A 576,716-nucleotide genomic window follows, 5' to 3' on the forward strand; every position below is an offset into this window, starting at 1 on the left:
GTTGCCAAGGCTGGCTTTGAACTCTCGATCCTCCTGCTTCAGCCTCCTGAGTTGTGGTGATTACAGGCACATACCACCCCTCCTGTCTCTTGCCTTTCTTAAATTCAAAAGAGAATACATACTTGTTTAAAAAATAACAATGAGATATAGAAAATAATTTAAAAGTCTTGACCATCTATATGAATTGAATTAAAAAATTCAGCAATAAGAGGAATTAATTGCTGATAAACTCAATAATATGCATGAACCTCAGAAACACTGTGGAAGAGGCTAGATGCAAGATTAATTTTTGTATATCTCCCTTTACATGAAATTCGAGAAAAGGTAAATTTTAGACAGAATGATCTTCAGAGATGATGTAGCATTAGGGAGACACTAACTGAAAAGGGACACAAGTATTTTGGGGTGATGAAAACGTTCTTTATTTTCACTGAAGTGATAGTCAAATGTGTAGGCATATAGTTCTCAAAATTCACTGAACTATACATTTAAAATGAGTGTATTTTATTGTATACAAATGATGCCATAATAAAATTGATTTAACAACACAGACGAGATTTTCAACTTTGGAAGAAACTTGGGTCAAAATATCCTGTTTCATCCAGACCACCATCTTTCCTTACCTAGATTTCGCAAAACCCTTCTGACTCTATTCTCCTATGGGAAACATGCTTCCCCCTGCAGTCTGTTCTTCACTGCATAGTCAAAGTGATGTTTCTTAAACAAAAGGTGATTGTGTTACTCCCAATATTCCCCATTCTTCTTCATATTTATCAGTCAGGGTTCAGTCACAGAAACAGAACCATAAAACTAGTTACAGGATTCTTACTGCCTTAACATTTGTAAGGTTCTGTGTGACCTGACCTACACCAGATCCTCTAGGATTATCTCTTAATCCCCCAATCTCAATATTTATGTTCAGAACAAATGTTCTAACTTCTAGACCATTCCACACTGAATTTCCCTTAGCTGGAACATCTTTCCTTCTGCATCTTCCCCTTTAACCTGAAACCTTTACCCACGTATGTACACAGCTTCCTGACCCATTCCTTTATCACTGGTGACCAGTAAAACATCAGTCTATGCTAGCATCCAGTAAATCTCAAACACATTTTATCATGTATTAAAAATGATTATAGTTATGAGTACATAAATGGAATGCTAGATATATGGGAATAAAGTACTGTAGTCACAGTCAGTGGGTAGGAAATATAGCCAGCCTATTAAGATGTGGGAAACTCTATTTATTTCTGCAGAAATACACATATTCCCTTTATCCTCTTTCCACTCAATTCTGTTGATATATAAATTCCCATTACAACAAAAATGTCCTTAATTTTGAGTTACTCAGAAAGCAGAGCCTAAGAAAACGTGGTTTGTTTGGAAGATGACTCCTAGGAATAGTATTATAAATCAGGAATGAGGCATTAGGAGGAAAAATACCAGTGTTACTGCGTTGGTTAATGCTGTGGGCCCCCATTTCATTGGGGATCCCTCTGAGGAACTATAGAGAAACATAGCTATCCCTCAGAAAGGAGACTGAAGCACTCACCCACCAACTGTCATCCTTCATTGGTTGAGTGTTGTCTCTGGGGTACTTGTCCCCCAGTCTTCTGGGGATGAATGAGATCCTGATCCTTTGGCTTTACAGAAATCCCCAAGGCAAAAAAGGGACTACCAGCACTTGCGGCAGGAAGCTGGGAGAACCCAGGATACTATTACAGCTGCAATGAGGTTAAAGATGGGCTGAGGGGATATTGTCTAAGGCACTAACAATTTCTACTCCAAATATCCTTATCTCCATTAATCACTGGGTACCAGATTAAATACAAAAAGAATACGAAATACCAAACCAATTTCACTTTCTTCTTTTAGAGAATTGATAGCTTAGGAGTTTAGGGAAATTCCACTAATTTACTGAATTAAGTGTGGATGATATGAACAGACCTACATAGGCAAAAGGTAAATAGATTTAGCTATACTCAAAAAAAGGTTGATCAATGATGCATACTTCCAGATATATATTGGTATTCCTTTCAATATACTATATGTGGATGGTGCACCTGGAGTTGTACCATGCAGCAACCCTGCCTAGACATTTTTTAAATGTCTCTGAAAGGAACAGAAGATGAAATGTCAGAAAGCTGTTTGAACTAGAGTATTAGGAAATTATGGATCAGCAGTTTTCAGATGTGGGTTATTTTGTCCCCAGAAAACATCTGGCAATGTTTAGAGATTTCTGGTTGTCAAATTAGGGAAGGAATTGTTACTGTAATTTACTAGGAAGAGACCAGGAAGCTGTAAAACATCATACGATGCACAGGACAGGTCCTTTTTCCCCAATAAAGAACTATCCTACACCAAATATCAATAGTTAAGGTTAAGCAACCCTAACAGAGATAAAGGGTACCTGGATTTTGATACAGAAACATATGCATGGATATATTATTTCCACATTTAAAAAATGTTTAATTAAAAATTACTATATACCAGCAATACAAAGTGTTGCATTAGTACCCCCAAAACCAAAAGAATTGGTGAGTCCAATACATCGTTTATCAGTTTTCCATTCCTGTGCCTTTAGCGGAACATAATTCAGATCAAATTCTGGTTCTGTGCAATCCAGATTTAAAGTAGGTGGTAGTTTTTGATAATAACAAGCTAATGCAGTAAAAGCTGCTTCAACTGCCCCTGCAGCTCCCAGAAGATGTCCTGTGGCTCCCTTGGTTGAGGAAACTGCAAGGGCATATGCATGGTCTTTAAAGAGATGTTTGATGGCTTTGTTTTCAGCAGCATCTCCCAATGGTGTGGAAGTAGCATGTGCGTTGACATAGGATATGTCTTCAGGTTGAACCCCTGCATCTTTTATAGCAGCAGTCATACATCTAATAAGAAAGGAAATTAAACTTATCAAAACTAAGTTAATTTTAATAGTTATTTTGTTATTGTTTTATTTTTCTGGTACTGGTGATTGAACCAAGGGTATTCTACCACTGAACTACATTGTCAGCCCTTTTTATTTTTTATTTTGAGACAGGGTCTTGCTACCTTGCTAAGGCTGGCCTTGAACTTGCAAACCTCCTGCCTCAGCCTTCCAAGTCATTGGAATTACAGGTGTATGTCACTGCACTTGCTGACAGACTGTTTACCTAAATGGTTTATGTGAAAGAAATATAAGTATCAGAGTACACTGGATGAACACCACCTTTCATTATCATGTGAGTTAGAATGCCATCTCTTTGGGAATAACGAGTCACATGAGCACCTTAAGATTCTTTCAACACCACACATTAAACACACTAACTCATGGACTGTACAATCGCAAATAAAATATAATTCCATGTATTTGAACTGGCATTTTTCCTCAGGAAAAAAACATGTTGATGCAACACTAAAACAATTATTAGAATTTTTTTTTATGGGAAGGGGCAAGGTGGAGATTTAAAATATGGAGAAAGATCTGTTTTAGAACTAGGGATGTAGCTCAATGGCAGAGCAATTGCCTAGCATGTGCAAGGCCCTAGTTTGATGTCCAGCACTGCCAAAAAAAAAAAAAAAAACCAAAAAAAAAAACAATAAAACTTTTAAATTTTTTTTCACATTTAAATATAAAACTTAGCATATCTACTACTACTTCAGTGCTTTGAATAAACTCTCAAAATCCTCTTTATTTAGGATATAAGAATCCTAAATAAATAATTGTGAAGCCAAAAAGTAAATCTAAAAATTTTTTTTAAAATTCTCTGAAAGAACCTTTTAAAATCTTCTGGATGTCAACACTTTTTTTAGTTCCTGATCACTGAGCTGCAATTTCTATTTATTAACAGACAGTTCAGGGTATAATTTTAAGTGTGCTAAAAGGATTCTCCTACAGATAACTATATAGCAGGCAGTAAACTATGGCTCTGTTCGGATACCTGCTTTTGTAAAAACTGTGCTTTCATTAGAACACATTCACACCCATTCACTTAGGTACTACTGTCTGAGGATGCTTTCACAAACAGTTACAAAAGAAACTCTATGGCCCACAATACCAAAAATATCTATTATTTGTCCCTTCACAGAAAAAGTTTGCTAAATCCTAGCTAATTTAACTAGGTAAAACTTATGTTTGAAAAAAGCTAAATTATTAGCTAATTCATTATCAAAGACTTTTTAAAACCTTAATTCATTACTTATCCTCTACCACAATTAACTCAATTTTCAAAATGTGGCCTTTAGGCCAGTAGCATCACTGTAATCCAGGAGTTAGTTTAAAATAAAGAATCTAAAGTACTACCTAGATCTGCTGAGTCCAAATCAGCATTTAGTAAGATTCCTGAGTGATAAAAAGGCTGAGAAGCACTGACCTGAAAAGAACAGAACTCAACCTAAAGCAACCAAATACATCTAGAAGGGTTCATTTTACTGTCCTAGTCTAATGGAAGAACAAAGGATTATAGGAGAGAGCATACTAATAGTTATTAAGCACAAACTGAGGCATGGAAAACTGGCAAAACACACAGGGTCTTCACAACTTCATTGACTAAAATCCAATTTATGTAAGGAGATTCAATCATGTCTTCAAATACTTCAAGAATTCAAAAATACTTTTAAGTCCAGAATAGAAAAACAATAAAGATACTGTGCATCAAGACCAGATATAATTTTCTCTAATTTGAGACTATAATAAAGTGTCTTATGTGAAAAAATTATTTTGAACACTGGGTCTTTACCTTAATGCACCTTCTCCTTCAGGATCAGGGGCAGTTATGTGACCAGCATCACCTGAGAGTCCATAGCCCAAAACTTCTGCATAGATCCGGGCTCTTCTTTGAACAGCATGCTCATATTCTTCCAGCACCAGCACAGCTGCACCTTCTCCCATTACGAAACCATCTCTCTTTGGATGAAATGGTCGACATGCTAACTTAGGATCTGAGTTTGTGCTCAGAGCCCGGGCTCTGGAAAACCCAGCAAGAGATAAAGGACTAATACAAGAATCTGTACCTCCAGCCACCATCACATCAGCATCACCGTGGGCTATAAATCTAAAAGAGTCTCCCACAGCATGAGCTCCTGTGGTACAGGCTGTTGATACTGCATGATTGGGGCCCTTGAGATTATGTCGAATGCTGACCTGGCCTGCTGCCATATTAATCAGAATCCTAGGGACAAAGAATGGGCTGACTTTATTATAACCTTTTGTCTGAAACATCAAAGCAGTTTCAGAAACAACTTCCAGAGGAACCATTCCCATGCCAATTGCAACACCAGTAGCCACCTGATCAGCTTCTGACTGAGGATGCCAGCCAGAATCTTTCATGGCTAACTCTGCTGCCCCAATGGCCATGATAGTGGGAGAAGACATGGACTTAATATCTGATTTGGACACAAAGTTTTGTTCATTAAACTGACCTTCATCAAAACCTCTTGGCACATAAGCAGCAACACTACAAGGAATATTCTTATATTCTTCACCAAGCAGTGAAACAATTCCACTTTCTCCTCGGAGAAGACGATCCCATACCAACTGAGTTCCAACACCAAGGGGAGTCACTAAACCAATTCCTGTAATGACAACTCTTCTGGATGTTGGCACAGTTCCAAAAAACCTCCTTTCATTTATTAATTGTTGGCATAATCTTGAAGATAGAAAACGACTGCTTGTAATTTTTAGGAAATGTAAGGAGTTTGACAACATGGTTGAGATTCAGATGATCAGAAACACATTCCTGTAACAGACCACAACACAGTCAGGAAGTATTCATTGTTTAAAGAGCTGAAGAGTTTAATAATGCAGAAGTTGTTTTTTTTTTTTTTTAATACTTGATGTAAGCTTCTAATAAGCACAGAGAAAATAATGTAACATCATTTTAATCTATTCATCAGCTTGGACTTAATTCCCTTGAGTACTGCAGTGCTTTAGATTGTAAGCACCTTCAGGCATTCGAAGTCAAACGAATTAATGATTTATTTCTTTAATAAAATAGAATTGTACAATGAAAAATGTGAAGCCACTCCTAAACTGATACAGGCTGCAGAAAGCGATTTGTTCAAGATTGCTAAAAACGGACTCTAAATAGTATTTCTGGCTTAAAGGGAACAAAAACATTTCAGGGCCCTTGGAGGCGGGTAAGTGGGCTTTATCAATCCTCAATACCTAGGGATAAAAAGAGTTTCGAAAGGCCACCCAGAACCAGGAGTCCTAGATTGAGCATCTAGGCACTGAGGTTGAGAATCGACTTTAGGGCTAGGCTTATGCCGGGAGGACCGACAAGTCCCTCCACCTTTCTAAACCTCTCCTCAGCAAGAGGAAAATAGGATCAGCCAATCACTTCCGAAGAACTACGAAGGCCAGGGGCGGGGATTAAAGAGGCGTGGCCATTCCCTGCAAACACTATGAAGAAAACATGGCTGCACGAAAATAAATTAAGCCGCGGGTCCTCGGACTTCCCTTTGGAAATTCAACCCCGACACGATTTGGGAACGAAGGGACTGAAACCCACGGGTAACTGGCAGTTGATACCTGTTTAAAGGGCTTTCGGCGACCGAACGGCCCTTCCGCCGCGCTGACTCTCGCGTGAGCATGCGCGTGCATACACGCACGTACGTTCGTACGCGCTCGCTCACGTGCGTCACGTCGGAGCGCACTGAGTCCGTTGACCTTGCGCCGCGTCACCTTAGGTGATACCGGGCGGTCGGAGGTGGCTGGGCCCTTGAACGCGTGCGTGGAAAGACTCTTTCTAGAACCTCTGGGATACGCCCGAAGACCTGCGCATAATGCGAAAGATAGCCTTTTCGCCCGTCATAAAGAAACTTTTTTTTTTTTTTCAATGATAATGCCCTTGTAGTCTCATGTTGTCTACAGAAATCCTAAGAAAGGAAATTACTGTAGCCTCCAAGTTATTTGTAACAGAAAAGTAGAACTGACCAAAATGCCAACATCAGGAAATTAGTTGTGCAATTTGCAGCACATCCAAATGCTATGAAGCCATTAAAAATAATTCTATAGGTGAATATTAATGTGCAAAGATGTTGAAACTGTTAAATGCGAGTTACAGAACAGTATGCAGCATATCCGTTTTTAAAAAATAGTTTTTAAAGGTCTGCAAGGATGTACAATGATTATGTTGTTTTCCTTATTTTTTCTTAAGACTTTCTACTTTTTTTTTTTTTTTTTTTTTTTTTTTTTGGTTCCGGGGAATGAACTCAGGGGCACTCAGCCACTGAGCCACATCTCCAGCCCTATTTTGTATTTTATTTAGCGACAGGGTCTTACTGAGTTGCTTAGTGCCTCACTTTTGCTGAGGCTGGCTTTGACCACCTCCTCCTGCTCAACCTCCCCTGCACCGCTGGGATTACAGGTGTTGCCACTGAACCCTGGCTGTTTTTACAGTAAACAAATAATGCTTTTGTAATAATTGTTTCCCTAACTAGGCGATGCTCACTATACTATATCCAATGTCTGACAGGAATGGAAACAAGAATAGAGATGAATAGAGACATTTATTTCTAAGTGTTGGAAAAATTTATAAACTATTTGCTCAGGCCTGGCTATGTATCTGTAAAGAGAAAATGTAACCTGAAAATATAAAAAGTGAGCAAGGTGATATTCATTTACCTTTATTGATATTTGCTGTTTCAGATGTTTTATTGTTGATCTTTTGATAAAGAGCTGACCATAGAATGTGTTTCTGAACCTTCTAGTCATATTTATGTTTCTTTCTGGGTAATAGCTCTTGAAGCCATTGTTTCCAAGTGGAGTACTTTCCTTTCTTTCCCACCCCTAGAAAATAGTTTGGGCCAAGCTTATCTTTTTCTTAGTTAGACCTGGATTTAAATGAGTGGAAATTTACTTTATCTAAAAATAGTTTAGGGAAGCCTAGTTTGACCTGGAGAAATCCCTGATCATGCCTAAGCAGTCAGTTCTTAGTAAGACCCTTATTCAGTGAAAATAGAGCTCTTAAACACATGAGTAAAACTAAAACACATGTAGTTATATGATAAAGTTTGATGGGTGAGAGCTACATTCTCTTTTTTCATTGCTGTACCCTACTTTTAAATAATGTAAAAAGACTCTCAATGTTTTCTTTGAAGCAAAACTCATGAAACACAGTTTTAATATGCCGTTATATTTTTCTTTTTAGTACACAAAAATCATCTTGGACAAGAAATGACAAATCAATTAAAAATTTATAGAAAAGTAAAAAGCCCATCATTTTAATTTCTACCTCTGACCACTTTTACTTTCATTTGGAAAGGAGTGGGACATTTTCTGACATTCTAGTGGCTCTGTTTTCTAGAATATCATATTGCTGCAATGCCATAGTGTCTTTTTTTTTATCCAAATCTTCAAATTGGCTCCACTTATCATAGGTTCCTGTAAAGATTTCTTAGGTTTGCCTTAAATTCTTTATATTCTGATTCAAAACTGTCTTTACAAATATAACTTAAGTTTTTGACCCAGAAAACTGATCTTCTCACTATTTTGTTTTTTCCTGGTCCTAGGCATCAAACCCAGGGCCTCAAGCATTCCAGGCAAGCAGTTAATCACTGAGCTATAGTCCCAAACCATTATCTACTCATTGATCCTAATTTTTCTCATTTTTATACCTGTGCTTGTATTTTCAACAAACATCCATTTATTTCCCAACCTTGGGCTGGAAGGTGGATTACAATTATGAATAGGGGTGTGGTTCCTGTTTTCAAGAAGTTCATAGTCTAGTAGAGGGATACAAGCTACGGAAACAAATGTGTACATACTGCTGAAATTGACTCTGTAATTGAAACAAAATTAGCATATTATAACACAAAGGAGACAATAAAGTCAATGCTACCTCATTAAAATCTGGTAAATCTTCAATAAAGTGATGCTTGAACTATATCTTGGAAATGAATAAATGTTTGTTCAATAAATGCTTGGGAAACGGCCTCCTTATAGGAGTAGAACCAAGGCCTTGAGCCATAGTGTCAGGGTATCTTCCATATAGTGTGAACTGGTTCAATATGACCAATGTCAAAATTGAGAAGTGGGAGTGAAACAAAGCAACCATAAAAGCATGAGAGTAAGGCAGGGGCCAGAACACAAAAGCCTTGGGTGATATATGGAGACCTTTGATTTGATCCTATAGGTCAGAGATCATATGCCAGCATTCCTGGTCTTAATTTTGAGTGTCAATGTTTTAATGATTCTAAATTCCCCTAGGAAGGACATGGTTAACTCTCATTTCCCTCACCAGTGTCTCCCCTACTCCTTTTTGACTTGAACAAAGCCTCTTCATAATTTAAATTAACTATTTGGTCTGGATACCAGTTGACTATAGAATGTGGGAAAGAGGAACCATCTAAAACTTTTACCAGGAGAATAACATGATCAGATGTCTGTTTTAGAATAAATCACAGCAGTGAACAGGACTGATAGAAAGGATGTGGGAATGGATATAGGGGAGAGAATTAAGATTGGATGTGAGGTGATAAGACCCTGAAATAAGGCAATGACAAGGAGGAGGACGCAGGAAATGTTGAGAAGGATACTCTTCTAGGATACTGACCTTGATCTGATTAAGTGTGGAGGGGTTTTCTCATAGGAAGTCTTTCCACTGCTCAGCTCCTTAATCTTTCAGTTTAAGGACTCTGTTCACATTGTCCCACCTCCATGAATCGTCCTTCTTCTGAATTAGCACTTCTCAAATTTTACTATGCATCAAGTTCACCTGAAGGACTTGTTACTACAGATTGCTGGGCTTTCCTTTTTTAAAATAGGGCTCTAAAATATGTCTTTCTGACAAATTTTCTGGTGATTCTGATGTTACCAAGTTCTTGAAGGACTACAACCCTTCTCATTGCTGATGGTCTTTATTGGAGTCAATATTTTCTTTAGTATGTGTGACAAAAAAAGATTTTGGGAAAATTTTAGTGGATTCTTTTTCCATTTGAGAATAATGCCACTGTGTCTCAACTCTAAAGAAATTTATACTCAATAAAGCTGAATTCGGGGGGGGGTTAATTATATTGCATTGACAAATAAAAACATAAGAAGTTCAAAGCTGGTTTAAGACTAATACTTTCATTGTTTGAAGCAGTAATGGATATAAAGAGATTAATGTAGTTTAACATCTTTAACCTTTCTAAAGGCACTGGAGAATCAAAATATCTTCAACTTAAGTGAAAGAAGCAGATACAAGAGTGTGACGAAGTCCCTTAATGTAATGAATTATCTTACTTCGTTCATAAATGGTGGTATTCAAAAGATGCTGTACTCAAGAACATTTCTTTTGCTTTTCTTTCTTTTTTTTTTCTGTTATTCCAAGACGTTACCAGAATTGTTGGTAAAGAGATTTTTTAAGGTCTTAAATTTTAAGTGATTTTTAAAAACAAAATGGTGTTTTCAATGATTTTGTGGATTGTCATTTTTATTACAGTACTAATGCTATGACATTAGTTTCCAGACTGTAGTTTCCTATGGTCCCATCCTATCTTTCAAGGGGAAGGCTGAGCTGATACCATTCGGCCCCAACTGTTCCTGTCCCCGCTTTAATTCCTGAGCATTTCTCACTATAGTGTTTGGTATATAGAAATTCTCTCTGCTTTTGTTTAAAATAAAGGGGAGAGGGTGTCTTGTCATTGCACTAGAGCCCAGTCCTCTCCTCCCAGCTCGGTGGCTGACTGCAGGCCCCGCCCCTCCGGGTCCAAGGCCCCGCCCCTCCGGGTCCAAGGCCCCGCCCCTCCGGGTCCAAGGCCCCGCCCCTCCGGGTCCAAGGCCCCGCCCCTCCGGGTCCAAGGCCCCGCCCCTCCGGGTCCAAGGCCCCGCCCCTCCGGGTCCAAGGCCCCGCCCCTCCGGGTCCAAGGCCCCGCCCCCGTGGTCAGACGCCCCGCGTCTGAAACAGCCGCCGCCCTAGGCGCCGGACTCCTCCGCGTTGCTCCCGTCCTGCCGCTCGCCCCGCCCTCCCGGCCAGCTGCGGAGTTGGCCGCGTAGGAGGCGCCTGCTCAGTGCGGGACGCGTCGCGCGAGGGGCGGCGACGCCCGCGGGCGCTCAGGCATGGCGGCGGCGGCGGCGGCGGCGCTGGGCAGCTGCTCCGGCGCAGCGTCCCCGGCGGTGGCCGAGCTCTGCCAGAACACCCCGGAGACCTTCCTGGAGGCCTCCAAGCTGCTGCTCACCTACGCCGACAACATCCTCAGGTGCGCGCCGCGGGCGACCGAGGCCCGGCCTAGGGGCGCTCGGCCGGGTTCCGGAGCGCAGCGAGGCCCGGAGGAGGGACAGGGGCCCGTGGGCCTTCAGGTCCACCCCGCCCGAGCAGAGAAAGTCCCTTGCGGTTGTGACTTGGCACTGCTGTCGGGGTGCGGGGCCAACTGCAGGTCCCTCGGGTGGGGCCGGTGGCGGGGAGGCGGGAGGGCGGGCTCCGGTCTCTGCCGCTCCCCTCCTGGTTAACTATCTCAAATGTCAAGACGTTATCCGTAACACGTTTCCTTTCCAGTCCGTGGATTTTACCCGGCTGGGCGGCTTGTGTTTCCATATGCTTATCAGAAGTTAGTCACTGATACAGTGATGATGTCCTCCCATTTTGTGAAATCCCAGTACTAAAGCATAATACAACTGAATGGTGGATTTTCACATATTTTTGGCCTTTTTTTCCCTGCCCGTTGTTGTTGTTTATTGAAACTCTATAAAAGTCACAAACGTTGATATTAATGGCTGGATTCTATTTTTCAAACATGACCCTGTAAATGAGTACAGTCACCTTGGAAAGGAATGATTTGTTTCACTCTATGAGCAGTACTCTGCTAGAACTCTTTAAGGGCCTCGACAGATTGGGGAATTGGGAGGTAAAATTTGATTATTCGTTTTTGAGTCATTACCCATCTTAACTCTTCAGATCAAATGTGATGTCTTAAAGAAGGACATGGTGTGTGGGGAAGGCAGTGGAACAGGAGGTTGAAAGAGCTCCAGGTGCTTTAATGATTTCCCCTGTAGACCTCCATGATATCTAGGTTCTCTTAGCACCTTAATGCTAATAATTGATGGTATATTGACATGAAACCTAAAAGGAAATTCTCAAACTCAAAGCTGTAAATTTCATGTGACCCAATTTTTAGAGCAACTAGTTTTAAGTATAGTTTTTAAATCCTTGGCAGATTAGGGAACATTAATGATTTTTGAAGTAAATTGAAAACAGAACATATTGAGCCCTAGCTGTGTGTTAGATGCTGTGAGAGATGTGGCATGTGGCTTGATCCCAGCTACATAATTGTGACCTATGTGAGGATCACTTTCCTCCTCTGTGACACCTCAGCTTACATTTTCTACCCTGAGAAAACTTACAGCTCTTCAGAGTACAGAGGTGCTGATGGACTATGAATGAACTCAGGCTGGGTTCTCCATGTCTGATCTGCTGGAAAGCCACTGAACTCTCTAATCACCACTGTTTGGTAAAGGGAGGTGGCCTTGTAAAGAAGACTCCTACTTGCAGTCCTGGGAACCAAAAATACTGAGATTGCGATGTTTTGAGGAAGGATATCTTTGCTTGCAAATGACTTTTGGCATCATAATAATCATCATGAACATTTACTAAACTTTTAAAAGAAACTTAGCCTGCTCTTAGTTCATGTTATAGTCTTTATTATGGCTTACATTTCTGATCTTGAAAGAATTTTTTTCCTAAAAAGAATTAGGTGTTTGGAACTCATACAATTGGAAATGGTATGAAAAACTACCCTTTTTAGTTTGTCTCAAGTAACTTTTTCAGGCTTGGGGGCAGCTACCCTTTTTTCCTTGTCCAAATCCCTAACTTCTTAACAAAAAAACTTCCTTTTTTGTCCCCAGCCATTACGGACATGCTCATTTAACTTATTTGAGAGTCAAGAAATTGAGATTTTCTGTTTCTATTTTAAGATATCTGCCAGCAATAGAAGTGAGGTACAATGAAATGGGTATTGTCTTTACATCTCTTGCTCCTATGTCAGTCTGACATAGTATTTTATAGAATGATTGTTGAAATGAGAATTTCATCAGATTTTTTTTTTAAAGAGAGAGCGAGAGAGAGAGAGAGAGAGAGAGAGAGCGAGCGATAGAGAACTTTAATATTTATTTTTTAGTTTTCGGCGGACACAATATCTTTGTTTGTATGTGGCGCTGAGGATCGAACCCAGGCCGCAGGCATGCCAGGCGAGCGCGCTGCCCTTGAGCCACATCCCCAGCCCTCATCAGTAGATTTTTGTTTTGGAAACTAATTCTTGTTGCTTGCTATACACACTGAATCTCAAGTTAAAATGATATATTTGATTACATTTTAAATTTCTGCTTTGGATGACGTTTATCTTGTCCCCATCTAAGATTTATAAATCTAATTCAATTACAGAATAAAATATAGGCTAAATTATATGCAAAGATGCCATTCACTTCTAGATTATCTGTCTTCTGAAGGCTACTTTCTTAAAAAGCTGTAGTAATTTCACTGATGTTCTACATGAGCTAACTTCATTATTAGCTAACTTGCTCCATTCATTCCTTAAAATATATAAATTTGATTTTCCACTAATTCATTTTGTAAACTGCACAGTTATTGATTATGAACAGCACTGGGTGTGACTGAAAATAGTCAAACAGAAAGAGGTTTCTCTTGGAATAGCATAAATATATTGGGGAGAAAGACACAGGTATGAAAGCAGCTATGACATAAAAATCTAAAAACAATTCCGAGACAATATTTAAAGACTTACATGTTTATGTAAGGAGATGACAGGGAGACCTGATGTTAGATACTTTTGAGAATAGAGGTTTGGTAGGGTGGGACCAATTGATGGAGTTGTAGAGAATATATATGATATGATAGTCCAAAGAAAGCAATGATAGTTTCTGGAGTCAGAGGCATAATGAAAAGTTTCATGAGAAGTAATAATATAAGAAGATATAAGGCATTGATTCCAGTTGGGAAGCTATTAAATAATCTTAAGTACAAATGCAGATGGAATTGAGAAAGATATTGTAGATAAGGATTGACAGTTCTCAATGACCAAATGCAAGGAGTGGAATTGGAGTGGAAAACAAAATCAAAACTATTTTCAGATTTCTAAACTAAGTTATATTGCCACCTGGAGAAATTGAAAGTGAGTAGTTATTTGAGGATTGGTGAAGTTGTAGGCAGCTTGTGTGGTGGAAAGTATGTAAACTTCATCATCTGTAAGTTTAGATTGTAGTCTATTATTTTCTAAGAGTATGATCATATGTAATTTCTATTTTCTGGGTTTCATTTTCCTCTTTTGTAAAAGAAAAGTGCCTGTATGATGATATATGATGATCATTTAGTGATCTGGAAACCAAGGAGAACAAAATTTGTCTAATGTTATAGCAACAGAGAATGGTAGAGTTAGAACCAGAGATTGTTCTAAGGCAGGCAAATGTTTTTGAAAAATTTAGGTGTCTCTCGGAATAACAGCTTTCCTTAAAGATAAAGTTTTAAAATGACTTACAAACTGGCTTTTGTGATTTGTTTAAAAAAAAAAAAAACAGATTATTTGATATACTCATGTACTATTTTTATTTATGTGAACCCTTTCTGAGATTAGGCATTCTAAAGAGAAATATGGCTAATAAATGATCAGATATATTTAGTTCTCAGCATTTATGAAATTCTGAAATAAGGATGAACATTTTTTTCTGAGATGCTATTATTGTCTACTGTCTTACAATCTTAGAAATACATTTGATTTTGACTTTTAAAGTGAAAATTATGACTTTCTCACCACTCTTATAAAAGCAAAGATTATTTTACCATAGTTAAATAATTTAGTAGGTAACTATGGGATTAAGACAACTAAGAAGACACCAAAGTATATTCAAAGTGATGGTGCCGTCCCCCCCTCCCAAAAAAAAAAATCCCCAGCAAAGATGCAAGGTAGTTGCTAGCAAGCAAGATAAATATTACTAGTGGTAGAAATAAAATAATGGACAACGGAGAGAACACTCACACACATCAAACAGTAAAACTGAGAAAACTAAGTTAATGGATGAAGATCAAGGAAAAATTAAGGTGAGCCTTAGAGGGGGTACCTTATACAGTGCAGGATGAAGAGTATAGTAATGAGCTCAAAGATGGTGGATAGCATGCTGAGATGATGCTGAAAAGTGCACTTTTCTAAGGGCAAAAAATAGGATCTGATGTATTTGAGGTCTGGTGTTTCTAACTCCAAGTTCTCCAAGTCTTTGAGGACTTGAGAGGCAAACTTTTTCTATCAGTCTGTGCTTAAGACCATGCTATCTGCTTAACACATTACTAGAAAAAGATGGGATGAGTAGAACTGTACATGACTGCCATTGTTGGATCCTGTTTGTAATATGAGCAAGACTAATATATATATATATGTATGTATGTATCATCCTGGTGATACTGACCTTTTTTTTTTTTTTTTTAAACCTTGTGGCATGTGTCCAGTATCATGAAAAGTTGTTTAAATTATCTATTATACTATTTTATAGTTTAACGTTTGATAAGAAATTCTGCTATGCACAGGGAAGCCCACCACAGTAATGGCCCCAAATGTCAGTAGGTCGAGATTGAATACAGAGTTGGGGGCAAAAGAGGAGGATACTTTTTTTTTTTCCTTTCCTTTTTGGTACCAGGGATTGAACTTGGGGGCACTCTGCCACTGAGCCACATCCCCAGCCCTGTTTGTATTTTATTTAGAGACAGGGTCTCACTGTGTTGCTTAGCACCTCCCTTTTGCTGAGGCTGACTTTGAACTCCTGATCCTTCTGCCTCAGCCTCCTGAGCCACTGGGATTATAGGCGTGCACCACCATGCCCACCCATGAGTATACATTTTTCTTAGTGTTTCTCAACTACCTATGATCCTCAAATTACTTGTGGTGAATAACTTTTTTTAAAATTTCAAATTCTTTTGGACCTATAACTTTTATAAAACACAATGAAAATATCAAATTGTCATGAAAATTATTGAAAACAATTCTATATTTCTTACAGAAGGGTAGCAAAGAGTTTGTAGACAAGCAGCAATCAGTGACATTTTAAATAACACTATTTAGAATTTTGTCTCTGAGTATTTCGTATTAAACTTAATTAATCTCTGAAACTAGCAGAAAAGTTTAAAATGATTGATTTAGTATTTATGACAATTGGACAATAGGGAATTATTTGATGGAAGACATGCTCATTTTGTTAAAACTTGCACAACTGAAGTGTTTGTTTTTCGGTTTTGTTTTTATATCAGATTATCTAGAGAACATATGTAGTTAGGATGTAAATCATTTGCTAGCATTTGCTTACTCCTGTTCAATACTCTGGGCAGATGGCCTTAGCCTTCCTTCCTGTGGACCCCTGAGGTAGCCACAAAATCCATCTTAACATAGTGCTTATGGGATACAGTCCTATTTTAAGGCGGTAGATATTATCCTAAACTGGGTTCTAAGGGTCTTTTAAGTTTTATGCTGTGATTATCTTGTATTTTCTTTCTGGTTTTTAAAGTCTTTTTAAAGAAAAGTTATTAAGAGATTATTAAAAATCTCATGTCAAACCTTTTCATGTACTGATTACTCATCCCATGTATACTATTCAAAATCTCAGTTATGGTAAAATAATTTTTTAAATATTTTCCTTCCATAACCATACTTCCTGAAGCAGAATATATATGGAAAATGGTAATTAGTCTAGGGAAGAACGAAGATGAGGTGAGTATAAAGGTATATCCAAGTTCATGTTTGTTGGAAATAAAGTTTTTGAGGAACTAATTCATTCTTATATAGATTTTTAGTTTCTTTTGAATAAAAGAAATATATATTAACACAATTAACACAAATATATATTAACCACCATCTATGTGTCAGGCATCATGCTAAATGATGGGGAATCCTTCAGAACAAAACAGACAAAATCTTCCACCCCCTATCTAGAGTGAATGTGGATTTTTTTTTTTCAGAGAACCTAAAAAGACTCAAAAAAAAAAGTATCTAATAGCACAGAATTAAAATATCTCATAAATTTTCTTTATAGTGGCATTAGTACTATTAGTTGTGAATTCGGAAAGTGAGGTTATACTAAATATATACCTAGGTAAGAATCATAAAATTTTGCTACTTTTCTGGACTGCTGCCTCTTTCATTAAAGTTGGAGTCTGATTTATCATGCAGAAGAATAGCCAATACAAAATGTGAAAAGGAATACAAAATCACTGTGAAAAGTATAAATTGTTATATGTAATCTAACTTTTGTTTTCTCTTCAGAAACCCCAATGATGAAAAATACAGATCTATTCGGATTGGAAACACAGCTTTTTCTACTAGACTCTTGCCTGTCAGAGGAGCTGTTGAATGTTTATTTGAAATGGGCTTTGAAGAGGTAAATATGTGTAAGGGTTTTCTCTCCTCTCTTCATGTACAAAGCAATCATTATAATGTTGATAAATATGTTTTTGCATAAGATAGCCTATTTTTATTAATTGATCATTTTGAAAATCTGTAGACCTAATTATTTCTTCACATATTAGGTTTTGAAAGTTACAGTAAATGTATATTAAAGTCAGAGTAAAATGACAACTCTCCACAGTGCATTTCTTTTAAATCTCAATACTTTAGGAAACATGAAACCCAGGGACTAAATGTGATTCACTTCTGACTTTTAGCAAAAAACATGATTTGTTAGTATACATGAATACTTGTTGGATTTAACCACCTGTCTCCAATAAGAAATGGAGAGTCTGAAATAAACAGAAGATCCAAGTTCATTTGCCACGCAAAAGGATTTTCTTCTGTGACAGGAGAGGAGACTCGGTGTGTTTTATTGTCTTATTTTACAAGATGTATTTGGTGTTTCTGGAATTTTACATAGTTTACGTTTATAATGTAATAAAAGTAGTTATAAAGATGATGAATTTTTGAGCTGGGTATGGTGGCACAAACCTGTAATCCCAGCAGCTCTGGAGGCTGAGCCAGCCTCAGCAAAAGCAATGTGCTAAGTAGCTCAGTGAGACCCTGTCTCTAAATCAAATACAAAATAGGGCTGGGGATGTGGCTTAGTGGATGAGCATCCCAGAATTCAATCCCCGGTACACACTATCAAAAACAAAAAAGATTATGAATTTTCTTTTGTTTATATCCTTAACAGTAGAACCAGACTATGTCTGTAGCAGTCTGACTGCTGAATTGTTAGAACTGCTGTAGGATTCACTTTTCTTCCTGTCTGTACTTTTCTCCCAGATTTTATTCCAGGCTCTCATGAAACAGTAGTAAGCAAATATAATCTAATTGTATATGAGCTTGCATTCTAGTAGATTAGACAGCAGACATGGGAGCAAAGAGAAGTGCAAGAAGAAAGTTCAGGATAATGAAATGCAAACAACTAGAATGGCTGACAGCTACATAACAGTGGTCTTGAAGTCCTTTGATAAGATAAAGCCAGGATGTGAGTGATAAGAATCAGCTCAGGCAGAAAGGTTAATATAAGCAAAAGACTATTTTGTAGGAGTAGCTGTGACACCATGTTGCTGTTGAGGTAGGCAGGCAGGCAGGAAGGGTTTGAAGACTATGGTAAACACTTGGACTTTATTCCAAGATAGGAGAACATTGGAAGGGTGTTAAGCAGGGAAGAATATTTTTAAAGATTATTCTAGGTGATTTAAAGGAATATTCTGGCTATTTGGGAGTAGAGGTAAGGAATGGTGCAAGAAGACCAGTTAGAAAGCTTGTTAGTTCACCTAAGGGATGGTAGTGGCTTGTATAAGTTCCTTGAGGTCAGAACTTTGAGTATTCTTTTGTTCCCTGTGTTGTTAACTCTTGGACTAGTGCTAGTGACTTATAAACTTAGGCATTCAGTAAGTATTTGTTGAATTAAGTACCAATAGCAGTGGAGATGGGGAGAGATAGATGGATATAGGATTTTTTTTGTAATGGAGTTAACAGATCTTGTTGAGTTGGATGTGAGTTATAAGGGAGGGAAGGAATGGGGACTTTTAGGTTTTGGTTTGTGAAATTAAGTGCATTGGAGTACCACTAATTGAGATGGAGAATTCTTGGAGAGCATGTTTCAAAAGAGGAATCACTATTTACATTTTGGACAATTATAACTACTTAGCTATTAAATACTCTTTATGTAAGGATATTAGGCAGGTAAGTATATGAACATTTAAAACATTTTTAAAAGTCAGTAAGTGGGCTGTATTTTTTACCTTTTCTGAAAATATGGTACTCTTGATTAAACTTTTGGCCATATCTATATATTCTTTGAGGACTGATTATGAAGAGATGGGGAAAAAAAGGAGCAAGGCAAGAGCTTGCATCTATATCTTAGGTGTTGACTGAGACCTAGATCCAGATGCCTGTCCTGCTGTTTTTCATATTTCAACTCAAAATTCCACCAAATTTCTTTTTGGTAGTAGAGTTCAATTTTGGCTCCATTGGTTCCTTCCATAACCCATTTGCCTGCCTTTTTGAGTGCTGCTAAATTAAAAGTATGGGATCAGATGTCTCTGTATCTGGAAGCCACATATTTGGTCTCTCTTCCCAGGCTTCATCATAAGATGCGAAGTGTTTTCTTTTTTTAAACAATTTTATTTTTTTATTTGATACATGATAATTGTACATTTTAATAAGGTACCATGTCATATCTTGATTGATATGTAAATTAGGTAATGATTAAATCAGGGTAATAAGCATATCCATTACCTTAACCTCTTATTTTTATATAGTGAGTACATGAACTATTTTAGATATTACATGAATTGTTATCAACTATGTTCACCATGCTGTGCCATAGAACATTAGAACTTATTCTTCCTAATGGTAACATTGTACCATTGGCCATCTTCTTCCTAAATCTCATGTTTGGAACATTGTGTTTGAAATTTTGCCTGTCATTTTGTATGTGATTATCACAGTTGTAGATGTGTTCTTTACCTCTTGCACTGTTTGTGCAAGCTTGTGGGTTTTGGCCTCTTTTTAGTAGGGTCAATTATAGCAAAACAACTAAGATCATACAGTTTGAGCCAAGCATGGACAACTTGTTGAGACTGTGTTTCAAAATAAAAAGGTTCAGGGGTGTAGTTTAGTGAGAGTATGTCTGGTTCAATCCCCATTACTACAAAAAAAAAAGATGATGCAGTTTGAATCCTTGCTCTGCTAATTATTCTGTAGCATCAGGTAGGTTATTTAACTTCTCTGAGCCTTAATATTTTCATATAAAATATGGGGATAAATATAACAGAGTGGTTTCAGTGTGATTGTGAAAATTGTGTAAAATGCTTGCATAGTACCTATATAGTAACACATTCTAGTGTTTTTTGGTTTTTTTTTTTATTTTGTGTTGTTTTAAGCTATTGTGGATAACACATGGACCTTGCTGTCATCTTCTAGCGTTTTTAAAAGGATTCATCTGAAATTGATTTTCATATTATCATTGAATAATATCTTGGTCAACTGATTTCTGTAGGCCTGCCATCACCAGGGAAATAAAGTCATTCTCAAATGTGGAATTTATTTTAAATGTTCACGATCTTCAAGTCTTTCTATACTACATAATGCAAGAACCTTGTATGTCATTTGCAGTTGGCATAATTTCTTTTTATCACTGTTGCTTCTTAACATTTTGAAACTTGATTTTCAAAGTAAAACTTCATTTTACTGGTTTTCTTATTGTATAATTTGCCAACTATCTTACATTGTGTGTTTGATTATGATATTTATTTTATCTTAAAGCCTTCTGATTCTACTGTGGCTGTTTATTAAATGAATAAAAACATATTTTTATTTTGTTTAGACCACTGGGAAGCGGTATATATTCCCCAAAGATAAACTTAAAAAGTTTAGAGTAAAAAAGGTTATTTTAAGTTTATCTTTGGGGAATATATAATAATATATAACAACTTGAACATGACGCCAGCAGATTGGGCTAATATGTGTAAAGCTGTGCTAAATGGAGGACAATACCTGTTATGGAAGGTTGCCAATGAGGAATTTTGCAAGGAGACGGCTAGGCGAAATGCCGCAGTCTGGCTGGGCACAATTCAGGAGCCACTTGTCAAAAGAAACAAACTTTATTTTTAGAACCACACATGCCAAACAAAACAGCTCCTCAGGAAAACCTTCAGAGCCCAACTTGCCACCACCGAGTTCCCACAAGCCTCTCCCCCAAACCCATAAGCCTCTCCACCTCCCACAATCCTCCTGCTCTTGAGGCCGATTGGCTGGGTTGCCTGGGCGGAGCCAAAAAAAGTCCCCCAATGAGCATCTCCATGGTCTGAAAGGGCACGGAAACAGCCCAATGAGCATCACCGCAGAGGAGCCAATCAGCTAGATGTTGCTGGGGCCGGTGTGAGCCAATCATCAGCTGGCAGTCTGAAAGTTTGCTGGGGCCCCTTCAGCTGTGGCTCTCAACAGACTACCTTTCTATTACTGTTAATAATCCATAGATATGGGCTATAAGCTCAATAGTACAGCACTTGTCTAACATATGCAAAGCTCTGCATTTGTTTGCAAGCATTGCAAAAAAAAAAAATCCATAGTTTTGAAATGACTCAGCAAATACTTTAAAGCTATTCTTTAAAGATTTATTTAGAAGAGTCAGAGGCTCTTATATAACTTTCTAAATATATTTTAATTTTTAATTGACACATAGCAATTATACATATTTACGTGGAACCGTGTGATATTTTGATATATGTTTACAGGGTGTAATGATCACATCAGGGTAATTGACATATCCATCACTTAGACAAATATGTATTATGTCTTTGTGCTGGGAACATTCAAAATCTTCTGTTACAGGCTGGGACTATGGCTCAGTGGTAGAGGGTTCACCTAGCATGTGTAAGGCATTGGGTTCCATCCTCAGCACCACATAAGAATATATTATAAAAAACATATTTTAAAAAATCCTCTGTTAGCTAGTTTGTCAGAGTATTCAATTAATTGTCATCAACCATAGTTATCCTACTGTGTTATATAAATTCTTATTGATCCTTTAGTATGACTATTGTTACTATTTCATAGGGAATTTCATAGATAATAATAGTATCATACTCTATTGCAGAAAAAATAGGAATATTATTTTGAAACCCTTATTCCAAAAGATAATATATTTTTCTAAAGGTCTTTGGAGCTCTATTAAACAAGTGTTATTTTCTAACAAGACAAATTTTCTTAATTTTCTAGTTTGGGTTTAGGCATTATCTAGCTTTGTAGTAAAAAAAGAGTTATTATGGTAAAAATAAAACCCACAATTGTTAAAATATGATGCATTCATTGATGTATTAGGCAAAAGGGAATGTTGGAAGAGAACTGCTCAGCTCCTGGTAGTCAGGAAGCAGAGAAAGAAGGGGGAATGAACTTTAGGGAAGATGGATCCTTCCAGGGCTTCCCCATAGTGACCTACCTCCTCTAGCCCATGCCCTACCCACCTACCTGCAATAATTACCCAGTTAGTCCATTTAAACTAGGATGGATCTATTAGGTTATAGCTCTCATAATCTAAACATTTCACCTCTGGATATTCCTGTATTAACACAAGAGCTTTAGGGGACACCTCATATCCAAACCATTACAGTTGACTTTGTTGTATATATTAGTATAAAACAAAGATTAAAAATTTTCCCAATTTTATCCATTCCAGGGAGAAACACATCTTATATTTCCCAAAAAAGCTTCAGTGGAACAACTGCAAAAAATTCGTGACCTGATTGCCATAGAGAGAAGTAGTAGATTGGATGGATCAATTAAGAGCCACAAAGTAGAATCATCTAAGCAACCTGCAACTACTACCCCGCTTCCTACAACACAGTCTTCAAATGCTAATGGGTTAACCCAACATGCAGGAGACCATCAAGGGATGTCATCAAATCTACCCTCTGCTCCAAAGGTAATGTTAGCATTAAACTTTTCTTAACCATTCTGTGAAAGTATTGAAACAGCAAAAGCTTTAGACTATGTTATGATTTATTCCTGAATTTGTGGCGCAGATATTCTTGGTTCTTAGAACATATCCAGATTATTTCAGTGTTTTAAAATTTTCAAATGACTATCTTTTATTTATATTTTGAAACTTACGGCTTATTGATTCTGGGGTTTCTTTATCATTTATAAATGTATCTGTTGCCTTGCCTTATGACTAAATCAGTTATACAAATTAGCATATATTTTTAACTTAAAATAAATGGACTTGCTGAATAGGAGTATCACCATTAAATTAGATTTCCTCTAATTCTCTGATGTTTTTATTTGGTGGTACTGGAGAGTGGCTCACACATGATAGGCACACAATCTACCACCAAGTCAGATACCCAGCCCTATTTTATTTTATTTTAACACACATTGCCTCTAAATTTCCCACACTGACTTCAAACTTGAGATCTTTTGCTTCAACCTCCCCAGTTGCTGCAGTTACAGGTATGTGCCATCATACGCAGCTTAGCACATTCACATTTCTAATCTAAATTTTACCTGCTGTTATTTGCCATGAGAATTATTAATTCTAATAGGCCAACCACTGTCAACATCTTAACTGAAAAATTAGCTTCTTTGGGCTTTAGGTAAATAAAAATGCATTCATATATTAATAGTGGATGCTGGAAAATTAGTGAAGTTTACTTATTAGCATACATAGATATATACTTCAAAGAACTGAAATAGATTTTTGGTATTTTACAGACATTCTATATAAGCCTAAATGATCCCATTTATTAGGAAATAAGTATCCTTTTTATAAAAATTTCTTCTGATAGAGCTCATTAAGTATTCTCGCCCCCCCCCCCCGCAAAAAAAAAACTTGACCACATTTTATTTTACAAAATATCTTTGCTGGACTAAGTAGTATTTTGTTAGTATTCTGGCTCAGGAAAGAATTTTCTGAATCTTCTTTAATATTCCTTTTTTTTTTTTTTTTTTGCTTCTTACCCTTGCAATTAACCTGATGTACCATGTAAAAACATAATCTCATTCTATGGCTAAGACTAATTCTACAGTTTAGAAGAAAATAAACTTTCTCAAAGATGTATGCTATTAATAATCTAGTATTTCTCAAAGATATATATGCTATTAATAATCAAGTATTTATCAACTCTTACTTCTCTAGTCCTGGAAACAAAATATTTTTTTGTGTATTTCTTAAAGAAGTTGGAAAAAACTGAATGAATCTTATTTTTTATAGATAGCTCTTGGCTATCAGACCACTGGAATACACCTTTGTTTTCAATGTATCTATAAAGTTTATTTAGAGAAATAATAGGTCACCATCAAGTTGGATTCAAGGAATGCAATATACTTTTTATACTCTGTAATTTTTTTGGTATTAAGCAAGTAAGCAATGAGCAAGTCACTATATGCAGGAGTGTGGCACATAAAAACAATTATAATTATATAGTCTTCAAGGATCTTAAGAGCTTGTTGGAAAAACTAATTGAACAGTATAAGAAATGTAAATAATTCATGATACGTATAAGAATTAAAGGTACAAGGTTGCTTTTTTTTTTCTTTAAGAGCTTTATAGTTATACATAGTAGTTGGCTTCATCTCAACAAACTCATACATGCATGGAAATTGATTTTAGTTTATTGATTACTCCATTTTCCCATCCCTTTTCCCTTCTTCCCTCTCTCTCCTCTTCCATCTTCTTCCACTACCCTGTTTGACTTCCTTTCACTTGTCTATTAATTTATATTTGATTTTTTTTTATATTAACCTATTCTTCCCTCCTCCATTAGCTTCCACATGTGAGAGAAAACATTCTACCTTTGAGTTTCTGAGTTTGGCTTATTTCACTTAGAATGATACGCTCCATTTCCATTCATTTAGCAGCAAATGCCATGATTCTTTTTTATGCTAGAACTCCATTATATATATGCATCACAATTTCTTAATTCATTCATCTATTGATAGGCATCTGTACTGGTTCCATGGTTTAGCTATTATGAATTGTGTTGCTATCCACATGAAGGTGACTGTATTGTTGTAGTATGCTGATTTTAGATCTTTGGGGAAAATACCAAGGAGTGGGATAGCTGAATCATATGGTGGTTTCATCCCTAGTTTTTTGGGGAATCTCCACATAGTGCTTTCCAGAATGGTTATACTAGTCTGAAGTCCCCCCAACAATGTACAAATATACATTTTCCCCTACAACCTCACCAGCATTTATTGTTGTTCAGTATACATATTCTTTAAAAAATATTTAAACTTTTAATCACCATTAGTTACTGCCATATAGAACTTAATAGTTATTTTCTCCTGCTTTGCCCATCTTAAGTGAGGACACTAAATAAGGTTAGGACGGAACAAAGCAAGAGAGAGATTTAAATATTTTACCTGTATATAAACTAGATAAATCCTGATAAACTTGTGAATTATATTTCTTTGGTTACAACTGTATCAAGCAAAATTTTGAAAATATAAGTCAAGATGATAGTCATTGTTGAAATAGCTCTAGTGCTTTTCCTTTAAGATTCAAAACAGCAAAAACAATTTTTAAAAGACACAGAATTCCAGAATTTTAGATGCATTATTTCCAGTTTTATGATTTTGTGTAGATTAAAAACATTGTGAATTATGATTTGCTTAAAATATGATTTATTCAGTAGTTTTATACAGATAGTCCAAATGTATGCTATTATTTGGCATATGACTACTATTAGAATGTATATTAAGAATTTTTCATGAACTCTTAGTTACTGTTGCCTGTGGTGTGTATTGATATGTATTTATTTTTTATTTTTTATTAATATTTATTTTTTAGTTGTAGTTGGACACAATACCTTTATTTTATTTGTTTATTTTTTATTTGGTGCTAAGGATCGAACCCAGGGTCTCGTACGTGCCAGGCGAGCACTCTACCGCTGAGCCCACAACCCCAGCCCGTGAAACTACCACTCTTAAAGTAATACCTATATGCCCTTCATTAGGGGATTACTTAAATTGTAGTATGTCCTTATATTGGCATATTTGGTATCTGTTAAAAATGATGTTGGCGCTTTGAGAAGAAGAGCATTATTAAATGGGAAAAATGTAAACAGAATTCTAAAATTAAGCAACATAAATTGTGTGTATGTGTATAACACATGAATTTCTCTTAGTGTTTCTCCCTCTAGAGATAACATGCGTTCTCCCTTGAATATGAATCTACTTTTCCAAATAAACCACTACCTATGCCCTTTAGAAAGTGATAAAAATAAAAAACATATGTGTGTATATATATATATATATATATATATATATATATATATGCAAAATATTAAAAAAGAGCACTATGTGGACATAACCATAATTTTCATAATTCTCAACCATAATTTCCTCTGAGTAGTGAAGTTATGAGTTATTTCATATTATTGGTGCCATTCCTGAATTTTTTACAACATTTCTTACTTTTATAAATAGGAAAAAAGGTTTTTTTTGTAAGAAATAAGTTTATTGAATTCCAAGTTTAATTAAACGGTCATTTAAAATGTATTATTAGAACCTTTGTGTTTTAAAACAGACTTTAAATTTAAAAGCCACAAAAATAAAGGATACATAAAAGTTGAAAGAACATTAGTGGGCCCATGGAGCCTTGATCCTTTACCAAAGAAGTGAATTTGCTAATCTATCTTCCACTGATGATATCACATGATTTGAAAGAATCACATGCATTGAACTTTTTTTCTTGTAAAGGCTTAAATATATCTCACACCAGAAACCAAAATAATTGGAAGTATGATTAGGGAAGAAAACATCTCTAAAACAGATTTCACGTTTTAAACTATCATTTATACTCCAAATAACTTTTATTCTGTCAGGCAATTAACTGCTGCCTTATGTAGCATTAGTACATGGTTACCCAGCTGCTGTAATCGCCAGGCAATCAGCAACCTTCTATTTTTATGGCTTAGTTGTTTTCAGAGTTGTGCCAATGAATATGTAAAGAAATAAGGCAAGAAAATAAATGATTGTTCAAGATCATTTGAATGCCATTAAAACCACAATGAATGAGGTAATTTCCAGATTGAAAAGGATTAAATTGAAAATAAAAATACTCTGGATGAGTTCTTACCCTTTCAGTAAATGAAAATCTGCATTTAAGAAAAAGATGCCACTTTAAATGTCTCATTTTTATAAGAATTCTTCTGAATAAAAATGGAGACTTTTTTTCTGGAGCATATTCTAAAGGAGCATATTCTTCTCCATTGTGAATTCCCTGTATTATCACCAAATTTGTATCAGATTTCTTCTGTCTGCAGTTGCATTCATCCCTTCCGTTTTTAGGGGTTTTGTGATGATTTGGGGGGGTTTGGGGTATTTGTTTGCCATGCTGGGGAGTGAACCCAGAGCATGTGTTCTACTACTGAGTTATATCTGCAGTCCATTCTGTAGTTTTTATTTTGAGACAAGGTCTTGCTAAAGTGCCCAGGCTGGCCTTGAACTTGAGATCCTCTTGCTTCAACCACCTGAGTTGCTGAGATTACAGGCATGTGCCATCCCATCCAGCTCATCCCTTAGTTCTTTATAATCTGTTTAAGCCAGAGTTTAGGCTTAAATAGATCATAAAGAATTTAAAACTACATCATATAGTCTATAAATTCATTTAACCAGGCACCTTTGAAGTTCTTTGTAACTGCAAAAGGAGGAAGGAGCATGCCATAGAGCATGTTACTTTTAACTCCCTCTACTTTGTAGCATTTTTTTCTCTTCCTCAGAATGGCTTCTCCAATCTGTGAGGGAGTGACTATTAGTCCAAATATTAAATATTATTATAACTTAATTGCTTTACTTCTGGGACAAAAAATATAAAAAGCTCAAATATTTTTTTCCCACATCCCAGTGAACTATTTTGTATTTGTTACCAGACCCAGGTTAGGAGGTTTATCCAATGGAAAACCCAAAGTCCTGGGGACAAGTGTTGAGAAGAAAGAAAGACTTTATTCAGTAACTAAAGAATGGTGAAGTGGGAGCCCTTGCCCTTCTCAACTCCAGGGAGTTGAGGGATTATAATATAGGATAGGATTAATGAGGGAGACAGGGGCCATAAAGGAGAGAAATATTCATGTCTTTTCTGGGAATAGGTGCCCCCCTTTTTTTCTTCACTCCCTTTATGAAGGTTTGATGTTTCTATTCACTCTGACTGATAGATATCTTTATCTTTAATGGGGTTGGGGAAGGGGTGGTGGTGGAGGGGATAGATCTAGAGTGATGAAGCAAGTCTAGGTCAAGTTAACCCTCTAGTGTGATATTATAGTTTTAGACAAAACGTTTCTCAAAAGATCAACATGTCTACATGCAGGGCTGAGTAGAATCTGACCTTCAAAGATTAAGCCTAGAAAGGAGATAGACACAGTATGAAAACTGAGGTGCTAAGCCTTTCATCCTATTCTAGTCACCCATCAACACTACAGTAAACACATACTTTAGGTCCCTGAAGAGTAACCTAGTCAACTGCTGTCATCATGACCCACACGTCAGAGGAGTACTGGTACAGCAAAGATATTGGGAAACTAATGTATTTCCCAGCTGTGTGACCTCCCAAATCAGTGATTTTTGTTTGTTTGTTTGTTTGTTTGTGATGCTAAGAATTGAACTCAGGGCCTTGTGCACGTGAGGCAAGCACTCTACCAACTGAGCTATATCTCCAGACCTAAATCAGTGACTTTTAAGTCAACTAAAAGCAAATGAAGCTAGAAGGTTAATTTTTCCCCCACTTTGGTAGCCCCATGGTGTACTTAATCCACTTTGAAGCACCACTTGTACAACTCAGTCTTGTAGCTTTCTTTCCTTAATAACACTATTACAAGACTACTTATCAAGATCAATGGTCTTAGGCTGAGGCTGTAGCTCAGAGGCAGAGCCTTGCCTAGCACATGTGTGGCACTGGGTTGGATCCTTGGTACTACATACATACATACATACATAAATAAAATAAACAAATCTTTAGCACCACATAAACAAACAAAATAAAGGCATGCTGTCCATCTACAACTACAAAAAAGTTTAAAAAAAAAGATCAACAGTCTCCACTGTTGCCAAATTTAATGTATTTTTTTAGTTTATTTTTATTTGACCACTTAGTATCTTTAGCTCTTTTTGCTACTGTAAGTGGTTCAACTACTGACCCAGTTGCTCATGTCAAAAATCCATGGATCATTCCTAACATATTTCACTCCTTTTCTAACTGCTTCTGACTCCTGTACAGTCAGTCACCAAGACGTGTTGATTCTGCTTCCTAAGTTCTTCTTAAATCCATTTACTTTTTCTACCAATATTATATGAGTTCCCTAGTTTAAGACCCCACCTTTCTTGGAGTTCTCCTATAAGCTTCTCTCAGATCTTCTGATGGCTCCTTTTCTACATAAAAGGTAGAGTGGTATTCCCCCCCCCAAAAAAAAAAAAAAAAAAACCCTGCAGATCTGATCTTTTTATTCCCTTGCTTAAATCTTTTTAATGTCTTTCTTTATAATGGAAAGAGACCAGAGAAATCTAGCCACTTATCAACCCAACCTAACCCTCAACTTTACTTTTTCACCATTTTCCACTTACTATATGTACTGAATGCCTTGATTTCTCCGAGTCTTCACACTATGCCAAGTATATCCTCCTACATATAAGCTCTCCAGCTGCCTTCCCTTGATTCTTCTGACAGGAGTGGGGTCTTTTTCTTTTCTTTTTTTGAGATGTTGTTTTATTTTATTTTTTTTTATTAGTTGCTCAGTTTTTTTTTTTATTAGTTGCTCAAAGGAGTGGTCTTTTTCCTTTTCCTTTATATTTTACCACAAATGTCATTTCTTCAGGGACGTCTCTATAGAACCCCAGTTGTAAAGTCTGATTTTGCCCTTTATATATTTGCTTTATAATTCTTAAATATCTGTGAATGAAGTTATTTAACTTACATTGTATTCCCAATACCTAGCAAATAAAGCATCAATAAATATTTGAGTAAATGAACATTGTTGTATTAGTATGTATTCATAGATTGCTTGCTCTGTGAAGGTAATGTTCTTTTTAGTTTGATCTTCATTATTTTTCCAATACTTAACACATTCTCACAGACAAATATTTGTTGAATTACTGTAGTGGTTCTGTCATGTAATACTTTTTCTGTCTTGCCTCCCATGCCAGTGCTTTACTTAATTGTATTTGACAGTGGTTTGCTTTTTTTTAATCAGCCTCTCTCTACCTTTTAAAATGCATATTTAACCAATTTACATTTACTGTAATTGTTAAACCTTATTTTTGTGTTTCTGATTTCCTTGCTTTTCTGTTTTTTTTTTTTCTCTTTTTGTTTTGTTTGGATCAATCAAGTTTTCCATTATTGCCACTCTAAGGGTTAGAAAGTTAACTTTGGTTTTCTAATTATCGACCTGAAATTTCTAATTCAAATATTGAATTTTATATTTTTTTAAGGACAGTAACCTCTATTTTGCTCCTTTGTCACTTTGCTTATAAAAAGAAATTGGAGATTTTACTTTCCAGTTGTGACTGTGTATTTAGACCAATCAAAACTTAAGTTTTGCCAGTTTTTTGTTTATTTGATTGATTTTTATCCTACTCTTGAATGTCTTGTTTTATTTATACTTATTTATTTATTTAGTCTGTATATTTACATATTTTTTAATGGTACTGGACATTGAACCCAGTATATGATATTTTTTGACTAATTTACCTAATAATTCTTTTAGATAAGATTTTTGGAGTGATATTTTCTCTGTTGTAATACATCAGAAAGTGTATTTATTTATTTAACTAGGTATGAATTCTATTTTAGCCATTTTTTTTTAATTTCAAAAATTTTGCTTCTTTACATGTTATGTTTCTGACTGCTTAAAGGCTTTTAGAAATTTCTTTTTTAACGTGGATTGAGATGCACCCTTATATGCCTAGTTTTTGTTTTGTTTTCCATCAATACTGGCTCTTCAACATAGAAGTTTCTTTCTTACATTGTTTCTACCCTCTTTCTACAATTCCTGTTAACCAGATTTGAAAACTTAGGAATTTATTTTCACTGTCTATTCTCTTTATGTCTCATTCTTAGAAAATGCTTTTGCTAAAATAAGGCTTTTGATTGATAATTCTTTTGTTTGTTTATTCTACTGTTTGGTACCATCTACACTTTTTTTCATTTTTGTTTTTAAATTTTTATTTCCACAATCCATAATTGAAACTTTGAATACAGATAGTTTGACTTAAAGATTTTTCCAGCTTTATAATGATGACAAAGAACTACAATACATATTCAGTGAAAACCATACTTGGGAATCTGAATTTTGACTCTTCTTGGGCCTGTGATGTGCAGTATTAGATTCTTAGGTGATGCTGGGCAGTGGCAATAGCAGTGACCTGCAAATTCCAGTCAGCCATGCCATCACAAGTAAACAACTTATGCTCCAAAGTACCATCTTGCTAAATGTCATATTCAGTAAGTTGGGTGTATGAAATGCATTTTCAATTTAAGGTATTTTTAATTTATAATAGTAAGTTCATTAGGTCATAATCCTATCAAATCCAGAAGCATTTACACAGTAAATCTCAAAATTGCTGAAGATATACTTTTTTTAGTCTTTTCTTTTTCTTATTATTTTTTAGTTGTGGATGGACACAATATCTTTATTTTATTTATTTAGTTTTATGTGGTACTGATGATCGAACCCAGGGCTTCACCTGTGCTAGGCTAGCACTCTATTACTGAGTCATAAACTCACCCCAGTCTCTTTTATTTTTGCTGGTATTGCTGTAGGATTAGTTCTTCTGATAATAATACTAATGACTCTTCTTAACAGTATATGTTGATTTTCTTTCTTTTCTTTTTTTTTAACCTTTGAGGTATGTATATTTACTTTCATTATATACTTATACAATCAGAGATTAAAAGAGCTTGTTGGTAAGTTGTCCAAGGGTATGTAGCTATTAAGCAGAGTTAACAGGTATATAGGTATGTTTTTTTAATTATTCTAATTTGTTATATATGACAACAGAATGCTTTATAATTCATATTACACATATAGAACACAATTTTTCATATCTCTGGTTGTACACAAAGTAGAGTCGTACCATTCATGTCTTCATACATGTACTTAGGGTAATGATGTCCATCTCATTCCACCATCCTTTTTACCCCTTTCCTCTCTCCCTTCCCCTCCTCCCTCTGTCCTATCTAGAGTTCGTCTATTCCTCCCATGCTCCTCCTCCAACCCCACTATGGATCATCCTCCTTATATCAAAGAAAACAATGAGCATTTGGTTTTTTGGGATTGGCTAACTTCACTTAGCATTATATTCTCCAATTCCATCCATTTACCTGCAAATGCCATGATTTTATTCTCTTTTTCTTGCTGAGTAATATTCCATTGTGTATATATACCACATTTTCTTTGTTCATTCATCTACTGAAGGGCATCTAGGTTGGTTCCACAGTTGCTTTTGTGGATCATTATACACAAGTTCTTGCTTGTCTATATGTAAATAATTGCATTTGTTTCCAGCAACCTTGAGGGGGTCAAGGCAGGCTGCATGGTGCAAAGTGTTAGAAGCAACTGGTCATGACTTGGTTCTTCCTTTTCTTTTGAGACCCTAAGCATGTAGCCTTACAGCTCAGAGGCAGACTTCTTTGTTGATGGGGATGCCAATGAGGGAAAAGCCAAAATGACTATATAGTTCTGCTGTTGGAACCTATGGCTTCTTTGTCCTTGAACTTATTTTGAAAACATTTTTGACCTTTCATCACCATTCTGCTAGGGGTGAATGTTGCCTTGGTTTTTTCCTTTATTCTATTCATATCTACCTTTCCTTTTGGGAGTTTGTATAATTCCCGATCCCTTAAAATCATGTCACCTTTCCTAGTATTACAAGCATTTGAAGTCAGATGCATTATTCAGAGCACTATCTTGATTTAAGCAGTGGTCAAGAATTCCACATATTTCTGTTTAAGTATGTCCTCAGTAATATATTTAGAGGGAAAAGTAGATATATGTTAGATTCTGAACTAATGTGGCTATCTTCTAAGAGTATTGTAAAGGTAATTATATTTAGGGTATAATTATTGTTTCTCAGGGAATCTATATGTTTTACTTTATCTGTGAAATCATAGACCCATAGGGGTTTTATTATGTTGTATTTTTGTAGCATATAGTGAAAAGCTAATTTCAATTTTTTTTTCTATTAGGTTACTGCTGATTCAACCATTCTAAAAGTTCTTCAATCCAACATTCAACATGTGCTGCTGTATGAAAATCCTGTTCTCCAGGAGAAAGCATTAACTTACATTCCAGTCAAAGAACTAAAAAGGAAATCACAAGAAAAGTTGTCCAGAGCCAGAAAATTGGATAAAGGTAGTGGCTTTCCATAAGAATTTATCGTGAAATATGCATCATTGCTAAATAAATACTGAAGTAGTGCCTTTTTCTGAATACACTGTAAATAACCCATTACTATATAGATTTAAAAAAAAAAAAAACTTTTCTTGTAGTTGTGTATGGACAGCATGCCTTTGTTTGTTTATTTTTATGCAGTGCTGAGGATTGAACCTAGTGCTTCACACATCCTAGGCAAGTGCTTTGCCACAGAGCTACATACAGCCCCAGCCCCTAATATATAGATTTTTAAGTTTAATAATAGCATAATTATAATAAATATGTCTTAGCTTGTTAAAAATTATTATATTGTAAAATACACATACCATTCTAACCACTTTTAAGTATAGAGTTTAGTGCTGTTAAATATATTCATGATGTTACAATAAAACTGTGTCCACCATCTAGCTTCATAACTCTGTTTGTCTTATAAAAGTGAAGTTCTGTGTCCATTAAAATGATCACTCTCATTTTCCATCCTCCCTGTCAGTCTTTGGCAATCACCATTCTACTTTCTTTCTCTATGATTTTTTTTTAATGTCTCTACAATTTTGACTGCTGTAAATATCTCATATAAGTGGAATCAATGTAGTATTTGTCTTTTGGGAATTGGCCTATTTTCCTTAGTATAATTTCTTCAAGATTTATTTGTTTTGTAACATTGCAGAATTTTCTTCCATTTTAAGGCTGATTTCTATTATGATCATATACCACATTTTGTTTATCCATTCACATAGTATTGATACTCAGGTTGCTTGTATATTTTATCTGTTATGAACAATGCTGCCATGAATATGGGTATACGAATATCTCTTTAAGACTCTGGTTTCAATTATTTGAGGTATATACCCAAAAGTGGAATTGCTGGATCATATGGTGATTCTGTTTTTAATTTTTGTGAAGATCTGCCATATTCTTTTCCATAGAAACTATACATTTTCTTTCTTCAGTGTCCAGGGGTTTCAGTTTCTTTACATCCTGACAGCACTTACTATTTTCTGTTATTTTGTTTTATTGTTTGTTTCCTTTATAGTAGCCATAATAAGGGTGAGGTGGTATCTCACAGTAGTTTTGATTTGCCATGAGGTTGAGCATCATTTCATGTACTCACAATCCTATTGTTATTTAAAGTCTTGTTTTCGATCAAGTAAGAATAAGATAACTTAAATTTTACCTTCCCTTAATTCTTCTCTAGTGTTATTCATTTCTTTATGTAGACCCAAGTTTCTGACCTATATCATTTTCCTTTTCCCTAAAGAACTTCTTATATTTCTTTCATGGCAGGTCTGCTGGAGTTGAAGTTCCTCAGTTTTTGTTTACCTGAGAAAGTATTTATTTCTTCCTCACTTTTGAAGGATAATATCGCCAGGATATAGAATTATAGGTTGGTGGGTTTTTCTTTCAACACTTTAAATATTTCATTTTTTTTTCCTGCTTGCATTATTTCTGATGAAAAGTCTATTGTATTTTCTGTCTTATTCCTCATTCAAGATCTTCTCTTTGTCTTTGGTTTTCTGCAGTTTGAACAAGATATGCGTAGGTGTAGATTGTGTGTATTTTTCCTGCTTGATGTTTTCTAAGTATCTTGGATCTGTGGTTTGGGGTATTACTTCAAATATTCTATGCTTCCTTCTCTCTTTTCCTTCTGATATGCCAGCATATATTCTATTTTACCTTCATTTATCTCTGTGCTTCAGTTGCTAGAGTTCTTAGATGTTCTGTTTAATTTTGAAATTTTTCTAGAGTTCTATTTCTTTTTCATTCTTTTCCCTTTGCATTCCAGTTTGGGAAGTTTCTGTTGATCTGTCTTCAAGCTCGTTGATTCCTTGACTATTTCCAGTCTGCCCCTGAAAGACATTCTTCATTTGTATACAGTGTTTTTGATTTCTAGCATTTCCTTTAGATTTTCTTGTTAGAGTTTCTGTCTCTCCACTTATATTACTTATTTGTTCTTACATGTCATCTACTTTTTCATTAGGGGTCCTAACATACAAACGAATCAATAATGTAAACATAAAACATATAAGGTGGTTATTTTAAATTCCAAAATATATGCTGTATCTAAGTGGCCCTAATATTTGCTTTGTCTCTATAGACTGCTTTTCCTTCCTATTTTACATGCTTTGAAAGGTTTATTAAAATCTGATCATAATATATTAGGTACTAGGAGCTGAAGTAAACAGGACTTTTGTATAAAGATTTATGTTAATTTAGCTCAAAGGCCATGTTTAATGTATGTTATGGCTCTAGGAGTCACAGGCTTTATATTCCTATGGTGCTTGGAAACCTGTTGGAGTATTGGTAAGGTATGGGGATGGTACACAAGATCCTTGGTTCAATCCCCAACACCTAAAAAAAAGTACAGGGGAGGCTCTATAATGTTTGGACTAAATCTCAGTGTTTTAGTGGGCTTTTAGCCCTGGGTGTTACCCTCATACAAGTTGTAGCTTCTCTCCCCAGTAGGTAAGACAGGAGGCTATAAGGAGCTAGATTCAGGGAAATGGCCTCTCCCCAGTTCAGATAATGCTCTGGTAGAAGGCTTTTCCTAGCTGTGGGCATAGTTCACAATTCTTATTCTTCCCTTCTCTTTTCACAGAGCCATAAGGGTCTTTTTTGTTTATTATGAGAACCTTGAGGTTCCCAAAAGCAGAATGCACAGAAGTGTGGGGAACTCTTCCCGTACTGTATTTCTCACTCCCAAATTAGACCATACTCAGTCTTATACTCTGCATTTTGTTTAACATTGTCATTTAAGCTGGGTAGTGGCACTTACCTGTAATTTTAGCTACCCAAGAGGCAGGAGAGTTGTAAGTTTGAGACCAGCCTGGGCAACTTAGTAAGATCCTGTCTCAAAATAAAATGTTTTAAAAATGTCTGGGAATGTAGCTCAATGATAGAGTGCTGGCCTAGCATATAGAAGGCCCTGAGACCAATTCCAAGTACTTGGGGGCAGGGTTAGAAGTTCTTAGAAGTTTATGGATCCAGGTAAGCACATGTTGGCCACGATCCTCTGTGTTGGCCTGTCTCTTAGGATTTGGGGGTGACCATTGGCTCTGTGACCTCAGCTCTCTGTAGGTTCCAGGAACAATTGTTGATTTTCAGTTTGATGACACTACTTGGAAGAAACCAGATCAACAACTGAAAATGCCTGTGAGGGTTAGTTTGGTTTTATTTATTTATTTCCTATTTTAAATCCCCCCCCCCCAATCAGGGATTGAATCCAGGGATGCTAACTACTAAGTCACATTCTTAGCCTTTTTTATTTTTAGACAGGGTCTCACTGAGTTACCTAGGACCTCACTGAGTTTGCTGAGGCTGGCATTGAACTTGGGATCCTCCTGTCTCAGTCTCCCAAGATGCTCGTATTACAGGCATGCACCACCATACTTGGCCTTTTTCATCACTTTTTCCATATGTCATTTGCTACCCCTTGTATTTTGGTGGTCTTCATATTTTAGTGTTATATTGTTCTGTTTTTGATGTTTTTGATGACTGGCCTGAGCCTTAGACATAATTCTGCTTTTATTCTGCTGACCTTGAAACTATTCTTTTCTTCTTTTAATAACAGATTTTTTTTTCTAATGTAAAGTAACAGTGCATGATGTGATCATAAGGTCCTGTTGAGCTTCGTGTACTATCCATCATCTTTTATGGATCTTATATAAATGCCTATTAGGTACTTATTGTATACATTCTGTGTTTGAGTCATTGGCTGGGCCATGGCGAAGAGAGATGGTAATATAGCCCTTCCTTAAGCAACTGAACAGGGAACACGAATTAAAATAAGCTAACAACTGAGTGTGAGGCAGGTTCCAGTAAATGTAACATGTGAAGTGAGAATTTAAAAAAGAATATGTTGCCAAATGAATAAATTGCTGTGAGAAATATATCAGAGACAGAATGCTTTAGTTTTGTTCAGCACATTCTTTCTCTCTAGGCAAATAACATTTAGGAAATTGCTCAAGGAACAAGAATTCGCGAAAAGGAGCATCAGGTGAATGGTGTGGTTATCCTGAGGTATTGGTCTATTTGTCCTCACCATGGGAATGGTTGTGTCAGTGTACTGAGAACCCTTCAAGTCCATTAGTTTAGACTTTAGGTCCATTTCTCATAAAATCTATTGATGGTCCCTGTTGACATTTGTCTCCGAATTTTTTCCTCTTAAGTATTGTATTAAGTATTGTAAATGTAATTGCATAGGTGTGTTTTGTTTTGTGGCAGATAGGGTGAAGATAAATAGTTCATAACTTCATCACATAGGAATATGACTTCTAAGATCTGTATACTCTTTCACACTTAAGAAGTTTTAACTGACATAAGAAAGAAAGAACACATCAGTTTAGTGGGATAGTATGACAAATCAGTAAAAGATTAGGCTTTTCTTTAAGGGCCAAGAAAAATCAGTGGGATTTATAAGCTGAGATGTCAAATGACATAACAGGGTAGGAAACTGTAGTGAACAGCATGCATGAAGGCAGAGGAATACAGGCTATTTGGGAACAGTACTACAGTTTGGCCATGTGTAGGGAAGGGTGTATGTAAAGCAATAATGGCAGATCAGGTAGGCTGAGACCTTATTTTGGTTGATTTTCAATCTCAAGTAGATCAGTTGATATTGAATTTGTCTTTAATTTTTCCAAAAAGAATTGGAGTTAAAAAATGAAACAAATGATATTTCTAATAAAGTTTGAAATATAAAATAAGGATCAAAGAAATTAAGAGGAAGTACATATCTTAGTCAGATAACTAATCCATATTTTTACTGTGAGTGAGCATACAGCGGATATGATATATAATTCATTCATCAGAAAAGAGGAAATAAAAGTTTCTTAGGAAGTCACAATACTTGATTCAGTAGGCTTAACTGTTGAAGCTTTAATGAGGAGCTTCCGAACTGTGGTTAAAGAAGATTCATCTTTAACAGCTTGTAAAATGAACAAAAATCAAGAGAGAAAGCAGAGAAGAACTAAAACATGATAGTAATGGAATTTATATAAGAGTGTGAACAAGGTGACTGCAGGGGAGAAGGCAGATATGAAAGTTGTTTTGGTGATAGAAAATATGATACAAGAGGCTGGGGTTGTAGCTCAGTGGTAGAGGCATGTGTGAGGCACTGGGTTTGATCCTCAGTACCATGTAAGAATAAATAAATAAAGGTATTGTGTCTATCTACAAATAAAAAAATTTTAAAATAGAGTTATGTATACATGAGGATGTCAAAGATGACTGTCTAATTTTGAATCTAGAAAATGAGAGGAGTCAATGAAAGCAGGTTTTGAAGGAAAAAAAGCTACTAGTTTAAGGTATATATTGCATATCATCTGAATTGCCAAGTGAAAACGCAGGTCAAGTCTTGAAAGAGGTCAAGTCTTGAAAGGCACTTTAATGTGGTAGGTAAAAGCATGAAGGAAATGATGTTGCTGAGAGTGAAAACAAAAGGATTACAGAGGTTCTTTAAAACACTGTAGCCTTAGCCTCGTGTGGGTATTTGCATTTAAATTGGTTTAAATTAAGTGAAATTAAAAATTAGATTATTCGGTCATATTCAAAACATTCCAGGTACACAATAACTACAGGTTGTTAGTGGCAACCCTGTGGGACAGTGCAGTATGAAATTATTTCCATTATTGCTGAAAGTTCTGTTAGAGGGCAATGTTTTAGAAACACAGAATACAGGAGGAGAAAGAGTAACAAGTGAAGGAAATTTGAACATTTAGTAAATTAAGTGGTATTGTTGATATAATGAGCATATCAGCTAGGTGGGGTTTGGTTGGGCTGAGAGTAATAATGACTCCAGTGGCTTAAGGATTATTTATTTTATCATGTAAAAAATTACTGAGATAGGTCCAGGTGCAGTGGCACACACCTGTAATCCCAGCAGCTGGGGAGACTGAGGCAGGAGGACCGTTGAGTTCAAAGCCAGCCTCAGCTAAAGTGAGGTGCTAAGCAACTCAGTGAGACCCTGTCTCTAAATAAAATACAAAATAGGACTGGGGATGTGGCTCAGTGGTCTAGTGCCCCTGAGTTCAATCTCCTGTACCCCTACCCAAAAAATTACTGAGATAGAAAGTGTGGTGTTATTGGTGTGCTGTTGTCAAAGACCTACATGCCCTTCTGTCTTTTGGCTCAGGCATACACAGTTTTCATCCTCCCCATCACCTCATTGCCTAAAATGTCTGGTGGAGTACCAGCCATCACATTTGTTGACCAGACATTAGGAAATAAGAAAGGAGAAACGTCAATAAAGTTTATATACCTCTATACTGAGCCTATCCTCTTGAAGTAGCCCTTCTTTGGATCATACAAAGCCTAGTAATTTGGCCTCTCTTAGATGTAAGAGAGGCTGGGACCTATAGTCTTTTAGTTGGTACATTGTCCTCAAAATTAGAATTGTATAAATAAAGAAGTAGCAAATGTATATAGTATGGCAACTAGCAGTTTCTGCCCTAGCACTTAACTATTCGGCTGAGATGATGACAAAGCCTCCACTGGCCAGGTTGGTAATGTTCTTTCATATGCAGTGGATTCTTTTGTTCCTTTCCAGACAAAATCTCACTTGGATTTATGAACTAGCACCAATGTTCTTATTTGAAGCAGAAGTGTAGTCCTTATTGCCCTATACACTGCTAGAGATAGTTAAGGCTCAGAAGCATGGTTTGATAATCAGCCTGGTAGAATAAATGCTTCTCTTGATAAAATGCTTCAGACACAGGCAATACTTTTTGGAGAAGTGATAATTTATGTTGGCCTGTTGAATTTAATATGAATACATGGGGTACAGAGTGTTGAGCTTTAAAGGTGTGTTGAAGGATGTCTACTGAGGATTTTTACCTGTTTTCTCCTCTTCTCTTTCCTTTATACACTGATACCATAGGTTTTCAGGGGATAAATTTAGGTCCTAAAATTGTTAAATTTTGCTACTGGGAAGTTACTAGAAACCCATTTACATTTATATGGAATCTTTGAAGATACAAAATTTGTAAATTTGAAGTCTTGGTTGTGTATTTTAAGCTTTCCATTCTCTAAATAATGTCTTCACAGGATTTATCATCTAAGTCAGACCTCCCTTTAATACTTATTATCTCTTAGATGCCTGAGTGATTATTCTGTAGATCCATTTTTCAGAGCTGCTATTAAGAATATTATTTAACCTAACCAAGTAATACTGACCCTCAAGTGGTCCTGACTTTGGGAATCATACTTCCCAGAAATACAAATATACTGTCTTCTTTCTTTTCTTTTCCTGTCTTGATAATGCCTATTTGGGGAACAATATCAATTCTAAATAATATCTTGAGACTTTTCTGTTACATTGTTCATTCAGATATGTACTGAGAATCTCATGTAGCAAGCACAGTTCTAGGTGTTGGGTATATAGCAGAGAATGAAACAAAGGACCTGCTATCATGGGGAGAGATAGCCAAAGGGAAATAAACCAACAACTTAAGTATTTCAAGTAGTAATGAGTGCTGGGAAGATAAGTCAGGATAACAGAAAGGAGAGTGAGTAACTAGGAAGAATGCTGTTTGGTATAGAATTATCAGGGAAATTCTCTCTGAATAGCAGTAATTTCCCTTTCCAGGAGAGAGCAGTAACAAAAGGGTCCACTGAGGTGAGAATGAGTTTGGCACATTTGAGAGATGGCAAGGGAAGAAGGGAGGGTGGGCATTGTGGCTGTAGAATGAGCAAGACAGATGAGAGAGTATATCAATTTCCTATGGCTTACTACAACAGATTACCAGAAACTTGATGAATTTTAAAAAACAAATTTATTCTCATAATTCTGGGTGCCAGAAGTTTAAAAATTGGTATCACAGGGCAAAATCAGTGTCAGCAGAGCCATGCTCCTTCCACAAGGTAGAATCCTTTCTTTACCTTTTCCAGCTTCTGGTAACTACTGGTAATCCTTGGTTTGTGGCTACATCGCTCCAGTATTCACAGCCAGCATCTTCAGAAAGCTGTCTGCCCCTTCTTCACATTGCCTTTCTCTTCTGTGTGTAAAATCTTCTGCTTTCCTCTTATGAGGATACATGTGGTTGCATTAGGGTCCATCCATATGTTCCAGGATAATATCTGTGGTGAAGATCCTTAATTTCATTATCTGCAGTTTTCCCCCCATATAAAGTAACTATATAGGCTCCAGGGATTAGGATGTGAACATCTTTTGGGGGTCTGTATTTTAGCCTACTACAGAAGGTGAGCTGGAAAAACAAGGATAGAAATTTTGAATTTTATTCTGAATGAAGTGGAAGAAAACCAGTTTATGGGTTTTTGAGTGACGTGATCTGGCTTTTCTCCCCACTCTGGTTCTGGAGATGGAACCCAGAACCTTGAGCTTGCTAGGCAAGTGCTTATCACTGAGCTATGCCCTGACCCTGGCTTACATTTTTAATATGCTCATTCTGGCTGCTAAATGTAGGGACTAGACTGAAGAAGAGGATGGCAGTACTCTATTTCTAAAAGTTTGTTTGTAATGAAACTAACTCATTTATAGATTCCTCATGGAAAACTTTCATATTATACAGGAACTCTCAGTTGGTCCCATTCTTCTATAGATGACAGCTGTTATTTTATAACATGTTCTTGTTCATGTCTTGTGTGTTCATACATGTAAATAATTACCTATAAAAATAAATTGGGGGTTATATAAAATTTTTAGATTTTCTCAGCTTTAGATCTTACTTGGTTCTCTCTAACTTCTCAGGTACTAATATAAGCGATGAGGATTTTCTTTTGCTGGAGCTTTTGCACTGGTTCAAGGAGGAATTTTTTCACTGGGTGAATAATATTGTGTGCAGCAAATGTGGTGGACAGACTAGATCTAGAAATAAATCATTATTGCCCAATGATGATGAACTTAAGTGGGGTGCAAAGAACGTAGAAGATCATTACTGTGATACATGCCAGCTCAGCAATCGATTTCCAAGGTGGGTACCTAGAAAATAAAATCGGAATAATCTCTTAATAAAATAGTTAGAAGTGAATTTTTATTAAATGAACTTTTTAATCTTTTTATTAATTATTAGAAATATATGTCTCTGGAACAGAGGTCTGCAAACTAACTTGCAGGCTAAATCTAGCCCACATCCTGGTTTTGTAAATAAAGTTTTAGTAGAACATAGCCATGCTGATTCATTTACTTATAGTCTGTTTTCAGGCTGCAACAATTGAATATTGATGATAGACCATATATATGACCTGCAAAGTCCAAAATATCTACCGTCTGTCCTTTCATAGGAAGTTTGTTGTATCTTGCTCTAGATTTTGAATTTTGAGTGTTAGTGAAAGAAGTATTCTTAATCCTGTAACTCTTGTACTTTTAATATATAATTTTACTTTTCAGATAACTAATACTGATATCAAATAACAATACTAATAATTCTGATCATTGTGATGGTAAATATAATATGCTATATATGCTATATATGCTATACTTAGTCATCAAATAATAATATGGAAGGTAAAAGTATATAATAAATTGTGATCATATTTTCTTAACAAAACAAATTTGTTTTAATTAGAAATTTCTTCCACCCAACCTCAGCTACTCCTTATGGCTCTAAATTTTAAACTATGGAAGTTTTATTGTTGCATTAACTTTTTCCATCCTTTAATATATAAATGTACATATATTTTATGTATCAGATTTTCTTATATCAGACTTTCTTAATTGATACTATTTAAAAAATTTGGTTGTATTATCAGGCAAGAAGAGATACCATGTTTTTGAAGTAGCAAATTTTGGGAGCTTAGGGGCTCATTTCTGTATCTAATTTGGAACCAGCTCTATGTTATCAGAATCTAATAACCAATAATTATCTAAAATTAGTGTTATTTCATCAGTTAGCATGCATTTATTTGCGTAGCCCCTTTATAGAGATTAGTAGAGTTACGTGTGTGTATGTGTGTATATCTGTATGTAATATGTATGTGTGTATGTGTGTGTGTGCGTGTGTGTGTGTGTGTGTGTGTGTATGTAATTGAATCCTCTTCATAAACTATTTCTAGGCAGTTAGATTTAAATTAATAATGCTGTGTGTGGGATGGCAAAGACTAGCATAGATATTTATGTAAAGTGTTATTTTTCTTTCTGATTTTTTGCTTGTTTCAATGCTAGCTGGTCTTTATAGAGCTTGAATAATAAATGCTTTTGTTTTTTCAGTGCTGGGATTAAACCTCAGGACCTCAAGCATGCTAGTCAAGCATTCTACCACTGAACTATATCCTCAGCCCTAAACACTATTAATTAAAAGCCAGTCTTGTCTTTTTGGTGCTAGGGACTGAACCCAGGGCCTTGTGCCTCCTAAGCATGAGCTCTGCCACAGGGCCCTTAATCTGGTCCACTTGACTTTGGCAGCAGTAGTATATATAGAAGATGGAGACATATGATGCTCTAATTCTGTTATTACCCCTTGATGTAAATTTATACTTTATTTCAATTACTTAATTACCTAAGTTCTAAATTCATTTAATGTAGCATCAGTTTAATAAACTTATTATTACAGAGCCAGTCCATTCATGCCACTGTTTCCTTTACTTCCCAGGCTCATGGCTGACATCTCTGCTCAGCTCGGGTACTTGTACCTGCTTAGCTGCATCAGCTCAAACTCCTTCTCAATACAATATGCAAAATTTGATGTTCTCAAAGTACCATTTTTTTTAAATATTTATTTTTTAGTTGTAGTTGTCATTTTTATGTGGTGCTGCGGATCGAACCCAGGGCCTCCCAATTGCTAGACAAGCACTCTACCACTGAGCCACAACCCCAGCCCCTGAAAGTACCATTCTTATGATGCTTTTATAATTTTTTAAAAGAATGCTTTTAATTTTTTTAAAATTAAAAATACTTTCAAATTAACACGATACTAAATACTTCAGAAGAGTAACATCATAGTCAATATCATTAGAAAGAAAAATACCTTTTTAAGTTAAACTAAGCTGAAATCCTATCCTCACTGAGTAGTTATTTACCTTTTAAACACAACAAGCTAATTATATCACTTGCTAGAGTAATGTTTAATACCTTAAGCAGATTTCCTAGAGAATCTGCATGTACAAATCTTATCTTTCTTAGCCCAGTTCAAATAGAAGCTCTCTTCCACAACCACGCTTCCATAATGTCAAGTCTGACCTTTTGTATGTTTTTTATCACATTCTGCTGTATAATAAAATTATTCATGTTAATTTCTTCTTTCTCTTAGGATTGTAAACACCTTAAAGGAAATATCACTGTTAAATCATTTTTCACCAAAGATTCTAGCACAGTGTTTTATATACTCTGCTAGAATCTTTGGTGAAAAATGTGTCTTATATACTCTAGGCTCGTTAATCAATATTTTAAAATAAGAAATTAAGAAACATGATTAATGTTTAGCATAGAGGTAATATAAATTATTTTGAAATGCTGGTTTTGATAACTCAAAGCTGTTTTTCTTTCTTGTTGTTTTACACCAGGTATAACAATCCCGAGAAACTTTTAGAAACAAGATGTGGACGGTGTGGCGAGTGGGCCAATTGTTTTACACTGTGCTGTCGAGCTTTAGGATTTGAAGCTCGTTACGTTTGGGATTACACAGGTACAGATTGTGATATAAGAGTGGAGTAGGGTTTTGTAGATTCACGTTTCAGGTTTTCAGTCTGAGCCCATCATTTTTTTACTCTCGGGCCTCGTTATTCTGAGCTTCCGTTTGCCTTTTGTAAAATCACAGCAATACCAACCTTATAAGTTTTTTTTTAAAGGAATCACAAGATTTTTGTAATATACTTAGCATGTATACAAGTCTTTTATATGGACATGTACTTTGTACTCTAAATATTATTTTATTAAAACTTTACCATAGCATTTATAATAATGCTATTTCTGTATAGTAATGTGCTATAAAAATCTTTTTCAGAGGGATTACTATAAATGATTTAGTAAATAAATTATAGTATACAAAAATAATACAAGAAAAGCCATGTATTTGTATTGTCTTTGTTTAGAAATGATTCATTGTCTACATGTTAAAAATTTGTCTTCTTTGTTTAGAGTTTTACTTGTGTTTCCATTGATTTCTTGACTCAAGTGAAACCCTCAGTTGATGGTTCTTCTCTTACAGTCAAATACAGAGAGCATCACTATCAGGAGATCCTGTTAGACCTTCTGGTTCTGGGTCTTAGGGTCCAGAGAGAGACTGCAAATTGAAAAGTAGTATTAATTTCTTTTTTCTTAGTACTGGGGGTTGAACCCAGGAGGAGTGCTCTACCACTGAGCTGTGTGTTCCCAGTACTTTTTACTCTTCATTTTGAGACAGGGTCTTCCTAAGATGCCCAACCTGGACTTAAATTGTGATCATCCTGCATCAGCCTCCCAAGTCACTGGGATTTTAGGCGTGCATTACTGCACCCAGCTAAGCCAGATGTTTTTGATGCTATTGTTTAATACATTTTTCTTCTTTAGAGTTACAACACACATTTTTAATTAAAACTAAAACCGTATGAGAGTATTTCAGCAATGTTTTCAAGGATTTTAAAGAGAAAGAGAAATTCGCACAAGTATGCTCATTCATAACTAAAATTTAGAATATTAATTTTCATTACATAATTTGTAGGAGTTTGAATATAGTTACTGGAAGTTGTTCTGATTTTATAAATTTCATTTTATTTCCTTATTTTTGTTCTCTTGTCTCACTTGAGTAGACCATGTTTGGACAGAAGTCTTTTCTCCTTCTCAGCAGCGGTGGCTGCACTGTGATGCATGTGAAGATGTCTGTGACAAACCACTCCTTTATGAAATAGGATGGGGCAAGAAGCTTTCCTATGTCATAGCATTTTCTAAAGATGAGGTAGGGCATGTGAGAAAATTATTTTTCAAGAAAAAAAAAATATATATATATATATTGACAGTTTAATGTCATATAATCAGCTGCATATATTTAAAGTGTATAATTTAGTACATTTTTGTCATTTGTATTCACCCATAAAAATCTTATTACAATCAGTATTCCACTGTGTAGATGCACCATAATTTGTTTATCCATTTACCTATAGATAGATCTTTGTGCAATTTTGAGTTTTTGATATTTTAAATTATGCTGCTGAGAACACTCATGTATACAAGTCTTTTTATGGACATGTACTTTTCTCTTTGCTTAATGCCTGGGAGTGGAATGACTGAATCATGGTAGGTATACATATAACTTTTTAGAAAACTGCTGACTGTTTTCCAAAGTGATTACACCATTTTACATGCTTACCAGCAGTATGTGAGAATTCCCAGTTTTCCACATCCTTGCTAATTTTTAGTATGGTTTAACCTTTTAATTTTAGTCCTTTTAGCAGATACATGTAGCAATATATTATTATGCTTATACTTCTCTAATGACAAATATTATTTAACATCTTTTTATGTATTTATTTGCCATCTGTATGTCCCCTTTGCTTGTTTGTTTTCCATTAATGAGATCTTACTATTGTGTTTTGAGAGTTTGTCATATATTCTTAAATAAGTCCTTTATCAGATGTGCTTCACAAAGGTTTTTCTGTCTGTAACTTTTCATGTTCTTTTGAAGAAAGAAATGAGAAGAAATCAGTGAAGTCCAATCTACCTATAGATTTTGCCTTTTTGATGTGGCTAAGAAATTTTTGCCTAGCTAGCTCAAGGTCATGATTTTCTCTCATTTTCTTTTAAAAATTTTATATTTATAGTTTTGCATTTAGTGTGTGATCCATTTTGAATTAATTTTTGCATATGGTCCAAGGTATAGGTTGATGTTCATTTTCAGTATGCAAATAGTGAATTATTGTAATATCATTTGTTAAAAGACTTCTTTTTGCATTGAATTGTCATTTCACATTTGTCAAAAATCAGTTGATTTGTAATATAAATTTGATATGATAAAAATGAAAATTTGTTTAGTATTGTGGAATCAGCTTTGTAGATAAATCCTGGCTAATATTATGAAAATTTCATCTTTTTTATGTTGGAATAAACCTGTACTTCTTGGAAGTACACATGTACAGAAAAAAAAATATTCTCTTCACTTTCCTTCATGGGTTTTTAAATCTTAAAGGATAGTATTTTAAAAATTGTATTTAAGAATCATGCATCCTAAATGTTTATCAAATGAAAGTAGATGATTATAATCTTTTTAAATATTTATATTCTATAATTTATTTCAGGTAGTTGATGTCACTTGGAGATATTCTTGTAAACATGAGGAGGTGATCTCCAGAAGAACTGAGATTAAAGAAGAATTACTTCGAGAAACTATTAATGGAATTAATAAGCAGGTATGTGATGGTTATTTGTCATTTTTTTGAAAGAACATTATAAATTTTTTATGTAATCAAGAATAACCATATTTTAACCCACTGAAATGTTTAAAATTATAGCATTATTTTGCAAGTATGAGTATTTTAATGTTAAATGTCTTTTTGTTCATTGAAAATTTTGAAGACTCACTGAAAATATGGGTTTTATATTTTTAGATTGAATTGTGAAGGTCAGTGAAACAATTTTAATATTTGTCATACTTGACATAAAAGTATATTGTTTATGAAAGCAGCATGCCTTTATAATAATATATACTTAATGTTTATTTATGTATGTATATACATATAAATACATTCATGTACGAAAGTTTCTGAAATAAGGCCAGGAAATCACTATGACTGTTTCTGAGGAGAGGAAGAACTATCATCTCTTTGGTAGTGTTGAAATTTTAAATTTTGGGGGTTTTTTTTCATAATTTAAAAATAAATAAATTTGCTCTGGCTAGCAACTAGAATAGGGCAGATAACTTTAATCCATTCATTGATTGGCCTTCACAGTTAAGTTTCGGTCCATTTTTAATTTGATCTTCTAAGAATTCTCTTTCCGTTTGCTCTTAATTCTCTGTAGTCCTTCAGAGATCCTACCCTGAAAACTTGGAGTATTTTTTAGAGCCCCTTGTCTCAGAAGACTCTGAACACCAATTTATTTTCTTCATTGCACTTTGATTTTGCTGAGAATTTTGCTTTGGTCTTCAGCACTTATGTCCCCATTTTGTACTTCACTTCTAGGCTTTTCTCTTTATGCCACTTCATAATTGGCAAATGTCTTGAAAGGAAAAGAGATGCAGTGTGTTCCCTTCACCTCAATTCATTTTTTCCCTTGGGATCTTGATTTCTCAGGTTCTGGCTGCCTTGGTAGCTTTCTGTTGCATCCAAACAGGTGTTTTATATGTAAGTGTCAGTGTGTTTCCCTAGCTTTTCTTCAAAAGACAGTTGGTATAACATAAGCTAATCTATCACAGCCAGAAGCAGAAGGTGCTACCTCCATTTTAAATCTAAACTAACAGAGGTTGTGGTGAGTTAGAAGTAGGTGTTAAATGATTTTTCAACATAAAATTTATAAAATTAAGTTTTCCGGTTTCCTTTTTATTTTCCAAATACTATATGTATGGAAATAACATTGGTTACATCTTTCAAGACCTCTTAAAATGCAAATATTTTAAGTATATTCTTGCTTGGAGATGGACTTCTACATTTCCCTAAACTTAACTTTGTTTTTTAAACATTAATTACAGAGGCAACTATCTTTATCAGAAAACAGAAGAAAAGAACTTCTCCACAGGATTATTGTGGAGCTTGTTGAGTTTATATCTCCCAAAACTCCTAAACCTGGAGAACTTGGTGGAAGAATATCTGGGTCAGTGGCTTGGAGAGTAGCCCGAGGCGAAATGGGTCTAGAGGTATTTAATTTTTTCTAAAATGATAATCTTTTTACTTTCCTGCTTCCTGTAGTATGCTTACAGACAAAATAGATAGGTAATGATCTTTCAGTTAACTTTGCAAAGTAATTATTTAGAAATGCAACGTTTGACAAAAACCACTAATTGTATAATCACATAAAAAGCAAAGCATTTTAAAATGGAATTTTTCTATTGTTTACCTTTTTAATGTTTTTAGTGCAGGACAACTTGTACTAAAGAACATACAGAAAAAACTGTACAAATTATGCTACTTCACAAATTTAGCATCCATGTAACCACTAAGCAGAATAGGTAGAATACCAGAACCCTAGAAGTAAGGATGAATTCTTTCCCAGTCACTTCCCCCATTAAAAGTAATTGTCTTCCTGGCTTGTAACATCATATCTTAGTTTTGCCTGTTATTGTGCTTTATATAAATGGAATCTTGTAGTATGTACTCTTTCTATATAGCTTTTTCCACATAATATTATGTTGTTCTGTAAGATTCATACATGTTACAGTGATACAGTATTCGTTCTCATTGCTATATAATATTCCATTGTGTGTTTTAATTTATCTGTTTCATTGCTAATGGGCATTTGGACTTGGGACTTGGATGTTAAAAATTGTTCTGCTGCCAACATTTATATAAGTGTTTTCATTGAGTACATTTATGCATTTCTGCTGGATATATACCAGGAATGGAACTGCTAGGTAATAGAGTATTAGTGTGAACACTTATACTTAGTTCATACTGCTAACCAATTTTTCCAAAGTGGTTGTGCCACTTGAATGTAAACTAGTAAGTACTAGCAGTATGAAAGATTTTTTTCCACATCTTTACTGACACTTGGTATTGTTTACCTTATTCGGTTTAGCAGTTATGATGGTATATAGTACCATTGCAGTTTTAATTTGTATTTTGGTGATGATTAATGAAAATGCATGCTGATTCTTCACATTTCTTGATATCTTTTGTGACTTGCCCATTCAAATCTTTTAAAATAAATATTGTAGTGCATTTAAAGGAATCCTGTTTTACTTTTTGTTTCTCCCCTAAGAAAGCTTTATAAAGCACAGTGGGGAAAATATAGAATTTGGGTAATTCAGATAATGAAAGTGTATGTTTCTTAGTACATGTTTGAATATATCTGGTATTAGCAAAAAATTATTGTTGCTGTAATGACTTGAATTATCAAACTTTTGGATTATTATCATTTGATTAATCTTGAAAAATTAAATAATTAACAATGGAAATTTAATTGGTTAGGTTCTATAGTCATGCACCAGGTGAAAGACAATGTGCTAGATTCTGTAATGAACATTAAGAAAGTACAATGGGTTATCTCTTGCCATAGGGAGTTAAATCACTGGAGAGTATTTAATATAAATATCTAGGAAGCTACATAATGAAAAATATGAAAGGAAAATAACCCATCACATGTTAAGATAAACAGTTCTAAACAAATTAAAGTTTTATGTTCACTTTCTCTAAATTTGCTATTGTTACAATTCTTTAATGAAGGAATACGTCCAAAAGGAGTGATCATCCCCAATAAATTTTATGTTTGCTTTTTTTTTTAAATGTCTGCTTTTTCAAATACCAAATGTCTTCTTTGATATAATGAGAGCAACTAAGAACAGAACAGGGAGGAAGAGCAGGAAGAAAAGATTAACATTAAACAGAGACATGAGGCGGGAGGGAAAGGGAGAAAAAAAGGGAAATCACATGGAAATGGAGGGAGACCCTCATTGTTATACAAAATTACATATAAAGGTTATGAGGGGAATGGGATAACAAACATGGAGGGAATTGAATTACAGTAGATGGGGTAGAGAGAGAAGATGGGAGGGGAGGGGAGGGGGGATAGTAGAGGATAGGAAAGGTAGCAGAATACAACAGTCACTAATATGGCAGTAGGTAAAAATGTGATGTGTAACCGATGTGATTCTGCAATCTGTATTTGGGGTAAAAATGGGAGTTCATAACCCACTTGATTCTAATGTATGAAATATGTTTTGTCAAGAGCTTTGTAATGTTGTGAACATCCAATAAAAAAAAAAAAAAGTCTGCTTTTTAATTTGTCCCATCATCTGTAGCAGGCAGTTAGAAGTATTGGTTCAGCCCTAGAATTACAAAACTAAACTCGACAAATAATTCAGATTTACTGCTGATGCAGTGCAAGTTACAAGTATAAATCTAAATGAAGCCACTTAAAAAGAGCTAATTTAATTCACAGCTGTGTTCAGTTTAAAACATGGATATTATTTGGGTCTCCATTTCTTTTTTTTTTTAGTGGATCTGTGTGCTTTTTCTTGAAAGGCACATTAAGTTGATTAAATTTTAAAAGTATAAATTGTGTCATATATCCAGATTGTTTTCCCTTTTTTATTTTTTCTCATCAACATTTTTTTTATTGGTTGTTCACAACATTACAAAGCTCTTGACATATATTTCATACATTAGATTGAAGTGGGTTATGAACTCCCAATTTTACCCCAAATGCAGATTGCAGAATCACGTCGGTTACACATACACAATTTTACATAATGCCCTATTAGTAACTGTTGTTGCTGAGGAGCCATCTTAGTGCCATGGATTAAAATAATAATAATAATAATGTTTTCCCCTTTAGAAACAAATGTTTTATAAGGGCATAGAAAAATATTAATCCTAAACCATTTTAGGAACTAAATCTTAGAATCATTTGGAAAAATTTCCAGGAAGCAAAGGTTTAATCTTAGATTAAAAACATTTTATGAAATGTGTTACTTTTACCCCACAATGCTTTGAGTAGTTGTGTACCCGTATGCAGCTATGTTCAGTTATATACATTTATTTTTCTTTTGCCTTTAGTGATTATTATAATTTATAAAATAGTAGATAGTCCTTCTAAATTTTATTTTCATTTGGTTTGTATCAGCACCCTGAAATGTATTTTATAAAGAAGAGAAGAGGGTCTGGGGATATGGCTCAGTGACAGAGCTCTTCCCTGCATGCTTGAGGCCCTGGGTTCAATCTACAGCACTGCAAAAGAAAAGAAGAAAAAATTAGAAAGTGTTGTTACATGCTCATTGTGACTTGTATGTAGTATACTAACTAAATCATAATTATAAAATAAATTCCCCCAAATAATAAATTACCTGTTTACCTTTATGGCAGCAATATTTAGGTTCTACTAGAGAGTTTTCTTTTCTTTCATACATTTAATGTTACTGTTTTCAAATTCTGACAGTGATGTTGATATATAGCGAGAGTTTAATAGATATATATCTCTCTACTTGTGTTTAAGATCTTTTACATTGTGCTCAGGTTTTGTGTACATTTGATGTTTTTCTATTTTTTAATACCTAGTGCCCAGAATTAAAAAAAAAAAAAAAAATCTTGCCTCCTTTCCTGGTCAGTTAGTAAACATTATAGCAAGATTTTGACATAGATTATCTCAACAATGGATGATTTTGTTTTCTAGGAACCCTTTAGCATTATCTAAAGACACTTTAGTTGTCACAATTTGAGGGAGATGTCTGTCACTGGCAACTAGTGAATAGACGCCTAGGATGCTTAGTAACCTGCTCTGCACAGGACAGACCTTGATACAAAGAATATCTGCCCCAGAATGCTGTTTGTCTTTGAAATGTTAGATTAACTCAGTGGTTTCAGGAAGCAGGGGTTATTTTAAATTATTCAAACATGGATTTATTTTGGAATAGAACACAAATTGCCAGTAATTTTAAGGTAAAACTTGAACTTTTGTAGTAATTTCACACATTAAGAAGACTACTTTAGGGCTGAGGCTGGGGCTCAGTGGTAGAGCACATGCCTAGCATGCGTGAGGCACTGGGTTCGATCCTCAGCACCACATAAAAATAAAATAATAAAATAAAGATATTTTTCCCACCTATAACTAAAAAATAAAATATTTTAAAAAAGAAAAAGACTAAGCCTTATCTCTCAGACATTCTCCTACCTTAGAGTATCAGGAGCGGAAACTGATGAAGTAGCTTTAGGTTGAGACCTAAAGAATGAGAAAGAATATCAGCCTAGACAGGAAGCTACATGTGCCAAGGCTCTGAGGTAAGAACAGCCAGACCTTTTTGAGGAACTGAAGGAAGAGTAATGTGATGGGAGCCTAGAAACAAGGAAGAGTAACATGAGATTTCACTGGAGAAGTTGGACAGGGATAGAACACATGGATAAGTCTTGGTGGTGAGCTTAGAGTTTAAGGACTGCATGAAATCAGTGAAGTGAGTTAAGCAATAGAGACATAACCCAGTTTATAATTTTTTAAAAAATCACTTTCATCACTTTCAGCATGGATAGAAGAGTTAAGAGTTGAAAGCTAGAAGTCAGCTTTCAGAGACTTTTGGAGTGATCCAAGTAATAGATGGTAGTTCTGGAGGTGGAAAGGGAGAATAATGAATGAATTTAGATCACAAATCATAAAAATTAAGGCAGAGCTCATTGTTTTTTTTCTAGTAATGTTTGTTGTTATATCAGCAGTCATACTCATATTTAACCTATAAAATTTAACCAATTTGAATTTTCCATTGGCACAATTTTTTTTTCCTTTTCAAGTTGAAGAAATCTCTTATTTCTAGACAGTAGCTCCTCTAATGTTGAAAAACTAATTCTGCTTTCTTTTTAAGAGAAAGGAAGCCCTGTTCATTCCCTCTGAAAGTGAGAAGATTTCTAAACAACTCCACCTTTGTTATAATATTGTGAAAGATCAATATGTTCGAGTTTCAAATAACAATCAAACCATTTCTGGATGGGAGAATGGTGTGTGGAAAATGGAATCCATATTCAGAAAAGTTGAAACAGACTGGAACATGGTAACTTAATACATGAAATTATTTAAAACTTTTGTCATTGTTTAAATATAGATTGGCTTCATTTTTCAGTTGTGTATAATGGTAAAACTGATATGTCAAAATTGTTTTTAGTAATTCTTTAACTTAAGAAAGAAAGTCCTGTTTCTAATGTGTAATCAAAAGTACACTAGGAATTCTTGCATTTATATCAAGAAAATATCCATTTTCATCAGAGAGGCTAAATTTCTTTCATGGGAAACAGTCAAGTCATCAATTCATGTGATTGTCTTGCTTGAATACATAAAGTGTATTGCTGTTTGATTCCTTCACAGATGTATATTACATTAGGAATTGTAGTAGATTTAGTCCAAATGCCCAGGAAGCTACATCTAACAAACTTTCATTACGTAAAAATGAGAATGAGTAAGCAACAGTATTGGTTATTTTTTTCTCTGTGTCTTAAAAAAATTGAATAAAAGGGGGCTCAGACCATAGTAGTTCTTATAATATTAGATTGCACATTATTATCTCATTATCAGTAACAAGAGGCTTTGCCTTTAAACATCCCTACCCCTTAGAAGCATTCCATAAACAAACTCTGAGCTACTCATGTGACCCTAATAGATCTGAGCATATTATTAATAAATTTTCATAGGAGCCAATTAACTTATGAGGAGCTTTTAAAGTTAACTTGCTAAGATATTTAAATGGGAGGGAAATTGTTCATTTGTAAGATGTATTGAGTAAATTTTAAAAGTGAGTCACAGATGACGGGCTGCTAGTGTTTATGAATATCACTGTATGCTGTCACTGTAGTAGGCATTAATCAGATACAAAAGATACAGAAATAAGGTTCCTACTTTCTTTTTTCCCCCAATCATAAGATTTTGTTATAAAACTTATGTGGTGCTTAACGTATAAATATCCAGTTTAAATCACATTATATTTTAATAAAAGTAAGGAACTTTTTATACTAAAGTAAGAGTAACAGGATTATTAAAATTCCAAATTTGGAGATTTTCTTCTTTTGCTAAATAAGTACGTAAAAATTTTAAAATTTCCAGGTGTGTATATCTGTAGTTTATATATAGTTAATGAGAGAATTAACATCTTTTGGAAGACTATCTTTAGCCTAAAAATCTCCTAATCAGAAAGCCAGGGTAGAAGTATTATGTACTGCAAATCACTGTGTTGCTAACTGAACAACAATCATGCATTTCTTTTTAACCAACCATGTTAACAAGGAAAGTAATAGTGGAGAAAATAATGTTGTGTTGCAGAAGATATGATGTTCTGATAAACAGGGGGGGGCCTGAGGCATATTTTTTTTCTGTCTTATATATTTATTTGTCCAAATCAAATATTTACTGAGTATGTAAATATTATTTGTGCCAGGCATTATTCTTAGTCACATGAATAATAAGATGAAGATACAGTTCCTGCTCTCACACTCTAACAGGGGAAACTGGAATGTAAGCATCCCTCTTCACCACCATGCAGAGTGCTATAATAAGAATAATCAGCACATTACTATGGAAACACAAAGGTGGAGCAGTTAGCTCTGGCTATGGGAGTTGGGCGCAAAGCTACACAGAGCAGGCAACGTTTGAGCTGGATGCTGAAGGATGAGTAGATGTTTGTCAAGCAAGGAAACAGCAGGAAAAAAGCATGAAGTACATAGCATGTTTTGAGATCTCTAAATAGAACACTGTGGCCAGAGAGAGAGTATTATATTAAAAAAGAGTTAGATGATATAAATGAGATGCAAAGGCCATTAAGTGGAAAACAGACCCTTATTTGAAAAAAGCTAATGCCTTGATAATACTTTCATACAAGGCATCATTTCTTAAAACTTGAATGAATTCATTTCCACTTACAGTACTTCATATCAGTGAATAAAAATACTAGAATCTCGTGAAGAGTGACAACCCAGAAGTAACAGACATCATCAAACTTGTATATTCCATTTAAAAATTGGTAGTTCTTTACTAGCATGTGTGCAGTTAGGAGTTGTCTAGCTCTACATCTTTCCTCAGTAATCTCCAACCTCATATCATGACAGATCTCTTGTAGCCTACTCTTGGATTTTTAGAACAAGATTTTTAACCCTCTCAAAGAGGTATTTTCCCAGAGTCATATGGAGTTGCTAAATTTTCTACTTGGCAAGTGTACTGTTCAGTGATACCCGAATTGAAAGGGATATAGAACACTAACTAAATCAAGGAGACCAGTATATTTTTTTGGGGGGGAGGCAAGTGATAGTACCTTAATAAATTAGGTTAGGATGTTAATAACTTCCTAACCAGTGTCCTTCATCTGCCTTGGTCCTTTCAATGATGTGCTTCATTCTGTGACTAGAGAAATGTTTTCAAAACCTAAATTGTTACTGAGTACTCTTAGGATAAGAAACATCTACAGGTCTCTTTGGAGACTAGCTCCCTTCTGTGACCTTGCCTTGCTTTATGCTACCCATTCCTCTGTGCGTTGCAACTGTACTGTCCATCTTCTCCATAGAACCTCCTTTACTTCCCTTTTTAAATGACTAATTGACTCTTATCCTTAGAACCTCATTTAAACCTCATTCCACTCCCAGCTAACTGAATCCATTTCACCTTTTATAGATTCATTGTACCATGAACCTCTCCTTCATGATATTTATTCAACAGATACATGTAAGAATAGACTATTTGTCTCTTTTTCCACTAAATATTTCTCAAGCAAAGACCTTACTTGTCATTTACTACCTTGTTACTTTTGTACTATGTATCAAGTATAATCCTCATCCCTAATAAAAGATTAGTAAAGATGATTGTAAGAAGGATTGAATGTATGTGGACTATAGATAGCCAATATTATTCATCATCCCTTGGTTGATCTTAGATACTTTTGACTTTTGAAGAGTTTTATCACTCTCTTTTTCACTAACATCATTTAGCACTTTTTGGTGCATGGCATTATGTCAAGAATTCATTAATTTAGTCATTCAGCAAACATGCACCTGTCAAACATTGTGCTTGGCATGCAGGGAGGAATGACTAGAAGAAGCAAGTCTCAAGGTGTACATTGACTAATGAAAGACATGGGGACCAACCTTTGAGATTTATGGAGTAAGTGCTAGAAGAATATGAATCTGCATACGATGCTTAGGAAAAACAAAAGGAAAAGCTATTGAATTCCTGAGTCAGAGAAGTCCTTAGAGCAGGAATTATATTTGAATTGCTTTTACAAGAGGAGAAAGAGAGTTTCTCAGTATGAGTATAGAATGTAGAAGGAAGGTTTGGGGGCATGAGAAATAGTATGTACAAAAGCACCGAGGTAAGAAACATCTGATACATTGGAAAAAGTAGGTAGTAGGGAATATGAAGGAGAATAGTGGGAAATGAGATTAGAGCAGTAAACAGTTGCCAGGTCCTAGGGATTTGATTACTTGACAATTATGTAGTAGGAAACTATGGAAAGGTTTAGACAGGGGGAAAACATGATCATACTGGTGTTCCAGAGAAGTAATTCCAGAAACTATAAATGGAGCAAATCAGAAATACACAATAGATGTAATTATAGTGGGAACTGAAAAGTGGATTCATGTTTAATTTCAGTGATAAAATGGAAAAACCAAAAATAAGATTCATGAGCAATACCAGTTTACCAGCATTGAATTAAAATCCCTTGAAGTACAGCTGCTCTGCTGGATGTCTTGTAGGAATGACTGACTGCAGGGTGCCTGCTGTATAGTGAACTTAATTAGAGTGAATCTTAGCAACCTAAGCAGAATAATTTTAAGAGAGTACTGAAGAATGGCTTCAAACAGCGCACTAAAAACCAAACCTCCAGGAAATCATAGCAGCCTGATAATGTAGTAATCGAAAAATCTTTAAGCAAAGGTCTTCTGTATTCCACACAAAATACATAAAGAAGCTATATGCAAATTGTTCTCAGTCCCTAAAATGGTGATTACAGCCACAATCCAAAGGACAAATTCTGTTATACATTGTGAGTAGTATGATTTAGACCTTATATCACAAATACACTGGTCTTGTTTTCACCTACAAGTCACGTATGCATAACTTACAGATGCCAAAGAGGGGCAAGGGTGGGTCACTGGTGATGGGGTCGGGTGATATATAGAATTCTGTCTAGAAGAGACAAACTCCATAACTTCTGATTTTACTAACACTCTTAAAGTAAGATAGCAACACTTAACTCCTAAGTAGATCCACAGATTGCAAACTGAGCATGTAGAACTGTACACAGTAAATTAAACCTGTGAATTTAAAAAATTAATAAGGCAAAAACTTGTCTATCAGATAGGAAGTTAGGATCAATCAACAATTATAAGAAATGAGTTTGTTCCCCTCTAGGCAAGCTCTAAATATTTGAAGATTAATATTTTTCCCTCTAAAATAAGTTATAGTCCCTGGTTTTATTGATATTTATCATATACGGACAGGACCATAATTGGAGGTTTTTATATAAATCCTATTATTTTGGCCTATTTTAAATTACCAAACTGAGTATCTTCTTCATCACTTCCTACCATCACCTCTACATAGTTTCTTTCAGTTGGTTAAAATGCTATAGACAGAATGTATTATGTTTAAAAAAAAAGATGGATTTTCAATCTTACCTCATTTTCTAGAATAAAAGATCTCTTCATTTGCTCACAGTATATTTGCATATTTAAACACTTAAGAATTCAATCATAAACTCCATTGCATCCTTTAACTTTTTAAGATCTTAAAAGCTAAAGCCTTTGGGACATAATTTAAGTCCTCAAACAAGCATTTATTTTAGGTGTGTTTAGGAGCTACCAATCACAACCTTTCAATTACAGTTATAAACACAGTTCTGACGTAGACCCATATGGTATAATTAAGGCAATTCTTGGAGTAAGCTAGAAATCTGAAGTTGACCTGATTTCAAACTATCACATATCCATACTTTTAGGGGGACATTCATAAACTACTGAGCTGTGAAAATACACAAGACCTAAAATTACATATTGAGACATAAATTTGAGTTTAGCTATTTCTGCCTTAGGATTACTTGCCCCAAATCTTCTGGTTTCATCCAACTCTTTCAGGAACTCCTTTGTTTGGCTCATCTTTTCCAAATAACCTCCTCTAGTAGCCAGTTCCTTGAAAGAGTAATAAAGCCATTGATAGTCCCTAGACAGATAGCCAGAAGTTTAGGGTTGGTGAAACCAGCAACTCTAAAGGAACACTCATGTAGTTCTGAGCCCCACATTCTCCTTACATACAGCTGTAAGAGAAACATATAGTAGGAACATGTCAGCATGACAGAGCGTTATAGTGGTGGCTCTGAATGTGGGTGGAGCAGTGGACAGTCCATACATCAGGTTTATCAACAATAACAGTTGACTATACACTTGTGTAGTCTAAGAAGTTCAAGACCATTTTCCTTGGAGAGTGATTGTTCAGTTATATAATCTCTAACTTACTGATACTAAAAACTTTCGAATTAAATTAACCTGGAAGAAAACAGATATAGGTTGCCAAATAGAAACTAGAATGCTAGTAGTGATTGATTTTTTTTTAACCTGATGAGTAAAGACTAGAATATATAGTAAAATATTTCCATAGCAAGTGTATTTTATAATGGTACTTTCAAACATGTTTGCCTTAGAGCTAAAGAGAGTGTGGGTTAGGTGTCTCTAAAAGAATGGAGTTTAATTTGAATGTATACTGTGAAAATAAACAAATTACATTCAAATTTTTAATAATTAATATTTAATATTTCCTATGCTATATATACAAAACTTGTGCCTCCAGAGAGCCTAAAAATTGGCTAAATTAAACAAGACAAAAACACAGGTAGGGCTGGGGTTGTGGCTCAGTGGTAGAGCGCTTGCCTAGCATGTCATGAGGCACTGAGTTTTGAGTCTCAGCACCATATATAAATAAATGAATAAAATAAAGGTTCATCAACATCTAAAAAAATTTTTTAAAAACACATGTAGTAGTTATATTGAGGTAAGGAAGTACTGGCATTTCAAGGTGAGATGAAATTATGGAGAAATTTGAAAGCTAATAGTTTGGTCTTCAGGCAGAACCAGGTACTTGCTGGGTATTCTAGACCAGACGGATAACATGAAGACAATGACATTTTTAAAACATTTATTTTATCAGAGCACTTAGCATTGATCAGTATAGGTAGTTGTAGTAAGATGAATAAAATTTTAATACAGTATAAGTAGGAAAGGTTTTTTTTTTTTTTTTTGAGACATTTTGAAGAAGTACATAGGTTTTTGTGGGAAGGTAGACGTAATGGATAAATAATTGAAGAGTTAGATCCTTTGGGGTTTAAGCTTCAATGAATGAAGTTGCCTGTGATAGACTACAGTTGTTTTCATGTCAATATATTAAGGAGTATAGATGAAATTATGAGATGGAATTAGCTGGAAGCATCCCATAGACTTGGATGCCTTAAATTGTGAACCTTTAATGTGGTAAGGAGTAGCCAAGCCCAGTGGTACACGTCTATAATCCTAGCAACTCAGAGGCTAAGGCAGAAGGATCATAGGACAACCTCAGGAACTTAGGCCATAGCAATTTATCAAGACACTGTCTTAAAAAATAAGAAGGGCTGGAGATATAACTTAGTGATAAAGGCCCCTGTGTTCAATCCCCAGAATCAAAAATAAAATGGTGAAGGGATATTGATGAAAGAACAAAGAGCTCACTGGAGAAGTGGGTGTGTCACCTGTTGAACTAGTAGTTAGCAATGGTAAGGTATCTCAATTTAGAGACTGGCCTGTCTCACTCTAGGAAAGCTTATGTGGTGTCTAGTCTTAGAAGATAAATTAAGGAATAATTACATTTAAAATAATCCTTCCTTTTAAAAGCGGTATTCATCATAAAGTTTATTTTATTTTATTTTTTTTTAAGAGAGAGAGAGAGAGAGAGAAAGAATTTTTCAATACCTATTTTTCAGTTATTGGCAGACACAACATCTTTGTTTGTATGTGGTGCTGAGGATCGAACCCGGGCCGCACGCATGCCAGGCGAGCGCGCTACCGCTTGAGCCACATCCCCAGCCCCCATAAAGTTTATTTTAAATAGCTTAATTTAACTTCTTAATTTAAAAGACAATGATTTACCAAAATTTTATTAGTATGTGGGCTTTAGAGCTGCACTTATAGGGCAACTGCATTCAGTTAACTATTCCAGACCAAAAGATGCTATAAAAAAAGCTGTAATAAACTGGGGAAAAAAATGTTATCAGGAAAAATATTTTCAGTGGGGGAAAATTCGTTTTTAAATAACTGTACATTGTGCCTTGTGGCAATAAAAGACTTTCCACTGTTTTCTACACTATTTGATCATTTCTGAGAATTCCTTTTCTCCCCTCCCTACTTTATAGGTCTATTTAGCCCGAAAGGAAGGATCATCTTCTGCTTATGTTTCCTGGAAGTTTGAATGTGGGTCAGTTGGCCTAAAAGTGGATACCATTTCTATTAGAACAAGTAGTCAAACTTTCCAGACTGGAATAATAAAGTGGAAATTGCAGTCTGATACAGCTCAAGTAGACCTGACAGGCGGTAAGTAAGCATTTGACTGGAAAATTAATTATGAAGTATTTATTTACCACTCTAAGACTGCTTGTATTTGTAGCTCTGACTTTTTCATACTGAAAAGTTATTCATACTTTTGAGGCAAAAATGGTTTTTTTTTTAAATAAAAACCTGTTTTTAAATCAAAATCAGTATCAGAAAGGCTGATGTTTTTTGTGGTTGAGCATAAATGCAAGAAGAAAAACTATTTCTTTGCTTCAAAGGATGCATTTCCTCCATAGAGAATAATATGCATTTGTTTTTTTTAAGGGTTGATTTTAGCCTACAAGTCACCCTATAGAAAATGTGTTCTAAAACTATTTCTTCTATTTCTTTATGTCTGTAAAAATACCAAAAGCAAAGTGTTAATTTTTTTTCCCCTTCCAACAGATAAAAGTCTTCGCTCCTATCATGATTTTTCTGGTGCCACTGGAGTTATTTTGGAAGCAGAATTAAGCAGAGGAGATGGTGATGTTGCTTGGCAACATACCCAGCTGTTTAGACAAAGCTTAAATGACCATGAAGAAAATTGTTTGGAGATAATTATAAAATTCACTGACCTTTGAGAACCTGAATATTATAGAAAAGCTGGCAATAATCAAGAACTTACCATGGCCTAAAGTAGTCTGTTGATTCAGTGCATGCTTAGTTGGCAATTTACTACCCTCTGCTAGCATATTTCTTTTGCTGGCTATCCATCATGTAACCCTTGTTAAAATATATCTTTATACTGTGGACCATAATGAAATCTTGAATTAAAAACTCCCTTCCATACGTGATTATAATTTGGCATAACATCTTGTGCCCCCATACAAGATTTTAATCTAAATAATGTAAGTATAGTTTTAAAAGTAAAATGATGGTATTTATGATTATATACTGTTCATGATTGTGATAAAATCTTGGGCTAAAAGTAATTTAACATTTTCTGATGAGCCATTAATTTCTTTATAAGTGGTTTGAATTAGATTTTCCTAAGGTTCTTAATTTTTAACAAATGTGAAAGTACAGTATGTCATAAGTTATATAATGCATGAAAATTTTTATGATTGTAAATATGTAGGCATTTAAGAAATAAAGTGAATTATTTTACCTTACATCTTTTTAGTAGTTACTTTGGCCAAATATAAATCTTCACTATGTATGCTAAACCTTGGAAGACACTTAATAGACATGAATTATGAGAGCATCTAACATTGGCAGCATGAATCAAATAAACATTGTAAATTCCATAATATGTGGACACTTAAATGCTTTACCTTTGAGTTGTATTTTTATCTACCTCATTGAATAAAATAATCTTGACTTTGAAACTTTGTAACTCTATTTTACAGTACTTATATACTATATGAAGTTTTTTCTAGATGTTCCATATGCCTCTCCAATTAAATGAACATTAATTAAGTGTGTATGTACAAAACATTGTGATAGTACTGTGGAGGAAGCAGTAGTGAAAAAGACACAGTCCCAGGCCTCCACATTCTTTTGTGATGTTCAATAAAGTAAGTTCTCAACTCTTCATGCAGGAAAAGGCAATGCTCAGAGATTTTTCATCCTATGCAACCTCAGTAGAGCATGATGTCATTATAAAATACATAATAAGATCCTGAAACGAGAGGCTTAATATTTGCCTTTTAATTTTAGCCAAGCTCTATGGAAAATCACTTATTTGCTAAAATGTTACATTTCAAAAGAAGCAGTTTATGCAAATGAAGTTATTGAGTCTTGAATGTTAGAAAGTTTTCTGGAACTCTCAGACTCTTTGAGTTAATCATAGCAGCCTATACTGGCCAAGCACTTAAAACTGGAGAGACTTGACACATGCCTTGCAGTGTCTGATATTAACACAGTGAGTATTTTGATGATCCTATTGACCATCCTCTTAACTTTCATAAGAAAACACAGAGATCTACAAGCATTTTTATAAAGATGGTAGTAAATTGTTGGAACTGATCTGAATATATCTTGGAAAAGAATACATTCTAATTTTTACTGAGACTTTAAGCAGAAAAAAATGATTGGCATTCCAATGTCCTGTGTTTCCACAGAATCGAACTATCAAGGAAAAAAGATGGTTACTTGTTTTGGAGGGTTTGTACGGGAGGTAGTGCTGGGGTTTGAACCTAGAGCCTTGCACATACTAGGCAAGTATCCTGCCACTAAGCTTCACCCAAAGGCCCCCGCCCCCCACTTTCCTTAAATATATTCCATGGTAGTTTCAACTCTTAAGAGTATATTAATTTTTTTTTTTTTTGAGACAGGGTCTTACTAAATTGCTCAGGCTGCCTGAGCCTCCCAAGTAGCTAAGATTACAGGTGTGCACCATATACCAGGCATGTTAATAGATGCTATACAGAAGAGTTTAGAAATAATACAGTAATATAAGATAGAACAATTCTCAATAGTGTGTGAGGTTAAATCATAGTAAACTTGGAACTATTAATTTGTACCAAATATATTTGAGAATATAGAGCCCTTGATAAATCAGTACTCATTATAGGCTATACTATATATAGTAATCATTTAGGATCTTCTAACTTAAAAGCACCTAGTCTGTTGTAGCTAAAGAACGAATGCTAGAGCACTGCATGAATAACTACACCAAGTTTTTTATTATACTTATGATTGATTGATTGACTTTTCACTGCTGTCACTCATGTTTAAGACAGATTTTTGCCCTGGTTTTGGGTCAGATCACATCATGAGAAATTCCAGTCTGCTTTCTGTTGCAGTGTGTTTTGGGGTCTTCCTTCTTTCCTTTCCTTTCTTCCTTCCTTTCATCCATCCTTCTTTCCTTTCTAATTCTTGCCAGAAATCACATTCACGGGGTAAACAAGATATATTTCTGATTCTTTGGTCAATTTATAAGGAAAAGAATTACCTCTGATTAAGGAAGAGCTAGAGAATACTTTATCATCATGTATTTTTGTGGTAGGATAGGTTGTTAGAGATTATTTAACCCAAATTTCTCATTTTTCACAGAAAAACTCAAGCCCAGAGAAGTTAATGACCAAGTAAAAAATTTAGTGAATAGTGATGTAGTCAAGATTTACTTACATATCTTTACTTCTATCAAGTTGCAGGGTTATAGAATCATGGACTTGTGTGTGGGTTGCTGTTTTAGTAGGTGTTTCAGGAATATAAAAGCTTTAATAGGTATGTTCAGTTTGAGAAAGCGTTAAACTTAACTACTGGAAACAAAGATTTTCCTTGTATAGCTAAGCTTTTCTAAAGTTAATTTGACAATATAAATTGTTTATACTTAATAGTCCAAGCAAATAAACTCACAAACTAATAACTCTGATCCAAGCCTGCCTTCCTTAATATTCTTGGGGGCACAGTAATAGTAAACCAGTTCATCATGATGTTTTTTTTTCCTGCACTGTTACAGTGACATTCTTTATTTTGATTAAAACAGTGTTTTATTTCTAATAAGAGGTTTAGAATTAGCCCAAACATTGTGGCTACTTTTTTTTTCCTTTTAGTTATAGATGGCTACAGTACCTTTATTTATTCATTCATTTATTTTTTGTTTATTTGTTTACTATGTGGTGCTAAGGATCGAACCCAGTGCCTCACACATGCTAGGCAAGTGCTAGCCATAACCCCAGCCCCACACTTTTTGAGTTTCTAATGAGAGCCAGTGAGTTTTGGTGTCCTATTTGGTCATAGTGATATTGGAGAATAGTAGTGTTTCATATCCCTGTTGTACAAATGAGAAATGGAGAGGCTAAAGGGGAGCCAAATATTTGAGTGCCTGCGTATCTGACATCCCTTTCCTTTTTGTTACACTGCAAGTAAAAACAGACTTGGAAGTTGAGACCTTGCTCTCTTAATTTTCTGACACGCTCTGAGATCAATGAAATCATAGCATCAACTAAAAAATCCATAATTAAGCCAGAAAAACCTCTGAAAAACTAAAATACAAATCATAAAGTCTAACCATCACAAACATCTTTTCTATAAGAGGACATCTCAGGTTAACCAATTTAAAATGTTTACATTATTAAAGCCATTTTTGTTAAAAGTTCAGTCAAGACAGTCATAATGTAAAAGTGCTGCTTCCTCTCCTCATACTACACTGTTTTCTGAAGTAACTGCCAAATTTTTTATGTGTCCTTGCAAAAGTTTCCTGTGGATTTTCATATCCATATGTGTATACACAAATCAGTTTTTCATGTGTTTGGTTTATTTCTATTTTTGTGAATAAATGTGTATCCTTTTCTGCGTTTTATATTTTATACTTTTAGTGGTTCTGAGAGTGGAACCTCTAGTAGCCAGCATATTATAGGTAAGGGCTCTACCACTGAATTAGGTCCCCCAGCCCCTCTGCTGGTTTTCTTAATTATGTGTCAGAAATCTTCCCATTGCCATTCATGAATCTGCTACTTTTAAATTTCATAATTTATTTCTTTAATTTATAGATATATAACGTTTTCCCTCCCTTGTTATTGTAAGTACTGGTGCACTGAACATCCTTATACATATTTCCTTCACATAGGATATATGTAAAGACGTGCTTTTTTAAATCTTAATCCTAAATGTCAGATTACCATTTAAATGAGGTACAATAATTTACACACCCAGTAATAGGTGTATATGGGGGGGGGGGGCGCTCATTTCCTCCCATTTGAGCCAAAGCTAAATTGGAATTGCGATAGCTAGCTGGTGGTCCTCACCTCCAAACTTTCATGCCTTTGGTGTCCTTTCCACACCATAGAGCTGGTCTGTGTGTGTGGTGAAAGTGACTGGTATTTCTGAGGCTGGGCTTTGGCTCTCTTTGCTCATTCTTCAGGAAGCCAGTTGCCATGCCACCAGGACAGTCAAGGTCTGTGGAGAGGAACCAGATCGGCTTCCAACTTGCCAGCTGTTGAAATGGACCCTCCAACCCAAGTCAAGCCTTCAAAGATTGCAAGTTGTGAGAATGAGACATCCCAAGACTGAACTGCCCAGCTAGACCCCTACTGATTTCCTAATATATGCAGAAACCATGAGAGGAAATAAATGATTTTTTAAAATATGTGTTGGCGTGATTTGTTTATATAGCATTAGATTTCTAAAATAGCAATGCTATTTTTGCCATTCTGAAGGGTGAAAAATATCTAGTTTAAATTTACACTTCCTTGTTTACTGGTGAGATTAAAGTATTTTTGTATTCATTTGCCATTTTTGTTTTCTATTTAAATTTCCTGTTTATAAATTTTGAAACAAAAATACATGTTAATGTGTATCAAGTACATCCACCTCTTAAGTATGGTTTCCTTCCTGTCAACTTGAGTTTGCTTGATAATTGTAATATCTCTCTCTCTCTCTCTCTCTCTCTCTCTCTCTCTCTCTCTCTCTGACTAATTAGAACTTTTCTATACATCTCTTTTCAGTTACCTGTTTTCTTCTGGATCTTATCCCATTGTTCATCTTGGTTCTTTTTCGCTTTACCAATGTTTTTTGAAAGTTTGCTCTGCTATTTGTATGGTTAAAGGCTGTGCTGACAATATCGGGTAGCTAGCCTAGGTTTCCCACTCGTTATGTGATTATTTGCTCAGTAGGACCCCTGGGTTGGGAGGGACAACATAAGTGGGGTGCCTGGCATGCCAGCCTTGCACTTCACACGGGCTGTGAAAAAAAAAAAAAGCAAAAAGTAGACAGACATGCTGAGAGCCCTCTGACCATTACTCCCTGCAGAATGCTCATCTTGGTTTGTTTCACTGGGTTCCTCTTTTTCCTTTATGATTTAAATATTTAAAAATTAGTAGATTTAATATAAAGTCTGCATTTTTCAGCTTATTATGAAAAAAAATGGGATAATGTGACAATGCTTTGTCCATAATTGCTATGTGGAAGCAGCTGACTGAGCCTAACTAGTAGCTGTGTCTCCTTCAAAACAGGACCTTGCTGCATGCAGTGGCTCACACCTGTAATCCCAGCTACTCTGGAGGCTAAGGCAAGAGGGAGGATTGCAAATTCAAGATCTTAATTGGGAAAGATTGTTTTCTTTGCATTTGCAGGAACTTAGAATCTACCAGTAAATTAATTAAGAACATAGGAATGATTCGTTTTATCAAATACAAAATGATGGAAATCTACCAACGCTTGTCTTAATTTTTGTATCTTGTACCTTTCCTCAACTTCTTTCAATTTTCCATGAGGCCAGTATACTCAGTTGTTGTCATTGTCTTTGGATTTTTGTAATGAGTAATTCTCAGATGCTTTGTAAGCATTTTGTGAAACTAGCTCTGCAAAACTGGCTAGCCCCACCATAGCACTCTGACAGTTTGTAGAACTGCCACTGGTATCATTAGTTGCACCTCCTTCCCCAGACATTTGTTTGGAACCTAGTTTAAAAATTTTTTAAAAACAGTGAAGAACAAAGAATAACAATACATAAACCAGTTCACGCTTCACTTAAGAGTCATAAAAACTTTATGATTCATTTGTCTTCTGATGAAAACCAGAACAGCACTGATGAATCCGACATCTCTTGTGGACTCTCAGCCCCATTTCCCCCTCTGTCTTCTCCAGAGGCACCTGTAATCAGGAATTTTGAGTTAATTTATTCTATCTTTTGCTATATACATATGTTAACTAATAACATCATATTCCTTTGTATGGCTTTAAGTCTCCCGAAATACTAGTATACACTGTATACGGTGCTCTACAACTTTCATTAGTCATTTTCTATGCCCAGGTTGATACACATAGATCTTAACCTCACTGTTGCATAGATGCCACACTTAACAGCACCCCAACTTATTTCTCCTACCCACCTAATGAAACTAGCGGTTAATTCTCATAAAACAGTATATAACATCAGCCTTCTTTACCAGATCTATTTAGAAGGATAACAACCTTTGACTTCTTTTATAAGCTCTAAAACCGATCCCACTAGGAAAGGAGCTTTGTAGAAAGAAAAGAAAGCAATATCTTGTGGCAATAAAGAATACCGTGCTAAATTCCTGGTGACCTTGAAATATAACACTGAATGGAATTCCATGTGTGATGGCAGCATGCTCATAATTTGGAGACTATTTGGGCTTAGAACTAAGTAAATGTTTGAAAATAAAGGCATTTCTCTCACGCTGAATTCCTTGGTGGAAAGACTGTCATCTGAAATGTTATGTCATCCCTTGCAGATGTAAAAGATTTTAAAAGCAAAGAGGGTCTTTGATCTTTGGTTAATAAATACAGAACCATCAAAGCTCTTATACTTCTTATAAACTTAAATGTGAAACAGATTAAATGCTAAAGGGGAATGATGGCAGGAGAGCTTTGTAAAATGAATCAGGAAGTCGAATTTCAAAAAAATTCATGGTTGAGGAAATAAAGGCTGTAATTTCACTTGGATTCAAATCACCTCACAGGATGAGGAGTGTTAGCACTGAATGGCCATGCAATCAAGCCACACAGGGAAATATGGTATTTTTACTACCAAAATACTATTTCCTAAAAAATGCCCTGTGACAGAGGAGTTGCCCAAAAGATACCATACAAACCTAAGTTACCGTTTTCTTCACATCAGATGTGGGAGAACATGTATCTATACTCAAGTCATAGGTTCCCATGCTGCCTGATCCCCTAGTTGGGGACCAGGATGCTTCACTTCCTATTCTTTCTTCTATTCCTCTGTAGAATACTTCTATGTCAGTTCCTGGATGCACACAGAAGCTGCATGAATGTTTAATGTGCATACTAAATAACCGTGACTCCTAAAGCGTATTCTTCATGGGAGAATGGAAACATTCTGCATTTGATTTCTCAGACTCCTCTCTACATCATAAATCATGTATTCTGTGGAAACTTTTCATTTTGCTTTGTGAGTGCAAGTTAATTATTTTTCTCAGTTTGAATGCAGCATTGTTTATGCCTCATTTTTAGATAAAAGTACGGTTCTGATTTCATTTATAGCAGAAGAAACTGCATACAGATTAAATTATACTTCAATTGATGAAATAATTCCTCCTGTGAACTTTGTGCAAGTGTTTTACAATGGGAATATGTAAATTAAGAAAAAAGAAATGACAAGATGAGTATTTAATATTTCTGCTATTTCACTTTTGGTAAGGTAGCTTTGCGTAGGGCATGAGTTCTTTCAGGAAATTCCCCTAAACAAAGAAGGCATCACACTGTATTATAAGGGTTCATTTAAAATGCAGACTTCTGGGCATCATTCAAGAGATTTTGAGTCAAAATCTTTAGGCTGAAGCTAGGAAATTTGCTTTATTAAGTAGTTCCTTATTCTTAAATAGATAAACTCTCATATTTATGGTGAGGAAATTGAGAGGTAAAGATACTGTCCAACTACAATTTGGAAGCAAATTTTTCCATTCACACATCAGATAGAGCACTAATCTCTAGGAAATATAAAGAACTCAAAAATCTTAATATCAAAAACCAAATAACCCAATCAATAAATGGGCCAGGGAACTGAACAGGCATTTCTCAGAAGAAGATATACAATCAATCGACAAATATATGAAAAAATGTTCAACATCTCTAGCAATTAGAGAAATCAAATCAAAACTACTCTAAGATTTCATCTCACTCCAGTCAGAATGGCAGTTATAAAGAATAACAAACAACAATAAGTGTTGGCAAGGATGTGGGGAAAAGGCACACTCATACATTGCTGGTGGGACTGCAAATTGGCGCAACTAATATGGAAAGCAGTATGGAGATTCCTTGGAAAACTGGGAATGGAACCACCATTTGACCCAGCTATCCCATTCCTCGATTTATACCCAAAGGATTCAAAAACAGCATATTACAGGGACCCAGCCATATCAATATTTACAGAAGTACAATTCAAGGTAGCTAAACTGTGGAGCCAACCTAGATGCCCTTCAGTAGATGAATGGATAAAAAATATTATTTATACACACACACACAGTGGAATATTATTCAACATTAAAGGAGAATAAAATCATGGCATTTTCAGGTTAATAAATGGAGTTGGAGAATATAATGCTAAGTGAAGTTAGCCAATCCCCAAAACCAAATGCTGAATATTTTATCTGATATAAGGCTGCTGATTCATAATGTGGTGGTGGGGGCATGGAAGGAGTAAATGAACTCTACATTGGGCAAAGGGGAAAAGGGAAGGGAGGAGTAGGAAGGGGAAATGGGGGTAGAAAAGATGGTGGAATGAGAGGGACATCATTACCCTAAGTACATGTGTGAAGACACAAATGGTGTGACTTTACTTTGTGTACAACCAGAGACATGAAAAGTTGTGCTCTATATGTATAATATGAATTGTAATGCATTCTGCTGTCATATATAGCAAAATTTAAAAATGAAATAAACTAAAAGATACTGGCCCAATGTCATATAACAAATTAGCAATTCCTTGACTAGTGTTTGAAAGACTATAATGGGGGCTGGGGATGTGGCTCAAGCGGTAGCGCGCTCGCCTGGCATGCGTGCGGCCCGGGTTCGATCCTCAGACCACATACCAACAAAGATGTTGTGTCCGCCAAGAACTAAAAAATAAATATTAAAAATTTTCTCTCTCTCTCTCTCTCTCTCTCTCTCTCTCTCTTTAAAAAAAAAAAAAGACTATAATGAAGAACCAACTCATTCTCACTTTTACCAATGTGTTTTGATGTGGTGGTTTTCTTTGTGTCATTTTATGCTAGCTACTCTTTAAAAGTATATTAGTGAAGAAAGAGTATATTCAGCTTTCTCTGGTTTTCTCCACTCAACTCATTTATAACAAACTAAAGTCACCTCAAAGGGGAGAAGGGATCCCAGTGGCTTGGGAGGCTGAGACAGGAGGATCATAAGTTTAAAACCAGCCTCAGCAATTTAACAAGGCCCTAAACAACTTCACAAGACATGTCTCTAAATAAAATATAAAAGAAGGCTGAGGATGTGACTCAGTGGTCAAGCACCATGAGTTCAATTCCTGGTACCAAAAGGAAAAAAAAAGAAGAAGAAGGGAATGGGAAAACAGTAAACAAATAAATGAGAATAAAAAAACCAAATTGGATTTTCTACCTTTCCTGGGAGCTAAGTTTTTTTAGCTCCAAGACCAATTCTAAAAATTTGCCACTACTGTGCTGTAGATTCTTACATAAGCTTGTGAGAGGTATTGATTGAAGAATTATGTTTGAACTCTATTTCAGTGTTTAAGTAGTAGTCTCATATATCTTTTCATTCATCTCTATCAACCTGCAAATTGATTCCTTTTCTGATCAGATCTATCAGCATAATTCAGGTCAGCTTTCTTATATCCTACTCAGTTTAACAAGTATACTCTTCTATTAATATTGAAATAAAAAAATCTGTGGTTAAAGTCATCACCAGGATAGTTGGATGGCCAATAACCATCCATCAAAACTTTTTTGGTCATGGTCAATTCTGATCCATCTTTTAGATCTTCCTGTCTAAATAAATTCCTTTGACAAAGCTCAGTTTTGAGTCTTCTTTCTAATTTCACTATTTCTCTTAAAGAACCGAACGTATCTCTTAGTTTTACTGGTGAACCTAGACATAGATGTCTCCTATAATTAAACTTCAAGCCGGGCGCAGTGACGCATGCCTATAATCCCATCGGCTCTGGAGGCTGAGGCAGGAGGATCCCGAGTTCAAAGCTAGCCTCAGCAACTGAGAGGCTCTAAGCAACTCAGTGAGACCCTGTCCCTAAATAAAATATACAAAAAAGGGCTGTGTATGTGGCTCAGTGGCTGAGTGCCCCAGAGTTCAATCCCCAGTACCAGAACAAACAAACAAACAAACAAAAACTTCAAGTTGACATCACAGTGATGCCCAAGTCCCAAGACTCCAGCCACCCGAGGGCCATTTCCATACAGATATCTGGGTCACAGCCATTTTCAAACACAGTCCAGTATTCACTATGGCCACCTTCATGTTAGAAACTGCGTCTTGATGTTCATAATGTAGTTGTTTCATTCATTTAATAAATACTATTGACAGCCCAACTGCATCAGGATTTGCTTTAGATACCATGAATACAGCAATGAATAAAACAGACAAAATTCCCTGTTCTCATGGAATTTGTATTGTACAGAAGGAGACAGATTTTAAGCCAGTCACACACATATTTAGTTAGCGATAGATATTTAGATAGTAGTAAATTTCACAGGAGAAAAGGAAATAATTAATCATTTTTTCAAGACACAAAATCCAGCTGATGAACAGAGTCACTCAGTTGGCTGATGAACCCAGCTCAAAGCAGTAGGATCGACAATGTGGTGTGGCTTTGCTATCTAAATTCACCTCTGCTGGTTACAAGGAGGACACTACTATCTGAGAGATATTTCATATAGCAATAGCAAAATGCCTGGGTATGCCAGGATTCAATGGTAGTGGGTCACTGTGATTTATCTTTCCTCTCCTTAGAGGAACAGACCTAGACAAATGGCACTTTCTTTTAGAATTTCAGCCTTGGTTGTACCTCTTCAGATGCCTTTCTCCTCAATTCATAATTGTTTTGACTTTAACATCGCTTTGTAGATTTGCAGTTGTTATTTTTAAAAATGTAGCAAGAAAATAAGAGACGTTAACAAAATTGTTAACTCCAAACAGCATGCAGTAAACATTTTAATGACTTGGAATAACTAAAATTTATTTTGATTTTTTTTTCTTTCAACTATTTTTTTAATTACAAAATATATTCGCTATAGACAAAATTAAAATAAAGCAAAGATTAAAAATCACCTGTAATCCCGTTGCTTAGAGATAATCACTAGTTAGATTTTGATATGTGTCTTTATCAAGACACATATTTATCTAAACTATAGATACATATTTTTCAAGTTTATTTTTTTTACAGCAATACAATTACACTATGAATAATGTAAATACAATTACACTATGAATAATGTTTTGCAGTTTAAAAGTGGGAATCATCCTGAGTTTTTATATACTATTTTTTATGAGTGGATGTAATCAACTGTATGGATACATTGTAATTTGAAGCAAACCAATCTCCTGCCAGATTTTTAGTGTTTGATTAGTTTGCTGTTTTGTTTTTGCCAATTTATTTTATTTATTTGTTGGTTGGTTTTTGTACCAGGGGTTGAACCCAGAGGCACTAAACCACTGAGCCAATCCTTTTCATTTTTAATTTTTTAAATTTTTGAGACAGTGTTTCACTAAGTGGCTTAGGACCTTGCTAAGTTTCTGGGGCTGGCTTTGAACTTGTGATCCTCCTGCCTCAGCTTCCTACGCTTTTGGGATTACAGGGGTGTGCCATTGTACCTGATGTTGGCCAAGTTGTTTTTAAGAGAAAGAAATAAATGACAAAAAAAAAAAAAAATCAGAACATGGCCTGAGATGTTACAGCTATAGTCTAGTTACTTTAGTAACAGCTTAATGATGTTACCAACTTCTTGTTACTGTCACCAAGCCACTTCGTTCCCCCATTACTCTTTCTGTCATTCCCGGACACCTTCCAAGGTATATCCCAAGCACACTATTGTGGGAACTAAGGATACAACTCCAACTTTCAGGGAGCCACTCTGCTCATCAGAATAGGACTAATACATTTAGGGTGGAAAATACTGAAGCAGGGTTTTAAAAAGCTATGTTTGGTTTTCTTTACTATGAATGAAATTCGTTGGATTTTGTGGCACATTGACAATTAGCATAGAAACATTCTTTATATGTTAATCTCAAATTTATTAACTAGTCTAAACATACGGAACATCAAACATACCGTTTCCTGATTTCCTTCTTTCCTATAATCTATTGCTTATTCTAGTAACATAGAGATAAATGAAATATGAGAATTGGAAAGGACTTCCATAATCGGTGGCAGATATGTTTGGCATTGCTGGATGACAGCGATTTTGAAGGGGAAGTGAGATTGAAATCAAGCTTGATGGCTAAGTGCAGGCCTGGTGGTCCTGGAATTGTAGCCTGTTTACGTGAAAGCATAAATGTGTAGGCTCCAATTTCTAGAGTCCAGAGCATCACATGGACCTGAAGGCATTGGTCTCTGAGCTGTTTTAAAGATTGTGGCAGGCTGTGATGAGCTTAGCACTGTGAAAGATAGTGTAGGCCCCAATATCCTGACAGGACATGAGTGTTGGCAGGGTTTGAATCTCCCAACTGATTGTATATTGATAAAATCTAAATGATATTTATTATATAAGAAAGTAAGATTTCAAAGATATAATAACACCTGGCACAGTGGTACATGCCTATAATCCCAACATTCAGGAGACTGAGGCAGGAGAAGCAAAATTTCAAGACCAGCCTCAGCAACTTAGCAAGACCCTGTCACAGAATAAAAAATAGAAATAGCTGAAATGCAGCTTAATGATAAAGCACTCACGGGTTCAATTCCCAGTAAAGAGGTGGCAAAGAGGAGGAAGATAGTTAAACCCCAGGTTTCATCAGTAGATAGTATATCTAACTAGTATTAATTAATAGAAGGTGAATGTGTAAAACTATAAATAATAGATTGCTTCTTTCCAAACTTCATTACTTCATAAAATTCTAATAGATGCCGCTGGGAAGAAGTCACACACATTGGGGTTCTTATTGTTAATTTAATTGATCCTACCAGCCATTTAGACAGGCCATCATCATCTGAATTGAAGGTATGTGTCTTTACCAAGACACACCAACCCAAAATCTAACCACGCCAACTCAAAATCTAACCCCCTCATCTCCAAGTGATTTCCTATCCCATCTTTCCTATTTCTATCAATCGTGTTTCTTTATATCATGAAACTTCATCAAGTTCATCTTATCAATTCTTCATATAAAATATTTCTCTTCCACTCATTCCTTCATAATTGCACAAGATGGTACATGCCCTCCTGCTTCCCTGTTCTGGTATCTCTCTTTTATAATGTATTCTACATATCACTATAGAGCGACCTGTGTTCTTTCAAAAACATTTATTGGATCAGATCATCCTCAGCTCCAACTCTCCTTGGTTCTTCACAAGAAAATTCCTAATTCCATTTGGGACAATTGTTGATTTTCCAGAAATGTTGACTACCTGATGGACTGACTCACTGATTGGCTTCCAAAATGTGACATTTTGGTTTTAATTTACTGCATATATGTGAGTGTTAAGCTTGAACTTACAACTCTGGTACTTTACTTCTTCCAGGTTATTTTCATTTACCACTATTAAGTGAAATTGACAGTGTGAAATGATTATTGACAGAGAAATAACACTGGAGATTAAAGCTTTAACTGGACTTCTGTCTTGTAAAATAATTTGGAGTCACAACCTATACGGCACCTCATTCACATTGTTAAGATACTGATTTCCATAATACTCATTTGAAAATCAGTTTCATTATTTTCTACTTCCCTATGTATACTCAACCCTTCTCATTTTTTTGTTTTTAGACCCAGCCAATCTGCCAATCATCTGTGAGATGCTCAGGAGCAAGACCATCACTAAAAAGAACTTTAACATTAGTGTTTTCAGCCACTGCATAAATGTTTGTAAATCAGTTGAATAAATTGAGTATGTGGAGTTTAAATGTTTTATACAGAAGAGAAATTTAAAATGCAATGTTAAATTTAAATGCAATGAGAAATTTAAAATGCTACCAATACAATTGCAAATGGATTGGTAGCATTTTGTCTTCTTACCTATTGTCTTATTTAGGATTTCCAAAAGTGGTGATATTTTAATTATAAACAAGCCTTAATAAAAGGTTTAGAATAATTATGTATCCAAGATAAACAATACACATAATCAAAGTTTACAAATGGAACAAAAGTAATGAATTGGTTGAAACAGTTCCTAGGATGATCTGCTGTATCAGGACCTCTCAGTTCCCCCAGTTGATAACTACTACTATGATTCTTCATCAGAGCTGGGTTTCAGAGCCCTAAAAAATAGCTAATAAGAGAATCTCCATTTTCTCTCAGTTTAATTTTTCTATGAGTACTCCTGAAAGATATGCAGATTGCTGATCACTGACTGAAAATGAGGGAAATGAAGTAGATCTCAATGATTCTGGCTAATATTGGATGACTCCGGATAATTGACTCCTGAATAATTGACTGCAATATGCATATTTCTTTGATTTCTGGTTAGAAGCTCTTTTAGCATTTCTGATTGCACACTCCATCGTTTCTAATTGTAGGGTTAGTGTCAAGTAGCCCATATTCCAAACACTGGGAAGAAACGTGGGAAGTTAGGTTTCAAAGTTATTTAAAATATGCATAATTCTTTGAAGTTGTAGGAGACTAGTTTTGCTAATAAGCTAGGTTTAATATTTCCCCCACTGTACTGTAAATTGCTATTGTGTAGATTAAAACATTAGAGATTAATTATATGTTCAAAGGGTTTCAAGCCAAATACTATTACATGTTTCTTAATAGTTTTGTCTCTAGTCAGTGTGATAATGCTAGAAGTTACTCATTCTTTTTTTATTGTTGTTTTTAGTTATATATGACAGTAGAATGTATTTTAGCAAATTATATATACATAGAATGTAACTTATTCTATTTAGGATCCCACTCTTGTAGTTGTACATGATTTGCATTTACCCTGGTCATGTATTCAAATACAAGGCTAGGAAAGTTATTTCTGATTAATTCTATTGTCTTTCCTATTGCCCACCCCCACCCATTCCTTCATTTCCCTTTGTCTAATCCAATGGATTTCTATTATTCCCCTCCCCAACTTCCCTTGTTTTGGGTTAGCATCCACAAATCAGATAGAATATTCAGCCTTTGTTTTGGGGGATTGGCTTATTTCATATAGCATGATATTCTCCAGTTCCATCCATTTATCAGCAAATGCCATTATCTCATTCTTCTCTATGGTTGAGTAATATTTTATTGTGTATATATACCTCATTTTCTTTATTCATTTATCTGTTAAAGGGCACCTGCATTGTTTCCATAGCTTGGCTCTTGTGAGTTGAGCAGCTATAGACATTGATGTGGCTGTGTCACTTAGTATGCTATTTTTAAGCCCTTTGGGTATAGACAGAGGAGTGAGATAACTGGGTCAAATTGTGGTTCTATTCCAAGTTTTCTGAGGAATCTCCCAACTGCTTTCCATAGTGGTTGCACCAATTTGCAGTCCCACCAGCAATGTATAAAAGTACCTTTCTCCCCACATCCTCAACAACATTTATTGTTATTTGTATTCTTTATAGTTGCCATTCTGACTGGAGTAAAATGGAACCTCAGGGTAGTTTTAATTTGCATTTCTCTAATTGCTAGAGATGTTGAGCATTTTTTTTCATATATTGTTTGACCATTTGTATTTCATATATTGTTTGACCATTTGTTCATTCTTAAGCACTAGACAACCCTTGTAGCAGAATCTGTATAGACCCAACAGTAGCCATTAAAGTTATTCCTGCTGTGGAATCAGCAGAAATGGATGATGTAATAGATGAAAGATGCTGGGACTTCTTTGGTATGCCTAAGGATGGGATTTATCTTTAAAATCTTTTTTAAGGATGATTTTTAGATGGGGAGCACTATCTTCTGCAGAAACTTTTATCTCTGGCTTATTTTAATATTATCAGAATAGGCTGTTATTTGGATTCGAAAAATGTCAAAAGAATGTGTCCTATTATTCCTTTAACTCAGTTCATAGCAAAAAATAAAGAGTATTAAATGTGGTAATCTGAGGAATATTTACTAGAAATCTCTGGAAGAGTTATACTAGGATTTTTTTATTCTTTTAAAATATGAATTAGTTCTGACATTCATGAATATAGACTCCAATTTACTGATGATTTTTATTCCCGAAGTCTGTTCTGAAGTCAGTCTGTAGACATAATAGAAAGATAAAGGGTTTGGAAGTAAGCCAAGCCCGGTCAAATCCTATTTCTATTAGTTCTTAGCTGGGTTGAGTCCCTTTTGCCTCTTAGAGACTCTTTTTGCATGTGTAAAAAAAGGAGTAATATCTTCCTTACTGAGTTATGAAGATTAAAGAGAATATAAATAAAATGCAAAGCAGTGCCTGGAACATAGTAAGTTCAACTTATAATAGTAGACTAGCAGTCATAGATAGAGCTTTAGTTGTTATCAGAACTCTGAATTAATACCAGGAACTACACTATGAATTAAACTAAGTGTGAGGCAGCCTAGAAAAGCCATCTAACCAAGGTGAACACAATTTTTTTATGATGTTCAATGCTGGAAAAAAAAAACAATTAATTAACTCCAAATTTTTAAAATTTCATAATGAGATTAGCTTTAGTTTACAGGGCAGAATCTGCATTTTTACAAGCTAAATAAGCCTTTTTTTTTTTTTTTTTTTTGGTTGAACCCGGGGCTTCTTGCATACTAGGCAAGCACTCTACCACTGAGCTACATCTCCAGTCCACTTTTTAAAATTAACTTTGAGACAGGGTCTCACTAAGTTGCCCAGATTGGTCTTGTACTTATGACCTTCCTATCTCAGTCTCCTGAGTAGCTGGTATGAGAGAGGCCTGTACAACCATACCTAACTTACAGAAGATTTGATTCGAGGAAAGCCATTGAGACTATAGATACTGGTGGTTTTGGGTTTGTTTGTTTCTGTTTTTGTTTACAATAAAAGTTTGATATCTGGTCATATTTGAGAATAAGAAAAATAGGGATAAGTAATTCCTCAGTATCTCAGGGGTTGTACCCACTAAGACTCGAGCAAAATTACTTATCTGAAGTTATATAAGCTAACAGCAACATAAAATTAATTTGTTTAATCAATAGAAACATTTCTTGAGTAAATCCCCAACTATGGGGATTTGAAAATAAATACATATTCTATGACTTTCTCCTGCCTACACCACACACAATCTAGGTCTTCCTCTTAAATGATTTAAAATTTTCTCTCCATTTAGGCAGAGAATAGGAAGCCATGCAATTGAGAACAGGCCTCTCTGCTGGGCATGCTGATTATAAAGTATTCAGTAGTTGTCTGTCCTTAAGCAAGAAGTCTCTTAGGGGACATCGGGTTTTTTTGTGCAAACATATCCTGCAAAAGGTCCTGGGACAGGAGAAACTTTCTTTTACAACAAACGGAGTAGTCCTGTGATTCTCCCAGAAAATCAGTGTCACTCACATTTGGGTCTTTGGTTAATTGCACAATAGTTGAACATTGACCTGAAAACTGTCAAGCTGGTACCTCTCAATGCACCCAAGTTAATGCATCATATTTTTCCAAATCCAGTTCTGTGGTGGTGGTTCTCTTTCATAAGGTTTTTTAAAAAGTTTTAAAAGTTAAAGAAAATATGTTTTAGTTTTAGAAGGCTCTAGCTCGAAGTTGTGACAACATACAGAAAACATGTGTAGGATAGATGTTTTAGTTCTTGAGATCAGGAAGTGTGGCTTTACTTTTTCTTTCTGTGGTGTTCACAATGTTTTAAGAACAGAGCCTATGATTAAGTAAAATGAGGTTTTTAAGAATTCAGATCATGAATGGGTTTTATTACCTTTCCCCAAACACAATATATTACTGGGTTTTTCTTCCAATATCCAAGCAACTAATAGCTTTGTTGAACGGTGTTCTGTTCCCCAAAAAGGAAATTCTAATTAACTCAAGCATTTGATTCAACCTCTTAGCAATTTTAAGACTGGGGGTGGTTCTACAGTTGGTCTTAGTTTTTCTAATGTTCTTTGTTAGTCTCATAAAAACTCCTATGGATATGAATCTTAATAGATTTCAGTTCTCTTCTATTTTCACATTCTTGCTTGTCCTGAGGGAGTAGTATAGTTTGGTTATTGTTGGTCTGGCATGCAGCTGGAAAAAGAATGTGGAATTTATGAGAGTAAGGGGCCTCTCTTGCTTGTTGCTCCTGCCAGAAATGTATATTTTGCAACTGCTAGGCTTTGTCTGAGACTTGTGTTATAAATTGAACCATGCACCTTGGTGGCTGTGAAGTAAGTCCATCGAAGTTGCTTTTAGTTGTGTGTAACTCATTTACTACCCATATCTAGAGTATCTTCCTCCCTTTTTCCCCCTCCCATTCTTTCAAACAGCTTGATTGCAAACTCTGGAACAACTTGTTTGAGTTGAAGAAATGTCTTTTGAGGAGTTCTCTTAACATGTTTATCAGAAAACTTGCTCATCGTGTCAAAGAACAGAGGCTGGAATCCTGGCATAGTTGCACATGGAATGCATGAATTTTAAAAGAGACGTTATGTGACAGATTTGGGATTATACAGCTGGCAAATATTGTAGCTACACCAAATCCCTAACTTCTTCATTTTCTCCAAACCTCTCAACTCACTCATGCCATTGCTCCCTTTTCCTACTGAGCCTGGACTCTGACGGAATCATTTCAGCTTCTACTCACTCACTCTACCAATTTTCATCCCTTAACTGGTCCATTCTTGCCTGCACTACTTGCTGCTTGTCAGGCTGCTGGTAGACTTTCTTGATCTACAGCCTTTCTCCACTTTTCAGGCTTTTCCTCCGCCAGTGCAGTAGGGCTTCACCTAAGAGACCTTTGTCAGCATGTTGCGAATTTTTACCCATAGCCCAGACCTCTCTCCTGAGTTCCAGACCTGTCTCCCCCCATTTAGTGGAGATGCATTTAGGTGTCCCCAATGGAATTCACTTGTGCCTCTCTCACATCTGTATCTCCTTCTAGAGTCAAGACCCTAGGATCCCTGCAGAAAACAAAAGGCCAAGAAATCAAAAGCCAAGAATATGGTGTCCTTAGCCTCCCCTCACAAACTTAATTGGAGCCTAGTGTTTCAAAACTTTCCAGCCAGCATCCTCGTGCTTTCACCTGTAACTCTGTGATCTCAGCCACTGTGTGCAGGCCAGGGCTTCAGGATGGGACATGTTCCTTCATTCTTTAGGCATCATTAATGATGCTAGCTGTGGGCCGTGGATAAGAAAAATTACTTAGATAAATAGTGCCTGGGTGTGCAATTTTCTTTATAGGCACTGGGATGTTCTGTAAAATTTCCTGAAAAACCAGTCTCCCTGGAATATGTACGCTCTTAAGCTTCTGCACTGTTTCCCATCCCTACCATCATGTGAGTCATTTGTATTTAAAGCAGGATCCTGATTATATACCTTTGGAAAAGGGAGCACTAAAGACCATTGATTTCCTTTGGGAATGATATAAATAAATGGCATATTGAATTGGAGAAAAAAATCATATGCTTCAGTCAGGAAAGAGCTGTAAGATTAGATATGATTAAGTCTGCCTGAAGGGCTGAGCTGTTTGAGGAGCCTTCAAGTTGTGAGGCAGGTTTTGTTGTGTGACGAGGCTCTGTCTACCATGTTTGCTTAGACTTACACACTTACATGAGCTTGCTTCCAAGGGCTTTGGGGCATGCCTCACCCTTACCTCTACAATGAACATGTATTGCCAATCCCTCTTAAAAGAACAAAATGATGATTTAGTTTTTTGCTTTGTCAATAAAGGTTTTTTTAAAAAAATACAGGCACACCTGCTGCAGTTTGACTTTTCTTCAGGGACATGTTAAAGTGGAAAAGCAATGAGCCAGGAGGCAGAGTATCTTTCTGTGAGCTGTGTGCTCTGAACCAGGTGATTACATTTTCCCAGCTTTGGTTTCCTGTTCTGTGAAATGATGATTTTTGTTCTTCTTGTCAAATTTCTAACAGAACACTCAGGAAATTCATGGCTTTGTGATAAAGATGTTCACAGTACAGAGAGACCAACTACTTTACGTTGACACCTCTGGGACTTTGATTCTAAGGCAATTCCCCCATTTTCCTTTATTTAAAAAAAATCCTTAAGTTTGAAGTGTTTCTATTATTTATTGGATTTGAAAAAATCAATGTAAAAGCTATGGTTATAGCACTATAGACTGTGAGATATAAACAACCAGGCCTCTAAAAAGAACAGTGTATTAAAACTGGAGTATGGTCCCAACAAAATACCAATGACATTCTTCATGGAACTAGGAAAAAAAAAGTCTTAAAATTTATTTGGAATAAAAAACCCAGAATAGCCCAAACAATTCTAAGCCAAAAATGCAATGCTTAGGTATCACAATACCTGACTTCAAGTTATACTACAGAGCTATAGTAACAAAAACTGCAAGGTACCAGTACAAAAATAGACATAGACTAATAAAACAGAATAGACAAACCCAAAGACAAACCCACACATCTACAGTCATCTGATCCTTGACAAAGGTGCCAAAAACATACATTAGAGAAAAGACAGCCTTTTAAACAAATGGTGCTGAGGAACTGATTATCCTTATGGAGAAGAATGAAACTAGACCCTTATCTCTCATCCTGCACAAAAATCAACTCAAAATGAATCTCATGTCTAGAAATTAGACCAGAACCTATGAAACTCCTAAAGAAAACATAGGGTCAACACTCCAGCATATAGGCATAAGCAGCAACTTTCTCAATAGGACCATTAAAGCTCAGGAAATAATGCCAAGACTTAATACATGGAATGTATGAAATTAAAAAAGCTTCTGCATGGCCAAGGACACAATTATGAATGTGAAAGAGAATCTACAGAATGGGAGAAAATCTTTGCTAGCCACTATACTGACAGAAGATTACTATCTAGAATACATAAAGAACTCAAAAAACTTTATACCAAAAAATCAAAGAACCCAGCTAATAAATAGGCAAATTAACTAAACAGACACTTCTCAAAATAAGAAATACAAGTGACCAACAAATGAGAAAATGTTCAACATCATTAGCAATCAGGGAAATACAAATCAAAACTACACAGAGATTTTATCTCACAGCAGTCAGAATGGCAGTCCACAAGAATACAAATAATAATAAATGCTGGAGAGGATGTGGAGAAAGAGGAACATTTTTACACTCTTGGTGTGAGATTGTAAATTAGCACGATAGGTATGGAAATAAATATGGAGCTCTTCAAAAGAAGGAGGCATGGAACCACCATATGATCCAGTTAAGCTACTCCTCAGCATTTATCCTGAAGAATTAAAGTTGGTACATGCCGCAGTCTGGCTGGGCACAAAATCACGAGCCACTCAAGCAGGAACAAACTTTATTTTTGAAACTGCCGCCAATGCCACTGTACAGCGCCCCGGGAAGATTGCCGATCCACACACGCGCGCGTTCTCCCGGAACCCCAGAGGAAGTTCCTCCCCCGGAATTCCCTCCTACTGTACTTCCCCAACCAATGGGAACTCTCCAGGAGTCCCGTAGCAGGCCGAGGTGAACAGCAGGAGTCCAATATCCATACGAATGCAGATCTTAACATAATCATATCATCTCAATGGCTAGCTGGCAGCTGGTGTCACCTTTCAACCAAAAATGCCATGCATCATATTACTTGGCTGTGGCTCTTAGCAGGTACACTATAGCAACTCACTCATACTCATGTTTTGCAGCAACACAATTCACAATAGCCAAACTATGGAACCAGCCTAGGTGGCCATCAGTGGATGAGTGGATAAAGAAAGTGTGATATATGGAGTTTTATTCAGGCATAAAGAAAAATGAAGTCAGCATGTTGAGGAAAACGGATGGAACTAGAGACCATGATACTAAGCAAAATAAGTCAAACTCAGAGGTTCAGGAGATGTATGTTTTGTCTCAAATGTGGAATCTAGAAAAGAAAAGGGTGAGAAAGGTGGGGATGAAGCTCTTGAAAATCAAAAGGAGATCAGTAGAAGACAGGGACCAAGGAGTGGGAGGGCCAAGTGCTGGGGAGTGATATTGGCCAAATTATATTGGTATATTGTGTGTATGTACAAATATGTAACAACAAATCCCATCATTATGTACAACTATAATGCATCAATTACAAATGTGTGGGGGAGGACTCAGTAAGAAAAAAAAATGGAGCATGGTATTGAGGATCTATGAACCTTAAGAAAAAGAATGGAAGTTGCCAGGGTCAGAAGATGGAAGGAACTTGCAGTGATAGAGAAAACAGGGAGCAACATGGGTAGAGTTTGGGTGCATTTGAATTAAGTCCGAACATAGCAACATCTTGCTTAAAGCTCAGGTGGCTCCAATTCCACTAACTGTAAAAGCAAAGTCCTTCCTACAGCTCACTAGATCTCTTTCACCTGGCCTCTCAGCCTCCTCCCATTATCACTTCTAATCTTTTTGCTCCTGCCTGTTGTTTCTGGAAGCCATCATGCACTCCTACCTCATGCTGCTTCAGGGCTTTTGAACTTGTTCCCTCATCCTGGAGCTGTTCCCCCATGCTTCCTTGCCTTCAGGTCTCTACTCAAAGGCTAGCTTGTCAAAGGGGGCTGTCCTGACCACCACACATAAAAGAACATACTTCCTCCACTCTTGGCTCCAGCACCTGCTGTCCCTTGCTGTTGCATGTGGATTATTGTTTATTGCTTATATACATAGCTCCTCCTCTATACCATAAGCACCAGGAGCTGGGTGGGGGTATGCTTTCTTATTACTGTATTCCCAGCACCTAGAATTGGATCTTGGTAGGTACTCAATAAACTTGATATATAGTTAATGAATGAAAAAAAAATCAGTTTGGGACATCCTGCATTGAAGGTGCTTCAGTTATATCTGAAAAGAGCCACACACAAGCACTTTAATGATACAAACTTATCAGAGAGGTCTGAGGGCCAGACTGGGCATAATCAGCATGTAATGGAGGTAGATAGATAGGATCATGCAGTGAGCAATGAGAAAAGGGATATGTCCTTGTGAACACCAAACCTAGAGGGACAGGTAGAGAAAGATTCATAAAAGAGTATTCGAAAGAGGAGCAAGAAATTGAAAAACAAAACCAGGGGAAGAGGTATCCTGAAAAGGAACTATCTCACTGAGAGAATGACAAGCAGCATCCATTAAATGCTGCAGTGAGATTGGTTCCTTGGATCAGCATCCTTGGAATGGTGAAAGGAGAAGCCAGACTGTATCAGAGAATGAGGATTGACTCAGAGTTGTGATGGTGAGGACAGAAGCCAGACGGAAAAGAACAGAGTTAGTTGAGGCAGTAGCAGAGGCACATTTAAATGAAAATGGTAAATTAAATTTTTTGAAACAGTCAGGCATGAAACCTGGGAGAAGGAGGGAGAAGGATTTGAGGAAATGAGGAGCTGATCACAGTGCATGGGAAAACCTCTTCTATTGCTCTTCAGCAATAGAGGGGGCAAGTAGTGGACACAGAGGTAAGAGAAATTGCAACAGAATTTGAGCAGGGACTCCAAGACCTTCCTGCCTGAGGCCTTCTATTTTTTTTTTTTTTTTTTTTTTTGCAGTTAAAAAAAAAAAGTATTGTGTATTTGCTGACAAGAGGAGGCAAGAAATGGATGCGTTTCCACAAAGAGGATCGGGTTTGAAATTGTAGTTCTGGGGAACAGAGTCACATACTGCCCAGGGTATCCAGAGGGACAGAGGTCACATGATTCCTACAGTAACACCTGTGTTTTCTGTTATTTTTGCTAATTTCAATGCACAGATGAATCACCTGGGGATCTGGTTCATTTGCAGGTTCTGACTCAATGGGCCTGAACAGGGCTGAGATTCTGCCCTTCTTCAAGCTCCCAAGTGATGCCGACAATCTTTGAAGACATAATTTTCATCATTTTCTCTAGCACCACTCAGGCCTGGGTCAGAGTGGAGCTCGTGGAGAGTTGGAGCCAGGGCTGGAATTTTGCCAGGTGGATACAATAGAAGGAAAAGGAGGAAAGGGAAGTTGAGAAGGTTAAAAGGAGAAGCTGAAGCAAGGGAAGGGACAGTTTGAGGAGGGAGAAGAAGATCTTGGAGACCGGAGAAGGTGTCTGCTGGGGTGAAGTAAAGAAGCCAGAACTGAAGGTAAGTCCAAGCTGTCAGATATACTCTGCAAGACAGGTCAAGAGCAACTGATCAGATTTCTAGGGGCTAAAATACAAGTTCAGCTGCCTAACACTGGCATGCACATTCAAAGATGAATACCACTCACAATGGGTTTATACTCATCCTAACCACATACAAAATATTTAACTGAGTGCATTAAAATTCTTACCCCTTTCTTTTAGTCACTCCTTTTTTTTCCATGTTATCTTCACTTTAGCTTTTAAATTTTCTAATGGGAAGAAATTTTATTTTGGTGTTAATTTTGTACAGCCCTACACTGCACAGGGAACTCGGCTGACCAACATGCTATTTTTTTTCTTAATTTTCGGACAAATATATGAACTTGACTGATCCATGAATCTACTGATTCATTGTCAGAGAAATCTGTTACCATTATCCTTCTCAGGAAAACAATATAATTCCATTATTTTACAGTTTATTTTTCTTTTGAATAGGCCATCACCCCTATTCTTAGAAACATAACTGTGTTCTGCAAAAGACTCAAATTATGTGGCAAGCCCATGGCCCAAGAATTACACTTATCCAATTACACTGTGCTTATAACAAAATTCTTTTATATGTGAACATATTATCTTTAGGAAACGGTTCTGCATGATGGGAATACAAAGGTATAAGGTGGGGTCCTTTTTCTTGGTTCTGTTCAGAGATCAAGATATACATGAGTGAAGTCTTTTTTTTTTTTTTTTGGTACCAGGGATTGAACTCAGGGGCATTCTACCACTGAGCCACATCCCCAGCCCCATTTTGTATTTTATTTAGAATCAGGGTCTCACTGAGTTGCTTAGCATCTCGCCATTGCTGAGGTTGGCTATGAAGTCGAAATCCTCTCGTCTCAGCCTCCCGAGAGTGAATTCTTACAATACCAGGTGGGATGGTCATTAAGGCCATAATGAAGAGAATGAAGAATTCAAACTCAAGAGTTTAGAAAGAAAAGATAAATACAGGTGACTCAAAGCAAAAAGCAGTTAGAGTTTTTGACTTTAGGATCCATTGAAGGCATAATTTTCAATTAGTATTAATTCTAAATCTGCCTTGAGCACTATGCTTTTTCTTTAGAACCTGAAATTGATAACACTAACAGTTGTTATAAACCAAAGCTAAAACTGATCAATTTGAGAACCACTTAAAATCATTTATTATAAAATATTTTAGACATGCAAAAGGCATAAATGATAGATAACAAAATAAATTCAAAGTAATTGTTTCATATTCACCGATCTTAAGCCTAGCAGGTACTCAGTAAATGTTTGTTGAATGAATAAATGATTCTCATTTATTATTAAATGACTTGTCTCCATATTTATAATATCCTTGGAGTCAAGGACAATGTTTTAAATCAGTCTTTTCTATGGTACCTATGATGGTTACTTGCTTAGTGTTCAACAAATACTTTTAAGTTGGTTGATTTATTTAAAGTCTGAAGATCTTATTAAGCTTGAACCCTAACCCTTAGCCTCTCTTGACCCTAAACTAATATTAAGCCTAATTGAAATTACTTTTATTGCAACACATTACTGATGAACTACACCTCTACAACTCTAAATTGAGAAAAGTTGAAAATCATTTATTCTATGGCTTTTAATTATAACATCCTTTGTACTTTCTACATCCTATGTTTAGTGCTTGAATTAGAAATAGAGAGTTGCTCAAAGTTCTGACTTTTTTTTTTAAACTGGAATGAATCAAAATCTTACATTGCAAAATGGTTAAGCACAGATTTTTCTTTGGGGGGAAAAAACTAACAAAATTTAAGAGCCATCCTGTAACTACCAGGAATTCATCTCCATAAAGTCTTAGAAATTATCCACACAGTGCCATTTGTTTGCTGCCGCTGCTTCTTCTAGTTCACTGTTTTAACATGGAGTTCAAGGGCTGCTTGCATTGGAATTGTCTCAGGCCCTTGTATAGGTTTTATGTATTGCAAGCAGAGCGGTGAGGGTGACAGCCAGGCACCCACATTTTTTTAGTTTTCTAGGTGCTGCTTAAGGATGCTAAATTAGAATAAATTGGCATTTGACATTGCTTTTGTCTTGGATGCTTATCTTGTTTAACTTCCAGACCTTAAATTATCTTCGTAATTTTGCTCCTATTCTTTCTCTCCCCCTGATCCCTTTCAAATCCTACCGCTGCTCTGGACTCTGGTACTTCCCTGATACTTCTCTGCTTCCTGGCCTCAATCTTGACCTGCCAATGGGGAAACTTTGAAGGAACCATTCATGCACGATTATTTGTGCCCGCTCCCCCCCTGTTCTGGGACCTGCAATCACCAACCTCATGGGAAAGCATTCTGTTTGGGGTGAATGTTGGAGGTCAGAATTACTGACAGAAGCCTATGTGTGAGACAGAGGATTGTGCTTCTTGGACTAATAACAAAATGGTTCTATGGAGGGAACCATTCCATTAAACAGGTCTTGGAGAACTGCTACAGATTTTGGAGTGAAATGGCTTCCTTGAAATATAAATCATATATCATACAATACATCCATTTTAAAGTACACAAAAATATTCATAGTGTTGTGCAAACTTCATCACTTCATCAATTTTAGAATATCTCATCCCCTTAAAAAGAAATCCTGGGGTTGGGGTTGTGACTCAGTGATAGAGTGCTTGGTTAGTACATGTGAGGCACTGTGTTCAAACCTCAGCACCACATAAAAATGAAATAAACATATTGTGTCTACCTACAACTTCAAAAAATAAAAATAAAAAAAGGAATCCTGTCCCCTTAACCTACCACCCCTCAATCCTATTTTCCCCTGCCCTGAGCCTTAATCACTATTCTATTTTCTGTGTATTTTCCTGTATGAATATTTCATATACATGGAAACATATAACGTGGTCTGCTTTGACAGGTTTCTTTCACTTAGGATAATGTGTTAAAAATCCATTCATATCATTGCATGTATTAGTACTTCATTCCTTATTTGGTCAAATAATTTATATATGTGCCACATTTTGCTTATCCACTCATCATTTGATGGGTATTTGGGTTGTTTCCACCTTTTAGATACCATGAATAATGCTGTTACAAACAACCATGTACAAGCTTTTGTGTGGACATTATTTTCAGTTCTCTTGGTTGTACACCCAGGAATGAAAATTGCTGAGTCAAATGGTAAATACAAGTTCAAATTTTGAGGGACTCTCAGACTGTTTTCCAAAGTGGCTGTACCATTTTACACTCCCACCAGCGGATGAGTGTTGGCTAGAAATTTTCTACATGCTGGCTAGCATTTATTATCTCTTTGTCGCCATCGTAGAGGTGTCCGGTGGTATTCCATTGTGGTTTTAATTTGCATTTACCTTATGGATATGGAGTTTTTTAATATGTTTACTGGTCATTTGTATATATGCTTTGCAGAAATGTCAGTTTAGATCTCTTTTGTTCATTTTTAAATTGGGTTGTCTTTTTATTGGGGATTTTAAGTTTTCTCTATGTTCTACAAAAAAAGCCCACTATTAGATATATAATTTTAAAAATATGTTCCCCCCCATTCCATGGGTTGTCTTTTCACTGTCTTGATAGTATCCTTTTCAGCATAAAAGTGTTTAATTTTAATAAACTCCAGTTTACATTTTTGTTGCTTATACTTTTGATGCTATATTTAAGAATCCATTGCCATATCCAAGGTTACAAAGATTTGCTCCTAAGTTTTGTCAGTATTATAGCTTTTTTAATATTTATTTTTTAGTTGTAGTTGGACACAATACCTTTATTTCACTTATTTATTTTTATGTGGTGCTGAGGATCGAACCAGGGTCACGCATGTTCGAGGTGAGCGCTCTACCGCTGAGCCACAACTCCAGCCCCAGTATTATAGCTTTTGATTCTTTCATTTAGGTCCTTGATTTGACTGAGTTTTTGTATATTGTATGAAGTAGGCATCCAACTTCAGTATTTGGCATGTGGTTATCCAGTTGTTCCAGTACCATTTATTGAAAAGACTAATCCTTTTTTATTGGGTGGTATCAATACCCTTGTTAAAAAGCAATTGACTATAGATAAATGGCTTTATTTATGGAGTCTAAAGTGTATTCCATTCATCTATATGATTGTCCTTATGCCATTTCCACCGTCTTGAGTACTGTGGCTTTGGAGTAAGTTTTGAAATTGAAGTGCAGGTCCTCTAACTTCGTTCTATTTCAAGGTGGTTTTGGTGAGTCTGGATCCTTTGAATTTTATAAGTTTTAGGATCAGCTTGTTAATTTCTACAAAGAAACCAGCAGGGATTCTGCTAAGGATTGTGTTGAATTTATAGGTCATTTGGGGGAGTATTGCTGTCTTAATAATGTTGTCTTCCAGTCCATGAACATGGGAAGTCTCTCCATTAATTTAGATCTTACTTCTTCCAATAGTGTTCTGCAACTCTTGGAGTATACATTTTGCACTTCTTTTGTTAAATTATTCTTAAGTATTTTATTCATTTAATGAAATTTTTAAATTTCATTTTGGATCATTCATTTATAGTTTCTACTCCTTAGGGATATATACAGGAAAACTGGACTATTGCAGGCAAAAGGTGGCTGGTGGTTAGCATTTCCAAAACATTCTGAGGCCAAATAATTTTGGAAAATGCTGTGTATATTTATGATGCCCATAAACAGAAGGTTCTTGAAAGTCAGTCAGCATCTTGAAGCTTTAGGTCCTATAAAAATAAAATCCCTTTGTCTATTTTGAAATACTTAATCAGGAGTGCAAATGATTTCTAGATCTTAAGATGTGATAAGATATAGTTTATGTGACTGAGGTCTCAAAAGATTCAATTAGTTCATAATTTTGCCTAGCATAGAAATTAATGGTTAGCCATGATTTGTTGTAAAATGCACTCTAAGTGCCAGTAAAAATAGTTAGTTTTTTAAAAGTGACATTTAAATCAACAAGTAAAATATTGCTTTTTGTTGAATTTCTTTGGGTCAAGTATCCTAAATGGAGATTCCCTAACTAAATGTTTATATCAATATTCTATAATGGAAAGAGTGAGATATTTAGGAGTGGGTAAGTGGAGCATGGATGAGATAGTAAATGGATAAGCATGTAGTTATTTTAAATTTATAAAAGTAAGCTTTCATAAAGTAATATGGCCCAAGGAGCTGTTCATACCTTATAATCCTGCATGTCTCACCTGAGTGATGATAGACACATCTGATGGCCTCTCAGAATTGGTTTCATCACCTTAAAATGTTTTTAGTAGCAAAGTCCTTTTATAAAGCACATAGTGCAGTACATATATAACTCAAGTGTAAATGGCTTTGCTCTCTAAAGGAGGGGTAAAGTATTCATAATTCCATTTTGCTCAGACTTTGCCTGTGTCCTTAAGGTCTAACTCTGGAGATTTGTGTCTGATTGGAAGAACCATCAAGGACTGAATTCTGGCCAGCTTTGAGTGCTTAAATAGGATTCAAGGGTCCACCCATCTTAACAACACACAAACCTGTCCCCAGGCAAACTTCACAATCAGGTGAAGTTTTTATCTACTGTTCTCCCAATTCCTCTCTGTCTTCTTTCCTTGTAACTCATTCCTCCCTCTCTGAAACCCCAGCGAGCACTGACAAAATCAACTTTCTGGAAATGAAACACAAAGTAAAATTGATTCAATTAGTTACTTTCAGCAGGAATATTCACAATTTTTCTGTCCTCCCTAAATATGGAATGAATAGTACTATTCCTAGTTAAAAAAATTCTGGAAGTATGTCATGGATGTGGTGATAAGGCATGGAACTCAATTTTGATTGGGTGTTTTCTTTGTCCTAATGCTCTTGTTTTTTGGTTTTTAAATGTCTGCCTCATGTTGTGGTTTAGGTGTGAAGTGTCCCCCAAAAGCTGATGTATGAAACAATGCAAGAATGTTTAGAGGTGAAATGATTGGATTATGAGAATTGTGAGCTAATCCTCCACTGATATGATTAACTGGGTGGTAACTGCAGGCAGGTAGGATGTTGCTAGAGGAAGCAGGTCACTGGGGGTGTGCCATTGGGGTTTATGTTTTGTCCCTGGTAAAGAGAGCTTCTGCTTTGCTTTCTGGCTGTCATGTCTTGAGCTTATTTTAACTTTTCCTCTATGTTGTTCTCATCAGATATTTTGGTCACAGTGATGAAAAGCTGACTAAAACACCTGATGACCAATTAATTCCATTATATCTCTTCTATGTGATGCTAAATGACAAATTTCTGGGGCAAATAAAGCATCAAACTTGGGTTTTTGATGTTTTTTTTTTGGGGGGGGGCTTTAACTCTGACATTAGGAAGTTGGGGTGGGAGGAGTAAGTAGAATAGTTATTAAAAAAAACATGGGTAAAGAGATGGAAAATATCATAACATATAGGCCCAACAATTAAGGCACAAAATTGTTGCTATCTTCATTATTAGTTTCTAGAACTTTTCTCTTTTCCCCTCCTTTGTATTAGAGATGACTTTCCAAACATCTGTTTATATGAAAATGGGCTTGTATAGTAAGTAATAGGAGTTGTGGCCTTTTTTTTTCTTTTTATTCTTGACCATTCTATGATTTGCATTTATTAGCAAATTATTTGATTTTTTTAACTGATGAAAACTTAACATAAAGAAAAACAACGTAGTCAAGTGATAGAACCAAGCAAAAAAGAACAAATCAACCTGATAAAAATGTATGCAGTCTATGTGGAGACCTTAAGGGATAGAGAAAATCTAGACATCTCTTCTTTGGGAGGAGTAAGGCAAATGGTTACCTCATGCAAGGCCCAAACCCCAGCTCTAAAGTACACAAGGCTCAGCTCTCAGAGGAAAGAGGAGCTAGAGGAGCTAGAGGGACTGAAATGGGAGAGACCAATAATTTCCCAAGTGTGACTTTTTCCCAAATAACCTTTCAAGAGGACACCCTAACAAAGGGGCAATATACCAAATTTTTAAAACAACCACAAGCATTTTTGACATTTCCAAAACCAAGCACAAAATGGAACTAGTCACATGTCTCTTTTTCTCCTAGTTGTTAAACTAGAATATTTTATTTTGAGCCCTAATGGTAAACAATGGATGCTCTCATTCAGTGCTGTTGAAAGAAGCCTGGCTGTATTCATTCTTTCAGAAGCCAACAACGTGGGTAAAATATGAAATATTTGGTATCCAGTTACAGAAAGGAAGGTTCTCAAAACAAGTTGTGAAGGGGCAAATGTAACTCACTGGTCATATTTCTCAAATTATTCCTTTTACGTCCAAATAATGGGAAGAATAAAAAAAAGAAATATTTAGCTGGAAGAGGATATCAAATTCAAATCCCTTTTGTTTTATGAATAGAAAAACTAGAAACCCAGGTAAATTATACACTGAAGGAATTAATAAAGCCTATAAAATTGAGGCTGAGGAGTAAAAAAAACAACTGTGAAATTTCATTTTCAGTTTGTTATTGGAGAAAATTGAACAAACAAGAAACATAATATGAAAGTGAAAGTAGGAGAAGGCTTAATTAAAAAGCAGGAATTGTGCAGTATGATAAATTCTTGAGAGAAATTCATAACCATGGTAATGTCCAAACACTTGAAGCTTTTCCTCTTCTGTATATCAGATGTCCATGGTCAAGGGAAGCCGTCCTAACATGCTTGTCAGAGACCCTCTGGGAAAGATCAGCTCAGCTATTATGGAGATTAGTTCACCACTAGTAAGATAAGAAAGTAATGAATTGATGGATGAGTTATTCAGGAAAACAGTCTTTAAAATGACAGCCCATGATGATGGTTGTCTGACTTCATATTAGACTCGCTGGGAATTTATCTACTTACAACTTTATTAGCAATCATTCTTTATTCATCATATTATATTTACTAGGTATTTCTCATAAAGACTATTCTTATTTCACAGTACAAAATGGAAATGGAATCAATGCTAACATAGCCTTTGTTAGGCTTTCAAGGGCTTGGTTCATGGTTTCAGCAGAAGTCCCAATCTTCATGAGAAGACTTTTAAATATATATATTTATTTAATATTTATTTAGTTGTAGATGGACATGATACTTTCATTTTTTTGTTTTTATGTGGTGCCAGGGATCGAACATTGCTTGCATGCTAGGCAAGCGCTCTGCTACTGAGCCACAATCCTGGCCCATGAGAAGACATTTCTAAGGGCTGTATTGTGAAATAGTCTTTGGTTGTTCATAAGGAGGAAACAATAAGAATCCTGACCTATGTTATTCTTCTGGTAAATGAATATAGTTGAGTAAGCAAGTTTTGGAGGAGAATGTGATAATTAGTGAGAATATTAGAGACAATAAAATAGAAAACCCCAAATGTAATTATGACATACCACTACTTAAAATTTTTTCAATGGTTTGCCTTTGCCACAGGTGGAGAGCAAAAATAAGAATCCCTAAAATGAATGAGTTGGTCTTGCTTGCTTTGGCCTGCGTCTTCCTCTCTTTAGCTGTAGTTGTCTTCTCTTACTTTCTTGACTATGCCCTTCTCCATCCTGCCTCTGAATGTTATTTGATAGTCTGGAAATGTGAGGTCATATTCCTTCCTAGAGCTCAATATAATTTTCTTCAGAAAGTCTCCTCCCTCCAACCCCCTCTAATTATTTATTTAAGCAACTAGTTATTTCATGTCTTTCTTTCATGTGCTTCATAGAGGAAAAAAGAAGAGACAGGGAACACCTCTATGATGCACCCGTGCCCCATCTGACCACACAGAAGGCATTTAATAAATATTTGTGGAATAAATTGAGACAACAGATGGAAAAATATTAAATGCCTGCTATGCAGTAAGTATTCAATATTAACAGCTCTACTAAATTTGCATTTATTTCATTCTGCCTCTGTTGCTTATTTGTCTTGTCATGAGATATCTGGCCAGCATTGAGGAGATGAAATCTGGAGTAGGTGGGACTAGTAGTGTGTTACTGATGGTGATGAAGGTGGAGCTTCCTGGTCCAGAATGCTCTACATTCCTGATGTTGGATTGATTATCCCTATAAATTAGATTAGCTCTCAGGGCACATCAACATAGTTAAATATACAATCTATGGTGATATTACACTAGCTATTTGTTGAAAAATTCTTTGCAGTTTTCTATTTGGTTAAAATATTTATCATAAAGGGCTTTTTAAATTTTTTCTAATATAGGAACTTTTTGGAAGCCTGAAAAAAGCTGAAGGATGCTTGTCAGAGTGAAGCGTAACATTTGTTTTTACGCTCAACAAGTAATAATATTTCACTGTTCTAACCATACCCTTTAGAGTGGTCTCTAAAACCTGCTGGGTAGTAAAATTTGAGAAGATTGGGAGAAGAGTTTATAATCATAAACTATGGAGGCGACAGATCTGTGTTCAAATCTTACCTCTATTACTCATAGTAATGGAACTTTGGGCAGACTCAGCCCCAGTGTTCCCATCTGTAAAGTGTGGTTTATAGTAATAATACCATTGTTGAAAATAACATAAGCATACTTTTATACCAATGGTTCTTGGTGGTAGAGGAAGGGGATGATTTTTTCCTATAATGGGACAAAATGTCTGCAGATGTTTTTGTTTGCTACAATAGGGTCAGTGGTGGTGGTGTGGTATGCAATTGGCTTTTAGTGGGTGAAATCAGTTGTGTTGGTAAGCATCTCCCAATCACAATACATAGGACAGGTGCTAAAGAAGTATTCATTCCAGAAAGTATCCATCATATGCATATACAATATATCCATTTTAACACTGATGGACATGTGCACTATTTCTAGTTTTGGGACTACTATAGTGTTGCTATGTACATTGTAGTGTCTGTCTTCTGGTATGTGCATTTCTATTTGAATATACTTAGGAGTAGAATTTCTGGTTTATAACTGTAGGATATTGAGAAATGGTTTTCCAGAGTGTAAGAGAGCTTGTTGCTCCACATCCTTACAAAATTTTAGTCATTCTAGTTAGATTAACATTTATTTTTAATTTGAAATAATTTATTAATGCATATTGTTTCATTTGAAAAAAGTACATTTTGGAACTCTTATAAAAGGAGCTAAAAAAAGTATAAACCTGTTAATAGTAATCTTCTGAGAGGTGAAATTATAGGTCATTTTTGGATTAGCTTTTTATCTGTCCTTTCTAATCTTATAAACATGCTCTAATAACAAAAATATAAAAATGGAGTCATTTTCCAAATCTTTTCCCAAAAGCCCAAGTTTCAAGGATGTTAATGGACATTCCTGGAAATAAAGTTGCAAGACGAAATAGGGTCGACTTGTTTACTATAGGTTTGTACCGAGATTTAAAAAATGCCAACAGAGTGGCTGGCGTTGTGGTTTAGTGGTAGAGTGCTTAAATAGTACACGTGAGGCCCTGGGTTGATCTTCAGAAGCACATAAAAATAAATAAATAAAGGTATTATATCCATCTGACAACTAAAAATATTTTTTTTAAATGCCAGTAGGCTTTATGAATCACTTACGCATGGGTACTATACAATATACGTGGATATTCACAAAATATCCATTTATACCTCAAGGATCTAATGTGCCATTTTTAGAATCATTTACAAAATGCTGGAATGAGAGAAGCCAAAAATGCAAGACATGAAATAGATTACCAAAAAGGCAATAATCCTTTATAAGAAATGGAATATCCACAAATGAGTGTTTCCTGTAAGACTAAATACCTTGAGAAATTTTTATGCTGTTCTAAATTTCTATGAACTTGAAGCTATGCAAAATGTGAATGCAAGAGTGCAAACCCAGAGTGTGTCTGTATTTTTCCCTCTGCATTTGAATGTTAGCCTTCTAGAAGATACAGCTTTCTTAAAATAAGGACACTGGATTTGGATTATGAAGTTAAAATGGCATAGAATGTTGATGTTACAAGACCTGCAGGACCTTAAGCCTCAGGTTCTCTTTGATCTTTTGGTATCAAAAAGCAATTTACTCATAATAAGGTAAAACAAAGGAGATTCAGGCTGGTTTCAAAGAGAACCTTTAGTCAATGATGTGTAGATACTTGTCACCATAGCTCAACAATAGAATTTAACAACCAAAGGATATTAGTGAGGGCCAATAAGCTAAAATTATTCATGGTTATTGCCAAGTTCCTAACACACTGCCAAATATGCTAAATGGCCAAATGTTAGCCAGTTATGTAGTGTGACAAAAAGGTGTGACTTGGAGTAAAAGGCTTGGGTTTGAATTTCAGTTCCACTACTAAGTTCTGTGACTTTCTATGACTTTTCATTTCTTTACTAAAATTCAAAGGATAATACTACTTCCCTTAGGCTTGATGAAAATTAATTAGGCTAATATGCATGAATGAATCTACCCATTACTATAACCAACCAGATCCTGGGGGTACTTGATGGGATTTTCCTTCTTAGTGAAATGAAGTGTAAGCATTGGCAAAGGCTATAATGGATCTTCTTTAGCCAAAATGTTTCCTTTTTTCCACTCGGTTTCACAAAGTTGGATGTTTTGTTCTGACTCTTCTTCCTTGTCCCTCCTGGTACCACAGCTTCTCTTCTTCCTTCCCTCCTCCCACCATCCTATTTCTCATTCCCAAAGAGAAATAATGCTTTAAACCACTTCTGGATCTGATAAAGTACTTTACCCAAGACAGCTGAAAACCACAAAAGACATGAAGATCCTGAGGAATTAATCTAAAGTGGCCAAGTTTCAGCATCATTATGCATGGTGGATGAGATATTTTTCTTTAATGAGCTTATATTAACAAATTTATTCTTTGAGCAATTACTGAAGACTGGCTATATGATTGTCACTTGCTATGACTAGCTAGTACAATGTAGAGTATCATTTATGGAGCACACTGCTCTTATTCTTTTACTTTCCCCAACAACATTTAAACCAGAAATATATTCCTTTAAAAGTCATCATTCTTCAGCTTTCTTCTGGATTGTTTCATATTCCAACACTCTCTCAAGGCAAAAAAGTAAATAGATAAGATGTTAGTTATATAAAGTATGTGGTCTAATCAGCCTCCTGATTTTTGTTAAATGGCATACTAAAAGATGATGTCTTTTCAAAGTTTTGATCTTTAACACCTTAGACAACTTTCAGGTACTTGTTTGGTTTTGTTCTAGAAGCTCCTCTAACATAGAAGCTTTACATCTTAGATTCTTCTGGTGCAGATATTTTTAAACCTTCCGACTCTCAACACCCTCATTTTTTTTTTTTTTTAGATAGGTTCTTTCTAAGTTGCTTAGCACCTCCTAAGTTGCTGCGGCTGGCTTTATCTTGGCATTCTCCTGCCTCAGCCTCCAGAGCCAGTGGGATTACAGGCATGTACCACTATGCCTGGCCCAAATTAAAAATTTTTAATATACTGCAGAATGAAAGCAACTTGGCAACTCTGCCTGTAGCATTCCTCACACTTCTGAAATTGAAATGGCTGAGTTAGGAAGTCACTGCTATCTCATTTCCTTAGGTCTAAATCTTATAAACCTATAGAGTAACTGAATCAGATGAATCTGAGTAACCAGAAACTTCAAATACAACTTAGAACACATGTTAGAATTGTTCAATATTCTGTTGATGAGTTAATATATAATGTTTCTTAAAGCAGACCTTTCTAAGAAAAAGATGTTTCTCTAAATGTCTACCCTATTATAAGACTTCCTGCAAAGGCCAAGAACAGGTTTCTCAAATAAGGTATATCTAAGTATATTCTCCACTTTATATAGTTCAGTAGAGCAGCTAAGAGCCCTGAATTATTATTGGTGTATATAATGTAAAATAAATGAAGATAGTTCTGTCTATACAAGTAATTAGAACCTTGTCAAATCAGTATAGATTGCATGGACAAACCCAATAAAATTAAACAGTTGCAAAACAAAAGTCAAACAAAGTGCCCCATACTCACAGGTCTTAGTTGGTTTTTTTTTTTCTTCCCTGTGGCAATAGAACACAAAAATATGGTTGTTACAGAGATCTTCCATTTTCCACAAATACTTGCTACCTTTAGTGCTTAAGTACCTTAGTAAAAAACAAAACAAAAAACAACTTATGTTTGGAGAAATTAGTATGAAAAATCAGTTAATCTACTATAGTAATGCTGAAGAAGAATTTAAAAAAAAACCCTATCTTGATAGTAGCTTTCTTTTTTCACTTGAGCTCACTTCTAAAGAAATGTAGCAAACTACATTACATTTAAACATTTTGTCATTGTTTAGATAACATTTACTGTACTCTTGTCCAGACATTGCAATTTTTTTTCCTGTTCTTAACTTAACAACTTTGTACATATTAAGTATCCACAACAACTAACACAAGGAGAAGGGAGGGGAAAATGACAGATATTGAATTTTGAATTTATTCATTGACTGCTTTAAATGCTTACTAGTTTAAATATTAGGCCCCTACCTTCTAATTGAACCTGAGTGCTGGAACAATGCATGATTTTAGTAGAAATAATTGAAACTTTGCCATATACTTCCAAGTTTGGCATTCAAACACTTGCAAAAATGAGTATTTGGAATTGCTGTCTTAGATGATTTATTGATTACATTACTTACTGTGTATAAAAGTATAATGACACATGTAACTGATTGAATAAACTATTGAATAACAATGGAGTAACTATAAAATTGCCCTTGGATCTAAACTATTAACTCAAAATTATATAGGTGTGAACTCAATGCAGAGACTATTTTCATCAACTTTTTAAAATTCTCAGATACTGAATACTTAACACAATAGACATTATTTTTGGATTGATGCAATAGGGAAACATGATCTAAAAAAAATTCTGAAGTAGTTTAGATAAACTCTCATGGAAGCTTCTTAGAAATTTTGATTCAAGAATTTTTTGAATTGCTATGGGGTAGAAATTCTTTAAATGTCATACACAGGTTTGTCCTGTTTATGATATTATAAATTCCTGTTATAGACGCTTCTTAATGGAGCAGTTATTATTTTGCAAGTGAAAATTACTTGATATTACCCCCAGAAGAGCAAGTTGTGCTCAAGTTGGAAACAATTAATTTTGTTATAAAAATATATTTGCTGCATAAAGACTAACAGATTTTTAGAAGCTGGGATACTTTTTATCTAAATGCTTTTTATCATTCACCACAAATCTCTGCTTTAAAATGTTGGTTGGCCTGTGCATTCAATAATTCTTATTTGTGATCCTCTTAAGTCAGCATTTAAAGGAATAAACTCACTTATTAGAGGGTTTATTCATACTTAAATGGCTAAAGACACAATAGTGCCTCATAAGAAGCAAAGTGAAAGATGGACATTACTTTCATTATCTAAAAATTTTAGTTTTGACTATATTTTATTCACTTCAAAATCTGAAGCTGAATAGTTTTGAAACTGAAGTTTTAAAAAGGAGGTATTTTATAGTTGGGCTTCTATTTGATGTATAGATATTTATAAAAATCTCAGCCCTTAAAATCATTCACCACTTTTCAAATATAAAAATATATGTGTACTTGAGATGTAAAGTCATCAAAAAGAGTAAAGAACCTCATTTTTAATGAGACATAAGCTGAGGAAGTTAAGTTAAATAACAAAGCCATGGATACTTAGTTGGTCAGGTTCAAAGCTCAGATTAGACCCTAGCCTGCCTGATTTACAAGTTTGCACCTCAAGTTCAAGGTAAAGAAAGACTTCACTGTTCTGAACCAAAGTCCCAAATAAGCCAAAATTACATGGCCTCCAGGGAGCTAATTAAGAACAACTATGTTTAAATTATTTCCATGTTTCAGAACTCCCCACCGCTGGACTCGGAATGCAGTTGAAAGATATGACCTGAGACATTTTTGTTTTCCCTCAAGAGGAAATACACAGTTGGAAGAGAAGTTTACAAAAACACTTTCACGAAGCAGCAATTTATATATAAATTTTGGTGACAGTTAAGTCCCTTTGAGTCTGTCTTACAAACCAGAGTATGAAGGGCTTTGAAATCAGAGGCTGTTTATAATTTTGAACCCATTTCAGAGCCTGGCACAGCATGATAGTGTGTGTGCCCAAGAAATACTTGTTGAATGGAATTACATTGAAAATCGGGATGAAGTAAAGCCATCTTCCATCTGCCAAAGACTTTGGTGTTGCTGTATGGGTAAATTTTTTTTTCTTAGAAAGGTTTAATGCGAATGAAACTATTCCTTAGTAGGCATTTGAAAATCCCACTGAAAGCAGTTAAATTAAGTGTGCCCCCTTTGAGGTAGGGAGCACATCTGGAGAGTTGAAAAAAGTGACAGCGACACCTCTGCATTGTTTGAGGAGAGAAAGGTCAACCAGGAGTAGAAACAGAACACTGAAGCCACCCTACATTTTTTTCCCTGGAAGGTTCTCTGCGAGTCCCTTATCATTGAAGCGCTGTAAATGCAGTGGTCTTGAGACTGACCACATTCTTGTGTGTGGGGGGCGGGGGTAGGGTGGGCTGCAGGCAGAAAAAGGAGGAAGGAGACAAGAAGGTCTGAGTAGATGCATTTTTTTGTTTTTCCGACAGCAGTGTCTACTTGGAGCCTTTCTTGCACCAGTGCTGCACAACATCTTGCCTGCGGTTTACAACCGCTCTTTAAAAATAATTTCCCTTTGGGACGGCCCCTGGCTGCTTCCTGCCACCCCTACCCCCACCCTCAGAGGCCCCTGGTAAAGAAACACCCGGGCTTCCCGTTCAGGTCTCTAAGAGTAAACAGCACGTTACCCGAGGCCAATTCGACCTTTTCCCTTTGCCGCCCTCAAATGACCCTTGACAGCAGCCCCTGCTCTCCCTTCAAATGGAAAACCCACAGACACACACACAAACAAAAAACCCCAAGTCTTCCTTTCGGTTGCTACCCGCAATGACGTTTCCCCCTCGGGTCCCGCCCCTCCGGAGGCTTGGAATTTTGGAATTGGTCAAGAAGCTGTGGAGACAAGGCTCTGATTGGATGCAGGGAGCTGACTGACAGCAGTCGCCGCGCCCTCCCTCCCACCCTCCCTCCCCGGTGTGCGAGTGTGTGTGTGTGTATGTGTGTGTGTGTGTGCGCGCGCGGTGTTATGCCGGACAAGAGGGAGGCGACCGTGGCGGCCGCGGCGGCTCTGTTTATTGTCCCTCTCGGTGTGTGGATGTGAGGAAGCCAGGGCTGAAGCGTGGCTGACGAAGGCGGCCTTTGAGGCAGCAGCAGAGACCTCGTCGAGGACCCGAGGTCCCGAGCAGCCTGTCTTCCAGGAGTGCGAGGACAAGGCGCCTCCGCATCCCCGCCACGTCCGGACGCCCCTGGCTCCTCGGCCGCACTCGCGCAGCTTGCACCTCCCGGAGGGCTTCGGTCCTACTGCCTGCGGCGCCCGCGGGCAGGCAAGAAGGCAGCGCTGTTGCGACTCCGCCGTCGCCGGCCGCCTCCCGCTTTCTCTTCCTTCTCCTCACCGGGGCGCTAGGCCCCGGCGACGCGACCGCCGCGCCTCGAGTTTGAGGGCAGCAGGCGGCGCGGCCTTCTCCCCGGGCTTGGCCGGACATCCGCTCTGGGTTCCCGCGATGGGGCGCGGGGGCCGGCGCGGCTAGGAGCGCAGTGAGCCGAGTGGTCGGTGCCGAGCATCGGGCCCAGCGGACCCCAGGGAGGCGGGAGCGGCGGCTGCGGCTTCGGGGCCTGTGAGCGGGAGGCACCCGCCATGGCCAAGTCGGGCGGCGGCGCGGGAGCCGGCGCTGGTGGCAACGGGGCACTGACCTGGGTGGTGAGTGACGGGCCTCCCGGGGCGGGCGGGGGTCTCGGCGGCCGCATTGTTCGCGGCCCTCCACTGGGGAGGAATTCCAGGGCGGGGGAAGGGGAAGGAGGGAAATCCCGTCCAGAGCGCGAGCCCCATCGGGGCTTGTGCCAGCAGAATCCCACCCGCGCTCCCCGCGCCTTTTCTTTCTTTCTTTCTCTTGACCTCTCTGGAGGTTCCGGCTGCAGGAGCATAACATGCACTTGAAACTTTGGGGGTACAAACCATAACATGCACTTGAAACTTTGGGGGTACAAACCTGTGTATCCTCTTTCCCCAACTCTTCTAGGGCAGTCGCGCAAGAGATGGTGGGGATGGTGAAAATGCATGTGTGTCTGTGTGGGTCAGTACTTTCTACAAGTGTGGTTTAAGAAAATACTGGACTGTGGGGCCTGTGTGAGTGTATTCTAAATGCAACCGTCTCTGGTGGTCATATCTCTCAAAGTGCAATGGATTTGGACGGTTACAGGCAATTTCCACTTACATTTGGAAAGTCTGATTGTTTGAGAGAGTATTTGCGATGGTGGTTTCATCGCAGTTAAAATATCATATCATACATGGTCCATCTGTCGGGGGGATTATGGAAAGAAGTGCTTACCTACGTCAGCATCACAGGTGAAACGGGAAGAGAGCTGAAGTGATGTCCTCCAGAGGTGACTGAAGTGCTTAGTTCTGGAGTTAAAGGATTTGGGTGCCCTGTTCCTTCTGGGGAGTCAAAGCAGTAATTGAGGAGAACTGGTGAGACCGGATTCCCAGGACAGATCCATAGTTCACCACACAGCAGGCGTTTCACTTGCTCAGCGTAGAGTTCAGACCAGGGTCATTTCCTATACAAAAAAAATCCCAGCCAAGTCAACTGACTAGGTATCCTAGACAAGAATAAAAAGTGTTACGCTTTATAGGGACTCAATGCACGAACTTGTATGTTGGCATTTTTTGTGACTTAATTCTTTGTCTCTTTCTCTCTCACTCTGGTTAAGTTTAGATGAGTTGACTAACAGTTGGGCCAATACTGACAGGTGTTTTTTTGTAAAAAGGTTGTTACAGCAGAAAAACATTTTTAACCATTTATATTTTGGTGCCAATACTTTGCAAAATAATTTGCCAGTTTCTTGTTGAATCGCTCTGAATTTTGTATACCTCTGTTAATGTATGAGAGTATGAATGGAGAGGAAATGTTAATAAGTTAGTGGACATGAGGACGAGGGAAAGCATGCATGAAAGGAATAATTTTTTTAAATGGATGGTCTTTACCTGTTACTAAAATCAAATATCTGAAAAGGAAGTTAGAGAGGTACATAGTACTGTGAGTTTTCATTCAGTGTTTGAAAGTGTTGAGACCAAAAAGTGTTTCCACTGAGGACTTCTGATTCCATTGCAGTAAACATTTTGTTTCAAGGTTGGATTGCTTTAACGTTTGATGGCAATATTTTAATTTACTATTATTTTACCTTGTAGATAATTTTATGACCACTTTTCCTTTCAACCTCAATAGGAAACTTTCATTTATATAGAAACTTAGTAAAATTTGGTGGGTTTCATTGAACATTAGAAAAACCCATTTGAAACAAAAGTTCGTATTGATTAAATTCACTATTATACTAATTATGGGAAATACAGTAAAACAGAAATAAAATCACTTAGTCTTTTATTTATAAATATTTTTATTGAATTAGAAGTTTATTTAAAAGATAATGATTGTAAGTTCTCTTTCAGATTTCATGCTTTAAGTTAGGTAATATAAGCATCTCTATGTCCATTATATATCGTTGTTCATAAATTGACTCAGTTTTATGGACAGTAATATGAGCTGGTTATGGGCTTTGGTGTCAGACTGATACAGGTTCAAATTCTGTCTTCAGTACATATGTATAGTGGATGGACTTTTTGTAGGGAAACCTAATTTTTCTAACCCTGTTTTGTCATGTGTCAAATAATGTTGCATTGAGAACTACATGAGATAACATATGTGCTTCACTGCCAAGCTTAATGTTGTTAATGACAAAGTTAAAGAAATTCACCCCCAGGAATAATAGGTTATATAAAGTCAACTATGAACTATCTATGTGTAATAATAATAATAATAATTATTATTTTTCCTTTGTAAGAATTTGGGGGTTTATTGCAATGCCATATGTTTTTGAAGAGGGGTAACTTTACCTGTGTTATTGAAACTAGTGTTACGTGGCTACCTACTTGTAGATAATAGGAAGAAATAAAAATGGAATCAGTCTGTTTTCTTTTTTTGGGGTGAGGAGTTGATGCCATGTGTTGCTGGTATTAACAGCTGTGGGGATCCATGTCAGTATGTATTAATTTTGTCATTGTGTGAAATTTACTTTTCAGTGTCAGAAACCACAAAGCAAAGTGGTTTAAGATTGACATTAATTTTGTCTTTTAATAATTTGTTTTGTTTTATTTGCAGTATCTTAACTAGAATTTTTATAATCAAAAATGAAAAATATTTGATCAAACTATTTTGAGTTAAAATTAATGGCTGTAAATGCTTCTTTGAAGTAGATGGAATTTCTTGAATTAATTCTTAATTTGTAAAACCTTGATTAGTAGAACTTCCCAATAGTCTGTTTTATTCTCAGTCTTTTATCATGTTTTAGGTGGTTTCAGGATATTTATGAATATATTAGAATATAATTATATGATTGTTATTTTTTTCGAGTAATATTATAAATTTATTCTGGATTAAAAAAAAACTGTAATGAAAGATGTTAAGCATCTAAAAAAAAAATCATAGCCAGAATGATATGCTGATATCCTTCTATCATCAAACTTCAATAATGATCTCTAAGAGTTTTTTCTTTTAAAAAAAATTAACATAGTTTCTATTGAATTATTTGAAATATATAACATTTCTACTGTGACCATTTCTAATCAAGGAAACATAGCTCTATATTTCAAATGCCTTCTAAAGATTTGTTTTAAGGACCATGCTTTAGAGGCTCATTATTGCAGGTCCACATTCATTCCATAGCCAGATTTTCATAATCAATGTATCCTTCCTATTACAATTTATTTCCCATAGTCCCAATAATAGATTTCTCTTCACTGTTTATTGAACAAACCATGCTTGTTTTTGTCATTTTACTTTTCATCAGGAATGCTTCTTTTTCTTCTTCTTAGCTGTCTAAATATTAACTAATCTTTTTTCTTTTAAAGAGAGAGAGAGAGAGAGAGAGAGAGAGAGAATTTTTATTTTTTAGTTTTTCGGCGGACACAACATCTTTGTTTATATGTGGTGTTGAGGATCAAACCCGGGCCGCACGCATGCCAGGCAGGCGCGCTACTGCTTGAGCCACATCCCCAGCCCCTAAATATTAACTAATCTTCAACGCTGAGTCTTACCAAACTTAATTTTCACCTTATGCACTTCTTTTTCTTTTATTCAATTTTGTTACACTTATCAATCATAGTCTTTTTATTCATCTTTCATGTATAATTTTGTCTTGCCAATAATATTATGAACTTCTGAAATTAGAGATCATAAAATTTCCTTGTTTAGATATATATAGTGTTTTACAGAGACTTGGATACATAATTCAACCTCAGTTATTGTTAACAAATCGGATACTTAACATACTAACTTTCTGAAATCTATTATTAGTAAGATAGGTATATTATCTTTAGGTATATTATCAAGTAAACATGATAGCAATACTTGGAAACACTTTGTATAAAATGAACTTTTTCCTGAATAGAAGTGATTTTGTTCACCTGTAGTCTCAGATCTGTTAGGTACTTAAGTGGTGACAACAGTTGCATTTTACTAAATACACTTAAAGAAGCACCCTGTATTATTTTTAAACCCTAATACAAATAAGACCCCCATTTTAAAGAAAAGTTGAAATACAATTATTGTTATTCCCATTCTCAGAAAAGGAAACAGGGATTTAGAGATTAGGAAACAAACTTTTAGGCACATGGGTAAGGCAAAAGTTGAGTTTTAAACTAGGCTTATGTACTTAACCATCAGTTATACAGCCTTCCTGTTTATAAACATTTTTTTTAAAAAAACTTGCTTTTTATACCCTAATCTGACAGAAAAGAGACTTTTAGGATATACTTTTCTCTTTCTACTAACTTTTTGCTTTCACACAAAAAGTTAAGAAGTATGTATCTTTTTAGGGTATATGTATTTAGTGTAGCAGAATACTAGGAAGGTGGCTTATGAAATCATATCATCTGGTTTTATATTTCAGCTTCTTTTAAGTGCTAACTTATTAGCTTTGGAAAAATACTTCTCTGGATCTTGGTTATTTCATCTGTACAAAGGGAATTGTCATAATAAGTGTCTATTTCATGGAGCTCTTATATAAAGATTGAGATTATCCATATAATTCTAATAGTGCTTGGCCCATTGGTGCACTTATCAGATGAATGAACACTACACATACACACATGTTTTTAAATTCAGTGAAAAGTATTTTCATACCTTTTATACCTTTTAACTTAGATAAACATTTATTTTGACAGTAGAAATCTAAGCCTTCCTGACTATTACAAATATCCCTCAGTTTCTACCTCTTTCCTTGTCCCTTGGTATGGGAGGGCATTTCTGGAGGAGCATAGATAGGGAACAGATTGTTGTGGTTAGTAGATAATATGGCCCTCAACACTTTTATATAGGTGAAATATGATTACAATGAACATTAGGGGATGGCAGCCTTGAGGGAGAAAAGAAATGCAAGGGCTGTTACAAAGGTTAAAGTTAAGTCTGAGGGGACTGTACAGATGGTGAAAAGAAAGGGCTTGTTGCTAGACTGCTATCCCCCAGTCCCATTCTTGTTGGCTTGGTGTTGGTGTAGTTTCTTTGCTGCTTATATGAATGAGTGGCTCAGTCCTATTTTAGTACCAATTGGTAAACCATCTCTGATCTGCTATCTGGCAGTGTGTGTTCTTCCACAGAAAAATAGGAATTGTGAATCATTGCCCAAATTGCTTACTCTCAGAATCTCAAGAATCTTTTTTCATAAAGATTTTTGTATATACCCATTCTGAAAAATAAAAAAGCTTTTATTTTGGTAGTTGAATGTTCTTTAAGATCAAGCCATGGATAAAGATTACATCTGTTTTTTAATTTGGAGCTAGCAATATTTCAAAAGTGTTCGAAAATTAACATTTAAAATGATTTTATATAATAGTTTTCATTTTCATTTAAAACTCCCTTAATAATGGTTTATTTGGCAGCCAGCTTTTGAACTTTAGAAAAAGTCAACTAAGATATCAACAGATGTCAGAGTTAAAAACAACTTTTAGATATATGTAGGATATTTCTCCTAATATGAAAATTATTTTACATTTTTATTGTCTTTGGTTTTATATAGGATGAATAATATTGCCTTGTTTTCTTAGATTATTGCAGTGTAATTAGGGCTTGACTTATTTATTATAAATAATTTGGTGATTTGACCATTCAAATGAGGCAGTTAGATAAATTACAAATGAACTTAAATAATACATTTTAATTATTTAAGCCTAATGCAAATTTACTTAGAATGGTCTTGGTAGGTATTTTTAAAGAAATGTTGCTTTTTAATTTTTATTTATTTATTTGTTTTTATAGTACTGGGTTTCAGATCCATGGCCTTGCACATTTGAGGCAAGGGTTCTACCATGGAGCTAAATCCCCAGCCCCACATTATTATTTTTTATTGAATGTGGAATACTGAGTGGTATCTTATTACAGGCCACGTAAGAATAAGAAAAAGTTGAATCAGAAGACCCCTTCTTTTCAATGTCTAAAATTAGCATAATTCTCTTATATTGGAGTTATCAAATATACATTGTTTTCCTTTATCATCTGAACTTGAGAATGCTTTTAAAAATGTGTATACATATGAGTTTGCTGGTCTGTTTATTCGAGCTAATTTCCTATTTTCTTTGTAGCATATTATCAGCAATAGTGTTAAAATAGAAAAGCTACCAATGGCAACATTTTTGTTTGTTTTTTAGAGATGGAGATTATGATGACAGCTCAGGAGCAGATGTAAAACATATTTGTTATTAGCTTCTTCTCTCTTCTAAGACTAAGGGTGTTTGTATTATATTTATATATATTCTGGGGGATAGAATCATCCCATTAACCAGGGGAAGAAAGTTGCCTCCTTTCTCCTAACCCCCAAATTTTGACTTTTAGTAACCTGGACGTTATTCAGAGGGCATCTTTCTGCTAATATGCAGGAGCTAAAAGAGACCATTATCCCAGTTAGAAAAGCTTGTAGACATTGCAGGGGACAAACCTCCTGTATTGGCTGCTAGTAATGAAAGATGCAAACTACCATTTGTTGAGAATGGGAACAAAAAGACAAATCTCACTTCAATGTTAATATCTACTTTGTACTTTGCTAAGGCTACTAGTCTTATTTGTTTGTTTTGGTTTCACTTACCTGTTTGCCTAGATCTAGTAAGATAATTGGGTCTGCAAAAGTAATAAGTAGGTATAAACAGTGCTCTAGAAAAAGAAACCTTCAGTTTTATCTGAACTTAATTATGTTTTAACAGATATGGAATAGTATAACCTTTTGGCATATCCTTTTTGTATTCATTGGAGAAAACTAGAAAACATGTATCAAAGAAGAAAAAGAATGGCTCACATTTCTACTTTCTACAGATAATTTGTTTTAATACTCTTTTGGGTATTTTTTCCTATGCAGGCATACATTTACACATAGTTTTTTCTGAACAAAAAGGGCTTATATTTTATATAAATATATATTTTGCAATTTTGCTTACTAAACAGTATAGTTTTAATAAACTGCTAAACCGTTTAAAATACTTGGTTACTAATGTAAATTTATATAAAAGCTATAGCATAGATGCTTCAAATTTACAAAAATATTTTTAATATGACAATTATAAATATTTACTAAATGAAATATCCAGGTTTATAGTGCTTTATATCACGTTTTAGAAATTATTTTAATATCATAATTGAGAGTTGATTTGATATCTATAAATAACTTAAAGTATCTATTTTATTATATTATACTAATATGTATTCCTTAATACTTTTTGTTACTTTAAATAGAAAGGTACCTCTTTGTATTTCCCACAACAGCTTGTCACATATGTCTTTTAGGAAAAATATTTTGGCTTAAAGTATTTTAAGTATATTGTCAGTTATATTATAATTTTACATATTCTTCATAGATAAAATTGTGAATAAAAATTAGAGAATGCAAACTATATTTGATGTTTTTATTTTTTTATAGTAAAAAATTTATTATCATAACCATTTCCAAATATAGAGTTCAATAGTGTTAAATATATTTACATTATTTTACAACAGAACTTTAAAACAATTTTTGGGGCTGGGGATGTGGCTCAAGTGATAATGCACTCGCCTGGCATGTGCGGGGCGCTGGGTTTGACCCTCAGCACCACATAAAAATAAAACAACCATGTTGTGTCCACCGAAAACTACAAAATAAACATTTAAAAAATTCTCTCTTTCTTTAAAAAAAATTATTTTGCAAAACTGAAATTCTCTATCTGTAAACACTAACTCTGCCACCACTTCCTCCAGCCCTTGCTAACAACCTTTTTACTTACCGTTTCTGTGATTTGGACTTTGATATTCATCTAAGTGGAATCATACAGTTTGTCCTTTTATAACTGGCTTATTTTGCTTGGCATAATATCCATGAACCTCAACAATATACAATAGGTAACAGAATTTTATTGTTAAGGCTGCATAATATTCCATTGTTCTTCATACCAATACCACATTTACTTTATCCATTATCCATTATTGGACATTTGAGTTGCTTCTATCTCCTGGCTATTGTGAATAATGCTGTGATGAATGTGGGGTATGCAAGTACTTCTTTGAGATTCTGCTTTGAGCTCTTTTGGATATATATCCCCAAACCATGGTTAAGTCATATGGGGATCCTATTCTTAATTTTTATAGAACTTATCAGGCTGCAACATTTTATATTCTCACTAGTAGTGCACAAGAGTGCTGATACCTCCACATTCTCACATTTGTTATTTTCTATTGACTGTTTTAATAGATGTGAGATAATATTTTATTATGGTTGAGTATTTATTTGCTTGTTGGTTATTTGTATTTGGAGACTTGTCTATTCAAGCCCTTTACCTATTCTTTTAAATTTGTTTATTCTGTTATTGAGTCATAGAATTCTTTACATATCCTGAATATTAATTCCTTATATAATTTGCTGATAGTTTCTCTACTTCTATAGGAAGGAAGGTCTGGGGTTTCCTCTGCTGCCTATTCTATTTTAATGTGTTATTGAATTGGGCTTGCTAATATCTTCTTGGGGATTTTTGCATTTAAATCCATCAGTGTGTAGTTATTGTAGTTATTCTTATATCTTTTTCTAGTTTTGATATCAGAAATGCTGGTCTTATAGAATGATTCTGGGGAAGAGTTTGAGGAAGATTGATGTTAATTCTTTTAATACTTGGTAGAATTTTCCAGTGTTGCCATCTGATCCTGGGCTTTTCCTTGTTGGAAGATTTTGATGACTGCTTCATTTTCTTTACTTTAAGTGTGTTTAGATTTTTTTTTTATTTCCTAATAATTCAGTCTTCTAGGACTTCTTCTATTTCCCCTATGTTGTCCAATCTATTGGCATATAATTGTTAAAATAAATCTCTCAGAATCCCTTTTTTTCCCTATTATATCAATAGAGATGTCCCCTCTTGTTTCAATTATAATTGAGTGTTATCTATCTCTTTTTAATGTAGCTTCCCTAAGTGTTCATCAATTTTAATCTTTTAAAAAAACCAACTCTTATTGACTTTTCCCCTATTTTTCTATCCATTTATCTCTACTGTAATCTTTATTATTTCCTTCTACAATTTTGGACTTGGTTTCTTTTTGTGGTTCTTTGAGTATAATGTTAGGTTGTTTATTTGAGATGTTTTTAATTTTAAGTGCAGTATTGCTTTAGTTGCATTATATAAGTTTTATTTTCATTAACCTTCATATGTTTTTAAAATTCCCTTGTGATTTCTCCTTTGACTCATTGTTTGAATAAGACTGCGTTAATTTCCACAAATCTGTGCGCTTTCTATTTTCCTTTCATTACTGATTTCTATTTCATTTCATTGTAGATGGAAAAGTTACTTTGTATGATTTTAATCTTAAATTTGTTATACTTATTTTGTGGCCTAGCTTGTTGTCCATGTTAAGAGAATGTTCTGTGTGCACTGGAGAAGAGTGTATTCTGTTGTTGAGTGGAGTATTTTATATGTCTGTCAGGTCTGATTGGTCTGTAGGGGTTGTTCAAGTCCTGTTTCCTTATTGATCCTCCATCGGGTTGTTCCATACATAACTGAAGGCAGGGTATTGAAGTTTCTTACCATTATTGTTTTGCCGTCAGTTTCTCCCTTTGGTTCCATTAATTTTTGTTTCATGTATTTGGGTACACTAATGTTAGAAACATGTGTTTTTATAACTATTATCTTTTGTCTTTATCTCTTGTGACAGTTTTTGTTTTAAGATCTATTTTGTCTAATGTAATTAGACAAAATAGATTCCTGTGCATGGAATATCTTCTTCCATCCTTATAGCCTTATAGCATTTTTAGACCCAAAGTGAGTCTCTTGTAAACAGCATATGGTTGGATGTTTGTATCAAGTTGGCCAATTTGTGTCTTTTAACTGGGGCATTTAATTCATTAATATTTAAAAAGTAATTATTGATATGGAAGCACTTATTATTGCCATTTGTTCTATTCTAAATGTCTTGTAGTTTTTGTCTTTCTTCCCTTACTGCCTTCTTTTTTCATTGATTTTTCTTTATAATGATATGTATTAATTACTTTCTCATTTCTTTTATGTATATTGTATAGATATTTTCTTTATGGTTATCATTGCAATTACATCAAACATCTTAGGGATAGCAGTTAATTTCAAACTAACCTCAACTTGGAAGACCCAAATCTAGAGGTGAATTTCCTCCCATTTGTTTTATCTGGAAAAGTCTTAATTCCTCTTTCTTTTTTTTTGAAGGGCAGTTTTGCTAGATATACTTGCTTGGCAATTTTTATCTTTTAGCACATTGAATATATTGTCTCACTCCCTTCTAAAACTACGAGATTTCTGCTGAGTACTTGGCTGATAACCTAATAGAAACTCTCTTGTACATGATGATTTGCTTTTCTGTTACTGCTTTGAAGATTCTCTCTTTGTGACTTTTAACAGTTATATTATGATGTGTCTCAGTATAGGTCTCCTTAGCTTTATCCTTGTTTGAATTCTTTGAGCTTCTTGAATTTATATGTACATTTCTCTGCTCACATTTGAAAAGCTGTCTGCCATTACTTCTTCAAATAGGTTCTTTACCCATTTCTCTATTCTTCTTTTGTAATGTGTATATTTTTTGATGGTGGCCTGTAAGTCCTGTAGGCTCTCTTCATTTTTCTTTATTCTTTTTTTCCTCCTCTGGCTTTCAAATTCCTATCTTCAAATGTTCTGATTTTGTTTTTGCCATTTGCCTGGTCAAGTCTGTTGTCAAGTATTTCTGTATTTTCAGTTCAGGTATTGTTTAAAAATAACATTTGACTTTTTAAATAGTTTTTAAATCTTTGTTGATTTTACTATTTTGTTTATGCATTCTTTTGCTAATTTTTTTCTTGAGTTGTCTATCTGCTCATTTAATTTGTTGAACATCCTTATGACAGTTATTTTGTATTCTTTTTCTAGTAATTCATGTGTCTCCAATCCTTTAGTGATCAGTTTCTGGAGCTTTAATTTGTTCATCTGAATAGGTTGTATTTCCCTGTTTCTTTGTATGTCTTGTTATTTTCTGTTGGAACTTTAGCATTGAAGAACTCAGCTACTTCTCTACTTTTTGCAGTCTGTTTTCATTGTGTGGGGATATTCACTATCTTAAATTATTTTATTTAGAGAATCTGGAGACCATGCAAACCATTTCTGGACATGTCTTCTCTGGGCCTGTGCACATAACCTTTTAGTTGAAGGTTTGCCTGTATTTACTCAGGAGCACTCCCTGGTGTCTGTAAGTCATACTGTGCTTCCTTGCATAGGCTGTCAATAAACCACAGAACTGGGGCTCCACCTGGTGTCTGGTTTTGGTACTGTAGATTCTGGTGCTACACCAAATCACTGCTTTTGTTCTCAGTGGCTCACAACCCAGCATGCTGTTCCTTAGATTTAGGTAAAGATGAAACCAGTCTCTAAGGTAGTACTCCTCTTACCCTTTCATTGCCTGTACATTCCACTTCTTTCCTGCCACAGGAGAAGGAGTTGGAGGTTTCTTCTCAGTCTTGCATTGCTGATAAGGGTAGGATCATCATGGTCTTTGATGTGGCTTTGTATTCACAGGACCTCTTAAGTGGTTTCTGGATTCTCACAAAGACAAGTAGTTCACATATTGTTTAATCCATGTTTACATGAGGAAGAAGGTCTTGGGCTTCCCTACTCTGCTATCTTGCTGACATGCTTTCTGATGTGGAGAAGGAGATTTGAGCAAATTGTATTCTGTGCTTATAGGAATATAGCCTAATAAATCTCATTAATATAATTTTAATGTACCAATTAAAAAGAATAAAGGAGGACATGGGGAAAGTGGTAAATTGTTGATAACAGAATGAGGTAGGGCTTTATCCCTGTTGTCCATCCCTATGTGTCACTTCACTGTACCTCATTAAGGCAAAATGTGAAAATCCAAATTACATAGAAATAAGCCTCTGGTTGGATTAATCTTGAAAATATTTTGTGGTGATGAGTTTGTTTTGGAGGAGTATCCTGGATAAGAAAGCTTTCACTTATGGTTATTGTATGTCTCAAACCTTGTTGTTTTTTGTTTTTTGGGGGGGAGGGGATATAAGCTACTGGGGTCTAACCAAGGGGTACTTTAACACAGAGCTACATTCCCAGACCTTTTTTTTTTTTTTTTTTTTTGAGACAGGGTATCTCTAAGTTGCTGAGGTTGGCCTTGAATTTAACAATCCTCCTGTCTCGGCCTCCCTAGTCTCTGCAATTATAGTTGTGCCTGGCTTGTCCCTAACCTTTATGCCAATAATTGAAAACTTAGAAATGTAATTCCTTTTTTTGGGAGGGAGGGCTCCGGGGATTGAACCCAGGGGCATTTAACCACTGAGCCACATTCCCAGCCCTTTTATGTAGTTCTAAGTTCAAATGGTAGAAAGTTACTCAACTTAGATTCCATAGTTCCTGTCATCTTCATTGTTAGTACTTTCTTAAAAGAGTGTGATCTTATGGGCTGGGGTTGTGACTCAGCGGCAGAGCACTTGCCTAGCAAGTGCAAGGCGTTGGGATCGATCCTTAGCACCACATAAAAATTAATAAATAAAGGTACTGTGTCCAACTATAACTAAAAAATATATATTTTTAAAAAAGAGTGATCTTAGTCATTGTGATCTTTGTTTTAGCTATTCTGAAGATCCATTTTAAAAATCAAGTGCTTTTATTGTTAAATTTATTTTTTATAAATTTACAAACTTATGTCATAAAAGCCAGGAGTACAATTAGAAACTCGAAGACTATTTAAACATACATTTCATATTCTGGCTACCTAGTTCATCATTTAACTCTTGACAATAATAGACTATGAACAATTATTTTTTTTGTCCAAAGATGTTAAATGATGTCAGCAGTATTAATGGGTAGGTGTATAAATGAAAGAATATATAAGAGTATGGTATAAAATATGATAAAATTAATTATAATACCCTTATTTTGAAATATTATTAAATAATATAAAATTTATGGCATTAGGAAATTATAGTCAATGTTTGAATTTGCTTAGTGTTTGAGTCAAAGATAATGCATTTTTATTTTTGAAAATATATAATGACATCTTGGGCTGGGGATGTGGCTCAAGCGCTAGCGCGCTGCACTTGCCTGGCATGTGTATGGACCGGGTTCGATCCTCAGCACCACATACAAACAAAGATGTTGTCTGCCGAAAACTAAAAAAAAAAAACAATATATATATATATATATATATATATATATATATATATATATATACATATATATAAAATTTTTTCTCTCTCTCTCTCTCTCTCTCAAAAAAAAAAGAAAATATATAATGACATCTTAAAAATAATAACTTTGGAGATGATGGTATGTTTATGTCTAGGAATTGGATTCGGGTTGTATACTGATTGTTTAAATATGCAAAACAAAAATCTACCTACCATTCTTTATCTTGTATTTTTTCTACTGAAGTTCAAAGGCTAATGAGAATATGTCAGTTCTCATTGTGCTTGAGTTTTCTGACCCTAAAAATACAGGCCGTCATAATATCCTCCTTTCTGTGGAATAACATATTTGTTAGTATTAGGGAATTCCAGAAGGAGAATGTTCTTTACTGGAAAATCTTTAGTCTTAGGAATTTGATTTGTGGATCCTCATCTGCTATAGGAATTGTTAGCATTAAAATCTGTTTCCTTAGAACTAGCAGAGAAACTGAAATCATAGGGTGTTTCAGGGTTGAGGCGCCCAGAGCTGATGGTGGCATAATCTATAAAAGTGTGACATTCAAGGATTTTATAAACCATGTTATTTCTGCCATATCAAGTGTTTATTACTACTTAGGTTAATATTTGCATAGGTTATTTTTATCTAAATTTTACTAGAGACTTTAACTTAATGGCAGGGAACCTACATCTGAAAGCTTTTGGGACCCCTGCAGCCACCCAGATTTAGTCATTGTAACCTGACCTGTCAAGCTCACATTTCTTGAGAAATTTTAAGAATACAAAAATTAACTTGCTATCTTTAAATTTTTTTTTTTTTAGTTGTAGATGGCAGCATGCCTTTATTTTATTTATCTTTATGTGGTACTGAGGGTTGAATCCAGGGCCTTACACGTGCTAGGCTAGTGCTCTGCCACTGGGTTACAGCCCCAGCCCCATAACTTGCTATCTTGCAGAACTGGGTAATGTTTGTATTCTTAGTTGAATAAATGGAGACTATCCTAGTAATTCTGGTGACTATGTGTACCCACATTCTGGGCTCAGTCAAAACTGCCACTTCAAGTTGTATTTAAAAAACAAAATTAGAACTAGATGGATTTGTGTTCTAAAGAATACAACATCTCAAACACCAGTGATTTTGAAAAAATTTTCCATTTTAAATAATAAAAAAAGAAAACCATTTCATGTGTCCATACACATTTTAGCTTACCCCTTGGTAGGTTATTTAAATATGATTTTTTGGTTAATTTTAGACTCTTTTTGATCAGAACAATGCTGCAAAAAAAGAGGAGTCAGAAACTGCAAACAAAAATGATTCTTCAAAGAAGCTGTCTGTTGAGAGAGTGTATCAAAAAAAGACACAACTTGAACACATTCTCCTTCGTCCTGATACATATATTGGTTCAGTGGAGCCATTAACACAGGTAATTACTTGTTGATATCAGGAAATATGTACTTCTATCTACTTTTTAATAGTGATCAAACTATTCTGATTTAATGGGCTTTTTAAATCCACAATTTCCTATCTTCATGATCATGAGTAAATAAGGAGAGAGATCTAGGGTTTTTTTCCTCCTGAAAATAAAAACTATCAGAAGAAGGAAGTGTAGAGTAAAATGGTGCCATGTAAACTTTTAAAAGGTTTATAAGTTCTTGCTGTGGTTTACTTTAATGATAATACGTTCTAGAACTTATCCAGGGAGTGTTATTTAGTGCTCATTATGCACTTGTCCTACGTATATTATTTGTTTGATCCTAACAATTTGGGGAAGTAAATATTTTTATCTTTATAGTTGAGGAAAGAGAAACTTCAATAAATTAAACTAACTTGCTCAGATCTCTCAGAACTGGGCTCTAAGATAAGACTCTTGAGTTCAAAGTCATGCTTTGTTCATATTATTTCACTCAGTGCTTCCTGTACTATAGAAAAATATAGAGCATAAAGTAAAAATGTAAAGTAAATATTTCTTTATACTTTTCTATTTTGCTTAACTACTGTTTCTAATGATTCTTGGTGCCTTAAAGAAAAAGACAAGTAAATTGCCAGATTTTGGGAATTTGATCTGGGGGTTATCATCTTTTATAGGAATGGTTAGAATTAGAATCACTGAACAGAGAAACTAGAATCATCATAGTTATTGTTGCTTTTTGTTTGTTTGTTTTGGGGATGGAACCCAAGGCTCCATGCATGCATGGAGCTTTCCCACTGAACTATGTCCCCTGTCCTTGTGCCTTATATTAAAGCTGATTTTATGTATGAATAAGAATATAGATGTGTAAAAAATGAACAATTTCTCAATTTTGAGATTGAATTCCACATGCATAGTGAACTTGATTTACACCTGAAATTGTATATTTTCCTTTATTTTGAAAACCTAACCATTTATATAGAGTAAATGACAGAATGTGGATTTATACAATGTAAAATTGATGTTAAGAACTTATGAAGTAAAAAGGTGTGTTTGCATTTCTCTCAATGCAGTTAATGTGGGTATACGATGAAGATGTAGGGATGAATTGCAGAGAGGTTACCTTTGTTCCAGGTTTATATAAGATCTTTGATGAAATTTTGGGTGAGTACTTGCTTAAGATGTAATGCATCTATTAATATCATAATATTCCTGTGTATATAAAGCTATGTTTATAGTATAAAATTTAAAGTTATATCTCTCACTTTTACGCTGAATATAAATGTTCTCCAGAAAATTTATACCATTACCAGTATTTTCATATTGCTATACTTCGTATGTTTGGATTTCAGTTTTTGTTCATCTGTAAAATGATTGTGTTGTATTTGTAATCCCATAGTTGGTTTATGCTCCTATATATGTAGTCATCTGGGGTTTGCTAACATTACAGTTACATGTTAAATATGGAAATTACAGGGCCTGATCTTGGTGGATTCTGGGAGTTGGAAGTGGAACGTTTAAATTGGGTTTTTCACCAACAAATTGAGTATTTTTGTTGGGCAGTCAAGTTTAGTAGCCTGTGTTCTAAATGGTGTGTCTTTTTCAAATCACATGATTAAGAGTGAAGTTTGACCACATAATTGACTCCTTAGGAATGCTTATACTTTGAAATGGTTTTAACCTTAAACTTTAGTCAAGAAATTATTCTGCCTGCTCATTAGTACAACTTAAAGTTTCCCAGATCTTGGGGTTGTGTGGATCTCTCTGAGCTTCTTTCTGTTAGTCCTTGGGAAAAGGAGAGTAAGACTGGTTACATTTTGTACTTTCACATTTGCCTCCTCACTGTCCATTTAGTTTTACTATTTTAGGTTTATTACGAAGTGTTTGTCAAGAACACATTCCTTTTGTGTTTAAAGTTCAACTTGACAACTAACTTGTGTTTATATTTTCTTGAGGCAGTAATTAATGAAAGCAAAAATATTTTTATCATTAGCTATAGTGAGTAAGATTTAGCATTTTGATTCCTAAGGGTGTTGAAGACTTTAATTAAAAAATAACTGGTTGGTTTCAGTTCCATCTGCATATAAAATCACTAGTTTATTGAAGGAGATTAAGAGAAAGTAATTATTTGTAAATAAGATAAAATATAATTAACCAAATTTTTATTTTTATGCCTGATGTAGGGTGTTAAGTGCAGATGTTTTTGCTCATATTTGTTTTTACATATCACTAAAACAGATCCTCCCTTTGTGTGTGTGTGTGTGTGGTACAAAACATGAAATTCATTTGGTGTGATAGAAACTACAAATCTTACTTAGAAATCAAGATTTTTTTTAGAAGTTAATGATAATTTGCATTAACTATTACCATTTAGATGTTTATATTAAGTAGTGATACACATACAGTTGTGTTCATATATTTGTTTATATAACTGTAAATTTTATTATCATTGATATGTTTAATTTTGTAGTTAATGCTGCTGACAATAAGCAGAGGGATAAGAATATGACCTGCATTAAGGTTTCTATTGATCCGTAAGTATATTTCAAGTTAAGATTTTATGCTTAGTTGTTGAGCACTATTTATGAATAGTGCTCAAATGCATAATGTACATATTTAGTACATTTTTGCTTCTCTTTTGCTTCTCTTTTGCTTCAGACTTTGTGGTTTTTATCTTTTTTTTTTTTCCTGTCATTTATAACCTTTCTCCTCATATTTCTTCCCTATGGGAGCCATTGGAGACCATTTCTCTTTGATAGTCTCATTTTAGCTGCAAAAGTAATCACTCTATCTTTTCTTTCTGCCCTTACTTCAGGACTTAAGGCTAAGTGCTATTAATGCTATTCCAGGTACATTATGAGTTAAGTTTTATGACCAGCCTTTAGATTTTTCCATTATGTATGATATGGTTTAACAAATTAGGTGCTGTTGATTTTCAGAATATATACCAGATTTTTATGTTGGCTTTTTTGAAGGGTGAATAGATATAAAATAATCATAGTTTTACATTATAAACAGAGGTCTTTTGTTTATCCTGTTTTACCTGCATGCCTCCTAGCTAGTCTTTCTTTTAATTTCACTGGAAATCTAACATGGCTTTAAGAATTTTTTTTAATAAACATGGAGAATTAACAATTTATTAACAATTAACAATTTAGGTATAGCCTTACTGTCTGTAATTTAATTCCAGATGATATTGTTCAGGTTAATGATATAGCAAAACTATATCTGGTAATATCATGAAATTAACTGTATCTTATATAAAAATGTTACCACATGACTATCTTACTGAAGGTCTTGATTTTTTCATTCTTTTTTTTTTATTTGGGTTATTTCTATAGTGAAAATATTCTTTTTTAAAAAATATTTATTTTTAAGTTTTAGGTAGACCCAATATGTTTATTTTACATTTTTATGTGGTGCTGAGGATCAAACTCAGTGCCTCATGCATGCTAGGCGAGTACTCTACCAGTGAGCCACAACACCATCCCTCTATAGTGAAAATATTCTTGAGAACTGATATGGTTAGATGTATAGTATGTTTAAAAGTTTTACAGAAGTTTAAGACTGTTTTAAGGAAATTTTATCCATTAAGATTTCTTCCTTATTTAGGAAATTGTCAGTTAAATACAATACCTTTGATCATATATTATGTTTTACGTGAGCTAGTCAGATATAATAGATATTGAATAGTTAATATCTTTTAACCTTTTTTAAAATTCAAAATTAAAATATTCTGATAGACACCTGAGGACTCTGCTTAAATACATTCTTTTAAAAAATTTTTGTTTTAATTAGTTATACATGAAAGTAGAATACAGTTATGTACTTTAATATATCATACATAGATGGGATATAATTTCTTATTTTTCTGAATAAACATGTTGCAGAATCATATTTGTCATGTGGTCACATATATACATACAGTAACAATGTCTACTTTATTCTACTATCTTTCCTATCCCCACATCCCTCATCACTTCCCTCTACCTAATCTAAGGTAACACTATCCTTCCCTAGTGCCCACCCACCCCATCCCCTGCTTTATTGTGAATTAGCATCCACATATTAGAGAAAACATTTAGCCTTTGGTTTTGTGGTATTGGCTTATTTCGCTTAGCATGATATTCTCCGACTCCAACCATTTACTGGCAAATACCATAATTTCACTCTTCTTTAAAGCTGAGTAATATTCCATTGAGTATATATACCACATTTTCTTTATGCTTTCATCTATTGAGGGACGCCTAGGTTGGTTTCATAGTCTAGCTATTGTGAATTAAGCTGTTAAACATTGATGTGGCTGTGTCACTATGGTATGCTAATTTTAAGTCCTTTGGGTATAAACCAAGGAGTGGGATAGCTGGGTCAAATGGTGGTTCCATTGCCAGTTTTCTGAGGAATCTCCATACTGCTTTCCAATTAAATTCTTTTATTTTGATCTAGCCACATTAATTGAACAATACTGAATTTACAAAATGGATTAAAAATCTTATAACAAAATGAAAAAGAAGTGAGACATAATACAACTCTGTAGATTGGATAAGGCTGTTTGGTGCTTATCAGTTTATTACATATTCTATACAAAGAGTGCTTTTCTGTAACTGGTACTTTTATCATTACGTTTTAAATTCTCAACAAACATTTTTGAGTGGGCATACAGTGAAACAAAAATCATAACTAAATTTATTTGGTTCTTAATGGCAATGAGATTTAAGGTTTTTTTCTTATTATTACCACCTCATTTTTAATTACCTCTTCTGGAAAAATTTTTTATTTTAATATAAAATAAAATTAGCTACTCCAAGTAAAAAAGGGTGGAGACACCTCTCCTTTTTAAATTTCTGTTGTTATTATTTATAAATCATTGATGGGAAGTTATTGAATCTCTGCCCTGAATTTTATGTTTACCTAAAATGGGTAACTATATGTTTTAGTCAGCTTTTTCACTGCTGTGACTAAAGGACCCAACCACAACAACTGTAGAGGAGGAAAAGTTTGTTCAAGGGCTCATGGTTTCAGAGCTCTTAGTCCATAAAAGGCTGGCTCCAATACTTAGGGGCTTGAGGTGAGGCAAAAATATCGTTGTGGAAGAGTGTGGCTGAAGGAAGCATCTTACACGATGATCAGAAAGCAAAGAGGGAGAAATTCCACTTGCCAGATACAATATATACCCCAAAGCCATGCCCACCAATGGCCCACCTCCTCCAGTCACACCCCACCTGCCTCCAGTTACCACTAAATTAATTCTATCAGGGATTAACTCACTGATTATTACTTTAAGGCTCTGACAATCTAATCATTTCCCCACTGAACCCTCTTGCATTATCTCACATGTGAGTTTTTGGGGGCCACCTCATATTACAAACCATAACAGTATGCATTTTGTGACAAGCTGCAGATTCTTTTATTTTTGAATTTTAACTAACATTTTGACTTTTGTGAATTTCCTCTCATAAAGTCATTTTTTAACTACATATATTATAGAAATAATGTTATTTTTATTAAGATGAATTTCATTTCAGTCATAATTTTTGCTTAAGTTTTTCTAATTTAATAATTCATTTTAAAACAATTCAAATGGAACAGAGTGCTCTTATGCTGTTTATTCAATTGAACCATTTTCTCTGGCTAATTTATATGAAAAGAAAACTATTGCTGATTTTTTTTTTTTTTTTTTTTTGTATCAGAGACTGAACTCGGGGGTGTTTAACCACTGAGCCGCATCCCCAGCCCTGTTTTGTATTTTGTTTAGAGACAGGGTCTCACTGAGTTGCTTAGTGCCTCGCTTTTGCGAGGCTGGCTTTGAACTCGCAATCCTCCTGCCTCAATCTCTATAGCTGCTGGGATTATAGGTGTGTGCCACTGTACCCAGCCTATAGCTGATTTCTTGTAAAAGTGTTATTTCTTTTATTCTTTTCTGGGAGGTTGAGAAGAATTACTTTTTCTGAGAAATTTTGTAGTATTACCTTATAGATCTTAGTGATTCTAGTTTGAGTTATGATTCAGGGATTGAAATTTGTATCCTTAGCAAGTATTTTCTTGAGATAAATCAGTGGCTAAGTTGGTAATGACTGGCATCAGGCTTGCAGATAGTAAGATTTATTCAGGATAACATTACTTTTTAAGGAAATTAATGTATGTTTAATTTTAAGCTCTAAACTTGGTTGTTTATTTACAGTGAGTCGAACATTATAAGCATTTGGAATAATGGGAAAGGCATTCCAGTAGTGGAACACAAAGTAGAGAAAGTTTATGTTCCTGCTTTAATTTTTGGACAACTTTTAACATCCAGCAATTATGATGATGATGAGAAAAAAGTTACAGGTAAAGTCTGAATGGCATTTTGATTGAGAAATACTGTTTTCTTAACACAATCTGATACCTTTCTATTTTTATGTAAAGTATTACAAGAAAGGAAACCTGTGTAGTATTGTTGTGAGAAAATCCTTTTCAGAATTAACATTTATAAAATACTATCATATACTATTGTCTTGGTCATATAGTTTTGTCAAAAACATTTAAAAAGTCTGGTAATACACTAAAGTTAGAATTGCTGGAACTGTAATTTGACAATTTGAATTTTAAGTTAGACAAGACTATTATGATACTTATATATATATATAAATCTGTTATTATATAAGCCAATGTCTGGGGGTATTAAATTACTTTTAAACTGTTTTTCTTAAGAGGGTCAAAATTAAAAGGCTAGACTCTGTAAATAAAGTAGAAAGGGATCAAACAAATGTTTTCTTATTTATGTTGCTCAAGTAGGTTGATAGTTCCTAGATAGTAGAAAAGGGATTTTGATTGAAAGTTCTGGTGTCATACTTAACCTAGATCTACTGTGTTGTAGGAAATACCAAGCTTAATTGTTTTCAAATAGTAAAGATAATCTGTCTTAATTATACTATTGTGTATGCTAAATTTTAATGTTCTCATTAAGTGAAAAAAAATGCTAAAAATATTCAATCAATAACTGATAAGATACAGTAAGAACTGTTTTTCATTAGATTCTGTCCTGTGGTAGATAATTAGCAAAGTTTCTTTAAAATAATTTTCACTAAATATTTTACATTTAATTTAACAGGTGGTCGTAATGGTTATGGTGCAAAACTTTGTAATATTTTCAGTACAAAATTTACGGTAGAAACGGCTTGCAAAGAATACAAGCATAGTTTTAAACAGGTATGATAGAAATGTGGATTTCATTTAAAAATGTTATTGTTTTGCTGATACCTATGTAACATTTTTTTTCTTTTTTTTTTTTTAAGCGTTAAGTAAGTAAAGAGACACCAGAATGCCTGGGAGATTTTATATAAGCTGATCTTTCTATTATTCTCTTAAAGCAAAATGCTTTATTTAACAGACTTCTTTAACCTTGTCAAGTGTTAGTAAAAATGTCCCAAATATTATAGACTTATTTAAATGCAGCCACTTAGCATGGTTGAAAATTCCTCATTGAATCTTCAAATTTACATTTGAAAATTTTTGGCAGGTCATTAAAAATAGTTGAAAGTTTATGTAACCTTATTTAATTTTGTCAGAAAAAGCATCATGTTTTTAATTTAATATCCTCAACAGTGTTATAATAGTAACATTTTTTAAATCTCTAATATTAGTTTCAAGGATTTGTTTGATTTGTTGTAAGGTTGGAAATAGTTGGTAAATGAATGTATTCATGAGCCAAGTCTTTATGTATTATAAAATGTAAAAGCATTATAGAAATATTTGAGTATTTTTTCTTTTAAAGACATGGATGAATAATATGATGAAGACTTCTGAAGCCAAAATTAAACATTTTGATGGTGAAGATTACACATGCATAACATTCCAACCAGATCTGTCTAAATTTAAGATGGAAAAACTTGACAAGGATATTGTGGCCCTTATGACCAGAAGAGCATATGATTTGGCTGGTTCATGTAAAGGGGTCAAGGTCATGTTTAATGGAAAGAAATTGCCTGTAAGTGTCTTCTATTTAAAATATAACAATGTATTATTTTAGAATATAGTTGGAGCTTGCATTTTAAATCTAATTTGATAATCTTTCTTTTAACTTGTGTGTTTAGACGATTAAAGTGATTATTGATTTATGTGGATTAAATTCTGTCATGTTGCTGATTTATGTTCCTTTAATTTGTTCTTTGTTGCTTAAGTCTTCCAATTGTGTCTTCTGGTTATGAGTATTTTTAAAATGCTGTGTTTTTATTTTTTCTATTTACTTGTACTTTTAAAGACCTTTTTAGTCATTTCCATAAGATTTATAGTAAACATACTTGTCTGAATGGTTTTGAGCCCACCTTTAAACATTACTTTATATTTAGTGAAAGGACAGTATAAACCCAGGTTCTTCATTCCTTCCTTGAGTCATTCTCATCATAGATTTCACTTTTCCATAGGATGTAAACATCAGACAGAGAAGAAAGAGAATGAAGCAGAAGAAATATTTGAAAATGTAATGGCAAAAAAAAAATTAGTGACATTGTTATTGCTTTAAGCAATTTTCTTATAGAGCAATTAAAAATACAATAAAAGATTATATTTTACATTTATTCAGTTTCCAGTGTTCTCATTCTTAGAGTAGATTTCAGTTTCTGATCTGTGTGTGTGTGTGTGTGTGTGTGTGTGAGAGAGAGAGAGAGAGAGAGAGAGAGAGAGAGAGAGAGAGAGAGAAAGAGAGGGAGAGATAGAGAAAGAGAGGGAGAGGGGGAGAGACAGGGTCTTGCATGTTGCTGGGGCCTTCCTGGTACTCCTGGTTTCAAGCAGTCTTCCTGTCTCAGCCTCCTAAGTAGTTGGAACTATAGACATGCATGCACCACCATATCTAATTTCAGTTTCTGATCTTAGTCATATTCCTTCTGTATGAAGATTTTCCTATAATGTTTCTTGTGGAATAGGTGGCGATGAATTTTGTTTGAGATAGTATTTTTTCCACTCTCAAAAGATATTTTCACTGGATATAGAATTGTGGGTTGACAAAGCCCCGTTGTCTATCACTAATTTTGAAAAATTCTAGCCATTTCTTCAAATATTTCTTCTGACCTTTCTTTTCCTTCTAGTATATTATGTCTAAATTTTATTGTTTGTATTATCCCAACCTCTTAGATAGTTTCCTTGTTTTATTCCATCTGTTTTCTCTTTGTATTTCAGTTCTCTTCCTTTTGCACTATCTTCAAGTTCATTGATTGTTTGTTGTTGTTGTTGTTTCATTGTGTCAATTGTACTGACGAGCCTGTCAAAGATGTTCTTTATATCTTTTACCACATATTGGATATTTAGCATTTCCATTTGGTTCTTTCTTATTTCCTTCTCTCTGCTGAAGTTGCATGTTTTCTACCTTTTGCACTAGAGACCATTAACATACTAATCACAATTATTTTAAATGCCCTATCTGATGCTTGTTAAAACATTTTCGATGTTTCTGAGAATTGATTCTGATGATGGCTTTCTTTTTAGACTTTTTCCTACCTTTTCATATGCCTGAAATTTTTTGTTGAAAATCGGTTATGTTGTGTAGGGCAGTAGATACTAAATAGATTTTAGTATGGGATTTATGCTAATCTATCCAGAAGTTGAAGCTGTGTTTGAAGTTTTTTCCAGGGACGTTCAAATTCTTCTTTATTTTTGTCTTTCCCCTTGGCCTTGGGTTTTTTCCTTTGGGCTTCGCCTCAGAGGCTATTTGTCTCTTCTAGCTTTTCTAGCTGAAACCTCTTATTATTGGAGACTTATTAGCATGGGAGTAATTATGGGGGGAGGAATTCTCTAATGCCTGATTAAAATCCCAGTATTTGGAGTGTATACAGTGAGCCTGTATCTCACAAATTAAGTTTCAGAAATACTCATTCTCCATAGTAAAAACTTTTCTTCTGTCTTCTATTCATTTTACCCAGTTGCAGCAGGTATCCATCAGTGATTTCAGTCTGTGTCCTTTGGGACCCCTGCCCTGCAGAATAAGGAATATGTAGTTTTTTTTTTTTTTTTTTGGTAAGGAAGATAGGTCTGGGTAGCTTTCCCATTAGCTGCTGTGCTCTGTCCTTGGGCAGCACCATGGGGGAATCATTCTTTTGATTCTTTTTGATCTTTCCTATGAGAAGCTGGTGAGATTCTCGGAAGAAAACCTTGCAAAGTAATAAGAACTCCTTATGACTATAGCCTTCAGAAGCTTCCTACACTTATTAGTCTAATCTTCTGTATTGTTAGTTAAAAATCCTACTTTAAACTTCCAATTGGTTTACTAAACTTCTATCCCAAGTAAGTAAGTACTTAGATTTTGTGGTTTTCTATAGACTCACGTCTTTCTCCAAACTATGATCTAAATTCTTTGATGGGTTTGTGAAAAATTAATTTATTTGATAACCTGTTTTCTTATAAGGTCAGAAAAGGCTTCTGTTTCAGCTCTTTATGTCTGAACTTACCGGAAATCTCTGTCATTTTAAGAACTAAATTATGACAAATTTTATAATAATTTACCCATCCCTTATCCTCTTTATCAAGTACACAGAGAAATAAATAATTTTTAAAGATCAGGGATAAAGAAATAGATTAGGGAAAAGTCATGAAGTTTTGGACCTGTGGGGTTAGTTATTGTAAATGAGAAGAAATGAAAAGATGTAAAGTACCCAATGGCATTCACCTGTTTGCGGTGCCAATATAGTATTGTTTATTATCTTTGTTTTTTAAATTAATAGGTAAATGGATTTCGAAGTTATGTAGACCTTTATGTGAAAGACAAATTGGATGAAACTGGGGTAGCCCTGAAAGTTATTCATGAACTTGCAAATGAAAGGTGGGATGTTTGTCTCACATTGAGTGAGAAAGGATTCCAGCAAATCAGCTTTGTAAATAGTATTGCAACTACAAAAGTAAGTATGCAAATTCTTTGTTTCAAGGTTATTTGTAAACAATGCTGCATTAAAAATAACAAAATAAAAGATACTAAGTCCATTTTTCTTAGAGAAAATTGACTTATAAAAGTGAAAGCTTATTTATACAATAGATATATTACAATTTATTTAACTATCCATTGAGAATTACATTTATATGCTTAGTATTTATAGTTATTTATGAAAGTTAGAATAACAAATTCCTTTTCTGTGTTCTGAGTTTAGGGTATATTATAGAATAATAGATAAATTTTTGGAGAGGTCAGATTATGGAACATGTTATTTGTCACTCTAAGAAGTTTGTTCTGTAGGCTTTTGAATTTTGGAATCAAAAGACATTGTTCTCATATAAAAGCACTTAGTGTGCCGGGTGTAGCTCAGTGGTAGAGCCCTTGCTCAAGCATGTGTGAGGCCCTAGGTTCAATCTCCAGTTTCACTTCCACCAAAAAAATATATATATATATTATTCATTGACTATAATAAATTTCTGGGCAATACAAGCATATATCCTGGAATAGTTTAAGGCAGTGATTTGTTACTCTTGTTTGAATAAAAAAATTTTAATTTCTTTTAATGTATAATTTTTTAATAGAATCATTTTTTGTAGTCAGCAGAAATTGAGTCATTTATGATTAATAGAAATTTACTTAAACTGTGAGTTTAACATGTGAAGGTTTTATTTTTTCTTGATAACTAGGGACTAGGAATAGGCAGTCTTAGGCTGCTAATGTGTCACGGCAACATCATCAGGGACCCGGTGTTCCTTCTGGCTTTCTTTTCTGTCACCTTTAGCATGTGATTTTATTTTCACACCCTCAAGATGCTAGCTGTACCCCTATGCCTCACTTCTAAGTTCTAGGGAGATGAAAATGGAGTTGAGCCAAATCTCTCTATTGGTTGGAAATACAATAGGGTTTTTAGAAGACTCGCTTAGTGGATCTCTGCTAACATTTCACTTGCTAGAACTGGATCATATGACTGTCCCTAGCTAACAAAGGAGTCATGGTTTGTGAATCTTTATAACTGGGTGCCGATTAAAAACAATCTGTGTTAGTTATCAAATTCTCCCATTACATTTATAACAATCAATGGTTGCCACAATTCCTAGGCTTAAATCATGTGTCTTATTACCACCAACCATATGCGTTTTCATTATCACTTTCATGTCTTATTTTTAAATTTTTTTGGCAGTGCTGGGGATGGATCCCAGGTTCTTATATGTTAGGCAAAAATTCTACCACTGAGATACACTACCAGCCCCTATTCTATTATTTCCACTGCATAATAGAGTTGGCTATGTAGAGTTTTATATAGTTGCATAGAATAATAAGAAATATACATTTTGATTCTTGTCTCTGATTCTGACACAGAGCTCCTTAAAATTTGTAATTTCCTGAGTAGTAGGGATGATAGGAGTTAACTTTTTTGTTCTAACATTTGATCTTTGTCCCTGTTCCTAACACAAAGCTCCTAAATATGGTGGGTTATAGGAATGTCTTTTAATATTTCAGCATGTGGTAGATGCATAGACAGGGCTAGTTACCTTAAATAACAACATTAATTAGAAACCCTAGCTTTTTTGATTTCTAGGGAGGGGAGAGGGACTGGAGATTGAGTTTAAGATTATACCTATATGATGAAAGCTTCTAAACAATGGGGTTCTCAGAGATCCCAGGTTGGTGTCTATATTGAAGTGTTGGGAGGGTGGCATGTCTGGAGAGGATGTACCCACCATCTACTGCTCCCATACCTTGCCCCATGTACCTTTTTATTGGCTATTCATGAGTTATATATTTTTAAATAAACTGCCAAATGAAGCTAAAATGTGTTTCTGAGTTCTATGAGCCATTCTAACAAATTATCAAACCTGAATAAGTCATGGGAACTCCCAATTTGTAGCTGGTTGGTCTAAAGTATAGAAGGCCCCCCTCTTGAACTGGCCTTGGTTTATTGGTGCTGTTGCCAAAAATATCTAATTAAAAAATTTTGACATTGTTATTCTGAGACTTATATTACTTCTCTAGAAAAATGAAATCACTGGAAGTTGTTGGCTACCTTAATTATAGAAGATTTGGGATTCTGTCGTCTTTTTTTTTTTTTTTTTCCTCTTTAGGGCGGACGGCATGTGGATTATGTAGTAGATCAAGTTGTTGGTAAACTGATTGAAGTAGTTAAGAAAAAGAACAAAGCAGGTGTATCAGTGAAACCATTTCAAGTAAGTGATGCTTTATATATTTTGCTGAATTTTAAAATAATTTTAGTTTTAATGTTGACTTCTTTTTCTGTTTTTCACAGGTGAAAAACCATATATGGGTTTTTATCAATTGTCTTATTGAAAATCCAACTTTTGATTCTCAGACTAAGGAAAACATGACTTTACAGCCCAAAAGTTTTGGGTCCAAATGTCAGCTATCAGAAAAATTTTTTAAAGCAGTGAGTAAAACTTGTATTATATTTCAAGGTGGAAGTTGTTTTCTTGATTTATCCTATTTGTGATTACTTTGTCTTATTGTATTAACTGTGAATATAGTCATGTTTACACCACAAATTAATATGTTTAATTCTGATAATTTCAAACGGAGACTTCAGTGTTTCATCAAACCATTGATTGTTTTTCCAAGAACTAAATTAAGGAATTATGTAATTGTGTTTTTAACTTTGAACTGGTTGAAAAGCTCAGATTTCCCTTTTAACAAGTGTACAGATCCTTTTGGGGCTCCAGTTTTTATCTTTTCTACTCTGATTTCAATTTCATCTAGTGATTTTAATGTACAAATATTCTTATTGTAGTAAAATGCATAACATAAAATGTACTATTTTCTACATACTTGAAAATTTTATTTTACTTTGTACATATTTATTGGGTTACCTTAATTTTTTGAAAATAAGATGAGGGTATAAGTCAATCTTTGATTTGCAACTGAGCCTTATAATACTGTTAGCTTCTTATAATCTATTTTATCTTCTTTTTTTAGGCCTCTAATTGTGGTATTGTAGAAAGTATCCTGAATTGGGTGAAATTTAAGGCTCAAACTCAGCTGAATAAGAAATGTTCATCAGTAAAATATAGTAAAATCAAAGGTATTCCCAAACTGGATGATGCTAATGATGCTGGTAAGATTCAGATTATTTTCTCTTACAGATCTTGATTTAAATGTAATTAAAATTAAAATAAAATAATAAATAATAAAAATTATTTTTAATTTATCCAGTTCAAGAAATTTTTTTTAGACTCTGTTTTCTGTTGAGAGTATAATGTGACATCATTGAAATTGCCACATATGCTACCATTACTACATTTTAGGGGATAGAAATTTATTTAAAACTTAAACTGTACTGAGCATAATATGGGATGACTCTTACAGTCTTTCACTATCATTGTGAGCAGTAATTTTTATGTCTTCATTTTTTTTGATCTGTAAAATGAGAAATTCAGAGTATACTTAGTTTTTAATTTTTCTTAGGTGGCAAACATTCTCTGGAGTGTACACTCATATTAACAGAGGGAGACTCTGCCAAATCCTTGGCTGTGTCTGGATTAGGTGTGATTGGACGAGACAGATATGGAGTCTTTCCACTCAGGGGTAAAATTCTTAATGTACGAGAAGCTTCTCATAAACAGGTACGTGTTGTGAATGTGTGTGTGTGTGTGTGTGTGTGTAAAATCTTTACACATTTAGGACATTTTTAATACTTTACTAAAATTGTTGAACTTTAAAATGTAAATTCTGGTAATTTTTTTGTGTATTTTAATGCTTTTGAAATACTTCCAATGATTTTTCTTTTTGCACAGATCATGGAAAATGCAGAAATAAACAATATTATTAAAATAGTTGGTTTACAATATAAGAAAAGTTATGATGATGCAGAATCTCTGAAAACCTTACGTTATGGAAAGATTATGATTATGACTGATCAGGTTGGTTTAAGTCATCACCTACTTAAAATTAATATGTTCAGGTTGTCCTTTTGATAAATGTTTCATGGTACTTGTTCCAAGTTAATGTAAGTGAAAGTAATTGTACATCAAAGAGGAGAAAACACATTTTGTAATAGAAACATTTGTGTTGAGCACAATTTATATTATTTAATATTTGGGTACTGATCTTGGTTATTTAAAAATATTTTTAAATGCAGTAAATTTGAGCAGAGTAGACACAGTATTATATTATAGTGACTAAGCCTACACATGAGTAGAAATGAAATGATGGAATCTACAAGTAGGAAAGATTAATGGTTAATATTGATATGTGATTGCATTCATAAAAATCAGGAGGATTTTAATAGAAAAATGGCAGTAATCAAGACAGAGCTAACAAATTGAAAGAATTTCATACGCATTTAAATGTTTTTCTTTTGTATACTCTTGGTAAAAGCATCAGTAGAAAAAATGACAACTGACAAAGCTGCTATACATTTTTAAGCAGAATATTTATAATTTTTTGGTCATGTGAAGACTTACGCCTATGCTCCTTGGATTTCCTCTTCCATTGTGCAATGAAGTAGCATTATAACCACGTTTTACATATTTTTCATCCTTAAAATAATTTTTAGTGAAAGAAAAAAAACAGACATAATTATATTTTATAATGACAGGAAAATTCAGTGTATTGCTAGTTATATTCTTTATTCGCATTTTAAGAAATATTTTTTTTTACTGTGGTGATCTAATGTTTTATAAAATGCAGTTCTAAAATTTTGAATGGAACTTTGTCTCTTTGCTGCCTTCATATGTTTTTAAATTTGGCTATATAAGTAGTTAACAATTCATAAAATTGTTATAGGAAGTTTTACTTTTTTTTTTAATTTCAGGATCAAGATGGTTCTCACATAAAGGGTTTGCTTATTAATTTCATCCATCACAACTGGCCATCACTTTTGAAGCATGGTTTTCTTGAAGAGTTCATTACTCCTATTGTAAAGGTACTATTTACATTATTACATTTTTATACTGTTGTCTTAATGAGCAGCAGAAACACTAATTTTTTTTTTCTTTTAATTAATTTAAGGCAAGCAAAAATAAGCAGGAACTTTCCTTCTACAGTATTCCTGAATTTGATGAGTGGAAAAAACATATAGAGAATCAGAAAGCCTGGAAAATAAAGTACTACAAAGGTTTGTATTTTAAAATATTTAAGTTTTGTGAAGTGACTCCTGACATAAATTTATTTTTATAACATAAATATAAAAAAAACTTTGAAAGTTTCTCTTAGATTTCAAAAACGGTTACTGCTGATTTTTTAAAAATTGTCATAGAAAATTCTGTAAAAATATAAAGTAGTATAATGAAATCCTCATGTACTTTAACAATTACTATTTCTTTGGTCAGTCTTGTTTTATTTAAACCTCTCTTCACACCACCCCATTAGTTTTAAATACCATATTTAAAAATCTAGTCATGTTAAAATTCCTCATAATTATATTAATATATAAATAGCAACATAAAAATATAAGTTTGTAGTACAATCATGAGTAATATGTATTACATATAATATGTATGATTGAGATATATCTATATATCTACATATATACACATATATATTGTTTTCTTTTTGTTAATATCCAAACATAGTACATTTGGTTGATAAGTCTCTTTAACCGCTGAATATATTATTTCTCTTTTCATAGTTTTCCTTGTTATTTATTTATTAAGATAGTTAAACTGTTTGTTCTGGATTGTGACTATTATATATCTGTAGTTTAATATGTAGCATGTTTTCTGCTCCCAGCACCATCAAAATAAAACAAACCAACCCCAGAACATCTGCTAGATAGCATTATATACTTTTGTAAGGAGGCATGTAATATCTAGTTTGTCTTTTTTTGTCTATTAAGATTGATCTGTTGGTGTGGGTGTTGCCACTTTATTTTTAAATAATTTTCCCTATCAGCTTTTCATTCAGTAGTTTTAATAGTTATTGATGTGTGCAACTCACTTTTTAAATTGTACAGGATTGGGTACCAGTACGGCTAAAGAGGCAAAGGAATATTTTGCTGATATGGAAAGGCATCGCATTTTGTTTAGATATGCTGGTCCTGAAGATGATGCTGCCATTACCTTGGTAATTAAGTTAATTTTTAAAATTCTTACGTTAACCATCCCCTACCTGATGTATATTTCCTCCCAATCCTGGTTTGCTGTGATAAGTTTCTTTTAAAATTTTAGTGCTCAGAGAGTGAACTTTTAGTCTTTTTCTGCAGATTATGCCTGTCATTCATAATTCCTTAATAGACTAAGTTCAGGGTTATTTTTGTCAAAAACATTAGAAAATACCTTTAATTTTCCTGAGGTTAATAATTAACTATTTGCTGTTTGTGAATATAAATTTTACAGTTAATTTTATCTATCTATCTATCTATCTATCTATCTATCTATCTATCTATCGGTCCTGGGGATTGAACCCAGGGCCTTGTGCATGTGAGGCAAGCACTCTACCAACTGAGCTATATCCCCAGCCCCTACAATTAATTTTATTTTTAATGTGTGAAATCATTACTTGAACTCTTTCAGGCTTTCAGTAAGAAGAAGATTGATGACAGAAAAGAGTGGTTAACAAATTTTATGGAAGATCGAAGACAGCGTAGATTACATGGCTTACCAGAGGTTAGTCATAAAGAACAGTGATCTGGGGAAGAAGGAGAGACACTAAAATTCTTGTAGTAATGACAATATTGCTATATGACTTTTCTCCTAGCAATTTTTATATGGTACAGCAACAAAGCATTTGACTTACAATGATTTCATCAATAAGGAATTGATTCTTTTCTCAAACTCAGACAATGAAAGATCTATACCATCTCTTGTTGATGGTGAGTATCCTATATAAAAAGTTTTTTTTTTTTAATGTATTATTGAGTATTGTTTAATTTCTTGGACTTTAGGTCATCCTTATGATCCATTTTAAAATTCTTACAAAACATGTGATGAACTGATTCAGAGGAATTCAGAAACCTTTTTGATATTGCTTTTGAGATATGTTAAGGCAGAAGTTTTTAATATTCCTTAGTTTGAAACTTTTAAACCCTTTTTGAGTTTTTCAGGAAAATTGACACTTAAGCCAGTCTTTAAAGCTTTGGCCCATTGATTACAGAATTTCTAAAATAAAAGGAGAAGTGGAGCATTGATAATCTCTAAAATATTTATCAGAGAATAAACTTTAAGAACATACTTCATTGCCCAAAACCTAGTGATTTAACTTATTTGGCTTTGACACAGTTTAGAAACTGTTTCCCATTAGAGCAGCTTTTGGTCTCCTCTATTAGGCTTTGCTTTTCTTTTCCCATTTTAGAACTTTTTAGCAAATTTGTTGGGTTTTGTAAACCTTGTTTTTTTTTTTTCCAGCTCATAGCCGTTCTCTCCATCTGTTACTTTTTAGCTTGAATTGCCTCCCTTTTATGAAGTCTTTTCTACCAATTTTAGTTGAAATTGGTTTCATATGCCTCAAGTTCTATGTCAGTTATTGTGCACCTCTTCCTTTATCTATGTTAATTTTGCCTCCTCAATTAGATTATAAAAATTTCAAAGAAGTGGACATATTATATTATTTTATTCTCTGGTTAGTGTATACTAAAAAGGTCATTACTAAGTTTATTGCCCTAGAACAAGAAGCTTGAGAAGGAAGCAGAGTGCTTACATTATCTCATGTAATACTTAAGATAACTCTGTTAGAAAGGATATTATTTCTGTTACTCTGAGGACACTGTGGCTTATTGGTTTGGTGACTTTCTCAGTTACCTGGTAAATACCAAGTTGAGAAGAGTATCCAGATTGATTAGATTCTAAAACCTACATGAAAAGCCACAATAAATCTTTATAAGAGTCTTTCTAATTTGGAATACTTTAGTTATAGTTGTCAGGCTCATCAATGGTTTGCTGATACTTTAGTTACATTTGGCATTTTGGTTTTATGAGTGTTTGGAAACTCTTTAAGAACAGAAGATTGTCATTCAATTGGCAATTCACTTTTACAACAGAAAATATATTAGTGACAATAGAAAATGTATTAGTGTGTAGTCATATTGTTATAGGATTTCTAACAGCTGTTCTTCAAAAGCAAACTCTTTGCTTTTTTTTTTCCTTGCCTCGATATATAGATCATTGTTTCCACTTAAAGAATTGTTACAACTATATCTTGAAGTATTATTTTTACAAGAGGGCTGTTCTTTTTTAAAAACAGGCTTTAAGCCAGGCCAACGAAAAGTTTTATTTACCTGTTTCAAGAGGAATGATAAACGTGAAGTAAAAGTCGCCCAGTTGGCTGGATCTGTTGCTGAGATGTCTGCTTATCATCATGGAGAAGTAAGCATTAAGATTGGAGTCAATTGAGAACTTTCATTATTGACAAGAGTCATAGCTATACCTAATGAAACATTTTTCTTTTTATAATGTCTTTGAAAATGTAATCGAATTGTAAATTTATATTTTAATACAAATTGAGGAATAATTATAGAAAACTTAGAATATTAATGTTATATTCTGTTTCTATTCTATAGCAAGCATTGATGATGACTATCGTGAATTTGGCTCAGAACTTTGTGGGAAGTAACAACATTAACTTGCTTCAGCCCATTGGGCAGTTTGGAACTAGGCTTCATGGTGGCAAAGATGCTGCAAGTCCTCGTTATATTTTCACAATGTTAAGGTAAATATTTGCTGTTTAATACTATAAAGTTAAATTTGAAGTTTAGAATCAACTACATGTTTAATAGAATAATGGCTGTGGAGAGATGATAAATGTTCCAAATTATTTGATCACAAATAGAACAAAGTCCATTAGCCTTAAATTTTGTAAATTCTTGGTGAAATCAGTCCCAATGAAAGTAAAGATTTTTTTCCTGATACACTTTATTTTATAGGTTAAAAATGGATTATGTGGGGCTGGGGATGTGGCTCAAGCGTTAGTGCGCTCGCCTGGCATGCGTGCGGCCCGGGTTCGATCCTTAGCACCACATACCAACAAAGATGTTGTGTCCGCCGAGAACTAAAAAAAATAAAAATATTAAAAATTCTCTCTCTCTCTCTCTCTCTCTCTCTCTCTCTCTCCCCTCTCTCAGTCTCTCTTTAAAAAAAATGGATTATGTGCTTTATTCAATATGTAGTTATTTTTTTTCCTGATACAACTTTATTCTATAGGTTAAAAATGGGTTATATGCTTTATTCCTATTAGATGTGCAATAATAGGAAATTACTAAACAGCTATTTAGCAGTATTAAAGAATTTAGGTAGATAAGTAATATGTAAGTAAAATAGAGCCGTTTCACTTTGCTTGTGCCCAGGAGAAACAGGCATTAAATACTAACATTATGTAAATTTTACTGTTAAACACATTAAGTCAGTGATAAAAAGCATTATTTCTCAAAGCCATGCCACTTTTCCATTTTCTTCTTTTTCTTTTCATTAGCTCTTTAGCAAGATTACTTTTTCCTACTGTGGATGACAACCTGCTTAAGTTCCTTTATGATGATAATCAACGTGTAGAGCCTGAGTGGTATATTCCCATAATTCCCATGGTTTTAATAAATGGTGCTGAGGGTATTGGTACTGGATGGGCTTGTAAACTACCCAACTATGATGCTAGGGAAATCGTGAACAATGTCAGACGAATGCTAGAAGGATTGGATCCTCATCCCATGGTAATTTTTTAGAATTTATTGTTTATTTTACAAATGATAATGTATGAGTAGTAAAGTTCAGTCATTTTAGAAAAATAATGTAATATTTTCACTTTAGAACTACTACAGGCAATAAAGACCTTTTATGATATAATTTGATATGTGCTTACAATAAAAGATATAAAGGAATGAGTCTGAAAGTGAGATTTATGGGGGAAAAACTGTTGAAATTCAAAAATATCCCATATTCCAGGCTTTCAAATCTCTGAACTATACAGAGAATGGTGCTTTTGCAATAAAATTATATGTAACTGTTTTTTGTTCTCAAACTACCAAGTTTTGGAAATTCCTTTACGATGTTACACTAAACATTATAAAAATAATTATACTCATTGTGGAAAGTACAAATAAGAAAAGGAGAAAAAAACAAGCCATAAATCTACCATATAGACAGAAGCTGTTAACATTTTGTTGTATTAATATTTCCCAGTATTTTAAAATAAAAATTGAAGAGGTTATGAGGGGCAAGGGGGAGGGGAAAAAAGGGAGAGAATTGAACAACAGCAGGGGAGGTAGAGAGGGAAGATGGGAGGGGAGGGGAGGGGAGGGGGGATAGTAGGGGATAGGAAAGGTAGCAGAATACAACAGTCACTAATATGGCATTATGTAAAAATGTGAATATGTAACAGATGTGATTCTGCAATCTGTATTTGGGGTGAAAATGGGAGTTCAAAACACAATTTGAGTCAAATGTATGAAAGATGATATATCATGAGCTATGTAATGCTTTAAATAATCAATAAAAAATAATAAAAAATATAAAATAAAATAAAAATTGAATTATTACATGGTTTACATACTACTAAAATAGTCAAATCAAGTTTCAACTCTCTTAATGCCTAACATTAGGAATTAAGTGTCAGCAGGTGAAATCTTGGGTGACACTCAGACCATATCCAAGCCATAGCTGAGAGAATAAAAATGAGAATATTCAAAATATTCAAGCAAAGTATAGGAGAAAACTAATGATTCTGCAGGATACAAATCATCTGACAAAAATTAGAACATTAAATTGGCTCTAGACTTTGGAAGACTTTCAATGTAAAGCCCAAGAAGTTTGAATTTAAAAGGATATCATCTAAGGGAAAGGAAGTTATGGAGCAATATGTTGGAAAAAAAGGGCTATTCTAGAAAGAATAGAAAGATGATGCTAAAATGTTGATTTGGGGGAGATATTTAAATTATATTAACAGAAACTATGGTTTCCACACTGAATTATCATCTAGAGAGAGATAATTGAGGATCAGGAATTCAGTTTTAGTCATGTTAATCTTCCACTATCAGTAGACCATAGACTAAGGGGCATTCAAATATGGGACCTGGTACTTAAGCAAAGCAAGCTTAAGTTTTGTTTTATGTTTTGTTTTTCTGCAGCTTCCAAACTACAAAAACTTTAAAGGCACAATTCAAGAACTTGGTCAAAACCAGTATGCAGTCAGTGGTGAAATATTTGTGGTGGATAGAAACACAGTAGAAATTACAGAGCTTCCAGTTAGAACTTGGACACAGGTTAGTATTAATATGTGAATGCCCATAAGAAGGGCATTGCATTAAGAAATTCTTTGTTATAAGAGTGACCCAGCATTGTTTGTTCTGTGTAATGTTTAAAAATTCCTGTTTTTATTTCTATCCATTCAATTGAATTTTGCTTTGAATTTTCAAATAGTAGTTAAAACATTATTTTAATTAATTAATTAAAACTTCTTCAAATAATATAGTATGACTTATGTTAGATAAATGCTTTTTTAAGAGACAATATCTTTGTATTTACCTTAAAATGAAAGGAATAGAATAACAAGTAGTGTTTTGAGTTCTTATAAATATGGTCAGTACATACAAGTCAGCATCAGCTGTTATAAATCTAAATTGATACATATTATTGTCAGTTCTACTTGATATCATCTTCTGCATACTGTCAGACTGTATCTTGCCCTTTGAAGTGGGAGTAGATCAGAACTATTATCTTATATGTCTTCTCATCACTGAGATATCCCCACATGTTCTTTTCTATAGTGTTTGAGCGAGAGACAATAGAAATGGAGTTTTCCTCTCCTCTCCCCCATAGGAGTGGAGGAGTTTTGAAAGATTGCATGACTTCTAGTATGAGAACATGAGAGTAAGTCATAAAAAGAATTACTAATTTTTAAATCTTTTATAGGTATATAAGGAACAGGTTTTAGAACCTATGCTAAATGGAACAGATAAAACACCAGCATTAATTTCCGATTATAAAGAATATCATACTGACACAACTGTGAAATTTGTGGTGAAAATGACAGAGGAGAAACTAGCACAAGCAGAAGCTGCTGGATTACATAAAGTTTTTAAGCTTCAAACTACTCTTACTTGTAATTCCATGGTAATGTGTCAGGTTTACTATTAATCTTTCTTGCATGTCATAGGGGTTTGTTGTTATTGGATTCATGATAAGAATGACTGTATGTAGGTTTGCATGCATGTTTCCACCTGTATAGTTGCTGAAGAATCTGGGGATACATTCCTTTCTTCATTTATTCATGACCCTTACTTTCAACTTTGTGTTTATATATCTGGGCATGAACACAAAGGATACACACACCTTCCCTGAAACTAAGTTGTAAGAGTGATTGTTGCAGGGTTTGTATGTGCCTCATGCCCATCTCTATTAGCATTTAACTATAGAGTATTTATCTCTTTGTTAAATCTGCTTTGTTAAACTTAATTTTTTTTCTTCATTAAACTTGTGTGTTTAATATGTATAATTGGGGAGTAAGATAAAAAGTTGATGTGATTATCCAAGTTATTTCTAATTAACTTTTAGATTTAAAAAATAGATTAAAAGAAAATAAAAATCTAGTAGTAGCACAGTGGCTGGAAAAAATGTCTGCTAAGAAAGGCTAATAGAAAAAGGAGAAAAATAATAGTTTGAATAAATGAGTTTTAGCACAAGTAATTATAAAAGGGTGTGGCAACTGCATATTTACTGAGTACATGAGGGAGGGAGAATTTTAATGTTTTTAAGCTTAGAGAATATGTTTTAGTTTGAAGCAAAAATATTTTGTGGTTTTTATAGCTAATTTAATAATGCTTTTTAAAAAGGACTTATTTTATCTATGAAAATTATTACTTTAAATATTTTCATAGTTTCTGAGAATTGACTTTATTGGTTTCTTGCAGCACCAAAGGAATATTTACAGAAATGTGCTTAATGGTTTATTTCTGTTTAATGGCTTTTAGGGGTACTAAGTGTGTTTATATGTGTAGTATGGTTATTCTAAATATTATAGATGACATATAAATTGAAAAAAATAGGAATTTATATTATCTAAAAAAAATCTTTTGCTTAGGTACTCTTTGATCATATGGGATGTCTGAAGAAGTATGAAACTGTACAAGACATTCTGAAAGAATTTTTTGATTTACGATTAAGTTATTATGGTTTACGTAAGGAATGGCTTGTAGGAATGTTGGGAGCAGAATCTACAAAGCTTAACAATCAGGCCCGTTTCATTTTAGAGAAGATACAAGGGAAAATTACTATAGGTAAGGTGCAACTTTTAAAATTTTGAACATTAGTTAAAATGGAAAAAAATCTTTATTAATAGAAAACATTTTTATCAGTAGAATATAAACAAATACAAGTTGAATCTCTTTTCTTGATCCTAACTTTATTTTTCCCTCACATAGAGAATAGGTCAAAGAAAGATTTGATTCAAATGTTAGTCCAGAGAGGTTATGAATCTGACCCAGTGAAAGCCTGGAAAGAAGCACAAGAAAAGGTAATCATTTGCAGAAAAAGACATTCAGAGAAGCTTTTACAAGCAACTTCCAAAACAAAAACCCAACCCCTAAATTTTAAACTTAGCGTTGATTGGTAAAGGTGCTGAGTTGTGTTTGGAGACTGAAGTCTTCTGTTTATCCACAGAACAGATACAGTACAGGAATTTGCAGTGCACAACCACCACTAAGCACTTTGCCAGTGTGACTCAACCAGGGCCTGGAGAAATGACTCCAGGTGTGAGAAGGTAGCTCAGTCTCCTTGGCCTTTTTTTTTTTTCTGAGCTTGCCATTAAAAGGGTGTCATTTGTGGTGGTGGTTTTTATGAGGTGCATGTATACTATCTTGGAGCCTGACTAGTAGCACTCAAAATCATTTGGCAATGTAGTCTATGATCACAATATGGCATCTGGTCACAGCTCACTTGATCTTGTTTTGGTTAAGACTGGGAAGTCAAGAAGCAATATAATTATTATTATAATACTTATTGAGCACCAAGTATGTACTCTATTCATTCTTAGAATTTTGGTCAGAGATTTATACTCTGGAACTTAGATTAAAAGTCTGATGTCTTATTATTTAAGTTGTCCATTTCAGATCATAAAGTAGTAATATTACTTCAATGAATAGAATATAGAAACTTTGAGAGTCCCTTAAGGAATTACTTACTTGATGTTATATATAATTAAAAGAAAAGATTGAAAAGGCAACATAGCATTGTGATTGAGAACAAAAAAGTAGAAAAGGAAGAAAATTTGAATTAACTTTTAGATATTTAAATGGATTAATTGAATATATGATATTGATAATGTTAACATCTCTTAAAGATAGTTATGATTGTAACATAACAAACTGAAATTTTAGACTTTCCTACACTTTAGAGTTCTCAACCATAATGTTTTCATATTTTCCATCAAATTACATTGAAATTCTGCATTTGTTCACATTATTTAATTTTTTTGATTTTTATAGTCAATAAATGCCATATATTAAAGTGAGTAAAACCAAAGTAAATTGATAATAGGCTTGTTCATCGTTTGAAGAAAATAGGGTAGAACAAGATGGGCAACATTTAAAATTAACATGACTGGAGCACTTTGGTTTCCTCTTAGTGTGTTTTATTGTTTTGTTAAACTCCAAATTATGGTTTCTGCATTACTTGCCCATGTTTGTATTACCATTGGTTTAAACTATATCTTTAAAATACTAACTAGAAAGCTAATGATTTTAATGCTTAGTTTGTAAGGGTAAAGGTGTCTGTGGCTTGAGAATGCCCTTCTGGTGAAAGTAGAATCTGTGGGTAAAGGCTAAATTGATTTAAGTAATCGCATTATCATCATCAAATTTTTTGGCATGTTGGCTATGTATACACTTGAGAAGGGGGTTCAGGTACTAAAAGCTATTGCTCTTAAAGAGTGTTCTTTTATATGAAGTTGGAGAAGAGAGTTAGAATTATAAAGGAATTAACTAGAAGATTGAGGCCTTTTCCTAAAATTTAATGGAATTCTGACATTAGAACTTGAAAATCCAATTTTCATTCATTTCTGAAGATGTTATTAGTTGTAGTCCTCTTAAGAATGAAATTTACATATATATTCATAGAGTACTCGTTTACAATATTTTGTCATTAAAAGCTATGCAGAATGGACTTCTCAAGTATGGGTTTACACAGGATTTTAAGGCGTCCTAATAATATTCTTCAGTAGTCTTAACAACCTAAGTTCTCCATAGCAACCCATTGTCTCATGAAAATTTTTAAAAACTGTAGAATACTTAATTTGTCATGAGTTATCTAGGCACTTACCAATCATCTATTAACTCAACAGCATTCCTTATTTGGCTTATGTTGCTTAATTGAGTTAGTTTCATTCCTATAAAGAAGCATATTGCTTTGCATTTTTAATTTTAATTTTTTTATTTCCAAAGTAAACCTTATTTTGTGTATATATACATTATTAAAACTTTTTAATTGTAAAGCTATTTTTTTTTCTGTTACCAAAAGTGAATTTTTTGCTTGATGGAGTATCATTTTTAATTATCATGAGTGCCTTAAACAACATAGATACATTTTATAAAATGTCTATTTTTAAACTGTTAAAGGCAGTGTCACCTAAAATAACTTTTGCTAAATTCATTGTATTTTGAAATTTAATATTAATACAGGAGGGATTTTTTTGTCAGTTTGTTTTTATGAAGAAGAAAAAATAAATAAAAACCTTATAAATTAAATCCCAGAAAAGCTCTGACACTTCTTACTCTAACCAACTCTTAAATTCTTGAGTGAATTTATTTTGAGTTCTCACATGAGTATTTTGCTTTAGAGAATTTTTATTAAGATGTCATCCTTATTGAGTTAATGTACTTTATTTATATTTATTACAAATAAAAACGTTTTTCTAGTGATATTCATTTGGGGTTTCAAATTTCTCATTCATTCACCAGTATAAAAATCTGACAACATGCAATGATAAAACATTAGTTCTATTCAATAATTTTTAAGATAGTGTCTTCTTAATTCATGACTCAGTTTCTGGGGAAAGCATCTAATTTTTCCTCAGATTTATGGGTGAATAGGAACTGAAGATACTTTTGCTTCTAAAGATTTTATTGTGCATCTTTAGAAAATCTTAATTTCCACCCTCTCTGTTCCTGATACTGGGGATCAAATCCAGAGCCTCACACATATGAGGTATGTGCTCTACCACTGAGCCATACATCCTCAGGCCTTAAACTTTTTTTTGTAGGAAATACAGGTTTATAGGTAATTTTGCAGATAATCTGGAATAACCCTACCACCCTGAAGGTGTAGCACTTGTATAATTTTTAAGTCAGTATTCAATAAATTAAACACTCATTTGATATTATATAGGACTTTAATATGAAGTTTATTATTTTTTACAGGCAGCAGAAGAGGAAGAAACGCAAAACCAGCATGATGATAGTTCCTCTGATTCAGGAACTCCTTCAGGCCCTGATTTTAATTATATTTTAAATATGTCTCTGTGGTCTCTTACTAAAGAAAAAGTTGAAGAACTGATTAAACAGAGAGATGCAAAAGTATGAACTTTTGTGGGTTAAATAATTTGAAACTATTTCAGTATTCCCCATATCTTTTTTCCTTTTCCAAATATAAGTATTTTGATTTACTCTTTATACATTTGAAAGTTATTGAATGTCAAACTCTACTACTTTTTTATTATAGGGACGAGAGGTCAATGATCTTAAAAGAAAATCTCCTTCAGATCTTTGGAAAGAAGATTTAGCAGCATTTGTTGAAGAATTAGATGTATGTTAAGTCTCTATTAAAATATATTTGGAAAACTATGTTTGTAAGATAAGAATGAAAACTTCTAAAATTATCTCAGAATTTCCTTTACCTCTGTTTCACTTAAAAGCTAAGTTAGCTCTATGCTAAGCTATAGAGCTACAAATTTATAAAGAAGTTATTTCTATTATGTGTGAATATAAATGTTAGAAATTTAGAATAAATTAATTCTAATACTTTCTATTAGTTAAAATTTCTTAACTGACTTCTAATTCAACTAATTGAGTCATTTTAATGTTTTCCTGGAAAGAGGTAAGATCATATAATTGTATATATAATTGACTTTGGGAGTGAAATAATAGTCTCTTTAGACTTAACTAGAAAAAAAAATGTTTTTTTTTTATTTCTCCAAGTAGAATTTCAATTTATAAATAAAAGAAAAAAATGTATACAAAAAAATATAAAATGCAAACCTTGTCTAAAATTGTCCACTTTAAAAATTAAGTTAATGGCAGCAATTTGAACATCTGATTTAGAATAGCAAAAGGTAAACTACAATTTGTTACTCATATATTACTTTTTGTAATTGTTTCACTGATTTATTGTCTACATGCTGTAGTTTTATTTTTATAGTTTGTCAGAATTAGAATTATTAACAAGTTTGATATATTACTTGCCTCATAGAATTTATGGAATTGTTTAGTGCTGCTATTCTAGTTTCCTCAATGATCTTTTCAGTGCTATAATATAAGTATACCTTGATTTATGCCTGTTAAATATTGTTCATTACTTATACTTCTTAAAAATTAGAGTCACATTTTTCCTGCTGGTTTATACATTACAAAATTAATATTGAACTCATGGATATATCTCAGATGTAGAGTACTTGCCTAGCATGTATGAGGCCCAAGGTTGGATCCCCAAAACTGTGGGGGTGATCCATTTAAATGAAGCAAGTCTATGTTAAAAGGAAACTTACTGCTCCTGATTAATATTAATGTATTTGATCAGTGAGTAATAGAATAAAACGGAAAACTTTTAGTGATTATTCCCATAAATTTCCTCATTACTGAAGACAACATTCAAAGCAACCTTAGTGGAAAAAAAATGTTCATTTCACTTTTAATTCATCACTTCATCTTATTATTATTAACAAAGTAGGTCCAAACAACTTATTTAAATTCTAGATGTAGTTATTCTTTAAGCATCTAAAACAATTTAGACTTAAATTTCATGTCTTTCTGTATCATTTAAAGTCTAATCATTATATTAGTTGAATATTATATGCTATATTTTGTGTAGTCCTCAAAGTGACCTTATCCCCACCCTAAATGAAAAAATATTATTATTAATCTATTATACAGATAAGGATCCAGACCCTAGAGAATTTAAGTAACTTGCTTAGAAAGGACTTATATCATTATGGTTAAGAACAAGTATTTATCCGGTGAGCCCCTCATCATAAAATGGGGATCACAGATATTTTTTTTTAAAGAGAGAGAGAGAGCGAGAGAGAGAGAGAGAGAGAGAGAGAGAGAGAGAGAGAGAGAGAGAATTTTAATATTTATTTTTTAGTTATCGGTGGACACAACATCTTTGTTTGTATGTGGTGCTGAGGATTGAACCCGGGCGAACGCGCTACCGCTTGAGCCACATCCCCAGCCCCACAGATATTTTTAATGCCTAGTGCATAGATGGCTCTGCAAATTATCCATCTAATCTATCTATCTGTGGGTACCATGGATTGAGCTCAGGAGTATTGGACCACTGAGCCACATTCTCAGCCCCATATATTTATATATATATAATATTTTTTTTTTTTTTAATTAGGGTGTCTCACTGAGTTGCTTAGTGCCTTGCTTTTGCTAAAGCTGGCTTGAACTTGTGTTGCTTAGTGCCTCCTGCCTCAGCCTCCCAAGCTGCTGGGATTATAAGTGTGCGTTACAGCACCTGGCCAAATTATTTATTTATTAAGGGTACATATTAGTAGTAGGAGTGTCAAGGTTAAAATCCAGGTCTTTGGTTTATTATATTATTTTGTTATAAATATCTCTTTAAATTAAATTATTGTTATAAATATCTCTTTAAATATCTTTCAAGAGATACAATTTTCCTTGTATCTTTCAAAGCTTGTTAATATTTCAAAGAATAATTTTGTAAAATACAGAATATATGACATTAATCTTGATTATGTCCTCATTTACTATTATTTAGAACCTCATAAGTTCAGTCTAAGAATCTTGAGACTTTTAATTTTTCATACTTTCTGATTTTGCATTTATGAACCACTATTACGACTAAAACAATGGAAATAGCTTTATACTTCTTAATAGAATTGCCTTTGTGTGATTTGTCAGACTTCTGATGATACCAGGTCATCAGAGGTCTTGGTCCTATAATAATAAATCTATATAGGATCTTAGAATTGGAAGGGATCATTTTAGTCATTTAGTCACTACCACCCCCTTGTATTAAAAAATGAGTTAGGCGAATTGGGGTTACAACTCAGGTCTTCTCACTTTCTTTCATTTCCTTCCCATTACTTAATCGCAGATTGAAAGACAAGCTTTATTTCTTAGTAAAATTTACTTTAATTTTTTATGCTGTAGTGTTTTATCTTTTCTAAGGAGTTGTTTATGCATCCCCTGTCCCCTTAAAATTATACTTCAGAAAGTGGAAGCACAAGAACGAGAAGATATTCTGGCAGGAATGTCTGGAAAAGCAATAAAAGGTAAAGTTGGCAAACCTAAGGTGAAGAAACTTCAGTTGGAAGAGACAATGCCCTCACCTTATGGGAGAAGAATAATTCCTGAAATTACTGCTATGAAGGCAGATGCCAGCAAAAAGTTGCTGAAGAAAAAGAAGGTATAATACATCTCTTGTGTTGGCTTATTAGTTAGTCTATTTCTATATTATGTAAGTATATATATCATTTTAATTTTTACCATGAGCTTAATAATGTTTTATTTTTTTCTAATATATTTTAGTTGTTATCAGGAAATCTTATTCTATGAGAGCAGTTGATCCATGGAAAGAACAATATATTATTGATCAAGGATCACATACATGTGAAAAGCTTCTTACTTAATTCAGGATTTTTTGTTTTTTTAAGATGGGTGTCTTACTATGTAGCCTAGGCTGGTCTTGCACTCCTGAGCCCAAGCAATCCTCAGTCTCCCAAGTACATGGGACTATAGGTGCATGCCCCTGCACCCAGTTTTAATTCACTTTTTACATGAATTATTCAGCACTCCACTCAACAACTTTCTAAATTAAAATCTTAGCACAAAAGAGCTTATTAGCTTTTAAATATAAACTTAATTTCTATATCATGACCAATTAAGGAACTTTTATAGAAGAAAGGGGTTTTTGGCTTTCAAATTAAGTTATCTTTTAATATTCATCTATTTATTTTTGCCTTTAAGTAGTAAGCACATTCTATGTAATTGGCACTTATAGGTGCTATTGAGGACTTTAAAAAAATGACATTTACTTGTCCTTGAGCAGGATCGCCAGGGTTAGCCAGAAGGAAAAATTGGAAAGAAAGTTCAGGACTGAGAAAACAGGATGTGCAGTATGTTTAGGTTAATATTTGTGGGCAGATTGATATTTTGGAGTCCAAGAAATATATATGTAGATATATAGGTGTGTATGTTGGTGGGGGGGTCCTGTATATGGATATAAATGTAGTGCATAGATAGATAAATTGATTTAACTACATATGTAGGTATATATAGGTAGATACATAAGTAGTTTGGAAAAGAGGATAGGTCTAATTAGAACTAAGAGCTTAAGTTAGAGTTTGGAGAATTTTCTGTACAGAGCTAGTATTTGAAGCATAGGAACATTGTGACACTAGAGAAGGCACTCTCTTCTTTTCTGATAAACTGAAGTCTTTACCACTCTCCTCTTGCTTTTCTCATCACCACATACACACTTGACTTTTTCCATAGGAAAATGGGTTTTCTTCTTTTCATTTGTTTTTAGCTGCAGTTCTCAGCACTCTTTTCTCCATTTTACACATCTTTTCCTTAAGTAACCACATGTTTGTTCAGAGCTTTTCCCACTTTCAATGATGATTTAAATCTATGTCCCTAAGCCAGGGGATATTTTCAGGAGTGCTAGGCTTACATAGCCACTAGAATGCCCAAACCCCTCAGACTTAGCACATCTACAACTGGACCTCTTGTTCTGATTTCAAAACCTGCTCTGTGCCTTCTCTTAGTATCTTAACTCACTGCCAGCACTAACCACCAAAAAATGTGAGTTTTCCCATTTAATCTATAAATATTACTGGCTGCCTATTAAGTAATTCCAAAATCCACATACTTACCTTGGTGCCTTTTGATACTGCTTTAGAATTATATAAGTTTTCTCTGAGTACTTTAAAGTGGTGGTCTTATCTAGTCTCCCTGTCTCTAATTAGTTGTGATTTCTGCTTTTTTTTTTTTTCACTTTATTCCTTTTAGATTTGTCTTTTACCACCAGAATGATATTTCTAAAAAGTAAGTGACTCTCCACTGCTTACATACAGAGTCTGGTATATAGTGATTTAATATCTACATGCCTTCTTATGTTTATACTCCAGGCTATTTTTTCTCCTCACTTTTCCTTGAATCACAGTAGACTATTTCCTGTGTTTAAAGCCAAATAGATCAAACATAATGTGGTATTTCATGCCTCTTTGCCTTCTGCTAGGGATACTCTTTACTACTCACCTAGCAAACTTACATGATTCCTTCAGAACTCAATCAGAAAGCCTTCTCTATGGACCCTTCCCTGACCCTGCATTCAGCAGTTTCTCACTTTCCACCTTGTGTCACTGCCTTCTGTATTTGTTATTTGTATCATAATGATTAGTCTTTTTCTATGCTTCTGCCTCCATAGTCTTAGGGTTGGGGACTTTGCCTTACAGTGCCTAGCAGTGCATGACACGTGTTGCTTATTTTCTTTCAATAATTTGAATGTCTTTTCTAGTCTATATAAGCCTTGACCATAGGAACTTACTTTGCAGGTGCCTTTTAGTGTACTTAGCTATTTGCAAGTTCTTTGATTATCAGATGACTTCTTGTAAGCATAAGCTGTGATCTCATTGAAGGTACCAGAACATTAGATTAGTAAGCAATATCATTTGCTTCAGATAAATAAAGTAAAACATGATCTGATCATAGTCATATTTTAGGGCCTCAACTAAATACAGATTAGTGGGATTTGTTATTACACATTCATACATGTATACAACATAATTTAGTCAATTTCATTTCTACTTTCCCTTTTTCTCCCTTCCTTTCCTCTCTCCCCTGGTCTCCTTCTACTCTACTGGTTTCCTTTCTATTTTTATTAGATTCCTCCCCTGGCCCCTACCTTTTTTCTCTCTAGCCTTTACATGAGAGAGAAAACATACAATATTTCATTTTAAGTTCAGCTTTTTTTGCTTGACATGATGTTTTCAAGTTGCATCCATTTTTTTTTCTGCAAATGACATAATTTCATTGTTCTTTATGGCTGAGTAAAAAATTCCAGTGTCTGTCTATTTCACATTTTCTTTATCTAATCATATGTAGACAGGCACCTAGGCTGGTGTGAAATGTGCTACTATATCATGGGCATGCATGTATCACTATAGAATGCCGACTTTAATTCTTTTCAGTAAAAACCAAGGAGAGTGATATAGCTGGGTCTATAGTGGTTCCATTCTTAGTGTATTAGGGAAGCTCCATATTGATTTCCATCAAGGGTCACATTTTTAAAGAACACACTTGATATAAAGAAGCTCTCTATTAAGTGGAAGTATATTTCTAAAATATTTAGTGTTAATTTATATATATATATATATATATATATTTATGATTTAATTTTCTTTTTAATATGTAGGGTGATCTTGATACCACAGCAGTGAAAGTGGAATTTGATGAAGAATTCAGTGGAACACCAGTAGAAGGTACAGGAGAAGAGGCACTGACCTCATCAGTTCCTGTAAATAAAGGTCCCAAACCCAAAAAGGAGAAAAAGGAGCCTGGTGAGAAATTATTGTGTGTGTGTGTGTGTGTGTGTGTGTGTGCTTGTGTGTGTGCGCACGCGCGTGTGTCACATACACACAGAGAACATTATGTGTACCGGGTATTTCTGGAGTTTTTAAGTTGTGCTTTTTAAAAAAAAAAAAAAAGAAGAAGTTGCTAGTAGTTGAAGTAATATTTTCAATTTTCATGAACATTTATTATTTTATAATGAACTGTTCATTATAGTACTTTTATTTGTACTAATTACATTTGTATAAATACTTCTGTATATCTTATTACTGTTGTTTTGCTTTTAGGTACCAGGGTTAGAAAAACACCTACATCATCTGGTAAACCTGGTGCAAAAAAAGTGAAGAAACGGAATCCTTGGTCAGATGATGAATCCAAGTCAGAAAGTGACTTGGAAGAAACAGAACCTGTGGTTATTCCAAGAGATTCTTTGCTTAGGAGAGCAGCTGGTATAATGATATGTTTCATATTTTTTGTATATTATATAGTTTGAAATTATTAGTATTAGCTACGTTGCTAAAGCTATAGTAAGACAAAAGAAGTTATAGTAAGACAAAAAAATTCTAGAATGATCTTTTCTAGTAAAGTTGGACACACATTTTTCTAAAGTAAATCATATTTTCTTCTTGAATCCTATAGAGTTTGGGATATATTCCCTCCATAACTTTTTTAAGCTACTTGGTTTTTTAAAAAGTGCATTAGAAGTATGTCAGTGATGGATTAGAAGACCTTTGTGCTTTTGTTTTTATTTTCTACCAGTTGTGTCATGAAAAATTTCCTCCTAATTTAAGAATTTTATTCTATGCACATAGATCTCTTAGATAATCCCAGAGATAAGATTAAACTATAGAATCCCATTTTGTTATTTTAAATTCCTGTAAGCATGTGACTTGATCCTTTCTGGATATACATAAACTTGAAGTATTCAATTAAAATATGATGTATTTCTTGTTTTATCAATTCTTCTCAAATTTTGTAAGTCCTAATTTATTTAAATGAATGATGCAACATTGTGGTTATGTAACTCTGGTAGATATATTTTTAATTATATGTCAGGCCTTGAAATTTTGATTTTTCGGGCTGGGGATGTGGCTCAAGCGGTAGCGTGCTCGCCTGGCATGTGTGCGGCCCGGGTTCGATCCTCAGCACCACATACCAACAAAGATGTTGTGTCCGCCGAGAACTAAAAATAAATATTAAAAAAAGAGAAAAAAGAATAGTTTAAAAAAAAAAGAAAAAAAAAGAAATTTTGATTTTTCTAATCATTAGGTGATTGAATTTCTTTTCCTAATGTACATATATATAGGTGAAAGAACAGAGGTAACATAAGTTACATGAAAATTTAATAAAGTGCTTCAAAATGTATTTAGGCTTTTCCAAACATGAAAAATGAAATATAAAATTTCATAGCATACAAATGTTTAAAAATTTTATTCCATAAAACCTAGAAATTATAAAACTAGCTTACATTATACCAGTGTCTTTCCCCATACTTGGTATCTTTTTGCATTATATCAAACTATTGTTTTATTATCATATTGAGGTCTTATGTTTCCTGTCTTTTTCATTTATCTGAAATTTACTGTCTTTGTTATTTTATGGTAAAATGAACTTTGAAGATAGGTTTTCTCTTAGCCTCTTTAGATTAAAAACTTCTATTTTTTTAAAGAACTACAAAAATTGTCATTTGTAACCCCAGAAAATGGAAAATAGTAGTAGTAATTTGTACAGTGGTTATAGGCGACAAGGCCTTTTGACTACTTTTTGTTTTTGAGTAATATTTAAGTATAACAAATAGCATCCTAACCAAATAGTCCTATCAGTTTGTTTTAATATGCAGCATTGTGTACCCTCCAGAAAAGTGTAAGACAGATTATAACATTTTGAGGCCAAAATTGTTAGTTTTTGTTCTCTTAATGCGTGTCTTTTTCTTTGTGTATTTAAAAATATTTCATGTGGATAAAGCTAGGATTTAAATTAACATTCTTTTGTCTGTTCTTGAGATGGGATCTCACTATGAGATGGGATGGCTGGACTCAAGCCATCCTTCTCCTTTAGTCTCTGGAGAAGCTGGGACTCCAGGTCTGTACCACCATGCCTGGCTAATATTTATTTTTTATTCTTGTAGCTGAAAGACCTAAGTACACATTTGATTTTTCTGAAGAAGAAGATGATGATGCTGATGATGATGATGACAATAATGATTTAGAGGAATTGAAAGTTAAAGCATCTCCCATAACAAATGATGGGGAAGACGAATTTGTTCCTTCAGATGGTTTAGATAAAGATGAATATACATTTTCTCCAGGCAAATCAAAAACTACTCCAGAGTAAGTAATGAAGCAGCTGCTGTTTAATAATATGATATAGTTGTTTTAGGCTTTTGCCAAAGATCTTATAGTGAGTTCCAAGAAATTATGATTCTAGGTAAGATTTTCTTCATGAATTAATCTTGTTAATATTGTAGCTATTCCATAGCTATTGCTGTAGTTTATGAAAAAAAAAATTGCCATTCCTTCCTCTAAAGTGCCTAACAGTAAATATTTTAGGCTTTGCAGGCCATATGGATTCTGTCATAGCTACTCATTCCTGCCAGTGTAATGAGACAAGAGCCATAAACATTATGTAAATAATTGAGTATAGCTATTCCAGTAAAATATTATTTACAAAAATACACAGGAGGCTCATGGTATATTGTTGGATAACTCTTGATTCTGAGAAAGGTTACTAAAATTTTCAAATTGAGAAGTTTGTTTCTTCCCTGAATTTGGCCTTGAACTTTTTTTTTCCTTGCTTTTAGTGACTGTCAGTACTAAAATTCAAGATATAAAGTTTGTGAACTATTTGAGGTTTTATAAAGTATTTTTTTCACTTAAAATAATTGGCCTTGACCAAATTCTGATATAATTGCCTACCTGTGGCCTAAGATAAGAGATTATTGCCTGCTCTAAGGGGGATTCTGTTTTCTCCTTGGGTCTTTGCTAATAATTTGCTGATGTCAAATTCTGGAATGATTATTTCTATCAATCATAGAATTTTGTTTAATGGTATTTTGAATAACTTTAAACCATTGCTCAGTTCTTATTTTATGTTAAATTATTGATTTATCATGTGTGTCTGTGTATGAACATGGTTTGTGTGCAGGTATGCACACTGGTGAAAAAGGTTTTTTGGTCCTGTCTTTAACAGAAAAAGAGAAAGAAATGAAAGAACAAAAGTTTTACTCTGTGATAATAATCCTGCAATAACTTGTCAGGGTTAAAAGCAGACATTTTAATTATATCATCTTTGTGGTGTTTATTTTCTTTCTAATAGAAAATCTTCACATGACAAAAAAAGTCAGGACTTTGGGAATCTCTTCTCATTTCCTTCCTACTCTCAGAAGTCAGAAGATGGTATGCTCATTTAGACATCTCATTGTTAATTATTATTGCTGTGTTTGGTTGGAGAGAAATCAGTAGATAAATCATTAGGTCAGGATTTAATTTCTGAATAATTTATGAGTAGGGATCTACTTTTTTACATTTTTCTCAGTATATTAAGGTTTATTTACTTTTCCTGAGGTGATTTGCAACTGATTTGGTTGGAATAGGTGTTATGGAACATTTAATATAGATAGACAGATGCTAAACTATTTATGTATAGAGTATTGATATAGTGTTTTAATAATGAGAGAAAAGAAATATAAAAAAAATTTTGGAAGATGAAAAACTTGATTTTCATGGCATTGTGAAGTTATCAGGGTACCAATATAGATGTAGATTTGTTTTACTACATTCTAGTAGCTAAGAAACTAAAACCTTCAGAGGAACAAATTTAAGCAGGGTGTATTTTTTTATTTCCTGTGTTTCTTAATGTGTGACATTTTTACTTACTTGATTCACTGTCTTACATTTTTAAGTACACGTATATTTAAATACACACAGACATTACCTAAATTTGGTACATGTTTTATATGTATAGATAGATGTTCATTTTAACAACATGTCAAAATCATTATGTATAAATATTCACTTAATCCAAGTAGCTATTTTAAAATTCTTGCTATGGTTTGAGGGAGGAAATAATTGATTGCCTAATTATACTAATTTGTGTATAAAAATTAACTGAAGGTAAGTCTGCATGCATGCCTTTTAATTAATCTCCAGTGATTTATTGATTTTAAAAATATGGAATCCTACTCTTTTATATTTGAACATTATTACTAATGTTCCTGAAAGGTTAGTGGTATTATTTGTTTAGATACTAAAATAACCAATGGAGTTTTTCATATATCATTTTAAAATAAATCAGCAGTATATATATTTTTAACTGGTCAGTTAGGTTTTAAATGATTAGTTTTGGGGTACTACTCTATGCATTTCTGTATTGTTTCACAGCAGAGTTAATATTTTTGAGGTATAACATTGATATATTTTTTATTTTCAGCTGTTTGTGTATTGTGGATTATATGATCACAAAATAGAAACTTACAAGATCAATTATCTAGCTAAAGAGAAGTCATCAGTTAAAAGAATCAAAGTTTACTCAGAGGTCTTTATAGAATCTCTTTACTAAAAACAGCTTTGAAATTTTTAGATTCAGCTAAATTTGACAGTAATGAAGAAGATACTGCTTCTGTTTTTTCACCATCATTTGGTCTGAAGCAAACAGATAAAGTTCCAAGTAAAACAGTAGCTGCTAAAAAGGGTATGTGCTTTTATTTGATTGTGTTAAACATTGCATAAGCCATGTAGGGATAATTGATGTAAAATGAAATTTAATATAATTTGAACTATTTGTGCTAGGATAACTATAATAATGTTAAAGTTTAAATGAGTATAAGGAGAATCTCTCATTTTAGAAAATGGGAGACAACTATTAAAATGTTTACAACACTACATTTTAAAGCTGTTATAATTATTGAATGCATTGATATCTAAAAGTAGTTTTCTGGTAAAGTTCCTTGTTAGATTTTTAAAGTGGATTGAAATCTTCTCTTATTCTAGTAGCCTGATTCTCTTATCTATGTCAGTCTTGCCTCTACTCCTTATGTGACAGATTGGTTAGTTCAGTTAGGATCCTCTTTTTCTCTGTGAGTCATGTAATTTTCTTCTTAGCCTTAGATCATCCATGAAACACCACGTTGATTTATAAATCTATTTCTAGCACCAAAGTATATACCTTGGTCTTTTTGAAGGAGATCAGTATTGGTCTTTTGTGTTTGGAAGACAATACTGTACTTTGAAAGATAGATTTAACTGAGATGCTGTATAAAACAACAAATAAACAATACAGGCTGTTACCTAAGGATCTTAAAAATCTACACCATGCCACACCATTATATTTACTTGTGTGTCGAGTGGAGCAGAATAACTATAAAACTCCCTACTTAAACTATGAATATATTAAGGCAGTGGTGACACTGATTGGCTATAAAAGAGTTTCTCTAGCCACACTGGGTTATATACCCATATCCGGTTGCCCTTAGCTCTTCAGTACCCATTGACCAGCATATACATTCTTTGCTGGAGGAATTTCTCTTTACAGTTGTGCTGGCATATTAATACTTTCCTGCCCTCAGCTATGCTTAGTTGAAGGCAGGAAAGTATTAGTTCAGTGACTGAACTATTACTATGAAAATAATTGACCCAAGTATTCTGGCCTGTAAATAGCTTGGTGCCCTTACCTCTCAGGTAATCGAACTCTGGGATATATGTTTTATACTGGTTCCTCCAAATTCTCCCTCTAGTGTTCTTCCAAAATATAATTCCCATAAAATATTTCAATAAGAAGACACATCATGTCTCACTGAGATTTTCTGTATTAGTCCTAAATTACATGTATTATTATACAAGTTAAATTCTGTAATCCCAGTTGTTTATGGCAAAAAGGCAACCTGTATATTCAGATAATTAACTATGTTTGTCTGGTAGTGTTGAAAATTCGACTGCACTACAGGTTTGGAAAACTTGCCGAATAAAAACATAATCCCTGTTACCCAGCTTTGTCACATTTTTGTTCCTACTGTAGGGAGCCTCAAGATTCTTGTGGTAGATTTAGTCATTAGGATTCAAAGTGGGGAAAAACCGTAGTCTTTGGCTCCTACCACCATAAAGAAGTAGAGTTCCTTGGATGGGGTTATAGCTGAGCCATAGAGCGCTAGCCTCACACATGTGAGGCACTGGGTTCGATCCTCAGTACCACATAAAAATAAATAAAATAAAGATATTGTGTCCATCTTAAAAAAAAAAAAAAAAAAAAAAGGGAAGTGGAGTTCCTCCTGCTGTTGTCTAGTGAGGGTACCTTATCTCTACCATCTTAGATTAAGATTAGGAATAAATACATTTTCCATAGACTCAGCACTGATTTTTAATTTTTAATAAAAAATCTGCAATTAATTTATCTATTCAATACATAGATTTCCAAATTAGATTTTACTACACGAGTAAAAATTAATGATCAGTTTTTATGAAGAACTATAGATGAAGCTAAAAAATATACTTTATTTTTAAAACAAAATACAACAAAGTAGAGACCTTCTATCTGTTGTCTATTTATCTAGGATTTTCATGTATTTTTTTTCCCTTTCTATTCATTATATTTGAGGATTCTATAAAAATGTGCTTTTCTGGGCTGGGGCTGTGAATCAGTGGTAAAGCGCTTGCCTTGAACCTGTAAGGTACTGGGTTTGATCCTCAGCACCAGATAAAAGTAAATACATAAATAAAGATATTGTGTCCATCTATGACTAAAAAAATATTTTTTTAAAAACGCTCTTTGCCCATTCTAACTTATTTTCAAAACTAGAACTTAACATGTAGTTGTATTTGGATTATAATTTGTCAGATGTTAGTTTTTTGTCATAATTATATTATATTTAAAATTGTTTAATTCATTTTAATGGCCCTTAAAATATCTCAGTTGAATTATTTAAAAGCAAATTACACATAATTAAATAAAAAGCAGGTTGTCGTCTATAAGAAATTGTTTGCCTTTACACTGGCATCAAGCAGAGAGAGACCATGTTATTTAGGGCCACTCCATTTTTTGTCAGCAGTAAGAAATTTCATTGTTTCAGAACTCACTTCAGCTATTTTGTTGATCAGTATATTACAATGACCGATGAAATGGATATTTGCTTAATAGGAAAACCATCTTCAGATACAGGCCCTAAGCCCAAGAGAACCCCCAAACAGAAGAAAGTAGTAGAAACTGTGAACTCTGATTCTGATTCAGAATTTGGCATTCCAAAGAAGACTACAGCACCAAAAGGTGAGGCTTATCTTCATATAAACCTTTAAGATATGCCATCTGGAAAAGATTGATTTATTTTATTGGCTTTAGAGAGTCTGGATACCTATTTTATTTTAAGCTGCTTTCCTCCTCAATAAGCAGTATGTCTAAGAATCGGTATTGAGTTAGAGCCTAAAGGAAATAAAGCAATTAGTCCCATCATTTTGTTATACCCATTAAAACACAGAGATTTAACTAGTTTAGTTAAGAATTCCTAAGAATTGTTTAAAGACCTCTGCACCTAACTCACTAAATGTTGTTATTAGAAAGGCAAATTGGGATTTAGCACTTACGAGTCCTAGATCTAGCCCACTTCAATTATCTAGAAAACAAAATGGCTATACTCGGGGCCACACAAGGAACTAGTGCCAGTTCTTCCTGGTACCCTTTCTTTGCCTCCAGAATGGAAAGCCCTTAAAGATATTGAATATATATGTGAGACTGAATATATATATGAGGCATAACACTCAGAGTAAGTGCTTCAGCCTTTTATAAAACTAAAGAATATTTTCATCAATGTATTTTTTTAAGTATTGGTTGGTAAGGACTATAAAACTACAGGGAAACTAGGGCGCATATAAGTATAAAAAAGAATCATGGACTGGGACAGGGGAGGTCAATACTTAAGGTATACACAGTTTGAAACCTTCACAAATTTAGAAGTGCTACTTCATTGATTAATGAGATCAACTATGATATCCCAAGATTATTTAGGCTGTCTTTTCTTACCAGTACAGTGTAGATCATAACTATCATGGCATTTAAGATTTAGAAGTGCAATTTATTTTTCTTTCTTCCTCCAATGATGAAAATAAGAGGTTACGTAGGTTTAAAAATAATGTTGAATGTAGTGAGTGTAGGTTTGACAATAAATATGGATTTGACATGTTATTTTTTATAATTAATAGTGGGGAATTTATTCTAACACTGCTAATCTAAGTGGGATCTACAGTTTTACTTACCTGTGATAAGTATAATTGAGAATAAGCATCTTGTGTTAATTAAACATGCTATTAGTTTTTTAGTAATTCATGTTTTATATTTTTAAAAGTATTGTTCCAGAACAAATTGGAAATTAAAAGAAGTTTTTACCATCATATGTAACTTAAGCACTCTTGAAAGGGATTTCCTTCCCAGGCCCAAGGACCACATACATAAAATGCCAGTATTTTATTATCAGGGGCTTGGTCATTAAAATTTGTCTCCAGGATTTTCCCACTAGTTTAATAAATGTATTTGTGAAATATTTTTTAGTCATACTGACACAACAGAATTAAAAACCAAAGTGTATGTCTTCTTGGAGATCAGATTACAGTGCTGCATCGATTGGACATGCCTAAGAAATGATGTTTTGCATTTGTTTTTATGTTGCATTTACCCTTGGGAGGAAAAAACCTTTTGTATTATTTTAAGGTAAAGGCCGAGGGGCAAAGAAAAGGAAAGCTTCTGGCTCAGAAAATGAAGGTGACTATAACCCTGGCAGGAAAACATCTAAAACAACAAGCAAGGTAATAAAAAATGTTATTTTAGTGCATAACCATGCATCTTATTTAAGCTGATCTCTAACTGACTTAGTTGACTTATTATTGTCTTGTAATATCTTGAAACCTAGCACCATATCAATAAGGGGCTTGTATACAGTTGAATAATTACAAAGTATAAATTTATATAATTAGCACACTTATCTAAAAACTAGACCTATTAATTAACCTCCTTAGAATCTTCCTTTTCATCCACTGAGCTGTAGTAGTTATATCTTATTTGAAAAATACTTTCTTTTTAACTTGAAAGATTTGTGGCTAATTTTCTCAATTAACTGACCCTTTTCCAGAAACACCCTTTTAAAGGTAAATGAGTGACATCAGATGTTTCTCCCCACCCTGTTTTCTCTACCTATTAGAACTTAGAAATATAATTGTGTACATTTGTAACTTTGTGATACTTTTTACCTCTTTCATTCAGTTGCCTTCTGTGACTCTTCTATATTTTTATAAACTGTTTTACACACTGTACATCATGTTTTTCTCCCATGTATTCTTGATACATACTCAAAAAGGAAGTTTGAACTTTTACTAGTGTGGGCATTATGCGTATTTGTTGGGTAATATATAATATTTATTTTCAGAATCAATATTAAATATAGAAAACTACCAAGGCTACCAAGGTGGCAAATTTTGTATTGAATCCTTTTATTCCTTCCCAAATGGGTTTTAAGGCTTAGCATTACAATTCTGATTTTCAAAGCACCTTTATTTGTAATACTTTTTAAATGTAAGTGGAGTGGATGTAATAGTTTTTAACACTATTTTCTTTTTTAACTTGGGTTTTAAATCAAAATTCTAGAAACCGAAGAAAACATCTTTTGACCAGGATTCAGATGTGGACATCTTCCCCTCAGACTTTACTTCTGAACCACCTTCTCTGCCACGGACCGGTCGGGCGAGGAAAGAAGTAAAATATTTTGCAGAGTCTGATGAAGAAGAAGATGTTGATTTTGCAATGTTTAATTGAGTGCCCAAAGAGCACAAACATTTTAACAAATACCTTGTGTTGTCCTTTTGTCTTTTCTGTCTCAGACTTTTGTACATCTGGCTTATTTTAATGTGATGATGTAATTGATGGTTTTTTATTATTGTGGTAGGCCTTTTAACATTTTGTTCTTACACATACAGTTTTATGCTCTTTTTTACTCATTGAAATGTCATGTACTGTCTGATTGGCTTGTAGATTGTTATAGAATATCGTGCATTAGCACAGATTTTAATTGTCATGGTTGCAGACTACAGACCTGCTTTTTGAAATGAAATTTAAACATTAAAAATGGAACTGTGTTCTCTGTCTCTTTACTGAAGAATAAAAAATAGTAAAAGCTCCCACACACTTTTAAAATAAATATATTTTATTCTTTGCCAGGAGACTCCATGGAAAAAGGTAAACAGTATATGAACATAGAAAGCATTGTTAAACAATCTCAATGTACAAACAGAGCCAGTGAAAGTACATCACAGACTTACTAATATATAAAAAAAAATCCACTAGTGCTTAAATGAGAACTAATAAACTGACACTTGTATCTGTTAACCACTCTACCACAGCTTTCACTCTGCTTCATAGTGATTGAACAAGGTCAAAGGAGGCAGATTCAATGCCCATGCCTTTTGGGAGTTAATGTTAGCCCCTTGGCATTAAAAAAAAAAAAAAAAAAATCCCAATATCAGGCATGAATCAGGAAAGACACTAGTTACATGGTCCAGGTGGTAGACCAGCCTAATTATCCCATGAAATTTTCCTAATGGCTTGTGAAACAGGTAAACAAAAACTTATTAACACTGAAAAGTGTTTTTGCCTTGAAGGCTATCATTACTGTAAAAATGTATTTTTTTTGTTTTGTTTTTATTGTGAATTTGTCATTAAACAAGTAATAAACCACTTTTAAGTTAAAGTGACATTAACAGTTGAACAAATGACATTTGATTAACTGAACTGGCAGTTACACTGATACAGAATTCTCTTCTGCTAGTGCAGTGAATTTGTATACTTTTACTGGGCAACATGAAATAAAAGATGCAATTGAGAGCATCAAAAAGAGCAAGGACAAGCTTCCATACTAACTAAATTAGAATACCTTGTCATACTGTACAATAGTCCTATTTCCTTACCTTGATGTCTTGATTATCCATGAAGAAAGCAAGACACTGATCTTTTTGAACCTTTCTTAGGTGGACACGTACAGTAGTCTATTTCATAACCTTGGTGTCTTGGTTACTGAGTATGCAAGACAAAAGGAAAGCACCAAACATACAGTTTAGAAAGAACAGAGCCGTACTTCTGTATGTACAAAGTCCTCAGAAACTTAACCAGGGCTAACTCATTTTGACTGGGTCTTTGCCATGCAATCTTGACTGTTCAAAGAGGAAAATAGAAGCTTTTAGTTAGTTTCTGGTTGCATGAAATGGCCGATTTTTAGAATTTGAAAAGTCTGTATTTCTAGGTAAGTTACACAGTGAGGAGTATATATATTGATACATACGAAACTTCTTGGTCCTTCTTGAATTTTAATATATTTTCAGTCCAAAAACTAAGCAGCAGTAAAAATGTTTTTCCTTGCATTTTAAATCCCGGAACTGAAGGTACTGAGGAATGTTTGAAGTAGCTGGGAAATGTCTTATTGCACCAGTGGTGACTGACTGACCCCACTGTTTTCCACTGAGCTGGGTGAAATACTGGGACTGTGCTCTGCTGTGTTCCCACTTGAACTTGGGGTCAAGGGTTCATGTCCTTCAGAATTCTCCAGCATTTCCTGAATAAGAGGTGGCATTGATCCAGGAATTTCCATTTTCAATGTAATTACACGTTCTGCACCTTTTCAAAAGAGATAACAGAAATCTGGTTAAGATAAGGACTCACAGTAGATTAAAAAGGGACCAACTTTTCATCAACTTTAACAAGGGTGTTTCCTCAGACTATGGAAGGTGTTATAAAATAGATCAGTGGCTTTTATCTTTGTTGAAAATGATGCATCCATTACTGTAGTTCTCAAATACAGACATGAGTACATCTGGGAATATCATCCAGCAGAAGTGATGTTAATGCGTTCTGTAGTTTGACGCCCACTGGGTTCTTTGGGGGTGTGGCTCTGGAGATGTAACCCAAAGGCACTTTACCACTGAGCTACATCCCCAGTCTTATTTTAAATTTTGAGATAGTTGCTTGGATCCTCAATAAGTTGCTGAGGCTGGCCTTGAACTTGCTCACAGCTTCCCATGCTGCTGGGATTACAGGCATGTGCCACCATGCTTATCTGCCGACTAGGTTCTTAACGAGCTCACGGTCACAGTGGGCTGACAGAAAGCCTGAGTTTATGGCCGCAGTAGCTGATACTATTTCTCCTCTTGAAACAGAATATTGTTCAGGCAATACGTCCCAGAGGCTATCCTAATTTTACAAGAGTAAAACATGTTTGCTTTACAGAAAAGCAGCAGAGATGTGGTGACATGTTTACTTTGATAGTTCCAATGCTTCAGTCAGTTTCGGGAGAAAGCGTAATTCACAAAGGTACGTTCCCAATAAAAGATGAGACTATCTTAAAAATGAGACAGTTGAAAGAATGCCAACTATCCACAACTGGAGAAATTGACTTGAGTAATCAATGTGTGGTGGTTTTCAATAACTTAATCTAGGATTGTAATACCCATCCAAAAGCCGATAGCCACGAGTGGGTAGTTAAACAAATCCATTAAATAAAATAAGATTAGAAAAACAGTACCTCAGTGGAATTAGTTACATTTTGATGCTTGAGAACCATGTGTCCAGTAACCACACTATTAGTGTGCATTGTGGAGTATTTCCATAATCACAATAAATTTCTATTATGTCTCACTGGCCTGCCTATCTCTAGAAAATGATAGTTTAACACTCTGATTTAAAGAAATAAGGATATATTCATAATTCCATTTTTCAAGCACTGGAATCTGTCTTTTGCTTCTTAATCCCATGTTAGGGATGAACTTAGAATCTCTCATTGCAGAAACCTCTTAAGAGCTTGAGAATTGAACCAAGCCAATTCACTGTGGTTTTAAGCACTCTGACATGCAGGGTTTGTTCCTTGGCCTGGCAAGGTCTCCAGGTATAGAGGATGCAAAAGGGAAAGAAGCCCGACAAATCAAAGCACAACTGGTAGGAGGTATAGTTGCCGAGTGACCTCTATATATAGGAAAATTCCCTACTCTTAACAATTGTAGTATGGCTCTAGGTACTTCTAGAATTGCTCCAGTAGCCGCAAAAAATTGAAAATGACTAAATAAAGAATATAGCCTTTAGGAAGGCAAGAATTCCTTTGCTTAGAAGTGTGCAAAGTATATCTGCCTATGCACAGGAGAGCTATGGGTACAACGATGAAGAAACAGAAACGCTTAACCAGTAACAATTTCCCTAAGTTCTGTTCAATTATCTTGGGGTTCAGATGTTCAGGGAAATGGATATCAAGTTTATATAAACCAGACATGAAAGTTGGAGTGAAAGGTATAAAACCAGAAAATTAAAAAGGCTGTTATATGGTACAGTCTCTTGAAAACAACGTTTTTCTAATTAGTCATGCAAATTTTAAAACTCTCAATGATCTATTAAGATCACTGGGAACTGGTATGTATTTTTTTTCTTCTACTCTTAATTCTATGCTAGATATTAACATGTCTCACTGAAGAAACTTCTTAGAAGGAGCTTATGAATTGAGTAGGTTAAGATTTGATGTTGTGTGTGTGTGTGTGTGTGAGAGAGAGAGAGAGAGAGAGAGAGAGGGAGGGAGAGAGAGAAAAAAGAACTTGATTCTTTTTGATTTCAATGAGAGATAAGTTCTAAAACTTTTAAAAAAGTGGCTACTAGAGGCTGGGGTTGTGGCTCAGTGGTACAGCATTTGCTTAGCATGGGTGAGGCACTGGGTTCAATCCTCAGCACCACATGAAAATAAATAAATAAAAATAAAGCTATTACATCCACCTACAACTAAAAACAAATAATAAAAATTTAAAAAGTGGCTACTAAACATCCTGAATTAAAACATGGAGTTTCAAGAAACAATGCCACCTGGTAAGGCCCTCAGTTCCACTTGGTGACTCCAGTACAGCATGGAAGGCATACCTTTAGCACTGATGCTACGGAGATCTGTGATTTTCATTAAGATCTTTGGAAACATGTGAGGCTTGCTGGGTCGTCTTTTTCTGATGTAAATTTTTAGTGCTTCCAGCAATGGTTCTTGTAGTTTATCTACTTTTGTTGGTTCCTCAAGGTCCTGGCGGTCTAGATACCAGGAAAAGAGTATTAAACAATATCAGGAATGGAAAGGGTTATATATTTTGCAGGCTAGAGGATTCCTGCCCATTTCCCCTCTTCCTCGCTTCCTGTTCCTACTGTATTATGACTTAATTAATTTGATGATTCAATCACATTTATTTGAATACATAGGCATCTGCTTTAAAAAGTGATTCTTAAAAATTGTCCCACTCTGTCAATAGCACATTGGATGCCTTGGTTGCTTTCGTCCCAGGGAAAGAATTACTTCTCATGACCAGGAGATGTCACTACTGAACTGAACCTTGAGCCTTATGGTTAGAAAAGCAAGGTAAATCTGCCCCTTAATTAAAGCCATTACTTTCTAACCACTTGAGATTAAGCCTCCTGAGCCAGCAGGGGTCACTACAAAGAAGAATGCCATATTTTTTTGAGTCCTCCAAGGATGGAGGAGCCCAAGCAATAACTTGTATTCCCAGCCACTATATTAACAAACAGAACATGCAAGTCCCTTGGGTCATCATTAAAATGTCCCTAAGTAATCTATTTTACAATTGTCGATCTTCCCTTTAAAAAGAACTGTGGCAATTGGAGAAATAGCCTTTTGGCATTTCTCTCAAAGCAGAAGGATCCCAAACACCGTTATGTAATTTATCACAACGTGGAACAAATACAACAAACCCAAGCATGAATGCTTGATTCACAGGCTGTTCCCCACGCAAAATGGGGATGAGGGGTTTCCCATAAATTATAAGTTATTTTTCATGGAATCTCATGAGCATTTTCTAGGTAGTTGGTACCTCCACAGATTAAGCAGATGGCACTGAGAAGGCCTGTTTCTGTGTCATCCATTTCCAAAGGCAGGAGCTGGTTGGCAAAGGTGAACACAAGATCAGTCAGAGGACCAAATCCAGCATTGTGCATCTGAGTTCGATTTAGGGTAAGGCCATCTGAAAAAGTCATGGTGTCTTGTTCTGGGGTATACCTGGTGCAAATTCTAAGAATCTGGAAGAAAAAAAAAACATATATTTGATGGATTATCTATGCCAGTCTATTCTGAGATCATCAATTAGATGTAAGCTGGAAAGAAGTGAAGATTTCCAGGAGCTTATGTATCACATGGAGCAGTCTGCTTCACTTTGGTAAGTGTCTTCTCCAGCTCTTTTCATTAAATAACTACAAAAGTTTAAAAAAGAAAAAGGGCTATTTAGGGAATGGTAAATAAAACACAAGAAATTGAAAAATAACTTTATACTGAAAGTAATTCATTTAATTCAAATAAACATTTGAACTGCTACTGTGCGCCACATCCTGTGCTACTTATCTCTCAGGCACTGGGCCAGGTGCTAGGGTTAAGATGAATAATACTCTATTTTAAAGAGCTTATTTTATACCAAAAGTAAATACCAAAAGATAACTACCATCTATTAAATGCCAAGTGTTGGACATACCCTATACTCACTCTCTCAAACTTCTTGGTAAGGTATTATTCTTATTTGACAGATGAGGGATACAAGGCTCAGATAAGCTATGCCTGATGACATGGTGAGAACCTGTGATTGAGTCTGACTTGAACCAAGTTAGGCCCTGTCTTCTATGATCTCTCTGCTCATACAGACACAGGAGTAGAACCAGCAAGGCATGAGGGAGCTCAGAAGGAAAGTTTAGGTGTAGCCAGGAGGGAATCAAGGGCAGATCCATGAAGAAGAGGCATTTCAACCCAGCCCTGACATCTAGGCAGGATTTCTATGGGCAAGAAGCCTGGGTCACTGCAGTCTCTTGGTCCCACGAGATGTATCCTTCCTAGGTAGCCTGCCGTCTTCTGGACAGCTCACTGCACTGTGCCCCTAGGCCTCACTGGGAATGTGATCGGCTGACTCAAACATTTTGCTTCTAGGGACAGTCTGTCCTCAGGTTCCCTCTGCCCTCAGTCCTGCTAAATAGCTCTGTGCACTCCAGAGCACTCAGCCACCTAGAACTACACTGTTCTTGACCAACAAGGGTGAAAGTCTTCTGCAGAACAAGTTTACATACTTTGCTTTTCCCTGTGGGAAAGTCTCAGAGTTGCTAGAAGGAGAGAGAGAGAGAGAGAGAGAGAGAGAGAGAGAGAGAGAGAGAGAGAGAGAGGTGTTAAATGCATTCTGGACAGAGGTGACTATTCCAGAAGGTTGAGGCAACTGAGTTTTTTTCCAGATGCTGTACTCAGTTTGGAGGTAACCTTCATGAATGTCTACTTCTGTGTCAACCTGGAGGAGAACAGATGTGATCTGAAAGGCCAGCATTCTTGCAGTTCCATGGCTACGTGCAGAGCAAGTGGCCCTCTGAGGAAGACACCTACAAGGGAACTGCTCGGAGGAAAAGCTCGCCCCCCTGCCCTGCCCATAGTCCTACCAGGGTTCCTAAAACAAAAATTTGTGTCACATCTTTCATCTTGTCAGGGAACTGCTGGGCTTGGAGGAAGGACACTTCCACGGGCAAGGCCATCTCGAGAGGCAAGGTGATCAGCAAGAGCCTCCCACCCTCTGGACCACAGTAACCAGGGGGCAGGCCTGTTGCTCTAGACAGCACACAGGCTCCTGTGCTGGCTCTGGCTATCTCCAAGACAGTGACTCAGGAGCTGGCCATCTTCCCACACACAGGACTCCAGTGTGAACCTGGAAGGAGGCACCAGGACTCCCCGTGGAGGGACTTGGCTCTGCCAACAACAACAACAAACCTAGTGTCTTCCTGGTTAGAATCCCGAGAAGAGCCATTAGCACTTCTCACCCTCAACACCTAGGAGCTAAAGTTTCATTCATCTCCCACCCTGTGCCAGGCCTGTGCCAGGTAAAGCACTTGCATGTGCTGCCTCTCATATCAACCCATGAGTGAAGTGACACTCTCACCCCATATGACAGACAAGGGAACAAAGCCGAAGGGCTTATCCTAGGTCACATAACTACTTGGAGACATGAATTGATTGAGGCTGTTTCCAGAGCCTGTTCTCTTACCCATTGCTCAAAGTTGCCTCCTGTCTTTATGCCAATATCCAAACTCAGACACCTCTCTACAGTTAGCTGACCCCTGGCCTAGTGTTGATTGCATGTCAGCCTCATTTGTCCCATTGGCTGATGGCTCTATGCAGCATGCAATCTGCACAGCTATTCGGTGCCCCACCTGGTGTCCGGGAGTGCAGAGCCTGTGGCCTGGAAACAGAAACTTCACATGACAGGGGAGAGGAACAGTGGGGGTCAGGCCCTGTTCTCAACACTTCCTAATGTCCCTGTCGTATGACCTCGTGGCACAGTGAACTGGAAAGTACCCCATTGTGAGATCATGGACGTGAGTGATTTATCATAATATCACAGCGAGCTCTCATCTCACTGGACAGGTGGTCATATTCCCCTCTCAAATATTTGTCCAAGCACCTCTTTGAGACAGTCCCATCATTTCCTCTAGGTGCCTGACTGGCTGATCTGTCTCACCTCATCTTGGTAGCTAAGGGGGTACGAAGCCATTCCCCATCTGAGTAGCAAGGAACCCCAGACATCATGGAGCACACACATTCCCTGAAAGCCCAGGACATAAAGCATGGTGCCCAGGACCACACAAGCAGTGGTAGGATGCCTCAAGTTCCTTCAGCTCCTGGGAGAAACCTGAGGAAGCGCTGGCTCCCAAGTCAGTACACTCAATACCCATAGGTTCAAAACCTCCAGACACATTTATAGTCCGGAATCACATGGATAAATAACTCTTTACACCTTTAACATTCTATTGAAATGGGCATGCGTGGGATCTGTCCCCCAGAAGAATGAAGGAACCCAGGGATTTGCTGGAAACGGAACAACTATACTTAGGAATTGGAAAGTTGTCAACTGCTTGCTTGAATTTAATTGCAAACTGCAGCACACTAACTCCCTATTTGGAGGGATTTTTCCTTCCCCAAAGCTGGACCGTGTCTGGATTCTGATGAAGCATTTAAACTATGTTCTTTCTCCCAGGAAAGCTCAAAACCAAGCATAAAGGGTGCATCCAGAGATGGGCGCACGTGGCCTGAGAAGAGAGGGTTGGTTCAATGTCATCTTTTATCCAAGGAGCCTTCTTTCCCTGGCTCTGCCCTGAAACAGGCCGGACCCAGTATGTAGCATCCTCCTAACAGCTACTGGCTGCTGCTGCCTTCAGAGAGAAACGAAGCAATTTCATTCTGTCACACTGAAATCAAATGCCAGAGGCAACCACCAAGCTCTTCTCTGGGATGAAAACATGCTTTGTTTGAAAGGAGGGTATCTCCTCTGGAAAGACCAGCACGCAGGCCCCACAAGAGGGGTAAAAATAGCCTGGGCCAGGCTGACGCACCAAAGGAGAATCCTGTGGGACAGCACAAAGCTCCTGTTGATGGTCCAGGCTGATCCACTCCGAGGCACAAGAACCCTTTCTTCCTGCCTTCGCCTAAGACAACCGTGTGTCTTTCTACCACTTTGAACGAGCACGTGCCTGCTGTGTGCCTCCTTGGAGCAGCCTGATTGACAGTCTTACAAAAAAATGTATGTAGGAACCTCAGAGGCAGAGCCATAGACTCGTCCACCAACCAGCCAGTGCCTCTCCTCTGGTGAGTGCCTTTAAGGACTCCTTCATTTTCACCCCTGCTAGAGAATACTATGAGGTCAGTCCACAGCGGCCAGCACACGCCATTCAGTAGAGTAACTGTTCCTTGCTAAAAACAGGCCTAATGGCTTTCCGTTGGTCATCTTGAGATGCTGCCAGGCACACTGTTCTCTCTGTTTTCCATGATTTGCCCTTGATCTTCACGTGCCTGACTCTGCTTACGGGAGCTCAGCTTAAAGTTCAGCTTCTCAGAAAATACAGTTGGATATGTTTCCTAAAACCCATTTTTCTGTGGCTGCAGATTGTCAAGTCCCCCTCAATCTTCAGATGACTAGGACCCTCACTGGCTCTTTGACTGCAACTTTATGCAAGATGCTGAGCCAGGACCATCCCGCTAAGTTAGCACCAGACTCCTGACCCACAGTGACCTGTGAGATGACAATGCTCATTGTTTAAGCTGATAAGTCTAGTGGTTATATATTATGTGGCAATAGATGTCTTCTTAGAGCTCAGTTTATCCTGCTCTTGAACTAAAGACAAATCAAACTATACCATATATTCTCTATGTGTCTGACTTTTGTTCACTCAATATGATGTAAGAGTCCCCCGTGTTTGGTGTATGCAACAGGAGTTCATTTTTTTTTCCCTTGCTGTACAGTATCCTACAGCATGACCTACCATCTTGTTTTATTTTCTTTATAATATTTTGTCACTTTCTGGGTTTATTGGCCTATCTCCCTTCTAGAATATAAGCTCTGGGAATGAGACTGCTCTTGACCCGTCTCTCTTTCTGCAGTGTCATTAACATCTAGGACAGTATCTTCCACACTGCAGGTGGTTAATAAATACCTGTTAAATAAATGGACAGGATTCCCTCATCAGACTCTCTTTTGTCTCATAAGCGAATTGCTCAGCTTTTCATCAAAGGAGAAAGTGCAAATTGCTCAACCTCTTTGTCTCTATGCTGATTGTATTTGAAAGTTATGGGAAGATACTGATCGGATTTGACTACCTGTCCCCAAGTGCTTGTGAGAGAGTTTCAGCAAGATAATAACAACAATGACACATATAGGGCACCCAGAATGTTCTCCCAGTGGACCTGCCTCCGGCCTGCCCTCTCGGAGAAGGAAACCTACGTGCTGGATGGCACTGTACCAGCTTTCCAGACCAGCACTCTAGCTGGCCACTTTAAAAAGAGAAACAGGTGAAGTTATTTTAGTAATATACTTTGGACATAGTATGTCCAAAACTGTTTCAAAATGGAATCAATATTTTTTAAAATGTCATTAAGAAAAATGGTTACATTTCTGAATACTAAGTTGCAACTGCAACTTCAGCCACAGGGCAAGGTCCTCCCTGGCTACGGGTGACATGTGGCGACTGAAGAGGGCAGCGCAGCTTCTGAGGCTGCCCAGTACTTCACAGTTCACAAGGCAATGGGGCTTCCCGGATACTGATGGAGATGATGGTGACGGTTTGCTTAAAGAGGCACTTGCTGTGAGCCAGGAATTAGTTAATTCTCCCAACAACCTAACTGGGGAGGAGCTACCATCATACCCATTTCACTGATGAGTAACAGAGGCCCATAAAGATCAATTAGTTTCTCTAAGCCCTTATAGTTTCCACGTGGCAGGGCTAAAGTTTGAACCCAGGGAGTCTGGCTGTGGCGCCTGCTCCTTGCTCACTGACTTCCTCACCGTGGCCGACCAGGGAACAGGTCCAAACTCATGGGCAGGTAAACTGAGGCTCGGAGAGACACAAAACCTCCTCCTCCTGACATATGTGACCTGACACAATGCTGAAGCCTGAACTCAGGCTGCGGGTGAACTCAGGCTGCGGGGCTCAAAGATGAGAGTTTGCTTCCCTGCAGCCTGGACTGATCTCTACTGAGTCCCTGGGAAGGGGACGCAAGGTCTGCATGGGAACGACCCTCCGTGGCCGCCACACGGTCTCCAGGACCTCAGGACTCACAAATCATGTTTTGAAGTGATGCAGGCAGCCCTTTCTGCGTCACCAGAAGCCAGGTGCCGCTGTGACTGGCATGGGAAAGTTTTCCTTGGGGGAAGGGAGGGCAGAGGGCAGCAGGAACCACAGGGCAGGAGCACCCCACAGGGCAGGACCTCCCCCCGGCTTGCACAGTGCGGTGCTTAGACAGCAGCACACAGGCTGCGATTCGAAATTTCACCCCCGACTTGACTCAACCACTTACTCAACCCAGATCGTCACCAAAGGCCTTTTCCTGCTTCAACAACCAACCCCCACCTGGTGCCTGTCCTCCCTGCACCCATGGCCCCATGCAGAAGGCACAGCCAACCCACTGCCAAGTACACCATGTCTTCAGGCAGGGTAGTGACAGCGCCCAGCAGTGAGAGGCTGGGGATCACGTGCGTTCAGGGAAGACCTTTCTGGAGACGTGGCCTTCAGGCTGTGAGGGGGAGCTGGCCAGGAAAAGGGACAGAAAGAGTTGAATGTGGTCCAGTTGGCCCAGGAAGGAGGGACATTGTGCCTCCGCTCCTGAGCAGCCAGGTGGGCAGGTGGGTGACCTGAACACCCTGATTTGCGAGTGAAGAATCCGTGTCCCCGTGAGGTTGAAATTTCAATGTCAAAAGCAGAGTTACTTTTTGAAACTCACTCTCCCCCACAGACTTTTAACAAATCATCTTCTCATCAGAGAATTGCTCCATGTCTCCATCTTCATGAAGGTAATTTGACGTCCTGTTATGGTTTGGATGTGAGGTGTCCCCCAAGAGCTCATGTGTGTATGACAACGCGCAAGTTTAGGGGAGAATGATTAGGTTGTGGGAGCCTGAACCCAATCAGTGAATTGATCCCCTGATGGGATTAACTGGATGGTGGCTGAGGGTGGGTAGGTAGGGTGTGGTTGAAGGACGGCCTTTGGGAGCGAGCCTTGGGGTATAGATTTTGCATCTGGCAAGTGGATTCTTTCTCTGCTTCCTGATCACTTACGAGCCACTTCCCTGGGCCACTCTTCCTTGAGGAATGGAGTCTGCTGTCCATGGACCATGACCTCTAAAACCATCAGCCCCCAAATAACTCTTCCTCCTCCATAATTGTTCTGGTTGGATCTTTATTCAGAGGCTGAAAACCTCCTCATGGAATCCTACCAGTCTTTGGTTCCTCCCCAGGGGTGGTCTCAGGGTCCTCGTTTATAAAATGTGGATAATAACAGAACCTGTGAGGGTGTACTGAAGCTCAACAATTGTAAAATGTAAGGGGACTAAGGCTTACAAGGCACTAAACACTGTACCACATTTCACTTTCTCCAGACCCTAAAAGGAAGCTTACTATCACCTTCATCTTAAATATGAGGAAACTAAACATCAGACAGGGGTAGTAATTTACCCAAGGTCACACAGCTCGTAGGAAGCAGAGCCAGAGTTTGAACCCAGGCAAGCTGGTTTCAGAGACCACACCTGAGCCCCTCTCAAGAGCTGGGGCAAGCTGAAGAGGAGCAGGATGAATGGGCAGCCATGTTTGTGGACGGAGTAGGGGTGGGGCAGGGGACATAAGTCCTGTGGTAAAACTGGGGACAGGACCAGGCCAGGTGGAAGGACAGGGCCTCATCTCTTCTCTCCACCATCACGTTCCCAGTGACTGGCCCACAGTAAGTGCTCAGCAAATCTGTGTGAGAATCATTTCTTCAACTCATACGCACTCAGCACCTTCTGACGATACACAATGGACATCCACACCATTGTCAGACCCTGGCATGGCTCCCTCAACACCCAGGGGGTTTTATGGCCCTGAGAATGGAAATGCACATGCCTTCCTGACCTCAGCTCCTCCTGCTTCTATATTCCTGGCAACATGTAAGATACCATCTGATCTATTGATGTGCTTCTTAGCCATCCCTCGCCAGCTTCCCCCACCCCAGAGAAGCCAGGAGTAGGAGAAAGGGAAAGTAGTGAGAGAGGGAGGAGGAGGAGAAAATGGATAAAGAAGATGTAGTTGCTGGCACGGTGGCACACACCTATCACCCCAGCAGCTTGGGAGGCCGAGGCAGGAGGATGGAGAGTTCAAAGCCAGCCTCAGCAATGGCAAGGTGGTAAGCAACTCAGTGAGACCCTGTCTCTAAATAAAATACAAAATAGGGCTGGGGATGTGGCTCAGTGGCCGAGTGTCCCAGTACCAAAAAAAAAAAAAAAAAAAAAAAAGATGCTAAGATGCTCTTCTCTAGGATCTTGTGATTAATTTCCTTTGCTACAAATTCTTAGAAATGAGCTCTTGTCTAGGATCAAGTAAGTCTACCTTTTTCTCTGTCTCATGTGATGGGAGGTCTCTGCCCTCCCCCAACTAGGGCTTTTTCCTCCTCTTCCAGTTGAGGTATGGGATTGTCAGCAAAAAGGCACAGTCCTCTGAGAAGCAATCAAATATTGAACTAACCCATGCACATACATGAGTCTCCAGCTTTGCCCTCACTTTCCACACCAATGGCTGAGCATGTGGTAGTTTGCTTCTGCCCATGATTGCATTTGATTCCATTTAGGAATTGCCATATTCAACACCTTATTTGCTCGATTTTCTCTCCTTTACATAGGTAAACCGAGGCTTGGAGAGCTTCTGCCTTGCTCACTGAGGGGCTGAGGGCTGATTCTTGGATGCACAGGCAAGTTGGAGGAGCTGTGTGGGGCAGCGGGAAAGATGGCAGCCCGAGGCTGGGAGGGGATCTTCAGGGGCGATTTAAATCTCATGGAGACCACATCCTGATCATTGAGCATGCGGCTTTGCAGAAACAAGACAAGACGCTTTCCTGTGGGATCTCAAAGCATCAGCCTTTCCAAAAGGCTGGGGCTGGGACTGGAAAATCACAAACTATTACCATCTGGCAAGACTGAGAAATCAGCAGAGGGTCAAGGTCAGAGCAGGAGCCTTGGGAAGGCGCCAGGTCCGGGGGCGGGGGGGGGGGTGGCCTCGTAGTGCAGGGGTGTCTGAATGACACAGCATTTTTTTGGGGGGGGTGTGGACTTGATTTGCTGTGTCACCTCATAGATCACTCAGCCACTGTAGGACTCTGAGGCTGCTCTTATGTGACAGTAACCCAGGCTACTATCTTAGAGGGCACCCTGAGGCTGAAATCCGACGGAGCGTTCCATTTTAACACCTGTCAGCAAAGCACTAACTAACAAGCCCAGCATCGCTACTTCTTACTCCAGTTGCTCACTATCAACATCATTATTGATTTGCCCAAGATTCTGTCAATCTGGCTGCTTCTCTCCCTGTGGCCCATACCTCTCACATCTCCACCACGTTTCCTGTCCTCTTTTATACCTTCTTCAGGACTCTGGAGTCAAAAGACTGGGGTTTTGAGGATGGGCTCTGGTACTCGCCTGACTTGGTGACTCACCCAGCCTCTAGACCCTGATCTGTAAAATGGGCTGAATCTCCATCCCTCACAGAGTTCTGTAAGGCTCAAAGGATGAGGGTCAGCAAACTCTACAGGTGAGTGCTGCTCTGATGTTTTGGCTCTTCTGAAAGCTTCTGAGTTTACCCAGACCCTCTGACTTTATGAGAAGAAGAAAACATTTGCTCTCAGGATCTCTGGCACCTGTGGGTGACTGAGTCTCTATGAACACCCTTCCTCAGATCTAGTTAGAAAATCAAGGGTCATGCAGACATTCGTTTCCTAATGACCATCCTCTGGCTTGAATGTGTCTTCCACATTTCATGGGTTGGAAATGGACACAAACTCCTATGTTGACTAGAGGTGGGCCTTTGGGAGATAATTCAGACTAAATAAGGTCATGAGGCTGGAGCTTTATAAGAAGAGAGGGGACCTGAGCTGGCACCCAGGCTCTGTATCATGTAACACCCTCTATCATGTCATGATTCAGCAGAAGGCCCTCACCAGATTCTGAGCAGCTGTCAATGCTAGGCTTTGGTCTTCCCAGCCTCCAGAACCACGAGCCCAACGAACCTCTATTCTTTGTAAATTATGTGTCTCACGCATTTTGTTATAGCAACAGAAAATGCATCAAGACACACCGCACTCAGGTTCCTCTCTCCTCCTGAGTGGATTGCATGTGTGTGTGTTTAATTGCAATAATGGTTTCTGCTTTGCAGAAGGGTTTATACCCAAAGCTATGAAAGACATAATAAAAAGAAAAATCCATGCTTTCAAAGCACCTCAAGGGTTCCCTATTTTCTAATAAATCCTTCCACTTCCTCCATAGGTCTCTCTGCACACCCTCCACCCCGAGGCATGGCACATCCAGCTGCCATGCCCAAGGAAACAGTCCTGGCCAGAACTGGCCACCCCATTCCAGAAGCTTCTACCGGGCAGAGAAGAAATGGACATCCAGCCAGCAGAGGCCAGCAGAGACCAGGCAGGAGAGATGTGACAGAAGCCTCACCCTCTCCAAGGCTCTAGAAGCTGCAGCGTGACGGTGGCAGGGAGCCCAGAGGCACCGGGAATCCCCCTCGTACACTCAAGGAAACAGGCCCCTAGAGGTGCTATGGACTCCGTGTGTCCTGTCCCCGACATTCCTAGGTTGAGCCCCAGCCCCCCAGGCGATGGTATTAAGTAGGCCTGGGGAGAATCAGGTTGAGATGAGGTCAGAGGGCAGGGCCCCACGAAGGCACTGGTCCCCCTGTCAGGAGATCAAAGGACCAGAGGGAGGTGCTCCTCTTGCACACTCTCTCCCCCTCATGAGGACACAGCAGGAAGCCATGCATCTGGGACCCAGCAGAAGAGCTTTCTCCAAGCACCCACAGCCCTGGCTCCTGATCTTAGATTTCCCGCCTCTTGAGCTGAGAGCAAAAACCTGTGGTGGCCAAGGCCACCTGGTGTCTGAAAGGTCAAGAGGAAGGGGGTTTCCCCAAGGCCATAGATGGAGGTGGTGCTGGGCTGGGAGGAGGGGCTGGAGCCAGGGTGCCACCATGCCACGTCCCATCAGCTTGGCCTGGAGAATCCTCATGGTCTTTCCAACACCTCAGGGCTGTCCATGAAGGGGTACCAATGTCCACTGCGGCAGGGGGAGCATGAGCGACAGAGAGGAACGTGATCCTTCTAACGACTGGCCTGGCCTGTGCTGGAAAGAGGCCTCCTAGGAGGCAGGCAGCAGGCCGTGGGCAGAGGCCTAAGATGGGTCCCTCTCCCAACATCACGCAGGGGGTTCCTCGGCTGGGCACGGAGGGCAGGAAGGTCTGTCCAGTCCAGGGAGCCCCTGAGCTCTTGGTTATCAATAGAGAGAGGAACAGATAGGACAGGACTTAGTGGGCACAGCGGGCAGCAGACTCTCAGTTCCCTCCTCCCACCAGCCTCACCCCCAGGAGGGGGGGTAGAGCTCCTACCAGGATGTCCAGGCAGGCAGCCTTCAGCAGGGTGATCTGGTCTGCGATGGTCAAGCCGGTGAAACCTGGCAGGCGTTTCGCAAACTCCACGATTTTAATAATGCACTTGGTGGCCAGTTCACTGAATTTGTCCCAGAGGCCCAGGTCCAGTCGAACTCGATGGTCAGCACTGGAATTCTGAGAGAGAGAGAGAGAGAAAATGCCATCAGGTGTGGTTTCTGGAAGCCCAACACAGGCAGAGAGCGCACCGCATCTACTGATGGGCTCATGTTTCACTCCGACCTCAGAGCTCCTTGGTGGCAGGATACATTTTTAGCCTGGATTCATCCTTTTCAAATGCTCAGAATTGTCTATGTGTACCACCAGATAATCACGTAACAGACGAGGGCAAGTTTCTGTGTATGCAGTTATCCAGCTAATAAATGAAGTTGGGATGACAGAATGAGGATTTACTACTTGTGTAATAACCCTGTGAAATGGGGACACTAGGCCCTGACCATCAGTGGTTGATAATGTCTTTAAAAATGGGTAACGGAAGGTTGGGTGTCATGGCACAAACCTATAATCATAGTGACTCAGGAGGCTGGGGCAGGAGGATTGAAAGTTTGAGACAACTTAGTGAGGTCCTGTCTCAAAATAAAAACTTTTATAAAAATTAAAAGCGTTGGGTGTAGCTCAGTGGTAAAGCAGCCCTGGCTTCAATCCCAGTATCAAAACAAAACAAAACACACACACAGACACACACAGACACACACACACACACAGACACATACACACACACACACACACACACACACACACACACACACATAACTGGCCCATGAGGGTCCTGACGAAAATACATACCACACCGCACCACAGTCTGGCCCAAATCAAACTTGAATCAGATGGAGCCTCTTGATCTAACAGCAGGAAATCCAGGAATATCAATATAAATATGAATATAAAAGACACCACAGAAATGCCACTGTCCACCTCCAGAGTTCTGAAAACTCTATAGAACCAGAGAATGGGTTTCTTCAAGAAATGCACTTGGAAAAATGAAATGGAGCCATATCTATGGATTAAAAACCCAAATGCTTCAATCCTGATAGATGAGAAATGGGTTTGGCTCTGGAGTGTTCCACAAAGGCTCACATGTTGAAGGCTTGATCCGTAATGCAGCAGTGTTTGGAGGTCGCCGTGGGGGGGTGTGATTGGATCATGAGGGCTCTGACCCCATGGGTGGATTGATCCATTGAGGGAGTAAGAGCTGAAGTGACTGTTGGGAGGTGGTGGAGGCTGAAAGAGGTGGGAGTGTGTCCTGTGGGGGGCATGCCCTTGGGGACTCTATGTTGTTCTTTGCCCCTTCCTCTCTTGCTGTGCTTCCCAGATGCCACAAGGTGAGCCGCTCTGCTCCACCATGTCCTATCTGCCATGATGTTCTGACTCACCACAGGCCCATTGCAATGGAACCAGCCAACGCTGGACTGACACCTCTGAAATCGTGAGCCAAAATAAACCTTTTCTCCTTCAAAATGCTTTTTCTCAAGTATTTTGTCACAGCAATGAAAAACTAACACAATAAATAAGCCTTGATAACAACTATGCAATGAAGGTCAGACAGCATTAATAGGAAGAAAACAGAGATGCATGCCATGATGTGAATAAAACTTAAAAGGATCATGCTAAGTGAAAGCGCGCGCACACACACACACACACACACACACACACAACTACGTTTATATTGCATTCTGGAAAAAGCAAAATTGCAGCAATAGAGCATGAATCAGTGATTTCTACGGGCTGGGACTGGATGGTGGTGAGGCTGCCCATGAACTTCAGGAGGGAACTTTCTGGAGGGAAAGAAATGTTCTGCACCTTGACTATAGTCAGGCTTACATGACTGGATACTTCTGCCACATTCATTGAACCATATCCTTAAAAAAAGATAAAAAATCGCATCATGTAAAACACATTCCCCAAACTTGATTTCCAAAAAAAATATATGTTTAGGAGATATTCCAGATGAGGTATGAACCTGATCTGAATCCTGATTCAAATACACTGTAAAGAGATTGGAACAAATATGAGAAAACTCAAAATCCGAGAGATTAAGGCATTGGAGATACCATTTTTATTTTAGGACGGTAAAGTAAAATCATATTTTATCCGAAAATAAAAATCACACCGATGGTTTGTTTGCAGAAGTTCCTCTGGCTTAGAATATATGTTGAAATGTTTACAGATAACATGATGAGAGGTTTATAATTTACTTCAAAATAATAGATCGTAAGGAGTATGTGTGTGAGGGCTTTAGAGATAAGGTTGCCCGTGTAGCAATAACAGGGCTTCGTGATATACTATTCTTCTAACTTTCAGGTTATACTTGAAATTTTTCATAATAAAAATAAAAGACAAAAAAAAAACCTGATCATAATAATACTTCCACAACTAAAAGGCTGAGATTGTCTGAGGTTTTGGGTGCTACTGTGGCCTCATGCATAGTAGCAGATGAGCCAAGGCTCCCAAGGGGCAGGAGCTGTCCCAGGGTGTATGGCTGGCCCAGGTCTCAGGGAGGCGACTCTAGCCCAGTGCTCCTGCCTTCCAAACATAGTGATGGAGGCTCAATTCTGAGACTTTGTGATTGGAAGAACTAAGGAAGAGAAGTTCTGCCAGAGAGAGCAAGGATTGTCAAAAGCTTTCACGCGTCTACAAAGGAGAAAAGACAAGATGACAGATGGCAAGAGAGAGGAGGAGTGGCTCAGTCTTAAAAAACGATGGGCTGATGGATACAGCCTCACCTGATACATTTTCTTTAAATCTAAGTTGATTTGATTTCTGTCACCTGCAATAAGAATAATTCTGACCAATGCACAGTTCTGGCTTATAGGCATTTAGGTCTGAGAGCTTCACATCCCTCCCAGTCAACCCCAGGGTCTCAAGAGAAGACGTTCTACACCTCTGCCACCCTCGCCTCCTGCCTGGATCACTGCAAAAGCCTCCTCACTGATTTTCCTCTTCCCACTCTGGTCTCGTCAAAGCAGTAAGTCACTCTGATCAGAGCAAAAAGGTATCCTTTAGGGGCTGGAGGTGTGGCTCAGCGGTAGCGCGCTCGCCTGGCATGCGTGCGGCCCGGGTTCGATCATCAGCACCACATACCAACAAAGATGTTGTGTCCGCTGAGAACTAAAAAATAAAATATTAAAATTCTCTCTCTAAAAAAAAAAAAAAAGGTATCCTTTAAAAACACAAGCCTCTCCTAAAATAGCCTATGCTTTCGCATTTCACTCAGGCTAAAGCCAAAGTCCTCTCAAGAGCCTGTAGGGTCCTCCATCTGCCCCTCGGTCCCTTGCCCCAGCCACATAGGTCTCCTTGCTACAAGCCGTATGTGCCTGTCCTAGGTCTTTGCTTTGGCTGTCTTGCTACCCAAGTTGCTCTTCCTCAGATTTCTGCTGGGTGCTCTCCCTGCTTCCTTCAAATATTTGGTCAAATGTCACCTACTCTTGAGCCTTCCCTTGGTCCCTCTAGGAGGGCAGCAGCAGCCTTCCATCCCCAGCATGGCACACACACCCTATCCTGCTCACGTTCACTGGACTTGTCTCCTGGCGCGCATGATCATTGGCTCATTCAATAACGCTTCTTGCCTGACTCTTACTGCCCAGGTTGCCAGTGACACAGCGATCACAGAGTGGAGGCTCAATAAAGATTGTTGAGTGACTCAATGAGTGAAGCTCCCGCAAGCCCCTGCTGCTTGTCTGAGATGCCCCGGGATGACTATCATTTTCAGGATGAGGCTCAGGGATGCTGGGTGCTAGCCTGAACTTGCTGGTGAAACTGAAAAATCGGTTGCCTCCCAAAGCAGGACTGAGCCATCCAAAGAGAGGTAAGGTCCCCAGTGGCCCTCTGACAAATGCATCTAGCTCTATAAAGGGAACTCTGTGTCCCAAACAGATATTTCTCCACCTGCATTAAAGTCAGTTTGCAGGAGTCCATCAACTCAGTTGTTGCTTTCACCATCCATCAGCAGGGAGAACCAGAAGAGTTTGCATGCGAGTGGGCAGCCACAGAAGCTGTGACGACGGCAGGGGCCATGGCTGCCTTCCACAACGGTCCTCACAGACAGTAGGCATGCATCCTCCAGATTTATTCGACTCCTTTACTCAAGGACCTTGGTGGAATACAGTACACTCGGGGGAACATCAGATCAAGATGTGTGGCCATTCAGGCTGTAATTAAATTTAATAGGCAGTTTATCCGGTTCGTAGGAAGATGACACGGAAGAGAGGGACAGAGGCAAGCTGATGGCGGAAATCATTTCACCAGAGAGTATCCATCTGGAAAGAAAGACATTGCCCGGCCCAGCAAGTGTGAACGAAATCTTCATCAGTGTGGATGGGGTCCCTTCATCATGGGCCAGGGCTGAGGCAGAGAAGCCTGTCGCACCTTCTATTAAAAATAATGCACAGCCGTCGTAACAGCATGTAAATCTAACTCACTATTATGCAAACTGAAGGGAAGAGGAAGTTAATAAAACACCAAATAACCCGGTGTTTTATTATACCGGTTGCTGGATTCATAGGCACGAGGCTTAAAATGGCTTATATATTATCTTACAGTCGCAGCACACAGAGCCCCGGCCTGTTGGGGCTGGTGATGGAGGTGGCTGCAGGGAGCATTGAGGATCAGATGGAGGGTCCTCAGGAGCATTTCTAAATGTGCAGGGGATAGAGGGGGACAAGGAGAAGGAGGGGACAGGAGGTGATGGATGGTCACAGCAGAAGGGCAGGGCAGGCTGATGGGCATGCACTCTCCTCTCTCACTGCTGAGGGCACAGCCTGGGCTGGGTCTCCCCAGAAAGACCCCTCGGGCAGGAGCTCAGGCCCATCTTCCCAGAAGCTGCACAGCAGCAGCCCATATGGAGGAATGAGCTCTAAGGCCCCCCAGGGCCATCTTAAGCCCAACTCTACTAGGCAATCCAATTAAATGGTAATTTTTTGCCTTGCAAATGGGTCCCTTTCTTCTGTTGGTTTGGTTCTCTTGCTGCTTTTCTGGCTGGGATTACTTTCAGAAAAAGACCCTCGAGTGGAGGCTGAGTCGCCAGGGTCTTTAAAACCTCACCGATGGCAGCTTCTGGCTACTGCGGAGGTTGATTCCAAGCTAAAGAGGAAATGCAAACTTTTTATTTAAAGGGAAAAAAAGGAATTAAAGTTCTGTAGGGATGTTGGGAGCCTCCACGGAGGCAGGCAGCCCCCTTCTTTCTGAGGTCTCAGGTCTTTGGATCATCCTGAGAAATGGGAGTTCTTTCAAGTTCTAACTGTAGAATGTTCCTGCTTTTTCTTTAAACACCGAAATACACATATGCACACATATAGATATATGTATCTATATGCCTACACACATATGTATATAAAATAATAATTATTAATTATCATTTATTTAATCATTAATACTGATGACCACTCATTACCTAAGGCTTACCTGAGGCCGGGAACCATTCTGTATGCTCTATTAACTTATGTCCTACAGCACCCCCATGACGTGAATAATATTATGGTTCCATTTGGCTGATGAGCAGGCTGAGGCCCCAAGAAGTTCAACCACTTGTGCAAAATCCCCCAGGCCAAGCAGATGCAAAACTTGATTTGCCAAAATGGGCAGGCTATGGCATCGGTGCTTCCCCTCTGCATATATGACATGACCCTTCGGTTCCTCACATGTTCTACTTCCTGGTTCAAACTTTGGCCTCCTAAAGTCTGTGTTGTAATTGTGATCTTCTTCCTGGTTGGAAAATCTGGGTGCTTCCTTGGGTTGGCTACAGATCCCCTGCATGGTTATGGAGAGAATATTAGGTGCTAGGCCAGCATCTCTTTGTGGTCAACGTGTATCTAGGCACTATGACAACATGGCCTCCAGAGCGTATCAGTGGAGGATGAGACACAGAGGCCCCCAACCACAGGCAGCCTTTCCTCAAAGCCCAGACGCCCTCTGCCAGTGAGGAGAGCTTGGAAGCCACTCTGTGACTCCAAGTGGAAAGGTGGGCATGGTCTTCAAGGCACAACATGGCCCATGGGTGGAGAGGGCTCCATGGATTTGGCAGTGAGCAGGGGACAGGTGTTTCCTAGCTGTCTGGCTCAGAGAAGATGGATGGTGAAGGAGTATGTTGAATGCAATGTTTTAGGGGTTCCCCTGGATCTCTGATGCTTAAAATTCCTGGGCCTGGACCAAGCCTGGAGGGGCCTCTCTGACAGCAGTAGCATCTTCACTCCTGCAGGAGATTCTCTGCAAAGCTCCAGGCCATGTTCATGTTGTTACCTTGGCGGGGAGTATCTTTTCCTTTCTTCACCACCCAGCCAGACCCTGGGAACTTAACAGCACCTAGAAAACATTTTTCTCCGAAAGATGAGGATCTAAAAGCTCACAACATCTGTCAGAAAATTTGATCTTCAGCCAGACTTTGCCACGGAGCTGCGAGCACCGAAAGGTAAACGCAGTCACTCCGGTTCTGCTCTCACAGGTATTACGGATTGAACTGTGTGTCCCCAGAGATATGTTGCTGTCCTAACACCCAAGACTGCAGAATGACTGTTTGGAAATAGAGTCTTTACAAAGGTAATTAGGTTTAAGTAAGGTCACTAGGGTGGACCCTGATCCAGTATAAACAGTAAACTCATAAAATGGGGGATATGGGGACACCCACATTGGGTGAAGAAGGACGTAGGAAGATGGAGGAGTGGCATGCACTTGTAAGTCAAGAAGTGCCCCAGGCAGCCCTTGGCATCAGAAGGTATCAGAGGCAAGGGAGGATTCCCCCAGAACTTTCAGAAGGAGCAAGGCCCTGGTGGCAGCTTCAGAACTGTGGGACAATTATCTAATGTCCTCTCAAGTCCTCCAGTTTGAATTCCTTTATTATGGCAGCCCTAGGAAACGACACCCTAGCATGCAGTAAGCATGTGCTGGAGGATCAAAGAAAGTTCTAAGGATATGCACCAGGCAAGGGTTGTTTACTGGCAAGAAAGGGAGGCTTATGAAGTTATGGGCTGGTTCAAGGTGAGGAAGGCTGGGAGGGGACAGAGTAGGGATGGGAACTCAGGTCTCCTGACTCCTCACTTATCTTCTACCTCACCTGGTGCATCTCTCCTGGGACGCTGACCTCCCTGAGTTTCAGGTTTTGATTATCTGCCTGACCACAAATGTTACTTGTCTAAAAAGAAAGCCAAGCCCGAGAATGGCTGGAATTGCTCACAGACTCCTTCGTGAGGTGCACATCTTCTAGAAAGTCTTTAGGTGGCTTAATGATTATGTTTGTGGTCGATTTTCTTTTTTTTTTATGGGGTACTTGGAATTGAACTCAGGGGCACTCAACCACTGAGGCACATCCCCAGCCCCATTTTGTACTTCACTTAGAGATAGATAGGGTCTTCCTGAGTTGCTTAGCACCTCACTGTTGCTGAGGCTGGCTTTGAACTCGTGATTCTCCCACCTCAGCCCCCAGAGCCTCTGGGATTACAAGGAGTGCACCACCACACCCAACCTTTCTTATTTTTTATGCTTATTTTTTTTAAAAAATAACTTTGTCGGAGAAAAAAAGATGGCGGCGGGAAGTGAGTAAGCCGCTCCGTGCTCCGCACCGCCGCGTCTGAAAAGATGAGGTAAAGATCATTAAAGGAGATCTGTCGACAAAAACCCAGCACCATGTCAAGAAAGGGGCCTAGGTGGAGTGAATCCCCCACGAATCCAGCCAAGGTGGAGTGAGTCCATCACGACTTCAGTGCGAGCAGTAAGCCTGCAGCCCCAGCGGCACGGCTCTATCGGCCCCATCTCCTTCTCCTCTCCGCCTCTCCGCCTTGCTTCTCCCCAGCTGTCTCTCCTTCCAAGCTCAGTCTCTAAATCTAGATCTCAATTTCTTTCCCCCACCCCGCCCGCTCTCCCGCGTGTCCGGTACCCGGCCCGTGCGGCCCCGAGGTGCCGCCTCCCCTCCCCCAACCCGCACCCCCTCCCCGGGGGTTCCGAAGGCCACTGCCGCCGCCTCCCGCGGAGCACCATAGAGCAGACTCTTCACCGCGCGAATGAGCTGCCGAATTAAATGAAACAGCTGATAAGATGAGTGACAATTTAAAATCCAAGTGATCCGAGAACACGCACTGAGCCCTGATTGGCTGAATTCAAATTCCCGGTCACCTGCTTCCTGCAGACAAACAGCTATGAATCGGCATTAATCCATCCGGCTGAAACAACTGGTCAGCCCTTCTCATCATACGAAGGTAAATGCCTACCGAGCCTTCATAAGTAGTGGCCACAGGTTTGAAACGGGGCTTGGGAGAGAAGGACCCACCCGTTGCATTGGTCCCCCGGCAAAGGGAAACGACGTCATCAGACTGCTGCGGAGGAGATAACTTCGTTGAAACCGGCAGCTACAGGTGTGTAATTCCCTAGCCTTCCCTCTCCACACATCGGGGAAACCTTAAGGGCCCCTCCCAGCTCTCCCGTAAGGACCCCTCCCAGCTCTCCCGTGAGTGCAACAGCCAGCCCAAGGGAATCAGAGGTGGTGCGGGACTCGTGGCACGGAACTACCACTCCCACCAGGGCTGACTGCTGAGGTCTCTTGCACCAGCTACGGGGAAGTGGATACCGGAGGGCAAGTAAAATCCGCTGAGGATTCTCAGCCCCAAGCTCTACAAACTTAGGGTCTGAGGGAATGGCAAACTGGAAGAGTGTGCCCAGTCGTTCATGAAAACAGGGCTCCCGGGAGCAGCAGACCTGGCGTGTAGCCAATATTGTGGTGAGAGGGGCCTGGCTAGAGAAAAAGTGGGAAGTGACTAGACACAAGAGGAGGCCCTAGACACTCAGGATTGGAGACTCGCCCAGTCTCGGAGGAGCTGCTGCACAGTGATTGGTTCCCGCGTATTGACAGGAGAAACTTGGCCTGGTGGGCACAGCGCCACCTACTGGAAGAGCAGTTAATCAAACTCTAAGACGGCATTTATTAGGTTTTTTTTTTTCTTTTCTCCCTTTTTTTTTTGATTTGGGTTTTTCTTTCATTTTCATTTTTCTTTCTTGTTGTTTTATTAATTTTTTTTTACAAAATATTTTTTTTAATTTTTTTTCTACTAATTTTAATTTAAATTTTTTTTAATTATTATTATTTTTTTAAAATTTTTTTCTTTTTTAGTTCCTATTTTTTTCTTCTTTAGTCTTTTCATTTTTCTTATCCCCCCTTTCCTTGAATTCTACCTGCCCACTCTCATTCTCTTTAGTGACTTCTTCCCTTCCCTTCAAATACCTTTCCTCCCAAGCATCAAATTAATTTATAGGAGTAAACAGTAACTCAGCAAACAGAACAAGAAGTAACATGAGCAGCTTCAAGAAACAAGGAAGAAAAGGAGTACAAACAATGCAGGACAGCCTAAATATTCAGGAGGACCTAGAGTCATCAGAAAAATGGTCATATAAAGAACTCAAGGAACACCTTAGACAGATGGAATGGAACCTTAAAGAGGATACAAGACAGCAAATTCAAGCAGTGAAAGAACACATTGAGAATGAATTCCATAAACAGATAAAAGAAGAAGTTAAGCATCTTTATCAGGAGATAGAGATTATAAAAAATAATCAAACAATAATTCTAGAAATGAAGGAAACAATAAACCAAATTAAAAACTCAATTGAGAGTATCACTAACAGAGTGGAGCAAGTAGAAACCAGAACGTCAGATAACGAAGACAAAATATACCATCTTGAAAAGAGTCTAGCCAACTCAGAAAGGCTGGTAAAAAATCACGAGAAAAACATCCAAGAGTTATGGGATAACATGAAGAAACCAAACATACAAGTCATCGGGATAGAAGAAGGTACAGAGATTCAAACCAAGGGAATGAGAAACCTGCTGAATGAAATAATTACAGAAAACTTTCCAGAAATAAAAAAGGAAACAGATATACAAATTGAAGATGCATACAGGACACCGAGCACACAAAATCACAGCAGACCAACGCCAAGACACATTGTTATGAAGATATCCAATATACAGAACAAAGAGAAAATATTAAAAGCTACAAGAGAAAGGAGACAGATTACATTCAGGGGTAAACCAATAAGGTTAACAACGGATTTTTTATCACAGACACTGAAAGCAAGAAGGTCATGGAACAATGTATTTCAAACACTGAAAGACAATGGATGCCAACCAAGAATTCTGTATCCAGCAAAAGTAAGCTTCAGATACGACAACGAAATAAAAATCTTTCATGATAAACAAAAGTTAAAAGAATTTGCAGCCAGAAAACCAGCATTGCAAAGCATTTTGAGCAAAACACTACACGAAGAAGAAATGAAAAACAATAACCAAAACCATCAGTGGGAAGTGCCTCAGTAAAGACAGAGGGCGAAGAGAAAGACAATCATGGAGAAACAAACTAAAATTTTTTTAAAAAAAGGATAAACAATCAAACATGGATGGAAGTTCAAACCATATATCAATAGTAACTCTGAATGTTAATGGCTTAAACTCTCCAATAAAGCGACATAGGCTGGTATCATGGATTAAAAAAACAAATCCAACAATATGCTGCCTCCAGGAGACACATCTGATTGGAAAAGACATACACAGGCTGAAGGTGAAAGGATGGGAAAAAATATACCACGCACACGGTCCTCGCAAGCAAGCAGGGGTGGCCATCCTCATATCGAATAAAATCGACTTCAAGACTAAGTTAATCAAAAGGGATAAAGAAGGTCATTATATACTGTTAAAAGGAACCATTCACCAACAAGACATAACAATTATCAATATTTATGCACCAAATAATGGTGCTGCGACATTCATAAAACAAATTCTCCTCAAATTCAAGAATCAAATAGACCACAACACAATAATTATGGGTGACTTCAACACACCTCTCTCACCATTGGACAGATCCTCCAAACAAAAGTTGAATAAAGAAACTATAGAATTCAATACCACAATCAATAACCTAGACTTAACTGACTTATATAGAATATATCAACCATCATCAAATGGATATACTTTTTTCTCAGCAGCACATGGATCCTTCTCAAAAATAGACCATATATTATGCCATAGGGCAACCCTCAGTAAATATAAAGGGGTGGAGATAATACCATGCATTTTATCTGATCATAATGGAATGAAACTGGAAATCAATGATAAAAGAAGGAAGGAAAAATCCTACATCACATGGAAAATGAACAATATATTACTGAATGATCAATGGGTTACAGAAGACATAAAGGAGGAAATCAAAAAATTCTTAGAGATAAACGAAAATACAGACACAACATATCGGAATCTATGGGACACAATGAAAGCAGTTTTAAGAGGAAAATTCATCGCCTGGTGGTCATTGCTCAAAAAAAGAAAAAACCAACAAATAAATGAGCTCACACTCCAACTGAAAGCCCTAGAAAAGGAAGAGCAAAACAACAGCAAATGTAGCAGAAGGCAAGAAATAATTAAAATCAGAGCGGAAATCAATGAAATTGAAAAAAAAGAAACTATTGAAAAAATTAACAAAACTAAAAGTTGGTTCTTCGAAAAATTAAATAAGATCGACAGACCTTTATCCATGCTAATGAAGAGAAGAAGAGAGAGAACTCAAATTACTAACACACGGGATGAAAAAGGCAATATCACAACAGATGCTACAGAAATACAGAAGACAATTAGAAATTATTTTGAAAACCTATATTCCAATAAAATAGAGGATAGTGAAGACATCGATAAATTTCTTAAGTCATATGATTTGCCCAGACTGAGTCAGGAGGATACACACAATCTGAACAGACCAATATCAATGGATGAAATTGAAGAAGCCATCAAAAGACTACCAACCAAGAAAAGCCCAGGAACGGATGGGTATACAGCGGAGTTTTACAAAACCTTTAAAGAAGAATTAATACCAATACTTTTCAAGTTATTTCAGGAAATAGAAAAAGAGGGAGCTCTTCCAAATTCATTCTATGAGGCCAACATCACCCTGATTCCGAAACCAGACAAAGACACCTCAAAGAAAGAAAACTACAGAACAATATCTCTATTGAACCTAGATGCAAAAATCCTCAATAAAATTCTGGCGAATCGAATACAAAAACACATCAAAAAAATTGTGCACCATGATCAAGTAGGATTCATCCCTGGGATGCAAGGATGGTTCAACATACGGAAATCAATAAATGTTATTCACCACATCAATAGACTTAAAGACAAGAACCATATGATCATCTCGATAGATGCAGAGAAAGCATTCGACAAAGTACAGCATCCCTTTATGTTCAAAACATTAGAAAAACTAGGGATAACAGGAACTTACCTTGACATTGTAAAAGCTATCTATGCTAAGCCTCAGGCTAGCATCATTCTGAATGGACAAAAGTTGAAGGCATTCCCTCTAAAATCCGGAACAAGACAGGGATGCCCTCTATCTCCACTTCTATTCAATATAGTTCTCGAAACACTGGCCAGAGCAATTAGACAGATGAAAGAAATTAAAGGCATAAAAATTGGAAAAGAAGAACTTAAATTATCACTATTTGCAGATGACATGATTCTATACCTAGAAGACCCAAAAGGGTCTACAAAGAAACTACTAGAACTAATAAATGAATTCAGCAAAGTGGCAGGATATAAAATCAACACGCATAAATCAAAGGCATTTCTGTATATCAGCGACAAAACTTCTGAAATGGAAATGAGGAAAAACACTCCATTCACAATATCCTCAAAAAAAAATAAAATACTTGGGAATCAACCTAACAAAAGAGGTGAAAGAGTTATACAATGAAAACTACAGAACCCTAAAGAGAGATGTAGAAGAAGATCTTAGAAGATGGAAAAATATACCCTGTTCATGGATAGGCAGAACTAACATCATCAAAATGGCGATATTACCAAAAGTTCTCTATAGATTTAATGCAATGCCAATCAAAATCCCAACGGCATTTCTTGTAGAAATAGATAAAACAATCATGAAATTCATATGGAAAAATAAAAGACCCAGAATAGCAAAAGCAATTCTAAGCAGAAAGTGTGAATCAGGCGGTATAGCGATACCAGATTTCAAACTATATTACAGAGCAATAGTGACAAAAACAGCATGGTACTGGTACCAAAACAGGCGGGTGGACCAATGGTATAAAATAGAGGACACAGAGACTAATCCACAAAGTTACAACTATCTTATATTTGATAAAGGGGCTATAAGCATGCAATGGAGGAAGGATAGCATCTTCAACAAATGGTGTTGGGAAAACTGGAAATCCATATGCAACAAAATGAAACTGAATCCCTTTCTCTCGCCATGCACAAAAGTTAACTCAAAATGGATCAAGGAGCTTGATATCAAATCAGAGACGCTGCGTCTGATAGAAGAAAAAGTTGGCTCCGATCTACAGATTGTGGGTTCGGGCTTCAAATTCCTTAATAGGACACCCATAGCACAAGAGTTAACAACTAGAATCAACAAATGGGACTTGATTAAACTTAAAAGTTTTTTCTCAGCAAAAGACACAATAAGAGAGGTAAATAGGGAGCCTACATCCTGGGAACAAATTTTTACTCCTCACACTTCAGATAGAACCCTAATATCCAGAGTATACAAAGAACTCAAAAAATTAGACAATAAGATAACAAATAACCCAATCAACAAATGGGCCAAGGACCTGAACAGACACTTCTCAGAGGAGGACATACAATCAATCAACAAGTACATGGAAAAATGCTCACCATCTCTAGCAGTCAGAGAAATGCAAATCAAAACCACCCTAAGATACCATCTCACTCCAGTAAGATTGGTAGCCACTATGAAGTCAAACAACAACAAGTGCTGGCGAGGATGTGGAGAAAAGGGTACACTTGTACATTGCTGGTGGGACTGCAAATTGGTGTGGCCAATTTGGAAAGCAGTTTGGAGATTCCTGGGAAAGCTGGGAATGGAACCACCATTTGACCCTGCTATTGCCCTTCTCGGACTATTCCCTGAAGACCTTAAAAGAGCATGCTACAGGGATACTGCCACATCGATGTTCATAGCAGCACAATTCACAATAGCTAGACTGTGGAACGAACCCAGATGCCCTTCAATAGATGAATGGATAAAAAAAATGTGGCACCTATCACAATGGAGTACTATGCAGCAATAAAAAATGACAAAATCATAGAATTTTCAGGGAAATGGATGGCACTAGAGCAGATTATGCTTAGTGAAGCTAGCCAATCCCTAAAAAACAAATACCAAATGACTTCTTTGATATAATGAGAGCAACTATGAACAGAGCAGGGAGGAAGAGTAGGAAGAAAAGATTAACATTAAACAGAGACATGAGATGGGAGGGAAAGGGAGAGAAAAGGGAAATTGCATGGAAATGAAGGGAGACCCTCATTGCTATACAAAATTACATATAAGAGGTTGCGAGCGGAATGGGAAAATAAACAAGGAGAGAAATGAATTACAGTAGATGGGGTAGAGAGAGAAGTTGGGAGGGGAGGGGAGGGGGGATAGTAGGGGATAGGAAAGGTAGCAGAATACAACAATTACTAATAGGGCATTATGTAAAATTGTGGATGTGTAACCGACGTGATTCTCCAATCTGTATTTGGGGTAAAATTGGGGGTTCATAACCCACTTCAATCTAATGTATGAAATATGATATGTCAAGAGCTTTGTAATGTTGTGAACAACCAATAAAAAGAAAAAAGAAATGATGGTGAAATGTGGTGATCATTATAAAGCCATAAATTGGTGTGAATATACTTTGTATACAACCAGAGATATGAAAAATTGTGCTCTATATGTGTAATAAGAATTGTAATGCACTCCACTATCATATATAAATAAAAATTTTTAAAAAATTTTTAAAAAAATAACTTTGTCCTTATTTATTTTATTTTTATATGTTGCTGGGGATCGAACCCAATGCCTCACATGTGCTAGGCAAGTGCTCTACCACTGAGCCACCCCTCCAGCCCTGTTTGTGGTCATTTTTCTGGTAGGTTAAGGGTTTCTTAAATCAGTGCAAATTCATGAGCCCCTCAGAGGACATCTTATATTCCACCAGCCCTGCAGGGTGATGAACAGCTGCACAGGGCTGGTTGGGGCCATGCTACCTGGAAATCTCAGGTCACACCTCCCATAGCCTTCTTCAAGAACTTGGGCACATGGCTTTTAATAATGACAAGATGTTCGTCATACGATCCAGAGGGGAACACTTGCCTGTCTGCACACCTCCTCTCCCCCAGAAACTGTGAGATCCTCGGATACATTTTTCTCAAGCATCAGTACAATTCCCATGGTACCAGTGAAGGAGCTGAGGATCAGATGGTGGTGTAAAGTTTGCAAGGTCACGCACCTCCTAAGTAGCACAGGCAAGATTTTGCATCTGGGTTTAGGAATCCCTCCAAACCCTGGTTACATGGTTGCAAGGTTTGGATTTGGGTCTACAAAACCCTCTAAACCCCAGTGACATAGTTGCTAGGGGCAACTGAAGGAGGTAGCGTCAGCATCCTCAGAACATTTCCTCTGTTCCCTTCTGCTCTGGAACACGCCTCTATATATAGCTACTCCTCTGCTTTCTACCTTTCCACCCGGAGTTCACCCCACTCCCTTTTTGTGCAGAGAGGTTATTGGTTAGACAACTTCCCAAGAAGCACACCAACTCCAAAGCTGGTAGGTGGGCACCCTGCCCAGGCCTGGTGGGCATATATTTCTGCTTCCCTCATTCATTCTTGCTACCTCCTGGTGCCTGACCATTTGTCCCAAATCAGCCCTAATTAGGGAAGGAAAAGGAGCTACTCTCTGAACGATTTGTAGGTGGGCGGTTGGCTGCCTGCCTTTTTTTTTTTATTATTATTCCTGTCTACCCACTTATTCTGAAGGCATCTGTCAGGGATGCCACTCTGGTGAAGGTGGCAGGAAGTTTCTTGCAGAGGAAGCAACTGCCTATCTAAAAAAAGCTCTTTGAAAAACTGCTCAACTGGGAGCTGAGCGACAGCAGAGAATGTGTTATGGCTTCTGTTATTTATTTATATTCCCACCTACTTCCAGAAAGGATTTGAAGTCACTTACAATAAAAACAAAGCGAGATACGCATGGAGATAGTAGAATTACAGAGAAAGGCCGGCTGGGATACAGTTTCCAAGGCAGGGAGTGGGCAGTGCGCATCACCAAGGAGGCTGTGCCGCCAAGTGGTTAGGGTCTAGCCTCTGAGATGAACTTGTATTTCTATTTTCTCTGCTTGATTGAAAAAGGTGCAGAAATGGTTTAGCTATGAGGTGTCCCCCAAAACTTCGTGTGTGAGACAAAGCAGGACTGGGGTGCATATGTTTCTGCTTCCCTCAGAGATGAGATGATTAGATTATGAAAGATGTAACCTAACCATGGATTAATCCACTTGAATGGATTAACTGGGTGGTCACTATAGGCAGGTAGGGTTTGTCTAGAGGAAGTAGGTCACTGGGGACATGCCATTAGAGTTTATATTTTGTCCCTGGCACCTTGTGTGCGCATTCTCTCTCTCTCTCTCTCTCTCTCTCTCTCTCTCTCTCTCTCTCTCTCCCCCCCCTTCATGGCTGTCAAGTCCTGAGCCACTTTCTTCTGCCACATCCTCCCGCCATGATATTCCGCCTCATCTTCGGCCCAATGGAGTTGGCCAACCATGGACTGAATCTCTGAAACTGAGCTGAAAATAAACTTTTCCTCCTCTAGGTTGTTCTTGTCAGGCAACTTGGACACAGCGACACAAAGCTGACTAAAACAAAAGTGCTTAGGATGATAGGCCCCACTTAACAAGATGGCATCTCCCCCCCAAAGCAGGGTGAATAGGAAAAGGCCCAAGAGGCCCAGTGGACAGTCCCTCTGCCTTGGGCCAGAAGCCAACCCTGAAACTAGGATTTGAATGCCAATAGTTTATGTGGAAGGAGATCCCAGGAAACCTGGGAAGAGTCACAGGGAAGGGTTGAGGGCAGATGATAGTCAGTACAGACCATTACTGGGCATCGGGCTTGTGCTTACTGTGGAATTCTGGGAGATGGTGGAGAGAGTGCCTGAGAGCCATCCTGCCCACATGGCAAGGAGGCCGGGGTCCTGGTCCACTGGCTTCTGTTGATCTGTGGTTGGAGGCAGGCTGCTCACACGTGAGCCACCCCAGAGCCCAGGCCACACCAGGTGTGTTCTGGGGGGACATTGCCTGTGACTTGCCCCTCTGCAGATCAGAATGGGGCCCACTTCACCTGGTTGCCACCTAAGTCAGGGCCTGGGGGACTGACTAGGCTGCTCTAAGAGGAGGAGGCAAGAAGGCAGGAGGATTCTGTATTTCCATCCGCTGGGTCTCACCTCATGACCCGGCGCAAAGCCTCCTCTTTTAGGAAGACCTCCCCACACGGGTCTCTCTTCCTTTGCTGGAGAGAAAGGTTTGATGTATTCCTGGAAAACAAGTACCTCCTCCTGACCAGATGCCTCCAGGGGTTCCTGCTTCCATTGTACCTTGTCAGCTGACCTCTTGGTCTCGACTGTGTGTAGGAGTTGAGAGATCCGCCTTTGGAATTGAACCGTTCGTTCAGGTTCAAGTCTCACCCCTACCGCCTGACTCTGAGGCCATAAGGACAGAGGGGATGTCTGACCAGAGGCATCGGTTTTCCCCACTATTTACAGATGATACACAGACTCCTCGAGGGGCGTTCAAGATCCTGTGGGGCATCCCCCATCCTCACTCCCACTTCCGACTCAGCACCGCCCTGCCATTCCATGGTGCTCCACTTCCTTAGCTTCTCCATTTCAAGAGGCTAGAACATCATTCTAGTTATGTCCACTCATTTGTCAAATATCTACAGGTGCCTACGATGGGCCACACAAACCAGGAATACCCACCATGAATACAACAAGTGCCAAAATGCCTTGGAAAAAAAATCCAAGGACCTTCAGACATCTCCACCAGCACATCCTAGACCAGCCAACTAACGCCTCCCACGTTGTCATCTCACCTCCCCCTCGCCCCCTTCTTGATTTCGTAATTGTAGCGAAAGCCCTTTCTCACATAATAGTAGGGAGTACAGGGGACCACGCACCCAGGGGGGCTCCTCGACTCTGCTCTTCCAGGCCCCAGCTTGGGTTATATTATATACACATATCCGCTCCCCAAAGCCAGACCCTGGCCCAGGAAATGGCCCCCATCATCTTGGTTGGATTTTATAGCTGGATTGGTGTTTTTAAAAAGACTGATCCCATACCCACTCGGGGCTCCCTCTGGGTTCTGTACAGGTGTTTACGTGACACCTGTGATTCTTTGCTGGCTTGATTTATTTCCTTCACTAGACCAAAGTTCCTGAGAGCAGTGACAGATAGCTCGTGTAGCCCATGCCTGACATACAAGTGGGCATATAGGAAATGTTCAGTCAATGCTTTTTCTTTTCTTTCAGTGCTAGGGACTGAACCCAGGGCCTTCTGCGTGCTAGGCAAGCTCTCTCCCACACCTATTACTGCTTCTTCTTCTTCTTTTTCCATTACTGCTTCTTGAGCAAAATGCATGCATGACTAATGGAACTGGGGAAATACCCTGTGACTGTCTGAAGGCCACCACCTGCAGAGATATGGCCACTGTGCAGCCCCACTCAGCTGACAGGCAAGTCCTGGGATGTTCCTACCAGGCCCAGGGCAGAGTGTGTGCGAGAGTCTGTGCCCACACTCCCAGCAGCTCGGACGGGAGCGGCTCTTACCGTGGTGTATTTGCCCAGCTGGCAGAGTGAGGGGAAGGTTTCCTGGTGAGCTTTCCGGATCTTCTCTGTGAGGTCGTCCAGCTCCGCTGTCATCTCATAGCTCTCTGTACATTCCTGCTTCGAGGGCTCCTTCTTCTTCTTGTTCCTGTCATTCCTGACAGCTGGAAATGAGAGACAGGACAAATCAGAGATCACTTCAGTGCTGGGCCTGGGCTGCCTGGGCCCGGAAGTTTCATCGGATACTTAGAATGGGAACAGAAGGGAGAGGTGGGATACGGATATCCCTGAGGAAAGGGGGCTGTGCAGCCGGGGGCCTGGACAGACAGCGAGGACTGTACGTCTGTGTGTGTACCCGCCAGTTCTTAGGGAAAACTCAGGACACCTGGAAAGCTGAGCCTTGGCTAGTGTGAGAGAACTTTCTGTGTGGACTGAATTCCTTGAAGAAAAAAAATTCTTCCAAGAGTGCTGCTCCCAGCTCCAGAGGGACGCCCTGAGAGACATCACGAGGGCCCCTCTCTTGCCAGGGAGTAAAGTCCTTGAATGTGGCTTCACAGCTGGTATTCCCCAGCCCAGCATCTGAGTGTCTTTGCTTTCCAGCTTTCTGACCGAATAATCGCTTTTGAAGAGATGTGTCTTACGAATGATAAGATGATGATTTTTACCTTCTCATGTTTTTCTGCTTGCAACATTTTCTTTAATAACATTATAAATAACAAAAGACAATATGGTATTTTTTTGGGGGGGGGGGAACCAGGGATTGAACTCAGGGGCACTCAACCACTGAGCCACATCCCCAGCCTTATTGTGTATTTTTTTTTTTTTTTAGAGACAGGGTCTCACTGAGTTGCCTAGTGCCTCACGGTTGCCAAGACTGGCTTAGAACTCGAGATCCACCTGCCTCAGCCTCCTGAGCCGCTGGGATTACAGGCATGCACCACTGTGCCCGGCTTAATGTTATTTTAAAGGAGTATGAAATGCTCAGCCTGTAAACCCAGCCATTCGTTCACCTGTTCATTCACAGATGCTCCATTCCAGGGCCCACCTGGCCTGCTGCACCTCAGCATGGCCGCCTCAGCTCCTGCACAGTCGGGCTCAGGCCCGGGTGCTGTGGAAGGCCTGTGCTTCTTCCCACAGCTCAGACCTCTCAGATGACGGCAAATCAGAGTGTAACTCAACGCCCAGCCCCTGGCTAGGATCTCCTGGGGAAGGAAACTGGAACCCAGGGAGGCGGACAGGTGAAACTGGACCATGCAATCCCCTCCGGGGAGTCCATGTTCCCTAGGGACCCAGGGGTGCCAGGCTGGACACCGCCTGGCTGTGTCTGCCACCACTGTGACCTGGGAATCTATGCTGCAAAATGACCCAGGGCATAATCTGATCTGCCCTAAGAGGATTTGGTCCTGGGTTGCCCACGCAAGGACATGCCGGCCATTTGAGAACTGGCAGGCCCCTGGGTCCACCCTGGGAGAGTAGAAGAAGGACAGGGAGAGAGGAGAAAATATAAAAGGAAAGAGGGAGTTGGAAAGGAAGACAGAGAAAAGGGGAGGTGAATGGCACTGGGACATTAGAGCCCAGGAGGAAGGGCAGTCGGGGAGGAGAGGGCTTGGCTTGGACATCTTGAAGACTTTCCTGGCAGCTTTATCTCCAGAATTGCATTTAACCCCCTTATCAGGCAAGCGATTTTAAACCCATTCTGCTGGTAAAGAAACTGAGTCCAAGGAGGCTGAGGATTGTGTGCATGTTTATGTGACCAATAAGTCATGTGGACTCACTTATTCCTAAGGAAGGGACATGTTTGAGGAGAACATGGTTCCTAGGATTGTGTTTCCCCTAAGACCCTGAAACAACACTATCCTAGTCACTGGAGGGAAGGGGAGGACTGGGTACTCGGTCTCAACTGTACTCTTTTCCACTGACTAAGACAGAAGCTTCCTAAGCTGATGGGGGAAATCTTCCAAATACATGGCTTTGGCAGCTACTTTGGTATAGGAGGCAGGGCAAAAGGGCATCATGTAGGATTTCAAGGCAGGAAGAAAATAAAGAATATAGTAGGCAAAAAAGATACAGTGAGAGGGCACCGGCAGCTTGAAGTGGCAGAGATGCCCCCGTGGTGCTTCTAGGGAGGGGTTGGGGGGTATGGCAGAGGCTATGCCACAATCAAATCTAAGCTACAAAGATATTTTGCAAGCAGAGTCCCAAGGAAAAGTTTGGCAGTTCCTCCCAAAGTGACGCAGTTATCGAATTGAACCAGTAATTCCTAGGTTCGACCCAAGAGAACTAAAAATAGATGTCCACGTCAAACTTGAACACGACTGCTCACAGCGACATTGTGTATAATAGCTCAAAAGTGGAAGCAACCCACATGTCCATCAAACCATCAGTGGATAAACAAAATGTGGTCTAGCTATAAAATGGAGCATTATCTGTCATCAAAAAGGAAAGAAGTATTGACACGTGTTACAACACAGACGGACCCGGAAAATATTGTGCTGAGTGGGAGAGCCAATCACAAGGGGTCACATGTTGTATGATTCTATTTTTAGAATCAGAATAAGCAAATCCACAGACCCGATAGTGGACTCGTGGTCACCAAGGGCTGGGATGGGGGACAGGGATAAGGAGTGAGCACTGATGGGTATGGGATTTCTCTTTGAGGAGATGAAAATGTTCCAGCCTTTGAAGGTCATATAATTTTGTGAATACATTACACTGAATTGGATACTTTAAAATGATCAGTGTTCCCAGTGGCTTGGGAGGCTGAGGCAGGAGGACCGTGAGTTCAAAGCCAGCCTCAGCAATAGTGAGGTGCTGAGCAACTCAATGAGACCCTGTCTCTAAATAAAATACAAAATAGGGCTGGGGATGTGAGTCAGTTACCGAGTGCCCCTGAGTTCAATCCCTGGTACAAAAACAACAACAACAAAATTGTTGTGCCCAGTGAATTATATCTCAAAACAACCACCAAAAGAATCCTAGGGCCACGAGGAACTGGACAATAGGAACTGTCTGGACTCGACTCAGAAATCAAGCAGCACTTACGACCACTCAAACAGAAAGTGGCAAGAGTAATACTAGTTCGTGATGGCTTTTCGAGGGCCAAACAACACTTCAGGTAGTTTAGGAATTCTAGCTCATGAAATCCCCACAGTCACCCGGGTGAGGTGGCCATTATAATCCCATTTCTACAGGCCCAAGAACACCCTGTTAGAAAGTAGCTGAGTGAGGAGTTCAGGAGAACATGCACAAAGGCAGAGAGAGGCCAGGCGTGGTGGCGCACATGGGAGGCTGAGGCAGGAGGATCCTGAGTTCAAAGCCAGCTTCAGCAAAAGCAAGGTGCCGAGCAACTCAGTGAGACCCTGTCTCTACATAAAATATAAATTAGGGAGCTGGGGAATGGCCATCAAACAAGCCCCCTGACATTAACCACAGCCCCAGCCCAGCAGGTATGTGGGCCTGTGTTCCAGCAGACTCCGCCTCACTCCCCCACTCCCAAAAGCTTACTTGAATAAACACACCTCTACCTTGCAGGGAGGGGACACTCTGAGCTGTCACCATGGGGCATCTGAACCAAGCCAAAAGCAAGAGGCCAGGTCATGTAGAAAGGGGGCCTTGGTGAGGTTCAGTAGGGCACAAACTCCCTGGGTTGTATGGTGACAGCATCCGCCATTTGCAAGACATCAGCTGCAAAGCTGGATCACCTTCTTCCAGAATTTAGGGTCCAAATGGGAGCATCCTCAGCAGCTGGTTGCCAGAGACCAATGTGTAACCTCAGGTCACCTTCCAGACCCCTCTCATCCTCCATAAGCTGCATCCCATTATGGCTGCCTGCCTGTCTAAGGACTCCCGGGACCCCAGAATCTCTCCCACACTGTAACTCCAAGCTCTGCTCCACGAAGCTTCCTAAGCTGAGGGGAAAATCTTCCAAACATGTAGCTTTGGCCGCTACTTTGCTTCCATGGTTTAAAACTATGGTGGAAGACAGATGTGGCATTTGGACCAGGCATGGGGCTGACTACCAAGGAACATCAGAATCAAGGATGCCGTGCACAGGAAGCCATGAGGCCCTGGAGACGGGGGCTCTGACCAGCTGTTGGGGATGGTTGGCCCCTCTGAGTCCTCTAGGTCAGGAGCTCCTAGGAAGCAGAAAGGCAAGGGCTTTCCACCTGGTAGGCCACCAGTGAGGGTCAGGGGTGACCCAGGTGCTGGAGGGGAAGCCCGATATCTGCAGCAAGTGCCAGCTCCACGGCTCACCACCTGGGGTGGAGCCCAGAGGCGTCACCACCTTTTCCAGGCCCTCTTCCCTGATGGCAGATGCACCCCCCCACCACCACCACGAGCTGCTCGGGTGTGGTGCTAGAGGAGACAGAGGAAGTGTCCTGGAAAGGTTTATGAGGGCTGGTTATGCAGGAAGAACTTACAGCCCTTCCTTGTAGGAATGGGTGGGCCTGATCACGGAGAACCTGGGGGGTTAGCGTGAGGCCTGCGGCATCAGGGGACTCGTGGTAAGAAATGATGCTTTCAACAATCCACAGCACTAGGAACCAGCCCGGGTGTCCATCAGTGGATGGGCGGATAGAGAAAACGTGGTGTATAGACACGATGGAGTTTTCTTCAGCCATAAAGAAATGTGAAATTAGGTCATTTGCTGGGCAATGGATGGAATGAGACCATCATGTTAAGCGAAATAAGCCAAACTCAGGACAAGAGTCATATGTGTTCTCTCAGATGTGGAAGATGGAGAGAAAAAGAGAAAAGGGGGTGGGGGAGTGGAACTTATGAAAATCAGCTCTAGCTCCTGACCTAGAAGCCTCAGAGGAGCCAACCATCCCCAACAGAAAGAAGAAAGTGACCGGGGGAGGGAGGAGAAGAGGGAGAGGAGAAATATTGTTATATATTGTGGGCTTGTATGAATATGTAACAATAAACCCCCATCATTACGTGCAGCTATCATGCACCAATAAAAGTGGAAAGTGGAAAAAATAAAAAAGGAAATGATGATTTCAGAGGAGCTCTCTGGTAGTGGCATCAAATGAGCAGATGGACTCCTCTGTTCCTCCACTGTTCTATTTGTTCATACAATGGATGTTTATTGAGCACCTACTGCTGCAGGGGTGAAATAACAAGCAACACAGGATGCCTCCAGCTGCTGGGGAGCTCTTTTATGGCAGGAGACAGACATTACTCATAAAGTACTATTGGTGCCACTATTATTATGATTCATAACCCGGAGTATTTTTTTTATTAGGATATTGAAAGTGTTCATTATAAGTGTTGTAGGTGCTGCCAGGCACTTACTGAAACTCTCTGTTCATCCTAAGTCATTCACTCCCATGACAACCTGAAAGGGCAGGTGTCACCCATAGGCCTTGTTATGCAGATGGCAAGTGGGCACACAGAAGGGTGAGGAACCTTCCCAAAGCCATGCATTCTAAGTGATACAGCTGGTTCTGCACTCAGCAGATGGCTCCAGGGCGCCTGCTCTTTTTTTAAAAAAAAAAAAAATTATTTTAGTTGCATGATAGACACAATACCTTTATTTTTATGTGATCCTGAGGATCCAACCCAGGGCCTCCCGCATACTAGGTGAGCGCTCTGCTTCTGAGCCCCAGTGCAGCCCATGGGCTCCTGCTCCCACCCACTGTGTCTGCTACCCAGGGTGTAGTGAGTGCTGGGAGGGAGGCTACAGGGAGCCCTGCACATGTATTACTGTGGTGGTGGGGGTTCCCCATCCCAGAGGCTGGGAATGGGGGCAGGCACAGAGGGCAGTGTGGGCTCGTGGGCAGGGAGCCACTGTGCCATTGATGCTGTCCTCTCTCGCTCCAGCTGTCCCTGGCTGCAACAAGCACCAACATATCCATGATGGGCTGGGGCTTGACAAGAGGCTTTCCAGCTCAGTTCAACCACCGCCTCCCAGAAGAAGTGGGGAAGGAACAGGGAGGGAACGGAGAAGCAGGGTGAGGGGCCCCCACTGTCACATCTGCATCAGAACAGGCTCTGCACGGCCCTCCCCTCCTGTTCTGTAGATGTCTGGAAGGCAGGAGCCATATTTCATGGGCCCTTTATGTGCCCAGGACCTGACATAGCACCTGGTCCACAGTGGGGCTCAAAAACTGTTTTGTGAGCTGGGTGCAACGGCTCAGGCCTGTAATTCCAGGAGCTCAGGAGGCTGAGGCAGGAGGATCATGACTTCAAAGCCGGCCTCAGCCAAAGCAAGGTGCTAAGTAACTCAGTGAGACCCTGTCTCTGAGTAAAATACAAAATAAGGCTGGGGATGTGGCTTAGTGGCTGAGAGTCTCCGAGTTCCATCCCCAGTACAAAAAAAAAAAAAAGGGAAAAAAACCCACACTCTCTTGTGAGCCACAGAGGGACATGTAGCTAGATGTGGAGTGCTACCCGCGGTCAGAGCCTGTGCGGCAGGTCAGAGCTCACCTGAGCCTCCTGCTTTCAGAAATTAAAGGCTTCCCGATCACCTTGGGGGCTGCTGAGGGCTCACTAACTGCTCTTCACCCCCCCACAGCAGTGGCCAGGATCACCCCCACGGTCATGAATGTGATTTATACTCCTAAAAGAACCCGGCCCGATGTTTGCAAAGCGCTTCTTGGACTAAAGGTGCTCCATAAAATATCAAGCATTCTCCTTGTGAGGGGCTAAGTGCTACAAATCAGATTTGGTGGCATAAAAGTAACATATTTATGATCCACTATCATATTGCAAATGAAATGAATGTAATAAAAGTGTCACTTATACAAATACCTCTGATGTACAGATCTCGACCTATGAATATGAAAACAGACACCCAACCACTTTTATTTGAATGTCTAATCATGGAAATAAATGAAGTCGTGTTCATTTTAATGTGTGCACTTGTGCATGTATCTGGAATATTGATTTCTATGCACACAATAAAAATTTAATGTAGGAAACATGCAAAAAGATGTGGATCTTACTTGGACTCAGGAAGAGAGGAAAACAAGGCTTCACTATAAATTTCTTGGTATCAAAAAAAAAAAAGAAAGAAAGAAAAGAAAAAGAAAATATAATCAATGGTATTTTTTTTTTGTGTCCATAAAGTATTTTATATTCAGTTTAGGAAAGGGCGCGTAATGGTCTATTTATTCTCACTTGAAAATTAAAGCCTGAAATTTGCCCATCTCAACTCCTTAGCTCCTTGCTAACTACAAGAATAATGGGTCACAGTTGGTGATTGGAAGCTATCGGCTTGTTGCGAGTGGGGGAGGGCCAGTAGCTAACATATTGATAGACGCAAGAGGAAGCACAAAAATACAGTTGTATCTTAAAGTCAGAAAACATCACGCTAAGCCAAAGAAGCCAATCCCATAAAACCAAAGGCCAAATGTTTTCTCTTATATGCGGATGCTAATTCACAATGGGCTAATTGCCCATTTTTGCAAGGTGAGGGATCTGTTGTTTGGAGGCTCCTATTATTATTATTATTATTATTATTATTATTATTATTATTATTATTATTATTATTTGGCACTGGGGAGTGAATCTAGGGGCTGGGGGTGGGGCACAAGAGAAGAATAGCGTTACCTTAGATTGGGTAGAGGGAAGTGATGGGAGGGGAGGGAAGGGGATGTGGGGATAGGAAAGATAATAGAATGAAACAGACATTATTACTGTATGTATATATGTGACTGCATAACCAATATGATTCTGCAACATGCACACTCAGAAAAATGAAAAATTATATCCCATCTATGTATGATATATCAAAGTGCATAAATGCATTCTACTGTCATGTATAACTAATTAAAACAAATTAAAAAATTTAAAAAGAACAAAGGAAGTAAAAAAAAAAAACATTTTCTGAACTAATTATGTAAATGAACCACCATGGAACTGAAGGCAGGTGGGTCTATCCCTAATTGCTGCAGACATACATTTCCCATAATTTGAGGATTTGGGGATTGGCTCTCAAGTAATAAACACAGCAGGTCCCTGCAGTGAAGGTGGGGAGGGGAGTGGGGAGTGATTACCCCCCACACCCTGCTAGCTCTATCAGACTCTCCTTGAAGGTAGAGATTGTCTCTTCCTTAATGCAGCCCCTGCCATGGTTATGCTAGTCGGGATTCCAACAAACACCCAGAGAAAGAAGGCCAGAGAGAGAGGCTGTGGCTCTATGTTCTCAACACTAACAAGACAGGTGCCTTTGGGAGCAGCCTGAGGGCAGGAAACCCAAGAGTGTGTGTCAAAGGAATAAAGTCCTTTCATTCCTTGGGACCTTGATTTCAGGATTTGCGAAAGAGAGATGGAATGGCTCCAAGCCTGCAACATGGCCAGGCGTGTGCAAGGACTTGTAAAGGTGACACAGGGCCCCGTGGGGCTGCAAAGTTCAAGGGATGACCTGGCCCCCGAGGTGTCAGTGAGCAAGCAGGGAGCATACTTAGAATTTTTATAGACTATGAAATATTCAAGTCTCGGGGGAAATAGTCTGGACATAGCATTTGGAGAGTTTAACAAGGATCTTCTAGCCCCGCTCAGCTTCGTAAAGTTATTCAAAGCAGTTACGGAAAATCCCTGAAATATCTGAATGTGCAGATGCCAAACGCTTCCTTTCAGTTCAAGTGGTGTGCTATATGGATGGAATGTTCAAACAATTCTAAACACATTTCTCATTCATGGGTGGCTTTTGGATATAGAGATTCTGCCTCTATTTGGGAGTTGAGTGTTCCAGATACTCATTTCTGCCTCTGTCTAGGCTCGGGCAGGCAGTGCTGCTCTGGACATATTCCTTTCAGGCAGGCCAGCATGGTGCCCATTCTTGCAAGGTGAGGGATCTGTTGTTTGGAGGCTCCCTTTGTTATTTTTTATAATTATTATTATTATTTGCATTGGGAAGTGAATCTAGAGGCACTTAACCACTGAGCCACATCTCCAGCCTTTTTTTTTTTTTTTTTTTTTTTGTATTTTATTTAGAGACAGGGTCTCCCTGAGTTACTCAGGGCCTTACTAAGTTGCTAAGGCTGGCTTTGAACTCGAGATCCTCCTGCCTCAGCCTCTCAAGCCACCATGCCCGGAAGAAGGCTCCCTTTTAAATGACATATTCTTTTCTATGAACATATGAGCTGTAGAAAATATTTTCAGGTCAACCATAGAGATGAGGCAAAAGAAAATATTCCAGAATGATGTGCAAAAGCAGGAGCTGAGTGGTTCAGCGGTAGAGTGCTCACCTTGCAAGTGCGAAGCCCTGGGTTTGATCCTCAGCACCACATAAAAATAAATAAATAAAATAAAGGTATTGTGTCCAACTACAACTAAAAATCAAATTTTTTTTAATAAAGCAAAAAAAAAAAAAAACAAACAGACAAAAACAAAAATCAGGAGCTGGTAATGTGTACCTGGGAAATTGCACACACTCTCAGATGCTTTTCCTCAAAATCAGCAGTACTTGGCCTGGATCCTCTCAGTAACAGGCCACTCTTGACATTGGCTTTTCCTAAGTCCTGCCCACAGGCGGCAGACCTGTCTGTAGCTTCGTGTTTGTAACAAAAACTACCCAACATGAGACAGGCAGAGTGGTGAACTCCTGTAATCCCAGCGACTCAAGAGGCTGAGGCAGGAGAATTGCAAGTTCAAGGCAAGCCTCAGCAATTTAGCAAGGCCCTAAGCAAGTTATCAAGACCCTGTTTCAAAATAATAAAAAATTTTTTTTTAATTGGGTTGGGGATGTAGCTCAGTGGTTAAGCATCCCTGGGTTTAATCCCCAGCACCAAAACAAAACAAAGCAAAACAAAACAACAAAAAAAGTAAAAATGAATTACCCAATGTAGATAAGGGCTGAGATAAAGACCTTGATTAATGGTACATACCTCAACGATGGCAAATGGAAATTTAAGACCATGGTGCCTACCCTCTGCTTTTTAATCTGGAGTCAACTTACACACGTACTCCACAATAAATTCACCATGTTTTAAAGCCTTCCAAACAAGAAAAGGAGTCCAACACCCACTTTACACCATTTTCACAGGCAGGAACTTCTCTGCTGTGTTAAGCTGAAGTTCACCTTTGCTGCGACTTCATCTGCCCTCATGTCTCTGAAATGCTGTTTTGTGGGTCTTTTAACTTTTTGGGGAAGAAAAGGCAGGCAGTCTCAGATTCAGGAATCAATAATCTTAAAAGAGGGTAAAAAGTTGCCAGGCACACACATATGCCCATTTATATTTCTTTCATGGAGTGGTCTACTCTGCCTTTGAGAAACAGTATCTGATCTGATAGGGGGCAGAAGGGCAAAAAGAAATTTCCTGAAGCAGATGGTTCCAGATAAACGGGTATCTTGTTCTGTGTCATGTAGGTTCTTTATAGCAAGTTATGGGCTTCCAAATATTTTTTTTTTAATTTTTTATTGATTATTTAAAGCATTACATAGCTCATGATATATCATCTTTCATACATTAGACTCAAATTGTGTTTTGAACTCCCATTTTCACCCCAAATATAGATTGCAGAATCACATCTGTTACATATTCACATTTTTACATAATTGGGCTTCCAAATATTAAACAATAATATCTGTCCTGATCAATTCTAATGACTACATTTTTCATTTCCTACTGTCCTCTCAACCCAATTAATTTTCAGCAAATGAGCTGATGTTTTCCCCTGACATACTCACCATACTTTTTTCTCTTAAAATATTTTTTTAAAAAAATTTTATACACATGATTTTTTTCTAAGCTTTGAAAAATTCTGAGAAGCAGAAATGCAGAGAGACCATGAGGAGGACAGCCTAATTATTTCAACCAACCTGGAGCCAGCCTACCTGTAAGCCTGGGAAAGACCTTGGGCATGGGTGACAGAGTTGCCTACCCAAATGGTAGCTGACCACAGACTCATAAGAAAGCCCAGCAAACCCAGAAGTTCAGTCCATCTGACCCATGGTCTTGTGAGCAATGATGAGTGCTTATTGTTTCAAAGCCACTGAGCTTTGGGGTGATCTGTTACACAGCTATAACTGACTGATACAGTCTGTGTGAAGAGTGGTTTCACACAAGAGCAGCACACACCCACATGCTTTTCACTACATAGGATATTTGAATCAATGGTTGCCTTTGTTCAGTTGTTAGGAAAACAATTTGTCACTCCTGCAATTCAAAGTTTCAAATCAGGCCCAAATCAATTACCACCCACAGAGATAATGTTCTCTGTAGATCTTAAACCAAATGAAAGGAACACTGGACACGTGGAAAGGAGACAGTGGTAGAATTCCAAAGGCCTGCATTTTACCTTCCCATTTATGAACTGGGCAAACTCACAATAGTCTCCTAAGGTCTCTGAGCCTCAGTTTTCTCATTTAAAAAGTGAGGACATAAATTTTTGCTCAACATAGGATTCTCATATATATATTTAGGTATATAAATGACTGCAACACAACGTAATATATTAAAAAATAATTTGGGGCTGGGGATGTGGCTCAAGCGGTAGCGCGCTCGCCTGGCATGCGTGCGGTCTGGGTTCGATCCTCAGCACCACATACCAACAAAGATGTTGTGTCTGCCGATAACCAAAAAATAAATATTAAAAAAATTCTCTCTCTCTTTCTCTCTGTCTCTCTCTCTCTCTTTAAAAAAAATAATTGGAGTCCTATATCAATTCATTTATTCAATGAATAATTATTGAGTCCTATAGCTACTGAAGATAGTGAATCAAATAAGGAATGAGTTTTTCTCATGATAAATGAAAATAATAATAAAGAGAATGCTCTTGACATATCATATAAACACAAGTTTAATGTACATGAATTGTACCAAAATGTGAAAATCTTAAGGCAGCAGTGGAAGAAGAAATATGGAAACAAAAAAGATTTTTAAAAAAGGAGGAAAGAGGAGGAAAGGAGAAAATGAGGAAAGTAAGGAGGAAAGCATTTTTTTCCAGGATGAGACCAATGCTACAGGCTGGTGTCATCCTATTGGATAAAAGGGAACACAAAGCATAGGTAAATCAGTTTTTGATTTTTCAATTCTCTTTTTTTTTAAATATTGTTTTAGTTGTCAATGGACTTTATTTTATTTTTATGTGGTGCTAAGAATTGAACTCAGTGCCTCACACACACTAGGCAAGCACTCTACCATTGAGCTATGACCCCAGCCCTCAATGGGGTCATCTCTCAGGGCAGGATTCTGTATCTGAACTTGGCTGAGTAAATAGACGTGACCATGGTTACCTCCTTGGGCTTCAAAATTTTACAAACTGCTTGACACATTTGATGAATCTCTTCATGAGCTATCCATGTGACAAGAAGGCATTTGAAAGAGATATACAAATGGCCTGCAAGTTTTCCGGATATTTGCCAAATACCCTATTTAGGATATTAATGTGGAGAATTTCTTGTCAAATAAATTTTAGAAATACGAATCATTAGAGAAATGGTCTACATGTGGATATGTGAGTGCCCATATTACATATTTTGTTGAAATGAAAAAAAATTAAAAACTCTCACTTTACAGCATTTCAAATGGTTTATGCCTGCTGTATACCCAACTTATTCTCAACAAGGTTCTTGAAGGTTATCCTAAGGGTCTTCAGAATCATCTAGTTCTTTGGTATAACTCTTGCTCCAAACACATTCTATTAAGTTTGTATTTTAGAGAACTGTTAATTGAGATATTAAATATATGCTAGCCCACTCTTGGATTTTTCAATTAACCATAAGTTTTTCATTAATAATGATGAATCTGAAGTATATTTTAATTGTTTTTTCCCAATACATCTATCTGTCTGGCCATCTATGTATCTGTCCACACATTTATAAATTCATGTGTCCATTTATCCAGTCCTTCTGTCAGCCATTCATTTAACGATCATCTGTCCATCCTTCCATCCACCCAGTTGTTCGTCCATCTGTACCACTTTTTCATCCATCAATCTGCCCATCCATCCATATGTCCATCCATTCTTGGTCCATCCATCCATCCCTCTATGCATTTATTTATTTCTTCTTCTGTTTAAATAGTTAGGAACACTTACACTGTGTCTAGTACTGTGACCAATGTTAAATAAATAATTGAGGGTACTGTTTTAAGAGAATGCATTCTAGTGAAGGTAAAGTCACCTAAACAAATAATTGCTGTGTGCTCAGCTATATGCCAAAGGGAGATATTCATCCACTGATTCAGGTAACAGGTGTAAAAAAAAAAACCTAAGGAGAAGTTTATGAGATGGAACTTAGACCACTGAGCTGACGGTTTAGCCTGTGGGGTCTTGAGCTATGTTCCTTATAGGAGTGTGTAGGTCTTATTCACTCCGTATCCTTAGTGCATAGGGCAGTTTCTTTCCCATACGGGATACTCAACTGCATTTCTCAAACAAGTAGAGTTTGGAGGGCAGGAGAAATTCCAGGTGAAGAGAACAAGGTGTGCAAAGGGTTAGGGGTCAGAAACAACATGGCTGCCTGATGGAAATTAGCTGTGGGATGGCCTCAGAGAATGGGGTCTCACTGGGGGAGGGGGAGGTAAAAAGGAGAGGGAAGAACATTCTAGATGTGAGAGATGGAAGTAAATAACCCAAGAATAACAGTATCACATTGCAAAGAGATGGGGGTGGCTGGTCTGACTAAAGGAAACAGTGGGAACCAGGGCCTGGTAAGGAGAAAAGAAAGGTACATTTAAAAAAAAATTAATTAAAAAAGGTAAATAAAATAAAAAGGTAAATTAAAAAATAAATAAATAAGGTAAATTTAAAAAAAATCCATGTGGCAATTCCAGAGGTTGTTAGAGAGATGGCACTGTGAATTTGGCCAGAGAACAGCTCTTCAATCAAATCATTTAGGAGTCCAGCCCTGAAAGATGACCGTGATGTCATAAGAGGAGATTGATAATGTCTGAGAGAAGAGAGAGGTGGGGGGGACATCAGGAACTGACCTTTGGGAGTGGCCAGTGGTTTGGTGGACATGGAAACAGGATACCAGGATGGGAGCAAACGGAGAATGGGCAGGAATCTGAATAATAAAGAACCAGAGAAATCAGAAGAGAAAAGAATCCGAAGTAGCAGCAGCCGTCTGGCCAAGTGTCCACTGCTGGTCAGAAGGAATGAAGAGGGAGCAAAGTTCACTGGTTTTGGCAATGGAGAAAGTCGTGACTTTTCAAGAGAAAATTCAAACCAGAGCACTAAGAATGTGAGCCAGACTGAGGGGTGAAGGAGGTTAAGAGGAGGCCAGAGAAAGTCCTTCAAAAATCAACCTAGCCAATAAACTGAAGTCGAAGCACTTGAAAACGTGCTTTTCTGTAATCAAACCTGTGAGAGGTCAGTAAAACCACCCATGTTTACAAACACCCACAAGGATATATGATTCTGACATGGCTCCTTGGCAGAGGCTCCCTGCAGGGTCAGTCTAGAGCCGTGAGATCTCAGAAGATGCATTCACTGAAGAGCTGTCCATACATATCCAAGGCCAGCCACAGGCTGGACGGTGGGAGTGCTCTCCAGGGTGCAGACAGAAGCAGAGCAAATCTGCAGGCCTGGGGGAAAGTGCTGCAAGGAGTGGGGGTGGGGGCCTTGCAGTTCCAGCTTGACCACAGCTGGAGGTTCCCGTGTGCTCTGTGAACGCTGCCAAGTTCATCGTGGTTGATGCTGCTAGTGATATTATGAGAAGGGTTCGTTTGTCCTTGACGAAGAGATGATTGGGGTAGAGAGATCACCAAGTTCACTGCTAGAAGTTGAAGGTGAAAGAAGAGGGATGTCTGAATTAGGGGGCAGCCGAGGGGAAGGGACAGAATAAGGGATGCCAGGCGGGCATCCTATTTCCATCCTGCACAGTGATGACCAAAGATGGAGGAGCAGATGCACAGGGTTCCAGGTGCTAGGTGCTTACAAGTGGACTTGCATGATGTGTGTCGTGGATAACTGGTGTCTGAGTCTCACACTCAGAAGTGACTGGCTGCCGGCAGAGCCTTTGCAAAAGTCCACTTATGACTAGAATGGTCACCATGGGAAGCGATCTTCTAATTCTTGCCTTCTAGGAATTACCTCGAGGTGAAAGAGACTCAGCATTTGGAACTTGATGCAGAAGCTGCCACTGGGTGACAGGTCTGATGCGGATGACACTGGGGATACAGCAGCAATCAAAGTCCCTGCTTTCATGGAAATGCACGGGTGCCAATGTGCATGGGGGAGGGAGAGTGTAAGCAAAGGCCAGATAGGGGGACCTTACCTGCAGGATTCCCATGACAAAATATTGACAGCTCCTTCCCTTAGTCTTGGAAATGCAAAGATGGGAGGAATTCCAACCCACTATGGAAATTCAAACTCCAAACATCTCTCTGTCACAGCTTCTCAAATCACTAACTGGGTAAATGACCCAGACTTCTCACACGTCTACCTCAGCAACCATGCCTCCTGGGAACTTCCTCACTGTGCTGTGCTAAGTGCTTACCATATATTATCTCATTTAATGACACAGCAACTCTCTGTGTGGTAGGTGGTACTATTCTAAGTTACACATGAAAAAAAAAAAAAAAGCTGACCTTAAAAGCCAGTCATGTGTAGGGGCAGGATTTGAACTCAAGTCTATCGAATTCTGAAACTAGATAGTGTTCCTAAAATAATTCTTAAAACTTTATTCTTTTTTCAAAAGATTAGTGTTCCTAACAAGAATGTAATAAGGACTGTAGCTAGGGAATTCCTCTACTTGCTCTTGGCTGCCCTGAATGCCACTGCGGGGTCACTCTCAGGCCACATGTGTTACTCAAAGAAAATGTTAGAAAAAAGAACTGGGCAGAAATAAGCCACGCCCCCTAAGTCAGTCGGAGCACTTGAAGTGTTGGCCAGAATCTTAGACAACTGAGCCTTCGCCTGAGGGAACCTACCAGTTTCTCAAATATAAATACATCATCCCCAATTGCCCCGTCTGTAAAGGATTGCTGAATCCTATTTAGTGCACAAAAATCCTCTTACTGCTCTATAGAACTTTAATTCTCAGGTATTTATTTCTCCAGAGAGTCATTTGGAAAAGAAATAAAGCCATCTTTACCATTCTCTGCATAGCTTACAGCCACATACTTGGATGTCTGACATGAACACAGAATCCAGCTTCTATCCCTGGGATTGCTTCAGCAAGGGGTCAAAAAAGCTAAAGAAGACCAAGAAATAACACACAAAATGTTCCTGCCAGAGCTTCACAATTCCCTTCCCGTGCCCTTCCTTTGCCCTTCCTCTAACACCCACACCCAACGCAGAACATGCTTTTCCCCCATTTTTAATCAAAAAGACATCTGCTAATGCCTTCTAAGGTGGAGAGAGAGGAGGCTCCAGGACTCCACAGAGAGGAAAGACAGTGCCCAGAACAGAAAGCTGTGGAATCAGATTCCAGCATCCTATGGCCACCTAAATAGTCCATACTAGTGGGGGGTGGAAAATCCATGCCAGACAGCATTTAGGTCTCGCAGGAAAAACTGGGGGACATATACAGAAGTCCTGGTCTGCAGCAACCTGTTCTAAATGTGATCAGCAATATTGATGGAGTATCACTATGTTACAGGCACTATTCTAGGCCCTGGGGACAAACAACCTAATCGACCTCTTGACATTTGTTTCCTTCTGGAGGGAGGCAGACAATAAATGAATACACTTCCAACATTATGCCTGATATTGGTGGGTCCAATAACGGTGAGAAGAGAAACGGTACAGGAGAAGGGGATGTGGAGGGGGGTTGGGGGGTTGGGGGGGGTCATGAATTGTGGGCAGGGGAGATGTCTGCAAGGGCAGGTGAGGGGTAAAGACACTTGGCCTTTATACCTGTGAGCTCACATTCGCAGGCTCAACCAACCACAGATGGAAACAATTTTTAAACAACCACATCTGTACTGAACATGTACAGGACTATTTTTCTTGTCATTATTGCTTAAGTAATACAATCAAATAACTATTTACACAGCATTTACATTGAATTATGTATTGAAGTAATCTAGAGATGATTAAAAGTAAACAGGGTGGTTTGCACAGATCTTGTGCAAACACTGCACTATTTTGTATGGGGAAGTTGAATGTTCTTGGATTTTGGTATCTGCAGGGGGCCTGGAATCAGCTCCCAGAGGATTCCCAGAAAACGACAGTGTCTATCGACTGAGATCTACTGTATGGTGGATATCAAGGAGCAGAAAGGATTATACTGGGGAAAACAGCTTTCCATAAATTACATATATGAGCTAGAGTGGCTGTCTGTCAATTTAGTTATTCATTCACTCATGAACTTGACTCACATATTCATAGCGACCAATGCTATCCTGTGCCCGGCACTGCAGTGTATGCTGTTAACAGTGAAGGAGGTGAACGTGGTTGCTCATGGAGTCATAGCTAGACCTGGGAATGGAGACTTTCCCCCTAAAATATTGCTCATGTAGAAATATATTAGGCTTTGAAGGCCTTCATGGTCTCTGTCACAACCTTTCAACTCTGATCTGTGGAGTGCAAAAGGAGCCAGGACTCTCTTGACAAATGCATTGTGTCCCCAAAAAACTTTCAAACCATGGGTTGGATTTGATCCATGGACTGCCAGTTGCAAGTCTGTATGCTAAAGAATATCATTAATTGTTAAAAAAAAAATCATCTGTGCAATAAATCCAAGTTAGGGAAGAGAGTAAATTTAAAAAAAAAAAAAAAGGAAAAAGAGGGGCTGGGGTTGTGGCTCAGTGGTAGAGCTCTCGCCTCGCATGTGTGAGGCCCTGGGTTTGATCCTCAGCACCATGTAAAAATAAATAAATAAGATAAAGGTACTGTGTCCAACTACAACTAAAAAATAAATATTAAAAAAGGAAAAAGATACTCATCACTATCCCTCATATATGTTTTTCATTTTATTTCCATTATCATTTTTTTTTCTGCACAGCAATGAGGACCCACCCTCAACTCCCCCCAGACATTTTCTGCTGGAAAATCCCCTTTCCCCAGCCCTGACAATGGTCTGCAGTATTTCCAGACCCCTGGTCCCAGGTAGATGCGGATACTCCTCACCCATCCACACACACAAGGATGTATCTTTACCCCGGGGACACCTATGGGGGAGCGTTATAGCAGACAATGTATGACATGGGCTTCTGCCCCATCAGAGAAGAGGGGAGGAGGTTTACCAGAGAATTCTTCATAGGGGAAGGAACATTTAAGCTGAGCAGCAGAAAATGAGTAGAAGAACATTCTAGGCAGAAGGAAAAGCACAAGTTAAGATCGTGGTGACAAAGAAGGTCAGAGAGCTGAGGCTGCAGTCTCTGAAAGGTGTTTTGGAGATGAGGGGGAATGACAGGGCTGGGAAAAGGAGATTTCCACTCCGAACCTGCCAGGTTGCAGTGAGAACCCAATGACAGTTCCTACAAAGGCATTCAACATGTCAAACACCAGAGAGGACAGACATTAAGGTTGAGGGAGCATTGACACAGAAATTCTGATGAACGGGGTTTATTCATTGCTCCAAATTGTTAGAAGTGACCCCTCAGATGATCTGGGGTCAAAGGTGGAAATTTTTCCTTCATAAGTATTCCAAGCCATCGCAGGGCCTATTTGGTAACTTAACCAAAAAGGACCTTCATCAATAGCTAAGTGTGGTCCACACAGAGAGAGGAAGGATGCAACCATCCCAGGTACTTTTTAAAAAGATTCTCTGCTACCCTGTCCATCATTCTGGGAGCGACACTAAGACTGACAGATTGCCAGAGGCCAAGACCCCTCCATCCAATGAAAGAGACTAGATAGCCAGGAAAGATCTTCAGATAGTAACCAAGAGAGCTCTTTTCTTTACTCAAATCTTTCCTTGAAAAAGAAAATTGCAAATTATGGCAGAAAAAAAATTACCTCCCTAAAGTTTTAAATATTTAAACACTTTTACTTTTGAAGCATTTCATAACATTCACCAAGTGAATTAGAGTTTACACACTGTCTTTTGTAGGGTTTCTGTTTTTCATTTTAAGCCTTCAAAACTCATAATCATACTTTACAGCATGTCATTAATATTTCTACTCCTGACAACTGGGATATTTATATTTAAAAGATGACTATTACAGAAGTCCAACTATATACCTAGAGATCATGAGCCCCATTCATTCACCTTCCAGCTTCAGTGGTCAATTCCTGGCCAACCTTATTTCCTCCCCATCTCCCCCTCCCCCCAGACTATTTTGGAAGCAAACCTTAGAAATGGAGTGTTTTTATCCATAGGTGTTTCAAAAAGGTTTTCATAACTTTTATCGTACCCTTGCTTCATTTTATGGGAGGGGGAAGTATTACCTCCTTCACGGAGATTTTAAGTAGGAACAGAGGTCAAGAATGAGATTGACCTTCCAAAAACCTAAAGGGGGAACCAGGCCAGGAGGGGCGGTGGGCTCCAGGCTCCAGGCTTCCCTGGAAACAGGCCAAGCACAGGCAGGGGGACCCAGTTGTGAGGATGGTCTCCCTCCCCTTCACCAAGTCCCTTCTACTTAACAACCAAGTCACTTGTCAATAAGAGCCTCAGCCCTTCCCCACTCCATCCATTTTCATTATCCTGAGGCCCAACTAGGCATGCACTGAAGGTTGGCCAGACCTTAGGCTAGAAAGGAATGCTGGACTCTAAAACAGTATTTTTCTCATTAATTTCACCAGACTTTCTTTCCCCTGTCTAGCCTGTTCCCCTTCTTACCACGGAGTCTTTTGACCAAATTCAGGAAATTGCATCATGGTTGGTCAGCTCTCGTAACTGCCATTTTCAATCCTATAGACTATTTTTACTACCCTGTACCTGAACTGCCGAAGGACTCGTGGACAGCTATGATTATTGGCTTGGATATCCTAGGGCTCTTGCTCATCTCCACATCTACTTAAAAACAAGGAAAGATCAGTGGGCTAAGGGAACCTCTTAGGATGAATCCTAATTTCAAAACAATAGCCGAGAATTAAGAAACATGGTTATTTAAAAAAAAGTGCCTCAAGCTAACAATCCTCAAAAGGATGCTCCCTCTTAGAACTATTGCTGACTCCCAGATTGATGGAAAACAGATTTGAAGACATGATTGAGAAACCAAGGAAATTTCAACTTGCTAAGCCAGCATCCTGGGATTCCTAGAAGGCCTATCTCCCAGCCCATCCAAAGGATTCCGTATCTCTGGAGTATTCTAGCCCTCTCCCCCTTTTTTTTTTCTTGGTGGTGTGGAAGGGTAATGGAGATTGAGCTCAGGAGCACAAAACCATTGTGTCACATCCCTAAAATGTTTTTTTTTTTTAAATTTTTTATTGAGAGACAGGATCTTTGCTAAGTTGCTTGGGTCCTCGCTAAGTTGCTGAGACTGGCCTTGAACTTGCCATCCTCCTGCGTCAGCCTCCCAAGTGGCTGGGATTACAGCTATGTGCCACTGTGCACGGCCTTCTCTCCTTACTCTTGAAGTGTAATTGTATCTATGGCCAAGCTCTCCACCATGAAGCACATATATCACAAAGCCTCAAATCTCCATCTCTAGGCCAAATGAACAGTTGTCAGCAAAGCATCATCCAAAGAAGGAATGGAATCATATGTTGAAACTGAATTCCCAGTGAATGATATTTAGAGGGCCTGTCTGGGAGATGATGATGAGGAGGGGAAGTTTACCAGAGAATTCTTCATAGTGGAAGGAACATTTGAACCGAGCAACAGAAAATAAGGTGAAGAACATTCTAGGCTGAAGGAAAGGCATGAGTCAAGATTATGGTAACAAAGAAGGTCAGGGAGCTGAGGCAGCAGGTAATGAGGGTGGAACCCTTCTGAATGGGATTGGGGTCCTTGTAAGAGTCTTGACAGAGCTTACTTCTTATTTCCAACATGTAAGTTTGCAAGAAGACAGTTGTTTATAAATCAGAAATCAGGCCCTCACCAGACATCCCCACAGCCTTAATCTTGGATTTATAGAACTGGGAGAAATTTTCTATTATTTTTTTTAACAAACTATCTAGTATATACTATTTTTATAAACTGACTAGCTTACCCCACAACCTACATGGGATTACAGAGAGACACACATACATACCCTTTCCTCAAGGTTCTAGGAAATTTCATGATGTCCCATGAATTGCTATTTTCTAATGTGGACATTTTTTACTGCCAAGTACCTTAACTATAAAGGGCTCCCATTTATTCAACTTCACTTACTTAAGCAGCAGGTATACCAGGTTAACTTTATCTTCTTTTGAGCACCATGAGAGTATTCTCTCCTTATGCTTGGATTACTTCCAAACATCAGTGATGATTTTGAACACACAGCCTGAACAGACACCTACAGAATTCTGCAGTTGGCTCATCTAGAGTCAGTCTATAAAGAATCTCACTTATGGTGAGACCACAAGATCCAGGTGGGAGAGAGCTGGATTTAAATCCTGTGGCTTTAGCAGTTGTGTGAAGGTGGGCAATTTCCCCGGTGTTTGTTGCCATGACTGTTAAAAAGGGGTCATCTCATAGAGGTACTGAAGAGACATGCATTTGATGGACAGGAGCAGACTTCATAACTTTCCTTTTTCTCATAGACCCTCAGGTAGCTTAGAGCAATGACCTTCTCCCTACACCTACAGATTTCCAGTGTGTTCCCTTATATCTCATAGCACACAGCCTTAGGATCTCAAGCCATCTTGGTCCACCTGCTTTGAAAGATGTTGGGTTCTAGGTAACTTCCCTCTTAAAATGCGGTGCTCAGAACACAAGATAATAAGTTTCAAGGTGTGCTCTCATCAGCTCCAAATACAGAGGGATATGGCAGTCTTTCACAATCTGATCAGTCATACACTTTAAGGGTGAAGACCTTAATACCTAGACACATAGGTGATGGTCAGATCTTCAACTCTGCTCTTCCCTAGTCTGTGTGTCCACCACTGACTTAGCTGACTCTGACTCAGTACCTGATATTTCATCTGTTAAATGGTATCTTGTTTGTACTGGCCCATCATTTACTTCTGCTTAATCTTCTGGAAACTTCAGAACTTCTGCAGTTCTCATATGCCAGGGTCATATCTTTTTGTTTATTTATTTATTTTTCTGTATCAGGGATTGAACCCAGTGGTGCTTAACCACTGAGCCACATCCCCATCCCTTTTTATTTTTTATTTTGAGGCAGGGTCTTGCTGAGTTGCTGAAGTCCTCGCTAAATTGCTGAGGCTGGCTTTGGACTTGTAATCCAACTGAGCTTCTGGGATTACAGGCATGCCCCACTGCACCGGGCTGCCAGGGTCATATCTAAGACCAATTTTAGAGAGGGTCTTATGCCTAATTTTCCTTTAATCACTAAACGCCCTCAGGCTGGATACCTCTTTATTCCCCTTTGTTCCACCTGCTGCTGCCCCCTCAGGACCCTCACCATGACCACAGCACCAAAGGAAGAGACCCCTTCAGCTCTCCTGCTTGGGGGCCACCAGGTTGTGATACCATTTCATACCTGCCCCGATCATCATAACTGAACTTGCACACCATGAGAGAAGAATTCATAATTACTGACCTAGATTTGGACTTGACTAGAATTGGTTCCAAACCACAAATATAAAAAGCACAACACAACTTACTTCTCAAAGTGAGTCAGTTCTCAAAAAAAAAAAAAAAAAACCACAGTAAACATAATCAGGTACATATTAGGTTCTAAATATAGAGCCAGGCCCTCCTCCAAATTAGACACTCCAAGGCTTACTTGAAAACATCCCTCACATCAGCTGCTGCCACACTGGATACTGAGAAAATATTTAGAACTAAAATATGGTATTTCTCCAGAGAATGTATATCAAAACCGAGGAGAAAGCAGCAATTACTTGAGATACTCAATAAATAACTTGGCAAACTGTCACTTTTTCCTCCAGATGCACTGATAACATATATTAAAAGGATTCAAAACTTGCTGTTTCCTCCCAAGAATGTTTCCTTGGTGGTGGTGGTGGGGGGGGTTTCCTGGAAAATCTCCATTTGGATCAGCACCAGGAAGAAAATGACCCTCCGCTATCATGCAGGTAAAAAGACTCAAAAATGTACATCCCATTTAAAGGAGTGGATTCATCCAAGACCTTCCCTCGGCATTGCTTTGAAATCAAGCGAAATTGAATGCTGGTCCTCCTGTATTATTCATTACATAATTGCTGTGTTTTATTAGAAATATGATCTATTATAACCTTGAATGGAGTACATTAAATGACATTGAAAATTAGATTATTCTGATTATTAGAAAAGTGAGAAATGTGCTAAACATTTGTACGACTGATAATCAATCAGGGTATCCATTTGAGTGTAATAAAAATCAATCTAGAGCCAATGTGTTTAAATCTAATTTTTTAAGCATGACATTTTCCTTAGAGTTTCTTTCTAAAATGTCACCATCTTCTACAACAGTGATTGATTCTGTCTCTAGGGAGAAGCACTCACTCCAATTACTTCATCCACTGCACGCAAACCATAGTCCACTTAAAAAAAAAAGTCAAATGAATCACAGTAATAACAATATATTTTATAGGGGGGCACAGATTTAAGTCACTTAAACTAGAAAGTCACTCATCTTCCTCTCTTCGGCTCAAATAGATAAAACATGCTACTTAGAAAGTAAAAAAAAGCCACATTTTGATCTAACAACAGGAATGAGAGATTTTATATTAGTTTTTTTTTTTTTTTTTGCAGGGGAGTTACCGGGATTGAACTCAGGGGTGCTCCACCACTGAGCCACATCCCCAGCCCTATTTTGATTCTTATTTAGAGACAGGGTCTCACTGAGTTGCTTAGTGCCTTGCCATTGCTGAGGCTGGCTTTGAACTTTTGATCCTCCTGCCTCAACCTCCGGAACCACTGAGATTACTGGCAAGCGTCAAAGCACCTGGCGTTATATTAGGTTTTTATTTCACATAAGGAAAAAAAGAAGAAACTACATTGGCTTATGTAAAATCCTTATTCCTCTTACACCTTTTCAGAGGAAAAAAGAAATCCAAATAAATAATGATACAATGGGGTCGCCTTAATTTCCTCTTTTTTCCTTCCATCTACTCCCCCTCAGCCCTTCTTTCTTTCAATTCTTCCATTTCCCCATCTATTCATCCATCCATCGAACTCCATCATCAAACTCCATCTGAAGTCACTAAGAGACTGAGCAGCTTGGGGGATCCTTGCTCTTTTGTTCTCTTAAGTATGTTCAAATACACACCTTGAATGCCTTATGTTATCCAAGAGAGATGTCCCACATTCTTCACAGGGTTCACTAGGTTGACACAAATAGGAACAACTACCTAGTAATTCATCTTTGTCTTTAGATTGGCACAGAGGCATATTTCACTTTATGAAATTTTGGTATTTCCTGGCAATGGTAGAGAAGGGGCGTTTGCCAGGACCATGAACTTGACATTCATTAGTCTACTGAGTTTCCAATAGTGGAGGGCACCTCTGCTTCCCTGGCCTTGGGTTTTCTTCTATGGGACAGTTCTTTCACAAGGGTGACACTTCCTGGCCTCTTTTCCCACCTCTCCCTCTCTCTCCAAGGGGACACTACTTTGGAGAGTGTCAGAGAAGGCACCTGGCGTTCTGGGTTCCAGATCTTCAAGCCATTCTCTCCATGTCTGCCTGCCTGCAGGAAGGGGCTCACAGACCTGCCCCAGAAGGAGGTATTAACCCTGCCTGTAAGCAGGCAGGTAAGCTTATTTGATCTGGAAGTTTTAGGAACTGCAGCGAGGCTGTACTTAAAATAAACCCCATTTTGCAGCAAGCAATTGGCTACATAAATTATTTCACAATGGTAGGAAGGAACATTATGCTGCCATTAAAATGATTTTTTTTTTCCAAAGACTGCTTAATGACACAGGGAATATTCACAAGGTTAAGTTTAACTACAAAATGAGGTCAGAAAAATTTGAATGTGTATGCATGCAGAAAAAAAAGGGACAGAATAAATAAAATATTAACAAGGCTTATTTCTAGAACACGGAGTATGACTTAGATTTTCTTCTTTATAAATTTTAATACATTCCAAATTATCTGCAGGATCCTCTGTTGCTTCAATTTATTGTTAAAAAACAGTTTTGCTTTTTCTTTTCACTCAGAAGACAGTCACTTTTCCCTGGCAGTAATAAGGAACTAACACTTTTCCCTTGGACTAAATGGTGACTTGGACATTAAGTGGCCGAATTTGATCTCTGTTTCCTGCAGCTACCTCACAGCTGGGTGTGGATGTGCGAGGGGAAGAGGAAACACCTCCCAGGGTCCCAAGTAAACAGGACTCTTCTTGTGGCCTCCCTGACTCCTGTTGCCTGTGCCTAGCTGTGAGTTCCCCTCTGCACATAATGGCCTCCTTGAGGGTCCCCAGACAGCTGGGCAGTGAGGAGAGGCTTGCTAATTGAAGTGGCCCACATGGGAGCTGCAGAAGAGGAACAGTAGCAGAGGGGTGTAATGTCTGATGAGCCCTGATCCTAGGGCTGCACAGCTGCTGCAACTTCACCTGCTACTCATGATGAGGCCAACTGCAGACTAGAGGCATGGGGTGAAGGAAGGCAGAGCATGTGGTCATCTCCTGGCTGGGCCTGCAGAGAATGGTCCACTCTGAGTCACATTGGTACAGCCATCTCCACCCTAGTTCTCCCATAGCTTTGGGCTTCAGAGGAGAGGATGCAACAGAAAACCACAGTAAATGGCAAGACCTGACTGAGGCAGATGCTTGGGCTACACTGACCACCTCTGAGAGCAAGGGTGCAAAACAGACCAAGAATTTTCTTGTGATTTGGTAGGACCCGTCACCATCAAGGTAGGCATGCCAAATGTAGAGAGAACAGGACACACAATCTTCAAGTCACTTAAAACTAATGACTTAGTACAGTGATGCAGCCACATCAATGTTTATAGCAGCTCAATTCACAATAGCTAAACTATGGAACCCACCTAAATGCCCTTTAACAGATAAATGGATAAAGAAATTGTGTTTTATATACACAATGGCATATTGCTACGCCTTAAAGAAGAATGAAACTATGGCATTTGGTGGTAAATGGAAGGAGCTGGAAAATATCATGCTAAGTGAAATAAGCCAGTTCTCCAAACACCAAAGGCCAAATGTGCTCTCTGGTATGAGGATGCTAATTCACAATAAGTGGGGGGTGGCTAGTGAAGAATAGAGGTACTTTGGATTAGATAGAGGGGAGTGATGGGAAGGGAGGGGTATGTGGTAGAAAGAATAGAATGAATCGTACATTAATTATCCTATAGCATAAATGATTACACAACCAGTACAATTCTACATCATGTACAACCAGAAGAAAGAGAAGTTTACTCTGTTTCTGTACGATGTGTCAAAATGCATTCTACTAATTATAACTAATTAGAACAAATAAAAAAACAAACGCACTAATGACTCCAGGTGAAATGAACGCAACTATGACAAGAACAGATTCTGCCACATGCTGTAACCTAAAAAAGGTGACCCCAGTTTAGGACAAAAATCTACAGATTCCACAGAGAGTGAGCAGAGAAAAAGAAAGGCAGTGGGGGGTGCTCTGTAGTGCAGGCTTTCTCACTGTAAATTCTTTTAACTTTTGTTTATCTTGAAAGGCTTTCATTTTGTCATCAAATCCGAAGCTTAATTTTGTTGGTTATAAGATTTTTGGTTGCATCCATTTTCTTTCAGAGCTTGGTATATGTTATTCCATGATCTCCTGGCTTTGAGGGTCTAGTTTGAAAAAAATCTGCTGAGATATGAATTGAGTCTCCCCCTATATGTGATCTGATTCCTCTCTCTTGTGGCTTTTAAGATTCTATCCTTATTTCGTATGCTAGGCATTTTCATTATAATGTGCCTTGGTGTAGATCTGTTGTAATTTTGTACATTTGGTGACCTGTAAGCCAATCTGGAAAGCAGCAGTATGGAGATTTCTTGGAAAATTGGGAATGGAACCACCATTTGACCCAGCTGTCCCTCTCCTCAGTCTATACTCAAAGGATTTAAAATCAGCATACTACAGGGACACAGCCACATCGATGTTTATAGCAGCACAATTCACAATAGCTAAACTAGATGCACTTCAATAGATGAATGAATAAAGAAACTGTGGTATATATATATATATATATATATATATATATATATATACACACACACACACACACACACACACACACACACACAATGGGATATTACTCAGCACTAAAAGAGAATAAAATATGGCATTTGCAGGTAAATGGATGGAGTTGGAGAATATCATGCTAAGCCAAGTAAGCCAATCCCAAAAACCCAAAGTCAAATGTTTTCTCTGATAAGTGGATGCTGATCCATAATGGGGGGTATGGGAAAAATGGAGGAACTTTGATAGGGCAAAGGGGAGGAGGTATGGGGACAGGAAAGATGGTGGAATGAGAGGGACATCATTACCCTAGGTACATGTATGACTGCACATATGGTGCGATGCTACATCATGTACAACCAGAGAAAGGAAAAATTGTGCTGCCATTGTGTAAAATGAATCAAAATGCATTCTGCTGTCATATATACCTAATTAAAATAAATTAATTAATTTTAAAAACATACAAGGGAAAATTCCATTTGCCAACCCTAACCTTTCTAATAACAGGCTTCAATTCTATATAGCTTTCCTCCCTTCCTTCTTCCTTCATATGATAACTTATTTAACAAACACGATCAAAGTCAACTATGCCCAGATAAGGGGGAAATAGCCACTTTCCATAAAGTGTACGGCAGAGGCCTCATCTAATACTATTGAGGTCACCAAAGAGGGGCCCAGAAGTGTGTGGAGGAAGGGGCTAGAAAATTTATCATCAAGTCCCGGGAGACTGGATGAAATTAGGGGCTGAATAGATTTTTCTGAAGCAACACTTCCTGCATGCAACACACGGTCTATAATATGTCATGATAAAAATCCAATGTGGGAAGCCTTGAAATAGAAAGCAGGTCCCTAAATGCCCAGAGTCATGGCTTTGTGTGGGCAAATGTTCACAGCTGCAAGCTAGACTCTTCTCATTGACGATCAGTGGGGCCCACTCATTCCCAAGAAATCCAAAGAGGACCTTTCTGTAAGGTGATGTGAAAGGAAGAGCTCAGGTCACTCTTTCCTGCAGTTGGAGCTCGACTTGTTCATCCATTCCACAAACATACCTGCCAGCCACAATTCCAGGCACTGGGAGAGCAGAGGTGAGCAAGACAGACAGAATCCCAGGGCCTTGGGCAGGATTATGATGAGTCAAGTCCAGAGTGGAAGACAGAGAGTGGTCAGAGAGCAGACAGAACACTGGCTTCTGTCACAGGGGGTGAGGAAATATTTTCCAACATGGGGGTCCCAAGAGCCAAAGGTAACAGTGGCCCAGGAGGATGAAAGGGACTCAGGTCACTCGAGTGGCTGCATAGTGGGTTTATTGGTGGAGAGCAAGGATCAGCAAACTGATTTTTGAGAGTCAGAGAGTAAATATTCCAAGATTTGTGGGCTCTACAGTCTCTGTCCCAAGTACGAGTTGACGCTCTGCTACTCTCATCTCCATAGATGCAATTAGATGCAATTTTTTTTAAAAAAAAATGTGTGTTTACTGGACACACGCAGACGTTTTCTTGCCATTATTTCCTAAACAAACGGCATGACAATATATGCACAGCATTTACATCGTATGATGGTATTGAAAGTAATCTAGAGATGATTTAGAACACATAGAGGGTGTGTGTAGGTCAGATGCACCTGCTGCACAATTTTATATAAGGGATTTCAGCATGAGGGGAGGGGTTCTAAACTTCAGCAAATACAGATGGATGGATGACTATACTCAGTTCTGGAATTGCCATCGGGTAACAGCCAGATTGAATCAGTACCATCAGACAGGAATCACTGTATTCTAATAAAACTTTATTTATAAAAATAAGTGGCTAAACAAACAAACACAAAAGGTGGCTAGAATTGGCCTGCATGTCCCAGTCTATGATTACTAACCTCTAACTTCAGTTAGTATTATTAAACTTTTTTTAAAAAAATTCCCCCCTTTATAGAGAGGTTAGATTGGAGGTCAGAACGAAAAGCATTAAGAAATGGGTGGGTTACATTGCTGGTGGGACAGCAAATTGGTGCAACCACTCTGGAAAGCAATATGGAGATTCCTCAGAAAATTTGGAATGGAACCAACATTTGATCCAGTTATCCCACTCCTTGTCATACACCCAAAGGAATTAAAATAAGCAAACCTACAGTGACACAGCCACATCAATGTTTATAGCAGCTCAATTCACAATAACTAAACTATGGACCAACCTAGGTACTCGTCAACAGATGGATGGATAAAGACAATGTGATATACACCTCAATGAAATATTACTGAGCCTTAAAGAAGAAGATATGTGGCATTTTCTGGTAAATGGATGGAACTGGAGACTATCTTGCTAAGTGAAATAAGCCAAACTCCTGAAACCAAAGGCTGAATGTTCTCTCTGATATGCAGATGCTGACTCACAATAAGAGTGGGGGGAGGGGCTGGGGATGTGGCTCAAGCGGTAGCTCCCTCGCCTGGCCTGCGTGTGTGTGTCCCGGTTTAGATCCTCAGCACCACATACAAACAAAGATGTTGTGTCCGCCGAAAACTAAAAAATAGATGTTGAAAACTCTCTCTCTCTCTCTCTCTCTCTCTCTCTCTCTCTCTCTCTTTAAAAAATAAAAGAGTGGGGGGAATGAAGAACAGAAGTTCATTGGATTAGATAAAGGATGAAGAGAAGAGAGAGGGGATAGGAATAGGAAAGACAGAAGAATGAATGGGACATCACTTTCCTATGTTCATATATGCATAAATGACCAGTGTAACTCCACATCATGTACAACCACAAGAATGCGAAGTTGTATTCCATGTTTGTCTATATGTCAAAATACACCTTATTATCATGTATATCTAAAAAGAGCAAATAAAAATTTAAAAAGAAAAGGGAAATGAGTAGGTCATCAACAAGTCGGGGATCCCTGAAGGAGGAAGGAGCCACAGTGTGTTGAAGGAACTCTAGTCCACGAGCTGGCAGGGATGATTCTTTCTTCACCCTTGAATCTTTTCCATCGTTACTTTTCTTTATTATAAAAATCATACATGAGCCAGGCGCGGTGGCACACGTCTGTAATCTTGAGGCTCGGGAGGCTGAGGCAGGAGGATTGGGAGTTCAAAGGCAGACCCAGCAAAAGTGAGGCACTAAGCAACTCAGTGAGACCCTGTCTCTAATAAAATACAAAATAGGGCTGGGGATGTGGCTCAGTGGCCAGGTGCCCCTGAGTTCAATCCCCAGTATCCCCGCCCCCCCCCCCGCCAAAATCATACATGATCATCATAACATGTGAAACGATAATGTTAATGATCTCCTTCCCACCCTTCCTTCATTGCCAGCTCCCTGCGGAACCCACGTAAAACGTCTACTGTGGGTCTAGGATGCAGAGACCATGCCATCAGAGGCCGGGCGCCTGGGGTGAACCCGACATATAACTGGATGCTAAGGAAATACACGTCACAAAATTCACAGCAAAGACTCCTCCTTGGTGAGTGATTCTAACAGAGAAGGAGGACAAGGTGGCAGTCGGGCACAGGGACGGTCTACCAGGAAACTGGCTCATGAGTACCAATACCAGGGAGCTCTGCTAGCTGGGGCCTGGTGATTGAGCTAACCATGTCCTGACATGTGGACTAAAGAGCAGGTATCTTCCAGACTCAGAGGCTCCAGATAAAACTAACTGGGAAGATTCGAGTACCTGCACCACCCTCTACTGACACGATTTCTTCTCAAAATATCATGAATCAGCTATTACAGAAATCTACTGCCTGGGTGACTGGATGCTTAGAGGGTGAAGGAAGGGACCAATCAATTAAACGACTGGGTCAATAAAATAACATATATAACAAAATGAAGAAATTTATCTTAAAAGACTTACTACTTCCACTTTCCTTGAAGACATCAGCGTGACAGGGATGCAGACCGGGTGACACAGTCTTAGATTCTTCTGCATTCTGAGAAATATAGTATGTGGATTGTGGGAGACAGTTATTTTCCTTTATTCTGGACAGACCACCTCTGGAATGCCAGGTTCAGTGACGGGGACTCCTTAGTTTTAGGATGGATGCTCACTCAAAAGCATGCAGAGAGTGTGGCCAGGAGCTCAGACATATTGAAAATCATACCACACAAGGAAATGTTGAAAACACTAGGGATATTTGCCTGGTAAAGAAGAAGCTTTAGGAGGGTCACGGTGCTTGATTTATTCTCAGTAGATCTGGGGCCAACAGGTGACAGGGGAAAAAGGGTGGGCATGACATGAGGAGGGAGAGTCCAGTCATCCTTGCTGCATGTGCACAGAGTGCTACAACTGTGGGGTGTTACTCCCAAGATTGCAGGCTGCTGTCAGTAGGGTCCATGCCAAGGTGCTGCATGGTCTCCCTGGGTCTGGTCCAAACCTGAAGCTTCTTTGCAGTTAGGATCTTTCTACTGCCTTGGAAAGCTCAGGGAATCTGGGCCATCTATTGGGGTCTAAATGGTTTTATGAACTGGGAGAACTCAAATATCATCAAAGGTTATCCTCATGGACCACTCAAGGTTAATTGTGTACAGAGATATCCGTTCAAAACAGCACAGGCCAGAGTATTTGCAGGAGGGTTTGCTTAAACTTGTCGGTGGTTACAGAGCTTGGAAAAGTGCTGCCACAACAACTTATATGTGCCACCAGCTGCTTTGACATTCCCGAGCACAAGTTTGTCTGTCTATAAAACGCAGCTTAACACATGATCCCCAATCTCCCTCAACAAAACTAGGTGGCATCAAACAATGGCAGCTGTGCCATAGTTTTCCCTCCAACTCCTGTGTGATAAAGGATCAAGATGATTTTTTTTTTCATTTCCAATCTATCAGAGGCAAATACTTTTATACAGTGAAGATGAACTTTAGGCCAAGTACAATGGTGCCCACCTGCAATGCCAGTGGCTGAGGAGGCTGAGGCAGGAGGATCACAAGTTCAAGGCCAGCCTCAGCAACTTAGCAAGACCTTAAGCAACTTAGCCAGACCCCGTCTCAAGATAAAAAAAATGAGAGATACATTTACACAATGGAATATTGCTTAGCCATAAAGAAGAATGAAATTATGGCATTTGCCAGTAAATGCATGGAATTGGAGACTATGGTGCTAAGCGAAAAAAGCCAATCCCAAAAAACCAAAGGCCGAATGTTCTCTCTGGTATGCAGATGTTGACTCACAATGGGGTGGAGGATAATGGAGGTTCACTGGATTGTACAGGGGGGAATGGGGTGAAGGGAGGAGAGATGGGAATGGGAAAGACTATAGAATGAATTGGACATAATTTTCCTATTTCATATATGAATATATGATCAGTGTAACACCATATCATGTGCAATCACAAGAATGGGAAGCTATACTTCATGTGTGTATAGGTCAAAATGCATTCTCCTATCATGTATGACTAAAAAGAACAAATTTAAAAATCTGAAAAAAAACCCACAAAAATAAATAAATAAATAAATAAATAAATAAATAAATAAATAGAAAGGGCTGGGGATGTGGCTTGGTGATGAAGCACCCCTGTGTTCAATCCCTGGCACCAATAAATAAATAAACAAACAAACAAACAAACAAAATATTAGAAAAATTAAATTCCACTCCAGTGTGGCAGCAATGTCAGCTTGCCAAGTTCTGAATACCTACTCTCAGAATGTGGCCCTGCCTCACTAGCTCTGGTAGCAGTTTACCAACTAGCTCTGATCCATACTTGAGTTGCTATACTCTAAAATATTGAGAAATATATAAAGGGTACTGCTATGACATGAAGACTTGGAAAAAAATATCATGAAAACCCCTGACGAGAAGATAGTAGAACTCCAAACGACCTTAAGCAACCAAAAGGCCCCCTTTCTCTTTTGATAACCAGATGGATTGAATGATATTTGCTGAGTTAAATTATGGGAATAATAAGGAAATTCCACAGTTAGGAAATGGGTCTAAGTCTAATGTTCTGTCAGGTGGATTCCAACATCCCTGGACATTGGTGTAGCATGAGCAATTTTACTTGAAGACCTCTCACAACCAAAAAAGTTGATTTGGCTTAGTATCTGATAAAATAGTCAAACAAATAGCCACTTGTGACTAGGAAACACCATTTTCTTAAAAAGAAAAAAAGGGAGGGGGTCCCATTGTTGATTTTAAACTTAAGTGATGACTTGGAGGCCTCTGAAAACTTCCAGATAATGCCCTGGACACAAGACACTCCGTTTTGTAAAGCAAAGAGGCAGCAGTTTGTGCAGAGTTAACTCAATAAAACAACACTTTCTACTTGGATAAACTGACCTAGATTTCCTGATCTCCATGCAGAAACAAAATAGTCAGGCTGAGATCTTGGGAGATGTGAGGAAAAGGGGAGTAAGAGACCAGGGTGGGGAGGCCCTGGGTGATGCATAGCAATAGTCTTCACTTTATAACAAAGTTAAAATCTTCTACCGTCCACTTTGTGAACTGAGGGAGCCTGTTCCAGGCTTTTAAGAAGAGGTTAGGCAGTCACTAATATGGCAGTATGTAAAAATGTGATGTATAGCAGATGTGATTCTGCAATCTGTATTTGGGGTAAAAATGGGAGTTCATAACCCAATTGATTCTAATCTATGAAATATGATGTGTCATGAGTTTTGTAATGTTGTGAACATCCAATAAAAAAAAATAAAAAAAAAAAAAAGAAGAGGTTAGGAAGTCAAATGCCATCATGACTCAGAGTTTCACCTTGTTTTAGTCCGCTTTTGCATTATTGTGACCAAAAGACCTGACAAGAACAATTTAGAGGAGGAAAAGTTTATTTTGGCTCATGCTTTCAGAGGTTCAGTCCATGGTTGGTGGACTCCATACCTCGGGACCTGAGGTGAGGCAGAACATCTTGGCAAAAGAGTGTGGTGGAGAAAAGCCACTCAAAATATAGACCCCAATGGCACACCCCCAGAAACCTACTTCCTCCAGCCACACCCGATCGTCCTACAGTTATGACCTAGTTAATCCACATCAATGGATTAATCCACTGATTAGGTTACAACACTCATAATCTAATCATTTCACCTCTGAACATTCTTGCATTGTTTCACACCTGAGTTTTGGGGGAATATCTCACATACAAACCATAGCAGGTCTACAGAAGGGGACTTCTATAGAAAGGAACTGCAGAAATACACACTCTTTCATGTCTTCCCCACCCTCCACACGCATTCCTTCCACATGACCTGGCAATGTGGAATAGGAATTAAGAAGCCACCAACAGCCCTCAGTGTTTACATCTGCAACACAGGAATTATAATCAATAAGCAGTGGTAAAAAGTAAAGGAATCGGTGTGTGGTATGGGGAATGTAGATCATAATCAATAAATGGCATGTGCACACATGTGCACACCCACACCACACAATATAACTCACATAACTCACTCAGGGTCTATTCAGACACAACCAGTCTTGAACTGCAGTGTAAGGCATCTCAGGGGAAGAACTATATGCAGTTGAAATAATTTACAAGAACATAAGCTCACATTACTCAATTAGCTTGGCATGAGTTTAAAGCATTACACGGCCCTTTCCAGATGCTTCTTGTTTTTAGCTGCCTTCCTGTCAGCAGGCCTCTCCTGACCAATCTCCCTTCCCTTCCACTAGACCAAACCACTCTTTTGACTCTCTGTCCCTGAGGATTTGGGGTCTTTTCTTGACTCAGTTCCAAACCTCCCTCTCCAGGCTCCAACTGCGACAGGCCCCTCCTCATCTGGTAGAGAGACCCCTCAGTCAGCTTTTTGATCTGAATGCTTCCCAGGGGAAGTCTCTGACTAGTTTTTTTTCCTGTGATTCTGGGAATTTTGTCTCTTACTCAATTTCTCTGAACCGGACTTCGCCATCTTGTTTAGCACAAGGCAAATTTCTTTTCTTTCTCAATCCAAAATTTCATTGGAAAACTCCCCAACTTTCTTCTCGTAGGCTTTCTAATAATCTTGTTTCAGGGTGACTCACCTTCCCTCTCAGCAGCTCATAAAACTCCCCAACACTTACCTCATAGACCTCACCCCTTGTGCCTCCAACGATGAACTTCTGAGAGATTATTTCTTAGAAATATCCAATCACATTTGCTCAGAACAGCAACACATCTGCATTTTATTTTTCACTACAGTTTAACTTTTTTTTTTTTTAACTGTAATGAACTAATTCTCCCATATCCACCAGAGCCCAGGGATAAACATCTTTGATTAGTGGTGTTGTCGTACTGGGGATGGAACCAAGGGCGCTCTCCCTCTGAGATAGGGTCGAAAAGACCCAGACTGTCCTGAAGCTTACGATTCACCTGCCTCTGTTTTCTTAGAAGCTAGGATGATAAGCTTGCACCACCATGCCTGGCTTGTTTGTTTTCTGAAGCCACAAGTCTTATCTGGTTTTGCACTCTACTTTCTATGGAATGGTTTGGATTGGGGACATTTTATTTAGTATAGTGATGGGTGAGGATGGATGGGTCCCTGGTATCACTGAGGCATGGGAATGTTATATGTCCACGTCTCATAGCCATTTGGGGCTCCAGCTGCGTGGACCATGTTTAGATGGTGGAGCCAGGAGCTAAAGCAAGGTTGTGCTCCTAAACACCAGACACCACTGCTGTCTTGGACATCAACTCAAGCCAGTGACTACTGACCCCAACCAGGAGATTTCCAATTCACAATTCATCGACACCAATAAAGAAACAAAAATTTGTGTGTCTGTGTGTGTGTGTGAAAGAGAGAGAGAGAGAGAGAGAGAGAGAGAGAGAGAGAGAGAGAGAGAGAAAGAGAGAGAGAGAGAGAGAGGGAGAGAGAGAGAGAGAAAATAGAACTATATAATAGTTTATAACTATTGGCCCAAAGTCCTGAGAAACTTAAATAATCAACAGACATGGAGCTGGTCCAGTTAACAGCTGAATTAGAACCCAGCCTCTGTCCTTGCTACTCCATTGGGAAACCCAAATCTAATGACTCTCTCTTCCCTCCCCTCCTTACCACTAATATAATAAATCTAATCTCCCACAGCCACATCAATATTTTGAGCATTCCCATTCACTTTACCGGCAAGCACAATGCAATATGGTTTTGGCTTCTGAATGGCATCGCTGGGTCCTTCTGTAAGAAGACTCCCTGAAGAAGTGAATGGGGTACCACTACTACCAACAGAAACAGGAACTTCTTGCAGTTTTGGGAGCACTGGTAGTCCAGCTTTGGTCTGTCCTTTTTAAATTAAAGATGCTAATTCCAAAGCCAGCAGCTAAAAACTTTGCATAAAGCAAAATATAAACTTGAAATGTTGTCAGGTGTGTTTTGTAAAGTTTTCTCTGAAAAGAAATATGATCTCTGTCAAGAATAATTCTGTATCCAAACAGGTGTTTTTAGTGAACACTGTTCCAGAGGACAGCAAATTCACTGATAATGGAACTGGTTATATCCACAGACCCTGTCTCTAAGTTAACAATAAAAAGGGTTGAGCTGGGTACAGTGGGGCAGGCCTGTAATCCCAGCAACTTGGGAGGCTGAGGCAGGAGGATCAGGAGTTCAAAGCCAGCCTTAGCAAAAGCGAGGTGCTGAGCAACTCAGTGAGACCCTGACTCTAAATAAAATATAAACTAGGATTGAACTCAGTGGTCAAGTGCCCCTGAGTTCAATTCCCAGCACCTCCCCGCCCCCATTAAAAAAGGGCTGGGAATGTGCAAGAGTGGTTAAGTGCCCCTGGGTTTAATCCTTGGTACAAAACAAAAACAAAAACAAAAAAATCAGATTTTTGATGGAAGGAGAAGTAGAAAGATTGGGAAAAGCACACGTGATTCCCTCAAGATCTATGGAGTGACCCTTCTCTGCTTTTATTTATGGTATAAAAAAGAAAAAAACAAGTGGGCTGGGGGTGTAGCTCTTGGGAGCGTGCTAGCCTATCATAAATGGAGCCCTGGGTTCAATCCCTAGAACTGTAAAAAAAATAAAATAAAATAAAAATTACATAAAAGCCTAAGAATCCTGAATACTCCTTAGATTCAGATAAGGTAATTGAAGACCCACTAATAATAGTAAGAACTAATGTTTACTGAAATGATTGCTCACTATGTACTGGCACATACTACCTAGCATTATCCATAGGTCCCTTCCAATCTCCTCTGCCTTTAAGGTAGGTGCTACTATCCCTCTCAATTATCTGCTCTAGAGATCTTACAGTCAGCAAATACTGAAGCTGGGTTTCCAACTCACAGGGGCTAATTCCAACACCTATACTCTTGATATTCTTGCTTTTGGATGATTGGGTATGAAAACTTAAATTGAACACATAATTCCATAGAAAATAAGGACTGGGTTGAGTGAAACATAATCTGGGGTTCCTTCAAATAGCACCTGATAAAATCCTTTCTTAAATTGGGACATGGAGAACATGAGGAGGAGGTTCACTTTGCATCTGTGAGATCTCCAAGAAAACTCGAAACAGCCCTGAAAGCTTCAGTGGGAGTCAGTGTCACAGGAGAGAAAACCAAGGTTTAATTAAAAATTAACCCAGAAAAGTTAAAATGTCAAGAAGTAAGGTATTTAATTTTTCTCAGGAGTTCACATTTGTTTAAATTGTGCTCTCAATTATATAACTTAATAATTTACTTATACAAATGGTCCCTGCTTTTAACTTAAAACTTATGAGAAGCTTTCGTCATCTTTTTTTAATATACTTTTTAAATTGTCAGTGGACCTTTATTTTCTTTATTGATATGAGGTGCTGAGAATTGAACCCAGTGCCTCACACATGCTGGGCAAGTGCTCTGCCACTGAGCCACAACCCCAGCCCAGAGGCTTCCTGCATTCTTTTTGCACTAAGAGAGTTCCATGGGTTACTTTTTTGCTGCTTCCACCAGATCAGGCTATGGGTTCTGTGATTGGGCAGAATGAAAGCAACAAAGCAAAACCTAGGTATATCAATTGCAGAGTAAGTACTTATTTGCTAGAAGATGCAATCCCACCTTCCTGTCAATCAAACATTACCCTTCAACCCATGTTGGAAATGTGATTCCCTCAAGATCTATGGAGTACTATCCATGGAAAACTCAAAGCCCAGGATATAAAATAATTAAAAAAAATGCCTCCCTCTTGTAAAATACAAGTAACAAGCCAAACATTAAGTTAATGGTCCATTAACTTAATGTTTTAGATTTACTTCAGTACAATTATAATCCTCCTATTCTATTATTTTCTGAAAGAAAAGTATAATATTATGCTTATGTAAACAAAATAAAACATCCCCTACAGAATCCCATTATAATTATTCTCAATATATTTATAAAAATAGAATTTTTGTTAATATGTACTGATAGCCTTTACAACAAATGTATTAGATTTAAACTTTGAGACAGTCTCTACAGTATTTTTGGCAAGTACTTGTCTTTCACAAAGAATTCTCTTTTGAGTCTTTTATGTCTTTTGACTTACTAGCTGTATCAAGCTGTGTAGTAGGAAGTATGGTGTGACTCGGTCCTGCCTGCCACCTGCTGTTAGTATGCTGAAATTGCAAGCATAGGGCTGATAAAACTGGTTCAGAAATGCTAGAAACTAGACTCTAAATGAACTGTAAATATCCCCCAAAGCAACACTTTTCTTTGCAAAATGCCCAATTGGTTCCCTGGAAGGATTTCCTCATCTATGGCTCTTTCTGGACCACTCTCCACCAAGACTGAAGTTCAATTCTAACTTTAGAGACAGTTATGGGAAGTCTCTTTGGAGCTCCAGCCATTTGGACCATATTCTTAATAATCTGAAAGCCGGATCTTTAGCTCTTCTTCTTGGATGTTAGCCAGAGACCATTTGTGAACCAAATAAGTCGATCAAGCATTTTCACATAATATATGGCAGATTTCAAATATACATGGCCCTTGGGAGGCAAAGTGTTACAAAAATAAATCATCACTAGAGAAACTACCATGAGCCTCTAAAATACTCTTCCCTCTTTTGCTTTGGGAATACAGCATCATAAATAGGAGACATTTCTTTTAAAATAAAAAATACTATTTGTTTTTTAACGGCTCCACCCCCTCCTGTTTCCCACTCCCTTTGCTGTTAATAATATCAGATGCTACATTTAAGCAGGAAGAAAATGTAGTCACATGATTTAAAAAGCATGTGTTTATGACTTGCCATGTTTAAGCACTGCTGAATAAATGTATATTGAAAACATATTTCAAGTGAGAAGCCATAATAAGGGGTTTAGGGATATTCAATATTACTCCACTAATTCATAGCACACCATAATTATGGAATGTGTAGACTTTCTAGATGTAAATTACAATCCACGACTCGGTAAGAGCCCTTTGCAGCCTCCCTCCGTGCAATGCCACAACATTACGCACTTCAGGCAAATTGACACAAAATAGAATAAATCATGTCAAGAGTTGTATAGCTCCATTATTTCAGCCTTAAACATTTCATTAACACTAAACAGTTCAAAATCTCCCTCTCCCCACCCCCACATTTCAGCCTGGGTTGAAATGAATAGGTTTGAGCATTCTGAACAATGCAGCTTTTTTCTTTTTTTATTTCCAGTGGAAAGATTATTTTTACTAAGGAAACTAAAAACTAGATTTTTGTTCTGGCCCCTTCAGCAAAGAACCTGAGGGAAATTAAATTGAGCTTTTCTTTCCCCCCCTTCCCATATTCCTACCTGGCAGAAAAGATTCCTGACACACAATTTTTATAATTTATAGGTCAAGAAAGTGGTTTTCACTTTTTTAAAAAAAGTATTTTTCCTTTTTCTTAAAAATCTATCAACATATAAAACAAAACCAAAGTACTTCTGGTGGAGATGGGGATGGGGTAGGTATTTTGCCTGCAAGGAGCCTTCAAAGGTCTCTGTAGAATCCTTTTGAAAACTGCTAGAAAGTTCTAGAACTCTCATTAAAGGGTGCCATTCAGTTATAACATTTAGATTTCCTAAGTCTAATACAAATTGTAACAGATGTTGTTGGTGCCATATAGCCTGCCCATCCATCCATCCATCCATCCATGCATCCATCCATCCATCCATCTCCCCACTTCCCTTCCTCTTGACATTTTCAGTCCGTTCTGACCTAACTTCTAATTGCCAATGCTCATGTGTCTTTGCCTGAGAGTTTTCTTTGACCTTGGGTCCTGAAGAGGTCCACAGGTCCTGGGAATTAAGTTCTCCGGACAAAAGCTCTTGAACTATACCTGATACTTGTGGAGGGTAATTGTGAGATTCGGTTTTCCACCGCCTCTCACCTTCTCCAGGTTAAGCTCCACCTGTGCACAGTAACTGCCTTGGAAACACACTCTTTATTTCCTGTTCTTGCTCTCCTGCCACCTTCCACTCACACACCAGTGTTTTCAGGGATTATGTGAAACATAAAAGAAATTAAAACTATAGACGCTCAAATCCTCATCTTAGAATCAGCTTCTGGGGTGTACGAACTAAGACTTAAGTCAAATGTGGTCCTGGAACCCAGGAAGGAGCATTGGCTCTGCATTCTCAATCTCTTAGATTTCAGAGGTTGATTTTATTTGTTCTTTACCAGAGGCAGTACGCAGAATAACATCCTTTACCCCAACTCAAAGATGTCCACAATCCTAATCTCTGGAACATGTTAGGTTACGTGACAAGGAAGAATTAAGGTTGCAGAGGGAATAAGGTTGCTAATCAGCTGCTCCTAAAATAAGATTATCCTGCATAATCCAGGTGGGCCTAATGTAGTCACAAGAGTCCTTTAAATGTGGAAGAGGGAGGCAAGAGCCATTGCTGGCTTTGAAGACAGAAGTGGGCCACAAGTCAGGGAATGTGGGCAGCCTCCAGGAGACAGAATAGACCCGGAAATGGATTCTCCCCTAAAGCCTCCAGAAGGGAATGCAACCCTGCCAGCTTCTTACTGTAACCCAGTGAGTCCCACTGAATTCAACTACAGGATCTACAGAATGATAAACTTGTGTTGGTTTAACCTAAATTTGGGTAATCTATTACCATTGGAATCTAATAAACCATGTAAACTGCAAAGTTGGCAAGTGTGAAGTACTTATCAGCATGTATGTTTCTAACTCCCACGCATTTCTTTCCTCCTACAGAATCTAAGGGGATGCCTGTCTCAACCAAACTGCACCAAACTTTGCTAAACGCCTCTTATGCATCAGGCTGTGTGCTAGATTATATGGGGTGGATAATGCCCGGGCAACTTTCAGCCCAGTGGGACACAGGTCCATGGACACCTACCATGCAGGAAGGACAGCCCTGTGACAGCAGATGGAGAGGCAGCTCTGAGTACGTGGCTAAGGCAGGGGCCAGGACATGAAAGGTACCATTGGCCACTGAGAGCTTGATTCTAACCTGAGGAAAATGGCAAACCACGGAGGGGTTTTAGAAATCACTTTATTGAGTAAACTGAGTTGATAAACACAATACATAAATGTAATAGGCACACGTATGTGCCATCCACACACTTTAACAAGAAAAAAAGTTTTTTTTTTCACTTGAGCTATAATTTAATATCAAACCTGCCATTTTGGCATTAGACATGAATTCTAACAGATGCATGGAAACACCACCATGACCAAATACAGAATAGTTCCATCAACCCCCAAACTCCCTCACATACTTTAAAAACATGGTATAGCACGTTTTCCTTTGCCATTCTGGATGCTCTCCCCATTCCCTTCCTGTTTCCTTATCCTCTAGGAACAACCCCTAAATTTTGGGTTTACCATTTTCTCAGGTTTTTTTAAAATTTTTAAAAATTTTATGGCTTTTTTTTTACTCATAAAGGTTGTTTTGCATATTTTGAAATGTATGTAAGTGAAGATTTTCATTTTTCTGTGAGCTAGCTGTACATTAGGATGAACCCTTAGATTCATCTATGTTCTCTACTACACAAGTCTGTGTTGTATCCCATTGTTATACAGTATGCATCTGACTGCTGTTAAAGTTTGCGCTTTCTCTAGCAGTTTTCTGCTTTGAATAGTGTTGCTAGGGACATTTTTGTACACATTTTTCTAGGGCATACACACACAAAACACATACATGTACCTAGGATATATGTATGTGTGATATATATATATTTTTCCAGTTACTAGGTATATGCATCTCTCACTTTATCAAATGGCATTAAATTGTTTTTCAAAACTGTTGCATCCGCTCACCCTCCAACCCTTTGTGAATCATATTCTAATTATTTCTCATTTCATTATTTGCTGACCAGTTTTGAACAGGAGAGAGCTGTGATTTTTTTTTTCTTCACAAAGTCCATTCTGACAAAGAGAAAATATGAGAGAATGGTGTGGCCAAAGGATGTGAAGGACAAACACTTTTAACTTGAAAAGATTAGATCAGAGTCATAGGAAGGTTCCTAGGGAGGTAGGTCTTTCTGTTTTCAGAAGAACTTTTGCCCATTAGAAGTTGCTGGCCACTTCTGCAAGTGGCCATATTGGGTTAGTCTGTATAGAGACCTCCACTGCAGATGTGCAAATGTTGGAGAAGAAGCTTCCTCTTCCTCAAGGTTGCCCACTTCCAATCTCTCTGCTGCAAGAAACGAGAAAGCCTGGGGAGGAAGAGGGTACTTGCATCCAGACCCCATCTGGAGGAGGAAGAGGAAGGAGACCACTTTGATGGTCACATCTGATTGGCTCATATGGGCTGGCACGGTGCCTAGACAAGCCCATGTCTCTGCAGAAGCTGCTTCTCTACTTGCTTCCTGTGATCTGAGGATCACAGACACAGCCCTCACCTGCTGACATTCCCCTCCATAGGAAACCAAACATGCAAGAAGGAAGCGATTAGGTAGATGAGTTAACTAAAACAACCAGAGGAGGAGGGTCTCTTGACAGAGCACACAGCTGGTGCTGGGATTTCCCAACTTGCCATCCTGGTGGGTGCCACTGACAGGCTGCAATAGGGGCTCAGACCAATTTTGCATGGAGCTGTTTGGTTTTGAGACGTCACCCCTGACACCTGGCTCACATTCCTGCCTCAGTCTCCTGCTGTCCAACACAGCTGAAGCAGATTCTGGGCACACTGTCCCTCAGGGACTTAACTGCCCACTTCAAGACAGTTTGACAAACTTCCTTGAATTGCATGTTGGCGAGGCCCCTTTCTCCAGAATCTTCACGCTTGGCTTTTAGTCGGTCTTCCTTCATCAACATCCACCAGCCTTTCTGCTTTCTTTTCTCCCGGTGCCAGCTCCCCAGACATTACCAATTAGTCAAACATCGGTGTTTGGCGAGCTCTTTGCTAAGGCTCTGGCTTTGACCGTGGAGCACCTCCTTACCAGCCTCCGGCCTGGCGTTGTGAAGGGCCTCATTGCTACAGCAAAAACAGTGCTCATTAGGCTTTCAGCAGAGGAGGCAGAGGAAAGGAACAAGCTGCAAGAAATTGGAGGAAAGGCTTCTCTTTTAAGGTTTACAGAGCAAGTTGTTTGTTTTTCTTAAGATCTGCAGAGGCACGGATAATTGCCCACTGTTCATTTTTACTCCCTCAAGGAGAAATAACCACATTTTAGTTTGTTAGAAAATGCCAAGAACATCTTCTTACCCTGAAAATAATCTCCAAAACCCTTTCTTAAGACTCAGGGTATCGTAGTTGCTCTTTGTTCCGTTTGTATCCTGTGCATGGAAGGTTCTGGATTAAACAAGTTGCGTACAAGCAAATCCTCTCATAACATACTACAGAGGTCGGCTTAGTCCCATTTTGTATTTGAGGAAACTCCAGTTCCCAGAGTCTGAACTTGAATCCACAGCCCTGTTTTTTGACCTCTATCCTAAAGAAAGCAGGTTTACCTGAAAAATGCAATACCCTTTCCTTACCATTCTCCACATTTCTCAATAGGTCTCCCCATGGAGAAAAGTCATAGACAAGGGTCCCCGGCTAGGTTACAGAGTCAGTTAAGCCTTTGCCTCACCAAGAAACGATGCTAGAACAGTGAATAGCTTAGGGCTGAGATGCAAACTTTTGGCCACCTAAAATACCACAGAAAACCAGAATTCGAAGGGCTGGCTAGGTAAAGCAGACCCTGGAGCTTCTCGCCTGTACATCTGGGTCTTGCAGGGAAACATTCCTGCCACTGACCTGCTGTGGCCTGCCTTCTCAGTGCTTTCGGGTCCTCATCCTTACAAGAGGCTGGATGGCACTGACCTCACAGGACAGCCCAGGGATGAACTGAAGTCACCCATCAAGAGAAGCTGGCACGGTGCCTAGACCAACACATGTCTCTGTAGAAGCTGCTTCTCTACTTGCTTCCTGTGATCTGAGGATCACAGACACAGGAACATGAAGTGGAGGTGCCAGGGGTATCTGGGATACTGACCTCACAGATACTGAGGAATGGCAAAAGCCCTCTGCCAGGAAATAGTGAGTCAAGAGCCCAGTTAGGCTGGGGTAGGGGATGCTGCCCACCTCTTTTCTGCTTTGTAGGAAGAGATCATTTTCTATGTTAAAACTCCTTCCACTCTAGGAAGGGGAGTGGGCAGGTACCTGGGCTGAGGGAGGCTGGTTCTCTACATTTCCTGCTGTGTTTGGCAGCTCGTGGTCCCTTTAGCAGCTGCCCCATCACATCACCTGAAGCACCTCAGAGGCTCCTCTTCCATGTCCATGAGCTACAAGGTGCTCGTTCCCTTCACTCATGCCCATTCCTTGCAGGAACACACTGAGCCCCCTGCAGACTCCTGACCCAACTCATCTGAAGGGCTTGTGGGCAGATTTTCTAAATTAAGAGGATTCTTCTTCTTGTCCTGGGCTCTGCTCTTTTTTCTTGGCTTTTCTTTATTCCTTCTTCTTGTCCCCTCTCCCCTTCTTCCATCTTTTCTCATTTTCCTACTTTCATTGTTCCCAGTTTTCCAACTAACTCTGTCTTCAATGCTTTCTCTTTAGTCCTTGACCCCCACTCTCCAAGGCACGGTCAGCCTTGGTGGACTGGCCCACTGCCTAATTTTATAATAAAGTTTTATTGGAATTCAGCCACATCCATTCCCATAGGTAGGGTCTATAAGGGCTTTAATGTTATAATGAAAGAGTTGAGCAGTTGTGACAGAGACCATATGGCCTGCGGGGCTGAAAATATTTGCAATGTAGCCATTTGCTGATGACTGCTACTCAAAGTGGGGTTTGAAGACCAAAAGCATCAGTATGATGTAGAAGCTTGTCAGAATTTCAGAATCAGGATGTGCATTTTATCAAAATCTCCAGATGACTGATGTGCATCATCTATTTGAAAATCATCCCTCTAAGCAACTCAACCATTCCTTCTGCTGGCTCTGAATCAATCCATCCATCATTCAATCACTCTCTCTCCACACACACACACACACACACACACACACACACTCCTCCTAGTTGCATGCTTAACCACAAGAAAGGTTTTCTGGCAAGATCATTGCTAAATACCATATACCTTCACCAGATGAACTCCACCAATAACATCATGAGTACAGAGTCATGGGAAACCAAGGACCGCCTGAGGGAGGGGAATAGTACTAAATACCACCTTAGAAACCACCCTGCTCTCATTAAATTTTGAGACTGGCCATCAAAAGCATGCTGAAGAACAGAGAACTAGTGGCTACCCACCAACCTATCCACTCATTTACTTACCCATCTACCCATCCATCCATCCAACACTCTCAATGTGCCTTTTATGCACCATGTCACATTGGTTCCATGTCCATTTAATTCATCAAAATCCATTCACTTCCTTTGACCCCACTGTTACCCACTTTGCTTAAGCCACCATCAACTCTTGCCTGGGCTTCTTAACCAGTCACTCCATTTTATTCACAGCCCTTTCCCCAATCTATTGCACAGCGGACTGAACCATCGATATTTTCAGACTGCTACTGTGATCATGTTGTTCAATGTTTATCACTGATCAATGGTGCCATATTACACTGAGAACAAGAGTCAAACTCCTTCCAGTGAGTCCAAGAGCACTGGCCTCTGGATTCCGCTCACTTCTGCTCAGGATCACTATATCTCAACCTCAGTATCTTCTTTCATTTGGGTTCCTAGAAGACTTCAGGCTCAATCCAGCCTTGGGGTCATCTGTGATACCCTCCCCTCCACTCCATATGCATGGTCAGTTCTCTCTCCTCTTCATCCTTCCTCCATTAACCAATCCCAAGTCCCTTCCCCTATTTAATCATAGCTTGACTTTCCACTACATATTCTTTGATTCCTTATTTAATGTCTACCCTTCCTACAGAACAAACTGCCAAGAGCATTAACCAGAGTTGTTTACCACTTCACCGCCAGCACAGAGCACAAAGATCCTTCTTTGCATCTTTCCATCCCTCTGCCTGGAACACTCTTTCCTTAACCTCTGCCTGGCTTGCTCCCTCACTTTCTGTAGGTCTCTGCCCAAATGTCACCTTCCCAGACAAACCTTCCATGATCACCCTGTATAAAACAGCTCCCACGTCCACCCCATAATGCTCTGCTCTATACTTTCTTGATGTCTCATGTGGCAGCACAGTTTTAAGCCATGAGGACCAACTTCCATATCATATAAAATGGCTTACAACTTACACCTGTCTCCCCTCTCTCTAACCCTGAACGGGAAAGGAACTCCATAACTTCAAGGAACTCTGTCTTTGAATGTTGACTCTAAGCTAAAAGAGCATCCAACATAGTAGACACACAATAAATACGGGTTGTTGAAAGTGTCAGGAAATTTGTGACCCCTTCGTCCGTCCCCCCCCTTCTCTCCCCCAGAACCATACCAGCCTTTAGTTTTGCTGATTTTGTTTTTTCCTCCAAGATGGGCAGGATCACCCAGCATCCTGGGAATTCTCTATGATAGAAATATCTTGGCATGTTCTATTTTTCCCTCTCCATTTAACATCAACAGCGTATGCACTTTTTGAAGAGATGTGTCGGTACACTTTATGATGTTATGCAATAAACTGAAAATTGAAAATTTCCACATGAAATATAATTTCTGATTTTGTTCCCAGGAGCCAAGAAAGAAAACTTTTTTTTTTCAACAACATACAGAAGAAAAAAGAAAGAGAAAACAGAGGAGCGGGGAGGGAAAGAGGGCAAGAGAGGACTGACTTCCTTTGAAGGTGTTTGTTAGTCTGTGGTTTAATTCCTTAAAGCTCCCTAAGATGAAAGAGATTTGCACTCAATTACTTAGAAGCCTCATCTCTATTCCCATCAAGATGAGGAAGATAATGGTAAAGGCGACACTGCTGGTACTTCTCAAAACCAACCCTAATTCCTGCTGGAGAAAGGTTCTGATTAAATTATCCTTTAGAGCCTATTTTTTCTGGCCAGCATCCTGACCTTGACTTTAAAAGTACTTTTTGTTCAATCTGATTTTTCAAGTACTTTCAAATGAACATTTATGCCTGGTGCCGTGGTAACTAAAGTAGGTCGCCACGATTTGGTCGCGTGTCTTTCTGAGTCCATTAGAACTGTTATGTTAGGTGACTGCCCACACGCAAACTCCTCCGAAAGTGCGTGTTTCTATCAGCCACACGCTGGGCAGAGGGGAAAGGCCACATTCCATTTAGTTCTGATATCAGAATTCATCTTGGACACTTTAAGAATTCCCTTCATTTTTTTAAACCAATTTCTTCATCGAAGCCCATGGAAAATTCGATGGGCATCAGTCTTAGGCATTGCCCACAGGATGTAAGGCTACAACTTTTTAAGAGGCAGTTTTCAAATTGAACTTTATATAGGAATGGGAATGAGAGGTCTTTTCCTCCCCCCTCCCCCACCCTGCGCTTCTATTGCTAAAAATGGCTCATTTTCAAAAGTGTGCATTGTGAACCAACTGGTCCTTTGCAGGAGAAAAAGAGTATGTAAAAAATGACTGCAGAAGTTTTACATTTATCCTCCCTCCCACCCTCTTTAATTCTACAATTGTGACTTAGGGCTATTTCTTTATTCAAATAAGGACATAAGTGTGCCATTTTCTCATCATTTTCAAAAAGCATTTGTGACACTTTCTCTGAAGGAAGCATGAAAAGTGTGTGGGGAGACATGGTCCCTGACTTCTAGAAGCTTCTAAACCATACTGTCTTCACAACTCCTGGTGAAAATGATCTCTAGAAAGTAAGATGCTGTGGCGATAAAGGAACTTCCCCCAGGGTCCGGCTAGCCAGGTTGCATTCATTGCACAAGTGCTTATCGGCCATTAGTGGCCCAGTCATTACACTTCCATAAATCTTGTATTCCTGAGTCATTAAATAGGATCTTCTTTGCCTTTAATGATAACTGCTGAGACCAAACTACCAGGATGTGGTTACCCAGATCATGAAAGGATCTCTCAGTTTGCAAAAAAAAAAAAAAATTTCACTCTTTACTTCTTGAAACACCAATAACATCTGCACCTAAACAAAACAAAACCTCCCTATTTATGAAGATTTGACTTGTACCATAGACCAGAAATCAAATACAAACAAGGACAAAGAACCACTCCCGTAGGCCGACATCTGCCTTCTCTCTTATATAAAGAGGTCATGCTTCTGATCCCACCTAGAAAACTTATTGGTAATCAGCGATATTATCAATACCTTCAGGCTCATGTCTATTCTGATCCCACTGTGTGTTGAACACTGGGTGTTTGAGAAAAGTTGTGACCAAGTCAAACATTTCCATGTGTAAAATATGAGCCCTGGTGACTAACAGGACTTTCTAGACAGCCCATAAAACAGGAGAACACTTAAACGGGATTCTGATCCTGTGTGACTCTGTTCCTTATCCTGTGCCGCTGGAAGTCACACCTAGGGACTGGCCATCCTGGATCTCCTGCTCTGTGGACAGAGTCTTGAGCCAAGAATCCCATAACCTGTAAGACCAACAGCCCCAGGTGTGGCAGAGGTGCAGTCAGGAGGGCAGGACAGGGGCCTCTTGGGAATAAAGTCGCCGAGGACTTCTCATTGTCCAGGGCTGGCTTCCAGACTCCACTTTGTGTACTACAGCTGATTCCCGACTTGACCTTCCCAGTGTTCTCTTTCTTTGCCCCTCCCCTTTCTCCTTTGCTCCCTTCTCCAAATGCCGTCTCCAAAAGGAGCCAAATTTATTTCCTCTGAAGTATTAAGAAGCGATTCAACCTGCCCCCCTCGGGAACTTCCATGTTCAAAGCATTTTTTAAAGAAACAACTGAACAAGCTGGGGATACAGCTCAGTTGGTAGAGTTCTTGCCTCCTATGCACAAGGCCCTGAGTTCAGTCCTCAGAATTGCAAAAAAAAAAGAAAAAAAAACCCTATATATTCTTGCAAGAACCCTAGAAAATAAAAAGTGCGTAATTATAACTTAATCCCCACACCAAGCACAGAGGTCTTCCTCTCAACCACTTTTGTTTCAAGTTTTTGTTTTGTTTTCATATTTTCTCGGTTAAGATCATTAGCTCCTTCGTGTCAGGTATTTCATCTTTAGAACAGTGACACTCCTTTACAGCACGCCATGCCAGAAATGTGCAGAGATCCCCTCATAAAAAAGGTGACACGTGAGACGAAAGCAGCGAGAAAAGTCAATCTTGGCACATCATTATGTTCGAAAACCACTTAGCAACTCTCTGTCTACTTTATTAGGAACAGAGCACAGTATGAATTAGGTTTCACTGTAATTATGTCCTGGAAGCAAATATGATTTTCAATGAAGAGATTTTACTGACTCTAATTAAAGGATGTTATGAGTCTATTGTCTCAGATGGTGCGAGGTCTGGAAGGGTTCTTACCAATCATTGCCTCGATGCCCTTGTTTAACAGATGGATAGCACCCAGAGAGGTTAAGTGACCTGTCTTATGGTCACCCAGCTCAGGGTATGGCTAGCTCCTGGGTCTCACATTTTGGATTCACAGTGTAGTGCTTTTCTAACAGACTGCCATTACATTAGACCAAGGGAATATGCTCATGCCTAGTGCATGGATCGCTTCTCCTGTATACTAATGGAACCAAAGCCCTAGTGGATTCTCATTTCTCATTTTCCCCCCCATACGTCCTAGAAACTGTAAGAGAAACCAGGAATAGCTCAAAGCAGCAGCGAAGTTCACATGTTGAGTCACCCTTAGAACAGAAACCTGGGTGAGGAGTCTGGATGTTTGCAGAGTTAGATCCCGGAGATAACTCTTAAAAAAAAAAAAAGGCTCTATCTTTTAGATGGGCAAAGTTGGAAAGCTAAGTAGGCCGGGGAAATTCTACTGAGACAAGAATAGCACAGCATGTGTTTCTCACTGCAGACGGGATCTGCATGGCCCAGAGAGGAAGTCCTGGTGTCCTGGGCCTTGGGAGGACAGCAAGGCCCTGTCCTGATGGTCTTCTGGGGGTACAAGCTTGAAGTCTCTGGACCAATAATGCTCACAACTGTTTTCTGTTTCTAAAGCAATTTGGTTTTTCAAAGTGCTTTTACGTTTTTTTTTTTTTTTGAAACTCCTGAATTTTGTTCTTATAACTTCCCTTAAAGCCGAGAAGGGTATGTATCTCCATGTTACAGGTGACAAAATGTAGGCAGGGACCAGCCACTCTATCTTGGAGCCCGCATTTAGAGCGGGCCAGTGTGCCATGCCAGTTGGCTTGAGTGGATTTGTTCTACATGTCTTTTGTTTGTGAAAGGCATCAGTGAAAGGTAATAAGTTTGTCATGAGCTGGATGTAACTCTTAAAAGCATTTCATTACATATAATGTGTGGCTCTAAATGGGTGAGGTTTTATATAGCATATAGCCATTTTGACCAAAAAGAAAAAAAAAAGTCATCTGGCAATTATTTATCCTTTCCAACTCTAGTGCCACTGCGCACAGTATTTTTCTCTTTCCTATTCTAGAACTGCCTTCAGAGCCAGTTTCTAGAAAAATCAGGCTCATCTGTTCACAGTCCCTAGTCATTTTATCTTTTTCAAAAAAGGAGTTATGCATCTCAGATGTCTAAGTTCTCCTCTGTTGTGTTTTAAGGACGACATGACATTACAGTTAGCTGCATTCTATGCAGGACGGACTCCTTGGGTTTTTCTTGCACCTACGGTGACTGGATTTAGCAGTGGAACTGGGAGAGGATTCATTTATCAACGTTCAGTCCAACAGTAAAATCAGAAGGTCCCCAATGAGTGATCAAGATATAATCGTAAGGCATGTTACCACTAGTAGATTTTACGAGTTGGATAGAAAAGAAGGCTGCAGCTCTGAATTGTGCATATGTTTGGCACGGAACTGAACTCTCATAATCAGAGTCTGAATTAAAATAGAAAATTTAAAGAGAGTCAATAGATTGTGGCAGTGGTTGGCGAAGTTTTTCTGTGAAGAGCCAGACTGTAAATATTTTAGGCTTTGCAGGCTATGTAGTTCTATCACGACTCGATTTGTGTTGCTATGGCAAAGAGGCACCAGCAGACAACACATAAATGAACATATGCGGCTGTATTCCAATAAAGTTTTATTGCTATTGCTAAAAACAGGCAGCAGGCCAGATTTGGCCCGCAGGCTGAAGTTTGCTGCCCCTGGTGAAAGTCTTTCATGTTGAAGTCAATGAAGGTATTTCTGGAGTTTGGATGTAGTTTGGATGCACCCCAAGGCAGCAGCTTGATTCTTCATGTAATGATGTGAGAGGTGGTGGACTTAGTGGGAGGTGGCCAGGTCACTGGAAGTGCTGCCCTCAGAAGGAACTGTTGTAGTTCTTCTGGGATCCGAGGTGATTCTCATGATAGCGTTATCATAAAAAAACAAGCCCAGGGCTGGAAATGTGAGTTAGTGGTACAGTGCTTGCCTAACATGCTCAAGGCCCTGAGTTCAATCCCCAGTACTGGGAGAGAGAGAGAGAGAGAGAGAGAAAAAAAAAAAGCCTGCATTCTTAAACTTCCTGAACTGTGAGCTAAATAAATCTCTTTTCTTTATAAATCACCCAGCCTTGGGTATTTTATTATAGTAATGGAAACAAATAATATAGATGTTATCTGCAGGAACCAATACATAAGAATGGATTTGATCCCCTCTGATAAACCAAATGAGAAGTAAAGGCAATAAGCAGTATTGGGATCAATTTTCTCCACCATATCCATTTAAAGCACTGTCAATGATCAATGTTACTAAAAGTGTTGGAAGCTTAGTAAAATCAAAGTTTTACCTCATTTTAGTCTGAGTTAACCCCCCTTTGAAGACAGCTTTGCTTTTTATGTTAAAATCAATATGCAATACAATTAAGTAATAAAGTAAAAATTTAGGTAAGCTCAGAAAAAGAACAATAGCTTTTACCATTTTGAGCTCTATCTTTCAAACTTCATATCTTTATAAATACAAGATCAAATTTCGCATAATTTTGTTTTATATTTTCTAACTTGACAATAAAGTGAGTTTTTGATAAATTAAAAAGAAATCTAATATCTTTAGTCATTAGGAAAATGCAAACTAAAACCACAATAGGATGCCACTTCATACCCAGTGAAATGTCTAAAATTTAAAAGCTGAAATATTGCTGTGTGCAGTGGTGCATGCCTGTAATCCCAGAGGCTCGGGAGGCTGAAGCAGGAGGACTGTAAGTTTAAAGTCAGCCTCAGCAAAATCGAGGTGCTAAGCAACTCAGTGAGACCCTGTCGATAAATAAAATACAAAATAGATCTGGGGGTGTGGCTCAGTGGTTGAGTTCAATTCCCACTACTACCCCACCAAAAAAAGCTGAAATATCAAGATTTGGCAAGAATATGGAGCAAGTAGAATTCTTATACACTGTAATGAGGTGTAAAATAATAAATGAAACAACTTGGAAAACTGTCTTTATTAAAATTAAATGTATATTTATGGCCAGGTAATTCCACTCCGGGAGGTAGACACAAGAGAAAAAAAGTGCCTGTGTCCCCCCCAAAAGCCAGTACAAAGATGTTCATGGAAGCTTTATTCATAATAACTCCAAACTGAAAGCAACTCAAATGTCCACTAGTGTAAGAACCACATATCTATAAAATCGAATACTATGCAGCAATATAAAGAGCATACTGTCAATACACGTACCAGCAGGAAACAAAAAACATCCTACAGACACGATGATGAATAAAAGAAGCCAGACACAAAAGAGCAAAGAAACTCATGTGTGTAAAGATTATTGAGCAAAACTAGCCCATAGGAACAGACTTCGGATCACTTGACTTTAAGTAAAACTACCACCCAGACTCAGATATGGAATGCCAAACCTCAGAAGCTGCCACAGAACTCTTTTGTGTTTTGACTTTGGAGGTGGTTCAAAGGATGAAAGTATTTATCAAAACTAATCAAACAGTACACTTAAGGTCTGTGCCATTAAGATATATAAGTTCATAAAGAGAAAAAAAAATGTTCATGAGAGAGAAGGTTCTAAAATACATGGTTGATTTTTTTAACCTTAAAAACGAAAATCAAATAGAGACCAAGATGATATCTAGAAAGACGATATATGAAGGAGAGAACTTTTAAGTGAAAAAAAATTTGAAATGGAATGAACAGAACAGTCATCTCTTGTTTTGAAGAGGACATCATTTATTGTACTCTCTTCAATTTCATGCCCATCATTACTTCTTTGGGGACCTAAGGCCATAAAGATCATCTTGTTTTTCTATGTCATTTTTATTCCAGCTTGGAAAACAGATGAGATTTAACTACATGGAAAGATGTCATCAAAAAAGAGCAATGAAAAAAAAAATGTCAAGGACATCCTAAATGATGCCTTCCATATTCTTTTTATAAGAACCCGCAGGAGACATTCTTCTCCAACCTCAGTATCCGAAACATCTGCAATTCTTCTGCCAAAATCGTTCTCCAAATTTTGGTTTGATTTACACTTCTACCAGCCACTTAGGAGAATTCTAGTTGCTTCCATTTCCCTAACACCTGCCATTGTCTGTCCTTTTAAAGTCAGTTATTTGGGTGGAGGGAAGCACCACATTTCAATGTGATGGACGTAGTTCTGTTATTAGGGAACACAGAGCTACACAGAAGACACTCTGTGTGAAACCAAAATGGGTCTCTGCATTCTGTACACCTGGAAGGATGATCATCCAGGGGAATGTAGGGAAAGCCATCTCCACACCAGGATAAAGCCCTGATGGGCCCCTTTCTGAAACAATTCACTCAGCCATGCCTTAGAGGACACTGGAGCCTGCGTATTTTCAGATTTCTGAGAGCTCAAAGTCCAAGGGCACCATAGCCAAGTTTCCATTCCGTTTAAAATTGCTCAAGGGCTTTGTCCAAGACACTTCCAGGAGATAAAGTGGGAATCCTTCACTCATTCCATTTTGTACTCGATTGTCTCCTGCCCTCATTTAATCTCCCCAGTCGACAGAGTTTACTAGAAGCAACTTGAATCTTTCCCTCTGGAAGGGCCATATCATGACTGGCTCCTGAATGATCCATTTGGAAATAGCAGTGACATTCCTTAGTTCTATTTAAAGATTTACACGATGTGGCTGAATCCAAATATGCATTGACAAGTCAGACCAAGTGATGGTGTAAATTCTTCCTCCAAAAGAGCAAAAGGGGAATTGCATTTTCTACATCAATACAACATTTCTGTTCTAAGATCATTCTGAAAATAAAACAACAGGAATTTTTTTTTAATCGTGGAGCTAGTGAATAATGGTCAAATCAAGTGTTGGTGCAACCGAGTGTGCATCTGAAACAAAAACAGCCCTTCTCTTGAGGAAAGAGGCTGTTTGCTGAGTCCCAGCATTAAGAGATGCCTGTCTCCATTAATCTACTTCATCAGATAATTGCTCAACTCTGTCTTCCAGCTGTAAAGGGAGAAGGATACAAGAAGGAACTGAACTGAGATAGTTAATATTTTGCAATGGCAGAGGGAGAAGGGACAGGGGTTAAGAGCTCGATGCCACTCCAGGAAGAGCAAATTCCAGACTGTACTCTATGCATGGATTTATTGAGCAATTTAGGTAGCCACCCTCCAGAGAATTGCTGTCACCAGGAGAAGGTACTTAAAGGGCCATGTTCATCACCCCAGAACGTAGGGACTGCGGGAGAATTTGGGGTTGCTATTTTCACAGAGACATTTGTTTCCAAACAAAGGGCTTTCTGCCAGCTATTTTAGAAGCACTTGCATATATATTCAGCCAACTCTCTGTGCTGGGGATTGTTTTGGGCACAGAGGTTTTATCAATGTCTATTTAAAGCAGATTGAAAAATAGCTCAAGATGAAAACAGAATATTTCCAGCCTAGAACGTGAGATGCTTCCTTTTTGCTTCTAGGGTTCGTATCTGGTTTCTCCCTCTCTGAAATCTCCACGTGTCTTGCCATCTTTGATGTATCTAAGCTTCATTGGTGCTGTTTCTGTTTTAGGGGTACATAAAATAATAGTGCATCTTAACAAATTATAGATTTGATGGAACATTTTTGCATGTGTGTGTGCATGTGTACAGTTTTAAGAGAAAACAAATCTCTAATACAACATATTTCTAAGCTTTATCTGGTCATATCCACCATGGAACAAACTCTGGGGTGTCATGTCGTGAGAGGGTAACATGCTATTATTATTCATGTGATGCAAAGTAGGAAAAGAGAGAAAATGGAAATGGGTTCATTAAATCAACGGGACCTAAAGTTTTCTTGAACTTAAATATTTAAGTTCATGTGATTCAAATCTCTAACTCTTGGAAAAATCAGCCAAAAGCTACAGACTCAGAATCTCCAGTCCTCAAGTACCTCTTACTTCCGATGCATTCCAGAAATATCTTTCTAGTAGGAAGCATTGAGGAACCAAGCAAGAATCAGACTCTGTTCCTGCTCTCAAGATACTTAGAGCCAGCAGCAGAGAGCTCCTCGTGAGGTATGTTCTCTTTCTAACATGTGCCTGCACACATGTATACACACACACACAGACACACACACACGACCTCCTAGGCTTCAGAACAGTGAGACTCTGAAAGTCATCTCAACAGAGGTGCCGTCACACTGGACCTTGGCGAGTGGCCCACATCACAGTCTTTGCTGTTAGCAAAGTGTGTTTTGTGTGTGTGCGTGCATCTGAGTGCAGGTGTGTATGCGTGCTTATTTAGGACGACGGTGCTTGAAGGAGAGCAGGGGAAGAGCAGCACAGGCAGACAGAGCAAAACACACACCCTGAGGCTGCAACACCTGACACCGAGTCGCTCCTCCTGGCTGGTGCACAGCACTCTGGGGGAGTGTGACAAGAGAGCAGCATCCGGCCAGACTGAGACAACTGTGCTGGGTTGTGCCCACGCTGAGACACTGGAGCCAATTCTGTCAGCAAGAAAGGGCCATGAATCCCAGCATGGGATCATCTGGCTCAGAGCTGCAGCTTTGCCCCTGGTCCCATCTACCTATCACTTTGCTTTGTGGGTGTAGATCTGAGCCCCCAATGGCTAATTTCAAGTTCAAGAATACTTTTTATTTTGAGTAAATGGACCATTGGGCCAGAAGGAGCATTAGCTGTTCTCTGCAGTTACTAAGAACCAGTGATGATCAAATAAGCTATTTTTTTGGAGGCCAGGATGGCTCAGTGGCATGGTAGGAGGAATAGTAACAGGAGCTAATACTTAGCTAAGTACTGTTTTTAGTCCCTGCCACATATTAACTCATCTACTCCTTGCAATAGCCACATGAAGTAAGTACTATTATTATCTTCATGTCACAGACAAAGACGATGAAGCACACAGATAATCAAAACCTGCGCAAGAACACACAGAGCCAAGTGGCAGGCTGGGATCTGAACCCAGGCTGCCCCTTGAGCCTATGCGTTAAGCTGCAAGGCTACCATGAGTAAACAGAGCAACGTGGGGGCTCCCTGCTTCTCATATGCCCTCTATCAGATCACCAGGGTGCTTTAAATCCCACTGTGAAGACATCCCATCCAGGGATCCTTTGTTTTATAAGGATAAGTCTAAACTCCAAGGATCTAAGAAAAGCAAGACCCAGTTGTCCAACAAATTGTGCACAGTTTGGGAGGTGAGGAAGGGTAGGGAGAAATGCAGCAGAACAGAGACAGCCCTGGGGGAAAATGACCAGCAATCAAGGTACCACAGGAACTCTGGAGGGGGCCCAGACTGCAGCTCTGGGCTGTTTCCATCCTTGTTAAGACTCAAGAACACTTGACCAGCTAATGATAAAAGCAGGGTTTCCTAAATTTCACCCCATTCCTTCACAATTTTTCACATATTCACATACTCCTCCTATTCTCTTATGATTTCATTTTCAATTGATTTTCTTTTTTGCTCAAATAAAATTAAGAAGATTTTGGTACTACAACCATAAAGGGAAAATTAGTATCATTTATCATAAATGCAAAGGTTAAAAATAAACAGGGTTTTCATGTCAATGGTCTGTTTTTGCAAATAAAGTTTTCTTGGAATAAAATCATGCTCAATTTTGAAGTTCTCATGCTGAAAGAGCAGAATAGTTAAAATTATTCCCACATAGCCCTAAAAGGTTGAAAATATTAACCATGTATAACCATTTCAAAAAACATTTGCAGATCTCTGAAATAATTACAATTCAATCCTACCTACATATTGTTGCCTATCTTTTTTCTGTTAAAAAGAGAGATTAAGAAAAGTTTGAAAAGTATTAATTAAGGATATACTGGCATAAATCTGAGATTTTTCTCACTGGTAATAAAAGATGAAATGAATATTGAATAGGGAATAACTTCATACAACTTGATACTATTCTATGCCAACTTCAACATGCTCTAAAATTATATTTCATATTACTGTGTGTAGTTTATAGAAAACTACTGCATTAGACTAGTGTATGTATCAAATCACATTTACAAGATAGAATACTTGATTTAGGAGCAAATATGGGTGAAGAAACCAAAAACTTGTAGGTAGCCTTGCCCATATGCAAGAACGTCACCGTTAGAGAAGCAAAGTCTAGATGAAAGAATTCTGGGATTGAAATTAAGATGCAGTGGTGTTATATAGCAGTATGACTTTAGGCAGGTTTCCTTATCTCTCTGAATCTCAGAAATGGAGAATGAATAGTATAGCTGTCCTAGCCACCGGACAGAATCACCTGAAGTCTTGGGCTCCTGCTATACTTTGGATCTAAAATGTCCTCCAGCTAAGCATGGTGGTGCAGGCCAGTAATATTTGCTATTTGTAGAACTGAAGGTTGAGGCAGGAGGAACACAAGTTCAAGGCCAGAGCCTCATACACTTGCTGAGACCCTGTCTCAAAATAAAAAATAAAAAGAGCAGGGCTGTAGCTCAGTAGTAAAGCATTCCTTGGTTCAATTCCCAGTACCAAAAACACAAATAAAATAAAATATCCTCCAAAGACTCAAATGTTGATGCTGCGGTCTACACAGTGACACTAATGGTAACCAGTGGAGCCTTCAGGAGGTGGAGCTTAGTGGAAGGAAGTTAGGTCATTAGGGGGTGTGCCCTTGAAGGGGATATTGGGAACTCAGACCGCTCCTCTCTCTCTCCCTCTCTCTCTTTCTCTCACTTTGCTTCCTGGTGGCCCTGCGGTAAGTAACTTTGCTCTACCACATACTTCCTGCCATGATGTTCTGTCTCACCACATGCCCCAAACCAATGGAACCAGCCAACCATGAAATGAAACTTCTGAAACCATGAGCCAAAATCAACCTCTCCCTCCTGTTGATTATCTCAGGTCTTCGTCACAGCAACAGAAAGCTGACACAGACACTGTGCCTCTGGTAAAGTACTTTGTGACCATCAACTGTCATGGTACCAATGATGTCCTTCATGGCTTTCTTCTCATAATGGCTGGAGGCAAAAACAGTCCTGCTGAAGAGGCCAAAGAGTGAGTAAGATTTGGTTGGAGAGGGGAGATGACAGATCCAAAGGTCACAAAAGTCCCCAATAAAGCATGAGGAGACATGGAAGGTGCCAAATCAGACAAGAAAGGAAGGTGCTAGGAGGGAGGGAAGGCTTTGCCTCCATGGTGACTCAGCACTGCCTGGGAGACCCTGAGGGCCTCACCTTGAGATGACTCATGCAGGAAGGGGGCAGCATCCTTTCTAACACCCTCGTTCGGTTTTCTCCCTGGAGTTGGGTTCCATGATACCAGGATACTTTCCCATTCTCTGATTACACATGTCTCGGACTCTCCCAGCAAATGAGCCATCTGTCTCCCGGTTTATAGTAGCTGAGGAAGGTGGTTATTTATTTTTAGGAAGCATGCTGGACAACTTCATGTTTAATGCTTTGACAAAATATTTGGGTCTGTCCATCTATATCGTGGTATAAAAAAAAAAAACAATTCAAAACCAACCGAGGTTCCTCTCTTCCCTTTTCTCCAAAAGTAAAATCAAGGCTGTAGTTATAACAACAAAAAGCTCTGCCGGCAGCAATGGCTGCACAAAACTGTGTCACCACCAAAGAATCTGAGAGAATGGCTGCCACTTTTTAGCACCGACTGTATGCCAAGAGTGGTGTTAAAGGCATTATCCTCATAAAGTTGGATCCACAAAACCACCCTGCACGGTTGCTGGCACAATATCCACATGTGAGTTTGCTCTTTGCAGTTGAAACAAAATTATGCAATTGGCTCAAGTGGAGATAGCTGGCGGGCAGGGCTAGATCTAAACCCGGCTCAGGTTTAAACTTCAAGGCCCTTTATTCTTTCTCTTGCTCTGTTCTGTGGTGTAATAGAAATCTCTCATTTTTCTAAGGTGAGAATATATTGAGTGTCCCCTCTCTAGGAGACAGGCAGTAGGGAGAAATGTGTTAGTAAAGCTGAAGGAATTTTAATACTTCCTCTGCAGTCTGCATGTTAATGGGCCTGAAGTCCCATAGTGGCACTGACATCACTAGTCAGCTGATGCCCAAATGGGATCCACTTTTTTTTTTTAATCTCCTAGACGGATGCAGGAAAACATTGACATTTGGCAAGTAGAAAAGGACAGCAGATTTTTATTTTCCAGTTTCTATAACATTTTTAGATATAAAAATACAAAGTTTCCAGCCTTCACTTACACATTTTTTTGAGAGGGAGGGCTCTTTAGGGATTTGTGCGTCTTGGAGCAAAAGGAGAGGGTGGGGGTTAGTGGTACATCTCTGTGGGGCAGAACCAAATGACCACAATGAACCTTGGAAATGCAGTAACAAGCTGGGATGTAACATGGGAACAAATGAAGAAATAAACTAAAATTAGAAAGACATTAAGTATCCTGATGATGATTTTTATGTAATTTCCCAAGTACACAGGGCAACTTGCAATATGAATTTCCTTGTTATTAAGCCAGTAAAATCCAGCAGTAGAACCAACGAGCACATCAATATAATTGGTACACCAGCAAAGGTGATTTTAACTGAGGTTAAGTGCCTTTGCTCCAAAAGGTTTGTTTTAATGTAAGTTTAACACTAAGCGGGAAATGAGAGAGAAGCCCAGAACAACAAAATTCTCTGGCAGAAGTTTCTAAGCGTCTGCACGCAGCACATTTATTCCATCCTGTCGACCCAAGGGGACGTTCATAGACTTTATAAAAAAAAAAAGTGTTTTTAAGCTCAATGTGCCCCAAATGAGAGGGTGTCAATGAGTGCTTGGGGACTCTTAAATTCAGAGATAATTCAATTGCTCTATTCTACAAATACATTTATGAGACTGTCAGAGAACAACAATAATAATATGCTGTGAAATAAATACTACATAGCGTCCTCAAACAAAACCAAAGATACCTTTTGTCCACCACTCAAGGACATAAGCCACATACATATAGTCACAAAAAGCAATAGAAAGAGGTTCCCTTGGCAAATCTGCGGTTTTCAGAAAGAAAAGTAGAAATAGATCATGGGTGGTACCTCCCATAGCAAGTTTGTTATAAGCGCAAGGTGTGTCCTCTAACCTGAGAGGACAGTGGCCATAGGAACCTGCTCAAAGGTTAGAGGCCCTCAGGATCCACTACTAACCCTTCCTCACAGCTCACAAAGCATGATTCTGCCCTAATTCCTGTCTTCCATCTTCCTCTGGACCTCTGGATCCCCATGTGCAGCCTGGCCCAGGGCCCTGCTTCTTGTCCCCTTGAGCAACTTGGTAGCCAAGCTGTGGCAAAGGTGAGCCCCAAGCCCCTCCATTTGCCCCTCTCTGCTGCTCTGTTCAGCTGGGCTTTCACCTTACACAGTTAAACAAGACGCCTGCTCACTGGCAAACAGGCCAGAGGATCTAATGTCTTCCAGGGAGGGAACTGGAAAGAGGAAGCCGTTTGTGGAGAAGCTGTTGTCCAAACAGGATTAAAAGCATCAATTCTCAGGCCACGCCTGGGCTCTTGGTCAATACTCATGTTCCAGGTAGAAAACACCAGCCTAGAGAAGTGGAATAACTTGTTCTGTTATTCAACAGATAAGTGAGTGAGGACTATTTGAATAGATACACACCCAGAATTGTGTGTCTGGTGACTTTTCAGAAAATAAAACCAGAAAGAAGCTGGGCCTTTGGGGGAAAAAAAGGCCACATTTAACCACCTGACCAATCTAAGTTTATTGAGCAAAGCATGGTGCTAAGTTTTGAGGTTAAAAGGAGAAGATGGAGTAAGGCTTACTTTTCAGGAGTTTAACACTACATTGATTTTAGCCAAAAGGCAGAGAGGGATACTTTGGGAGTTTATAAACAAGCCAGGAAAGCTACCTGAAGTGGGAAGAATGACCCTGTGAAATAATGAGTTTGTGGTCCAGGGGGAATCTGGGAAGTACCTGGGGACAACAATGCCTCCGTGAGTTGGGTGGGGTGGAGGGGAGGCTTCACAGAGGAAATGACATTTTACAGTCACTTGGAGTTCCCCTGGAGGAGGAGGAGTTGGGTACTAATGAAAATATAAGACTTGCCCTCCAGTGTGGCTAGAAGCATGGTGTCCACTAGAGAGCACAGATTGAGATGACCAGCAGCCCTAAGTGGAATACACAGGTACTAGATCCACCTCTTAAAAGAGACGTTGCTATACTATCTATAGCCAGTCAGCCAAACCCCACCCCCTTGTCCTGTTTTTATAAAGTTTTATTTACAAAGTTTTATTTAAAGTCAAATAAAGTCAAACAAATGTTTTGTTCAAATATTTGTTTAAATACTGTTGGTTGTTTGTTTAAATATTTTCTATGACTGCTTGTTTGTTTAAATATTTTCTATGCCTGCTTTGGTGTTATGAATGGCAGGGATCACATCGTCCACAAAGCCAAAAATGTTTTCTAAAATTTCAAACATTTTTAAAAAGTCTAGTCCTAAAAAAAAAATAAAATAAATAAAAAAAGTTTCCTAGCCAGGTGCAGTGGTGCATGTCGATAATCCCAGTGGCTTAGGAGTCTGAGGCAAAAGGATTGCAAGTTTGAGGCCAGCCTTAGCAATTTAGCAAGGCTCTAAGCAACTTAATGAGAAATTGTCTCAAAATAAAAAAATAAATAAAAAGGACTGGAGGTAGCTCAGTGGGAAACTGCCCCTGGGTTAAATCCCCAGTACCAAAAAAAAATTGCTGACCCTTCCTTAAGGATCTAAATGATTCATTTGAATTTCTGTAACTGCATAGGATGGAGCTTTCTAGAGCCTTATTCCTATAGTCTCCAAATGCATCATCTTAAACCTCCTTCCACATCATGGACAATTAGCCGTCCATCTGTATCCTCAGCTGGATACCTGGACATCTCTTTCGCAATCCCAAATGTTATAGCATCATATATCATTTCTGGTTTTTTTATTTCTTGTTTTGACTCAGGGTTGTTGCATTGTTACAAGCCTCCTGCCCCACCAGGAGAAGCTCATCACTAGACATGGGCTCATTTTGCTTCTTTTGCCTCCTTCTCCAATTCTTCATAAATTTTTGCACCACTTTTAGAATGCTGCTAAAAATTGATTTTTTTTCCTCTTGCCATTACCACTCTCAAATTCCACACTCTGACAGACAACTATTCCTCTGCAAGAAAAGAAAAAAAATTTTTTTTAAAAGGCTTCCCTGACTCTATAAAGCCCTTGGAAAATATAAGTTAAATCCACCAGCATTTACAAAACAGGAAAATGTAGAAATAATCCTAGCTTTTTAATAGGCCATGTTAAAGGATTTCTTTTACTAGTAAATCCCCTTACACGTTTAAAATCAAATTTGATCTATAAGAATTAAATTTGCACATGATTTTCTAGGGAATACATCTCTAATATAAAACAAGGAGTGTGGTTATTGTTTTATTAACCACTGGCAATAAAATAGAGTAGAAAAAGTAATTCAGAGTTTTAAAACCTGCTTTTTATGGCATGTAGTATATATTTTGGTTTGAATACAGACTTTATCATCAAACTGCCTTGATCTAAACCCCAGCACTGCCCCTTACTAACTGTGTTATCTTGAACAAGGTAAATAACCTCTCTGTGTCTCAGCTTCTACAATTGCCAAAAGGGAAAGAGGAAGAATTATAAATAAACTATCTCCTAGGACTGCCATCAGGACTGATGGGATGCAGCATTAAAGGTGTTTAGTGCCGAACCTGGGACGTAGAGAACACTCTTTTTGGTTAGCTATGACCATACCTCATGCATGCTCAGCAAGTGCTGTACCACCTAGCCACACTTCCTGTCCTTCTGACCCCTCAATGAGGATCAGTTCTGCATACTCTGGCCCATATGATTTAGGTGGAATCAATCTTAACTCTAGGCTTGGGGGTCTGACTCATGATCCACACCTAGCTAATGACAATGTTCTACCTCCTGGACAAAGCAATGCACCCATAGCCGGGTATATGACCCAAGTAAGACCAGTGAGGATGCATCTCTAGGCTTTGAGGGATGCTCAGGACCTAAGAGCCTTTCCCTTTGCCAGATAGATGACCACCCGGGCACTGCTGGTGTCCATCATAGCCAGCCACAGGGAAGATCTTCCAGAGAAGGAGGCCTACATCCAAGGGGTTCTGATACATACTCGTGTATTGGCATGTCCTAGGGAAAGGACAGACGGTGAATCTTGCTGATTCTTCTGTGGCAGAAAAAGGGTGAGGAGAGGGGGCAGACTTGAATTGTGGACTTGGTTCTGTCTTTAGCCAGAGATTGCTGGGAAAACAGGTTCACCTTTCTGGGTCCCGCTGTACTTGTATGTCAAATAAGAGGGGAGTGAAAACCAATCTCCAAGCTCCCTTTTCAGTTCTCACATTCTGTAAGGATCTATTCATCTTGGGTTCATTGCAGTGATGTATACCGTGGTATAATTGGTTACTGATTCTCATATTTGCCTGCTTCCCTCTGTTTCAACTTTAAAAATATTCTATTAGACTCTCAATTCCTATACGCCAAGTGTTTATTTCCCCTTCAATTTCCTTCCAAGAAAAAAAAAAACATATTTATTTTTGTGTACTTGGACATAATGATCCCATTTTCTTCCCATTTCTATATTTTTAAATCTAATTAAGGTGATAAGTTCCTTGAGAGTTGAAGCTAGAGTTTTTCTGTGGGCGTAAACATTATTTTTTTTTTTAATTGCCAACCAAGCTGCCAGTTTTTACAGAGCAGGATATGGGTTTTAAGTAATGTAAGCAGGAAATGGGTCTCCGGCCCACACCAAATAAATGCAAAAGGACTGATTTTCCCTGAATTCACATCTGGCTTACTCATTTATAATTTCAGTTGGAACTGAAATTCTCCCACAAAAGGCAGTGTCGACATCCACGGGTACGGAACGTCAGACCAAAAGTGGAGCATGAGGTGACCATCCTGTGAGGTCCACGCCTAGAAATAATCTGGCTATTTCAGGTCATGCTTTTCTCTCTCATGTTAGAATGTGGGCCCAGAGATAATTGAATATTAGCTTCAAATCTCCCATTCATTGATTTCAAATAATTCAATAGTGATTAAGTTTGAAGAGGTCAAAGGAAACTGGATGAAAACTTGCAGGAAAACTGTCCTGCAGGGAACAGTTCATGCTGCATGCTTCCTTGACTAATGACCTAGCCTATTCTTGCTCGTGGGGAATCTAAAAATGACCAGGAGCCCATCTCCAAAGGCCTTAATGGGTACTTCTAGGTAAATAGAACCAAATGGCCTGGAGGCAGTGCTTCACCCCGCCCAATGGTTGAGCCATTCCAGGATGCTCTTAAGGGCTTAATATCTTTCTTTCCATTTTCCTATGCACAGCTGCTTTGTCCTTGGGTGGACTTCTCCTGGAGTAGGAGCAGAGCTAACGGGCACTGGTACCTATGTGTGTCCCTGTTTCAATGTAACTGGAGAGGAGGGTGCTTCCATCCCAATATTCTGAGTGTGAGTGTGGAATTACCTTTTCCTGGACTGGCTTTGGTTTCTCATTCACACAAGGCACTGACAATTGTGGCCAGATCAGAGAAGAGGCTGGAACTGCCTTGAGACAACAGAGTTAATCCCACCCAACCCTAAAGTGTAGAAACCCAATAAATCTGAGTACAGTCAGGAAAGATGGCTGCAAGAAACATCTGCTACCAAAAAACTATCCATTGCAGTCCCTGAGTCGCAGCTCCTAGCCAGAAGGCCAGTCTTAGCTTAACACCCTCAGAACAATACTGCTTGGTACAGAACAATACTGTTTTCGCTCTTTGGTCAGACTTCTCCCCAGGATCTCATTTCCCAGGTTACAAATCAAGGAATCCTTGATTTATTACATGGTTCTTCTAAACCCATTATAGGATCAGGGTCGGGGTGCCTGGCTTTTCATCCCATACTCTGATCGGATGCTAGCACACCTCAGGCAACTCCAAAGTCCCTGCACAGCACCCAGTCCAGAGATTCACACACACAGTGGGCCTTCACAAATTGCCAGGTGATGGAAGGAATCAGAAAGTGCTTCTTCACCTGCCACCCGTCCCTATGACTTCCTTAGCCTCGTCAAGTTATTCACCTCTCCCTTTCTTATTTCTTACATTTGAAAGCATCAAAGGGAGAACGCAAATAATGAAAAATTTTTGTAGCCTATATATTCTTGTCCATGTTAAAGCGTGTATATTTCAAGTCCCCATTATTAGATGATTATGGACCCACAACGAACGTTTACTTTATTAAAATGTTCTCTTGCATCAATACAATGTATTATCGCTTGAAAGAGGTGACTTGGAAGAAAGAAGCTAAAATCAAGTTGGGGGGAAATGTCAATGCCCCACATTTCAAAATGTTTCTTGTGAAATGAAAGTGATACAATCCTTCCCATCCAAAGTAGGGCAAATTAGTACTTCTGCTAATATTCATGTTTTTCGGCTTCATTTTTATCCTTGCTGGTAAAAAGATCCTTATCCCCACTGTCAAGATAAGGAAATGGAGTCACCAAGTGGCTTGTCGTATGTGTGGGTTACTCACAGCTCTGCAATATATAGAGTAACTGTTTTGAATACAAATCTGCCTTCCACAGCACCTGACTCCTGCCTTCCACCAACTGCCACTTAAGTTTTATCTGAAAATCTCCATAGTTACTCCACTTTCAGGCCACCTCTGTTTATATCTGCCCTTGGCCATGTATCATTAGTGTCATGTCTGAATTTTACATACTGTCGTCCTTCATGATTTGACTTTGGAAGCTGAGCAAATATATTTATAGATAAGGCAAACAGGGGGGGAAAAACTTTTTTTGAGATTCCACTTACATTCTTTGGACATTCCCACTTCAAAGCACTTCTGGAGTCGACAGTACTGGCATCGATTCCGGGTGACTTTATTAATAACACAGTTCTTATCTCGGTGACAAGTGTAAATCATGTTCTTCTGAATACTTCTGCGGAAAAAGCCCTGTAAGCCAGAAGAGGATGAGAAACTAAGTGAAACAGCTCAGTTTCATGAGAAATCAGACCCAACCTTACCAATGCATTCACTGCTTTTTTTCTTTGAGTAATGTAGTGAGGGCAGCAGAAAAGTTAACTTATTAAAACCTGAAAACTCTTGTGAAATATTAATAGCTCTCCCTTTGTTGTAAACCCAAAAGCCCCTTTTAATCAAAACTAGACAAGACCGTTATTATCTTGCTAAAAGAAAATGAATACCAAGCTGATTCATTTGGAAAACATCATGCAGAGTTGGGATCCCTCCAAACTGACTGAGCTTAACTAGCTCTCTTGCTGAACAGAACAACTTCAGGTGAACCCGCTACCAACACACCCAATATACGAGGCATTGCATCTGCAAAAGAAATTATTTGCATCTTGCAAGAATCAGGTCTTTTCAAGGAGTCTTCTCCAAGTTCTTTCATGTATTTAGCTTCTATCATAACTTTTAAAATACGATTTAATCTACAGAGTGTTTAGAAAAAGAATCATCCAAAATTGAAAACAGAGAATAAAAATGAATGTCTGCCTATTTAGTGGCACATTGGAGGTGTGCCATCAAATTTGGTAGCCATTAGTCACATGTGGCTATTTAAATCAAAATTATGAAATGAATATTAAACAAAAATTTAGATCCTCAGTTGTCCTAGCGACATTTCAAATGTTCAACAGGCACACATGGCTGACGGCTGCTGCACTGAACCACACACAAAATAATTCCATCACTGCAGAAAGTTCTACTGAGCAGCACTCACTGTACAGCAGCACTAACTGACAAGCCCACTGAAGGGCACTGAATGATCTTTGGAAATAAAACTTTGTTTGACATACTTTTTACTACTGAGTGAATCCAGATTCTAATTGTTTAAAATATTATTTATTGATTTAGGTGGTACTGGGGATTGAACCCAGGGCTTCGTGCATGCTAGGTGAGTGTTCTGTCATGAAACTACACCTCCAGCCTTGACCCAGACTCTATAAAAATTGCAGAGGACTGGCAAATTACAAAAGTTTTTATCTAGTGTAAGTACAAAGGATTTCTGCCCAGATGAAAAATAGTTCTTTATTATTTTATTGTCTTGGAGGACAGAACAACATTTGCATCTAACTTTGCATTCTCTCTCTCTCTCTCTCATATATATATATTGTAGTTAGATACAATATCTTTAATTAACTAATTTTATTTTTATGTGATACTGAGGATCGAACCCAGGGCCTCGCCTGTGGTAGGCAAGTACTCTACCGCTGAGCCACAACTCCAGCCCCCAAACTTTGCATTCTTTCCTTGTACCACACCTATCTACTTACCTGCCTACCCAGGTATTTTTCTCCTACCATCCTTTGAACCAGACTTCACATCTACTATTTCCCTCATCAAGGAGTTAGATACATTTTTGACATGTGCTTACTGAATAATTTTGGTTTTTATTTTTTAACTTTTGAAAATTATATTTTGACAAAAGAAAAGATTTATCCTGATTTCTGTGAAGCATTGATGGATTAATGCAGACTTGAGAGTCTACTAGCAAGGGTTCTTAATGTTCTCTTTCCCTCCCCCATTCTATCATGTTGCTTGGCAGATGATGGATAATCAAGTGATGCTTATTGAAATCACAGATGAATAAATAATGAGTGGTGAAGGGTATATCTGCTATCTGCTATCTTCTCCTCTCTCTCTCTCTCTCTCTCTCTCTCTCTCTCTCTCTCTCTCTCTGTCTCTCTGTCTCTCTCCCTCTCTCTCTCTCCCTCTCTCTCTCTGTTACTGGGGATTAAACCCAGGGGCACTTTACCACTGAGCCACATCTCCAGCCCTTTTTATTTTTTTATTTTGAGACAGGGCTTTGCTAAGTTGCTTAGGTCCTCTCTAAGTTGCTGAGGCTGGACTCAAACTTGTGATCCTTCCACCTCAGCCTCCCAAGCCATTGGGATTACAATCGTGAACCACTGCCCTCTCCCATCTATTTTCTCTGTTTTAATCACCCAACAGAAGCCTCTCTGTTGCTCTATGTATTAAAAGCCAGGATTTCACTTTATCAGTTGTGACATGACTAGACCTATGCAAGAAATAATTCTTCTGAATGAAGAAAACACACCAGTGGATGTACTGAGTAGACAGTAAGCCTCAGCATCTGAGCACTGCTTTCCCTGTAGTACATTAACACTGCAGGAGCCAGACCCAGCAACTCGCAAAGCTAAAGCACATTAACAAGGAGAGCTCATGGAACACACGTTGTGCAGGATATTTCCGTGGGCACCCTTGGATTCTAGTGTCTAAATACACATATTTTTACTGGCATGGTTCAATTGCAACTGCCTGGAAGCCTGGTGTAAGATTGCAACTCTTGTCTCCCTGCCCTCCCCCCTACACAGACATTTTCCAAGAAAACACAGTTTATTTTTATATCTCTGGAGCTACAAATAGGCTCAGAATCTAAAATACTGGGTTACAAGTATTCTAAAAAGCCTGACGGAATCTCTGTGGAGTGGTCACCTCAAAACCTGCCTTCCCCTGCAAGAAATACCCACAGGACCGCTTTTGGCTTCCAGATGCACAAACTCAATTTACAGAAACTTCCATTCCTCCTCTGCCAAGAAGCAGGGCCAGAACGAGAGATCTGGCCTCTTCTGTACATGTGGAAAAGGTGCGGCAGAGCAAAGGTGACCTTCCCTGTTTATTAAAAACCTAATATTCAGTTCAGCAAATTCTTCATGAGTGACCAGGGAGCAGAGAAAAAACAATCTCATGATGCTCAAGTGAGAGAAGAAGAGAAGGAGAGAGAATTAAAGAACTTTATATGTCACTAGTTAGCCAGCCCGTGTGGCTCAGTAACAATGACGACAGAAACTGAATAGGACTTCTTGGTTTTCCAAATCAGATATTTGGCAGGATTTCAGGAGAAGGTCTACGTTTCAGTAAATCATTTCCACCGTGGTAGAATTCTTGCTGACTAAAATGTAAGTGGTAAGGTATTTTTATACACAGTTTGGGTAAACAGAAATGTCCTCTGAGTCTCAAAGAAGTTTGCATCCAACAAAGCCTTCTCCTCTTGCAAAGTATAAAATAAACTTTCCTTCCCGGGAGAACACTGCTTAGAGGATTTAGTGATGATGGGCGATAGGGCACATTCCCATTATTTAATATTTTCTGTTAATATTTAATATTTTTATGTAAGCAGACACGTCCCTTTTCTTTTAACATGACTCAAAATGGAAAATTTTCATCTCTGGCTTAATTGGAAAACCAGCGCCAAGTGTCCACATGAGAAGGTACTCATAAAATAAATAAAACAAAGTCAAATAATACAATATTCAGATGTTATTTCACTCTCACTGGATATTGGATCTACTGAAGGGCCAGGAGCCCCGGGCCTCCTCACTCCTTGCTGAAATGGGAGCTGAGCAGGTGTTAGAGACATATCAGGGCTGACATAAGACTTTCTCTTTGAGGAATTCTGAGAATGAATAAAGTTTCTCATTGCGGGATTCATTGTGATTGAAAGTCATGGATGTGTCCAATCGACAATTAGGAGGCTCAAAAAAATAAAATAAAATAAAATAAAATGAGGAGCGTCATAGGTTGGGAAACAAAACTGTGATCCAAAATTTGTCATATGTAAAAATGGGCTTCCCAAGTACAAACTACATTCAAACGTGACTGTTCTTGGAGCAGATGGATGGATGGACACATCTGGAGGAGAACAGACCAAAAAGCTGAGCATGTAGAGAGGAAGGATTGGGTGCCTCTTGGAGGACTGAGCTGTGGGTGAGGACAGGTAGCAGGCAGTAGAGAAAGAGCCCTGGAATTGTGGGGTTGAACCCCTGGGCAGCAGCCTTCTCATTACCACTGTGAGGACTTTACTGAGTCCCAACTCTAGGGGCTAAGTTTGCTCATCTCCTAAACCATAGGCTGGGCGATTTATTTTCAAAATCCTTTCCAGCTATAAATTTCTGAACCCCAAGTGTGTCGCCACAACAGGGAGCCATGAGTTGGAATGGCTTGGGAGTGAAATCAAGGGAGCTTCTACGGGAAAAGAAAATGGCCAAGGAAGAACTGGTGGGAGAAGCCTAAGGAAAAGAGACCTTCTACTTGGAAGGCAAGAATACTTAAAAATTTTAAGACCAATCCAGACCTGAAAGGAGCCCAACAAGAGGGCTTTGCATTTATCTTAGAGCTGAGTCATCAGGAAGTACCTCAGGCAGATATCTGTGACTGGGTTGATATTGAACACTTCCATACTGTCCCTATGGCTTGTAGTGAGAAGCCTGGGGACCTGGTTTTCTAAAACTAGTCTAGGGCTGCTGACACCATGTCATTACTCCTTAATTTTTCTTGAACCTAGGAACCTTCTGTAAGGTACCCCCATGTCAAGGAAGCCATGCCTAGTGGATTTAAAGATACCAAATACTCCCTCTTTCAGGTATCCTTGGTATTTTGCTTTTTGTTCTGTATTACACTATTCAAATGTGATACTTAAGTATTAGCCAGACACGGTGGTGCACACCTGTAATCCCAGCGGCTCAGGAGGCTGAGGCAGGAGGATCACGAGTTCAGAGCCAGTCTCAGCAAAAAGCAAGGCCTAAGCAATTCAATGAGACCCTGTCCCTACACAAAATGCAAAATAGGGCTGGGGATGTGGCTCAGTGGTCGAGTGCCCCTGAGTTCAATCCCCACTATCCCCCCCCAAAAAAATAAATAAAAAAACAGTATTGAATAGTAATTCCACTGGGCTGCAGTTGTGGCTCGCGGTAGAATGCTTACGCAGCACATGCAAGGCCCTGGGTTGGATCCTCAGCTCCACATAAAAGTAAATAAATAAAATAAAGGTATTGTGTCCAACAACAACTAAAAAAATATTTTTTAAAAATAGTAACTCTACTGTAGAGGTTACATGGGTGACATCAGGGAACTCCAGTCTGCAGTCAGTGGTCACAGCCTTTGGGAGCTCAGGCACTATGCATTTTTGGTTAGGGTGCACAGTGCCACCATCAAGGGAGCTGTTTTCCCTGCTGTTATCCATGCCTCTCTGCCAGGGGAGAAGGATGGGCAGGGAGGTCAGCTCCCACAAACTATAGCAGACAAGTTGGTGGCCTCCAGGCAGTATCCAGGATGGCTTCCCCAAAATGAAGACAATGGATATGGGTGGGGTAAGGGAAAGACACAAGGCAATAGTTGCCCAACAACTGGTGGAAAGTGTTTCAATTTTCAGCTTAGTAAAAAAAGTATTAGTAGATGTCACATGAGTATCCTAGGGCTAGGAGAGAACTTGAGAAATAGTATATATTCAATAGCTAGTGGTTGGTTGATTGAATAAAGTCCCAGCTATAACCAGAGTCGGCATGACAGTCCTGGATTTGTTATACCTTAGTTCTGTAAAATATTCCTCAATACTAAACTTATCTCTCAAGGATGCTATTACCTGTACCTAAGAAACCAAACCACAAGATTTCTGACATTAGTGGAAGACCCACTGATTTAAGTAGTGATCAAGTTTGTCAGTGGGTACTTGCTTAACTACGACTTGAGCAGGTTAACTATGACTTGTGTTGTCAATCCTACCTTTTATTAGGTACTCAGGCTTTCTTTTAATCAGTCATGATATCTATTGGTTAAACAGGACTTTGGGTGGTTAATTATGACTTGTTGGTCCATTTACAATCCTCTTGATTAACCATGATTTGACTAACCATGACTTCTGTTGTTTGTGACAGTTAAAGCCAGTAACACAATTAACACTAATTATCCAGATCAAGAAGATAGAGCTGCATCAAACACAGACATAACTGAAAAACTGAGCTGCATTTTCTAACCACAGATTTTTTTCAACCTTTTCTTATCTCATGCTCTCCTGATCTTGGTATCAAAGAATTGGAATCCAACCAAAAAGGCGGGGACCCTCATATGGTGAAGAGGGCCAAATATGTAGATTAGAGCTGTTTGGTTCATATATGAACTATAATCATAGAATAATGCTCACATCCTACTTAGATTCCTTTCCCCTCACCCTGGGGGTATGAAGTGCCATTGTTCCAACACATCCTCTATTGTCTACTGAACAGAAACAATCCTAAGTCAGAAGAAAAGATAACTTTCTCTCTTTTATGCCTAACTATCCTCCTATACCTAAGTACTTTTAATTTCTAATTCCTTTAATGAACTAGTCTTAAATCCCAAATCAGCAAAGGACATGGAGAAAAGTGACTCAGCTCCCTCTCGTCTTCGCACTTTGACATGGGACCAAGTTGAGCCACCTTCTCACTTCTAGTACTTTCCAATCATGCTCACACCCCGCACAGGGCCTATGTCACCTTAGTTCTCAGATGTTATCATGCACCACATTCTCCACCTTCTCCCAAAGAGGAAGACTTTTGTTGGTTTAGATACTAGTCTACCAAGTGGGAATTAGGTAGGCTAGTATCTAGTATGTTCAGGTACATGTGAATTTGAATTCTGACTTTGTCATTAACTACCTCTGGGGCCTTAATTGAGTTAAGCAGAGGCCTCAATTTCTTCACCTACAAACAGAGAATGACAACAAGGGAACTCATGCAAAATGAGCCCAAGGCCTGGAACACACCAAGTGCCCAATTGATGGTAGTGATTGTTACGGACAAAGCCCCTTTTCTCAAAATTTTGTTTTGAGAGAATTCCCATATACACTTTGTGATTAGAATAAAAATTCCCAAACAGAATAAAACAGTATTCTGAATCTCTGAGCAACATAGGCTCTTGTGGGTAGGCAATCTCATGATTCTCAAAGCCATCTCTGTATTCATTCACTTATTGATGCAATCACTTGTGCCCATCAGTTGGTGGATGTGGCAGGCTTTCTTGTGGGCACACAAATATATCTGAGGTGTGGTCCTATGTTTCTCAATCTATAAGAAACAAAGACAAGTGAACACTATCAAGCAAATGCCACAAACCTGTTTGATAAGAACTTTAATGGAAATAAAAAGTGAAGAGATGCCCGGTATAGCTTTTAGTGCCTAGTAGTTAGGTATCAAGTATTTACTGAGTAAATTAAGGCCACAGGAGTTCAAGTGAATTAAAGGGGAACTGGCACCCTATCCCAGCTCTAATGAAGGGGTCGTATTTGAATGGCAGGCTTTTCCCCAAGAGGAATACTGTGCATAAGCAAAGAGTTCAGAGGTAAGGAAACACAGGAATGGACAGTGGCCCAAGTTGGCTGAGATGCAATGTTGGGGTATGTGTGTGTAAGGTACAACTGGAAGAGAGGGCTAATGTTTGGACTGGGGAAGGTCTTGAAGGCATGCCATACATTTATTAGGGATATATTAAACCCATCTGTACAAGAAAAGACAGGGTCAGAATCAGAATCATATTCTGCTAAGATTATTCTGGGACTCTGTGTCTTTGACTCAATCATGCATTTATTTATGCACATATTGAAGCACATAAGATCTGGTACCAATACAAATACCCAATAGCTGAGCTGGCCCTTGGGTCTGGGCAAGAATGTAGCCCAAGAATCCTGGCTTTCTGAGATAACAGTGCAATGTGCTGACTCATACTTAATTATACAGTTGCTGGTGAGGGTTCATACTGTGCTCTTCTATCTGGAAGTTGTTTTTAGCCTTACAGCCATTTACATTAAGTTTAACATGTGTGGAATGCATGATGATTATTCGAAGAAAGACACTAAGTAAAAAAAAAAAACAAAAAACTTTTTTTCAGAAAGACGATTTGGCACCATATCTAGTCATAAAAAGCGTATTGGGTCAGGAGACATTCAACCCCAAAACAGTTTGGGAAGCACGTCTATTTGAACTGAACGGCTGCTGAGTTAATTTCTATCCCATGCAAAGTTCAAAAGGGTCATTTCTCCTTCTAGAGCCAAAGAAGGGGAAGAAGGCAAGGGCCCTTACTTCGTCCTTGTTCCTTGGCTATCAGGAGGCAAAGATTCCCACCCCATCTCAATTAAAAAGTAGCCAGGTGACTGCCCCAGGTACTCCTCCACCCACCAGCAAGCCTGCAGCTTGTGCAGTAGCACTGGGGCTGGTGCAGAGCGGTGGGTCCCCTTTCCAGCCAGAACAAAGCTGCTGCCAGTGGGAGGTGAGTTTGGGAAGCCTAGTTTTTTGAGACCAGGAAACACGTTGCCTTAAACAAACAAAAAAACGCCCTCCGGAGTGAGTGGAAGTCTATGCGTGACAACATCTGAAAAGTTATTAATAGCCAGATTTGGGGGCGGGGAGAGAGAGGGAAAAGTGAAGACCTTTTCACCCCCTGGAAAGACAATGGGTGAGAGGGAGGGAGAAAGTAGAAAAACAGCCTCCTATTTTGATGACAGAGAGCTTTCCGCCTAAGCAGGGAGGGTGGGCACCAGCCTAAGGCAAAGAGCTTTGAAAAAGTCAAGTTCAGGAGGGGACCCAGACTCGGGGGCCAGAAAAGGAAAACAACATAGAACTCATACTCCAAACCAGAAAGCCGAGTCGTCCCGAGGGGTAGAGGTTCAGAGTCGCTTTTTTTTTCCCCCTAAAATAAATAAATAAATGGATCCCTCTCCACCTGGACTTGGTCCCAGGGTTGGGAATTCAGCATAGATGAATGACCATGGGAGGAGCGGTGACCCTAACTGCCATGGTTTCTTGTGATTCCATGGCACCTCTTGCTGCTCACTTGGAAGGAGTCTTGGATCTTCTCCCTCAGAACCTGACTGTACATTTTAGGCCTCCCTGTCTCCTTTCAGCACCCCTGGATCAGAAGCTTCCTCGGCACACACTCTGGCCCTATTTTATGTGAGATGCCTGAGAAGATGGTTCTAAAGAAGGCAATGATTACAGATTTAGCAAAAAACACTGTCTCTGTGGGAACTAATCTTTCCAGGAAGAGTACCGCATTTTCCCAGACTTTGTCAGGTGAACCCCAGAGAGCTCAAACCCTATTAGATCCAGAGGCCACAGCTCTCAATCCTTTTAATCCTCAATTAATTAAAACTCCCTGGGAATACCAATGAAAACAAGCGGCCCTACGTTCTTAATTGAGAACGTGAACGCACGTTGTCAGAGATCAAGGTCTAAACTTCCAAAGTCGGTGATGTCCCAGGAAAGGCCCGGAGCCAATGCATTCAGCTGATGCTGCTCTGTTTTAGAGGAACATGATCCAGAGAAGAAATGCTACTGGGTAATATAAACTGGAAACCAACGAACGGTACAGAGAGATTACTCACTTGGGTAAAATACCTTTTAATTTAAGTGGAAAAGAAATGTCTTTTTATATTTCCAAAGCATGACCTTGGCTAAATTCATTTTTTTAAAAAATGACCAGGTAAAATACCAGTCTGATTATCATAATCCCATTCTAATTGGTAGGCATGGAATCCAGCAGGTTTGGTGATCAACTGTTTGAAAGCAAAATTTTCAGGGAGACCGTTTCCTAAGGCAACTAAACAGTGCTAGTTAAACTGTTGTTAAAAGGTGAAGAGGTCTGTCCTGGGCAGGGCTGGCTTCAGGGTGTGTTATCCATGCAGCCTGACAGGGTCCCTTATTCAGAAGGACCCTGTACTTGGTTTACTGCTCTGCTGTCACTGTCTTGGAATTTGAAATCACTTGGGAACAAGTGAAAAGCATTTTCATTATACATGGACAGCTGCAAGTTACCCAGCCAGCCCTGACTCTAGAATAATCTATAGCAAGAGTTTGCAGCCTTTTTCCTTCACAAGGCTCTGGAAATCTCTGGCATCTGTCATCTCCTCTGATTGACCTTACGGCTGTTTAAAGACTGTGGATCAGACGGAATTAAGTAGTCACCACAGTCACACTTATTCTCCTCAGGATCCCCCTGGGATGCCTCTGAGAAATTCCACTACCTTAGTAAGAGCCAGAAAGGAAAACCTTTGGGGAGGTATTTTATGTTTCACTACCGCACTTTATTTCCCGTGGAAGGGACTCTGGGAGCCGAGGGAGTGGGGCCGGGGGGCCCAAGAAGAACACAAAGAACTTTTTCAAAATTGGACAAAAATCTCCTCCCACAGAGTACACACATCTAGGCACAATTTCAAGAAGATGCCCAGAAGTTCACTCAGAGACCTCTATGGTGTCCTTGAACCCCACTGGAGGACCATGGAAATGAAGGAAGAATTAAAAAGTAGGTCAAGAATATGGGGTTCAGCAGTTCATTGATTATCCAGAGAAGTGTTGTTGTACAGGAGGGTGAATATGACAAAGACAATATCTGGGGACCCCCTTCACTTTTCTTCAAGAGTTTACATTGAGGGGAGATGAGGTAGCAGGAAAAAAAACCACAGGGACAGAGCAGAAAAGCCCCCTAAAATGGAAGATTTCACTGGGCTCCACAGAGCTTTCTTTAAATCTGGTCTTCAGAGTTTACTTTAAAACAACTGAAGACATCTGTTTTCTAGATTACTTGGGTCAGTTATTTTGTGCCCTTCCACAGTGAAACCCATAGTTACCGATTTATTATCAGGATTACTCTAAATATAACAAGGCAAGAAGCCAATGCATCTTAAGATTTTAAATTCTCAATTACTTTGCTGAGAAAATGCACCAAAATAGATCCTAAGCTTCAGCCCAGCAGTTAGCAGACCCCTGTTGGTTTTCACATTAATTAGCAAATTTTATCTGGACCCACATTAAAGATTCTCATCTGCACTGAAAAGCTGGGTGGGTAAGGGGGTTCAGCAGAAGGAAAGAGTCAAAACATGCTCGAATATACTTAAGCTCCTTGCCAAAGAGCATGAATTTTAAAATGTCTTTTTCGAAGTCTGGTATGCAACATTCGCCATCAACAAAGCCGGGGCTCAGCTCTATCATAACACGCTGGTTGGTGACAATGCACATCGCCATGGCAACTCTGCATATTGCACAATTCAAAGGCCTTTCATAGACACCAATAATTATGATGTACTTGCACTGTTTTATGACATGAAGGACCTAAATTAGTACAGCAAAGAAAAAAAAATGCTTGTCCACAATTGGGTGTATTTCTTTCAAATTGACCTAATTTTCAGAACCAGTTTGGAACCTTCCTGATGGAATTTTTTCCTCCCTTATTTTTATATGCGGCATAAAAATCTTGAACCTGAAGTAAAAAGGAAGTCAGAGAGGATGTGAGGGCAGGAGAAGGAAGCCAGTCGGGCATTCACACTTAAGTCTTCAAAAAGTCGGACAACTGGAAAATAACAGGATTTATGGGATGGGGCCTTCTGCTTCTCCTCACCACAGACATTGCTCTGACAGAGCAAAATCTCACTGAGTTTATTGGCGAAATATGGCTTGAGCTCCAGCTCTCAAAATGGATTTTTGTCCTTGTATGGAAAAAACCATGGGGACTCCAGGTTAAGGTCTGATAATGCTGAGGGCATCTCCCCAAATCACAGCCTGGCAGCACTGAGATGGTCAGCAAAAGCCTTTAGAGCTGCCCACCCCTCAAAGCTGCTCGTGCCTTTGCCTATTATCCAGGCACCCCAAGTCCACAGCATGTCCCTCTGCTCTGTGACGTTTCATGTGCTGACCCCGATGGCTGCAAAGCAGCTCCCGATCTTGTCTTTCAGTTCACACCAACTCATGCTCCGACACATAGCCCCCAGGAGGGTCCTGGCTTACACAGTCTCCAAGAGGGGCAGGGCTCCCAAGAAGACCATGCCACCAGCACTGTCTGTTGTAACCCTCTACAACACTGTGGTGATAGACCTATTGTCTCCTTCTTCCTCAAGACAGGAGACCTACGCAGGCAGGAATGCATCTGAATCACGTGGGGGCACAGGACAGGCAGCTCTTATCATTAAAAATTACATCATAATCTAGGGTTCAGCTATTCCAAGTGGAAGGAGAGAGAGATCAACAACAACAAAACTAAATTCAACAACTATCGCAACCACTACCCAAATTCTTTAAGGAAAAGGAAGTTATATTTTCAGTGGTAAAATTCCAATATCACAAATTTAGGCAATTATGTTAATTTAATGATTTATTTCAACCTCCTTCCTTTCTTACTCCAGATTAGAAAAAAAAAAATGGCTCGAATTTCACCCGCCAGCTCCTCTTTCTTGATCTTTAAAATTAAAATAGCTGTATTATATCAGCACGGTGCCAAGATTCGAAATCAAATAGGTCCCCAAAGCAAAAGGTAAAGTTCTTTTAAACAACATGAACTTGCCTGCAATTAGCACATTACAGCTTCCACCTAAGCACCAGGCTAAATAAAAAACAGACTCCTGGAGCTATTGCTATTTCAAAGACCTTAAATTTTACCCACCCCGACCCTATTTAGAAAGAGAAAATTTAGCCGGATACATAAAATTAATTTTTTAAGTGTACCTCTCTGCTTTTCCATTCCATACCTGACTTTCGCTGATAAAGAGGAGCAGCTTTCCATTACACGGGAGAGAAGGGGAAAAATAGCCCCCGTAATAAAAAAGGTACCTGCCAATTAGTTAGATTGTTCTCCGGTTTTCAATTAAAGGCAGCCTAATGGATGTAGGGGGACCTGTTTTATTTTCCCTGACAGAGCTCTTATTTTTAAACTGTTAAGCTTCATTTTCCAAAATTGCTGGCTTTGGACAGAAGAAACATATATCATGAGTGAAAAGCTGTACTGATCTTCTTCCATTTCCTGTATCAAAATTGCATTTCTGTCCTGGGTGGCTACTTCCCATCTGGCTTTACAAAGCTTTTGGCTGCCCAAGATGGGCTTGTTAAGAGAGGGTGGTCTCTGAGCTTACAGCCCACTCCTGATTGGGGTGTCAGATCCCACCCCTAGAGCCAGGAAGGCTCATCTGGGAGCTTCAGGGGTATATCACCCCAGTTTTGCTCTCTTTGGATGGTAGTCCCAGGGAACTTCATTCAATCTTCTAATTGTCTCCAGAAGGACAAGGGAGATAACTTCAGAGGGTGTGTTTATTTTGAACTCATCCAAAAGTACTTTTCTCCTCTGAAGCATCTGCCTGTGTGCGTAGAGTTTAGGGATTATTTTTCTTAGATCAAACAGGACTGAAAATTTCCTTGGACATGGTTGGCCTTCTTCCTTGGAACACACACGTTTTCAGGATGGATATTTTTATCTATCGTTTTCTCAAATGAATAATTAGAAGATCTCCACAGGCAGGTGCAGGGAAAAAGAGAGAGCGGGGTGAGAGGAGGCGCCCATAAATCATGATTAAACTATATTTAACCACCGAAGGGCCAAACAACCTTCTGGAAAGGAGGTAGCACTTTTGTTTCTGTGGAACAACATTGCCCCTAGCCTTGGGGGATCTGTGGGGGAAACCCCCTTGCCACCAACAAGGGTCACAGCAACTGGATCTATCCCATTATCCCCATAATCTGATGGACACTATATCTATAGAGTGAAGAAATCATGCATCATTTATTATTTTTTTCCAACATCATCTGAGGTTTACTCAGTAAGCTGGGGTTGTAGCTCAGGGATAGAGCGCTTGCCTAGCCTGGGAGGCACTGGGTTCAATTCTCAGAAGTGCATATAAATAAATAAAATAAAGGTCTATCAATAACTGGAAAAAAATTTTTAAAAAGACCAGAGACTCCAAGAGACCTCTAAAGACCCAGCACAACATCCTCAGGAACACCAAACATCAGAGCAGACTCTGAGAAAACATCAAATAGTGACAAAAGTAACACTTTCAAACTGCTGAGAGCGCTCAGAGTGCTTTTAGGAGCCCCTCAGAAAGAGAATCTGAATGAACTGTAATTTCGAGTTTCCAAATGGCTTTTATGAGCTTGCTTACCCAAAGTATTTCAGAACGGCATCTCTTTTAAATTTTTAATTTTTATCCACACACACAGGACTCCAAAAATACACTGATCTGAATCATTGCCCCTCGTCTTGTTATCTTGATGGGCGGAGGATAGAGTGACATGCCGGCCATTCCGCATTAGGTGTCCTCATTTACAGATTGAAAAAAAAAAAAGTACCCGACATAAATTATTTAAAATCTATTGTATCAGTGTGTGTTCTGTAAGCATTCACTACCGGCAAAGCAGATGGATGATTTTTCACTTTTAATTGTGTTGATACCTTATCTGCTTTGTTGAAAGCGGAGAGTGGTAGGTGAAACCGCATCACACTCTGAGGAACAGAGAAGCCATGGGGTCTATTATTTAAAGCCAAAGTAACCCATTTAGTGGACGTTCCCTTTGACACACTGCTAAGGAAGGGGAAACCTAGAGCTGCTATTTACGTTCGTAATGTGTGTCTATTACCTTGTCAACATGAAGGAGGTAGGCAGGGCTGAGCTCCTTAAACAAGCACTTCGAGACTGAATCAATGACACCAGACACTTCCCAGGGCCTCCCAGGCACGAAGGAAGCCACTCTGTGTGAATGAGAAGTGCAATTCCCCTCGTCTTCGTCTTCCCCCTCCAAATCTCAGTTGTGTAGTAAAGTAACATAAATCACAGGAGAGTCTCGGTAGGAATGCTTGACCTAATCTCAACCTTGTCCTAGTCTAAATATTTGAATAACATAGAATAATAGAATTATTAACAAGTGATTGGAACCTAATTGAAATAAAATTGTACATAGGGTAGGATTCATTATTAGAAACTCAAAATGAGCCCTAGCTTCCCCTTCTCCATTCCACTTCTGAGACCATCACCAAGAAATGTACAAAGAAGCCAGGAGTGGTGGCTGGCACCTGTCATCTCTGCTACTCGGGAGGCTGAGTCATGAAGACTGCAAGTTTGAGGTCAGGCTCAGCAACTTAGTAAGACTATTGCAAAATAAAAAGGGTTGGGGATACAGCTCAGTGGAAAAGCACCCCTGTAACCAATCCTCAAAACCAATAAATAAATAAATGACAATAATCTGCTGGACATGTCAGTATGTTGCCCCCAAATACCTCACCATTACTGAATTTTAAATAAGTCTTCCAAATCCAGCAACTCAGGAATTCATTTGGGTGAACTGATAGATGAGTGATAGGGTATTTACAGATGATGTCTATAGAAATGTTCTGAGCTCATTTATTAGTTCAAAGATCTGTCATAAATCTTTAGCCTTCTGCATTCTTGGCACCAAGTCCAGTATCTTCCCTGGCTTTTACTAAATAGCTGCTTAAAGGATGGGTGGAGAGATGCATGGGGGAAATGATTCCATTTGCTCAACACCCTCTACCAGAGCTTCAGGATGACTGAAGAGCGAAAGCACCCAGGTGGAAATCCAAATAACTCTGGGCTAGTTCACACTCCGCCTCCAACTGGCTCTGGGGCTCTGAGCAAAGAGCCTGAACCACTCCCATGGCTCCATTTCACAAGTCTGAAATGACTGCTATGGGCCCTAGTCTAGCACTGAGGTCTGTGATTTCCACGTGGCTGAAGAAGGGAGAACTCCTTCCTCATATCCCCAAGATGAGACTCAGACTATCCTTTTTGTGAGACATGGCTGATGTGGCCAGACACAAAGAGTGGAAGAGGGCCCAGAGTCTTCCATATAGGGGGTCTTTTTTGTATTGATAACAAAACCCAGCAAAAAGGACAACCCCCAGCAAAAATACTCAAGTTGATAACAAGACACAAAAATAAACTGCATCATATGTGATATTTATGAGTTTCATTTCCACACTGTCAAATATAATTTGTGGCAACCCACTTCAGAGAGAGGCCAGTGTTAGCCCCTGCACCGTTCCTACCCTCCAAACCTCACCACCCCAACCCGAGTGAGCTTCAAATTGAACTCCTGACCTCTCCAGCAATTTCCCTCAGCATCTAGAGACAGCCCCCCGTCATCACCTCAAGCCAATGTGTGACAAGAAGAGCAGCCAGGAATGTTCTGCCTATGTTCCCGAAGGGCACCAGAGTGAGGGAGAGGACCCTGCTTTCGTTTCCATCTGGTTTCTCCAATAAAAGGGGGAAGAAAAAAAAAATAAATGGAAATGAAAAGTATACAATTAAAAAAATTACATTTAACTTCCTTTTGCTAATGTCTGTAAGATGATTTTTGGCCTGGCAGGAGACTCCAGATGGGCTGTATAATGAATATGATTTAATATGGAGAACGAGAGTTCACAGAAACACATTTCTCCAACTCAGAAGGTAGTGGGTCGCCTCACACTGTTTAATGCACAACACCGGGGCAAGTCCCTGTATTTCTTTTCTTATTGCACATTGGCCTTTACACCTAATATCAGTGTGGCCAGACCCAGAGCCATCAAAACCAGAAGCCATCACTGTTCAAGATGAGGCTGGCACCGCCCAAAAGGCCAGAGACCACTAACCGCTCAATGTGTTTTTCCTCCAGGGTCTCAGGATTTATACCACCAATTAAGGCCATAATGAGTGCCCCAAGTTGACCTCCTAGGAGCAAGAATTAATTAAGCACCATATTTCTTAGTGAGGCATGACATTTTTCCAAATGAGTTATACTAGGTAGCCATATTTCCTGATTTTACTGGGCTTCTACGTGTGATTCCTAATTGTTAACAGAAACAGGAAAAGAAAAAAAAATCAGGGAACACAGTTTTGTTTATGTTTTTAATTTGACAATAAAAGAAAACAATTTTTATTTTTATCCTCATTTGGGGGCAAAGAGAACGCTTTGAGTATATATTGTGAGGGCGAAGTACAAAATTATTTACATTAGTAATATAATTTTACTTCTTTCAATTATTAACATCACCCTAAAAGAAAGTAAACTCACTCTTTCTAGTTTTCAAGAATGGAGAGTTAGTTGTGTTTTCTATGTAGTTGTCACTCCAAATTCTTATGCTCCCATCAATTTTTTAAATTGTGGCGAGAAATTAGGTTTTAAAGTTTTCCTGTTGTGAACTGCAACTTAGGTAGTCCAATCTGGAGGTTGGTAGACTTCTGTAAAGAGCTAAATACAAACATTTTAGGCTGTGGAACATGCAATCTCCATCTCAGGTACTGCAACTATGCTGTGGCAGGGTGAAGACAGCCACACACGACACATATCAATAAATAGATAAGGAAAACCTTATTTATAAACATTGAAATCTCAATTTCATAAAATTTTCTTGAATTATAATTTTTTTTTCAGAAGTAGGAGATAAAATTTAGCCTGGGTCCCTGATTAGCAAACTCTGGTCTAAAAGCAAGTATATTTTTAAGTAATTAGTGAGGTTTGAGAAAGCCTGATCTCCCCAACACACACACACACACACACACACACACACACACACACACACACATGCTAGCATACATATACCCTAATTATCAAATCATGGTCTCAAACTGTTGATGTAGTACAGAAATTAAAAAAAAAAAAATATGTGGCTTCAAGCATGTCTCTTTATTGCTCTGAAACAGGATGTGAAGAAAAGCTCAGCCCTGAAGAAACAAGATAAGAGTGTAAGAAAAAGAAACCTCTCCAATGCAGCAGCACACACCTGTCATCCCAGTGACTCAGGAGGCTGATGCAGCAGGATTTCAAGTTCAAAACCAGCCTCAGCAACAAAATAAAAAATAAAAAGATCTGTAGACTTAATTCAGTCGTTAAGCACCCCTGGGTTCAACCCCGGATACCAGAAAATAGGAGAAAAAAGAAACCTCTTTCCTCCCTGCTCTTTCTCTTCAGGAAAACCCCCAGTCTACGTTAGAAATCATCTCCTCTCCTCCTTTACGGAGATAACGCAGCCAGCGTGGATCTGGAAATCCCTGCAGCCTACTTGCCAATTAATGTATTTAACTCTAAAGAGCAGGGGCTTTTTAATTTAGCTCATCCATCACCAACAGAACATTTTGGTAGAAAATATTAGGATTTCCAAATAACTTTATAGCTCTGTAAATTGCCAACATACCATCTGCAATTGAATTAACATTTATAACCAAACTGAAATAATAAATAAAGCAAATTACGCTGCAAATATTCGAGAGTGCCCAATATGCACTTGAGAACGATAATTAGCATTTTATAATCACGCTTCATTTTCTTTATCCAACTCCCTGTCGCATTAATGATAAAATATTTTAAACTGTGCTCTATCAGCAAGCGGCAATACAATCTCTAGATTAGCTGTTAACTAACACGGGGAATGAAAAGAGTTTGTGTTGGTGACATTATTTGTCCAGAGAAGTTTCACTCCCAGTCATGGGCTCTAGTCTCCCTTATTTCTTATCTCTGGGTTTTGGGGGGGCTTTCCCCCCTTGCTTCCAAAACAAGACCCAGAAAACCAATGCTTCAGTTGCACCATCCAACCCAGAAGTTCTCCAGAGCCAGAGGCAACCATTCACTCACCAGCAGGAAGAAGTATGATTTTAAAATTTACTACATTCTGCTGGTCTAGAAGACGGAAAAGTGTCTAGAGGTCAAGAAGCTTAAGTCACTCAAATGGAATAACTTACTCTCAGATAATTCTTTCTGAAATTCTCTCTCATTATGACCTGGTCAACTAGAATGTGCGACACTTTTTTTTAGCTCCAATAAAAATTAATTCAGCTACATAAATCAACAAAGTAAATACATACGTAGTTTCGACTAGATTTAGCACCAATGAGCAGAATTTCCCTGAAGCTTCCCATTACCTTCCTCCAAAATCACTTCCTTAAAACAACTGTATCCAAAAGCTTTCTTGAGTCTTCTACTTTGTGTTCCATTTCTGCTTGAGCTGTATGTGTTTCTTGGCTGCAATTCCAATAGTCACATGTGGCTGTTGAGCCCATGAGATGTGGCTAGTCCAAATCGACATGCATTGTAAAGGCTTTAAAAGTTCCTTCCAGTTTTGAAGACTAACATTAAAAAATAATGTCAAATATCTCAATAGTTTTATATTAATTGTTGGAATGATAATATTCTTTATTTTGAGTTAGAGAACACCTATTATGGAATTAATTTGCTCTTTACTTTAAAAAAATGTGGCTACTAACTGGGCATCATGGCACACACCTGTAATCCCAGCAGCTTGGGAGGCTGAGGCAGGAGGATCTTGAGTTCAAAGCCAGCCTCAGCAAAAGCGAGGTGCTAAGCAACTCCGTGAGACCCTGTCCCTAAATAAAATACAAAATAGATCTGGGAATGTGGCTCAGTGGTCGCGTGCCCCTGAGTTTAATCCCCAGTACCCCCCATCCCTCAAAAAAAGGGGATGTGGCTCAGTGGTTAAGCACCCCTGGGTTCAGTCCCTGGCACCAAAAAAAAAAAAAAAAAAAAAAGTGGCTACTAGAAAATTTAAAAATACACATGTAACTTGAATTTGTACCTAGCTTTCTATTTCTATTGGGCAGCTCTAGCCCCTGGATCCTAAATGTCATGGTGCCCAAAATTATTATGGAGTTAATGCTCTACTATTGATCAAATATGATTATTATAAAAAGGTCAAATCAAGAGAAGCTTTTGATGAAATAAATTTTATGAGTCCCAATAGGCAACTTTAGATCTCTCAAAGGGCCATGATCCTGCACGCAGCACACTATCCAACTTCTACTGAAATAAAGGTTGGATAGTGAAAGTGATTCTGTGGGCTGCTCTGTGCTCAGCCTTCCCATTCATCCAGACCCTGTAGCAAAAATGAGGGTCTGGAAGCTTTGTGGCAGAGGCAGTCTAGCGGCCATGGGCTTGGGTCTTGTGGATGGACAGCATGGGTTCCAGGCTTATCTCTGCTGTGTGATCTCAGACAAATCTCATAATCTCCATGAGCCTTGTTTCTCATTTCATTGGGGATAATACTATTTTCTCATAGGTTGCTATGAAGATTGAATGAGCTAATACTTGCTAAGAGCCATAACAGTACCTGGCCTAGCATAAGTGTTCAAAAAATATTAGCAACAATGAATATTAATATTACCAGGGCACCTTTAGAAGTAGACAGAAGCTTTCACAAAAGCAAATGGAAGTGGCAAGTGGTGTGAGTCAATCAGGAAAGAAAGCAAGTGGGATGCAGATGCAGGCAAGGAAAAAAAATAAAAAAGACTAGAGTACCACATGTCTAGTAAGGGGAGGAGAAAAGGCACCTACCATGCTTGCTCCTAGCTAATGGCCCTCTTGGTGACCACGACTCACAAGCTGCACCCATGTAACTCGGGCTATGGCCAGAAAGCATGTGCGGTGGATTTCCAGACCAGCTTTACTTTAGTTCTGCTAATGTTCTTCGTGACATTTTTAATCATCAAAGAGAAATTTCACAAACATAGTTCTTGTATCCTCATCCATCTTTCTTCCCCGCATCCACAGCAGAGGGGAACCGCTCATCTGCAAGCCCAGGGGAAGGGGCAGACCTGTTTATTTTGGCTCAGACGGACATGGCCAACGCAATCTTTTAAAAAACTTTTAGATTTGTTGCCACTATTTTATTTTATTCATTTTTTAATTTGTTTTAATTAGTTACACATGACAGTATAATGATTTTGACATATCATACATTTGAATCAGAGTTTTTTTTCCTGAGTGTGTTGCCACTATTTCAAAAGCGGGAGATTTCAGTGACAAAGGAGGCCGACTTGATGTTCTTTCTTGACATTTTCTTGATCCATCGTTGTGGAACCTGAGTATTTTTCAGTAGTGAGAGGTATGGAGAACCCGAAAATACCTCAACAAAGGCCCAGTCTATGAGGAGTGGATTCTCTGGAAATATTGAAAAATCTGTCAGTGAAAGTCCACATTCCCACCAGGCCTTGGCTCTCAAAATGTGGTCACTGGGTCAACACCCTGAGTAGCCTGGAGGCTTTTTAGAAAGGTACATTTCTAGACCTTCTGGATTTGAAATTCTGGCAGTGAGACCCACTAACCTATCATTTAACAAGCCATCCAGGTGATCTGAACCAGGTTCAAGCTCCTACTCCATTGATTCAGGGCAGTGAGGAACCAGAAGACAGCTATTGGGGACCTGCCACTCCCCACCACTCCATATCGCACCCAAACCACCTGCATTATTCACTCACTGCCTGGCCCTCCCAATAAGCACCTGAATTCTCAACTCCAATAGTCAAATCAACTCCAACCAAGAAAAAAAAATGAAAACAACTTCTCAATTATTATATTATAATATTACTTATATATAATATAAGCCTGCTGAGAAGTATACACTTCTCAAGGAGCTGATTTCTACAGATAATGATCATACCTCCTTTTACCCTAAACTCAAGCCAACGGATTGAAATATGGTGACTCTTATATGAAGAACTACATGAGACATGGCCAAAATGCATCCTGGCCTTAAGTCAGAGAATGGGAAAGATGGAAGATAGTTACCTTAGCTACCTGTGAACCTATCCTGGATCCCGTCAGAGGTAGAGAATCATATGTATAAAGGAAAAGGAAAAAGTAACCTGGTGAAGCCGACTGACTTGATCCAGGTACCACACCCTACCCAGAAACTATGGCATTAATGGGATTAAATGAGTTAGTAGTGCTTTTACTACTTACTAAAGAAGATCTTTGTGTGTGTACATTATTTATTTTCCAAAATAATTCCAGTATACAGATGTTATTATTCCCATTCCACAAAAGATCAAACTGGCTTCAGTGATTTGTCCCAGAAAGTGATGGGGCCAGGATTTGAACTCAGATTCCCTTATTTCTAGTCTAAGGGAATTTATTAGCAAAGGCTAAAGGGATAACATAAAGTATAGCAAAAGCAGGATCTATACCCCAACAATATTATTATATTATAATATTCCTTATATGTATAATATAAGTCTTCTGAGAAGTATACACATTTTCCTTTTTTCAAACAAATCCAACCAACCTTTTATTATTTAGGGGTAATCGTCATTTCGTGGCCCATCCAGATTCTTTTCCTCCTTCCTGGTCCCTGCACTGTTCCTAATGACTGCACAGGAGAAAGGAGCTGGTGTAGTTTGTCGGTTCTGTGGCTGCTACTCAAAAGCATCTTGGAGGGGAGAGGTGGAGTCCTACAGTGAGTCTGTGCCCAGAAGTAGGGCAGGATGGGTGGTGTGAACCCATGGTTCCCTCAGCTGGATGTCTCTTACCCCAGCTGTTTTTTCAAAGTGACTCCGATACCATTCCAGTACGAGGAGGGTTTGTGTTCCTTTCCCTTGAACCCGGGTGGGTTTGTGACTCCACAATGTGATCTGTGGATTCTGGTGATCAGGGATCACTGAGCCTCCTTTATAAGATATGAAGGAGCCCTGGCAGACGGTATCCTCGGATGTTTGAACCAAGAAGACATTTGAAAACTTTGGAGATCTCACAACTCTGCCTAATCAAGTTTAAAAAAAAAAAAAAAAAAAAAAAGCTGCCAGGAGCCTGTAATCCCAGCTGCTTGAGAGACTGAAGCAAGAGAATTCAAAGTTCAAACCAGCAGCAACTTAGTGAGGTCCTAGGCAACTTAGCAAGATCCAGTCTCAAAATAGAAAGGGCTGGGGATGTGGCTCAGTGGTTAAATACCTCTGGATTTAATTGCTGGCACCAAAAAAAGGGGGGGGGGGAGAAGAAGCCTCCAGGAACACTTTTATCATTGTAGAGATGTCCTTGAAATCTACAAAATTGTACACATTAAAAATTCATTGCAGCTGGATATAGTAGCAGGTACCTATAATCCCAGCAACTCAGGATGCTGAAGCAGGAGGATTGCAAGTTCAAAACCAGTGATTTAGCAAGGACCTAAACAACTTAGTGAGACCATGTCTCAAAATAAAAAATGAAAAGAGCTGCAGTTGTAGCTTGGTGACAAATTGGCCCTGGGTTCAATCCCCAGTAATAACAACAAAAAATCATTGCATATATTTTATTTATAACAATTTTAATAAAATTCAGCACATTTCATTTGATTTTGTGCTAAAATTTTAAATAGGAACAAATTAGTCAGTAGCTTTTTGTGGGGGTTAGTCTAATTTGAAAGGTAGAAAAGAAAAATAAAGTTCACGTTCAGAGATGGGCATGAACTATGTGATAGGATGCACAGCAAGATTGAGGGTTTTAAAAGCAGCCATTTAAAATACAGTGAGACATGTCTCAGAATATGGCATTAAAAACCAGTGAACACATCATGATGAATTCACTGTGTAATTTTTAAGTAAATACCCGTGCATATTTTTTCATTGCCCTTCCCTTGACATGTTGTACTTCACAAAAATTCATGTCCAAGTTCACCGAAGGGAAAAAAAAAAAGCAGATGGATGTACAGCATTTTTTAAACAGCCCAGCCTTGGAAATATGTACAGAATTTATGCAGGTTTATGCTCTTTCTCCTTTTGCCAGAGGGTGTAATTAAAAGTCCATTGACAACTTCCAAACTGAGGCCAAACAGAATTTCGGATGAAGTCAATGGGAGTTCACCACCCTGGTCGTGCTCAGAAATAGATCTCAGAAAAGAATACATATAATGAATGCTCTTGGCATTAGAACTCACACTTAGCAAAAATAGAAATTTACTCAGTGGACTAGAATCAATATGATAATGATGGTACAATCTGATGCAAACCAGGAGAGAGCAGGGCCTGTACCCAAGCCCACTCACTGGGTGATGAGCTGGCAGAGCTGAGCCTCATGGAGTCTTGATTGACTCGACTCTTTGTTACCATAGACATCATGTACATTCTAAGTACATTTCATTTTTCTCAGTTACCTGTGAGGTCATATCACTCACAGCAGCTTAAAGGTAGGTGGCAGCCACATGCCTACCTGCCACTTAGTGAGTCTGTGCCCAGAAGTAGGGCAGGATGGGTGGTGTGAACCCATGGTTCCTTCAGCTGAATGTCTCCCATCCCAACTGTTCTCTCAAAGTGACTCCGATATTATTCCAGTAAGAGGAGGGTTTGTGTTCCTTTTCCTTGAATCTGGGGAGGTTTGTGACTCTTTTTATCAAAAAGAATTGCACAGAAGAAACACTGTGAGAAAGAAAAAGCCATATGGCTTCTATCTTGTGCTCTGCAACTGTAGCTTTTGCACCCCTGAACCATCATGGAATAAGTTTGATGCCTCTGGAGCTGCCATGTTGTAAGGAAGCTCTAGCCACACTGTGAAGCTGCTCATAGAGGTCCTGGTACATAGCTCTAGTTGAGAACTTGCTCCTCAGGAGATATGAAGTACCAGAACCATTAGTAACAGCGTCACCAAATGATTCTCTCTTCCAGGTATCAAGTCATCTCCTGATGCTGAGTCTCATTATCTGAGGCCACAAACAGCATAAAGCAAAACTGAGCTATCCTCACCCTATCTAAATTAGTGACTCAAAGAATCTATGAGGGAAAAAGCAGCTGTTTTATACCTTTAAGATTTAGGATGGCAGCCAGGCACGATGCTGCATGCCTATAATCCCAGCTTTTCAGGAGGTTGAGGCAGGAGGATCACACGTTCAAGATCAATGCTGAGCAACTTAGTGAGACCCTGTCTCCAAAAATAAATGAAGAGAAAGAAAGAAAAATAGAGCTGGGGATATATCTCAGTGGTAAAGTGCCCCTGGGTTCAACGTCCAGGATGGGGATGGGGGAGATGGAATGGTTTGTTGTGCAGCATGAGTAACTGAGACACAATGTGTGGGGCATGTAAGGGTCATTTTAATCATATGCAACTTTCACCTCATACTCTTAGTTTAGATGTTAAATCCTGGGCTGGGGTGGAGCAGGTAGCTCTGAGGTAGAGTACTGGCCAGGCACATGTGAGACCCTGGGTTTCATTTCAAGCACTGCAAAGCAAAGCAAAACAAAAACCCTTATGTCTAAGTTAAGCCCTAAGGAAGAAGAGATTCCACTCTTTGCATTTTGCCCTCTAAGAGAGCTATTATAAAAGGCAAGGAAATTACAGTATGTTCTGTAAGTACAGTATGTATCATTTCAAAATGAAAAAAGAAGGCATCTATTATTTCACTGTTGTATATGTCAAATGGGGAAAGACCAATATTTGAAATTAGAACCAGTTCAACTTGGGCCTAAGAAGTGACCCTAGTACTTCGTAAGTTGAACCACCCTGTAAAGAAAATAATCACCCTTGGCCGACACCAATAAACCACCTCATCATGCAGCAAATTGAGCCAAAATGTTCTCACCTCACCTGTCCCATGCCCACAGCAGGTGGAAAGGGGAATGGGGAAGAGACAGTAAGACAGATGGAGAGGGCACCCTGCATAGCTCTGGGTGTTCAGAGGAGAATGCTTCTCCTAAAAATAAAAATAGAAAGGAGGATTCTTACTGAAAGTGTCAATCTTCCTTTCTTTTCTGTCAGGACACCCTTGGCCAACATTGTCCTAAACGACCTCCATCTGCCCCTTAGCCTGTGTCCTATGATAACCTCGACCTAACACACACGTGCTCTAACCCTGCTGTCATCCTCCATCCCTTCCGCATGTTATTTATGATGGATGCATTCAACAAACATTTATTGAATGCCTACATCATGCCAAGCTTTGTTGGAGGTGCTTAGAATATAGAAGTAAACATGACTTAACACAGTTCTTATTCTCATAGTATTTATATACTAGTTGGGAAAGAAAAATAGAAAACAAGTAGACAACTTATGAAATAATTTTAAATAATAGTAGGTGTCAGAACAAAAGTTACACTACAGGAGCCCTGGCACATCAGGCTGGCTATCAGTGACAACTCAATATGTCACACTAGAGAAATGGTAATTACACAAAATAGGGAAGGTCTATTCCTGAGACTGGGTTTCTCACATAAATACAAAAATATCAGTTTCCCTTTAACTTCTAGGAGAGTTCCTCAGAGAGGGAGAGGAAATTACTGAAAAATAAAATAAAAGGAGCCATACATTAGGATCATGATTTGCGGTGTGATACAATGTTTCTTTCTAAACTTACCCTCTGAACTATGCTTAAGGAATTTGTAAATCTCTCTTCAGAGAAGAATGGTCTAAAAATAGAAGACACAACCAAATACAAGTGTTTTGCTCTGAGGGTTTTACACAAGTGCCTGGTAGTCTGATGCTGATGGGTTCTGTCCTCTACTTTGGGAACCACATAATGATGGGGGAAGAAACAACTGTAGTGATTCTTGGGGCAGAGGGAGGGATAAACATTAGTGATTGTCCATTCTCCTCCTTTTAGACACCTGATTGCATTTCTCTGTTCCATTTGGATAAGGCGGGACCAGGAGCATGGCTCCAGTCAGGGAGTCGAGAATGGAGGTGACAAAGGAAGTCAGAGGTCTAGTAAAAAGAAAAGCAGCAGGCAAACCCCCATCCCCTGGTTCTTCTCGCCTTGATGCCAAGGACAGTTATGTTCTGAATGTCTGTGGCACTCTCAGTCTTGATCCCCCAGTGAGGGTGACATGGAGTAGGGCTCTTGTCTATCCAAAATGGACCTGTGGCAGGAGTAACAAATAACTGTTTGAAGCCACTGTCATTTTGAGTTTGTTTGTTCCTACAAGCTCTGGCCTTATTTTTTTACTACAATGGGAAGAGCTACAGCCTCAGCTGGGATGGAAGGAAGGATGTCATTGTGAGAATAGCAAACCACAGACTCACTTCTAGCAGGAGTCCACAGAGCAGGGGGGACAGGAAGGAGACCAAGCTTGAAGGCTACTGTAGAACACCACCGATTGGTGTGTATGTGGCAGAGACCTCCAAGACTGAGGGGCACTCCCTCACAATGGAAGAAGAGAGGTAGATTGTGACCCAGCAAAGATTCAGGACCAGAAATTACCCACACCGATGTGACTATGCTCCTCTAACGACCCGAAGAAAAAGCAAATGTGACAAAGGTACCAAATTTCAGAAATTTTGCTAAACCATTTTCCTTCCTATTGAAATTGGTTTATAGGTCCTCGCAGGGATTTCAGTTTTATTATTTAAAATAAGTAACTAGGGACTAGGGCTGTAGTTCAGTGGTAAGAGCACTTGCCTCGCACACGTGAGGCCCTGGGTTCAATCCTCAGCACCATCTAAAAATAAAGAAATGAAATATATCGTGTCCATCTACAACTAAAAGAATTTAAAAAAAACGTAAACTAAATGATGACAATATTAAATAATTAATAATAGTACACTTGAACTTAATTTATCTTCATTTTGTTTGTGTCTCCTGTTATGTGGACATGACAGTCCACCCACTCCAACCCAATACTAGAGTACCACTGTGATCGTCCCTCTCCGGATGCTCTTATTTCCAATAATGTACGCGACAGAGAATGGGAATACTCTTTCTGAGGCCCTGGTCTCATAAAAGAGAAGAGGGATGAAAATAATCAAATAGTAAAGGAAGGAGTACCTGATCCAGGCACACTCACTCAAAAATACTCTTTGGAGTTTCTCGTATCACCAGGTCTAGGATATGAATCCTGTGAAGTCTCTAACAGCCACTGTCTTGCACATGTATATAAAAGAAGAAATTATTCCGTTATGAGTTTCCATATGAAATCAAATATATTCTGTGATCACATGAAGACTCATTTAGGCTCTGTCCTGTGGTTACTAATTTTGTGGAGCTCCTCTTTAAGAAATAAATTCCTTATCTCTATGAGTTGTAGTCAGCTTTTTTTTGTCACTGTGACCAAAAGATCTGACAGGAAAACAGAGAAGGAAAAGTTTATTTTGGCTCACAGTTTCAGAGGTCTCAGTCCAGAGAGGGCTGAAGTTGTATAACTCTGGGCCTGAGTGAGGCAGAACATGGTGGCAGAAGGGCATGGTGGAGGAGAGTAGCTCAGGACACTGTAACAAGGAAGCAGAGAGGGAGTGCCACTCACTAGGGACAAAATACAAACCTCAAAGGCACACCCCAGAAACCTACCTCTTTCAACCACACCCTCCCTGCTGACAGTTACCACCCACTTAATCCTTATCAATGGATTAATCACTGATTAGGTTACAGTTCTCATAATCTAATCATTTCACCTCTGAACACTCTTTCATTGTCTCACACGTGAGAGTTTTGGGGGAATACCTCATTTCTAAACCATAATAGTATGAATATTATGTATAACAAGGAACTTGAATTTTTGGTTGACTGGCAAGAATTAGCAACCAAAGATCCATTTTAAAACGCCATGCTCTTAACCTAACTCCTAAAGCAAGAAACCGTAATTTAAGATGAAAATATACTTGGATGAGGAATTGTACTTTAATTCCATTTCAGGGAAAATAACCAGAAATAGCAGAATCACTGAATTTCTGATAACCTGTTACAAAATTGCTGGCATTCAACTGAAAACTTTTATACTTCTTCTATTAACAGGTCAACACAACAAACGTACTGAAAGTTATTCAAGAATTTTAGCACAAAGCTTTGGATGAAATCACAAACATGACATCTTGGACTCAAATGGAATAGATGCCACCAACAGATTCCTTAAGGAGCATTAGGACTATGGATTGGCTAATGTGGAGTCAGAACCAGTTGAAAGAGCTTCAGTGGTAACAGGATATGATAACACACCAATGACCACACCTCCCCTTGAAATGTTATTATTCTGAAATGAATTATTTTTGTTAATGAGGAGCAAAACATATAAACTGGGGCAGCAGTAGCTTTCAAAGTTTTCTTGGCAAAACGTGGGCCCACACTCTCAAAGCCCCTCGATATAACATAGCTCATCTACAGTTTGAGCACAACATAGAATCTAAAACTCTCATTTCCTCGAGGGACAATCAGATGATCTCTGCTGGGTTTGAGTAATAAGGACAATTTTCATGATTTGGGGGACTTTCCGGGCTGTATGAATGGTGGTGTTGTGTACTTAGAATGCTGCTATTTTCAGGTTCAAAAGCACAGAGAATTAACATTGCTCGATCATTCCAGCTTCTCTAAATTTGTTTAACCATGAAAATCCTTCATAAAACCAAAGCGTTCTCTCCCTGTCACTGACCTACCTCCGAGTTTTCTTCTGCTCATTACTTTAGGGCTCACAGAACCTGAGAAGTACATTTTACATGCTCCACTTCAGATGCAGCCAATTTAAAGGATTTTTTTTTCTCCCCAAGATGTAGAAAAAGCTTCCATAGAAGAAGCAGAACTGAGAGGGTCAATGAAGATTGTGTTTTTTCTTCCTGGGATATTAACTTTGCAAATCCACCAAGCTCTGTTATACATGAAGCATTACATAAAATCCTGAGAGAGGAAGGGCTTGTGTTCAGACACCAGAGCGGCCTCAGAACATTCGAGAACAAGTTAGGAAGCTCCGTGGACTGCAGGTGCCTTCGAGCACTTGGACACTAGTGAATGGGAAGCAGACATCCTGGCAGACGGGCCACCTGACAATACTGACAAGGTTGACAAAGAGCTCTGCTCAAATAGTTCTACCTCGTACAGATATACTGCCTGTACTTTGTTGGTTTTGAAATAAAACTAAACCGACCCAAACACAAATGCCCCAGGCGACTGTGCTGGCCACAGAACTGATGCCAGAAATCCGGGCAGGACATTGCTAGCAAAGGAATGTTCATCTTTTCAATATGGAACAAGGGACAAGGCTCTAATGGGGCAGGCCTGCCAGAACCCCAGCTTTTCCCCTTTACCCCAGACAATGCCGGCATTGTACAGGCAGGAGACGCACACAGATTGCTACTCTCTTCTCCAGATTTTTTTTTTTCCAGGGATGAGTCCTAGGGTCCATGGAACCAAAGTTTCCCCATTCTGGTGTTGCTAATTCACATCCCACATCCAGTCTTCTTTCTGAAGTGGAAAAATACTGAACTACAATAACAACAACAACAACAAAAAGTTCAAGAGAAATTCCAGTCCCAAAGGAAAAAATGATAGGTGAAGTGCAGTAACAAGGAAACATCTAAAAATAGTGTGGTTTTCATGACACAGGCATTGTGCTGTCCCATTCTTGTACTTCAGGAGGCATATCTTTGTCACAACATGAGAACACGAAATAACGATTTCACCTGGTGTTCCCGGGAGGAGACAGCTATCTGCATAGCTGGAGGAAGGACTGGATTTGTAGGTCCTAATGAGAGACATAGACAGACTCCAACAGTTTGCTCTCCAAAGGGATTTTGGGGGGTCATTTTTTTTCTTTGTGGGCTGAAACTGGAGTCTAACCCTGATAAAGGTTTAACCCTACCTGGTAAGATTTTCCCAGTCTCACAAAATGTCAAAACGGAACATACTAGGAATTTGGAGATGTTTAGAAACACGGGCTTTGAAAAAAATAGTTTGATGAGATTCAGTGAAAATGTAAGTGCAAAAATACATCCAAGGAGGTTTCTACAGTAACCATTCAGTAACAAAATCAGATCACATGTCAAGGTCACAGATGGTAGAACTTTGTCTTATTAGTTCCTGTTTTCCTCATCTGTGCAATGAATGAGGAAAAAAAGAACCTATTCTACCTTCTTTACTAAAATTATTAAGATCAAACAAAAACCAAAGAACAAAACAAAAGAAAAAAATAATGGCAGAAACGATTAGCCCCCACCCTACAACTATTACTTCTTTCCATGATAAGAGGGCTGTACCCAGACACATGGCTGGACATCACCTCCCAGGTGTCTTTGTAATTGTATTGGTCCCTTGAAAGGGACATAGCATTTTACATAGTGCCTTGAACTGTTAGGTGAGAAAGAAAGAAAATTCCAAAGATTTTGTAGTTGTAAAGGGACACCATACCTTTATTTATTTACTTTTTATGCAGGAGTGAGGACTGAACCCAGTGTCTCACACATGCTAGGTAAGTGCTCTTCCATTGAACCACAACCCCAACCCTTAGAGTGTATTTCTATTTCAGCTAAACCAAACTGAATTGCATTCCATACATGAAAATGCTTTCAAAACACTGAGGCTATACAAATAGATTTTTATTGTTTCTGTGGTTTTTATACTGATGACAGGTGGGAAGTGAGAAGACTACAGGCTCGCAGCATTGCCCTGGTAAAGAGAAGGTGAAGGGAGCTAATAAAACAGAAGGATCATAGCTGGGCATGGTGGCACATGCCTGGAATCCCAACTGCTTGGGAGGCTGAGTCAGGATGATCATGAGTTCAAATCCAGCCTGAGCAACTGAGCAAGAACCTGTCTCAAAATAAAAAATAGGAAGGGCTGGGATGTGGCTCAGTGGTTAAATGCTCTTGGGTTCAATCCCTGGTACCAAAATAAAACAAACACAAAACACAGAATGGACTTCCCAGATAATTTCACTTCTTTTTACCTCTGTACACAGAAGAAGGGAAAACAGAATGGAAAGTTCTCTATTCCACATCTTCAGTAAAAGGGTCAAAAACAAAGAGGACAGAAACACTCTTCTTCCAAAAATGACTAAAGCATTATCTACAAAGGTATAAATTTTATTTGACTGGAAATGATTTTCGTTATGATTTCTTTCACTCTCAAAAGTACACTTTAATCTCGGTGACAAAAATAACATTTTCTGGGTTGTTTTTGTTTTCTGGTTTGGTGTTCTTGTAATAGAGGGTTACCATGCAATTTTAGATGATGATCCCTAGGGACTTTGGGAACGAAACTGATTTAGTTCCCTACCTACTATTTGCTTGAAATTACAAAATGGAGTATTGATATTTGGTGATTTTTGTAATTGACCAAAATCTTCATGAAACAGATCCTTAAGACATCATTGGGAGGTAAGCCATTTTTCAAATTGATAGGTTAGCCATGAATATTGGGAATTCTTCCTGTACTAGATGACAAGGCAAAAAACCTTTACCAAAAATTGTAGACCTTTAGTTTGTTTGATATACAAAAGGAGCAAATGAGAGTAATCTAGATGTTTTCAAATAGCAAACACACAAAGCAAACATATAAACCAGCATTCCTGAACTTTCAACCATCAAAAAACTATAAGCCACTTAAAACCACCAAATCAAATAAACTGTTTCACCAGGGCAACATGAGAGGGGGAAAATACAGGGTATCAGACTCATTCAAAATGCATCCTCCATTTCCTGTTTACTCATATACAAGAAAAGGGGGTAGAGCATCTTGCTTTTCTATCCAAAGTGATCTCTCAATTTACAACAAAATTCATGCAGAAGAAAAATGTTTTCTCCTTTGTGGGATTTATCACTAGAAAAGCTAGACTATCATCCCAGCTGTCTTGATGTTCCTGGGTATGGAACTAGATTTCATAGGCAGAGATTTTTCTTCTTTAAAACAGAGGCTGCCCACCCCCGCCCTTTTTCTTTGGTACTGGGGATTGAACTCAGGGGCACTGAACCACTGAGTTACATTCCCAGCCATTTTTTAATATTCTATTTAGAGATAAGGTCTCACTGAGTTGCTTAGGGCCTTGCTTTTGCTGAGGCCGGCTTTGAATTCACCATCCTCCGAACTCAGCCTCCTGAGCTGCTGGGATTACAGGCCTGAGCCACTGCACCTGGCCCCACAGTGCTCTTAAGTATATCATTCCAGTTTGCTAACTCTAAGAGTTCTCAAAGAAAACAGCAAAGAGAACATTTCTTTTGCTATGAAGAGTTAACTTTGAGGTAGAAGGCAGAAATGACTAAGAAAATCAGCTGGACTTTGGCCACCAGAGGCCTCATCCTGTTTATAAAATTTCATGAAAGTTTACATGAATGCATCATGCAAACCCTATGTAATTAGATAATAACTTATTATCTAATTGAACAAGATGAATAAAGTTATACTACTGCATCATCATATAATTATATAGGATTTTTACATGTAACGTCTAACTCTATTAATTACTGAAGACTTAGAACACTTAGATTTAATTTATGTTTTAAAAGCACATGCACTGTGGCCCTACTATGTGCCTTACTGGAGACTGGGCTATGGTGAGAGAGACTGGCCCCAGCCCTCCTGGAGTTTACAGTCTGAGGAGGAGGCTGATATTGAGCAAATGACACAATAACATTTTTGATTATGGTAAGTGCTACAAAGGTAAACAGAAAATGTAAAAGAAACAAACTCAAGCTCGGGTTCCAGAGGAACTTTCCCTTAGGGAAATGAGAATAAGTCCTTTTGAATGTCTGGTGCATTGCCTGGTGGTTTAGACGGAAAATCAACACAATGGTCTTTCCATTCTGTCACATAATTCCTCCTAGGCTGTTTCATTCTAAGTTCTCCTAACTTCCTGCCTTGCCTTCAACTCATTTTTTTTTTTTTTAAACGATACCAGGGATTGAACCCAGGGCACTTAACTACCGAGCCACATCCCCAACATCCCCCTCTGTCCTTTATTTTATCTAGAGAGTTGCTCAGGGCCTCTCTAATTTGCTAAGGTTGGCTTTGAACTTGTGATCCTCCTGCCTCAGCCTCCTGAGCCATTGGTATTATAGAAGTGCACCCATTGCTCCCAGCCCTGCCTTCAATTCTGGCCTGGACCACTCCTTTCCCCTACCCCATGTGGAAAGTGCTTACACAGCTATAAATTCAACTTTTCTGTACAGCCACCACTGAATGTGTCAGAGGAATCCAAGGCTCTTTCTTGGTACCCATCACTACTCTTCCTCCATTCAGATAGCAAATACTTACGGTGGGTCTTTCATCTGACAGGCACTGTTCTGGGTACTTTCTAGGCACTGGGACATAACAATGGGAATAAAATGCCCCCAAATATTCCATTTCTATGTCCTATACAATACAATTCAATACAATTGATGAACCAGGGAATGAAGCCATTCTCCACTGATGGCCGAGTTTGGGGTGTCTGAGGGGACCTACTGACTGTGATCCAAGGACTATCCACAATAATGAACTAGAGGGAGGGTTTCATGATCCAGCTTAGCACACGGACACCATCATGTTTCTGTTAGTCTTTAATAATGTTAGATCGTTCTTGGGGCTCAGGACTGTAGCGAACCCCTAAACAGAAACAACTCTTAGGGTGAGGAAAGCTGTTCTCCCAACAGAGCATGATGTTCATGTTTATCCATGCCAGTTCTTAAAAATGTAGTTTTAAATGGCCTTGGTCAAATAAAATCACTAAGCACATTTATCGTATTTAATAGAAGTTCTAAAATAAAGTGCAGACATCCATCTTGCTGATTGAAAACCTTTTTGTGAGGGAACATTCTACTTGCTGCCTGCCAGGAAAACCCTGCCCAGCAGCCCAACACTGTCATGGGGATGGGGTCCTCATTCTCCACAGAGTCAAGAAAACAAAGGCAGAAGAGAAAATGGACAGAATTAGCCCTGAGGGACTGAGGGGGCTGGAGTTGAATCTTAAAGGCTGCTTTAAATAGAAGGTTACCAGCGTGACCTGCAGCAGCATTTCCTCTATGCCCTTGTGGAGATGCCCCATCATGGTGGGGGTGGGGGTGGGGCTGCCTGCTAACTGTCCCTTCTAGGGACACACTGCCTTGCAAGCTCTTCTCTTTTGGATCTTTTGTTGCAAAGATGTCACTTCTTTTGAGATGATCAAGGTGATGGGGCGTTTCCGTCTGTTCCTACCTGTTTTCAGTGGCCCTGACAGCCCTGACCATAACACACCAACGCTTCCTAGCTCCTGTTTGAAAGCAAGTGACCCAGTGGGGTGTTTCAACGCAGGTTCAGAATTTCAACCCCAGCTCTAGCAAAGGGCAAGTTCTTAAACTTCTCTAGACCTCAAACTTCCTTATCTACAAAATGGGGGTCTGAAAGCCTACCTTGCAGAGCTGCTATTGGAATTAAAGGACTGTAGGTATAAAAATGCTCAAATGCCTGGGAAACTGGAGATAAGCAGTAAGGGTAGTTTTGTGATTTCCCTACTCCACACACAGGCTTGCAAACAGCAGTACCGCAACCCCGGACAAGCCATCCCTAACCAGAAATCAGTGCAACTGCGGGGGTGCACTGTGTTTGTTTGTGTTTGGCATGGAATGGGGTTCAAGCTTGTGGATTTGCTAAGAACCAGAAAAGTCAATCAACAGACACAGCTGGTAGAGGTAGAAATGACCCTAGAATTCAAGGGACCTAAAATGTGTCATCTGGTTTGGTGGGTCTTCAACACAGAAATGCTAAAAGGTGACTGACTGGTGAATACAGTTATAAGAGACCTGCCCATAAAACTAGAGAATAATAGAAGACAGTGAATAATTACAGGCCTGATCTGGTAGGCTCACCTTTTGCAAGGTAGTTTTGTCACTAATCCCCCTACCACATAGGCTGTTTCTCCAACGACTGAATCTAGGTTCAGTCATGTAATTGCTTTGGTCAACAGGACACAGCAAATGCACTGCAAACAGAGGCTGAACACTGTTTGCACATTCATGGTGGCCTTCTCTCTGGTGGGAACTCACTGACCACCAGTGAACAAACCCAGGTGAGGCTAGTGGTGAGCAGCAACTTTGGGGAGGAATCAGGAATCTAACCAAGGACCCAGTCAGGTGAGTGAGGACATCATAGATCATGTGATCCAAGCCCCAGCCATTGAAGATAAGAACACTGCCCAATACTGTAATCCAGGTCCAAGATAGTTAGTCAGTAAGCATTTGGGTTATTTGCCAAGCGGGAAAAGCTAACTGATACAGTAGCTTATAGTATGCATTCTAAAAATCATTCCTGGGGGCTGGGGATGTGGCTCAAGCGGTAGCGCGCTCGCCTGGCATGCGTGCGGCCGGGGTTCCATCCTCAGCACCACATACCAACAAAGATGTTGTGTCCGCCGAGAACTAAAAAAAATAAATATTAAAAAAAAAATTTAAAAATAAATAAATAAATAAAAATCATCCCTAAGTGGGATGTCAGTTGTTTCTGGAAGTCACTCGATTAAAGGAAATCATAAATTTTTCTGATGTTGGATGATGAAAAAGTACACATTGAGTGTAAATGAGGGGAAAAGGAATGACCAGACAGTGAGAGTGGTCTTGAGTCTACCAAGTCACGAGCCCTAGGCAGGTATGCATCGACTCTTTTTGCAGTGAGGAGAGGTTCAGCAATCCTAGGCCTATGGTCCACTAAAACCAGCTGGCCTGCCATCTGTCACATGAGCCCTTTGGGCTACCAGCTTCTGAGTGTTAGAAACTGTGAGATGGAACATATCATCATGTACTATGGTGGAGGCCAGAGAACCACACCCCAAGCACCAAACTTGGCCCATTGCTTGTCTTCATAGGTAAACTTTTACTGGAATACAACCACACCCACTCTTTTGCACCATATTTATGGCTCCCTTCCTGCTACAATGGCAGCATTGAGTCATTATTACAGAGGCCATAATGGCCCTCAAAGCCTAAAATGTTTACCCTATGGATTTCTGCAGAAATGATTTGCCAATCCCTGTTCTATGAGGATCCAGGGAGGCTCAGGTTGGGTCTTAACTTGAGTCTTGAATGAAAGACACGCAGTATGTTTTCCTTTCTTTTTTTTTTTTTTCTTTCTTCTTCTTCTTCTTCTTTTTTTTTAAATTTTGCATAAAGGAACAAGGAAATGCTGAAAGAACATTATGCTAAGAGTACTAAGATTAGAACTGATGTTACCACACCGTGTACAAAAGTAATTATTCTAAGTTAATGCTAATACAAATAATAACTAAGCACATATAGTCGTTATATGTCAGCTACTATTCTATAGGCCTTATACATAGTAACTAACAATACAGTGAGGGAGGTGACATTATCTCGATTTTTCGAGATGAGAAGAGAGAGAGACAGAAAATTTATGATGCTTGGCCAAGGTCACCAAGCAAAAAAAAAAAAAAAAAATAGCCTACCTAGGGTTCAACTGATGTTCTCAGGCTAGATTCTACACTCTTTGAAAGCTGAGAAAATAGAAGTGTAAAATATGAGTAAGGCCAAAATTGTGCATAAATTTCAGCTCTGAGTAATGAAACTGTTTCCTAAAGACACATGATTTTATTTTATATTATCTTAATTTATTTTTTATTGTCTTATTATTTTATTTCTAACATTGCTTTATGATTTTATATTGCCAAGCCTTCCTGGCTAACCACACTACATGTTCATTTTATGTACTCTTTGTGCCCTGCATAAAAAAGAAACTGCCATTGCTCAGCTGGAAATCCCCTAAACGGGACATCCCAAGGGCGTGTCTAGAGGTTATGTTGCCATGGTGATGTTGTGTCAATACAGCAACCACTGACCATTCCCAGAGGTGAACCACAACCCATTCATTAAATTCTGACCATCATCATATGTCTGAAACAGTGGCTGAGATTACCACCTGGTCCCTAGGAAGATGAAAGGTTCTCTTTCCTAAATCATGGTCAATAACGTCATCCTGGTTATGACAGGCAGAAGCCACTGTATGCATTACTACTTCTCTTTTTTTTTGGGTGGGGAGGGGGGGAGGAATCAGGGACTGAATTCTGAGGCACTCAACCTCTGAGCCACATCCCCAGCCCTTATTTTGTTTTTTATTTAGAGACAGGGTCTCACTGAGTTGCTTAGCGCCTTGTTGCTGACACCAGCTTTGAACTCCTGATCCTCCTGCTTCAGCCTCCCAAGTCGCTGGGATTACAGGCATGTGCCACCATACCTGCTTATGCATTGCTTCTTGAAGATATATTGTGAGTTCGGCTTGGGAGTCCTACTTTAAAGAAAAGGCTCCCAGACCAGAGTAGTCACCTGGAGTCTCCAGACACAGGTTCGACCAGCATAAGGGCTCACTAGTGCATCTGCTAGTTGCTCAAAATGATATCATGCATGTGGCCCACTGTAAATATCACATTAAACATAGGGAAAATTTCAAAAGAAAAGTTGCTTATTCACCATGACCTTATTATTACAAGGGAGAGTGGCCAAATAGTCTTCAATAGGATTAACTTTTTACAGACCAACAGAGCATTGATTGATATACATTTTCTCAAGACATTTTGGATATGTGTATCAAACACCTTAAAAAATGTACAAAACCACTTAGAAAGGCCACTTCCACTAATTTACCTCATGGAAATTATCAGAGGTACACTGAAAGGCATATACCTAAGGTATTATTTATAAAGGAGTCAAATTAGAAGCACCCTAATTGTATAACAATATTAGCTAACCAAATTATAACCATAAATAATTACATTAATTGTGTGACCATAAAAAATATACAGTTGTTTAATTTTTTTTTAAAGAGAGAGTGAGAGAGAGAGAAAGAGAGAGAGAGTTTTTAATATTTATTTTTTAGTTCTCGGTGGACACAACATCTTTGTTTGTACGTGGTGCTGAGGATCCAACCTGGGCCGCACGCATGCCAGGAGAGCGTGCTACCGATTGAGCCACATCCCCAGCCCCAAGTTGTTTAATTTTTGATAATGAGATGTTATTAAACTTCAAAAAGCAGGTTAAAAACTAATATACAACAAAAATCCTATTTTTATAGATATTTTTAAAAGCAACATGCAAATACTCATAGAAAGACTGAGTTTTAACAGGGGTTTTCTTTCAAGTTTTTTGTTTATATATATAAATTATATATATATGTATATATATATAAATATGTATATATATAAGTATGTGTATATATATATAAAATAAACTCTTCATTGTGTTGGTACTTTTTAAAAATAATCCATAAGATTATATTTTATACTTTTAAAAGGTATATGTCTTTCTTTAGCTGCTATATTACACTTTGACTTTCCCATGTCTTTTAGTTTTGTGATTTTTTTTTCACTATATATTCCCAGAAGTGAAAATGCAGACTAAGTCTTTCTCCACAACCAGGAGGAAAGGCATTCAGGGGTCCAGAGGCCCACCAACAACACAAAAATTATCAATTTCAACATCTGGCTGGAGAACTCATCTGATCTGGCTGGGTCTTTGGTTCTGTTTAAAAGATATACCATCCTGTGTCTCTGGACCACTTAACTGAGTTTATCCAAGTTGTTTGTGCTGGTATGGGTTTTGTTTTTGTTGGGGTTTTTCCTAGAGTCAGAATCCCAAAGAAACCAAGAGGTCAGAGAACGAGCCGGCGGGGGCTGACGGAAACCGTCTGCAAGTACAGCTCACACTGCACGTCCTGGCATCTGCCATGAGGGAGGTCACATTAGATGGTTTCTTTCCCCAGGACATCATGGGAGTAGGGAGATGGAGAAACAACACACCATTCTCAGATTTCTGAGAGGATATGAGATGAATTAAAAGTTGGGGGAAATAAAAAAGCATCTTTTCATCTGGCTTTTGAATGAACACCAGAAAATGGTCTATTTATAAGTTCATAGCACATGGACAAAATGAACTAGCATCCTGCTGAAGCCTTCCCAAATTCCAGGATACATTTAATTAGATACAGCAAAGGGGTACCAATCATAGAACGATAATTAGAGGCACTTCTTTCTATCCACCACACTGAAAGCTACTGGAAGAAAAAAAATTCCTTTCAAAAGACCCTCACAATCCCAGAGGGTGAAAGGTGTTCCCAAGTCTTCCATGAATTTCTCCAAGCTAGCATGACCCTGTAAAATAATACATGTTTATCTAAATGATTTGAAAAGAAGGGGAAAAGTCCCCTTTACACATCTGTTCAGCCTATATCTTTTTTTTTAACACTATACCTTTATTTTTTATTTATTGATTCGTATGTGGTGCTGAGAATCGAACCCAGTGCCTCACATGTGCTAGGCAATTGCTTTACCACTGAGCCCTGGCCCTGTCCCGGCCTATATCTTTATCACTCTCTATTTGCCAGATTATGTGTGAGGTCCTGGGCAACAGAGCTAGGGACTCTACCCACTTGTGTTCACAGGAATTAGACATGGAGTCAGAGAGACTGAATAACAAATGGCCCCTACTTTCCTCCCTCTATGGCCATTCCCCTTATACTGTGACTTTGAAGCTCCTCCCGCTACAGAATTCTCACCCATTGAATCTAGACTGACATTAAGACTCGCTTTGGCTACTTGACATGGCAGAAGGGCTAGTGGGTTGCTTCTGCATCGAGGCCCTTGTGTGCTTCTGTTCTCTCCTCTGGAAACCTGCCTTTGCCAATAACATAGGCCAGCCCACATAGAAGAGAGATGAGGCTCCCTGCCAATAGCATCCCCAGAAGCAGAACTGACTAGCTAACGTGCAGCTGACCAGAGAAACATGGTGCAGCATAGCTGAGACCAGATCAGCCACCCAGACAAGCCTGGCCCAAACTGCCAATGCATACAGTCAAAAGCTAAATAAAAGACTGCTGTCTTGCCAGGCGTGGTGGTGCACACCTGTAATCCCAGCAGCTCAGTAGGTTGAGGCAGGAAGATCACCAGTTCAAAGCCAACCTCAGGAACTTAGCAAGGCCCTAAGCAACTCAGGGAGACCCTATTTCTAAATACAATATAATAAACAGCTAAGGATGTGACTCAGTGGTTAAATGCCCCTGGGTTCAATCCCCAGTAAAGACTGCTTTCTTAACTCATCAAGGTTTAGCCTTTTTTTTTTTTTTTTTAATACAACAGGTCCTAATTAACACAGCAAGGGAGAAAGTGCTAATTCTGATAAGCCAAAGAGAAAAGCTGCGAAGCGTGTGTAATATTACTCCAACATGTTAACAACTACAAATGAATCATGCAATTTAGATGTATAAACAACAGAGCTGAGAAGCCATCCAGAGAGGACTTACGTTATATATGTCTAGGAAAGGGCTGAGTCAAGACAGCCGCGGTTCCTTTGATAAACTTTAATATGGATGAGTTGAATTTGCCTATGAGTCATTTTCTTACTTTCTTTCTCTTGTTAAAAAAAAAAAAAAAACACAAGCTCTTTCACTCAATTAAGCCTGTTGGACTTGATAACAATTGTCTAGCTTGATTCAAAGCAGCCATATCCTCTCTGACACATGTTCAGCCTCCAGTACTCTGTAGGCAGGAACTTTAAATCCAACTCTCCTGAATTTATGACACACATACAGTAGCAAGTCCCTACAGGCTGAAAATCAAACTGTAATTCAAAGGCCACAGGGCTGAGGAAACAGCCAGGAGATAAATCCCAATTTCAACCTTGGATTGTCTGCAAGTTGATTCAGCTGGCTGTCAGTCATATTTAAAAATAAAATAAAACTACAAAGATACCAGATGGCATGTTCTAAAAAGAAACAGGATGATGCTTTTCAGGACTCCTTCAAAAGGTTCTTATCGTCTAAAAAGAACTGCTATGTGGGGTGTTTTCAGGGCCTTAGAATCTTTAACCCCAATCAGTCATTTGCAGATGTAAAGAGATACAAGGAAGCAGGGAAGACCATCAAACGCAATCTAACCCACGGTGCTGACTGGAGGTGACCTTACAGATGACCAAGTGGCCCATTTCTGGAGCTGAGTAGGTCACCTCCTGTGAGCACTTGCAGAATGAGAGCTCCTGAGGCACATGGGCGTGAGTACTCACCTTACAGCCCTCACAGGCGCTGACCCCATAGTGGTACCCTGATGATTTGTCCTGGCAGACGAAACAGGGCTTGTACACTCGAGGCGGGGGAAGTGGAGACGGAGGGCTCGGGACCAGTTCCTCAGAGCTGGTACTCTGTGTTTCAATCGCTGCAATGGAGATGGGGTGGGGAGAGAACAAAAGAGAAAATGCATTTCAGTTCCTTTATTTTTTCATCAGTGAACTCACATGCCTCTGCCCCAAGTTCAGCAATAACACTAGCAGGGATACTCCCATAAAAACAGCTGTCACTATAGGCCTAGCAGTAGTGACACTGATATTGATGTGGTCTCCTATGGTTTACAGAGCAATCTCATGCATCTCTCATCTGAAGTTCATCAGTGCAATGTAGGGGTGATGATTTTTAATCACCAATTTATCCTCAAAAGAAATAGAAACTCAGAGAGGGTAGGGACTTTTCCTAGATCAGCAGAGCCAAGGCCTGAATCCAGATCTTTTCACTACCGTCCTTCAGAGTTTTCTACTCTTCTGTTTCATCTAACTTCTGCCTCATGGAGTCTCAAAGGACTTGTCTGATCTATGCTCACTTAACCAAAAGTTAATTTCCTTAAGGGGTAAAAAAAAAAAAAAAAAAATGAAGAAAATGCCTAGCCTGGTCATTCCATGAGTATTTGGCAAGGGTTTTTAACAAGCAGATGTAGCTGAACTCCATGGATAGCAACATCAGTAAGACCTCTGCTTAGTAAGAATGGTCTTTGGGCCAGAAGCATCAGCATCATTTCAGAGCTTATTAGAAACCATAGTATCAGGCACATGAAATAAAAGTTTGCATTTTAACAAAACACCAGGTGTCTGCCTGCACAATTCATGTTTTTCAAGTAGTGGGTTATACCTAATAATGGCACAGAGGGGCATGACTCACTTCCGCTTATGTTGCTATTTATTCTAGATCTAAAAGTAAATCTAGTTTAAACAACAAGATCCCCCATTTCATTATCTAACCACCCAAATTCCATGGGATATGGGAATTCACAGAACTTAGACCAAAGTGTCCTCCCATCCCTATTCTCTAGGGTTATATTCAAAGTCAAAGCAAGAACAGGCACTATTCCTACTGCTGGCCAAAAAAAAAAAAAAAAAAAAAAAAAAAGTCATAAAACATGTAGACGGTAAATAAAAGCGAACAAATAATGTTCCAGAATCTTCCAGTCTCCCAATCACTTTACAATATACAGAATATTTCTCATAGTACAAAAGTTGCTCCCCTGCTTGTAATTAGCCAGATTCGATATTTTACTATTTTCTCCTGTAGCTAAACTTTTACCAAGTCAGGTCAACCAAAGAACAACCAAAGAGTATCTTCTTAATCCATCCCCACCTCAGTACCCAGCTCCTACACCAAGTCAGCAGTCACCTCAACTACTAAAATAGTCTCTTCTTTGGCCTCCCTGGGTCTGCACTTGGTACCCTAAGGGACATTCTTTAAACAAGCAGTTGAGATCATTATTCAAAAGTTAAAATTGGCCAGGCATGATGGCGCACTTCTGTAATCCCAGGGGTTTAGGAGGCTGAGGCAGGAGGAGCCCAGGTTCAAAGCCAGTCTCAGCAATTTAGCAAGCCCCTAAATAACTTAAGGAGACCCTATCTCAAAATTCAAAAATAAAAAGGGCTGGGATGTGGCTCAGTTGTTCAGCACAACTGAGTTCAATCCCTGGTGCCAAAGAAAAAAGAAAAAGTTGAAATTGATCTCTCTCACTTGGCTATCTAAAACCCCCTATCAGTCACTGATCCCATACAAGTCAAACTCCTTACTATGTTCTACAATGCTTTTCATAACATGACCCCTTACCAACATCATTGCATCCAATGATTCCCCTCATTTACTGAGTTCTAAATAATTGGCTTCTATTCTGTCTGTTGAATAGGCCAAGCTCTTAATCAATTTGAGACTACTATACTTCATCTAGGTGAGGTGGCCTTTCCCTATAGTTCCAGCAACTTGGGGAGGCTAAAGCAAGAGATTGCTTGAGCCCTGGAGTTTTTAGGGAAACCCTGCCTCAAACACATAAATAAATAAATAGATAAATAAATAAATAAGACTATTGTACCAACAATTTCCCCTACCTGGAAATTCTAAGACCTTCACATATCTGGTTATTTTTTTTTTTTTTATCTCTTAGATCTCAGAGCAAATGTCACCTTCTCAGAAGGTGATTTCAGTAATTAAAATGCCCTTCTGAGGTTGGGGGAGTAGTTCAATGCTAGAGTATATACTTAGCATGTGTGAGACCATGGGTTCAATCCCCAGGCCAAGACAGAAATGACAGAAAATGCTCCTTCCACTCCCCAACACTCTATCCCATTATTTTATCTTTCTTTTTATAACACCTTAACTGTTGTCCAAATTCAGAAAGTTTACCTGCGTATTATATTCTATACCTGCCCCCCACCCACCCACCCACACACTAAATATGAACTTCATGAGGCTAAGAAACCTACCCACCTGTTTACAACTATGTTCTCTGACTAAAAGAGGTCCTAGCACACAGCAGATAATCAATAAATATTTGCTGAATTAATTCATAAACTTTTCCCTTTTCCTTTCTCATTTCAAGTAGTTAAATGATAAAATTAGAAATCAAATAGCTCTCTTATACTCATTTGCTTCCTTAAAAAAGTAATTAATTAGCCCTTTGGAACAGAATCAAGTATAATTATAGTATTTTCATAATTCAGAAGAATCTTGGAATGAATTCATTGGAGCAATGCAGGTCCTAGTAGATAAATCTATTACAGTCTTTATTAGTTAGATCCAAGAAATTTGAGACTAAGACACCAATCTCAGGTACATATTACTCTTGGCAACTAGAAGCCCTGATCTGAATATTGTGGTACAGAGATGCCAAGTGTTCACAGAAGGGTGGCTTCTGAGATGTCACTAAAGCTCACCAGCTCTCCAGCTGTAAATGCAAAAGCGCTCCTCATGCTGAGCTAATCAGCTTCACTGAGAGCAAATGAGGAATAACGATATCAACAAGAAAACACTACTTGTTAAAATTAAAAAGCGATATACCGATCATAGCTAAAATCCAAGAAATTTCACACAATCACCCACACTCTTTCACTCAGAGACACCCACTGTGATCATCTCCATACACATCCTGCCAGACTCTTTCTCTTGCACAGAAAAGTTGTTTTGCTTGTTTACTAAAGTGGAATTATCCTAAGGTTGTTTGAGATGTTAACTTATGATGCTGTGAGTTCATTTCCTTGTCAATAAATATTTTTTCCTGCAAAACATTCCATTGTGATGAGTATCTTTGTAGCTGATTTCAGCATGTCGTATGATAAATTTTCAGAGGTGGAATTATTAAAAAGAATGCTATTTCAAAACTATTTTGTTAGGTTTTATTTCACGTTGATAAACTGACTTCTAGAAAGACTGGCAATTTACACTCCTCCTATTGACATGAGTGAGTCCCTCGCTATATCCTCCCAAATCTTTGGGGTTGATTTGATTTGTGTGCTTCTACTTTCACTCGAATGTGTCAACGGCTCTGACAGAGCCATGTCATCACCACTATGATCAATCCTGCATTGTGTTATTCACAGAAACAAGGTGTGTGTGTGGGGGAAGGGGGTATTGTTCTACTCACTCGTGTAGAACAGCTAATCTGGCTTGTCTAGGAAAGTTGTAAACAGATTTCTGTTAGGGCTGGGTTCAGCTGTCAAGAGTTATGCCCTGAATTTTAAAAGTGGGTGGTAATTTCCATAAATATGCCACTTCAAATACAGGCACTAAGGAGAGTCCAGCACTTCCTCCTCCTAAAAGAGAGGACACAGAATTGTGGGCAATGTAATGCCCAAGAAATTCAGGGCACAGGACACAAAAAGGCAGAGGCTTATAGGACATCAAAATCTCCAAAACATTATATTTATTTACACACACACACACACACACACACACACACACACATTTTTTTTTCTTTTTTCTTCAGTGCTGGGGATGGAACCCAGGGACTTACACATGCTAGGCAAGCACTCTACCACTGAGCTACATCTCCAGCCTGACATCATTTGTAACACATGAATGAATCCAGAGGGCTTTTCCTAAACAGATGCTGTGAATGAAAATGTCCTGTTGTTAGCAATCAATGGTGAGAACCCCGGACTTTTAAGGCTATGGTGAGTTCACCAGTAATGCTATGGGCTTTCCCATATTAGTACAATGGAGTATCAGACTGTTTATGTGTTCCACTGTTTATTTCACTGACTAATATGCCAGGTGTTGTGTTATATGCTATGGAAAGTGCATGGTATAATCCCTCATCCTGACAAGTTCCACCTAATAGAGAATAAACCAACGATTAGAATATAATAAAGTGGTTCCCAATGTGGTTTCACATTAGAACTTCCTGGGGAGCTTTTAAACCATCTATTGCCCAAGTTGTATCTTAGACCTCTTGTCTGGGAATGGGAGTCTGTTCTTAAAAAATTCATTACCACAACAGAATGAACTGGACATAATTTTCCTATGTTCATACATGCACAAGCAAAAAAAAAATGGGAAGCTATACTTCATGGATGTATGATATGCCAAAGTACATCTACTGTCATGTATAACTGAAAATAACAAATTAAAAAATTTAAAAATTGAATGACTCAGACTAGGGGTACTCAAAAACTTGAAAAAAAAATTCATTCCCACGTGAATCCAAATTGAGAGTTGGCAATCACTGATATAAGAATAGGGAACTACAGGCCTATTCAGCTCAGAAGAAATCAAGGGAGGCTTCCAAGAGCAGGTGACCATGCTCTGAAAGATGAGTTGGTTCTTCCTATTGTGTTTTGTAATTTAAATTTGTAAATGCCATTAAAGAATCCAATGCAAAAACAAAGAAACAAACAAAAAAATCTTACATATTATGAGTAACAGTGATCTTCAAAAAAGTTTTCCCACTGATGGTAAAGAGTTAAATATTTAGCTATACATATTCAGATATGATCCTCAGAATTGGCAGTCTACGGTCCTTTATTTCTTCGATGTGTCACATAACTATGAAAATAACACAAGGCCAAAAAGAGAAAAGAAAAAAAAATTCAGTGGTGTAGTCAGATCACTAATGCTGGCCTGGGGATAACATGCCAAGACAAGTTCTATAATTACAACCAGGATATGGCAGCAAGATAAAAGATTTGTACTTCAATGCAATCTCTTGCCTCTTTAGTAATGTAGCAAAAACATACTCTGACCAAGTTTATTAGAAATCCTCTTCCCTGCTCTCTCCTCCTCCCTGAATAAAGACAGTGGGAAACACAGTGGGGGGCCGCCAGTGGCTCCCCTTTCTCCGGGCATTTTTGGTACTTAAGGTAGATACAGAGAGCTCTGCCATTGATCTGTTCACTGTCATCCTGCTTAAATCAATAATCTATTAGTCCCTTTAAATTAGAGTTAGATTCATCAAATGCCCTTGAGAGGCCTCAAACATTCTGTTCCTTATTCCAGGCAAGCACAATCAGTCTATGGAATGATAAAATTTTTGCTCAAAAACTCTGCCGGCTCAGCAGACAATGTGTTCTGTATTAGCTCATTCAGCGATCTCAGGCAGGCCAAAAAGGCAGTTTTGAGACTTCCCAGGGGGAAAAGAGCCTTGTGTCATTCAATAAAACAACTGCACTCCCGCCATCCTGATGTGATTTCAGTTTGGGGAAAGCAGTCTTTGAGGAATAATTCGGACCTGCTTTTCGCCTCCTGTTTTTATTTATTTCCTTGCTTACTTATTGACTTATTCAGTTCTGTTTGGCAACTGCTTCCCCCAATAAGCAGAGGTTCCAACGTGGTACTCAAGTGGCTAACCAGATGGGCGGCCTTGCTTGGTCAGGGCATGGCCAAGACAGTGGTACTTCTGTACGTCGGGTGAGCTGGACGCTTGGCTCTGTGGGTCGCTGCCCAGAGCAGCGTCAGCAGCAGAGATGCTGAGAGGGCATCTCTGTGCTGCATGCCTGGGAATCGTGAGCCTTCAGGAAATCCACAGCAAACAAACCTACACTTGCAAAAGCTCCTGGCCCACATTTAAACCTCTCAGCCCCACAACACAGATGACAGTCACTGAAGAATTCACAGCTAGAGTCACCTTCCTTAGTCATGGACCCTGTTTGCCTTTAAATCAAAGTTCCTCAAAGTATGGTCCAGACCAGCAGCAGAATTTTTACGGGTGGAGAGACAGACACAGGCTTTAAATGATTTTCAGGCCATCCACATGGAGGACCATGACATACTTTCTCCCCCTCTCCCATCCCTCATGGATTGATTGAATTCAACAAAAATGAGTTTCTAGAAGAAAGGCAATGCGGAAAAAAAAAAAAAAAAAAACAAGATGTTCAAAGCACACACTCCACCTTTGGTTTTAAAATTATATTTGACAGACCTAGAATTCCTCTATCAAATTGCTATAAAAGTTTCAAAACACTTGCTCTCAATTTCTGCATTTCTCTTGCTGGGAACCGGCAACAGGCAGCTCAGACGCCACAGTCCATGGACCCAATTTTGAAAAGCACTGCTCTAAAGGGACTTCGCACTCAGAGGTTGTTTGCAGACAAAACAAAAACAAAGCTCAACAAAACCCGCACCGTATTGGAACTGTACAAAAGCAGAATCCCCAGTGTTCCTACTGACTGACGCAGCTTTCTCAAACACTGCCCCAACTCTGGGGGTGATTCACTGCCTAAATAAAAGCATAAGAATAATGACACTGCTGTCAGTGAGGAGGCCCGGGCACCTAAGAACTCAACTCACCTGAGAAAACACAGTATAAATGTCCTTGTTGTTACAACACACCTGAGTGTCATTTAAACACAGAGAAAGTCTCCAACAATAGTTCCCTTCACGATTCCTTACATGCTTGGCATTTTTCTAAAGGGTAGATTAAGCAGCAGATAACATTTTTTTTAAAGAGGGCTCAGTATACTTTTCTTTCTTGGTGAGACTTAATTTACGGCTGGCTAACCCCTGTTGACAGACTGCAGGATTTTATGTTGGGCCTGATTAGAGAGAGGCAGGCAGGCAGGCAGGCAGGCAGGCACCGGGCATTATGAAAGTCCTGCCTTTTTTTTTTTTTTTTTTTACTAGAACCTTCTATGATGAAGACAGTATTTTAATGCACTCTCTGGGCAGCTGAGTCTTAAAAGGAAAAAGAGAGTTGTAAAGCAAAAGGCATTTCCTGCATGGCCCCAGGGGAATTTTGAGCCCAGAGGATCCAGGGTCCCGGAGGCAGCAGTTATTTCAGCCAATTAAGGGAGAAGAGCAAAGTGTTGCACTGGATCGAAACTGTTCAGTTGGGCTTCATTTTTGTTGGCACCGAGGAGAACAGATCTGGACACCCCCCCACCCCCACCCCCTTCCCATTTTCTGTTGGATTCGCTGCAGGATCGCAAAGCCCACGGCTCACATACATTAGGGAGAGAGTCAAAGGAAACGCCAAAGTTCAACTAAAGTACAAGTAATTAGAACCAGATTCTCCGCGGCCGCTCGTGGGTGCGCATGCGCGTGTGAGCGCGTGTAGACGTTTTATTAAAATGTCATTTACATGCCTCCGAATGTTCGAGTGGAGGAGTGGGGGCGGGGGGGGGGAGCCGTATACTGTCGCTCATTTCATTTTCATGTCACCTCTCCTTGAGGGGTTCTGCTTTTAATCATCTTTCAGGAGAAGCGGTTTGTTTCCACACGCACATGGGTTTTGCAAATCTGTGAACCGCAATCTGAAAATGAGGTAATTGTCCAACAAGAAAAGCCCTGCTTTGAAACTGTCTTGCCTCACTCTTGTGGGCTGGCTTTGTTATTATTAAGCAGCTCCAAGATTAGTCCCGGGTTGGGGGCAGGCGAGGGAGGGAGGGAGGGAGGGGGGCGAGAGCGAAGGAAAACACGGTGGCGGCCCTTGGCAGTCTTGACTCAGTAACCTGCCCGTGACCCTGAAGAAGTGTGTGTTTGCCCGGGTCACTGTGGATCCTGGCCGAGGGCCGGAGCTGGGTTATGAGAATCCCTGCTATTCTGACCACACATGTAACAGGTGCTGGACACAGGCAGGGGACAAAAGGAGGGGTTGGGGGGAAGACTTTGATTTTTTTTTTTTTTTTTTTTTTGCATCTTTAAAGAAAGACTGGCTTTTCAAAGTGTGAAGCTGGACTGACAGCAGCATCATCATCGTCTGGGAAATTGTTACAATGCAGAATCTCAGCTTCACCCCAGAATTAGGAATCAGAATAGGCATTTTAGCAAAATCCCCTGGTAATTCCTATACACATTAACGTTTGAGACGCTAACATTAAGGGGGAAAAAAGGGGGGGTGGTAAGGTTTCATTGTCCTACCTGCCTCTAATCTCAAATAGTTGGCTGAGTCAGTTTGGCGTGGGAACTCCATCCAGCTTCCCTTTTGCACAGGTCTGTACTAAGTACTCCACCTTGTTAAGTGCTTAATACATTAAGATCTTCAGACAGTGTTTATCCTCACCATAAACTAAAAGTCTTCCTTCTCTCCCACGGAATTTTAGTAGCAGCTGTTAGTTGGCAGTGGGTTCAAAGTTGCACAGGAAAAGCCTGAACTAACTCCTATTTATTGAGCACTTACTATACGTCATGGGTCTTGCTAAGTGCTTAATGCATATTAACTCATTTGCTCCTCCACAAACCCCGGAGACAAGAGAGAGCAGGAGCTCTTCACCTTACCATAAGGAGATTTAAAAACACAACGATGCTTTTAGCTATTCCAATTGGCTGAAATATTCATTGCTATAATTTCATTAAAACCCACAGCTTTCTAACTTTTCATTTTCTATCTTCTTTGTTTGTTTAGGCTAGAAATATCTGCTTGGGCCTCAAATTGGAGAACTGCAGAACTATGTAAACTCTCTTTATTTTAATTCATGGTTTTGATTTTCCAAAGCCTGATATGAGTATAAGTGAAAAAATAGTCTGGACCTCAGGAAGAAGGCTCAAGACCCACTCCTCACTCTGGTTTGTGGCCATACTTGTCTGGGCTCACGGCCTGCAGGGGCAGTGATTTCTGGAACCGACCTTTACCATAGGAAGTGCTATCATATTTTCACAAGTGACCAGGACACATTCAATACGTACATTATGTTTCCTAATATGTATTTTTGCTTCAAGGAACATGTTCGAAAATTACCTAATAGGGTGTTTTGTGTGATGCTTCAAGTCACTGTTTTTTAGAATATAATAAGATGGCTTATGACAGGGTTCAAATAAATTCTGCCTTAAAATCACTTAACAGGCCGACACATTTAACTGCTTATTAATGATCTGAACTGGGAGGCATCAGAAAGGGAACTGCATTAAGGGAACAAATGCTCGAACAGGTCTCAGGAGTCATGTGTAGATGAAGCTAATTGCATAGCAGTATTAAGGTCCCCCTGAAGAGTTTATCTCAACACCAAATGATTCAGTTCCATATTCTGCTTCTAATCAGGATTCCCATAATTTTTAAAGAGCAATTATCATAGTAATAAATGACATTCTTTTTATCTGTTCAGATTTCCTGCATGCAAAATAGGTTAAAATGGGAGCATTAAAATCTATATCACTTCACATTTTTTTTTTTTGCTTATGTATTGTAAACACATTTGAAAACCACGTAAGTATTAACTTCATAGAAAAGTAGTGGGGAGATATCTTTTGGAATATTTAAGGAAAACAATAATAGAACTATGCTTTGTCACATGCCTTACCCCATGTGCTCTGACTTCCCAGCAAGTCCAAGTACAATTGATTACACTAGAATTTAGCCAAACCCTTCTTTCTCAAAAACAAATGCTCTGTTTGCTTAGCTACCAGTTTGCTACAAAATAGTTTTTCTGTTCTGTTTTGACTTGTGTTTTGCAGGTATACACAATTTAACAGCCTAAAATAACTATGAAGCCAGTTTACTCTTTTTGGGTGGACAGTTTCCTTGGTTTCTAAAAGGAAAGAGAACACCATGAGCCAGCGAAAAACTTTGTGACAAAGGTGATGGGAAGTTCATGAGCTTTGCTACCAGGTGAACTTGGACTTGATTCCTCTTCTGCCACTTGGGAATGTAATGGCCATAGAGTTTTCTTTAGTGTCTCCTCCCTGAAAATTCAGAAAATCCTAAAATTCTTGTTGGTAAAGGTAGATAATGTTTGCGATTTGCTTGGTATACAGCATGTGCTCAATAAATGACAACTAACCACCTTTTCACATATACCCCCAAAACATTTCTCCTCTATCCACCTTAATCTAGGACAGGGTTTCTTATCTAGGGCAAACACTGATTTTGACCAGCACTGATTTTGCCCCTTAGGTATACACTGTAACATCTGGAGACACTTTTGGCTATTGCCTTTGGGGGCTGCTACTAGTATCTATGAGGTAGAGCCAGGGAGGCTACAAAACATTTTACAATGCACAGTACAGACAGTCCCCTTCCCCCCCCCCCCCAAAAAAAAAAAAAAAAAAGAATCATCTGGTTCAAATTATAAACAGGGCTCAAGTTGAAAATCCCTGATCTAGGGTGCGTACAACTCATGGGGAGTCTCTGGGACTACGGAGTATGGACAGCAAAGAAAATAATTTCCTATCCTTCATGGGAAGTACAAACTGTAGACTCCTTAGAGGGCAGAAGGCAAAAGCTCAGTTCCTAATTCTGCCTCTTACCAGCTGTCAATCAATCTTCCTGATCCTCAGGGTCCTAATCTAAGGGATGGATGATATGTATGTGTATAACATGGCAGGGGTTATACTTTGTAAACTTAAAAAAAAAAGTGTGAAAACACAAAAATATTGTCAACACTTTATTATTACAGTATTGGGGGGAAAGTGGGTAAGTCCACACCTTAATGATAAAATGAATATTGTCACTGCTGGAAATGACAGAAGAGTCTGTAGAGTCTATCAAATACCAGCATTACTGCAACAACAAGAAGAAACATTTTGGTAAGCTCTGTGGGCTAATCATCCCCATTCTGCTCTAAGCACTTTACGTATATGAATTCATTGGACTCCCACAGTGGCCCTATAAGCTAGCTAGTTCTAGTGTTTCTTTTTTTACAAGCAAGAAACTAGAGGCACAGGAAGGCTAGATAACTTACTCAGGGTCATGCAGTTGGCAAGTGATGGGCATGAACTTGAACTTAACTAGTCTTCAGATCAAGAGAATGGGTCTGATCCAGGGGCTGAGAGGGGAAAACGGTGGCATCCTCTTTTCTGACTGCCCAGAACTTGCAGAGGCAGCTTTTACAAGCAGCAACTTTCAGCAGCAGAACTTAGCCCTGCCTAAGGACTAAAAGTAAAACCAAAGAATTACAAGGAAAAGAAGCTAAGGAGATAGAAAGAATGTCCTTTTCTTCTTTCCAGTCAGGGCTATAAAGCAGGAAAGTCCCCCAGAAGCAAACACAGGAATTAGAAGGCACCCTGCAGGCCCACCAGCTCCTCCCACATCTTTCCCATCAAGTAATCAACCCCCAGGGGTCAGAACAGCAGCCTCAGACCCAGGTGCCAAAGACTTTGGCACTGGTCCAAGGGTGTGTGACTGAACCCTATCAGGGGCAATCACCAGGCCCAGCCCAGGGCTTGAGGACTCTGCAGGGAGGGGAAAGGGGAGAACTGAGGCCACCACCACTGGCTGGTTTTCCCTAGCTCACCTGAAGGCCACACACACTCCCTTAACCAAAGCTTATTTGGCACAAGTATGAAAGTAAGATCCAGAATTCTGGAGTTGTGCTCTTCTGTCGCCGTCTACAAAGCTAGAATGTCCCAAGTGTGGAACTGAATTGTTTTCTTCCCAGGAGGACTGAGGTGGGTGGGGGCGAGTGCCAGTGCATCCTTACCCTCCTTTCTAGTTGATTCATAAGATGAAATTTTCATTACTGTCAGAGGTCCACATAATGCATCAGTTCAAAAAGACGTAATTGCTGATATTCCATTTAAAAAGAGCCTCGACTATCTAATGCAGAATTACTCAGATTACCGAAGGACAATGCTATGTCGTCGCCAATTTGCTAGGATGATATTAATTTTTTTTTCCCTGGGTCATGACAGCGATTTCTTGCTATAAGAAAGTTGAAAGTTTCAAAGCACTTTAGTTTTGTCTCTTTAAAAATGTTCCAAGGAAAACTTGAAAAAAAAAATGATAGTGTGTCCCTCAGTGGATCATTGTGAGGATTGAATGGTTCCATGCTGTAAAGTGGCTGTCACCAGTGCCCACCACTTAACAGTGCTACACCGCAGTCACTTTCAATACTGTATCCAGCATGTGCTGAGGAATCTCGGTGCCAATCACCTTCCCGTGTATCTCCTGGGCATCAGTCTCACATCTTGAGTTACTGGCCTTCACTTCCCTTTTCCCTCTCAAAACAGTCTTCTCTCCTCTTGGACCCAAGAGATTCTCTAGAAGCTAAAGTGAGTAAAACAAATGGTGACAGTTTTTCCTGCTCACACCCTCCCTCATCGGTGCCTTCCTTCCCAGACCTACAGGCATCAATCCAAAGTACTGCCCTCTCCTCATGGGTTTCCCTGGCATGTCCCCTATCCGGGCTGCCCAGCACCCTCCCAACGGCTTCTTTACACACTCCTTTCCACTGTGGCCTCTCCTTTGAGAGCTTTCGACAGCTGCTCAGACCCGGAGTCTGAGCTGCAGTGCTGGGCTCACGTGTTGCAGAGGGGAGGGGATCAGGAGAGGGAGTGGAGAGGAGGTGGGAGGGGTGGAGAGGAGGTGGGAGGGGTGGAGAGGAGGTGGGAGGGGTGGAGAGGAGGTGGGAGGGGTGGAGAGGAGGTGGGAGGGGTGGAGAGGAGGTGGGAGGGGTGGAGAGGAGGTGGGAGGGGTGGAGAGGAGGTGGGAGGGGTGGAGAGGAGGTGGGAGGGGTGGAGAGGAGGTGGGAGGGGTGGAGAGGAGGTGGGAGGGGTGGAGAGGAGGTGGGAGGGGTGGAGAGGAGGTGGGAGGGGTGGAGAGGACAGGGAAGTGAGCCGTCAATCAGGCCAGAGGCCAGAGATGGTGATATAGGCCGAGGTCCTAGGAAGCACAGGCCTCTTCCCTGCCCGCCAAACAGACATCGAATGTGTCCCAAACTAGAGAAAGGATTTGATTTGATAGGCTTCCCGGATGGTCAACATCGCAGATGCACAAGTAGGCTTCAACTTTTTTTTTTTTTTTAAATCACCTGGGGCGATCTACAACTGAGCTCCATCCCCAGCGCTTTTTAATTGTGAGACAGGGTCTTGCAAGATTGCTGAGGATCTCTCTCAATTGCAGAGACTGGTCTCAAACTTGCGATCCTCCTGCCTCATCAGCCTCCCCAGTCGTTTGGATTACAGATGTGCACCATCACACCAGGAACTTTCAATCCTCAGTGCTTGAAAAAGGTGCCCCAAACCTAGCAGGAGCTCCCTAAATCCTCCTCTGTGCTATCAAATGAATGGTAAAAGCTCCAAACGAGCAGATTCCACATCTCACAGAGGCAGAGGGAGGGTCTGAGGCACTCCCACGATGGGCTCACCTGTACCCTCAGGGCAAAAGTGTGAAGAACAGCAGGGATTATTATCATGATCAGTTTGTTTTATTTCCCATATTCACAAGAGGGGAAAATGAAGCTTATTTATTTTATTTATTCTTTACAGACATATATTTTTAGTTCTCTTGGGTTCATACATAGAAGTGAAATTGATAGGTCATGCAATAAAAACTGAAGTTAAGAGAAATTAAATGACTTGGTCAAAGGCACACAGTTTAGGAAATGGTGTGATCCACAATTAGCCTGAACTGACATAAACGGGATCAGTATAAAAGAGAAATGAGGAACTCAGTTCTATTCCTAAGAGCCCTGTGAACTTTTTGTTTGTTTGTTTGTTTCAGGTAGCGTCAGCCAACTTGTATGGAACAAAGGGTCAGACAGTAACTGTGTCAGGCTTTGTGACAGCCCTGAGCTATAGCTGTAAATGCATAGGTGGGGCATGATCCAAGAAAACTTTATAAACACTGGCCAGAAATGGCTCAATTTGCTGACTTCTGTTTTAAAAGAAATTTAAAACTATTTCTTCTTAAAGTCACTACACATGTTACTATAAAATTCATGCTTTTCCCCATTTTCAGGGTAAAGACAGAGCATGATAGCCATGTGTCACAGAGATGTGGGCAATATTTTAAAAATTCAAACACTACAGTGTGCTGTAAGGGGCTGCACATTTCCTTCAAAACCAACCTCATGTATACATTTTTATTAGGTAGGTAGGTCAATATGTCCACCATAAATACACTTTAAAATTCCTTCCTACATATTCTGTCTATTGGGATTATTTATCATGCCTTGTTCTCTGGCCTAGAGCCAGGCAGAATATGGGAGTTTTAATACCTTTAATCCATTACATGGACTTTTTAGAGCTCTATAAGACAAAATAAAATGCACTCTCATGGTCACATATGCAATAAACCTGATATGTCACTTAATATTTCATATCCCGATTTATATTTCAGTTGTGACTATTTCCAGCTTTCAGTGTGCACAATGGCACCACAACAGCCGTCTTTCTGCTCCAAATTTTTGTTTGTTTATTCAGAGAACTCCCGACAATTTATAAATAATAAATCTCACTGTGGACTTTAAGGGGTGATTAATATTGCTTCCCAATAGCCTGATGTTTAAAAATAACTGTCCACAGCTGGGTATACTACCCGGTATATGCTCATATGGCAAATTGGTCATATTTATTTTTATTGGGTCATGTCACCTTGTTTTTATGTGTTTTTATTTATTTTTATTTTTATCACCTTGTTTTGAAAAAGAGGCATGCATTATTGCTACACTAGTTAGTGTCGTGACACTGGCCTCCAAAGCAGGCCTCCTCAATGAACCACACCTCCCAGCATGCAGGAGTCTATTTTTCCCTCAGATTGTTTATAAGATGCACACATCTTCCCGAACACACATATGAATGCCACCTGCCTGTCACCTGCACACCCGTTTTTATTGTGAGAGGCAGATGTTCATTTATAAAGCTCTTGAATTTTCATCTGTTCCTCTAGGGGACAAATTGAACTCTCGTCACACTGGACATTGCAATTCAAAATAATAGCAAAAGACCTGCAGGTAATGGGCCATAATGCTCACTTGATGCCCACTAAAAGAGGGTTTAGATCACTTGCTCTCTGTTACCTTTCGTGAAACATCTGTTTCAGATGAGCCAGTTAAAAGTGCATACATCTGTAAATAATAAGCCTGTGTGTGCACATAATTTAATGAATTAGGACATAAAAAGGAATTGAACAGTAGGGGCACAGCAATTAGAGTAACTGCCCATTTTGTTAAAAATGTATTGTTTTCAGCTTTCACTTGGGAACTCTTATTACCATGGGTTCTGAGGCTTCCAACCTTCCCAACCCCGCCCCTCCCCCTTGAAAAGAAAATAGGAATTTACTTTATACAGTTGATAGAAAGAAGGACCCCGACATTATAGAGAGCAGAGAGAGGAACATTCATCTTCTTTTCTCCTATTTGGAAGGGTTGAGCTACTGGAACCTCTTGGAACTTAGGAATTGTCATCTGCAAAATGGGGGTAATTTTGGGCTGCTAATGAGGACATATATTATTTTAAATACTTGGTACTGTAACAGGCACTCAATAAGTATTGTGATGATGGTGACTGTTTCATTGTAATAAAAATCAATCCCAGCAGGACACGGTGGCATACGCCTGTAATCCTAGCAACTCTGGAGGCTGAGGCAGGAGGATCACAAGTTCAAAGCCAGCCTCAGTAAAAACGAGGTGCTAAGCAACTCAATGAGACCCTGTCTCTGAATAAAATACAAAATAGGGCTGGGGATGTGGCTCCGTGGTGGACTGCCCCTGAGTTCAATCCCAGGTTACCCCCCAACACCCCCAAATCAATCACAACCTGATACCATTACAGGGAGGAAGTATCCCTTGGTTCAGAAGTTCCTCTTGGTGGTTTAAGTTTTATTTCATTTACATTCTTCCCACCATTTCTAGGGATGGACAAAAAGGGAGGAAGGGAAGCCTGATAATGTCCTGGTCTACAGAACTATCAGAAAAACTATTTCCATGACACCAGTGAGCCTGCCAGAAACCCAAGGAAAATATTTTCACATTTTCAGGGGGTGAGTTTCCTAGAAAACACATTTATAAGGACTGTCCATAACAGCCAACTTGAACCTTCCAAGTTTCTTGGCAGCCTCCTTGAGATTACTTATGGTGTTTTGAGTAACCCCCAAATATATAATCAAACAAAAGCAGAGACCACTTGAGATGTTCTGAATTTCAAGTCCACTTCCACTGAATTACACTCGGCATATTTTCTGAGTACTTAGTATGTGTCAGGCAGTGGGTTACAAAGCCAGGCACAAAGATGTGAGCAGAAGGCGCCCTCCCCCCCAGCAGAGTGTGCATGGAACTTTCTAGAAGGCAAACTGAGGCTTCCATAGAGTATGGCCTGTTCATCTCCCTCCTCCCTGAAGTTTGTTGAGCTGTTCAGGTTAATCTGAATGTACCTGTATCCATTTGAAAACCAAGTGTGTGTAAAGCTAAGGGATGCAAGTTATCTGCCACCATATTCCTGCTGCAAAATTTTATTGGTACTTGGGAATTGTCATCTGCAAAATGGGGGTAATTGTAGTGCCTGCTTCTTTGGGCTGCTGTGAGGACACAGATTATTCAAACACTTAGCACATAACAGGCACTCAATAAGTATTGTGATGATGGTGATGGTTTCATTGTAATTAAAATCAATCACAGCAGGACATGGTGACATAGACTTGTAATCCTAGCTGGAATAAAATTTAAGTCTAGCCCAATGAGATTCTGTAAAAATCTTAGTTTTGCTTTGCAAAACAAATGTGAGCAAAAATAAGTGCGAAAGACTTGCCAGGCCCCAGGAAAAATTGTTCCACCCAGAAGAAAGAGCAATTAAACAATGAGTGAAATCACCACCCTACAGTATTCTGTTTACATTCTCCTGCCGTCTATTTACCATCTACATAAAGACATAATTAGAGCTTGCTAATAGCAATAGAAGAGGAGAGAACAGGCTAAAGGGAAAGGGAATGAAACAGAATGAACAAATAATAGAAAGAATAACAGCTGGAGTAGATAGAGCTGTGTTGTCCAACACAGTAACTAAGGACCACATGTGGTTATTGAAAGTTAAATTAATCACCATGAACTAAAATTAAAAATTCACTCCTCAAATATAGCAGCTACATCTCAAGGGCTCAGCAGCTACATGTGACTAGTGATTACCACATTTGAAATGCAGAATTACAGACTATCTCCATCACTGTAGACAGCCTTGCTGGCCGGAGGTCAAGGGAGGGGTGCACTGAACATCCTCTGGACAGCCATAGTTTACTGAATATTGACCATGGACCAAGAACCATACCAACCCCAGAGAAGCAGGTAACACACACAACCTGACCTCAGACACTTTCCTGTTTACTGAAGGAACTCAGTCAACAAAACAAAAACAACAAAATACACACATCAAAGGAAAAATGGGTAAGAAATGCAGAAAACAGCCCACATAGGCTGGACTTATTTGTAATGGTAAATATGGTGTCGAGTATCCAGTTGTTACAAGTAAATGAGGTCCATTTTTTTCACATCTAAAAAGCTTTTTCACAATATAATATTGGGGAAATAGTCTATTTACTGAGTATAATGTGTCAAATACACTCTCGTAGTCAAGGCTTTTGATGAAGATGCAGATCCTAAGGATTATGGAACCATTTTGCAGAGGATGCTCCACAGCAGAGGCAGCAGGTAAAGTCTGCATCACACTGCCCGTCCCACAATGCACTCCACCCTCAAGTGGGCACCTTGCAGGTTTAGACCTACTTCCATCTAGAAGCTATTATGTCACTTCCTGCCAATCATTCTACTTCATCTGTCTCAATTTCCTCAACATAGATACTTCCAACAACAACTTGATTTCCTGACCTGGTGCATAAAAATCCCAAACACTAACAATATATTTAAAGTCACTAAAAAAAAAAAAAAAGTATTTGCTGAAAGACCAGTACTAATCATTATGATGCCTATAAGTTTCACTTAAGAGTATCGGTGAGGCTAGGTATGGGATTCTGCCAACACAATAGAGATTTAAAATAGGTGGCAAATATAGAAATATCCATTCAATTCCACTCTGAGAAAGTTCTCTTCCTTTTTTTTTTTTTTTTTTTGTTTACACAGTATCAGTGCTGATCTAAGTGCACCATCTTGCATGAACACCAGTACCCGCATTTAGATGAACTACACTAACATGAAAAGCCTCCTTCTCATCTCTCATCTTGCTGAGAATCCTCAGTAAGTACTCCACTAATCCTGCCCCCAGCCCTGTGAGCTGCAGGGATAGCCAGGCTAGCACAGACCTCAACAACAAACAGGATGTAAAAAACCAAAGGACAAAAGTGTAAAATCCTTTGGACAGAGTTTCCTCCCCAATTTAAGGCTGTGGTTTATATTAGAAAAAAAAATAATGTAATCAGAGGAAATTATGTGAGCTACAGTTCTTTACCTCTCTAGTCCACCTTTTCCCTCAAATCAAAACACTCTCTGGTCCTTTCCTGGTATAATTAGAATCTTTTTTTTTTTTTTTTTTTTTGTACAGGGGAATGAACTCGGGGACACATCCCCAGTCCTTTTTTTTTTTTCATATTTTATTTAAAGACAGGGTCTTACTAAATTGCTTAGGGCCTTGCTAGATTTCTCAGGCTGGCTTCGAACACATGATCCTCCTGCCTCTTCGTCCTCAATTCTGGGATTACAGGTGTGCGCCACATGGCTATAACTAGGAATTCTTCACTGGCAGAGATGACAATCAAACTGCAGACTCCGAGGACCCTCAGGGGAAGGTGATGAAAAGACCACCTGGGATTGGAAGCCCGGCTCTAGGACTCATTATCTGTGTGACATCAGTCATGTTCCTTATCTTCTCTGAGCCTCAATTTCCTCATCTATAAAATGAGAATATAATAACTGTCTCGTAGGGTGGTGGGGAATTACCTGATAATGTGTACACACTCCTGAGGGCAGAATTTTGTTAAATATTTAACCAGTCAAAACCCAAGCTGACTAAAAACCCACCATCATGGTAGCCTCTCTCTGGAGATGAGATTTTTCTTCTCAGTATAGGGCACTCATGCTGTGATTGTTAGGGTAGACTAAAGATCGCTGGACTTTCTTTGCCACTCCACCCCTCCCCCTGCTGAGAGGCAGATTTATTGAATCTGGGCTGGTCCTGTGACTGATTAACCAGAATACAGGGAAAGAGACTCTGTCCATTTTGGACCTTTAAGAGCACTGAGAAATTCCATTTCCTCCTCCTTGGAGGGCTCCTCTTAGGCCACCCCTCTCAAAATATGGCTGCCGTGCTGTGAGCAGCAGAAACCACATGCTGACACTCCAGGCGACAGCCCAGCCGAGTGCCCTGCCAGCAGCCAACATCAACACCAGGCCAGCCCTGTGAGGGAGCCTTCTGGGACCGCAGCCCATTTAACCCTGCAAGACGTGGCCCCATGAAGATCTGCCCAGCTGAGCCCAGTCAATCAACAGGATAAGGAGACAATAAATGGGTAGGTGACTAAGTTTGGGGATGGTTTGTTACAAAGCCATAAATCGCAGAAGCAATCCCAAAGAATAAGATTGTAAAAATCGAATCAAATCAACTCCCAAAGAATATCATTATTTAACAAATGCTTCAGAAATATGCATGGGAACGTTTTCAAAAAGCAAGTTCTGAAGGCATGCATTCATTTCACTGCTCAAGATAGGTTTAAAACTCCTTTATGGGCCCCGCATGGTGGTGTACACCTAAAATTCCAGCTACCTGGGAGGCTGAGGCAAGGGGATCAAACGTTCAAGGCCACAACTCAGTGAGAACCTGTCTCAAAACAAAAATTAAAAAGGGCTAGGCTAGAGTACCCTTGGGGTTCAATCCCCAGTGCCACAAAAGCAAACAAACACAATCCTCTTCCTGAAATCCTGTTAGAGATTACCTCTGAGTCCAACACACAGAAAAAAAACTCACTTTGTGACACAAATGGGTACCCCACTTGACCACACTGCCTTATGAACCAGCTGTGGTTCCCAATGGGTCCTTGTTTTCACCATCAATCTCAGGTCCAAAGTCCTGAGGAGATGTTTGTGTATCAGGGGGGTTGTGTCACCATGACCTGTGTACACTAGTCTCTCCCATTACATTGTGATTCAGAGGGAGCAGGGACAGTGTCTGATTTGTCCTCATAGGTCACATCAAGGAGCCTGGCACACGGCAGATACCTGAGAGAGTCCCACGTTGGACTAAACACCGTTAGGTCTAATCCATCAAAGAGCAATAAAAATGAAGTGTGCCACCAGCAGTGTCTCTGGACTAAGTATACTGTGACAACATTGAAGGTGACCAGGCTCACTGGTAAAAGTCAGTCATTTGAAGAAAGTTGGGGCAGTGGGCAGGGGGTAGTTAGGAAATGGATACCCCAGAATCAGGACCACAGATCTTTGACAAACAGGAAGGACTGTCCCTAGGGCATGAGTTTCAGGTGGAGGAACCACTTCACTGAGGAAAGGTGACACATAATTTAGAGAGAACTGAAAAAGATACTGGCTGCTATGAGCAAAGGTGCATAACCCACCTTTGGTGTCATGCCAAAATCAGAGCAGAAAAATCTACCAACATCTGTATGTTTTCAAGATGAGAACAGAAAGCTAACCCACACGATCTCTAATCCTTCAAAGGAGACATTATTATTCCCATTCCATACCTGTAGAAATGCATCCTGTGCCAAGTCAGGCTATTTCCATCATCTCAGACCATCAGGCAGTGAGGAGGAAGCAAGGGTGGAGTGGTGCAGGGGAGGGTCGCGAGTGTGAGAAGGAGTGGGAGAAGTGGTAACACTATTAGCCAGTGACGACTTTTCACAGCCTCTGCTGAGTGCCAGACAATTAATATCCCCTCTCTAGAATGCTGTCAATGCCCAGGTGCTAGGGTATTTGTAACTTCTGCCCACTAGGAGCCCAACATGGGTTACTGGAGTCTTTGACCCAGTAGCAGAGAGATGCCCATTCATCCTCCAACTTTCCTCGAAGATCCAAACCTGTTCATCCTATCTTGAGTTCCTATTGTTTCCTCTGATAAGCAGGGCCCCGGTGAACAATTAGAGCTTTCAATAAATAATCTCTAAGCACATTCATGTGATTGACTGTTATTTGATACAGCAGTTAGTTTCAATGGGGCAGTTAATATTGATCACATAAAGTACTCCAGACAAACATGAAACAGTTCCAGAACTCCATGGATTATTACCCTTTATCTGCCAGTCATCTGGGTTACTTGTAATGGTCATGGAATTTAAAATCAATAATAACAATTAGTGTTCTGTACACCAAAACGGATGAATCATGTGAAATGGGTTTTCATATAAAAATCAAAGGGGAAGCAGGCCTGTAACACGGCAAAGACTCTCTGGATTTCCAGTGCACGTTGGCAAAGGCACATTCGTACCAGCTTCCCCAAGCAGGCAGCTAGAGAGCAGTGCTGCAAGGTGTTTGGGAGAACATGTGGCTGTTGGAGACCCACGAGAACCCCCGATGGTATTAATCCAAAAAGATGAAGCGTAAAAGATGAATGTGATCACAAAGAATGATAACCAATGTAGTAGAATTAATGCAACTGTCAATTTACTTCCTCAGAGATGCGCATCTAGCTACCTTTCTCAGCTCTCCACTTGTAGGCATTAATTGTGACTTTTTTTTTGTTTTGTAGTAAAATGGCAACAACAGATTTTTAGCTCACCACGGTACCACGACTGTAATGTCTAGATGATTAAAATGCAAAGCAACAGAGAAATGTTTCATCGTTAAACTGTAACCAGCGCACTCTGTGAAATCGTCCATTCCAAAGACTTGTTTTTCATCAATTATTTGTTATTTATCTGATGTAAATATAAGAAGGACTAATTAAAATGTATGTCTTTTTATACAGCTTCTTGTCATTAAAGCCAATGAAAGCATTCTGAGGGCCATAATGAAATAATTATGTTTGCCTTTAAGAATTCTCTTCAATAACACATGGTAGTACTGAGCTAAATTAAAACATCAGGAACTAAATTTCGCTGCCTCCATTTCCATTTTAGTTAATTATACCCCCAAGCTTTCCAATAGACCAGACCCTACAAAAAAATCTTTTGAAGCTGAGACGGCCTTCAGACCATCAGCCTTTTTTTTTTTTTTTAATAATTATGGACTTTGATGATATGACAAAGGTACTGTAGCTGTTGAAAGCCATAATATTTTTGAGAAGGATTTATTACATGATGTCTTCATTTGCTCTGGAAATTGGAGAAAAAAATTGGGATTAAATAGGATACAAATCTTTTTCTCACCGTTAATTGATGCTCTCATCTAATTTGGTCGTGAGCTGCAGTCTTTTAAATTCAGCTTTTTTTTTTTTTGTCTGATCTGATAAAATTTTAATCTGTGGCAAATCAGTCATTGATCAATAACAACAACAACAAAACATCTCACTAAATCTGGGTCAAATGAGAAGAATTGCTTGTTCCATATGAAAATTTATATATATATATGACTATCTTTAAGACAGTTGTGAACTTAAAAAAAAGAATCTGTGAATTTAAAAAAATTAAGATAGGACTCTTTCATTTGAAGTCCTCTTTCTCCAAACCTCAAATCAGAGATGCTTCAGAAAACAGAACAAACAAACAAACAAAAAACACCCTGAGTTAGAAAAGACGAAAACAGGAGAAGTGCTGTGATTTCAGGGCTGGTGTAAATGAAATGGCTTTAGCAATGCTGTCATATGATGCGGATGGGGGTGGGAACTTTGTACTTACTAAAGTAAATAGGAGTCCCAGGGATTAACTCTGACAATGTGAATTCCCTCACATTTTGTTCTATATGGAGGGCTGGCAAGGTTTGTGAGTGGATACTATCTGGTGATGGGTGGATAGACTTGTCTTAGACAACAGCAGGAAATTGTTGACATCTGGGGACAAATGCCTCCTACATGACAATGTAAAATTACAGCTGCGATCTCAGAATTGGCATTTATTAAAAATCACACAAGTCCTTTTTACATTGCATTTGGAGAAATCTGCATCTGGGAATCCGGGGCACGATCACCCACCAATGCCCTGTTAAAATCGGCCACTTTCCTCCTTTTTCTGAGCTGGTACACTCCATCGGATATTCTGAGAGGCCTGGGCCTCTTGGAATCAATGTGCCCTGACTAGAGGAAATGCTCGGCCAGGCTGGGTCGCCTCCCTGACGTCAGTTCCTGTTATCCTCGCCTTATCTTGCAGGGGGCCAAGAGTCTTATCTTACTGAATGGCCCCCTTTAGCTCCCTACCCTGCAAGGCCAGAGAAAAAGCAAGTAAGTCAGCAGTTTCAGTGCCTGTTTGAATTCCCTTGTTCTAAAAGCCCAAGACAAATAAAAGAGCTGGGAGACTTACCCTCTAAGGCTTCCTAGTACAAAGAACTTTTCCAACTTTATTTTTTTCATTCATTTGAAAGGGTTGGGGGGTGGGATGGGAGAGGATGGGAATCCTGCTTCTCAATGATAAAGCAAGGAAGCCAGGGAAGAAAAGAGAAGAATTCAAACAACACATTGACTGATGAGGTGGTGTTATTAGATCTTACAGATAAAGCAGGTTATCACATTGCCTATTTAACAAGAGGTACTTAGGCCAAGCCACTTACAGACAGGATACTGATAAATCTGAAACCTGAGTTGACTCTGCCCTCCTTCCTCTAGCACCTCTAAATTGAACTTTTTAAGAAGCTGGCAAAGATTTGTTCATAACAATTCAACTTATTTCCCACTCCCCCATCCCAACACACACACACACACACACACACACACACACACACACACAGAGCTCAGAGGTGCAGGAGTGAGAGGCACAGTCCAATCCATTTTGCAGGGGATGCCTTCTATTTACAGATCCACAGTTTACTACAAAAGGAATTCATGTTCAGAAGAATGACCCAGAAACACAAGGCGATCTTCAGTCATAATGGAAAAATTAAGCTGTGAGCGCTCCAGTTATATTGACCATAGAATCCAAACAAAGACTTTCTGTGCCACTCCTGGGTTCAAGGGGCAGACTAGGAGATGTCGTAATAGTGAAATATCTGGCATATTTCAATGATTTATGTGGGAACTGTGGCAGCATATTTGAAAGTAGGTTATTCTAGAAAATCAGAGATACATGATTGCGATAACCACCCAGTCATTTGAAAGGCAAGATTCTACATTAATATCTTTGGAAAGGTTTTTAGCCAAGGTTTTTTTTTCTGATTAACCTTCATCAAAAACTCCCATTTCTGAAATAATTTATTTAATTGATAGTTAACTGGATTTATATTAGAACATTTAAAGTATAAAAATGTCATTTAAGAATTAATTTATTGGCACATACACATAACTCAAACGCCATAGAAGATTTTTAAAAAGAGCTTCTAAAATGAACACTGTGTTTATTGTTAAATTCCTGTGCAACTTGAAAAGAGCTTTCTACTTTGTATGTTGGTTTTTACATCTCTATCTTCCTCCCACACGATAATCTTCTAATTGAAGAATTTGCAGCTTTTTAAAGTTTTATTTTAATATTTATTTATTTTGGTTTTTGGCGGACACAACATCTTTGTTTGTATGTGGTGCTGAGGATCGAACCCGGGCCGCACGCATGCCAGGCGAGCGCGCTACCGCTTGAGCCACATCCCCAGCCCCTAAAGTTTTAAAAATTATAAATTTCTTGAGAGAAGAATTTATAATCTTTCTCACTTATTGTATATTTACCTTCTGGGAAAGAGTTTAGCAATGTTTGTGAAATGTGTACAGGGGTTTAACATATGAGGAAGGTAAGTTATATGTGTCTGATATCTACAGGAACTTTCTTTAATTCTTAGGCTTAAAGAAATTATAAACAAACAAACAAAACCTCCCTGACAATATTGACTGGTTATACATGGTCAGAACCAGACTTCTAGAAAAGAGAATGAAACTTTTGATTCACGTCCATCATCCCACGAGAAAATCAACATTCTAGCCATTTATCTTTTAAAGGGAGAAAAAAATAAAGATCAGATTCAATGCAAGGGCTTTCCATTCTGGCTGGCAAATCAAATTCTAACTAGAGCTTCCTGATCAATTCCATAGCTTGAGTTTAAACAAACAGATGTCTATCTCACCCACTGTTTCTTAGTCTTTAGAATCCACCTTTTTCTGGTGGTAAAACTTCAACTCATGCTTTTTTTTTCTTTTTCTTTATAAGTTACATATCAATACTTCCCTCCTAAACATACCAATTTATCTGCCTATTGACAACATTTTAATATTTCTTTTCTTCTACAGCAAAGAAAAACTTAGTGAATCTCCTGCTTATTTTTTAAAAAATGACCTTATCCTGTGCTCTTTTGGAGACTTAAGCAAAAGTCCCTGTTCTTCTCTTCTTTCTCATGGTATTAGTTACCACAGTCATGTGGCAGAGAAGCAGAAAATTATGTCCTACTTTAGAAAAACAATTGAGCCTTTTCACCGAAATATTTATTCAAAACCCCATTCAATTCATACTGTGGCTGTCAGTCTTTATTTAGTCTCTCTTTCACAGGGTATCTTTGATTTTGCCACTTTGACCCCAATTTATATCTCACTAGGAGAGGATTTAGATACTGTTTAATACTTAAAATTTAGGTCCCAAGACTTGGAGAAGAGGGCTTTTCTTGTTCCTTAATCACCCATTCACTGTTTGTTTTAAAAATAATTTTGCCTCATTAATGGGTGAAATCCTATTTCAAAAAGAATTTTTTTTTTTTTTTTGCCCTTTCTCCTTTTGATGTATGGAGTAGGGAGAAGATAGGGAAAGGGGCCAAGAAGTTGTCACACTCACAATTTCACCAAAAGCAACTATATTTAGAACAAAAAGTATTAAGATTTATCCTTATGCCCCCTGAGCAATTGATGCTGCAAACATCTGGAGCAACCTTAAACCCAGATAATCCAGAAGGCATCTGAGAAGAAACATAGCGACTCACATACCTGCCAGGGCAGTGTTCATTCCTATTATCTATACCACATTCCCTTAGTAGCCCCCTAATCCTAACTTTGCATGTTTATAACAAGCAATTTGAAGGCCTTAGGACAGACAGCCGGCAGCTGGTTGGCATGTCATTCTCTTCCTTTAAAGTTAAAAAGAAAAAAAAAGAAGAAAAGGAATACTCTAGCATCTTTCAAACTGAACTTGTGGTGTAATCTATGTTCAAAGGTTTGATTCTATTTCCTACACACACACACACACACACACACACACACACACACACACACCATAAAAATCTAAGTAGGATCTCAAAGTAGAAAGCAGTTTGGGTTGGAATTTCGTTCTATTTTTCTCCCCCTTTGCCCACTGTTTCCTCTGTGTTAAGAGCACAAACAGATCTGCTTCTCATCAAAACAGCCATTAAGTACAATGGAAAAGGCTGTGGTTTTTATGTTCTTACTTATACAAATGTACCCTAATGCACTTTTATTTCAAAAGCCCCAACTAGCTATTCCACTGTGAACCAACACAGCCCGGGCCCAGAGTGGTGCAGACATTTTTTTAGAATCTCTTTTTAAAGTGTTTTAGTTATTTTTTATGCTTAAATAGTTTGAACAACTAACCTGACTAGTCATACAGTGGTTTATAGAGAATAAAACAGCTCTGCAGGGGCACAAACAATATTTACATTTTATCCATTTAACCTAAAGTTAGGGTGTGGGATTTAAACCCTTGTGAAATTGACCACAATAAGCACTAATTGCCCTGCTTACAAAAATAAGACACTGGAATTTCTGAAATCCTTTTGTCAGAAGGCTTTATTTACTTTGTCTAATGCAAGTTTCTTTGATTAGCTCAACTTGGCTGTTATCAACACTTCTTGCTTATCGGGCTAGCCCTAGGCAAATGACACATTCACCACTCGCTCTCCCAGATAAAGCAAATCCCTTGTTTAACTTGTTAGAGAACAAACAAAGCTTTTCCCTCTACTCTTACAACTTAATAGGCACGTTTGGAGGGCTAATTACAAAAGGGAGATTGTCTACGCCTAAAAGCTCTATTAAGTTGAATAACTTTCCAAAAGGATCCCAAACCATATTTTTCCTTCTGTTAAAAAAAAAAATATGTTTCCTTACAAGTTTCTGCAACAAAAAGTTTCAGACTGCCCCAGTTCCTTGGGATTCCAACTGAAATTGTTCATAATGTTTTAATTGCTACAGAGAGGACTGGTCTAAAAGACCTGAGTGGATTGGAAAATTATTTTGTAACAGTTTCTTGGAGTAAGAAAATAGGCAGCAAGAAAGAAAAGACATTAGGGAAAAGTTGAAGATTAAGACGCCTTACGAAAACTACATATATAATTTTTTTTTCTCTGCCTATGGCTGTATGAAATGTTAAGTCAGACAGCCAGACCATTGGCATCAGATGGTTATTGATTTTTCAGCTACAAACCTGTTGATTTCCTGGCCCAAGAACCAAGCCTTTTTTTTTTCCCTTAAAAAAAAGTTTCAGAGAGGACAGTTTAAATCCTGTCTTGTCCTTTCCTCTTTTCCTGTCTCTCTTTTAGATGAGCCACCATGTTATTAGGAAAACTCAATTTCTTCCAGTTAAACTTTGACCTCTTTGAAAACAAAGATTTAAAATGTCATTTTCAGGCTAATGCTCCAATGAATTGTCAAATAAAGTACTAAAAACATTTTGATAGATAGCTGAGCCATTTATCTAAATCACTGTCAGGGCGGCAAAGTATCCTGCAGGCTCCCACTACAGCCACCCGAAGGTGGAATTTTCTGGGACTCCTGGTCATTTCTCAATCCTGCAGCCAGGCTACTGTTGACCAGATGCGTGCCTCGGCACCGTGTCAGCATCAGATAACCAAATAGTCAATATTTTTTTTTAAAAAACTGGGCTACCCCACTTATATTTCCTTTCCTTTAGCTGGTGTCCAGGCTCCCGGCTGAATTGCAAGATATGGAAATAATGGATGGCTCAGCCCAAAGGGTGTTCATTGCCAGTAGTTTTCTAGCAAAACAACAACTTCTTAGACCAACAAAGTGACTTGGAAAGGTGGCAGCAGGGTCAATGCTAAGAAATATTGCCTTTCCTTAGCAAGGAAAACATTGGAGGCAGCCGCCTGAACTGGTGGTTTATGAACTTCTCGGGAGCAGCAGCCACCTTAATTAGGCTAAATTCCTTGCAGGGAAGATGTCATATTTTAATTACTTTGGACTGCTGAAATACACAAGAGAGGAATATATACAACTAGCAGCTAATCCAAAGAACAGCAAAGTTAAATTCCTCTCGCACACATCTTAGTAAAACCTGCACAGTGTGTCAAACTGCCCTACTTGAAGAATGTTTCAAAGTCCTGTGGTCACCCCTCTACTCCCCCCATCCCGTCCCTCCAGGCATATTTTAAAAACTGTTTCCAAGAGATTATGGGGGGGGGGTAAAGAGAGGGGCACGGGTACGGGAGCCGTTATTTGGGGAAGCAAACATCTTAACAGGAAATTTTCAGCAGAGGGGAATCAATATGCATGCGTGCATATCACACCCCTTCAGCATTAAATCGTTAAATCCTTTGTCTTGCTACCAATGCAGTTTATTTCCAATGTCTTTATTGCATGCAAGAGAAACCATTAATTTTTTTTTCTTGGTAGAAGAAGGGAAAAAAAAAATAAACCTACATTGAGCAGTGTGCCGATGCTGCCATTCGGTTTGGGTCAATCCACTGAAGCATGCTTTGAGAGCTTTCTCCTGGAGCATGCAGGAAGACGGACTCGCAGTGTAGAAATCCAGGATTTGCCCAGGACTCACTGACAGAACATCCATACAGTCAAACATGATCTCCCCTGCACCGAATGTCTGTAAAAGTGCTTATCCTCTAGGTGTGGAGGCAAATGGCATAGAAAAGTCCACCCAACTCCATCAAACTCTGCCCCTTTTTTGGCACGTAGGCTGTTGGTCTTTTTCCCAGCCCCGAATCATGAATTATGACAGACAAGCCAGCTAAAAGCCTGTAATTGATCCAAATGATCATTTACCATTTTCCAGGCTTGCTCGGCCAATCCAGCCGGGGCGGGGGGTTCCCAGAATGATCCCAAGTTCTCCTTCCAAGGAAATGCCTGCAAAAAGCCTTCCGAATGCGCTGCGGTTCCTACCCCGACGGTGCCCAGACAGACCCTGCCCGGCTCGCTCGCGTCCTCGGCATCCCAGTCCTCAAACTGCTCGCCTGGGGGAATTCTGGTCCCCCCTTTGGCAAAGAATAGACCCTCCTGCCTCTGAACAGCTCACTTCCTACTACTTCTGTCACACAGAATGAAAGATTGAATTGCCTAATATATGCGAGTGAACTTTCGGTGAACCCTTCCCGGGCTGCTAACCTTCAAATGACCCAACTAGTCTGACATCACCAACTCCCAGGATTCTCACAGAGCTTAAAAACTCCCAGCAGCCCTGCAAAAGCAGACAGCCAGAGAGGCAGGCAGCGAGCGCACCAGCCGGCGCTTTCTTTCCCATTTCTCACCTTAAAAACAATGCAAGAAGTGCTTTTAAAACGAGCCGGGAAGGAGCCAGGCGGCCGCTCCCGGCTCACGTAGAGCGCCAACTTCTCTCCCTTTACTGCCTTTTTATCCGCGGCGCCTCGGCCAGGCGTGCCATCGGGCATTCCACCCCCCCCCGTCGCCACTCGCCCCCAGCCCACCCTTTAAATCCCTCCCTGCGCCTCTCTGTCTGTTGATTTCCTTGTAACTTGTGTATTTTTCCACTCCCGAGAAAGCATGTGCAAGCCCTAAACTGGAGAACAGAGAACGGCTACCCCTCGGGGAAGCCTTGGGTTAAGAAACTTTCCATTCCTTAGTTCCTCTCCCCCACACCCTTCTCCCTCTTGCAAGCCGTTGCTGAAAGGATTGCATTTGCTCTGAAGTGAAGAGTCACCTCTCTGGTTACTTTTGAAAAAAAAATTTTTTTCCAGGCTATTTGGATAAGGCAGAGGGGAGTAAAGGGAGTGCAGGGGGCAAGGGAGTAGGAATAATAATAGTAGAGTGAATTAGACATTATTACCCTACATACATATATGATTACATGAGCAGTGTGAATCTACATCATGTACAACATGAAGAATGAGAAGTTATACTCCATTTATGCATGATATGTCAAAATACATTCTTATGTATAACTAACTTGAACAAATTTAAAAAATCAAATATGCAAAAAAAAAAAATTCCAGGCTATAAGCTACATATGGAGTCATCTGGAATTACCAACCTCCCCCGCCACACACACACACACACACAAAACAGTCAGTTCCTCCCTCTCTCTTTCCCTTTTCACACACTGACACACATAGATACATAGGATTTTGGAACCTGATCTAAGAAAACATAGCAAAGTAGCCAAGATCCCGAATTGGGGAGTTAAACGGAACCAAATTTCAATACCAGATGTACCAATGACCAATTGTATGATCTGGGATAAGTATTTAATTTCTCTGGGTCTCAGTTTCTTCATCTGTGAAATGCACATATAATACCACTCAGGTCTGTGTGTTAATGCAGGGTCAGAAGTAATGTTTGTAGGGTCCTCGGTGAATACACAGGAACAAATATTAGCTCTGACTCCATTTGGTTCAACTATAGGAGCTATCTAACAGGGTGACCGACCTGTCTGGGGCTGCACAGTTCAGATCATGATTAGAACCCGGATCCTGTGATCTAAGTTCATTGTGAAAATTACTTTGCTATTCCCACAGCCACACACCTGAATAGTGTGTGGGTCTCTTTCATCATAGGCATACTACGCCACGTAATTAAACACACATTTTGAAACTGTTCAAATCTGAGGGTTTTATCTGCCTAAAGGCCATACCAGCCCCTTCCCAATCTTGGCTATTTATGAAAATCATTTTTGGACAAATTATATATATATATATATATATATATATATATATATATATATATATATATATATATATATATCTCACACTCACTCAATAGAGAGAAAGAAGATGCTTTCTAGCCAGTCTTAAAAATGGAGAAGAACAGAGGCAATGTATACAAATAAACCCAGGCGGGGAGGGGGCTTGAAAAGGGAGAGCCATTCTCCCCTGCAGCCATTTCGGGAGGCTTGCTTAAAGGATGCAAGGTGCATCAAAGAAAGGAAATATTGAGGAGGAATTAACGTGTCCTCCTTCTTCCATTACCTCTCTAGGATTTGTAATAATTCTCCCACAAAATAGGATGGGCAAGTAGGTGGGAAAGGGGAGAGAGCCTCCTTGCCCCTCCCAGGGAAAAGCACACTGTTCTGGTCTCCTCTGTGTGGATAGTGTTTGAATGTGCACTGGCACCTAGGCCTTTTAAAAGCTTGTTGGGGTGAGGGTTCTCCCTGTCCCACAGTGAAATGCTGCACTGCCTGGTGGAACTGCTAAGTGGCACTCCTGGTGTAAATGAAAAATATGCCCTGTACATGTGACCAAGTCAAGGATCCTTTCATGAAGGGACATTAAAACAATCTTCAGTCCAGCAAGCTCAGTTCCTGCCACTGAAAAGTTCCCAGTGATAAAGGGGTGAGATTTTGCTGAAACTACTTGACTGTTACTTTGTTTTCTCTTTCTCTTTTATGTGGCCATCATTTTGTAACAGAGTCTTATTATGAGAAAATTTACAAAGAAAATACACATTTTAAGAAAGGAAACTCAGAAGAGTTTACAATACATTCAAGGCACTGCCATTAAGATAGTTGTAAAGATATACAAGGCACTACATGATGTGCCAACTTCTACTTGGCCCATGAGACTTACAACTCCAAATGCGTAATGTAAGGTCCCCAGAGGTCCTTGGAAACTGGGCTCATTTGGACCCACTAATGAAGTGGATGGAAAGTTGCTGATTGAGAGGGGAAAAAAAAAGGTATAAAGTATAACACAAAGAGCTTAAGTCAGAGCTGAGGGAGAGAGCACCTTGGACAGGTATGTGTATACAGGTTATCTGCTACCTGAAGGAGGCTGCCATGATTTTTATTTTTATTTAATGATTTTTGTACCAGAGATTGAACCCAGGGGTGCTTAACCATGGAGCCACATCCCCAGCCCTTTTTAGTTCTTATTTTGAGACAGGCCCTTGCTAAATTGCTGAGGCTGGCTTTGAACTTGCAATCCTCCTGCCTCAGCTTTCAAGTCACTGGGATTACATGCTTGTGTCACCATGCCCAGCTTGCCCTTCATTCTTTCCAAAGGGTAGGGGTGCAGGAGTGGCAGGGAAGTGAACCTTAGGGTGGGTATCTCCCAAATGCTGTTTTATTCTCATTTCATTGCTTGAAAACAGGCTTATCTAGGAAGGAAGACAACTGCCTCTGAATTTCTACCCCCATACTGTATTATTACACAAAAACAACAAAAAGTGGGTGTGTCTGTGTGTATGATATGTTTGGGAGACTTGGTGTTTCCTTTTTTTTGCACAAGAATATTTAAAATTGATAATCACCTTGAGGTTCTTTTAACTGTAGGGAAATGAACTTGAGCTCTGAAATGAATGATCAGTACTTAAATCCTTGTGAATAGAATATTATGGGTTTCTTATAATGTAACAGTGTTCATTAGTCAATTCATCATTTCTCATCATGAATTAATTATGCTGATAGCAATGATTAGAGCTATTACATAATCTAAGTACTAATTTATAAAGCTGACTCACAATTTAGCCACACGCTTCTTATCTGTTCTTCTTCAGTAAATCTAATTCTTACACTTCTTGAAAACATGATTCTTCCTCTAAATTTTTATGGAAAATTAAGACACACCAATAAGCCACAATTCCGTAAGTGTATGTACATCCATGTACTCTAAAGATTAAAGAATAGGGCAGAAAGTTAAGAACAAACTAGTTAATTTGTTTGCAATGAAGTTTAAATTATTGACACCCATTCTAAACATGAGTCAAATAGTTGGAAGAAACCTTCCCCCAAATATCCCCCTTCTATGGCAAAAAAAGAAAAAAAAATTCTAATGTGTCATCTCCTATATTTTCTTTGTATTTGATCAATGATCTAATAAAAGTTTTCCCAACTAACAATCAAACAAAAAGCAAAAGTTTGAGAGCAAAATCCATTTTGTTTCAGAGTAACTGTATATTTGTCAGTGTGACACAGCACATTTGAAACCCATAATCATAAAACAAAAATTTATAGCCAGGGTTCAGGGTCTACATCTGTTTCTCTGGTTTTCGTACAGCAATTACCCACTGGACAATCCAGAAAGAAACACCATGAATCATGCTCTGCAAACATGTTTGAACTGGAGAGTTTCCTGAAGAAAGAGCAGGCATCTGTGTGCACCAGTTTTGCAGCCAGGGACTTCAAAACTGGTTGAATACTTTGTGATGTCTAAATAAGAAGAGTCTCACAGGCAGAGACACATCCACCCAGGCCAAAAGGCATGCAAAGTGCACGCAGACACAGGGGCGAGGCAGACACAGATTATTTTAAAGACATGCCTAACTCCTTTGTGGTGGTTTTGAATTTTTCTTTTTCTTTCCTTCCTTCCTTCCTTCCTTCCTTCCTTCCTTCCTTCCTTCCTTCCTTCCTTCCTTCCTTCCTTCCTTCCTTCCTTCTTTTCTTTTCCTTTTCTTTTTTCTTTTCTTTTCTTTTCTTTTCTTTTCTTTTCTTTTCTTTTCTTTTCTTTTCTTTTCTTTTCTTTTCTTTTCTTTTCTTTTCTTTCTTTTGTGCCAGGATTGAACCCAGGCATGCTTTACCACTGAGCCACATCCCCAGCCCTCCCCACCCCGCACTTTGTTTTTTGTATTTTATTTAAAGACAGGGTCTTGCTGAGTTGCTTAGGGACTCACTAACGCTAAGGCTGGCTTCGAATTTGGAACCCTCCTGCCTCCGCCTCCTGAGCCACCAGGATTATAGGCGTGTGGTTCCTGGCTGCAGTTTTATTTTTATTTTGTAAAACTGTTCCTATTAGCGCCATATAAACAAATCCCTCTTGCTACAGTTTTGACAGAAGAATATCTGGCTAGTATTGAGTTGATGTGTGTGCTTCTGCAAGGAAGCCATGGTGGGGATGTTCCAGGTCTGGGGCTGTTCCCAGTGCTGTTGTCTGGACTATGAGCAGATCTTTTTTTGTGCCAATACCAGGGAGAAGGTCTAACAGTAACCAGCACAAAGACTTTTTGCTTCTAGTCCTTCACTCAGGACTACTGCTGATGTAACAGAGTTGTATGTGAATGAATGGACATGGGTATGTTTAATAAAGTTGTATTTACAAAAACGGGTAGCACACTAGGTTTGGTCCCTGGGTTGTAGTTTGTCTATCTGTGTTCTAGACCAACATTTCACAGTTAAATTCAGATTGCCTTGTATCTTTCCTTAGAAGACCTAGATATATATAGATATTTGGGTTTCGTTAACAATTTTCTTTTTTCTTTTTTTTTCTTTTTCTTTTTTTTTTTTTTTTTTTTTTAGCAGTAGTAGGAAATCAAACCCAGAACCTTGTACATGCTAAGCAAGTACCCTACTATGGAGCAATTGCATCTTTAGTCCTTACCCCCCCCCCTTTTTTCTTTTGTATTGGGGATTAAACTCACAGGTGCTTCACCACTGAGCTACATTCCCAGCCTTTTAAATTTTTTTTTTTTTTTTTTAAATTTTGAGACAGGGTCTCAGTAAGTTCTTAGGACCTCTCTAAATTTGCTGAGGCTAGCCTGTAACTTGTGATCCACCTGCCTCAGTTTCCTAAATTGCTATGATTACAGGTGTGCACCACTGTGCCTGGCCATCCTCAGCCCTTTTAAAACTTTTTACACAACATCTTGCCCAGGCTGGCCTGGAACTTGTGATGTGCCTGCCTCAACCCCTTGAGTAGCCGGGACTCGAGTGGGCCACCACAGCAGGCATGATTTTCCTTCTTTTTGAAAAGCCTTACCTACTTTCAACTTGTGTATCACACGACAAATGAATTGTGCGGTTCCTGTTACATTATTTTTCCAGAATGTGTTACATGACTTCACCCAGAATCATCATTCTCTATTGACTCAGTTTCCCAGTTCTCTCCTCTCTTCACTTCCTTCCATGAGATGGAGTATTGACTTCATTTCCACCTTCCAAGTGTGCACAGATGCCCTGGTTTTTGCTCCTCTCCAACACCCAACCCTGCCTTAAAGCCTAGTATTTCCACCCCATATATATGATGAAAGTGTTTGAGAGGTGGAAAATATAACTATCACCCTGAGAATAAATGCCAAAGGTACCACCATGTGACAACCTGCTCACATTCCCTGTTTTATTCTGCCTGAATTGTTTTTAATCGTCTCTCAATACATTTTTCCAATGAGCTAAGATTAGATGTACCACCTAGTTGGCAGACTGCTTGGAACAGCTAGATTCTTCAAGGATATAAAGAAGTACAAAAGATTCTAAAAGTGCTTTGCAATTATTTCATGTTAACATTATTAATAAGGGATACTGTTTATTACTGAGATGGCTGCCTTAATTCCTAGTTCAGCATTTCATTTTTTGAGATCATATGTATGAACAGAGACTATTAGCTGGCTCTTAAACTGTGCTGCTTCAATTAATTAAAAAACAATTAAAAACGCAGTTCCTCAGTCGCATTAGCAATATTTCAAGTGCTCAGAAAGCTCATGTGGCTAGTGGCTATCATGTACATATGATAGTGTGGACATTGACATTTATTTCTCTTTTTTTAATTGGTGTATTATAATTACATTATAAATTGGTGTATTATAATTCCATAGCAGTGGAATTTGTTGTTACACATTTGTACATGCACACAACAGACACAGACATTTCTATTATTGCAGAAAGTTCTATTGGGCTACCCTGCTCTAAAAGGTGAGTTTCATGATCAGAGAGGCAGTGTCATAGGGTAGGTGGGACCACAGAGACTTGGGATACCAGCAGATTGTTTGTAAGCCTTTTTTCCTCACTACTTACTAGCTCTTTGACCCCAGGCAAGTTATTTAACCTCTATGTGCCTTAATTCCCTCACCTTTATGATGGAGATGTTAATGGTACTTATGTCAAAAGATTATGGTAAAATTAAATGAGGTAATACAAGTAAAAGGCACTTAGAACATCACCCAAGATATTGTAAGTAATTTTAAAATGTCAGTCTGAAGTCTGCAAGGAGAAATGAAGTTGGAGAGACATTGCTTAATACTTCTCAACTGCTACTGCTACCAGTTCTAGAGACTCTCAGGTTATGCCAGTTATTTTCAACCATGGTGAATGTTTCAGGCTGCAATGTTCAAGAATATGCAATTAGGGCCAGTTTTCTAAGTTTCTGCAAATGCTTGGTTAAGTGTTATTGTGTATATAGTTGATAACTTATGAGGGTTTGACTTAAAATTTTTTGACTTTTAGGTGTGCAAAAGCTGTAAGCATCCAGTAGAGGAGACTTGGAATTTGGAATTTTATTTTATTTTTGGAGGGCTACCAATATGCAGTAAGATATTCATATTCTTTCTTTCTCTCTGATCAAACCCAGGGGTGCTTTACCACTGAGCCACATCTCCAGCCCTTTTAATATTTTATTTTGAGACAGGGTCTCGCTAAATTGCTTAAGGCCTTGCTAAGTTGCCGAGGCTGACCTAAAATTTACAATCCTCCTGCCTAAACCTCCCAAATTGCTGGGATCACAAGTCATGGAGCCAATAAGATACTCTACTAATGCAGGACAGTGGCAGCAAGCTACAGCTCCCAGTCAGCCACATGATCACAAGAGTAAATAATTGATGTTCTAAGTAAGCTGTGTTGCTAAGCTATGATGCTTGGTACATTGGGTATATTAAATGTATTTTCTTTTTCTTTCTTTCTCTCTCTTTTTTTTTTTTTTTTTTTTTTTTTGGCACTGGGGAATGAACTCCGGGGCACTTAACCTTAACCGCTGAACCACATCCCCAGCCCTTTTTTGTATTTTATTTACAGCCAGGATCTAATAGTTACTGAGGTAAGGCTGGCTCTGAACTCGCGATCCTCCTGTCTCAGCCTCCTGAGCAGCAGGGATTACAGGCATGTGCCACCACTCCCGACTTTTTAAAGTGTATTTTTGACTTAACTGTGTTTCCAACCTACTATGAGTTCATCAGGACACACCATATCATAAGATGAGGAGCACGGAACATCAGTACTATGGGAAGAAAAATGGTTTATTTTACAGCACAGACACTGAATCAGAATAGTAAAGAAATATTTAACAACCCTGACCCACTATTCCTGTGGTGGGCGGGGCAGGAAAAAGTCACCGACTTACTGTTCCCTGCAGAAGTTGGGTTCAGCCTCAGGAACCGAAAGCCAATCATAGTTAATTAAATGATATTGCATAGGACAGAGGACTTGCATTACTGCCCTCTACCTTTCTAGTTATCTAATTACTTGTTCATCTTCCCCATCCAGTCATCCATTCATCTATCCACCTGTCCATCCATTCATCCACCCTCTGACCCATCTTCTACCCTTGGATCTCACCAAAGGTGATGAAGCCAAGTCGAGCTTCTTGGCAGACAGTGTACAAAGTAGGCAGAGGAATAAAAGCAAAACTACTCAGCTCCTGCTTGTATCTTTCTCGAGAATTCTTTTCTTTTTTTTTTTTTTAAATTTTGTAGTTGTAAATGGACAGAATGCCTTTATTTTATTTGTTTATTTTTATGTGGTGCTGAGGATTGAACCCAGTGCCTCATGCATGCTAGGCAAGTGCTCTGCCACTGAGCTACAGCCCCAGCCCCCTCGAGAATTCTTGAAAAGGATTTGCTGAAAAGTTGTGTTGGCAGAAATAAAGTCAAAGGCATTGGCCACTGGGGATTTCACTTAAACAGGATTGATAAATCCGGTTGGGACTGGAGAGGCTCTAAAATCTAACACCCCTCTCTGAGAGCATCCCTGGATTTGAAATGCTAATGAAGTCAGTTTATTAGCAACACAAAAGTTTCTGACTCTGAGGCAAAGCTAAAAGCCCAGAGGAATTTCCTTCAGATTCCTCTAGGAAAGGGAATGTAAAAGGTACAAATACATCAGAGGGACAGTGGAGAGGGAATGGCGTGTGAATTCATCCCAGTCTCTAACAGGGAAAAAGCAAATTAAAAAAGCCCAAAGCGATTGAGTGGAAATCGTTTGAGTAAAATAAAGCCCAGCAGAAATCCCTGTGAAATTTCTGGATACATGAACATTTTTTTTAATGAAAAAATAGGTTCCCTTTCCAAACTGCATGGTGTCAAGTCACCTTCTCAATATCTACCTTCACCAAGGGTTTTGAAAATTTCTCTTTAAGAAGACAATGCCGTGGTTTCCAAAAATTGTGGGGTTTTTTTTGGCGTTTCGCTATTGTTTTTTTTTTTGTTGTTGTTGTTGTTGTTGTTTTTGAGTTAATGATGCTCCAAAAGAGATCAGCAAAGTTATTTCAGAAGGTAACAGTTCCAAAATCTAAAGTAGCACATAAACATGGGTGGGCCAGAAAGGAAAAGACAGGCAGAAAGATGATCTCTCTCCCCTTGAAAGGGCACAAAGGGATACAACTCAGGATCCAGCAGTTGTGCCCAAGCATGGCACATCCAGGGCCACCTAGGGAAAGTTTCCAGGGTTGGAGTAAATAATCTGAGATTTAATTAAGGTCTATAAGCACCTACAGGCACACTACACTGCCAGGTGCTCTGATCTGATGGGCTATTCCACTTGCTGGAAACCAGGAGAGCCTTAAAAGAGTTAGATGTGATGGGTGGAGTAGCATATTCCTGTAATCCCAGCAGCTCTGGAGGCTGAGACAGGATGATCATGAGTTCAAAGCCAGCCTCAGCAACAGTGAGGTACTAAGCAACTCAGTGAGATCCTGTCTCTAAATAAAATACAAAAAAGGGTTAGAGATGTGGCTCAGTGGTTGAGTGCACCAAGTTCAATCCCCTGAACTCTCCCCACTCCCCACCCCTGACCCCTGCCCCCCCCCAAAAAAAAGAGAAAGGACAAGGACCCTCTCCTTTGACCAAAAGTTTAGTTAGAACACTCAGTGGCACATGCCTGTACTTCTCAGCTACTTGGGAGGGGAGGCTGAGGGAGGAAGACCACAAGTTCCAGGCCAGCCTTGGCAAGGGAGATCCTATCTCAAGATAAAAAAATCACAAGGACTAGAGATGTAGTTAGTTTATGCATAGAGCAGCCTGGGTTCTATTCCCAGTAATGCAAAAAAGAAAAAAGAAAAACAAGTTGGGACTCTAACCTTGTGCTTCCTGCTTCGTTCTGGAAGTTTAGGGCAAAAATCTCTCATTCTTGATTTTGATGGTTCAGGACAAGCTAAGATAAGGCATCTTGGATTTGAGAATATATAAAGTATTAGTTCCTGTTTACCTTCCTATCTTCCTTCTCCCCTGAAGCAGTCTGTGAGACCCTCATTTAAGACCCTCATTTGCTCCTATTCTTGGAGGAAAGGAGCTGAAAATACAGGGACACAGAGAAGAACCTGAAGAAACAGGTCTTGCAAAAGTTCCCCCCAGATATCAGCATTGGAGTATACACTCTTTGTCTCAGACATGCTTCTCTGTCACTAGCCACTTCTCCTGGCATAAAATTACACAACTTTACCTCTTTGTGTCTTTATTTTTGAAGGCTTCCATTCATGCCAAACTTTAAATAAATTTGCGTGCGTTTCTCTTATTAATCTTTCTTTTGTTATAAAGGTCTCAGTCATGCATATCCCTGCATACACAGGACAGATGAGGACAGCAGCCCTGGGAAGGCGAAGTCACGGATGAAAGGAGCCCATCTCCAGATGGCCATGTGGAACAATACTGCCCTCTCAGCCTCAACCATTTAGCTATCAGATGAGGGAGAAGCAAACATGTATCTTATTTATGCAATCATACTTTTGATTTCTTTTAAATACTTATTTATTTTTATGTAGTGCAAAGGATCAAACCCAGTGCCTCACACAAGCTAGGCAAGCACCCTACCAGTAAGCTCTAACCACAGCCATTTGATATCTTTTAAAATCAAGTTTAGTCGACATCTACCTTCTATTTAATCAAATCTTCTTTAATGAGATTGAAATTTAAAAAAGAAGTTGATCTTGATATTTCTCATATAAATTGCCCAAACCCTGTGAGCCGTCCCTTGTGTTAAAGACATATTCTTCTTCCTGCTTAGGCTAGATTATTCCCTGCCAATCCCTGGCCTAGAGAAGGACACATTGGTAATTCTGCACTGGACTTCTTGCAAGGAAGACTGATCCATGAACACAGCTGATTTCCATTCCTACCTATACTCCAGATTTGGAGACAAATGGTGGAGGTTTTCACTTGTTTTTTTTTTTTTTTTTGTATATTATAAACAGGAAGTGGCAAACCTCTATTAGAAATCCTTATTTCTCATTCTGAACATTACCAGTGGCTTCTGGAGAAGCTCAGTTTCAGCCTTTGGCTGGTCCTAGCCATCTGGGCTGCACTAGGAGAGGAGACGGCTTCCATAGCCCCAACGTCAAATATATAGAGCAATCTATATAAAGTCTGGAGGGGACAGAACAGGCTTGTCTGACCACACTGAGTTGTATGCCAGAGTCTAACTTTCCACTGACAGCTTCTAAGAAATTCTCTGGTCTTATCAGTAATATGGAGACTTCTTGTGACTCACAATGCCAGACATATTGTTGAGATGCTCCAGAAAAATCCAGTGGAGAATTACCAAAGGGTGGGTCTGTCTGAAAAATCAGGTAAGGTTGTCCATTCTCTAGACCAGGGGTTGACAGACTCCAATGGCCAAATCCAGCCTATCATAAAATAAAGTCTTATTGAAGTACAACAAATGAACTTTCTTTGTTTATATATTGTGTATAACTGCTTTTCTATAATGACAGAGTTGAGTCATTGAGTGATTGCAACAGAAACTGTGTGATCCACAAAGCTAAGAATATTTACAATCTGTACCTTATAGGAAAAAAATATGCCATGCATGTTGGTGCACGCCTGTAAGCCCAGCAACGCAGGAGGCTGAAGCAGGAGAATCTCAAGTTTGAGGACAACTCAGCAAGGTATTAGCAAGTTAGAAAGCCTCTGTCTCTAAATAAAAAGGGCTGGGGATGGGGTTCAGTGGTTAAATGCCTCTGTGTTCAGTCCCTCATACCCTCGCCCCCAAAAAAAAGGAAAAAGAAAAAAATTGCCAAGTATAGGCATTCACTACAAATCCACTGGATAGGCTTTGCAAAGGAAATCTACCAAGAGTCCTGAAACTAGATAATATCCAGGGTTTCTTCAAAGACTAAAATTCTCAGTTCAAATACCCTAGGAACCTTCTGTAGCTTCCAAATACATTTCTTCAGTGTCTTCGAGTTTATTTTGCTCTGTCTGAAAATACTCTTTTCCTTAAACAGCAACATGACTTGGTCTTCATAACTTGGTCTTTCTTCAGATCTTTTTGAATATGCTGCCTTAACTGAGATAGTGATGACTCTAATTAAAACAAGACTGTGACTCTTACTTATCACTGTGTGTTCCTTGGCCTTGTATGTTTAATTTATAGCTCTCCCTGGAAGACATTTACTTTTTTTTTAAGTATCCAATATTAGGGTGTATTTTTTTAACACACATTCTATTATATTCACAAATGCCATTTCTCTGCATTTTAATAGTAAAATTAGACAAGTTATATGACTCTTTTCCAAAATTTATATTTTCTTACTTCAGCATTATATATTTTTTACTTCATAGTTTTTTTAAAAAAATAATTTGTTTTAATTAGTTATACATGACAATAGAACGCATTTATGCACTTTGATATTTCATATATAGATGGGATATATTTTCTCATTTTTCTGAGTGTACATGTTGTAGAATCATATTGGTCATGCAGTCACATATATACACATAGTAATAATGTCTGTTTCATTCTACTATCTTTCTCCACATCCCTCTCCTCCCCTCCTATCACTTCCCTCTACCTAATCTAAGGTAATGCTATTCTTCTCTAGTGCCCTCCTGCCTTATTGTGAATTAGCATCCGCACATTAGAGAAAATATTTGGCCTTTGGTTTTGTGAGATTGGCTTATTTCACTTAGCATGATAGTCTTCAGCTCCAACCATTTACTGGCAAATTCCATAATTTTACTCTTCTTTAAAGCTGAGTAATATTCCATTGAATATATATACCACATTTTCTTTATTTATTCATCTATTGAGTGACACCTAGGTTGGTTCCATAGTCTAGCTACTGTGAATTGAGCTGCTATAAACATTGACGTGGCTGCATCACTATAGTAGGCTGACTTTAAGTCATTTGGGTATAAACCAAGGAGTGGGATGGCTGCGTCAAATGGTAGTTCCATTCCCAATTTTCTGAGGAATCGCCATACTGATTTCCATAGTAAATCAAGAGAGATTAGTAATTTTGTAGCTGGCAATATAGTTTCAATATCTATTACCAAATGTAGTTTCCAGTTTGTTTCTAAGTGAGATTTTTCTACCTTAATTAGAACAGCCGTGAGTAATTCCACATTGGTCTGCATTTCAGAAAATGTCAAAATTACACATTCTGTTATTCTCAGCAAGACAGATATATACTCTTTATTACTCTTTACTGTATGTGTTTGACAACTGAAAGTAGTAGTTTCCTTAAGTGCAGCAATTCATTCTGGTTCACTGCTCTGACCCCATAATGAGGATAACGCACAACACAGGAAAATCTCTCAATAAATACTTGGCAAATGAATGAATGAATAAACCGTCCTTCTTGGAAGAGGCTGATTAGCAGAATTTGTGTACAATCTGCACACTAATTGTACTGGGCTGCACCTGGAGAGTGTAAATTGTACAATTAGTATACAATTTGGTTGAACTTTAAAATTGGCAGAAAGATTTCCTGCTTCAAGGCAATTAGAACGACACTACTTTAAATAAAATGAAATTAGAATCAATTATTAGAATCAATAACAAATAAAAATTTATGGCATAGGCCTCATACTTTGAACTCACTGATCAGGAAGTTCTTTCATCTACATGCAGATCAGGAAAAAGTATTTTTTAAAAAGTGGCGCTGGAATAATGAGATAGCCATCACAAGCAAATAAACAACAAAATCAAATGATTCATAGCCATAGCACATGCTGAAAATAATTAAAATGGATCATGGGCTTAAATGTGAAATGCAAAACTAAAAACTTCTAGGAAAAAAAGGTAGGAGAATATTTTGTGGCTTTGGGTTACACAAACATTTCTGAGATATGACATCAAGACATAACATACACAAAAAAAACAAAATTAGAATTTGAACTTTATTACAATTAAAAACTTTCATTTTTTCAAGCAGTCTACTAAAAAATGATAAATTAAATCCTAGGATAAAACTGTGCGAAGCTGGGGATGGGAGGGTATGTGAGGGGTGGGGGAAGGTTGCACACCTGTAATCCCAGCAATCAGGAGACTGAGGCATGAGGATCTCAAATTGAGTCCAGCTTAAGGAACTGTGAGTCTCTGACTCAAAATATAAAATAAAAAAAAGGGTGGTGGTGGTGGCTGGGAGCATGGCTCAATGATAGAGTGCCACCAGGTTCAATCCCCAGAATCACCAAAGAAAAAAATTGTGCAATGCATGCATTTGATAAAGCATTTTTTTATTCAAAATAAAGAAATTTCAAAATTGAGTAATAAAGCAAGCACCTTGCCCCTACCTCAATGGATACAAAATTTGAACAGAAATTGTACCAAAGCAATAACCCCAATAAATGATGTTCAACATCATTAATTATTAGGGAAATGCAAATGAAAATCAGAGCATGATATGCCATTACACACCTACTGAAATTGATAAAAAATTTTTTAAAAAACCTGCCAAACCTAGTGTTACTGCACATGTGAAAAAATGAATTCTCGTAGACTGTTGCTAGAAGTATAGAATCCTACAACCACATTGAAAACAGTTTAGAAATTTCTTAAAAATTAAACACGTACTTACCAAACATCTAATCATTCTCCTAGATACTTACCTCAAGAGACATTAAAGCCTATTTCTAATAAATATCATGATTATTTATAGAAGCTTTATTTGTAATGATTGCTAAACTTAGAACAATCCAACTGTCCATCAATAGGCAAAGTGATAAACTGTGCTATATCTAGAGGACTACAAACTTCTTGGCAATAAAAGGGAATGAATTGTTGCTATATTCTACAACACAGGTAAGTATCTCACAATAGTTATACAGAGGAAAAGGAGATGTACATAAAATAGTACCTACATGTAAAGGAAATTCTAGAAAATGTAACTTAATATCCAGTAGCAGAATGCAAAATCAGTTGTTGCCCGGAGATAGGGTCTGGGGAAGAGGGAGTGGTGGGAGATTGCAAATGCATATGGAGAAACTTTTGGTGTCTGGGTAGATGTTTTCACATAGTGATTGTGGAGATGGTTCTACAGGTGTATGTGTGTGTCAAATCCTACAGATTTCACAGTTTAAAAAATGTGCAGTTTACTGTATGTCATTTATACCCCAATAAAGCTGTCAAAGGAAACAGTATTTAAAAAAATATTAAAGAACCTATAAACTTCAGACACTAATCCTTAAGAGTAAATGCTGGCCATGCCAAATACCAAGCAGCCTTGGTGGGGAAGGTGATCAACTTCTTTGGTTGAGAAACAAGGTCCCAAATTCTAATGCAACAGCAGTGCACATCCAACAGTGTGGCTAAAATGAAAACAAGGAAATGAACAAGATACTAAGGTGGTGAAGATGTGGATAAATCTCATTTTCATATACTACCAGTGGAAACAGAATTTACACAGCTATTTTGGGAAACCTTTTTTCAATATCTGCTGAAATCTGACCTACTGTCAGACTTTGGTACCATCAATTACATTCCTATGGACATGGTCAATAAAAATACATCAATTCATGCAAAAGATACATACAAAAAAATAAGTCACAGTAGTACTAATTATAAAAGCCCCCAATAGACTGGGTTGTGGCTCAGAGGTACAGCGGTCGCCTAGCATGCGTGAGGCACTGGGTTTGATCCTCGTCACCGCATAAAAAAATAATATAAAGATATTGTGTCCACCTATAACTAAAAAATAATATATTAAAAAAAGAAGAAAAAACTCCAAATATTCATCAATAGAAGGAATAAATAAAACATTATTGTCTATTATGGTTTAGATGTTAGATGTTCCACCAAAGAATGTTCAGAGGCGAAACAATTAGATTATGAGAAGTGCGACCTAATCAGTGGGTTAATCCACTGATACGGATTAACTGGATGGTAACTGTAGGCAGGGTAGGGTATGGCTGAAGGAAGTAGGTCAATGGGGTGTGCCTTTTCAGTTTATATTTTGTCCTTGATGAGCAGAGCTCACTCTCTCTGTTTCCTGGATGCCATGTTCTGAGCTGCTTCCTGTCCTGTCTCATCTTGGGTCCAGAGCTAATGAAATTGGCCAGCCATGATCTGAAACTCTAAGAAACAAGAGCCAAAATTATACTTTCCCTCCTCTATGTTTTCTTGTCAGGTCTTTGGGTCACAGCGACCAAAAAAAGTTGACTGAAACAGTCACACAGTAGGATGCTGTCATCTAGCAATGGGAAGGAATGAATGAACTTGAAGTTTGTGGGAATGAATGACAGAAGCCATGGCTGCAGGAGAGAAAACAGGGATACATAAAAGAGCAGGTCTCTGGTTCTAGTTACACAAAGTTCAAAAAGAGGTGCAGCCTATCTATGTCATTAGAAGTTAGGATACTGAGTCAGGATTAGAAGGAGGCACGGAAAGGCTCTGGTCATATTCTCTTTTTTGATCTGTGTGCTGGGTAAATGTTTGTGCTCGGTGGTAAAACACAAAGCCACTTGTGATTTGTGTACTTCTTTCTATGTATATTTCAATTAAAGTGTTTAGCTAATAAATGAAGAATAAGGTGACTTGTTTCAGATTTTTAAAAACTCTCAACAAGTTCCTTGAATTGGAAAAGTTTGAGAACAACTATTAAGGTCAACAATCTTAAGAAGGTGAAGAGCTCTTGCCATAAGTAGGCCCCATACTGGGGGTTGGAAGAGGTAAGGCTGGGAGTCTCTCCAGCATAGCTTTGACCATTTAACTCCAAAGTACAAAGGGCATGTTGAAACCTCATTTCAGCATCTACGTAACTATGACCCCTTGCTTAGTAGTAACATTCAAGAAAAAAACCCAAAGCCTCCATATAGTAATATGTTAATAATATGTAGTATACCTCCTTGAAACAAATATATGAATAATTAAATGCAGGAGAAAGAAGGAAACAAAGGACAGAGGACAAAATAAAAATAAAATGTCCATTTTTTCCTCTTGGTAATTTTCTACTATCAATTCCAGGCCAAGAAGCACCTTGACCACTAGGTATTATTAGAAGCCAAGAGCCATTAGATCATCTGCAAAGTCATTTCCAGGGAGTCTCTAGTTGTGTAAGGCCCCATAATGACTTTCATACAATTCCTGGATGAAAGACAATGTCTAAAAGCAGAATGGGCAATTCATCTTTCAGTTTCCCGTTTTCCCACGTGGGCTGCTTCCACCCTCTTTTCACCCAGCTTCCTAGCTCTCAGCATGTTGCCCTGCCCCTCCTTAACCAGGACCCTCTTGTCTCTCCTAAAGTTGTTCCTGCACCTTTGGGACTTATTGAAAGTTTGAGTACCTTGGGGCTTTCTCTCTGGATGTCCAGGGATCACTGTCCTTTCAGCCAATAAATTTTCTTTTCCTATATCCACCCATTAATACAAAAGATAAGGGCAATGCACTGAAGGGGAGATTCTTTTGTGGGGGCTGGGGGGGATCTTTGTCTTTGGTTTTGATTTAGAGCACTGGATCTCAACCAGGGTGGCACTGTTCTGGGGAATCTTTGGGAAGTATTTTTGGTTGCTTCTTTGGGGCACTATGAACATAGGCAATGCCAGAGACAGAAGCTGTTCTGTACAATGAATTATCCATGTCCCATATTAGTGTGCAGGTAATTTGTGCAGGCAAATTACCTGAGCCTTGAACTTGCTTCCTTCTTGTACACCCACATAACTGTTTTTTTTTTTCATGGTTTTAACAAGTACTGGACTTTCCGAGGTTCAATTATTTTATGGGTTGAGGGAAGATTGTACCTTGTATTGTGCTGCATTTGACCAAGAGTTGATCATAATTTCAGAAAAACCATGTTGATTCACCAAAACATCCGCCTCCATCAGTCTGCATTGTAATTGTGGCTTTCATATGGGTTCTATACAAATGCACGAACATCTGGCTTTATCAACTTATTCAACTTCTAGTATAATCATGCTTAAGCATTTGCATATTGAAATTCAAACTATTTTTTATTATAAGTTGCTTTCTCTTATTTTTTTCCTGTCTAATATTATTGGGATGTTATGTTGATTTAATTTTTTTTTTTTACACAGGTAGCTTTTATTACCCATGAATTTCATTGCAGAATGATTTGGATATACTGGAGTATATTCATTAAACAAGCCCTGGAATTTATTGATTTAGAGAAATAGTTTCAATTTCTCTGAAAATCGTTCAAATGCCTCTGTTAAGACCTTGACTTCTTATATCAAATATACTTTGATCTTTGCCCAGTGGTGTGTTGGTAAATATTTAACAAATGACTCTTAGGAGAGGTAAGTAGGGGGAGGAAGGGGACAGATTTGATTTGCAGTGTTTGCTGTTTTCCATGATATAAATACTCAGACTAGAGTCAATTGCAAGAATCAAACAACATGACATCACTGGACCTAGAATTGGATGGAGACACCAAATATTTACTCCAAAGAATTTATACAGGCGAGGGGACCTGAGAAATCATGTGCTATCAAATTTCTGCTTAGACAATCCAACTTTTTCTAGGTTGCTCTAACATGATTCAGGGGATCATAAAGCAAATTAAGCAGAACCAGCCAACCAACTTTAAACTTAGATGGAAAGAAACCAGAGTCCATGAGGCTTAGGTAGTTCACTGCTCCAAGATGCAAAAGGAATGAAGACAAACAAATGAAACAGTACTTTATAAAGACAGCTGGTGTCAGTCACAATTCCAGGATAAAAAGAACCGCTATGTTCACATAAGAACTACGTGACACAGCAGTACGGTCCTAGCATTTGTTCTGCTGCCAGTTTGAGAGAAAACACTGGAGACAGGTTTGTGATATGGTTTAAGAGCAATATCCGGAAAAACACCCTCCAATTCATGAGGCAATGGAAATTCATGGAAGGCAGACTAGGCCTACTTGGTCATATCTCACCGTCTGCTTGCTACTCAAAGAAAGGGATACCTATTGTGAGTGACAAGAATAACCCACACTCAATTGTTCTGTTATCAGTCATTTTTCAGGACTAGGGTGTTCTGGCCACAGTACAAAAATCTCATCAAGAGAATGATGAATGGATTACTGGCTAAGAGAATGGATGGAAACAAGATCTGGATTGGTGTAAGTGGTGTTCAAACATGAAATCATGATCAAGAGCCAAGACAATGGGAAACTCACTACAAATACTTGTCTGACTGAGCATCAGGCTAGGACCAAAATTAGCAATATTTCTATTGTTTCTACAACTCCCTGCTAAAGAACACGGATGGATTCCTGGATTGTGAAAGAAAGACCTCATTGTAGAAAAGCCATTAATTTCTGTACCTCTGGATATATAAACAGTGAAATTTCTAGATAGTGGATGTGGGAGAAATACTCACTTTGCTTACACCTTGACCTAAGTTTTACTGGCTACTTTGAATTCATCACATCATTACAGAAGGTACCAACGCAAAGTTCTTTGTATTAAAAATACTCAATTTTTGCAGTTTACATTCTGCATATCCCTGTATTCCTTTCAAATCTTCAGAAATGTTAAGTAGGGTCCCACATTAGAGATGCTACTGCCCAATGTTAAAAGAGATAATATTCTGGGATTTTATGTTCTCTCTATGAATCCCGGACATTGAGTTGATCAGAGAAGATGCTTATACCACATGGCATGACAGAGTTAATACAAATTCTGAACAAACTCTTGAGTGTATGATGAATGTATTACAGACACCAAAAAGTTTACAGAGACCATCAACCAGGAAAATGTGCGACCCCAGCAGATAATGGCATATGGTGTGTAATCTGATGGGAGGGAAGAAGGTTAGCAGAGATTTTGCTAACAGATGCTCAATGACAAAAGGAAAGTCAGTAGCATGTTCTCTTGGGAAAACAACTAGAAAACATAGGTGAGAGGATTTTTTTGTTATGTCAGTGGAAGATATTTATGAGCTACACATTTCTTCTCTGATTCAAGTAGTGAACTCATGGCATTGGGCTTAGACCACTGTGACTGAAGGGTCCCAGGTCATCAGGGAGAATCGCAGATAACCTGCTGCACCGACACTTTTCTATTTGAGCATTTAATAGCTTTTGCTGTTTTTACTTCTTAAATACCGTGGTGGCATTTATTCTGTCATAGATGGGTTGCCATCTGGCCAGAGGCAGGCACTTCTCCCTTAATAATTATTTAATGGCAAAAGAACTTCTGGTGGCACTGGAGATACACGTGAACCATAACTTTGACTTTCTCATGGCAACTGTCTTGAGTAAGCACCAGCTGTCTGCACCCTATTGTTAGGTGTTACTGAGAAATCAAGAAATGGGGGACCGAGTCTGTTCAGCACAATTGATGAAAGGTGACACCCTTTGTTGGTGTCTTGGATTGAGTTCACCCAGAAACAGACCCTGAGATGAGGTTTTGAATGCATGTAGTTACATGAAGGATCCCAGGAAGCAGTCGTACGTAAGTCAAGAAATGAAACCGCAAAGGTACGTAGACAGGTACTAGATATGCTATTGGCAAGTTATCGCTGTAAGCAGTTAGAGTTCAATTCTGCTGGGACCTTTGAGAGATGGTGTAGAGTACCCTTGAGAGTTATCTTCCTAAAGGAGAAGAGAGCTTGAGAATTTATTTACCAACTTCCCATCTGTTCTGTGTATAAGACTTTTTTTTTTTTTTTTTTTTTTAAGGTACTGGGGATTGAAGTCAGGGATGGTTAGCCACCAAGCTATGTTTCCAAACCCTTTTTATTTTTGATTTTGAGACATGGTCTTGCTAAGTTGCTTAGGGCCTTGCTAAGTTGCTGAGGCTGGCTTTGAACTTGAATCTTCCTGCCTCAGCCTCCTGAGTCAGTGGGATTATAGGCATGTACTACCTTGCCCAGTCAGGCCTGTCTGATTTTCTGATGGTCTAGCATATTTTTAAGTATCTCCTAACAATACTCAAGGTAAGTAGTAGTCTTCTTTTATTACATACAAGGAAACTGAGCACAAAGGATTTCTGTGACAATGGTGGCTATGGCCTGAGTCATCCTGCTCACTGCTCTGCCTGCCTGATCTGGCTTCTGCCTTCTATCTCCCTTCAACCCTGCTATGGGCTGTGTTTTATTTTCCTAAGTTCCTATGGTGAAGTTCCAATCTGTGGTATCTCAGTATGTAACTTTATTTGGCAATAAGGTCTTTAAAGAGATACTGGAGTTGAAATGGGCATTGGACCAGGCCCTCATTCAGTATGGATGGTTTATCTATTCTCCTCATAAGATTAGAAAGAGGCCCAGGTAGGTGCATCTGCAGGCATAGAGATTTGACCATGTGAGGGCAAAGCATCCAGGAGGTGGCCACATGTAAGCCAAGAAAAGAGGAACCAACATTGCTGGTTCCTTGATCTGGGACTTTCAGCCTCTTAAAATCGTGTGGCAATAACTTTCTTTGAAGACACACAGGCGTGGGGTTGGTTTTCTTATAGCAGCCTGAGCTGACTCATACAGTCCCTGGTAAAGGTTGGGAGGCTTTTTCAGAGTGAATGGAGGAGGAAAGCTCTTGTGCTCACTGTGATTACTTCTGGGAACCTTCAGGGAAGGTTTGTTTGGAACATAACCAACCAATGATTACGGGATCTGAGCATGGCCAGTGCTGGATATGGAAGGATGCTTGGGCATGTTGGCAAAGGTTAGTGTCATGGGAGTGGAAATAATCACATGAAAGGGAGAGTCACAAGAGAAAGAGGGACAGCTCTAATGATAAGCCATGAGAGCCAACCTGAGGAGGAAGGGAAGGGATACCTCAGTTCTCCAACCACACAGCCAGCCAGTATAGGAATCCAGATGATGTGTTATGGCTACTAATGCAAATGCCAAAAGCACTTCAACTGTGCAGCTGGCTTATGGCACCCCTCTGAAGGCCTTTCCCCTTCCTCATCAGTGTCTGGCCCCTTCACATGGCTCCTACACCATTTATACTGAGAGGCTCTTCCGAACAGCCTAACAGGAACACTTTCTGATTTCTGTGAACTTCTAGAGCAGCCCTTCCAATGTAATGTTGTGTGATGATGGAAATACGACTGTGCTGTGTAACACTGCAGCGTCGGCCACATGAAGTAATGGAGTCCCTGAAATGAACATTGTGAGACTAAGGAACAGAATTTTCCATTTATTTAAATGTAAGTAGCCACAGGTGTCTAAAAACTTTGGCAACACAGATCTAGGTTGATTATTGTGGCATTGCTGGCCTCACCCCACCCTGCCTTGCATCATGGGGATTTCTGTATGTATCTCAGTTCTCCAACCACACAGCCAGCCAGACGAGAGCAGGGGTTCTCAAATAAGTTAGTACTCCCACCGCATCCATGCCCCATATATCACAATGCTTATAAAATGTTGGTGGGCATATTATGACTACAAATTAGTCTTGGATCTTTGAGATAGAAGATCATTTGCCAGTCTTGAAACCCCAAAGAAAAAGTTTTCAATGACTTTTATGAGTTCCATTAGATGCTAGGTCTCTGCTCTAGTGTCCAAGGAGCAAGGGGTAACTAAAATATAACTTGGGCTTCTCAGGGTTCAGGAAGGCAGAGAAATGGAGTTAGGTTCGCCTCTCAGATCTGCAAATGATATTTAGATAAACCTAGGGTCAGTTTTAGGTTATTTATGATTTTATTCCTCGTATTTTTCCCCCCTCAGGTTCCCATAGAGTCAATTTTCTTTTGCACAGAGAGGATAAATGCGGAATTCTGACTGGGCTGGAGATCATTGGGATTCCTAAAAAAAAAAAAAAAAAAAAAAAAATGTAGTGACCAAATTATGGCCTTTGAGAAACAATCCATAACTGGGGGTAGGGATAAAAGAGGATTGAGGTGAATGGATAAAGAAAATGTGGTATGTATATACACACAATGGAATACTCTTCCGCATTAAAAGAAAATAAAATCATGGAATTTGCAGGTAAATGGATGGAGTTGGAGAATATAATGCTAAGTGAAGTTAGCCAATCCCAGAAAACCAAATGCCAAATGTTTTCTCTGATATAAAGATGCTAATTTATAATGGGATTGGAGGGGAGCATGGGAGGGTTAGAGGTACTCTAGATAGAGCAAAGGGGAGGGAGGAAAAGGGAGGGGGACTGGGGGTAGAAACGGTGGCAGAATGAGATGGACATCATTACCCTAAGTATATGTATGAAGACACAAATGGTGTGACTCTACTTTGTGTACAACCAGAGATATGAAAAATTGTGCTCTATATGTGTAATATGAATTGTAATGCATTCTGCGGTCACATATAACAAATTAGAATAAAAAGAAAAGAGAGGATTGAGGGGTGATCACCCAGGGCAGAAACTTTGAAAACCTTCATTTGTTTCATGTAACTGTGACATTAGCTGATTTACTATTTCAGAGAGCCTTTCACTTTGTGGGCGACCTTTGAAATACAAAGGCCATGACTACTGAGTGTTTACTGGAGTCTCTTTCCTGCCGTCCCACCACCCATCCCCACCCTGGGGATTTTGCAACAGTAGGTGCTCGAAAAATGTCCAGGCGCAGTGGCGCACACCTGTAATCCCAGTGGCTCGGGAGGCTGAGACAGGAGGATCACAAGTTCAGAGCCTGCCTCAGGAAAGGCGAGTTGCTAGGCAACACCCTGTCTCTAAATTTAAAAAAAAAAAAAAAAAATTGGGCTGGGGATGTGGCTCAGTGGTCAAGTGCCCTTGAGTTCAATCCATGGTAACCCCCCCCCCCCCCAAAAAAAAAGAACCCCAAATCCTCTTCATACTCTAGAAAAGAATGAGAAAAAGAGAATGCTGAGGAATCTTCACTTTCCGCCCTGGGTCAATTCTCTGCTCCCTTTGGTCTAATGCACAGTAACTCTTAGGAAAAACAGTGGCTCTGGGGAGTTACAGCAGATCAGTGTTAGCAAGTCGGTTTCTACCAGGGAGCATGTTACTGTTGGCTGTAGGACACCTCAGGCCAGCTAAGCTAACCCTGTTGGAATGTGAAACCGAGTGGAGCCAACACCTTGTAACCATGGAAGGAAAGTATCCGGGCTTTGCCAGCAGCACTCATCAGTGAGTAGGGACCCTGGAAAGAATGAAGTAACAAAAAAATCACTGCCCAAAGCTGAAAGCAACCTGAGAATCCAGTGACATGTTGACAAATGTCACTCCTCCCTGCTTTCCTCAAATTAGAATCAAGCAGTTGAAGCACAAGCAATTTCTAAATAGGGTTCCCATGGTCCAAGATGGGGGGTCCTCCTTGCCTTATCAACAGCTGCTGAAAGGCTCCAGGTGGATCACGTCCAGGAAAAAAAGAAATCCTGAAATATTCAGGGAAGAGCCTTTAGAGAAACTTTTCCCTCCAGCTATAAGCTTCTGGAAAAAAATACTCAGATTTCTTTCTTTCTTTTTTTCTTTTTAAGCTTGTAAAGCTTGGAATATTTTTTAAATAAATATTTTCAATTTTAATGAAAATTATAGCTGATTTCATAAAAGAAAAAAAAAACTGGAAATGATAAGGTTAAGTACTAGTTACAGGAGGTAGGATTTTCCAGAAAAATATCAGAACTGATAAAAAAAAATACCAAAAAAGTTATTAGGAAGGTCATATAGGTTGAGACATAGTCTCTTCTTCAGAACAAATATATTTTTTAAAACAGTGAAATCGCAGAACTGGAATTTTCGTTTTTGTTCTGGTTCTAAAATTAAGCCAAGGGCAACTATATCCCAGGCCAATCTGCCAAGATTACTTTATTTTAAAGGCAAAGATGAGGCCAAATTCACCACTAGCATCTCATTCTCCACCCTGAATCACATATATTCAAGTGGCTTCATATGGTTTTATTTTTAACCCATGAACAAATAATTAGAGTTGGACAAAATTGGCTTTGTGACTTGGGTTTTACCCAGTTTGGGGTTTGAGTTACGTGCTTTAACTTTTAGTGGTGTCTTCCACTAATTTTGGAAAAAATTGTGACCTTTTCCTCTTTAAAATTTCTTCTTTTTTCTGGAAATCCAAATATGTATATTCATATGTTTTGATATGTCTCTACATTTTTCTGCATTTTCTGTCCTCTAATCTCTTTGTGTCTTAGCCTGAATACTTTCACATGACCTGTCTTAGAGTTCACTAATTCACTCTCTAGCTGGGTCTATCTGCTACTAAACTTGTTTACGAGATCTTCATTTCAGTTAATATATTTTCCAGTTCTAGAAATTCTACTTGATTCTTTTTGTTTGTTCGTTTATTTTTTCTTCTTTGTGGTTCTGGGGATCAAATCCAGGATTTTTGCATGCTATTTTTGCATACTCTATTCTTTAGCTACATCCCAGCCCTTGTCTTTAAAACTGAGTTCCGTTTTCTGATTAAATTCTCCATCTTACCAAGTATTTTTAAATTATATGAACCCATTTTAAAAGAAAGCCCAATATCTGTGCCACCTATGGGTCTGTTCTATTTACTTTTCTTGGTCCTCTTTCTTAGTACATCTGGTAAGTTTTGACAGAATAAGCTACATTGTGTATAAAAAATTTCAAAGGCCCTGGAAGATGTTACCTTCCTCAAGAAAACACCCTTACTGAAAGGTAAATGTAGATATCGGGAGTGGAGTGGAGCTTACCTCAATCTAATCAAGGGCTCAGCTCTAGAGAGAATGTTTTATCTTTCCCAGGCTGAGTCTACCTGAGGTCCACCTACTCAGGGAATTGCTCCCTGGGAATCTCAGGGGAGAACTGGGATGTTTACTAGAGCATCAGCTTCTGAAATGCAATTTTTGTCTTTTTGACATTGTAAGGTTCAGAATACATCACTCTAATCTTTAGCAGCTATTCTTTTTCCTGTCTTCTTAACCTCTTTTCTTATCCAACTAAGCATGAGAAGATTAACCATTAACCCAAGAGTTTTGGGCTTTCCTTTTACAGAGAGCTTGGTCCCTCCTCAAGTACTGGATATTTTGCCAGATTTCTGATGCCTTCAAATCAATATTTATTTTAATTGTGTCTGTCTTTTCTCGTTGTTCTTGCTGAGAGCATCGATCTGCTAAAAGTTACTCCATAAGACCCAAAAGAAGAAGTGTTAAGGAATTGTGCCTTTTGCAAAGGCAAAATCCCAACAATAGAAAGTGATTAAAAAACCACTAGGGAAAATTAATGCCAGGAACCCTATTTGTATTGGGATTTTAAAATGAGATAATATCCCTATCCTGGGGTATTCACATTCTATTAAAGCTTTCTAAGGTACATTTAACTCCATTCCATTCTCTTTTCTCTTCTTTGTTCATTTTTAATATTTAGTTCAGGACCTCAGATAAACCTGTGCTGAAAGATTTAGTCAAATATTGAGATATTCTTTCTCTGAATCTCATGCTGCTTATTATTAGTATCTCACCAAGCAACATGTCACAATGCTTGAACTGTTTAGTGAGCTGTTCCTTACTCCCATCCCCTGCCTCACCAGACTGTGGGTTCCTTGAAGAGTTAGGTTTGTTACTTATGCTGTAACCTCCAAGGTACCTGATTTGTATTCTTGGTGTGTTTTTTTTTTTTATTATGATCACTCCTATACCCCACTTCTTATGTGTGGAAAAGAGTACAGAATAGAAAAGGATCCTGTCTATGGAAAGGGAATAATTGATGGGACTGTGTCTCTGTGAGTTAGTTTTTTGTTTGTTTGTTTGTTTGTTTATACAGAGTCAATAGTTTTTCTTTTTTCCATATCATAATACTAATGGGTAACATTTATTTAAATGCACATTTATTAAGTGTGCTTGATATTATTCTAAGCTCATTGCATGTGCTATCTCATAAAGTCCTTAGAATAATCCTAAGAGGTAGGTTTTACTATTAACCATTTTGCAAGTAAGGAAATAGAGGCATGGAGGGTTAAACTTCCAAAAATCCACCATAAGGCTTGCTTCTTTGGAAACATTAGCAAGAACCTTCAGTGCATTCTTGGTGGTAGGTCTTAGCCAGAGGTGGGTAGTTGGTAAGAGACTTGCTGGTTGTATGCAACAGTGTATGACTAGAAGAAAAATGTTGGATTTCCTCCCTGTTCCATTTAACATTATATTATTTTTTAATAAATTTTTTATTTGTTTTAATTAGTTATACATGGTAGTAGAATGCATTTATGAACTTTGATATATCATTCATAGATGAGATATAATTTCTCACTTTTATGAGTGTACATGTTGTAGAATCACATATATATGGTCATGCAGTCACATATATACATATAGTAATAATGTCTGTTTTGTTCTACTATCTTTCCTATCCCCATGTCCCCTCCCCTCCCATCACTTCCTTCTGCCTAATCTAAGGTGATGTTATTCTTCTCTAGTGCCCCTGCCTTATAGTGAATTAGCATCCGTATATTAGAGAAAACATTTGGCCCTTGGTCTTCTGGGACTGGCTCATTTCGCTTAGCACAATATTCTCCAACTCCATCCATTTACTGGCAAATGCCATAATTTCATTCTTCTTTAAAGCTGAGTAATATACCATTGAATATATATACCACATTTTCTTTATCCATTCATCTATTGGAGGACACCTAGGTTGGTTCCATAGTTTGGCTATTGTGAATTGAGCTGCTAACATTTTTATTCTTCAAAGTTTTAGTTTATTTTACTCTACCAACCATGACTGAGTTCAGTCACAGTAGCTATGGCGGCTTTACTGGGATCCATCTTTTTCTGAGAGGAAGACGTTCAGAGGTAGGTAATTTAGGATTCATATGGTGACTCCTTGATGCCCCAAGGGATTCAGGCTCTTTCTACCTTTGTATTCTCCTAATTAAATGTTTAACTTTCGTTTGCATTTTTCCATGTTGGCTGCTATCTCTTCAGCATTGTGTTTACACTTTAGGCAAAAAGAAAAAGAAAAGTGAAGATAAGAGTGAAGTCATCAATTATGCTCTCATCTAAACAGTGGTCTTGCAGCCCCTAGCTGCAAGGGAGTCTGGGAGATGAAATATTTTAAAAGGGCACATTGCTGTATTGAAGAAAATTAAGGTACTTTCAGTAAGAATTAAGGAAAGAACAGAAATCCAAGATATTTGCCACAGTTACTAAAGTTTTCACCAAAGTCAAAGGTAAAAAAATTTATCAAAGACCAGCAAACCCAGTATATTTCTTAGTGAAGCATCACAGTGATACATGGAGTAAGAATAAGAAACCTGTGTCCTTCTGGCTCAGATCTATATATCTACCTATTTGTAAATGATCTTGTGCTGCAAAGATATATATACACCACCCAGGGTGGTATAGTGAAAAAAGAATCTTGAATTTGGAAGAAGATCAGAACCATTATCCTGCTTTTGCCATATATAACCTACATGACCTTGGTCAAGATTAATATCATTAATATCTTCACAATTCTCATTAGTAAAATGGGTAGAAATGCATGTGTCTTATCCACTTCAGAGAAATGGGAATACCAAAACAATGAATATGGAAATGTTTTGAAATTTAGTTACTTATGAATTTTAAGGATTTGCTATGCCATGTTTAAAAACCAAAGATGGAGAAATATAAATGGAAACCCACTTAATTTTAATTTTTTTTGGGGGTACTAGTGATTGAAGTCAGGGGCAGTTGACCACTGAGCCACATCTCCATCCCTATATTTTATTTAGAAGCAGGGTCTTACTGAGTTGCTTAGTGCCTCGGTTTTGCTAAGGCTGACTTTGAACTCTCAATCCTCCCGCTTCAGCCTCCCAAGCTGCTGGGATTACAGGCATATGCCTGGTGGAAACCTAATTATTTCAATACACTTTCCTTTTTATAGTTATCTTAAATTACACGTGAATGTAAGTATATAACATTTATAAATATAAATCAAATATATATAAAAATGTCGACAATTTTATAATGGTAGAATGTATACACACATGCATGAATTTGTATGTAGTTGTTTTAATGAAATTTTATGATATCGCTCATGAAAATCAAATGGAGATCAGTAGAAGAGAAGAAAGGAACTAGGGATGGGGGAGGAAGAAAGAGAAAGGGGAAGTGTTGGGAAATCATATTGGGCAAATTACATTGTCCTAGTGTGTGCATGAACAAATATGTAACAGCAAATCCCACCATTATGTACAACTGTAATATACCCATAAAAATAAATAAATAAAATATTTTATTATATCTTTGTAATGGAACTTGGTAGAATCTACAGTGTTCCACTGTAGGACTTAAGCTTCTGGAACACACCTAGTTGCCTAATCCACTTCCCATAAGTGGGGGGGATGGGGGGAGGGGAAGGAGAAAGAGGCCTTGGAATTATCACTGTATCTCAGCATTAAAACTGTCATCTCTCCCATTAGAAATATGGCCAGCAGGTTGTGTTTTCCAAGATATATGCCAGCAATATTTCAAAATATGATTAACAGTGCCAATAGCTTGTAAAGTTGGGCACATCTTTTCTTGTTTTGTCTTAGTGATACCGTCTATCTTTGTGAAAGCTGATACATTAAATAGCTTTTTAAAAGCCTTATTGTGGCCTTTCTTTCCCCTTGGTATAGTAGTGTAACTTTTATCGATAATAATGGGAGTTATGTTGGAGCATACAGGGTGGTTATGTGGCTTGTGTAGTTAATGGTGATGGACCAGCCTTTAACACACAGCCTGGAGTTCAGGAGCCTGTCTCAATTATTTAAACTCTCAAGGGGAATGGGAATGTGTCTGGTTACGTATCTTTTAGCTAGACTCCAAACCTGGAGCTTTTCTGCCATTTTTAATCTGGCAGAAATAAGTGCATGGACACATAAATTAAATGGGATGGAATGAAAACAAATTTCATCCAAATCCAAAATCGGGGAAACTTTTCCCCAAAAAGATTTTCCTTAGCGTCAGCCTAAATTTTATTGAAAGAACATATTAAAAGTGATAACCTTATAAAAGTTATATAAAAGTTGCAACCAGTTAATGGTCGTATAAGCCAGCCCTTAAAATGTAACAAGAAATTTTCTAATCAAGAGTCCACTCATTTTCACAAAAAAACCCCACATTTTTGAGTTGATGAAGGGTTGTGAAATGGATTCATTTTATAGATGAAGAAAACAAGGTCTACTGGGGTTAAATGAATTACCTGAAGTCATGCAAGTAATTCTAATCTCTGACCATGGACACAGAAAACATTATGATAATTTGGAACTTAAATGAACAATATATATGCATGCTTGGAACAGAATGAGCATTTAGTTAATACTTTTAAAATCAATGCAATAATGGGGCCTTTAGAAGTACAAAGTATAGAAGTAAACTAATATAAAAGTATTTTTGCCAGATGTTGTGGCTCATGCCTATAATTCTAGTGACTCAAGGCAAGAGGATCACAAGTTCAAATCCAGCCTCATCTCCCTCCTAGATAGTGCCCTAGGTCTGGGGATGTGGCTTAGTGATGAAGCACTCCTGGGTTGAATCCCTGGTACCAAACATAAATAAATATCAAAAAATTTTCCTGTTTTGCTGAAAAGTACTAGAAAAAGTCAAACTACTAGAGTCGCTACTACTAGTCAAACTACTAGAGGACTTAGTAGATACTCAGCACTTATCAAAATCAGAATAAATATTTGTTGACTAAAGGATGTATGTAGAAAATTCATTGTACATGTAATGAAATATCTCAAAAGAGCAATTTTTACAGCTATATTATTTTCCCATTGATGACAACTTTTATTATTGTGAAGTCAAAACTTCATGAATGTAAGAGATTATGCATTTGATTATTTTATTTGGAGTAGATTTCCACTATGTATTCTAAAATCATACCATTTTTTGAAGAGGAAAGATCATGCCTTCCATTACTCATACAGGTACCTTTAGTTCCCCATCCCACAAATTATATTTTACCCCAAATTGTAGTCCATTTGTGTTGCTATAACAAAATACCTATCCTAGGTAATCAATAAATAACAATTTTTTTTTTCTCATGGCTCTGGGAGTCTGGGAAGTCCAAGGTGAGGGCCATGTAGACTTGGTATCTGGTCAGTGCATCTCCCTCCTAGACAGTGCCTGCTTGGGTCCTCATGTGGTTCCAGAGCCAGTTAGCTCCCTTGAGCCTCTTTGAGAAGGTCACTAATTCTACCCATGAGGGTTCTGCCTTCATGATCTGGCTGCACCCATGGAGGATTAAGTTTCAACATAATAAATTTGGGAGAGACACAGACCACAAAACTCTGTAGCTTCAGCCTTACTTTACCTTTTCAGCCACAAACCTCCCAAACTTCCATGTCTCCTTAATGCACGTCTTGAACCTTCAATTTTGCTGTACTATCTTGTGTTAGTATTTTTCCTCACCTAGTTTGCCTTTATTTATCTTTTTTTTTTTTTTTTTTTTTTTTTTAGCACTGGAGAATGAAACCCAGAACCTCTCACATGCTAGGAAAGTGATCTACTACTGAACTATGGCCATGGCCCTTTTAAAAACATTGAGACAGGATTTTGCCAAGTTGCCTAGGCTGGTCTTGCACTTGCAATCCTCCTGCCTCATCCTCCTGAGCAGCTGGGATTATCTACTGATAACTAGATATTTTGATTATTTCTATGCACACCATTGACTATTCTGTTAGACTGTGAAGTTTGAGAGGGCAAAACCTCATATGTTCTTATCTATTTCTGGGTCCACAGCAAGTTCACCTTGTACTGAAAACAGAGTGGGGGCTCATAAGTATTTGCTAAATGAATGAAGTAAAAGTGTCAAGCCTTCTTCTATCCCTGTCAGCCAATTCTCAATGCTGCTCCTGTCCTCTAAGTACTATGGCACGTCCAAGCAGAGCTGGCCACAATGGACTCGGGAGATGTGTAGCGACTTTCTCAAAGCCACACAGTTAGAGTCAGCTATTTCCCAAGTAGCTATATAGTGGAAAAACTAGTAAAGAAGCTTACAGAAAAAGGACCTGGTTGGGTACAAGCCATGACACTAACCAAAGCAATGTAAACCAAGCTGTCACTCAAACAGCAGCAGAATTTAAAAAATCCCCCTTCTGATGGGTCTGCATGTGAGACTGTGTCCTTCAGCCAACCTAAATGAGCTGCTGCACTCTGAGCTCCACACATTCTATGACACTATGTTCACATTCCTCCTTTTCCCTTCCTCTTGCAACCAGAAATATATTTCTGTCTCCCAGATAATTTAGAAGGATCAGGTCTTTCTATTCAACGAAACACATCATTGGCATTGTCTGCCACAAAGTCAAAAATCTCTGTTGTACAACTTCAGAGAAAAACCTGGTAATGTTCCAAACAGTCTCTAGTTTAAGAATTTTTTTTTTTAATGTCTAGAAATCCACTGGAAAAGGAGGTAGAAAAGAAACTTTTCCCACTTATGCCTTGCATTTGTGAACATTTGTAAATAACACTGTTGTGCTTTATGGTGAATTTTATCAACAGGCTTCCCTGGTACAGTTAAAACTACTTTCTCATGCAAAGCCCTCTGTGAACTGTCATGATGGTTAATGGGAAATTCTGTATCAAATACTATTTAATTTTAAAGCATCTCTGTCTAATTTATTACCAACTACAAATTTCATTTTGCCAGGGCAAAAGACAATTTGTTTGTTTCATGTTGAAAATAGTTTTCCAAATAAATTCTGATGGTACACTTATCAAGCCCTCTTATCTTTCATTAAACTAATGCTTTCAAGCATAATTAAGAATGGGCTAGAAAGCTAAGCATATTGTAATGCTCTGATATTAAAGAAGACATATCAAAATGAATTTGTAATCATATCATGACATCCATCTCTAGTATGACTGCAATCGTATTATAACCATAATTAATTAGCTATGGTACGAATCACTAATAAATCTTTAGAAATTAAATGTCTAATTTTTCAAAACCATATGTCTTTGTAAATTGATTATTTAAGAATTTAGAGGCTTTTTAATTAGGAAGAAATTTATGCAATGCTGTATGTAATAATTAGGAATCAGCTTTTCTGCAATACTTTTGAACATCAGCAAAAAATTAAATCTTTGGAAAATAGTCTGGGTTAATTACAGTATTTCACTGTCAAATAACAACATATAGGTAAAACTTAGAGGTTAATGTGGCCTTTCCATTTCTTTAACTTCCACCTAGCCTTATGTTCTCAGTGCTAGAATCATTAACTGAATCCAAAAATCAATAGGGGAGGGGGTGGGAATCTCCCCCGTGATTTATGCCTCTAAGAAAGTTTTCATTTTATTCAATAGTTTCAGCAAACCTCATCAATCCAGGTTAAACATTTAACACTCCCCCCCACCCCCCGCCCCATTCCCTAAGGATAAAGCATGGATATTTCTGAGCCTCACCATCGTTTTTTTGGGCAAGTGATTATTTTGACATAAAACACAAAAGCTGCTTTGTCAGGAGGGTGGGAACCTCATTTGGGGTCAAACAAAGACATTGCTGAAGTGAGACCTCATTATGTGTGTGGTCAAAAGACCCAAAGAGATGACAAAGAGGACCTGATGGTAAGCCACTTTGCAGTCACAGAGCCTGGTGACAGTGGACTTCAAAGCCAAGGCCCTCTTGTGTCCAAGAGACTGGCAGGAGGTGGCCTGGGACGTATCTTGTTTCTGCTTCCACGAGAGAAGTTCACAGAAGATACTAGAAATGAGAAGGGATACTATACAAACGAAAGGAAGGATGGCCCACACAATCCAGAAGCCAATTTCTCCTTTTTTTCTTACTTCATCTCCTCCCTACTTCAGTTCCTGGAATGAAATCCAGTTCATAACATTTTGTACCCATGGGTGCTACAGGAATAAGGCCAAACTGGGTGAAATTCAATTTTGCCTATCTAAGCACTTTCCCTTATGTCTTCCTTTTGAATTTATCTTCCTTAATAAAGAACGGGATCCCACATTCTTCTCAAACAGTGTCCCCTTTCTACCCAGGAAACAGAATTATTCTTCCTTGTTAGCTCCCAAAGTTAAGCCCCCCCCCTGTTGGATTTCCTCCTGTTGGGTTTCCTCTATGTATGAGCACGCCATTTCGTCATCTGAAGTATAAGTCTATCAAACCACCTGAGTGTGTGACTCGAGGTGACTCTGGCTCCCAGATGCATTTATACTCTGGCAGAACTGGTCTTTAATTGTTGCTCTTGGGAGAAAGGAAGAGCTACTGTGGTGCCTCTGTTCTCTGCTCCAGGCCTATAACAAACTTGAGACAAAGCCACATTTATGGGGGGAAAATGGCTTACGCCTACACAGTGAAATCTCAGGTTTTGACAGCTGCTGGTAAGTAAATGAGAATCATTTTATTCTGGGTAAACGCAGCACCCGGCACATCCTGAACAATGAGAAGGAGTTGGTGGCCCTGAAGGAGGTGATACCCCAGATTGACTCAGAAGAGTCCCTGGGGAGGAAAACTACAGAAAAAGTGGCCAAACAATCACCCCCTTATTGAAGCGTGGCTCCTCGCAATCCTGAGTACAAGGCACAGCTCCTCAAAGGGAACCTCAGAAAATGAGAGATTCTCTGATTCTCGATTCAACAGATCAATATTGCAGGTGGAGTCTGAGAAAGCCCTATGGCCCCTGCCTGAATCCAGGATTCCTCATCCTCTGTTGCATGCATAGGTCTGTCTAAGGGCCTCTCAGTGGGCTTCCAGACTCCAGCCTCCATCCTACAACCAGGGGGGAAACAAAGTGTTCTAAAAGGCTTCTAGTCCCCTTTTTAAAATCACTCAGTAACTCCCATCTACCCACTTCTTGAAACCTTACACAGTCCTTGTTGAACTTCCCCACCTTATTTTTACTGTGATATCTACCACAACCTCTAGGCTTTGAGGGGCTGAGCTGTCTTCCCGTTTCCCATTCTACTCTTCTGGCCAAACTTCAGGTTTTGTTTTATTTCTTCCTTTCCCCAAGAGGCCTTCTTTGAGTTCCTGGGGTGGTGGTGGGGGGTGTCAAGTGGTCCTACTCTGTGCTCTACCACCCTTCTCTGGCTGCAGTGTTCTTTTTTTTATGGTCTCTGGATTTTTCAAGGTTGCAAAGAACAGAAATCCAACTTGCATCGACTTAGGTTAAAATGGAATTTATTGGATACTGGGTTAGCTCACAAGATTGGACTTGATTCTAAACAAACTGAGAAAAGCAGAAACTAGAGCCTCTTCCAAATCCCCAGACTCTGCCTCAGGGACCTGAACACTGGTGTTGGTGTGTCAGAAGTCTGATTGCTCCTGTTTGGGTCACATGTTTGCTATAGACCAAGAACTGTGGCCCTGGTTTAGGGATGATACAAGAAAAATGACAGGTCGCACCAAGTCCACTTTTCAAGTCTTGTACAGAGGAAGGTGGATGGAAGAAAACAGCAGGGTAGGATGGGACCGGTTTGTAGATCATGTATTGCCATAAAACTGACAACCATAACATCTCAGTGGCAAACATCAATCCGCGGTTATGATTTATTTTTTTACGTGAGTGCAGGAAGTTGACCAATAAAGTCTGGTGGTCTGCTTTCGTCCACAGGTGTGGCTGAACCAGGCTTCTTGCAGTGAGTGAAACTGAGGCCTATTCCATGGAGGCTCATTCTGGGGCCCAGACTGAAAGGGAAGCTCTTTTTAAGAAAGCAACAGAGACGTTAGAGAGGAAGTGAAAGCCCAAGAGGGATCTTAAGGACCGGGCTGACAGTGGTGCACTAAATTCTCTTTTGTTCTTTTATGTGGCTGAGCAGGTGGTCAAGGGGTGGGTGAGGATGCTGTGTCTCTAGTAGAAACCATTGCAAAGGTGATGGTTTCTCAGGATTCTAAGAGGAAGGCACAGCTCTTCTCAAAGGGGGGGGGGCTATGAAAATGGCTTTAATTCTCTAATTTTCAGTTCAACAGAAGGGGTGCGGGTACAGGAAGGCATGTGTTATAGGGAAATAAGGGGCTGGCAAATAATTTTCCTATGGCAAACTGAGAGGAAAAAGGGTTCTGGTGTTTGTGGTGTGTTAGGTTGAATGCCCAAAGTGATGCAGGTAGAGGTTGGCAGAACCCAATTTGGACACAGGAAGCTAATCTGCACCTTTTCATTATCCGGGTCTTGCCTAGTGACAAACATTTAGCATGGGTGCTCCCTAAATGTGAGCTGAATAAATGAGAAAATGTACGATTATTTCTGCAGAAGTTTGACAAAGGGAGAAGTCAGGAAAAATCACTTCAAAGGGAATAGTCTGAATCTGTTATCACAAGAGAGAGGGCACATCTTAGAAATGACCAACAGATGTCCACTTAGAATATCAGGTACACAGAATGCATGGCAAGCTACAAGGCTAAAACCATACATAAATAGAGGATGAGTGTGGAGTATGGTGTTTATGTTTTATTTTTCTACAAGTATTCTTTAGGGCTTAGTTAGTCAGTTTTCAATCACTATAACAAAATAACTGAGACAATGAAGTTAAGAGAAAAAAATTATTTTGGCTCATTGTTTTGGAGGTTTCAGTTCATGATTAATGGGCCTCATTGCTTTGGGCCTGTGAAGAGGCAGCACATCAGGGTGGAAGCCCATAATGAAGCAAAACTGTTTGCCTCATGGATGGGGAGTAAAAAGGAAGAAGAATAAGGGGCCAGGGTCTCACTATCCTCTTTAGAAACATGCCCTCAATGACCTGAAGACCTCCAACTGGGTCCCACTTTTTAAAGATTCCACAATCTCTCAATATTACTGGGACTAAATATTTACCACGTGGATATTTGGGGAATATTCCAGATTTAAGCTATAGTGAGGACCATAGGAAACTATACAATGTATGACCCCATAGAAAAGAGTTTGGGATGCATTTGTAGCAAAACACTTTTTTTTTTTTTTTTAATAACAGCCTGCTAATGGAGGAAAAAAAATGCACGTATTGGGTAAACAACTTATTTCTTATCCTCTTTTATACTTTCTGAATGAACAGAATTTGGCTAGCTGGTCTTCTATCCTTAAAAGCATAAAAAGGCTACACTGTCTGAAATTGTTCTTTTCTATAGAGTACGTAGACAGGCGAAATAAACCGCAACTCACTAGTGCCAAATATATCACACATCAGCCCACCTCCTGCCACTGCGAGCTCCTAGCAGAGAAAAGAATGTTCTCAAGTGAGGAGGGAATGTCAGCTTTATTCTAGAGAAAGGGGAGCCAGTCCTATGTGTGGGTGCAATTCCACAGCTAGGGTTCTGATGCTCTCAGGAAAGAGTGAGCTGAGGATTGGTCCCTGCCCTGATTTCTAACACCCAGGCATCAGACCACTATGTGTGACCATTACCATCTATCTCTTTTCATTTTTAAAGACTGAAGTTGAGAGTTCAGTTTATAATCCTTAACATAAGGCCTCTTCCCAACACAAAGGACACATCTTTTGTTGTTAGTTTATATACCAGTTCTTATTCCACCCTTGCTGGCTAATAGGAAAGAACAACAATAAATAAATAAAGCTTGCTCTGTGTGTCTGCATGTGAGAGACAGAGACAGACAGACAGTGAGTGTGTGTGCACACATGAGCGTGTACCACTGGACTGACCTTTCAGGTAACAGACAACTTAGCAGCCACCACGCACTAGTGAGAGGTTCTGCTGGGGGCCCTGGAACCCCAGATCACTCTAAACAGACAAACTAGATATTCTGGGAGAAATGGAGTCTATTGTTTAATCATTTCAAGAGGTTAAGTGGGCAGAAGTTAAATTATGGTTTTGGTGGGGGCTTGTGATGTTCCCACTGCTGCTCACCTCATGTCCAGGGAAGCAAAAGGAGTAGGAAAGGAGTGGGGTATCTCGTAATCCCTTTGGAAGACACTCCAGATGACCTGAAGATCTCCCAGGAGGTCCCACCTCTTAAAAGCCCTGTCAACTCCCAGTAGCACCTCTCTGGGGAAGAAGCCTTTAACACATGAGCCTATGGGGGACATTTAAGATCCAAGCTCTAACAAGTGACTTGCCCTAAATATTAACAATATCAAGAGATTCCAAAGGGGCCAACCTGCACAGGTTATTGTATAATTAGTAGGCTACCTGCTCCTCTTGACAGGGGAAAGGCACAAATATTTAAGTATGTTTAATGATCTAGTCATGCTTGCTCATTCCTACGAGAATGAAACACATGTCCTTGTGTGCGTGTGCATACGTGTGCACACGTTTGTGTGCGTATGTGTGTGTGGGGGGGATACTGGGGATTGAACCCAGAGGTGTTTTACCACTGACGTACATCTCCAGCCCTTTTTATTTTGAGACACGGTCTTGTTAAGTTGTCCAGGCTAACCCTGAATTTGCAATCTTCCTGCCTCAGCCTCCCAAGTGGCTGGGATTACAGGCATGCACCCCCCCTCCCACGCCAGTCATGTTCTTGTTTTGATCTGTCCTTGTCTATTACATTATTCTGGAGTCCTACTCTTTGGAACCAAAAAAAATGAGCAACTCACCACCATGGGCAAAAGGAAGAGATTATTCTAACATTCCTCAGTCAGAATGTTATTACCTTGTCCCCAAAGCTTATTCCTGTGGAATTGCAACACGGACCACACAAAACCTCACCAAAACCTGTTGGTGGCAGTGATGGGGCCCTGAGATGGATACAGTTATATTTTGCATTCTCTAAGTACCTTTAGAGTAGAGAGGGTATCTACCATGTGGTTCTCAAGCTTTAGCAATATCAGAACCAGCTGAAGTTTGTGAAAACTTACATTTCCCAGCCCCATCCACTAATTCAATCCACTAGGAGTGAAGTTAGAGGTGGGGCCTTAGAATGTGTATCTCTAACAGTTTCCTAGATGATGCTGATTCAGGAACGAAACTGAGAAGCAGTGCTTTAGGGCCTTCTCAGTCTTGATCCCAGTTGGACATGTGCTAGGGGAAGGGCTTTCTCAGAAGGTCTGTTTCCTCAAGTTCAATACCAACTTGAGCAAGTCAAGCAAATGATGCACTAACTGTACATCAATAAACAGTCTTAAGAGTTGGTTAATATTTACTATACAGAGACCATAAGTTCAGGCACTGATCTAAGTACTGAAGTATTTTAACCCATTTAATCCTCACAAAAGTTGGATAAGAGAGGCATTATATTCTCATCTCTATTATCATTGGCCTAGCTGTTCCTGAGGTCCCACAGTTCAGGGTATATGGGAGTTGGTGTCTGAGCACAAGTCCTCTGCTCAGCAGAGGATACAGCCACTGTTCTATACTGCCTCTCCTCCAAACCCCTTTTCTTTATCAACATTATCCTCACCTTGGGCAAGTGACCTTGCTCCTTTAAACGGGGAACTTCTTGAGAGCCTTCCTTAAATGTGTTATGAACAATCTCAAGGCTGTTAGACAATAGGCTTGGTCAAGTTTATTTTCAATACCTACCAACCATAACAGAACAGCTTCTCATTCGCCTATACCCTGTCACTCCTGGAGTACTCTAGACTCAAAAATCATTATTTTTACAAGGGATATATACACACTTAATAAGAAAAAACGGAAACCGAATGAAGGAAGAGAAATAATAAACAGGAAATGGAAAATAATAAAGCAATAGGAAGGAGGGTAAAAATAACCAGATGGAAAGGTCAGGGTAAATAAAATGTAGGAAATGAGGATTCTGTAGGAGGAAGAAAAAAAATGTAAAAACTAGACATGTGGGATATAAAAGTCAAACTCTGGTAGAGGCACTTAGAAAATCAAAATCTCTGAACTCAATAAAGCTGATCAAGAAGAGAGAGAACAAGGAGGAACAAAAGATGTCATTGATTGGATGTGAATTGCAGCTTTAATAATCATCATGTTAAGCTATCTCAAAATTCGCCCTCATCTAAGGACACTGTGTAAGTTGAACATACAGGAAATGCCATCTGATTTTGTCCCAGTGCCGGCCACTCAAGTCCTGCTTGCTTGTTTATTTTTTCTTGAGCAAAAGATGTTTCCACTACAGGTTGGCATGTGGGATAAATCTTTTAGAGGAAAGAGGGAGAAATAATTCAATAGGAAGGAAGGATTCATTACGACAAGGGCTGGGTCAGGGAAATGGCCACAGAGCTGCATTCCTGACAGCAAAGGCCTGCGAAAAATGAAGCCCGCGCAAAGGCTTGTGTGCTCTGCCCTGGGACTGAGCTGGGGTCGCTCTGGAGGCCAAGTCAGAGCCGGAGACTCTGAACATTCTGTTTTAGATTAAGAACTGGGTTCACTCAAGGGGTACAGAGTGAGTGGTTTAAGAGCAGGGAATATGCCCGAGAGTCCCAGCGTCTGCATCCCATGAGTTCTTGTCCTCTGCCACCTCCCTGGGAGGGGGTTGCTCCACTGAATGGGGTAAGAGATGGTGGGTGGGGAGGAGAGCAGCCCTCACCTTTAATTTATTCTTTTCTCATTAGTTGTTAGATTCTTTTCTTTGTATTTCTAGTGTGATGGAATGGGACATTCTTCGATTTTTAAAGAGATAAGTTTGCAAAATTTATTACATTTTTTCCCCCAAACTAATTCCTATCTCGTCCAATGTTGATTTCCAGTTAATGACAAAGTTCCTCTTTCTGCAGTCTTTCAGAACCTGTCTCTTGGAGATCCATCTCCCTCTTCCTTGGAGTCCCTTGGTCCCAGAGGAGAGTTATCTGTGAGGCCATATTACTACATTTGTGGAATCAAATACATTGCTGAGTAGAAGAAAGAGACAACATTAGTTCATGTGCCACTAAGAAAGAAAATCTCTGTTCACTAAATCAAGAGATACCTTCAGTTATGAGATAAAGCTCAATTTCGGAGATGCTTTAATGTTAAATAAACACTATCTTGAATCCATGAAACATGCCATCTCCTCTACCCAAATGTAAGCTTGAGAGAAGTGACAGTGACTCAGTCTCTCACTTCTGACCCATCCCTAGGTAAATAGCCCTCTGTACTTCCCAAGGCAGCTTGCTAACAACTCAAAGGAAACAGAAAAGGAATTTGCTTGGCCATGCATTTGTCTAGAGCATACACCCATGTTGTCCTTAAATTTTCCCAGGTGATTTAGGCACTGGGTGGGCTTTGAATTATTTTCCTGTTTTATAGCTGATCGCTCTGAGGCTTCGGGACCTGATCTGATGTACCCATGGTCACATGGCCAGCAAGAATAGAAACTAGGACCCGAAGCTAGGTCTCCCATTTAAAAAATGCTAAACTTTCCATGTTCAGGAAATTGTAGAAAAGAAAAAGAAGCAGACTCCTCACTTCCCACTCTAGCTCCCGAGGAAAACCCTGCATCTGTTTTAGAAAGTAACAAATGTTTCCATGCCCCTAGATGCTCTGGCATGGGGTCCCTTATTTTATCTCTGTGGCAGCTACCTGTCAACATGTGGTGCTTGGAGCTGATGGTGGGGAGTTTGTACACACCAAGACTATCCAAACAGACCATTAAGTGGTAGTAAAGCAACACATGTGAACGACAGGTCAATAAATCCCCAACAACTTACGTTGCTGCAAGGAGCTGGCTGTTGCCCAGTGTTGGCGGGTTTACATAAAATCAATTTTACAAGCGATCTTAAATAATTAGGGAAGACACCATCATACAGAGGATATTTCACATTCACTTTAATAGCTTTGGCGTTTGTCTCATTGATCTCTTTTGTTTGATATTATGTGTTGGGTTTTTTTTCCCTCCCTTCCTGTCCAGCTTCTATAATCTCTGTTAGCTTCTTTTTGAGATCCTAAAATACGACCTTGTGAGGAACCGAGAAATACATCCTTATCGGTATTTTACACATAAAAGACCTTGAAGTTGCCTATGAGCTGTGTCTTCATGCTCTATTTTATATGCGTTTTTCTCTAATTGCCCTGAAAACATGTGGGGATAGATTAATCGGTGGAGGAGGCAGGGATCATACTAAGCACAAAAGGTGAAGGAAAAATAAAAAATTATGTTGGATTTTATCATAGCGGAGAATAGTTAAACCAGCGGGTTTTCCTTTCAGTCTCGTAGCTTTCTGGGTGATATGCATGTGTCCTTCATAAAGCTTCATAAGATAGAATTTTTATTCATATCAAACATCCACTGATGATAAATTGCAGGGATACAGGATGAAGCCACTGGTAGGGGGCAGGGGACTTTCCTTTAGGGACTCCTATGCCAGTGATTCACCAGCCAGAGGTATCGTACCACTTTAGCTGTCCCATCAAGTGGAAGGGAGCCACTCTGGCTTGTGACTCTGGTGCTATAAATCCACATTTACCATGGGACGCTGCGGGTTCCATCTGTTCCCTAAAGTACCCACTATAAACTAAGTCTCTGCAAGCCATCTGCAAAGTGCCCTTGTGCATGCATGCTGGAGTCTTGCTAATGCAACATGGTGATTTTGCAACTTCAAATAAGGTTCATTTTAATTGTCATTGTTAAGATCAAATGCTTTGCAGCTGTCTCTCTTCTGCGGGTGAACAAACATAACTTTGACGGTTAAAGTGATCAACTCCTGTGTTCTATTTTTTCCATCTAAATTGCCACATTTCAGGGTCCATGTCTAGTAGATGCTTAACAAATATTTTTTGAATTAAAAGAATATTTTTGACTAGGAAAAAGTGGTGGGTAGGATAAATGTAGGATAAATCTAAGATGCTCAGATTAAAAAAAATGGATTCTGGCTATTGCTTGGCTACTGTTGTGCCGTGTGATCTTGGCTATATGACTGAGCCTTAGGGGTCTTGTTTTGCCCATCTGGATAATGGGCATAAGTGACTCAAAGGTCTCTGCTGACTCCAAAATTTGGGCTCTAAATTTTGACTATATTCTTTAGTAACTCTAACCTTTTTTGAATTTTCTTATTTGGGGACCATGACCCAATTTAGAAATTGCATCTCTTCCCTTTTTCCTCTAATAACTTAAACTTTTATGTAAGCCAGCCCAGAGATTTTCAGTTATCACTAATTATCTATTTTCCATGAAACTACTTACTATAAAAGATGACTTCGCTCACTTTGGTTGGTAATTTTTATCTGCTGAAGACAACCTATTTTCCGCTACCATCTTTTAAAAATACAAAAGCCATTTATATAAAGAGCTCGGTGGTGCACACAGTGCCACACCTGGTGTGTAAGAACGCTGTGAGGACCATCTATGTGACCCCTGGATGTTTATCTGCTGCACAATTCTCCTTCTGCCTGCCTTGTGAAGCATAAAAGCAACACATAGCTCTGTTTTGTTGAATTCTCTTTTGAGTATGGTTGGTATTTAGTCTAACAAGAAAAGCAAAGAAGGATTAGACAAAGTCCAGGAGTTACCTGTTCTTTCACTGCTGATAAGCTCAATTGCATGGGGCATGTCTGAGTGGAATCTGTCACTAACACAATGTACTATTTGTCCAAACATCTGTAGGTCACATTATTTTTCTACAAGCCAGTGAGAGAAAAAGCAAAACCAAGACAGGTTATTAATCACTTACTCAGTATTTTTCAGCTTGCGCGCGCGCACACACGTACACATGCACACGATGAATATAACAGATTGTAAAAAGAAATACAGGCCACTTTTTCATTACTGTGAAATGAGACTCTCAGATTTCACCAAGCCCATAGCATCCTGGGTAGGCTCTGGGACCATGAGGGGTTAGAAATGGGACCAGTTCCTAACTGGGGACACCCTGGTAGTTCTCATTTCCTTCAGAGGGAAATGGAAATTCAGATTTGCATGTCTTTTCTATTCCTGTTGGAATTGCTTCCACTGGGGATATAGGAAACTGAAATGGCTGGAAGGAGCCAAGCCACCTTTAGGGACAGCCTGATACCTTTAGAAATAGGTAGACCAGGGGAGAAAAGTTCAAGCGTCCATTAATGCCAACTGAAAAGACATAGTGTGGCTTCCTGGCTATCCACAGCTGTCACGGTGATAGGGAGTTTTATAGGTAGGTGCACTTTTACACATCTGTCAGCAAAAGTCTGTTTCTAAAAAAAAAACAAAAACAAAACAAAACAAAAGACTGTAGTACTCAGGAACAGCGGGTGTACTGTTGACCCTCCCAGGAGGGCTTTGGGTTCATAGAACAAGGAGTGGAATACATGGTGATATAAAGATGGGGTTGTATCTGGAGCCCTAAAACCCTGGTAATTACTCAGAGACAAAAATTTTCTCCTTCAGTATACTCCATGCTAATAAAAAGATAGCATTTTGAGACCAATTAGAATTGTGTCCAATTGGACTACATGCATCTCACAAACATTGATGGAGTCCCTATTGTGTGTTCTGCAGAAAGACAGGTTTCTGGGTGTTTGATAATGAATTTCTGAGGAGAGATGGAAGGGAATGGGACTTAGCAAAGTGGACTGAGCTAAATAAATATCATTTTATGGGGCGAATTCTATATAAGTAAATTATAGCTTGACTTGGAAGTTTTCTTAATAAACAGTTCAATACTACTTTAAGCCCCACAAGAAAAAGAATATTCTAAGAGCTAACATTTACTGAGTACTCCCTGTGGGCCAGGGGTGGTTTTAAGAGTTCTATATAGATTAGCTCATTTATTCCTCATTAATACTGAAGAGGTAGATGTAACATTATCCCCATTTCATAGTTGAGGAAATTAAACCATGGGGAGGATTACTAACCCTCAAGGCCACATAGCTAGTGAGTGGAGGTAGAAACTTGAAATCTGGGTGTCTGGCTCCAGACTCCAAGCTTTTAATCATTGCCTCTCAAAAAAAAAAAAAAAAAAAAAAAAAGGCTGGGTAACTGAGTGTAGCTGACCATAAGTAGCAACTCATTTTGACCATGGGACCTGTGCTCCAGCATACACCTATACCTGCACACATAGAGAATTCAGAGATAAAAGGGAGTGTACAGATTCTCTCAGTACATGATCATCTGTCAACTGATAGATAATGAGATGTAGACCCCCAAAGGATCTGAATTTTCCTCAAATGCATTCCTCATTTAACTGATATGTATTGTTCCATTAACTATTTATCATTAAGATGGTAGCAAAGTACTTCTTCAACCTCAACACTTAGTCACAGGAACCAAGGGACCCCCATAGAATGGACCCCTTTGCCTGACTCAGCAGCCACCCTATTACTGCAGAGCTCCTTAAAACAACAATGGCACCTAGTACAGGAAACCTTCACAGTTAAGGACTGATGCCTCCAACACCCACGATTTCAAGACATAAAATAGATCATCATTATGAGTTCACGGGGCCCCAATGACAGGGTGGTAGAAATATGTTGTTTTTATTGAGAAGATGTTGGCTACCTAATATGCTTAGGGTCTAATATGTATTATTTGAAGCTAATGATTGTTCAAAGGGGGAATATGCCGATGGAGGACAGTTTCCCAAACTTTATTTTCTACCTAGAAGATCTTCCGTAACACAGTTTTGGTAGCTAGTTCCATGAAGTCATGAATCTGGTTTATTTCTCTCTGCTTAACTTTTCAGGAATAGCTCTTGTTGGTCTGGAAGATCATCAGGGCACCCTGTACTAAACAAAAGGTAGTGAGTTTCAGAAAAGATACCCAGGTGAAAAAGAACAAACTTGAAATCATCCCAGAGTCTTCCCTATGACGTTTTGCTGGATGTGGTTGTATAGTTCCTGGATAGGCAAAGTCAAGGTTAGAACTGCTCAGTATAGCAAAATGTCTGCTAAAATCATTAGCACCTGAAGAAAGACACAGGCTCACTCCAAAGAGCAGAACACACATGTAGGCTGAAGGCATCATGTGAGAGGGAGTCTATCTGGGATGTCTTTGTCCCTCCAGATCTATTTTCTGCTCTTCTGTCCCGGGAGGCTAACAGTAAATCTGGCTTCTGGTTGGTGATTGAATGGCAGTAAAAAAAGAAGAGTGAGCTGTTGATTCTTCCAGCTCCCTCCCACTTGGGGGCAACAGGATGGCTGTGTTCTGTTACTGAAGGTCTCAAGCTTCAGTGGGGTGGCTCTCCCCACAGTGCTTGGGAATCTGGTAACTTTCCTTTCACCTTCCAGCTCTGGGCATGATCATAAAGCTCTGCTCTTGCTAGTTAATCCTAGGACACTGCTTCCTCTTGACCCCACTCACACCTTTCCTCAACTAGTCTGTTTCCTGCTAGGAACTTCCCTGATGCAAAGTCCTATCCTTGATCAACTGGTCCTGAGACTTGCCCACCTACCTGTTCTTAGTCCTCTGTTTCAGAGCCAAATTGTGTGAAAGCATCTGTGTGCCTGAGACTCTCTAGATGCTGGCCCCAGCCCCCAGTTTCCACATACTCAATCCTCCACCCTGATGATCCTGCTTATCACTCTGCTTGGGCCTCTGGAGACTAATTAGGATTCTAATTTTGAACTTGACTTTATCTGCTAGTAGCTTGACATATCAAAATATATCTAAGAATTAATGTAACCTTGAGCATCCCTCACTTCCTTTTTGGTAATTTAATATATGAAGATTTCCCAACCATGCACTCTATTTATCCAGGAATCACTAACAGCTTCTCATCTGTAAGCTACTCTGATTTTCTTTTCATTCTATTCCTGACTATTAGTCCCTGGTCACCAAGAGCTGGATATCAAGTCAGGACCAATGGCTTCTCACGCTGGAGATAGTTCAACTGACAGGTATGTGTAAGAACACTGACTCAGAAGGTTAAGAAGTGACTGTGAAGGGTTATTTGGTCCTTTTCTCCCAAGGTAGTAGAAGGGAGTGTGTGGTTTTCTTTCAATAACCAAAATTGATGATCACCCCAAAAATATAGATATCAAGTGTATGAAGCAATTAGTACTTTAAATGTGATAGATCACTGACCCAAGACTAGATTTCATAGATAAAACTGATGAGGGAAGAAGAAACATTTAGGATCTCTCAACTCTGGGGATTTCTCCTCATTCCTGTTTTTCCAGCTCAACAAACTCAATATCTTAAAAATGTAGAGGTCTTCCATGAACCTTATGTTCTTCATCACTTTTCTGGATGCATCTCATTCATTACATTTTCTTTCTCGATTTCCGCTTTGACTTTGTGCCTGACAGAAATTTAACTGTTAAGCTAAGTTTCCTCAAATTCCTTGTTCTCTCCCTCCTCCTCCTCCTCCTCCTCCTCCTCCTCCTCCTCCTCCTCCTCCTCCTCCTCCTCCTCCATCTTTTCTTCTTCTTCTTCTTCTCTCTCTCTCGCTTACTTTTTCTCTCAGAAATGTCATCTTGACCAAAGCCTTAAATATCATTTACATGTCAAGACTCCAATCTCTATCCTGAACTGAAGACTTCAGTATATAACTATCTACCTAATTTTTGTGTTCTTATTTTTCCTGTATACCAACATTGCTAACCCTTTGGTAAGTCCTGTAATCTACCTCCAATGTATATTGTAATTCTAGCCATTTCAATCTCCCTTAAATCAAAACTTAGCATCTTCTCTTGCCTGGAGCATACCACAGCCTCCTCATTGGTCTTTTGGTTTCTATTATTACCTTCCTTACAAAAATTTCTCTTTGCAGTAGTCAGGGAGTAAGTTATTTAAATCAGTGGTTTTCATCTGGGGGTTATTTTGTACCCCTGAAGGTATTTGGCAATGTTTGGGAATACTTTCGGTTAACATAATGGTAGAGAGTAGGTTTGACCAGCATCTAGTGGGTATAAGCCATGGACACTGTTAGACATTCCTACAATACACAGGACAATCCCCACAACAAAGAATTGCCCAGACCAAAATGCCAAGGTTGAAAAAACGATGATTTAAGTGGAAACTGGACCATACCATTCTCTTGTTTGAAGTCTTCCAATGACTTCTGTTTGTATTTAAAAATCCAAATGTTTTACCACAACCTACATGGCCTCAAATGATGCTTCATGGGGCCTCATTACATGGCCCTATTTTCCATTTTCAGTGACCCTCAAACAGGCCAGGCTTGTTCCTCAAGATGTTGCTTGTAGCTGTGAACCTGAAATGCCCATTATGCAGATTTTCCCAGGGTGCCATGTCAAATGCACCTCTTCAGTGAGGCCTTTCCTGACCACGCCTCATACACTTTCTTTCTCACAACTGAATTTTTTGTCTGTAGTATATTCTATTTTCTGGTTTACATATTACTCATTGATTGTTAGCTCATGAGAGCTGGGAACATTTTCAAACTTTATCCGCAAAGCCACAGTAAATGTTTTATAAATATTTGTTGAATGAATTAACCTCATGTTTGTACAGTAAAGGTTGACTGGCTTTGTGTTTTTTGAGAAGCCTAATAAGGAACAACTATATGCCAGGATAATTTTTGCCCCAGGGCCAGCAATCATTCAAACACATACTGGGTACCTCCCACAGGACAAACGCCCTCCTTGTCTCCAGATATTTGCAATCTTTTCTTCACCAGCTTGCAAATTCATTTCTTTCTTAATTCAATGGTTAGCAAGTTGGAAATTGTGAAAGGTGCTTTATTCTTCATGATGACCAAGAAATGTTGCTAATCACTGAGAAGCCCTCAGGATTGACCTACCAACACCATCTTCCAAAAAATTCAAATCTGGTACAAATTATTTGTTTGTAAGTTGTTCCATCAGCACAATAATGGGTTAAATGGTGCTACCCATATCCAGAGATTTGCCCACATCCAAACCTCCAAAACTTGTGGATGTGACCTAATTAGACAAAAAAGGGTTTTTGCAGATATAATTGTCAAAAAGCTATAGATGAAATCATCCTGTATTATCCAAGTGAGCCCTACATCCAATGATAAAGGCTCTCATAAGATACAGAGAAAAGAAACACATGCATGAAGAGGAGAGGACCATGGGAAGAAGGAGCAATTGGAACTATGGAGTCATAAGCCAAGAAACCCCAAACCGGAAGACAAAGAAGACAGTATGGCTTCTAAATGTTCCCTCCAAAATGCAGGTCTTGCCAAGGTGATAATGTGAAAAGGTGGGCTTTGAAGACGTGATTAGTCCATGAGGACTCCTCCCTTGGGAGTGGTATTGGAGTCCTTATAAAAGTCTTCCTGCAACATCAGGTTATCTTGACCTTCCACCTTTTACCATGTGAAGGCACAGTTTCCCTCAGGAAAATACAGGATGGAGGCACCATTTTGAAAGCAGAGAGCAGCCATCACCAGACAACTAAAACTGCCTTTGCCTGGATCTTGGACATCAGGCTCCAAGACTGTGAGCAATACATTTTTTTTTTTTGTTCTTTACAAATTATGTATTCTGGGTTATTTTATTAAGCAGCACAGACAGAGACAGAAGGATTCTCCCTTAGGACCTTTGAAGAGAGTGCAGCCCTGCTGGATTTGGGGCTTTTGGTCTCCAGAACTGTGAGAGCATAACTATCTGTGGTTTTAAGCTACCACATTCAAGGTGATTTGTTATGGCAGCCACTGGAAGCTCTGCATAATATGCTTCCAATTCCTCAGCTGTTCCTCAAGGCTCTCCTGGGTTTAGCCTCTGTTGGCTTTCCCAGTCTCATCTCCAGGTGTGTAATGGCTTTCCAAGCTGTGCCATACCCTAAGTGTGGACAAGCCACCCTTGAATCAGATTGGATTATTTATGGTCTCCAAAAACCCTCTTCTAAATTCCTCTTCTAGGAGCTGGGATAGAGCTCAATTGGTAGAGTGCTTCGTCACATGCACAAGTCCCTGGCTTCAATCCCCAGCACCACAAAAAAAAAAAAAAAAAAAAAAAAAAAAAAAATCCTCTTCTAACTCATAAAACTTACCACCAAACACAACACAACACAACAACAACAACAACAACAACAAACCCAACACACCAAATAACTCAATCAATAAATGTGCTAAGGGCTGGGGAAGTGGCTCAAGCGGTAGCGCGCTTGCCTGGCATGCGCGGGGCGCTGGGTTCTATCCTCAGCACCACATAAAAATAAAATAAAGATGTTGTGTCCACCTAAAACTGAAAAATAAATATTAAAAAATTCTCTCTCTCTTTAAAAAAATAAAATAAATGTGCTAAGGAACTAAAGAGGCACTCCACAGAAGAAGAAACAAACATAAGAAAAAATGTTAAGCATCTCTAGCAATTAGAGAAATTAAAATCAAAACTACCCTGAAATTCCATTTCACTGCACTCATATTGGCAATTATCAAGAATACAAGTAACAATAAATGTTGGTAAGGATGTGGGGAAAAATGTACTCTCATACATTGCTGGTAAGACAGCAAATTGATACAACCACTATGGAAAGCAGTTTGGAGATTCCTTAGAAAACTTGAAATGGAACCACAATTTGACCTAGTTATTCCATTCCTTGGTTTATACCCAAAGGACTTAAAACCAGCATACTACAGTGACACAGTCATATCAGTATTTATAGCAGCTCAATTCACAATAGCTAAACTATGGAACCAACCTAAATGCCTTTCAATAGATGAATGGATAAAGAAATTGTGGTATGTATATACAATGGAATATTACTCAGCCTTAAAGAAGGAAATTATGGCATTTGTTGGTAAATGGATGGAAGTGGAGACTATTGTGCTAAGAGAGATAAGCCATTTTCAAAACAACAAAAGCCAAATGTTTTCTCTGATATGCAGATACTAATTCACAATAAGGGGGGTGGAAAGAATAGAGGTACTTTGGATTAGATAGGGTGAGCAAGTATGGGGTTAAGAAGGATAGTAGAATGAATCAGACATTATTGTCCCTATGTACATATATTATTACAAGACCTGTCTCATTCTACATCATGTACAACCAGACGAGTAAGAAACTACACTCCATTTATGTATAATGTGTCAAATGCATTCTACTGTCATGTATAACTAGAACAAATAAAAATTTTAAAAAATCCTCTTTTATTCTTAAGCTGGTCTTTTTGCTTGCTCTGATCATTCCACTCATTTCCACTCTAGTTAACCCAGAAATCTCCTCACATTTCAAGGCACAACTTAGGTTTCCCTGTTTCTTTACTTTAAGGCACTTCTATAAGCACCTTAATGCCCTCATGGTACCAATTACTCCCTTTTCAATAGCTCGGTGTTTTCAATGGAAGATAGAACTCAGGAATGCTATACCGCTGAGCTGCATCCCCAGCTCTCCTTCCAATTTTTAACTTTTAATTTTGAGATGGATTCTTACTAAAATGCCCAGGCTGGTCTACAACTTGAGATCTTCCTGCCTCAGCCTCGTGAGTAGCTGGGATTACCGGCATGTGTCACCATGCCCAGGTGGACACACGTTTTAAATTTCAGCAAATATCGACAAATCTTCCTTCACAATGGCCTTGAGAATAACCATCTTAGGAAGGTGGTTACCTCTTCCTTGAGAGGTGAGAGTAACCGCCGTAGGGTTTTCAATTGACTTATCCTCATTTAAGCACCATGAGGACTAGCACCTTGCTTATTATTTTCATTGTCACATTCTCAGCTCCCTAAAATAGTGCCTGACACAAAGCGGGCACTAGCTAGAAATACTGTTGAATGGGTAATGATTTCTCATCCTGTGGGCTTCTCTTAGGCATATTTAATGGCTCATTTTTTTCTGAATAGCTAGTAAATAACAGCATATCATACAAACTAAGTGTTCAAAAAATATTTAGTGTTGGGTTAATAAAAACATACCCGGCACTATCACTGTATTTATGTCCCGCTTTTCAGTTCTTTACAATGACCACCTATGTACTTATCAAAATAAAAATAGGTAAAAGAAATTTCATTGTAATTTAAAAATGAAAACCATGGTTTTGAACTATCACTGCCCACACTGAAAACAATTGTAATTGGGGATTTCACACATCTAACATAAAATGCCACCAACGTGTTAAATATGCAATTGTTTGTGTGTAAGTGGGGTTATTTTGAGAGAACATAACAATGATGGGACTCAACTTCCTGCCTGTCATTTTACAAAAGTGCACATGGACAGTTGAGCTAACATCAGGGAATCACTCAAAGGGGGCCAGGTTATCTGTTAGAATTTGCAGGTAAGAAAAAGAGGTTAGGAATAAAAGAAGAGAAATGGTCCCACTGGATGACCCCTGGGCCAGCACCAGGTAATACCATGCAGAGTCCATTTAAATATAATGAACATACCTGGAAATCTACTTGCAATTAGAAACGGATAATGAGCTCATGTTCAAGGGCCACCATTTTATGTTATCACATTGGCAAGACGTGCATTTGTTTGGCAGGAGTGCAGGATGCACAGCAGAACCAGGAATGGCTTACGATGATGCGTTTTCAATGTGAAAACATAAACAATTCCTTAAAAGCAGATTGCCACCTCTTGCATTTGAATGAAGATATACTGATGGTTTTAGGCTAAAGGAAAGTGGATGTATGCATATTTAAATAATGTGTTACAGTAATCATCACTGAACTTGCCTGCTTTTATAAAAGTGCTGCATACATAATATAACTAATTATAACATAGTTTTTCTCAAATTCAGTAGTATGGCTATTAATTACCAACTTTGATGCCTATTGTACTGTTTCAACAGTGCTTCAAGTTTTTTTTTTGTTTGTTTTTTTAATGGAAGATAAAGGTTCTCAATTGCCTAGTCTAGAAATTCCAAGACCTTCATATGCCATGGAATGATTAAAAAAAGAAAACAGCATAAAAATAAATAAATAAAGTAAGAGTCAACTATAGCTTAGCAACTTTCAATTTTGGAAAGGAAGGGTGTTAAAAAGGAAAAACAACTATTATTTACTGCCAACACCAATTCATAAAAGAAAAAGGTTTTATGCCCTTATTGATCCCCCTCCATAAGTAAAGGTCAAGAAGAGAATTCTTGGAATAAAGAGAAGTCCTTGAGCTTCAAGAAATTGAGGCTTATAGAAACTTAAGGTTTGTACCTGAGTTTTCTTCTATTTTCTAGTTGTACAGAGCCCATTGAAAACCTGATCACCCATGGAAGAACCACTGTTGGAGGATCACTGTCCCAGCCTGGCTGCCACCAACAGCCCTCGTTCTTCTGACATTCTCCTGTGAGATCCCATAACACATGTTGCTTGGGGTAAGAGACTGACACACTCCACTGGCATTTACTGAGGCCCTTCTAGGGACGCAGCTCTGGTGCAGGTGACTCGCCAACACTAGACAAAAGCAGAAACGCTGTCTTGTGCGTTGTCTTCATTCCCACACTACCTTTTGTATGTCAGAAGGAAGAGCTCCTGGTGAGAACCAGACCACGGGAAGAAAATTCTTGTGACAAAGTATGATTGATGCTATTATCCCGGGTGCCCGAGGCGATTGCTCAAATGAGATCGTAGCTTGAAATTGTCTGCCAACGATGATACCCTGTGCCAACACTGAAGACTCAATTTTTTTTTCAAGTAAACATTGATAAGTGTGTCTGTCTTTTGCTTCTCAAGTGGTTATTCCAATCTGAGGAAATACTGGAGAGAATCTCTTCGGCTTTCTAGTTTCACATGTCTAGACTGACAAGAAAGAAATCATGGGTTGTGAACCCACTTTCATGATACACTCCAATCAAATGAATCCTGCTAAACAACTCTTTTTTTTTTTGCACCGGGGATTGAACTCAGGGACACTCAACCACTGAGCCACATCCCCAGCCCTATTTTGTATTTTATTTAGAGACAGGGTCTCACTGAGTTGCTTAGAGCCTCGCTTTTGCTGAGGCTGGCTTTGAACTCACAATCCTCCTGCCTCAGCCTCCCAAGCTGCTGGGATCACAGGCGTGTGCCATTGTACCCTGCTGAGTCCTTCAGAGCTTCTAACCCATGCATTTCTGCCTCTGAGTCTTGGTTTATGCTGTCTTATCTGCATAGGGCACAGATCCTCATTCTTGAGTTCATGGGTATGAATGAGCCTCCAGGAAGTGAAGGCTATGTTTGATCTAAATCTACAGATGTGCATCATTCTGGGAATAAAGTATCTAGAATTCGCCAGACTTGCATAGGTGGCTATGAGTGAAGGTTATAAACATAAACTCCTCCTTATCTCCTTTCTTACTTTCCTAGGAATTCACTTATTCATTTATTGACAAATACTTATTGAGAGCCCACTGTATATCAGACACTGTTTCAGGCACTAGGGATATATCACTGAACAACAAAAAAGAAAAGAAAATCTTTCCTTTTGGGAACGCATTTCCTAGCTGGAGAATGTAGAGAATAAATTAATATAAAAAATACATAAATAGCATTCTGAAAGATAATATGCGATATGTAAAAATTAAAAAAAGAACCTATAAGGAGAATCAAAAGTGCTAGGGGGAGAATTGAAATTTTAAATAGGAATGTCAGGAAAGGACCAATTAAGAAGATGACATTTGAGGGGCTGGGGCGAGGGCTCAGTGGTAGAGCACTAGCCTGGCATGTGTAAGGCACTGAGTTCGATCCTCAGCACCACATTAAAATAAAGGTATTGCGTCTACCTACAGCTAAAAAATTAAAAAAGATGAAATTTGAGCAATGACTTGAAGGAAGTTAGGGAGTGATCTTCAGGGATATTTGAGAGGAGAGCATTCCAGATGAGGGGGGAATGCTCAAGGACCCTGAGATAGGCATTTGTCTGGAATATAATAGCAAGAGCAGGAAGATCAATGTGGCTGGAGCAGTCAGGAAAGGAGAGAGCAGGAGGTGAGGATGAGGGCACTGCATGTAGAACCAGGAGAGAAAGGGAGAGCCATGGGAAGATTCTTAAAAACAGGTGATGTGGGGCTGGGGTTGTGGCTCCATGATAGAGTGCTCACCTAACATGCACGAGGCACTGGGTTCAATCCTCAGCACCACATAAAAATAAAAAATAAAGATATTGTGTCCACCTAAAAAAATATTAAAAAAATAGATATTAAAATAATATATATAATAAAAATAAATATTTTAAAAAATAGGTGATGTGATCTGATTTGTGTTATGTTGAGAAAAAGGGATAAGTTGGAAAGGGTGGGGTAAGAAAAACAGTAGGCCACTTCTAGGTGAGAAATAATGGTGGTTTAGATGGAGATAACAGGAGCAGAGATATGATCAGACTCTGGATATGAGAAAGAAAAAAATGAGACCAAGATGATTTCATGGTTTGTGGCCTAAGCAATTGGAAAGATAGAAGTACCATGAACCAAGATGGGGAGAAATGTAGGGGACAATATTGGGAATTCAGCTTGTGAAGGTTAAGTTAGATATCTGAGGAGAGAAGTCTAGTTGGCAGCAGGATATATGAGTCAGGAGTTGTAGGAAAAGATTCAGATGGAAAGAAATCATTTGGGATCTATCAATTAAAGCTATTATACAAGCCACTAGCCCAATAGCCTACTTCCCTTCTCTGACCCACTATACACTTTGCTTGTACTTCCTAATGAAAATTTTAACACCTCTCCTTGTATTATAGTTTTTTTTTTGTATATACTTTCTGTTGGGAGTCCCCCCGGCACCAAAGACTAACTTCCCCATCCCCCGAGAAGAGCCATCCAATGGTGAGCCCTGATGCCTCACATGATCCTTACTCACCAATCAGACTAGCCCTGCTGGCTCACATGATCCTTACCCACCAATCAGACTAGCCCTGCTGACTCACATGATCCTTACCCACCAATCAGACTAGCCCTGCTGGCTCACATGATCCTTACCCACCAATCAGAAAGCACCCCATGCCAACTGTCAAACCGTTCAACCATTAAACTGTCATAACTGTAAAACCACCCCGGCGCTATAAATATGCAGAGCTATTCCTCAATAAAAGGGCATTTTCTCCAACGATGAGCCTTGTTCGTTCTTTCACTTTCCATCCTCCTTCCAGGAACACAAAGTCCTCAAATTATGTCCTATCCAATTTCGTATTCTTTTATTTTACCTATAAAAATATTGGGTACAATAAATTATGATATTCTTTTAAGCTTTTGATTGGCCTTTCATATGTCAAGTGCTCAGACCTGTAGAGATGGATTGAAAGAAATAATATTTAAGTTCTTTTTTTCTTACTCATTCATGTTTGCTGTAAAACTCAGTTTTCATTTTCTCCTCATTGTAAATTAAAGACAAATTTTCCCTCTAAAACTGAAAATTATTAAGGTGACATTAGCAAGATGACTAGATGTACCTGGTATGTTTCACGCAACAAAGGCCCCAAACAAAGGGAAAAAAAAAAACAGGAGAAGAAAAATCCCAGCTATTTTAGTGGAGAGTGTAAGCTAGGGTGTTGACTTGCAGAGGGAATACAGCAGAGATATGTAGAACATGGAGGTGCGACTTCATAAGAAGGGAACTGAGCATGCACCATCTATCATTTCACCTCTGGAGATCAACCCTGAACTAAGAGGGACTTTGTTCTATGGGAAGAAGGGGGGCAGAAGAACCTACTCATGCCACAGGTACCAAAGAAATATTTCCTGTGGGAGAACCCTACACCCCTATAGGCCCTGAGCCCAGTTTATGGGGCTGCTGGGCTACCATACAGCAAGTGGCCCTGATCAAAAAGTCCTAATCTATATTTTACCTTGTCCCACCCATGCTTTTGATACATGGGTTGATTAGAAGACAAACTTTTCCTCACAGGTCCTGTGAAAAAGCTGGACAGGTGCCCTTAGAAGGTCTGCTGACCCAGTCCTGTTAGTGAGTCAGGAGGTCTTACTCATCTTTCCACAGCTTGGATGGTCCACATTGAGAATCTTGGCCTGTAAGTCTCCCAGGGAATAGACTGAATTTTGGGTAACCCAAAAGCAACCAAGCTGTTCACTCATTATATCCTTTGCCCCACAAAGCAGATAGTCAACAATCTCTAGCAACTAGAGCTGTCACCTAGAAGCAGCTAGGTGCCCCTGCCCACTCTACTACTGCCTTTAGAAGCAGCCAGGTGTTTGTAATGCTGATTAAAACTGATGAAGCTACAGGAACCCTAAAGAATCACCTGATTCTGAGGCATATTAGAGTCAAACCATCAAAAGGATAAGATAGAGCTGGGGATGTAGTTTAGTGATAGAGTGCTTGCCTACCATGCATGAGGCCCTGGGTTCAATCCGAGTACTGAAAAAAGTATAAGAGAATTATTAAATTAGCAAGAGAATACCATTAAACCACATATAGGTGAATCCTTATAAGAATAACAGCAGACTTCTAAATAAAAAACTTTTAGGTCAGAAGGAGATGGGAGGATATATTCAAAGTTGTGAAAGAAAAAATTGCCAATCAAGAACATTATACTCGGAGATCAGAAAAGCAGCCTGAGAAAGAGGAAGATGGCGGCGAATACAGTGCATCACCCCCGTGTACCGCATCACTGCGCACGTGAATAATGAGTTAGAATGGCCAAAAGCTATCTTGTGAGGAATTTCCAGCAAAATAGGGGTGCACCCAAACCTAGAGGAAGGATTTCCATAACCCGAGGATCGGTTACTGGGGCTCAATAGCGAGTGAACCATGCGCCCGGAGATTCAGGCTGATTGATCGGCGGCCAGCCCCGCTGCTAGAGACTGCGGTGCGCTGGGAAACAGCGGGCCAGCAACGCAGAGGAACGGTGCTGCAGATTCTGTGGGCTCCTGCCGGCTGTGCCCTCACTGTGCTCCAGGCTGAGTTCTGGGTTTGAGATGGGGGAAGGAAGCGGTCCAGTTCTGTCCTCCACACTGGACAGCCCACCAAGGAAGCCAGCGGCCACCATCTTGGAGAGCTGACGTCACCATCGCCAGTTTTCCACAGATTGCAGCTCATTCAGCAATAGAACAGGTCTGTGTCATTTAGACCATCTCCCATACAGTGGGGAAATGGCATAAAATCTCTCCCTGGCTTTCCAGGGGTGTGATTAACAGAGTGAGTGTGAATAGAGGCGTGGGGAAAGGTAAAGGCACCTGACCTCCAAATCCCCCCTCCCACCATCGGGGAAAAGGAAACCAGTCTTGCCAGCTCTCAGAGGAGGGGCTAGCGGAGGGAATAAAAACAATAGAGGCTGGTTCCCAATAGCCACGCTCCACTTCCAGGAAACTGCAGGCCCAGAGTGTAGCTTGAACTGCCGAGAGGTATCCCACTGGGAAAGGCCTGGCTGGCAAGAGAAGCAAGGTGACTACAGACCAGGAATAAACCTAAGCTAACAGGTTTTGAGAGTCATTGGGGGGGGGGGGGAGGGAGCGGCCTCACACGGATTGTTTCCTACAGCCGGAGGGCAAAATCTTGGCCTGGAAGGCACAGCACCACCTACTAGAAGCGAAGAAAATAGAAGCCTAACAGTGCCCTTTTTTTCTTTTTCTTTCCTTTTTTAAAATTTTTAATTTTTCTAAATTTTTAAATTTTATTTTTTTTCTTTTTTAAAATTATATTATTTTTTAATTGTAATTTTTATTTTACTGCATTTTATTATTTTTTATCATTTCTTTTTTTTCTATTCTTTTATTTTTCTTTCCTCTCTCCCTCTCTCTTTCTTGGTTTGCTTCCTTACCTTTTCCCCATCTTTCCTCTTAAGCATGACCACCCAGATTACATACAACTTACTAAATGCAAATAGATGAATACTACGAATTGGTCTATAGTCTGCCTAAGCCCTTAACTACCCCCCAGTACTCCTGTCTATTCTCTTGTTAATATCCGCCTGCATTTGAGCAACCCCCCAAAGAAGCTAACATATACTAACTTCCATACCATCAAATCGCCCGACCTCAACATAAAATCCTAAGTTCAAACCTCAATTCTCTATATGCCATCAAAATCTGTAGGCCTTTAATGAAACTAATGAATTTACCTTAAATCACAATTAAATCCAACATCTCTAAACATTGTCTCCCAACACAAAGGAGAGATATTGGAACTATAAAAACCAAAGCAAATTTAAAGAAGAAAACAGAAACACAGCAGTCAAACAGAGTTGGAAAGTAACTTGAGAACCATGAAAAAACAAGGGAAAAAAGGATTAGAAACAATGCAGGACAACTTAAATTCACAGGAGAACCTAGAGGCATCAGAAAAATGGACAGAGAAAGAACTCAAGGCATACCTAACTCAGATGGAATGGAATCTTAGAGAAGACTTTAGACAGCAAGTCCAAACAATGAAAGTATACTTTGAAAACAATTTACATAAGCAAATTCAAATGGCAAAGAATGAGCTCTACCAGGAGATAGAGATTTAAAAAAAAAATCAGACAGTAATCCTAGAAATGCAGGAAAGCATAAACCAAATTAAAAACGCAAACGAGAATATTACAAATAGACTAGATCAAATAGAAGTGAGAACATCAGATAATGAAGACAAAGTTTATCAACTTGAAAAGAATATAGTCAACACAGAAAGGATCCTAAGAAATCACGAGCAATCTATCCAAGAGATATGGGATGTCATAAAAAAAACCAAACTTGAGAGAAGCAAGCAGGAGTGGCCATACTCATATCGAATAAAATCAACTTCAAACCTAAGTTAATCAAAAGGGATAAAGAAGGATACTATATACTGTTAAAAGGAACCATCCACCAACAAGACATAACAATTATCAATATGTATGCACCAAACAATGGTGCTGCAACATTCATAAAACAAACTCTCCTCAAGTTCAAGAGTCAAATAGACCACAACACAATAATTATGGGTGACTTCAACACACTGCTCTCTCCATTGGACAGATCCTCCAGAAAAAAGCTGAATAAAGGAACTATAGAACTCAATAACACAATCAATAACCTAGACTTAACCGACATATATAGAATATATCAACCATCATCAAGTGGATACACATTCTTCTCAGCAGCACATGGATCCTTCTCAAAGATAGACCATATATTATGCCATAGGGCAACTCTTAGTAAATATAAAGGTGTGGAGATAATACCATGCATCTTATCTGATCATAACGGAATGAAACTGGAAATCAATGATAAGAGAAGGAAGGAAAAATCCTGCATCACCTGGAAAATGAACAATATGTTACTAAATGATCAATGGGTTACAGAAGACATAAAGGAGGAAATCAAAAAATTCTTAGAGATAAATGAAAATACAGACACAACGTATCAGAATCTATGGGACACAATGAAAGCAGTTTTAAGAGGGAAATTCATTGCCTGGAGTTCATTCCTCAAAAAAAGAAAAAAACCAACAAATAAATGAACTCACACTTCATCTCAAAACCCTAGAAGAGGAAGAGCAAAACAACAGCAAAGGTAGTAGAAGGCAAGAAATAATTAAAATCAGAGTGGAAATCAACGAAATCGAAACAAAAAAAACCATTGAAAAAATTGATAAAACTAAAAGTTGGTTCTTTGAAAAAATAAATAAGATTGACAGACCCTTAGCCATGCTAACAAAGAGAAGAAGAGAGAGAACTCAAATTACTAACATACAGGATGAAAAAGGCAATATCACAACGGACACTACAGAAATACAGAAGATAATTAGGAATTATTTTGAAACCCTATATTCCAATAAAATAGAAGATAGTGAAGACATCGATAAATTTCTTAAGTCATATGATTTGCCTAGATTGAGTCAGGAAGATACACACAATATAAACAGACCAATAACAAAGGAGGAAATAGAAGAAGCCATCAAAAGACTACCAACCAAGAAAAGCCCTGGACTGGATGGATACATAGCGGAGTTTTACAAAACATTCAAAGAAGAATTAATACCAATACTTTTAAAGTTATTTCAAGAAATAGAAACAGAAGGAGCTCTTCCAAATTCATTCTATGAGGCCAATATCACCCTGATCCCGAAACCAGACAAAGACACTTCAAAGAAAGAAAACTACAGACCTATATCTCTAATGAAGTTAGATGCAAAAATCCTCAATAAAATCCTGGCAAATTGAATACAAAAGCATATCAAAAAAATTGTGCACCATGATCAAGTAGGATTCATCCCTGGGATGCAAGGCTGCTTCAATACATGGAAATCAATAAATGTTATTCACCACATCAATAGACTTAAAGATAAGAACCACATGATCATCTCGATAGATGCAGAAAAAGCATTCGACAAAGTACAGCATCCCTTTATGTTCAAAACATTAGAAAAACTAGGGATAACAGGAACTTACCTCAACATTGTAAAAGCTATATATGCTAAGCCTCAGGCTAGCATCATCCTGAATGGAGAAAAACTGAAGGCATTCCCTCTAAAAACTGGAACAAGACAGGGATGCCCTCTATCACTACTTCTATTCAATTTAGTTCTTGAAATACTAGCCAGAGCAATTAGACAGACAAAAGAAATTAAAGGCATAAAAATAGGAAAAGAAGAACTTAAATGATCACTATTTGCGGATGATTTGATACTATATCTAACAGACCCAAAAGGGTCTACAAAGAAACTACTAGAGTTAATAAATGAATTCAGCAAAGTGGCAGGATATAAAATCAAGACGCATAAATCAAAGGCATTCCTGTATATCAGTGACAAATCTTCTGAAATGGAAATGAGGACAACCACCCCATTCACAATATCCTCAAAAAAAAAAAATACTTGGGAATCAACCTAACAAAAGAGGTGAAAGATTTATACAATGAAAACTACATAACCCTAAAGAGAGAAATAGAAGAAGACCTTAGAAGATGGAAAAATATACCCTGTTCATGGATAGGAAGAACTAACATCATCAAAATGGCAATATTACCCAAAGTTCTCTATAGGTTTAATGCAATGCCAATCAAAATCCCAATGGCATTTCTTGTAGAAATAGATAAAGCAATCATGAAATTCATATGGAAAAATAAAAGACCCAGACTAGCAAAAACAATTCTAAGCAGGAAGTGTGAATCAGGCGGTATAGCAATACCAGATTTCAAACTAAATTACAGAGCAATAGTAACAAAAACAGCATGGTACTGGTACCAAAACAGGCGGGTGGACCAATGGTATAGAATAGAGGACACAGAGACTAATCCACAAAGTTACAACTTTCTTATATTTGATAAAGGGGCTAAAAGCATGCAATGGAAGAAGGACAGCATCTTCAACAAATGGTGCTGGGAAAACTGGAAATCCATATGCAACAAAATGAAACTGAATCCCTTTCTCTCGCCATGCACAAAAGTTAACTCAAAATGGATCAAAGAGCTTGATATCAAATCAGAGACTCTGCACCTGATAGAAGAAAAAGTTGGCTCCAATATACATATTGTGGGGTCGGGCTCCAAATTCCTTAATAGGATGCCCATAGCACAAGAGTTAATAACTAGAATCAACAAATGGGACTTACTCAAACTAAAAAGTTTTTTCTCAGTAAGAGAAACAATAAGAGAGGTAAATAGGAAGCCTACATCCTGGGAACAAATTTTTACTCCTCACACTTCAGATAGAGCCCTAGTATCCAGAGTATATAAAAACTCAAAAAATTAAACAATAAGATAACAAATAACCCAATCAACAAATGGGCCAAAGACCTGAACAGACACTTCTCAGAGGAGGACATACAATCAATCAACAAGTACATGAAAAAATGCTCACCATCTCTAGCAATCAGAGAAATGCAAATCAAAACCACCCTACGATACCATCTCACTCCAGTAAGATTGGCAGCCATTATGAAGTCAAATAACAACAAGTGCTGGCGAGGATGTGGGGAAAGGGGTACTCTTGTACATTGCTGGTGGGACTGCAAATTGGTGTGGCCAATTTGGAAAGCAGTATGGAGATTCCTGGGAAAGCTGGGAATGGAACCACCATTTGGCCCAGCTATTGCCCTTCTCGGACTATTCCCTGAAGACCTTAAAAGAGCATACTACAGGGATACTGCCATATCAATGTTCATAGCAGCACAATTCACAATAGCTAGACTGTGGAACCAACCCAGATGCCCTTCAATAGATGAATGGATTAAAAAATGTGGCATTTATACACAATGGAGTATTATACAGCACTAAAAAATGACAAAATCATGGAATTTGCAGGGAAATGGATGGCATTAGAGCAGATTATGCTAAGTGAAGCTAGCCAATCCCTAAAAAATAAATGCCAAATGTCTTCTTTGATATAATGAGAGCAACTAAGAACAGAGCAGGGAGGAAGACCAAGAGGAAAAGATTAACATTAAACAGAGACATGAGGTGGGAGGGAAAAGGAGAGAAAAGGGAAATTGCATGGAAATGGAAGGAGACCCTCATTGTTATACAAAATTACATATAAGAGGTTGTGAGGGGAAAGGAAAAAAAAAACAAGGGAGAGAATTGAATTACAGCAGATGGGATAGAGAGAGAAGATGGGAGCGGAGGGGAGGGGGATAGTAGAGGATAGGAAAGGTAGCAGAATACAACAGTTACTAATATGGCATTATGTAAAAATGTGGATGTGTAACCGATGTGATTCTGCAATCTGTATACGGGGTAAAAATGGGAGTTCATAACCCACTTGAATCTAAAGTATGAAATATGATATGTCAAGAGCTATGTAATGTTTTGAACAACTAATAAATAAAAGAACACTATAGTCAGCAAAGATATTCAATAGAAATTAAGGAGAAATACTTTCCAAAATAAGCAAAAACCAAGGGATTAATCACCTTGAGGCTGGACTGAAGAAATGCCTAAAAGGAGTTCTACACTAGAAAGAAAAGGATAAGAATTATTATGAGAACATGTGAAAGTACAAAACTTGGCATTAGAACATATAAACAGAAGAGAAAGAGAATCAAACTCATCCAGTACAAAACCCCAAAAAGATACCAAAATGAAAACCTAGAGAGGAAGGAACAAAGGGTATGCAAAATAACCAGAATGACCAGAAAAATAACAGAATGATAGGTATCTTTACTTACCAATAATAACCTTGCATATAAACATATTAAATCCCCCCATTAAAAGATACAGAGTGGCTAAATGGGATAAACAAAACACAAACTAGACTCAGGGATATAGTATCTATAAGAAATGCAGTTGAGCAATAAAGATAAACACACACGAACTGAAAGTGAAGATATGAAAAAAGATAGACACCAGCATTACTGTATGTACATACATGTCTGTATAACCAATGTGATTCTGCAATCTGTACACTTGAAAAAATGAGAAATTATACCCCATTTGATTCAAATGTATGATATGTCAAGATCATTGTATTGTCATGAGCAGCTAATAAAAAAAGAAAAAGATACAACATACAAATGAAAATAAAAACTGAGCAGAACTAGCGCTACCAAATAAAACGGACTTCAATCAAAAACTGTAGAGAGAGACAAGAAGGTCACTTTATAACTCTAAGAGGACCAACTTAAGTAGGGGAGTTAACAATTGGAAATATACATGTACTCAATGCTGGAGGACACAATTATATAAAGCTAACATTACTAGATGCAATGGAGATAAAGGGTTTGAATATAGCAATGATTTTGAACTTCAATACCCCACTTTCAACAATGGACAGACCAGCCACATAAAGAAAATCAAAAAGACACATCAGAATTAAACACAGCTAAAGACCAATATAGCCCTAACAGATATTTATAGAACATTTTATACAAGACATGAAGAATATATATTCTGCTCATTAACACATGAAATGTTCTCCAGCATAAATCATATGTTAGGCCACAAAACAAGTCTCAAAGGATTAAGAAAAGCTGAAATTATAACATGTATCCTCTTTGACAATAACAGAATAAAACTAAAAATCAACAAGAGGAACTTAGAAATTGTACAATAAAATAAATTGCACAAATACATAAAAATTAAACATTCTTTTGAATGACAAATGGGTCAATGAAAAAATAAAATGAGATATTAAAATTTTCTTAAACAAAAGTGAAAATACCACATATGAAAACTGATGGAATGCAGGGAAAATAGTTCTGATAGATGTTCATAGCAGTAAATACCTACATAAAAGAAAGAAGGAAAAGAAAGATTTCAAGTAATTAATTTAATGATGTAACTCAAGGAAATAGAAGAGCAAAAATAGATCAAACCCCAAATTAGTAGAAGAAAAATAAAAAGAGCAAAATATAAACAAAATAGTTAAAAAAAAAAAAAACCCTACAAGAGAGAAAGGGAGAGAGAAGGGAAATCATATGGAAATGGTAGGAGACCCTCAATGTTACACAAAATTACATATAAGAGGTTGTGAGGGGAAAGGTGGGGGGAAACAAGGGACAGAATTGAACAACAGCAGATGAGGTAGAGAGGGAAGATGGCAGGGGAGGGGAGGGGGGATAGTAGGGGATAGGAAAGGTATCAGAATACAACAGTCACTAATATGCCATTATGTAAAAATGTGAATGTGTAACCGATGTGATTCTGCAATTTGTATTTGGGGTAAAAATGGGAGTTCATAACCCACTTGAGTCAAATGTATGAAAGATGATATGTCATGAGCTTTGTAATGTTTTGAACAACCAATTAAAAAAACCCTACAAAATTAATAAAATATTTTTAGAGAGGATAAACAAAAATGACAAAACTTTAGCTAGAATAACCAAGAAAAAAGGGAAAGACCCAAGTGAATAAAATTACAGGTTAAAGAAAAAAGAAACATTATAACTCATACCATGAAAATATAAAGATCATTAGGAACTATTATGAAGAACCATAAATTGCAAACCCTAGAAGAAATGGATAAATTTCTAGGACATATATAACTTACCAAAACTGAACTATGATGACAAAGAAAATCTTAACAGATCAATAACAGGTAATAAGACCAAACCAATAGTAAAAATCCTTTCAACAAAGAAAAGTCCATGACAGATGGCTTTCATATTGAATTTTACCAAACATTTAAAAAGTGGTAACAACAATTTTTTCCTAACTATTCCAACATATTAGAAGGGAAGAAACCCTTCCAAACTCATTCTACAGGAAGGACAGATTTTTTTCTCAACAAAATAAAGAAAACTACAAACCAATATCTCTGAAGAACAAATATTCATTTTTTTCCACACAATACTAGCAAATCATGTTTAACAACAAGTTAAAAAAAGATTATACACCATGATCCACTGAGATTTATCTGAGGAAAGCATGACTGGGTTACCATATACAGATCAATAAATGTAATGCATCACAATAGTAGAATGAAGAACAAAACATACAATCATCTCAGTAGACACAGAAAAAGCATTTAATAAAGTCTGATATCAGTTCATGATAAAAATTCTAAAAAAATTAGGTGTAAAAGGAATGTAGCTCAACACAGTAAACCCACAGCATACATTATATCAAACAGGGAAAAGATGAAATAGTTTTCTCTAAAATGAAGGGGAAAAATCCACTCTCATCACTCTTATTCAGTGTAAGAGTGAAAGTCTTAGCCAGAGCAATAAAATAAGAAATAAAGTATTCAAATAGAAAAGGAGGAAGTCATATTACCTTTGTTTGCAGATAACATGATTTTAATATATAGAAAACCCAGACTCTACCAAAACCCACTAGAATTCATAAATAAATTTAGTAAGGCTGCAGGATACAAAATCAGCCTCCCAAAATTGGTAACTTTAAAAAAATACACCAATAATGAATAGCTGAGAAAAAAATGATGAAAGCAATTCCATTTGTAACAATAAAAGAAAAAGTAGAAATAAATCTAACCAAGGAATTGGAAAGTAAATAATCTGTACAATGAAAATTACAATACACTGATGAAAGAAATAATAAAGATGCAAAAGAACGAGAAGGTGTTCCATGTTCATGGATTGAAACAATTAATATTGTTAAACTGTCTATATAATCCAAGGTAACCTACAACAGATTCAAGGCAATTCCTATCAAAATACCAATGATATTCTTCCTAGAAATAGAAAAAATAAAAGACAGTCCTAACATTTATTTGAAACCACAAAAATATTCAGAACAGCCAACGCAATCATGAGCTAAAAGAACAAAGCTGGAAGCATTACAATACCCAACATTGAAACATACTAGAAAGTTACAATAACCCAAACAGTATGGTACTGGCATAAAACACATACAGACCAATGGGACAGAATAGAGAACTCCCTAATAAATCCATCTACTTACAGCCAGCTGATTTATGACAAAGGAAACAAGAGCACACATTGGAGAAAGGAAAGCCTCTTCTATAAATGAGGCTGGGGAAACTGGCTATCCATATGCAGAAGAACATAACTAGATGTCTATCTCTCACCATATACAAAAATCAACTCAAAATGGATCAAAGATCTAAATGTAACTACTAGGGATAATATAGGGGAAATGCTTTGAGACATTGGTCTTGCAAAGATTTTTTTGAATATGGCCCTCATAGGACAGGCCACAAAAACAAAAATTGAGAAGTGGGAGTGTGTCAAATTAAAAAGTTTTTGCACTAAAAAGGAAACAGTAACCAGAGTGAAGAGACAACTTACACAGTAGGAGGAAATATGTGCCAACTATTCATTTGACAAGGGATTAATTTCCAGAATATGTAAGGATCTCAAATATGTAAATTAGTACAGTTATTATGGAAAACAGTGTGGAGGTTTCTTTAAAAACTAGAACTAGCATATGATCTAGAAATCTCACTACTGGTTTTTGCACTAACGGAAATGAAGGTAGTTCATCCATGTGACATCTGAACTGATCATGGCAGTACAATTCACAATAGCCAAGACAGGAATTGACTGGGGTGCCCCTTCAGAGACAAATGAATAAAGAAAACATTGTAAATATACACAGTGGAATATTATCCCATGGGAGTCAAGGAGGGAGGGAGGGATGGAGAAGGGATGGCTAATGGATACAGGGGGATGGTTAGAATGGGGGAATAACTAACTATTAATGTTCTCTAAGACAGTAGGATATCTATTGCAGAAAAGAATTAATTAGGTGTTTCAAAATAGCTAGAAAGGATTTTCCATGTTCAACAAAAATAATATGGGTCGGAGGTGATAAATATGCCAATTATACTGATCTAATCATTATATATTATCTACATGAATTGAAATGTCACACTGTATCCCTAAATGTGTATAATTGTGTGTCAATTAAAATATATTTAAAATTGACTTCTTAAAAATTAAATATATGTATTGCAAATAAAATGTAAAAGAAATGTCAAAAGGCAAGTCTTAAATATTTTTTTCTTTCCCTCTTACAGTTTTCTCAAGCATTAGTTTTGGTACTTTGCTTTCATTTAACTGTATGCTTTAGCACTGTGGGTTTCAAATTTCTTTAAAAAAAAGAAAGAAAAGAAAGGAAAAAACTGGGCTAGAAGATTCTAAAATTCCATAAATTCAGAACAGCTCTGACAAATCCCTGCATTTGCTAAAGGTAACAGGATTTGCCCTACTTGAAGTTAAAAATGATCAGAATAAATGTCAATAAGAAATAGATTTGGCAGTCAATGGTCATTACTGCAACTTCTATTAAACTTTCAGATAGGAAGTACTTTTATTTTTTTTTAATTTTTTTTTAAAGAGAGTGAGAGAGGAGAGAGAGAGAGAGAGAGAATTTTTAATATTTATTTTTTTAGTTCTCAGCGGACACAAGATCTTTGTTGGTATGTGGTGCTGAGGATCGAACCCGGGCCGCACGCATGCCAGGCGAGCGCGCTACCGCTTGAGCCACATCCCCAGCCCTAGAAAGTACTTTTAAATAAAAGGAGGTTTCTAAGAATGATATCGAGCATTTTCTATGTAATGGTTAAAAAAACTTTTTTTTCAGAGTCACTGTGTAACATTCCAAAAAATTAATACTAGTGAATTTATAGATGTATGTCATAAGAAAATAACAGACTGAGTCACAAGGCAAGTAACACTTAGGATACAATTTACATGACTGAACTGGATCTTGAGATCTGTACATTAAAACTACTATAGCTAACGATAAAGTTTTAAGAAGTGTTGTATTCACAGTGTTTGGCTTTCTTGATCTTCAAATCTGATAAAGAAGTTTTATATTTAATCATGAACATTGTGGTGTCTTACAAATGGCTCTTCTCAAAACCAATTTGGGGATAATATTGGCCAACTAAAGATAATTAAGGAAAAGAGACTCAGTGGTTAAGAGTGAAGCCAAACACAGGTGGAGAAGGCACAAACAAACAAGTCCTCTAGTCAAAGAGACTCCTGTCAAAAGAAGGCTAAGTGGCTTTGACTGAAGTGCGTCATTGTGTGACAAAGGGGTTGAAACACAGGGATTCCATCAGATTATCTCAGATCTAAAACCCCTTGGAGCTTGGGAGACCAGCCAAGGAAAACCTTGCCTTCAAATGAGATGGGTGGAAAAGATTAAAATCAACAATAACAACAAAGCCCAAACCATCCTCCCCTCCACACGACCCCTACTCCTAGAAAGAGAGAAGGAAGTGAGGGGGAGAAAACATAAAGACCAACCAAAACCAAATAATAGACCCAATGGTGGCGATCAGTCTTCGAATGCTGGAACCTGGCTTATTCTCTGTCATCAGATTTATTTAGAAGCTATGGACATAGCACAATGTACATCCATGCCAGGCTTTATTCTAAGAGCTTCACAATATGACCTTATTTAATTTCCTTCTGAATCCCATGAGGAGCAATAGTATTGCCATTATCTAAGCAGACACAGAGATCCTATAACAATTCACTAAGTGGCAAAGCTGGGAGTCCAACCTGGACAGTTGAATCCCCAGCATATGCTCATGGTGGCTGTGCTGCCCTATGCTGGGAGAAACTGGAAAAAAAGGACATTGCAATGAAATGCATGTGGTCTGTCAATAGTCAAACAGCAGCAAAGCCCAGGCTGCCTTTAAAAGAGCATCACTTCCATGTTCCCCATACATGTCCGTTTTTTGCCACCCATAAATCAAACCCCGTAGGGGCAAAACAAAATAATTGGGTTATTTAAGGCAGACGAGGCAAGTGGGAAGCAGTTTGGTTTTCACCCAGTACCTGAAAGGCAGACATTGAGGGAGACCAGCCTGTTCTCCGGCATGTGAGGACCATTAATCACTTGGTTCGTTTGTATCATGGGAAGGTTTCCCACTGCTTATCACTGTTCCTTTTCTCCTTTGTCCAAAATAACATCGAATTAAATAAATGAGTAGCTTACACTTCTGGGTCCAAAAGGATGTTGATATGAGTTTTGGAAATAAGAAGAACAGACCACCCCTAAAAGGAAATTCCAGAGAGGAAAGGCATACCACCAGGGCACACACGATCGTACCCTGCTTTAGCATCCTTGAAAACCACAGTCTCCTCAAGGATTTTCCTGATTACTGTCTTCAGAAGCATGAAAAAGTTCAATGGGATTTTCCTGACGATTGAATGCAGAAGCATGAGAAAGTTCCATGAGTCACTTGGTAGACTTGTCTAATTTGGAGTTTACTGCCAGGCAGTTTGGAAGGTTACATGTTTATTACAGTACGTGACAATTCTGAGAACAGGAAAACGTGTTAGTCACAAGAAATTGCCTTCTCCAAGTGGACCAGAATTTTTAAATTCAATATTCTTAAATTTGGGGGGTGGGTGAGAGAGAAGAGGTGGGAAGATCATGGATTCCTTTGTGAATCTGATAAAAGTTATGAGTGCAGTCCCCAGAAAAAATGCATGGAAATATAGCCTTGATAGACTGCCTTTTAGTTTTGGAGTTGACAAAGCTCTTAATACCCTGTGTCTTTAGAAAACGTTTGATGTATTCAGGACCTAATGGAATTCTATAGGTGGTTTAAGAAGATAGTATCAAACTACTGGAAGGCTCAGTTTATTGTTGAAACTGGGTCAAAGACTGCTGGGATGATCTTTAGCAATTGTCTGGTCTCCTCATCATTATCTGGCCAAAGGAAGACATTTAGAGATAAGAAGTATGGAAATACCCAACTATCATGGCCACCTTCAATGTTAAGCATTGTTGAAGAGGCAAGGAATAATTTCAAATTTGGTTTCAATTATTATTATTATTATTTTAACAAACGTTATCAAATCTACTTGGGGTAAAATGAAAAATCTCAGCAGATGTTTTTCCCCCAAGAGATATCAGTTTCCTTTTAAAAAGAGAATCTTTTTCTAGTGAAAACTAACTGGAATCAGATAAAACAGGAAAAATAAAACAAAACAAAAAAACCTCATAGGCATCCCTATTGATAGTGCAAAGCTCAGGAGACAAATTTAAATAATCCAAAGTAAAATTTCATCATTGATTCACCCATTCAATTAATCATGAATTAATTTAAATAAGTTTTCACTGAGATCCTACTATAGACAGGCCTCACGGGGTACAGTGTCATGCAAATAATTCAACAGACCCTGTCCAGGAGTGTCAATAAAGTACTGTGGGATTCTAGAGTCATGTTAACTCCATCGTCACCCATCAATGAAAGAGGTGAAAAAGACAACCAAAACCAACGTATGGGCACTACATTATTATGGTCTGGACTGTAAAAGCAGCTGTGTGGTGCAGACGATGAGACCACCTTTAAATGACAGGTAGGGACCTCACCTTATTTCTGTATTCTAAGTCCCTCATACATTATTTGGCACCTGAAAGGCACACAATAGTGTTTGCTGATAAGGTGAAAGCTTTTGGTTCTCACTTGGTTGTTTGTGGCTTCATAAGAGTCAGAGCAGTCATGATCATTCCTCTTACACATTTGAGAAAATCTGAGTCCTCGAGAAGTGCATGTCCAAGGATAGCACAGTCCAGATACTCAGACGTACATCTAAAATTCCAATCTTCTCAGCTCTTAATTCAACGTTCTTCCCACCAAACACACAGTCCTCTAGGAAAAAGGAAAGTAATTGGTGATTTTTATGTGTTTCTGAAATAGATGCACCAAATTGTGGAAGAGGAGGGTTTGTAAAGTTGGATGGAGTCTTCTCAGAGCTGCCTGATAATGATGGACTGTTGACCTTGCATGGGTCAGCTTTGAGACTAATAAGTAATAAACTAATTAGTTACTGCACTGGAAGGAGAGAAAGAAACAGACAAAACAGGAAACGGAAAAAGGACTGGCAAAATGTTATGTTCTTTACACACCGAGGCAGGTAAAACCAACAAAAATCGGAGGGCCAGTGATGAAGGCAAGATTGCTACCCAAAGGGGAGGTAAGCTGACAATAACAAGTAGTTTTAGGGCGAGGGGTGTAGCTCAGTGGTACAAGGCTTGCCTCTTATACATGTGGTCCACAGAACTGAAAAAAATAAATAAATAAAAAAATAAGAAAATTTAAAAAATAACAGGTGGTTTTAAACTAGCTTCTGCTTGACTTCTACCATCAGAGACCTCAAAGCTGTTGCCACACCCAGGAGAATCTCAAACTGTATCTCCCTGTTTTTGATAGCCAGGTATACGTTCAATGAGGAAATATGGGGACTCAAATGGGGAGAGACAAAGGAAGCTGTGATTCTAGAGGGAACTGGAGTTCACCGTCTGTCTTCTGTCTAGGTCCCTCCGTGCCTTTCAGGAGTGAGACTGGTCCATTTCAATGCAAAACTCCAGATTCAATGCATTCAATGCACAATTCCAGACTCACCAACTCACAACTGGCCTGGAGTGGTGTCTGCATTTGTGGTCCAAATTCCAGGGGACATTGTTAGTCCCTTACTTGGGCTTAAAATGTACATTGTATTCTAGCTACTCTAGGCTTAAAGTTTGAAGCACCTCAGAAAACTCTGGTTCTCAGCTGTCACATGTTTGAAGAACTGGGTTAAGGTCACTGAAGTCAGAAATGACAGTCACATTAGTATAGTGCTTTTGGAGAGCACTGTTTGCTAGATTCCCTCCTCCCACTAGGAGGGGGCCCAGGCTGAGGCTCCTGTGGGTAGGACAGCCACACGCCCTTAATACAAGTAGAGGCATGACTGCACATGTCATGGGAGGTGGGAAGAGAAAAAAAAATACAAAGACTTAGAGGAAAATATCCAGGATGCCGTCCAACAGAAACACATAAAATGATTTTTCAAGGCAATTTCTGAGCCTCATTTGAAAACACACAAATGCCTTCAAGGCTGGTCAAGTGGTTAAAGACCACAGCACTGAGGATCAGTTTGAATGGAGCCAGGATAATGGGTTTCAGATGAAGACTCCATGAAAGATAAGAAACAGACTGGGCATTCAGAGGAAAAGTCCCTAAATGACAAGTACAGGTGACCTGTAACAGGTACATCAAATTCATTAGCTAAATCAGATTCATTTTTTTTCTGAGATTGATAATCAGTCAAAAAAAGAATGAAATTATGGCATTTGCCAGTAAATGGATGGAGTTAGAGAATATCATGCTAAGCGAAATAAGCCAATTCCCCAAAACCAAAGGCCGAATGTTTCCTCTTAACATGCGGATGCTAATTCACAGTAAGGCCGGGGAACTAGAGAAGAACAGAGTTACCTTAGGTAACTAGGATGGAGGGGAGTGAAGGGAAGGGAGGAGAGGAGATGTGGGGATAGGAAAGACAGTAGAACCAGACATTATTGCTTTATGTATATATGTCACTAAATGACCCATGTGATTCTACAACATGTACACTCAGAAAAATGAGAAACTATATCCCATCTCTATATATCAATGTGCATAAAGGCAGTCTGTCATATATAACTAATAATAAAAAAAAAAACCAAATGACAGGGGCATGTGCACAAACAAGGGTCCTAGCCTACAAGATCAAGTTTTCAAAGGGACACAAAGGAAGAAGAGGAAGAAAGAGAGAAAAAAACACACAGAGATCAGGAGAGGGAGAGAGGGACCGAGAGAGCAAGCCTTTGCGCACGAAAGAGCGTGTGCGCGTGTGCAATGTGCACATCGGCGGGCCCCTCCAAATCTCAGGGAAAAGAAAAACCTAATGAAAAACTATCTGGTTAAGCCTCTTTTTAGGAATGAATAGCTAATGCCTGCTGACTGACCAGTTTTAGTAAGGATGAGGATAGCCAGCTTTTAATTGGCACTAATATAGCATTGCACTAAAGGTTTGTTCCTTAAAACGGAGGCGTTAGGTAAAGACAGGTTCACGTTACTCCCACCACCGTGTTTGGATGGGAACACAAAGCCCAATAGGCCAAATAAAGGAACTAGAAGCTGCACAGAAAAATCCTCTAAACCCATGATTGATGTCCATTGACACCTTGGAACAATGACCCCATGGGAACTGGCAGAGGGTATATGCCATGTGCAACAAGGGGACAGGTCAGCTAGGCTCTAGAGGAAAGGCAATCCCCAGCCACAGCCCCCACATCACGGCAACTTACTCTGAAGTTGTCATGTCTGCCTCACAGGCATATGAAATTTATACACTCATTCATTAAATATTTACATAGAGCCTTCCATGGGCCAGACAGTGACCTCAGTGCTGGGCATCCAGCAGAGAGCAAAGGAGACCGGGTGCCTTCTTCTGAGAGTTCTGCATTGGAGTGGGGGAAACAGATCATCATCAAGTAAACAATTCCTTAATAAAGCATGAGGCAGTGGGGAGTTCTGTGAAGAAAAACAAATCTAGCAGGATAATGGGAGAGACAGTAACTGGAAGACAATTGGGGCAGGAAGTTAGAGATGCCTGCTCAGCAGATACACGTTCCTGCACCCTGATGATTCTCTTTCAACCTAAGTCAAAGCTGCTTTGCCCTCTTTGGTGAGCACCATGGTCCACCTTGAGGTTAAAAACCTGCCTCATGTATGCTGATGTGGCCCTACTGTGGTATGGAAGGCAAAGGGCTCTGGAAGAGAAAAAACATCCAATGTCATCATGATGGTGGCAGATGGTTGCTTTGGTGGCTCCTAAGACCCATGCTTCCTGGTGTTGGTGCCATTGGGTACATCCTCCCCTTTAATTTGGACTGGCCCAGTGACATTTGAACCAACAGAGTACAATGGAATCAATGCTGGGACAGTTCCAAGCTTAAGCCTTAAGAAGGTCTGGTAGCTTCTGCTTTGTATGTGGGCAAGGCCAAGTACCCTGCAAGCCCCACTACCCTGAGGCCAACCTGCCGTAGAAAGCCCAACCTCACCATGTGGGGAGACCATGGTGAGGAAAGGCAAGACCCCAGCCCACAATACCTGCATCAATGTGGAGACAGACTATCCTGCCTCAGTAGAACCCCCTAGCTGACCACACACAGAGCAGAGCCCTTCCAAGACTGTGCAAACTGCAGAATCATGGGCAATGAAACACAATGGTGGTTGTTTTACTTAAGCCACTATGTTTTGGGACAGTCTTGTTACTTAGCATTAGTTAAGCAAAACAATGACTTGCAATTTCAGATACCAATGCACATAATAACTTTTTTTTATATAGCCTTGTTTTTTTTTGTTATTGTTCTTGTTGTTTAGAACTTTCTTCATTTGTTGTCTGTGCCTTTGCTTTTAAAATATCTCATTTGAGGACATAAATTGCTGGATCTCAAAAAAAAGGGGCGGGGGGAAGCTATGTTCTGACTTCACACTTAACAAGAGGTGTCTGCTATCGGGAGGACAAGAATAAGTTTCTGCTGACCTATTCATCTCACACGGGCCAAACTTATGTCCTGTCATAATTTTGTAGGTAGGAAGTTGAACTAGAGTTGACCTCGCTTAGCATTTCCCAACTCAAGTGACAATACCCCACCCTGGAATTCCTGAGGACACTATCAACCTCATCCAGCCGCTACTTGCTGGCCATTCTCAGAAAGTGCTGGCAACAAAGTCTCACTCAAACAGAAGGACAAATCTGCCTGGCTTCATGGAAAGGAAAAGGAAAAGCGAGGCAATTAATTCACCCCCGGGAAACATGCTGAGGCCATGAATTCACCAGGTACTGCAGACTGACAGTTGCATGCACAGAAAGGATGCACCATCCTTCCCTTGTCCCCTGGGCCTTTTCCGTATCCACTGAGGTGGCAGGGCTGGGAGTAAGATGGGGTGGCGGGGAGCAGGGCAGTGCATGATGCGGGGAAGGTGATAGGGATGGTACCGATCTTAACAAGATTTGTGTTATATAAACCAAAGATCTTGGAGCGCACGCAACCCAGGGAGCCTCAAAATGATCTACAGCAGTGTTTCTCCATGTATGGTCCTTCAAAACAGCAGTGTGACCACCATCTGAAACCTGCCGGAAATGCGAATTCTTGGATCTTACCTCAAACCAACTACATAAGAAATTCTGGGAGCAGAAAGCAGCCATCTGCATTTTCACAAACCCTCTATTTGGTGTTCATGCCCATTCAAGTTTGGGAACCACCGATGTGATGAAATCCAGGAAGAAAACATTAAAATTCCTATTTTGTTTATTTAATCTGGGAAGGAAAAACATTAAGCTTTACTAACGTTTCAATTTACTAGCTTTAACATTTACTAACATTTAGCATTGTCTTTTTACAATTTTTAAATTTTATTTATTTATTCTAATTAGGTATATATGACAGCAGAATGCATTTTGATTCATTGTACACAAATGCAGCACAACTTTTCATTTCTCTGGTTGTACACGATGTAGTATCGTACCATATGTACAGTCATGCATGTACCTAAGTCATACATATACCATCTCATTCCACCATCTTTCTTTCCCCCATGTCTTCTTCCCTCCCCTCCCTCCCCTTTGCCCAATCAAAGTTCCTCCATTCTTCCCATGCCCACCCCTCCATTATGGATCAGCATTCACTTATCAGAGAGACCATGGTATTGGCACCAAAATAGACATGTAGACCAATGGTACAGAATAGAAGACACAGAGACAAACCCACATAAATACAGTTATCTCATACTAGACAAAGGTGCCAAAAACATACATTGGAGAAAAGATAGCCTCTTCAACAAATAGTGCTGGGAGAGCTGGAAATCCATGTGCAGCAAAATGAAACTAAACCCCTATCTCTCACCATCCACAAACTCAAGTGGATCAAGAACCTAGGAATTAGAGCAGAGACCTTATGCTTAATAGAAGAAAAAGTAGACCCAAATCTTAACATGGTCTTGTTATTTGATCTGTTAAGTCTTGTGTCATATGTGAGGTGCAATTTATAAAACCCCAGAGATTGAAAGTCTTATCCTTACTTGGCCATTTACTTTCAGTTTATTGTAAAATATTATTCTTATACTCAGCGGTGGATTTACAAATTATATTACCTAGTTTTAATCTTACTAACCTGTCCCGAATGGCCAAGTGGCTTAAAGAATTCCTGAAAAGGAGCCACCAAGGGCTGGGGAAGGAGCTCAGTGGTAGTGCATTTGCTTAGCATGCATGAGGCCCTAGGTTTGAACCCTGGCACGCGCGCACACACACACACACACACACACACACACACACAAATAAATAAATAAATAAATAAACAAACAAATAAAAGGAAAAGAAAAAAGAAGTCACCAATCCCTATCCCTAGTAAATTATAAAATAAGCAGAGCTGACATTTTCATAACCTGCTTTCCAACACATTGTTCCCAATATAATTATTATTGAAAACAGTATGTTAGTGAGCACTAACACATATTTAGGTTGATTATATGAGGTTAGAACCAGCTGGGCACTTCTATTAATCAGAGAGTTTGCAAAGATACAGAGAAGACAGGTCAGTGTTGCCCTCATGGAATCTAGGCTAGTTGACAGCAGCAAGGCCAGACAGGATAGAACTTTCCTGAGATGAATCTCCCATGATTTCACCAACGTTGGAAAGACTCCAATGATATCACCAGTTCTGGGATCTGCCATGTGTCTTGTGGGCAATGAATGACCATGTGTGAATGACACGTGTTGCCATTGTGTGAACTCTTCCATGTGTCACTTTAATTGCTTTCTTGATAAAATGCATACCCTGAAAACTGGCATGAATGAAAATAGTAGGGATTTCCAGGCCTTTCATTGATGTCACAAAATTTCTTGAAGTTTCTATTACTGTCATATCTTTCCACCACATTTTGCCTGCTAATTTGGACTCCTTTGCCACAGTTTGAAAAAATAAATGGGAACAAAATGAAGTTCATGAAAAAGTAAAAATAAACCAGAGAAAAATGAAAAACCTAAGGGTGCTCAGTGGTTATTTTGTTAGATATGATTGATGATTTTCTTGGAACCCTGTCATCAAGTATTATTTTCAGGTGAATGACAATGTCTACCTTCACATCAAGGTTGCCAGCGCTTTCACAGGCTCAAGATTGCCGGCCAAGCCTTCCATGAAAGTTGGAGCCCCTCATTCTTTTTTTCCCTTGTATTCCTGGGCTTGCAGCCCATACCACATCATTTCAGAACCCCCTTAACCATGCTGAAAACTCTCCTCCACCCTGGAATTTCATTAGATTCAATCAGTGTCACCCAAGCCCTGGGTATATCTAATTGACCAATAACTTGTGCTCCACATCTTAGCAGCTGAGCCCATGAATGGTTGTTGTGAACTGGGCTGGTGCTGACTGATCCCTTCTGGGTCCACAAACTCATCAGTCAGCACCAACCCAGTTCATAAGAGCCATTCATGGGAACAATTTGCTCCATATAGCCCTGGGTATATCTCATTGTCCAATAACCTGTGCTCCATATCTTAGCAGTTGCAGGGTGGGGGAACTCAGGATAGCTTCATGGAGTTAATTTCACCATCTGATCATCTGGTCTGTTTCCCTGGTCAACCTGCTCTGTCACTCTCAACCAACACAATTTGAAGCCTTCTTCCTTTTCCACAAGCTTTTATTCCCGATGCTTTCTCTTTACAACAACCATCAGGATTTGGACCATGTCCTTTCTGAAGAGTACTAATGAGCAATTCTCTCACCAGCTTAACTAAAGTCCCCACCAGGGCAGTGTTGGCATGGATTTTGGTCACCAGAGTCTCTTTTTGGGAGCCCAATACACAACTGAAATGTTTACTGCTTGATGAGAGATGAGTGGTTGCTTTCGAACCTTGACCCCTGGGCCATGCCCCCCTCCCAAATGCCAGCAAGCCTTGTAGGGGGCCTCAAACAGCCTTGTCCAAACAGCTGTGTCAAAACATCCTGTGTTGATGGAGGCAGCAATCAGTCACTTTGAGCTTCCTGATTAACTGTTGAGGGACAACCAGGGCACATTCTGCAGTGGCTGCAGAGTCTAGAAGTGGTGTCCCACATTAGCCACAGGATGAAGTTTCAAAGGGCAAAATTGTCAGGGACTGGTGAGCTCATCTGAGACACACAGGAAACAGGGAGTTGAAATAAAAAGCAATAGATTCAATAAAAATGCTAATTCATTTAGCCATAAATTTTTAATGATTTAACCATCTAATTAATTAATAAATTAGTGTTGTTTGGACTATGGCTCCTTCCTGAAAGCATTTGGGGCTGATGGTCGTAAAGGACACAAATGCAATCACCCTAAAGGTTACTAAAGGTAAGTCGGGAAGCAGTGTTGGCTTTCTCTGTACTTCTTTTCTCAAGAAAATCCAGGCAACAGAGCCAAAGGATGTTGTCCCTGGGGACCCTCTAATATGATCCAGATTAAGAAAATTGCAAAAGGAATTTAGAAACACGGAGAGACTAAAAATAAGTGGAAAAAGTTTGGAAGTTGTATCTGAACAAGGACCAGGCAGAGAGAAAGCACATGGGGAATGACTTCAACTTCCTTGGTCAGCCTACAGTAGACAGACAGCCCCACAACTAACCCATCCGTTGACATAGATGCATTTGTGGACCCAGAAGAGACCAGTCAGCACTAGCCCAGTTCACAAGAACCATTCATGGGAACTATCCCAGCTGCAGATCTACAAAATCATGATGGGCTGATGAAGGGGTATTTGTTTTAAGCAACATGTTTTGGAGTTGTTTCTTATTCCACAAAAGTTGTCTGATAGAGTTCATTTCATACACAATCAAGTTCTGAGAAACAAATACTAATTTACTTCAATCTTCAGCTTCAGAGAATGGAAAAATCTTTTTTAGCCTTTTCTGAGTCCATTTAAATTTAGACTTTTGATGAATGTCTTCTGGTGTAATCCTATCTGCCAATATTATGATTATTGGTCATAATAGCCAGAAGGGAAAAATAAAGTGCTCTGAATTTCTACCCAACAGGCTCAGCTGCCTCTTTTTCATGATGAAAACAAAACCAAAAATTCTCCAGAGGTTAAATTTGACTCCTACAGCACTGAACAAACAGCTTTGGTGGATTCTGTTTATTTAGGCATTTCATGATCCTGGGGGCAGGGTGGCAGTAGTATTATTTGTACTCTTCAGTTTGGGTTGAAAACACTCTTTCTCTTTGGGAGCTTGAGTCGGGGACTAACCTGAAAATCAACACCCAGTAGTACTCTCCAGGGTGGCAAATCGAACAATCCAAACTTCAGCGTGGCTGGTCTCCCATCTTAAGGTAGTCTACATTTGTAAACCAAACAAACAGGCATAAAGGAAAAAGAAAGAAGATGCCTAAGAACATAAATGTATACTTTAACTTCCAAATGCAAACATGCCAAATGCTTTTCAGAAAGGCGTACATGAGAATGACAATTTAAGCTTTAAGCCCTAAAAGCTTTTCACTCTTCCTGGCTCCCACATGTACATGAAAGGTTTAAATGAACAAGAAAAACATGTCGGGATTAGGATTCGATTCCAAAAAGCTTTTATGGTCATATAGAATGACTAGGAGTTACACTAGCTTCAAAAGACACACCAACCAAAAAAACTGATATTTATCAAATAGCATTAATACTTTATGGGCCAAAGTTGTTTTCACGGTGTATTTACATAATAAGGAGCTTGCCAAGCTGTGTAGATGTTTATGGCTTTAGGGTTCTCATCTTAGAGCTTTCAAATGCAGTCCAAAGGGAAAACCATGTGTTTGTTTGAACATTACATTTGTCAACAGAAATCAGACTTAACACTCACGAAACAGAAATTATAAGCTCAGTTCTGAGTCAATTTACTACTTTGACATGGTACTTTGACTACTTTGACATATACCACGCTGGGGTGTGGCAGATGCATTTTGATTTAATTTTATTTTTAATGATCTAACCCTGGAAACATCTCTTAGATGTAAATGTTACTTAGAATTTATTCTTGATTTGTTAGTATGAAGACTTGCCCCAAATTCTTAGGGCCTCAGACAAAAATTAATAAATGTAACTTTTTTTAAAAAAAATATGAAGTACCAGATCTTATCATTCAGATTACTTGACTTTGTTTTTGAAATAATGCAAAAGTTCCCTATCAAGTTAGTTTCTAACTCATTTCAGACATGATTATGTGAAAGAAGAAATGAAGTAAAATAACAAATCAATAAATGGGATGGATTCAAACTAAAAAGCTTCTTATCAGCAAAGAAAACAATCAATAATGTGAAGACAGAGCCTACAGAATGGGAGAAAATCTTTACCACATGCACCTCAGATACAGCACTAATCTCCAGGATATATAAAGAACTCAAAAAACTTAACACCAAAAAATCAAATAACCCAATCAATAAATGGGTTAAGGAACTAAACAGATACTTCACAGAAGAAACACAAATTATCAACAAACATATGAACAAATGTTCATCATCTCTAGCAATTAGAGAAATGAAAATCAAAATCACTCTAAGATTTCATCTCAACTCCAGTCAAAATGGCAATTATCAGGAATACAAGCAACAATATGTGTTGGTGAGGATGTGGAGAAAAAGGTACATTATGCATTGCTGGTAGCACTAAAAATTGATGCAACCACTATGGAAAGAAAGCAGTATGGAGATTCTTCAGAAAACTTGGAATGGAACCACCATTTGACCCAGCTATACCACTCTTCAGTTTATACTTAAAGGACTTAAAATCAGCATACTACAATGATGCAGCCACATCAATGTTTAGAGCAGCTCAATTCACAATAGCTAAATTATGAAATCAACTTACATGCCCTTCAACAGATGAATGGATAAAGAAAATGTGGTATAGATATTCAGCCTTAAAGAAGAATGAAATTATGGCATTTGCCAGTAAATGGATGGAGCTGGAGAAGAGCATGCTAAGCGAAATAAGCCCAATCCAGAAAACCAAAGGCTGAATATTCTCTCTGATGAGGGGATGCTAATCCATAATGGGGGGAGGGTAGGAAAGAATGAAGCCAGGCATTGCAATGGGTACTAGACTGTGTTGTTGAATGAGATGCACACACTTTGTTTGGTTTTGGTAGAAAAGACACATATCAGGTATTTCCTTATAATTGTGATAGATGCTATGGAGGGAAAGTACAAAGTGATTTTTGTAGTTTGGAGTATGTCAGCAAAAGCTTCCCCAAGGTTCATTGAAACCATTGTTTCCCAGTTTCAGCACTTCTAACATTTTGGGTGAGACATGTCTCTGTTTGCAGAGATGTCTTGCTCTTGGTACAATGGTTCATAGCAATGGTGGCCTCTATTCATGAGATGCCAGTAGCTTTCTCCTCCCAGTGTCTATACACTGATATATACCACTGGGGGACAGAACTGTCCTCAGTTGAGAGCCACTGACTTAAAGAATTGATCGATGATCGATGAAGGAGACTCAGTCACACCAACAGAGAGTGGTCATCAGTTCCTGTTGATCTTTCACCCCGACCTCTTTCCTTGGTAAACTCTTTAGCCTCTCACTTTATTCAAAGAACTTTGAAAAATTACTTCTTCAATAATTGAAAAATGGGTGACAGATTCCTTCAATAATTGAAAAATGGGTGACAGATTCCTTCTGGTTCCCACCCATGATAACTACAAGTCTCATGACATTTTTTTCTATTCACTATTTTACGAACTACAGGGTGTCCACAAAGTCTGGAGACATAGATAACACCATTTCACTTGCTCACACACTGAAGATGTCCTTGATGAAATTACATAAATTCACCTCTGTTTCTAGACTTTGTGGAAATCCTTCTGAACTCATTTCTTTGAATTTAATCAAGGGCCCACTCCATGCCAGTCACTATCATGGATGTCTCCCGTAGGGAGATAAGTAAGGAGAGTCCTGCCTGTGCCCTCAAAGCACTCATGCTCGGGTTTCACTTGCATTCACTGTTGGAGGACTGACAGAGTCTATGCTGAATATTCAAATCCCTTATTTTCTGTCAGCTTATTGGCCTTTCAAATGGGAACAGGTTGAGAGGAATGGCGATGCCTATTTGGCCTACATTTCAGCACCATGATGGAGGAGACCTGAGCAGAAGATTTGATGGATGATAACTCTGATATGAAATGATTAATGACCACGATTCTGCACTCTGACAACCTGCACTGAAGTGGAAGTCCACCAGGTTTGCTTCTTCCTAATCCTTTTCGGAATAAATTGATACTTGACTTTCATTTGCTTCAAGCTCTACTGACAACTTCCCCCAAAGTAAGATTCCCCCTAAAATTCCTCATGAGGTTTTGACCTACTTCTTTCTTCATCCTTCTCCTCCAGAGAGGGCTCCTTCCTGGAATTTCTCTTGTTGATCACCTGCCTAACCAAGTCAGCTGCTAAGGACAGGAAAGCTGAAGTGAGGTAAAGTATTTCTTTCCGGCTTTGTAGAGCCAGATTCTTTAAGTGAAATAAACAGAAAATCCTCTCTTGCTTTCTAAGCAATGGTTTGTTTAGGTCAAAACCCCACAGGATTCACATTGTCTTGGCTGCGTGAAGAATAAAACCAGAGATGTAAAGGCTGATAAGAACGTGCATTTCTATTTCCTTTCCTGCAGTGATGGGGGTGGATTATTTCTTATGACCGAAAGAATGGACTAGAAATTTTAAAGCGAACAAGGGATGGTTACATCTAGTGCTCAACTGGGAAATTGAACTTTTATTCCTTTGGAGGTGAAAGCAACTCACCAGGTGAGTTCCCTAAAGCAATGGCAATCAATCGCTAAAACAGTAGGATGAGGTAAGTAGAGGAGCACAGAAGGATACCCCTTTCCTTCCATTGGTCTTTTACAATCCCTTGGAATCTGCCCGGTGGAGTGACATGAGCACTGGGAGAGGCAGAACTGTGTCAGCAGGCCTCTGTACTTTCATGTCAATGACCTGTGTCCCCAGGGTTCTCTCTTGCTTTCCATGTTCCCTGCCAACAGTCAGCAGGCAGAGATTCTTTTTCATAAGCCCATGGCAGGGACTTTTGAATCCATCCAGGAGCTCCTGCATGCCTCAAGCTCATAGCCAGCTCCACTGAGGGGCTCTTCTTATTTCTGAGAAGCTGTTCATGTCAGAGCACAGAAACTGTGGCCAGAGTAATTGAGACCCAAACCACCACATGAAAACCTCTTTCTCAGAAAACAAGCAGATTGCCAAGGGCTGCTCACATGCAGTGTGAGTTGGACCCCACTGTCCGGCCTTCTCTGGGAGTGCAATGCATGGAACCTGGGAAGTAATACATTTGCAGCGATTCCTGTGTCCCAGAGCGGAGAGAGAAGGATCCCTGTGCATTTGGAGGAGCACACGTTAAGCCCAGCATGTTCCTTTTCTGGAAATACTCTCCAATGAGGGGCAGGGCAACAAAATCAGATCTGGGGAGGTTTTACCTTTGGGTGATTGTAATATTTTCAGATCATGTGACTTCCATCTCTGTTAAGTTAGCTGTAGATTTGTTATGTATTAAAGGACATTGGACTTCCAAATGAAAGTTTTATTGCTGTTATGATTCCAGGTGGGGTGGTATTCAAAAATTTATCATGCAAAAGGCAGTAGGCACTACTTCTTAGAAGAGACTCAGCTCTTCTCTCAGAGAATAGATTCTAAAGGCTCCCTGCTGCTCTAGGCTAATGTTTGAGTGGGGTTTGGGGAAGATCTGGTGAAGGGTTCTCTTGGGAAAACCCAGGTGACTCTGATGGTGGGAAGCTCAGGAGAGTGGCCATTTACCATGCAATATTTCAGTATTTAAAACTCAGTAGAGCTATACTGGTACAGACCATTGAATATCAACCTTACTTTTTGGATGAAATTGAATGAATGAATGAATGCTTTAGACTCTGAGGAATAATCAGGTTGTCCTGAGTCTTTCAGAATCCACAGAAGCTTTAATGGGTGAGTTTGGTTCATTGAGCCTTCTCTTTTGAACTCTCCTGTGTCTAGAAGGGAGGTTCTTAGCAGACTGGCAGCTGCCTTTTGGCCACATGTCAAAGTAACTAGAGAGTGTAAATGATTCCAGCCAAAGCTCTCAATAATTGACAGTCAGTAATTCAGTATATACACTCCCCAGCCACCCAAAGGTGGCAAAAGATGGGCTCTGTTTCTCTTCACCCATTCAATTTAGACACCAGCCCACCCTCAAATCGTGCCACACATTCCAATCATGAAAAAACAAATGGTGTGACAATAGCCAGGGGACTTGCAGACCAGAACATTCCCTGGGTAAACACAGCCTCTGAATGTTATCTCCAGTCCTCCCATGGGACCACAGGATGTGAGCTGCACAGGAGGCCAGAACTTAGAAGTTCCCTGGATTTGGAAACCCAGTGGATTTCATCCTCTCTGTGACCAACATGGATTTCATGGGTCCCAGAGGCTTTTATATTTTGCTACTTAGGTGTGCCCGAGGTGCTTTCTTCCTGAAGTCTGAGTTTCAGGGAAAAGTACAGTGGTAAATATTGGTAGAGATAACTTACAATTTTTAGATCTAATTTTCTAGAGCTTTAAAATAGTCTCTCCAGGTAAGTTATTTATTAATTTATCAAATCCTTATGGAGTGTTCCCTGAACATGGTCTGTTCTTCTAGGCCTGGGGAATAGAGAAGAGAAGAGGGCAAAAAAGAGACCTTTACTCTTGGGACTCATGTTCCAGGGGATAAAAAACATAGTAAATATTTATCTTTTAATTTTAGTTAATATTAAGTCCTATACAGGAAAATAAAGAAGGGAAAGGGGTTTAGAAATAGTGGGGCTATCTTGCTAAGGATAATCATAGAAAGTCTTTGTGTAAGGAGATATGGTTTGAATGAAAGAACTGAAGAATGAGAGGTGGGGAAAAGTGAAGATTTGGTGGAAGATCATTTGAGGCAGACAACAGTAAGAGCAAAAGCCTTGAGATGCATCAGGAAGTCCAGAGTCCTAAGCAGACTGGAAGAGGGAGCAGGTATATATAGGAGATGCATCAAATATAACCCTTGCTAAAGCCCCTGAAGGTCAATTCTCCTGCCAGATTGAGGGAGCTTTCATGAAATGCTATACATTCTCTATGAAGAACAAAATATGTTTTAAAATTTATTACAATGGTAGTGAAAAGGATTCTAAATTGGAGAATCACATCCTTAAAAAAATGCTTTATCATGTTGTTGCGTGGTGTGATTTGCCGTGCTATTCTATGCTGAATATCTTTTGAGTGTGTGTGTATGTTTGAGGTTGGGTAAGGAGCAGGATGTTAGCAACGGTAGTGAACATATCTGAATACGAGTTGAATGCGCATTTCTGCTTCCTGCCTCTTTGAATTTGGTACACAGTTCCAAAGTCCCCATTGACATCCCCTTTTAATTGACATCCCGTTTCTATAGACTGAGATCTAATGGAGTTGAACTCTATTAGAATATAATTCTGTGAGGGCAGGGACTCGTTCTTCACTGCATTTATGGTGATTGATAAACAGTACTCGATTCCATGCACACACTCTGCCCAGCTTAGCTTACTTGTCATTTGAACCCTCCCAAGCCTCACTGTGTTGGATATTGCTCTGAGGGGAGCACAGCAGGACACTCTGGGTCTCCCCTGTGAGCAGTTCTACAGTGTCAATCCTATCTTCTCATCCTGAACATAATGTGCTACAGACCATTTCTTAGGAAAAAAAATCCAAGTCCTCCCGGTATTCCTTGGCCACATTAACCTTTAGGTAATTGACACTAAACTTAGCAACAGATCAGTGGAGTTCCAGGTAACGAGAGAGGTGGCCACACTTTGTCCAAGTGGTTCCTGTCATTGTGGAGAATGTGTTCCAAGTGTCTTAGTTGGTTGGCAGAGAGGAGGGGACACATTCCCTTCTCCCTGTCTAAAGCTGGTATGTTTATAAACCATTTACACCAAAAAGAATCACGAGACACTTGTGTCTCAGAGAAATCTTACACTTGGATCTTGTCCACAAGAGGTTTAAAATCTACTGAGAATAAAATGGCAATAATAAGATACCATTAAATGAATACCAAATGAGTAAAATAGATTTTATTACCAAAGTGCACTGAATTCTAAAAGCACCTAACGTGACATTAGAAAATCACTGCTTGAGTATTTGTGGAATTAAATTAAGTTGTTTGAGGTTAATACAATTTATTTTTAACCTGCATTTTTTTTCTTGTGATAAAATAGACTTTCTATATAAAAAAGAAGGAAGGAAGGAAGGAAGGAAGAAGACAGAAAGGGAGCAAGACGACAATAAAAACTACTTAATCTCTGAACCCAGAATTACTTCATTCAACATTTTAAATAAATATTTTTGGTTGTTGGTGAAGCTTTATTTTATTCAGTTATTTTTATGTGGTGCTGAGAATTGAACCCAGTGCCTCACACATACAGGGCAAGCAATCTACCACTGAGCCACAACCCCAGCCCCTCTCTCAACATTTTGGTTTATTTCCTTCTAATTTTCTTTTTAAAAATTCTTATACAGATAAAATCTTATGGGATATACAATGTTGTTTGTTTTTAAGATGAGCATGTTGTTCTTTTTCAAACCTCTGTTTTAGAAGCTGAATAATATGCAAATAAATGAAATGTTTTAATTCAATTTTTGGAAGTTTCAGTATGGCTCTCTTATTCCATATCTCTTTCTACTGTGCTTTCTGGTGGATCTTTCCGTGGTTATATGGGTGACAAAATATCAGTTCAAGAAAAGAATATAGCAGAGATCATATTAGGTGAGGCTGCCAGAGGCAGAAGCTCAAATGCTTCCCTGTCTGGCCTTGCAGAAAGTAAACATGTGGGATTCTGGCAATTTGGCTGGGTTATCTGGTCTCCAGCAGGGCCCCTCTCAGGAAGTGAACTCACAGTGGCCTTTCCGTTGACAGCCAGAAGATGGGGTGAATGCAGTTAGCAGCTACCCTAAGGCAGAAACCTTAAGAGGTAACTGCAGGAGGGAACAAGGAACCGGTAGAGCCAAGAGAAGGTAATGAAGTGCCAGACCTGGCCTGACATGGACAATGCAGGAAAAGCCAAGAAAACATAAGCCAATGGTGCTGGGCTTCAGAAGTCTGTAAATGGGGGATCGCTTACTGCAAAGCTTTTCCAGGCAGAATCCACGCCCCCTGTAATTAACAATCATTTTCATCAGGGAATTTTGTGTGTATGTGTTTGTTTTTTTTTTTTTGACAGTCCACAAACTCTGCTTCCTGAGCACTAAAAAATGGCCTGGCATCGCACTGATCATCTTATGATGTGTGTGTTATTAACCAAAATAGAATAATTGCTGCTTATTAAGCACTTAGTATGTGCCGGGCACTAGAGCACTCACTGAAGCCAGCCTATGCAATATGCTTGATCTATCCCACCCCCACGTACAACTGAGGATATGGAGGCACGAGCCAGCCAACGAGCATGTGTAGAGAATAGACACCTTTCCATCCATGTGACACTAGGCTCCACACTTTTCACGGACCAAGTGGCCCTCACAAGGAGCATAATTGTATCTGAGTTCACAACTCATACTACCTCCAAAAAAGAAGGTGAGCAATCCACAGGTGTGGTTTAAATAGGATCAAGCCATGCTGATTATCCTCTTAATTTCCTTTTTAGTTTCTTTTCCAAGTAGTATACATATACACTTAAAAGTAAAATAGTGACAAAAAAAATGTAACAATTAAAACAAAATTTCTCATCAACATTCCTGAATTCCCACTACTCTTCCTTCCCCATTCAGTTTCTCAGGGCAACCACTTAAATCTCTCTTTTTGTTTTTGGAATGGCTGTACATCCAAACTTACAGGAAATAGGTTGCCTTAGCTTTGAAGAGGAAAGACTGAAATTGTGCCTCGGTAAAAGGGCAATTCTTTTTCTTTCAATTTTTTTTTTCTAATCAGTTATACATGACAGTAGAATACTCTTCAGTTCATTTTACACAAATGTAGCATAGTTTTTCACTTCTCTGATTGTATACCATGTAGAGTCACACCATTCGTGCAATCATACATGTACCTTATGTAATGATGTCCATCTCATTCCATCATCTTTCCAATATATTCTGATCTCCAGACTGACAAATATTTTATATTGCTATTTCTTAATATACTAATTTATACTATACAATGTTTAAAAAACACACATGTACATATTGATATCTTTATGAGACATAACGATCTAACTCTTTTATATCATTCTCAGTCTCACCACATAATATATATAATGACACTAGGGATATAGCAGTACCTCATTATCTTTAGTTTTATTTTCTGTGGTTTTAGTTACATGCAGTCAAATATAGTCTAAAAATATTAAATGAAAATTCCAAAAAACAAACAATTCATTAAGTTTTAAACTGTGCATCAGTATGAGTAGCATGATGAGAACTCTTCTATTAAAATGTACAGTTATAATGGTTCTATTTTGAGTTACTGTTGTTAATCTCATACTGTTTGTAACTTATACATTTATAAGTTTATAAGCTTTATAAACATAGCTTTATAAATTTATGTATGCTTAAAAAACAGAATATACAGGATTAGATAATATCTATGATTTCATGCAACCACTGGGGGTTTTGTAACACATTCCCTGTAGATAAAAGGTAACTATTTATATTTGTAATTCCTAATTAAGTTGTTAAATCAACAATGTTTGTTAGAACTGTGTATGTATTATTTACCACAGAGCCAACTAGTGTACTATGTTTAATTTCTTATACAAATGTTTATTTTTCCACAAGTTCATGGTTGCTTCTCTTTTTAAATTTGCCTAGCTTTCTATGTTATCATCATTCATTTTATTTCCTATGTCCTGTTTAGTATTATTTTCCAATAGTCAAATTGACCAGAAAATATATCGATCACATTTTTAAAAAATCCAGTCTGAACTGGTTTCTTTCTAGACCCATGGTTCTGATGTCAAGTGGAACTTTAGCTTTCCCATCATCTGATTATGGCTTTATGTTTCTGATTTCCTGTGTTGGATACTAAGTTTCACTGAATCTGTTTCAAAGTTAACTCTCTCCTTTGGCTGAAGCTGAACCTCCAGGATCAAAGCAGGAAAGAGGACAAGGAAGAGAGAAATGCATATCTGCAGGTGTCTTTATTCCACACTCCACCAGATTGAAAGTTTAGGCAGGGTATAGAATTCAGGTTGAAAATCATTTTCTGTCAGAATTATAGATATATCACTTTTATGATTTTCTCTTTTAAGGTAGCTATTAAAACTCTGATGTCTTTCTGATTTCTATGACTTTGAGCATGACTTTCCCCTTTCTTTTTGGATGCTCTGAGACTTCTTACATCTGTTATTTTGAAATATCCTAGTAATGATCCCCGACATGGGTCTTCTTATTTATTGATTTTTCCATACTGTACCTAAGTCCTTATGCTATGAAATATTACATCTTTCAGTTCTTGGATAAGTAATTTCTTCTCATTCATTTTCTCTCTCCTCTTTTTCTTTTAAATTCCTTATGCTTAAAAGTTCACCCTTTTGGGTTGAATTAAATCTCTCTTCCCCCACCCACTCCTCTTTTTACAGTCTCTTGGTCTTTTTGTTCTCCATTTTGAGAAATTCTTGGTACTGTTATTTAGCCTACCTAAGAAATACTTCTATTTCTACAAAAGGATATTTTTTTTTTTTTTGTGACTTTCAGACTGTCTCAGTATTTTCAGAGAGACTCTGGGAGGGATTTGACAGCAAAAATACCAACAGATCCTCTCAGGAGATGCTAAAGAAGAATGAAGCCACAGCGTAGCTAGTGTGATGGAAAAAAAAAATTGAACATGCAAGGTGTAAATCATGAGATCAGGAAGTTAATTTATTTTTTAATATTGTAGCCTGTCAACCATATTATTTTGAATATTTTCTTCCTGCTCTTGAAAGGAACTTGGGCCATATCCAGGTATTAAAAATAGTCTCAATTAGACAATAGTCTAATAGACAATTGGGGACATCTTGCCCTTCCGGGGGTCACCTTCAGGATGACTGTTTCTGCTCTTTCCCATGGTTTTCACATGCAACCCCTAGAAGCTTTAGTCCTTTTATTAGAGAAGTGCTGTGAGCTCTCACTATGTCCCTTTCTCTCTGTTCTACTGTTAGGGGCAGCTCCAGACATCTCTGGATATTGCTTTGTGATATGAAATGTGTTGATCTTGGACATAGCTAACACTGAGTCCACAAGAAAATGCTCATTCTGCATTACTTTGGAAATTCTATGTTTCTTTAATTATATATTTCTTTCTTTTCTGGTATTGGGGATTGAGCCCAGGGGCGCTTAACCACTATGCCATGCCCCCGCCCCCCCAGTCCCATCTTTTTAAAACAATACATTTTATTTATTAATTTATTTTTATGTGGTGTTGAGTTTCTGAACCCAGTGCCTTAAGCATGATAGGCAAGCGCTCTACCATTGAGCCACAACCTGAGCCCATCCCCAGCCCTTTTTTGTATTTTATTTAGAGACCCTTCTCTAACTTGAGTTAGGGCGTCAGTGAGTTGGTGAGGCTGGCTTTGGATTTGTGATCTTCCTGCCTCAGTCTTCTGAGCTGCTGGGATTACAGGCATGTGCTACCACACCTGGCTGGGAATTCTATAGCTTCAAGAGCTCTTGTATCTTCTTTTCTACTCTTTACTACATATGCTAACTTTTAATTTATCTGAGCCTCCAAATTAGTAATTTTCTCCCCCTTTCCCTATTCTCTGTTTCCTTTAAGTTTACATCCTTTGATTGCAGTTACCTTCCAGGCCCTCAGAGGTTTTGCTCACGTGCCTGGTGTCCTTCCTTGGTCACTGTCATTTAAGACCACAGTACAAAGAATGTGGGTGCATTTAGAAAGGAGACAATCTTGTTAGATTTGTCACTTTTAACTGAAGTTCTTTTAGAATTTGGGATCATTCATTTAATCTTACCATTGTATCCATGAATTTTAGGGTAATGATCTGTGTTTTTTCTCCAGCTGTTTCCTTTATGGTGGGTACAGAGGTCCAGCATTTAAATATATGACCCTTTGTTACTCAGGAAAACAGGAATTTTTCCAAAAATATTCCAAACTAGAACTTTCTACATTATGGACAAAACATTTCATATCAAAGTGGATGAAGTATGATCCAAAATGATGGCTTCCATATTCCCGTTTCATGCATAGTTTCACTGGGAAAATTCTGGGATACGCTGACAAAAACCAAAACCAACAAAACCGTCAGGTATTTAAATTGAGTAGTCTATTATTATAGTTTACAGTTAGATGACTATGTTTTATAATGTCAGGGTACAAATGGACAAATTCATCTGTTGGCTAAATGTGGCACCTTTCAGAGAATTATGTTGTGGTATATTATATGTATTTATTTTTATTTATTTATTTTTTTGGGGGGTACCAGGGATTGAACTCAGGTACACTCAACCACTGAGCCACATCCTCAGCCCTTTTTTTGTATTTTATATAGAGACAGGGTCTCACCTTGCTTAGCACCTTGCTTTTGCTGAGGCTGGCTTTGAACATGCAATCCTCCCGCCTTAGCCTCCCAATCCACTGGTGTGTGCCACATTACAGGTATGTGCCCATGCCCTCAGCTTTCTTTTTTATTGGTGCATTATAATTATATGTAACAGTGGGATCCATACAATATTTATACATGTTCATAACATAATTTGCCTTTATTTTTGAGATAGGTTCTTATTATGTTCCCCAGGCTTGACTCAAACTCCTAGGTTCAATCAATTCTCTTGCCTCATCCTCCTGAGCAGCTGAGATTAGAGGTGCAGGGCACCATGCCTGGTGGACTGCTTTTAAAAGTGGCCACAGTGGCTGGGTGCAGTGGTGCATGTTAGTAATCCCAGCAACTGGGGCGGCTGAGGCAGGAGGATGCTGAGTTCAAAGCCAGCTTCAGTAACTTAGTGAGGCACTCTCAGGGAGACCCTGTCTCTAAATAAAATACAAAAAAGGGCTGGGGCTGGGGCCCAGTGGTTAAGTACTCCTAAATTTAATCTCTGCTATCCCCCCACCAAAAAAAAAAAAAAAAAAAAAACAACCAAAAACAAATGTGGCCACAGTGATTCCTTCCATCCCACATGCCCATTTTTAGCGTGACTGTGCCTTGCCTCCTACTATGAGCTCATTTCCCCTTGATTCTGCGCCAGCCCTGTGACTTGTGCTGAACAGAAGGTGGTGAAAGTGACGTGCTATGACAATTGAACCCTGGCCTCCAGCAATCATTTGGCTTCTGTTTTTCTCCTGAGCTTCCAGGTAAGCAACCCAGGACATTTGGTTAGAAAGGGTTGATGGCAGAGCACTGAGGCACCCCACTCAGAGGCAGGACCAAGGCCCCAGACAGGTAAGTGGGGCCCTCTGGGATCCTCTGACCCCAGTAACCTGCAAAAACTTGAAGCGGAGATAAGCTATACTTGCATACTGCCTGAATGTCTGACACACAGGATCATAAGCAGCAAAGTGGTTCTAGTCTTAAGCCATTAAGTTTGGGGGTGGTCTGCTATGCAGTAATAGATAACTGTCACTAGCTCACTTCAGAATTATTTAGGGCAGAATAATTTAGGATTCACAACTCATACCGCATTTTGGTGTCTGTATTTATGCACACTCTTCAGGGGACAGGGCCCAGAATGTCTGATTCTAATTTGTTATATATGACAGTGGAATGCATTACAATTCTTATTACACATATAGAGCACAATTTTTCATATCTCTGGTTGTATACAAAGTAGAGTCACACCATTCTTGTCTTCATACATATACTTAGGGTAATGATGTCCATCTCATTCCACCACCTTTTCTACCCCCAGGCTTCCTCCCTTCCATTGCCACCCCTTTTGTCTATCTAAAGTTTGTCTAATCCTCCCATTCTCCCCCTGATGCCCCATTACAAACCAGCTTCCTTATATCAGAGAAAACATTTGGCATTTGTTTTTTTGTGTGGGGGGGGATTGGCTAACGTCACTTAGCATTATCTTCTCCAATTCCATCCATTTACCTGCAAATGCCATGATTTTATTGTCTTTTAATGCTGAATAATATTCCATTGTGTATATATACCACATTTTCTTTATCCATTCATCTACTGAAGGGCATCTAGGTTGGTTCCACAGTTTAGCTATTATGAATTGTGCTGTTATAAACATTGATGTGGCTGTGTCCCTGTAGTATGCTGTTTTTAAGTCCTTTGGGTACAGACTGAGGAGTGGGATAGCTGGGTCAAATGGTGGTTCCAATCTCAGTTTTCCAAGGAATCTCCATACTGTTTTCCATATTGGCTGCACCAATTTGCAGTTCACCAGCAATGTGTGAGTGTGCCTTTTCCCCTACATCCTCGCCATTGTTGTTTGTACAGAATGTCTGATTCTTAAAGGAGTCTGTTTCCCAAAAGAATAAGAACTACTGATTTATGGATCAATCATAGTGTTAACATATTTTAGTTTTCGCTTATTCAAATAATGCATGCATGTACTATTACAAAAACATGATTACAAAACTACATTAAATAAAAGATTATCCTAAGGCCATGATGAAAAATTTGGTCTATATCTTCCAATAGCACATAATCATTAGAAATTTATTTGCAGAAATTAAAGTGGTATATGTGTGTGTATGTCTGTTTGTTTATATATTAATGATGTTCAATAAGAAAATCAGACCTTGAAATATGTATTATGAATATACTAGTTTTTTGTTAGTCTTTTGACTTCAATGAGAATTTAACTTTATTTTATGGCAAATATATCAATATTGTACTTAATAGCTCCTGCACTTCATGCTACTTCTAGAAAGGTCCTTGTTTTCTAAGTATAATGTGCACCCATGTTTCTTTTAGAAACTTTATAGTATCAGTTTTCTCATTACTTATCCCTATATGGTTTACTAAAAGCTTACTTGGGTGAAAGGAATGAGGTAGGAAGCTTGCATTATTTTTTCCTAATAGTTACCAAATAAGATACCTTTTCACCACTCATTTGATTATCCACCTCCTCTACTGAATTTCCATATGTATCTGGGTCTACCTCTAGACCCCATGCTGTTCCACTAGCTTGGCTACCCCTGCAACACTCAATGTAACAGTGACTCACTGTTTTGATTGCTGTTGTTTAAAATACAAATATAAATACTATATAAAATAAAGTCCTCCCTTCTTTTATCTCTTTTTACAAACTTTTCCCCTTTAACTAACATCTTTTAATTTCTCCAGATCAACCTAAGAATAATTACATCAAGTTAGCATCCACCCTTCAATAGTCTCTACAAATTCCCCAAACACAAACATCCCCCCAACATTTTAAAAAATTTTTGGAGAGCATCACACTAGACTTGTAGCTCTTCCTGGGGAGAAGTTGTGATTTCACAATACTGTGCTCTCCTCATCAAGAGAAAAGTATCATTGCATGTACGCAATAATTACAATGGCTGGTTAGCAAATTTTAAAGTTTTCTTCGTTTGGTCTCTGCTAAATTTACCTCAGGTTGTTTTAACTATTTTTGGTTAACCAAAAAGACAGGGCATAATACAAATATTCAGCCCCCTCTGGCTTGGAGGAAATAGATGCATTATCACGCTATCCAAGTAAATGTCCATGGTTTTTCCCAACATCTTGTGAAGTCATTTTGGTCAAGTTCTCAGACTCTCAATGCATCACACATGACTTCTAATGGGCCATTTGTCTTATTTAGCTTAGGGATGATTGCACTTGACAGCTCCAGTGATTTTCAACTTATCCTAGACCTGTGTGCCAGGTACTGAAAAGTCTGCCTGTTAAAGTCAGGCAGAGTTCTACACTGGGGCTGTCACCCTTAGAAAAACAGTGCTCAAAGAAAAATCTAAAGATCCTTTGATGGGTTTATTTATACAGCCTATGTTTTGAAGGAAGATATAAAGAAAAAACATTTTAAAATATCAATGTTGGGCAAATGCTTCAAGTTTCTCAAGTACAATTCCTCTGTTCTATATATCAAAGTGTTTTCAAGAAAGTAAATGATGTGCATGGCTTTATCTGGGATCCGACTACAAGACCTAAGGAAGGAGTAGTTGCAATGAACTCCCCCAAAAAGAAGCCAAAGCATATTTCTGGTTGGAATTTTTTTAAAAAATTATATATATATATATATATATATATATATATATATATATATATTCATATACACACACATACATACACATATACATACATACACACACATTATATATAAATGTAAATCCTTGTTTTCAATAAATAGCCCCATTAGCACTTTTTTTGAGAGATGTTAACATCAGTAATTCTACCTATGGATTCTTACATAAATGGAGGTCTGGATTCTAAAAATTACATTAGGGCTAGAAGTAAGACACAGAACTTGGAGGGAATAAAATAGATATGATATTTGGTGTGATGAATAAGTTAAAACACAAGGTTATGAGGAAAGCACATCAAAGAAATGTTAGAGAGCTAGAGAGAAATCCTTGGAAATACTGGATGGTATGAGGGTTTGGTAGAGAGGGGGGAGGGAGGGAGAAGAGAAAGAGGAGAAAGAGTGGATTAGTAATGGAGCCAGGGCAAAAGGGTCTCTCACTGGCCAAACTTTAGGTTGTGTGCTTTGGCCTTGGCAGTCTCCTTTTCTGAAGTCACAATTCTATGGCTCAGTTCCAAAGATGATCAGGCAGAGATTCAAGCTGCAGCTGGTAGGAGACATTGAGGCAGAGAAACAATATCTTGTGGGGTGGCTGAGAGATCTTATGAGCCATTTCAATTTACTACAATATTTTGAGGGAAAATAATGAAGGTATAAGAGGAAAAAACACCCTCACCCTCAATATTCTTTATGAAAACATCTTGACAATGTTTAATGTCCACATAGAATTTGGTGTAGAGGGAAATTGTAAAAGAAAAGAAAAATCCTAAAATTCAGGAACTAGGGTGTGAAGAGTGTGGTGGTTGGGGAACTTTTAAGGCTAGAGGTATCTGAGCAGCTTTTGCCTCAGTCTTTTCTAGCATTATGAAGAGATCCAAAAGCAGCAACATACCCACACGTCCATTAGTGAAAAGATGGTCCTTATCCTTTTCATTTTTAGTTGCTTACAGAATGTGCACACTTTGGGAAATACTCATTCAGAAGCTTTTGACCTTCCAAATTAACTTACAACATCCAGAGTTGCTCATTGATTTCTACAATGAATATTTTCAGGCTACATCACCTTATCAATGCAATAATAATTTAAAACATGGCCTGAGACCATATCCTGAATAAATAAACATCTGCAATCCAAACACTACAGAATGCATGGCATGCATCCCCCTGTCCTGGGATGTTAACTCCTTCAGTCCACAAGTACAGTGCTCTCTTCATCTTCAAATTGCTTTCTCATCATGACCCACATCCTTTCAGGCAGAGAAGTCAACTCTGCTACCGAGGAGGCAGAAATCAAAGCCCCCATGTGGAGTCAAAATGCACGATGAACTGGGTTCTCAGACTTGTGAAAGAAAGACCCTCCACTGTGGACTGTAGGATATTTGACAGCCCCTCATTTTTGTTGGGCAGATGAACTTGTCTGAGCTGAGGGATGGAGAAGGGCATAAACCAGAAAGTGCTGAGGAGGCCAGTGGTTAGTGGAGTTGGTGTCAGTGTAACCCACCATGCAAGAGTTGGGCTCAAAATACTCAGAGTTCCTCATCATTTCCTAGCACGGCCACTCCCAAGAGGAAAGCTAGTTATCTTCCCAGGGCAATATGGGTGCTATTAAGATTATCCCTTAAGGATTTAGTTGTCAGGTGGGAGTTGTTTAAGTCATTGAACCGTATCCCAGAAGATTCATGGAAGCTATGAGGGAAGGATCACAAGATCACCAGGATGAGAGAGTCAGAAAACATTCATATCAATCTCTTATTCCTCATGCCCCTCGCCCTCCCCCAGTTTTTGGAGGATAGATCTTTAACCATTAATCTGAATCTGTCATTTGCCATGTAAGAATTTCCTTTCCTTCCCCAGGTCTCAGAACACAAGTTGGCCCATTATATCACTGAAAAATCATTGTTTATGTGTAAATAAGAATTAAAAGCTGGGCTGGGGATGTGGCTCAAGTGGTAGTGCGATCGCCTGGTGTGCGAGCGGCCCGGGTTCGATCCTCAGCACCACATACCAACAAAGATGTTGTGTCCGCCGAGAACTAAGAAAAAAATAAATAAATAAATATTAAAAATTCTCTCTCTCTCTCTCTCTCTCTCTCTCTCTCTCTCTCTCTCTCTCTCCCCCACTCTCTCTTTAAAAAAAAAAAAAGAATTAAAAGCTAATTCAGGCCTCCTTAAATCTACCTTATTATTGAGTGATGAAACATGAACACAGAGTTCCGTGGAAAGATGTAGGATGAGTTACTACATAGGCTAGGCACGCACGATAAAAGCTAGAGAGTTGACGAACAGACATGTGTAGAGAAGGACATTAAGGATATCATCTGAGGGGCTAAAAGCATGCAATGGAGGAAGGATAGCATCTTCAACAAATGGTGCTGGGAAAATTGGAAATCCATATGCAACAAAATGAAATTGAATCCCTTTCTCTCGCCATCCACAAAAATTAACTCAAAATGGATCAGGGAGCTAGATATCAAATCAGAGACACTGCATCTGATAGAAGAAAAAGTTGGCTACGATCTACATATTGTGGGGTCGGGCTCCAAATTCCTTAATAGGACACCCATAGCCCAAGAGTTAATAACAAGAATAAACAAATGGGACTTACTTAAACTAAAAAGTTTTTTTCTCAGCAAGAGAAACAATAAAAGAGGTAAATAGAGAGCCTACATCCTGGGAACAAATTTTTACCCCACACACCTCAGATAGAGCCCTAATATCCAGAATGTACAAAGAACTCAAAAAATTAAACAATAAGATAACAAATAACCCAATCAACAAATGGGCCAAGGACCTCAACAGACACTTCTCAGAGGAGGACATACAATCAATCAACAAGTACATGAAAAAATGCTCACCATCTCTAGCAATCAGAGAAATGCAAATCAAAACCACCCTAAGATACCATCTCACTCCAGTAAGATTGGCAGCCATTATGAAGTCAAACAACAATAAGTGTTGGCGGGGATGTGGGGAAAAGGGTACACTTGTACACTGCTGGTGGGGCTGCAAAATGGTGAGGCCAATTTGGAAAGCAGTATGGAGATTCCTGGGAAAGCTGGGAATGGATCCACCATTTGACCCAGCTATCGAACTTCTCGGACTATTCCCTGAGGACCTTAAAAGAGCGTACTATAGGGATACGGCTGGATCAATGATTATAGCAGCACAATTCACAATAGCTAGACTGTGGAACCAACTTAGATGCCCCTCAATGGATGAATGGATAAAAAAAATGTGGCATCTATACACAATGGAGTATTATGCAGCACTAAGAAATGACAAAATCATAGAATTTGCAGGGAAATGGATGGCATTAGAGCAGATTATGCTAAGCGAAGCTAGCCAAGCCCTAAAAAACAAATGCCAAATGTCTTCTTTGATATAAAGAGAGCAACTAAGAACAGAACAGGAAGGAAGAGCATGAGGAAAAGAATACAGTAAACAAAGACGAATGGGGGGAGAGAAACGGAGAGAGAAGGGAAAGCATATGGAAATGGTAGGAGACCTTCAAGGATACATAAAATTATAAGAGGTCATGAGGGACAAGGGGGAGGGAAAAAAAAGGGGAGAGAATTGAACAACAGCAGGGGAGGTAGAGAGGGAAGATGGGAGGGGAGGGGAGGGGAGGGGGGATAGTAGGGGATAGGAAAGGTAGCAGAATACAACAGTCACTAATATGACATTATGTAAAAATGTGAATATGTAACAGATGTGATTCTGCAATCTGTATTTGGGGTGAAAATGGGAGTTCAAAACACAATTTTTGTCAAATGTATGAAAGATGATATATCATGAGCTATGTAATGCTTTAAATAATCAATAAAAAAAAGAAAAAGAAAAAAAAGGATATCATCTGAGGACAATGATGAAAAAATCAAAATCTTTCTGCAATTCTGCTCCATCTAGGCAGTCATGAGAGAGTCTCGAGGTGATCATTTTTAAACGTGGGGCCACTTACTATTTTGCTGCTCAGCACTGTTATTACAGTTGCCTTGTGGTTGGACGGAAATCATTCTTTTATGAAGATCAAAGAATTCTACATTTTCTCCTAAAGAGTCTCTTCTTTAATAAGGACTTGAGCAGATCCCTGTCATTGTTCTAGATAATGGATTACCTACACATACATTTCCAAGTGTAATGACACTCCTGCTTATTAAAGACCTCTCAGCTGAAGGGGCAGAATATTATGAACTGGCCAAGCCATTCATTTTCTTGAATATGTTATTCAGTATTTTATGCTAAACCAGCAATACACCATCCATTTTAGTACAATGATCCTTATGTTCAATAAAATTGAAGTGTCGCATCATAAATCATTATAGTCATTTATTTTACATTAGACACATTAGCCACTATATTCCATAATCTATTACAATAAGGTGGATTTAAATGTACCCCAAGGAACTGCAATAATAACTCGAGAACCAAATATAGCAATTTATGGATAAAATATGCTTAACCTAAAACTGCACTAGCTATCATGACGGCTGTGAACTCTGAATGGAATTTAGTGCTGATGGTGACTGAACTCAGCTACATATCAAGAAAGAAAGAGAAAAGGGGGGAAATGGCAGACCTTCCTCTAATTTGCTGTTCATTAGTTTAAAAAATGTACAAGATTAACAATTACACAATTAATCAGCGCAACTGATAAAGTTGGCTGGAGGAATTCATGCTCACTGAAACTTCTAAGTAATACATGTTCATGATCTCTAGTTAACCATTCAATTTTATATTGTGTCCCCAAACAGCAGTGTCCTGGAAGACTTCATCGTTCAGACTAATTCTACTAATTCCAAATTTGCAAAAATTCATACAGGCTGGGTATGAACAGAATAAAACATCTGCTTTTCTAATTAATAGTGTAAAAGAGATGCCAGGAGAATGATTTTTATGCCAGAGAACTGTTTAAAACATCCTTAAGTTCATAGGCAGCATCCTTTTATCTATAATTGAGACGATAACTAGGAATTCTTATCAATAATGAAAACAATTTTCTCCAATGATCCCTCATAGGTAATATTTTATGAGTCTATTTTCATTTCTTACCAACACATCTAAAAGCAATAAAACTGTACAGCATAATTCAGTTTCTTCACTAACTTGGTATCCTCCACTTAATCGGGGATAATTTCTTGTTTGTAATCACAGGCAAATGGTTATCATCCACGCTATTGACATTCCTGGACACTGCTCTTGGTAATCTCAAGTCTTTTGAGATTTGATTAGGCAATGAGATTGCTTTATCATATTTCCTAGTAGAAATGTCCTTGTTGTTCATGAATTGCTGTGTTTCATTTGAGATAGCATGGCCCAGAACTGGCACAGTCCATTCTTCCTCAGGAAATTAGAGAACAGATTAGATTTTCCCTTTGAAAGTCCCTCAACCATCCATCAGCCACCCACCCACCCACCCTCTGTCTTGTCCTGCCTTACTTTCCCAATGATCAACCAACAATCCATTCGACAAATATCCAACATCTACTTAATGTCTTCTCTGTGCCATACACAAGGTGAGCCTTCAGGATACAATGAGGAACAAGGCATGGGCCAGGACATTTCCAATGCTTACATTATTCCCTTATTCTCTACAAAAATGCTGAGCTATTTCAAAGCATTTATAATCATCAAATACTTAGGACCAGTTGTAAGTTTTCCTTTAGTCAACATTTACAGAGTTATAAATTCAAGTGTAAACCAAAGTCTGAGTGCAAATGAGAGGAACTTGTATGGCAAAATGATCTGTAGTGAATTCCTATCCCTGATCCTATTCCTCATCTGTAAGTGGAAGGGGGTTATCCAGGTAGTTTTAAGGTTCCTCCTCAAATTTTAGGATGTAAATAATTATTTTTGCTCTTCTTTATAATCATCTGTATTATTTATCAAAGTGTTTCTAATGTAAAAAGACAAAAGAAATTTTTAAAAAAATCATTGCATCTCTTAATCCCTTTCAATCCAATTCACACTTCTATTATGAGTACCAAATTTGCTGTTCTCTCATTTGTTTTGCCATCTAGTTTATGCTCTTTAAATTGTTACCATCTGAGTACGATGCTAATGCCAAATTTGCTGTCATCTCCATTCTAATCCTCATTCAGCATCAGTATCATTTTGCATTCTCTCTTCTACTGATATTTCTGAATTATATATTCTTCCCCCCAGGCATGCTTTTCCAAATGAAATAAAGTTTCATTTTCTGTTCCTCACTCTAATCCCACTAGATTACTTAGCTTAAAATATTTACAGACACCACTTTGCGCCATTATTTTTTATAATTTGGCCCTACTGTATGTATTATTATGTCTTGTGTTTTCGGGGTTCTGGACTTTGCTCACGCACAATTCGAGGCTTTCCACTAATACTATATGTCACCTTTTGTGTGCTGTCAATTATGGAGAAAAATGACACTCTCTCTAGGTAGATTAAATAAAATGTATATAAATATGTAATAAAGATATGAAACGTAATGGCACACAGATGAACCTGTGGGCTCCACAAGGTGCCTCGTATACAAAGTTCACTAAAGACAGTAGGAATCGATCTGCCAAAGATCTTTAGGCCAAATTTGGAAATGTACATTATTTCTGAGCATATTCCTTAAGTAAAAATGAGTATAGATTATGTACCACTTAGGAAAGGAACCCCACTCTAGGTCATACAACAGAATGGATTTAAAACAGTCACTAGTTATAAATGTTTCAGATGATCTAAAAACCGAATGGGATGGTGATAGAAATGACCACAAACAGGAAGCTCTATTTATCCTACAGCCCAAGGGGTAAACAAAGAGGTGGTTTTAGCCAAAAGGCCAGGAGTTCTCCAACCCCTTGACTGGATCCCCTATAGGACCAGGCAAGGGGGCTTGAGAAATGCATTGAGAGGGAAGCTTGGGAGATGTAAGCTTCAGGGCCTTTCCCTGTGTAGAGCCCTCCCAAGGCCTGGGAGGTGTACAGGGTCACAGACATGCAACTGGAGGAGCATGGTATTTCAACCAGCATGGTATGACTGCCTTCTTCTCCGTCTCTGGCATCCCCTGCACTATGTGTCCTCTTGAATTATGAGGGGCCTACTTAGGGTTTATCTAAGGGACACTGAGCTGGAGATTCATTTAGCTCCTGCCTAGTGAGCCATGCATATGTGGTTCACAGTTACTTCTCTATAGACCTGTTACTGGCTGTGGTTTTTCAAAAGGATTGAGAGTTGGTAGTATCACTTAATCTGGGGATGCCTGATATCCTGTGGACATCGGATTGTCCCACATGCTCAAGAATGTTTCCTCATCTGGAATAGAATACTTTCTTGGTGTCTTGCTATGGGAACAGATTATATAGGAACACACAACTGCCTGCTGAGCCATTGTACCTGATGTTCATGTTGGGTATCAGTACTAGGACAGTGAAGGCAAACTCGGTGATCATAATTTCAAGAAATTTAAGTTGCCTTAAAGTCTTGCTAAGAAAGCAACTTGACAGACACCATTGATAATAATCCTAACAATTTTATGTAACCCTAATAATGCTATAAGTGAAAACATTTCTAAATTGCCAATAATAAACAAATTAAATTCCAGTCAGCATATCGAGAGAAGAATGAATAATATTTCTTCTTTTTTGGTAGAAAATTATTGTCAATAGGAAGAAGCTATCAAAGAGGAAGAAGTCAAACATTCTACTTAGGAAATCATAAGAGCTCTATCTCAACAGTTAATGAATAAAATGACCTCATTTTCCCAGCCTTGTGTTTTTTATTTGTTCTAGCTTTTTTCTACTCTACTTAAGTAATCTTTTAAGATTTGTAATTTATCATGACTTGTTTTCTCACAAAAATATAAACATTCCCTTTTTCGCATAATATCTGTAACTGTGTATTTTTTTTTATTAAAGAAGGCCACCAAATATAAGGAACTTTAGTCTACAAATCTGACAGCCCAAGAGCCTGGAAAATGTTTTGAAAATGGTCCTCTGGTGTCTCACATAGTAGAAAGAGAAAAGGTTGGGAGTGGATCAGAGAGCCAACAGGCAAAGACAAGCCATGCAGCTCACTAAGGTGCTCACATATACTCTGAGAGGGCCAAAGAGCCAGGCCAGGAAACTCACAACTAGAGAAAATCATGGCAGGGAGTGAGGGGTGCTCAGATGTCTCCTACACTGAACAGACACATCACAGCTCACACCAACAGAACACCAGTGATGAATTTTGAATGGTACCCTGACATATCAGCCAGGCTGTCCCTGAAAGCTTGAGGTAGTCCCAAGATGAACATACACAGGTACATTCTTTGGGTTGCCAACTGTAACTCTGCATCTGCTTCATCTATATTTGATCAGAAGAGCCAAAGTCATTTGCCTATTCAACCTGGGAAAATAAATGGGCCTCTTTATCCCCAGAGAATGGAAACTTCCAAAGAAAGGAAATAGCTTGGAAAAGAAAACAAACCCCACTAGCCACAGGCGTGCCACCATCACCATTTCTATTTTATAGAAGTAATCTGCCTACATCCACACAGTAATAAGTTGATAGAGCCCAGACGCTGTTTCTAGACCCAAGGACACAAATTCCAAGACCTCCAGAATCCAAGGAGGGATGGTGAGGGGCAGGAGAAACACAATGGTACAGGGTGGTGAGAAATATCAACTGGTCACTGGTCCTCAGGGAGCAAACTGGAGCGCTCACATTTAAGAGGGATAGCTGCTAAGCTCCTGTTGGTTGTGGGTGTATGGAAATTTGGCCCTTGGGGCTGTAACAGAGAGTCCAGAAATTCAAATTTTATTGCAAAATATTTAAATAGTTTTAAAATGCTGTTAAAAAATATTGAACAATTCTTTGTAAATACTTGGGCTATAATTGTACAAATGCATCTGCTACTAGATTATGACCCTGGGCTTCTATTTGCAATTGCTGCTCCAGAGTGAGCTCTTGCCCACTAAATTACCTTGCCACACCTCCTCTTTTGAACACATTGTCTTTTATAAACCTACTGTTAATTCCCTGGCTTTGCTTCCCTTCTATATTTGACCAGATCAGAGTTTAAATGTCTGGGTGTTGAATCTTGACATAATTGCCTATTAGTTGTATAGTCTTGAGTGAGTCCTTTAGTTTCTCAAAATCTTGGGTCCACATCTGCAAATAGAAAATGAAGGAAAAGAAAAGTTCACTTTGCCTACCTCCAAGGGTGTTGTTGGAATCATATGAACTAATGATTATGTATAATCACTATGCATCCATTAAAAATGACAATATATTAACAACAATGGATATAAACTCATTTTGAAGACTACCAAGATTTATAGAAAGCTCGGCATTTTATTTTTAATTCCTTAATTTTTAGAAAGGCAATTAGTCCCCAATTCCCCCTTTCCATTTATAGAAAATAACACCTTAATTTTTCTTCCGTCTCTGATTCCATCCCCGTTCTCCTTGGCATTTCAAAATGATTGCCTTGTATTTCAGTAAGTTCATTAACTACTTCCCTTAACACTGCAGGAAACAACTCTTGTTGTTTCCAACTGACTTCCATGTTGAACAGAGCATTTTCTTTCACATGAATTTTTGAATTATTTTTTTATCCAAGTCAGATATGAATGAGTTGTGTCTTTCTAGAATTTTTCTTCAGTGACTCAAAAATTCTCAAACTTACAAGAGGAGGTGGAAGTACTTAAGAGGTCAACAGAAAGGCAGAGCAGGGGAGTGTGAGTGTGAATATCCAGATCAACTCACTGTCATTCCTTGTGTTTTCTGAGTGTGTCTGTGTCCTGAGCTTGAACTGCCTACAGACCACATGTGCCCTGGAGAAAGCCGTTCTTGTTGAACGGCTAAATGAACCCATTACTTAAGTGAAGAATGGGACCCGCTGGGCAATGGGATCCTTTCCATATTCCCTCTCCCCAAACGCCTCGTTACAGCACGAGACAGGTCTAAGCCTCTGGCTGCCTCCCTGGTGGAGGCCCTCAGCTGACCCGAGTACACTAACCTTGCAAAATCTGACACCAGCAAGAGAAATGTCCAGGAAGAATATCTCCGTCTGTGATCCTGGCTATTGTGAACTAAATAAAAACTGCAAATGAACAGAGAACAGAGAATCTGTGATAAAAGAAAAAGGTCCATATCTGTAAAGCTCAATTTTTTTTTTTTAAACTCTGGGTGGCCCATTGGTGTGAGAAGGGCACAAAGATATCCTTTCTTACAGAGTAGGTTAGCTAGGATTACATCTTGTAAAATCATGTCAGTAGATGCTTCTAAAAATTCTCTATGCAAATCTGGTCAAAATCTGAGCCTTGATCCATTTTTTTTCCTATGGCCAGATTCCACATGCATTCCCAAATATACCACATTCATCCTTACTTTGCTGACCCTGGGGCTGTTCACCTAGTCTTATATACCTCTCCCCATGCCTACCACCTACCTATAATCTAAATCTTCCATGGCTTGGCATGAATCCCCTACCCTCCATGAAGCCTTCCTTGATTACAGTAATCCATGCTAAACTTCCTTCCTCTGAATCTGACCCACAATTTAATAGCATACATTGTATCCCAGTACCTGAAAGCCAGTCTTATCTATCCATCGGGACTTAAACTTCAGAGCTATGCCATATACTTCTCCTCATATGTCCAACATCATCTAGTTCAAGGCAGTGTTTGGCTCAGAACAGGGACTCAGTCAAAATATTAATTTTCATGAAAATGCTAGCCTTGAGGTTCTACAACAAAAGGTCGGTGGCTCTATCTATAGGTTTCTAGAGCTTAAAAGCTTCGGAGAAAAAAAAAAAAACAACACTGAAATAAGTACCCATGTCCAGAGATGAAATATTGCCTGGGGAAATGAGGAGCACCCTGTTTCTGAAAACATTCAAACAGAGGCTGGACAGCTATGGGCACAAATGGTACAGAATGGAATGAAGCATGAGTGGAAAGGGGAAAAGGAAATGGGAACCCCTGACAGGTAAAAGGGTCGGTCCATCCTCACACAGGAGGTAGGTGACGTGTTAGCCACTGAACCCTGGCACTCCAGCTCAGCCTTCCTAACAAGGGCATTGATGATAACACACCTGAAGACACATCTGAAGTTCCTGCTTTTCTTTGTCTGCCCCGCTGTATCTGGGGTGTTCAGGTCTGAAGTGGTTACTCCATTAAATGTCCAAACCCTCTGTTTCCACAAGGGTTGAAACTTCTGATTTGCTCACTGTGATGGTTCAAGTGCTTTTTCATAGAGTAGATACTTGTTTGACTTCAGATCTGGAATGTTCTCCAAAGGTTCATGTGCTTGAAGGATCTGTCCCCAATGAGTGACACCATTGGGAAGTGGTGGAAACTTTGGAAGATGGGACCTAATTGGAGCAAGTAGGTCACTGGGGGTGTGCCTTCAAAGTGGGTATTTCTCTTTTTCTGCTTCTGGCTGCTATGAAGTGAGCAGCTTTGCTCTACCAGGTTCTTCTGCCATGAAGTACTACACCACCTCAAGCCCAGAAATAATGGACCCAGCAGACCATAGACTGAAACCTGTGACACTATGTGCCCAAATAAATCTGTTCTCCTTTAAGTTTATTTCTCTCAGGTATTCTGTCACAGCAATGGGCTGCTGACTACTACAGTACTAAATAAGTACTTGCCTAATGTTGAAGGAGGACCTGGAAATGTTGAGTATCAGATGACTAGGTTATGTTGCAAAAACAAACAACCCCTCATTCTAACCATGAATGAAGGTTACAAAATGAAGGATTATTTCTCACTTGTGTTCCACAACCATCATGAGTTAGCAGGACTCTGCTCCATGTCACATTACTCTTGGATTCAGAATAGGGAAACAGCCATCTTCAATGCTGATGGTCACCATGTCAGAGAGAAAGAGAGCACTAGAGGGCTTTAAATCAGCAGCTAAATGCTGGTCTGGAAGTGACACTATCATTTCCACTCAAAATTTAGAGGCTAGACTTCATCACATGACCTGCCCAACCACAGGGGTCCACCAGAGGCAATCCTGTCATGCTGCCAAAGGAGAAGAGTCAGAAATAAACATAGAACAGCCTTTGTGACCTTCATGATTGCTTTCAGTTCCTCTCCTTCCACTTAATATAGGTCAAGTATGTGGGACAAGAGTAAACAGTTTGGAAGAAGTCACCCTTCTTCACATGTATGGGTGAAGGAAAAAAAGAATCGGGAAAAAGTTGTTTTAGTCCTTCCTAGTTAAGAAGACATTATGAGATTCTAAAGAATCAGATTCTACTGTAAAAGTAGGAGCAGAGTCCAGGCAGGAATGATGAGGGGCAATAAAGAGAACAGGGGCTGGGAATGTAGCTCAGTTGGCAGAGTGCTTGCCTTGCATGCACAAGGCCCTGGGTTCAATCCCTGACACCACACACAAAAAAAAAAAAAAAAAAAAAAGAGGGACCAAGTTAGGAAAAATAGCAAGATGATTTTCTAAACATCAACAAAGGGGTTTTGTTTGATTCCTTGCACAGTGAATTAGAAGCAATATGTGGTTTCTCCAAAGGTGAATTAAGTTTTAGTTTAACAGATCTATAACTCCTAGAAGAATGGAGGTGATAATTCTGCCAAACTTTACATTAGTAAAACCACATCTACGATACTGCATTGGTACCTGAGGATGGATTAACGCATCCAGAGGAACATGCCTGGACTGTCAAAGTACTCAATACTCTGGCATAAGAGGAACAAAGCAAGTCAACTGGAACACTGAATTTGAAGAAGAAAACATGGAGAGAGAAAATAACAAGAGTTTTCAATACCTGCATGATGACGGTGCTGAAGAGCATCCATACTTGCCGTATACCTGTGAAGCACAGAAAGATGAACAAGGGAAAGAGCTAAATGGAGATAGCTATGTACCTGATATAAGGAACAATTCCTAGCAGAACTATTAGAATACAAAATGGCTTGGAGATTTAATTGTTTCCTCAATACCAGAAATACTATTGTAGTAATCAAACATTAATCTGTTGGGAATTAGGACTAGGTGATTTCTAAGATTTCAACTTGCTCAGTCAGAACTTCATGATTTTAGGGGCTGGGGTTATAGCTCAGCGGTAGAGCACTCGCCTAGCAGGTGTGAGGCCCTGGGTTCAATCCTCAGCACCACATAAAAATAAATAAAATAAAGGCATTGTGTCCAACTACACCTAAAAAATGAATATTTAAAAAAATTCATGATTTTGAATTCTATAGCGCCTATCTACTCTTACACTCACTGCTTAAGGTACACCAGTGCCTACTATAATTTAGGAGAAAACTGTTAAGGAACACAATGTAAATGGCAACATAGTCAATATTTTAGGCTTTGCTGGCCATATGGTCTCTATGACAACTCTACTCTTGTAGTGCAAAAACAGCCAAAGAGGACATGTAAACCAATGGACAACTTGTGTTCCAATAAAACTTTATTTATAAAAGTAGGTGTCAGGTAGGATGTGGCTGGCTGGTGGACCACAGTTTTCTAACAGCTGTAGACACTGAGAATTCTAGTTAGAGAAGCTTCTTATCTGGGCAATCTATGCTCTCTGAGTGCCTTGCCCTCATTCTAGCAATAAAGATGTCATGATAAGGAATGAGGCCAAAGTATTATAGGACATACTCATCTGTCACCAAAACAAGGAAGTCAGGTTTAACAGGAGGGAAAGTTCTGAGCAAGACACAGAGATTTGTGATAATGGCTTAAAAACACAGAAGAATACAGTGAAAGGAAATAGTTTTAGAAGAAAGATATTTTTTGGCAACTTTCAAACCTGGATCATGGCACATGGCTAGAAAACAAAAACTGCCACCAAAGGTGGCACCCATGTCAGCTGGGGACTTTGGAGATAAGCAGGAACCATAAATGCAACCAAGACTGTGCCAGGGACTCGGGTCCACTTTGCAATTCTCAACTAAATTAGATGAATAACTAAGAAGTACCATGCACATTTCCAGACTATGACAAGACCACGTGCCTGGAGGTCTCTGGCCCTATCTGGGATTGACCTTAGCCTGGGCACTTAATGCCCAACCTTAATGAGCCCGGACAATGAGCGACTCCCACCAAGAATGAAGACAGACAAGCAAACAATTAAAAAGAGATAAATGGCTTTTGATTTGAAATAAGAAAAATGTTCAGCCCACCCGACTATCATCATATTTAGCTCATAATCAGGCATTATTATAATGGTATGCAAATTATGGAAACGGCAGACATTCTTTCCAACTACGTTTTCATTAAAGATTCCGTTTTCTTTTCCCTTTCATAATAATAGTAAATGACATGCGAACTTCATATGAACTATAGGTCACGAAAGGATTTAGTATTGGCATTTTTAATCTAAAAAGTCGAGCGCCAGAAAATCAATATGTTTCAGTTGCAGCATTCGGATGCAATTTTCCTCATGTAACAGGGTTTCTTTCTTTCCTTCTTTCTTCCTCTTCTTCTGAGTCTTTTTTTTTTTTTTTTAAGAATGAATAATTCCTGGTTTTTCTATGAAACAAGCCCCTGTATTATAAGGTAATGACATCAATAACACATTACATGTAAACAGAAAATGAACAAAAAATCATTCAAGGCCCTTTTGAAACTGGAGTGCTTTTCATCAGCCCCATTACAGGTTCCATTCACATTATCGGATTGAACCATCCTGCATAACCGAGGTGCTGACAAGTCCTGATTACCCAATAACTCCTGTATCCCTTTCAGGCAGGTTCACGGAGAGGACAGGAATACCAGGCCTTCCTGGGGGGCAGCCGCCTGCCACGAAGACCCAATCAATGAAACTCAATGCCCTCTCTCTCCCCTTCTCCCCAAACCAGGTGCTGCGCTTCCTTGTGTGTCTCGGGGCCTTTCCTTCTGTGTTCCCACTTGTTAACAACTGCTTACGATACAGTGCGAACAGGCCAGGCTGAGATGTCTATCCCCAAATAGTTACAGCCTCCGATTAGGTCACCTGTGTGGCAAACTGGAGGATGGGGGTCCTATAGGTCACTCCTTTTTTTTTTTTTGTACCAAGGATTGAACCCAGGTGTGCTTAAGCACTGAGCCATATCCCCAGTCCTTTTTTAAATTTTTTACTTAGAGATAGGGTCTTGCTGTGTTGTCTAGGGACTCTCTAAGTTGCTGAGGCTGGCTTTGAACTTGTGATCCTCCTGCATCAGCCTCCAGTGCCCCTGGGATTACAGGTGTGCACCATAATGCCCAACTCCTGGGTTACTTTTTTTTTTTTTTTTTTGAGAGAGAGAGAGAGAATGAATTTTAATATTTATTTAGTTATAGGCGGACACAACATCTTTGTTTGTATGTGGTGCTGAGGATCGAACCTGGGCCGCACGCATGCCAGGTGAGTGGGCTACCTCTTGAGCCACATCTCCAGCCCCCGGGTTACTTTTAAGCAGCAGAGCCAGCAGAAGAACCTAGGTGCTCAGGACAGGAGGAGTCCCAGGTGGCATGAGTCTGCATGGATATTTGCATGTTTTCAACCACCTGTCCCTGGCCTTTTACTTCTTAATCTTGAGTTTGCTTCCAACCCTACACCCCAAGACTCTACTCCTTCCCTATTTTTATATTTCTGGGTGACATCTTACTTTTTCTGAGGGCACTCTACTTGAAGCCCAAACTCTTCGTGCTACTCAACACATGGAATCCCCCCTCCACTAGGAGGGAGTGTGCGGGTGCCTTTGCTCAGGTGTGGCCGTAATGAAAGCCAGCTGCCTGGCTGCCCGGCCAGCGAGCCTGGGCTGTGGGTGATCCTTCCAGCAGTGCAGAGTCTCTGGGCAGGACCACAATTTCTCTCCCCCAGACAAGTTTTCAACCCTCACACAGAAACTGTAGCCCATTGCTTGCGGTGTAGCTGGGAGAAGCAGCCAAGCCAACCTAAAACAAGCCTTTAAACAAGCAAACTGTGGTTTTGCCTTTTGGGTGGTATATCACCATATATTTGACGTAATCTTCGGCCTGGGAGAGATCATATTTTTAAAACAAATTTCTTGGCTTCCAGCTTGGCTCTGGAGCATTGCTGTCGGAGGGACGTGGACTTCCCTGATTAACACAGGCTCCATCCCTTCTCTCTTATTCCTTCTATAAAACCTTTCCTCCTACAGTTAAACTCACATGTTGATGCATATGCAAACATAAGAAACCAAATACCATCCTGGACTCCTTACTGAAATATTTTAAATTAAAATGAACTTCTGACAGCATAGTTTATAGCACACGTCTAGAGATAGGATGGGACAATAGTCACCAGTGTGGACTCTTGAGCCAGTAGCTCACCCCTTACTGGCTGGATGCCCTGTGAGTTTCCTAACCTCTCCATGCCTCAGTTTCCAAACTGTGAGGACCACCTTGAAATTATGAAAGGCTTAGAATAGCGCCTCATACAGTATAAACATGTGTTAAAGGATATTCTAAACATCAACAGTAAAATCAGTGGAGAAAGCCTGGATTGCTGTTTGATCTTGGGTGAGATTTGGATTTTCTTCTAAAAGTGATGGGAACCATAGGAGACCTCCGGACAGGGAGCTGCATGACTGACAGTGCATTTTAAAAGGACTGCTCAAGCTGCTGTGCAGAGGACAGTCCATAAGGGCAAGAGTGGGATGGGAGACTAATGAAGCAGCTATTTCAATAATCACGTGGGGTCAAATGACACCTGGGACTGGTGTGGTCTGGCGTGGTAAGCAGTGGCTAGATTCTGGAGAACTTTAAAGGTAAGGCTCATGGGACTTGAAGAAGGATCAGAGAGGTTGGGCATGAGAGAAGATTATTCCAAGAGAGGGCTAAATTGAGGGAAAGAAAAAAAATCCTGAAATTGGACTTGAGGCAGTTTGAGAGGACAATACTAGACACTGATGTTAATGGTGGGTGCAGCACAGAGTGGGTAGATTTGAGGTCACAGGAAATGGCAGGGATGTGAAAAGCATTTGAAGCAGGAGGAGAAGGTTTAGCAGAGATGCGGAAGTAGAACAAACATTTTACATCAAGTGAAGAGGAGACTTGAATAGGGGAGGGCTTGTAGGAAGCACCGAAAACCAGGTTAGAGGAGTCGGTACAGCAGGGTTTGGAAGGCCTGACTCTCTGCCAGACAGTTCTGCTCAGTGATGGTCTGGAAGTCTACATAACTTGGTTTCTGGATCTAGCTAGGATCTGTGCATCACACGGGGGATCACTTTATTCTGTGAGTCTCAGGAAACTTGTTAAAATCCTTATTTCTACTTCCAGATCTCAAATCGACATTGGGTTGTTCAAAAGTTAATCAATTATTTAACAGCTGTGACCTTCTACATTTGGACAGTAGAATCCCATTTTCTGTGCATTTCCAGAACCTGAATTCTGCTCAGTGTGTGCTTTTGGTTATTTAATTAACACAGTACAGTTCTGTTTTGCATATGTACCATTTACTGTATGCTGTACATTTCTAGGTGCATTAAGCATCCTCACTTATATTAGCTCTTCAGGGCTATAGACACAAAGCCACTTATATTCTACTTCATGGGCAATTTAAAGGATTTTCAAGGGTAATTTTTTTTCTAATCTCAATTTTTTGCTTTCAATATTAGTATGGAAGCCTTGAATAAAGATGCAAATCTGCTCCAAAGCACTGGCTCACAACCTTGACTGCACAATGGAACCACCTGAGGAGCTTTAAAAACTAGTGATGCCTGGGCCCGATGCTTACCAGATCCTCATTTAATTGATCTGGACTGAGACCTGGGCATTGGTATTGTTTAAATCTGGGGTGATTCTATCGTCAGCAGAGCTAGAGAATTATTGCTCTACATATGTGTTTTACTCATTATACTGAAGTCATGATGGACCTATGAGGACCTATGAGGATCTACCATGATTTCCATTTTTTTTAGAGTTTCTGTGTTCTTTTTCATAGCAGGTGTCGCTAAGACTCAGGACCTGGCAATATTTACAAATCCTGTTAAACCCATGGACCACCCAAGGTCACACTTTATCCTGAACTCTGGACTCTGCAGTTTGCAATTAAGAAACAAACCAAAGACCAAACAAAATGAAGTAAAACCTTCTGCTAGGCTGGCGATGGATCCCTGGTACTCAAAAGCAGCTCCATTGAACTTCTGCCAGAGACTGTGGGTAAGCTGTTATTGTACCCAAGTGCCACAAAGAAGGAAACCTGAGCATCTCAACAACCCATTTATTTAGAGAAGGGAGATGATGAACACCAGTTTGCAGAAAAGAAACCATTTTTACTTGATGAGGTTTCAACCATGTGGTGGGTGCCAGCTGCTATCTGCCCGCTAAAGATCACAGAAATGAGAGAGCAATGCTGAAGTCAGGCAGGACATAGGTCTCTATTTCGTTCTGTCACAGGCTTTTGTTTCGCTATTTGGGCTAGGTCAAAAAATTATTTGAAATTCAGGTTTCCTACTGTTATGAAATGAGATGTTCTGGGTTAACAGTAGTTGTTCCTAAACAGCAAGGCCTGCGACACATTTAGTCAGCCAGAGTTTGTAGTTAAAAGCACTTGAAGAATCAGATTAAATGGGCTTAGCAAACCATGGGGATAAAAATCAGTGTCTGTTTTTTTTCTTTTTGCTTCTCAGGTCACAGTCTCCACGAGCTTGGGTTTTTGTCATCTGCAAATGAAGTAATGATAGCTAAATTCTTCCCTGTGGCTTTGAGGTTAGAATGTTGTGTACGTAATGACGTTATGTAAAGGACTAAGGGGACTCTTGGGAAAGAACTCAAGGGAACAGCAAATAAAGTTAAGCTCTGATGGCCCATCAAGGGTTGGAGCCATTCTAAGAGAGCATTGAGCTTGACGTTCAGGTTATCTTCTGGTTTGAACCCCTTGGAAATTGAGAAACTAGTGTGCAAAGGGAAATCAGGAAAAGTGTATGTCCTCCCCTCTTCCTGCCACGGGACAAATAAATTCTGTTATACATTCGGAACAGCATTTTAATATGCCAATCACAAAAGTGCAGATAAGAATTATTCTCTCGGGATTCTGCATACCCACGTCGAGCACCACTCAACTTTGGCAAGGACATTCTTTTAAACAACAGTTTGAGACTGTTGATAAAATCTACCCCTTTGTACAATCTATTCCTCGAATGATGCAATCACCACCATCATCTAATTCTGGGACATTTTTATCATCCCCAAATGAAACCCCGTACCCATCAACAGATACTCCTCATTTTCCATCATCCCCAACCCCTGGAAACCTGTCCTATTAGCTTATTTTGGAATTTTGTCCAAATGGTATCCTACAACATGAGGTCTTTTGTGATGAGCTTCTTTCACTTAACATAATGTACTCCAGCCCATCTGCACAGCAGTAGGTATGAGTGTTTCACCTCTCATATGCCTGAATAAAATTCTGCTTTATGGAAGACCACGTTTTTTTTTTTTTTTTTTTTTTTTTTTTAAAGAGAGAGTGAGAGGGGGAGAGAGAGAGAGAGAGAGAATTTTTAATATTTATTTATTTTTTAGTTTTCGGCGGACACAACATCTTTGTTTGTATGTGGTGCTGAGGATAGAACCCGGGCCGCACGCATGCCAGGTGAGCGCGCTACCGCTTGAGCCACATCCCCAGCCCCCACGTTTGTTTATCTACATCTCAGGTGATGAACATTTGGGGTTGTTTCTACTATTTGGCTATTGTGAATAAATAATGCGGTAAGAATTTTCATGTTCAAATTTTCAGGCAAACATATTTTCAGTTCCCAATTCCCCTGGGAATATCCTAAAAAGAGTGGAATTGCTGGTTCATGTTCTTAGTGCATGCTCAACCTTTGGAGAGCTATCAGTTTCCCAAAGCTAACCCACCACTTCACAACCCTACTTGCCATGCATGGGGGCTTCCATTTCTCATCTTTGCTAATACTTGTTATCATCTCACTTCCTGGTCTTAGCCACGCTAGTGGCTGTGAGTTGCATCTCACTGTGATTTAAGTCACTTTTATTCATTCATCCTGGCATTACTGTGAGTTTAGTGTGAGGATTTATGTCCTAAAGAATTCATGGTTACTGCTGCTTCTTCTTGTTTCTATTCTTCTTTTGGACAATTTATTAGATGATTATTGGAGGTTCTGGATGGTTCTTTCTTTCTTTCTTTCTTTTTTTTTCCTTTTTTTTGCTACTTCCTACATCATTATATAGCTCTAAGTCAGGATTTACTCCTCACTAGATTCCAGTATTCTATTTAATAATGTTGTGCTGGTTTAATAATATTTTGCTGGTTTAATAATATTTTTCTTTTCTAAGCTCTCTCATTTTTCCTTTGTTATAACTTTAAGTATAATCTATCCTGATTTTAATGATGGGATTCCCTTCTTTGGCTCCCCAAGACTATGATTTTTTAAAACTTTTAAAGTCTTTTAAAATTACTCTCATATTCCTATTTTATCTGGTCTTAGTTCTTCCATGGGCCGAGCCTGCAGCCTTCCTGGGGTAGGAGGGTGTCTCATTTAGCTACTTGGAGAATTTAAGTTTTGTGCTCATTTTCCACAGGAGAATTTTCCCTCGCATGTCCTCTGCTGCTGCTGACTGTAGTGAAATGACCTTGTGAAACGGTGGACCTCAGGTTCTTATAAGAGGTGCAGAGATACAGCTCTGTTAATGTTACAGTTGTGGCCACCTTTTTTTTTTTTTTATAACTGAGTTCTCTACTGTTTCATGGAATAAATCCCTCTTTATGTTTTGTCATAGAGAGCAGATGTGTATTTGTTGATCATATTTCTTCTTCCCCCATTTTGTGTGTTTGTAGGTCTAGAGTTGATTTTTTGCATGTTCCATCCGCCATCTTGAACTGGAAATCTAACAACACTTTTGAGTATTCAGATGGGAGATGAGGTGCTGATCTTGAGGGACAAAGATCCCTGTGATCCTAGCCCCTGAGATCCTTGGGGTGGTCATCCCCATTAACTTTGTAATTGGTGCCTCAATGAAAGGTATTATCGGGATTAGATCAGAAAAAGTATCCTTGACATGGGGGCCAGCATTCTTGCATTAGCATTGGGGTCACAGTATTGGAGCCACTCCTTTAGCAGCCCCAGAAATGGCAGAGGCTTCACCAGTCACCACTCAACCATGAACCCCATGGGTGAAGTTGTCAAGCATAGATCAGATACTTGCAGGGGATGCCAGGAAGCTGTTCTCTGCATGGGGCTGAGGATGCTGAGACAGAGTAGAAGGAGCCTCTACAGGGGATTCTATAAATAATCCCCCAAAAGGCGGCTGGCATAAAAAATATTGCCCTTTATGGCTGGCAGGGGTGGGTGGGAATGTGAGGATTGAGTTAGACAACGTATGAAAAATTGTCTAACACATAAAATCACTCAAGTCAATAGTCCTCTCGTGCTCTCTGAATATGTGTCTGAAATAACAGCCACTCTGGTCATCTTGCTCGTGTGCCAATCAGGGGCACCCAAAAATGCCTTGTCAATCTTTACAGGGAAGTGCAGTGGTTTATAGGTCTGGTTCCCTCCAAGTTCATAGGGTGGAACCTAAAATAATGAGTCGGAGTCTTTAGGAGATGATTAAGTCTTGAGGGCTCTTCTTTAATAAATGGGTGTTAGTGCCCTTATAAAAAGACTCAAAGAAGCCAGCAATGCCCTTTTTGTGTTTCTGCTTTTCTACCATATGAGAGCATGCTGTTAGTTCCTCTCAGCACCAGGTTGTACAACCAGGTACCATCTTGAAAGCAGAGAGCAGACCTCACCAGGCACTAAATCTTCTGGCACCTTGATCTCCAACTTCTCTGCCTCCCAACTATAAGGAATAAATTTCTGATTTCTATAAGTTACATTGTCTCTGGCACTTTGTTACAGCTGCAATGAAACTAAGGCCTCAAGAATGGATGTACTCCTGGTCTCCCTGAGGAACCATATGGACTCCCCTTTTGAAGTCTTTAGGAACCTTTTATAGAAAGCTTTGGCTTCATCCATTCTTCTCAGAGAACCGCCCTTCTATAGGGGTGTCAGCAGGGCTGTTCATACTGTGGGACCTTATTTCTTTGGCCTCCCAAATGGACCCAATGGACATCAAACTTGGACAGTCATATTCCAAGATTTGGGATTCATGATTCAGAAACTAGATTTTTGTCTGTTCATGGTCAAAGAATACTGGGGTTCAGAAGCCATGGAGCAACTGTGTTTCCATCTTGTGCACTGCAAAATACCGGAGTATTGTTCAGCCATATTCATTCTCCTTCTCTCAAAAACACAATCTAGAAGTTGTGCCACATTTTTACAGCATCGTAATCATTTTTACACATTGAGGAGTGTGTGTGTTTGTGCTGAACAAATTATAATACAAGGACATTTTGTAGAAAACAATGTCATCTTCTGTCATATAAGAGAGTGTTTATCAGACGCAGAGCAGCAGTGATAATGGAAACAAAGATTAAATTTAGAACAGTGGCTCTCAAGTTATTTCATGTGATACCATCTACTCCTCAACCAAATAGTATGAAACTGTGGAGACTATGCTTCAGTGAATAGAGCTCGGTGTTGAAATCAAATCAAATGAACTAAAAAAAAAAAAATCAATTTGACACATATTTAATGCTGTGCATAGTTATAATTATACTACACGGCAATTAGACATAAAAGGAAAACTGTTCAGGTAGATTCTTACAATTATTTTGACTTTTTCACAGTCAGTTGAGGGGGGTAAAAATTTCTTGAAAAGGAAAAAGAATTATTATTTCTTAATCTTTAACTTTCTACAGCAAAATCTCTCTCTCTTTTCTTTTTCCCCATAACCCTTTAATAGACTATGTAGACCTGTGGACTCCTTCTCAAAATAATGCTTCTAAAATAAAATATATGATTACAAAAGACAATAATATTATTAAAAGACATTTTTTTTTTTAAAAAATGTGATCTAGTAGTAGATGCTCCTCTTTATTTGCTCATCACTAACATATTAGTGGCAGGGCTTAACGATCAGCATAACTTTGAAACAGTGATGAACGTGACAATATTTTAAAATAATATGAAAATTAAGTACAGCACCAAAAAAAAAAAAAAAAAGAAAAGAAAAGAAACAACAACAAAAACCCAGGCATATGGTTGTTCATTATTCCAAATTTCAGCTAGGAGTGAGTGATAATGAATGTGTTTTTTCCCCCCATATTAAAGCTGAAGGATCCTATGAATGCAAGTTAAGGAACGTGTCTTGAGAGGAGAGGTCAAAAGCAATTCACTGTCATTTTCTAGTAAGTAGTCATTGAATGTTAGCTTTTTATTATAATATATGTTAATATATTATAGAAAAAGAAGTTTTCATAGTATCTAAACCTGGACCAAAAAACTGACCTTGTTAGAAGTCACGTTAACGATGTTGGCCACAAATCTGCTTTTTTTTAATATTGATTTTTTTGGTTGTAGTTGGACACAATACCTTTATTTTTATTTATTTATTTTTATGTGGTGCTGAGGATCAAACCTAGGGCCTCGCCCATGCTAGGGGAGTGCTGTACCGCTGAGCCCCAGCCCCAGCCCTAACAAATCTGTTTTAATAACATCCCAAACTTCTGATAGTTGTGCTGTGACTGTGTCTCCTTCCATGTGGGCTGCCTGTCAGTGCAGCAGTCATACATGGCACTGTTGGTATGGGGCCACCAGCAGCAGTTTGCAGAACTGCAGCCGTAGTGATTTGCTAAGATTTGGACTGTCCTCTTAGTCTCAGTCAATCCTTGGGAGTTCTTGGATAATTTGGGGGAAAGGATTGAAAAAAAAGAGGCTTGAAATCCCACAGACCAGGTTGTACCCAGCAGTTACTGGAAAGTATTCTGGAACGGTTTCTGGAACGTTTTCATCTCTACCCCCTCCCAGGAAAGCAGAGGGAGACATTTCCTTCTTTCTTGGAATCAGCAGCCCCCTGCATCCAGTCTCCTGGGGCACCCAAGAGTTAAGAAGGAAGGGTATGGGAGGGGGGAGATGGGTGGAATCCTCAGTGGAATCCCCAATGTTTTTGCTAGAATCCCCAACATCAGCTTCATACCTGGGACTAGAAATCTGAGACCCGTCTGACCACTATGTAAATCACTGTCCTGAGGTTTGATTCTAAAACAGGGACACACAATGGGTGGTTGCATTAAAGCAATGTGGGAACAGCCTGCCCTGGCTCTTTATCACTGTATCTAAGACTTAATTTTTAAGGATATACTAAATGAAAAGATTTGGTAGCAACTCTTAATAAAATTATATGAGTGTTGACACAGTCCAAGTCATCCTTTAGTAAGCTGTACAAATAAATACAATTCCCCCCAACCCAAGCCTCTGCTTTGAAGAAAGAACACATGCTTAGCTGTCCTTTGTCCTATAGTACAAAAGAAAAGCCCCTTTCTGTGGAATATCTGAATCACCCACTGGCAGTTTCTCAAGGTAAACAGAGTAAATTAAAAATTAATGTTTCTCATATGTACACACAAACACAAGCAAATGCACTTCTTCCTGGCCCCACCAGGCATTAAAGCAGCTGAGTCCCTCTGTCCTTACAAAAAGCCACTAAAAAATAGAAAAGCTAGGGCAACATCAAAAAAATCCTGAAAACAATCTTCTGGATAAAGATAAATGTTCTTGCAGTGATTTGTCTTGTCTAATTAGTCCCATGCGTGAGACTAGACTTGGAGGATGAGGGAGAAAAACAGAATGACTCTTGCTTTTAATAGGGTAGAAAACAAAAGGGAGAAAATACATAATACTTCAGCGTCCTGTATCTTAAAGAAAAAAAAAAAACCCAAGAAGATCTGCTCTTTCCTGTATATGATTAGCCTCTCCTTATGAATTAGGTTTTTGATAAAAGCGGCTTCAGATTACAAGAAAACAAACCAACCATGATTCTCATGATTCATATTATATTACATCTCTGTGAAGGAGGCCTTTGACCATAAACCCCAAATAAAACCAAAGGTAAAGTGTAAGCTGGGAAAAAGAAAAGTGGTTTTTAGGCCTTCCTTTTTTTCTTTTTTTCAATTCTGTAATGTGAAGAGTAGGGCAATGTTGTAGAGTTAAATGATTTGATTATAAGTTTCTTTCTCCTGCTAATATCCTGTTTCAGTAGTTATAGGTCTGATTTTTCAGATGGCAGAAAATCTAGACATAAATTCCCTTATTTTATCCTAGGTCAGTTATTTTTTAACCAATTGGGAATATGAAAAAAGCAATGAATCCTCTCTTAAGAATGATGTGTCCCAGCTGGGTGTGGTGGCACATGCCTGTAACCCCAGCAACTCAGGAGGCTGAGGCAGGAGGATCACAAGTTTAAGGCCAGCCTCAGCAATTTAGCAAGGCTCTAACCAACCTAGGGAGACCCTGTCTCAAAATAAATAAAAAGGGGTGGGGATGTGGCTCAGTGGTAAAGCACCCCTGGGTTCCATCTCTAGTACAAAAACAAACAAACAAAAAACAACCAACAAAAACCAAACTGATGTATCCTTGGGTGGACATATTTCATTTTGCAAACCAACTGAGGTTTAAGACGTTTTAAAAGCTTATTTATACAGAACTCTTGAAAGTCCACAAAGAACAGATGAATGGCCAAGATCATCAGCTGTTTTAAAATCTATTTAATTCTTTTTCCAAATCATAGACACTATCTATGTAAGGAATGGGAGACCTAAAGAAAACTCAAATTCCACAGGAACCATCTAGGTCCATGGGCTTCACAGACCCAGAATATACATCTCCTTGCCCAGAATAGCTGGGGGTAGCATGCTGATGAGATGTTCACTCATTAGAATAATGGATTCAGGCAAGAAAGCAAAAATAACAGAGACCTAAATTCTAACTGGCAAGAATGACATGGACTAGTTCGTGGGCCAGCTTAGAGACTTATTCTGTGCACAATGTAATTCAAAATAATTTGAACAGGGAATACACGGACCCTTCCAGGTAAAATAAGTCCCCCCACCCCTTTAAATGATCCAGAACATTCCCATTCTTCTCTTCCAGATCTTTATCACCAAATAATTAAAATAACTAAAACAACAATCTTTTATCTTTATAAGCCCATCCATGTACAAACTCATTTTAACCTCAAATGGACTTAAAGAGGAAGGCACAATTAAAATCACTATTCTATAGGTGACAGAATTACTCACAAAATGATAAATTGTGGCTCACACTTGTAATCCCAGCAGTTCTGGAGGCTGAGGGCAGGAGGATTGAGAGTTCAAAGCCAGCCTCAGCAAAACTGAGGCGCTAAGCAACTCAAATAGAAAATAAGGCTGGAGATGTGGATCAATACCTCCAAGTTCAAGGTACCCCATCTCCACCAAAAAAAAAAAAAAAAAAGATAAATTTCTTGGATGGATTCCTAGAGCTAGGAAATGGTAAAGGTCCTTCCCACCCTGCTTTTCTCATTGAGATGACCAATCCATTTTTTCTTTAAGTAGTAACTCCAGAAATATCCTAATTCCCAGCTTCTTTAGGACAAGATTTTTCTTTTTTCTTTTTTTCAATAAATACTCCACCTGCTTTGCCCCTCTGATTTACTACTGCAGGGTGAGAAGAGCTTTTTGTCCCCGGAATATTTTAGGATGTGTTCATCTTCCCGTCCTTTTCTAAGCTTCTTCCAAGGCCCATCTCAAGTTCTGCCTCTTTTCATGTCTGTCACCGGGATTCATTCTCTTATGCAGGACTATGGCTACTTAAATGTACTTCTCTTAACCAACTCAACTAGACGGTCGGTCTCTGATATCAAAAACTACTGACATTTATCAAGTCAGTCGACAAGACAACTTTTCAAGAAACACCTTTGTGTCTGAGACAGAGCTCCCATTTCTCCAAGTAACTCCTCCACAGTCCTTTGCCCCTCCTGTCACAATGGAATCCTGCTCGTGGCTGTCGCTGCGATGGTGTTTGCAGAGTCCAGGAATTCATTCTCAACATTTGTTCCTGCTTTTGATGATCTGCCTCTCACTTAGTTTGACATTTAGAATCTAACCTATAAGAGCCTTAGTCAAAACTGAGGCAGAAATAGTCCCATTTTTTTTTTATCTTATTACACAAGGAATGTGGACTTCTGCTGTCAGAATACGAGGCAGGGTCTAGAAAACGTGTCAGTTAATATTTAGGAGGATAAAGCCCTGCATATTGGGTAGATAAAACTTGAACACTCTGATGTTAGTATTATTCCTAATCCCATTGACAAGAAAACGGAGGGACGTGGAGTTTAACGTTCTAGTTCATTCAAGGTTCTATAACCAGGGCTGGGGATGTGGCTCAAGCGGTAGCGCGCTCGCCTGGCATGTGTGCGGCCCGGGTTCGATCCTCAGCACCACATACCAACAAAGATGTTGTGTCCACCGAAAACTAAAAAAAATAAATAAATATTAAAATTCTCTCTTTCTCTCTTAAAAAAAAAAAAAGATTCTATAACCAAACATTTTACATTACCTTTAGGCGTGGTGAACATAGACAAGTTGCCCTTCAAGAGATGAATGGATAAAGAAAATGTGGTATATATATTCAATGGAATATTAGTCATCTTTAAAGAAGAATGAAATTATGGCATTTGCCAGTAAATGAATGGAGTTGGAGAATATCATGCTAAGTGAAATAAGCCAATCCCACAAAACCAAAGGTTGAATGTTTTCTCACCTGCAGATGCTAATTCATAACAGATGGTGGGGGGCACTAGGGAAGAATAGAGTTACTTTAGATTAGGTAGAGGGGAATGAAAGGAAGGGAGGGGAGGGGATGTAGGGATAGGAAGGATAATAGAATGAAACAGACATTATTACTTTATGTATGTATGTGACTGCAGGACCAATGTGATTCTACAACGTGTACAATCAGAAAAATGGGAAATTATACTCCATCTATGTCTGATACATCAAAGTGCATAAATGCATTCTACTGTCATGTATTTAACACAAATTTAAATTTTTTTAAAATGTATTGTTCACCGTTCTGGAGGCTCAGGGGTACAAAATCAAGGTGCCAGCAGATTCAGTGTCTAGTGAAGCTCTGATCCTCACAGATGGTGACTTTTTGCTGTGTCCCCATATAGTTGAAGGGTAAAAGTGGCTCCCTTAGGCCTCTTTTATAAGAATGCTAACCCCATAGAAGGCAGATCCTCATGATACCTCTCAAAGGCCTCCCTTCTTGATACCAACAGTTGGGGATTCTTCTTCAACATATTAATTTTGGAGGGACACAAATATTTAGACCATGGCAGTTAAAACTCTGCCCAGATATCCAGCAGGCACAATTAGGATTTGAACCTAAGGACTAAAGAGCTTTTATTCCTCACCATTATATGGTGTTGACTCTGTAGCAAAGAGTTACATGGCAAAGGGTAACATGTAAGTCTGGCACTTAAGGTTACATGCCATACTTTTGGGAAATGAATGGATCATGTCTGTCTTTATTTATTATTTATTTTTTTAGGTGTTGATGGACATTTATTTTATTCATTTATTTTTATGTGGTGCTGAGAATCGAACCCAGTGCCTCATACATACTAGGCAAGCGCTCCACCACTGAGCCACAACCCCAGCCCCTCATGTCTGTCTTTAGAGGAAAAAAAACAGAGATGCTTTCTGGTACCCTGTGAGGTGACAGGACTCATCACATAGTGCAGAGTTAACTGGGGCACTGCTGTCTACATGTATGCCACCTGGCCTGTGACAAAGAGCAGAGCAGGGGAAGGGCAGGGGATGCGTCTGAGAGTGCATCTTTAAAGCTTTAGAATTTTCCTATTTCTTTTTCTATAGGATCCAGAGGGGGAAAGATTGGAAATGCATGACTACACCACCAACTGGCTCCCAGGAAATTTCCCTCAAAGGGCAACAGGAGAGGGGAGGAGCCAGGTCATCTCTCCTCTCTCCCTCCACCCTGGGTTGATCCCTCCCACTGTGACTGAATCTCCCCTGTGGTTTTGGCTCCCACTATCTTCCAGTAGAACCTTCTCTTCCTGATGGTCCTTGCCTAGGAAGACAGCAGCTTACTGTAGCTAATGTATGGGCTGTCCCAATTTGATAGGTTCCTCTTTCAGCTCTTCCATAAACTGCATAACCAATTTCCTATGTTAAATTCCTCCTGTTAGATATAGCCAATGAGGGACTGGGAATATAGTACCGTGGTGGAGTGCTTGCCTAGCATGCATGAGGTCCTGAGTGCAATCCTCAGAACCCAAAGAAATAGCTAGAACGGAGTTGATTTTTCCTTATGAGATGCTGACTAAACAGATAGCTGGGATGAATTTAAGACTGAGACTTGATGAAGGACATATAGTAGGTACTGAAGTTCTTGGGGTTCAGGAGTCTTTCTTTTAAACTTGAACCTTTTCCACTAGCATAGGCTGCTTCTCAGTGAATACTCAACATGGGCACATTTAATTCATCACTAAATACAAAATAATAATTTTGTTTTGAGTTTTCCCTTAATCCCCTCTGGGTTTTTAATTCAATGCATCTTTTTGGCATGTTCTGATTTGTTCACAGAATTCTTTTAGATGTGGAGCTCCTTCCTAGGAAGCAGGCTGTGTCTTCCTTGGTAATTCCTTTGGTGAGCACCCCAGCTCACCTCCTTTGAAGTTACTGACTCCTTGATATTTGGTCTGAAGCTGGGGAGGCTTATTGAAAGGAACAGGGCCTTAGGACAAATTGAGCACAGTGAGGACCCACGAACCCTGAGTGGCCACTCCTGGTCATGATGCACGAGAAACGGAGCCACAGTGCTCTTGGCTTGAATTTCAGTAACGTAACTAGGTTGTTGTCTTATAAGATTGGCAGAATCACTTCTTCATTTTGGTGGCAAAAACAGACAGAAGATTTACATAGGGCCTCCTCAGCCAGAACTCCTGAGCCCAGGGTATTTCCATCCATTGCACTAGACAAGATGGACCCGATCATGACTCTTGGCAAATGGAATTAGTTATTGTCATAGACACAGATGCTTCCTATCTCTGGATTTTCATAATGGAGTAAAGGAAATTCTTTCTTTCTTTCTTTCTTTTTTTTTTTGGTCCAATGTTCTGCAAAATGTCATCCTAACTTGAAAAATGTTGTGTTGTATGTTAGATAATAAGTATTTTTTTCCCATAGTCAATCATATCAATAATACCACAGCATCAACTATAACAGAAACATTAAAAATGTTAGTGATGGGGCTGGGATGGTAGCTCAGTGGTAGAGCACTTGCCTAGCATGTGTGAGGCACTGGGTTCGATCCTCGACACCACATAAAAATAAATAAAATAAAGGTTCATCAATAATATATATATATATATATATATATATATATATATATATATAAAATGTTAGTGAAAACTAACAGTTAAGGGCTCATGGTGTACCAGGTGCTGTCTTGGTGGCACATTATAAAGCCTTGCCTAAGAACTCTGAGAAATAGGTTTTGTTAAAACCTCATCTTACGAATGAGAAACCTGAGCAGAGAGAGGTGGAGTCACTGCTGGTGTCCCCCAGTCTCCCAGTCAGTCAGTGGCAGAGCTGGGATTTTGATGGGGACAATTCTGTGCCTTTGCCCAAGATTTTGGCTACTGAGTTGTATGTGCTATCTCTCCATGACGGTGTGTGACCCCCACAGCCAGACTATGAATTACTAGTATTGGTAACCATGTGTCTCCATGAGATCCTCAGCCACAGAAAAGAAATGTCAACCCCCTTAAATGTATTTCGTTGTTGTTGCTTTTTTTCCCCAAGTTCTTGTGGGGATCTCTGTGCTTAGTCTGTGCTAAATTTGGGGAAGGCCCTTCTGACCCCAGAGGTATTTTAAGGCTGATGCTATAACAAAAGCTACTTGCAATGACCAGCCCTGAATAGGGCAATACCACTTTTTCTCATAAAACAGTGCTACAACTAAGAACAAGGACATGTTTAAACATGTCTATTTTGAAATCTTCCCAGGCCCCTGCAGACCCCACTTGCCAGTGGGGACAGGTGACCATATCAAAGGGAAAGCAGCCCCTGAAGAGACTGGTTTGTCAAGGCTTTGGTGTCTGAGGATTTGAGACAGCTAAAGAAGAGGTATTAATACAAATCTGCCCTTGCCCAGGGAGCTACACAGAGCAACGCAAGCTCCCTCTTGTTTTAGAAGTACTTTTCATCTAATAACCTGCTTTTTAAAAACAACAACAACAACAACAAAAAACACGGTAAAGGTTTTGTTCCTGCAGGTTTTTCCCATCTAGTCTCCCTACCTCAAAAGAAGACAAGGCACAGCTCTGGCTCCCACCCTTGAAAGAAGTTCATCCTTCGTCAGTGATATATATGGAGGTGCTGTCTGTGCCCCCACTTTGCCTTATAGTTAGTGGCATTGGGCAGGGAGGAGGGGGTGCTTTCTGGACACAGGACATTTGTTGAAGACACTTCCCAATTACATTTTGGTATGGAGGCAAGGGTGTGAGGGGACCACTTCACCATCTGATGGCGCTAACCTTGCCATATCAGGGTGAAAAGCACCCTGTATCTTTTTCTTCATTAGCCCAATTCTTCTATTGGGAACAAGAGAGCCAACTCCCCTCATCAGCAATCCCTGAAGCCTAGTCCTCTCCAGGCACAGGATGGGGAGTTTGAGAAACAATCCATCTCTATCAAGGTTTGGCACAATAGGAGGAAGGCTCACTCTTCTCTTCTCACATAGGAGAAATGCTGTTGGATGAGATGGGTAAAATTTTAGCGAGAGGAGAGGTTCTGTCCAAACCCCAGAAGAGGGGGAAAGTTAGAGTCCTGGGTTAAAGATTAATATTCAAACTTTGGAACAAAAGGTGCTCTTTTGTGGCTCTGTGCTTATGCCTCTGAATGTAAACATTGTTCTGAGAGCCATTTTTTCTTTGCCAGATCTTTAAAGGGTAATAAATTAGCCCGTGGACAGCCATACAAGCTGCTACTAGATGTGAATGCGAATGCGTCTGAAGAAAAGGCTGACTTTCAATCAAAGTCTATTGAAAGAATGGTTGGATTTTCTAAAGAAGCATGTTGTGCCTATTAACCAACTTACAAAAGGGGCCATTTCCTTGATTTATGTTTGGTTGCTATAGAGATCCTGCAGCCCAGACTGGCAGGTGAAGCTCCCCTCTAACAATCTCAGAGGTTTTTCTTAGTTATCCTCTGAGTCCGAACTGCAGCAGCTGGTAGAAGACGATGCACAAGCAAGTTGTGTTAAAAAAAAAATCAAACATCTGGCTTAAGCATTTTCATACATATCTCTCTTAAATGATGACTTATTATACCCAAGAGTTAGAGCGAGCAATTTTTTTTTTTTACAGCACTTAAAAATAAGAGCACAAAGAAAAGTTCATTGTTCTATTTTCAGCCATTAATGACTGGTTTCTTCAACTGCAGTTTATCGCTGAAATTATGTCACAGAATGCACAGCATTCCATGTTTGAACTTAAACTGATCTGCAGGCATGAGCTGTGCCTTCACGGCCGGTGGGAGATAGCTATGTGGGTATCTTTTTGTGTATTGGGGTATATTTTGGTTGAGCAGATGGATTTGAATCATTGCATGATAATGCTGGAAGGATCTTAAGAAGATAATTTCACCTCCATTCTCAGAAAGGGAAACTGAGGAATTTCAGTAGGGGATCCATGGAAGAGGAACAAAAATCTCTTTGCCAAAAATACTCTTGCCATCGTCCCCCTGGGCCATAGAAAATTTCAGGGTCAGAGTGGAGGAAAAGGCTTGGATATTGATGATGGTGTAATTTCACACATAATTTCCAAGCAAAGCGTTATCACTGGGTCAAAGACAAATCAAGAGAAGGGAGAAGAAGAGAGGACTGAGTGGCAAACTAAGTACGCTCTCTAATGTCAAGGAGAAAGATGTCCTATTATGATGCAGTGAAGAAGCACTGTCACCCCAGGGTGGTGAATGGCATAACACCTCCACCTTGCTTCCAAGTGTCCAGTGGAGCTTCCTGATGTCAAGGCACAGCTTGTCAAGCTATCTGAATGTTCAGGGTAGGGCTGAGAAGGAGTTCTCTGCCCAGTCCTGAGGCTATGCTACCCGTGTGACCTCCACACAGTATGTGACTTTCCTAGGACAGCCATAACAAAATATCATGGACCAGGTGGCCTGCACAAGTTCATTTTCCCAGAGTTATGAAGGCTACAAGTGTGACATCAAGGTGTTGGTAGGTCTGATTTTCTGAGGCCTGTGACTCTTAGCAGTCAGTTTTCTTTGGGTGTCTTTGCATGGTCTTCCTCCCAGATACGTCCATGTCCTCATCTCAGCTTCTTATAACGACACCATGTTGTATTAGGGCCCACTGTCATGACCTCAGTTTAACTTTGTTACCTCTTTAGGGGCCCTATCTCTACATTCAGTCTCATTCTTAAATATGGGGGAACAAGGCTTCAAAATACAAATTTAGGGGGAAAGATTTTATCCTATCACGTTCAGTTAAAGGAAATTTCTATGTGAAGAAGAGAGGAGCGCTCTCCAGAAGGTTCTCTGAAATCCACCAACCTCAGGACACAGAAGGGGATTTCCACATGCCCCATCAGTTACCTACTTCTGGTTTCCAGTAAAGCCAATATTTCTTCACAAGCTGAGAGCTGTGGTGACAATTTTTAGTCACTAGAATTCCTGGTAGCCCTTTCCCCACAAGACCTTGGCATCTTGCAAAGGATTGTTAGTGACAGAAAAATGATTTCCAAAAAAAAAATTATTTATGGATTATTTCATTGCTCTCCAGAACTTCCAAGAAACTGAAAGGAATGTCCCAAATAGGAGGGAAAAATCCTTTCCCTCCCACTCCTTGATTATGCCATAAACATTCATTAATAGAGCAATTATGTTTTCAGTTGTAAAGGCTAAGTAAGTATGAGAAAGAAAAGGGGGAAGGAAAAGTGCCATTCTTCAAGCTTAATGAAGTCCGATGGAATTACTTCAAGTGGATGAGAGTTATGCCAAAGTTTAATAAATGAGAGCAGGCCATTTTGTTGACCCAAACCTCCTCACAGCTTGGGTTTGTCAGATAACATATACAAGTACACAATAAAGTCATCTGTAGACAAACCTGGCCTTTGGAAAAGGGAACTCTTTGTGCAGGAGGGGTGGTTGGTGTAATGGGGAACACGCACTCTGTTTGTTGGATGGCCTCTGGTGAATGAAGCCAGCTTCACTGAACATTTGCCAGGCATCTACCATCAGGCTCAGTGTATTACTTGCAAATCTCATTCCAACCTCACAGCAGCCCCAAAGGGGAGATTTTATTTATCATTTTTGGCAAATGAGAAAACACAGTCAGACACACTACAGATGCTGAGCAGGGTTCCACGGTCTACAGGCAGTGGAGTTGGTACGCATGTTAACTTTGACGTAGAACCTGGTGTCTAACCCACTACATGACGCACGTGAAAAGGCTTCTCAACTGGTACAAACACCCGTATGTGCTGGACCTTGTGAAGCACTGCTCTCAGCGGGGGGAACTGTACAACTGAATTATCATCATTGGTTCGTGTGATTGTTATTACAGAAGTTAAGATCTCCAAATACAGGTGAAGTAGCAAAGGTGGGCAGTGTTAGAGGAGTCCTCTATTCTGCCCTTTTGGAAAATGGCCACTGGATGGGAAATCTAACACAAAAGGGAGGGGTAAGGAGAAGGAGACAGATGGAGTAAAGTTCACTGTCTCAAATTTCTTCAGGGACAATTTTAAAGCAGAATGTTCTATCTTTAGGAGTGAAGGAGAAAAAGAACAAGAGAGGACAGTTCTAAAGGATGAAAAAATTCTCTTTGAAGATGGAGGCTCCGGGATGATTTTGTTTGGCTCTCCTTTCTTCTATTATTTCTGCTGCAGGGAGTTCTTCAGGCTGGTCAGGAATGGAAGCATCTCCAGGGGAGAAAGTCAGTCTGTGGTCAGGTAATCATTCACCAAATGGATACCATCTAAGGTAGAGCCTCAGCAAGCAAATGGGCCTGAATCACATCCTGGCCTCATGGGTTATTTGGCTGAATGCAGCTGGGATTTGATTTCAAGTGGCAGGAAAAAAATACCAAGAAAGCACTTGGTCTTAAAGGAAATAATGCATTGATTGTGTCTCCTCTTCTTCCATTAGTTCAGAAATTCTTATAGTCATTCTCACCACCAGCTTGGCTTAATTAGGGAGAGAAGAAGCATTCCATTGTTTAATGATATCTGCTTTTGAACTTGGCTCCAAAATTTCTCTAGATCATTTCTTTTGCTGCTGGTTTTATTTTTTATATTCTGGGTCATCTTTGCCATTTCTTTTCAAACTGGGGTTACAGAACAAACAAAATTTATTGCTAAATGCAGCATGGTCTAGAACCCACCCTGGACAATTCCTGGCACTTGTTTTTTATCATATTTGCAGCATGGATTTCTTTTACAATATTGTGCTACATTGGACACTTGCTTTTAATACTAAACTTGACATTTTAAATTCAATGGATACACTAGATTCTTAATTTCTATTAAATATGAATTTTGTTTTTTAAAAATCTATGGGCTTTGTGGAAATTTTAATAGTTGAAAAGTCCAACTGCCTTACTGGACACTGAATTAAAGTTTTGATTCTATGGATGTGGTCTTCATGTTGAGAATCCTAGCCAATCTGCTTTTATCCAGCTGTAGGTGAATATGGCTAAGAGATAATGGAAGAGAAATGTTTCCATAATAAGTTGCAATGATTTCTCAAGTTTGTATCTTTCCTGGATATAGTTCCTTGCAAAAATGAATAGTGGAAAATAGGCTGTATGCAAGACACTATATTTAAGTAGGATCCTTTCCAATTTGGATTTTCCATGCATTTCATCAGTTGACAAAATTTTCTGAAACCCACACAAAAGAAGTCGGAATTTGTGAGGTAACTCTTGAAGCTTAGGAGTGCTGCTGGGCCCCACACTAAGAGAGCCGAGGGTGTCTATCATGTGTGGACCAGGATGGAAGGATGGAAGCTGTTACCATCCACACTTCCCCCTCCTGCCCTCCTAATGACCCTAGCTCTGGCCGGAGGGACCAACATCCCTTAGAATGAGAGGTTATTTAGCTTTGATATGAGTGCAGCCTTGGGACTCCCTGTAGAGAAATTGCTTATTCCAAAAATTTAGCTTCTTTTTCTTGTAAGTGGAAACATAGGAAGAAATGTGGCTTGGTATATGGGAAAAACAAAGCTGCATTGGAAATGAGTTTTGGATGGAGAAATGAGGATAAACGGGGGTCTTCTGCAGCGAGGAACACCAGCGACTACAGAGAAGAACCATGGCTAACTTGGCTCAAGACAATACGCATTTCAATAATGCATTTATTCCACGATGCAAGACCTGCACCACTGGCAGGATGTGAATTAATTTATATAGTCCCAGATACAAATGACAAGACTGAGTCACACTGAGAAACAAATTGCCTCTTCCACCGCTTCTAATTGCAGCCAGGAGGAAGCTCTCATCTTTGCAATGTATCTTTATCTCTCTCCCTTTACCAAGAGAGAACATTGTGAGCCATAAGAGTTTTAATTAGTGGCCATGATATGCAAACTTTCTTATAAAATCAACATATTAAAGTAAAAAAAAATATATAGATTTATTTAAACAGAGGCATTGAACTTCAGGGGCCACTCACTGCTGTGGACTTGATTGATCTCTTTGAGCCCCAATTTCCTCCTCTGAAAGGTGAAAATGTTAACCTTGCAAGGTTACCAGGAGCATGAGAAAGGACATTGTCAACTCTTGTTTACCATTCAAGCATTCAAATGACAAGTTAGGAGGGGTAAAGATGAAGGCACGTGAGGGGGTGGGGGGGGCAAGGATCATAAAGAACAGATATGGGGGGAATTGAGTGTCAGAGTGAGAAGCAGAACTTTGAATTTAGGTTGTAGGGAGAAACTGAAGTTTTTGAACAGAGTGTGTTCTGAAGAAAGAGGTGGCTGAAGAAAATCCCTCCAGCAAAGTCGCATAGAACACGCTGGAGATCAAAGAGGCTGGAGAGAAGAAACGTCAAGAAGACACCACACTAGTGCGACAGGGTGGCGTAGAGAAGGAAGCAGAATGCTACATTTAAGAGAGATTACAAGAGAAGGATAACAGGAGCAAGAAGGCCTGGTGTGCTACTGTACAGCAGGTGAGTATACATAATAATTTTGCACTGTGCATTTTGGAAAGATGAAGGATTCTGAATCTTTGCCCCACAAAAAAAATGATCGTGTTTGAAGAGACACATGTCTCACCTAACTTGAACATTACACAATCTGTACACGCAAGCCAAATATTACATGGAACCCCAGATACACATATAAATTTTGTTTTTATGTATCAATTAAAAATAAAGTTAAGCCAGGCACTGGCTTTTAACTTAATTAAAAGTAAAGTTCAGTTAATTTTAACTTAATTAAAAATAAAGTTATGCACACGCCTGTAACCCCAGTGGCTCTGGGGGCTGAGGTAGGAGGATCGCAAGTTCAAAGCCAGCTTCAGCAAAAGTGAGGCGCTAAGCAACTCAGTGAGACCCTGTCTCTAAATAAAATATAATACAGGGCTGGGGATGAGGCTCAGTGGTCAAGTGTCCCTGAGTTCAATCACTGGTACCAATAAATAAACAAACGAATGCACAAATAAATAAATAAATTTAATACAAAAAAAGAAAAGAGAGAAAGGTGAAGATTAGCAGTTAGTTGAAGGGGGTTGGGTTGACAGATTAAAGGACAGAAAATAGGGAAGGCAGAAAAACCAACTGAGTTTATAAAAAGCTTTTCTGAGTTTGTTTATGTGGAGACGCACATACTCATGTTATTGATCACGTGTGGATGTATCTGTATGTGTGCACGGGTAGTTTTAGGAATGGATTCAAGAGGAAGAGAAAGGCAGCTCTCATATCAGTTATCTAAAATGGAACTTAAACCTTGATGCTTCTTTTGGCTTTGCCACTGACTTTCACACTCTTTCTCTGCCTATATTCCTCATCCACAAGGTGGAGATGGCCAGACTGCCTCTTCTGTATCACCTCCAATCCATCACCCAGCCTGCCTACCTCACTCAGTAAGTCTCTCTTAAAACACCCCTTTCTCTCCAGTCCTCAGTATAGGAACCACCCTCTCTCATCCAAGGGACTTCAAGAGCATTTTAATTGGTTTTCCAAGATTAACCCAAGTTTTTCTCTAATTCTCCACTCGGTAACCAAAGTGATCTTTTCAAAAGTAAATCTGATCATGTCACTATCAACTGCCACTCTTACCCCCAATGGCTTCCTTTTGTCATGTGTCCTACAACCCCCCTCACAACCTGGTCCCCATTTACATATCCCACTTATCTCTTCTCCTCTCCTTCTCGTACAAAGGCTCTGGGCCTTTATAAATAATACTTCTTCTTTGGACTGGAATGCTTCTCCTTTCCCGTTTTGCCTGGCTAGCCCACTCTTCTGAATTTACCACATCACTTCCACAGCAACAGTTTCCCTGTCCCCAACCCAATAGGAGTCAATCAAGGACCTTTGCCAGAACTATTCCATTCCTTCAGAAAACGCCTCTCAGGATTTTATTGTGTGTTCATGGTTGGGATCATTGAGGTAAAGCTATGCTCCGTTCTTTAACTGGCTGTTCTATGAGGGCACCATGTGTCTTACACAGTAACTGGGGACACAAAGGTGAAGAAATGGAGGGACACATGAATGCACATGGAAAAGAATGTCTACCTGGGGAGCTTATGTGACAGAGCTGCTCTAAGGACATTTGGTCAATACAACTACTACTCCAATATAAGTCAGATTTTTGACATACAATGATGAATGTTCCTAGGAAGATCTCAGAATATTTAGTAATACCCATACATTTGGTACCTTTCATCTTTCGGGGATTTATGGAATGATGAGAGCCCATGTTTTAGAACACAGCCTCCCTCACTGTATTAGTTATCTATGGCTGCATAAGAAAATTACTCAAATTTTAATGACTTAAAACAACACCATTTATTATTTCAAGTTTCTGTATGTCGGGAATCTGGCACAGCTTAGCTGGGTTCTCTACTTCAGGGTCTTCCACAGGCTAGGGTCGAGGTGTTGACTGTACTACAGTCATCTGAAGTCCTGATTGGGAAGGTTTACTCTGAAATTCGTGACTTCTTTTGAAGGACTCAGTTCCTCTGGAGCTATTGGACTCAGACTTAGTTCTTAATGGGTGTTGTTGAAGGCCACCCTCATCTGATTACCATCTGGGCTTCTTTAATATGGGAGTTTACTTCCTCAAAGCAAGCATGACGACAAGAAAGGAGGGGAGGAGCCCTCAGCAAAACAGAAGTCATAGCCTGTAATAACCCCATCTTGGAAATGACATCCCATCACTTCTGCAGGGTAATATATTTGTTAGGAGAAATTCATGAAGCCCATTCCGCACATTCAAGGGGAGGAAGTTGCTGAGGAGGTGTAATATCAAGAGGTAGGAAATCACTAATTGCCGTCATAGAAGGTTGCCTGAACCACCCACTCAAATGCTCCAAGGTAGAGTTATATAGCAATCATGTCTCCAATCCTGCCTGGGCCTTGGGTGCCATTCATAATTGGCCTTTTCAGAAATGCGTGTGGCTATTCCTGATGATGGAATAATCCAGCTTAGCCCAGCAGCCCCACAGCAGATGACCTTATTGATTCACAACTTAAAATTTTTCTATTTCTTCACAAGGTGTGTCAGGGAGAGAAACAGTCAATCTGACCCAGCAAGGTCATAGTTACTGCATTTCCATTAAATAAATATTCACAGACTACAGCGGCCACCTCTAAGGTGGCAGATACTGTGTTTTAATTTCAGCAATTACGTGGCCTTCTGTCAGATTGATGTGGCTCTGGAATTGAGATACAGAAGAAATAAAGAATTTCCACATGGGGTCAGGCCCAAAATAGGGAAGGAAGTCAGTTAATGTTCTTCAACCTAACTGGTTGATTGGGTGTGATAGCAAAAAATGACCTGCCACAGAAAAGGCCCCCTGTGAGTTACCACAAGCTCAGCTCTGTTTTCTTGTCTGCTACATGTTGGCATAAGTTAGAGGTCACTGCCAGAATTCTAGCATAGGGTAAAACCTTCCTGAAGAAAGACTTAAACTCTTGCTTTTGGCCTTATTAGTATCTAGTTGTGAGTAGTCAATAGGGAATGATGTACAATGAAAGGACTTCCACATCAGGGGACCCAGATGGGTGAACTTGGTTGGGTGAATTATCTGTGAAGAGCTACAGCAAGTTGTAGGACCACTGTGGTGAGATACAGGCTGCTGGTTTGGAAAGAGGAGAGACAGGGTCCCATGTCCATGTTCTACTGAAGTCTAATGGGAGATGGTTGGAGGGACTGCCCCAGGCTCCACTTCACCCTTCTGACATTTGGAGGAGTTGGAAACATAAACACTACATTGGTCAGACTGTCTTCCTTGGGTTTGGAAGGTGGAAGTGAAGAAAAGGCTGTTGTGCTGTGTGGCACTGAAGTCCATAAATACGTGAGTGCTTGCCGTGGTGAGCTGTCCTGGTGGTGCATTGATCAGCAAGTTTCCTGCACGATGGTGGAAACCCTGAGGTCCTGGCTTCTGCTCACCCACCTTTGTTGGTGGTACTGTCAGCACCTAATTCAACTCAGCAAATATTTATCAAGCGCCATCTATATTGCAGGCACTAATTTAGGCCCTTAGAATTCATCTGCAAACAAGAGACAGAATCCTGTCTCTGGAGCTTACCTTGAATTGTAGGAGGGAATACACATAAACCACATTAAGTAAATATTTTGTATTCTAAAAAACTAACTTGCTATGAAAAAAATAGGAAAAGCCAAACAGTATAAGGGGCACCGAAAGAGCTAGTAGTGGGAGTAGCAGTTTTAAAGTGAGGCAAGCTTTGCTGGTAGGTGACACTTGAGGAAAGATTTGAAGGAAGAGGGTATCAGTCCTATGGCACCTCTAAGGGAGGGGACTCTGTAGACAGAGGGAATAGTGAATGCAAATATCCTTCACTGGGGATGTTATTGTGGAATTCAGAGACAGGAATCAGTGTGGCGGTAGAAGGGTGAGGGAGGGAAAGGGAGTAGATGAGGTCAGTCAGCTAACTGGAGGGTCAGGTCCGTGCCTAATTCCCTATGTTAAATACCTTTCTGTTTGAAACAACTAGAATGATCTCTTTTTTTCTCTCTCTCTAATAAACTGGGACTGATGCATACTCTTGGCAAAGTTTTATTTTCACCCTTAGAACTGAATTGATACTAGTTTGTGTGTTTGTACCTACTCCAAAGGCAATGCCTCATTAATCTCTGTACTCTGAACACCTAGCCTGGGGCCTTCCAGAGCAGGTACTTAGGATATGATCATTAACACAACATGAGCACAGCTCTTTCCAAACCACTGCCTCTTCCAAGCAGGACACTTCTGTGAGGGAGGATGTAGCCTCCAAAGATGGCTAGATGTGTGGGGGGATAAAGATCTTCCTTGTTGAAGTAATATGTTTAGTATTCTAATGAAGTAATTATAAAAGTAAGTAATTATTGAAATAACCACATCAACTCCCAGTCATTAAAATCCTCCTAAACAGAGCTGGCATGATGGCTTAGGCTATTAGAAACCCTGGCAACCACCCAACGCCTACAATAGCTTCTAATTAATTGATCTCACCTCTAATCTGCTATTGTTAGCTCAGCACTGATCATTTGTTTGGCCTACAGATCCTATTGCCCCTTCCTTTTGATTGTATTTGTTACTGTACCCTCTCTATCTCTTTCAATTAAGCACAGGTTAAGTGGTTCACCCGCAAGAGAATAGGAGATAATGGCACCAATCAAAGTAATCTCTTTAATTTGCTAAATGGATTACAGGGAAACCCCAGCCAAAGTGAAGTCATAGCTAGTGGCCTTCACTTGAACTATACACTAGAAGTATCTAATTATTAACCCATCAGAAGCCAAACTTCATTGTGGGATAAATGTCTACAAAGTTAGCAAGGTGTAAGCAGTCTTCACTAGAAGAGATGGCTTGTCCAACTAAATGGTTCCCAGGGGAAAAAACCTTCTTCTGGCTCCCTTCCCAAATTTCTCGCTTGCCTTAACTTTCAAGTGCAACACACATCCTCATATACCAATCAAAGGCCTGGCCAGCGCTCCAGTCAAGAGGGTGGATTTATAATCTCTTTAAGGACATGCTCCAGCTAGAATTCATTTTTCTTATTTGTACTATAAATGCAAATGCAGTTTCACAGGCACCATCACTCTGGCTTTTGCTGACTCGGAAGAAAATGTATATTTAAGAGTAAACAAGTTTGTCCTTAAGCTGGTAAATGATCTTCCTTCTTTTGGTGACCTTGCTTTTCCTCCTTTATGCACCCCTTCCACCCTACCCTGAGACTTAGGATGGGGAAGAGCACAGAAAGTTCCCATGCCACCAGAATTCTGGCTTTTCTGTTTCTTTGGTTGATCATGCAAGCAAGCTAGCTAAAAGTGTTAAATTGAGTCATTTCACAGAAGAATAAGAGTAAGAGATAACTGCCCAATAAAATGGAAGTTGACAAAATACCAAAATAAAACCCTGTAAACATCTCAAAGATGAAAGTACCTGGATCCCAATTTGAATAATTCAGTTATGGTGGAAACCTCTGTGTCTGCGAGTCCTCCAAGTTTGTGTGCTCACTGCTTTTCTCAATGTCTAACTGGGAGGATTTGCCCCTCCAACATCTCAGGTCCTGCAGGAAGTCTAGAGACTTCCAACATTCCTGAGCACTTTTTTGGTGGTGGTGGTGGTGGGGCATACTGGGGATTGAACTCAGGGGCACTCAACCACTGAGCCACATCCCCAGCCCTAGTTTGTATTTTATTTAGAGACAGGGTCTCACTGAGTGGCTTAGTGCCTCACAGTTGCTGAGGCAGGCTTTGAAGTCATGATCCTCCTGCCTCAGCCTCCCAAGCAGCTGGGATTATAGGCATGTACCACTGCATCCAGCCTGAACACTCTTGTGGGGGCTCTATACCAGGTTATCTCATCCGTGTCCGGCTCTTCACTCTGATAGAGTCCAGCGCATGCTCCAAGTGCAAATTACGGCAGCCTGGCATTGGAGAAAGCATCTCCCACCTTTCCCTGCCCTTTTCCCCTTAAACACATCATGAGACTGTCATCGAGAGGTGCCTTCCCCAAAACCAAAGGGAAGGAGCATTTTTCTTTCTGAAGACAAAGCATCACAGAGAACCTGAATAAACAGGCCTTGCTAAGTTCCACCTCCAGATCATACCCGCCTTGTCCAATCACACTTCTTCATGACTATTCACTTCTTCATAAAACTCAGCAAAATATATACAAGTTTGGGCTGAGGATATAGCTCAGTTGGTAGAGTGTTTGCCTTGTATGCACAAGGCCCTGGGTTCAATCCCCAGAACCATAATAAATAAATAAGTGCATAAATAAACAAACAAAAAGCTTAAATAAATCCATATGCTTTTTTTCCCCCTCATTAATCTCTCTTTTGTTACAGAGGTCTCAGTCAGGAACTTAGGGATGGGTGAGAACAATGCCTAAAAGTTAATATACGAGTCATCAGCACCCAACCATCCCCACCACAGTGACATTCTTACTGACAACACTTCCTTGTGGATCTGGCATGCACCTTATTCCACACAGCAATCATACCTTCTTTTCTAAATATATGCCTTAAAGTCACATCTCCAGGGGTCCATCTCCAGCCACATTCCACCTGCCTAAGTTAACACCCATTGAATCCCAATCAGAGGATTAATGCACGGATTCGGTTAAGGCCCTTGTAACCCCCTTATTTTTCCCGTTGGGTCCCACCCTTTCTTCTAAGCTATTAGAGAAAAAAGTATTAGCAATTCTTTCATAGATCAGTAATAATCCGTCTTTTCTCTAGATTTGGCTGTGGAACCTATTTTTGTATGTTAAAAAAAGTTTCCTTAAAATCTTTTCTCTATCAGGAGTCCCTTTCTTTCCCAACACATACAAATCTGAACTCCTACCCAGCACAACCTATCTAAACTGCAAGCAGTTCATATACATAAAATGGTTTATGATAAAAAACATGGGGTAGATAGGCACCCACAAAGCTTTGCAGTGAATAGAAGGAAATTGGGAGGCAGAAGGTTCAAGTTCCAGTGTTGCCTTAATCACTTGATAACACATCCATAGACGGGGCAGGCAACCTTTCTGAGTTGTGGTTTTTAGTAAAATAGGGACATGAACTCTCCATTCTCAGCCTTGTTTCTGAGAAGACAAAAGGGAATGATGTCTATGGAAGGGTTATGGGAATCGTCAAGCCCCACACATGTGTAGGGTGTTATATGAGCAACATGTGAAAGTAACAGAATATTTAGCTCCGAGTGCCACTCCCCCATGCTGCACAATCTTTCAGGGTTCAAATGTTTAAAAATGTTGGTGTCACGCTGGGAAGAACTCAAGAAACTAAATGCTAAGTCAGTTAAGAATCATTACAATGAAATACAGCCACATACCTCAATATTTCTCCAAATCTGCAAAAGCGTTTAGCTTTCATGTGTGATCTCCTTTAGGAGGGTTTCTATGTAGAATGCTGCTGCCGTAACTATGTTCTCTTGTAGGCTCACGTGGCCAAGTTCTCACACTCTGATAAATGTTTTAGTCAGTTTTTTTCATCCCTGTGACCAAAAGACCTGACAAGAACAACTTAGATGAGAAAAAATCTATTTGGAGTTCACAGACATACAAGTCGCAGTCCATAGATGGCCGATTCCATGGCTCCAGACCTGAGGTGAGGCAGAACATCATGGTGGAAGCAGGTGGGGGAAGAAAGCCACTCAGAAAATGATCATCAGGAAGCAGAGCAAGAGCTCCACCAGGTATAAAATATATACCCTAAAGTCACACCCCCAGGGGTCCATCTCCACCAACACTCCACCTGCCTACAGTTAACACCCATTGAATCCCAATCAGAGGATTAATGCACTGATTCGGTTAAGGCCCTTGCAACCCCCTTATTTCTCCTCTAAATTTTCTTGTATTGTCTCACAGATGGGCTTTTGGGTGACACTTCATATCTAAAACATAACAACATGCAATTTTGACTTGTAGCCAGACTGATTTCACTGTATCTTTCTGCTTCTACTAAGAAGTTATGTCTTGGTTTCCACCCATTTAGATGACCTACCTAGGGTCTCTTTAATAAAGGTATGATGACTTAATGGATTCTTAGACATAATAGAAATAAAATCTACATATTAAGAGAAGTTTGATGGCATCTTTTCATTAGAGAATGATTCTGGCTGAGAACCATATTGCAGACCCTATGGACTAAATGGGTTTGAGACACCTGAAAGTGGATAGAAAAAGAGGTTGGAATCTTCAAGGGTCAGAACTGAACAGTAAAATGCATACCTAAAAGGAAGGGGAAATGGTTACATTTACATCATACTTAAAGCTTATACAGTTCACAATACATCATTTCATGTCATCTTTACAACAAACTTTGAGGCTGACATCACTTTTTATTTTCGAGCACTAGTAATAGATGTTAAGGGAGGTAATCCACCAGAAATGTGCACACAGGTATCCCTAAAGGAATGTACAAGATGGTTTGTAGCTGCAGTGTTCATAATGCCCAAAGTTGAAATGCCTGAACGTGCACCATTGTAAAGATGAATAAATTCAATCAACAGGACACAGTTCAAATATCCTGGTAGCAATGAGAGAATTGGCCACAATGACCTGCACAAATGTAATAAGTCTCTCAAACATCATGTGGATGGAAAGAAGGCAGACACAACAGAAAACATGGTGTGGTATTATTTATGCAAATACAAAAGCAGGCTGTCATAAATCAGAGTGGTTGTATCTCCACGAGATTAGTGGCTGGAAATAGGATGGAGGTTTTTGGAGGTGTGAGACCTTCTAGGTCTTGGCCTAGGCTCTTTTACTGCATCAATGCAGAGAGAAAGGAGAGGATGGGCAGGGGAGAGGCCAGGGACAGGATATAATCTCCAAGGGTACTTCCTCTGGAACCTACTTCCTACAGCCATGTTCCACCTGCCTATAGTTTCCACTACCTTCCAGAATTCCATTCAGCTATCAAAGGAATAATTGTAGCCAATCACTTTTTAAACATCACTTTTTAAAAGTCCCCCACCCCACTAAACATTGCTGCATTGAGGGCCAAACCTTTGCCACATGAGCTTTCAGGGGACATTCCAGATCCAAACTATAACAAGAGACACATCTCACCTACTATTTATTTCCATCTCCAAAATATTAATTTGTCTCTCTACTCCTTCTTTTCCCTCTAGAATTTTCTCCTTTATTATCCAAACTCTAACCAAGGAGAAGATGACGAGTGCTAGATCTGGGGCATATGCTTCTCGTTTATGGAATGTCAATCATACCAACTACAGCCAAAACATACTGTATCTGTTTTGTTCTTCTGATCCCCAGACCAGTCAAACAGTCATGGAAGAGACTGTCCCAACCAGACTTGGTCTTCGTCTACTCGTTGGCAGAGTAGACTCTCATCTTCTGGGTAACAACCTGAGTTTGAGCTGACTTTATTTTTCCCTAGACCTTTCCTATACTAAGCATTCATCCCATCATTTTTATGGTCGCTCTTTGAAATGAGAGGCACGGTGTCTTTTGATACCTCTTCTCTCTCAAACTCTTACAAGCAGTGATTGATAGTTGGAGAATTACTTTGACTAGTTACCTAGTTTCTAAGAGAGGGAATAGGGAGTATGGAATGAAAAAAAGGAAATTTTTTTTTTTACTGAAATCCTTTTTATTATGTTTCACTTAATTTTGGCTTTCTAGGTTTCTATTCTACAAACGATTTGACTTAACGAGTTTTTATGATATACACATATTCCAAGGCTTTTATGGGAATCATCTCATTTAATCCTTACATTTCCCCATGATGTGAATATCATAATCTAAGCTTCATTTATTTATTTTTCATTTGTTCTTTTTAGAGATACAGGACAGTAGAGTGTATTTTGACATATTATACATACACGAAGTATAACTTCCCATTCTTGTGGTTGAAACTGAAGGGGAGTTATACTGATAGTGTATTCATATATGAACATAGAAAAGTTACGTCCCCTTCATTCTACCATCTTTCCTATTCCCATCCTCCCTCTTTTCCCTTTATTCCTCTTTGTCTGATCCAATGAACTTCTATTCTCTGCCCTCTCCCCAACCTTACTGTGTGTTAGCATCGGCATATCAGAGAGAACATTTGACCTTTGGTTGAATGAGGCTGGAACACCTTGCTTAGGGTCTGTAGCCATATCCTAGAGGGGCCTGAAAAAGATCTTTCTAGAAGCAGGATGCCTAGATGCTCGGTAGTTGAGTTATGAGAGGTGACTGGCAGACACTGAGGAAGTGAAATATTTGTAAGAGTGGAGTCGAGTGCTGGCTGGCAACTGCTTTCCTATTCTAAGGCACTTACAGGTTGATTCATGGGCAATTTGAAACCATAAGCAGTTTCGGTGATGAAACATACCGACCAAATGATATCACATTCCTTATCTTTGCCAGGGAGCACACTTTTCCCTCAGCCTGCTGTCACACACCCTGTCACCTTGAAAGGTGCTATCCTATCACCGTCTCTGACAGGCTGAGCAGGGAGACGTCACTTCTAACAGCACCATGAAGTATGGGCGCCCATTCATGGAAGTATTAGGCAGCCTCTCAGGAAGTTAACCTGCTTTGGCGAGAAAGGCAAGACAGAAGAAACTCAAGCCATAGCCAGATTAGAATGTCATGATAAATGTGACTTTCACCTTCATGCCCATTAGGTGATGATTTCAAAGACTACTTATAAAAACTTCTGAAGTAATGAAATGATTGCACAGGGAAAACAATCTCGGAAGACTTTGAAAGTGAAAAGAAGCATCAATTTATTATGTACAATAGCCAATGTCAGTGAGAACCCTTTGTTAGAATCATTACAAACATCAGTGATGATTTTACACTTAATACCACTCTGTGATCCACATAGAAGCTAATAAACATGTTGGCTTCCAGACACAGCATCTGGAACTGGTTAGAACTGGTCATTCCATTCCCCCAGGACTCTGAGCAAGTTGGGGGCTCTTTGGGTAGGCTGAGAGCGAAGCATCAAGTTACAGGGAAAAAAAACGAGAGGGCTGGAAATCACCTGAATCTCCTGCAGCCCTCTTCAGTGTTTTGTTTTGTTTCCCCAAGAATTTTTAAAATTTATTCTAAATTAGTTAAAATGACAGTAGAATGCATTTTGACACATCATATGTAAATGGAGTATAACTTCTCATTCTTCTGATTATTTCAATCATCATTCTTCTGGTCTATTCAGTACTCTTATGTAACTTGCTGCCTGCTGATGACCCAAGGGCTCAGATGTCACAGAATCAAACTATTTGACTATTTGACTTCTATGTCAGGGTCTATCTGCACACGGGCCACGGTTAGGACACAGAGGTCAAACCTGCAATATTATGTCGACCACAATATTTTAATTTTTGCTTGCCAGATAAATACTGTAGAGAGTTGCAAAGTCACCTTCCTGTTTCCCATAGAAAAATTGGAGCACATCTGTCAGCGCTGATCAGCTTAGGAGCTTTATTGATGTAAAAGTGGGTCTCCCCATGTCACTGTCACACAGCTAGCATGGTACACAATGTAAGATGAATAAGGTTTTAAAGCAAGTATACTCAGCTCTAAAAGGTCTGTAATAACAAACACCAGCCATAGAACTTTCTGCAATCGATGGAAACGTTTTACATCTGTACCCTTGAAAACGTTACCACCAGCTATTAATGGCTGCTAAGTACTATAAACATCTCAGGTATGACTAATAAAAACCCTGAAGTTTACATTTATTTTATGTATAAATAGTAACATGTGCTGAGGGATCACTGTATTAGACAATGCAAGCAAGATCTCAGAACTGTCCCAACCAGATAAGAGACAGAATTTGTAGATGGCAAAGAAAAATATTTTAAACTAGGTTGTTTGCCCGCCATGACTTTAACTTATTCAGCAAGTTGGACATTAAAAAGAAATACTTAAAAAAAAAGAAATACTTAAAAAAAATTTTTTTTTTAGTGCCAGGTATTGAACTTAAGGGCACTTAACTACTGAGCCACATCCCCAGCCTTTTAAAAAATATTTTATTTAGATACAGGATCTCGCTGAGTTGCTTAGGGCCTGGCTAAATTGCTGAGGCTGGCTTTGAACTCACCATCCTCCTTCTCAGCCTCCCAAGCTGGTAGGATTAAAGGTCCCCACCACCGCACCCAGCTTTACCTTGGAATATTAAAGAATACAATGAGGGTGGGTTTTAGGAAAAGGAAGTACTGTATCGGCCTCCTACCAGATGCTTCACGGCCACGCTGCAGAAATGCTGAAACTATTATTTCATCTAATGACCACCTTTCTACAGTCACTCTTCCAACATAAAGTGAGTTGCATGCCAATATCAACTTATTCTCCCAGCAACACAGAGAGCACCATATTCTCCTAATGCAGAGGCTCTCGGCCAAGGAACATGACTTAACTTTCTGCTCCCTTCTTTCAGCTGAAGAAACAGGCATCCTTTTGTGGGCTCTCCATTTGAGATGAGATTCTTGAGATGCTGGTATGCTTTTCCTATGCTGCATTCCAATAGTTAGTTATTATTTTTGGTTAGCACTTTATTTTTCATGTGAAAAACCATATTATGCCCATGGAAATGCAAATCAGCTGCCAATTCTATCTTGCTATTTGATCTCCTTCTTAAATACTTGACCGAGTTTCTTGATTTACACTGATAAAGACTGAAGGAACATAAACAGGAGACATATTCCATCCTACGTGGAAAATATAATACCTCTGACCGACATCACTCTTAAATTATAAAATCGGAGGTTGTAAGAGACCCCTATTGTTTTGCCAATGATAATGTTCATGGCATTGCTTATATTTCACTGAAAGGTAGAATGATTGATTCACTTATGGAATGAAAGATGAACTGGTCGAGGAATATTATGAAAGAGCAAAGCAGTGGTAATTGAAGTCCTGTCCCCAAACTTACTGGTAACAACCATAAGACCATGCCACTCCCCCCACCTTACTTCACAGGAGGCTATGAGATTATCATGAGGTGATGATGCATGTTCTTTGTAAACCCAAAGGTATTACCCAGGTGTTGTCAGTGTGGAATGATATGGTCACTTCTTTCCCAAATAATTCCTACATATAATCCTGTTTTGTTAGGTCGATGGTAGATTTGAACTAATATGTATGCCTTCCATTTGCCTCAAATATGACAGGTTTTAAAAAATGGGTATGATGGTACATGCCTGTAATCCCAGCGCTTCGGGAGACTATGGCAAGAGGATCACAAGTTCAAGGCCAGCCTCAGCAACTTAAGAAACCCTGTCTCAAAATACAGTTTTCAAAAAAGGCTGAGGATGTAACTCAATGAGAAAGCTCTCCTGGGATCAATCCCCAGTACCCCCACCTCAAAAGTATACGTTTTTAAAATTGTGGTTAAATATACATAAAATATGCATGACATGAAATTTATCAGTTTAACCATGTTTAGCCTTCTGGTTTGGTGGCATGATATTCACATCATTGCACAATCATCACCACCATCCATCCATCCATCTCTGGAACATTCTTATCAGCTCCTGTAGAAACTCCATACATCTTCACCAATCCCTCCCCAACCCTCCCTTCAGCCCCGGAAACCACAATCTACCTTCTCTGTGAACCTGACTACTGTAGGTTGTGGAATCATGGTTGTCTTTTTGTGTTTGGCTCATTTCACTTTGTGTTCTCAGGATTCATCCATACTGTAGCTTGTATCAGAATTTCATTCCTTTTTAAGTCAGAGTCATACTTTGTTATGTGTAAATATACCACGTTTTTCTTATCCATTCATCTACCAAATGACCTTCAGGTTACTCCACCTTTTGGCTATCATGCTGCTGTGAACACTGGTATACAAATATGTTTGTGTCCTGGTATATACCCACATGTGGAAATGATGGATGACATGTTAATTCTATTTATACTGTTTGTAAGACTTGCCATACTGCTTTCCGCAGAAGCCGCAGTATTTTATGTTCACACCAGCTGGATACAAGACTCCAATTTTCTACATCCTTGCCAATACTTTCTATTTTCTGGAGATTTTCAGTTATACATATATTTTCCTATGTATTTGTTATATATACACACATGTACGTACATAAATATATACACACATGTGCATATGTGGAATGTAAAAGTCATACTACATCTTGTGCAGTGGTATCTCACTATGGTTTCTGACTTAATAATTAATGATGTTGAGTATCTTTTCATGTTTTGTTGATCACATTTTTTTTTTGTCATCTTTGGAGAAATGACTATTCAAGTTCTTTGCCCACTTAGATACAATGTACTTGGCATTGATAAATGTATATACATTCTGTTAAAAATGTTTTAGGATCCAAAAGCTAAGTCATAATGCCCTTGAACTTAATTGTTAGTCTGTCATTTTTACTGCTTTTCAAAAATCTTTTATAATTATTGCTGCTATTTTATCTAACATGACTGAAGACTGTTCTAGGCACAGTGTAAATTAATTTGTTAGCTCCTCACATCTACTGTCCAAAGCTAGTTTAGGTAACATTCCTATCTTACAGCTAAGGAAACTGGGGCATAAATAAGCTAAGTAACTTGCCCAAGGTCATGCAGCTAGTCAGTGGAAGAAGTGGGATTTGAACCCAGGCAGTCAGACTGCAGAGTTCTTGTTCTAGTAATGTCCTCACACATTACTACCTGTCAATGTGGATGCTGCTGGACCACCCGCTGATGAATCTTATGGCAATGTACATCATAGAATGATAAATAATAGGTTATTCCTCATGATCTTTCATTTTGGGATGCTTAAGAAGATTAGTAGACTCATTTCTATGATGAATCTATGGTGAAACACCAATATGGTCGCTCAGTTCCTATTATTTAACAGCCCAGAACTGAGATGTGTTTAGGCGCATACTTAATTTGGCAACTACTTCAAAAGTATTCCACCATACCATATTGTACAGGCTTGATAGTTTACTAGAGGGTGAAAGACACGACCTTAATTAGTTTGGTACTCAACATTCTCATATACGACTGGAAGAGAATATTTGCATGTTATCTATTTATCACTAAATCTTTATTGAGAGCATATCATGTTCTAGCTACTTTCTCCAGTTCCAGGTGTACAAAAGGATAAAGCCCTGTTTTTGTGGCTGGGGGGTGGGTGTCGAGTCATAACAGGCAATGAGCACACAATTACACAGGTATTTCATTGTCAAGAAATGCTGTGGAGTAGCAGGAAGAATAAAGCAGGTCAGAGGAGAGAAAGATCCTAAAGTGTTGGGGAGAGGTGGACAGACAGCACTCTCAGGGAAGGTTCCTGTGATTCCATGATGTTTGAGAAAGAACAGAATTTTAAAAAAAATGATGAATAAAAAGCATGTCAGACAAGGGATCAACCAATGCAAAGACCTGAGTGAGGAACCTCTCAAATATTTGTACAAGGAGCGCAGGGTGAATGAGACAGTGTGAGAGAGGATCAATTCATTAACCCTGGCATTCCTCAAATTCTCCAAGAGAACAATGGAATTTACCAAATGGGAAACTTTGTCGGGGACCAGAGGTTGAAATATACCATATTTAAGACCTGAGTTAGGGAAAATAATATGGAAAAACATAGATGTGCTATTGTAGAGCACACAGTACCTTGACTTTCTTTTAATATTTTCCCCAGGGACTGTGAATCAGAAGTTCTACAAACAAAAAATAATTATCCAGGGATGTTATTGTTTGGATGTGAGGTGTCCCTCAAAAGCTCAAGTGAGGCAATGCAAGAAGGTTCAGAGGAGAGATGATTGGGCTGTGAGAGTCTTAACCTAATTAGTGAATTAATCCTCTGATAGGGGTTAACTGAGTGTAACTGCAGGTGGGTAGGGTGTGGCTGGAGGACATGGGGCATTGGGGCTTTGCCTTTGGGGTATACATTTTGTATGTGGCAAGTGGAGTTTCTCTCTCTGCTTTCTGATCATCATGTGAGAGGCTTCCCTCCACCACACTCTTCTGCCATGTTGTTCTGCTTACCTGTAGCCCCAAAGGAATGAAGCCAACTGTCCATGAACTGAGACCTCTGAAACCGTAAGCCCTCAAATAAACTTTTCCTCCTCTACTGTTGTTTTGGTCAGGTTCTTTAGTCATAGTAGTGAAAAAGCTGACTAAAACAGAGAATATAGCATTTCTTAGTCTGGATTAAAGATCTGTGTATTTACTCCATCATATATGTCCAACATTAATTTAAGGGACATTGACTATATATTAGTCAATGAACTCTTCAACTGCGGATCCACTTCCTCTATCAATAAACCAATGGAGAAAGGAAAAAGAAATCTACAGTTGAGATTTGTTAAAAATTAAAAGATGAGGGTTTTGGGGGTTCATGCTAGACTGTGAACTCATTTTTTTTTTTGTTCAATTTTTTTGGCAGACTGTAAAGTTCTACTTTAAGAAGATCTAACATTAAATTATGTTCCAAGAATATATAATGTCAAGAAATTTGACATTATAACCAGTTACGATTTAAGAAACACAACTCTTCTCCTAGATTTGACAAAAATCTGAGATGATCAAACTTAAGAAAATATATTAGTTTCAGCATTATGTGTATGTGTGTGTGTGTGTGTGTGTGTGTGTGTGTGTATACACACACAAACACTGGAAAACATGAGTTCTTAATTCTATGCCATTATCATATACAGTGTTCTGATTTTTATTATATATTTAATACTAGAGCAACTAAAACTATAGACCTTCCCATTTATATAGATCATACTCCTTCCCAGAAAACTTCCAATTTGAACAAGTTAAATGACTAAAGTGCAATACTCAGATATTTAAAATATTTTTCCAAAAGTGGCCTATTGCATTTACTACAGAATAAAAACAAACTCCCTTAAGCGTGGGGAAGGCAGTCCTCTCTGGGATTCTCGCCTCTCAGCACCACTGTTAAGCACAATTTTATTCTAAAAGCCACAGGAAACTGAGTAAGAGGTGAGAAAATGAAGACAGAGAAATGAAATAGGTAGAAGAGTGAAGGAAACCTGTTTAAACTTTGACTAAAACTGAGAAGCACGTAGGCCCTCTGGCAAGGGAACAGGCAGCAGGAGAGGGGGCATGGCAGGCACTGCTGAAGGCCAGACAGGAGGCAAGCACCTGTTGTGGAGCAGAGGGGTGGCGCTCCACTGTGGCTGGGCTGCTACTCTTTCCTCATGATGCTTAGTACTCCATAGCAGCTCAAAATTCATATTCTCCCTTCTGTAAATGAAGTATAGTTAAAAGGCAGCTGTTTAATATCAAATCAAAGCCGAATTCATCTTCCATCTTCAGAATTTGTCACGAGGGATGCTCAGCACAACCCTCTGGAGCTGGCTGAGGACTCTATTCGATGACTGGCAGGAAGCTCTCGTACATATTTATTCCTGGAGAACATTAGGGATGGAGTCAGCATGAGAGAACATTTCAAAATGTCAAAAAATGGAACCGTGGACAGCTAGTAACTGCAAACTGGTGACGGTGTTAGTGTGCGCAGGCAGCCGTGACACAACAACACTGGCTTTGGGGATTAAACCATGGAAATTTATGTCTTCTAGTTCCAGAGGCTGGAACTTTGAGATCCCACCACCAGTGTGGTCGGGTTCTGCTGAGGGCTCTTTCCCTGGCTTTCAGAGTTGTACTCTCTCAAAGGACACCTGTTCTCTGGGATCAGGTTCCACCCATGGGACCACGTTTAACATCGATCACCTCCTTAAAGACGGACCTTCAAAGAGGTCACATGAGGGTTAGGTCTTCAACACATGAATTTTGGGGGAACATAGTTTGACCCATAGTCATGATGGTTTAAAGTCAAAGACAGAACCATTAAATGGACCAAGGAATGTGGTCATTAACGATTTTAAACTTCTGAACAGAGACCATAAATAAACCAAAAGAATGTGAAATTGAGAAAAATATTCACAACACTGCATGATATACACATATAACATATAAAAGCCTCCAGCAAATAATTAATATATGCAATGCAGTAAAGGGAAAGGGCATGAATAATCCTATGATGGAAAAGAATAAAAACAAAGCAGAACAAAAAAATGCAAAAGGATGCTGTCATTATCATCAAAATTTTAAACTAAAGTGATATAAAAAATTTCCACTTTAAATTGGAGATAAAGAATCTCCAGTTTTGTGTTAGGCAGACTAACACCCCAAGAGGTCAATGTCCTAATTCCCAGAACTTGTGAGTATGCTGGGTTACACAGGGTTCAACTTCCTAGGCTACAGGTGCAATTAGTTTCCTAATCATGACCTTGATAAAGTAAATTTATCCTGGATTAGGAAAGTGGGTTGAATGCAATTACAAGGATCCTTAAAAATGGAGGTGGAATGAAAAGGGGAAACTATGCAGGCGGCAGCATTAGAAGGATTAGGCCTAAAACAGGTGGCTTGAAGTGAAGGGTTGGGCCATGAGCTAAGGACAACCTCCACAAGCTGGGGGCGGGGGGAGCAAAGAACTGAATTTTACCCCAGAGCTTCTTGGAGGAACTTAGCCTTTCAGATGCCCCCTGCTCCCCTCCCCACTTTTATAGCTTAGTGAAACCCATTTGGATTCCTGACCTCTACAAGATAATATACATGTATGGTTAAGGTCACCAAATTTGTGGTCGTTTGTTTAAAGGAGCAAAAGGAGATAGCAAGAGGGAAAACTCTTGTTGGGTTATAAATTAATAAAAAAAATTTTATACCGTGGTCCCCACTGTAACAGTGGGATACTATAGAGCTGATGTCAAGTCTCAGTCCCCTGGGGTTGCTATAACAAAATACCATAAAGTGGGTGACTTAGAACAACAGAAATTTGCAGGGCATGGTGGTGCCTATAATCCCAACTACACAGGAGTCTGAGGCAGGATCACAAGTTCAAGGCAGCCTGGGCAGCAAGTTCCTGTCTCAAGATAAAAAAGAGCTAGGGGTGTAGCTCAGTGGTAGATCACCCTCAGATTCAATCCCTAGCATTCCTCCAACTCCCCCCCCCCAAATAAACTATAGAAGCTTGATTCTAACAATTGAATAGGCTAAAAAATCTAAGATTAAGGTGCCAACAATATGGCGCCTGGAAAGGGCCTATTTCCTGGTTCATAGATTTTCTTCTCATTGAATCTTCATGTAGTCAGACGGGGAGGATCTCTCTTGGGTTTCTTTTATAAAAGCACTAATCCCATTAATGGGGGGTTCCACCAATGACCTGAGCACTTGCCAAAGCCTCATCCCCTTACCATTACCATTACCTTAAAGATTAAGTTTCTAAATATGAATTCTGGCATTCAGATTATAGCACTAAGGATAAGAAAGGCGAATGAATATTCTGAGTAAAAGCTCTTCACTGAGTATCATTACTGAAAACATGTTCTCAGTGATTTCAGTTTTAGGAAAAAAGTATACACACACACACACAGAGAAGGGAAAAGAAGTCTGGAAGGATATAGCCCCCTACTATTAGTAGTGTTCTTGTGGACGGAAGCACAGGGAAATGCCAGATTCTATTGTAATTATGTTTTCAGAGTGTTTCAGCTTTATAAAAATTGATACATTTGTTAATCTCTCATTTTATAAAAAGAAAAGACATTTGCATTAAATTGCACAAAAATAAGACAATATGTAAATCTGACATCAAAGCAATTAAGAAGAAGTTAATCACGAAAAATGCAATTCAGTTAGCTCTCTCAGGCTCTCTGAAGATGCCAAGGACAAAACAGAAAAAGACTGAATTCACTCAGCATTATTCAAGCTCATTTCAAGAAGCCCTGCCTTCGCCCTTGCCCCACCCAAGAAAATAAAGCAGCGGATCTTGCCCACCACGTGTATTCAATGGAGGGGAAACCCGTTTCCTTTTCACCTCAGGGTTGAGGGTGTACTGGGATGATGGCTTCAACTAAATGTCATTCATGCTTTCTTTCTCGCTTCCTTAGGTTACAAATCAGCCAAGCGACCATTTAGCAAGGGCTTTGAATTCAGTGAAAAACACCATCAGCTTTGTAAACAAACTTGTTTGCAACAAAACAGAAATGAACCTATTAAGAAAAAAAAAATTAGCATCCAGACTAGCAAATGCATATTATTAGTGTAACTTGCCACTAATTGAAACACCAACATAAGCGAAGGAGGCATCTGAAAACTTATGAATTCTGTTGCCATCGCAGCAAACAACCCCCTAATATCCATTGCCTTTGATGGTTTCTATTACATTCTAGAGCTCTGAGAGAAATAAGCTTGTCAGTACCAAATGCCTTAAAGGGCTCTCCGCCTTCAGAACGGCTGAGAAGACATAGAATTTGTTGACTGAGAGGAGATGATCAGTGTGTCCCCCAGAGACAGCATCAAAGGCAGATGCTGTAAGCAACTACACATTTAATGGGCTTCTTCCCTCCATCTTTCCTCCCTGGAACACTGGCCTTCCCCAGAGACCGACTCTCATCAACCTGACAAAATGATCATGTGTGGACTCAATGTTAGGCCCAAGGATTTTCCCAAAGACCAAGGTGGCTTTGAAAGATAATACACAGTTCATTTTTACACTTGAGGCCGATAGCCTCTATGTCTTAGAGGTTGGCTGGCTGAAAAATCTCAGATGGAGCCAGCTAACTCCCCCAGTTTTTTTTTTTTCCTTAAACCCATGAGGCTACAAGCTATTAGGTTCCATGAGAAATAAACAAGATTTCAAATTAACTACAATGACCTCCCATTTATGTAGACTGGCCACAAAAGAGATTGTTTGGGTTGGCAGTATCCAGTGGTTAACTCTGTTACTGTACACTAAGCTGTCTGACATTAGGCAAGTTATTTAATCCCTGATGCCTTGGTTTTCACATTCATAAAATGGGCAATAATAATCATACTGATATCAGAATTTTGCTTAAAAACTAAATAAGTTACTCCATGAAAAGTATTAGGGACAACGTCTGATATGAGACACAATGGACTTAGCCACAGCAACAAGGAATGTAATTTATATAAAAAATGTCACATATTAGATGATACATTTTCATAAGATGGAATTATTATTATTTTTTTTAGAGAGAGAGAGAGAGAATTTTTTTTTTTAAAGAGAGAGGTGAGAGAGAGAGAGAGAGAGAGAGAGAGAGAGAGAGAGAGAGAGATAGAATTTTTAATATTTATTTTTTAGTTCTCAGTGGACACAACATCTTTGTTTGTATGTGGTGCTGAGGATCGAACCCGGGCCGCATGCATGCCAGGCAAGCGCGCTACCACTTGAGCCACATCCCCAGCCCCGAGAGAGAGAATTTTAATATTTATTTATTTATTTATTTAGTTTTCGGCGGACACAACATCTTTGTTTGTATGTGGTACTGAGGATCGAACCCGGGCCGCACACATGCCAGGCGAGCGCACTACCACTTGAGCCATATCTCCAACCCCAAGATGGAATTATTAACATAAATTACTTACTGGACACAGGCTCATCTTTCTGCTGTGCTGATCCTAAGTTATCACTGTATTATCTAGATTATAGTGTATTTGAATTATCTATATCACTTAAAAACACTTGGAGTCTATTATTTGCTCTTACTGTAAAGATTCGAAGATGAATAAAACTTTAAGAAAGTTAAGTCAAGGGATTAACCAATATAAAATTGCTTATGATAAGATTCATTATACAGAATGATAGATATAAGCAGGGCTTTATAGGAGCATAGGATCGGACACTGGTAGAGAGAATAACAGCCCATCTAAAGATATTCATGTCCTAATACCCAGAACCTATGAATGTGTTTCCTCGAATGGTGGAGATGAATAAAAAATGACTAACCAGCTCACCTTAAGATAGGAAAATTATCCTGGGTTTTCTGAGTGGGCACAATGTAAACATGAGGGTCCTTAAACGTGGAAGAGGGGACAAAAGATTAGGTTAGAGTGATGTGACATGAGGAGTCAACCAGACAGCACTAGACTTCAATAAGGAGCAAGAGGACTGTTTCAGTCCCCTTTTTTGCAGCTGTGACTAAAAGACCCAATCAGAACAACTATTTGTGGGCTCACGGTTTCAGAGGTCTCAGTCCATGGAAAGTCAGCTTCAATCCTCAGTGCTCAAGGTGAGGCAGAACATCATAATGGAAGAGTATGGCAGAGTGATGATCATCACATGATGATCAGGCAGCAGAGAGAGTGACTCCATTCACCAGATACAGATATATACCCCAAAGCTACAGCCCTCAATGCCCCCACCTTCTCCAGTTACCACCCAGTTAATTCCATCATGAGATTAATTTCCTGATTGGGTTAAGGCTCTCACAACCCAATCATTTCCTCTCTGAACTTCTTTGCATTGTCTCACACTTGAGCTTTTGGGGGACACCTCACATCCAAACCATAATAGAGACCATGTGCCAATGAGTGCAGGTAGCCTCTAGGACCTGTAAATGACAGGAAAACAAACACTATCCAAAGCCAATAGATAGGCATGAGCTCCACTGACACTTTGATTTTAGCCCAGGGAGACCCATATTCGATTTCAGACGTATAGAACTGTAATAAATTTGTGTTATTTTCAGACACTAAATTTGTGGTAGTTTGCTTTAGCAGATGCAGAAAACTACTACAGAATAGAGCTGAAACAACCAGCAGAATAGAAGTGGAGTATGGGGGTCAGAATGGTGTATGGGGATCAGAGGATGGAGGAGAAGGAAAGGGGAGATACTGGGTAATGAAATTGACCAAATTATGTTACGTGCATCTACAAATCTACCACAGTATTATGTATAATTTTAATGTACCCATAAAATATTAAAAATAATTTAAAAGGAAGAGTAGAGCTCAACTTGTAGGTGGAAAGGAAGATGAGTGTTGGGATGGAGAGAAGTTTCCTGGAAAGGTCATGTCTGAGCTGAATGGGTCAGAAGATGATTAGTAGATATGTCTCCAGTAGTTATGTAGAGTGAGGGTACTTACTGTGGGCAGGATTGCCAGTTTGCATAAAGACTAACAGGCAACAGTTCCACTGATCCAGTGAATGTAGTTGGAATGACTGAAAATGAGATTGGATTGATTGGCAGGAATCCCATCCTAGAAAAGAATCTGATCTTTAGCCTACAAAATGTAAATAAATAAACAGACCTCAGAAGGTCTTTTATTCAGAGAATAGGAGGGTCAATCAGCTCTGTGTTTTGGTGATATTATTGGGGTAGAAAGATGGAGGATGGGCTTGAAAAGGATGGGCTAAGAGAAAGGAGGCTATGTATGTGGCCCAGGTGAGAGATGGTAGAGATGGTGTTAGGATAGGATGAGTCAGGAGAGAAAGGGAGCACCAGATTTAGGGAACACTAGCCAGACACTGGCAGATCAGTAATGATCCAGAAGTGAGGCAGAAGGGGTGACGAAAGAATCTAGAATGACCCCTGTATTTCTAGCATGGTGATCAGAGAGATGAAGATGCTCTCAAATGAGATACAGCATGGAGGAGGAGGAATTGGTTTATGGGGAAGGCAATGCATTTCCTTTTGGATGACCAAATAAAGACACACAGCCGACAACCAAATAGGTACCTATGGAACCTATGGGAATCTGGACTGATGACATGGATTTGACATGTGGAATGAGGAGGTCCACTATCAATATGTGGGGGATACTCATGATAGTTGAGACTATCACCTGATAGTGGAAGACCTCACTGCAGACTGTGAAGAAGAGTAGGTTAAAGAAAGGACCTGGGTGAGGGTAGCATGCAACAGATGCGACAGACAGAGATGGTCATGAAAAAGATGAAAGAGAAAGGTATAGGAAATAGCCCAGAGAACTAGGAAACATGGTATCCCAAGAGCCAAGGGAATAGTTTCCAGAAGGGAAGCAGAAATAGGATCAAACATAGCAAGTTCCAGGAAGATAACGATGGACCTGAGCATTATCATATAATTAAAATAATAACTATAGCTAGCACTTCTTGAATATTCATTATGCAGTAAAGACCGTGAATCTTTTAAGCAGATACATAAAACATGTACCTCCTACCAGAAACTAAGAGTTTTGTGATTTTTGATTTCCTAATTCTCATAACAATCTTAAGAGGCAGGTACTATTATTAGCTCCATTTTACAGATTAAAAAAAGTAAAAACATGGAGCAGTTCAATGACTTGCCCCAAATTACCCAGTTAGTAGGCAACATGGCCCAAACTCTCCAGAGGCTGTGTGTTTCACCACCAAGCTCTGCTGTCTCACGTCCAGTCTCATTTAATTTTCGCCATTCTTGAGCCAATGAGTGAATTCCACCATCATGTTGATTATATAAAACAACTACCAACTTGCCCAAGGTCAGCCAGCCCCACTGGGAGGCCTGGACAGGTGAGACCAGGCTGAAGGAACATAGTCTGCATGGGTGAAGCCAGTCAACATGAGGGAAGGAACAGAGGAGACTGCAGGTGACCTTTCTCAGGACAGATGCTATCCCCTTTCCTCTGGAAGGCAGACAAGGTCAGGAGCTGCTTGGGATCAGTTGCAGGTTTTAAAGACATGGTTAATCTTGGTTCATTTTCATCTCTTGGGTGTGGACTCTGAGCTTCTCATTGAGAGCCAAGTGAGTATCTATCTCTTCTGGGGTTGGGGGAGATTCTGTTCTACCCTTTGGAGATTTAATTTTTTGTTTTCTCTTTCACTCACAAGGAATGTGAACAAATCCTAAGTAATTGTACTTTTTCTTGTTTGGTTCCTGTTTACACGATAGGCTAACGTCTTCTGGGATGGTTCTCTTTTAGATCAGGCATTCTTTATTGGCTTAAAACAGAATGTAGAGGTTCCAAAAACACATGTCTGCGTATTTCTTCTTCAACACAAATATTACCGCTCTCTCCTCTGTGAACAAAGCCTTGGTGTTCTTGCCTGAGCTGTCTCCCAACCAGGCTTAGAGGAATGCAGCTGGGGTCCCCTAATCCAGGGAGCGCTGACCACCGGGTATCAGAGGCTGATCTCAGAACAGAGTTAGTACAAACAACAAACAGAGCTGAAACTCAGCTGGGCCTTGTGCCCAAGAAAACCAGCCACACACGAACTCTCACCATGGGGGAAGGAGAAAGGGAAGAAAGTTCTAAAAACAAACCAAGGGGAGAAAGAAGCTGGCTGGGAAGCTGGCTCCACACTGACTGGCTCACCCCCATGGGTGCCTGAGAGACAAAGGCTGAAAACTGACGCTCCCCTCTTCTTGCCCAGGAAAGACCATTCAGGCTCTTCACTTATGTGGAGCTCTGGCTGTACGGAGAGAGGAGATGCCTTTGATTCAGGCATAAAACAAAATGCGTTAGTTATCAACTCAGCAATGCTTTCACACCTCCTGTATTGTGCATATGTAGAAATCGCCTTAACTGAAGCATTTATTTGAACCTGTATAAATTAGTTAAGATGATGCTAGATAAACCTGAAACCTCAGTGGCTTCACACAATAGAAGTTTATTCTTTTGCTTATGGAAAGTCCAATGAGGAGATGGGAGGTGGTGGCATGATGGTGTGTATCAGCCTGTCACAGGAACCTAGGCTAAAAGTAGTCCTGTCAAGTGCAGTAGGTGGCTTCCTGGGGTGTTGATATCTGGGTGGCAGAAAGGGAAAAGAGAGGGGAGGGTCATGCGGGAGATTTTCATTCACTGGGTCATCAAGCAACATCTGATATTTTTTCATCAGAGAGACTCGGTCACATGGCTTATCTAAAGCACAGAATACTGGGAGATGTGGTCTCTGCCTGGACTGCCACTTCCCCAAAAAACTTCCTATTATAGAAAGTGAACATTGATCCTTGGTGGAAGCAAGATGGCTCTTCCAGAGCAGACTGGCTGCTTTTCACCACATCTGTTTATTGCATTGGTTTAGTGTTTCTTGGGAGGAGTGCTATTGACATGATTATTTTCTTGATCCCTGCCTACTAAGGTCAGAAGCACTCCCAGATACCATACACACCAAATGCTCCCTTCAAGACGGGTACCCCTCTCGCTGAGAACTGCAAATAGAATTTCAAAGTAATCGTTATTTCTTTAAAAAATATATTTTTAGTTGTAGATGAACACAATAACATTTATTTATTTATTTGTTATGTGGTGCCGAGGATCAAACCCAGTGCCTCCCATGTGCTAGGCAAGTGCTCTATCATGGAGCCACAACTCCAGCCCATTAGTTTTTTCTTGGTTCTTGCTGGTTCAGGTTAACAGAATAACCTCATCAAATGAACCTTCCAATGGCTTCTACAATGGTTAACACCCCCCTCAGCTGTCATGCATTCTACCTACTTTACACTTCACTTGTGACCATAAAACCATGTGATCATAAAACATCACACAAGAGTGGTATCCACTCAAAATCATCATCTTGGAGCACTACACAGTAGTACAAAGAGAGCATTTCTTCAAATGATTTTTGCAAGTCTCCTTTTGGAATCACATTCAGAGAGAGTACTGCATGTAAATAGAATTGTTGAGTTTGGTCCTCCACTCCAGTGTTCCAGCTAAAGTTTCCATCCTTTCCACTAAGCCTCAGCAAGCTGTTCTTCAACATTTATTCACTCTTTTATCATGTGTCTTGGGGCACTTGAAGCTCAGGATGATGGGGTAATGAATAGCAGGATTCTTGACTTCGTAATTTAATAAGAAAGACTAGTACACAGATAGATCATTACAATATAAGTAGGTGAAAACCCTAGCTAAGGCAGGACATATAAAGACTGGAGGACTATACTAATATTAGGTGTAGGTGTTTGATTTGTGCTTTGATAGAAAAGATTGAGTTTTCCAAACCTAGAAGCTTTGGTGGAAATAGGAGTACCGTCAAGGGCCTGGGAGCAGAGAGGAATAAGTAGCCAAGGAAAGAAAGAAGGGGAATGAATGTCTGAAGAGAAGTTGGAGAGGGAAGGCTGAGGGTTCATTAAAAAGATGGCAGACAGAGTCTGGGAAGGAGTGGAGGCAGCAAGTAGACTGCAGGGTGGAGAGAGACTTGGAAATGGGGCTTTCTAAGCAAACAACCCCACATCTGGACAAGTTTAGATGTCATAAGGGTCTTCTCAACATTTATCCCAAACCTGCCCCGTGTTAGTTCCTACACTTTTGTCCTGATTCTGCTCTCCTAGACACAGAAATCTATCATAACGGCTTTTCCAGAGATCAGTCCTTCTAGAATCTGAAGACAATTACCACACCTCCACAAATGTCTCCTTTTCTTCAGGCTCACTGCCCTCTTCCTGTGCATTTTTTTTTTCTGTGAGGTTGTTTGAAATTCCCTTTTCATTCTTATCTCAATCCCTCCATGCTGGCCATACTCCAGTTGGTCAACATTTCCCTTAAAATGTGGTACCCGGAATGGAACACACTACTTCAACTGTGGTTCACTAGCATAATCTTTGATCTGCATTCAAGCATCAAATTAAGTTACCAAGCAGACATACCGCACTACTGAGTCATGCTGAACTTACTGTCAACCACCATGTGTGCTGCTGGTAAGCTCATTCCCTATTCCATTTAGGGGCAGATGTTTTTTGAATGTGAGTGCATAACTTTACATTGATGGACTGACATTTCCCTTAGTAAGATTTGCTCCATTTTTCTCAAGCTGTCAAGAGCTTTTGAACAGTCCTCTTAGTTTTATGACACTTTGGGCAAGCATGACAAGCATGAAGCCAATGTTCTCTTCCAAGCTCTCAATAATGATATTTTATGAGAAAAGACTGAGACTACTCCATAAACTACCCACTCTAGACCTCTCGAAAATAGACTGTTCCACCCTTACTCTTCATCTTTGGATATTCTTATTTGTCTCACAATTGAATGCCCTCCATTTTTATATGTCAGTTCATCAGGGAACTCAATTTGCAGCCAAAATGGCTTAAGTTTCTTTTGTCTTTTCTGTTTCACTGATCACCATCAGAATTCCTTGTTACCCTCCTATCCTTTATGGAGAAGAATCTGAGTTGTCTATCATGCATTTCTACCTATATTTGCTCAAATATTTAAAAATTCTGGAACCCTGGTCACATGTCTGATTATGAACCACTTCCTTGTACACTGTTTTGCCTTTTCCTATGAATCTTAAAGCAAAATGGGTATCCTTGAAAGTATCTCTCTCTTTAATAGGGTTCTTAATTCTTTTAATTCCTCCTTAATTATTAAATAAATTTTCTTCATAGATTTTTTTTCTTTCTAGGTTATTATGTCAACAAAGTTAGAAAACAAAGGAACTGACCATCTATATCGAGAAAGGAACATGGGAAAAGACAGAAAAGGTAACAGTGCCTACTATAGATTCATTGTTATTATGGGTTGAATATGAGGAGTTCCCCAAAAGCTCATTTGTGAGACAATGCAAGAGTTTTCAGATGTGAAATGATTAGATTATGAGATGTGTGACCTCAGCGGCTGGTTAATTCAGTGATATGGATTAACCGGGTGGTAAGTGTGGGCAGGTGGGGTATAGCTGGAGGAAGTTCACTGGGAGTGTACCTTTAGGATTTATATTTTGTCCTTGGTTAGTGGAGCTTTTTCTTCTCCCTGTTGCCATGGCCTGAGATCCTTTTCTCCACCATGCCCTTCCTCCATGATGGACCACCTTGGCCCAAAGCTATAGAGTTGGCTAACAATGGGCTGAACCTTTGTAACTGTGAGCTCAAATTGACTTTTCCTCCTCTTGGTTGTTTTTTTTTTTGTCAGGTTCTTTGGTCATAGTGATAAAAAAAAAACACAATTGACTAAAACAATTATGTTTATATGTTTGGCTCATTCTCCCGAGTAGACTGGAATTTGAGTTAGGGCAAAAAAGGACCACCTCTTTTCTGTGTGTATAAATAATGACAGCACTGTTTGCTATTTAAGTAGATCACACTTTCATGTCTGGTTGAAGGAATTTAGGTACTAGATATTTTTTTATTTATAAATAGTTATTTATACATAGTCATTGAGTTGTATACTTGCTACTCCACTGTGATAGAAGCAAAAGAACCAAATGTACTCGGGAGAATGAGCCAAACATATAAACATAATTGTTTTAGTCAATTGTTTTTTTTTTAATTTTTAATACCATTCCCACATAGAAATATTGGCAAAGAAAGAGAATATTTACAAGATACATTGAGAGATCATCATGAATAAATTTTAGAAGGAAGAGTTTACCCTTAAGAAATCTTACTGAAAATTCAGGTAAATATGTGTGAAATAAGCACTACAAGTATATTTTACATTAATAAGTCTAAATGGATATACATGATTAAATGTATTTAAAAATATATTTTATTTGCCCATACCAAATATATAAAAGTAACATATCTTTATCTATTTTCTTTTTAAAATTTTTTTTTTTAGTTTTTTAGGTGCACACAATATCTTTATTTTACATTAATGTGGTGCTGAGCCTCAAACCCAATGCCTCATGCATGGTAGGCAAGCGCTATACCACTGAGCCACATTCCCAGCCCAATCTATTTTCTTTTCTAAAGTTACAGATTAAGAAAGACCAGGTTCTGGTTGTCTTTGGATTTTTATCAGCTCAATCAATAAATAAATCAGCATTGCATAAACTGCTCTGATATAATGTAAAATCCCTGTAATCAGAATCTAAAATTATGTTTTTAAAAAACCCACAATATGAGCTATTTGAGAGCCCTACATGGCAAGTACTGACTCTTGTTCACCAAGATAAAGTATTAGCTTTTATATTTTTCACTTACAAGGTGCATAATTATTAAGGATTCTGGTTGCCAAGGGTGAAATACTGCTTCAGATGAGAAGTACAATTGTTTTGTGAATTTGTAATTGTACCCTTTCTGAGGGATGGGGAAGGCAGAGGAGGAAATTCACAAAAGTGACACAAAGCAGATAATAACAGAGCCCCATGAAGGATGCTTAATGATATTCAAGGTGTGGGGGAAATAGTTTCCACCACAAAGAGTAATCTCTGCTCACCCATCACTAGTCACTGCTATCCTGGCTGTAGAACTGAGGACACACTTTATGTTCCCCAAACAGATTAAACATCCAGTTCCTGACCTCCAGAGAAAATTCATATTTGTCTTGATTCACTCTTGTGTTTGTGAAAGTGGGGAGAAGGCTACAGGAGAGAAATAACCAGTCAGTCACTTGGTGTTCATGCCTTGAAGTGACAGAAATGTGTGGGTGTTACCCAGAAAACAAATCCAAATATAATCTGGTCTGCCACCCTGACCTCTTAGCCAATATTGAGGGAACCTCTAGGTCAGACTGCAAGCGAACTTCAAGAATGCTAATATTTATTGAGAACATTATGGGCAATAGGTACTACATGGGATGGTCTTTAAAAGTCCATGTAAATTAATTCAGGAAATGATTGGAATCATGCTCCTTCAAAGACAAGGATGTTAACATGGCAGTAACATATAGATATACAATGCCTGGAGTTACAAAGCAAGTTAGTAGCAAAGATCACAATCAGAGACAGTTTTATATCCCTCCAAACACCATCACAGGTTTATGCTTCATCTGACCTCACTTTCTTGGATTCTCTCGCCTTGGACCACCTTAGGTACTTTTATGATGTGGCACCCTGGCCACCTAAGACATTCAACATCTTCCCACTCCCAGTCCCCCACATATAGACCCAGGATTTTGCCTTAATTTAAAACATTTTCTGCATGATTTCAATAGCCTCCATTCAGATGATACATTTAGGGAAAAAAAATACCAGAGAAGGAAAACCCAGACAGCTGACAAGGTAGCATCAAAGTGATGACACTATTGTGGTGTGATTCCCATTATCCTTGACCAGGGAGTCTCCAAAAACAGAAGAAGAATGTCATTCATTCATTCAGAGTTCATCAGGCTCTAGCTGACTAAATTCACCCAACTCATAAGAGAAACCGATTATTAACACAGACACCCATTTATTAGATAAGTGGAAGAGCTACCTGTCTGGAGATGTAAATCTTGATCTTGATGGAACTGATTCTCAGTAGAGGGTACCAGAGAAAATGAGGAAGAGACATTCCAGTGACATTCCAGCTCTTCTAGGTAATATGTATTTATTAGGGGTCCCCTAGAGATATTGTTTTAAGCTGAAGATGTAATTCTGAAATGAAAGCCACTTGACAGACCACTGGGTTGGTTGGTTAGCATCCTTTAAATAATAAAACCTGTATGGTCTTCTTATCAATGACAACTCATATATAAATGGATAATGGATTATCTATTGTGATAAAAAATGGCTTTTGACAATTTTCCTAAAAATAGGCATTTTTTTCTCTTTTATAATATATATATACATTCTCCTCCTTCTTGACTTGTGATAATTCATCTATCCATTTTTTCTCCCTTCCATTATTTCTATCTACCACCTTTGAAAATTCATTGTATTTCTATTCAGAAAATACATAAATTGCATTTAGGGCCCCTCCAATTGTATAATATTGTCTGCTGCTCTTTAAAAATCGAGTATCTGGCCATTTACTACTTCTTTCAGTTATCTTACAGAAACTTTATGGTAAAGAGATGCCAAACACAACCTGAAGTCTAAGTGATTCTTTTTTTTAAAGTTAAGCCAAGTAAATAGTATTTCCCAGAACACTGAAGCTTCCTTGCCAGGGCTGGCTATGGAGAGCTATTCTTTTAAGAAACGAAAATGCAGACCTAAGACTTGGCCCTTCTTTCCTCCAGGTTCTGATAGTGAGTGAACAGTAAAATGAGCAGCCACATATAGATCAATGTGTCAACATTATAGTGACTGCAAGTGCCCCAAGTCCAGAACTCTAAGGCAGCCCTAGGAGGTAGATTAGAGATAAGGCAGATGGGATCATGGAAACTTTTACCTTCTAATTCCCGTATGTGATCTAGGTTTTGAAATTCTCATATCTATGGAGAGAGCTCAGCTTGACTTACAGACCAGATCCAGCCACAGAGAAATTGGTGAAGAGAGCGAGAGAGTGCTTGTCTTTCCACTCCTTTACAGAGACTCTGCTTGGATGGGCATAACAAATAGAGTCTAGCTGCTGAGGAGAAGGCCAAATGAGAGTCCATTCTGCTAGACCAAAGAAGATGCAAAAGTCAGAGCATAAACATTGACTCACACCTTGTATACCAGGCTCTCATTAATCAGATTAAATGCTACCATTTTCCTGGAGAAGAGGAAAGGTAGGATATAGATGGATTGAAAGAGCTCCCTTCCACAAGAAAATGAGTAGAAGTAACATGTGAATTTAGCAAGGTTGCAAAATACAAGATCAACATACAAAAATGAATTGTATTTCCATAAACTAACCATGAAAAATCTGAAAACAAAATTAAGAAAATAAACAATCCCAATTATAATAGCATCCAAAGAATAGAATACATTATAATAAATTTAGCATAAGAAGTGCAGAACGTATACACTGTAAACCACAAAGCATTACTGGAAGATGTTACAGAAGATGTAGATAAACAGATAACCACATGTAATGGACTGGAATATTTAATATTAATAAGATGACAATATATCGCAATTTGATCTACAGATCAACCCCTGTCAAAATCCTAGATGTCCTTTTTGTTGCAGAGATTAACATGCTGATTATAAAATTTCTATAGAAGTATAAAGGTTTCCAGAGAGTAAAAAAAAAAAATCTTAAAAAATAAAATCAAAGTTGGAAAACTTAAACTTCCCAACCTATAAATTTACTTCAGTGATAGCCATCAAGATATTGTGGTATTTGCATAAATATAAACAGATCAAAGAAACAGTTGCAAAAGTACAGAAATAAGCCTTTATATTTCTGATCAATCGATTTTTGACAAGGTGACAAGACAATTTAGGGAGTTGGTAAAGAATCATCTTTTCAACAAATGGTGTTGGGACAACTGGACATTTACTTGCAAAAGAATGAGACTGTATGTCTATCTTATACCAAATAAGACAATCAATAAAAAATCAGAGACTTTAATATAAAAGCTAACACTAGAAAAAGGTCACAAGAAAACCTAAGTATACATTTTTATAACCTTGAATTAGGCAACGATTTCTTAGCTCTGGCACCAGGAACATAGGCAAAAACAAACAAATAGAATTTCATCAAAATTGAAAACATCTATGCTTGAAATGACAGCATCAAAGGAATAGACAACCCAAAGAATGAAAAAAAGTATTGCAAATCACACTCACTTGGCCCTCTGCATCTAGGGGTTTTACATCCCAATTTCACCAACCTTAGATTGTATACTACGTAGTTAGGTATAAGATGGTCAAATTTGAATTTTTCTTTTCTTGTCATTACTCCCTAAATGATAAACTATGTCAGCTACTTACCTAACACTTACATTGTGCTGGATATTATAAATAGCTAGAGATGATTTCAGGTCTATAGGGAGAATATGCATAGGTTATAGAAGAATATAAAACCATTTTATTTAAGGGACTTGAGTACCTATGAGTTTGGAATCTGAGAGAAGGTCCTAGAACCAATTCTTCCATATGAAAGGATGATTGTATCTGGTAAGAGGCTTTAATTCAGGATATATAAAGAAATCTTATAACTCAACAAGAAAAAGACAACCCAATTAGAAATGGGCAAAGCATTTGACTAGACAGTTCTTCAAAGAAGATATGGAAATGGCCAATAAGCACTTGAAAAAAATGTTCAGCATCGTCAGTAACTAGGGAAATGCAAATTCAATCCACAAAGAATGCTACTTCACATCAATTAGGATGATAAAAATCACAAAGGTGGGCAATCACAAGTGTCAGAGAGCAAATGGAAAAACTGAAACCCTCATACATTGCTAGAGAAATGTAAAATTATGAGTTGCTTTCGAAGTTTGATATTTCCTCAAAAAGTTAAACATGGAGCTATCCACATGAACTAAAGATTCAACTCCTAGATACATATTCAAGAGAATTAAAAAAATATGTCCAAACAAAAACTTTTACACTGATATTTATAGGGTATTTATTTATAACAGCCCCTTCAAACAGCCAGATATAAATTTAAAAAAAAATAATGGATGAACATTGTACTGTATATAACAACAGAATATTATTTAGCCATAAACAGAGTGAAGAACAGTTCTCCATCAGTATATTTGGGGACTGGTTCCAGGACCCTTCCTGTATACCAAAATCTCTGGATGCTCAAGTCCCTTATAAAAAATGATATAATATTTATATAAAACCTATGGACATCTTTAAATTAATCTCCAGTACACTTTAAATTAATCTCCAGATTACTAATAATACCTAATACAATCTAAATGCTATGTGAACAGTTTTTGTACTGTCTTGTTTAGGGAATATTGACAAGGAAATTCTGTAATGATACCACCAAGGTAGACTAAACTACATAATACATGTCAGAAAAACAAAACTTATTTTTCTACCAATATTCTTTATGTTAGTTTATTTGTGGATGGGGTACCTGTGAATGAAGAATTCATGGATATGGAGGGTCAATTATACTGATAACGTGCTAAAATATGGATAACCTCAAATCTATTATGGTAAGAGAAGGAAGCCAATCATAAGACATCATACATTGTTTGATTTCATTTATATGAAATGTCCAGAACAGGGAAGTACATAGAGATGGAGAGTAGAACAGTGTTTGCTGAGGAGAGGTGAAATGGAGAACTGCTGCTCCTGAGTAGGGGGTTTATTTTGGGGGTGATGAAAACATTCTGGAATCAGATACTGGTGACAGTGCTGTCATGGTGAAGAAACTAAAATCCACTTGAATTGCACACTTTAAAATGATGCAGTTTATGATACATGAAAAATGTTTCAATAAAGCTATTTTGAAAAAGAGTATATCGAGTTACTGACTGAAGGGTTGTGCTTTATATTTTTGGAAGGTGATTTTTAAACAAAGATTACCAGCCTGTGTAAAACAAAACAAAAAAAGAAAGAGTACATTTTTCTCCTCTGTAAGAGAGCATAAAATGTCATACGGTGTTTTAAGTATTGCAGTGAAAAGAAGAATATAAAAGTGATCGAACAGGGAAAAGAAATAGAATGTTAAAAGATTCTTCTTGTTACTTTAGGATCACTTTATAGTGCTGTTTTGGGAATCACCTCAGGGACTAATAAATGACACCAACTTATTATGAGATCATTTTAGTTCTTTGGTAACCAATTCTCTAAATGGATTAGCTGAAGTATATTGAATATTGTTCTATATAGAATCCCTCTGTTGTGAGGTATTAATGCAGGAAAGCTTTTAACTGTTAAAAAAATCTTTTCAGATAAAAGGAGAGAGATCTTTATTAAATGGAAAGATAGCAATTATGATAATAGCTTAAGCTATCCTCTTTCAAGCATCCCAAAAGTACAGAAAAATATCACATGTGAAAAGTACATAGGCTAATTGACTTAATACTGGAAGACCTATAGCTTTTATTTAGAGTTGGATAGGAAAATAGAAGGATAAAGGGTCGATTACCAGGATAATGCTTTTTTTTAAAACTCTAAATTTTAGATGAATCTTATAATCTTAGAAAAACATATTCACCATAAAATGATACAAGATCCTCCCGATAAATGACACCACCCTTATTTCAAAAAAGGTCCCGACATTTATAAAAATGTACTGCACGAGGAGTTCTGTTTTCTTGTAATCCCCACCAAATACGAGGCCTTTGAAACAGAAGAGTAGGAACATGTTGATGTGACAGGGGTGTTTATTTTCTCTGTTGTACACGGACATTTTCATATTAACAGAAGCACCAGCATTTTCATACCTACTAAGGTCCACAGGGAGGGGAGAAGAATGAATGCTTCTTTACTTTTCCTCCTTCCATCCCTCTTCCCTCATTTCCCATGTCCCAGTCCTTCCTTTCATTTTTGTAAGATAAATGGCTTCTATTTCTATATTGTTCCTGGCTTTTGTTTCAAGGATTCAAGACTGTTCAGAGGAGGACTCATTGGTCTTTAGAAAATCAGCAGAATGGATATTTGACCACAGATATGGAAATTGACGAATGACCTGCCTGTTAGTATGGGGTAAGCATAAACAGAATACTATTCCCTTTGAAACTGTCGGGAGCTTAAATGCTGCTGCTGAGGACAATCAGGTGGGTGCTCACATAGCTACCACATCTATTATTTTGCTTCCTCTCTAATTCTAGCAATTAGCATTGCTCTTGGCACAATACTTGTTGAGTGGATGCAGCCAGGCATTTGGCTCTATTTACAGGGTCGTCCATATGAGAAGTAAGTACACTATCAATATAGCTGAAACATAAATGCTATTTCTGAGAAATACACAAAGCACATATCTACAATGATCAAAGAAGAAAGAGTTAAAACTAAGATCCCCTGAAACAATTCCTATATACTCTTTTTGCTATGTGGACTTCCAGTTGATAATCTTAGACTTTCTAGAGATGTTTGATTTTATCACCCTAGAGTTAATTTTGATATAAAAAACAGAAATGATGCAAGTCTAATATTTGGCATTGCTTATTCAAAGATGCAAGTACTATGGGGGAGATATAAAATTCTGATTTCTACTTCAATGCACAAACAATCATCAAAGAAAGGCTTTTGTAACAAAGCCTGATTTTGTGTGCACATGCGCACACACTTCTTTATTCTGCCCTGTTACCTTGTACCCTCATTCAGGCTGTAAAAAGTAACAGAAAAGTGGTTGACCACATGAAATGGCAGACATGCTCATTACAGCTATGAAATGTTTTGTCTGTGATTTGAGTAAAAAGCATGATGACTATTACAGACACAGAGGAAAAAGGCAATTGGAATTCAACCATAAAGAAGAATAAAGAATGAGCATTCTCCTTTCTTTCCTTCTTTCTTTCTTTCTTTCTTTTTTTTTTTTTGAGAATCCAATTTGTTTTTGGTGAGGAAAAATATTTATTTTTTATTTTTATTTTTTTGGAGGGTGGGTACCAGGGATTGAACTCAGGGGCACTCAACCACTGAGCCACATCCCCAGCCCTAATTTGTATTTTATATAGAGTCAGGGTCTCACTGAGTTGCTTAGCACCTTGCTTTTAAAAGCACCTTGCTTTTTGCTGAGGCTGGCTTTGAATTCACGATTTCCCATCTCAGCCTCCCCAACTGCTTGGATAACAGTCAAGTGCCACTGCATGGGACACTATAGTTCAGTATTCCAACTTACCTCAAATGTCTCCAACTTTTAAAAATATACTGTCTTTTTAATTCCAATTTCCAATAACTCTTCAGTCTTCTAAGTAAAATTTGGCTTCAAGTGTTAGATATTGAGATCTCATAGTGCTGACCCAAACAGAGCACCCCACTAGATGCTCTCTCCACATACTACAACCACATTATTTTGGCAGAATACAAAAGGCAGCTACACCAAGATCCTAAAAAGCAAAATGTAGGTGGATGATGGTGGAAGTAAAAACTTAAAGATTGGCCAGTACCACTGTGTTTTCTGGTTGGTCAAAGACAAGCCTGGTAGCCAGAGTTGGGCATGGGCATAGGTGGCAGAAACTCTGAAACAACCCGTTTCTCATGTTTCTGGACAGATGCAAAAAAAGGAGTGGGGCAGTGGGGGGAACTCCTGAGAATTGGAAGTTGCAAGGGAAATACCTGCATCCATCTTCCTCACCACCCCACCAAGTCTGTCCCTCAGAACAGATGGAATTGTGAAGATGCACTGAGATGGCAGGGACACCCACAGTGGCATGAGTGTGTAAAACTCTAAGAGAAAAGCCTGCCACTCTCAACAGACAAATCAGAAATAGATGCCCTGAGGTTTGAAGAATGTGTGGAGTGTAATTTGGAAATATAGCTTTTATCCCACTTTCTCTTTTTTGCTTCAACTTAAAGGCAGATATAGTAACTCAGAAATGTGCAAAGAATTTAAAAGAAGAAACACATGGTCAGAGGGAGGCAGGACAAGGGGGGACCCTTTGGGACCAGAGAATATGGGGAAATCCTAAAGAGAGGAAAATTGGAGGTGATCCCTTGAATCTATATTATAAATGGAAGCAAGTCCCAGGCTCAAACTCAGCCATGCAGGCATGGGATAGACCCAAACAAAGAAAAAAAATGTACGGATAAAGGCAGAGTGGAATGAAATTGAAAACAAAATCTATAGAGAAAAATTAATAATAATAGCTGGTTCATTGAAAAAGCTCAATAGAACTATGAAATATTAAGCCAGTTTGGCCAAAATTATAGAGGAGCACAGATGACCAATAGTAACAATAAGTGAGGTGATATCCACTGGATGAAATGGATTGATTTATTTAAAGACACAAACTACCCAAACACATTCAAGGAGAAATATGCAAGCTGAAAAAAAAAATGTATGTATAAAAGACATTCAATATAGAATTAAAAACCTTCCAATAAAGGAAACACTAAATCCTCATGGTTTCCTTAATGAATTCTGGCAAATAGATGTAAAAAAAATATATAGAAATTCTACACTACCTCTTCCAGAATTAGAAAATAATACTGCTCAACTCTTTTCATGAATAGTACTTTTATTATTCTCATAAATAAATTTGATGGCTGTCTGTGTCCCTCATAGACAGCCATCAAAGTCATCAACAAATTTTACCAAACTATATGAAGGAAAATGTAAAAATAATAACATCACAATAAAGTAAGTCTATCCCTAAACAAGGCCCACTCAACAGGAAAAGATATTAAAAAATTAAGTTAAAACACTGAAGAAAAATATTCAAGAGGACAAACAAACACAAAAAATAAAAAGTGTGGATGTGTGTGTGTGGGGAAGATACACCATGTTCATGAACAGGAAAACTGGAACAATGAATATTCTTAAAATAACCATACTATCCCAAATCATCTACGTCTTTAGTGTAATCCCCATTAAAATATCAATGATATTCTTCATAGAAATAGAAAAAAATATTCTAAAATTCACATGGAACCACAAAAAACTCAGAATAGCCAAAGTAATCCCAAGGAAAAACAAAATTAACAAGAAAACAAAACAAAAACCCTAGAAGTATCCCAATATCTGACTTCAAACCATACTATAAAAGGTAAGTAACCAAAGAGCATGATACTGGCATAAAAACTGATACAAAGAACAATGGAACAGAACAGAGGATCCACAAAATAATCCATATAGAGAGAGCTTATTGATTTTTTTTCCTTTTAACAAATGCAGTAAGAAGAAGCACTGAAGAAAGGGGAATCTCTTCAATATATGGTGCTGAGAAAACTGGCTATCCACATGCAGAAGAGTGAAATTAAATTCCTACCTTGTACCATATACAAAATTAACTCAAAATGGGTTAGAGAGCTAATGGTAAGACTTGACACTATGAAGTTACAATAAGAAAACACAGGGGGAACACTTAAAACATTGGCTATTATGGTTTAGATGTGAAGTGTCCCTCAAAAGCTCATGTTTTGAGAAAATGCAAGGAGGTTTAGAGGTAAAATGATTGGGTTGACTGTCTTAACCTAATCAGTGCATCAATTCCTTGATAGGAATTAACTGTGTGATAACTGTAGCTAGGTAGTATGTGGCCAGAGGAAGCGGGTACCTGGAGGCCTACCTTTGGGGTTTATATTTTGTCGTGGTTAAGTGAAACTCTCTGCTTCCTGGTACCATGTTCCCAGTTGCTTTCCTCTGCCACACACTTTGGCCATGACGTCCTGCCTTCCTCAAGCCCTGAGGATTGGAGCCAGCTGTATATGAACTGAGACCTCTGAAGCTGTGAGTCCCCAAATAAACTTTTCCTCCTCTAATTGATCTTTTCATGTCCTTTGGTCACAGCAGTGAAAAAGCTGACTAAAACATTGGTCTAGGCAAAGAGGTTTTGGATAAGACCCCAAAGTATAGACAATATAAGTAAAAATAGAGAGAAGGCTGCTACACAGCAAAGGGAACAATCAACAGAATCCAGAGACAACCAGAAGGATGGGAGAAACTATTTGCAAAATAGTTCATCTGACAAGGATTGTCAAACAGAATATATGTTGAGCCAAAACAACTTAATGGGAAAAACTCAAATACTTTTGTTTTAAAAATAGGCAAATGATCAGAACAGACATTTCTCAAAGGATGACATTCAAATGGCTAAAGCACTCAGTTTTATCAATAATTTAACGAATGCAAATCAAAACCACAGTGAGGTAGGATGGCTACTATAAAAGAAAAAAAATAACCAATGCTGGTAAGGATGTGGAGAAATGAAAACTCCTATACATTGTTTGTGAAAGTGTAAATTTAGCATAAACATTATGAAAGACAGCATGGAGATTCCTCAAACAAACTAAAAATAGAATTTTCACATGATCTAGCAATCTCACTACTGGGTATGTAACTAACAAAAATGAAATTATTACATCATAGACACCACCTGCACTTCCAAGTTTAGGGTAGCACTATTCACCATAGCGAAGATATAGAATCAACAAAGGTATTGTTCATCAATGGATGAATGGATAAAGAAAACAACATACACAGAAGAACATTATTTAGTCCTGAAAAGAATGGAATCTTGTCATTTCTGTCAAAGTGGATGGAACTGATGGGTTATGTTAAGCAAAATAAGCCAGGCATAGAAAGACAAACACCACATGTTCTTACTCATTTGTGGAAACTTAGAAGGGTAGAGAGACCAGAGGATGTAATAAGGCTATGAAAGGACACCAAAAATACAAATAGGTGGAATTAGTCCCTATGTTCTATAGTGTAGTAGGGTAACTATAGCCTACAAAATTTAGATTTCAAAATAACTATAAGAATCCATATGTTCCCAACAGAAATAACTTATGTTTGAGGGGATGAAAATGCTAATTACTCTGATTTGATCATTACACATTTTATACATGTATCAAAATACTGTACTATACCCATAAATATGTACAAATATTATTAATTTAATCACTCTTAAGGATCAATTAAATTAATCAACAGGGCAAGGAAAAATACAGAAAAAAACACCGGATAAAATTTAGCATTCATTCATCATTAAAAAATGCAAGAAATAAGCAAACCAGGAATAAAATGAAATACATGTTCTAATAAAGAACATCTACCAATAAAAACAAACATTATATTTTAGAAGGAAAGACTTAAAGTTTTTTCTACTATCAGGAACCGGACAGATAGATCTTTTCTCACTACTCCTATTAAACATTATTCTGAAATCCTAGCCATGCAATAAAACAGGTAAAGGAAATAAAAAGCCCTTAAATTAAAGAAATAAAACTGTTTCTATTCACATAGGAGACAATTGTCTAGATGGAAAATTCCAAACACACACACACACACCCCTATCTCCTAAGAACTGACAAGGAATATTAGCAGAATTGTAGGATGTAAGGTCAATATAAAAATGTATTTTTATATAGTAGCAATCCATAATTAGAAAACAAAAAATTTCAAAGTACTATTTATAATATCATAGATACACAGACCTAAGTCTAAAAAATGGAATGGACAGATTTATATACTGAAAATCACAAAATGCTGGTCAAAGAAAGAAAATTAAAATGAATAAACATACTGTATATATGGGAAGTCTTGATATTTTCAGGATACTACAGTTCTTCCCAAATGGACCTATGGATTCAATGGCACCACACTCAGAATCAGCTTGTAGATGCAAACGAGGTGTATCTAACACTTGGAAAGTCAAAGAAGTAAAATTGCTAAAAATTTTGGAAGAAAACCAAAATCGAACCAATCATACTCTCTGATTTCAAGACTTATGACAAGCTATACAAATAAGCGCAATTTAGTATTGATAGATGGATAAAGACAGATCAATGGAATAAAATAGGGAGTTCTAAAATAGATCCACACAATATGGTCAATTAATTTATAAGGATACAAGGGTAATCTAATGGGACATTGATCATTGTTCTTAACAAATGTTCCTCAGAAATTCTGACATCTATGTGAAGAAAAGCAAAAAATTTTAAAAATCCCCCCCAAACAAAATTCAATACCTCATAGGCCTAAATATTAAAAACAAAGCTATATTACCTTTAGAAGAAAATCTTTGTGCCCTTTGTTGAGCAAAAAAGAACTTTAATAAGATACCAAAAGAAAAACAATGGATAAGTTGGAAAAATTAGACTTCATCAAAATTAGGAATTTTTGCTATGTGAAAGACTACTAAGAGAATGGAAAGACCATCCACAAATTGGAAATACTTCCAATTTCATTTAAAAAAGAAAAGAAAAAAAAGCTGTAAAAATAGATTACATAAAGCATTCTTAAAATCCAAAAGCAAGCAGGCAAGCAGTCTGATTTAAAAAATACACAGAAGATTTTAACAGATGCCTTCTAAAAGAAATATGGGAGGCAAGTAAACACATGATATCATGCTCAAGTTCATCAGTCATTCAGAAAATGCAAATTGAAATTGAAATAAGATAGCATTATACACCACAATGGCTATGCTTAAAAGGTTTTACCAGGTGTTGGTAAAATGTAGATCAACAGGAATTCTCACCCATTGATAGTCAATAATACTGGTTAACTTCTCAAAGGAACAATCTAACAGGTCTCAGGGAACAGACTGCCTTCTAACACTGTAGGTTGGTTGTTTGGAAGTAAAACTAAAACTCTACTGGGATTTCTGGGTTTGATTTCAAACAGAGACCCAGTAATCCAGAAAGCCTTGCCTTGATCTTGCTTCTCAACAGGAAGGACCAGAATGCTTATTCCAAACACGCTAACTTTAAAGTAGATGCAAATTCTACCATTTACTGAGAAAGGCTGGGGCATAGTTTCGCTGGGCTGAGTTTTGATGAATTGTCCTAGAGTAAAAGTTTCCAGAATAACTCGTAAAATGTTAGCAGCAGACTGTAAATTTGTTCTTGATTATGAGTTGAGATATTTGTTTCCTTGTTTGTTTTAAGGGGGAGGTTTTCCCAGAAACTCAGGGCCAATATAACAAACTGATAAAGAACATTCTTAATTTTGTCAAGATTTTCTTATTTTCATAAGATTTTTATGGCTAAAAGAATGTAGAGTTAGCATGGTTCTTGCTCTGTGTAGTGATTATTTCTATGGCTTGAATGTGTCCCCAAAAGCATGTGTTGGAAATTAAATCCCCAATGCAAAAATGCAAAAGGTGTGTCCTAATGAGAGGTTATTAGGTCATAAGAGCAGAGAGAAGGGATTCATGCTATTTTTCTAAGGGTGACTTCCCTGTAAAAGGGGAAGTTGGGCCCTGATTTAGTCTCACTCTTCCATTTTGTTTACCTTTCTTTGCAACACGGATGACACAAAACAGCCCCCTGTCAGATGCAGGTCCCTCAACCTTGGACATCCTAGCCTCCAGAACTGTGAATTTCTTTGCTTTATAATTTACCCACTCTGTGATATTTTGTTTTATCAACACAAAACAGATGAAGACAATTATCTACTGCTATATAACCCAAAACAAAGTGAATCTTAAAGGAGACCAACTTACATATGTGTTTTTTAATATGGTAGTTCTGTGTGGCTACTTAAATTTGAAATGAAATGAAGTTAACAGCTCATTTTCTCTATCACATTAGCCACATGTTATTAGGGAGTACAGGTGATGCTCAAGAGCTCCATGTGGCTGGTGGCTACCACCTTGGATAATAGTACGGTATAGAGCTGAATCCTGTGGGTCCTGGAGTCTGGAGACTACAGTTTCCATTCTGGCTGTGAACTTTACCTTTCTGTAAACAAACTAATAACATCTCCTCTCTGGTAAGATTAAACCAAGTGAGGTATGTAAAATGCCTATCAGTGTTGACACTTGATATATCCTTAGTACATATTAACAATAATGATCTCTATTGTTAGAAATTGAACACTAGGCACATATGACCTGCCTGGGCTAATTTTTGTTTGAAATAGTCTAATCCAAGGTTAAGTAACAACCTTATGTTGGGTGAATAGGACATTCTATTTGTTTGTTAAGGTCTGAGATTTGGAAATTAAAGGGAGAAAGAAAAGGTATTCTATTTTTATGTGTGATTCCATAAAACAGAGAAAGACAGCATAAACACTAACTTGACTTCATTTTCTATGAATTTTGTGAGTTCCCAATATGGGAAAAGACATGATATTTTGGGGTTGGGGGGGGGTCACAATCCAGGTGTCCTGAATAATGATAAAATCACATTTCTCCAAGTAATTATATGAAATAAAACCATTTGAATGGAGTGTATTTATACAGGAAGAGAATGGACAAAAGTACAGAGAAGGGAATCTTATTAATTACCAGGGATTTCTAGGCTAAAACTTGAGGATAAGCATACCTCATTCATTATTTTTATTTCTTTGATGTCACTAGCACCATCATTCATAATATATTTACTCAAGATCCTTCCCCACTCTAGAAATATGTTTTACAATACAAGTCTTTGATGATCTCAAAAGCTATAGTCCACTTAATTACTGAGTCCACTGAAGGAGAGGATGAGCTTCAGTGGGGTGACCTGTCACACCCAGCTCATCCATTACATCTCTTGTCACAACTGTTTACTTTTTCACACTGTGCTGAAGCCATTAGGAAGAAACACGAAGGTAGGATTGGCTACATGCTGTTCTCCTCTTGACCTGCCAGGGAATTAATCTTGAATGCTCAATTTAATGCTTTCTAACCACGGCTGCTGGGGTGGGGTGGGGGAATCTGTTGCATTAAAAAAGAGAGAGAGAGAGAGAGAGAGAGAGAGAGAGAGAGAGAGAGAGAGAGAGAAGAAAAAAGAAAGGGCACCCATTTAAATCACAGAGCTCAATTCCACTGCACTAACATCTCAACATTTTATCTTTGATAGGGAAAGAGTAACAAAGAGTCTATACATCTTCTTACCATTATACAATATAGCCAGTGATCACTGGAGTCTGATGCTTAGTTATCAGTGAAAGACACCAATTTGTAAACCGTGACTGCAGATGGTCATAGTTTATGGAAAACTATAATTTTCTACCATTGATTGACGAAAGAACGTGGAAGGTTTGGGATTTATCAAGTTCAATTTAGGACTCTTTTTACTTCTGTATGCTTTCAAGAAGTCACATGATATTCACACAGTAAAAGATGATGAAATAAAAATACATCTACTCTCTTTCCTGAAATTGATGGAAATGGTCATTAAAGGAATAAAAGGTAGGTTAGAAAGGATTATCTATAATTAGATGAGGAAATAATTGCAACCACAAATCATGGACTAAAAAGAGCTTGTCCAAAACGATGATATTTGCTCCAAATTGAGGTTTTTTTTTTTTTTTTTTTTTTTTTTTTTAAACACCAAATACAAATTCAAACTTCTCTAGCATGACACAGATCTTTCTGAAGGTGAGTTGGCAGGATATTCTGAAAGACTTAAGTAGCAGTTTAGCCCTTTGAAGACGGAGGAATGAGTTAATGAGCAGGACATCGGTGACAGGTGACAAAGACACATCCCTACAGAGCAACAGACACTTACTTGGGAGAAGGTGAACCAAGAAGAAACCTAATGAAAAAGAAGAGAAATAAATTGCTAGTGAGGAAATTTCACTAGGAGTCACCACCACCAGTACCTTGGTGATTTGGTCTCCCAGAAGAGCAATATTTTTCTAAGGCATAAGGTATTTTGTGAGGGTGTCCCTGCAAATCTCAATTTCCTCTCTGCATGCATGAGTCTGCTCAGACCAGTGGTGAGCAGACAGTCACACCCAGATGACATGATCAGCCAGGATCAACATGGTCCCTGCACATGGCAACAAGGACACTTCTGTGTTTCCTATGAAAACAAGCAAAAAAGGAACCTAACTAGTCCCTTCATTTTAGGGGATTGGAAATGAGAGAAAAGACAGACAAATACTCCTATACACTCTTGAATGCAAGGGGACTTGGACTCTGGAGGTTGTGGAGAGTATCAAAGAATCAATAGAGGAGATGAAAGAAGAGATGAAACAATTAAGAGATGAAAGACATTCTGGTCATGCTTAGAAAAGAAATTAAAGAAAGCCATGAAACCATTATTGAAGGAAAGGGAACCTCCTTAGAAACAGAAGTAGATGGTATGTAGCTTAAAATAGAGGAAATCGCTGGGTGCAGTGGCTCACACCTGTGATCCCAGCAGACAGGGAGAATCTCGAGTTCAAAGCCAGCCTCAGCAATGGTAAGGCACTAAGCAACTCAGCGAAACCTTGTCTCTAAATAAAAGATAAAATAGGGCTGGGGATGTGGCTCAGTGGTCAAGTGCCCCTGAGTTCAATCCCCAGTACTGCACCCCCCCCCACATCCCCCCAAAAAAGAGGCAATCAGAAGGAAGGCAAGCATGAAAATATAATAATAAATATACAAAGTAAAACTAAAACCCCTGGGTGGTACAAAGAGATACCTTTAGTAAGATGGCTTCCTGTGGAAAATGAGGAGAGCTGCTAACTTACATTTCCATCATTCCTGTCAAAACTGCATTATGTCTGCTGTAAAGTGGCATTACCAGAAATGAACAAAAGCTTCTATGCAGTATGATACTAATTATCAACACTGGCAGGGTTGGAGGGATAGAATTGGCTGGAATAGAGACTTGTTAACACTTAAGAACTGTATGAAATTTCTGCAGTGCTTTTATAATTCATATCAGATAAATAAATTCCCCTTCTGAAAGGGGCAACACGTTGACTCTGCTTAGTCAACACGTTGAGCTGATGATTGGAGTCATTTTTTTTTGTGTGTGTGTAACTTATTTTCTTCGAAACATTGAGTCTAGCTAAGGCATGACTCTGCACGACTGGCCAGTTCCACAGTCCCTACCCTCAGCCCTTTTGAACCTGTCACATCTTGAACTGTTTCTGGTGTGTCTCCTTGTGTTTGCTTCACAGAACAGCTGGATCAGGAAGGACATGAGTTTGGGAGAAACTGCCAGAAAAGGGAAGGGAGATGCTATTTTTGATTGACTGTCCAATGGCAATCCAGACAGCAGGTAACTTGCTTGAAGACAGGTTGAACGTAAAATCAAATTCACGTTTCTCAGCAGATGCTGTACTTGTTGCCTGTCATGTATGTGGTATTGATTGAATTAAGACATTTAGGATTGACAGGTTTGCAGGTTTTATTCTAAGAAAACTTGTATAGAGAGCTCCATGCAACTTAAAAAATTTTTTTTTCAGTTGTAGGTGGACACAATACTTTTATTTTATTTTTTATGTGGTGCTGAGGATCAAACCTAGTGCCTCACACATGCTAGGTGAATGCTCTACCATTGAGATACAACCCCAGCCCAGAGCTCCATAAAACTCTTAAACAGTTCATCATACTGCTGACTTTAATTCTTCTTAAGACACACTGGTCCTAGTACATTTTTCCCTAAAAGAAATATTCCAATAGGGCTATTTAAAAACTAAATTATCCTAAAGTCAGAGCAAGTTCACTGCTATTTTAATGTATTGTAATTTAGCTTCATTGTTTGTATAATAAGGGTTCTAATAATACCTACTAAAATAAACTTCAATACTGTAATACAAGTGCCTCATTTTACAGAGTAAACATGAAGTCTAATTGAAGATATTTGTAACTTGATTATCTGAGTGAACAAGCAAAATGCAATAATTAAAAAAAAAATCTCATGGCAAATCTTTTAGAAAAGTAGAAATTCACTCCTTCCCTTATATATCCTAGAAAACTGAAGTCTCACATGGGTAATTTACATAAAAACGTTATGATTATCTTTATCAATTCTAGCTATCAACAAACATTTAAATAACCAGGGATTTAGGCTTTACCATTTTTGAAGAAAAACATAATTTTAAAAATTCTTGTGATATTATTTTTATTATATATCCATTTTCTGATTTTAGAGGTTATACATGCATCCTTATTTAGACAACGGCCAAACAATCTTCCAACATGAACATCTGTAATGAGTACTAATTTGTTGGGTGAGTCTCAGAGGTTGTCCAAGTCTCACTTTTCTTTTTTAAGGTCTACTCAAAGATATCATCATGTGATTGAAGTAAATTAAAACAAATTATTAGTCAGAAATCACTACTGTCAGTACTGATGTTGGTGATCTCCATCCCAAGTATGTTTGTGCAAGCAAGTGTATCTGCCTATATCATCTGTACCTAGTTTTCATGTGGTGTGTCAAATTCTTTACTTCCTTTAACATTGCATCACAAAATTCTATCTGGCCATCCTTTTCTTTTTTCTCAAGTCAGATATTCTGTTCTATCAATATCTTATTTTGTGAGACTTCCAGATTTTTATTATGATACTGTATATTAATGATTGGAAATTTAAGGATTCTCGACAGTACAGGGTTTTCAATGATACCAAGTTTCTTTTTACCTTGTGTTGAAACACAGTCAAGTCATTTTGACTCACTTTCACGCATATCTCCCTTTGGAAAGCATTTATATTCTCCCCCAATGGAACCCAGACTGAAGACATTCCAGATATTGCCCTTTCCATAGAGATTCTTTGCAGTCCCTGTAATCTCCTTCCTCGTGATAACTAAAATGCTTCCCTGCCCCCGCAGGCCCTACCCACAAGTCACCTCCTCTTCAGGTCTTCTTACTTTCCTTCCCACATGGAAGCCCTTAGTTCTTCTCTTTGCACTGCTGGAGTATTTTATTTTATGCTATCATGTAGTAAGCGTTTCTTAAAAACTTTCTGAATTGCTAGATGGATGAATGGTTAGAGGAAGCCAGAATTTCATTTGGTGGCGAGAAGACACCTAAAGCCCTGGCTTGGGTATCATCTTGCTGGGATTGTAAAACCAACACAATTTAATCGTCTGTTCACCAGATTTGTAAAATTCAGAAAACAACAGAGATCTACACCTGAAGTTGTTTCATCTGCTGAATTTAAATCTTTGTGGATCATAATCTGCACAGACACAAGCAAGTAATAAGACCAAACTTACTGTATTAAGATTTTAGGTGAGGGGCTAGCGTTTGAGCATTTGCCTAGCACGTGTGAGGCACTGGGTTCGATCCTCACCACCACATAAAAATAAATAAAACAAAGGTGCTGTATTTATCTACAACTATTTTTTAAAAATCTTTAAAAAATTAGGTAAAATTTATTTTCTATTTGAAAACCTAACTTCTGACTTCATAGAGGAAAAGAAAATAAACAAATATCTTAAAGGACAAACTAAGGTAAGGTTTACCTTAAGGTTAATCAATTAACCTTATGCTATGAGTTTATAGATTTTGTCATTTGCTGAGATGTCTTGGAGAGTTGAGGCTTGGTCTGCTTCCAGTACCAATCTTGGATTTCTTTTATCTATGTGCTTTTTTTTTCCACCTTGACATGAATTCTAATTCAAGCTCTGCAGGTGGCCCCTCATGAAAGTTTTTCTCCCTCACGTACCATAAAGTATCACTCAGCATCCCAGAACATGCACTCCCAATTCTCCCAAGTTTAGAAATGAAGTACACACACTAAGAGAGTTCCCTTTTGTTTTCAATTCACTTCTGCAAATTACTCGCTTATTTGGATTAATAGGCGATTAAAATCACCAACTGCACAGAACTTGCCACCAAACATTGTGTGAATGGGGGCTGCTCGTTCTCCAGCATTTGGTTTCCTCCTCAGTTAAAATGAGGACATTAGACTAAATCATCTTCAAGTGCTAATAGCCGACAGTGTTCTGTTTCCAAGCATACCATTTCTGGGTTATACTTTTATATGTTTAAAACACCACTTAGAACTGAAGAGCGTGCATAATTCAGAAAATTACTAAATATTTAGAAATACTCTTAGGGCCAGTAAAGGAGAGTAGATGGTAAATGTATTGAGTGGGTTAGGCCAAAGCTGAAAAGTCAGGATAAAACACACTGAATTAAAAAGGTTTTAAAAATATGAAGGTAATAGAGCTAAAAATAGATCAGAAAGGAATCTGAAATATGCTCAGAATCCCAAGTCACTATACAAGCACTCCTATGATAAGTGCTCAGTGAGTTGTAACCAGTGAAACTTTTCTCTGTTTTACTGTTGCATATTTTGAGGAATTCATTTGACTATTGTACAAGGATGATGAGCATCTGTTAACGTCACTCCTTTAACACTGATTTATTAAGCACCTAGTAAATGTAGGCACTGGGCTAGATATTGCAGATATAATAGCAAGCTAGAGAGTACAATTCCTACCACTGCTTGGCTTACAAGCTGATCATTGTAAAGTATTAAAAGAAACATTGGAATAGAAGCCATTTGTTGTCTATGCAAGGACGAATACAAATGGCCATGCTTGTTATCAAATTCATATGAATATTTCTTGTAGCTATAAGGTTTAATATCCTTCAAGCTTTTTTAAAAAGAAATCCTAGTAAAACATTACTCAGCAATAAAGAAGAAAATATGGCTACCTACCACAACTGAAAGCAGTCCAACACAAAAGAGTGCATACATGATTGTATTTTTATGAAAAATACATTACAGGCCACATCACAGGGATAGAGAAGAGACCAGTGATCTAAAGGCTGGGCCATGGATTCATTTTGAAGGGGCATATACCTGATGGTGATGGTACTTACATAATCAGATATAGCCACCAAAATTTACCACAATGCATACTTACAAAGGGGAAGGTTTACCGCCTGTAATTATACCTCAATAAAGCTAAAATAAACCATGAGTTGTTGTTTTGCATCTCAAAAACAAAAAGTTCAAGAAAGAAATGATATTAAATTATATAAATAAATGATCACATTTATTGCTACAGGTTTTCTAACTCTGTTCCCAAAGTTATATACTTGAAGAGCATTAGCTTTGACACACAATCCTTAATCTGATAATGTTCTAATTATAATGATCCTTAGCTTTATCAAAAACTGAAAAGAAATTACTATTAAAGAATGGTACTGCATTTTCAGTGCTTTTACCCTGGCAGCAAAATAAAAGGGATGATGGATTGAAAGAACAAACACCATTTTGTTTAGAAACTTCCTAACGTTTAACTCTGAAAACATTTTATTTAGATCCTTATTTAGGGAACTCAAGGATCTTTAGGAAAGACCCAAACAATGCATTCACACATCAATATCCTTGGGCAGTAAAGGAACTGGGGATTAGACCGAAGCAAAGACGGAGAAGAGTTGGGGACAGATGGTCATTGATGTGGACACTTGAAAACAGCAAAACTTCGTGCAATCAAGGAGCAGGTTGGGGGAAGTCCATTCTGTGGAGCCTGAGGCTATCGTCGACAGACATCTGCCTCTGGATGCTTTCTACACAGGACAACCCTGTTAGTGGGCTTCACCTGTTGATGGATTACACTAATGCATCATTAGAACGGCAGGTCACACCGGGGATGTATTGCCAGGCAACTTAACAGGAGCGATAGCTCATTGCAATGACGCTCCCACGTAAGGCAGGAGAACTCATCAACAAGCCAATTCTACTTAATTACAGGATACAACACATGCTAATAGTAATGTCAAGTTGTTCTCTGGCACCAAGTTTTTGGCACTGATCAAAATACGATTTACTGCTCTGCTTCATGTACTTGAAAAATCTTTGCACAGGATGCACAATTTCAAGAGGAGGAACAAGACCCTCTGGAATCCACTTGGTTTCTAGGCTGGCAAAACAAACCCATTTCTACTGTGACTTTGAGTGCTTGTGTCAATCAAGTTGCCCTAGAAGCAGCATCTGGCTCAAAAGACATGGGGTTTGGAAGACATCATGTGATTCCCCTTTAAGTCTGTTCTGGCAGACACTGTTTCTTAGACAAATTGTACCTTCACAGTGACAGATTACTTTCATATGGATTAGATGTAACCAACCCACCAATGTGTTGGTCTTGTGCAGAACTTTGACTGTTCTGGCATCAGCATAAGTGCATAAAAAACATAAGGAGGAAGAAAAAGAGGAGGATTATTTATGAAGTTTCTAATAGTTATTATTACCACTAGTTGCCTCCTATGGTGGTAATACTAATTGCCTCCTCACTTTATAAAAAAAAAAAAAAGTATTTGGTAATGACTCAAGAAGCCTTTGTTAAGATATAAAGCAACCTTAGAGGCACTCAGCTATGAACTAACACAAGCACAAGGACACGGTTCTCTCAATCAAAAGTATGTTTTCCCTTGTTACTGTGACTACTAGGAAGCTTAGAAAAAATTATGTTCAGTGTTAGTGGTTTCTCCTAATTTCTCTTGGCCTCATTCACAATCAGCTGTTTATGCATACTAGTTTGATTGGTTCTTTTATATCATCTTGTATCATAATCGACTTCATTACTCTTAGACGTAGAACACAAGTTACAATGAAAAAAGAATGGACGTGCAAAGCTTGCTGAGTGTCTGTTTAACGGGGAGGGCTTAAAAGCAAAACCAAAAGAATAACATCTTACATCATCTGTTGCTTTACAATTTTGCCAGTGCTGTTTGTTCATCCCACTTGACCCACATCAGTGACCCCATTAGATAGCCAAGTCCATGAAGCATCATCCCTGCTTAATAAATGACTTGCCCAATACTACATAAGGAATTAGTGGTTGAGTTAGCTTTTGAACCTGGATCTGTTAACCCCAACACCACGTGGTTCTCTTTCCCTTATATAATGCTTTCTCAAAAAAGAAAAACAAATAACTAAGACGATACTAATCAAATGAGTTTCAATAACTGCTAAACATTGGTTAAAAAAACACAACAGCTAACTTATTGCAGGATGAATTCTCAGAGAAATTATTCTGTTTTTCTAAACAAAAGAAGATTATATCTGGTGAGGGAAATACAGCTGTCAGACTTACAGTCAGGGGTGAAAGAGTCCAAAGGAAGCTCAATTACAATATTTAATCGATAACTGCATGTGAGGATTTTGAAATATGCCAAATAATGGGTTTCCTGTTATGTGAGGTGACACCGATGCATTATTTTATTTAAGATAATATATGCATATTCAATAATCATATTTAGGAAAAAATGAATTCAACTCATTTTTCTGAAGTGTTACATTTTGAGCATAGCAATTCGGTTTTAACATGAGCTATGCATACCACATTATGTAGATTCACTGTGGTTCCCAGATTATTTTTTCTTATCAAGGATCACACTTAACTCTTACATGGATCCAAAACCCTTTCTGGAGTGTAGAGGTGTGTGTAGGAGTCTGTGTTCTAACTTTTCAGGACAGTTCTTAGACAAATCTCAGGTGACTCCCTGAAGCCATGAGGCTGTGCTGATGATCTAACATATTTATCTATAAAAAAAAATACCTCCCCCCAACCCTGGGATTGAACCCAGTAACCACTGAGTCACATCCTCAGCACCTTTTAATATTTTATTCAGAGATAGGGTATGGCTAAGTTGCTTGGAGCCTTGCTAAATTGCTGAGGCTGACTGAAATTATGATCTTCCTGCCATGGCCTCCTGAGCCACTGGGATTATAGGTGTGTAATGTCACTGTGCCCAGCAATGATTTTTGAAAAATATTATACAAGCTTAGTGATCGAGTACCTTAAGATTCTGATAAAATGGCATGGGGGCAGGCAGTACACAACCCTCCACCAGTGTGGTCACAGGATAGGGGAGCAGGATCCCCACCCCCAGAGGCTTGCCTGTGGCACTAAGTGATATGTTAGGTTTTATAAAAAAAAATTGTTGACTTTAAATCCCAAATGATATATTAGTGTTACTTCAAACCACAATGACTCAAGATGGCTCAGGCATAAGAACACCTCTGAACCCTTAAATGGCTATTTCCCAATTTTCTCCTATCCTCCCTTTTGCTTTCTTTCTATTTTTAAAACAGTACTCAGAAAATAACAGTAGTTTAAGACTTCCTTAGTCTTTGCTATAAGATCATATATGGATACACGTTCACTTTTTTTTTTTAACCTAGAGGTACTTCCTTTCCAAAGATCTTTAAAAATTGATTTTGATGGGAAACTTTAGATATCATTCTATACATATACAAATGTTCTTCCACGAACACAGGGTATGTGGTTCCCTTCTAAAGGGGACACAGTGCTTGACACATAGTAGGTGCTGAATACATTCTCACAGTTGAATCACAGAACCCCAAAATGAATGAAAGAGAAGATGATAAACCATAAGAGCCTGCATCAAATGGAAATCCAAGAGCAGAGCCAAGAGTCATCTTATCAGGGGAGCAAGGCCTATGTGAAGATTGGCACTCACACTGCCTGGAGAACGAAGTGGAGGCAAACTTTTGGATGGAGTAGAAAGGGCCAATGTTTGTCCTGGTTCTAGCAGCTCTGAGACCACAAGTCACCTCTCTGAGCCTCAGTTTTCTCCTTAGCTTTCCCTAGGATTACCCTCAGGATCACAGGCACCTGTGCACAGGAAAGCCTTCGCACAAATAGACTTGAGCCTACAGTAACATAAGGCCCTGGACAGTGGCTTCTTCTTTCTCTCATAAAAAAAAAAAAAAAACTATCTAAATGTTGATAAAGTTTGAGGTCACTGATATAGTGACCTAAAGGCCCAGCTGTTGAAGACTTGGTGCCCAGGTTGGCATTGTAGGCAATGATAGGGACCTTTAAGAGGTGAGACCTAGTGGGAGGCCCTTAGGTTGTTGGGATTTGTCCTCAAAGGGTATTATCTTCCCCTTTTACACTGCTTCCCCTTTTGTGATATGAATCCTTTGCTCTTACACACACTCCTGCATGATGTGCCACCCTCACCAGAAGCCCAAGGTGATAGCCCCCTGCCCTGATCTTGAACCTGAACCTCCAAACCTATGAGCTAAAAAGCAGTTTCTCTTTGTAAGTTCACTGCCTCAGGTGCTTTGTTGTAGTAATGGGGAGGTGATGAATACAGTTAGTTTTTCACAATGTCCCCCGTCTGCCTCTTCTACTGGGTAGATAAAGGTTATCCAGACGGAATATCTAGACCACTGCTTGGGATTTGTCCAGCCGTCTCTAGTTTCCGCCACAGCTTTTATAGAGAATTTACTTAAGCATAACCATATTTGACAAGGATACTTTCTCACAAATGAGAAACAACAAGTTGGGAAAATATAAAACAACATGCCACATGTTTCAAGGTGCTTTGATGGGTTAAAAAGAAGGCCACATAAGGAGTGGGACATGCATATGGGACGTGGGTGGAAGTGTGGGGCTGACACACTGCCTCCACATTTTTGAAAGAGTATCAAGGAAACCTTCTCCCTAGAGGCTGGAGCCCTTCAGACTAGACTCTCATCTGCCTGGGAAGCCCACCGTGCTGGAGCTGAGAGCATTCTTTTCAAACATTATAGCTGCTTTGCCTTGTGGCTCCTAGGAAATAACAGTCAACTTGCTTTGGAAAACAAAGGGAAAGAAAATAAACTTTATTGACTGGCAATAATGAAAACTTCATTTAGATAAAAACAAGAAAGAGTAAAAGAAAACAGGGGGAGTGTAGGGAAATCACACGCATGTATAGACTCAAATCTTTGAATGTGTTGCCCGGTGGATGACCTCACTCTTAAAGTACTTCCATTTCTCATAAACTTGCCCATGGATAGGCTGAGAGCTCACTGCCTCTAGGACTCTGCAGGCGTCCCATGAGATTGGGGGCCGGGGGCGGGGCAGGAACAGGAAGAACCTGCACCAGGCATCGACCCTTCATGGAACACAGTGCCAGGTCTTCTGTGCATTCTCAATTCATACATTGTGTCAAGCTGAGGCAAATGTGACTGCTCTCACTCTTGTAGATGTGGAAGGAGTCTCAGAGAGGTCCAGGAGAGACAAAGGTCACACAGCTAGTAAGTATGAATAAAGATGCACGTCTAGTGGCTTGGAATCAGGACTCTCTCCACTTTGCCTCCCTCGGCCACATGACTTTCAAGGATCAGAAGGGAAAGGTAGAAAGGATCCTTAGTAGAATAAAATATATTCCATGCTTGTATAAATGTATCAAAATATATTCTACTGTCATGTCCCCGTGGAAGGGAACCTTGGAATGAAGAGAGGCCAGCAGTAGACTCTACAGAGATAGAAAAGACGAAGAGGACACCTGTGTCTGGGAGTGAGTGGGACAGAGTGTTTCTTGGAGTGTGTGCAGATGGAGCAGCTCTGCGAAGGCCTGGCGTGTGTTGGTGTCAGACTTGAGTATGTGTTAAAGCAACCCCAAACTGAAAACCTGTAGAGACAGTCCACCTTAAATATACCAGGGTTGAAAAAAATCCTCTGCAGAGGCGTGTTTCACACTCCAGGACAAAGCTTAACCCTTTCAGAGTCCCCAACTGAAAAATATGTCCCTGGAGCAAGACAAAAACCCAAAAGACTTTAAAAACAGCATACTACAGGGATGCAGCCACATCAATGTTTATAGCAGCTCAATTCACAGTAGCTAAATTGTGGAACCAACTTAGATGCCCTTCCATAGATGAATGGATAAAGAAACTGGGGTGTATATACACAATGGGATATTACTCAGTATTAAAAGAGAATAAAATCATGGCATTTGCAGGTAAATGGATGGAAAGGTTGCCTTCAAATCACCATGAAGAGAGAAGCCCCCAGCAGTCTTCTATGTGCCCCATGTGTGCTAGGCACTTCTTCCCAAGCCTGCCCTTCCCTCTGCAGCACCCCAACCCCAGTGCTTCTTGCCCTGGCTGGAGTAAGAAGGCTCACACTCTCTCTCCCCCAAAACCCCATTGACAACTCTGCAAACAGCAAGTACTATACACAGACTGCGTGTCAGGTGACTTTCATAAATCATGTTCTTTTTCATTTATCATTTTATTAAAGTACCATGTGTAGGAGAGCTTGTGGTTTAACCCTATCCCTGAGACATTTTCATGCTTTAAAAAAAAACTGCATTCATGATTGAGATTTTTCAATCTACAAAGACATTTGATATCAATTTGTGGTTCTCAACTCTGGCTGCAGAGAATTGCCTGGGAATTGTTTGAAACATACTGCTGCTCAGCCTTCATGGTACACCAAATCACACTGAAACCGAGGTGCTGACACTTGGGCCCCAATTGATCCTGTGTGCAGATGGGATTAAGATCTGCTGGCCAGAATCTTTGCTGATTTGGGTAAAATCAGTCAGTCCCATTTAATACATGGATCCCCCCAACACACACACACCCTATACTTCTTCTTTTGTTTTTTCCTTTGTGGATTTCAACTTACATATATTCCAAACACCACTCTTTTATTCCCAGTCACTTATTGTTATGTGTGGTTTAAAGGTACCCTCGGAAAAGGACTTCCTCCCTGAGTTATGACAGAAAAGGAGTAAAGGTCATGGCTGTATGGGGTGAAGGTCATAGCTCTACAGCTTGTTAACTGCAGGTGTGCTATGGGCACCAGGAAACAGGCAGAAACTAACAACTGAACATACACATCCCCCGTGACTCAGTAATTTCATTTCAGTGGTCATGTGCACACAGGGTCACCATGAGCCATGTGCCAGAAAGCTCACTGTAGTCTTACAGGTAATAGTCCCAACCTGGGAACTAGCTCCTAAAGGCCCATTATGAACAGAGTGGATGAATAGAATATGGCACTTGCATAAAATAGAGTCATGCAGGTGAATGAAAAGGACAAGCTACAGCTACCTGTGACAACACGGATGAATCTTCCACACATCACATTGAGCCAAAGAAGTCAGATTTAAAAGAGTCCAGACTGTGGGACTGTAGTACCAGGAGAACAAGAACAGGCTGCCCCAATCTGCAGTGGTGACACTCAGGGTACTTTGGCGGAAGGGGAAGGAAAGCCACTTCTGGGGTGCTGGCATTTTCTTTTTTGACCCCGATACCGGTTACACAGGTGAATTCGTTCAAGTGGAGTCTTTCAGATAGATAGGTAGGTAGACAGACAGACAGACAGACTTATATATATTTAGATATACTACTCTCTATTTATATCATGCTTCAATCAAAGTTAAAAAAAAAGCTGCAGTGAGCTAAGAAAGAAGCAAAGGATGGTATTTAAATTTAAACTATCTGATCTCTGAGGAAAGCCCAAGAGGCTCACATTAGTTAGAGTTAAGCACAAGAGCATCAGGCTTCAGAATGCTCAGGGACATCCCTCCCTTCCAGAGGTCTAGTTCAGGTCCCAAGCAAATGACCTCTGTAATGAACATTTTTACTCTGCATACCTTTACTGTGAGATTTCCTATTTAAATTGCTTTGGTCTTTCAGTTCATGGGGAATTGGACTTGCAGCTAATAATCAGAGGTTTTAAAATTATCTTTTGCTTTTCTGTACATAAAAAAAGCAGGAAATAAAACCATCCATACATTCATGGAAATAGCACCAGACTGTGATATAATTTGATCAATGATATCAAGATTTAGAAACATAATCATCAGGATAGCACACTGTCTCAGAGTTAATAAGATACATGTTTGTTTTTTTTTTTTGTATATAACACAGTTGATGTAAAGTTGCAAGTTCTTGGAATTATTGATGCTCCATTTAGCATAAATTGTCTCTATGACTGAATTTATTTCTGCATTGAGCTTATTTACTCAGGTAAGTCTTTTCATTTTTCTTTCAGTTTTATTCTAGAAATGTGAAAAACAAGAGATGGGATTTAGGTAAACTTTTTAATAGTAGTCTATTACTGGGTTTTTCTGTCCAAGTCATTTCAAGTTATTAGAAGAAAATGATAACATTCACCACCCCTCCAACCAACAAAATAGAGACACTTGACAAAGAAAATTGAAGTTATTTCTTTTCTTTCAGATATACCCATGATCTAGCCAAATGGGTTTATTTAAGTGGGGGAAATAACGTGTATACATGAGAATGGAAGAGTCATGACAAGAGAAAATGAAAACATGATTTGTCATTATTTAAATCACAAGCCTGCACATTATGGAGCAGGCATCAAATCTGGCCATTTACCTAATTTTATAAATAAGGTTTTATTGATAACGCAGCCATAATCAGTCATTTTCATATTATTTATGGCGGCTTTTGTGCTACAACAGGAAGTGAATAGTTGCAACACAGATCATGCAACCATACCAAAGCCAAGAATACTTACTTCCTGGTTCTTTATAGAAAAAGTTTACCAACCTCTGGTTGAAATCACTAAGCTTACCTATTTCAAATTTCAGATTTGCAGGTAGATTAACCAGGTAGCTATTCTATCTTTTGATGTTGGAATTCTTATGATATGAGGAAATTCATTTATTGTTAGTATGTGTTACTGACCATTATTAGTAAATTAATAAGTTAATTAATCAAACCATAATGCTCCTGCAATATATTGTAAAATACACTATATGCAGTTAGTATGTCTTCTAACACTTAGCAATTAATCTCCAAGGCACTGTGATGATACATATTTTTTAAAACCTTCTTTGTTATGTTTCTGTAGAGTTGGTTCAAATCCATGCCAACCAAGAAGACCTATAAAAAATATTTCCTTTTGCTTAGCACCCAACCTGCTGTCAGGCAGCTTTTAGGATCATCTTCCATTCCATGTTCCTTCCACTCTGAAATACAAGAATGTAATAAAGTGCCTTGAACGTGGTTTGGTCCTTGGTAACAGGAGCACATTTTCAGATCAATCAAAATCAAATGATCTGATGAATGAGAGCTACCATTGGCTGAATGCTTACTAGGTCCCAGACATAACTGAATGCTTTCCTTAATCAATTATTTCAACTACACGAGATAGGCATTTATCTCTGTTTTATCAAGATGAAAAACAGGCACAGAAAGGCACTCTACCCAAAATCACACACTAAGCTAGCACCTGTACTGGAATTTACATCAGTCTTAAAAAATAATACTGTACTCTCTTTCTTGGGGTTGATCTCAAGTAAGTGTCAGCAAACTTTGTTCTATACAATGCCACACAGCAAATATTTTGGTCTTTGGAAGTCAGAGGAACACTCTTTGTAACTTCTGACCTTGAGTGAGACAACAGCAATAGACAACCTGCAACCAAATGAGCATGGCTCTGTTCTAGTAAAACCTGATTTACAAAAGCAGGCTCCAGACTGGATACAGCCTGTGGCCATAATCAGACAACCCTTAGTCAGGATGATCCTACCAATCTACAAATTGTATTCTTTTTTATGCTAGTACTGTGCCAGGTACATTGGGATAGGAAAGAGAAAAGGTCTGAGGATATTCTTTCTAGAATCAACACTGTGTCAATTCTGACAGAGACTCCACTTCCAGTCTCATTACTTCACAAATCTTATTGGCTAGCTAGCATCTAATTTCATTTTTTTCTGACCCAAACTGAATATCTGAGAAGTTATGAAACCTCTTCTGAAATTTCATCTCCACACAGTAGAACCAGCTCAGGAGGAAAACATTCATAAAAGATAAACTGAGAGAGCTTTGTGGGGTGATTTTAGTATGTTGGCTATAGCAATATGTCATAAATGAGATTATCACATTTACCTTACTTAGTTTCCAAGATGCATTACAAAGGCCAATTAACCTTCTTCCAACATAAGATAGGGAAATCATGTTTCAGTGTTCTCACTTATTTTGAATAAAACTGCATTGGAAATCTGAGAACTTGGTCCTTTTTACATTTGTTGTTGTTCTTCTTCTTCTTCTTGGTACTGGAGATTGAACCCAGAGGCACTTTACTACTGAGGTAAGTCCCCAGTCTTTTTCTTTCAATTATTATTTTGAGACAGGGTCTCACTAAGTTGCTGAAGTTGTCTTCAAACTTGAAATCTCCCTGCCTCAGCCTCCTCAATTGCTGGGATTATAGGCATGTGTTACCACATCTGCCCTTTTTACATTTTCAAAGGGATTTGGGGTGGTGGAGCAGGAGAGTTGGGATCAGAGGAGGGAAATAATAATCCAGCCCACTCTGCACAGGTGTGCAGATTTCACCCCACAAAAATGGGAATCCAGCTAAAAACAGGTGAAAGGGCTAAAATGCACTCTCTATGCCAAACATCTGTAACTCCACCTCACTCCAGAGTGATTCCTTTGTCAGTTCTCATAAATGCACCCTACTGTTTATCTGTGGTCCTTGAAGACATTGTCTTTGGCAAGTCTTCAGGTTAATTGTGACTGCATGGATATGAAATATGATCTCAGCCTATGGGGTTATAAGCCTTCGTCACATCTAAACATGCATCTGTAAGAGAGGAACAAATTTCAAAGTGTCTTCAACACCCACCCCAGGAATGACTAGACACCTAAAATGCTGTTCATGCTCCCAAACACAGAACTTAAATGAAGTAATAGTAATGCAAAATAATGAAGAGGAGGGACCCTCAGCTTCCTTTTGGTCTCCAGGGATCTTTTGCATAATCAACCAACCTCAGCATCTGCAAATGGAGTTCCAGCTGAAGGATGAAGAGGTCAACTGGTTGGGACACAAGAAAACTCCAAGCTAAGTTTAGACTGAACTGATGTCTGTAGATACATATATTGCTGGCCACTTGTCACAATGACCATGATAACTGATGACACACCTGCAGCCTTCTGTGTCCCTTTTAACTGAAAGCCTTGTCTTTACACAGAGAGCCATGATTCATGCTTGTTTTCAACCAGGAGGCTGAGCCATGGGTAGTTTGCTGCTTACATATTTTGTGGTGGTCACTTTATTAAATGAAGAGTTCCTTGAGGAAGGAAAAGACCTCATGAACTCTAAAAAGCAAATAAATAATTAGTCAGAGGCTTCCCAGGAGTCTGACTGGCCACCTTCCCAGGTGTAAGAAATGGTAACACAGATACCAGGTTCATCAACAAGGAACTTAGCACCTGAAGTCCAAGGGCTCAGTGTGACCCCACAGCTTTAGTTAACAAAGGAAATATATCCCTCCTAGAGAGAGAGAGAGAGAAAAAAGAGAAAATGTCCAGGTCAGTGAGCTGGACAAAACACATGGCACAGTAGGACATTTTTGTCCATTTATCTAGGAGAAAAGAAGAGCAACAACAATTTTTTTTTAAATGGGAGGGAATATTATTTTATTTCAACATAGAATGGCACTCATAGTTAGGATTTGGGGCTACCTCCTAAAGTGAATCTTACTGGTATAATTTTTAAATAGAGCAAAGATGATAAAATTAGCTCCTCTGATAGAAACATGGATCTTAGGTTCAAATCCAAAATAATTTAAAAAACGCTATTCCTATAAAGTGTCTTAATTATATTCATTAATTCAATGAAAATTTACTCTGAGAATCTGGATACCTTTCTACAAGCTTGGGGCAATGACAGAAATAGCAGATGAGAAAATTTGATTTCTTATTCTTTTGAGTTTTCATTCTAGTAGGGAAAGAGAAATAAGTAAACGACATGGTACAGTAAAAATTTTAAGTAGCATAGAAAAATAAGGGAATAGGCATATCGACAATTATACAAATTTTGGTTTTGTGATTTTTACTAGTTATCACCATTGTTAAAAATGAGTAGTCAGGGCTGGGATTGTGGCTCAGCAGTAGAGCGCTCACCTAGCATGTGCGGGACCCAGGTTTGATCCTCAGCACCACATAAAAATAAAGGCATTGTGTTGTGTCCATCTACACCTAAAAAATAAATAAATAAATAAATAAATAAATTTTTTTTTAAATGAGTAGTCCTTTTTCTCTGTTTGTGTAACTTCCCTGGCATTATTCAGAACATGTAACAAGAGCATTAAAACAGGAAAAAGGAGAGGTGAGTGTATGTCCCAGGTCAGCTGGTTTTCTCAGTGCAAAGTTTATGATCACTTCCAATTTAAAATTTTCTCATCACTACAATAATGGCACTAAAGTTGAAAATTTCTTTCCTTTTTTTGGCAGAGGGGTGGGAGTGTTACCAGGGATTGAACTCAGGGGCACTTGACCACTGAGCCACATCCCCAGCCCTATTTTCTATTTTTTTGAGAGTCAGGGTCTCCCTGAGTTGCTTAGTGCCTCGCTTTTGCTGAGGCTGGCTTTGAACTCACAATCCTCCTACCTCAGCTTTTTGAGCCACTGAGATTACAGATGTTCGCTGTGGTGCCTGGCAAGATTTTATTTCTAAGGTCCTTTAAGCTCATGATGCTGTGACTCTAAGAATGAACCATTACCTTATTTGGAGAAAAGAAAACAACCATGAAAGAAATTGTGGAAAATCCTGTGAATCGTTCCTTTCATGAAATTCATTACCACCCACTTTTGCACAGTTGAGAAGCTGTCCTAGCAAGGACCATCCCCTGCCATGTGTCAGGATGGGTTACTGCAAAAGCACTAATGGTTAATTCCAGCCTCAGGTGGCCATCAGTCTTGGCCTAAGGGGAAAAGTGGGTGAGGAAAAGTACAGCCAAGGGTTTGGGGAATCTCCAGGGATGGTGGAGCACCCACATCACCCCAACATTGTGGCAGCACTCAGTCTACTATGCTTCTTCTGGAAAGAATAATTTAGGTGGTTCTAGGCTACCTACCTATACCATAATTCTCAACGTTAATTTTGTGTAACTCGTTAAGCCCCACCAGATATTCTTAATTTAGTAATCTACTTGTCTTTAAGTGGTTGTGCAAACATCCTCAAAGCTCAGAAAGAGAAGCAATCTGGAATGAGTAGGCAAGCAAGCATAGGAACATTTTTTAGAGAGCACCTCAGTGAAGGCTCAAAATGAACACATACTTGGCAGACCTGAGCTGGAACTCTAACTACACCCAAATGGCCCCATTATTCTCTCCTGACCCACCACCCAAATCTCCAGCATAAACCAATAGTGATTTACAAATTTTAACCAGAATGTTGACATGGGCCCTGAATAGTTTAGGAGTGAAAAGAAGCAAGCAACAGAGATTTCTGATTCAGAATCAGAAATTTCACTTGAAGACTTTCAAGTATCAACTTAATAAAGAAAGGAGACTAGCAACTCAAATTCTAGAGAAAGGTTTTACATTGCAAGAGAAAATAGAACCAGAGGATGGTTCATCTGAAACAGAATATTTCCAATACCAGAAAATTAGAGTCTTGGGCAAACATTTAGCTATAATATTTCTCATGTATTATACATAGTTGGATAATTAGATACAAGAAGAGATTAATTATAAAAACATTGTAATCAACACCCCAAGGGCAGGTGTCTATCATCTTCATACATATATTCTTTTTTGGGGAAGGAGTTTATCATTGATCTTAAAAATGGCACATTCTTACTTCTTTGATGATCAAAAGACTATGTGGCCATTAAGTAGTCTTAAGTTTCCACTGTGCAAGACCAACCCATATTTCCTTGGGACTGATCCTTTCTATGTATCTCAACTGCCAGTTTCTGCAACTCTTTGCCAGAGGGTTTCTCTGGCCACCCAAACCCAGGGCACTTTGGGTGCAGTAGCAAGAAGTGGTACATATCTTCCCCTTTTGCATTCAGTTCAAGTTTGCCCCTTGGGTGGAATACCTCCAAGAGGCATGCCCTACACTTTCTCTCAAATTACTCCTATAGAATTAAGCTCCAGCTGCCCACATGGTAACTTGCATGATGTGCATGTTATTGGCTCTCTTTTCTTCTCTCTTCCATTTCCCCACTCCCATGTTGTAATTTCTTGCACATCCTAATATAAGTACTTGCCCATAAATCTTTGTCTCATACTCTGCTTCTTAGGGAATCCAAACTAACAAACTAGCAGATCCACATGGAATGCTTTTCATCTCCCTTTCTTCTTGGCCTGGCTTATAATAGCTTGCCTTGAATAACATAATAGCAAGGTTTAAGAATGTTCCACTTAAAAGGCAGGCACTATGTGGAAATATTCATCCACAGATACAGGAAACATCAGAGCTGATTCTATTAATAGTACACTTGATAATGTAAGCTGTAAGTAGATATTGACCACAATGAAGGGTTTTTAAATGACTTAAAGCCTACAGAAGAACAAAGCAAATATAACCACAAAACAACCGAATAGCCCCGTTTGCACTAGCTCACTAACAAAATAATTGACTTAATATAGTAACAAAGATGGCTTCTAGGAAATTAAACAGATTGCACAAACTTCAGAGATACTTATGTATATATTTAGCTTTGGGTATCACACAGAAGATGTTTACACTGTTATAGTCTATCACTACCAATATTTCATCAAAACATTATGGTTTTTCTTTAAATCTGTGATTAGATCCACAAAATTTCTACAGATAATTTTAACTTAGACCTAACATTCCTTTCCTTCATTGAGAAATGAAGCTATTAATTTCACAATAAGGCAATAGTTAAATACAATCCCCTGAACTGAAATTCACTATCAAGATTAATTTTTTATGTACCTTGGTTCCATAAAAAGCATTTTAAACTTGCTGAACTTTATGAGGTGCTAAGAAAATTCTTGGGAACTCTGTGAAGATGGAGCATAGGACATTGGAACAAAATTGGAGGGACTTATCCAGAATACATTCAGAAGTTGAGTATGATATCAGGGATAACTAAGCTAATCACACAAGCACTTTTTTTTAATGTTTAAATCATATTGAGAAATATTACTTTCATTTGAAGCCAGGTAGTGTGATTCTTCCAGCTCTGTTCTTTGTGCTCCAGATTGCATTAGCTACTAGAGCCATTTGTGGTTCCAATACGAATTTAGATTTTTTTTTTTTATTTCTGTGAAGAATATCTTGGTATTTTGATAGGATTGATATTGAAGATTTCTTTGGGTAGTATGGATATTTTAATGCTATTGCACCAATCTATGAACCTGGTTTTGTTTCTCCATTGCCTTCAATTTCTTTCATTAATGCTTTAGTTTTCATTGTAGAGAATTTTAACCTCCTTTGTTATATTTGTTCTTAGATTTTTTTGAATGATTGTAAATGGGATCATACAAAGCTATAGTGATCAAAACAGCATGGTACTGGCATAAAAATGCATATAGAGATCAATACTCTGTAATCCCAGCGGCTCAGGAGGCTGAGGCAAGAGGATTGAGTTCAAAGCCAGCCTCAGCGAAAGTGAGGCGCTAAACAATTCAGTAAGACCCAGAAACATGTAATATATTTTTATGAGCATTCTGAAGTCAAACAAATGAACAAAATACTGCTTTATAAACTTAAAAAAATATTGTAGGATATATATATACTGCTGTTGTCTATAAATCCCTCTATAAAGCTTTTATGATTGTTACTTTGATCTGGGCATCGTACTGAGGCAGGAGGATCAAAGCTTGAGGCAGGCTTCAGCAATTTGGAGAGATTATTATCAGAAAGACAAAAGACTGCAAGTACTAAAGAAAGTCAGAGAAAAGGCAGGTCTTACTCATTGTTGGTGGGGATGTAAATTAATACAGCCACTATGGAAAACAGCAAAACGTTAAAAAATAAGAGTATCCTATGATCTAGCAATCCCAATGCCGAGTATATATCCAAAGGAACTTAAATTAGTACTTTAAAAAGTTATTTAACTCTTTTTTTAATGAGTTCATAGCAACATTCAAATAGCCAACATATGGAATTAACCACAGCACTCATCAACATATGAACGGGTAAAGAAAACATGGTATGTATAAATAACAGCCATAGGGGAGGATGAAATCCCACCATTTGCAACAATTTGGATGAACCTGGGGGACACTACATTATGTGACACAAGCCAGGCACAGAAAGACAAACACCACATGATCTTATTCATATGTGGATTCCAAAAATGTCACTCACTTAGAAGTAAATAAAATAATGGTGGTTACCAGAAGTTGGGGTGGTCAGAAAAAAGGTGGGGACGGGGGTGGTGGAGAGGAGATGTTGATCAAAGGATGCATTATTTTAGATTAGTAGGATAATTTTTTAGCGATCTACTGTGCAACAAGGTGACTGTAGATGATGACATATTGTGTTCCTGAAAGAGCAAGTGGATACTCAGTGCTCTGGCTGCCACACGAAAAGAAATATTAACATGTCTCTACTGAAATCTACCCACCAAGTCCAAAGCCTATAAGAACTATAATAAACTTTTGTTTTCACATTAGTGTCAGAAATTGAGTACAGAAGACACTGAGAGTATAGACATGACTTGATGAGGAATGAGTAGGTACCTGAGAAACACCTGAGGGAACAGAGGAAGGTAAATGCTCAAGGCTGACAGGGTGGATAGAAAACAATCTATGATAGGATTTCAAGTGGTCCTATAAAGATTTTTTGTACCAAGAAATATTCCTTGTGTTCATTTAACTGAGTAATATCAAACAGGTGCTTTTGGAGATACATTTTGAAACTTACTTGTTGCTAAACTTTTGTTTCTATTAAAAGAAGATATCCATGGGAAGCGTAAGATACCAAGTCATATGTGCCATTTACCCTTTACCATGAATTATTACACAATCCCCTACACTTTCTCAAGCATACTTGATGACAACAGTCAGAAGAAGAAAATTTTAAGTAATGTTCAGGAAGCCCACATCAGAGTAACAATCATAAAAGCTTGAGACTAGGATTCATGGGCAACAGCAGTATATATCATACAATATTTTTAAAAATTTTACAAAAAGCAATGTTTTGTTCATTTGTTTGAATTCAGAATACTCTTAATATATTACATGCTTCTGGTTGGTAAATATTTGTTTGGAACTTCTGTGTACCATAAACTGGAGATTTAAAAATCCAAGAAAGAGAGACCCTGTCCTCAAAGAACCCTTAATCTAATGATACTCTTGTGGGTATTTCTCATCTCCAGACACTGAGGTCTTTCACCATGTAACATTTAACTGTACATATTTAACGTGTACAACATGTTTTGACATACACATATAGATGTATACACATATGCACGTGATCGCTACTGTCGAGAAAATTATCCTACCCACTTCTTTCCATAGTAACCTTTTTGATGTTGTGTGTAAGAGCACCTAAAATCTCTTCTCTGACAAATTTTCAGATTATTATTATAGTTGCATGCTGCATATTAGCTCTCTAGACTGATTCATCCTATGTAACTACAAGTTGGTACCCTTTGATCTACGTCTCTACATTTCCTCTCCTCCCTTCCCCTAGTGTGGGAGGCCAACCTTACACGTGACTGAGTCACACTCCCAGCTGGGTGCTGAGGCGCTCAGTCACAGAAACGTGATAGAACTTTCCCCACCCTTCTTGGGTGCGAGGGTCGGTGTCTCGTGCATGGGTGTGTCTTGCTGTAGCCCCATGGGTGAAGCTATGCTCACCTGTTCCTTTGTAATATAACCCCTTGCCCTGTTTAGGATAGAATCTTCCATGGAAGTGCCTTGTGTGTGTCCCCTTCTCTTACTGTGCCCTTGGGTGTGGCCTACCCAGGTGTCAGTCAACCTGCTGACAGTGGACATCATGAAGATAGACTCAGCCCCCTGAAACCTGACCCCTTGCCTCATTTGAATAGCTTCTCCTCAATAAAAGGGGTCAGCGTGTGCTCTCTCTCGCTCTCTCTTTCTGCGGACCCTTAAGGTCAGAGGAGCCATCACAGCGACCCCAAAGAAAAAGGTATTGTGTCTCTTGTGTGGTTATTTTGTGCAGCCCAGTTAGCCTAGTTTAACTGGAGTGACCCCTGAGCCTTTTAGTCTCGAGAACAGAAATCTGGCAGTAATGCTCTTTCTACTCTTTTTTCTGTATTCAATGATTTTATAAATTCTACGTAAAAGTGAAATCATGCACTATTTTTCTTTCTGGGCCTGGTTCATTTCACTTAGCAGAATGCTCTACAAGAGTCAACCATGTTTTTGCAAGTGATAGCATGTCTTTTTTAAGGCTACCTAATACTCCGTTGTTTGTGCACTTACACACTTACACACAAACACACACACACATAAAATTTCTGTATTCAATCATCGGTGAGTGGAAATGTGTTTCCATAATTTGGTTATTGCAATTAATGTACAGTCTAATACACAGAAGTTTTCACCTAAATGGTGTAGGTAAATAATCATCTTACTGAGTGGTTAATATTAAAATAATTTTTAAAATTAATTGGTATATATCTTGAGACTGAAAGCATATAATGCACCTGTATATAATATAAATACACAAAATGAGTATTTTGCACATTTATATAGTCTCTTCCACTTTCCTTTTCCTTTTCCCATCTGATCATTTTCTTTCTTACTCTGAATAGCAATAATCTACATACGTAACTGGAAGAAAATTACAATGGAAATTGTTAAAGTATCTCCCCATAAAATATATCACAACAGCTGCTAACAAAGAATATATCCCCAAGTACCAGGAGCAGATAAGAGGAACAATAAAATAATAAAATGATGAACAATAAAATTTGATAATTTCTACTCTTTTTATGACAAATTTATTGCTTAGAATGAGATGCTGACAAGCAATTACAATTGAGTTAATTGAAACATATAAAACAATAAAAAGCACAATGAGATGGAGGGTGATGAAACGGAGCTCACTCAGAAATGATTCCTCAACTTTTTACAGACTTAATGCTTTCATGTTCCTATCTTTGTACTCCATGCAAACAGAAATAGCTTTCTGCCTTAAAATTAATTGCAAAAGATTTCTTTCTGTATTTGGACAATTTTCAAAGTATCTAAATACGCTAAGGCAGTTGGGCTTCTCCTTCCACCAGAATATAATTTCCTTTGGATTAGGGAGAATGTTAAAATCAAAGGGCTGGAAGAAGCAGCCTGCAGTGGAAAAGAGAGGCACTTAACAAGCCAACAGGGACGAGATCCAAAGGGAGAGTCCACTGCATAGAAAGTTAGCATTCTCTTGAGGACCTCAAGCCTGTAACTCAAAGTTGGCTCTTGCATATTTGGTTATATGGTGAATCAAAATTTGCAGCTTACTTTTTACACCTAAAAGGCCTGAAGCAACTTTTGTGAAGGGACCCTCTCTAGATTGTGAGTGTTAGGAAGGCTAGCTCTTGGTTGCACACCTAGAAGAGGATCTGCTACTCAGTAGGTACTCAGAGGGGTGTTTATGCACAGTGGACAGGACGCTGTTCAAATCACTGCATCTTAACAGTCAGGGATTTCAGGGCTCCAGATACTCATGTTGCTCAATAGGGTTACTAGAGTTTGCACAGGGCGAGTTTTGTTTTGGTAGGCTTCCTTGTGGTGCAGGACTGTGAAGCGTAGTACAGACACTGCACGTCCTCAGTAATGTCTCCCCCAGTTATCAAGCAAAGCAAAAATCTCCCACATATTTCCAAATGCCTTCTGTGTCCTCACTGAGAACTGCTGGTGGGAAAGACAGATGAGTGAAAGGAGCTCCTCAAGGTCAAGTCACTAAATAGCAGGATGGGCTCTTCATAACAAAGCTGCAATTCTTATTATATAGGCATATTAAAAGCTCTTTTAGTATCCAGGCAGTATTTTATTGCCTTGGTATCTCTTATTTTCAATCACGTGTCTTTCTTTAACCAAAGAGAACATTTGCATTGTTTTAGGATTTCTGTAGCTCAGATTCCTTTTGACCCAACTCACACAGAAGTGGTATCTTCACTAAGCAGGCTGAACATGCAGCTTCAATTATTTCATGTCACAAGTAAATTTTCCATAACAATTATTTCTTTTTATCTACCTGTACATACTATTAAGGATTAATTCTCCTCCCTACCTTAAAAAAAAAAGTCAAAATGGGGTTGGGATTGGTTGTCAACATTAAATCTTTGAGCCAATCATTTCATTCCTGAAAGTTTATCCAAAGAAAGCAATTGATTAAAACAACAACAACAACAACAACAACAACAACAAAGAAAAACTCTCAGCAAAGTTATCAAATTAATAAAGGGATTTTTAAATTTTAATTTCCAATTTAATTCAATGCATATTATTTACTTGTGAACACAGGCTGTACCCCTTAATTTTCAGTCAGTGAATGGTACAGTTTAGGCCCCCATTACCCACAAGCACTTGTGTGCAATCTTAAAACATTTTGCCTTAGGACAGCTTTAAATGACTATCTTTCAGTTTAAGAAACATAGTCTTTTGGGGTGATACCTAACAGGTGCATACCTTATCCTTTGTTTTCCTTTGGCATGCCCCAATTTTACACAGAGATTTTAGTAGAATTACTTGTTCTTCCCATATCTTTTTTTTTTTTATTGGATGTTCACAACATTACAAAGCTCTTGACCAATCATATTTCATACATTAGAATCTAGTGGGTTATGAACTCCCATTTTTACCCCAAATACAGATTGCAGAATCACATCGGTTACACATCACATTTTTACATACTGCCATATTAGTGACTGTTGTATTCTGCTACCTTTCCTATCCTCTACTATCCCCCCTCCCCTCCCTTCCCATCTTCTCTCTCTACAATAAAGGGATTTTTTAATGTTCTTTTCTTCCTTATCTTTGCCCATTCTTATTTATTTTGCATTGTCAGATATATCCTTTTCCAGGACCAATTTATCTATGTAGGTTTGATTTGTAAAAATAAAAAATTAAAATTATTATAAAATTTTAAAAAAGAAAGCAATTTGAAGGAATGGGATACAAATGTGAAGGTGACAGTTTATTCTATTATTTTTTGCACCAGTTAAAAAAAAAGGGAAGGGGGAACCACTCAAATACTAAGGATGGATAGATGTCATGGTTCATCTATACCACAGAATATTATGCAGAAATTAAAATGATAATTATGATGAGCATATTCCAACAGCAAAAAAATAGTTTCTTCTAGGAAGAATTTTAGATAGTTCACATAATATAAATAAAAGGAGCTATAAGATATAGAAAAGGAGCAAAGACATAGAACTAGATATAGGAAAAAAGGAATACAGGACAGGAAGTTAATATGGAAAACATTCATCATAATTATTGTACTTAAAGTACTGGTGCCTTCTAGGAACCATTGCAAAAAAAGGGGGTAGGATCAATGGATTCTCAGTGGCTTAAAAAAATTCTTTTTTCCTCACTGTAGACATGGTTATTTCTCCTGTTGAGATCAGAAAAGATATTTCCTCCATAATGACTCATAAAGAGAATGCTATAAGATACAGCAAGCCCTATCCTAAGTAACATCCAACATAGCAACAGTCAACAAGCATGGATTCATAATAGCAAGTATAAAAGAAACCATAATTTAAAATTATCTTTCCCCTAGGACTATAATCACATAAATTACATATGCATATTGTCCAAGACCAAAACACATGTGAGGAAAGGAAATATAGCTTATGGTTTTAGGATTTATTTTAGATGAATCTCTTATTTCTACATCCTGATGTTGTAATATTAGGATATTCATGAACTATATCTATTCAATAAATGCTTGCATTACATAAATTGTAAGCTATAGTATCTATTAATTAATATGAGAAAAGAATCTAAGTATTAGTGGCCAATATCTAACTATCTTTACTGTAGGTTCAGTCCCTGTAAACACAGCTAGCTCCAAAAAATTATGAACCAACGGTTTAAAACTAATTACAGTGATTTCATTCAGAGTCTTTTAAAGGGTAGCAGGAAATCTACAGATTAATTAGCTTATGAGAGGCCCCAAGAGGCTACAATGCTTTACTTTGTTTGATCTATAAATTATTTAACCATGAGATGTTTAGTTGTACTTAAAGGATCACACCATAATGGTTTCTTATTTCTATTCTGATATTTAGAGTCATTAGTCATAGATACTACCTTTTTTTTCCTATTAGATCCCAAGATGAAGAATCATGTAAATATTAGATTTTGAACATTTAAGGCTCTCAATCATTGTTACACTTCCACAAAGCTGTTTAAAATAAGTACTTCCAGAATAACCACGGTGACTCTGCATTATATCAATGCTCCATCTCTTTCCGTCAGAGTCTCCTCCAGGCCCGTACCTGCTCTGCCTGTTTGACATTAAGGAAAACCTACACCTCAGCAAATTCACAGAATTCCTTGACTATGTAATCAAGACAGCGTGGAGAAATCTCCCCCAAAGATTAATCATCAAAGTGTACTAATGTTGCCTCGTTACCCTGGATTATAGATATTTTCATCTCCATGGAGGGACTACAATTTAGGAACACAGAATTCCTGGTTTAAGAAGCACCATTTCAAGTCCTTGCATAGATGGTCCTTGCATAAACTGGGTTAAAGTCTTCCCCCAATGCAAGTTAAGTAGCTACTGCCTCGCTTAGTTACTGTAACACAATCTAACAAAGTGCTTTAAAAGCTATGTAGGGATCTTTTCATTGATTCCCTTGTGTGCTCTGGAATGAATGTTCGCAGTCATCCATTTTTGCATTCTTTCTTTCATTTAACAAAATCAGTGAGACTGTCACTGGTGAAAGGCACCATCCACAGTGAGGTAGGAGATACTGCAGTAGTACTTTCTTTCAAACATGGGAGGATTTCATGGGAGGAATAAACGTTTCAACCAATGATCGTGTCATAAAGCGGAATGAACAGAAAGAACTCTTTATTAGAGATATAAATTCCACTGGTGGGGGCCCAGAGTAAGTAAAGATGAATTCTATGGGGATCTTTCATTCAAAGGGGAAAAGAGCTATCCCGTGTGCAACACGGGAGCATTTATGAAACGTTGGCACCAGTGTTCTGAGTGACAGTCTGTACAAAAAAATGTTTGTCTGGGACATTTTAAAACTTTCTCTTCTTGCCCTTCCATTAGAGTGAAATACCCTTTCCACACATAAGAGAAACATGGAAGTTTCTGTAGTATCTGCTAGCAACCCACAAGAACGCTGTATTGACAGATTCTTTGTTTTCTACCTGCTGGAACCAGAGGATAAAGAAGAAACTGGGCGGGGCCCGCGACACAAGACCCTGCAAACCAATCAGTTGCCTTCAGGGAATTAATTGACTCTGACTCGATTTATCACAAGTTTCTGAACCGGATGATTTTTTTTGATGGCACATCTGGCAACATCATAAAAAGTCCAGCTCCCAAGTGATTAGACAGGAATTACTTTTGTAAATCATTTATGACTATTACCGATGGGAGCTCAGTCTGTGCAGCAAGCGACAGAAGTAGCCAAGGACAAAGAAAAATAAATCTGAGGGTGGGGAGAAGACCCCCTTCTCTTGAAGCCTTTTTAGAAGGGCTTGCCATTTATCATTGGAAACTAGAAAATTGCCATCATTACTAGATTGGAATTAATTAAGCATACCTCGAGGAATCACTCAGCAGTCTCTTTTTCATTTGGCTGTTAAAGAAAAGCATTCTTTAGTTGAGCAGTTGAAGCTTTCTATGAAAAAAAAAAAGTGGCACACTGTGACCTCAGACAGAACTTGCCAGTTGAACATCCCCTGCTGTGTTCTGTAGTGCAAGACCCAGCAGTTAGATTAGGAATACTTTGTATTTCTCCCCCCCAAATGAAAATAACACACATTGTTGCACATATTAGCACCTTAATGATCACATGAAAGAAAGCATTATGGTTCATTATGGTTTGAAAACCTAAATCATCTTTTCCCATGAGTGTTTTTTGTTGAAAGTGTCTGTCTGGGGTGTGGATTTGGGAGGGGAGGGTACAGGACTAAGGGAGTACATTTATTGACTATTCTTCCTTTGTCCCAAGGGAATGAATTCAATTGAGAAAAATGTACTCTTGAATCTTTTTGCTTCTATCTACCGAGACAGTGAGAGTCTTCCATCTACACACTCTTACTTTCTATTTCTACTTTCTCTCTCTCTCCAACTTCTTCATTTCACTTCTCCTCCCAACCCCTTACCACCCAATCCATAAACTGATCCATGCTAAGGGATAAATTAGGCTTTACTGAGAGCTCTGCACCAAGCACCTCCCATGCATCCTTGGGTCCTAAGGAAGCCCAACTGGGAGGCAGATAAAACGGATCCACAAGGCCAAGAGTGGAGTGAGAGGGGAGGTGTGTATCAGCTTTCACACAACTGGGCTGCAGTGGAGATTTCTGACTCCAAGGTCTATACTTTTTAAACACATGGCTCTACGTTTTTCACGTCTGTTGGAGCTGATTCAAAATTTGTTCTGCAGGAGAACACTGTGGGTTTTCCCTGGATACTGCCTGGGCCCCTGTTCCCGGGTGGGTTGGAAATTTGTCTCCTCGGGTTCTCATCCAGGGAGTATAACCTCAATTCCCATGGCATCTCAATGCTTGCAAAAATCTTTGGCTGAGGAAAATAGGTCTTGTGGGGAACTGCCTGAAGGCTACAAAGACCATTTATTTATCTTGACACTCTAATATTTATTTTTGGATTAGGTTCAGATTGTCAGAGAGCTGTGTACCTGGAGACACTGTTTTGGACCCCTGCAGGGACCTGCTTTCACTGACTGAGCTTTGGGATGATTAATTTGGCCTACACTGAGGGATGTTATTAAAAACATCGTGCACATAAAGAGTCATATTTACTGTAAAGATAGAGCTGGGATTTGGTTCGCTATACAGTCATCCGTGCTCCTCTGTGAGCCTGGGTGACTTCATTTTACGAACCTCTTAACCTTATGACTGTGTGGATCCTCTTCCTGGGATGGGCTTCTAAGTCATTTGAACATTTATCATCTACATTATGGAGTGCTCTTTAATGTACTGGCCTCAAGTCATTTTCAACCCATTTCCCCATATTTATTTTCTCTTTTCCCCAATGTTCTCCATTATGATTTTTTTGGGTGGGGGCGGGGTACCTGGGATTGTACTCAGGGGCACTCAACCACTGAGCCGCATCCCCAGCCCTATTTTGTATTTGATTCAGAGACAGGGTCTCACTGAGTTGTTTAGTGCCTCGATTTTGCTGAGTCTGGCTTTGAACTCGTGATCCTCCTGCCTCAGCCACCCAAGCCACAGGGATTTCAGGCATGTGCCACTGCACCCAGCTTCTCCATTACAATTTTTAAAAGTTATACAAATAATTTTTTTGGAAACAGTCATAAAATCTTTTTTTTCCAAATATAGTATCATATAAAATGTTTTTGAATTAACTTTTTATATCTATTGTGAAAAAAATGCATTAATGTATATAGCTTCTCAGAGAGGTAGTAATTATAATTATTATAGTAATGATAACACTTATACTCTGTCTGGGGCCTGCTAAAACAGAGCAGGCCTTAGTAGTGAATGAAGTACATGGGTACCAGATGGTATAATTTTTAAAGAAGCTGACAAAATAGCTTTCTATTCCAAATTATCTCCTTGGAAATTCTACCACTGCAGAGTCAGGACCTTAGCTCAAAAGTTAATGTTTCAAAATGCAAGGGTCCGTCAGGCTGGGATTGTGGCTCAGTGGTAGAGCACTTGTCTAGCATGTGTTAGGCACTGGGTTTGATTCTCAGCACCATATGTAAATAAATGAATAAAATAAAGGTTCATCAACATCTTTATATATATAAAATTTTTTTAAAAGCAAATGCCCTTCTGAAGGGTTAATTCTCTGGAATGGAAATCAGGTTTGAATTTTTTTCGGTGAGACATTTAGCTTATGGAGAAAAGGATCCTGATTTAGGTAGCCTGTCTCAGCAGAAACCTACAGAATTAGTTCCTTAGAAGATCTTAATTCCTTCATTTTAAATATTTCCACAAATTATTACTGAATGTATTTCTTCATATAACACACACTTAGGAGGCACCTACTATGTGCCAACCACCTGAGGATGCAGTAAGCAAGATATCCTGGTCCCTCAAGAGAGAAACCCTCATGGTAATCCCATGACCCAGAAATGAGAACTAGTAATACACTTGCAGAACTCACCCCACCAGCACACACCCCAAAATATGTGCAATATGCTTCTGCTAACGTACAGAATGTTAAGCAGTCTTAATACTTAATTCTTTTATTTTTTAAAAATATATTTTAGAAATAAATGCAAGGCCACAGATAAGAATATTGCAAGGCCCTTGATGATCACTGCAAATTATTCCAAAGAAAGGAGATATTCAATGTTCATTCTCGCCTTCAAGGTCATAGAGGAGTTTTCGTTTCTCTGAAACCTGAACAACACTGGGAATCTTTCTTGTAAATCGTTGCCCCCCTCATCAGCAAGAAAGACAACTCTCAATCTGCATTTCTTTTCAAAATCGGATTTGTATAATCACTTTTAAGACTGAAACCTTGAAAATATTTTTATTAGTCACTTTCCTTCTTATAGTATGTAAATACTCTGTTAAGGCTATTGCTGTTCTTGCTCTTTCTCCTAACACATGAAAGATATCTTTTATGTTTTTAGTGCACATTTAGTAGCTACAAAAAATGTGACATATGGCATATGCCTACGGCAAAGCCTACTGGAAAGAAGAATAGCTAGACCTTTAGAACCTTCTCTCTCCTTCTGCATCTGCCCATGGGCTCCTTCCCTATCGCTACACTGGCCTTTCCCACTGGACCACCAAGAAACATCTATTGTCTGGAATTTATAATTCCTTGATGTTTTTTAGTGTGTGGTTTTGTTAAAAAATACATATTGTTTTAAATAAATTTTTAGATTTTGATGGGGTTTAGAACATGCTACCCCAAAATATTGTGCCTTAGCATTTCAGAATACAGCAGATGCTGAAGGCCACTTTCATCTTGCCTTCTCCCTTCTCTCCTAAAACAAGCCATAAATCCTAGGAGGGGTCATAAGACCCTCCCTGGAGGAGTACCCTCCCTAGACCTGGAGAAAAGAAACATCCTTGTCTTGGAGGACTCAAGGACACAGTGAAGAATCTGAACAAATAGTTCCCTCCAGTTTACTATCATCAGATTATACTCCCTTTGTACAATTATACTTCTGTACAACTGTCCATTCTTCATTAAACTTTGCAACACACACACACACACAATTCCCCTGTTTCTTTAGGGTTTTCATTTGTGAAGGTTCCACTGTCACATAAAACTGACATTAACTAAAATTGTATATTTTTCTCTTGTTGATCTTTAACTGTAGGTTTCTCTATCATGAATCTAGAGATGGGTGAAAAATCATTTCTCAAAAACTTGTTAAAATGTTAGCATCCTGCATGTAGTCTTCAGGAAATTGCTTTTGTATTCAATGTTTCTCTAAGCTATCCACGTTGCTGCTGTAACTCTAATGAACTAATGAATAATATTCAATTTACTGAATATACCAGCATCGTTGCCTTCATCTACTCATAGATGATTGGATGGTATCCAGTGTTTTACATTCCATGAGTAGGGCTTCTATTAACACTCCTATGCATGACTCCTGATATACACATTAAAAAGTTTCTCTAGGATAATACCGAGGAGTTAAATTGTTTGGTCATAGGGAATCTGAATATTCAATTTTACGAGATAAAGTTTTCAAAGTGATTATTGTAATATTGATCTTTCGAGATACATCCTAATAATTTTTACGACTTTAATGGCTATAAAAGAGTATTGCATGGTTGTCTTGATTTGCATCTCCTTGATGCAATGTGAGGTCAATATGGGATGCTTGAATTTCTATGGTGAAAGAAGGTATTGTTTCAGTCAGCTTTTTTGCTGCTGTGACAAAAAGACCTGACCACAACAATTGTAAAGGAGAAAAAGTTTATTTGAGGGCTCAAGGTTTTAGAGGTCTTAGTCCATAGAAAGCAGATTCCATTCCTTGGGGCTCTAGGGAAGTCAGAACATCAGGGCAAAAGAGTGTGGTGGAGGAAGTGACTCACAGAATGATCAGAAAGCAGAGAGAGACTCCAGTGGCCAGATACAAAATATACATTGTCTCCCTTTTGAGGGACACCTCACATCCAAACCATAGCAGGTATTTTATTTTTTGAGTGACCTTTTCTTCTGATTTATGCATATGTCTTTACACATTCTTTATATATTCTGTCTTTGTCAGTTGCATTTTCAATCAGAGTGCATTGATTCATAAAGTCAAATCTTAGTCCTTTTCCATTACTCTGAAGCACTTTTCTGTTGCCCAGGACTGGACCTATTCTTTTATATTCTGGTCCCAAATTGAGGATGGAAAAACTATCTATAAACACACACACACACACACACACACACACACATGCACAAACATGCACATACACACACACAACAAATGCATTTATACTTAGATTTAGTTGGGGATTCAGAACTAAATATATATATATATATATATATATATATATATATATATATATATATATATTATCAGTAGTGAAATATGCATGCTTTGATTTGTTGTTTGGTCTTAGTCAGTCCTGAAATAAGATTGGAAGAAGAAATGCCTATAAGAGGTCAGCACAGGAGTCAATGGGGTTTAGAAGGTCACTTCATGTCTCAGAGTTTTCCATTGGGACTCACAGAAATTCCTGTGTTGTCGAACATTCTGGAAAAAAAGAGGTTTACTAAATATACTTAAGGGTAGTGGTCCCTTCCACCATCTGGTTGTTATTAAAGTGCTATGTACTTGTGTAAAATGTCAAGGTTAACTTTTTCCCTTAGGTATCTTATTTTGGATTTGCTAACTTCATAATCATTAAGCAATTAACATTAGAGTCATTTGGTATTAATACAAACAATCCCACAATGCCTGAGAAGTGCATTATTATAAACATCACCAAAATTAAATCAAGCAGCATTAGAGATTGTTTACAGAGTGAGTTGCAGACCCTGGAGGTCCTAGGAGAGAAGAGTTCAGCATTTGACTAAGTTCTCTGACTCCAAAAGATGCTCATATGTAAATGATAAACTGTAAATACATGTGCTTTGGGGGGATGCAAACTCTATTATATATACCAAATTATTCACCAGGCCATGTTCACTTGCAAAAAAATATCTTTATCAGTACCCAAATTTAAGTTCACCCTGGAGAATTTTGAAATTGAAAGGAAAGTCCTGACTGTACATGAACTCTGTGAAGTGAAAATTTCCATATGCCTCACAGAGACTGCAGATATATGTGGAGAAGCACATGTGCATTGCATAAAAACCTTTGCATTTAGTACTAGGCAGTTTAGCATGCCTGCAATTCCAACAACTCGGGAGGCTGAGGCAGGAGGATTACAAGTTCAAAGCCAGCCTCAGCAACATAGAGAGACGCTGTCTCAAAATAAAAGAAAAAAGGACTGGGGATGTAGCTCAGCAGAAGGAGGGAATGGATGAGGAGAGGGAAGGGAACAGAAAGGAATACCTTCTCATTTTGGAAGCAATTATTCAAATGCACAGTTGATGGATGACTGTCCTGTGGTAACAAAGGTTTTTTCTTACAAGAGGACAGATTGTGATTGCGGACCATGGATAAGAACAACAATTAGTATTTGTTGAGTTTTTACTGGCATGATATTGTGATATGTAATTTCCACGTATGGATTGTTGAACACATACCATCTTTGAGGGATGCCATTGTTATCCATAGCAGAGACTGACAATCTTGTTCAAAACTGGTCTGGCAACAGCCACCTCTCTTGGACCCATCTCCAGTTCCATCCCTCTTTCCCCTGATTATCTGCATTAACCTCATTCTTGGTTAGACTACAGCTCCTTGAGGCTGGGGCATCCTAGAGACAGTATTTCTCTAGGGTCCACAGGAAATTCACTGTGAAACAATGGCTGGATAACTTCCTGCCACCAACAGTGACCACAGGGCTCTATTTACCGCTGTCCTTGTTCTCAAAATATCCCCAAATGTGTTCATTTTGTCCACATGTCTCTGAATCTTACGGGCATTTGAGAAAAGAGCTCCTCACGAAATTAACAATATATATTCTCAGTCGAAAGTGGTTATTTCCCATGAAAACTAAATAGCATTTTTTTTTAAGATTTGGGCACTAATCTGGAGAAAAGTAATTATATTTGCAGATTTTCATACTAAGTTTTATTCATCTTATTACATAAGAAGACAGTGGGTAATGAGGATAAAGCTAAGCAGGGAAGGGTTTAGTAAGGCTCAGAATTCTTAAGTAAAGTTTATATATAGTGAAAACTTAGGTTGCCTCAAAAAAACTCAAACAGGTTTTTGGCCATAAGGAACTAAAAAAGAATTCCAGGATATAGAGAACTAATGGATGCAGATGTAAAGACCAGGGCACAAAGCAGTGATCAAATAACAAAACTAGATCTAAGTATAAAGGAGAAGAGCTTATCCTGAAAGGAGAGATACCAGGGGTTAAACAGGGAAGTCATTAAAATTCTGCTGTCAAAAGACAAGAGAGGCCCCCAAGAATTCTGGACCCTGGAAAGTTACACAAAGTCAACTAAATTTACAGTCTCCAATGCTGAAGAGAAACAGTCTGGTAAGCCAATCAAGTGGCATTTAAGATAACAGAGCACTGAAAATTACAGGGGTAAGATCACTACCACCAATAATTCCTCAGTGACCGGAACTTGAACATGAACTTTCAACCTGAAGGATTCTTGTGGAGAGTGTCACCATAGAAGCCCTGCAGAATTCTGAGGCAAAACCTTTAAAATCAAGAGTCAAATGGATCTCAAAAGCACAGGCTGGAGTCAAGATGCATTCATTTGCCTTGAAATGATGACACAAAAAGAAAGCTAGAGAAATAAAGAAAAATTCATTTTAAAAAAAAATTGTGAACATATGTCATGACCATGTCCTTGGAGCTGCCAGAATCAGGAGAGATTAGCTGCATTGGCTATGTAGCGGGGGAAATGCTGTCCTCAAATATTAGTCACTAGTTCAAGGCAAAGGAGCTACATAAAATCGAGAAATTCATTGTGAGGGTAAATTTATGAGAATAGATATTTTTGGAGGGGGAGAAAGACGGGAAACATCATTTTTCCTTTCTGAGGGATAGAAAGTTATGATTCCTGTCTTAGTTTCCTATATCTACTGCCACAAAATACCATAAACAGTCTGGAAGCCACAAGTCCAAACCCAAGGTGTTGGCAGGATTGGCTTCTTCTGAGGAAGGATGGTTCCATGACTCTCTACAAGCTCTTGGTGGTTTGCCAGTGATCCTGGATGTTCTTTGGCTTGTGACAGCACAGCTCCAAACTTTGCACTGTGTTTCCTCTGTGTCCGTGTTAAATCTCTCCTTTATATGAGGACACAGCCATATTAGATTAGCACCTACCCTAGTGACCACCTCGTAAATGGGACTTCTGCTAAGACCCTATTTCCAACTATGGTTATATTCATTGATACTGGGAATTAAGACTCCAATGTCTGTGGGGGAGAGACAACTCAATCCACGAAAATTCCATAGTTTTTTCCCCCTAAATCCTAAAATGATGTCTCATTGGAAGTAGAATCTGCCCTGACACACATGTGAAAACTGATCATGCTGACAGATTTACCTGTGCTGTGAATCTTGTGCTGTAAGATTAACCCTCAAGGAGTCTAAGATGCCCAATCCATACCTGTCATAAATATTGGAAGAGTAAATTCATGAATACCAATGCCTTTGATTTATTTTGTACACTCTGGGGACAGAGGTACACATCAAGAATTGAAAGCAAGGGCTGGATGGACCTTCTGTAACCCCAGATGTTGTGCAAAATAAGAAACTTGAGATATGTTCTTGTTTTGCCTGGGTCTTCTGCACATGGCTTTACCCAATACCATGCCCACTGCCCCATGCCTGCCTGGCATAATTATCAGATGTGATTTTATAAGCCTTTTCTTGTCCACTTATAAACTATCTTCCTATCTTCTGATCAGTTAAAGAAGTTATTTTCTAAGCAGTTTGACACTTTTGGTTATTCTTTACTGATTTAGTTATTTACTCCAGTGATCCCCAACATTTTGGACCCAATACTCCTTTTAGTAATATAGTATGTAACATATTATATATTGTTTTAGTCAGCTTCTTTGTTACTATGACTAAAGGACCTAACCAGCACAATTATAGAGGAGAAAGAGTTTATTTGAGGGCTCACAGTTTCACAGGTCTTAGTCCATAGAAGGCTGGCCCCATCCCTCAAGGCTCAAGGTGAGGCTGAATATCATGATGGGAGAATGTGGTGGAGGGAAGCAGCTCCCATTGTGTTCAGGAAGCAGAGAGAGAAATTCCAGTCTCCAGATACAAATATATACCCAAAGCCATGCCTCAATTTCCACCTCCTTCAACCACACTCTACCACTTCAGTTACCACTCAGCTAGTTGTCAGGGGATTAATTCACTGATTGGATTCAGGCTCTTGTAATCCAATCATTTTCTTTTGGAACCTTTTTTCATCATCTCACATGTGAGCTTTTGGGGGACAGCACATTTGAACTGTAACATACTATTCCAAAATGAAAGTCACAGGCCTCCTAAACATATAGTTTCAAAGAAGTTAATATCATGCCCTGAAATAACAAGGATGAATAAAAATTAAATAATTTGTAACAGTTCCATGTATAAATGCTCAGATATAAAGTGCTAAGATGTTTGCCCAGTTGTGTGGAGTGACAGTGCATGCTTTAGCTCCAGATGCAGTTTGATAATAGTGTGTGGCACCAGTGATTCTAATACCAAGAACACACTGCTATCCATGACATGGTTTTCTGAAATAGTGAATGACTCTTAGAAAAGTTCCAAACAGAACAAAGGCTATCTCCATAGCACCATCCATTCTAAATAATTCAGGGTATAACAAAATCATACATCAATATATTGAATTTATATAGAGAATGAAGTTACTGTTGAGGTTCAGCTTACCATCATTTTTTTTTTCTGGGTGGGGGACGTCTGGTGGGATACCAGCAAGTCAAGAGGATGAGAGGCAATTCTTTATCATTCGTAAATACCATGTTGTAGGACATTCAGCCTCCTGGCCTCTACCCTAGAACTGAATGCCTACCATGCTCCCAATCAGTGTGACTTCCAAAAATATATGGGCAACTTTACAAAGTTCCCCCACCAACAAGAACCATGGATTCAGTCATCCCACAAACACTGAGTTTCTACTCTGTCCCAGGTATCAGATTAACAGATGAGCAGAGAGGAAAAGCTACGAAAACAACTAAAGATGGCAGAATAAGACAGTTCTTGTAAATCAGCATGTACGATGCTAAGTGGGTGTCCTGGGGGAGTGGATGTTACAAGATTTATAAACTCCAGGCCTCGGAGGGCAAAGAACAATCAGTTTTAGATCAAAATGGTTTGAGGTGATCCTGACTGCCTAGTAAGACACAATGCTGAAAAACAGACAGTGTTTTAGGAACCTTTGTATGTCCTCTCTATCCTCAGAAAACTTGGAGCTGTGAAAACAGGACTGGCCTTGGTCAGAGCAAGAAGAGTTCAAACCTATACCCACCATCTTTGAGCAACTTAAGGAAACTTGGTTACCTGGGTTTGACCTTCTCTCCTGACTTTTTCCTAGTTGGCAGACGGAGGTAATATGTGTAGCATGCTAAATAAACAATGGTTATTTTCAATACTTATTATCATATCAAACTAAAAAATAAAATTAAAAACCAAAAGAGATGATGGTACCACCTGTTCATTGGTTGGTCTTATGGCTTCAAGTTCTTGGAGGTGGCTTGGATCTCAACTAACATGGTTAAATATTTTCTTTCGCTCTCTCCCTTCCTCTTTCTCTCTTTCTTTTCCCTCTATTCTCTTTCCAGTTTATTTTTTTTGTTTAGTTTTATTTTTTGATTGACACAATATCTGTATACATTTCTGAATACAATGTGATGTTTTGATTCTCATATATATTGGGTAGTGATCAACTCAGTAATGATCATATCCATCACCTTAAACTTTTATCCCATTTCTTTATAGTGAGTACCTTCCAACTAATTTGAGATATATAATGAATCACTGCTTTTCCAACTAATTTGAGATATATAATGAATTACTGCTAATTGCTAATTTATTTACCCTGCATTTCAGAGAGCACACCACAAATAGCAAAAAATCATTCAAATGTCGGAGCCAAAGCAGACAAAGAAGCAGAAACAGATCATGGAGCTGCGACACCTTAGGGACAGAGCACAAGTCACATAGCTTTTGTGGATGGCCTGAGACATATCTTATGGGTGGCCCCTGTCCTCATATCCATGGAGGTACATCTCCCATCCCTCAATGCCATCTGAATATAGCCCATCTGAGATCTGCAGGGGCCAAAGTCTGAGGTAGAACTTTGGGACACATGGAAGTTTCATATCTCATGCCTAAGTCAGCCAGGTCAAGGATGTTGCATGATTCTAATTTTTCAGAGGTTTAATTTTTCATGAGGTAAAAAAAAAATGTTCTTTTAAAATATTTCTGTTTCATATACCTAATAAATAATAGAATATTTTTAGAGGAATTAAAATACTAAGTCTAAACTCTATTTCTTCTCCACTCTTGGTCTTTCTTTCCTTGTGTATATTCTAACACATTCCCTTAAGAAAAATTATTGGCAAGAGTGATTTGGAGAAAAATTGATTCCTGTCCTTTTGATCATTTCCATGGACTGAATACCTGCTTCCCTTCAAGAACTCACGCCCACAGTTGGGACTCTCCATTGAGTATTGTAGTGAGTTTGATGAAATGGAACAATAGCCTTGTAGTTTCTAATTCATGTTTATGTATTCTTGATCCTTTTTAGGGTTAACTTCAATAAACAGCAGGAGACCCACCTCCCACTAGCACTCTGCCGAGGACTTCAGTCACACTCATGCAGAGTTTGGGGAAACAGTAGAGACATCAAGAGACACAACGGTTTCCTTTATTTGGGGGGAATGCAGGCACTGAAGTAATCAAAGCCTGTCCACCTTGAAGGAATGGCTTTGGGCCTAGGCTAGGCACTAAAATAGTTCTATCACATCAAAAGTGAAAACTCTTGTTTCTCAAACATTCAGGTACCGCCTTTGACCTCCACATGTCAATAATCAAAGGCAGATGAAATGGGCAAATGGTTAACAACTGGGTTTGCAAATTCCTCACAAGTTTCTTTTACTTTATCTATTTTTATTTAGCTTAGAGATGTGACGGATATGAACCATACGATTATATTTGATATCCTTGAAAGCACAGCAATCTATTAAGCCTCAGTTGTCTTAAAATCAGATAAGATTCTTGCTCAGTGGGGTCATTATGTAAGTTTAAGGACGAATAAAAGTCAGCAGAAAGAAGACTAAAGAGCAAAGGGTGATGGATAATAGGAATGAATAAGTTGACTTTTAACTGCCATCAATTTGCATGTGTCTAAAACAGGAGTTGCACCTCTGGGTCCAGCATCCTTAATATGCTGGGTGAAGAATTCCAGCCTAAAGCTGGCTGCACACTCTACTTCAGAGGAGCTAGGTAACAAGGCTCCTCTTAGTTTAAGACAAGAAATAGAAGTAAGCCTTGTTTTATGTCCTGTCCTTGGTAATTCTGAGACTGCACAGCCTGTCTCTCCATAAGGTTGTTTTTTTTTTTTTTAAGCAAAATACACTATTTTGTGATTTTGACAGGAGAGCACTTTCTGATCATTAAAGAAGCAAGGGAAAAAAGAGCTCTCATTTTAAGATGCCAGAGTTAAACTGAGATCATCTGGGGAGAGGCTTTGCAGCCAAAATGCTTAACAATATTTTCCAGCTTGTAATAACCTATAAAAAAACACATGTGCAGCAATAAAACAGAACAGGCAGCCATGCAAGGAACATAAAGAGAGACAGACGGACAGTTGTCCAACTTTCAGAGAACCCTGGAACATAAAATCTTGAGTGTTCCCTGGCATAACTTATCAGGCTGTGCTCGGACTGGAAGACACCCCCACCCCCACCCCCAGAAGCATCTGCAGCAGCGCCCTCACTATGGGCTCCACCCTGAAGGCCCCATTCTGATGAAAAATGATAGCTGCTCCCACAGTAGTTGGTGAAACTGAAGAGGTTGCAAGGTCCCTTAAATGTCCATCATCTCCAAGGACTCCCTGAAGCATCATGGGAAAGAAGTCCCTGGTGGAGCTGTGGATTATCTAAGGGTTAACTTGGCCTCACTGCCTACCACAGCTGGAGAGACATGCACTCTGAGGTCCTGAGAGCTGGCTTTGGAATTGGACTCTAACGTTAACTGGCTGTGTAAGCGTTCTATTTTCTCTAAGCCTCATGGTCTTTATCGGCAAAATGGGACTTTTGCTCATGGCCTGATGGCAAAGTCATAAGGGGTCTACAAAAATCATGATATACATTCCGTGCACTCTGGTTGATCCAGGAGGAGCTCAAAGCATTCTAGTTTTTCCTTATTACGCATGTTAACTCAGTCTTTTATCATATGCTTCCCACATTATCAGCTTGTAAAGACTCTACGCTTTTAAAGTTGTCAGAATGCAGAGACAAGGGCAGGCACACATAGAAGATGATTTCAAGTTCACGTCTCTCCCACAAATAATTTCTTTTTAACTTGAGGGTAGAAGATTCTAGAAAGTTGACTTTAAGAAAAGGGATGAGATCTTTCCCGATGAATTGCACAGGGTCATACCAACAGCAAAATACTCCACGCTCTGAAAGAACAGGGACCACCAATGGCACAAACTGAGTTGTCTGATTTCGAGAGGCATGGGACCAAGGAAAGATCTAAGTGATACAGAATCATCACCTGTGGAGTTGGAAAGAGCTTGGAGATTATCTGGTTGTAACCCTTCTGATGACAAGTTTAGTTTCTAATTTATCCCCTATTTCATCCTCAAAAGAATTAAATGATTGTTATAAAATGCTATCCTATAAATTTTAAAAAAAATATTTTGTAGTTGGTAAAAACAAATTCAGAAAGGTGACATAACTGTAACCTAGAGGTAGAGTCAAGGACATCTTTAGATGTGCAAAAGGGGACATTGTACTATAGGCAGAGAGAAGTTAGATGTACAGAGTTCATTTGGCTGTAGGTTCTGGTCTAAGAGCAGGTGTAACATCAGTAGCTACTCTAGAAATTGTTCTCACTTGATTTTGAGGTAGAAAGGTTTTGAGTCTTCACAATTATGTGGTGCTGACAGAACCTCATTATCGGGGCAGGAGAATTTATTCTTTCTGGCTGAGCTGCAGAATACAGATGTGTATAGATTGTGGGAAAAACACCAGCAAATCTCATAGTTCAATGACATGAATCTCTTTATGGAGTCATTGCCCAAGATGTCTGTTCCCTTTTTAGTCTGTAATTGCCACCTTTCCCACCCAAGTATTTGTGTCATTATTGAGAATTTATGGCATTTGGCTACTTCTCGAACTAATTTCAGTACATCAATAAAACTTTCAGTTTACTTTTAAGCCAAGAGAAAGTCTGTGGGTAACTTTTAAGACTTCACCCTCCTTCTAGTATCTAAGAAACAGGGTTTAATAAAGACAATTCCCTCTTTGAAGGCCAACTAACAGACCTCTTAACAGTGGCTTCCTTTAATGAATTTCATCTGAGCAGCTGTCATGTGCTTTGACTGTAGCAAGAAATAATAAAACAAAGTATTAGGGAATGAAGTCAGCCAGCTTTGAGGTTCCCAGCTTGAACTTTCTGTATCCACTGATTTTTCTGCTCCTTCCCCAACTACCTTTCAAATGCAGTTATTCAGAAAGGCCTAAGAAAACCTGTCTTTAGTTATTTAACACACACACACACACACACACACACACACACACACTCTTTTAACTTCAGCCCTTCTCCTTCCACAGATTGAATCATATGCAATTGCCAATATCTGACCAATTCTGACCTACAAATATGGCAACAGCATTTTGGTTCAACTTAGTAGTAATAGCATCACGTGTACTGTTGGTAACTGAAACAAAAATATTGCCTTGTATTTAGAAATGAATGGAAGTAGGGTATGGGGGTACACGGCTGTGGTCCCTGTGACTTGTGGGGCTGAGACAGGGATCACAAACTTGAGATCAACTTCAGAAACTGTGAGGCTCTAAGTTGCTTAGAGAGAATCTGTCCCAAAATCAAATAATAGAAAGGGCTGGGGATACAGATTAGGGTAAATCACCCCTGGGCACAGTCCCAGTACCAAATAAATGAATGAACAATGAAAAAGAATAGAGAGTCAGATGTGATATATCCCAGCTCATGCAGGGTACACACTGAGCTCTAGAAACTCAAGACGGGAAGAAGGAATTACAACTAACATCACCAGTTGCAGAGCCTGGGCTAGATTTGGGATGATTTGACTCTTATGTCAATGGTCATATGTCCATAGCAGGAGTCAACAAACTTTGTTTATAAAGGGAAGCAGTAAATATTTTAGGATTTGCGGGCTTGAACGTCTTCTTGTACCTCAGAAGCAGCTACACCCAATATGCCATCAAAGAAGTGGCCATATTCCAATACAACTTTATTTACAAAATAAGAGGGTGAGTTGGATTTGGCCTCCAGGATGTAGTTTGTCAAGTACTGCTCTATAGAATTCCTGAACCTAAAGATAACTGCAAGCAGATGGGTGAGGGGTTTGTATATTGAAAGCCTGTTCCCGTGTTCAGGGATGCAGATCAGCATAAAGATTACAACCATCCCTCCATTTACTGTGACCTGCATTTTCCTTAATATCAGTAGCTAAAGTAGCCCCAAATCATTAGGATTTGCTTTTGGGCACCTTGGGGTCACAGGCTACCTAAGAGTTTCTAATCTTCTGGAATGGATCACCCAGGAGGGGAATTATACTCATGTCTTTACTCCTTGACTGATACCTACAATAGATACTTCGACATGAGAAAAGAAGCATGTTAGAATATTCCTTCTATCTGGATGGCTGAGCTATGGAATGAGATAGTGATGCTCTTGGGTGACTTGTCACAACTTTAACAATCCTAGAGAACCCCTCTGTGGGCTGAAAGTAACTCCATTATATCACTGTGTATTGGTGAACGTACATGGTTTTGAATTGGCACTTGGATCAGCAAGGTATTTTTAGATGCACATACTCTTTCCAATTCTCTGAAGCTTAGAAGCCATTTAACTGACATTTACTTTTAATCTGAACTTCAGAAGCATGGGAGAAGGTCATTATGCAACTTCAAAGACTTTATTGGTTCCATACTCAGGCCAGAAATTCAAAACACTGAAGGGATAAATTATAATCAGGTCATTCCAAGAAGGAAAATGAGTATTTACCAAGCCTGATCATATAAGAAGGCAATTGACATCCCTGCAGTGAAAGTCTGTCCATCCGTTGGCCCTACTATTTTTTAAGGAACTGCATCAATAGTTAAAGGGTCCTACTTAGGTGGAACAGGATTCTTCCTCCCTATGAGCTAAGGATGTATTCAGAGGGAAAAGCTAGGGCATAAAGAACACAGTACAGAAAATTAAGGCAGAAATTCAAAAGATGAACTTTTAAGTAATAAACCAATATTGGGGAAAAATCCTTAGAAAGCAGTAGCATGTGAAATGTCACCAGCAAAAGCTATGCAGGGCTCCAGTCATGCTACAAACCAGGAAAAACTCAAGAACATGCAGTGAACACAGCTCTGATGAGTCACTATGCTTTTTACCCCCAGAGGCCACCATGAGAACTTCCTAAATGCTGAAAACACTCACTGGCTACAATGGTTTGTGCAAAATAGGAAGGACGTTCTATTTTTTTTTTTTTTTTAAGATGCACAATATGGTGAAGCCCATTGGTCTTGAAGAATTCTCTTAATTTCTAGTACTTTGCATACACAATTTGAGAGAAGATCTGGGGTAAGAAACAGCTTAGCACAAAATCCAAACTCAAGGATGGTGAAAATGCTCAATGTGATCTGAGTTGATGGCAAAGTTCTGTGGGGCATGGAAAGCAATTGGCAGATATTACCTGAGCACGGTGAAGAAGAAGAAACCTCATAAAATAGATTCGAATTCTAGCAGTGTCAGTAGTGATTTTTACAGTGTCATCTTCTAATTCAAGTTCACGTTATTAGTCACTATGTTAGTCACAGCTGCTGATCAATGTTTGTATTTGCACTTTACACACAGAGCAAAATACCAAAGCAGCTTAGAATGTACCAAATTTAAAAATTCACCATTTATCTGGTTCAAAGCATATTTCTTCCCATAGAACTAAAGGTAGAATTCAATACCAAGAGAAACCAACACCAGACGAAGTAAGAGCTTAGCCTCAATACCAACCATCCTGCTTTCTCAGGCTCATTAATCAAGAGGATAAATGGCAGCAGTACTTACTTGCTGGCGATGGGGTGCTGCACCCACTTGGTGGAGGGTGGCCGTGAAGACCATGGAGGGGAGGCAGGGAGAGTCCTCCAATGACAGGTGGAAAGAGCAATGGGTAGGGGGTGGCTGGATAGTGAGCCATGTGTCCATTCACAGCCGGGACAGGGCATGCGTGGCTACTGGTGGTCATGTTTCACAGAATGAAAGGTGCTCTGGGGCAGGAAGACATCACTCCAGTCCCAAGGATGGTAAAAGGAGGTAAACACAGGGCAGGAACTGAGGCCGAGTTGTATTCTGAGCCAAAGACAAGACAGTTCAGTTCAATCAATAACCTGGCTTCTTCCCGGGGCGGTTTCTCCACCTCTCATTTTGCTATTCTGTTCACAAGAAGGATGCCACTTTTGCTCAGCTTCTCAGTTTAAGGCTGGGGAGACACAAGCACCTTCAAATTCCAGGGCAGTTAATCCTGTAAGAAAAATAATTATATATATCACAAATCAAAATATTTCTCTTTATTGAGTAATTATGCAAAAACCCCTAATATTAATTCAGATCTCTGAATTCCTTGTTGTTTCTCTACACTAACTCTTTTGCAGTTTTAATTTTATTAAATTCTCACATTCTAACATAGAATAAAACTTCTACAATTCCATAAATTTTTAATTTATTTTTTAGGTGTAGTTGGACACAATACCTTTGTTTTATTTATTTGTTTTTTATATAGTGCTGAGGATCGAACCCAGGGCCTCACACGTGCTAGGCGAGTACTCTACCTCTGAGGCACAACCCCAGCCCTACAATTCCATAATTTAAAAAATAACTGATCATCTTATATTGGATAGCAAAAATCCCCACTCCTCTCATACCCTATGGTACCACTCAACCTGCTAAATTTTTCTTCATAGCTCTTCAACTACTTGACACATTATATGTGGGAGTATTTGTTTTTATCTGTCTTCCCATTAGCAGGCACTCAAAGTGGTTCTCTGTTTTGTTAACAGTTATGCCTCAAGATCCTGTAAAAGCACCTGACAGAGGATGAACACTCGATAAATACCATTGAATGAATGAAATGTTTAGGGAAATTGATTGTTTACTGCTATTCTGACCTATATGCCTCCAAGATGTATATATTTTATGTGATCTACTTTGGATTATAAAACAGCCATTGCAAATGAGATACCCAACAAAATAAATATAATTATTGGAGAAAAGTACAGTATAATCTAATGCAAAGTGGGAAGCACTCTTTTGTTTTGTTTCTTGGTACTGGGGATTGATTGAACCCAGGGGTGCTTAACCACTGGCCAAGAAATACCCAGCCATTTTTTGTATTTTATTTAGGGACCGAGTCTCACTAAATTTCTTAGGGCCTCACTAAGTTGCTGAGGCTGGTTTAACTTGTGATCCTTCTGCCTCAGCCTCCAGAGCTGCTGGGATTACAGGCCTGCACCACCGTGCTGGCTTTATTATTAACAAATACGACTTTCTTGTAAGAACATCATCCATCCACTGACCGGCACAACCATTGTTCACTCCTTTGTTGTCTATCCAATCACCCATCCATCAATCAAATCTCAACTTACTATCATGTCCCAGGTGCTAATGTAGTGGCCAGAGATCTATAATGTGGAAGAACACTGATGTGGTTCCTGTCCACATGGAGTTTCTAGTTTTAACAACTCCTGATTAAGATCCTGTTAGTCTAAAACTGCCCACAAAGGACATTCCAGAGATACTCAACACCTAGGATTCCTTGAGATTCAAAATGGATAAAAGCCTAAAATACGTTCTAGGGTGGACAGGCTATGGATTTCACATGCTAACCTTGCTTTCAATAATCAATATTCAGCAAGAGCTTCCCAACTCTGGATTCCACTGAATGGCAAACTCTGGATAGACCCTGGTGGCACTGAATAAGAACAATACCTCAAGGCTAGCAAAAAAGCAATCCTTAGGAGCATGATTCTAAAGCCAGACTTCTTAGGTACAAATCACGATTCCACACCTTAAAAAACTGACCTCTTAAGGTGTCATTTTGTTCTGCATCATGAGGATAACTATAGAAGTTACTTCAGAGGTTTATTGTAAGGATTAAAAGAGGTAATGCTACAGAAGAACAAAGCCTGGTACATAAGAAGCACTAGGTAAAAGTTTGCTATTCATACATATGTTATCTATCTCATTGGTGGTTGCTTCTGAGAGTGAGGCTCTGGTATAGACCAGAGGCTTTGGGGCTAGGAGAGGAAGGAGAGCACATCTCAGTAGTCCTAGGAAAAGAATATTAGGTTGATGTCAGGGAAATGAGAAAAAGTGGGATCTGGATAAAGTGTGAAAACAAGGAGTCATTACTGATTCCTCAGTTTGTGAAGTGAGCCAGTTTGATAAAGTGTTCTCATCGATAGGAACTTCCATTTGCTCTTTTCCACATGTCAAATAGTCTACTTAAAAGCTCTAAGCTCTAGCCCTTAGAGTAGTCTTATAGATAGCTCTTATCCTTATTTTCCAGATGAGAAAACCAAATCTGTGTGAGTTTAAGTCACATCTCTGCAATGTCGCAGAGTCAGCCTGTGGCTGGGTTAGAATTTGAATTTGGGTGTGGATGCTTCTCCCCTTCAAGGGCTGTGCTTATAAACATCAGATGCCCGCATGGCCCTGGTTGTAACTTACAGAGGAAAGGCTCTGGCGCATTGGGGAGGTCAGCTTCTGTCCCCCTATAGATGACATCTGCCCCGGGGCCTTGAATCTCCAGCTTATTGACATTAAGAAGAACACTGTCAACAGTGGATCCCATGGTCTCAGGCTCCCCAGAGCTCTGCTGAACCTCACAAAGCAGACCACATTCCCAGCTGGCTTACGTAACAGTTGATTCCAAAAGTGGTGTTCCACCCAAAATACCAACATCCCTTTCAGACTTTCAAGACATAATTTATTTCTCCAAAGGCAGGAAAGATAATCGATTGTGCATCCATTTTATCTCAGAGGTAAATGCTTTTGGTGCTTTGTCTCCTAAAAAAGCAGACCCCATTCCACATTTTAATACTTTTATTTTGTAGTTTGTTGCGAATTAATTAGAAAATAAGCAATGCCATTTACTATTTGCTGCATTTCCACTCAATTTGATTTTTAAATCCCACACAAAGCCCAGCATTGTTATAAGTGGTCTTTTCTATCTGCATTTGACAAACTACCTCATTAACGGGTGGAACTGACAGTTCAGCAGACCCACCCCCGCAGGGCACAATTCTGGGATTTTTAAAGCTGTTTGTTTGTTTTGTTTTTTTCTTTTTTTTTTTTTTTTTTAACCAACCAGGGACTCTTTCTACCCTCAATAATCCTAGATTTCTCTTTGCTTTCAAAAGCTACAGATTGTCAGCATCCTGCCTGCTAAGTTGAAAGGTCTGGTATCATGACTGGGATCTTAAAAAGATAAAATTAAAACAACAACAACAAAAACAAGCTACTTATACTGATAATAGGCAAAAGAAAAAAAAATCAATGTGTTGGGAAAATCCTGTTATGTCTGTGGAAGACTGAGCGGGCCACTGGGTCTGTGTTCACATATGTGACTGATTAGGGCTATTCCTGGAAGCAGAGAATTCCCTTTTAGAAACAAAGATGGTTACTGGTATTACCAGGGCTCTTTTTTTTTTTTTTTTTTTTTTTTGTGGGTCATGCTTGATTGGAGTCTGGGCTCATTTGGGGTTCTTTCCCTAACCACTGAAGGCAAAGCAAACAGGAGGTGGGTGGAAGAGGGGAAGGAAGTGGGTAGGGTCAGGAGGTCCAGGATCTACCACCCATGAGTTTCTTCAGTATCAGTTTCCTCATCTGTTAAAGGGGTCAGCTGAAGAGGAGTGGGATTTAAATTAAGTTTCTCCAACTGCAGTGTCCAGAATACAAGTGTTTTGTAAGAACATACTAACTAGAGGGAATTTTTTTTAAAATAATGTTTTAGATGAACAAAGTAAAAAGGATTTTTAAATAATTGTGTATTGTTGATATTGTTATGCAATAATCTACCTTTGATAAATAAGATGCCAGACAGAAAGTAGTAGTATAGTGGCGGGGGCTGGGGTTGTGGCTCAGTGGTAAATTGCTTGCCTAGCACTTATGAGGCACTGGATTCCATCCTCAACACCACATAAAAATAAATAAATAAAATAAAGTTATTGTGTCCACAATTTAAAAATTTAAACAAAAATTTTTTAAAAATTTCATCAGCATTTAAAAGCCATTAAATGTCATTTAGAAGTTGTTTTTGTGTTACTTTAGTTATATACATACTTCTGAATCTTCTACTTCTCACCTTTTAAAATTCATTTTATCGGCATGATACTTATACACAATTAAAAATAATCAGATAGTCCCAGTGGTTCTCAAAGTGGGTCCGTAAGCTGGCAACATCCATAATCATCTAGAAATTTATTATACAGTCAAATTCTCCAAGACCCACTCAAGAGACTGAGTAAATCGAACTCTGCGATGAACCCAGCAATCTGTGTCCTCCAGAGGATCTGGAGGCAGCCACAACTTGAGAACCACTGCTCTGGGCGAGAAGTTGGCAAATTTCTTCTGTAAAGGGCTAGAAAGGAAATATTGTAGACCTCGGGCCATACATTCTTTGACACAATTGCTCAATTCTGCTCTTGTAGCAACTACTTATGGCACAAAAGGTGCCACAGACAATCCATAAATGAGTGGGCCTGGCTCTCCTCCAATAAAACATTGCTTACAAAAAACAGACAGCCAGCTGAATTTGACCCAGGGGCTGTGGTTTGCTGACCCCCTCTTTCCGACTGACACAGAACCCGCTCTCTGCCTTTCCCAGTCCTTCAGCCCTCTCCCTGGAAGCCCACTATTTGCAACTATTTTAGCTGGGATTTTTGTTGTTGCCATCATCACTTGTATCTCAATTTCCTGATAAGGTACTTAGAATCTTTTTTTATAATCTTGCAAAAATTTTCTTTTCATCTTTCATTGTGTGCTATGAGTATGATCTAGCTCTTTACATATAACCACTGAGCCATGCTCCCAGCCCCTTTTAAAATTTTCTTCTTTTGAGACAGGGCTTCCCTAACTTGCCGAGGCTGGCTTTGAACTGGTGATTCTCCTGTCTCAGCCCCCAGAGCCACTGGATTTCAATCATGTGCCACAGTGCCCAGCTGAATATAATTAGTTTTAATTATACTATTATGTTCTATTCTGCTCACTACATTGACTGTTTCCCTTCATTTTTCATTTATTTATCTTCTGACCAGATAAACTTCTAACGTATCATATATCAAATTCTTTAGCCTTATACACTCATATTCAAAAGCGAAAGCTTATTACAACCTCTGCTTTCACAATCAGGCCTTTTCAAATGAGTTTCAGGATAAAGTGGTCAAATTGGGATACTACTTCGTGGAACTCTCCAATGTCAGATTTATGACTTCTTTTTCGTGTGTGTGCGTGCGTGTGGGGGTGACCCTGAGAGCACTTTTGATAAATTTCTAAACATCTGCCTGGAGTGAGAAGGAAGGAACAAATGCTATTTATTGAAAGGCTTCTGGTAGTTGACTGGATGAATGAGGCTGGGGTTGCTGATGGACTTATTATCAAATATGCAGCCTTCCATTTCTTCTTGCTATTTTCCACCAATTGCCATCTCACATTCTGTGTTCATGCCTCGTATCCAGGAACCCTACTGGTTCAGTTTCTTCGGGGAGTAGACTTATCTTCTTTACCAAGGGTGGGTCACAGTAACCACCAGATGGACAGATTTAATTGTTCCTTATTCAGAACAGATAATCGACTTTCTTTGTCATTACTTCCAGTTTTCAAGATGTCTGATGCCTTTACCCTCTGGGACTGGCTAAGAAGCTCCTACATTCTTACTCCTCCCTTTCATCTCATTCTTTAGACACTTAGCCATGGGCTTTCTGCGCTTTGCTCATTCATTCACCACTGCACACCTACTTTCCCTCTTCAAAGTTGCTACCATCTCTTGCGTATGATTAGCATTGTAATGGTGCCCCCTCCTCCATAGAAAATCTTAATTAAACTTCTCTGGAAATCTTCATCATAATTGACTTTAGGATTACCAGCCAAAGAATCTCTACAAAAGAGTTCAATGTAGTTAAGCTTCCTATTTCCTGTGGCTCTATCTTACTTGGCCCTGGGGCCTGAAAGAGATCAGCACTCCAGGTGCTGAACACCCCTTTACAAGTTTTTCACAAACATTTATGGACTATCTAGTATAGTAACCATGTATATGATAGTTTGTAGAAGTGTGTTCCCAAATGCAAAGTGTGATAAGAAAGAGAGATCCTTTAACAAGGCCTCTGGCCTTGGGCCAGAGCTTCACAGAGATGTTTACATTTCAAAAAGAGAAGATGTTACTAATTCGGTTCCATGGTAACAGCTGGCTTGGAGAGGAGAAGAAGTTCTCCCCTTCTCAGGGGCAGTCCTTGAAGCCTTAACTTGCCCAACTTATACACTGGGTATAAGGTTCTGAAACTGCCTGAACTTGGGGTTCAGGGGGATCGATCAGTTACAGCAAAAGCTTTACCCTCTGAACCTGGCTGCAGCCAAATAAATCTGTTTCCCGCTGTCTTCAGTGTCTTGCCTTATCTGTCCCCTACAACAGCGTCATTTGTGTTATCTTTGATGATTTATACTTCTTACCTACCCGTTCCCATTATTTTAGTAAGTGAGAATGGGAAAAGTGCATGTCTTTAATCCATTAGATTTCACTTGAAGTTTATAAAATGGAAGAAAAAAAAGTGATCTGTAGCCGAATAAGTTTGGAAAATCTAGACCTGGCTGTTCCTTACTCTTTCAGACTTCAATTCCGCCTGTAAAAATGGAGCTAAAGAATAATGTAACTATGAGGAAAGAATTCATTCAAGATTGCTGTTGTGATATGGTCAGTGATGACTGATTTGTTAATCCCATGCAGCAAGAGAAAGACAGAAATGGCCCCAATTTGAAACTGAACAAAAGTAAGATTTGACCAGCCACCATGTTCAGGCCATGGGGCTGTGTCAAATACCTTATATGAATAAATACTAAAGGCGAGTTGTGACCTGCCTTAGCCAGGTACCTGCAAGCATATGGGATACTAAGGAAAGCCATTTCATGTGATAACTTGATACATGCTTTCTTGAAGATTCCAACTTGGAACAAGGACTTCATCCTTAGAGCCTGGCTAAGACACAGAAACCAAACACTCAAGCACCATGAGGAATGAGATTTCTACTTCAAGTGTAATCCAAGCAATCAACAAGATTTCTAGAGAAGATGCTTCATTCATTTCCTCCTGCTGCAATTCATGGGCAACAGAGCTGATGTGACTAACACAAAAAACAGGAAGTGAAAAAAGATAAATTTTTAAACATCTTGTGATGTACTACAGAAATGTTCCTTTATGTCGTTGGCTGACTTAGAACTTGGTTTGGGGAAATCTTTGCTTCAACACATACTCCATGAATATTGCCTCTTCATCCAATGTACTTTAGCTCAAACCTCCCTATTTATTTAAAATATTTCAAATGTATTCAGCCAAATACCTGTTTTTAGCAAAAATGCCAAGCTCAGCACAAATCCTGTCAGTTGCTTTTGCTGCTGTTTCTGTCAGAAAAGAAACATGGCTGTAAAAGAAGTCAGGTTTGCCTGCCTGGTGGTTTTGCATTCTTTCTTCTATTCAATATCCTCATCACAAATGTTACCCCCCCCCCAGAAAAATGTTTAACTTAAACCAAAGAGAAGCCACAATGGAAAATTTTATATTTGACCAAAATGATGCATCTTTTACCTTTTATTAAAATTGAATTTAGGAATGAAGGCAATAGGAGAGGGTAGTGTGGTTTAGAGGGGATAATTCATTCAAAGGAATCTCTTAGACCTCCAAGTAAGCACAGAATGAAATCTGAATACTGTTCTCTGTATCAGGAGAGGTCATTGGACTTATTAAAGATTCTTTTTTGGGGGGGAAGCATATACAGAATGTCTTTCTATTCCTTTTTAGGCCATTTTTTTAAATCAGATTCAATCTGTTAAAGAATCACAAAGTGAAAATAGAACTTTCAGAAAAATAGGCAGAAATACATATACATTAGAATGTATAAAAGTCTAAGATTTTAGTTCTATAAATTGCAGAAGCAGTGATATAAATATGAGTGTTTAGGGTATCAACACTTAACTCAAAGTTATTATACATGCCAGCATTGCATACATATCCCAAAGAGACATGTTTCACCTAAACTCTTTTCACATAATTCCAAAACATAAAATATAGAGTATATAATGGATTAATTTCTGCTAGTACCTTAATTGTTTTTGAGAAAAGACAGTGCCAGGCAATTTCCAAACAACATTCAATGCTCTCCATACTTTGTATCATGGAATTCTGTCAAGCCAAGCAGAATGACAGACAAGGGATTCACTTTGAAGGACAAGCCAGCCATCTCCAGGCAGCTGAGTGGCCTGTGCGGTAGTCTAGAAGTTTGCCTACTAAAGCCTCTACCTGCATAGTGATCCACTTATCCCATTAGTTTTGCTATTTATTGGTTATGAGTGTCCAGAACACCAATAAAGATAGATAAGACTGGCATAGAAATGGAGAGATAAACAAAGAAGTTGAAGCAGAATCCAGGGGCTAGGAAACCAGGTGTGAACCAGAGACACCAGACAGCCAGAGAACCTAGGTATGGGTAGATACAAATCGAACGGATCACAGTAGCTACAAATATGCTTCTAGGGTTACCTTTAGGGTCAAGAAAAGCATTTTGGGTTTTGTGAGGTCTAAGTTTCCCAAGTTCAGACTGTTTTGTATTTTCTCTTTCTTCCTTAACAATAAACACCCAAATTATCTCTCTCATCTTAGATCCCAGAAAATCTTTGCTAATCCAGTACTTAACTCTCCAACTTTTGGTAGGACAAGATAACCAGTCTTCAGTCAACTGTGGCTATAGACCACTGATAGACTGTCAACTTGCATGTGAAGATTGAGATTTACACAAAGTTATCAAGTGAAATTTAGTGTCCATTTATGAATGGTACAGTGCTGGAAGACAGCTAAATAAAGGTTCATGGCCCCTTAAAATTTATAATTTTAACATGGAGAGTATACAGTCAAACAGCAGATCTTGCTACAGTCAAATCAACTCAGTGTGGGTGCATATCCATTTTCATTTAAAAATTAACTTATGGCATCTTTGTTTATTCAGTTTAGAAAAGGAAATTCATAAAATGAAGTCATAATAGGGCTCCCCAAATAGTGAATTTAAATAACAAGAATATAATGTTGTTTAAATATTAAAGCATGTTTATATTATGGGGGAGCTTATGTATCCTAGAAAGTAAGATCTAGCTGTCAATGTAGTTTTTGCAACATACTTGCATTCACAAAATCAAGACAACAGAACTGCAAGAATTTCCAAGGTGTGTTTGGTTTGAATAAATGAGATGGACACATGGTTTCCAGTTTAATAAGGAATGGGGGCTGTCAAAGCTGCTGCAGAATCTCTGGGCAATGAACACATGTGTCACATAAACCCACTTCAGGTCTATTCCAGCTTTGGTACTAATGCTCGTCTCCTCCCCTGCATGAACCAGGTTAAGGGCACCTTAGGGGATTCTGGTGTTGGCAAGCAGAACATCAAATTCATCTTGCTGTTCAGTATCCCCTGGGCTATGAGCAATGTTTGAACTCAATCTCACTAGGATTCATTACCACCTGACCAACTTCCCTTCCCTTCCTCCCCAGAACCTATTTTGGGATTGAACTCAGAGGCACTCGACCACTGAGCCACATCCCCAGCCCTATTTTCTATTTTATTCAGAGACAGGGTCTCACTGAGTTGCTTGTCACTTCGCTTTTGTTGAGGCTGGCTTTGAACTTGCAATCCTCCTTTTTCAGCCTCCTGAGCTGCTAGGATTACAGGGCTGCACTGCTATGCCCAGTTACCTAGCACCATCTTGCTGAGGCCAAAACTTATCAGATGTTTTCTCCTCAGTGGCTGAACCTCATCCTTGTACTCCCAAGACCTAGCTGTATGTTTCCTGTCAATCTGGATTGGCAATCTGGAACTATCATCACACAGCCCTGACCTACTACCTCTGTCTGTAGTCATTGTAGCTTGGTCCATACTCCTTGGACCATACTAGGCTCTCTTAGAGAGGGATCAGTGCCAATTTGGGAAATAATGTGTCACACTGTTAGGCACCTTGAGAACAAGCCCTATAGCCAGACAAATTACCATAGCTCAGGTCTTTTCCTGAATGTTCTTTACATTCTCTATTACCTTTACCTCCTGTAGTCAAAAGAAACATCAGAGCTGAATTTAGTACAATAGAGCTCTCTAATTGGTTCCAGAAAATGGATTCAAATAGATGCCTGTGACTTTGATCTCCCCAATCTCTAGTGGCTTGGCTGGGCCTGAGAGTGAGGGAGGGAGAACAGAGCACTGGGCTCACTACATTCATCCATTAGCAGACGGTTCCCAACTTGGGCCATGTGAACATTATTAATGTCTGTATAACATGGAATAAGAAAAGACTGAAAAGCTCTGCGTTAGAACTATGATACTACACAGGCAAGGCAAGACCAGTCAAATACATTTTTTTTAAGGTGTGAAAGAAATGCTTACTTTCTGTATTTTCTTTAAACTAGATTTGATCAGACTCTAAATCCTGATACTATCAAATTTCAGGGAATTCATTCTGTTATTATTAGGGTCTTCTCTCTATTTCAGGGTTATACATAAAACCTGGGGTTTCATACAGCCTAAACCACTGTGGTGGGTTGTAAGAAAAAAGAGAATAGCAGTTGTTGGAGACATGTATGGACACTGGAACATTTCAACATTGCTGGTGACAAGTACAATGTTGCAGCCACTTTGGAAAATAGTTTGACAGTTCCTCCAAAGTGTTAAATATAAAGTTAGTACATGGCCCAATAATTCCACTCCCAGGTTTTTACTCCAGGTGATTAAAAAAAAAAAAAAGCCATACAAAATCTTTGGCATAGGGCTGGGGATATAGCTCAGTTGGTAATGTGCTTGCATAAGGCCCTGGGTTCAATCCCCAGAACCACCAAAAAAAGAAAGAAAAAATGATAACAAAATCTTGGACACAAATGTTCATAGCAGCATTATTTTTGATATCCAAAAAGTAGAAACAATCAAACGTCCATCAGTTGGTCAACAGGCAAAATATGGTTTATCCAAACTATAGAAAATTATTTGACCCTAAAGCATGAATGCAGTAGTGATGCATGCTGCAATATAAACCTTGAAAACATTATGCTATAATTATGCCATTATGCTAGGAACCAGATATAAAAGGCCACTTAGTATATGATTCCATTGATAGGAAATGTCCCACACAGGCAAATCTCCTTACAGAAAGTACATTTTGATTCTCAGGGATTGGAAGGAGGAACAAACAGAGAGTGATTGCTAATGGGTAAAAGGTTTCTTCTTTGGAGTTATAAAAATATTCTGCAATTAGATAGTGACGATGGTGGCACAACTTTGTGAATATACGAAAAGCCACTGAATTGTATTTATCAAAAGCCACTAAATTGTATTTGTTTATAATTTGAATTATATCCTAATAATTTAAAAAGAGAAGTAGGTACATACATACATTCACACGCCAACCAACCGACCAATCTCTGGGGATGGGCCTAGATTCTACTAATACGTGCCCAAGGACAGAAGCCAGATTGCCTTGTGTCTGGCTGCCTTGGTCTCTAGGCATAGGGTCCAGCCTCCCACTGGGCACCATGCAGCCATTTCTCTTGGATGGGCTCCCATGTCCAGGGACTCAGTCAGGATTAGGCTGGGGTCCTCATCACTCACAGGCCCATGGAACTCTCATCCTTCACGCCTCTTCTGAAAACTTCCTTTCCTCCTCCTTCACCTCTTATGCATTCTCTTAAATTCTTATATTTAGGATTTTTAATGTCTTTTTACAGCTTTTATCTCCTGGAAGGCATTTTGTTATAAACTTGCATCTGTTACTTAAAATATACTCATTTTGAAAAAAGAAAAAAAAGAGTGACCAAGATATTCATATGCAGAAAACTAGGTCTGCAAAGAGACATACATGAAAATCTGTACTAAGGAAAGTGGGAAGAGACTGATGTCAGTTTTCCATTTTTGATCCAGTGAAGGCTCTGAAGAAAGGCTGGTGATGCAGGAGGAGTGTTGTCCTACACTTACAGAAGGGGACATGGACTTAGGTCTCTGTGGGACAGAAGCACCTGTGGCATACTGAATAATGGCTCCTCAAAGTGTCCCTGTCCTCCTATCTGCTAGAGCCTGACAATGTTACCTAAACTGGTAAAATGGACTTTGAGACGGGATTAGTTATGGTTTTGAAATGAGGATCCTAGACTGAATTATTCAAGTAAGCCCAGTGTAGTCACAGGGGTCTTCATAAGGAGATGGAAAAGGGAGATTTAATTAAAGAAGAGATGATGAGGAGAGGGAAGCAGAATTGGGGGGAATGTGCTCTGAAGGTGGAACAGGGGGCACAAAGCCAAGGACTACAGGCAGCCACTGGAAAATGGAAAGGTTAAGTAAACATTCTTCACAGAGTCTTCACGGAAGGACCAAATCCTGGAGACATATGAACTTTAGCCCAGTGAAAATGATTTTGGATTTCTGGCTTCCAGAGTTGTACAAAAATACATTTGTGTGATAATCCTTTGGTAATTTGTTATAGCAGCAATAAGAAACTAATACATTAGCCCCCTCTGAACCTTAAAGAACCCAATCAAAATATGAGCCACAAACAATGGCAAATCACACATCTTGAAGCTAGTAGCCAGTTTCTCTCAGATAATTTTTTTTTTCTTTGCATAAGAGAAAAGCCAATATTGTGGTGTTAGGCTGTGAGGAAAAACTTGAAGATGTTCATCACCAGTAACTAAAATTGCTACAATGCTGAAAGAGAGGACGCCAAATGATACCAGTTCTACACAGATATGAACTCCAGAAGCCAGGACTCAAGTAATGCCAAGAGGAAAGTCAACAGGGTGGTATCTTTGTTGGGAATGCACAACCGTTCTTGAACAAATATTTATATTGTCTGACTATTCTGTGCGTCTCCCATGCCACGTGGAAATTATCCAAGGTCATTTATATAATCTGTAGTGTGAGAACTTCTCTGGAAATTGCCAAAATTGAGACATAAAATGTCAGGGTGGTTTAATCTGAATGTATATGATAGGGACAATTACAAGAAAAAAAAAAAACAGGGTTTGCATGTCTTTTTGAACTTTAGAGTCTGAAACAAAAGTAGCTAATTTGGTTCATGTTCTTCTTATTTTTTAGCACCAGGGATTGAACCCAGAGGCACTTAACAATTGAGCCACATCCCCAGCCCCTTTTATATTTTATTTTGAGAGAGAATCTTGCTAAATTGCTTAAGGCTTCACTCAATTGCTGAGGCTAGCTTTGAACTTGCAATCCTCCGGTCTCAGCCTCCTGAGCTGCTCGGATTCCAGGTGTACCCCACCATACCTGGCTGTTATTTTATTTTATTTTTAACTTTTTTGTGCTTAATTTTCTTTACTATCTGAATTTGCCTCAAGAGACTTAGTGGTAGGAGAAAAAGTGTGATGATCTCCCTCAAATAAAGATAAAAATGTGTTTGAATTATCTCCTCTTAACTCCTTATAGGGCCGAGCCTGGATAATGCCACGAAGAGAAAGGAAAGTTTGTAACTTTATTCAAATCATGAAATTTGATCTCTCACCTTTAGGGAAGACTTGTTTTCTTTTTAGGCTATCCCAGTGCTTTCCTCTCCTTAAGGTTGGCAGTTTTGTTGTGTGGCCTCCATCTCTTCATCGGAACCACTGCCCCCCCCTCCACCAGGCTCCACCTTGCTCCAACCTCCCTCTTTTTCAGAAAGACCCTTAATTTAATGAGTGGCGGGAGAATAAATCTGGATCCTTTTTGCTCACCTCCACATGCAAAATGGATCAAATATAAAACCAACATAAGAAATCCAGCAGAATGCACTTCTAGGTGGCCCTTTCCTTCCAAGCCACCACAGTAAGAGGCTCACTAATTTATTCAGATTAGGACACTAATTCTCAAGATATTTTTAGAATAGTTTTGTGAGGGGATGGGGGTGGAAGGGAGAAGAAATACCACTGGAGTCAATTTGGGAGAGACACTGCTATCTTCTCACCAATCCCATTGAAGCCAGATTTAAAGTTAGGTAGTCAGTGTAGTTAGGTAAATCGGGTCTAATACCAAGTGAAATCTAAAATGGAGGCCATGCTGGGAATGACTCAGGGAAAACACAGGACAACTCATGGAATGTTAATGAAGTCCCGAAAAGGCCCTAGGCCAAAGTCCACCTCAAAGAAGTGTTAATGAACAGCCCCCAGCAAACTTAAAGATAGCCCATCACAAAGAAGTGTCCCACCTTCCAACCTACATTCCATCACCAAAACTATAAAAAGGGGAAACAACTGCACTTCCACGGATTCCACCTCTTGGGTCCCCTTCTTCCTCCAGGAGAAGTCTTTTCTGCTGTCCTTTAATAAACTTCTAATTTCTACTCTGACCTTGCCTCGGCGTGTGCTTTTCTGGTGTTATTCTTCAACATTGGGGAAGCAAGAACTCGTCACTGGTCAACAGCGGTATCACCATCTCCCTTTCCTGCCAGTCATCATACAGCTGAACTATAGTTCTTAACTTCCCATGCAACTGGGTGGGGACCTAAGACAGAGTTCAGGCTGGTGGAAGGTGGTGGCTGTGATCAGTGCCACTGGCTCCCATAGATGAATCCCAAGGAATCCTTCAGGCTGCTTTCCTTGCATCACTTATGGGACAAAACTTGAAGGAACCTAGATGTGGAAGGAGCCTGGTTCTTGACTGGTTGTGTGAAGTGAAGCCTTCCTACTGACCAGCATTGGACTGTGACCTCAGTGAGAAATACACCTATACTATGTTAAGCCACTGAACTCAGGGCTGTTTGTTATAATGAAACTACTAACGCCATTGATTATAACAAAAAAAAAAAATCATGACTTTATATTTACGCATCAATTTTTGATCCCAAATCTTCTCTGCTCCTACTGACTAAAGTTTTTTTCTGAAGTGCTTTTTTTTTTTTTTTAAGGAAAATCTGTCTCAAGGATGAAGAACTGCCACCTTACCAAATAAACTAATGCTTGCTACAAAGGCAATTCAAAAGAGTCGTAGCTCCAAACACAGTTGGATCATTAATGGCACCATTGAAACAGTTCAATAGCTTCTCCAAGAATCGTCTTTTGAGACCCATCGCATTCCCATCTGAATTCATAGGAAAGTGAAATTAGTGCAGGCCTGGATACATCTGGCCATAAATTTCCTAAATAACCAACTGCTTTAATTGTCTTTCAGGAAAAGCCTCCAGAGTCAACTCAACCACAGTTTGAAATGGGCATTTCAAGAATGGACATGCACAGAATAAGCCAGCTTGTCTGATCAACGAACTTCTCACGTCACAAGCTCAAAAATCTCTTTCACAGGTCATGGTGACAGTCCTCACACTCACCAGCACCATGCCCCCCCCCCAAAAAAAAAAAAAAAAAAAAGAAAGAAAATGCCACCTGTCAAGAGGCATGATGCTCTACGCCCTTCTAAGGACTGGAAAATTCTGCATCTGATCATTCATCAACAAGTTTCTCCCTTTTCCCCTTCTACAAATTTCCCAATACCAGCTAATTTTGGAGTCACATTTGAGACTTTTCCCCCACAGCTCCTGGCCTCCTAGCAGGTCAACTGTTCTTGCAATAAAGTTCTTTCTTTTTGCAAAACCTGATGGCCATGTGCCTGGGGCAATGAGCCCTTGTTCAGCATCAAGCCTTTCTAAGGAATTGTTACAGTAAGTACTTCAGCCATGGAGTATCTTTAAATGTTCACCATTTAAATAATCACACCATTATAACAATGGGTTTGGTTTTTATATGGCATGAGGCAGTGATGTGATCTCCCAATTATAGCAGCTCCATCCCCAGGATAAAGATAGGGGAAGGGATGTTTATAAGGACATACACCAATATTATTTGAAACTTTGGCTGGTCAGGCATGGGTGGTAGTTTCTTAGTTGTTTCTATGTTTGAGCAGGAAGTTATATTGAAAGCATTTAACTTCAGTTGTGCAAGTATCAAATTAGGGATAAAATGTTATTTATTGAACTGTTACTTTTTCTTTTTTTCCAAAGTCAAGTTATTTGGAAAAGTTTCCACATCTTAGAAAAGTTATTAATTCAGAATACGTCGAATTATAGACATCTGGATCAAAACAATAGCCTCCTTCATCAGTTTTGGTGCTTTGGGTTAAAATTCATAGGCACATTGCTTTGTGAGTTCACACCTTACAAATACAGGTAACTCTTCTTCAAGGAACTGAGCCACATCCATAAAGTGACTCTCAGAGGCAAAGGGTGAAGTCCCTATTTCATTGACTTTCAGTTTCCCAATTTAAAAAATGAGAACCCCAGTACCCAACTTGGGATGAAGATCAGATGAGTTAGTGTATGTACTTGCAGCTGTGCCTTGAATCTAGGATGCACCAGTCATTCTTAATATCTTAAAATGCCTGATAGTTTCAAGCATAGTTCATTGATTCAACCAGTTCACATTCACCCATACCTAGAAACATATTTATTTTTTAAAAATACTCATGTTTCCTATATTGTGTCTCCATCTTTCTGTTTGTATCAGGTGTACATTTACAGACAGACACACATACACACATAGATTCTTTTCAAAGTTCCAATTTCTTGACTTCGAAATCAATTTAGGAACTTTCTTAAGAAAATGACAAATGTATGAAAAGATCCTTATTTCCCCAGAGGTTTTACAAGTGTTTACTGTGATCTCCAGTCAGACCTGGCTCTGGCATTCCAGCTGTCCAGCTAGCCAGGAGCTTCAATGAAAGGCCTGCCACATTCTTAACTATTGTGTCACTGCAGCAATCTGCAAGAGACAGCACCTCTTTTAGCCCTGTTCTAGTTATCACTCAGCCTGTTTGTCTATTGCTTAAACTGCATTTCCAGGAGGAAAAAAAAATTTACCCTAAAAATTCCCCAGGGCCAAAACAGAGCTTTGGGCATCTTATGCTAAGAAAAGACTCAAAAAATACTGGCCGAGGCATTTTTCAAATCTGTTGTAGGGTTGAGAGCATCTCCATTTAGAGTCTGCATTCTTTTTTTAAAAAACAAAAAACAAAAAACTATTTAGTTCTGCCTTTGTGGGCAAGCACTTTAAAAATTAAGAAAAAAATCTAAGTGAAAACTTCAATAGTTTCCCCCTCCCCAATTGGTACAAGAATCTGTGTGATTAGAGTCACTTAAAACTAAGAAAATTAATAGCCAGAAAGCTCTCACTGGTGATGTGAATGAATGGCCACATTTGCATGACATTTTACTGCATCCACTCAAACAGATGGGATTCCAGGGCTAACTGGCCTCTGTTGAGATGAATGAGATTCCACAACTATTAGCACATTGGCATAGAAATGGGCTGGATTCGGTTGCAGGGGTATTCTTACAGAAACAAAGAAGATCACAAAGCTATCCTGTCCCCAGTGTCTATCAATGCAGACCCATTTGTTATCGAATCCCATTCATTCCTGTTACAGCTACATTCAATATCAGATGACACTCTGCAGGCACCTCATGGAAATCCTGAGGATTTGATCATCTATTAACTACTATTGATGCTGATGTGGCTGATTTGGCTACAGAAGACCAAATAGCACTCTCACAACTGGTGATACAAGTCAAAAAAAAAAAAGTGTCAGAAATCAAACAGGCCGAGAAAAAAAAGTGGACTCACCCATAAGCAAATGGAGTGAGGCCTCCTGTGTTGGCAAAGGTCACCCAAGACATTGAAATTCAATGAAGGGGGTTTTAAGTTAAGGAAAACAGGCAAGCACCAGGGAACCTATCATGTAAAAAGGCTGGGGATCAATGCCCCCTTGCCTATAGAAAGGCGCCAGCATGGGGTATGCTTTGCAGATGGGCTGGGGTAGCAGACAGGCTGCAGAGCACATCTGGCACACAGGTGTATGGCCTGGTATTCCTAAACCAGTCATCAACAGTCATGTGGAAAGAGTCCTATTGCTGTTTCGAGTGGAGAGCAAAAGGAATTATAGCTTAGAGATCATAATGCTTTTTCCCCCCCTCTTTTAAAGAAGTATGCAGGTTGCAGCCAAAACATTCTTCCTCCAGCAGATTATATTTTTAATCCACCTACTTAATTAACTAGCTCCTCAGTGGATCAAATGATATTAGTGAGTTAGAGTAATATTGCCACTGGAGCAGCCATTTAATTCTGGCAACTCTAAAGCAAATTATTTCATAAATGGAGAGTTTATTCAATTCAGTTCAGTTCCAATTCAATTCTGAGCCCCTTCTATGACCAAAGCACTGAGAGAAACCCATGGGGAAACAAAGCAAGGGAGAAATAAACCTTGCCCACCACCTAACAAGGGAAGAGTAACCTCTTTACAAACTTCAGCAATGCAAATAAAGCATGTGTGCAGGGGCGGGGGTGGTGGGAGAGGGTAAAGAAGGAAGGGATCTCATTTCCCTCCCTGTAGGAAGGCAGAAAAGACTTGATGGAACAGAAAGCATGGAAGATGAATACTGAAAGTTACTGGGGATGTGGCTCAAGCAGTAGCGCGCTCGCCTGGAGTGCGTGCGGCCCGGGTTTGATCCTCAGCACCACATACAAAGATGTTGTGTCCTCCAAAAACTAAAAAAAGAATTGAGCAGATTAGGGGAGACAGATTAGAGGAGTGGCAAACGTCCACTGTGGGTGGAATCTACTACAAAAAGAGAATAGAGAAAATATTCGAAACTAGAAAATAGCAATGAGAATAAATAATGGGGGATAGGTATATAAGGATATTGTAATTTAACAAGTGATGGAATGAGCTGGACAAGTTTCCAGAATGTTTGCAATGCTTTATGTCTTACGTTGGATATTGGGATACAAACATGAAAGATGTGCTCAAACCATCCACTCCCTCCCATGTGATCTTACAGCCTAACGGGGAGGGGGGGAAACTCCTTAGGGTTGCTCCAGGCTCTTATGGGAGGTAGGTGCTCATTATGAAAACACAGAGGGTGAGCGTCTAAGCCAAGAAAGGGATGGTAGGTGACAGCTGAACTGGGGCAGGGTCTTCTACAAAGAAAGTGGAAAATGCAAAGCATCAGGCTGAGAGTAGTAAGAGGTGAGGCTAGAAGGAAAGGAACTAGATGAAGGACCCTGCACACGTTGTTATGAAGAATGGGCCGGTGTCCTACATGTGCCCACGGTGAGAGATGAGCAACAGGAGAGTGACACTGTAAGATTTGCACATCACAAGAGCCATTTTAGCAGTTATATCAGTAGATTGCTGGCAAAGCTTAGAGGCTGGACAACCAGACAGTGGTTCCTCTGAGGGCCTGAAACTTTGGTTTATGGCCATGATGAATCAAAGGTGATACATATGTCCATATATATCACTTTGTATATAACCTTTGACTACACACACACACACACACACACACACATACATGTGTGTGTGTATATTTTTATTTATTTTTTGGTACTGGGATTGAACTCAGGGACACTCAACCACCAAGCCACATCACCAGCCCTATTTACATTTTATTTAGAGATAGCATCTCACTGAGTCACTGAGCACCTCACTTTTGCTTAGGTTTTTAGAAACTAAGCAAGTAATGATAACCTTCATCAACAGGGAGCAACAGAGAAGGATAAATGTAGTTGTTTATTTTATTTTTTTAATAATTAAGTTTTTTAGTTGTCAATGGACCTTTTATTTTCTTTCTTTATTTATATGTAGTGCTGAGAATTGAACCCAGTGCCTCATACATGCAAGGCAAGCACTGTACCACTGAGCCACAATCCCCAGCCCCATGAATGCAGTTTTGAATGAGTTGATTTGAAATGCCTGTGGAGCATAGTAGCAGAAATGTGCATTAGTGAAAGTTGATACTAAAGCAAGACAAAATCCTTATTTAAAAAAAGGAAAAAACAACAATAACAACAAAAAACAAACTAATAAGGTATCTCTAATTACGTACCCCCAACATAGCTGGCTCCTTAAAAATATCAGTGTGATCACAGAGGATAATAATTTAGAATGAACATAATACAAGTTAAAAGCATACAAGGATGAAGTTCAAATACAAAAGGCTTTAATGCCTGGTGAATTCTCCTACTGACAATGGTCTCTAGAGGGGTCAGTAAATGTCAACAGGGTTTGATCTCTGATTTGCCTGGATCTTTTATTTAATAAGCACTTAGTAAGTAATTGCTAAATACAATGCAATACATTAGAAAAGGTGAGGAATATGGACACGGACAAGCCCTTGTTCCTAACAGCAAGACATCATCTACTGTAGCTAATGAATGATCATAACACACAATAAAATCTGGTTAGAGATGAAGAATGAGCCAAATGCTCAATTTCAGAGCAAGGTGCATCAGAAACAAGATCAGAGTCAATTGGATGATGTTGAGCTGGTCCTTATTTGAATTTTGACTTTTTTCATTGTGGAGGCTTTTTCATTAATTTTGATTTAAAATTTCACTTCAAAATAATATTTTTAGCTTGGTACAGTGGTGGTATACACCTGTAATCCCAGGGAGGTTGGGGCAGGAGGATCACAAATTCAAAGCCAGCCTCAGCAACTTATCGAGGCCCTAAGCAACTTAGTGAGACCGTGTCTCAAAATATAAACAAACAAACAAATAAGGTTTAGGATTTTGATTGGAATTGCATTAAACCTGTATAGTGCTTTTGGTAGTATGATCATTTTGACAATATTAATTCTGCCTATCGAAGAACAAGGTAAATCTTTCCATCTTCTAAGGTCTTCTTTAATTTCTTTTTTTTTTTTGCCAAAGAAATTTTTTATTGATTATTTAAAGCATTACATAGCTCATGATATATCATCTTTCATACATTTGACTCAAATTGTGTTTTGAACTCCCATTTTCACCCCAAATACAGATTGCACAATCACATCTGTTACATATTCACATTTTTACATAATGCCATATTAGTGACTGTTGTATTCTGCTACCTTCTTTAATTTCTTTATAATTCTGTATGTTTCATTATAGAGGTCTTTCACCTCTTTCATTAAGTTGATTCCCAAGTTTTTTTTTTTTTAATGCTATTGTAAATAGGGTAGTTTTCCATGT

At 38.9% G+C, this 576,716-nt stretch overlaps 4 protein-coding genes across 7 annotated transcripts; 2 read left to right on the forward strand and 2 right to left on the reverse strand.

Annotated features, from left to right (window-relative positions):
• Positions 1 to 415: 415 nt before the first annotated feature.
• Positions 416 to 6,935, reverse strand: OXSM (3-oxoacyl-ACP synthase, mitochondrial). Its single transcript, XM_081287236.1, has 3 exons — positions 6,509 to 6,935; positions 4,716 to 5,714; positions 416 to 2,885 (listed from the first exon to the last, which is right to left on the reverse strand). The coding sequence occupies exons 2-3, from the start codon at positions 5,681 to 5,683 to the stop codon at positions 2,483 to 2,485; spliced, it is 1,371 nt and encodes a 456-aa protein (XP_081143362.1). The 5' UTR covers positions 5,684 to 5,714; positions 6,509 to 6,935; the 3' UTR covers positions 416 to 2,482.
• A 3,935-nt stretch (positions 6,936 to 10,870) lies between these two features.
• On the forward strand, positions 10,871 to 62,686 carry NGLY1 (N-glycanase 1). 2 transcript variants are annotated; one of them, XM_081288027.1, is made up of 12 exons: positions 10,874 to 11,160; positions 17,215 to 17,329; positions 22,592 to 22,837; positions 33,092 to 33,257; positions 41,983 to 42,205; positions 44,733 to 44,854; positions 45,957 to 46,102; positions 47,439 to 47,549; positions 48,827 to 48,991; positions 53,639 to 53,824; positions 61,184 to 61,361; positions 61,764 to 62,686. In XM_081288027.1, exons 1-12 carry the CDS (start codon positions 11,021 to 11,023, stop codon positions 61,937 to 61,939), a joined length of 1,974 nt encoding a protein of 657 aa, XP_081144153.1. In that variant the 5' UTR covers positions 10,874 to 11,020; the 3' UTR covers positions 61,940 to 62,686. The 2 variants fall into 2 exon arrangements, with proteins under 2 accessions (XP_081144154.1, XP_081144153.1); XM_081288028.1 differs by lacking the exon at positions 61,184 to 61,361 and having other exon boundaries at positions 10,871 to 11,160.
• A 39,873-nt stretch (positions 62,687 to 102,559) lies between these two features.
• TOP2B (DNA topoisomerase II beta) lies at positions 102,560 to 160,802 on the forward strand. 2 transcript variants are annotated; one of them, XM_081286685.1, is made up of 36 exons: positions 102,560 to 102,693; positions 116,948 to 117,103; positions 118,162 to 118,252; positions 119,559 to 119,622; positions 123,270 to 123,415; positions 124,179 to 124,276; positions 124,842 to 125,054; positions 127,780 to 127,953; positions 130,088 to 130,189; positions 130,270 to 130,407; positions 130,950 to 131,088; positions 131,439 to 131,596; positions 131,768 to 131,893; positions 132,787 to 132,897; positions 132,984 to 133,089; positions 133,927 to 134,036; positions 134,486 to 134,578; positions 134,670 to 134,784; positions 136,152 to 136,273; positions 136,468 to 136,616; positions 137,376 to 137,607; positions 139,021 to 139,155; positions 139,805 to 140,005; positions 140,973 to 141,168; positions 141,313 to 141,404; positions 144,304 to 144,459; positions 144,605 to 144,688; positions 147,338 to 147,532; positions 150,542 to 150,686; positions 150,984 to 151,145; positions 152,825 to 153,026; positions 154,012 to 154,091; positions 155,275 to 155,385; positions 157,825 to 157,950; positions 159,385 to 159,479; positions 160,315 to 160,802. In XM_081286685.1, the coding sequence occupies exons 1-36, from the start codon at positions 102,631 to 102,633 to the stop codon at positions 160,480 to 160,482; spliced, it is 4,854 nt and encodes a 1,617-aa protein (XP_081142811.1). In that variant the 5' UTR covers positions 102,560 to 102,630; the 3' UTR covers positions 160,483 to 160,802. The 2 variants fall into 2 exon arrangements, with proteins under 2 accessions (XP_081142811.1, XP_081142810.1); XM_081286684.1 differs by having other exon boundaries at positions 102,562 to 102,693; positions 116,933 to 117,103.
• Positions 160,803 to 160,941: 139 nt separating this feature from the next.
• RARB (retinoic acid receptor beta) lies at positions 160,942 to 332,420 on the reverse strand. 2 transcript variants are annotated; one of them, XM_081286686.1, is made up of 8 exons: positions 331,731 to 332,420; positions 302,957 to 303,105; positions 261,773 to 261,914; positions 195,356 to 195,516; positions 176,653 to 176,829; positions 165,558 to 165,762; positions 164,608 to 164,766; positions 160,942 to 162,333 (listed from the first exon to the last, which is right to left on the reverse strand). In XM_081286686.1, exons 1-8 carry the CDS (start codon positions 331,885 to 331,887, stop codon positions 162,137 to 162,139), a joined length of 1,347 nt encoding a protein of 448 aa, XP_081142812.1. In that variant the 5' UTR covers positions 331,888 to 332,420; the 3' UTR covers positions 160,942 to 162,136. The 2 variants fall into 2 exon arrangements, with proteins under 2 accessions (XP_081142812.1, XP_081142813.1); XM_081286687.1 differs by having other exon boundaries at positions 332,088 to 332,253.
• Positions 332,421 to 576,716: the final 244,296 nt, after the last annotated feature.

Source organism: Spermophilus citellus (assembly GCF_964194105.1).
Source record: "Spermophilus citellus genome assembly, chromosome: 3".
NCBI classification, from domain to species: Eukaryota; Metazoa; Chordata; class Mammalia; order Rodentia; family Sciuridae; genus Spermophilus; species Spermophilus citellus.

Excerpts from the sequence above, each read along its gene's own strand:
- OXSM (XM_081287236.1), bottom strand. The coding sequence starts at position 5,683 with ATGTTGTCAAACTCCTTACATTTCCTAAAAATTACAAGCAGTCGTTTT. Across the intron at positions 2,886-4,715 it reads GAAGGAGAAGGTGCATTAAG|ATGTATGACTGCTGCTATAA; the intron begins GTAAAGACCCAG and ends CTTTCTTATTAG.
- NGLY1 (XM_081288027.1), top strand. The coding sequence starts at position 11,021 with ATGGCGGCGGCGGCGGCGGCGGCGCTGGGCAGCTGCTCCGGCGCAGCG. Across the intron at positions 17,330-22,591 it reads TTGAAATGGGCTTTGAAGAG|GGAGAAACACATCTTATATT; the intron begins GTAAATATGTGT and ends TATCCATTCCAG. Across the intron at positions 61,362-61,763 it reads TCAAGTAGACCTGACAGGCG|ATAAAAGTCTTCGCTCCTAT; the intron begins GTAAGTAAGCAT and ends CCCTTCCAACAG.
- TOP2B (XM_081286684.1), top strand. The coding sequence starts at position 102,631 with ATGGCCAAGTCGGGCGGCGGCGCGGGAGCCGGCGCTGGTGGCAACGGG. Across the intron at positions 130,408-130,949 it reads CAGAAAAATTTTTTAAAGCA|GCCTCTAATTGTGGTATTGT; the intron begins GTGAGTAAAACT and ends TTCTTTTTTTAG. Across the intron at positions 131,597-131,767 it reads GAGAAGCTTCTCATAAACAG|ATCATGGAAAATGCAGAAAT; the intron begins GTACGTGTTGTG and ends CTTTTTGCACAG.
- RARB (XM_081286686.1), bottom strand. The coding sequence starts at position 331,887 with ATGTTTGACTGTATGGATGTTCTGTCAGTGAGTCCTGGGCAAATCCTG. Across the intron at positions 303,106-331,730 it reads GCATCGGCACACTGCTCAAT|CGATTGAAACACAGAGTACC; the intron begins GTAGGTTTATTT and ends TCTCCATTGCAG. Across the intron at positions 195,517-261,772 it reads AGTGGGAATGTCCAAAGAAT|CTGTCAGGAATGACAGGAAC; the intron begins GTAAGTGGAATC and ends TCTCATTTCCAG.